The following is a 518,980-nucleotide window of genomic DNA, read 5'->3' on the forward strand; positions in this document are numbered from 1 at the left end:
TTCTGTGCATGGAGTACGTATGAAATAAGTGAGGTAGTTTCTGGAAAGGGTAGTTTTGTGGCCTCAGTTACTTAAAGAGTTCTGCAAGTGTTCAAGATTCCTGACGCAGCACCTTCTGAGATGGGGGTGGGGAGTGCTGAGTCTGGGAGGCACTTTTTATTCTCCACTCTTAGTAATGGATAATTAAGACGCCTCAGAGCCAGAACAAAAAGGAGATATATATCCTACCACCACCTAAGAATCTACTGGATCTCCCAGATGAAGAAAATCAGAAAATGATGTCTTAAGGTATCATCCTTATTTTACATTCTATTTTAATTCATAAGAACTTTATTTGCTCAACATGTCATCAGCACATCTATTTCAATAATCCTGGAATTCAAAATGCAGCTCAAAAGTTACTTCTTTAGATAAACTTTACCCAGATTCTTGACCAGGTCAAATTCTAATGTTCTCCCCAGAACAACTAGATTTTTACATTTTGGGGTACAATTTGATTAATCTGTCAAACTCCTCTAAAACTCTGTAACTCACACCTTCTAGGAAAAGGCACTATATCTGTCTTTACTCCCCCTCTAATTCCAGGGCCTGGTGTCCAGCTGTACAAATAATAGGTTCTCTATAAGGCAGAGACTTTCCAGGTAAATGGTCACAGAAGCCACTTTTCCCTAAGGGCACTTGTGGCTTCTAACAAATTCAAACTCCCATTTGTATGGTCATGAAAGGTGAAAGAGACAGAAGTCACCCTGCTCATGACAGGAAGTCTATAAAGTCACAGGCACAGAAACAAGTCATTTCTGATGAGGAATTTCAGTGTGGGATTAACCTGAGCATTCTGGAGAACTTCAAGCCTTGATTTTGATTTACTTAGCCAGTGTGGTAGTGTATGGCATGTGGCAGAAGCAAAAAACAAGTTCATGTGCTTTCTTAAAAAGCATTTTTTAGTGTCATGATCACCATGCAGTTCATCCTCTTAGAAGGAAACTTGACATCATGAGTATAAAGTAGCAGAGCCAATGGAGAGCAGAAATATACCCACAAAACTTTATCAGACAGTAAAGTATGCTTGGAAATCAGGAAATGTACTTCTATACACCTTCATGACAGGAATTAGAATGTATTTTGAACCAAACTGGTATGGCCACTTTGAAAAATCATTTAGCAGCTCCTCAAAAAGTAAAACATGAGAGTTACTTCCTGACCCAGAAGGTCCACTCCTCAGTACATACCTAAGGAAAACGTATGTTCACCCAAATGTTCACAGCATTATTCACAGTGGAAAAAAGTGTAAATAACTCAAATGTCCATCAGCCGATGAATGGCTAGCAACATGTGGCATGCATGCATGATGGGTATTACTCACCCGTAAAAAGAGATGAGGTACTGATACTTGATGAAGTGCTACCATATGGATGAGTGTCAGAAATGTTCTAAATGAAAGATGTCAGGCACAAAACCCCCCAAATTACATGGTTACATTTACATGATTACATTTATATCATAGAGACATGAAAATATCATAGAGAGAGACAGGAAAGCTGTGGTTGCCAGGGACCTGCAGTGGGGGGGAGTGGAGAATAGCTGCTAACAGGAATGGGGCATCTTTTTGTAGTGAGGAAAATGTTCTACTAGAATTAGGTAGTGGTGATGGCTACTCAACCTTCTGAATGTACTAAATTGTCCTTAAAAGGGCAAATTTCATGCCATGTGAATTATATTTCAATTTCTTAAACTTTGTAGGATTCACCCAGTAAAATAAATAAAGCTTTAAATAATATAGAAAATTATTCTTGCTAAGAATACTCTCTAGTTAACTTGCTATTCTTACTCGTGAGAATTCGATACTGATTTTCCTACTGTTCTTACTAGTACAGATATGCTTGAAAATATCTGCAAGAAACATTAATCTATGAGAAACAACACAGCAGATTTTAAAAGAACCATGCAGAATTCTAAAAATGAAAAATGTAATGGCTGTATTAAAAACCTGATATGATGATTTAACAATAAACTAGACATAGCTGAAGAGAGAGTAAGTGAGCTGGAATGCAGGTTGGAAAAGAATTGCCATTATTCACGTGACTGAAGTATTTGGTGATAAAGTGTCATGATGTCTGCAACTTACTTTCCCATGGTTCAGCAAAATCTTTATGTATGCAATATTAGGTATGTGTGTGTCTATATAATGTGGAGACAGTCATAAACATATTTTGTGAGAGAGGGAGATAAAGTGAACATGGAACAGTGTTAACAACTGATGAACTGGGTAAGGACCTAGGGGTATTCAATGCTCACTGTATGTGCTTGGCTTCCAGATGCCCTGCACTATCATTTTGCTCCTGCCTCAGTGGTGGCTTTCTTCAGCCTCTTCTGTTGGTTCTTCAACTGCTTCCTAATCTCTTGAGCTAACGGCCCAGGGCTCAGGCCTTCAGCTTCTCTCCACTATTACACTCAGTCTTTAGTGAGTTCATCCAGTCACACACCTTTAAATAACAATCTAACGTTGTCTGCCAGCCTCCGCTCTAATCTAGACCTCTCAAACCCAACTCCCACATCCAGGTCTTAATTAATACCTCTACTTGGCTATTTAAGAGACATCTGAAATTTAACAAACCCAAAAGTGAACTCAAAATCTTCTCTACTTGCAGCCTTCCTCAACTCAGTTAGTTGCAGGAACTTCATCTTGAATCTCAGTTGTGCAGTCTAGGATCTGTAGTTCATCCTTGACTTCTCTTTTTATCTGATATATTTTGCTCTACCCATCATTAAATCCCAAATTAGTTCTCATGTACCTTTGCAGTGCCCACCCCACTCTGAGCTGCCATCAGCTCTTAAAACTTGCAATAGCCATCCAAATGGCTTACTGCCTCACCCTGTCCCTACACCACTTCTGCCAAAGCCAGACTGACTATTTAGAATCTAAGCACAGCAAGTCATAGGATGAAAAAATTAAATTTATTTCTTGAAAAAAAAAAAGTATGTACTTGAATTCACTTTGCGATGTATACTAACAATAAAAACACCTGTCCCATGTCCCTACTTGCTTCAACTTAACTCTTGACAACTGTGTCTTGAAAAGAAGTCTTCTGGCCCTTGGTTTGTAGAACCTGCAACTTCCAAGAAAACTTGTGAAAACACCCCAAGCTCAGTCCTTCTACATCAAGATAGTGGCCTGATTGCAATGAAGCCACAGACAGCTGGAAAGTAAAAGGTCCTTCATGCTCTCTTATTCAAAAGCCTTCAAACAGTGAGTTGCAGTTTAAAGTCTTGATAGAACTTTCACTAATGCTTAACCCATTTTGAGGTAAAGAGCACAGAAGAATGACATTCTTGTTTCAACTGAAATAATATCTAAATCTTGAAATTATCAAAGGTGACATCTTTTTCTTGGAAAAAAACCATACCACTCAAATGAATCTGTTGATGTGAAAGTTACTTAACAAACCTGATGAGGAAAAACTAAACCAGCACCTTTCCCCCATAGTAATGAGAATCTGCAAAATGTTAACTTGTGTATCCAAAATGGCAACCGAGGTGATTAGGTATGATCTGAGCTCTCCTCAGAAGACGGAGGGTCCTGCAAGTATCTGTTGGCTTTTGGACTGTTGCCCCCCATTCTTACCAGACGGCTGCTGATGACACCGAGCTCTTGTATCACCATGCTCAGATCCTCGTGAAGCCTGACTACTGCACTTTTCACCTCCCCTAGAAGAACTCCGATGGAATTGTTTGACTCAGGCTCCCTGGGTGAGCCCTGGGTAGCTTGAAAACTAGAACAAGACACGGAGGGGAGGTGACCTACAGTGTGAGTGGAAAATGCTACCCAATTCCTGCTGGGAATAGGACTTGTCTTTTTTTCAGTTGAGTCGGAGTTATCTGGAAGAATTTCCCTCAGACTGAGGCTGTCACATTCCTCCTCATCAGAAGATGTGGGGCCCCTGGTAGGGCAGGGGTAGTGAGCCCTGGCTGCTTTATTTCTATGTTTAAAGGAGGCAGAAGCTGACTTCTGGTGGGACAGAGTCCAGAAGGAAGGTCCAGCCAAAATCGGGGGCAAGCAATGAGCTGACTTCTCTGGAAGGGCTGAATCAGGAGATGATATGGATAAAGTGGAAAAGGAAGATGTTCCCTCAGAGGTAGTTGAAACTAAAATGTACAAATGAGAGAGAAAGATTTATGTAACATACAAATGAATGTAATAGCTAGAATCATTTTACAATGTAAATGCCTATCTAGAAGGTCTCAATATAAACTACGTAGATTAGATTTTTAAGTGTTAAATATTCATAATAAGTCTGAAAAAACCCAAAGTAGGGAACTGAGAAAATCTACAGTTGTATTATATATCAATAATGCTATGGAAGTGAACCTAAAGTACAATTATCAATACTCATCTTGACTTCCAAACCCAGCCCAACATATTTTTACACTACAGTAAACTTTATCAGGCAGAGGTGAGTATTAAACCCCATTCTACTGACTGCCAACATTTTAAGTTGGTACAAAAAGTACAAGGTCTGAGAAGCTGTAACTTAGTCTTTCATCCCCCACCCAACCCTGAAACCACTATGACAAAGTGAATTACCAACTACCATTAAGTATAAGTGAGTGAAATTAATCTTTTTCTCTTGATGGTCAAATACAATCAAGACTTAAGTCCAACCTACCTAAGATCCAGAACACTTTAGCCCACAATATAATCATTTTTCTTACCAAGAAACTGTAAGTTATATAAAAGGTACTCTAAACCTTTTCTGCAAAAATTAAACATTTAAGAAAATTTTGTTTCCTTTCAGGTAAATCATATTAAAGTTCTTCTCTCATACTTTACTCCAAATCACCAGTTCCCACACTGTTCTGAGGAACAGTATACTCTTTAAGACATCAGATGTTTTGCAAAAACAGGGCTTCGTGGTCAAATAGTCAATTGCAATATTCATGCCTCTCATTAACAATGTCCATTAGCACATTTAAAACTGTGAGAAATCTAGGGCCTTACTTAAGTGTTTCTGAAATTTTCTTAAACACAGACCTCTTTTTACTTCTTGAAATATCTATTTGCATTCATTTATGGACACATGTACAAACTGGTGAAATACAGTTCTCAAGTCTTTGCACCTCACCTCACTCTGAACTTGCCACTTTAAAAAGACTTACTCCCTATAAGGCATAGAACAGGAAAACTGATGCTGGCCACTTAGCATGCATGACTTTTCTTTGTTATTTTATTTTGCTCTACATATTCATGTCCCTTCTAAACTAAATTGGAACTCTTATAAAAATATGGCCAGGGCAGGTGGCTACTCTCTATTTTTTGCCTCCAAGCCCTTCATGGCCCACCTCCAGTTCTCAGGAAAAGTTCCAATCAAAACCTCTTTTGGATGAAGAGTATTCTCAGCTGTGCGGCAGCAGGACATGAAAAGGAGGGCAGGGACTCAGCAGCACGTGGCCACGCCAGGCCAAGCACACTTGAGAATCTAGGGCAGGCGATCTGGACAGTCTCTCCTTGAATTAAAAATATTGTATGATGCCAGTGGGCACATCCATGATGGAAGCTTCACATGTTGTGTCCCGAGACTCGGCTACAATGAACATGAACTGCATGGGCTGTGTCTGGATCATAGATGTCACCTGCCAGATTCCTTCACCATCCTACTAAGTTGACTGTCTATGACCCATGTCTTTCTCTTTCTAGGTTTACCATCCCTTTAGTGTAACCCATTGTCCAGTAGGCCAATAGAAAGCATGCATGAGGTGAAGGTCTGGGGAACTTGCATGTCTGAAAACGTCTGTTCTGGACTTTTAGGCTTTAATGATTACTTGGTTAAAAAATTCCAGGCCAGAAAACCTTTTCTTTCAGAACTTTGAAGGCCATACTTTTACTTGGTCATCTTGTTTCCAGCATTGCTGCTCAGGGATTGGAACCATTCTAATTCTTATTCATTGTATAACCACTGAAGCATTAGAGAAATTCAGTGCTGTGTCCTGAAATGGGACTATCTTCATTCCCCGAGGTCAGGGGAAAGTGGACTTTGAATCAGGCAATTCCTTCCCTTCAGCTTCAAAAGTTTTTCTGGATGACCTAATCAATTATTTCCTCCTCTGCACCTTCTCTATTCTCTCTCTCTTTCTGAACCTCTTGTTCAATGTTAAACCTCCTGGAATGGTCTTCTCATTTTTCTTTCCTGTTTTCCCTACCTTGTCTCTTTTTTTTTTTAATCGAAGCTTTTTATTACACCTCCCTACCTTGTCTCTTTGCTCCACACTTCCTTGGAGATTTTGTTAGCTTTAGTTTCCAATCCTACTAGTGAAATTTTCACTTCTGACATTATATTTTTAATTTCCAAGAGCTGTATTTTTTTAGTTCTCAGAAATTCTTGCAAGATCCTATTCATTTTACGGATACATCCTATTTTCTTATCTCTTTGAGGATATTAAAGTTTTAAAATTTTTTTCATAGTATCACTTGTTTCCTCCAAGTTATTTTTTTTTTTGTTTCTGGCTCACTATTCCATGTGAGCTTTCTCCATGTCTCCTTATGATCTTGGAGGACTGAGAGCTGAAAGGAAGCCTTGAAAGTGAGTTGAGGGGATTATCAGCTTTGAGGTTTGGTGAACAGTTGTTTGGGCGAGTTATTAATTGGGCTACTGATGTATCAGTATCTTTAGCTCTTGCTTCTGAGGCAGGTTAGGTGCTATGAGAATAGTTCTCCTGCCTCCTGCCTCAAGGATAAAGGTCTGGCTACCAGTGTGAAAGGCGGTTGCATTGAGCATTTGGTTTGTAGGTGGTCACTTATTCTTGTAGTTTTGGTCACAGTACCCACAACCTCAACTATCCTTTGCATCTCTCATTTCAGAGCTCTCCCAACTACTCTCTCCACAAAATGAATTGCCAGACTCTGCCAAGGGTTATGGGAGTGAGTGGCTATTGGGGTAATTTTTCACCTCTTTGGCAAGTTGAAGTCTAAGGATTTAACTGCTTTTCAAATAGCTGTTTTCTGTTTGGCACCTGCCAGGACTGGATGTGGTTTTATCCCCCACAGGTTAATGTGCTGGAAACTTGTTCCCCAGTATGGCAATGTTAACAGGTGGGGGCTTTCAGCAGTTGCGGTTGTTGGAGGCACTGCCATTGGAAGAGATCAGTATAGTTCCCATACTACCCAGGTTAGTTCACACGAGAGTGAGTTTTTATAAAACAGCAAGCCTGACCCCTAATCCTTCTCTGGCTTCTTGTCCTGTAATAATACATTGGGTCAGTGGGGCCTTGCGAGAGCCAAGCAGATGCTGCTATCATACTCCTGAAACACTCAAAACTGAGCTAAATAAACCTCTTTTATTAACAAAGTATTCAGCCTCAAGTATTCTGTTACAGTAACAGCAGACTATGAAGTAGAGTTTTTAACCTCATTTTAAATATAAAGCAAAGGAATCTCAAAAAGGCTGGAAATCACAAGGCTAAAAAGGCAGAGAGGGGATTCAAATTCCAGCATCTCTGATGTCAACTCACAGGATGTGAGTCACTAAGTTACACTTCCACACCACCCTGCTATCTGAATATTACTTTCACTCTACTAGAGAACTGTATTACATTCTGGGTATAAAAGTTAGGAAGCAAGCAACCAGGATGGTATTGGTACTTGGCTTCTTATCTGTGAGGAATGATTAACAAATATGCTAATCTTTACCCAAAAAGAGGTAAAGGAAGAAAGGATGAGAGGATTTCTCTTATTATTTGAAGACAGTCACAAAACCTTAGAAATAATACCTTCTATTTCTCTTGTTGTGCAAGAGTTGGAATTGTGACCAATAAGTGATGCTTATAGGGAAACAGATCTTGGCCCATTACTAAGAGGGCTTTCCAACAGTGATGGTTCCCACACATGAGGTGTGCTGACTGGGAAGTTGTGAGTTCTTGACACCAGGAGCTCATATACAGCCAGACTGACTCTTTGGCAGGGATATTTCATGCACCAGGTGGCAGAACTGCATGTTCTTGCGAGAAGAGTAAGATTCTAGGACCCAAAACATGTTTGCCAGAGTATAAGAAACTATTCTAGAGATAGAAGAATCTGAGTTCACTACAGTCAGAAGGAAGGATTTAATGAGACTCCTAAGTAGGCCAAGAGAAAAGTAATATTGGAGTCAAATATTAATACAGTGCTATCATCCACATACAGATAAGGCAGTTACATTACTCACGCACATCTAAGGTGACTAAAGCCCGTGGCACTTAACTTTATGCTAGTGGTTTGCAAACTGTGGTGGTGGCAGCAGCATTTGGGAACTTGTTAGAATTCAGTTCTTGGGCCGACCTGCTGAATCAGAGAAAGGGGCCAGGGCCCAGAAAACAGCTTTAATAAGCCTCCATGTGTCTGATACGTGCAGAAGTTGGAGAACCACCACTTTCACCCTGTGTCCACCTTTCTTTGGCTGTGTGGCTACAATGCTGACTAAGTAGTTCCTCACTGTGTGCAGATCTGCAGCCTGGCTTCCCAGGCTACATGATGCTGTATGTGAAAAGCCACTCATCTCTAATGGCTGCACACCAATTTACTTTTGTTTCCAAACACACCACAGCTGCACCATACATTTCAAGCTGCTCTTCAGGGAGCTCACTGCTGCCCATTTGGTTCCCCTTCTCTGGCTCCTCACAGAAGTGATTTGGGTATCTTGTTAGCATTTGGATCTTCATATAGACTTCTCAATAGAGCTCACATGCAGCAAATAAAATGCAATAAGTTTGCATTTTCAAATTCACTGTGTGAGATGTGCACAGGCCAACTGTTGAACCTGCTTGAAGACAGCACTGGTAAAAGGACTGCAGATTCTTGTAAATAATAGAGGCTAGTTAATTAAGATGTTACAGTTTTTCAACTTAAGAAGAATTGTGCTACAAAATAAAACAACAGATACAGTTCTAGGAGTATTTTTTTAAGACCTTATTATCTATAAATGTAAGTTTTTCTGGAAGCAGTTGGTCCCTGGATGGCAAAATATAGAGGGATTTTTTTATTCATCCCTAAATTCATCTCTTTCAGTGTTTCAATGACTATCAAGTGAACTCTACCTAAAAATTAAAGGATTCTAATTTTGTTCTGTCATTAAAGATGTAACATTCTATATAAATGTTTATAGCAAAATTATAATTTTAAAATTAGAAACAACTCAAGTGTTGATTGATTGACATGTATAGCTCTCCAATGTAATATTAATTCAGTTATGAAAGGGATTAAATACTGACACATGCTCTAATATGGATGAATTTGAAAATACTACAGTAAGAAAAAGGGTTACATAGTGCATGTTGACATTTATATTAAATGTCCAGAATAGGCAAACCATAGAGATGGAAAGTAGATTCCAACCAGGGGAGGAGAATGGGGAGCACCTACTAATAATGGGTACAGGTCTTTCTAGGATGATGAAATGTTATGGAATTAGTGGTGATGGGTGCATAATTCTGAGCATATACTAACAACTACTAAATTACATATTTTAAAAGGATACATTTTATGGTTTATGAATTAAATCTCAAGTATAACATTAGACAATTTATTTTGATGTCATCAAAAACAAGCCACACAAACACAAGACAAAATAGATTAAGGAAGTCTCTAAATCACTTAGGTTAAATTTTTGCTGGGAAAATTGGAATATGGGATTAAAGATGAATTTTCTCACTTACCTACAAAGTATAAATTTGGTTCGTTCCATTTAAAACTCAAATCGGTCTTTCTTGCCTGCGCACTAGCAGCAGAAGTGGGCCAGCTCCAAGGTCCGGGTGCCTCCCTGTCTTCCCTGGCTGGGCGTGGTCCTTTTGCATTTGCCCCATCAATAGCTCAGAGTTTGAAGGCACACTTTTCCTACCAATTTTATCTTTTTTTTTACAAAGGGAAAGGGCACAGCTTACAGGTCTTTTGTGTGTGTGTCATTTTTGGTTTCTTTCACTGGTAAAGGTGAACTGAAAAATTGGGTTATATAGGACACTCCTACCGGGACAATGAGGCAGAGACAAAGGGTGAGGCCCACATGACAGACTGGAGAACGGGTCTGTTCCCCTCCAAAAACATTAGGAAGTGTCCAGTGTAGTTGACACCCTTGCTAGAGCCTGCTGCTATGCAAGCTCCTAGGCATTTCCTATCTCCTTCATGTTCTTTCTGGTGTGCATGAGGAAATATCTAATGACTTAATAGTTTAAGTTACAGATAAATAACTTCAAATTAAACTGAGAAGTGATGGGCCATTCCAGGAACAGTTATTTAGTATCAAAGATCAGGAGGATAGTGGTTCAAAGCCAGCCCAGGAAAATAGTTCCTCAGGACTCTATATCGAAAAAACCCACCACAAAAAGGGGGCTGGTGGAGTGGCTCAAGGTGCAGGCCCTGAGTTCAAGCCCCAGTACTGCAAATAAAAAAGTCAAGTGTACAGGTGGCAATCTCCTTATTTGGTGTCCACTAAAATATACACATGCAAGTATTTTTTAATTTGCCCTGCTCATTACCTCTAAATCGATAATGTCAGACCTGGACTTTGCATATAAACAAATACTTCTTAAAAAACCAAAAACAGACACTGCCTTTTCTATTCTACATCACCCTGAGTGACAGTCCATGGAGACTAGCCATCCATCCTAGCTTCGTCATTTCTTGCATTCCTTCACTGTGGCCTTCAGCCACCTGGAACCGGTCAGTTCTCAGAACCACCCTGCTCTGAAGTCTTGGTTTCCAAGATTGCTTTCCAGGCTGGTGGAGTGGCTCAAGTGGTAGAGTGCCTGCTTAGCAAGTGTGAAGCCCTGAGTTCAAATCCCAGGCCCACCAAAAGAAAGATTGCTTGCCTTCCCACTTACCTCCAGCTCTCCACTCCTCTTGATGACTGTCCACTTAGGCCTCGCAGAGGCAACAGAGTCAGTGAACCTTTTGCGTTCTCTCCACTATCAATGCTGCCTGGCTCTGCCCCTTTCTTACCCAGTCTAGATCCCCATTAGCATCAATTCAACCACATTCTTGCTACTCTTGCATGGTGCTGCCATGCATTCTGTGTCATTTGCTAACATGTACTCTAGCCAACCATTTTGGTAAGGACCTCGCAGTAAATACTGCAAGCTTTGGGAGTAGGACAGTCAGCTATTGTCCTCAACTCTGTTGCTGCAGCATAAAGGCAGCCAAAGACAATCTGTGAACAAATCAGCTTGGCTGCATTGCAGGACCACTTCCTTCACCAACACAGCAGTGTCCAGATGTGGCTTGGAGGCTGGAGCTTGACCTGTCCTTATCCTGAGCAGCTGAAATCTCCACCATTGTCATGCCTATGTCCAGGCCGCTCAACACTACTGGAGGAAAGCCCAGAACTCTACAAGGCAGGACAGCACAGATGACTGTCTCAGCAGCAACTTCTCCCATTTCCTATGGCAACTACTCTGCATCTTTTCCACTCTCCTCACACCCCGTCTACCATCCCAAACCCCTCAGGCTTGGCAGCTGACCTCTGACAAGAAACTGAGGCAATGACTTACAATGTGGGGCACACAAATGCTCAATGCATCTTAATTATTAAAAACAACAGTAACAACAGGCCTTCCCTCAGCTGATACAGCCTCTTGTGTCCCCTTCTTTTTAGGTTCTGGGCTCCAGTTCACCTCTCCATCATGCTCTGCCATGCTGTGCTGCCTCCTCCTACCTCCTCCCCCATGATCTCTACCTAGTTTCCTACAACAGCCTCCAGTATCACTCCAAATCAATCCCCCACATGCCAAAGCACATTTGTAAGGTCAATCACCTGGCTTAACACACTGCCTTCAAAACTTAACCTGGCACATCAGGGCTTCTCACCATTTGTCTGTTTAATTTACCAGTGGTTTTCTCGGTCACTTCCTGCATTTCCCATTTCTGCCTTCCTAAGCTGCTTTTAACTCCTTTACCACATACTGATCACTAGCCATGTGCAACGCACTGAGCTTGGTGCTGGGGAAACAATGATAAACCGGGTAGGCATGGGCCCCATTCCTGAGAAACTGACATTCGGGGATAGTGGGGGAGGCACACATGAAACAACCAAGCACAGAGGTAAGGATTATTAAAAGAGAATGAAGAAAGTACTAAAAAGGACAACCAGTACAGCTGGGAGGATGTGGAATACGCTGAGGGACAGGGGACCTTGAAGAAGCACATTTGAGCCGCCCTCTGAAGGGTGAACAGTGACCTGGGGCAGGAGTGGTGGGGGTTTTCTGGTCAGAGTGAAGAGTAGTACAGGTGGTAAAGCAACATGGTTTCTCTGACGCACGGGAACATAGGCTGTTGAGAGGCAGGAGCCAGGCTGCCTAGGCTGGGAAAGCTGTTTGATTCTCACTCTAAGAAAAAGGGGAGCGGATCATGGGCTAAGTGGTGGGTACTAGTGGTTAGGTCACCCTGGATGTTCTGTGGAAGACAAACTGGAGTTTTTCAGAATCTCTTTGCTCAGTTACAGCTCTGTACTCTTCCTCAGCCCTTTCTGGAAAGACAAGAGTCTACCTGTTCTGAGAATGATGAGAAACTCCTGGGTGTTTTTTAAAACAACCTGAGGGGTCTTAGGTCTACAGTTCTAAAAGTAGAACTATATATATGCATGTCTGATTAATAGTAGCACAATTAGATTGCATTTACAGTCTCACTCAAGCACTTCACACTGTTAACTTAATGTGGCAGCACTGTCATCATTATCTCTGTTCCATAAATGAGGATACTCACCCACACACAGGTCAGGGCCTTGCCAAATGTCTCACAATTAGGGGTTGAGCTGGAGTTACAAACCTAGGCAGTCTGACTCCCCAGTCTGTGCCATTAGCAACTAGGCTATTCAGCCAATTATGAGCCCTAATTAGGCTTCATGGTGAGGCTTAAGGACACTTGATTTTTTTTTTCTCCAATCTTCCTCTAATACTGGGAGCTCTGCCATAATCCCCTATCAGGTTCAGTCTTTCTTCTGGAGATTGAGACAACTTTCAAATTGGGGTCCTCAATCATAGAGACAAGTCATGTTCTAAATAAGCCATACAGAAATGATTTGATCCTAACTTATCAACAGAGAAAGTTTAACAATTTATGATAAATGTTAATTGTATCCATGTCACACAACTACATTACGTTCATCTATTTCTCCCTTCTATTAACAAAGTTCAAGGGAAAAATTAAGGGCCAAATTAATTGTTTTTTGGTGGTACCAGGATTTGAACTCAGGGCGTCATGCTTGCTTATGCAGGCACTGTACTACTCAAGCCATGCCTTCAGCCCTCCAGATTATTTTTTAAAGAAATAAAATACAGAATATAGAATTAAGAATATAACAAGTAATAAGACAGGAGGGAATATCAACTCCGTTACTCAACCAGCCATTCTGTCTGACAATTAAGGGATTTCAAAAAAGGGCCAGTATTTATAAAAGCATCACAGAATTTATAAAAATAACATGATATTTTTAAAACAATGTGATAATATGTATTGTGCTGCACTGTCTTGGTGATTATAGTTTTATGATAAGTCTTGAAACTAGGTAGCAATTCCATCTTTGTTCTTTTACTTTCAAGATTGTTTCAGTTATTCTAGATACTCCACATTTCCATACAAATGTTAAGATTCAGCTTGTCAATTTCTATCACCACCATCAACAACAAAAAGCCTTCAATGACTGCACTGAATACAGAGTAACTCAGACAGAAACGACATCTTAACAATAACAAGCCTCCCAATCTATGAACATAGTATATCTCTCAATTTATTTAGATCTTTAATTGCTCCTAGAAATGTTTCATAGTTTTCAGTGAAGAGATTCTGCATTGTCTTCTGTTAATATTTTTTAATGCTAACTGCAAGTAGTACTGTTATTTTATTTTCATTTTCTAATTGTTGATGGGGTGAATTTGATCAAAGTATATTATATGCATATATGGAAATATCACAATGAAATACCCTTGGAAAATTAATATATGCTAATAAAAGAGAGAATTTTCTAACTATTCATTATTGGTGAATAATAATGCAATATTTTTTGCAGTTCTGGAGTTTGAATTCAGAGCCTTGTACTTGCTAGGCAGGTAACTCTACCACTTGAGCCATGCCCCCTGCCCTTGTTGCTTTAGTTATTTTTCATATAGGGTGCTGCCTTTTGCTCAGGCTAGATTAGACCACAATCTTCCTATTTATGCCACCAGCTGGGATGATGTTCACCCACTCTACCCAGCCTTTATTGGTTGAGATGGGGTCTTCTGAACTTTTTCCCTAGGCTGGCTTCAAATCTCAATCCTTTCGATCTCTACCATCTGAGTAGCTAGGATTACAGGTGTAGGCCACCACATCCAGCTTCCTTTCCTTTCCTTCCTACCCTTCTCGTCTTCTCTTCCTTCTCTCCCTCTCTTCCTCCCTCCTGCCTTCCTTCCCGCCTGTCTGCCTTCCTTCCTTCCTCCATGTCTCTTGTTTTTGAGACAGGATCTTGCTATGTTGTCTAGGCTGCCCTTGAACTTCTGGGCAGAAGCAACCCTTCTACCTCACCCTCCCGAGTATCTGAGACTACAGATGTTTGCTACTGCAACTGGCTGAAAACTTGCTAATCTTACTAGGTCTAGCAGCTATTTTGGTAGATTCTTTGGGATGTCCTACATAGATAATCATGTCATCACTGAATAAAGACAGTTTTATTTCTTCCTTTCCAAAGTATATGCCTTTTATTTCTTTTTATGGTTTAACTGCACTGGCTAGTCCCTCTAATACACTGTTGAATAAAAATGGTGAGGAAAGACATTCTTTCCTTGCTGCTGATCTGACTGGAAAAGCATTCAGTCTTTCATCATTAAGTATGCCAGCAGTAGGGTTTTTTTACATGCTTACTATTAGCTAAAGGTAAGTTTCCTTTTGTTTCTAATTTGCTTAGACTATTAAAAAAATCATAGTTGAGTGTAGAGTTTTATCAAATGCTTCCTCTGCAGGAATCAAGATAATTTAAATCTTATTCTGTTGACAGGATGGATTACAGAGATCTATTTTCAAGTATCAAAGCAATCTTACAGTTCTGGGAAGAACCTCACTTGGTCATGATATCCAAGTTTTATAAATTGCTGGATTGGATAATATTCTATTAGGGATTTTTGCATCTATGTTAATGAGGAATATTGGTCTACAATTTATTTTTCTTGTACTGTCTTTGTCAGGTTTGGACTAGCCATCTTCATAAAAGGAACTGGGAATGCTCCACCCTTCCATATTCTGAAAGAACTGGTAGAGATGGACAAATGGGGGTACATAAAATTAAAAAGCTTCTGCAAAACAAAAGAAATGGTCTCTAAGCTGAAGAGAACACCCCCAGAGTGGGAGAAAATATTTGTCAGCTATACATCAAAGGACTGATAACCAGAATATACAGTGAACTCAAAAAACTAAACTCTCCCAAAATCAATGAACCAATAAAGAAATGGGCAACTGAACTAAACAGAACTTTCTTAAAAGAAGAAATTCAAATGGCTAAAAAACACATGAAAAAATGCTCACCATCTCTGGCCATAAAGGAAATGCAAATCAAAACCACACTAAGATTCCACCTCACCCATTAGAATAGCTATCATCAAAAACACTACCACCAACAGGTGTTGTCGAGGATGTGGGGAAAAAGGAACCCTCATACATTGCTGGTGGGAATGCAAGCTAGTGCAACCACTCTGGAAAAAAATATGGAGGCTTCTTAAAAATCTAAACATAGATCTGCCATATGATTCAGCAATCCCACTCTTAGGGCTATACCCAAAGGAATGTAACTCAGGTTACTCCAGAGGCACTTGCACACCCATGCTTTTTGCAGCGCTATTCACAATAGCCAAGTTATGGAAACAGCCAAGATGCCCTACTACTGATGAATGGATAAGAAAATGTGGTATTTATACACAACGGAATTTTACTCAGCCATGAAGAGGAATGAAATCTTATCATCTGCAAGTAAATGGATGGAACTGGAGAATATCATCTTGAGCGAGGCTAGCCAAGCTCAGAAGACCAAAAATCGTATGTTCTCCCTCATATACGGACTTTAGATCTAGGGCAAATGCAGCAATGTGGTTGGACCTGGGTCACACGCTAAGGGGAGAGCACATAGGGGAGGAATGGGGATAGGTAGGAAACCCAAAACTTGAAAGTGTCTGATGTCCCCACTGCAGAGGAGCTAATACAGTAACCTTAAAATGACAGACGTCAATATTGGGAGGATGACTGGGAAGTAGTGAAGAGGTCAGGTAGAGATGAATCAATTCGGGTTGTAATACACTTGTGCATGGAAGCAATGCTAGGAATCTCTCTGTATAGCTATCTCAACAAAAACGCTTTGTCTTTCTTATTATTGCTTATGTCTACTCTTCAACAAAAGTGGAGAAAAGGGCAGAACAGGTTCTGCCTGGAAGTGAGGGAGGTGGGGGGGAGAGGGAGGGGGTAGGGGGAGAAATGGCCCAAATAATGTATGCCCATATGAATAAATGAATTTTAAAAAAAGGAAAAAAAAATAAAGAACTGCTATAAGATGAGACTTCTTTAGAAAATACTAGCAAAACTACATGGGATAGGTTTTCTTTGTGAGGTGTTTTTTGTTATATTCATATATATGCGTATGGGTATGTGTATATATTTCCCCCACTTATATACATATGTATGTTTATGACCTTTGGCAACACGAAGCTCATCTCAGGTCAGTTCCAGCCAGTTGTCTTAACATTTCAATTACAACTGCTGTAACATTTTATACAATATTCTCTCATCATCCTCTGATGTTTACAGAGTTGGTATTTATATCCTGTTTTTCATTCTTATAGTTGATAATTTGTGATTGGTCTCCTTTAGTTAGGTTTGACATGGTTTATAAAATTTAACCTTTCAAATATTTATATTTTGGATTTTGAAATTCTTAAATTTTGTCTTTATTTATTTTTATTCTTTATTGTTTACTTCCTTCTATTTACTTTGGGTTTAATTTGTTCATTTTTTTAAAAAAGTATCTTAGATTAGAACCAAGTATCATTCATTTTAAGGTGTTCTTCCTTTCTCTTACAAACATTTAAAGCTATGATTTTTCTTTCTAGCAATTTCACACTAGTTTTGCAGAATTTTTTCATTATCATTGTTTAAAAATATTCTCTGATTTATCTTTTGATTTTTTCTTTGTCTGATAGGTTATTTTGAAGTGTACTGCCAAAAGGCTAAAGATTTTGGGGTTTTCTAAGTATTTTATTAACAGTTTCTAATTTAATTCTTTTGTGGTCAGAGAACATATACTTTAAGATTTTAAACTTTTGAAACTTACTGCTTTTTGTTTATAACAGTGCAGTATATATGTTTTCTTTTAGTGAATATTCATTTTGAACTTGAAAAAGACTGCATTCTGCATAGTTGAATGAAGTGTTTTTAGATGTTAATTAAGATTTTGATAGTGTTAATTTATCTTCTATATACACTTACACAATTTTTTACCTATTTGTTCCATAAATTTCTGAAAGGGCTAACACTTTATGACTATGGATTTGTCTATTTCTCCCTGTAATTCTGTCAGTTATGTCTCATGCATTTTGAAGCTGTTATTGGGCATACATGCACTTACTATACATTCCTGGTGTGCTGACCCACATTTTACCTGTAGTAATAACCCTTGTCTTCAAGTCTATTTTGTCTGGATATTAAAATAGTCACTCTTGCTTTCTTATGCTGCTGCATAGCATGAACTTTCAAACTTCTTACTATCAATTAAATTATATGTTTATATTTAAGGTGATTCCCTTATATAGCTGAGTCTTGTTTTCTATCTACTGTAAAAGTATCTTCCTTTTAATTACAATGTTTAAATGTTTATTCCATTTATATTTAATACAATTATTAAAATGGTTGAATTTAAATCTATTTTGCTATATGGCTTTTCCTCCTTTTCTTCTCTCTTTTGTGTTAAGCAAGTATATTTGAAGTATTTCATATAAATGCCCCAATAGGATTTTAGCTATTCCATTTTCCTTTTTTCTTCTTTTTACTTTTCTGGGAATTGAACCCAGGACCTTGCAAATGCTCATCAATTGCTCTACTACTGAGCTACATCCCAGCCTGTATTTTTTTCTTTTGAGACAGGGCCTCACTATGTAGCTTAGGTTGACCTTGAACTTGGTATATAGCCAAAGCTGGCCTCAAACTCACAACCCTCCTGCTCTGCCTCCTGAGTGCTACGATTATAGGTATGGGCCACCACACCTGTCCCACACTTTCCTTTTTAAAGTGTGATTAAAAGGTTAGGTGCATTGGCTCATGCCTGCAATCCCAGCTCCCAAGATAGGAGGATTGAGGTTCAAAAAAAGGTAGTGAGACCCTATCTCAAAGAACAAATGGGGTATGGTGGTGCACACCTACAGCTGTGCAGGAGGATTGTGGTCTGAGGCCAGTCAGACTAAAGCAAAATGGGCAGGAGGCTCAAGTTGTAGAGCGTTTGCCCTGAGTTCAAACCCCAGTAGTGCCAAAAAGTAATAAAGTATGAATAAATGTGCATGTTTAACTTACTATGAATTATAGTTAATACTGTACTGTTTTGTATAAAATATAGAAATCTTTCAATGCTTTAATTCCATGAACTCCTCCATTTTTTGTGCTATGTTGTTATATTACATCTACATATGTATTAAATCCCAAAATATAGTAGCATAATTTTTGAGCTGGGCAAGGTGGATCAAACCTGTAATCCTAGCTACAGGCTCCTAATCCTAGGAGACAGTGATTGGGAGGATTATGGTTTAAGGCAAGCCCAGGCAAAAAGTTCTGAGACCTCATTTCGTCAATAACTGGGCTCAGTGGTGCATGCCTGTCGTGCCAGCTATGCTGCACAAATAGGATTGTGGTCTAGGCTGGTTCAGGCATAAAGTAATACCTTATCTCAAAAAAAATAGATAACCAATGCAAAAAGGCTGGCAGAGTGGCTCAAGTGGTACAGTGCCTGCCTAGCAAACCCTAAGTTCAACCTCCCAGTGCTGCCAAAAAAATACAGCTCTATGTACTTTTTAATTAGGAAAAAATATATTTACCCACATATTTATTATTTCCAGTACTCATCATTCTTTTTTGTAGATTCAAGTTACTATCTGGTATAATTTCTTATTAGTCTGAAAATATTTCTTCACTGTTTTTGTAGTATAGATTTCTTGATCATTAAGTTTTTATTAATTTGGATATGTCTTTCTTACCTTCATTTTTAATTTTTCTAGGTTCATAGGTTTTTGTCTTTTAATACTTGTAAGATGACTTTTTACACACTTATGTTGAAAAGCCAGGCATCATTCATATTGTTGTTCTTTGTATGCAATATGACCATTTTTTTCCTTGCTGCTTTCAAAATTTTATGCCTAGAATTCAATGTTCAACTATAATGTGCCTAAGTATGTTTTACTTTGTATTTATTCTGCTTGAGCATTTTGAATCCAAAAGCTTATTTCTACCACAAACTTGGAGAGATTTTGACCACTATCCCCTCAAATAATTTTTCTGCCTATATCTATTTTCTTAGAGTGCCTTCTGGAACTCCCATTACCCCAATGCCAGACTGCTGGATATTCTCCCATAAGACTGCATCTCTTTAGTTTTTCGATCTTCTTTCCATTTTTCAGATTAGATAATTCCTATGAATTCATTTTCAAGTTCGCTTACCTGCTTCTTTATTTTCAATTTGCTAAGCACCTCCAGTGAAATTTTCATTTCAATTATTTATTTCTCATCTCTTTCACTCAGTTCTTTTAAAATAACTTTTATTTGCTATTGTCCTTTGTCCACTCACTGAGAGTACTTTAAGTAGTTGAATATATACTATACTGAGTTAGGGTCTCACTATGTAGACCCTAAATTCACCATCCTCCTGCCCCAACCTTCCTACTGCTGGAATTATAGGTGTGTGCTACCATTTCTGGCTAAGTCCTTAAATAAATTTCTAATAGCTTTATGAATTGTCTGCTAATTAATTACAACATTTGGATCACTTAAGTAAAGGTCAGCTTCTACTGACTTCTTATGTCTTTGTTACAGCTCATGCTTCCCTATTTCTTAAAATAGCTAGTAATTTTTAAAATTTATACTGTACATTTGGAGTATATATTATACTTCAAATATATTATATTATACTCTTGATTGTGTGACAGTCTTTTAAAGAGTGACTATTGTTTTAGTAGGAAAATAACTTTCTTGGACTCTTCAAACTGTCACTCTTGCAGTAAGCAGAAGCTGAAGTACCTTCTCAGTCCTTTTGGGTTGGCTTTCAGGATTCTTTTGTGTGCAGGGAAGTCAGATTCACTCGGATTCCCCTTCATCTGTAGTTTTAGTTGTCAGTAAAGACTTGGACAGAGTTTACGTACAACTTATTGGGTTCACCCCCTCCTTTTTTATTATTTATTTATTTATTTATTGGGGCAGTACTGGGGTTTGAACTCAGGGCTTCACGCTTACTAGGCAGGAGTTCTTCTGCTTGAGCCATGCATCCAGCCCTTTTTTTTTTTTTCTATTTATTTTTGAGATAGGGTCTAGCTTTTTGCCTGGGCCGGCCTGGATCTTGATCCTCACATTTATGATTCCCAACATAGCTGGGATGACAAGTGCACACTACCACACCCAGATTTTTCCATTGAAATTTGATCTTATGACTTTTTTGCCTGATCTGCAATCCTGATCTCAGCCTCTTGAGTATTTAGGATTATAGGCTTGCACTACCATGCCTGGTGGGGTTCACCTCTTCTGAGTGTCCTTCCCTTTTAGGATTTTCTTCATAATCTCCAGCTTCTCTGTTAGCACTGAATCTCTCACTTTTGATACCCTAGGCCACAAAGCCTGAAGAGTACCCTCAAGGTCTTAATTTCAAACACAGCAATTATCAGATATAAACTTTTGACTTTTTAAAAAACAGATACTAGTATTATGATGAAATGCTCCCTCATGCCTATGTTTTCTTGATATTAATCATAGTTATTTTAAAGTACCTATCTTGTAACTTCAGAGTCTAGATTACCTGTAGAGCTGCTTCATTGTCTGTTTTCCTCTGATATTTCTGTCCATATGTTCATTTCCTGTATGTCTGGTAATTTTTTGTTGAATGCCAAAAATTTTTCACAAAAAATGATAGACGCTCTTATGAAAAGGTTCAATTGTCTTCTGAACCGCAAATGAAATACAAGTAGTCACTCACTTTGCTGGAGGTGAAGCTAGTTTTCAGTATTTGTGAGGACCTCCTATTTCTGGTTTGTCATTATTCCTATAGTGTACTTTTGCTTTAGGATATAGCCTGATAGAGGGACCAAATGAAAGCCTGGAGTATTTACCAGGGCCCCTACAATCTGACATTTCTTAAACTACACCTCTGTTGCCAAGCACCACAAAATTATCAGAATCTCTGCTTAGCTTGCTGGTCTCTTAGAAGCTGTTTTCACATTTAGTACCTTGGTATCACATACAGAACACATGTAGTTTCAGAGGAGTCAGCTACATAGAGACTTATAATTTCTTCTCTGTGACTCCCTATGCTCTAGAATTCAGGCCCCTTGAGTCCCTGACACTTTGGAAAATCCAAACTCTAACTCTGTCTCCCAACCCAATGAAACTGGAAGCACCTAGGAAACCTCGGTCTCTGATTCAAGAGTGGAAAACTGAGGTGGATGAGGAACTCATCTCGATGTCCTTCCTCTGGGATCTTGATCCATTATGAGCTTTCTACCTTGGTTGTGTTATAATGATCTTGACAATTTAATAATAACTGATGTGTTGGTGGTAGGGTCAGACTAATACTATATTTCATTACAACCAGAAGCAAAAGTCCTTCTTGCATTAGATAACTGGTTTTAGAGGAACTTCTTCCTAAATTTTATTAACTGTACTTGGTACACAGACAGTGGACAAACAGCATTTTTAATTATTTTTTGTGGTACTTGTGAAAGAAATGACCCAAAACTAACAACTTCCCATAGGACAGCCATGCATATAAGCCATCACAATTATCAGAACCCGTACAATTGGTTTCCACATTAGCAGTTTCAGCAGAAAAGTTAATTTGGTGATAAAACTGTCAGTTTTCACTACCTTTAGGCTATTCAGTACCAAAAAATTCTTGAAAGTGAGAGAATTTTTTCTTATTCATTGACTTTACTAGAACAAAGGTAAATTTCTTTAACCTCAACATGGTAGCTTCTATTGTTTGTATTTATATGTACTGTGATTTGTGTTTGAAGCAGCTCAAAAGATTTATATCAAAAGCTTTGAGTTTATATGAGTTGTTAAGCATTATCATATATAAGAACCAATAAAGCTACTACTTAGTCTTTGGAAAATGCATGAGCAAACAAATTATTCTTTTACTAATTATCTATAAAGAGGAAAGCATAATTATACAATGCAGGATTTAATAACTGACAGTCAGCAACTTGGAATCCCTACTGGTTTTTGTCCTGTATTACCCATTCTAAACCCTCTGAATGTTTTTTGTTTTATGAGACAGTCTTACTATGTAACTCAGACCAGTCTCAAACTCCTCTGCTTCAGCTTCCCAAGTGCTAAGATTACAGGTGTGCCTACTATGCCCAACCCTCTTCATGTTTTATATAGAGAGGAAAATGACATGATCTCTTGCCCCTTTTGTGCAGTCAGTACAGAACCTTTTTAAAAGAGCCCACATACCTGTGTGTGTATACACACAAATACATATAATAACCTATCCTTTTTCCTATAGTTTCTCTATTTTTTTTTTGGTGGTACCAAGGTTTGAACTCAGGGTTTCACACTTGCTCAGCAGGTGCTCTGCCACTTGAGTCACTCCACCAGCCCAGTGTATAGTTTCTTAATAAGTAACCTAAATATCTGACAGGAAGCACTGAAGTTAATGCTAGTTTCTTCTAATTTGGTTTGCACAAAATTACTCAGAACTTACGGTAATATATTCAGTCAAGTACTTGGTAACTCACCATGATAAATTATTGATTAGTTCTTTTATAAAAGGTGTACTTTTATAAAACTTCTTGTGCTGAAAAGCACTGACTCCTTCTTGAGCCCATGAATTAACTATTAGCAGGAGAAAAAGCATGGCACCTCTCCTCCATTTTGTATCTGTCTCTGCTCTAACCCATTCTCTCTGCAGTCACTTTGTAATCACTTTGGACTCCAGAAAGGATAGAACTGATAACATCTTTATGACAAGGGACTGAAACTTCCCATAAAGAGCATGCAGGACAGACTACCCCTCCAAATGAGGACAATTACCTATAATGATGAGGGTGCATCCTGGAGTGAAGTAATCATCTCATGGGAACCAGATTGCTCCCCTTAAGTGATGACAGTGATAACATCTTCTCGGGAACCCCTGGACCTAGATAATGGTCAACCAGAACACACCTGTAACTGGGACTATTTAACTATGTATACTTTTGTGTGCCCTGTCCCCAGTTCTTTTGTCCACTTAACTCTATAGCTCATGTCTGTACCCTGAAGATGGCTGAAGATGGGCTGAGTGCTTATTCTGCCTCTTCCCACGGCATGTCCCAAGCTGTGTAATAAACCTCCTTTCTCTATCTTCACCATGCCTCTTTATTTGGCATTTAGGGGCAGGTGGATGAACCTGGCATACAGAATCTTAGGAGTTTGGGCCTTGGGTCCAAAACTCTGGTTTCACTTTCCCAACTGAGAAATACCTCTATGGTATGAACATTTAAATATCGCTGATGAAGAGTGAACAGAGGGAACAAAAAAAGGAAGTAGAAAACAGAAAAAGGTAAAAGAAGAATGCTCCAAAGAGTGCATTTTCATTTGGTTGGTTGGTTAGGTTTGGGGTAGACTCACCACATGTGGTCAAGGTCCTGAGGTTTTCGTCCTCCATGTGAGCGGTGCTGGCTTGCTCTGGCTTTTGAAGGCCCTTACTGGTTTTGATCTCCTTTACTGGGCTAAATGTTTCGAATGAGGGAGAGACATAAAGTGTCTCTATAGAGGACTGGTTATAGAAAGTAGATTCTGACTTTGATGGTCTTAAATTGGGACTGACAATCTCTTCTTTACTGGATGACCAAGATGCTGGTAAAGTAGTCAATGTTTCAAAACTTTTTGCTGCTGCCTGTTTTTCCCAAGGTGTTTGCAAGAGGTTTCCTGTTGCAGTATCTGTAATGGTATTATCTGATCTCTTGTCTAAACTCACATTTGTCTGCAGAGATGGGCTTTTTTCGGAGAGAGTAGGCACAACATCTGTAAATTAACAGGAGAAAAAACTGAAACTTGTCTATTTGAAATCCATTGCAGTTCTTAATAAGTAAGATTTTTAGTGCCGTAACAGAGTTCTTTCCCGTTGAGTCCTCTGCCTTCTTACTGTGCTTCTCTACTCTATTTAAAGTGGACCAGAGCTATAATTGATGCCTTAGTCATTTGGTGACTGCCTTCTCCCTCTCTCCTCACTAAAGCACAAGGCAAAGAAAGCTTCAAATAACTTGTCTTTAAATATTTCTCCCTTCACCCACTTATCTGTCTCTGAAACCACCATATTTTTAGTATCTTCAAAGTTTCATTTTTTACAAGATAAACTTGAGAAAATATGCCACATCATACTGGTCTATCCTTACAGAACCTTTAGCTACAAAATAATCTTTTTCTTCTGAAATGAAAAATGCTGTCTCCCCTAGTGTCTAGAGGAGGCACGGTAAAGAAACTCAGTACTTTAGATAGCAGCATAATTTAAATAAATCCACTCTTTTAGAGTGGTTCTGACGATTACTAAAATAAAAGTTTCTCTGGGTCAGGGACTGCTGTCCATAGTAGTCACTGATTCTACTAAAGTGCCTAGAACAGAGCTTGGAACACAGCAGACACACCGTATGTATTATACATAGGGAAGGGACTGACGGACATGTAAAAACTTCAGCTGAACCTGAATATCTACTGGATCCATGAATTATGGGCATGTTGTAAATTTCTAGATGCAAATTGTTATCAATACTCAATGCCTGCTCTCAAATAGTTTCCTCTTAACTTGGATAGGGAGAGAAGGAATTATTTTTAGGACACTGAGTTTATGAAATTAGAAGTGTAACTCAGTAAGAAAGAGCAGAAGGAGGATTCTTATACTTGAAGCTCTCACAAGGGAAGAGGATGAAGGAATTATGGAATTCGCTGGAAGTGATTCTTCATCACAATGCATACACAGTGCTCTTTATAACACATAAACACATGCTCTCATCATCACTTCAGGCTTGGTTATTAAAGAAAAGCAAATCTTCTCTGACACGAAAAACTTTCCTTTCTACTTTGATTCATAGTTGTAGGCTAGATAAAAGCTGCTGGTGGGTACCAAGAATTAGACAGCTCAAGACACCTGTATTGCAATCTCCACCAAGGATTTCACTGCTCACCCCCAACCCCTAATCTTTGCATTTTTTTTATTTTTTGGTACAGGATCTATTTAGTCCAGCCTGCTCTGGAACTCATGATCCTCCTGTCTCAGCTTCTCAAGTGCTGGATTATAGGTAAATGTATGAGCATCTATGCCTCGCTTATGTTTTTTCATTTTGTTTTGTTTTGCAGTACTGAGGTTTGAACTCAGGGCCTCAACTTGCTAGGCAGGTGCTCTACCACTGAGCCACTCTCCCAGTCCCATTCCTATCCCTGGCTCTTTTCTTTTCTTGTCCCATCCTATTATTGTCTATCTTACATTTCCTGTTTGGAGCCTGATGAGAAATTATAACCTTCATTCATTACAGTCTTGCCCCCTATGTGAACAGTCACCTCAAGGAGACCTGAGTAGCAGCTCCTATCCCAGCACTTACCAGTGCCAATCTTAGGGATGCACTCAACCAATGATTTTTCAGTGAAAGGAAAAACTGAATCATAAGGATTAAAGAAAAACTAATGCTTTTGTTTTTCTAAAATGAATATGGCTTAAGGAATTAATGAATAAAGGAGACAGAAAGTTGGTAGATGAAAATAGCCTCTTTTAAAATATTCCTAATTTGCATATGACCCACTTATAGTTAGTTGATGAAAGGTTCTATTAAAATACTAATATATTCCTAATAGGAAACTAGATTTATGAAATTTGAAAGTGCACATGTATATCACTTTATATTTACATAAAAGCATTCCTTAAAGTGAATTTTAGTTAAACATTTTCCACTGACTTTCCCATTTTACATGTGAGGAAAAACAGAAAAAGTATTTTCTTCTGTATGTGACAAAATCATTTTAAAATTTAGCAATATGTAAACTAGGATAATTCAGGATGACAATGACTTTCTAATGAAAATTTCTTAAGAACACTCAATTTAAATCTCAAAATTGGATGAGATATATAAAATCATCTGTAAAACTATTATTTTAATGTTTAGTACAAAAATTTCAAATTGAAAAAAACCATCTTTGAAATCCCAGCTACCGGGAAGGCAGAGGTAGGAGGATCACAATCTGAGGTTGGCCCTACCAAAACACAAGACACTACTTGAAAAACAAACTAAAAGCAAAAGGACTGGGATGTGGCTCAAGTGATGGAGTGCCTACGAAGGGTGAGGCCCTGAGTTCAAACACTTGTTGGGAGCTAGAGGTGTAGCACAGTAGAAGCATGCTTGCTAGGATGGGGAATGTCCTGGATTTGATCCCCAGCACTGCAAATATACAAACATACAAACAAACAAAAAAGAAACTCCTTTTGGTATACACTGTTCACACTGGACTTTATTAAGACTCTGGAAAAGATACATAAGTGGAAGTCATAGTTCCTATTGTCAGTGAACTGAAGATCAAGTATGGATTATGTACATTATATATATACATACACACAAGTATATATGATAAACATTAAAAATAACTAATAATTAATACAAGCTACCAGTTAAATTTTACAGTGTCTAGAAAATCATAGTTTCTCAAATAAATATAGAAAATGTATTTGTAAAACACAGCAATTTGAACATGGGTTAGTTTAAGCTCCCTGAAAAGTAGACTATGAGAAAGACTGATGCAGGTAGCTGAGTTGGCCAGTGATCATAAGAAGCACCACTGAGAGGAGGAGAATGTTCATACAAGGAAGGGACAAAAGTCACTATAGAGTGTATTAATGAGCAAATTATCACTGGGGGTAAAAGAGATTTGATCCTACTAAGTAACTCAGAATTGTCCTTCCAGGGAGGGAAGGTGGACTATCTCTTTGATTCTTGACCCCCACTGTTGAGGGTTGACCCTGGCACTCCAGGTTGCACTGCATTTACAATGAACAAGCCTAAGGCTCCAGAGAGGACTCTGAGAAAAGCAGAGAGACACAGTGCATATGGGAGCTGCAGACATACTGTCAAGGGAATATATGGCAGGTGTAGATATAATCTGCTATAAGAGGTATTCACTCATCCCTTCGTCTAAACCCACGGAAATGACAGGAGTGGAATAAAAAGGTACAAAGCTACATGGGGAAATGGAACAGAGGAGTGAATGACAAAAAATGAGCAATATCAACAAAATTTTAGAAAAGGGAAAACCTGGGCCTGGTGGCTCATGCCTGAAATCCTAGCTAGTCAGGAGCTGGAGATCAGGAGGAACATGGTTTGAAGCTGGCCTGGGCAAAAAGTTTGTGAGGTCCCATCTCAACCACTGTTTGGTGTTGTAGCTTGTGTGTCATCCCAGCTTGGCCTGGCAAAAAGTGAACTGAAAAATAACTAAAAGCAAAATGGGCTGAAGGAGTGGTTCAGGTGGTAGAGCACCTGCCTAGTAAGCATAGGCCCTGACTTCAAACTTCAGTACTGCCAAAAAAAAAAAAAGAATAACAGAAATGGAAAAAATATGCAGGTAAATATAAAAGATTGCTTTTTCTCTTAATTTCTTTAACACACATATATATAAAACACTAAAAATTATGCTATGTATAACATACTTTTAAACAAATGTAAATATAACTTATATGACAACTATAGCATAAGTGATGGAGTGGTTAATAGGCCTGTATGTTTCAACATTCTTATATTTTATATCAAGTGATAACACAATATTACCTTAAAATAGTCTGTGAATACTTAAAGATATATAATTTAATCCTTAGGGAAAACACTAAAAATAATTCATAGATATATAACTAAGAAAGCCAACAGATAAAATGGGATTCTAAAACATACTGAATTTGCCTAAAGAAGGCAGGCAGGTAAGGAGAGAGGAGGGAAACATAGATGGGCCACACACAAAGCAACAGTAAACTAGCAGAGCTGAAGCCAAGCATTTTGATCATTACAGTAAATGCAATGAAAAGGCATATGGATTGAATAAAAAAAATCCAATTACATGGTGTCTATAAGAGACATACTTTAAAAACAAAGTAACAAATAGATTGAATGTAAAAGGTTTCAAAAAGACAAACTACTCAACAAGCCTAAGAAAGGTAAGTGGCTATATGTCTATCAGACAAAATAGACTTTAAGACAAGGGAGATTAGTAAACATAAAAAGGAGAATTTTATAATGACTAAAGGGCCAATCATCTAGAGATATAAATGTGTACATGTTAACAACAGAGTTTCAAATACATAAAAACCTGACAAAATTAAAGAAAGAACTGGACAAATCTAACTCAGTCTGAGCTTTTAACATCCCCCTCATCAATTGATAAAACAAGTGGATAAATATCAGTAGGGATGTGGGAGACTTAAAGTAGGGATTGAACCCAGAGCTTTGCACATGCTAGGCATGCAGTCAACCACTCAGCTACATTCCTAACCCTCGAAAGTTTTAAAAGCTTGAAACCTTTAATTTGTTTCCCTGACCAAATGGAGTTGGAAATAAGTAACAATACACCTAGAAGAAACTCCTAAATATTTGAAAACTTAGAAAATACATATGGGTTAAAGAAGAGATTTAGGCACTTTAAATATGCATAGTGTATTGAATTATAACCTCAGCAGATCTGCTAAAACTGTAACTTGCATTTCTTGGTCTCCTGACCCAACTCTGGCTGATATGATGCTTTAGGAAAATTGCTGCTGTATCTGCTACAGAAATGCTCTGGCGTTGGGAAGAACAGAAATAAGGAAACCAACAAAGCAACCAAGGAAATAATTCAGATTCTAGGATCAATTTAATAACTAAACCAGTACTGAACAACTACAAATTCAGGCACCGTGTTAGGTTTAGAAGAGCAAAAATGTCTAAGAATCTCAAGGAAGTCTGAAAGTGGTGATGTCTGAAATAACCTAGAAGGATGAGAAAAGGTTAGGCCAGAGAAGAAAGATGGGAAGGTGCCCAAGTAAATGGAACAACTTCAGCAAAAAATGAAGGCTGTGAACAACATCTGTGTGGTAGGGACAGGGCAGATACAAACCATTCAGTGTTTTTAGTGCAAAGTGTGTGGCAGATAGTGACGCTAAATCCAGAGAGACAGGCAGGAGCCACGGCTATGGACTTCCAGACCAACAGGCAGGAGTGATGAGAAAGAATGAAACAGAAGTCTTACGATAAGTTTACCTCTTAGACACCCTGATGGAACTTCGCCAGCTCTCCTCCTATTGTCTCTAAGCAATCTTCTTATATTCTTCCCTGGGCCTCTTTCCTCTGACATGAAGGCAGTCTATCCTTGATCCTTTTCTCCTCTGCCTCCGAAATAGTCTCCCAGGTTGGTGTCATCTATTACTGGACTTAAACTAGGACTGTCACTTGTGTACAATAATTCACATATTTTAATCCTGACCTCTGCTAAGATGTAGCCCCAAATATCTACCTAGTGCTCTGAAGAGGGAGGCCTTACCATCTTCCAGCCTCCCTGTTCTTGGGTGTTTGCTTTTCCTTTATTGATATGACAATGAGCTTCCCAGTCACTAGTGTTACTTTGGAGTGCTGATTCCTACAACAGCCTCCTACTTGCCTCCTTAGATTATTCCACACATCCCAGCCAGAGCAACCTCTCTAAAGAGAAACCACATTACTTCTAATATTTCTTCAAACTATTTAACATGGTTTACAAGGCTGTGCATACATCAGTCCCCATTTACCTCTCTTGCCATATCTTGTGCCACTTACTCTTTCAGTTCCTCAATTCCACACCCCCTCTTAGCCCTAAGCCTTCCCCCAAGAGTTTGCCTGAAATTCTCTTCCTTCTCCTTACATCAGGTTGGCGTCCCTTAGACAAGCATCCATTTTCATGCCTCTGTGTTTCTGCTCATGTTCCCTCATCATCTTCTCCATTAAAAATTATTTCATTCTTCAAGGCCCAATTCAAGCACTAACTCTTTTGTGAAATTTTTTAAATTGTCCAAGTTAAAATGAACTCCTGTTTTCTTCATTATAATTCATTACTACTGCATAATAAATAAAATATGAATATTCACTTTTTTCACTGATTTCATTATTTCAAATATTAGCCACTCATTTGACAAGCATTTATTATGTAGGAAGATATATCAGGAAATATTCTAAGCTCTGGGAACACAGTGGTAAACTAATTTGTTTGTGACTTGTTACAATTTCTTGTTTATAGATCTGTTACCTCCAGTCCTCTGAAACCCCTCAGAACACAAATCCTGTTCAATTTGCTTAATCCACAGGTGACTAGAGCATATCTGATAGTCATTTGACAGAGGTTTGTTTGTCTGGATCCTATCAGTCATTAACAAGAATTCAGCTGCAGAGTAGTCAGAAAGGGCATCATAATTCTATCGATTCATGATACACGAGAACTAGGACATCAGAGATTGAGCAACTTGTGCAGAATCACATCCAGATTAAAGGGTACAATGAGGACTAGATTCCCAGATTCCTGAAATGTTCCTTCTCACTATGGGAATAAAAGAAGGAACAAAAAAAGTATAGTGGATCAAGCTGTGCCAAGTTCTTTTCCACTGACAATCCTAACACCTTGATGTGTGAATGTGTCCATAACCATCAGTGATTCAGCCTTACCTCGGGGCCACTGCATTTGTCCCTGGTGCTGCTTTCAGAGACTGAGACTGTGAGTGGGGATTGATCTGAGTAAGTACAAAGCTGGCTTACAGATCTGAGCCTGTTTATCACCTCCCTGTAATATGGAAGACGGCATTGTGGTAGATGTTTTTCTGGACATACATAAAGAAAGGAGGGCATTCATGAAAAATTTCTTAAAGCCCATAAGAACTCAAGAGGCTCTGATAGAGAATGGCAATGAATACTGCCTTTCTCTGTTTGAAAACAAACCCATGAATGTACACTCAGTAACACTGAAGTGACTGTTCCATAAGGGCTTCCCAACCTTTCCAAGGAGAGAATTTCTCTGAATTCCACTGAAAAAGCAGGGAAGAGTACAGAGTGAATTAATTTGGTTGGCTTGCTTTATCTGGTTTCTCATTTTCTTTCAATTTAAACCTGAATGTCAGAGCTTTGTTCTCAAGTATCTATCCAGCTGACTCGTAGATGGGAAGCTCAGTATTAAATCTTGAGACCGTACTCGCTTGCTTTATTGCACAGTGCTTTTATACCTGCCAATATGCTTGATTAATGCAAAATAGGACCTTGAAACATGGGTCCTGTTAAAACGGGTTTGATTATTCTTGATAGTTATCCTTCAGGAAGAAGCTATTCTCTGTGTAAGATATCAGGCTGCAAACTTAAATGTAGACTATCATGAAAATGCCTGAAGGAACTAAAACCCAAAAAACACAGCAAAACACCCCTACACTTTGAGCCTAAGGACAAAAAGGAAAGGATGCTGTTAAGGGTACTAAGAATGTTTTTGCCTTCTTGTGGATGATTATGAATCTGTTGAAAGAGAACTTCAGGTTTAGTTCTGAGTGAAGAGACTTTGCCTACAATAGGAACACTTCACACTAGTACCTCTTTTTCATTTTTCAATAACCATACTGCCTTGTTCTAGATACTATAGTCATTGTATATTATTTTGTGTTTGTTACTGTAGCTCTAATAATGGGTGCTCTACTCCAACAGAGCTATTGCTGTGCTCCATTTTCTTGTTGATCTGACACATAAGACCCAATTACAGCTACAAAGGAGAGAGCTGGCAGGCATGACAAAAGATGGATGCCAAAATACATCTTTTCTTTAGTTTAAAAATGTATAACAGAAGGAGCTTTTACTCTAGCAATTAAGCTAATCAAAGGAAATGAGATCTTAAGATAATAATGAGGTCATTTTGCTCAGAGGACACGGTTTATAAATTATTAATATAGAGGAATGATTTAAATTTCTTATTAATATATTGGTTTAAAATAGACAAGTCACTGTGCTAAAATGGATATTGAATGGGAAACTTAAATACACATGACATGAAAATCTTATATATTTTTTCTTGTAGTATACACATGAAACCCTAAATAATCTTAAGTTAGAATAGCTATACTCTTCCTGTAATCTATGTTAAGGAAGGGGAGGGGAGAGTATTTTTACACACACAGTTTTAGGTCCTGAAAATTTCATTTCATCAAACACCATTACATTTACCTGTAGTATATATTATACAGATATTAAGAGAAGAAAACACACTTGAAAAATGTAGTTGTGAAATATGGCAAGTATATTTACTACTTCTTTCAATGTAGCCTTAATAGAATGGCTTCATTTCTGGTTAGGAAAGTACAGATATGGACCTATGTAAAAATGCTTTAAAAAAAATCTCTTCAAGTGGGACAGCTAATGGGTTTTATGCCAAGAAAACAGATCATAATGAACGGATTACAAAATAGGTGCAGTGTTCATTATTAAATTTTATATCATAGTTACAGCTCTACCATTAATAAAAGTCATAATTTCCCTCAACAGACTGTAGTTACAAAAAACAGGCTGAAGTGGCTTTGTGAAGCTGGGGATCACTGCCCATTCAATGTATCTTGTCTCTTAGGCTCCTGTGGAATGGAAGCTGGTCTCTGGCATGTGAATGAAGGTCTTCCTGTTTTATGAGCATAGTGTACCCCAGGTTCAGCCATATGAGCAGGTGCCTGAAGGCACCTCAGCATCCTCATCCTTATAATGACAATAAAGTGGTGACTCTAGAAGAGTAAAAATTTAAGCTAAATTGTGTCAGAGGCTTAATTCTGACATGACTTACATATATGAAATGCCTGAAACAGTGGCTGGTCCACAGTAAACACGATCGGATTCCTGGGAATTATTAGTAGGAAACAGCATGAGGAAGTGAATTTTAAGGAGTTGCTACCATGACCCCAAGCGGATGGGAATTCCCTCCCCGCAGAAGTCTTGTATATGTAAACCAAAGGCACATTCTTAGCAGGTGGTATTTGAGACCAAGAGAACCACTGTGCTGTGGAAAGATGATAGTAAAATGAAGAGCTATAGTTCTCCAACATTCTCCCCATTAGGTATACAGACCAATAATAAACTTTTCTACTTCACAGTAAAAATCACATCTAAGTTTGTAACATTACAGCCAATCTTTAAATTTCACTTAAGTCCTATGAAGTATTACTTCTCATGAATCATGACTATTGTACTATTCAAAGTTAGCCAAGACGACACCTATTAAAACTTTAAATATTATTCCAGAGAATATGTTCCTTTGGAAACACCTTACTGAATAACAGGATGGCACATACCATTTCTTTCCCCAGACAGAGACAGTTGTATGGTTCTATTCTTACAGCTTATATTTTTATCATATAACCTACAGCACTTTACTGTAATTTAGCTATGTTTTATTTATTCTTTTTATTCCAGAACCTTCCACCTACTTCATTCATTCATAACATTTTGAAAATGGAATATATACTATGCACTTTTCCTAAGAATACAAAAGCCAGCAGAATTAGAGCTAAAAATGCCTTTAGACACTGGAATTACTATACACAGAATATAACAAAACCACAGATATCTTTCATGTGGCAAAAGAAATAAAATCTTTCTGGCAGATGAGTGAGGAAAAAGATTACAAAACCAAAACCCAAGATTTGATAAAAATCCATGTAGAAAATGAAAACTAAAACAACTGAGATTTTAAACTGAATTGGAAGACGGGTGCAGAAAAATTACTCAAAGATTCAGCACAGAGATGAGAGATAGGGGTGTGTGTGTGTGTGTGAGAGAGAGAGAGAGAGAGAGAGAGAGAGAGAGAGAGAGAGAGAGAGGAGGAGGAGAGAGAGAGAAAAAAAGAGAGAGAGAAGGAGAGGGGAGGGAAGGAGAGAGAAATGGCAGATGGAGTCAAAGACTAGCGTCACATCTGAGTTCCAGCTCTCCTCCAATGTCATTACCTTCTCTGTGACATGCCATGTGCTCTCACCTGTGTTTTCACACTGGCTGCTCTCTTCTTGGCCTGTTCCCTTCCTTCCCTCACCCTGAGGTTCACTTTGATCTGCTTATGCAGCAAGTCTTCTCCTACACACCCATGCAGAGCTCAGCTCTCTAGGGTGTTAGACCAAGGAGGGAGAGTAAAAGAGGCCTGTGACTGTCTTTTCCTCTCTGGCCTCCGTGGTGTTCATGTATCTGTGGGTTGTTGCTGTTGCTTTGGCAACTATGACCTTCCAAGAAAGCCTCCCAAATTGTATGAGACATCCAGACTTGGTTGCACTTAACTTCAACTCTCCCTACCTCCTGACTTTTCATCTCTGTATCTAACACTTTGGGACTGGTGACTAAGTACTCATGGAGGAGATTCACCACTGTACCCTCATGGTCTGTAAGTAGTCTGGGGCTGCAGGAGTACCCACAGTCCTTTAGCATTCTTGTTATCTCCAAGACAATCCCAAACCTTTACTGCTCTCCTTGAGCACCTTTGTCAACTTAACCTTGCCTCTCACTTTTAGTAGATGATCTTCTTTCCTAGGCACAAAGGAAAGAGAGGTTTTTAAACTGATCTGCTGCAGTTTCTCCCTCTCCTGCTAACCACCTAAACTGTTCCTTACCCTTCTCTTCAGTCACAAGGTTTAGGATCCCTTTGTCTCATCTGTTCAGGTCTATCCTGCCATCTGATAGACTGATAGAGCCTCTATCAGTCACTGAGGCTTCCATTCAAGTCAGTTCTCTTCTTTCCTGCCTTCAACTTCCTTTTTATTAGTTTTCTCCCCTGAATTCACAGAGGTACCCAGTCTCTTCCAAGTCATTCTTCTCTATATTAATGTATGATGGACACATAAGAGTTGTGGTGTACAATATGATGTTTTGATATATGTATACATTTCAAGATGATTAAATGAAGCTAATTAGCATATCCATCACATTATAGACTAATTACTTTTTGATAAACACTTAAGATCTACTCCCTTAGAAATTTACAAGTATAATACATTATTATTTACTACAGTCACCATGCTGCACAGTGAATCTCCAGCACTTATTCTTCCTAACCAAAACAGTGTCACTCTTTGACCAACATCTCTGCATGCCAAATCCATCTCTTGGAACCACCATTTTACTCTGCTTCTGTGTTCAACATTTCCAGATTCCATGTATAAGTGGAGTCTGTGTATTCTTTTTGTGCCTGACTTATACCACCTAACGTAATGTCCTCCAGGTTCATCCATATTGTTGCGAGTGACAAGATTTCCTTCTTTTTTTGAGGCTAAATAGTATTTCATTAGGTATACATACCATGTCTTCTTTATCCATTCATGCATCAATGGACACTTAGGTTGACTCTGTGTATTGCTATGAATAATGCTGCAAAAACATGGAAATGCAAACTGGTCTCATTTCCTTTGAAATGAGAAGTGTTATTGCTGGATCATATAGGAGTTCAATTTTATTTTTTAGAATAGTCTTCCATTTTAAATACTTGTTCCCTTGGTCCTTCTGCAGTGTTTCATCATTCTCTTGCTCCACTCACTTAAACATACTGAAACAGTAATTTTTCCATTTAATTCTTTTTCCATTTTTATTAGCATTTATTTGTTGTACAAAGGGGTTTCATTACTATGTTTCCATATATGCAGATGATGTACCCTTATCAAATCCATCCCCTCCATTACTCCCCCTCCTGCTCCCTCTCTCCCTTCTTGGAATAAATTTAACAAGTTTCATTGTTCTATTTTCATACATGTGTATAGAACACTGAATTAATTTCTTTGCTATTTAACTCCTCAAAACACTGTAACTTGGCTTCCATCCTACCTCTCACTAAAGCTGCCCTCTGAATCCACCACTGCCTTTTTCATTGCTAAACCCAATGGAAAAGTTTCACTCCTATGTCTCAGGACATCTCTGTGGCATTTAAGATTGACTAGTCCCTCTTGTTCTTCTGCACCCTTCATTTCAATCACTTATTCAAAAAGATATTTATTGGGCACATACTATTCTAGGTATTAAAAAAGTAACAGTGAACAAAAAGACAAAGTCTTTGCCCTCTTAGAGCTTACATTATATAGTGGGAAGAGAAGAAATGAAAAATTAACTAAGGATTTATATTTAGCAAGTCAGACAGAGACAAATCCTATGGAGGAAAATAAAGCAATGAAGGGGTAAAGGGTTAGCCAGGGAATGAGTGGGCTTGTAGGGGCAGCATTACTATTTTATATAAGGTGATCAGAGAGGCCTCACTGTTAAGGTGACATTTGAGTCAAAAAAGGTGAGAGAGAAAATCACGTGGACTAGTGGAGGGCAGTGTTCCTGAGAGGAAAGAGTCATTGCAACATCCACAGGCAGGAGGGTGCTTAACATGGTCCAGAAATACCAAGGGTCCAAGACAGATGTGGCAGAGTGAGCAAGGAGGAAGGGTGGGTGGGGGGAGAGTGAAAGGCTACAAAGGACAAGGAGAGAATCAAGGGTACATGATAAGAGGTCACTGTAATAACCCATGGAGACATTAATATTGGACAGTACCAGGGTGACAGTGATGGAGGTGACCTGACTGTAGATGCATTATCTATTTTGAAGGTAGAATTAACAGGAGAGGAAGAAATGAGTGAGGGATGACTCTAAGGTTTGGGTTAGATGCCTCTCTAGTCCAAGTATCTCAGTGGCATCTTCTCCTCTGACTTCTAGTGTCTTTCTACTGAGGTCTTTCTGTCCCCAAGCAGCCCTACTGGACAAGACCCAAGACGTTCATGATGGCTATTTCTCCTGCCTAACCCACCTCTGTGGATCCCATGCTCTGATCAACTCTGAGAGCACAGGCCAGTCTCAATTCACCGAGCCTCTGTGGCTTCACTACTAAAGCTACTGGCCAGCTTTTCCCAATTCCAGGCCACAGTCAGATCCTGACTAGAATCCCCAGAACAAGTCAGCTTCTAATCTTTAAAGTCTCCAACTCTTGGAAACATACTTTAAAGCCTCTCACACAAGCTGGGTTAGGGAGCGACAGTCTTCCCACCATTGATATGAGATGGACAAATGAGTCAGGGATGACTCAGGTGTGGGTTGGATGCCTCTCTATTCCACGCAGCTATTGATGGCACTCTCCTCTCAGACCTCTGGTGTCTTTCCACTGAGATCTCTCTGCCCTCCAAAGCAAGTCCTACTTGATAAGACCCCAGATGACTATGATGGCCAAAAAGGGAAAGGTGAGACTCACAGCATGACAACAGCTCCTTCCCAAGAAATCTCATCACTACCTCCTTATTAGACCCTTGCTCCTCCATCACACTGTCCCTTTATAATATTTGGAAAATGTGGGAGGGGACTCAAGAGTCCTGAGGCATGTTTTCATCCATTTCCTTTTAAGTAGCCATATATGGATTTGATATCCTAGATCTATTTTATTATTAAAACCTAAAGCAAAAGACAGGCAGAAAGAGCCTCATTTTAACATCCTAATGCACATACATAGTCTGGCAGTCTAAGGGTAGTATATGAATCAACTTTCTGAGACTTAGAATTCTGTAACTGTAATATACCCTTCCCCCGTCAGTTATACGGTATTGCTACTTAGCAGTTTCATTCTTTTTTTAACACCATAAAGTAATTTTTTTGGTGGTATTGAGGTTTGAACTCAGGGCTTTGTTCTTTCTAAGTAGGCTCTCTACCACTTGAGATACACTACAAGCCCTTATTATTATTTTTGTGATTTATGCCTGAGCCAGCCTGGATCAGGAGCTTCCTATTTACGCTTCCCTTGTAGCTGGTATGACAGGAGCACACCACCACGCCCAACTTGTATTGGCTGAGATAGGGATCTCCCAAATTTTTTCCCCAGGTGGCCTGGAATCACCATCCTCCCAACCTCCATCCACCTCCTGAGTAACTAAAATTACAGGTTTGAGCCACTGTGCCCTGCTATAATTATTTTTTAACCCGTGACTTTTGTTTTTAATGACTTTAAGTCTCATGATCACATAAGTCACAAATCTGTGCTGAGAATATATCTCCTCTCCCTTAACCCTCCTACTGAATTGGCAAGATATTTTAGCAATCTCACATCAGCCGTCCTTCAGCCCTGTAACCTGCCTGTTCTGCTTTCTTCACACCAGTCAAGACTATATTTGTTCCAGGGAGGTATTTCCTGAGATTCTCCAAGTATTTCAACAGTGTTTCCTCTCCCCACATGATGCCTTTCCTCTTGCTGATGTCCTCATCACAGAATCCAGGACCTGACCTATCTTCAGTCTAAACAGACCTAGAAATTTGGCCCTTTTTGTGCTTGCCTTCCTCTCAATAGCTTGGCATCAGGCACACTTAACAAAAATCTTGCCCTTTTCAACACTAACCATTTTCAATTCATTCTTCCTCCTTGTACACTTTGATGGCCACCATTAAGAAGCATATCTGCTCTCTCAGATGTTATAATTACTTTATAAAGATTACATTTGCTTTGATTTACCTAGTGTTTACCAATTTCTTGACTCACCATTCCTTCCTGCATCTCAGATCTTCCTTCTGGAATCAGTTCCTTCTTTCTAAAAATCGTGTTTACAAGTTATTTAGTGAGAGTCTGTGGTGGTAACTTAGGTTTTGTTCATTTGAAAAGTCTTGTTTTGAAAATGTCTTCATTCCACTCTGTTCTTAACAGATTGCATGTTGAGGTTTGCAGATATTTTCTCTGAGCACTTATATCACTCACTGTATTTAGGCTTCCAATGCTGCTATTGAGGCTGCTATTAGTCTAGCTGTTATTCTTTGATAGAAGCTCGGCCTTTCTCTGTCTTTTGGTCTTCTACAGACTTACCATAGTATATGAGCTTGTAATTTTTAAACTCATTTATCCTAGTTGGTATATATTATGCTTTCTGTATCTTTGGATTCATATCTGTCATCAATTCTAGAAAAATTATCTTCTACCATCTTAGCAAATTTTGCCTGTCTTTCTACATATATTCTCTCCTCTGGGATTTCTGTTGGTTATATTAAATTTCATTTATCATTTGTGCCTTTTAACTTTTCTTTAATATTTTCCATCTCCTTGGCTTCTTTGCTGCATCCTGGGGAATTCCTTTTTTTTTTAATTTTTATTTTTTTATTATTCATATGTGCATACAATGCTTGGGTCATTTCTCCTCCCTATACCACCCATCCCGACCCCTCCCTCTCCCCTGGGGAATTCCTTTTGATACACAGCCCAATTCACTGATTCTCACTTTAGTTTTATTCTAATTATTGTTTAACCCATCCACATTTGCTGAACTTTTACTTTCAGATTTTTTCTGAAAGTTTTCATTTAGTTACTTCCTAACTCTGTCTAGTCATCTGTCCCTTATTGATTCCATATTTTTTCTACTTCAAACATTTCATACTAAGCTGCTTAATATTCTACAGTGAATAGTTCATAATCTGAAGTCTTTGGAGGTTAAATCCATTGCTTATCTTTGGAGACTCCCACTTATGCAGACTTATGCCCTTATCTTTTTAGTGGTCATTATCTGCAACATATGTTGGGCTGAAGGTTAATCTTTAAGAGTCCTGGGGGTCCACACTGGGCATGCTCCTTCAGAGGGACTCTGGGTTTATCCCAGGAACTGGGGCTACTGAAGCCAGGTTATTACCCGCTGAGAGCTCCAACTTGAGGAAGAAGTCTGAGGTTTGTACTCTGCCCTTACTACTGGTCCAAGTCTTTGTTCTTTGGCTATGAGGCTGGTATCATCAGTGGCCTTCCAGAACACATGACTTTTGATTCATTTGCATTCATAGTTCCCTGCTTCAACAGGATTTCAGATCTCAGGTTTATTTTTCTCCTGTTAGAAATTTCTTTTGGCTCCCATGAATCCAGCAATACATTAAAAGGTATCTTTTATCCACAATCCAGGACTTCTTATTTGCTTGCTTGAATAGCAGGAGAATCTGCAGTCTCTAGGCCACTACACTGCTGGAAAAGCTAACTTGAAATGAAGGTTGTTTTGAAGAGGAAGGGATATGATGATTGACAGGAGTAAAGCCCAGCAGGGAGATCACTAACAAAGGTATCAAAACAGCCCACACAGCAAGGGAAGGTAAGGGGCCAAAGTAAGGAGAGAGATAGCATTTAAGAATTAAGATATTATTACCAGAGAATTGTGACAATTTAGTGATTGAGAATTGCTGAACAATCACTAGCAACTATCATTATCAAATGTTAAGTACTCATATCTGAGTTTTCTAAGTTGAATGAATCAAATTTAAAATAAGGAGCAATCAAAATATCTTTCTAACTACATTTATTCAAAGCACATGATCCTGGTCAGAGCCACAACTGAACTCTAACTGCTGTAGCCTTTGCTCATCAAGATTTGTAATTGCTGCAACCCTTTGCTTTTCATTTTGCCACATTGTGTGCTGTTCCAACAACACAAAAGAAAAACCTGCCTCAGAACTCACTTGAGAGGGAGAGGGAGAGGGAGAGGAAGAGAGAGACAGAGAGAGAGGGAGGGAGGGAAGGAGGGAGAGAGAAAGAGGGAGGGAGGGAGGGAGAGAGAGAGAATCAGTCAGTCTTTAGAAAGGAACAAAGAACATTTGTATGAGCCTAACCAATCTATCAGACATTAGCTCATTCACTACTTTGCCTGGTCCTCTCGTTTAGATATTGAACATCCCCCAAAGGCCCATGTGTTGAAAGCATGGTCCCTAGTATGGAACTATTGGGAAATGGCAGAACCTTTAGAAGGTGGGCCTAGTAGGAGATCGTTAAATCACTGGGAGTAAGTTCTTGAAGAGGAATATGGGGCTCTAGCCTCACCTAGTCCTCTCTTTTGCTCCCTGGACATGAGGTGAGAGATTTTGCTCTACCATTCACTCCCACCATGATGTGTTGCCTTACCATAGGTCAGAAGCAGCACAGCCAAGTGACCATGGATTGAAAGCAAAAAACTGTGAATCCAATAAACCTTTTCTCTTTATAAAAAAGGATTTTTTGTAGCCATGGAAAGCTGACTGACATCCTCTAAAGTATCTATAGTATGTTGTAAAGGAGACAGTAATATAAAGAGAGCAAAAAATCAAGTATCACTACTTACATTTTGCTAAAACTGCTAACTTGAAAATGAAGCAGTAACTTGGACAGGCTAACTGTAATCAAAAGGTCAACTGTTAGATTTCTCCCAGAATTTTATTAAGAGACTGGGCATGTTTAGTGATGACCTACATTCAAGGTTGTTGTAATATATACATAGATAGAGATCTATCTATCTATCTGTCTGTCTGTCCATATGGAATGCTCAGATTTCTGAAGTGTGCAGCAGACATACAACCACCATTTGGAAAGCACAGTTAGAATTTTTAAACACTGGGTTTTTAAAGAACAGAGAGCCTGATTATAGAAACAGGAGAGACAACTACTTAAATTCTGATTTAGTTATTTTAGTGCCCTGATAGACAATATTCCCAGAAGAATAAATAGGTAGTGTTAACTGGGTGTCTCATAGGCACTCAAATGTAACATCCAAGATACAGCAACTAGTATGTTCCCAAACCTGTTCTCTCCCCCACTGTCCCCTTGTCAGTAAATGGCACCATCACACACTCGCTTCTGAAAGGCAGAAAAGGGGTCATCTCTGTTTCCATCACTCTGACAACCACTCATAAGGAACTGCTGGGCTGAGCTATCTCACATCTGCCTACTCTTCGCCACAACCACTGCCTCCATCCTTAGCCAGGGTCACCTAAGTGATTAATATGGTACAGCTGCTTCTTTGATCTCTCTGCTCTTGCTCCCAACCAAAACTCTTTATATTTTAAGTAAAGATAAATCAGATTCTCCTCTGCTTCTAATGGTACCGCTGTCCTCCGCATCCCCATCAAAGTCCTCCCATGACTCGCACTGCACACGATGCTATCTTTCCCTCATCTCTTCTCATCCCACCCTCCCTCATGGGCTACATCCTGGCCTTGCTAACCTCCTCACATCTGTAGCAGCAAGCTAGCCTTGTCCTACCTTGGGCCTCTGGACTTGCTCTGCCCTCTGCATGGAATGCTCCTCACCAGGCTTCTCCATCCTCATCTCACACCATCTCTGCAGAGAGGCCTCTCTGACTGCTCTCACCAAAGCTGACACCCTCACCAATGCTCCCTGTTTACTTCCTTCATGGCTTGTGTTACTACTTATAACTATTTTATCTGTTTATTACCTGCTACTTCACCAGAAAAGAAGCTCCTAGAAAGCAGACAAGGTCTGCAGTACTTACTGCCATAAATCCATACCTACCCCTGTGCCTGATACATGGTAGGAACTCAATAAGTATTTGTTGAATTAAAACCTAATTTCTCAATCTTTCATTCTGGAACTTTAGTTCTACTTTACAATTAAAATCTAGTTGTAGATAACTATTTGTGTTTCTGATTATAGTGAGTTGAACAATCTCTGGATTCCAACTCTAATTTACAGAGTTAGTTTACTAAGTTGAGGTTTAGAGAGTTCATACCATCCTGCAAATCAATAAAAGTAATAGCAACATTACCCATTAGTTCAAAATTAAGTTGTATGGCTTCGCTGAATAGGATTCATTTCAACAGAATCTCTGTCTCCCAGCCCATCTTTACCCTTGGACCATCTCCAAACTTCTGCTCTCTCCAATCTCTTTCCAGTTTCTGAGTCATCCAACTCCCAATCAAACAAGTATGAATTGAGAGTCAAATGCATACAGGACATTGTGCTAGAAACTGGGGATACAAAGGTGAATGGAGGATGACTGAAGTATTAATAGACACAGTCTTCTCTGTCCCCACAGCTCTACACATCACTAAACCCCCAGGTCCCTCCCCAAGCATAGTCACCTAATATGAAGACACCACTGGCCAAAAAAGTGCATGATGAGTCCAGAAAGGAAAGATCTCAGTTAAAAAGAAACACATAAAAGTCAAATTAACTTGTAACAGAGGAAGATTTGAGAAGACTAGTTTAGCTTATAGCCACTGCTTCCAACTGTAAGCTTCCAGACCAGAAAGTCTGCAGAGGAAGCAGATAAACAGAAGCAGCAGCAAGAGTTAGATGTGGGGGAGGGAGGTGTTTTATCCCCGGTCTATCCAGGGTCAAGTCTTGGGAGCAGGGGAGACCAAGGAAGGACTGGTCATCCATCTAATGTTAAGACAGCTACTGTTCTAGGCAGTGAGCATTAAGCAGTAAACACAAATAAAAATTCCTTCTCTCTTGAGAGGCTTTCATCCAGGGGGAGAAGATTTACCCTTGTTTCCCAGGTGGAGCTTGGGACAGTGAGCAATGTTTCAGTCTTCTCCTATAGTCTTCACTTTTCAGCAGAGCAGAATGGAAGCAGTAGAGAAGAAATGGCAAGAGGGAGGCTGGGAAGAAAATAGTCCCTACCATGTGAAATGTGACAGATATTCCAGCAGTTGGGGCACGGTGGAGGTGAGACTGTGGGAGTTAGCTGAGGGTGGCAGAAGTGACAACACTGAGTCAGTATTGCTAAGACATAAGTGGAGAAAGGCAGGCAGATGGGGCAATCCAAGGACAACGCCATCAGTTTCCTCTTAGCAGAAGTCAGTATGAAGACATGCCAATAGCTAGGGACCCAGTAATTTCCCTTGTCTCCAAAGCCACGATACCAAGAAAGTCCCAAAACTGTGATGCCAGCATCAAGATGAGGGAAAAAGGGAAATTCTGCTTTGTCTGAGTTGAAGATGGAAATGACAAAAAAGCCAGAATAACCAATGTTTTATTTTCTGCCATGAGGAAATTTAAGATTATCTTGAATTATAAAAAATATAGTTAGTCCTTTTGGCACAGTAGAGGTCATGGCTTGAAAATACCATGCCCACAGTTCAAGCATGAGCAAAATGCCATTTTTACCTCTGAGGGGCTCTCCAGCTTCCTGACAGCCCTATGCACCTCCTCTTCTAACTCACCCTCAGCAGACCTTCTGCAGGCTTACCAGCAATTTGGCTTTTGCAAATTACTCCAAAGCCTATTGACTTGAGTGACTACCCAACATCTAGAAACTGGGGGGAAATTGAGGCTGCCTCTCTGGGCTCCTGTAACACTACAGATATGTCTTGGTTTCAGATCAGACTTGAAGAGATCTGAAAAAAAAAGTTAAAGGAGACAAAGCTTCTGTATACTCCCTCACTATGTCTGTGGATACTGTTTCCAATTCTATGGGTTTTGAGCACTTCCTCCTTTCAAACAGACTCTTGTTAGCTAATTTAATAATCAAGTGTCAGCCAGGGATAGGGAAGTTCCACAAAGTTTCAAAAGAGGACTCTGTGGGTGGCAGTGAACTCCAGCATTCCCATTGTGCTGCTCCTCTGCTCTTCCTTTAAAAGCTGTGACAAATCTTCTTTGAAGACACTTTCAAAGGATATGCAAAAGGCACAGGAAGAGCACCTGAAGATGGCTGGATTCTATTAAGAGGCATATCAAATGCTACTTACTTAGCCAAGAAATATTTAACAGAGCACTTACTATGCACTAAGTACTGGACAAGAAGCAGAGACTATCATGATGAACACAGCAGTCTAGCATCCCAACAGTTATAGTCTAGTTGATCTGATGGTGGGGGAAGCAGCAGATAAGGACAACACAACAGGATCAGCACTTATGGTGGCAGGGACAAGGTGACCTGAATATCCTGTCTTAGGCACTCAGGGAAGGCTTCCTGGGAGAAGTGATCTCTTGGTTAAGCACTGAGGATGAGCAGGACTCAGACAAATGAAAACGAATGAAAGGCGGGGATAAGGTAGTATGGCATGTGCTCTTATTAGAGAGAACGGCCTAAGGTCCAGAGCTGGACTTTATATGGGAGGAGGAGGAGGCGATGAAAGGTGAAGCTGCCAGGGAGCAGAGGCCAACAAAGGGCAGAGTTTACCTGACTTGCTCACCTTCAATCCTTTTCTTTTTTTTTTTTTTTTTTTTGGTGTGACAGTATTGAGGGTTGAACTTAAGATCTTGTGTAAGAGGGGCTCAAGTTGTTTTTGCTGAAAAGCACTGACTCCTTACTTGAGCCCACAAATTAATTAAAAACAGGAAAAGCTTGACATCTTTGTCTCCATTTTGTATGTCTCTGCTCTAGCCATTTTCTTTACAGTCAGTTTACAATCACCTTGGATTACAAAAAAGACAAAACTGGTAATATATTTATGACAATGAACTGGAGCCACCTGGAGCTGCCTTCCTCCAGCAAGGACAATTATCCCAAGAATCCTCACAAACAGGAACCAGATTACTCCCTCCAGGTGATAACTTTCCAAAACTGGGCCAGACCACCTGCCTGACCAACACTGATGGCCCCATCAGTCATGAGACAAACCAGACCACACCTGTGACTGGACTGCTTAACTATGCATACCTTTGTCCCTTGTGCTTCTTCTGCCTCTTCCCACATGCCCTGAGCCGTGTAATAAACCTCCTTTCTCTGTCTCCACAATGCCTCTTTATTTGGTGTTTAGGGGCGGATGGCCAGACCTGGCAGATGGAAATCTCAGGAGTTTGGGCCTTGGGTCCAAAACTCTGTTTTCACCTTTGGCCAGCTGCACCAGGAGAAAATGCAATCTTCAGGCGGTAGCCACCTGTAGCTAAATGACCTTGGATGGAGAAGAAGGATGGGATCAGTTCCCTGCAGCTACTGGAATTACTTTCATTCCAGGGACCTTATCTCATCCTTCCACTCCAGCCAGCATCAACTGCTTTTTACCACCATTCGGTGAAGTGTAGAAATGAGTAAACTTTGAGTTTAAGTCCATTTTAGTGGGACCCCTGATGGCCTCTCCAATAGTGCACAATTGGACCTTGCTTTTCTTGTTGCTTGTACAAGACGTTTGTTTCGAAAAGAAATCTGAAATTTTGTGATCTTTGTCTTATTCCTCTGTTGCATGAGCTCTTTTGGGCTATTTGAGGCTTAAGCCATCTGTGTTGTTTGCAGATGGAAAAACTTGAAAAGCCAAATAGTAAAGGAGTGACCCAAGGTATGGTGACCAGGACGTGTGGGAGATCTCTTTTGCAATTTGTGTAACCATGAGACATAAGTCTATAACAGCTTAAGAACAAAAAGCACTAAGTCCATCTTGCCCCCTAGGGAAAATTCTAGCTGACTAGTCTACTAAGAAAGAAAAAGACAGTTTCTAAGAGTGCACTCAAAATTAATGTAATTGTTTTTGCATGTCTTTGTGTGTCTATTATTGTATGTCTATGACAATTGGTTTATTAGAGGCTAAAATCTGATAGCTATGGTAATAGTCTTATCGAAAACTGAGACTGACTCAAAATGCTTCCCTAGTAGTGACTCTTGTCTCAGCTATCAAGCCTCTTAAAAATGACTACTAAAAGGACAACACGGGGCACATTTCGATTTACTCCTATAATTTTGAGAAATAACTGATCAGTGTACCTGTAGTCACTGAATTAATTTTTGCATGTTCGTGAGCTCATGAAACTATGTATGCTTAAATTGACATTTATGACATGCCTAACTTGGAACTTTTTGCATATGCATGTATTTGCATGTGAACATCATTAAGATGATTCTTACTGCAGAATGTAAAAATTGTTGCTTCTGTTCTCTCTTTCCCATGACTTCTACTGCAGGTGATGGTAGTTTTTTTCCAACCTATTCCTTCATTTCAATGAAAGCCTTTAAAAATTTCATTTATGTCCAAGTTTCATGCATGAATCATGCTTTCCCATGTTTTTAAAGTAAAAAAGAAAACTGGGCTGAGGGTGTAGCTCAGTGGTAAACTGCATCCCTAACACACACAAAGCACTGAATTCTATCCCCAATACTAGGGGAAAAAAGAGAATTAAGTTCAAAATGGACTTGAACTTAATGGATTTTTAATACCAACCAGTTTACACAGTCACTATGCTGATAATCTCTTAAGTGCCTACAGTTCATTCTATAATCCCAGGCATGCTTTGCAATGCTCTGACAACTGACATGAAATTGCTTGCTGGGAAACATGAAGGCATATGACAATGTCCTCAAAATAGAAGACATTAGTAAATGCACTCAATTCATGAGCAACACATAAATTCTATATAGTTGCTTAGAAAACACCATATCCACATAGAAGTGGCCAGAGTTGCTACTGCACTAGTGTAGACTCACCATGGTGGTCCCGTCACCTGTCTTCAGATCTACACACATGATAAACAGTCTGTCAGATGTAGGGAAGTGATACAGAAAAATCAAACAAGGAAGATGGACAGACAATGCCACTGGTAGTAGGAGGTAGGTGCTAATTTTTAATAAAATGTTCAAGAAAATTTCCTTGCACCTGTAACATCTCAGTAGGATGAAGGCACAAGAGTGTAATAGAGAATGTGCAAGTGAGTAGGACCCAAGGAAAAAGGCACTTCTCTGGGACACTGGAAAGGAAGCTCAAAGGATGAGTCTATTATATACAATGTGCTCAGTCACCTTCTAACTTCCCTGGAGGATACTCTCTTCACTGAGGCACTAAGAAAGTATCTGATGGCCAGGTATGGTCGCTCAAGCCTGTAATCCTAGCTACTTGGGAGGCGGTGATGAGGAGGATCACAGCTAGTATAGGCAAAACGTTTGTGAGACACTCAAATCAACCAACGTCTGGGTACACAGATGCATGCCTGTCATCCCAACTAGGCAGGAAAGCATAAACAGGAAGATCGTAGTTCAGGGCTGGCCTGGGCAAAAAGTGAAACCCTATCTCAAAAATAACTAAAGCAAAAAGGTCTGGCAATGTGCCTCAAGTGGTAGAGCGCTTAGCTAGCAAGCACGAGGTCCTGAGTTCAAACCCTCAGTACAGCCTTGTACTGAGCAGGGCACAGCATCACTGTTGAGCGGCCATCTACAGGCTGGAGATAACCACAGGCATGATGCAATGAACTGGGTTCCCTAATCTCAGTGGGAATACTGGGATCCCAGAGCAGCAACAGTCAGATAGCAGCATTTAACTCTGGGAGACAAGCTGGTTATGATAACCACGGTAAGCCACAGGGAGGCGATAACATCAGTTTTTACTTTCAGGAATGTATGGTGCCGGTTAATGACTCAGGATCTATAGGAAGGAGAAGAGCAGCCTCCTAAGTGCTGCCTGACAGATACAGGTAGGAAACTACACTAGTGTCATTATGGGACATTCACAGCCTCTTAGTTAATTCCTAAACTGAAGCCAGTTCAGAGGCAGAATTTCACTGTTCCCTTTGAGGAAGACTCCTACAATGCAGTCACAGATGTACATAGTACATCTTCCCTGAGCTTTCCCTAGAGATACATGAAGCCATTTACAATAACTGTACTTAAGAGAAATGCACAGGCATGCCAGTTCCTATTACATACTCATCTGGACCTCTAACAATGCTGCTACAGTCTTCTGGCCAGAGTAGGAATTTACGGAAGTGAGATAACACAGGAAGTCTTAGTTTAAAATCCAACTCACAGCAGGTCTTGCAAAACCACAGACTTACTTTATTCCATGGTCTCAGAACATGCAGGGGGACAGATGCACTTTGCAATGGGTAGAATCGCCACAGTGGTTCTACCATCCATGAAGGTCAGGCTCTTATGGTTACAGGGACCCAACAGAAACTTGTAATTATAGCCCCCCCCCCAATCTTTCTGGGGGATGTACAGAGATAAGTGCTGCCACAAAAGACTCAAAAGCTGTATGGTGGTAATTCTTACGTATTTTAGTATAACTCGTCTGTTCTCTTAAAAAGCAGGTAGACTGTGGAGGATGGCTGTTGATGACTGCTGATGTAATTAAGTGGTGATGCCCATAACTTCTGTAGTTCCACTTAAGGCACCTTTACTACAGCAAACCAATGCAGGTCCTGGCATCTAGTACACAGCAATCAGCCTAGATTTTTAGATTTTTTTAAATCCCTATTACCAAACATAGAGTCAGTTGTCATGTGACAAGGACAACAACATACCTTTACTGTCTTGCCTTACAGTTGTGCCAACTCTGGTATGTCTTTCAATACAGGCCAGAGAGACCTAAATTTTCTTTCTATCTAACCCACAGAAGACCATATCATGTTCAATGATGATATAATACTGGGTGGACATATGTAGCCAGGAGCAAGCACTCTTGGTGCTACACGGCATGCAGAAGGTGGGAGAAAAATCTTGAGAAAGTTTAAGGCTTGCCACATCTGGTTTTTAGAGTATACAGTAGTCTGGAGCACGTCAGAATACCTTCTCCAAAGTGAGAGCTAAGCTGTGTGCAGCCTGAATTACTCAACATAAAGAAGGAAACACAATAACCATGGGCCTCTCTGAGTTTTGGGGGACATGGGTGTGCTTCTCTCACCAGTTACAGCCCACTTTGAGTGAAGACAAAAGCGAGAAAAGGCTCTGCAGTAGATCCAAGCTACTGGACACCTGGACCACATGAACTAGCAGAGCCCATGGTACTTCAAACACCTGAAGCCAATAGAGATGCTCACTGAAACCTCTCATCAGCCCTGTTGGAAAATCACAGAGCTGACCCTGGGGCTTTGGAGTAAGGCCATGCCTTCTTCTATGATTATCATCTATTTGAAAAGCAACTCTTGGCTTACTACTAGGCCCTGAATGTTTGGCCACAAGACACCAAGTGACTATGTCTCCTCATGTAATGAGCGCTATCTGATCTGCAGAACACAAAATTGGACATACATGGCAGCATTCTATTGTTAAATTGGATTGACATATATGAATTAATCCAATTGGTGGAGCCAGTTCAGAAGGCCATGTAAACAAAACATGCAAGTGGTTCAGACCCAACGATATCTGTTCCCGCTCCTTCACTGCTCCTCCCTCAACCTGAACCTACAGATTCATGAAGAATTCCACACTGTAATGAAAAGGGGCACGGGCAGGGATAGTTTACAGGTAAGTCTGCCATACTACCCAGAAGTGCTAAACTATAGCCCCACTGAGAAGTGCCTCTGGACATCAGAATGAAAGTCCTCCTAGTACAAGGTACATCATGAAAAGCTAGACATCTAAGGTATGCATCAATGGCAATTCACGAACAGTGACTAATGGGTACTAATCAGGGACTTGGAAAGAGCAAGACTAGAAGACTGGTGACAAGGAGGCATGTGGCTGAACTCTGAAGATGTGCATATGAGATGAAGACATTCATGTCCCTATGCCAAAAGACATCCATTGTGGAGGAGAGTCTCAAAAGCCAGGTGGGAAAATGATATATTAAGTAGCTGTCAATATTTCTTCTTCCCTACTTACTCAGTAAGTTCCAGCCATGCAGCAAGGATGGCCTTGACATATGTAGACTGGACAACATGAACATTCCCTCACCAAGGTGATCTGCCTACCTTGAATGCTGAATGCCCAAAATGCTAAGAGTGAAGGCAATATTCCACCACAGCAGGGAAAATAGCCAGTTACCTGGTGGCAGGCTGATTAGATTGGAGCCCTTCCATTACTGAAGGAGCAGGACTTTGTCCTTATAGAGAGGGACCCACATTGGAGGATGGATGGTTCTCAGCCTGCAGTCCCACCTGCAGAACTGTAAGTACATTAACAGAACACCTTATCTATTTCATAGCATCTCACCAGCAAGCCTGCATAACCTAGCCTAGGGTACAAAAAAGGTGCAAATGCTTCCCAACTCCTCCTTAGAATGGTCTCAAAACACGGCAAAGAGAATTTAAGAAAAGGAAATCCTGATTTCACTCAGTCACAGATACAAGACTCCTAAATAAATCATTGGTGAATCAAATTCAACAATATATGAAAAGATAATATATCACAGCCAAATTGAGTTTATTCCAGGAATTCAAGGTTGTTTTAATATTTGGAAATCAACTAAGTTATAAAATGAACAGTAGAAAGAAGAAACCCTGTAACTGTCCATATAGATGCTAAATGAAGAAAATTCCAAATATAGTCATGATAAAACTGCTAACAAATTAGGTTTGGAGATCTGCAAAAACATACAATAAATCTTTTACTGGCAAAATGTTGCACTCATTCTCCTGAAGATATAGACCAAGTCTAGGAGTCAGGGACTGTGCTTTCAATTCAGCACCACAAGTAGCTCCTCTCAGCATGGCGAGGCAAGAAAGCAGAATACAAAGTATATGGTTTGCAAAGGAAGATGTAAACCTGTTATTATTCACAGGCAGTATGATTTTCAATGTAAGAAACCCAGAAGACTCTGGGTAAATCAGGGAAATTGGTAAGAGTCAAGCAAGGCGCTTGCACCAAAAATTAATTTCACTCAGTTGCATCATCAACAGAAAGAAAGCGCAATTTATAAAATGATACATTTTATAGTAGCAATGAAAACAGATACTCAATTTACAATGTGATTAGATCCTTACAGACCCATTGTAAGTTGAAAGTATCTTAAGTGAAAAACGCATTGAATATATCTAACCTACAGCAACACAGCACATATCACACAACAGAGCACCAGTGGTTTTCCCCCGTGATCACAGGATGGATTGGAACCTGCAGCTCACTGCTGTTGTCCAGCACCACCACAGAATATCATATGGCATACTGCTAGCCTGGGAGAAGACCAAAATTCAAAACTGAAAGTATAGCCTACTGACTGTATATTGTTTTCACAATACTGTAAAGTTGGAAAATTGTAAATTGAACAACCATAAGTTGAGATTGTATGTATATCAAGCACTAAACCTAGCAAAAAATATATAGTAAACATATGTAAAAACTATGAAATTCATTAAGTAAGAATTGAGTGAATGGAATGATTTGATATTGTAAAAATGTCAATTGTCCAAATTGATTTAAAGATCTAATGCAGAGCCCACCAAAATTCCAACACGTTTTTTAAGGAACTTGACAGTCTTTTCATGTGGCAAAGGGCAAGAAATAGCCAAAACACTCCTGATGCAGGAAAAGTCATCAAGAATTATTACCCAGGTAAAATGACTAAAACCATTTACTGTTACAGGGATACTAGTATAAATGATGGAACCAAACAGAGAGCTGAGAAAAAGATCCCTACATGTATATAAAACTGCTAGAGGAAACATATGACATTGCAGATCACCAGGAAAAGGACAGTGTTTTCAAGAAATGGTGACAGGAGAGCTAGCCATCCATGGAGAAATCAAATTGACTCCTACCTCAATCATAAAACAAAATCAATTCTACATTAATGAGTTAATTGTGGAAAGCAAACTATAAAAAAATTTTAACCTACAAAGATTTATGTTCAGGTCTCAGGACAAAGAAGAAAAATTTTAATTATATAAGATACAAAAATATAAAACATAAAGAATAAAACTCTGCCTTATTAAAATTCAGAACTTCTTATATTCAAAACTCCATCTGAAGTGAAAAGACCAGTCATAAACTGGAAAAACATGCATGAGATGGAATGCTTAGCTTTCAGAATCAAGAACTCCAATAGATCAATTAAAAAATACAAACAACCAAACAGAAAAATGGTCAAAAGACATGCACAACATTTCACAGATGAGGAAACATGAGTGAGTCATATCAATGAAATATTTTAACATATGAAAATATGCTCAATTTCATTTTCCAAGAAAATATTTTAGAACAAATGAGATATCAATTCTTAACCACTAGATTGGCAACTTTTGAAAAATGGCAAGACCAGGGGTTAGTGAGGACTTGGAGCATCTAGAAATATGGAAAAAAATTGGCATCACCTAGCAAATGTAAAGATGCTCATATCTAACCATGCAGCAATTTTTTCACAAATATATGTCCTAGAAAACTTCTTGTCATGAGAACCTGGAGTCCTGTACACATTATACAAGTTAATAAAACAGCTCTGTTTGGAATACAAAAATGTGACACACAGTTCTGATGACAGTATTCTGCAGTATAGATAACAAATACTTTATAATAGATACATACAATGAAATACTACACAGCAGTGAGAGCAAATGACAACCACACACATACAGATGATCTTTAGAATATAATACTGAGTGATATGTCAGAAAAACAAATTTAGAATGACTATTTATACAAAATTCAAGAGCCTGTAAAACTAGAAAACATACTGTTTAGAGTACAAACCTATGTAATAAAACTATAAACAAAAGCAAGGAAGGAAGAGCACACAATTCAGGACAGTGACCTCTGTGGGCGAAGGAAGGGTAGGGTCATTGAGGCAATCACGAGTGCTGGTGCAGGGCAAGGGAGTAAGGTTTCCCATCTACACAGGCCAGCCCAGAGTGGGACCCACAGATCGCTGTGCCAACTGAGGAGAACAAAGGCAAGGAGACAAGGAGCAGAGCTGAAGATACTGTGCCAGAATAACTTCTTTACTTTATTTTCGCCTTAGGCTGAAACTGCCAAAGTCAAAACGTAGAAATCAGAACCAAATGTTGGCAGGATAAGTCAGTGAATTTGACAGAATTTGCCAATAGAAATTCAGAATAATGTAGCTTAGAATCTACATCAAATTGTGGAACAGCACAAATAAAAGTCTATTTTATTTGTGATGGGAGAAATGGTGTTACTTCATCAGCTATATTAAAAACAAAGAAATGGGACTGGAGGTGTGGCTAAAGTGCTAGACTGCCTGCTTTGCAAGTATGAAGTCCTAAGTTCAAACCCCAGGGCCACAAAAAAAAAATTATCAAAAAGACATAGAAGTGACCATTAATATACTAGTTAAGTAGAATAGGATACATTAATATGGTAGTATACTATTACAATAGTTGTGAGAATTAAAAACAGACCAGGAACAGAAAAAGGATAGATGGAAAAAAATAGCTGTTAAACAGGTACTAATTTGTACAGGTTAAAGAGTCACTTCAAAATAATAGAGAAAAGCTGAGTAGTCCATAAGTATTGTGAGACTACTGGCTGCTCCTACCTCTATCTACAACTATTCATAACACTTGAAATCCAGATGGATTAAATAACTCAAGCGATTAAAATAAAGCAATGATGAATATGCATTATGAACTTCATATATGGAAAGCTGCCTTTTAAAAACACACACCCAGAAGTGATGAAGGAAAAGAGTGCTGATACAAAATATTCAACTTCTATGAAGAGATGACTAAGAAAGCTGAAAGACAATTCACAGCCTGAAAGATGGTATTTGTAACACAAATTACAGAGGAAGAAAGGATTAGTAACATATATAGACATTTACATATAAAATACTACAAAATCAATTTAAATGAGCAATAAACAACACAAAAGAAAAATAGTTAATTATATAAACAGGCCATCTATGGAAGAGAAAATACAAGTGATCAATCTGTGGGAATATTCAAATTATACCTGCTATGTCATGCATTTTCAAGTGATAAGAACACAAGGCTTGAAACAAGAAGTGCCAGTGCGTGAAGGGTGACATCATACACTGCAACCTGGAACGTGAACTGGCACGGATATTTTGAGGAACTATTCAGCAGCATAATTAAAATGGAAACAGAAAAAGAAAAAAACAAACAAAATAAAATGAAAACAGGCATACATTATGGTCCAGGAAATTCCATTTTCACCCTAAAGGAACATATACCTATGTGTACAAGGCTATTTCCATTGAAGTATTATTTATAACAGTGAAAAATATACAATACCAAAATCGTCTATCAGCAGAGGAATAAACTATAATACCTAGTCACTACAGGAGTTTTTAAGAGAAACCTGGTAAATCTCCAAATATTGACACACTGGAGGATAGTGAAATGGTATTCTCAAGTTTAATACTAAGTCTCAGGAACACACAAAATAATGTTTTAAAACAAAATAAACTCAATTCTATATACTTAGAAAAATTTTTGGCAGTATTGGGTCTTGAACACAGGGTCTTGCACTTTCTAGGCAGGCACTCTACCATTTGAGCCATGCCCCCAGTCCTTTTTTCTTGCCTTTAGTTATTTTTCAGGTAGTGTTTTGTGGTTGTGCCCAGGGCTGGCCCCAAACCTCAATTTTCCTCCCAGGTAGCTATGACCACAGATGTGCACCACTATACCTGGCTTACTGATTGAGATGGGGTCTCTGGGCTGGCTTCCAATTGCAATCCTTCTGATCTCTGCCTCTCAAGTAACTAAGATTATAGGCATGAGACACTATGCCTGGAAATTCTATACACTTCTAAATGTATATGTAGGTATGTAAATGCAGGAGAAGATCTAGAAAATAACCACAAAATTGCTAATTAATTAACCCTGTGGAGGGAATCATTTTGGGGTCAGAGACAAAGGAAGTGGTTGCCTTTATGTAGATTGCTTGAATTTTGGAATATAAGAGTATATTCACTTATTAAATTAAATAATTGTAAATATAATCTGTAAAATTATTATGGTAAAAATTTAGAAGTTACATAATAGAGCTATGGGGAAATTCCTGTAGAAACATAGTGAAAGAAGAAATTAGCTTAGGGTATAGAAAGATTTTACAGCATCACTGATAGGAGTTTGTCAAGCATTTAAAATTTAGTGGAAGACTGTGGCAGATTACATTTTCCATTTAACATGAGGTGGAGATTCTCTGCGCCGGCTGGAGATGTGGAGGGGTCAAAGTTATGCCTTTTCTCAGTGATTATGCCTGCAAAGTGTGTCTCCAGCGTCTCTCCAAGATTTCACTATAGGAGGCTCGCTTTCTGCTTCCTACCTCTAGCCGCCATCTTGGAATCTCCCTACATTTTCCAGAGGTAACTGTAATAATATACATCCCATCCAATATGCCTTTCTTTCAATATAACACTGGCCCTCCTCTATGGAGAGATGGGTCTATATTCCCTGTCTGTTGAACTTGGGGAGAACTTTGTGATTGTCTTGATGAACAAAATGTGATGGAAACATCACAGCATGACTTCTGAGATTATTCAGCTCCTACTGGATCTTTACTTCACAGAATGCTCACCCTGGGAACCCAGCCACTATTCTGCATGGAAGCCCAAACTAGCCTGAGTGGAAAGACCACCGGGAGCAGGCTCACGTGGAGAGGAACTGAGAGGCCCCTGAGAACAGCCAACAGCAACTGCTGCACACCTGAGGGAGTAAGCCTTAGAGGGCTCCTGCCCCAGCCTTTACATTTCCTAGCTCAGGCCCAGACATACATCATGGAGCACAGATAAGCCACCCCCACTGTGCCTTGTCCTAATTCCTGATCCAGAGAACCCACAAGCAAAATAAATGATTACTTCACACCACAAAGTTTCAGGGTATTGTGTTACCCTGAAGTAACCCAGGGTTACCCAAAGTAACTGAAACAAATACATTTTAAAGAGAAGAATACAAGTAACAGAATGTCACAGAGCACTGAGAGTACTGGCAGTTTTGGGTAATAAGGCCAGAAATATTGGCATAGGACCAAACTATGAAAATTTTATATGACAATATGAAAAAAAATCACACTTGTCAGTGAAGAACTGCTGAAGGTTTTGAAGATAGGAAGTGAAGTGGTAAGATGTACATTTTGGCACATATTTAAAGTCCCAAGAAAGACTTACAAACAGGAAAAGATCCCTGATTAAGATGGATCCCCTAAATAGTGGGATCATCCTTCAATCAACATTTTCAACTTTTTCCTGTTTAGGGTTGCCTCTGCTGCTCATTTTTGTTCAATTTCACACGTATTAAAATGTTAGCGGGGAAAATTCACATTCTCATGAACACCTGCTTCAGATGTTTATAAGCAGCTTTATTCATAATTGCCAGAACTTGAAGCAGACATCCTGCAACAGGCGAATGGATGAACTGGGGTCCATCCTATTCAGCACTCAAAAGCAATGCGCCATCAAGCCATGAAAAGATGTGGCAGAATCTTCAATGCATATCACCAAGTGAAAGAAGCCAATCTAAAAGGTTTATAATGTATGATTCTAATTCTGACATTCTGGAAAATCAGTGGTTGCCAGGGGTTGAGGGGAAGGAGGGATGAATAGGCACTACACAGAGGATTTTAGGGCAGTGAAACCACTCTGTACAAAACCTTAATAGTGTATATGTGTCATTTGTTCAAACCCACAGAACATACAACACCAAAGTAACCCTAGCATGAGCTACAGACTTAGAATGACAATCATGTGTCAACACAGGCTCATCAGTTGTAACAAGTGTTATCACTCTGGTGTGGAATAATGGTAGTGGAGGAGGCCATTCATGTGTGTGGATACAGGGCATATAGAACTCTGCACTTTCCACTCAATTTTGCTGTGAATCTAAAACTGCTCTCGAAAAGAAAGTCTATTTTTAAAAAACTGTTAGGAGGGAAAAATGTTAGAATACAAAAAAGTTTTCCTTACCATTCTTTCAAGCTTCTGGATTTGGGATTTGTTTACCTCATTATATATATGATAAGAATATCAAACAAGCTATCTAAAAACTGTAACCATTCATAATTAACCATGTAAATGCCATCATATACAAACCCCCAAGGCTTTGGTTTTGGTTTATTAAAATATCTTCATCATTCTCATAACTGGCTTTATAGTAAATATTTATAAATATAAACTTGTAAAATAAGATCTATACTAATGCAGCACAGCATTTATATTTTGGATGCTGAGGGAAAATTTGAAGTGCATGGTCCAAGTAGAGGGAGAAGACAGAACTCAAACCAAGAGGAGTCACAGGATGCTTGGATACACACAGACGCAAAGACACGTAAGAGGATGAAAGGTAATAATGAGAGTCACTCATTCCTACTTGGCAAGAAGACCGTCCACCCGACTTGCTGAGAATATTGAGAGGAAAAGTATACTGCAAACTGGAGTTCAGGGAGAACACAAATAGATTGGATTGGCTTACTTGGGAAACAGATCCTAGAGAATTTTGATGAACCACAGAGCCCAGCTAGAAATTAAAGGTGCAAGTTACTGGCGACCAGCTTTGTGTCATTTTATACTGTGCCTTTCTCTAATGTTAATTACTCAAGAGCTGATTAGCAATTCATGGGATGTATGCTGTCCGTCTGGCCTTTGCACATTTTTGCTTAATGACTACTTTAAAAGATGTCATGCATCAAAAATAAGTTAAAGTTAATAAAAATCTAAAGTTAATTTTCTTCTTTTTAAAACCTGGCATAAGAGATTTAAGGCTTTTAGTTAATTTTGAAAAACTGAGCGGGAGAAACATTGAAAACAAATGGTAAAATGAGATTATAAGACTGCGTGTAGGCTGAATTATCATGACAGTCCTTTCCCTCTTTACCCACTACTGCCAAATGAACAAAGCCAAATCCTTCACTTATGTGTGCTTCCTTTGGAGTACTTCACACTCATGTTTGTGAATAAACTTCCTTCCCTCCATCAAATTACCTGCATCCCAGAGGTTGCAAACTTCTGCTTCCCCTTCTGACAACCACGTAGAGGAAGGGATGACACAAGGAGGCATTGTTGGCAAAAGTGGCTTTGGATCCTCATCATAAAATAGCATCAGGTCCTAACAGAAAATAGGAAAAAATATGAGAGTTAAAAAAAAAAAAAAGCAATCATCGTATGTTCTCCCTCATATGCGGACATTAGATCAAGGGCAAACACAACAAGGGGCTTGAACTTTGATCACAAGATAAAAGCGAGAGCACACAAGGGAGATATGAGGATAGGCAAGACACCTAAAAAATTAACTAGCATTTGTTGCCCTCAACGCAGAGAAACTAAAGCAGATACCTTAAAAGCAACTGAGGCCAATAGGAGAAGGGGACCAGGAACTAGAAAAAAGGTTAGATCAAAAAGAATTAACCTAGAAGGTAACACACATGCACAGAAAATTAATGTGAGTCAACTCCCTGTATAGCTATCCTTATCTCAACTAGCAAAAACCCTTGTTCCTTCCTATTATTACTTATACTCTCTCTTCAACAAAATTAGAGATAAGGGCAAAATAGTTTCTGCCGGGTATCAAGGGAGTGGGGGGGAGAGGAAGGGGGCAGGGGCAGGGGGGAGAAATGACCCAAGCACTGTATGCACATATGAATAATAATAAAAAAAAAGCAATCACATCTGGGATACTGACTTCCACTCAGTCAAGATAGAGATCATTTCCGTCACAACCATGAGGCTCCTTCCTGAGGTTCTTTTATAACCATGCCCACCTCCCACTGCCCCTAGATATCTGTTCCTACTAATCTGTTCTTACTTTCTATAATTTTGACACTTAAAAATGTATGTAAGCTTTGAGGATTGACTTTTTTCACTTAGCATAATTACTAGAGATTCATCCAGATTGTTGTGTATATCAATAGCTCCTTCTTTCTCACAGCTGAGAAATATCTATGGCATGGATGTTTAAAGCATTAAAGGATATCTGGGTTGATTTAGAGTTGGGCCATTACAAATAAAACTGCTGTGAATATCTGTGTACGAGGTTTGGTATAATGTAACTAAGTTTTCATATCTCTAGGATAACGAGTAGTGGTGCAATTACTAATCACATGCTCAGGTTTTATTTTGGTGGGACTGGGTTTGAACTCAGGGTTTTGCACTTGCAAAGCAGGCACTCTACCACTTGAACCATGTTTTGCTCCAGTTACTTTGGAGATAGGGTCTCACGAACTACTTGCCCAGTCTGGCCTTGAACAGTGATCCTCCTGATCTCAGCCTCCCAAATAGCTAAGATTACAGACATGAGCCACAGATGCCCAGCACATGCTCAGTTTTATAACAAATGGCCAAGCTGTTTTCCAGCACAGCTATACCATTGTGCATGCTTACTAGTAATATAGGACTGATCTGATTTTTTCCACATCCTCACCAGCATTTGGTATTTTCATCATATTATTTTAGCCATTCTGCTATTTCACTGCATGCTTAGACTATATTTTCCTTAAGGCTCACAATGCTGAACATCTTTTCACATGTTCATTTACCATCTGTACTTGCTAAAATTACTGCTCATACCATTTTTGATTTCCAGTTTGCATTTTGTCAAATGCATCATGAGATCTATGATTTTTTCTTTAGTTTATCAATAGCTTATCAAAATATGAATATACTTTCAATTCAACTCAAGTCTGTTGGGTTATGACCACGTCTTCTATTTTACATTCCTATCTGCTTTCTCTCATGCTAAGAATCCCAGTTCTCAAGGATGTCAAAGATGACACAAAGAAAGCATCTCAAGGTTACCTATTTCATTCAGCCCACACTGTACTCCCAGTAATCTCAGAGCAAAAATATCAACATTACAAAACAAAAACACCAAATAACTGCAAGGTACATTTATTTATTTTTACTTTATACTTTTGTGGGTAACACTTTGTAATTATGTAAAATCTTTCCAGGTTTTCAATGACAAACCTAAAAACAAGGTACATGCAATGAAATTTAACTCCTATTCCTCCTTTCCACCTTATTCCCTCTGTCCTATTATGGATAATTTTGTATTTTAATTTTATGGTTTACTTTTACATGTTAGTTCTTCAATATAAGCAAATGAGAAAATCCAGGAATGGAGCTAAACATAAATGGATACTATGTAATAAAAGCCATAAATTAAAGGGGAAAAGATGGATTATTCAAAAAGTGACATTGAGAAAACAGATTATTATTTGTAAAAATAAAAATTTTAAATGAGTATCTAATGTTCTTCAGTCATCAAAGCAAATCCTTAGTAGGTAAGATTTAACATTTTAAGAATTGAAGCATTAACAATAAAAACAGCATGGTACTGGCACAAAAACAGACATGAAGACCAGTGGAACATAATAGAGGACCCGGATATGAAGCCACACAACTATAACCAACTTGTCTTTGACAAAGGCGCTAAAAATATACGATGGAGAAAAGACAGCCTCTTTAATAAAAACTGCTGGGAAAACTGGTTAGCAGTCTGCAAAAAACTGAAACTAGATCCATGTTTATCACCTTATACCAATATTAACTCAAAATGGATCAAGGATCTTAATATCAGACCACAAACTCTAAAGTTGGTACAGGAAAGAGTAGGAAATACTTTGGAACTAATAGGTATAGGCAAGAACTTTCTCAATGGAATCCCAGCAGCACAGCAACTAAGAGATAGCATAGATAAATGGGACTTCATAAAACTAAAAAGCTTCTGCTCAACAGAAGAAATGGTCTCTAAACTGAAGAGACCACCCACAGAGTGGGAGAAAATATTTGCCAGCTACACATCAGACAAAGGACTGATAACCAGAATATATAGGGAACTTAAAAAACTAGATTCTCCCAAAATTAATGAACCAATAAAGAAATGGGCAAGTGAACTAAACAGAACTTTCTCAAAAGTAGAAATTCAAATGGCCAAAAACACATGAAAAAATGCTCACCATCCCTAGCAATAAAGGAAATGCAAATTAAAACCACACTAAGATTCCACTTCACCCTTGTTAGAATAGCCATCATTAGCAACACCACTAACAATAAGTGTTGGCGAGGATGTGAGGGAAAAAGGAACCCTCTTATACTGCTGGTGGGAATGTAAACTAGTACAACCACTCTGGAAAAAAATTTGGAGGCTTCTTAAAAATCTGAACATAGATCTACCATATGATCCAGCAATACCACTCTTGGGGATATACCCAAAAGAATGAGACTCAGGTTACTGCAGAGGCACCTGCACACCCATGTTTATTGCAGCACTATTCACAATAGCCAAGTTATGGAAACAGCCAATATGTCCCACTACTGACGAACGGATTAAGAAAATGTGGTATTTATACACAATGGAACTTTATGCAGCCATGAAGAAGAATGAAATGTTATCATTCACAAGTAAATGGATGGCACTGGAGAACATCATTCTGAGTGAGGTTAGCCTGGCCCAAAAGACCAAAAATTGTATGTTCTCCCTCATATGCAGATATTAGATCAAGGGCAAACAAATATAAATCCTAACTTTGCCATATCCTGTCTAATGCACTTAGACTCTAAATGGACTGATGGAGTCAATTCATCTTTAGCAAATTAGAATGTCAGACACCTATCTGGTCCCAGTGGAATTGGAATAACAGGAGGAATACTTAAGGTGCATTTTACCCCCTCCTGTTTTCCACCCCACATTCTAGTCTAAGGTCTTGTAATATAAGTCATAGCTTCATTTGTCAAGGGCTTTCTGTACACAGATACTTTGGCTATATGATTCTTTTGTTTTGGTTTGGTTTTGGTGGTACTGGAGCTTGAACTCAAGACCTCATACTTGTTTGGCAGGTGCTCTGTTGCTTGAGCCAGCCCAGCTACATGATTTGCAATCTGTCATTTCTACTCCTTACAGCATATCGTCTCCCTTTCTCTCAGAGATGAGAACCCAGACACTGCCGACTTTAAGGTGTTTTACACTATCAGTCTGTCAAAGCCTTGGCCATCCTTAGGCAGTGTTCCTGAAAAATACTGTGGTTAGCAAAGCTGTAGATGTCAGGCCAGAGCTTCATGAGTGTTCAGAGGAGAAAACACTCATGAAATGAAGTGGGGAAAACAAAGGAAATTGCATTAATTCTGTTTTTGAGACAGAGCTAGAGAGTATCCATTTCCCAAACAAACCAGTCTTTATCTCTAAAAACTTGCTCTACACAAGGGAGGTATGAGGATAGTTAAGACACCCAAAAAACTAGATAGCATTTGTTGCCCTCAATGCAGAAAAACTAAAACAGATACTTTAAAGCAACTGAGGCCAATAGGAGAAGGGGACCAGGAACTAGACAACAGGTTAGTTTGAGAAGAATTAACTTAGAAGATAACACACATGTACAGGAAAGCAATGCGAGTCAACTCCCTGTATAGCTATCCTTATCTCAACTAGCAAAAACCCTTGGTCCTTCCTATTACTGCTTATACTCTCTCTTCAACAAAATTAGAGATAAGGGAAGAATAGTTTCTGACTGGTAGAGAGGGGTTAGGTGGGCTAAGGGAGGGGACGGGGGAAGGGGGGAGAAATGACCCAAACATTGTATGCACATATGAATAAAAAAAACCGCAATGAACTAAAAATATGATGCTTTTTTTTTCCTTTTTTGGCAGTTGAAAAAAAATTAAAAAGCCAGGATTATTCATTATAAAACTAAACATACTTTTATAATCTTCCAGCAGTGGCATGTGAATGTTTATAGCAGCTTTATTTGTGATTGACAAAACTTGGGAGCAACCTTCAGCAGGTAAATGGATGAAGTGTGGCACATCCAGACAATGGAGTATTATTCTGCACTAAAAAATGAGCTATTAATTCATAAAAAGACATGGAGGAAACTTAACTGCATGTTACTAAATGAAAGAACCCAAAGTGAAGGGTTATGTACCAAAGGAGTCCAATAATACAACCTTTTGGAAAAAGGCAAAAGTATGGAGATACTGAAAGAATCAGTGATTGCCAGGGTTTGGAGGAAAGGAGGGGTTTACAGTCAGTGCATGGAGGATTTTTAGCGAAATAAAACTACTCTGTATAATGCTACAATGGTGTCATTACTCATTTGTCTAAACCTGTATGCTGTAGAACACCAATGGTGAACCCTAATGGAAACTACAGACTTTGGGTGATTATGGTGTGTCGGTTCACCAAATGTACCATTCTGGTAGAGGATGTTGATAGTGAGGGAGGCTGTGTTACAGGAGGGATAAGAGGATATAAAGAGAAATCTCTGTAGCTTCTGTGTAATTTTGCTGCAAAATTAAAATGGCTCTAACATGTAGTCTTTTTATCAAAAAGCCAAGGTGACCTTTTATAAAATCTTACAGTAAGGAAAGCCTTTCTTACAATACTTAAAACCCAGAAGTAATAAAGGAAAGATAAGTGAATTTTACCACATAAAAATTGAAGACTTCTATAAGGTAAAAAAGTCATAAATCAAGTAAAAAATCAAATGAAAAACTGAAAATGAATAGACCAATAAAAACAATGGGCTAATTCTTCAATAAATAGTTAAAATGTTAAGAGTCTGGGGATGTACCTCCATGGCAGAGTGAGTGCTTTGCATGGGTGAGACCCTAGGTTGGATCTTGCCCAAAAAATTTTTTGTAAGAAAAAGATGAGAAACCACATAGGAAGATGAGTAAACAACATGAAAAATTAATAAAAAGAAACACTCATGAAAAGTTGTTCAATCTTACATATAATTATATTAAAAGAAAAAAGTTCTACCTCCTCATACTACCAAAAATGAAAGAAAAATGTCAGTACTCCCTATTTGCAAAGATAAGAAGAATTGCTTTGATACACTATGAGTAGATATAAGTTGGTACAATTTTTGGGATGGCATCTTGGCAGTAGCTTTCAAAACTAAAAATAAGTACTGCATAAACTTTCAGCAAGTCTATGTTCAGGACAGCATCATAAAAAAAATATGTATGAGGGTTTTTAGTGAAACATTGATTTTAATAAATAGAAACATGAAAAATTCTGACATGACTATCAGAAGGGAATGATTAAATAAATTAAGATTAATTTATTCATCAAAGAATACAGTTATATGTACTGATATAGAAATAAGCTCATAATATATACTTCAGTGAAAGAAGCTTATTTTGGAAAAGCATACAATGAATGATTACATTTATTATGTGAAAGATCACTAAGATATACTGCTTAGTTCTAAACAGTCTGCAGAGCAATATATATTGAATGATTCCATTTAGGCAAAAAAAAAATTGTGTTCACAGAAAATTTCTGGAAAAAAATTCATAAAAACTGCTAGTAACAGTTGCCTCTGAAGAGAGGAACTGCAGGAGCAGAGGAGTAAGGACAAACTTTGTTCTTGAATCTTTACCCTTTTATGTTGCTTGTACTTTTTGCAATAAGTTTTCTGTAACTGAAAAAGAAATAATAAAAGTACAAATGAAAAATAAGGACTTTTAAGCATGAAGCAGTGATGTAATAAAGAGACAGAGGAAATGATGAATAAACATAATTAGAGAAAGCACAATTTCCATTTCTCTAACAACTTTGATGTGTTCAAATTTTTGCAAATAAAATAAACAGCATAGCAATAAACCAAAGGGTAAAAGTTCTGTGTTCTTCATTAGCAAAATAATAAGTAGAAGCAGTAGGAGGCAAACATTAATCATCTACCACTATCAATTTAGTAACTCACAACTACACTGAAGGTTTTGGTCAACCTTAATTTTGTGTGAACCACTTCACAGCATTCCTTATCAGTTGCTATGGAAACAACCATGACCAAAAAAAATCACAATCTTATTGTTCAATCTCTTCAATCAAAAAAGAAGAAAGTCTTTTGAGGTGGTAAAAAGCTGCAAATAGCCTTATTAGCAAGTTTAATAATAAAAATTCTGAACAGTATGAACAAAGAAAACAGACCTGTGTCTGTCATAAGTGGAGACTTACTTAGTTTTGAAAGTATCGCTTAGGCAAACACAGTTGTACTTTTGAAAGCTGTTAAGAATTTTATTTACTGCTTTTAAGATAATTTTTCTTTCATTTGTAGAGAGAGAATAGTTAAAGAGGTTTCTATTTAAAATTTTTAGAAGATATTTTTAAGCACTCCTTGTTCTGCCTAAGCAATCAACGTTTCTTTCTTGTTCTGTGCCAGGAACATGAGGATGTTAATGTACATGCAGTTCATTTGCAATGACATTAGCTTTACTGTTGACTTGCTAGATTATTTCTTTTGCATTTTAAAGGCGCAGAGTACTGAAGAGGACATACTGGGATTGCACCAGATGCTTCTGACAGTATAGGAGGAGATGCTTGTTAACAGGATGCTGGGCTACTGCTATGAAACAGGCATGTGTTGAAAAGGAAAATTTAGCTTCTAAACTTCTTTTGAGAGAAGAGTGCCATTTTTTTCTCACTGATGCAAGATATGAACTGATATAAGTCAATAACTGTGGATATTGACTTAACCCTAAATAAGAATAATAACAATAATAAACAGTATTTAAAGACTGATACAATAAATAAGAATAATAACAATAATAAACAGTATTTAAAGACTGATACAAAAAGCTAGGTGGTATTTTATTTCTTTGGCACCAAAGCACACAAGGTTATTTAAATCTATTTTCTATCTAAAAGTCATCATCAGCAAATAGGCTGATCTCAAATTTAAAAATCATTTTGTCTTAATGCCTTACCTTCTAAAATAATCTATGAGTTATTTATTATGCAACTAAGGAATAGTGAAATTTTAGTTTTAAGCATCTTCTGAGCTGTTAGAAAAGCAGTTGAATCCAATATCTAATTGGGTTGGAGAAAAGGGTTGGGAACAGGTGGTCAAGAAAGAATTCTCACCTCTTTCATAGGCATCATGGCAGGAAACATTACACAAAGCACTCCACTAGAGGACCAAAAAGGAGCAGTATCACAGGAAAGGAAAAGATGTTAATATATATATATGCAGTTGTCTGCTAGCCATTCACTTCTTCATTAACAAAAATTTGTCAATTGAAGAGTCAATAATGAATAAGACTAAAAGTCTCCTCTCTCAAGGGGCTTTCCTTCTAGTGGGAGAAACATACACAGTAAACAAAAATTAAGTGACTGACAATTTCATATTAGTCATAAGTGGAGTGATTTCCCTCACAATGGTTCTGTAAATACATACTTTGGGGATACCTCCCTTCTCCAAATACACAGCAATGAAAGAAAAAATACAAATGTGAAGAGTAAGAAGATATGGCCATGCTCAAAAACAAGATTAACATTTTCATGATTAAAACATGAACAGAAACACATAATGGTTAAAGCTGTGGACCTTTGGGGCTCTCAGTCCAGAAAAAGAAAGCCAGGAGCTCAACCGTGGAGGAGTAAATATAGGTTAAAAGCATCCAGTGGAGACAGGAGTACTGACTATGGACTCACTGCTTAATAGCTCAGGCACTGGGATCCCCTGTTTATAAAGGAAGTGGAAACAATCTGACAATTAATCATGGCCTGGGGCTGGGGTTTCTAAAAGCATTATCCTGAGAGGACACAAGCTTCTCTAGTAACTAAACCACAGCATCCCTTAGCCTAGGGACTAGATCTGCAGCATCTCTGATGCCAGGAAAGAAAGGAACCTCAAGTTACCAGTGTAAGTCTTGAGTGTAGACAGGTAGCCCGGAGGTCTACCTGTTAAGCAGGGAGGGCTAAGAAAGAACACGTGCACACACACACACACACACACACACACACACACACGCACACACACAAACTTGAGCTGCCAAAGATGAGCTTACAATCCAATATTTCAAAACAGACAGAAAACTGAATTCATTTGACAATATGAAAAAAATAAGGAAATCTAAAAAAGTATTAAAACTGAGTAAGTTTAAAGTCCTCAAAAAATAATGAAAGGATAGTATTAATTCAAAAGAATAAAAAAACAAGAAACAAAAATAAGCAGAAATGAAGTAAATATAAATGATGTTAATACGAGGAGATCAGGGCTCAGCCTTTCTGAGACCCCCTCCTGTACAGGAGTTTTTCTTTCCTTTTCCTTTCTGCTTAATAAACCTCTGCTTTTTTTTCCTCATAAATAAATAAATAAAGTGATCAGAGATCCTGGAAACGAAAAATAGAATTATAAATAAAAAAACTCATTGAACAGGAAAAATTCCAGACTAGGTACCAATGAAAGAATAAATGAACTAAAAGATAGTCTAAAATGCAACAGAAGATACAAGACAAAAAATATGTTAAAAAGCAGTTGAAAGGCATGGAAGATGACAGATTAAGTGGCCCAAAATATATCTAATAGATATGGAGCAGAAAAAAATTTCAAGGCAATAGAAAGTAATATTTGAAGAGCTATGTGCCAGAATTAAAGATGTAAGTTGGCATGAGGAAGTACAAACAGTATCAAGTAGGTATACATCTGATAAGGTCAGAGAACACTGAAGAAAGAACAGAGCAGGTACTGGTTCTGGGTATTCTGTCCTTCAGGAGCACTACAATGGGAAGACATCAAAATGAGAAGGAAAGGGAAAGACCCCTGGGGAGATGGGAGTGTGTTTTTCTGAACACATTTGTGTGTGCATGAGGGAGTTGGTGTGAGCCTTATGGGGGCAGAAGGCAGAGCATGAAGTGGTAGGATAAAATAAGGAAGAAGAAAACTTCATGCAGCTGGGTGCTGGTGGCTCACACCTGTAATACTAGCTACTCAAGAGGCAGAGATCAGGCGTATTTGCAGTTCAAAGCCAGCCCAGGCAAATAGTTCATGAGACCCTATCTCAAAAATACGTAACATAAAAAGGGCTGGTGAAGTGGTTCAAGGCATAGCCCCTGAGTTCAAGCCCCAGTACTGGGGAAAAAAAGCACACACACACACAAAACTCTGCAGATTGACCATACCTTTCCTCTTACAAGCCCCAAGAGGGCAGGTGGTTTACAGTTTAAGAAGTGTCTCCTTCAGCCAGGCACTGGTGGCTCATACCCATAATCCTACTCAGGAGGCAGAGACCAGGAGCACTGTAGTTCAAAGCAAACCTGGGCAGATAGTTTGCGAGACCTTATCACAAAGAAGGGCTGATGTAGTGGCTCAAGAAGTAGGCCTTAAATTCAAATCCCAGTACCACAAAAACAAGTAGCATCTCCTTCAAAGGCTGCTTCTTATTAGGGTGCTAAGGATTAAGATAGAACCAGAGGCCTTAATCCTAGAGTGCAGAATAGTTAATTTTGGTTTCTTATGGAGGAATGGGAATGAGTGTTCCCTACCCTACAGCCCATTTCCCCATTGCCCACTTAAGCTGACAGGGCTGCACAGACTAAGGCCTAGTCTTTAGAATCCTAGACAGAGCAGTCATTACCTCTAGGGTAACCAGTCAATTGAGGAACTTAAGTATCTCAAAAGAAAAAGAAAAATCAGAGATTTCATCAGAAGCACAAATATTAGAAAAGATGGACTAAGAATTTGAAATAAGCTTAATAAGCACACTAAAATAAGTAAGGAAGGATATAAGTAATATAAAACAGGAAGAAGAGATGATACGAAAAATGAAATAAACATTAAATATACAACAAAATAGCTGCAATAGAGAACACAGATGGGCTAAATAATGGAATGGGTATAGCTGTAACAAACTGGAAGATCAGATCGAGGAATTCTCATAGAAAAAAATGAAAACAATAAAAAATGGAAACTATAAAGAAAAGTTAAGAAATATGAAGACAGAAAGAGAACTATTAAAATATCCAGATAATGAGTCCAAGGAAGAAAAAAAAGATAAATAATAGAAAATATTTGAAGAAAATCAGAGATAATAACCTCAGAATTAAATAGAGATGACAGGATTTTCCCCAGTGAGAAATTCCATGGGTCACAAAGGAAAGCCCACATTCAAATATACTGCATTTGAGGCTTTTCAACAAGTCATGTTGAATAGCCAAGTTATGGAAACAGCCAAGATGCCCCACCACTGACGAATGGATCAAGAAAATGTGGTATCTATACACAATGAAATATTATGCAGCCATGAAGAAGAACGAAATGTTATCATTCGCTGTTAAATGGATGGAACTGGAGAACATCATTCTGAGTGAGGTTAGCCTGGCCCAAAAGACCAAAAATCGTATGTTCTCCCTCATATGTGGACATTAGATCAAGGGCAAACACAACAATGGGATTGGACTTTGAGCACATGATAAAAGCGAGAGCACACAAGGGAGGGGTGAGGATAGGTAAGACACCTAAAAAATTAACTAGCATTTGTTGCCCTCAACGCAGAGAAACTAAAGCAGATACCTTAAAAGCAACTGAGGCCAATAGGAAAAGGGGACCAGGAACTAGAGAAAAGGTTAGATCAAAAAGAATTAACCTAGAAGGTAACACACACGCACAGGAAATCAATGTGAGTCAATGCCCTGTATAGCTATCCTTATCTCAACCAGCAAAACCCCTTGTTCCTTTCTATTATTGCTTATACTCTCTCTACAACAAAATTAGAAATAAGGGCAAAATAGTTTCTGCTGGGTATTGAGGGGGTTGGGGGGAGAGGGAGGGGGCGGAGTGGGTGGTAAGGGAGGGGGTGGGAGCAGGGGGGAGAAATGACCCAAGCATTGTATGCACATATGAATAATAAAAATAAAAAAAAACAAGTCATGTTGAAACCAGTGGATATCCTCAGGCAAATAAATTATTGACCTGCACTTCTCATCTCCTTGCAAAAATTAATTCAAAATAAAACGTAGACCCTAAATTGAAAACTTAACACCTTTAGGAAAAAACCTACATGACCTTGGATCAGGTACAGTCCTTAGAAAAAGGACACACAAAAGTGTGATGCATAAAGAAAAAAATGATATACTGGACTTCATCAAATTTAAAACTTTTTCGCTGTGAAAGATATTGTTAAAAAGAAAAGATAGGACACAAACAGGAAGAAAATACATGTCAGTCATGTATCTAGCAAAGGACTTCTCCCTAGAATACGTGAAGAACTTGCAACACTCAATGGTAAAAAAACCAACAAATCAATTGGAAAATGGGCAAAATATAAATATGTATTTCACCAAAGAGAAGCTTTAAGGGCTCAGATAAGCAAACAAAAGATATCCACACCATCAGTCATTTGGGAAATGCAAATTAAAACCATAATGATATATCAATATCTCTAAACAGCAAAAATAAAAATAATGATAACACCAAAGGTTGGTGTGGATGCAAACCATCTCTCATACACTGTGGGAGAAATATAAAATGGGACAGCCACTTTGGAAAAGAGTTTGTTTCTTACAAAACTCAGCATGCACTTATTATACAAGCCACCAATCCATGTCTTGGACATCTATCCTACAGAGATGAAAACTTCACACACAAAAATCTATACATGAATATTCACAGCAGCCCCAAACCAGAAACCCAAATGTTCATTGGGTGAATGGTTGAATAAACTCCTGCACATCTTTATAATGTGAGGCTAGGCTACTCAGCAATAAAAAGGAATGAATGACTGATATGTGCAACAACCAAAATGGACCTTAAGAGCACTTTTAATGAGTGAAAAAATTCAATCTCAAAAGGTTACATATTGTTTATTACATTTTTAGAACATTCTACAAAGGACCAAAAACCCCACAAAGATGAAGAAAGCATTAGTTTTTGCCAGAAGATGGGATTAGCATATTTTTATATGCTTATTTGGACTATTATAACTTCTCCTTGGTGAAAAATATACTCATATCTCTGCACACTTTCTTATTGATTTGTCTGGCTTTTTTACCATTGAGTTCTATGAGTTCTTCATATATTCCAGGTACAAGTTCTTTGCTAGATATGTGCTCTGCATGTATTTTCTTCCTGAGTTGGGACAGGGTGGAAGTGGATAGCATGAGGGACTTCTTTTGTTGGAATGGAACAGTTCTATATCCTGAGTCACACAAATTTATATGTGCAACAAAATTGCACAGAACCATGTATATAAACACAAATGAACGTTAAAAAATGGAATAGTAAATTGAAAAACTAAATATTAAATAAGATCTGTAGACTAGTTAGCACTTAACATACCAGTGTCTGCTTCTTGGTTTTGGTATTGTTACTACAACTGTGTAAGATGCCAACACTCGGGGAAAGGATACCCAGGACTCTGTACTATTTTTGCAACTTCCTATGAGTTACAATTATTTCACGATAAAAAGTTTGTTAATGAGTAGAGAGAAATGTAGCTACTCAGTAAATACTGCCTACCCACAGGGCACAAATAAAATAAGACCTCTATCTTACACTATACAGTACAGTTCTAGAGGACATAAGGACTGCAACGCTTAGAAGAAAAATAAGATAAGAAATACTTTAAGACTTTTTAAAAAGCACAAGCCATAAAGGAAAACTTCAACAGTCTGACCTTATTTGTATTTAAAATCCTGAACACCACCAACACACATACACACACACACACACACACACACACACACACACACACACACACGGAAAAGATAAGCAGTTTCTCTTAGAACAAACAAAGCTGGGGGAAAAGCCAGGAAACAGACCACCTTCCAGAAAGGAAAGTGGCCCTGCAGACACATCAATTTTAACGCAGTGAGGCAGAGGTCAGACTTCTAACCTGCAGAACTGTGAGGTAACACACTTGAGCTGCCTTAAGGCATATTCTTGGTAACTTGCAGCCAAAGGAAACTATAGCAGCACCTCACCTCTGTTGACTTCCATGCCTTCATCTTGAGTGGCAGAGCCTCCTTGGACAAGGCAGTTCCAGCAGGTGACTGGATGTCTTGGCACTGCTCTTGTTTTAGTCCCATCTTGGAAGCATTTTCTGTCAACAACATAAAGCTAAGATTTTACTCTGGCAAAAAAGCAATGTTTTTATAGTAGCTCATAATTTTTAAGCTAATCACTTCTGAAGATTCATTTTTTTCTGCTAAATATATATCAACTACCAATGGTAACCTATGAGTATTATTAATCACACTGCCAAGCACTATAAATAGTGGGCAAGTTCAGAATTACTTAAAAAACACAACTTAAATTCTATAGCCCATTCTCATATCAACAATTCTGTTATAGCTTTATTTTCTGCAATATTTTTTAAATAAGGTGTAACATAGTAGTGCATATAAAATAGTACATAGTAATGAGTAAAACAGAAAATAGAATTGAAAATGTGAAAATTATTCAAAGGAAATTGTACCAATGTAGAAATGACAAATTATAATTATTCAAATTAACATTAAAGAATTTTATTATTGCATTATGAATTTCATGTGTTCTAAGAGAAATTAATCAGATTTATATAGATTATTTGATAAGACAACACAATTTAAATTTTTTAATTTAAAAATAAAAAGATACATCAATGAAAATAAACTGATGTTCTATATTTTTAGTAAATTTAATATTTTCAGTCTAATAGCCTTTGCCTTCCTATGTTAATCACTGTGTATTAGTACCTCTGATGTCTAACTCTTGGCCTGGGGATGTAGCTCAGTCAGTGGTAGAGAACTTGCCTAGCACACATGAGGGTTCCATCCCTAGCACCCCCAAAACAAAGGAAGTATAGGAAAGCTTTTTTTACACACTGATGTATGCTCACTATTGGGGGTATAGAAAGACTTCCCAGGGCTAGGCGGGCATACACCCTTTTAAGGAATCAATTTCCAGATTTGCAATGTCTACAGATATTCTTTCCAAAAAGTCATCAGCCTGAGAATGCAAGTGCAGAGAGGCATTAGGCCAGTTCTTTCCCTTCATATTCATAACCAGCATTTACCCACTGCACAAAAAAAAGACATATCTTTCATCCATTTTTATTATGGTGTATCCTCCCAAAGCATAATAACCTCGAAAGCACCACACAATAGTTCAAAAGAATAGAAAAAAAACTGGTTTGGGGAGTTTAATTAAGACATGAAAAGCTCAGTGTCCTGTCTCACACATTTCCTTTTAATGACAAAGCAATAGCAATAAGGAATATTTATTTTGGTCCACACCCGTATATTTGGTATATTTTAGTATTTGGATCTATGATCTACTGTAGTACAGTGTGGAACAGGACAGGTGACAAATTTCACTTAATGTCCTTGTACATTTCATCCCCCAACTACTGCCAAAGAATGCATCATTTCTAAGGAAGAGTACTCTGAGAGTCAAGCAATGAAAGCCTGGGGCAGGGAGTGCCCTATGTCATCAACTCTTGACAGAGTCCAAGCTGAGCCAGAAAAAGAACTCAGGAGTATGAAGGTAATCAAGCAATGTCTATTTTTACATTTATTTAAGTAAGTAAGTAAGACATTTCTGGGAAAAAAAAAAACTTTAAATCTGACTTGGCTAGTTGTTTTGACAATGAAGGTTGGCTTTGCCAACTAGGTTACAGATCATGTAACCCAGATGGTTTCCAAAAATTGAATGAACCAAATCTGCAGTTTTAAGACTTGATGAAAACATATTTAAAGCAATAAAACAATTTTCCCCAAAATTAATGAATTGATAGATATAAGGTAATTAATATTTTTATTTTTCCCACAGTTGCTGACTATATTAGGTTAAACTATAACAGGCTTAATTAGTAGTTATTTGATACATTTCAGTAAAGGTTTTTTTTTTTTTGGTATTATTCCCAGAAATTAAGAAAGTAAATTACTCCTAATGACTGTTTTAGCAAATCTTTTTCTAAGTAAGGTGTTTCTAATTCTTCGCTTCAATAATAATGAAGACTTAAGTTAGCAGTTGGCAAAAACTGAAAAATATTTTTATAATACATCACTATATAATTGTTGGCATGTTACTTGGAAGGAACTCATAGAATTGATTGACAGTGTTATAATAAAGAACTTTCTAGTCCCAACTATAATTGTATGAACAAGTTTTCATGGAATTTATCTCTACAGAAATGTAAAACAGAAACAGAATTGATGCTGAATCTTGCTTTCATCTAACAGTAAGTAGTACTGATATGAAGGTAAATGAATAGTCTATGTATCTTATAAAGGCATATATTTCCAATAAAACAGTACTCTGTGTTAGACAAGTATTTATAAAATTTATATGTATTCATGTGATTTTGATAGATTATATACAAACAATAACTGCATAAGAAGTCAAGCTAGCCAGGCATCGTGATGCACACCTACAACCCCAGCATTCAGGAGGCACAGGAAGATCACAAGTTGGAGGTCATCTTGGACTACATAGCAAGTTCAAGGCCAGCCTGAGCTACATAGTGAGTTCAAAATACAACAAAAAAGACCTATGTCAATCTATAAGGAATATTTTACCACTTGAAACCTTTGCTCACAGAAAATTTAGATGAAGATTTTTAATTAATATACATATTTGATTTAAAAAAACTTTCAAGCAAAAACATACCTGAGATGTGATGTGGAGTCTGAGAGAGATGTGGAATAAAATATGATTTCAAGGAGAAAAAGGAATGATGTGGTATTTCCAGCAGCTTAAAGATGACCATGTATTTTTTTCAAATGAATGCCTACAGGTATCAATCCCAGTAATATTTACATTCCTCTAGATAAATTCCTTTAGACACTAGTGTTGGTTTGGGAGGGGTGCTTTTTCCCCAATGCTGGGGTTCAAACCCAGAACCTTCCCCCATGCTAGGCCAGTGTTCTACCAGTGAAGTTACATCCCAGCCCTTTTTATTTTGTTTTGAGATCAGGTCTTGCTAAGTTGCCCAGACTTACCTGAAACTTGTGATTCTCCTGCCTCAGTCTCCAAAGTAGCTGAGATTACAGGCATGCACCACAATATCCAGCTTGTTTTTCTTTTCTATCAATAATTACAATATGCCAGAATTATGTACTTTGCAGTTATTTATTCTTATAAAACGTGTAAGGAAATACATGATTTTTCAAAATCATTTTGTGGTTATATAAGAAAAATATCTTTGAAAAGCTTTGGTATGAGACATCTCTGCTTTCAAAAAGTTTATACCCTCACCAAGGAGGTAAGTCTGAGATTATAGGAAATAATTAGACAAAAATTATAAGCTGAATTTTCTTAAACTAACCAACTGCAGGAAAAGCCTCAAAAAGGAAGTAAAATTTGAATAAGGCTTTGAAGGATGACTAGGATTCCAATATATGTAAAGGAAGACAGAAATTATTCCAAGCAGATGGAACTATGTTGGCAAAAGGAGCAAGTATGATAGATGCCAGAGACAATGGAGAAATAATGAGGACTTTTCATTTATGTTTGCAGCTTTTTTTTATAGATATGAAATTATTTTAGTCCTTTAGTACAGTCTGCTTCCCTCTTCATCCCCCCAAAACAAAAATCAAACTTCTGGTTGGACAGCATCAGATGTCAGTGAGATGACCCCAGCCTGTTTACAGTTTCAAGTCTTCTGTGTAGGCGTCATTGCTAGATCAGGAGCCTGTATGATGATATCCTGAACATTTTCTATTCTTTCCTCACATAGAGGTAGCTACAGAATGAAGGAGCTGGAAAACGTTGACTTGGTTCCTTTTAGAGCAGATTCCCCATTGGACATTGCCTGGAGGCCTTGGTGATGAAGGAGATGTTCTGCAGTTTGGATCAGTAGCAGAAGCAGGTGCACCAGGGAACAGATTAGCCTACATCACCCAACCTCACATGAAAATGAGTAATTAAAATAAGCTTATTTTGGATTTGTAGATTTATAATCAATACTGGCAAACAGTGGTGACTTGGGGCTTAGATCATCTGTCTACTTTCCTAGGATTTAATCAGAAACTATATTATCACTCCTTCAGCATTCAGCAACAAAATTATCTTTGAAATAACATTGACTTGGGCTTTCTACATCACAGAAGTAAATTAATAAAAATTTCAGAAAGTCAATTTTGAAGAAAATTGTGAGAAAAACTGAAGAACAGCAAGAATTGTGACAGAAAAACTAGAATGTTATAAACCTACCCTATGGGACAAGAAGAATAGTCAGAATATAGAAAGTCTATGGAAATTCACTATTTTTTTTTTAGTATCAGATAGCACAACACTAGAAGTGAGGTGTGTCTAATTAGATCAGGTGATCATACAACATCCTAGATTTTCACAAACAAAGGGGAAGGAGAGAACACACATTTAGTTGTTTAACAGAAATGAAGTCCCATTGGTATCATCACCATTTATCAATTGAGACTGTGAAATCACAAGCCAATGAGGCAGAGTGTCAATGAGAAGCCTTCAGAAGAAAGGGTGAAGAGACCATAGGAAATGACACTAAGGAGTCACTTGCAGATTAGGGTCTAGATATCATGGCTGTAAGCATTTTGTTGAAACTATCTAAAGAAGTTAAGCCTGCACCACTCAGATAATACCTCAAAGTAGAACTGGGAAGCCCTGTGATCATTTGTACATGAGATAGCAAACCCACAGACTGTGAGATATTAACAATGCAACAGCATACTTGGAACTGAAATGTCCCATAAATTGAACACATTTCCATTTATTTCTTGGCATCTAATAAACATTGTAGTTGTGAATCAACAGTGTCCTTTCAGGTATAATTTAAATAAACTAAACCATTTACTTAAAATTAACTCTTCAAAGCCAGGCATGATGGCACAGGTTGTAGTCTCAACTAGTTAGGAGGCTGAGGATCACTTGAGTCTAAGAATTGAAGGCCAGCCTGGGCAATATAGTGACAATCTGTCTCAAAAAAATGTTTTTCATAAAAGACATCATAGAAAATATCCAGTGAACTAATGAAGAAATGATAAGATATAAAAGTAAAGTCTTAGGTGATTAAGTTTCTTTCTGACTTTTGCAGGATCACGAGTTTGGAACCTTGACTCCAAGCTCATTATCTTGGAGCATAATTGCACTCTATCATTGTCAAGCAACTGATTTTTTTTTTTTGTGGTACTAGGGTTCGAACTCAGAGCTTCACACTTAACTAGGCAAGGGCTCTACTGCTTGAGCCAGGCCTCCAGCCCTTTTTTGCTGTGGTTATTCTGGAGATAGAGTCTTGCTTTTTGCCCAGGCCAGCCCGGACCACAATCCTTCTATTTTATGCTTCCTGCTGTAGCTGGAATGACAAGTGTGGGCCACCACACCCAGCTATTGGTTGAGATGGGGTCTTGCAAACTCTTTTGTCCAGCTTGGATTCAAACCACAATCCTTCCTATCTCAGACTCCTAAGTAGCTAAGATTATAGGGATGAGCCACTATGTCTGGCTTGTTTGTTGAGGTGGGTTCTTGCTAACTTTGCCTGGACTGGCCTCCAACCACAATCTTCCTATCTCTGCCTCCTGAGTAAGAGATATTTTCTTAAAGTCAAAATTAATTAAAAAATTTATGACAACAACCTTACATGGAAAAAGATATGGCTAAAAGTAATTTTTAAGAGAAAAAAATCGAATACTCAAGAAAAGAAAAAAGATCTAGGACATCCCTTCTCCCCCAAACTGGTACTGGTGAGTTAAGATTCTGAGATCTCTCATCAACGTCCACATGAATGGGAAAAAAAAAAGGAATTGAACAGACAATGCTTTTCCTCTTATGATTGACAAGTGGAAATCACTAGAGGAAAAAGATATGACACAGTATGTACATAAAGATGCTGCCACTGTAATGCAAAGGAAAGCTATGGTTTCACTTTGAATCACGCAGATGATCTGAAGCAAGAGGCTAACTTCACACCTCATGGGAACGGGTTACGTATCCTGATTGGACAGAATAAGCAGGATCATGTACAAGAGACACAAGAAACAGAGCAGAGTCCAGGTGCTGGCCTCATCTGAGATCTCCAATCCCTCCTTTCTGCAGAAAAGTGAATAAAATAAGAAACAGCCCACCAACTGTAACTTAGTGGAGAAAAAACTGGTCTCAGATACTATACGAGTGAAAAGAAGCCACTCAGTGTATCTGAGCAAATTACAGCCAAAGTTTATTATACTGTGGTTGTATTGGCCTGTTTACTTCTTATAACAGCTTTCTAGCAGGGTTGACGTTATCCCCACTAACAGAGGTGAAAAAGCACAGGAGTTTAAGTAACCTGTCCAAATCACACAAAGAGTCAGGATCCAAACCCAAGCCATATAGCTCTAGAACCTGAACTCTTTATCCATTATTCTCCACTGCCTTCAAAATGGGTGCCTAGTCATAGCTGCAGGATGTAGAGAAATCGCCTGGCAAATAAATATATTCCAGTAGAAAAGAAAAGAGAAGGCATCTTACTAAAACTTATTTTTTAACATGTCTATAGACCTTTTTCAAATTTTCTATATGAAAATCCTATCACCTGCAAAGATGTTTGGTTTTTTCCATTCAATACTTAGGCTTTTAATTTCTATTACATGTTTTAATTACCATGGCTAGAACCTCTAAAGCTGATTTGGCAAGAACAGGAATAATTTCTTCTAGTTGATTCTAAAAGGAATAAAATCACATCCAAATGTATGAAAATTTTTAACATCTATTTTTTTCTTATCTTTAAACCTAATAGCATTATGACAAGAAAAGTGGTCTGCATGATATGGATTTCTTTATAACATATACAACCAATTATCAAAACCCTATTTTTGAAATTTTTTTATGTATTTTACCTGTCAATAATTGACAGGTATGTTTTGAAATTGTCTGCTATGATAGATGTTTCAATTTATTCCTGTAGTCCTACCAATTTTTGCTTTATAGCCTTTGAATTTATTTTATTGCATATATTCACACTTAGGAATGTATCTTCCTAGGGAATTGAATGTTTAATCATTATCCTTTAAACTCTACTTTGTCTGATCTTAATATAACCATATCAGCTTTCCTTTAGTTAGTATATGCCTTGTTTAACTTTCTCCATTCATTTGCTTTCAACTTTGATGTGAACTCACACTTACCTAAGCAGATATTTGGATTTTTCTTCAATCTGATCATTTCTGACTTTTAACAGATGAATTTAATCTACTGATATTTATTTTGATTATTAATATATCTGGACTTATTCCTATCATTTTACTTTGGGAAAGTCTTGCCTTATATCCCAGGCTTGTCCCGAATTTGAAATGCTCCTGCCTCAGTCTCGCAAGTGCTGGGATCTCAGATGTGAGACACCATATCTACTTTTTATCTCCATTTGCTCTATGCTATGCTGCTTACCATCTATAAATGTTTTCATTTTTCCCATTCCGTTTTTCCACCTATTTGGAATTTATGCACTCTCTTTCTCTTCGTTTAGAATTTATCCTTGGAAATTTATCATGAACATTTACCTGTAAAAGTTTAGAGTCAAATAATAGTCTTAATCTTCTCTCAAAAATAAAACAAAAAACAAGGACCATTAGGTTACAAATCTATGGACCCACCCAGACTTATACAGCACAGCTACCTACTAGTTCAGATGTTGTTTTTTACCTCAAAAAATTAAGCATTTTTGGGCTGGTGGCATGGCTCAAGGGGTAGAGTGCCTGCCTAGCAAGCATAATGCCCCAGTACCACCACAAAAAAGCATTATTATCTTATACAGAAAATGCTTATTTCATTTTAGACTTTTTGCCATTTATTCATCATTCCCTCTTTCCCAATCAATTCTGCCTCTTTTTAGAGATCTTCTAGTTCACTAAATTAAGTCTTTAATTTCAATAGTATTTCTTATTTTTGTAAGTTTTTTTCAAATTTTCCCATTCCTATAGTCTCTTGATAACTGATGATATATGTGTTTATATCTTTTATTTAAATATGCAAATACATAGCCGTGCTACCCATTCCTATAGTCTCTTGATAACTGATGATATATGTGTTTATATCTTTTATTTAAATATGCAAATACATAGCCGTGCTACATTCTATAACTAACCTTTGCAGTATCTACCATCTTTGGGGGATTAAGTATGCCGCCTGCTTACTTTCTCCTTGTGTGATGATGTTGGATAGTGAGCTCATTGCTTGATTTTAACTGGTAAAAATACCATGGACCTAACTTGTGAACTGAGTAGGCTTTCTCCGACAGAGAGAACTACCTGGGATCACTTCAGTCCCCCTTGAGGACCTGGACTCAGCACAGGAAACCAGGGTTTTCCTTCTCAACATTCAATCAAGCCCCAAATGTACTTTTATAACTACTGAAGCTCTTAACTCAACCCCTAAAACTTCCCACAGACACCAGCTCCAAGTCACTCTGACACCAACTCACATGTTTTGACCAAATTTATTTACTTTTAAAATTTTTTGGAAGGAGAGATCCTTGAAGAGTTTTACTAACTCTTGTGAGGTCAGTAATGTCACAGATAGTGGTGACTGTACAATAGAGGGAACTCCTAGTTAATCTTACTGCTAGAAGTAGATCTTTAGCATTGTTTTGCTAATAAAGCAGCAAACAGTACATAATTTCTCAGTCAGGCATGGTGGCTCAAGCCTGTAATCCTACTGCTAGAAACTACTCAGGAAACGAAGATCAGGAGGATCACAGTTTCAAGGCCAGCCAGTGCAAAAAGTCCATGAGACCCTATCTTAATCAATAAAAGCTGGGCGTGGAAGCACACACCTTCCAGCTACAAGGAGAGTGTAAATAGGAGGATTGTGGTACAAACCAGCCTGGGCATAAACAGGAGACCTTACTGGAAAAAACAGGTAAAGCAAAAAGGGCTGGGGACTTGGCTCAAGTGGTAGGCTGCCTGCCTAGCAAGTGCAAAGCCCTGAGTTCAAACCCCAGTGCCACCAAAAAAAAAAAAAATTCTTGCTGGTTGTAGTGGTACACTCCTGTTAACTCCATTACTCAGGAGGCTGAGGCAGGAGGACTAAATAGCAATTCCAGGTAGGTAGGTAGGTGGTAAGTAGGTGAGGAGGGAGGAAAATTTCTCTTCAGCTATTCATCTATGCTATCCATCTCTATATATGTAAGTATGTCTAAAATTACATGCATCTAGTATTCATAACGGCTACTCAATAATGAGATTGGAAGTGGCTGACTCTTTATAATTGGCCTGTATTGTTTTTACAAGAACGGAATAACTTCTCTGAAGCGAACTCAAAAGAAGAAAAACAAGCAGACTGTAAATAAACATTCTAAGATACTAACTGTGGTTGTTTTGAGGTGGTAGGTAAACAAATTATTGTTTTCTTTTTTGTACATTTACTTTTTAAGTTAAAAAAATCAACTACTTGACATTCATCAATGAAAATGTTTTAGTAGCAACCACAATTTACATCAAGCCCTGTCATCTTGTGTGTATGTGATAAGGCAACCAAGTATGACTACATCAACTCTCTGTTAGTACAAAGTTCATTTTAGGAAGTAGCAACACCAACATCAGTGTTTAGATTACAAAAGAAGGACAACTACCTCACAATATAACTTCCAGTTCAACAACAACAATCAGATACTATTTGCAAGGAAATACTTCCATGATACATAATGCTGTTACATTTAATGCAGCCCAGACTACTACTACCAAGAAGTTCTTTATGGGAGAGCAGACAATTAAAAAAGGTAGTATTTTGCTGGTCTAGTTATAAACAATGTCTCCAGAGATAGTTTTTGTAATACATACAGCTTCTAAGGAAGGGCCTATCTCTAATGCCTATAGCTCAGAGACACTGAGTTGTAACTATGTTTTTGCAGCTGTCTTGCCATCAAGCAACAATTATCCTTCAGCTTATTTCTTCCTTCGAAATCAAAATCATCCAAACAAAAACCACCCAAACTATCTAGCAGAATTAAAACTTGGGGAAACATCCAGAAATGTTAAGGGGTGGAAGGAGTGATGATGTGTATATATAAAACCTTCTTCAAAGCACCTTTTTCCTTTGCTAATTTGCCACAAAGAAGCCAGGCGCAGCTGTTTCAGCACTAGATCCTAAAGCCTGGGAATCAGACATGTAGCAGTGCATTCAATTTCACTATAACTAAATAATGTAGAGACATCCTTAAATTCCCTCTTGATGGAAATTTACCTGCATGACACCATCACTTGCTTCCATTTTCTCTAGCTCAAATGTTGGAGTCATTTTCAATTTCTCCCTTTCTTTTCCATTTACCCACTGCCTCTCTATAGCTGTGCTATCTTTAAACATGACTGACTATTCCCTCACTTCTACAGCCTGAGATCAGGTCTTGTGCCTGGAATGAAACAACTGTCTCTCACAATGGCCCCCTCCAACTCACAGCTCCTTCATTTCCATACAAAGCACTAAGAATTATCTTCTACCAACAGCTGTTTTCAGTAATAGGAAAGCTAAGTTCTGTGATTCTAAACACCCTTCTGTTCTTCAAGGCCTACAATGGTTCCTAATTGTTAGTCCTATTGATTGAAAGTTCCAAATACTGAAATACTGTTTATTATGCCCCGTGTTAATTGTTCTGAGAACTCACAGTTATCAGCCCACATTTTTCTTTTTTTTTGGTGGTGCTGGGAGTTGAACTCAGGGCCCTGTGTGTGCCAGGCAAGCACTCTACCACTGAGCCATATCTCCAGCCCTCACATTTTTCTACATATTCAAATTTATAGTTTTTTTATCAATCTTAGTCAATCAAGCAGATAGTACCATGCTTAAAAGATTTTTTGTTTGTATTCTTTTCCACTACTGTAGAGATTATTTGCTATCTCCTATATTTATTCTCCCCTTCTTTCTTAATAATACAACCATTTACTTTCATCTGGTCACACAACTGCCCAGCCTCCCTTGCAACTAGGAGTGTTCATGTAACTAAGTACTAAACAATATGTAAGCTAAACTGCTATATGCCAGTTTTAGTAAGTATCCTTAACAGAAAGAGGCATTCATGTTTTTGATCTCTCCTCCTTCCTACTGGCTAGAATGTAGATGTAATGGCTTGCACTCAAGCAGTGGTGAGTCATGAAGTATACATGAACATGGGGGTCAGGAAGCTGAACTTAATGGTGAATTTGGTATAGTAACAAGACAGGAAGAGCCCTAGAGCCTCTGACATTGGAGAGAGCCACATCAGTCCAAGAACACCTACTCTGGATTGTCTTAGAAGACAGAAATAAAATCCTATTATATTTAAGCTACTAGGATTTTTATGACCTCTATTACTATCACTTATGGATACACTTAATTCTAACTGATCCAAGTTTTCATTTGTTACTTCTCCTGACCCACTAAGAATATCCCTGGGTCAATTTCCCATACCCCTCCCAGTCTGTCAATTTTACTTCTCCCTTTAAAATACAGCTGCAAATTCAAATACCTACATGCAAATGGTTAGTCCTGCTATATTTACTTAATCCAATTACTCTTTTCTGAATACAAACACATAATCTATTATATATATGTGTATAGAAAGTGGGTAAATAAAAGAAAATAACCTAACAGATTTCTTTAAACAAATTTATAACAGCTTTTCTAGCCAAACATTCACTACTCACTCTAAGTAGTACTTTCTATAGATTCACTAAAATGACACAATATTGAGCAAAACTCTCTTGGAACGTTTCACTATGAAACAGATGTAATGCACATAATGCATCTCAAGGTGCCACTTCCAAGGCGGGTGCCGGTGGCTAGGGCCTGTAATCCTAGCTACTTGGGAGGCAGAGATCAGGAGATCAGGAGGATTGTGGTTCAAAGCCAGCCCTGAGCAAACAGCTCTCAAGACCTCATCCTGAAAAACCTATCACAGAAAAAGTCTGGCTCAAGTGGTAGAGGACCTGCCTATAAGCATGAGGCACCGATTTCAAACCCCAGTGCCATCAGAAAAAAAAAAAAGTCATCACTTCCATTAGAGCAGAAGTACACCCAATTTGCTTCCAACGCCTAGAACAGGGTCTGGCAGACAGAAAGTAGTACTTGGTACACATTTCTGGTATTAAATAAGTATAATAAAATCTTTTTTTTTTTTTTTTTGAGACAGGGCCTCACTGTGTAGCCCAGGCTGGCGTGGCACTCATGGTCTTCCTGCCTCTGCCTCTCAAGTGTTATGATCTCAAGCATGTACCATCATGCCCAGCTTCATGATTTTTTTAAGTAGTGAAAACTCATTCAGAGCTCAGCCTAGTGAGTAAGATATGTCATGCTGGGGGATATCATCTTAAATTTAAAAAAACAAAACCATAATCTATGACTATAAAGCAATAAATGAGTTTCTTGTATAACTCATAAAAATGGCTCAGAAACAGATGAGTTACAACTATAGAGACTTAGGAACTCATTTCTGAAGCCTACAATTACACGTCTGCTCCAGAGTGAAAGCGTATGCCCCTGCTGTTCCCTCTGCTTGCTGTGCACCTATTGCTCTTCATTGCAACCAGGTCTGAGTTCAAATATTTACCTTCTCCAAATAACCTCTTCTATTTGCCCTAAAATAAAGCAATCCCTGTCACTCTATCCTCTTGACTCTTCTTTCACTTTCTTTATAGGACTTGTTCCTATCAGATGTGTTTTACATCTATTGTGTTTATATGTGTTTGGTATCTGTCTCCATTACAAGAATGTTATGGTTTGGGTATTTTGGAAGGGAATGAGGAGGGTTAGTGCTGGGGACTGAACCCAGGGCCTTGCCTTGAACATGCTAGGCTGTTAGTTCCATGTTGAAAGAAACTTTACTTTTCTCACTGATATAGCTCCAAATTTCTGCTAGAAATTCAAATTTCAAATAATGAAATTCAATATATGTTTATAATGAAAGAGGAAGATGTGAGACAAGAAATGGGAGAAGGAAGAGCAAGAAAGGTAACAGAGAAGTAGCAAAACAGTGAAGAAACTCTGATCATAATTGGTTATTTTATTATGCTTTTAGTGTCGTCTTTTTTTTTTTTTGGTGGTACTGGAGTTTGAACTCAAGGCCTCATGTTTGCTAGGCAGGCACTCTATACTTAAACCTAGTGTCTGTATTAATTCAAGGCTTCCATGAGAAAATTTCAGAAAAGGTCCACTTTCTGAAAAAAAGAGGTTCTACTGCTTTTAGAAGCATTTGGGTGGCATTTACAAGGGCCATTCTTTTAGCACATTTCCATCTCTCCAACCCCCTGGCATAAATTGAGTGAACATTTAAGAACTGTTGACTTAAGTCAATGAAGTATGATTTTTATTAGTATTGGTTTGTGCTGGCATTACTATTAATATTTTAAAATTTCTACACTTCACAGATTATTTGGAATTAGCTATTTGTATTGAATACCTGAAACTTTTTTAGGATATTGCTTAATAGATGTCTTAGTCTGCTTGGGCTGCTAATAACAAAGTACCATAGAATGGGTGACTTATAAACAACAGACATTTATTTCTCAGAGTTCTGAAAGTCTGAGATCAGGATGGCAGCACAGTTCGGTTCTGGGGAGGATCCTCTTCCTGGTTGCAGACTTCTTGCATCACACAGCAGCAAGAGGGTGAGCCAGAGCTCTAACTCATGAGGGCTTTATCTTCGTGACCTAATTGACCATCACTTTGGAGATTAGATTTCAACATGAGTTTTGGAGGGACAAAACCTTCAGTCCATAACCACAGACTTACACAGTAAGGCTAGCAAGCAAGCCCCTGAAACACTTGGGATGTCAGTACTCCTAAGGGACAGTAATCTAAGTCATTTCATTAATGTTTTTGCTTCCTCAAACTGTCCGTTCCTCATGCACAGCTTATCAACAGGTACTGGAAAAGTAAGGGCAATATGATGACATTCTTTTATGCTTTAGCAAATTTGGTAGAAAAGGTCACTCCATTTTCTTGATTTTTTTTTTTTAACCACTGGTACTGGGTATTGAACTCAGTGTCTCCTGTTTGCTAAGCAAGCAGTGTATCACCATGCCTAACTCCTCCTGCTAATTTCTCTTATAACATTATAAATAAATCCTTTTTTAAAAAAACTTCAGTAGTCCATATTTAAAGTTTTAGGCAAAGGAAAGGATTATAAAAATATCATACTAGAATAATATTTAAGCACTTTTACAATTTTGAGGCAAATTTTAGGAAATTTCAATTTCTTGATTTGTAGGCTCATATAGTACTCATATACCCAGACCCCTGGTCTCAGAAAACAGTACTGCTTTACCTTACACTTATTAATATTAATTTTGAATCATAATTACAAGTAGGATAATCACTAGATTAATATTTTTAAGCTGAAATATTTTATTTGAATTCAAGATAAATATATTCTCAAAATATAGATAAAATTTTCTACTGAATATTCTTTTCATCTTTGTTCTCTATAGAACAAAGTTTAACATCATACTGGTAGTACTAAAGTGGTATTGATGAACTGGTAATAAAATTTAGTATCCTGTATTTTTAATTGTTCTTAAATGATACCTATTGCATTTTAGGCCAATGTTCATTATACACACTTTTATTATGTAGCCTTGCAGTCTTAAGCAATTCATGCTTTTTCTCTGGAGCAGGACTTTCTGGTGTGGGGACAGAAGCACATGCTGTTGGTGAGTTACTTATACCAGGTAATCTTTTAGGAAATGTCATGGAGTAGGAGGTACGCCGTCTAGTCCAACATGCCACTTCCCTCTCGTTATACAGCAACTGATCATCCATCAGCAATGTTATGACTTGCTTAGACTTCTCCCGGATATAGTGTCCTGAAAAGACATTAAATGTGCATAGTAAAAGAATCATAAGTTAAGGCTATAATTTTTACTCTAAAGAAAATTAAGGAAAAGTGAAAATGTGAGGAAAGTAAAAAAGTTATAATAAATAAGATATTGTTGACAAATACACTCCTTTTCATATACCTAAGTAAATAAATCTTTAATACATAACAATCCTATCATATACTGATATTACACTTTTCACATTAAATATGCTGGATTTTCCTTTTAAAAGCCAACTGTGCTCTATAATAAATCCAACAATATATAGCATACAAAGAGGAAATGAATTAGATCTAGATGTACTGACCTAGATATATGGCTAAGGATTTAAAGTAATACGCAAAATACAATTCAAATCAGTAAAGTGTAGGAGAAAATAAACCACTATAGAGGTATATGGAATACTACAGTAGGTAGAGAAATACACAGATTGCTATGGTTTGAATGTGTCCCCTCCAAAACTCCAGTATTGCCAATAAGATCGGAGTAAGAGGGGGTCTTTTAAGAAATTATTAGACCATAAGGGCTCCTCGCTCGTAAATGGCATCCAGTCCTTTAGAAAACTGGCTCCAGGGGCTGGCACAGAGGCTCAGGTGGCAGAGTGCCTATCTGCAAGCATGAGGTCCTGAGTCCAATCTAACCTCTCATTACTGCCAAGGAAAGGGAGTGGGGACTTCAGGCAGTTTCTTGTTTGCCTCCTCCCCTCCAAAGGATACAACATCAAAGCATTATCTTGGAAACAGAAAGCAGCCCTCACCAGACAATGAAAGCTGCTGGTGACTTAAGCTTGGACTTTCTAGCCTCCAGAACTGTGAGAAAATAAATTTCTGTGTTTTATCAATTCTTTGGTACAACTGGACTAGGATAGATGGATGGATAGATGGATTGAATAGCAGGCAGGCAGACTATATACTCACAACACTGTTGATACATGTTGCCTTAGATAGGTACAATTAGGGTGGGACAAGAAAAAGAAGGGAAATTGGTTTTTATTTAATAACATCCTATCAAAACAATTTGCTGCAATTCTACTTGACTTTAAACCAGGCAGGTGGTCTGTCTATGCCTGAGTCTATATGAAAAGCAGTACAAACATATCTGTTCAGACCACTTCACAGATATCAAAGTACACTGTAACCTATCAATCATTCAAATATAAGGTACCAGTATTATTGTCAGTGGTCTCCCATGAGAAATGATAAAGGAAATCACTTACCTCTTTCATCTTGGGACCAACTCATACAAATACCTCATGTTTCCCCAAGCCTTCTTCCAGAAGTAAACTGAAAAGTCCCCCAAGATCCACTACTGTATTGACTCTGGGATGTATGTGCAATGAATTAAAGTACCTATGTCTCTAATCACAATTTATTAGCAATGGAAGTACTGAGAAATGGTCAAATTCAGGGCATATTTAGGAGACAGGGGTCGACGACATTCTCTAACTACCAGTCACCTTATTAAGGAATGATAAGAACAATGTCAAAAATCTTTGTTCAAGTTGCCGTCTTTTCCAAGATTATTTTATCTAATCTTACTTCTTAGTCATTTCTTCCTTCTAAACTTCTTATAACCGCTTCAAACCCTATTAATGCTAAACAACATTAATTTCTTTTCTTTAATTTGGTAGAGAGGGTGCCAGGGGTTTGAATTCAGGGCTGTGTGCTTGCTATGCAGGCTCTGTACCACTTGAGCCATGCCTCCCTGCAGCCCTTTTTGCTCTGGTTATTTTGGAGATAGGGTTGCACTCCCCACCCAGGCTTGGATCACAACCTTGTTTATGATTCCCACCATTGCTAGGGTAACAGACATACGCCACAACACCCAGCTTTTTCCTATTGAGACAGAGTCTCACAAACTTTTCTAGGCTGGCCTAGAACAAGATCTTCTCAATCTTATCTTCCTGCCTAGCTTGGGATGACAGGAGAGCAACACCCTTAATTCCTTATGATTACTTTATAGTCCTTAGCCAAAAACAAAACAAAAAACACCAACCATCCCACCATGTTTAAGTTATCACTCGCTGTCGTAAGAAAGAAGTCTGCAATGAATTTTACCCTTTGGGGACAATATATTGGGTACTGTCTTTCCCTTGGAAAAGGGCCATAACTTGGTTTTGGAGGCATGGAAAACATGTCCTGTTCTTGACTTCAGGGGCTCATTTCCTTCTTCTATCCCCTCACTCCCCTACTCCAGCCCCCTGGGGCCTCATTCTGAGCCCTGCCACTCTCTTCAGCAACTTAGAGCTGTGGACAGTTGTTGCTTTTGCCAGGAGATCTTTGCATGGCCTGGTCGCTGACTCATTTGGGTCTCTACTCAAACACCACCTCCTCAGAGAAGACTTCCTTCTGCCCACCAGAGGGTGGCCCCACCCCCCATCACTCTCTATTCTTTTATCTTACTTTGATTTTCACTCTGGCACTTGTCACTCCCTAATTATTTCACATTTATTTGTTTACCTGTTTGTTACTTGTCTCTTCACCTACAATATAAGTTCCATGGAGGCAGAGAAGTCCATTCCAGACACTGATACCAGTATCTACAAGAGTGGATGGCATATTCATATATACTCAATAATTATTTACTAAGTGAGTGAATCAAAAAAGAAAACATATTACCAAATTGTTTCAAATTTTCTCCTTGATACAGTATAAATGGAACTAAACTGAGGACAGAGATTAAAAGCCAATTTACAATTCAGCTGCCTGCGAAAGTTGTTTGGCCTAAAATAATTTCTTGCAATACCCCTAATTAGAAACTAGAAATGCTAGGCTACATTTGAAATATTCTACTTGAAGTCTGTGGGGCTGTTGGGATTGGGGGTAGCTCACTAGTTTTAGGGACAAGCAGTAGAGCAGGTAGAAAGCCAGAAGCTATGTGGAAGACTCCTCCTGGGAACATCAGGCTCCTTTGAGGGAGCAGTCATTAGCACCAGGAAGGTCAGGCCTCAGCATTTTACCAAAAATAGTGAATTTTATCTCCATTCTAAGTTGGAAATAAATACCTCTCCCAGTTCAATTATACAAATCTGTCAATTCTACCTACTATCTTTTATTTTTGGTGGCACTGGGGTTTGAACTCAGGACCTTGTACTTGCTAAGCAGGTGCTCCCAGCCTTTTATGCTTCATTTATTATTCTTTTGGAGGAGTGTGGTACTGGTAATTGAACTCAGCGTTTTGTGCTTATGAGGCAGGTGCTCTATCACTTGAGCCATGCCCCCAGCCCTATGTTTATTATTCTTTCCTGGTAGAGTCTTGTGCTTTTGCCCAGGGTCAGCCTCGGACCAAGATCTTTCTACGTACAGCCTCCCACTTAGCTGGAACCATAGATGTGCACCACCATGCCTGACTTATTAATTGAGATGAGGTTTTGCTAACATTTTGCCTGGCTGGCCTCAAACTGTGATCCTCCCAATCTCTGCTTCCTAAGTAGATGGAATTACAGGCATGAGTCACCATGCTAAGTAATAACTTCTAAATCCATTCTCTCCTCTCCATCTAGATCCTTTAATTCAGATCCTAACCATTTATTGCCTATGGTATTCTAAGTTTTGTAGTTATCTTAGTCTTCCAATCTACCCTCCACAATGCCTCCACCAGGCATGAGTAGGAGGAGTAGGAAGAAGGGGAGAAGTATCTAAAATATCAAGTTATTTCCAAGGTTAAAAAAAAAAAATCTTCAGTCAGGGGATAGGAGCAAAGTTCAGTGGTAGAGTGCTTGCCTAGCATGAGCAAGGTCCTGAGTTCCATCCCCAGAACCAATAAAACAAACAAACAAAATATTTAGTCAAGTTCATGTTTCAAAGTACTACTCTGTTCTAAATACACACCAATAGTAGGCACTGCAAGTCTCAAAAACAAGATAAAAAAGTTTCATGAAGAAGAAATACAAGAAAAATGAAAATGCAGCATGCAGGGCCAAGGCCACACAGCTTCTAGGCTCTCCATCTGGCAGCCAGAGTTCAGCCCCTCAGGTGTTAAGGATCCAGAACTGCTCTCACCCTTTGATGTGAGAGTTCTGTGTTTATGTATGAGAGAAGGCTGAGAAGAAAAGAAAAAAAGGGGGAGGGGAAGGGGTCAGCTAACTGCTTTCTGGGCTATAACTTATTTGTAGTTGTGGATCTAGAAACAGAAAAACACTCATGCAGCCTTAAGATGTGGGGCTAAACTAAGCCACCTTCTTGCTTAGTCCCAGGCTCTGGGATACCCTAATTTTACTGTTGGGCTTGAGCCCCAAGCCATCTTTATAAGACCTATATTGAACATTTGAAGAGAGCAGGGTAGAGGGAACTGAAAAACCAACATGAAGGAAAAAGTGAACATGGGTGGCTGCAGGAAGAACCTCTCACCCAAAATAACTCTGAAACCATCATTCTAAAATACATCTTTTAAAAAATGAAAGACTTACAAATGCCCTATATAGCTATCCTTATCTCAACCAGCAAAAACCCTTGTTCCTTCCTATTATTGCTTATACTCTCTCTACAACAAAATTAGAAATAAGGGCAAAATAGTTTCTGCTGGGTATTGAGGTGGGGGGGAGAGGGAGGGGGCGGAGTGGGTGGTAAGGGAGGGAGTGGGGGCAGGGGGGAGAAATGAACCAAGCCTTGTATGCACATATGAATAATAAAAGAAAAATGGAAAAAAAAATGAAAGACTTAGAAAGACAGCCACTAAAATCAGCAGTCAAGCTGTAAATCCACTCACACCTGTAATCCTAGCTACTCAGGAGGCAGAGATCAGGAGGATTGCGGTTCGAAGCCAGCCCCGGGCAATTTATTCTGCAAGGCCCTATCTCGAAAATACCTAACACAAAAAAGGGCTGGTGGAGTGGCTCAAAGTGCAGGCCCTGAGTTCAAACCCCAGTACCACACACACACACAAAAAAAAAGCAAATCCAACCTCACACCTGTAATCTTAGCTACTTGGGAGGCTAAGAACAGAAGGATCACAGTTCAAGGCCAGTCTGGGCAAAAAGTTACTGAGACCCCATCTCAACCAATAGCTAGGCATGGTGGCATGTGCCTGTCATTCCAAGCTATGCAGCAGACTGAGATTGGGAGGACTGCAGTTCTAGGCCAGTCCAGGGGAAAAAAGTTGGACAGACCCCATCTCAACAGAAAAAAAGTTGAGCGTGGGTGTCACATACCTGTCATCCCAGCAATAGCTGGAAGTATAAAATAGGAGGACCACAGTCCAGGCCAGCCTGGGTGAAAAGCAAGATCCTATCTCCAAGACTCCACCAGAAAGAAATAACTGAAGCACAGGGCTGGAGGCATGGCTCAAGTGGTAGAGAGAACCTGCCTCTCAAGTGTAAAGCTGAGTTCAAACTCCAGTACCACCAAAAAGTAAAAAGGAAATTCACTCCAAATGAAGTAAATGTTTCCATGGGATCTTCTACAGAGTCAGTATTTATAGGATTTAAAATCCTCTAACAAAGATTTTTAAATAAATGATTGAGAAATGAATTCAGGACTCATATCCATAATAAAGAATATGAAATTATGAAACAAAATAGAGATGGGCAGAAATGAAATAAGAACAGATGGATATGAGGAAACAGTTTAAAATCCTAGATGTAAAAACTACAGTTATTAAGACTTAAAAAAAGAAAACAAAAAACATCCTCAACACCCAAGATAAACTCCAGACTCACATAGCTGAAAAGAGAATTAGAGGTTATAGAACAGTACTAAAGAATTCTTCCAAAATGCAGCACAGGATAAGCAACAAGATTAAAAAAATTAATTAAAAATTGTAAGAGATTACAAGGCCCCAATATTCATCTAGAAGTTTCAAAGGAAGATAAAATAATAGAAAAAACAATATTCAAAGAGACAAATACTGAGAATTTTACAGAAAATACATGAATCCTCACATTAAAAGTGATCTTCAGCAAGGTCTGGTGGCAGATACCTGTAAATCCAGGACTCCAAAGGCTGATCCAGAAGGATCAAGAGTTGAGGCCAGGAGTCTTTGCTCCCATTTCCTGTGTAGGGAACAGGAAATGTTTCTCTCCCTCCCCCCACCCTCACAATCTATACTTTATCTTGTTATAAACTAAATCTTTACTAAAATTTTAAAAAGTAAGAGTTCAGGTTAATCTGGACTACTCAGCAAAACCTGTCTCAATAAAACAAAGGCTGAAATATAGCTTAGTGGTAGAGTGCTTGTCTAGCATACATAAGGGCTTGGGTTCACTTCCCAGGACCACAAAAAAGAAGAAAGAAAAGATTTCTAAAGACCAAGCTAGGTAAATAAAAAACAAATATAGGGCTGGAAGTATGGCTCAAGTGGTAGAGTGCCTGCCTAGCAAGCTCAAAGCCCTAAGATCAAACTCCAGTACCACCAATATAAACAAACAAACGAACAAATAAATAAATACATTCCTAGAACACTGTAGAAAAATGGAAGAACTTTAGGATAAAAAGAAAACCTTAAAAGTTATTCCCAATCACTTCTTTGGACCTATGGGAGCACACTTGCCACTCAATCAGCACCATTCAATAAGCACATCAGTCATTTAGTCTGCAAACACTTGATACCTCCCCCATACCAAATAAAAAACTAGAGACCCAAATAAAGTAATCTCAGCCCCCACTCAGCCCAGTGAGGGAGCCAGCAGGCAGATTAATGGCCACAAATAGCAGTATGATAAGGACCAGAGAGGATGTGTGGACAGGTGCTAGCGATAGCAGAGAACAGTGCAGAAGCCTTTCCTGTGAGTACTTGCACAGAGCTCTATTTCAACATGAATACATGTTCTAGGAAACAAAAATAATAAAAGAATCAAGGACTAATACTATTAGCTAATCTTTACCGGTGACTTGCCATGTACGTGACTCACAGACTACCTCTAGTCCTCACTATCACTCAGAGTTAAATATTAAGTTCATTTTACAGAATAGAACAGCAAGGTTTAAGGTGATAAAGTAACTACCAAAAACATAAAGTTAGTAAGTTAGAAAGCAAAGGCTAGCTCTCCAAAACCGACAAAATGTAGACCTCAATTTCTTTGAATGACCTTAGTCTATAATTATAAGCTGTTTTATTTGATAAGAACCTTAAGAGATTAATTCTGTTGACACAGCACTGGAAATGCTAAACTGGTTGCTCTCTCTTTTTGTTTACTGTACTGTCATCCACATGAGTACAACAAACAAAGAGCACCAGGAAGACTAACCAGCTAGGCAAAGGTCATATTTAAGTTAAACTGAACTCACACTTTGCTTCTCACTATCATGATTACTGAACAACTGTATTTGTTGAAAAGGAACAAAAGGCTATCTAAAATACTCAACTATTTTAAATAATAAATATGTTGTTTAAATGCACAATAATATAACTTATAACTTACAACACACTTATGGTGACCCAAAACCTGTAACATATGCTAAAAGAAACTATTTGCTCATCAAAAATATTTGTTATAGGAAATTACATTGCTCACCTAAGCTGTAAGTGAACTTAGAAGCCTCTATTAATCAACCTACCACCAATGAGCACTCCTACATTGCATTTAGTAATCTACAACCACATATCAGGCAGATTCTCTGACTGGAGAATTTTGATGAGTGCTGTCTGGCAGCAGTAGGAAAAAAATTAAGTCTGATCTACTCTGAAAGTGGATTATTCTTCTACAGTTATTAGCCACTGCATCACACAGACTAGGAACTATGTGCCTCATACTAACCCAAGTCCAGTTCCCTTCTGTAAAAGCATCAATACCCTAAAATTTTAGTTTTTGACTTTATAGTCTTGACATGACAAATCAAAATCTAAGGAAATTTTTTAACATTTTAAAATATTTTCTTGGGCTGGAGGTGTGGCTCAAGTGGCAGTGCACTTACCTAGCAAGTTCAAGGCCCTGAGTTCAAGCCTCAGTACCATCAATTTTTTTTAATTTATTATTATTCATATGTTCATACAATGCTTGGGTCATTTCTCCCCCCTGCCCCCACCCCCTCCCTTACCACCCACTCCGCCCCCTCCTTCTCCCCCCCATCCCCTTGATACCTGGCAGAAACTATTTTGCCCTTATCTCTAATTTTGTTGAAGAGAGAGTATAAGCAATAATAGGAAGGAACAAGGGTTTTTGCTAGTTGAGATAAGGATAGCTATACAGGGAATTGACTCGCATTGATTTCCTGTGCAGGTTAATTCTTTTTTATCTAACCTTTTCTCTAGTTCCTGGTCCCCTTCTCCTATTGGCCTCAGTCGAACTTCTTCTTTCTAGATATCTTGGCTCTATATAATTCATTACAGTTACCTGGAAAAGGAAAATCTATCATTCCTTTTCCTCCTACCAATCCAGAGCTCCCTCTTTGTCTAAACCTTTTCAGGAAACAGTATCTGGTGTTTTCTTTTCTTCTATGAGAATCTGAATTCAACTTCCCCCATAGATTTTAATAATTTATAACCAAATGTGAATATAAATAAATGTATTATGTCATCCAGGTTATTTGCTTATATATTTTAATTTATAACTGTTTACAAAAGTTTAAAATATTTAGTTCTTAGTTCAAGATATTAAAAATTTGGTGAGTAAATTAGTGATTGGTATGAGCCCATTCCTGAATTTTAGAGGACACCACAGAGAAGAAGCCTATACATAAATCAGTCATGAATATAAATGTGAGGCTCCTCATTTCAAAAATCACATGACTGATAATAATAGTAGAGAGCTAAAAAGGCAGTTAACAATGCATATTACTTCTGGTAAAATAGCTTAACTTTTATTTTTTTTGCAGTACTAGGGCTTGAACTCAGGGCCTTCACCTTGAGTCACTCCACCAGCCCTTTTTGTGATGGGTATTTTCGAGATAGGGTCTCACCAACTATTTTTCTGAGCTGGCTTTGAACCGCGATCCTCCTGATCTCTGCCTCCTGAGTAGCTAGGATTACAAGTGTGAACTACCGGCACCCAGCAACTTAAGATAACTTTTTAACAACATTGAAATTTTGTCTTTTAAAAATGTCCCCCTTAAAAAAAAAACTTTAATTTAAATATAGATATATATTAAATGGTCTATTTAAAGGAAATTAACTGAAATTTCACAACATCTAATTGAGACTAAGATAACACATGGACCTATAATGTACACTTTTCCTAAAATGTGAATTAGTTTTAAAAGAATGCCATATTTTTATAAATAAATAATTCAATGGTACTAAAAAGCTTTCACATTTCACAGGGTATTTTCCAGACAAATTCAACTAAATTCCTTCTGTAACTTCAGTGAAACCTTGTAAGGGTATTTTTAAGACTCAATTATAGCTGGGCACCAGTGGCTCACGCCTGCAATCAAAGCCACTTAGGAGGCTGAGATTGAGAGGATCATGGTTTGAGGCCAGCCTGGGCAAATAGTTCGAGAGACTTCATCTCCAAAATAATAAGAATAAAATGAACTGGAAGTATCACTCAGATGGTAGAGTACCTGATTTGCAAGAGAAGAGTGAACCCCTAATTTCAAACCCCAGTCTCACAAAAAAAAAAAAAAAGATAATTATAAGAGGCTGTTTAGTACAATAATAAAGTGTGACCAAATGGTATCAGGACATAGAAGTTCTAATTGGGTTCAGCCATTAATTTGCTGTGCTACTTACTTAAATAACTTAATCTCACTGAGTTTTGGCTCTGGAAGAAAGATAATATACACACTGGACCCCCCTTACCCAAGAGGGATATGTTCCAAGACCTCCAGTGGATGCCTGAAATCATAGATAGTACCAAACCCCACATATACTTTTTTTCTATATGCACATCCCTATGACAAAGTTTAATTTATAAAACAGGCACAGTAAGAAAGTAACAGCACTGGCTAACAATAAAATAGAGTAAGTATAACAATATTCTGTAAAAAAAAGTTATTTAAAATGTAAGAATTATTTCTGCAAATTTCCATTTAATATTTTCACAGATGGCCACAAGGAACTGAAAATGGAAAGTGAAACCACATATAAGGGAGAATATGGTAGCCTTCCTTTCTCATAAGATTGCCTTAAGAACCAAATGCTATAATGTATATTGAAAAACTCTTATTAAAATCTAACAATGCTTAAACTGGATACCATATGAAAAAGAATGACTACTACCTCTATCTTCAAAATATATGCCAAAGCTAGTTCTAAATAAATCATGGATACAGCAAAAACTATAAGATGTCTGGAAGAAAACATAGTAGAAAATCTTCCATGGGATAGGTAAGTTTCTTAGACAAGGCCTAAAAGGCACTAGTAATAAAAGAAGAAATAATTTTGCCTTCATCAAAACTGCGGACTTTTTAATTTTTTATTTTTAAGCCCACAAATGGGCCTTATTTGGAGGTTCTAACAAAGGAGTGCAGCTATCCGTATTCCTTCGTCTGAAGAATGGCCTCCTCTGTTGGGGGAAGCTCGTCTCTTCAACCAACATGAAGAGGTGAGGGACGAAGGGGACACCAGCCTACCTAGCCATATCAGCTAAATTAACCAATGGGGTAACAGCAGATGGCAGCCAGATCACCCTCACATCCAAAATTATGAATTTCTGCTTGTCAAAAGACATTAAAAACTGCAAAGACAGTCTACGGATGTGGAGAAAATACCCGTAGTCTATCTACCTGACCAAGGACTCATCCAGAATGTGTACAAAATTCCTACAAATCAATAACAAAAAGACAAAAATAAAGAATATGCAAAACATTTGATAGGCAAATTGCCAAAACTCATAGGAAAAGGTGCTTCTCTGGGGAGAAGGAAGGACTGACTGGAAAGGGGGAACTGTATAGGGTGATTAAATGATCTTCATCTTGATACGGGTTAAGGATTACACTCATCAAAATTCATCAAACTGTACACTTAATATCTGTGTATTTTATAATATGTAAGCTGCATTTTAATAAGTACTATTAGCATTAAAAATATCTTAAAGCAATTTAAGTGAAGACATGGAAAATTTATTAGTCAACTCTGACATTTATCTTTTTATCTTTCTAATAGAAGTTGATTGCTATAAATTTGCTAAAGGTATAAAAATATCAATGAATTAATCACCCATTCATCAAATATGTATGCGTGGTCTTACCCAAAGCACTGTATCAAGTGCTAAGGACATGGTTCTTGCCCTTGAGAAGTTTTGTTTTGTGGGCTCTGCATAGTGGCATATTCTGTAATCACAGCTATTCAGGAAGTGGAAGTAGAAGGATTACAGTCTAGGTGGGCCAGGGCAAAAACACAAGACCTTATTTGAAAAATAAACTAAAGCAAAAAGATCTGGCGACATGGCTTAGGTGGTAGAGTGCTTACCTAGCAAGCAAGAGGCACTGCACTGAGTTCAAACTCCAGAATAGCCATGAAGAGAAGAGGGGAGGGAAAAGGAGGGGAGAGAAGAGGGACAGAGGGAGGGAGAGAGGGGTAAAGGGAGGGAGGGTGGGAGGGAAGGCAGGAGGGAAGGAAGGAAGGAAGGAAGGAAATAACTTTGAAACAGATACACAAAAGAGTAAACAAACTGAAAAATTAACAACTTTTTAGATCCCCAGAGAGGTACAGTAGTCACATGCAAACCACTGACGCCAAAGTGGAAAACTGACAGGTGAATAGGAAGACTCGTGGCTTGCTGGAGCAGAAAGTCACAAGCACAAACCTCTAAGAGAGCAAGAATGGAGGGAAATTAATCATCCAGGAAGGAAACCTGAACTGTAACCTAATGAACTACTGGAGGCTTAGTGTGGACAGATCTGCGGGATAAAAACTCCCAGTCACCAGGGCCCTCTCCAGGAGCTGAACCTGGTTGTCACAGTGAATACTGGAGAAAAATACCTTGGTGCTCCTCGTGGAGGGGGCAGGAGACAGGGATCATCTTCAAACATTCCAGGGCACTCTGTGCTTCTTAACAAGTTCTGCCTCAAATTAACTAAATTACTCAGAGACTAACCTGATGGGATATCATCAGAGTTGAACTTATCTGGGAGAAGGAAAATACCCAACCCCAGTCTACTCTAGCCATCCTGCCCCACTAAGAGGGGAGCCAGTGGGACAGGGTGATAACTGAGAAGCACATGTGAAGTTCACACTCCATAATAGCTCACTAAAAGACTTGGACCTCGTCTTGTAGGCCTACAGAATGCTTGAGAATCTCAGTAGAGACCAGCAAAACTGAAAAGCAAAGACCAGAAAAAGTAAAAAACAAACAGAACAGAGTATTTACAAGTGTGGGACAACTGCATGAGGTATAGCAGGTTGGTAGGAATCGAAGAAGGACAAAGAAAGGAACAGAAGAAATACTTGAAACAGGGCTGGAGGTGTGGCTCAAGCGGTAGAATGCCTGCTTTGTAAGTGAAAAGCCTTGAGTTCAAACTCCCCGTCCCACCAAAAAACTGAAATATTTGAAACAATAACCACTGAGAATTTCCAAAAATTAATGACAGACACTAACCATAGATCAAGGAAGCTCAGAAAGCAGTGAGGAGGATATATGCCAAAGAAGTACCCCAGGCATATCACTTTCAAACTACAGAAAATCAAAGATAAAGAAAAAAATCCTGAAAGAAGCCAGAGGAAAAAAGATTTTACCTATAATGGAACAAAGTTAAGGATTACATTCAACTTCTCCTTAGAAACCATGTAAGCAAGAGGAGAATAGAGTGAAACATTTAAAGTAGAAGGAGAAAAAAACCCATCAACCTAAAAATTCTGTGCCCTGTGAAATTATCCTCCAAGAGTGAAGGAGAAATAGACTATCTCAGACAAAAAAAAAAAAAAAAAATTCAGGGAATTTGTTGCCAGTATACCTGCCTTGCAAGGAATGTTTAAAGAAATTCTTTAGAGAAAAGAAAAAAAAGGTCAGAAACTCAGATCTGCATAAAGGAAGACTATCAGAAACAGAATAAATGAGAACAAAATGAAAACTTTTTTTTCTTATTCCTTGTTAATCTAATAGCAGTTAGTTCAAAATAATGGCAGTGATGTATTTGATTATGTATGCTTATGTGTCTATATGTCTATGTATCAGAAAAATGAGTAAGAGCATAATACAGGGACAGAATGATGAATTAGAGTTATTTTGTAATTATAAGGTAATAGCACTACCTATAAGGTTGTATGTGTGTTAGATGGCTTTCCTTCACTGTAATGAATACTTGAGACAATCTGCTTATAAAGAGAAAAGGTTTATTTTGGCTCACAGTTTTGGAAGTTTCAGCCATAACTGGTTTGTCCCATTGCTCTTGGGATCATGGTGAGAAACTACATCATGGTGGCAGAGCCTGACAAAAATGTTCATTTCATGACTGAGATGTGAAAGAGAGGAAGAGGAAGGTTCCAAGGTTGCTCTATTCCCTTCACGAACAGACCCCCCAGGGACCTAAAGTCCTCCCACTAGGTCCTACCTCCTAAAGATTCTACCACCTCTCAATGTCACCATGGCCTGGGGACTAAGCCGTTAAAACATGGGCCTCTGTGGGGACATTTATCCAAACCACAGCAAGTGTTATTTAATAGTGGATCTGGATTAGATGTAAATGCATATTGCAAACTCTAGGGTAAGCAAAGAAGAAGGGAAAAAAGAAGTATAACTGATATGTGAATAAAGGAGAGAAAATTTGGATCATATAAAATATTCAATTAGAACTACATGTGAAAACATGAGCTTAGCATGCACAAAGCATGAATCCCCTATAGCAACAAACAAACAACCAAAATGACAGAAACAAAAAAAATAGGAACAAATTGATAACAGTAACAAATGTGGTAGCTATTAACTCAACTGTATCAGGAATCAGTTTGAACATCAGTGGTCTAAATGCACCAATTAAAAGACAGAGATGGTTGATGTTGATCAAGAAATAATACTTGACTAGAGTATTAGTCAAATATTCTTGTCTACACAAAATTTACTTTAAATATAAAAATACACAGAGAATTAAAAGCAAATGGAGGACTAGGCATGGTGGTGCATGCCTATCTATAATCCCAGCTACTCAGGAGGTAGAGGTGGGAAAATTGCAATCTGAGGCCCACCTGGGCAAAAGTGTGAGACACTATCTGAAAAGTAAACTAAAGCAACAAAAAGGGCTGAGGGCATGGTTCAAGTGGCAGAGTACTTGCCTAGCAAGCTCAAAGCCCTGGATTCAAAACCCCAATACTACAAAAAAGGTAAATGGAGAAGCCAGGTATAATAATAGTACATACTTGTAATCCCAGCTACTCAGAAGGCTGAGGCAGGAGGACCATGTGTTTGAGGATAGCCTGGCAACAAAGTGATACCCTGTTTCAGCTTAAAAAAAAAAAAAAAAAGGATGGGGAACTGGGCCTGACATGGCTGTTGCTGAAGAAAAACTCATGGGTGTTCTCTTCAGTTTAGAGACCATTTCTTTTGTTGAGCAGAAGCTTTTTAGTTTTATAAAGTCCCATTTACAAGCCTTGTATGCACATATGAATAATAAAAGAAAAATGAAAAAAAAAAAAAAACTATAGGAATCACAGAAATATGGCTCTGAAAGGATCCTGTAAGATATTTTCCAAGAGTCCTCCTGTGTAGGCATCATTTCTATAGGATCATTTACAGTGACTCAGTCTCTCATAAAATCCTGGCTTGTCACATACAAATGTGACCTTTGTGAGCCGCAGCTTTCTCAGCTATGAAAGAAAACACTACTATTTACCTCACAGAGCTATCGTGAAGACTGAATGATAAAGCATGTAAAGGTCCTTTGTAAACAAGAAAGCACTTTACAGATGATCCCTGAACATTCTTTACAAGCAAGTTACTCTTAGAAAACAAAATTTATCTTTGCATTTCAGTAATTCTAAGTGGTTATTCTTTTATATATCAGAGATTTCATAACCACAAATTGTAGAGCAATATATCTATACCCTTATCTAGTAAGCAAAATGATTTTACATTACTACTACACATACCACTAAGCTTACAATGTAAGTTTTTCTCAGACTCTTTTGGAGGAAGAAAATTACCAACTTTGAGACATCCATGAAAAAGTAAATCTCATCTCAAATAAGCAAATATGTAAAATAGTTCCATGACTTTAAATTAAGTGAATTTCCTCATATAACCATATTAGATATGTATGTACCATATTATTTATATATGTATTAAAATATCAGATGTAATCAATAAAAAAAAAAAAATAAAGTCCCATTTATCTATGCTAAAAAAAAAAAAAAAAAAAAAAAAAAAAAAAGAACTCATACCTCAGGGTAAGAAAATGGATATAGAAAGACATACCATGTTAATACTAATAGAAAGAAAGCAGGAGTAGCTACATTAATTTCAGAAACAGCAGGCTCCAGACCAAGGAAAGTTATTAGGAATAAATGATAACTTAATGATACATAATGATAAAGGCGGCAAGTCTCCAAGAAGACGTAACAATCCTTAATGTGTATGCACCTAGTGCATCAAAATCCACATGGCAAAAACTGACAGAACTGAGACTTCAACACCCCTCCATAAAAGATGGACAGACCCAACAAGCAGAAAATGACTAAGGATGTAGTTGAACTCAACAACATCATTAGTCTCCTAGACAATAAACATTTACAGACATCCAACAGCACATTACACATTCTTCTCAGTTCACATGGAACATTCATCATGATAGACCACATTCTGAGTCATAAACACACTTGAATAAATTTAGTATACAAAATCATATAATGTCTACTTCCAGACCACGATGGCATTAAATTAGAACTCAGTAGCAGAAAGATAGCTAGAAAATCCTAAAACATCTGGATTAAACAACACACTTCTAAATAATGTATGAGTTAAAGAAATCTTAGAAAAATTTAAAAATACTTTGAACTAAGTGAAAATGCAAACATGACTCATCAAACTTTGCAGGAGATAGCAAAAGCAGTACTTAGAAGAAAATTTCAATACCAAATACATAAAATAAAAAAGACAGAAATTCTAAAGTCAATCACCTAAGTTTCAACCTTAGGTGAAACTAGAAAAAGAACAAATTAAAACCAAAGTAAGCAGAAGAGAAGAAATAACAGAAATGGAGCAGAAATCAATGAAACTGAAAACAGGAAATCAATAGAGAAAACCAACGAAACTGAAAGTTAGTTCTTTAAAAAAAAAAAAAAATCAAGAAAACCAGTAAGCCAGGCTAAGAAATAAAGAGAGGACATACATTGCTAATGACAGAAATGAAAGGGAGGATGAATAATTAAGGAATAATGTAAACAATACTATGTCCACAAATCTGACAATCTAGACGACATGGATCAATTACTTGAAAAATACAATCTGCCAAAACTCACACAAGAAGAAATGAAATAAATAATCTGAATAGGTCTATTCCTATTAAAGAAATTAACTCAATAATTAATAACCTTATAAAACAGAAAGCACCAGGCCAAGATGGATTTATTGGTGAATGCTACCAAACATTTAAGGAAGAAATTATGACAATTAGCTGTAATCTCTTTCAGAAAATACAAGCAGAGAGAATACTTTCTAACTCATGAGGGCAACATCACTCTAACAACAAAAACATTACAATAAAACTACAGACCAGTCTCTCATGAACATAGATAGAAAAAATAATAAAGTATTAGCAAATCAAATCCAACAATGTATAAGAAGAATTATACACTACAACCAAGTAGGATTTATCCCAGATATGCACAACTGGTTAAAAATTTTTTAATTAATGAGCTCTCAAGTGGTAGAACAACTGCCTAACAAGCACAAGGCCTTGAGTTTATACCCAGGAATATCACACACACACACAAAAATAAATGTAATCCATCACATCAAGAGATGAAAGAAATCACATGACAATACCAGTAGATACAGATGGTGTAATTGTCTATACAAAAAAAAAAAAAAACCACCAAAAACCATCGAAGAATCAACAATGACAAGAACAATAAGAACTCCTAGAGCTAATAGGTGACTAAAGCAGGATTGCAGGATATAAAGTTTTAATAACAAAAAAGTCAATCTTTATGACAGCAATGAATAAGTGGGTTGAAATTAAATAGCACTGATGTTAATATCCCCCAAAACGAAACATATACATAAATACTACAAAATATGTACAAGATCTATCTGAGAAAAACTACAAAACTCTGATGAGAAAGTAGAGGACAGATATCAGCAAGATGGCAGAACAGAATTTTCCAATGCTATTATCTTGTAGAAACATCAATTCAAACAATCATACACACATAAGAGCTAAGGACATCAGGCAACAGATTATAGCAACTGGGTGCAGCACAGAAGTGATGACAAATTGAATTGAATAGGAAGGACAGTTTTACCCTCATCACCTCTCCCCTAACCCCAGGCAACACACTGTGGAAAGGTATAGCACCCCCTCCACACACACACTATACATACACACAGAAATGTGGAAGAATGGAAACTGAGCCTTGAACTCCAAAACCTGGCCCATCCCAGTAAAACTCAGCACCGGGAAGGTTTTCATTGCCCTAGAATCCAGGCCAATGTCTGAGGACTGAGCCTCCAAGCTCACCCTGATGCCAGATAAGATGCCACAGCCCCAAGATCCAGGCTTCCCTATTGCTGGGTCAATCACAGTGCTCCCAGACTCTGAATCAGATCCAATGACAGGAAAGCTCCAGTGCCCCAGATTTTGGACCTGCTCCAGCACCAGGCCCACCACAAAATCAGGCTCTAGGCCTATCCCAGAGACAAACCAGAGTCCACAAACCCTATTCAGGCTGGTGCTCTATGGATCCAACCTCCAAAACCAGCCCCTACAGATATAAGATCCAGGCCCACAGAGCACCAAGGCAGCCCCTAATGCCCCAGACTTCAGACCTGCCCCATTGCCAGGTCAGCACGCACCCTACCCTCAAATACCAGGGGGGCAATCACCAAGACAGGCTCTAGGCTTGTCCATTGCCAGGCCAATCCTCAAAGCCCCACCCTCCAGGCTGGCTCCTGCTTTAGCAGACCCAGATCCAGGTCTGTTACAAAAGACTCTAGTGCTGGTCTAGACTAGCACTAGACCACCCCTAAACCCAGGTTATAGGACCTAGGTATGCCTAGGTCCCAGTCTGGTCCCCAAAGCCCCAGACCGAAGCTAGTCTTTGAGGACCTAGCCTGGAGGCCAGCACCTGCATACCTAGCCTGCAGGCCAGCAACAGGTTCCAGCCTTGGTCTCTATAGCCCCAGACTCCACTCTACTCCTAGTGGCTCAAAGGACCAGGCCAATGCCTGCAATCCTACGTTCTAGACCAGAACCATAAACCTAGGTTCTAAGCTGACTCCAGTACTAGGATGGCCCAAAGCTCCAGGTCACTCCCTATGGCCCCAGGCTCCAAAGACCCAGAGTCTAGGCCCAACCCAGTAGATCCCAGTGCTAGGCTGGATACTGTGGACTAAGGCTCTAGGCCAGCCCCCATGGACCCAGACCCACTCCCCATGGAATAAGACTAAGCCTGTTGGCTCACCTTCCCTAAGCCCAAGACTCAGGCTGTAGGCCCATCCCAATGAACTCAGGTGCCACGTCCATCCCAGTGCCTAGCCCAGCCTTACAAACCCTATCAACAGATCCACTCCAGTGGATCCAGGTTTCAGGCCCAATCCTGAGGACGTGGGTGCCAGGTATCACCAGCTGAGGACTCCAGCAGCAAACCTATCCTCAAGAACACCAAATGGCCTGCCCAGAATTCAGGATGGTTGACAGGTGAAAAGCTTCCCCAAACAAAACCAGTCTAAAAAGATTGAACTAAGTCCCTACTTTTTCAAATATGAAGATCAACATAAGGTAACAACATAAAAAACCCAAGAAGAGCCAGCCTCAGTGGCTCAAACCTATATTCCTAGCTAATTAGAAGGCAGAGATCTGGAGAATTGAAGCTTGAGGCCAGCCTAGGCAAAAAGTTTGTGAGACTCCATCTCAACCAATGGCACATAGCATGGCATGTGTCTATGCTATGTGGGGAAGCACAAATAAGAGGAACGCAGTACCAGGCCATCCTGGGCACAAGCAAAACCTGTTCCAAAAATAACCAATACAAAAAGGGCTGGCAGAATGGCTCAACTGATAAGAGTGCCTGTTTAGTAAGTTCAAGACCCTGAGTTCAACCCCCAGTAACACACACACACACACACACACACACACACACAAAAGAAAAGAAAAAGGAGATATAACACCATCAAATAAATCAAAGAAGAACTAAATAAATGGAGAGATTAATATTCATGCAGAGAAAGACATAATAAAGTCAAGATGTCTTCCCAACCTGATCCATAGATTCAATGTATTCTCAGTCAAAATTCCATCAAATTATTTTGTGGACATCAACAAATTGATTCTAAAGCTTACATGGAGAGGCAAAAGACCAAAATAACTAAAACACTATTGAAAATGGAAAAGAATAAAGTTGGATACTGACATTACCCAACTTCAAGACATACTATAAAGCTACAGTAGTCAAGGCAGTGTGGTTTTGGTGAAATAATAGACAACTCCATGGATCAGAAGAGAGAGCCCAGAAATAAATTCACATTAATAGAGCCAACTGATCGTTGTCAGGAACAAAGGCAATTACACTGGAAAAAAGACACACTTTTCAACAAGTGGTGCTAGAAAACTGCAAACATGCAAAAAACAGATCTTACAACACTCACAAAAATTAACTAAAAATTGACCATCGACCTAAATAGAAAATGAAAAGCCTAGAAAATTCCTAGCAGATAAGTGGAGAAAATAAATATAACCTTGGGTTTGGCAATGGTTTTTCACCTGTAACACCAAAAACAGGATCCATTTAAAAGGACTGACAAGCAGGACTTCATTAAAATTAGAATTCCTGCTCCATGAAGACATTGTCAAGAGAATAAAAAGATAAGCCACACAGTGAGAGGAAATATTTGCAAAAGGTATATGAAATAAAGGATTGTTATCCAAAATATACACAGAACTGTTAAATAGAAGATAAAAAAAAAAAAAATAGAAGATGCAACCTGATTTTAAAAGGGCCTTAGCTGGGCATGGTGGGTCCCACCTATACTCCTAACTATTCAGGAGATAAAGATCGGGAGGATAGCAGCTTAAGAACAGCTGAGGCAAAAAGTTCATGAGAACCAACCTCAAACAGTAAGCTGTGTGTGGTGGGGTGTACCTGTGATCCCAGCTACTCTGATAAGTACATACAGAAGTATTGTGATCCAGACTGGCCCTGGCAAAAAAAAATGCAATTTAATTATCTGAATTAAAGCAAAAAGAACTGGGTACATGGTTTAAGTAGTACAGCACTGGCTTAGCAAGCACAGGGCACTGAGTTCAAACCTCAGTACCAAACACACACACACACACACACACACACACACACACACAAAAATGAGCCTAAGACCTTAACAGATACTCTACCAAAGAAGATATATAGATGACAGATAAGTATACAAAAGGATGCCCATATCATCTTCAATCAGGCAAATGCAAATTAAAACAATTTGCTACCATATATCTTTCAGTGTGACCAAAATCCAGCTGGGGTGTGGCTCATTTGGTAGAGCACTTGCCTCGCAAAAACACAAGGCCCCAAGTTCAAACCCCAGTACTGCCAAAAAAAAAAAGACTGCAATAAATACTTGAAGAAATGTTCAACATCCCTGGCCATAAAGGAAATTAAAAAATGACATTGAGATTTCATCTCACCCCAGTCAGAATGGCGATCATGAACACAAACAATAGCTGGCAGAGTGGCTCAAGGGGTAAGAGCACCTGTCTAGCAAGCATGAGTCCAAACTCCAGTGCCGCAAGAAAAAAAAAGAACACAAACAACAATAAGTACTGGTGAGAATGTGAGGGGGAAGGAACCATTATACACCTCTAACTTGAGCCAGTGACACCATTCCTGGGCATGTATCTGAAGGAAGGGAAATCAGGATACCATAGACACCTGCACACCCATGTTTACTGAAGCACTATTCACAATAGCCAAGCTATGGAATCAGACTAGGTGAATCAGATAAATGGGTAACTGATATAGAAAATATGGAATATATAAACAATGCAGTATTAATCAGCCAAAAAGAATGAAAATATGTCATTTGCAGGAAAATGGATGGAACTGGAGAGCATGTTAAGCAAAATAAGCCAGACTTAAAGACAAGTACACAGCATGTTTTCTCTCACATGTGGAAACTAGACATACACACACACACATACGTACATATACACCATAAATATAAATGTGGGACTCTTTGGGGGGGTGAGTGGGAGGGGAAAGGGAAAGAGAATCCTGGGGGTGGATAATTCAGAACATTGTGTGTATGTATGAAAATGGCATAATAAAACCCAGTAAAATCTGTTTAAAATACAGGGAAGCGGGAGGGGTAAAGAAAGAGCAATAGAGGGGTTAATCTGATCAAAGTATAATATATGCATGTATGGAAATTCCATGGTGAAACCCTTTGTACACTAATAAAAAAATTAATTAGAAAAATAAAATAGGAAGACCCAGCTAGTGAAGATGAGTTAGCCTAAGGGGGAAATAAAGGCCAATATCCAGAACATTAACATTGCCTAATGCTGGTGAGGATGTGGAACAACAGGGACTCTCCATTGCAAAATGATTCAGCCACTCTGGAAAAAAAAAAGTTTAGCAGTTTCCTATAATATTAAACACACTCTTTACCATGTAATATAGCAACCACACTCCTTAGCATTTACCCAAAGGAGTTGAAAACTTAGACAATAATAGCAGCTTTATTAATAACTAACAAAAAACTTAGAAGCAACCAAGATGTCCTGCAGTAGGTGAATGAATAAACTCTGGTCCATCCAGACAACAGAGAATTATGTAGCAGTAGAAAGAAATGCAATATAAAGCTACAGAGAGACCCAGAGGAACTTTAAATGTGTATCACCATATGAAAGAAGCCAATCTGAAAAGGATACATATCTATGAATTCAATTCTGTGACTTTCTGGAAAAGTCAAAATATGGAAACAAGTGGTTGCCAGGTGTTGAGAGGAGGGAAGAATGAATAGGCTGGGTGCAGAAGATTTCTTAGGACAGTGAAATTACTCTGTATGCAGCTATAATGGTGGATACATATCATTACATATCTGTCAGACTGCAGCATGTACAACACCAAGAGTGAACCTTAATGTAAACTATAGACTTTGGGTAAAAATGAGACATTGCTATATGTTCATCAGCTGTCACAAATGTACCACTCTGATGGGGAATGTTAACAGGAGAAAAGGCTATCATGTGTGAGGGCAGGGGACTTATGAAAACTCTGTATACTCCTCTCCATTTTGCTGTGAATCTAAAATACTTCATTTAAAAAATAAACAGTTGGACTAGTGGAGTGTCTCAGGTGGTAGAGCAGCTGCCTAGCAAGCATGAGGCCCCAAGTTCAAACTCCAGGACCGCCAAAAAATAAAATAAAATAAAATAAACAAACAGTATAAACTTCTCAGTTTCTGTCCCAGATTAGTGAACAGCACTAGTGTAGTTTTCAGGCTCTTCCATCTTCCTGTATGTAACTGGTTAAATGTTTGGTCAAGTCTGGAAACATGACACATGTTCTGAAAAAGCAAACAGAATGATTAGGATAACATCATTCTTTCAACAATATAGTCATCCCATGGTTTCCAAGGGGGATTGGCTTCAGGACCCCTGCAGATAAGCAAAATCTGAGGATACTCAAATCTCCTTATATAAAATGTGTCATATTTGCAAAAAACTGTGTACAATCTCTGTTCACTTTTTAAATTAATTTTATTTTGAAGACAGGTTTTTACTGTGCAGCCCAGGCTAACCTCAAACTCAAAATCCTCCTGTTTTAACCTCCTGAGTAGTTGGGATCACAGATGCATGCCACTGTGCCTTGCTTCTCCCATTTGCTTTCAATCATCTCTAGATTGCTTATAATACCTAGTATAATGAAGTGCCAGGTAAATAGTTATCATGCTGTATGGGTTGGGGAACAATAAGAAAAAAAAAGTCTATGTATTCAGTACAGGCAAGAATATTTTCTTTCCACAGTTGAATCAGCAGATGCAGACCTGTAACTATGACAACCAGTGGTATATTATTGTTAAGAACATGGATTCTGCCAAGTGCCAGTGGCTCACATCTGTAATCCTCTGTAATTGGGACGCTGAGATCAGGAAGATTGCTGTTCCAGTCCAACCAGAGCTAAAAAGTTCTCGAGACCCCATCTCAACAGAAAAAGACTGGGTGTGGTAGCACATGCCTGTCATCCAATTACAGCAGGAAGCATAAAAGAGGAGGATCACAGTCCAGGTCAATCTGAGCGAAAAAGGGAGACCCTATTTCCAAAATAACCAGAGAAGAAAGGAGTGAAGTAGTAGAGTGCCTGCCAAGCAAGAATGAAGCCATGAGTTTAAACCCCAATACAGCCAAAAGAAAACAAAACATGGACTCTAGGCGTGGTGGCTCATGCCTACAATCCCAGTAATCAAGAGGCTAAGGTGGGAGTTAAGGACAGCCTGAGGAACACAGTGAGATCCTGTCTCAAAAAAAAAAAAAAATCTGAAGCCCAAATCCTTAGATTGCAATCTTAGTTCTGCCACTAACTAGCTGTGTGAACAAGTTACTCAACTTGTTTGCACCTTGGTTTCCTCACCAGTAAAATGGGGCCAACATTACCTACCTCAAAGAGCTATTGTGAAGAGTAAACAAATCCCTGTCATATAATTAAATTCTGTAACATGTTCACTAATAAAGGAGTCCAAAAAATGGAAAATACAGAATAAATTTATTTTTAAATAGTATGTTAATTACATTTTTAATAATATGCTCAATATATTTTTCTATAGTTGAGACACTATTTCAGGTCAATAGCAACAACAAAAACATAATACCATCAAGCATTTTTAAAGGTTATGTACATTCTTTTGGAGCACTGGGGTTTGCACTCAGGGCCTCAGACTTGCTAGGCAGGCACTCTACCACTTGAGTCACACCTCCAGCACTACCATTATGCATTTTTCAAAACCCATAGAATTGTATGCCACAAGAAAAATTACAATACCAAATATAAACTTTAGTTAACAATAATGACATTGGCTCTCCAATTTTAATTAATGTACCACACTAATGCAAGATGTTAATAACAGGAACCACATACCTTCTGTACCTTCTGCATAATTTTTCTGGAAACCTAAAACTGCCCTTAAAAAAGACCTACTTTAAAAATGTACTTACCACAGAGATTGCACTAAATGCTATCGTCTTCTCATGATTTATAAGACTATTGACTTTAAACACCAGCTGTAATTTTGTATTAGATGAAAAGTGCTGATTCTTCTGCCATTGTAGAGTATCTGGCACTACTGAATCATGTTAGTATTCTAGAATTAGTCAGTATTTTAGAATTATTTTACCACCTAAATTTCCATATTCAAGTGACTATTTCTATCTATTCTTTGAAGATAGCATAGTCTTTAGACCTTTATTTATGACTAAATTCCAATCTAACCATAATTATGAATTACAGTGACATTATTATGCCAAGTTGACATGCCCATTTTATTCACTTTACTCACTTTCTGAGGTATCATTTTATCAATAACCTTAGCATGTTAAACATCCTTTTGAGAGCAAATGTATTACCCTGGCATAGTGGTATCTGTCTGTAATACTAGCTACTCAGGAGGCAGAAGCAGGCAAATGAGTTCCAGGAAAGCCTGGGAAAAGTTAGCAAGACCCTATCTCAAAACCAAAATAAAGGGCTGGGTGTGGTGCAGCAACACCACCAACTACTTGAGAAGTGGAGATAGGAGGATCATAGTTTGAGGCCGGCCCAGGCAAAAAGTTAGCAAGACTCTATCTCAAAAACAAGCTGGTGTGGTGGTGCACGGCTGTGGTTCCAGATACTTTGGAGGCAGAGGTAGGAGGATCAAGGTCCAAAGTCAGGCTAGACAAAAGCAAGACCCAGGACAGGGCACAAAGTACATTATATGCATAGGGTATGGAGATATTACAATGAAACGTCTTTGTACAATTAATATATGCTAAAAGATAAAATGGCAAAATTATTTTTTTTAAAAAGTACAATACCCTATCTGAAAAACAAAATAAAAGCAAAAAAAAAAAAAGGATTGGGGGCAAGGTTCAAGTGGTAGAGCATTTGCTAAGCGTGAGGCCCTGGTTTCCATCCCCAGTAATATCAAAGAATATTTTTTAAGGTGGAGGTCATAGTTCATGAGCAAGCGCAAGGCTCTGGGTTTAATCCTCAGAACCACAAAACAACAACAACAAAAAACCAAGTATGTTCTTCAAGGCACTGAAAAGTTAACAAAGAGGATTCAATTAGAACCTCTAACCCCCATTCCTGGTTTCAAATGACCCACCCTCAACTCCTAATCTTTTTTTTTGGGGGGGCAGGGTTCTTGCACTTGCTAGGCAGGCACACTCTACCACTGGAGCCACGCCACCAGACTAAATAAATGTCTATCTTCACTGGCAACTGTATAAACTTAATTGTTACCTTGGTCTTTTCCAGCTTCATCTATATGTTGAAAATCTTTTAGCATTTGAAGGTTACAGAAGCCCTCTCTGCAATGCTGAATAACTTTCTTTGATCCATTCTTGATGAGATAATCCATTAGGGTAAGGGATTTATACACATGGCGCCAGTTCTTCCCATGGTCACTGAGTCTCTGCCATAGCATATTCATAATCTCTGAGAGTGATACCATGTTGAAAGTCAAGTCACTGATAACTAGCATCAGAGAACTAGAGGGACCCCAAGGGTCATTAGAAGTTGCTTCCCTGACTTTTATTTCAGCATCTGAGTAATTTTTCACAAAGTTTTTTACTTGCCTCCTGAATGCCATACGTAGAGCAAGTTTAAAGTGAAATGCAGGCTGAGAGAAATGGAAAGGAATGACTGGTTTATAAAACTCTTGACAGGCAATTGGTCCCCAGTTCTGTAGCTCCCAAATAAAATGATTAATCTGTGTTGATAAAGTATCGATTTCCTGCAAGTAAAGTACAAAACAATGTGTAAATTGCAGAAGACCAAGGCAGACTGAAAAATCCAGGTTTAGTTTCTTTTTTCTTTTTTGGCAGTACTGGGACTTGAACTCAGGGCCTCCACCTTGAGCCACTCCACCAGCCCTTTTTTGTGAAGGGTCTGAGATAGGGTCTCACAGACTATTTGCCAGGGCTGGCTTCAAACCGTGATCCTCCTGATCTCTCCCTCCTGAGTAGCTAGGATTACAGGTGTGAGCCACTGGCACCCGGCTTAGTTTCTAAATCCGCCTCTCACATCAGCCAGATGTGAGGATGGAGGATACCACATAAATGTTCCTAGGATAAGTACAGTAAAAGCTCTCATAAGAGATTGGCCCATATTATTTGAAGAAATATAGGTGGTCTTTCTAGTCCTAAAAGTTCTTGCAGAAAATACCATCAACCTCTTTGGCCAGAAAAACAATGATTATAAAGTATTATGTGGATAGTAGACAAATTTGCATTTTCAAGGGCATTTGCACTCTGATATCTGTTGTTTAACATATGCTGACATGTATAAAAATATTGTGTCCTGAAAGCAATTAAAATGGTGATGAAAACTGAGTTTTATAATCTCCTAGTGACCTTATGACTACATTCTTTTTAGAATTACAAGTCATTACAATACAATCTAAATAAGATCTGCTTTCTTGTTATTCTAGAGGGTCAACACGTAAGACAAATACTTTGATCCTAGAGGACTCCACAGCTAACTCCTGGTACCCTAAAATCAGTATTTTAGTGTAGATAAGTCTAGTAAACTAGAAGAAAAGGTTAAATTACTTTCTTTCCTTGCCTTTAGAAAAAGAAGTATGCATTAGGATTAAACAGTGTCAATGTGAGAGTCAAATAGTCTCAGGATTTCCCTAAAATCGGGAGTGATCAGCACTGACAGCACTGACAGACCTCAAAACAAGTACATACAAAGAGAAGCCCATTAAGATTGATAGAAAAATACATTAAAACTTGAAAGAGGTAGGCAACCCTAAGACTTTACATGCTTGTGAATTACCAACTCACAATTTACATGAAACATTTTCCTCTCCTCGTTTTCACTATTCTGCATTAGGTGAATCAGTTAGTTTACAATTTCTCTAGTGATTCACCGCTGACAACTACCAAGGCAGTGTGCCAAACTGATTTCAAGCCCTGACGAGCATCCAGACCCAACCAAGCCTAGATGAACTATAATCAGATTTTACTAGAGAAACTGCACACATACAAAAGAAAAAATGATAAAATCCATAACGAATGTTTGCTATTTTTCATTTTAATTCCCTTCCTTGACCTTCTCAGCTACTAGCTCAGGCCTGATTAATTTGTGTACTGAAGGAATACATAAATTTTCAGATGCATCCTAAATGAGGTATAGTTTCTTTTTTAAGTAAGAGATAATTAACCTTTTTTTGTAAAAACACAATACACCCTCAAATAAGCAAAACAGAAAATGTATCCATTTAATTAAGATTTCTCAGAAGAGACTACCTGAGAATTCTCAGGAAGAAAAGGTGTGTTTTCACAATTTTCTGATTTTCTCGTTTGTGCTTCATGTACAAGCATTTTTACCTGACTCCTGCAGCAAAACCTGATTTATAATGTTTCAATAGCTATTAAAATTTTCAATTTCTACTCTACTTTTTTTCCTCTCTACTAAACTCACTCAATGCAGAGATGCACTATGACATTGGCTTAGAGCAACAAATATTGATCTCTTTCTTCACAAGTATATTTTTAAAAACCTTGTTAGAATAACTTGCTGCAATTGAACAACAGTAGTTAAAACCATTTTTGTAGTTACCTAGCTATATTTTGAAGAGACAATCCTAATTTTTAGATGTTTCCTCTATTTTCTAACCTGCATTCTTACATTTTTGAAGTGTTTTCTTAAATTATATGCACAGATAAATATCAAAATAATAGCCTTCTACTTCAAAATAGTTTAAAATGGATGTGCTTGGCACTATACCAAAATTAAATACACTCCCAACCATTAAAAAAGCCACAACAGCTGGTGGAATGGCTCAAGTGGTACAGCACCTGCCAAGCAAGCATGAGGCCTTGAGTTCAACTCCAATAACACCAAAAAAAAAAAAAAAGCCACAAGGAAAATTCTGGATAAGTAAATTAGTATCACTTATTAATGTACAGTAACGTGAATTTTACTTTGTGATATAAACAGAATATATAAGCTATTATTCTACCATTGATATCTTTTCAAACTAACAAGGAATTCAACTGGTGTTAGCTGTAAATTATATCAGTTTATTATGTTTTAGAAACCCAACTGTAGACAAATGCTCAGTTTACTCATACCATCAAATAACCTTGAGATTGTAATTAAAGTCACATGCAGCATAACGAATGTTTCAGTCAATAATGGACTGCATATCCCACAAGATTGTATTACCTAGTGACATCATATATTAGTTTGTATAAGTACACTCTCTAATATTTGTGCAATGTCAAAATTACCAAATGGTGCAATTCTCAGAATGCATCCCTGTCATTAAGTATGACATGAAATATAGTGATACATCTGAGACAAAATTAGTGGCAAGAAGGTAAATTTCTACAGTTGAATCTTAGTTGTCTGGCTACCCATATCACTATAATATTGAGAAATAGAGGGAAGAAGTATTTCATGTCACAAATCTGTCATCTCCTCTGAGAAACATTCACTGACCTCACTACCTACTTAGGTCACATCATCTCACTCAGAACCAGGTTAATTTCCTTAGTGGACTGCTACTTATCTATTTGTTATTTGCTCATTGCTTTTCCTCACCACTAGACTAGAAGCCACTTGAGGACAGGGACTATCTTACACTGTAATCCAGTGCCTAATGGTACCTAGCAATGGCAGGTACACAAGAAACATGTAATGAGTGAATGACCAAATGACTGAATTATTCCACTTTGAGATAAACCTGCAGTGATTCTACAGCTTTAAACTGTAAGCATGACATTTTAAAAGTAAAATCTAGCTCTTGAATTGTCAAAATTCTAGAATTTGAGCAAATATTTTCAAATCAATCAACAAACACTTCTTAAGAACCTACCATTTATACAGCTTTGTGGAGAAATGTAAAATATGATCTCTACATTCAAAAAACTTCCTGTTTGATTAAGGATCTCTCTCTCTCTCTTGCATAATTCTAAAGCAAACAAATGAGGTGGAAGAGGTCTCTTAGTTTTCTTTTCAGATCTGCCCACTTCCACAACACTGTTTCCTTCTTCCCTACTTCACCTGAATCATAAGAGGAAAGCATTTACCAGGTGATATTAGATTACTGGCTTGTAATCTTTTATACAAACCCTCTGAGATCAGGTAAGTTGTGGACTTCGTGTGTGTGTGTGTGTGTGAATATAGGTAGTACCAATACCATACCTTGGTACCATACTCACTACCCACAGTAAACAGTGGGGTTGTTTTGAACAATGAGACTCAACATATCTGCAACAAAAACATGTACTATTTGGAGGAATAAATGGCCTCACTTCAGATTTTACTACCAAGTAAGTTAGAGGGGAAAATTGGTTTTCAAAACTTTTCAGATTTCACAATTGAGAACAAGGGATTTAGGAAGTGAATGAACTATCCAAAGACTTAAGACAATAATGAAATAACACCTAAGAGGCTTGAGTCCCCACAGGGCATCTCTGGAGAGATGCACTGAAAGTAGTGCTATAAGAGAGCAGCTCTTGTTTGTATAGGTTCTGCCTACAGACTTGAGTTTGACTCTGAAGGAAATGAGCTCTGGCCAAGATTGTTAAGGGAGAACAATTACACACAATACCTTGGCATTAGGAGATGTAACTGGAATCTCTATTTTGTGGTGCTGGGAATTAAACCCAGGGCCTCAAGCATGCTAGGCAAGCACTCTACCACTGAGCTATGCCCTTCAGCCAATTTTCTTTAATATGAGCATTTACAATAGTTCACGTTTTGCTTATGTTTGTAAATCAAACAAGACTGAGGTCACTTAAGCTTAACTTTTTTTCTGCTCAGAGATTCAAGTATCGTATCCATTTTGATTTAGTTTTTTTTTTTTTTATTTGTGATTTAGCTTTTGGTTTTTTGGTGGTTCTGGGAATTGAACTTGGGGCCTCTCATATGCTAGGACAGCACTCTACAACTGAGACACAGCCCTAGCCCCATTTTAATTTACTTTGACAGAGCTAGTTTTATTCCTTAGAGATGTTACTGGTTTGGAAGAAAGACTACTACAGGAGGCGAAGAAACCTTTTTGAGCCCATCCCTGTGCTCCTTACTTCATTCAACCAGTAAGTTTCCAAAGCTAACCCTGAGGCAGTCTCACCACCAAAGGGAGGAACGGCCCCCACCCCTTGGAGAAAATGGCTACACCTGGTTTTCGCATTTCTCAGCTCTCTAATTAGGCTTCAAAGGCACGTGGTTGAGGTCCTGCTCTGCATTTCCTAATTAAGGTTTAATACCTTCTCTGAGCCCCGTCCCCTCATCTGCTGCGTAAAGAATCATCACGAGATAGGGCTGTGGAAAGGAGGAAAGGACGTGTCTCGGGGAGAATTCTGAAAAATGGCAGGTAAAGGCTAAGAGGGACCCAACGTGACCACTGTGTACCAGGAGATCCAGGTGATGGGCACTGGGTCACACGGAGAAGCAGACGGGCCACCGCCCTAAAATGGAACAATCTCCTACAAGGGGACACCTGGGCCAGGGGAAGCTTCTAGAAGGAGGGAGGGGCACGGTGGCGTCATGCAGAGCGGCCTCGCAGCCCTCCCGCTTGCCTGCCCCTTCTGGTGCGGGCACAGAGGGGAAGGCAGCATGGCAGCCAGCCTCCCTCCACCCCGCTTCCAAACCAGAGGCCATTACCTGAGGAAAACCTCCAGCAGCCTCTTCCCGCCCAAATTCAAACCCAATGGTTGGGAATTCAGCCTCCTCAAACCAGGCCCAAGAGCCCACGCCCGGCCCCCACTTCCGCTTCCCTATTTCCGCTTCCTCACTTCCGGCCCCCTGCCGCCCTCGAGTCCTCTAGCACCATGAAGGTAGGGAGGTTGAGTGAACTCGAGCCCTTGGGCTTGCTATGCAGGCGCTCCATCACTTGAGCCACGCCCCAGCCCTCTTTTACTTTTGTTATTTTGGGGATAGGGTCTCGAGGTTTGGCCTCATTGGCCTGGAGCAGGATCCCCTATGCTTCCCGCTAGCTGGGATGACAGACAGGTGCCACCACACCCAGTTATTGGTTGAGATGGGGTGTTAATAACTTCTTACCTGGGCTGTCCTCAAATCCTGATCCTCCCCATCTCTGCCTCCTGCATAGCTGGAATTACAGTCATGAGCTATTGTGCCGGGCAGGATAACACATAGTTTAGACACGAAGAGCAGTATGTCTGTAAGGGACGATGATGGGATACCTCCAAAGACAGACAGTTTCAGGTACCACTGAGGGGTAGTCTTTGATGCATTTAACTGATCTTCATTGAGCACCCACTTTATGCCAGGCAATAAGGGCTCAGAGATAACATGCAGCCCTGTGTTGGATGGGTTTACAGGCTAATGGAGGCGACAGGCACCATCACAGAAGATTGTGACAAGATATGTATAGCATAATAAGAGAGAACATCTAATTCTGCCAAGAAGTACTTAAGGGCATATTTCACAGAACAGTTTACATCTAAATTGAATCTTAAAGGATGACAGGGAGTTCACTGGGTAGACAAAGTAGAGGAGGACACAAGAGGTAAAGGACACATGTGTAAAGGTACAAAAGCTGAGACAGCCTATTATCTCAGTGAAACTACAGTACTGTGCTTGCTATGACTGTTGCGAAAGCTATTAGTGGAACAGTGGAGGGAGATGAAGTGACAGGGTAAAGTCAGAAGAAAGAACCTTGTCCCTATTGCTAGCTGATTCTATCCAGCAGGCATTGAAAATATAATCAACCCCATGTTTCAAACTATGTTAGTGACTGAGTGGAATATTGACTAAGATAGGGGGAAGGACTTAGTGGATAGGAAAATGCTTTGTAGTGAAAAGCAACTTAGGTTTTTACCCCTTCAGTTATAATTATGATAATAGCCAGCATTATTGATGCTGACATGTACAGTATAAAAGGATAGGAAGTATGAAAGAAGTTGGTGTGTTTGAAATTTTATCTAGCTGGCTATCATATAGAGTAATGGGGGTAGTAGCTACAGGCAAATTGAAAAGGTGGGCTGGAAAACAGATTTTTCAGGGTCATGAATACCATGCTAAGATGTTTGGATTTTATTCAGTAAAGTAGTAGAGGTCAACAAGCATTTTATACATTGAATTATGGTTTATGAAGATTTTTAACATACATCTTCTATAAATTTCAAAGAAATGCTAACAAGTACACATTATTTTATTTCCATACAAGGAAGCTGAGTTTGGGGAATATGCATTCATTTTATATTATGGAGTACCTGCTATGTTTCAGGCACTATGCTGATCCATGGAACCCAGAAGAAATCAGCAAATACAATAAATAACTTGCTACTACAAAGGCAGGGATAGAGATAATTGGGAGTAAAAAAGACACTTGTCTAAATCCTCATAGTCAGGAAAGTTTTTCCGGACGAGGTGAACCTGAACTGAGTTTGTAAGAATAAGTAGGTTATAAGAATTTTTCAGAATGACCCAAACATTGTATGCACATATGAATAAAAAATAAATTAAAAAAAAAGAATTTTTCAGAATAGTCAAGAAGTAAGTGATTTAGTTGGACCAGAACCCAAGTCTCTGGTGTCCAGTTCTACACTCTAATTAACCCTGCCCAAAGAAACAATCTTTGGTCCTTGATTTTGAGTTCCAACAATTTAGTTGTAATACTGTACCATCCACCAAATACAAATATTGTTCCATGATAACTTTTCTTTGATTTTTCTGAACTCAGAGTTTTATAATAGTGAACAAAGTGGGTTTCACTTGATATCCAACACACTGATTCTGACCTCTCATTTCTTCTCTATTCTCCAATCTCTCAACTTTGGAGAAGTTTCTCCAAATGCTTGTTTCCTGTATCTATATTCATTCCCCCAGTGGTGGTGTGCAGTCTCATGGCTTTAAATACCCTTAGCTACCAACAGCTCTCAAGATTTTATCTTCAGTCCTAGTCTCTCTTGACCTACAAACTCATATATCTATTTTGACCTCACAAAACATCTCCTAACCATCCCAAATTCAACATGACCAAAGCCAAACTCCCAAACTTGTCTTTCAAACCTACTCCCTCACAGTCTCTCCAGTCTCAGAAAATGGCACATCCTTGCCATAAATCTTGAATTTTTATTTTATTTTATTTTTTTTTTTTCTGTACTGGGGCTCAAACTCAGAGGGCATATGGAGAGCACTCTATTACATGAGCCACACCTCCAGCCCTTTTTAGCTTTAGTTATTTTTCAGAAAAGGTATTTTATATATATATATATTTTTTTTTTTGGCTTGGATTAGCCTTAGACTACAATCCTATGTCTGCCTCCCAGGTAGCTGAGATTAGAGGTATATACTACCACACACAGATTATTCTTCAAAACAGGGACTTGCTAACTTTTTTGCCTGGGCTGGCCTCAAACTGTGATCTTTACTTTCCAGTTAGTTGTGATTACAGGCATGAGTCACAGTGCTTGGCTTAGAGTCACTTTTTAATTTTTTTTTTTTTTTTGTCTATTACACCTCACATCATATCTATCAATTTACCTTTGAAATACAAAGTGGCTACCAAGTCTGAATAACAAATGATTTGTTGATACTATATTCCAATATATGATACAATAATATTATCTATGTTTCTAAACTTTACAGTTAAGAGTCCAACCACTTTCTACCACCATCATCCTTGTCTGGACTATCGCAGTAGTCTTCTAACTACTCTTCTGCTTCCGTTCCTGCTCCCTTGCAATCTAGTTTTAGCAGTCAGAGAGATCCTGGTAAAACTTAAAACCCAAGTCAGATGCTGTCACTCTCAAGTTAAAAATCTTCTATCAGTTCACATCTCACTCAAAGTAAAACCCAAAGGTTTAACCCATGGCAAGAGAATCCCTAGTGTTCTGCCTTCTCTGACCTCCATCGAGCATGCTCTCACCTTAAGACTTTGCAGCTGCTAGTCTCTACACCTGTAAAAGCCATTCCTCAGATATCCATTCGGCTGGCTCCCTCACTTTGTTCTGGTTTTCTCAAATGTCCTTTAATCTTCCAATATAAAATTGTAACCCTCATCTCAGGCATACTCTATGTGGCTCTTGCCCTATTTTTTCCAGAGCCCTACAACCATCTCCATAGGTATTGTTTCTTCCTTTACAAAAGTGTAGGATCCAAGAGAGCAGAGACTATATTGTGTTCACTGGGACATGTTCAGCCTGCCCCTAGAACAGACCTAACCCAGAAGAGGCACTCAAACTTTATCGAATGAATGAAAAGAGGGCATGTGAATCCACAATATTGAATCAGCAGTACCCGTTTTATCATAAAGTTAAATTAAGCATAATTATATAGAAGAAGTTCTGATGTTAACAATGGCCCTTCAAGAGAAATTGCTGAAAAACTTTTTAAAACAAGTTATGGTTTTAAAGGGAATTTTCTCCATTGTGGATAAATGAGATTTCACATATTCCTGAGTCCTCCCCATGCTATTTTTCTGAGTGTGCCATGATGGTAAAGATTGAAGTGTTGATGTTCTCATACTGGGGTCTTTATTCTTAGGCTCTGAATCATATTTGTTCAGTTACAGAGCTGTTATGAAATAAGCCAACAATGTGGCCTCACTTCCCTCCCGGTGTACTGTATCTGGTCTGCCTGTGAGTACTCACTACAAAAATTAATTCTCATTTAGAGTCTTCTGTCTGGGGCTCTCTTACTTGGTAAGGGAAGAAATTGTACTCTGCTTCCTGGGAAATAGTACCCTTTGGGAAAGTAGCTTCTCATTAGGGTTCAAGGTGAAGACACCATGACTGTTTCAGTATAGCACAATCCACATTTTTCCCTTCTTTCCACTCCCAGGCTATGGAAGCTGATTAAACACATCAAACCACTGACTTGGGAACCATTGCAGAATGAATTCTGTTTCAGAATTTGGAAACCTGGCAATGGAGCTATTCAATGTAATGATGGGATCCAAGATGGTCCTTAGACCATGAAGGCTGAAGAACTTTGAGGCCAATATTAAAATGTTATTTTTTTGAGATTGTCAATGTATTGTTATCTTTAAATTCTATATTTATAGCATGTGGAAATATAGCTTCATTTAAGAAACTTAGAAAACTTGTATTACTAAAAACAAAGCCTATTATTGTGAAATCAGGAGCAGCAAATGACTTCCTTTAACTAATTCAATGCATATTTTATGAGCACATACTATGACCAGGTATTTTGCTAATTCTAGGTCAGATTTTTCTTTCCTATTTCAATAAAAATGTTGAGCAAGCTAGGCACGTTGGTACACACCTATAATCCCAGAATTTGGGAGGTGGAGACAGGAGGAACATGAGTTCAAGACCAGCTTGGGCTACACAAAATCTTGTCTCAAAAAAAAAAATGTTGAGCAATTCTAACCAAGAAAACAGTTTTGAAAAGTAATTTTTGAACAAGGTTTGTACTATAAAGGGGCAAAGAAATGTAAAAGGATTCCATTTCATAGTGCAGAGGTGCAGGATAAGTTTAAGTTCTAGAATCCCAAATTGAGTCTTAATGAAATCATCTTTCTTGGCATTCCGTAGATTAATGCCAGGAACATCCCAACATTTCCTTCATCATTCTGGGTCTAGTCTCCAAACTCTGAAGGTGTCATTTAGCAATTAGCAATATGCCTGATTTTGTGCAAAACATGCATGTTGAGTATCCATTTGCTAGCAAACGAAAAGAGAAAGGAAGAGGCCTCTGTAGGTTGCAGGTGGTTTGGGGGGAAGGGCGAGTTCAAAATTTGAAGGTAAGAACTAAGGAAGTTGAAGGTGACAAAACTCAGTTAGTGAATAGGTCTTAAAATGCCCAAGAGTCTTTAGTGAAACTTGCTGAAAAGAAAGTGAAGTCTCAGAAATCTAAGGAACAGTTCTTTGACCCTGTGGCAAACCTGGAGTTAAAACGCAACCTGACGCAGTTTTTCTTCTTTCTTCCTTCTTCCTTCCTTCCTCTCTCTTTTTCTCCTTCCTTTCTTCCCTCTCTCCTTCCTTCTTTTCTTCCTTTCTTTTTTCATTTACTGTTTTCTGTCAAGAGTCATATTATGAACTATAGGTAACATTTGGACTGAAAACATTAAGAAAGCATTTTCTCTGAGATTTTTAACTTGGTAATTGATCCAGGTGGATTTAAATATATTTCCCGATATATTTTTCTCTGAATGCAAGGATGTACTAAGAGAAAAAGAATTTTCCTTCAGGCTTGCTGATGGACCATATCCAGTATTAGAAATTTTCTTATGTGAACATAAGTGTTCAGGGGGGATATTGTTAAAACTGAAACCAAACATAAAGAAGCAAAAGTGTTTCAGTGAACCTCCTGCGTTTTTGTTCAACTCTGGCAGCAAGAAAACAAAACCACATAATCTAAGGCTCACACCCAACTCTGTGCAGCCCCATATCTGCTAGTTCCTGTGTGGTTTGCCTACAGACTGCAGACTGGCTGGTTAGTTAGGAGGGGAGAACAAGAGGTAGGGAGGTAGAAGCACAATTAATGGATCTGTAGGCTTGTACCCTCTTTTGGTGTGGCACTTGGAAGATGGCACAAGGAAGGTCCATACTCTGAAATACAGTAATTTTGATGTTTGAGTTCATCTTTCTTCTTGCAAGAGAGGATTTGAATAACTGAGTGTCAAAGCCAAGACATAAACTCAACCTCTTCTCTTCCAAAAGGTATGTCATTATGCAACATCGGTACACATCCTCTGGAAATCTTGAGCAATTTTATGATTTACAGAATGTTCTCTATGAGTCAAATCTCATTAAAATGAATCTCGTTGGTTCTCTAAATATTGCTTTTAATATTTTAGATCTTTTGTCATGTATGTGTGGTGATAGTATTTGACTTCTATTAAATGAGTTTGAGAAGACTTGGTCCTTACTCAGCTACTAACAAAACCTCCGCTAATTGGCTTCAGATCCATCTTGGAAAAAGACTTTAGATGTTGGGTTCACATAAATTTTGTTGTCAAAATTTAAGCCAGATTGGAGAGCAGGAGGTGATAGAGGGCTGAGCAGCAATGAATGAACCCTAGACTCCAAGGTCAGGATTTCCCTCTTTGCTCAAATTGCTACTTCGTTTAGTAGTTACATTCCCTTTACAAAGAACTCCAGTTTGGGCTCCTTTAGGGAAAGAAAATTTCTCCTTGAACTATATTTTGAGAGGTATCATCTATCTTTGTCTCTTGGTTAATAGTTAGACTATATCCCTATGACTGTCTCTAGGCTAGGGGTCTACTTTAAAGATAGCTCTTTTATGCTGTTTTAACTATTCCTGACTATGAGAGGGTACAAAGATACACCAGAGATCTCACTAACTGAAAAGTAATTGTGTTTACTTGTAACAAAATATATGTAACTTACTTTGCATATTATTGAAAATATATATCTCTAAATAAACTAAGGGACATTGTGGGGATTCTTAGGATCTAAAAATCCAGCAGGAAAAAATTCATGTGCTCATGTTATCCTGAGAATGGGAAACTTCAGCCGAAACATCTTTTTTTCTGGGCAACCTTATTTATCATAAACTGTTTGTTTTTTAGTAGGTTCCTTTTTTCTTTCTTATTTTTGGTTTCAGAAAGAACCTTTAGTTTAAGTAAATCTCCTTCAGTAACCTGATATGAAATATAAAGCATCATGTTTATGGAATGATTTTAAAGTGATCCTCTTTCAAAAAGTATCCACTGTTAAAGAATGCAATGCAAATAGAAAACCACTTAAGTGGATTTAAATTTCAAGTTTCAAAAAATTCTGATTTGTACCCTCTTTTGAGAACTTTTTAAAAGAGAGATGACCCTGTATTATTGAGTAAAAGTTCTATTTTACATTTAGCCCATGTAGTAAATTATAATCTTATTCTCCCTAAATTGTAATAGCTTTTATTATTTTAAACATGACTTTACTAAAGCAGAGGGGAAGGAGGTGATTAATCTGTTCAGTATGAAGAAATATCTCTGTTGCCCATATAATATCCTTTTGAATATCTTCCACATCTTTGACCCTCTTGAAAATCCCTTTTCTTTTTTGTTTCAGTTGATCTCTGCCTACCTCATAGGGACACTGTAAGAATAAAATGAGCAGCAGAGATATGCAGTAGCTCAGGAAAAAGGCACTAGGAAAATGTAAGATGATATCAGCATTAATTATTTCTTTTAATCTTGATCATTTTCTCCCCATCTCTTATACTAAATACATCTCACTTGCTGCCTGGAGCCATTTCTTTTAGGACCAGTGCCTTCTGGAAAAGCTGACAATGATCCTAATTCTCACATATTCATTGATTCCCAGAGGTAATACCTGCTGATGTAGGTGGCCCAAAGGGCTCATGTCGGAACTTGAGCAGAACTTGCCTCTTTTCCTGGATCAAGAAGTCTGCAGTTCTCAAATATGTCTTTAAATGTGATACCATAAGGATTTCTTAAATAAGTAACAGTTGCTGCTAGATTAATCCTAGGGAGATTCTCCATGTTTGTGACCTTGTAAAACAAGCTCAAAACTCGTTCAAGAATCTTCATGAGTTTATTTATGTGAGTCTAAGGATAGAGTAGATTGGCCTCCATTTTATCCAGCTGAGCTATTTGCCCAGTGTATCTTGATCCTTAAAGAAGCACTGTGGCCTCCTGTGTCTGAGTCTGTTTTTTGCTGTTTATCCTTATTATTGTTTGTCCCTTGACAATTCTCATGAAAGCACACCTCATCTAACAAACATTTTACAAACATTTGTTGAGCAATTACTATGAGCCACACCCTGTGCTAGGTGCTGAGTTCTCTTCAGCAATGTTAATATTAGGTTTTGATAAATTTGAGCCAATGGGAATTCAAATAATTTTAACAAGGAGTTTTCTTTTTAATTATGCATTCACAGATAAAAATTTTCAAGAATTAAGTGAAACTATTACAAAGTACGTGGTGTTAAAAGTCTTACATGCTCTCCAAAGAAGATGTAAGACATAAGTCTTCTGAAGAAAGTGAATAAAATGTTTAAATTTAAAGAAAAGTTGAAATATTAGTACAATGAGTACCACTATACTTGCCACCTAGGTTTAATAACTGATAACTTTTTGCCGTATTTGTTCCCTCTGTAAGTATTTCTTTCTGAACTACTTGTAAGTTGCAGATAAAGTGGCATTTTACTCCTAAATAATTCAGTATACATCTAAGAATAAGGTCATTCTCCTATATAAGCAATACCATCATTATACCTAAGAAAAGTAATTCCTTAATATCATCCAATACCCAGTTCATATCTAACCTTTCCCAGTTGCCCCTCAAATGCTTTATATACCATCAAAAAAAACCCAAAACACCAGAATCTAATTTCAAAAAACAAATACATTTTACACTTGGGTTTTGTATCTCTTTATTCAACACTTTTTTTTAAGTTAGATCAGTTATCTTGTAGAACACCCAAAGTTTTAATTGGTTGCTGTGTCATGGTTAATTCCTTACTCTACACCCAGGATTTCATGTAGACTACAAGTTAGGACTAAAAGCATGCTTTGGTTTTGATGGGACATTTTTTTACACGGTGCACAGGTATTCGGTATTGCTTCTTATCCTGGGCGTACAATGCTGCTTTTTTCCATCCTCCTCACCCAATGGCTCAGTTAGCCATCTTGCTCTGGGGCTCTCTTTTCCCCCTTTGCAATTAGCAAGTAATCCGAGGGGTGTCATTTCAGCACCATGGTAATATCCTAAGTCCAACAAATTTCTATCCAGTAATTTTAAGTGATAATTCTTGTCTAAATGGGTTATTCTATTTATGGTCATATATATGATCATATATTTTTAATACACTTTTTTTTGGCAGTAGTGGGGTTTGAACTCAGGGCCTCGCACTTGTTAGGCAGGGGCTGTACCACTTGAGCCATGCCCCCAGCCCTTTTTTGCTTTTAGTTATTTTTTGGATAGGGTTTCAAGTTTTTGCCTACCTGGCCCTGGAATGTGATCTTCCTATCTATGCCTGCTACAAAAGCTGGGGGTTACAGGTACTTGTCATCACACCCAGCTTGTTGGTTGAGATGCGATCTTACTAACTTTTTGCCCACACTGGCATTGAACAGTTATCCTCTTAATCTCCAGCTCCCACATAGTTGGGATTACAGTCATGAACCGCCATGCCTGGTCTAATACACTTTGAGGAAGGATAAGATATACAAAGTCACCATTAGCAGCAGCAGCAGCTACTGTAGGAGATATCTATTGTGTAAGTTCAGATAGTAATAATAAGTGACACTGACTGAGTACTTGCTGTGCCGCCAGATATCCTGAGTTTGAGCCCAGTTAACTGAGTGAACTGGACAAGAAGTCGGTCTTTCTGCATTTCAGTTTCTTAAGCTACAAAACAAGAGTGATAATAGTACCTATTTCATGGTACTGTGAAAAGTTAATAATTTTACAGGTTTCCCAAACAGTGTGCTATTGTTGTTATTGGTACCACTAGCAATGCACTGATCTAACATGTTGCAGGTGTTAACTCATTTACCTCTCCTGGAACGATGAAGAAAGTGTTGATGTTACCCTTCTCTTACAAATAAGGAAACTGAGGCACAAAGAGTTCAAGCACCTTGCACAAGGTCATTCAACTAGTACAGAATAGAGCCAGGATCTGAACACAGGCGGTCTGACTCCAGAATATTCTCTCTGAAGACAGGCACATGGAATGAGAAGTGATGCAAAAGGAACTGAATGAAAATCAGCAAGAAGCCCCCCAATACACACCCAGACTTGGAGTTACTGAACATCTCGGTGTGTTCCACCAAAGCATACTTCACGTTTTGTTCTTGTGAATAAGAATAGCATTCTATCAGCACAGATAAGTGAACTTACTGCATTTACATAGCTTAAGACCCTGTATAAGAAACTTAAAATATGAAGTAATTGGAGATGAAGAGTAAGTCTAGGAAGGCAGAGAAAGAAGAAAAAAACTGAAGGGAGTAATACAAGAAGGGAGTTATGAGACCTCAGAGCCTCGGGGCAGAAAATGATATTTTGATAGAGTCAAGATGGAAAAAAAATATTCCTCTCATTTTTCACAGTCCTGTACTGTAGAAGGTTTTACCACTAAAATGGAAGAGTATAAGGCTTGTCAGATTTATAAGAGACTACAACAGGTTTCCTTATGGGACGATGGATAACTGTTGTTAGTAGGCGGATTCCCTAGTTGGTTATCTCATATACTCAGACATTCTGTAAGTCAGCCTTTGGCTTCAGAAACATAGAACTGTGTCCAGAAGAAGACTTACAAGCTAAGGATTGGTCCATGCCCCTTCATTAGCATTACAAAAGGGTTCCAGGGCTGTGCCAAGTACTACCCACTCTCCTTAAATTGCCATTACAGAAAGCTCTCAAGTGTAATTTTCTAAAGAGAACTAAAAATAAGGGAGAAAAAAATCCAGCATTAGTAATTTTTTTATGCATTTCTAACCCCGTCATTGCTAAATCGTTTATGCCTTTTCATGTTTTTAATGAAAAGCAGCCTAATTGATCAATTGGTCATGAATAATACTTTTTCATTTGTTCTTCTCTATACCCCTCAGCCTTCGAGAATCACGGGCATGATGTGTTGGCCTACACATGGTTTATGATTTGTGTCTTTTGTCTTGCGCTTTATGGGAAAATATTAGAAACAAACCGTTGAGAACTCCTTAAGAACTCAGCAAATAATAAGTAGATAGTTCTCTTGTTAAATATTATTTTAAAGAAAAATCTTTCTAAATAAATAGGAAATTATTAGGAAAGTATCCAAATAGGAGGGAAAACCTAGTTGATTTGTAATTTGAAAGTTCTTATTATCTTATAGATCATAGAATTTAAGCCCTTTAGGGAACTAAATATGAAGTCAGTTGAAAGGCTTGCCTCCCCTAGATAGAATTTTTCCAAAAATATGGATTATTGAATCAGGAATGGTAGCAGGAGGATCTCCATCATACATTACATCTAAGAAAAGTGTCAAACTGCCAGGGGCCGTTGGCTCATGCCTGTAATCCTAGCTACTCAAAGCCAGCCCAGGCAAATAGTTTGAGAGACCCTAGCTCAAAAAAACCCTTCACAAAAAGGGCTGGTGGAGTTACTCAAGGTGTAGGCCTTGAGTTCAAGCCCCAGTACCGCAAAAAGAAAAAAAAAATGCTGATATCCACAGTACATGGGTTTCAGAGGGGGAGGGTGGGAGGATCGCAGACACATTTGGGAAGCTAGTAAGTTTCCCAAAACCTCACCCCAGAGAAGAAAAAAAAACCCTGACTAATACTCAACCTCTTAAAACATTACACAAAATTTCTGTGGTGTCCATACTTGCACAATAAGAAACTTTTCCTTAGGTGCAGTTATTTTACTCTGAACCTGATAGAGCTTTAGAAAGGGGTTTCACACATTATCTCATTCAATCTAGCTATGGTCTTTGAGGTATATAGACCACATATTTTACTTCTCATTTTGCAGAGGGAAAAGGCAAAGTTCAATGAGTTTAAGTGACTTGCTTGCGGTAATTTTGCTAGTGTCTGCTGGGACTTAGCACCAAGTCTAAGTTGTAGCAAAAGACACACACACACACCACACATACACATCACACACACATATATCACACCACACCACCCCACCCTACCCCACCCGCACTGCTCTGAGCACAACATTCTTGTCACAGGAATCCTTGCTAGGCTTCTGCAAATCTGAATTGTGGCTCTATGGAAAACTGACATGACCTTGAACAACTACCTAACTTCTCTGGGCCTCAGTTTCCTTCTCAATTACGTGAGAGCTCAGACCACGTGTTCTCTGGAGCCCTTTGGTCTCCCACTGAGAACAGAGGGAAATGACTTTTTCTGCTCTAGATGACAAGACCCTTCACCCTTCCCTGTAGGTCATGAGAGCTGGCATCCAGTTCCTGATGGATGCCTTTGCAGGGTCCAAATCTTATTAGGGACTATAAATATCAATCGTGCCTTCATGGGCTGCTCTTGCCATCCTGCTGGTTGCTCATTTGCTGCAGGCCTGACTATTTCACAGCAATTATCCTCTGACCCCATGCTCGGCAGTGGGCAGCCAAACCACAGTATTTTATTATTCCTCACAGGCAGTTCAGAGAGCCACATGGAATAAGTAATGCTGATGGACTTACGTAGGCCTGCTAGGCCCTATGCTTCTAAGAGGTTGTTTCTTTGGAAGGACACAGAGCCTCCCACCTGATTTTTCATTATTAAGAGTGATATCCTTTAATATCCCTGAAATGGTGGTTAAAGACTCATGAGAGGGCCTGTAGCTCTGAACACAGAAGCCCTGAGACTAAAAAAGGACATAACCTTCCCTCCCCTAGGTGCTATTAGCATGGACATGCTAGCTACCTCCATGGCCAGGAAGGTGGCCGTCTCTACTTGTGAGTGGTAACTGATGGAGGAAATCAATCAGCCTTCTTGCCCTTTAAATTTTCTTTAAAAAGAAAGGGCTTTAGGCTGACAAGTAGGATCATGTCTACTTCTTACACCTAAGTGTGTAATTTATAATGTACTCCTTACATGTTAGGTCTGTGGGCTGTGGGAGGTAATGAGTTCAGTGATGAGAGTGACGGAACATGATGAACTCCTGCCTTCTGAGTTCTATTCTCAGCCTTGAGGATGACTTAGTGTGCCCAGCCACTGCTCTGTCCTTGAGCAAAGTGATAGGAGACTTGGGAAGATTCAGTATAGCCACCCCCAAAGCATTTGTGTTATCTTTGATAGAATAGAAATTTGTGATGTTTACTTGTGAGATGTATAACATGGTATTTCTTACTTAAACAAACTCATTCTGTGGAATTTTGATTTTCTAGATTTTTTTTTTTTTTTTGGTGGTGGTGATACTGGGGATTGAATTCAGAACATTGTGCTTGCTAGAAAAACGCTCCATCACTTGAACCATGCTCTAATTCTTTTGCTTTTAGTTTAGCTTGTTTTTTAAATAGGGTCTTATGCTTTTGCCCAGCTAGTTTTGGAGCCCAATACTCCTACCTCCGCCTCTCAAGTAACTAGGATTATAGGCATGCGCCACCAAACCCAGCACGAGATCAATATTTTATAATAGACTACAATTCATTTTATGAACTGTATGACTTGACAGTACCTGTAAATACCAAATAAACAAAGGAGAAAGTGTGAAGTAAAGAAATCCACTAGGTGGAGAGAAATTTCCCATACCTAGAACAAGAGTGATGGAGCTTTTAGACAGTAGACTTCGTTTTTTTTCCAGCAAGGACGTGCAACTTCTATTTTAAAATTAAGATGTAAGGAAGTAAGATTTATCATAGAGCCGACTTTGTCAGCTCATATTATTTCATAAAGTGAAGGGTCAATTCAGTGTTATTACCATCAAGAGAATTGCTGTAATACTTTGTCATGTAGATGCTATAAAAAATTACCTGTCTGGTTACTTTAATTCATCTTTTGGCTACCGTCTGCAAAAATCCCTTCAATCCCTAGCTGACAGGCACCCAGATGTACTAAGAACATGTAGGGCAATAAAAACAAAAACATGATAGAGTCCTTTTCCCTAAGGAACTAACAATCTCTTAGAGAAACTAGGACAAACAAAAGAAAATGCTACTGCAATACAGAACTCATGATGAGGAGATCACAGAGTAAATGGCTCCAGGTGGGGAGTTTTAGAGAGGGCTTCTTGGAGGAGGTATACCTGTAGGTAAAGGAGTTACACCTGTCTCAGCAAAACAAGGAAATTATGGGAGCACAGGGTTTTATTCACTGAAGATGCTTACTTTCCAAATAAGTACAGAAAACCTTGTGAACTTTTTTCCCTTGGGGATCCAGCAATTAAAGTTTTGCCATTGGAAACTGTATGTCAAGTTCTTTTCCCAAATAGGCTGCTCTTCTACTTTCAATCCCCCCAATCTCCTTTTTCAAGCATAAAAATCCTGGGTTCTTTTAACCTCCTTTCCTGTGATGCAGTTTTGCATGCACCATCATTTTAAGGGCTCACCTGTAAAGAGAATCTAGCTCAAGGCCCTTCTTGAATGATGGTGCCCAGAATAGAACAGAGCTCTCCAGGAGTGTTCCAATAACGCAGAGCACCATGGGGCAGCTCCTCCCGTGATCTATAATATGGCCCACAATTGCATTAGCCTTTTTGGCATTCATGTCACACTATTGACTCATAGTGAAATTGTGGTTATCTAAAACCCATGAGTTCCCATGAATACTATTAAACCAGACCTTCCTTATTCAATACTTACACTATTGACTTTTTTAAAAAATCCTCTAGGCACGAGGTTTAAATGTAGTGACATATATCCTAATTCACTTGATCATGTTGATAATAACATGGCAAAATATTCCAGAACTATCATATTAGTTCTTCCTGCCTAGCATATGAGTGCTTATCTGCTGGTGTGGCAGCTCAGCTAATCTCCTTCTGGATCCCTGGCCTAAAAAGGGTCAGAACTTTATTCTCTCTTTCTTTTGCCTAAATCACCTGCAACCCTGGTCAAATCTGCATCTTTGGACAAACTAGTGTGTCTCAGTCTTCCTTGTTATAAAATAGGAACAAAAGTGAAGAGCCATTGCCTTCCCGAAGATATGCAACTCTGAGCGAAATAAGTGCAAAACCCCAAGTAAGTGTTCCTCGGAGACAGTAAAAGGTAAGAGGAGGAAAAATTTGTTTCAGGCTCTAGGCAACTTGCAAAAAGATACAATTTTCCTTATTACTACCATTTCATCTAATACACAGTCATTTGTGCAACTATTTGAAAGATGTAACTGGGTTATCTGATTTTAGGTTCTAGTAGCATCGTGATGTTAATATAATTTTTGCGTACAGTTATTTTCAATTTGCATAAATGCCATAAGGCATTTCTTCTTTGCTTTGACAGACCCACTGAAAGTGACTCTCAAGTTGTGTAAGTGTGTTTGAGTTAGGGCAGCTTTAGTATAACAAGGGCCACTGGTAGCTCACACCTGTAATCCTAGCTACTCTGGAGGCAGAGATCAAGAGAATTGAGGTTTGAAGTCGGGCCAAAGTCAGAGAAATAGTTCATGAGACCCTATCTTGAAGATACCCAACACAGAAACAGGGCTGGCAGAGGACTCAAGTGGTAGAGTGCCTGCCTAGTAAGCATGAGGCCCTGAGTTCACACCCCAGTACCACCAACAACCAAATAAGTAAAAGTATAACAAGGGCCAATGCATAACACTTCTCCCCTATTCTTTTGTCTGTGATGAATTTGTCAAGTTCCTGGAGAGTCCCTAAGGATTGTACCCATCCAGGTTCATAAGGAAATGGGGTTGAAGTTTTATTTAAGCAATAAAACACTCAAGCAGTGTTTTCCTAAAACAAGGAAAATTAATTGATTAATTAATTAAAATTAAGTGTCTCTCTTCTCTCTATCCCCTGCCCCACCATCCTAACCCTACCCTCTTCCATTATAATGCAAAGATGACAATGACCTTGGAGTTTAGGTTTCTGTCCAACTTTTGGAAACCTCAGAAAGTCTTACCAAAGTAGTGGTTCCTACATCTTTATCCCTGGCCAAAGCAAAGAGCTCACTGGTAACTCATATAGTATTTCTCATTTCAAACTAATAGAAATGTCCTATTTCAAAATATCCCTGAGAACAGTTTTGTTCATTACAGAAAGGTACAGAGAACATCCCAAATTTGCTAGCCTGTCATTCCAATGCAAATTTTAGTGTTGCTCTTGTGCTTTTGTAATTATCAAGTCTTATAGCTCCCAACCCCACACCCTTTGCTGAGAATGGGACTTCTGGTCTCTGTACTTGAGTGTATGTGATCCAGGACTAGACTCTCAGGCCCTTTCTTGAAACTCCTGAATCAGAATCTGAACTTCAAAAAGATTTACCTGGTGATTTTCGTGCACAATAAAGTCTGGGAGGAATTGATCTAGGTGAAGGGTTTCACCCATTTTACCCACCACCTATCTGTGTTCTAATACAAAATGTGCAATATCCTCGTCATGTTTTTAAGTGTAGTGTTGTTAAATAAAATGTTACCAGAGTCAAATGTTTGCTATAAATCTATTTTTTTCTTAGTGTATATCAAACCAGCTTGAATACTCTTTACTTCTGGTTCTTGTAGAGCACCTACCCTACCATGAGGAACATTTGGCAATGCCACGAGACATTGTCACTTGTCTTAATTTGGGCATGGGTACTGCTGATGGGTAGAGGCCAGGGTGCTGCTAAGACTGTATAATGCACAAGATGGGTCTACAATAAAAACTTAACTTCCCAAAATGTCAATGGTGACAAGGTTGAGAAACCCTGTTGTAGAGGTATATGGTTTTATAGAGAAAGACTCTGTCAGTGTGCAAGCTTGAATAGTAGAATTGCTGCAGGAAAATGGAGCCATGTGGTGTGATAATATGGCCAGGCAAAGAACAAACTGGGCAATGGCCAGAGTGGCAATGGTAGAGGCTGGGGAGAGGGCAGGGAGTAGAGAATCCTGCCTCAGGCCAGAGAAGACATCTGGGATAGGTTGTCACCAGTGTTCTGTGCAATCAGCTTCTATAACAGGTCCGGGTTCAGGGACTAAATGCCAGGTGAGAGCTGCAGGAGGTCTTGAAGGAGCTATGCCCAGGAGAGATAGAAGAAAAAAGAGAGAGAGAGAGAGAGAAAGAGAGAGAGAGAGAGAGAGAGAGAGATTGATTCTGTTCTACAGTGGTAAGGCCTGAAGAGCCAGAAAACATTTTGAGTCTTAGCAGAGAAATAGCAGAATGGATTTCAGGTAAATCCAGTAAAAAGTGACTTAGGAGCATGGCAGAATGCTGCTTGCTGGAACTGGGACACCTCAGAGCCAGGGCAGCAGCAGTGACCTGGTGCAGGACAAGCTGAGTGTTCAGTTCCAGTGAGCCGCTTAAATCCCTCCCAACCCAGAAAAGGCTTAGTGCTAAGTATACAGTTTGCTTGACTTATAAGAAGCAGTCAAGTGCTTCCAGCTATGGAGAAAGTTACCTGAGAAGCAAGCCAGGGCCTGACCCTGGCCACCACAAAACCATAGGATTAGAGTTTGAGAGGTCCTCCTGGTCATTTCTAAATCATTTCAGAAAGATTATCTACTCTTGGACTTTAAATTTTCCAGAGAAAGATTTCTGAAGGACTGTTGTGCCTTATAATCCATCTAAGTCACATCTACTGCCCCATTCTTGACCCTGCCTCCCTCTTGCTGGGACATAGGCAGCTTTCTTTCATCCTTCCCTGAACATAATGTACTTTCTAACATTCCTGGAAGTAAATAACACCAACCACCCTCCCTCTGCCACTGCCAGGCACAAGCTTCCCTTTTCTAGGCTAGAGATCACAGTTCCATTAGCGTGTCACCCTGAGTGTCTCTCAGTAACCTTTTCATTCCTTTATAATCCTCTGGACCTGCTCCAAGTCTTGCCTGCTGGTGACAGTTACCACCAAAATGTTTTTATTAAATGTATCCAGGTGCAGACTGCCCTTTTGACCATAGAGAGCAAAGAAGAGAGAATATTCACAGCTTTGTTGGTTTTTATTATCTCTCTTCTTTCTCCAAGGAGTTGTCAATTTTGGCTAAGTTTATAGTCTAGTCAGAGTGAATAGTCCTTGGGCTAAGTTACATCAAAACATTTTGGTATCCTGCAAACATATCCACTGTGACCCTCACCTAAGGACAACAGACTATGCTGTCATATAAAATAGTCTGATGTGAATTTAACTGTAACTGTAACTGGGATAAATTTATTTTCTCAGCTCTAGAGACGACACTCTTGCCATGTGGGTTTTGTTTCAAATGAACTGCAAAGGGATTTGTTCAGCTGGATTCAGTCTCTTTGCTGCAACTGGATTAATTTCATTTCACATCATGGCTCTAAGTAGGAAAGTAAACTGATTTGCGGCACACTAAATGGATATGTTGATGCCTCCAACATCAGTAAGATTTATTCCAAGTAGATTGCAACAATGATGGTATCCTGGTTGTTTTCCCTTCCATCAAGTAGTTGCTGAAGTGCATCGCTTTAGGACGGGCTTTGGAAAACAGTTTATTGATGTTACAATAGATTGGATGTTATGGAATGAGAGAGAAGGCAGAAGTGTCAAGTGAGGTGAGCATTCCTCTCCTCCCAGATACTGGGAAACGATCAAGTTCTTTACTTTCCAAAAAAAATACACACACACACACTATCTTTTTTTCTATTTTTTTTTTTTTGGTTGTTATGGTTTTGTTTTTTTTTTTTTCCTGTACTGGGGCTTGAACTCAGGGCCTTCACCTTGAGCCACTGCACCAGCCCTATTTTTGTGAAGGATTTTTTGAGATAGGGTCTTGTGAACTATTTGCCTAGGCTGGTTTCAAACCTGGATCCTCCTGCTCTATGCCTCCTGAGTAGCTAGGATTACAGGTATGAGCCACCAGTGCCCGGCTCTATACCATGTTCTGAATCTTTGTGTGATGCTTCACAAGGCACTGCTCAAGATAGACACACCCAGGCTATGTGCCTGCTGTGTGCCTGCACCGGGCCAAGCACTGCCACCTTCTGCCTCACTCCATGTCTGCTTTCCACATTCAGCTCCTTCTCCTGCATCAGTTTGTAAGGCCACCATCTCATCCTTCTTCTAGGACTCTCAATTTCTGTCTATGTGGGGGCCAGCCCTCTCCTTTCATTTCTCCTGAATGGCCAACTTCATCCTGGCTTGTGCTTCTGACACATTAAGGCTGCAATTGGGAATTTTCCTGATTTCTATAGCTGGTAGGTTCTACAGCAGTAGCTATTTTCTGAACTTGTGGAGATGAGCCTGGGGTGTCACAGGACTGTTATATGGAGCAAATGTAATCATAGGTATAAAAAAGCAATTTGTAATCTGCAACATGCTCTCCAAAAGTAAATTATGACTGTATTATGTGACTTTGGGGTTTAAAAGGCAGGTGGATTATATAAAAATTCAGTAAGACTCCATAGCACAGTTGAAATAAAAAATTAGGGAATTTGGTGCATTGACCCTTCTATCAATAAGCTACAGGCTTCTCAATAATTTTTATAGTCAAAACATGCCCACTGATTTGAGAACACACACTCTGTTCCAAAGAAAATGTCTGCTCACCATTCTGGAACAAAGTCCTTTTCTCTTGCTTGAGTTCCCCTGTCCCTCACATCACCTCTCCAAATCCTAACCAACCTTCAAGGGCTAGCCCCAGTTCTTCCCCAGACAAAAGGAATTTCTTTCTCCCTACACTCATGTCAGTGTTATGATAGAATTATTTATATGGGTAATAATCACCCTGAATCTGCTGTGGACTGCTGATGGGGAGGGGCAGTCTCCTTCTTCCTTCCCCACAGTGCTGTCTGCACCACTGGGAATAAAAGTGAATAGAATCAACAGCTCAAATTAGAGACAGGAGGGAACTCCATGGAACAATTGTCCTACAAAACACTTGTCCCCAGAGGCTGGTCACAGATTTAGAAGTCTTTACCTAAGCAACTGGAACACCTCATCTGAAATGGAACAGAGTCTATTAAATAGACTCATAAAAAAACCTATGAGGGGATGGCGGAGTGGCTCAAGTGGTACAGCACCTGTCTAGTAAGCAAGAGGCCCTGAGTTTGAACCCTAATGCCGCCAAAAAAAATCCTATGAGTAGCAGGGTGTGATGACTCACACCTATAATCCTAGAACTTGGGAGGTGGAGACAGAAACATTGTGAGTTTGAGGTCAGCATGGACTATACAATGAAACCCTGTCTAAAACAAACAAAACTCTATGATAGGTTTGTTATTATTCTCTGAACTTTTCTGTACACTTGAAATTATATATATATATATATTTGAGGAGGTCAGTATTGGGGTTTGAACTCAGGGCCCTCCACTTGAACCATGCCCCCAGTCCTATTTTATATTTTTAAAAATTCATAAAAAGACTACATCTGACCTAAAAGTGCAAGCTGAGTGTTTCCTCATAACTTGATTTTCAGCCTATGCGTTTTGCTGTAGTTTGAATTATAAAAGTCAATCTTCACAACTCATTTATCTACTGAACAGGTAGATAAATGAAATCCCAAGTTCTTAGACTGATGCATACAATGCAAGTTGTACTGCACCCTTATTGAAAAGAACTTGTAGAGTGTGAGGCTCTTGGAGAATAAAAAGTACCACATTTTAGCACATTAAGAAAAAAAATCTAGTCAGGTGTGATGGTACATGCCTATAATCCCAGCACATGGGAAACTGGCAAGAAGATTGCAATTTGAGGTTAGCCTGGGGCTATAGTGTGAGACACTGTCTCAAAAAAAAAAAAAAGCAAAAAAACCGTTGAACTCTTTTATTATTTTAATACTTTGGCAAGGCAGAAATGATTTTTTTGGCAGATGACTTTTTAAGGAAATATTAATATTAACAAATAATAAATATTATGATTAAGATATTAACCATGAAACTACTGGCAAGTACATAACAGGTGTTCAACAAAGACCACATACTTGAAAACACAAGATACCTTCAGCATTTAAAATGGCAGGCAGTGAGGACAGTTTCCAGTTGCTTCCCTTTGATTCCCATTAGAAATTATTGTTTCAAAATAGGAAGGTGGAGACAGGTCAGACAGTGCTATGGAAACTGCATTATTGAGACCAGCTTGTGATTGTGTTGGGAGTGAAGCAATCCACACAATTTATTGCTATCGTGGATTAGAGCCCTTGCCCTTGCCCTTGCCCCTGCCCCTTCCCCATACCAAGCTCTCAAGCTTCTGCTCTTTCATCAGCAGCCCAAGCCCCACTTTGATAATTCCATGCAACACAGTCCTGGCACAGACCCCTAACTTCAAATTCCAGCCCGTTTCCCTAACAACATGCCTTCTCCACTCACCCGCCAGCTGCTTCTTGTCCTCAGACACTGCCCCCCTGAAATAGGGAGCTTTCGACAAGTTAAAGGGGGAAATGTAAAATTACCTACTCTCTCAGTGTTTTCAGTATTTTGTAGACTTAAATAAGAGCTCTTGTACAAAACCATTGAACTCTTTCTTAAGATATGCTAATTCTTTTTCTGTCTTTGAACTGTTGGCCTTCTGGCTGTCTGACTAGTTATTACCTCAGGTACGTTTGGAACTCTTCTTGCCCTAACCATTCTGAAATGTAATTAGCATTGCCACACGGCATGGGGCTAGGCTCTCGTGCGATGATACAAATCCTGCAGAATTGTGAAAACTCCCGTGCTCAAAAAAAATCACCCAGAAAAACCCATGGATTGAGGGAAAATTAAAACTGGTGATTTCAAGGCCCTCCTCTTGCCCACATGTTTGATATGTCTAAGAATTCAAACGTAGAAGGGTTTGTGGTTCTTCTGTTTAAAAAAATGAAAGCAATTCTGTTTTCTTAGAACTCTGCTTATGCAACTTGGCTGCTGTCACAGCTCTGGGTCAACCAAATCCCAAATGCTACCTTTTCTAGCTCTTTTTTTTTTCTCTCCTGTCAAGAAATACATAGCATCTTAATGCATAATCACATTTATCCTTGCAACAACAAATGGTATACAGAGAATGAATAGTCACTAGGAGCAGTTAAGAAGTATGGGGAAACTGAGGCTCAGAGAGGTGCTGTCACTCATGTATTGTTCACACTCTTTCTGGAAATTCCCCTTCTCTTCCACTGCAGAAGGAGCTGTTTTCTGAATTGAAAACCATTTCTTGCTGACTGCTCAGTTATTTCAAAACTTGTTTCTAAGTTTGGGATCAATCCCAGCTGTTATGAAATCTTTTGTGAATAATAATGAAGTTCTTCATTCCTAGGAAACCAAAAGGTTATCTCTTCTAGTTCATTGCAGGGCATTTTGGATGCCCCAGCTAGGCTGTAAGCAATTGGAACTCTCTAGAAAGAGCTTGCCTGGCTCTGCCATTCAGCTTGTTTGTAAGTCTATAATGTGTTTTAATGTGTAGAGTTGTATTATATAAACAATCATTTTTCACTATTATAATAACATTTTCCCTTAATTGCAAAAATATTTCTGACCTGAATTTATTCTTGTCATAGCTGTGCAAGCAAGCAGAGTCTTGTTTGCCTCTACAATATATTAAAAATGTATTAATTAGCTTCTCCATGCTGCCCAAACAAGGATCAGGAAGGATTTATCTAAATCATGAAAAGCAAAATGAAGCTAACACTTTATTAATTATATTTTAAGAATAGTCTCAGAATTAAGTGTAGCAAAACTTAAGCCTCACATTTGAAAAGAGGTAGCAGAAAACACCACTCAATTAATAAAACCTTTATTTAGCATCTACTGTGTAGAGATTCTGAAAGGCCAAGGAGGGCAAGACATAAAATTGGCCAATTTAGTTTTATGGTCATAGTTAAAAGGCAATAAAAGGCAAGGCAATGTAAGTGTTTTGATTTAGGGTCAATTAACTTCAATATGTTAGATTGAGCCATATGAAATTGACAAATCGAACCATTTTCTAAACCCAGAAAGTGGCAATTTCATATGATTCAACCTAACATGAAGGTAATGTAGCAGCCCCTAAACCATTATGCTTTTCATTTTCTTTCGATTTTTTCAACTAAGTGGTTCGTTTCAGGTTAAAGTTGTCATTATTAGAACAGCCAATACTAGAAGGTAAATAGAGGTCAGAGATTCGACTCTGCTTTTTTTTTGTGAACTCATAAGTAACATTTTTTGTAGGGTTCTTTTTTTTTTTTAATCTGTTTATAATACTGGGGATTGAACTCAGGGACTCAAGCTTGCTAGGCAAGTGCTCTGCCACTTGAGCCATGCCCCTAGTCCTATTTTGGAGTTTTAAAGTTTCTGATTATATTAGACCCTTCTCTTGATTCCATTTAGAGTCATTGTCCCTGGCCTCTCATGCATGACATTCCCTGGCTCAATTCTCCCACCACTTCCTTTGTCACCTTCGTACAAAACCATCATCTCCATCCCCACCAACTGGGCAGAGATGTTGGATTGTAGGACTTCTGTGAAATACTTATCCATGGAGATTAAAAATATCTAGTTTTGCCAGTTGATCCTGAATTTCAGGGCCACTCATGTATTCCACTAAATCCACTCTTCTAGTTCCTTCAACATTTAACATATATTTACCAAGCACCTATTTTGAGCAAGCATTGGAGTATGTCCTCTGGAAAATATTAAGTTGTATCAATTATTATGTATATCAATGCATACATTAATATAAATATGAGTTTAATGCTGACCATCTACCAGAAACATCCAAGCCCTTGACATGTATTAATCTACCCCAGGGGTAGGTATCATTGCTACCTCCATTTTAAAGATGAGAAAACTGAGGCCAGAGAGGTTAAGTGAACTCCTAGCATGCAAGCCCTTAACCAAGGCATCAATTATTCATCTGGGAAAAGCAAGTGCTTTTCCTAGACCATGAATTCAAAGTGTGACAAATTTTCAGTGCCTGCTGATATCCTGAGATAATGACTATCAACCCAGGCCTACTTGGGTCTAATGTCAGGGTATACTTGCTCCTGGAACACTCCTAAGAAGGCCTACCTGCCCCCATGTCCCTAGCACACACAAGAACACATGCATTGCATGGCCTATTCTTGCAGAGTTCTATCTTACCCTAAATCTTATCACCAAGGTCTAGGCACTATCAAGAAAATGATCACTGTTCTTCCCGTTATGCCCAATGTGCGAGCCCTGATAACACATCTAAATTCAAAGAAAATTGACACAAGTCATCTCAGTCAACCTGAAAAGTCAGATGACTCATTCATACCCTTCACACAGGGCTCCTGCCTGGCGCCCTGGTTCTCCTGAACTGGCCCCAGGCATCCTGCAACCCAAGTGCAGCTGGGTGCTCCATTGATCTCACCTCTGCCTGGGAGGCAAGTGTTGACTTTCTTTGCTGAGGCATTGGAGTTGCCTTTGGGTTACATGGCAAACAGCCCCTCTTCTGTGCTGACTGTGCCCCCACTGTGTATGCCCCTAAGGGCAGGCTAAACAAGTTCGCCTTGCAAAAAATAGCAGGGAAGATGCTGGCTCTTCAACCCCCACAGTAAGTGCCATCACTCTGGAGGTAAAATCATGATATATAAATATGACTCGATTTATGTCAGGTCTTATAAATACACATGCACATGTGGATGTTGAAACTGTGAATGCTCTGATAGCCCAAAGCAAAACTAAACAAAACAACTTACTGTCTCATTAGAAAGACATGACCTGGTAGGCCGACTTACCACGTGTGTGCTGGTAGGCCCAGCTTACTAAGGAGGCTAAGACAGGAGGATCACTTGAGCCCAGGAGTTCAGAGATCAAGATCAAACTGTGCAACATAGCAAAACCCTGTCCCCCCACCAAAAAAGAAAAAGAAAAATGGGTAGTGTAACTTTTCTACACACACACCCATAATGCAAACAACCAAAGAGCTGGATGCTCTAGCAATGATGGACTATTAGCATATCTAAGGATTTTCTTGTTTAAATTTAAACTAGGTATGTAAATTTATTGAGCTTTCTTAAGATTAATATTCTATTTCAGTCTGTAACCAGATAGTAAGTACAGGAGCCAGCCTGTGGGGTTACAATTCCAGCTCTACAATTTGCCACGTGTGTGACTGGGCAAGTTACTTACCCACCCTAGGCCTTCATTTCCTCACCTGTAAAATGGGAATAATAAAATTAAAATGAACTCTCCTGACTTCATGGTAAAGAGCAGCTGAGATGCTAGAGAACATGTTTACTGCAGTGCCTGACTGTAATGAGCCATCAACATGTGAATTATTTGTATTAGTAATTTGAAATGGGTCCACACATTCCCAGTAGGAAACCAGTGAGCTGTGGTTTTGTTTTTAATTTTTAACTGTAATCTTGGAGGTGCTTTAATCTCAGCTGTTTGTCTTTAGTGTTCATAGACAAGAAGATGTTTAGCCGTCCTTGGAGTGCAATCTTTCCTTTCATTAAATGCCATTATTAAGTATCTTTGAGTTTCACTTCCACAGTAAATGATCCAGGTTACTTAATGGCTCTGTTTTACATGCTTTAATCATTTATTTGAACTTCTCAACCATCTCTAGACGCAGTGCACACAAAAGCAGTGTCAAGAAAAATAAGGTTCTGAAATTCTTTATCATTTGCAGCCTATTAGCTCAAATGTTTGAAACCCACTGTTGATGAGAACAAAGTTGAGTTCTTTACCATAGTGGTCAGTTGGCTTCACTATGTCACATTGCCAAAGCCACCTCATTCTCAAATCCATAGTTCAGCACAAGCCAAACCAGAGGAGACCAGAGACGATTCATTCATTCGACATGTATTGAGTGCTTGCTGTATACCAGGCAGCATGCTGTGCTCTAAGATCACAAATAAGATCCTCACTACTAAGAGCAGAATACAACTTGAGAGAGAAGGCACCAGAGTAAACAAATCATTGCAAATGATTTCCATTAGGGGTTGTACTAGACATGTACAGTGGAGGTCAGGATACCCTTGGGAAGAAGGGAAGAGGAAGGATTAAGCTCAGGGAAGGTTTACAGAGAAGATGACTGCCAAGCCAGAGTTAAAGAGGAGCATATTCAAGAAAGAAGAAGTACCAGGAGTCTGTTTGGGTATCTTATGGCCAGGTGGCCTTACATGGTAGGTGGGGCTGGTATGGCTGGAAGGAAGCAAAGACAAACAGCTACACAGGCTGAGCAGCACCTGGCCAAAAAGCCTGAGCTTTGTCTTGCAGGTGTGGTGAGCCAGGAGTGGATGGGGAAGCAGAGGCCTGACACAATGTAATCTATGTTTTTCACAAATCACTCAGGAAGCGATGAAGTGGGAAGATGGGAGCTGTTGGAGCCTAGGGTCACAGAGGAAAATAGGATGTGGAGTGATGGAGAGATACCAACAAGCCCACTCCAGGAGGGGGTGATGGGAAGAAGGGCATCCACTTAAGGTATATTTAAAAAAACAGAGCCCTACGCCTGTGGCTTATGCTGTAATCCTAGCTACTCAGGAGGCAGAGATCAGGAGGATCACAGTTGGAAGACAGCCCAGGCAAAATAGACCCTATCTCAAAAAAAACCCATCACAAAAAAGGGCTGGTGGAGTGGCTCAAGGCGTAGGCCCTGAGTTCAAACCCCAGCACCGCAAACAAACAAACAAAAAACAGTATTTAGAGACCCGTTAGAGTGGGGTGCCAATTGTGGAAAGAAGAAAAGACTGGGAGGGGTCCACAAGGAATTCCAGACTTCTGGTGTTTGTGATCCTGTCATATAGTGCCATAATGTTAAACAAATACAAGTTGGCATAAATCCATTCCCAAAAAAGCCATCTCAAAGACACATCTCCTGCTGAAGATTAGCAGGAAGGATCAACTTCATGTGCAAAGAGCAGCATATGTATTTCTTACTAGCTATTCCTTTAAAAATGCCTCTTAATATATATGACATCTGTGAACTTATCTTCTACATAAGATAATATGTAGAAGTCTTAACTTTTAATTTTATGGTATTAAATATTTAAGTACAATAAGATGTTAGAAGTATTTCAATTATTTGAGCACTGGCAGAGTGATTCAAGTGGTGGAGCACCCGCCTAGCAAGTGTGAGATCCTGAGTTCAACCCAGTACTACCAAAAAAAGAAAAAGAGTTATCTGTTATCATCCACCACACGCCTCCCCCCCCCCCCCCCGCAATACACACCAACATAAGCTCTGTGAGGTCAGGGACTCTGTCTCTTTTGTCCCCATCTGCATCCCCAGTACCTAAAGCTATGTTTGACTTCTGATGGAGGCTCAATAATATTTGCTGAGTAAATGAGTGAATGAGTGAATTTCCATGTGGATGAAATGAAACAGTCATTTGTTTCACTAATGAGGGAAGAAAAGGGAAAAATACTACCACCAACAAACAAACCTGGGTTTAAAACAGTTTTTCACAAAAAGATCCAATTTGCAAAAATGGAACTGAAGTTTATAAGCTATTTTTCTCCCTGAAGTTCTACTTCTGGGAAAATCACAGCTGCCAGCTTAGATGGTGGTTTTAACTGCGCAGTTACAAATTCCGCATAGTTGTACGTGTTGGCAGAGCTCTGCTTCCTTGAATGCCACTGGATCAGTAAGGAAATGGTGATTTTCCTTATTGATTTCATGCCACTTCCTCTTCTGTGAAAAATCCCATGTGCTGCTCACTGGCACATGCACCACAAAAACTGAACATTGGGGGCCGGAAATTAAGTGAGTCGCTCAGGTTTCTCTCCAGCCATGTGATGTGAAACCATTTCTGCCTTCGGATTGGAATGTTTGATCATTCTCTCTTCAAATTTAGCAGCGTGATTATTCCTCTTGTGGATTGCACATATGCTCCTTTTGATCTGTGAAATAGCTCATTCCTGGGTGAACTTTAAGCTCCCAAGAAATGCATGTGAAATACTGTTTATGACTCGCGGGAGAAATGTTTCATATTCTCATTCCTCCAAAATGGTGGCAACAAGCCACTCTCTCCAAGGTTCCTTTTTCTCCAAGAAGGGAGAAGAAGAACTGCAGGCCATAGCACTCTGATGATGATGAAAGAATGATAATAATCGTAATCATACCTTCCTGGGATTGTGCTCAATTGTTTCACATGGGTAACAGCGTAGAAAACCCATTGCCTGCAAATATTTACTGTGTGCAAGGTCCATAGACTGTGAAGAAAGATCAACTCTGTTGCTATTCTCTGAGGCTTCAAAATTAGATGGAGAAGCAAAATATAAGCCACAAAGTGAAATTAACAGCCAGTAATGAACAGTAAGTGCTACACAGGGCTCAGAAGAGGACAGGTAATCAGACAGCAACTCTAAAGGAAATGGACTTGATTTTGACTTGGACCTTTAGTGAGAAAAGACAGACTGGTGGGAACCACCATGGACACTGTTACTAGGTGTCCCACCTGTCTGAGGTAGGGGTGCAGCAGGCAGGGTTGGGGAGAGATTAGAGATGACTTTGAATACCCCTCTAAGGACATTGAACTTAGTTCTATAAATAAAGTGAGTTTGGGGGCAGAACAGATATGAACTGAGCAATGCTCTAGAGAAACTAAATCTAGCAGGGATTTAGCTATAAATTAATGGGGAATTTTTCAGATTTAAGATAATGAGACCCTGACCCAGGCAGGGGACAGTGGTATGTCTCCATTATACATTCCTGAAAATATTTCTTAAAGATTCATATAAAATTGTGCCTCATGGTGCCGCCTCCTCCCTGTGAGACAGTGATGCTGTGATACTGTGTGCTACTTGGAACTAGTCTTGTTCCTTGGACATGGCATGGGCCTGGGGTTGGCTATACACGAACCTTAGAGAATCTAGGTAACGTGGATTAAAAGCTATGAGGAACCTTGGAGTCTCAAAGTCCACCTTGTCCGTTTACAATAAGGAAACCAGCCCTTGTTTGAATACACACCACTCAAGGTGTGGCATCAGATCTCCTTACCATACTCCAGCAGGGCTTTGGGACGGTCCGAATATTGCTTCAAGGTGTGTGTGCAAACTGTGGAATCCAGAAGCATTTTGGACGAGTGAAGGAGGCGCGTATTTCCTTGCCCTCACTGACATAGCTGAACCTCTCCTATATGTCACTGACAGTCCCCTGCCACACCCACCCTAACCCAGGGCCAGTCCTGCTTCAGTCCTCCACCTCAACTCTTCCAACTTCCTGCTTCAGTTTCTCAAAATATACTTCTGTTTCTTGAATCCTGTTGTTGATTGTGTTATCTTCTTTGTCTGGAGACCTTTATGTCCCCTGCTTAAGAATCATCACCTCCAAGACCCTCCCTTAGGTGGACTGAGGTCTCCCTCCTTGGAGCTCCCTCCTACCCTGCACAGAGCCTCTCACTGTGTCGCCATAATACTTTTTGTTGTTATTGTTGTTTTGTTTTGATGGTGCTAGGGTTTGAACTCCGGGCCCTCACACTTACTAGGCAAGCACTCTACTGTCTGAGACTGAGTCACTCCACCAGCTGTTTTGTCTTGTTTTATTAAGACAGTATCTTGCTACATAGCCCAGGTTGACCTCAAATTCACAGTCCTCCTGCCTAGTGCTGGGATTACAGGCAGGTGCCAGCAACTACACCCAGCTGCAACCATGATGTCTTATAATTGACAAACTGTGTGTGCCTTCCATACCTCAACTGTGAGTTCCCTGAGAGCAGGACTATGGGAGTTCATGATTAAATTCCCAGCATCTTGTATAGTGCCTGATACCTACAGGGCCTTCAGATGTCTTGTGGATAAATGAATGAATGAACGATACTTGTCTGTTTGTACCTTTGTGGTAGTTACTCATTTCATAAATATTTATTGAGCAGTTACCTATGGTTGGCACTGTGGAGTTACACTTAAATGTTAAAATAAACCTATGCAGTCAAATTCCGAATACACATGCATAAATTGTGCGTGTGGAGTGTTAACATGCATACACAGCAAAGACCAGGCTAGCAAACGCAGTAACTGTGTGCCAGATGTCCCCGAAATCTATCAAGAGCCGAAAATGACAGTTAGCTCCATATGCCCTGTAAAAAGGAGGAAAAAAGAAAAGAAAAAGAAGGAAAATAAGAAAAACACAAAAGAACAAAAGAACTTCTAGCAGAAGGAAGTGGCTATGTTTTTGGTTTTGTTTTTTTTTCCCTAAGAGCTCGTGTCGGGGGTGGGGAAGATTTATAAACACTGTGCTGGGCAGGTTCATGTAAGAAGTCAGAGTTCCTGGAGGGCTGGCTCTTAGGAGCTGTTTGGAAAATTCATTGCCATGCATGAGCTGGGGGATTGCTTTTTATTCCACTGGAAATTGTTAATGGAGACAGCATTAGCGGCCCCTTATCGCTTTGTCTGATAGAGAGACAGCAGGTTCGCCCAAGCAATTGTGGAACCCTGATCACTGCCAATTAGGGGAGCATTGTCTGGCTGACATAATCAAGTGAGTATAAATATATTTATCGTGATTGGAATGGGGAAGGGAGACAACAGAAAGATTGAGGCAAAAGCTGCCACCCGTTGCCTGGCTCCAGCCTGGATCAAACCCAGTGTGTCACCCAGTGCTCAGCAAATGCAGTCACCGGCTTTGGGAGGTAGAATGCACTGTTGAGAATTCAGGAGTAAAATCATTTTTTCCAGAAGGGGCCCTGTCTCTCCTTATTTTCCTCCTTGCTTCTCCATTTTTTTCATGTTCACTTCTGCAAATGCTGAAAAGAGAAGAGAAAGCAGATGCCACCCTTAGCACATTTTCATTCTGTTCTGTGGGCCACGCTGCTCCCACCTAGCTTCTCTGCAGTTGAAAGTGCTGGCAAGAAACAGAGCTGCACAGGCCTACCCTCCCTGTTGCCCACATGTGTGGGTCCCTCTGGCCTTAGGTTTATTTAATTGCTGACTTGGGAAACTTTTGTAGGAATACCTGTGATGTGTCTGAGAGCTGGCGTTGAAAGACTGATAAAAATAGTCCTCAGCCATGGACTAGATTTTGGAGGAATTTAAACGGCTGAAAGAAGGAGGCATGTTTCAGTCATATCTGATGGCATTCCTGATGTCCGATTGGAAAGCAGGGTCTTGTTAGGCATCTGCACAGATTTCAAAATACAGGCTGCATTTTTCCCTCCCAAAAAAATGGGCCAGAGTGGGACATAAATGCCAAAATTTTATTGCTGTAAGGGACATCAATGACAAAATCGAAGTCATGGCAGGGCCAATTGATCAGAAGCATGGCTTTTTTCCCTCACCTTTGACTATTTGATAATGGCCATTTATGGAGCTAAGTTAATGGCAGCTACTTTCTCTGCCTCTGTCACATGTGCACTATTCTGTCTCCCACCCTTGAGGGCTGAGGACCCTTCCCAATGTCTACCACAGAGTGAGGCGTCCCCTTCCCTTTCAGCCATAGCTTATCTTGACAACTGCAAATTGCTCTCAGGCTTGCCTTCCTGACATTGGCAAACACTACTGTATTGCTGGTAGCCCCGATTCAGCACATAAGATGTAAGTAAGAAGGTGTAGGGACACAAAATAAACAAGGAGCTCAAGTAGGAGAAATGGCATTCATAGGGCTCACCGCCTACCGCCTCTGCCATCTGTTTCCAGCCTGTTTCTACTACCCTTCTCCTCTTGTGGCCTTGTTGCCAAGGCCTACCCCTTTCACCTAGCTACCAGAAATATGCCTTTCCTGGCTTTTCAAATCTTAATGGACCAAACACTTGCTTTTCGTTTTTTTCTGTTTTCTACCTCTTGCCAGATATATTGGCTTTTGAGAACCAGAGCTCATTTTTCTCCAAGGAAGAAAGAAAGTCATTCTATATTTACCCATTAGCTAATTACCACTTAAGAGTGAAAATACAGGGAACTCTCCCACTCCCTCACTCACAAATGGGTTATTCACCTTGGCCGAACCTTGGCTGACAGACAGCTACTGTTCCCATCAAGTTGGCTTAAGTTCTGTCATTGGCATTTGTTTCCTTGAAGCAGAGAGGTTTCTGGGTTCTGCCTTTGTCTGATTCTGCTTTTGAGGAATGGGCCTGACTCCTTTGCAGCTGCTTATTTGGTAAATAGGTTTGATTAAATCTCTGGCATTTATCAAGAACCTGCTGTGTTGGCTGCTCTGAGTTCCTCAGAAATTCTCTCCACTGAGAAGTTGGATAGAGGCACCCATTGGAATGCTGGCTCTCTCCTAATCTGTTGGTTTTCTGCTGAGTAGACAGGGGTGTGAAATAACCATGTACTGTGATGTCCTGTTAGGGTGCTTGAGTTCTGAAGTCATTGAGACCTGGGTTGTACAGCAGTGTGATGGCGGGGAGAGAAGGGGGCATAACATTGCTTTCCTCTTCCAAGTCTTGTCCTTCTCACTGTAGGCGCTGATGGGGTAAAGAAACAGTCTGTTTCTTTTTGCTCCCCTCTATAATGAGATAAAGTCAAGCAGACAGTGAAAAGCAGAATGGTGGTGTGTGGTCCTGACAAGATCCTTTTAACCTGAGCATTGTCATTTAGTTGAGTAATGCATGTTGTTTAGTTACAGGAGAAGAACTCCGGAAAACACACAAAGCTCTTGGCCTGGCTGAAGCTCCGGCTCACATCATTTTGATCTTTTCCCTCGGGATACTCCCAGCCAGGAAGTAGTAAATGAGGAGGTAGAGTCCTGTTAAGGTTCCATGTCGCCCTCGGTTCCCTGGGCTGACTCTGCACGGTGGTGAAGTAAGATGTCACCACTGGAGGAAGTTGAGTGGAAAGTACAGGGGACCTCTCTCTACTACACTTGCAACATCCTATGGATCTGTAAATGTCTCAAAATAAAAAGCTTAAGGGTAGAGAATGAGAACAAAGGGAGAGAGCAGAGTCATGTAAGTGACCTTGGTTTTAGTCCCTGACTGGACAGGTAATTGCATTTTGTTTGTAATGTAGATTTTGTGAGCAGTCAGTGATTAAAGCTGGGGGTCCCTTTTCCACAGAAGGAAGAAAACAAAATCAGCTGAGGGAACTACCCAGCAACATGGTAGAAGACCACCACTTCCTGCATCTTTCATCCACCTTCACCTACACACCTCCCTTGTCCTCCTTCCTTCGCATCCAAGGGCAGAGGCCTCACCTGCTGCAGCACATGAACTCCACCCCCAGCAGATGGCCCCACCCTTCCTGCTGCTCCCACAAGCATCATCCTGCTACATGAGCTCTCTGGGTTAGCTCTTCCTTACTCTAGTTTTAACAACCACCTATGTATATTGAGATAGTTCCCAAATTTCTATCTCTATGCAGAAATACACACACATGCCCAACCCTGACTGGGAGTCTCTCTGCCTAGGTGTTTCACAAGAATTGCAAGCTCCTCTTAGGTCCCCTCCTCTTCTCTGTTGCCTTACCTTGGGAAATGCTACCTCCATCTATCAAAGTGCCCCCAGAAGAAGCCTACGCATCATTCTGGACTTGTGCTGCCCCCAATACTTCTGCTTGCTAGTCCAAACGGAGATGTGCTGTAAGTGCAAAATACACACAGACTTAGGGGGGAAATGCAAAATATCTCAATAATATTTTATATTGATTTCAAATTGCAATGATAATGTCTTAGCTATTTGGGGATAAATAAAACATTAAAAATAATTTCCTTTTACTTTTCAGTGTGCCACCAGAATATTTAAAATTACATACATGGCTTGGATTTGGGACTTGAATCCTGTTTCTATAAGACAGTGCCATTGCAGGCTCTTCTTTGTTTTGCTACTTCCAACTGGTCGATAATTCACAGCAATACTGGAGGCATGGCTCAAGTGGTAGAGGATCTGCCTAGCAAGTGCAAGGCCCTGAGTTCAAAACCCAGCACGGAAAAAAAAAACCCACAGCAGTTCTCTTGAATAAAGAGATAAAGGAAAAGGGCTAGGCATGGTGATACACACCTGCAATCCCAGCTACTCGGGAAGTGGAAGTAGGAAGATTGAGATCTGGGGCTGGTCCTGAGCAAAAGTGTGAGACCCATGACTAGTGGAGTGGCTCAAGTGGTAAGAGCACCTGCTTAGTAAATGTGAAACCCCTGAGTTCAACCCCCCTGTGCCACCAAAAAAAAAAAAAAAAGTGTGAGACCCCATCTAAAAAAATCTAAAGTAAAAAGGGCTGGGGGTGTGGCTCAGTAGTAGAGCACTGTCTAACAAATACAAGGCCTGAGTTCAATCCCCAGCACTGCAAAAAAAAATTTAAAAATAAAAATAAATAAAGGGGATTAGTGATTAAGAGCACAGACAGAGTTTGAATGCTGGGATCCACCTTTTTTTTTTCTTTTGATACATCTGAACTTGGGCAATTATTTAGCCTTTTTGAACCTCGGTTTCCTCATTGTTGGCTAGATATAACACTAGTTCCTATTTCTCAGAATCTTTGTGTGCGTGTATATGTGTGGCAGTTCTGGGAATTGTATTTCTCAGATTCTTGTGAGCAGTAAATGAGATAACATGTCTTTCCTGAGTATATCTCCATCCCAAGGGTCTCTCCTTTGAGCTCCTTGACCACGTGAGGTTCGCCCCTTTAGCACTGTGATCCCACATCTTTGGTTGACATATCTGTCCTAACAAATACTATGAGCCACCTAAGGTCTGGGATGGGCTCTCTGGTTCAGCTGGGTCTCCAGGCTCAGGAAGGTGCCTACCACAAAGTGAGGCCCAGGAAGGGCTGCTGAATGAATGCAGAAAGCATACAGACAGATGCCCCTGAGAGACAGAAGGCAAGTGAGAGATCAGTGAAGTTGAGCAGCAGAAAATCTAAAATGAACCTGGGGAGAAATTGTCACTTCCTGGTGGTGCAGACAGTCAGAAGTGAAAGAGAAGGGCTGGGGATGCGGCTCAGTGGTAGAACACTTGTCTTGCATGCACACGGCCCTGGGTTCAATCCCCAGCACCACAAAAAAAAGAAAAAAAAAGAAAGGAGAGAGAGAGAGAGAGAGAGAGAGAGAGAGAGAGAGAGAGAAGGATCAGGGCAAGGAGTCAGTGATAGAGGATTTGAAACAAAAGAATATAAAAAAGAGATCATGAAAAGAACGGGACAGAACCACATGGTACAGCTGGTAGTGTAGCAACTTCCTGTAAAATGGTTTAGGAAGACACAAGGCATATAAATAAGAATGAGGTATCATCAACCATTTCAAGGATTATTTGTCATTGGGACTAGATACACATGTGATACAAGCAAATGTCAAACTGGTGAGTACGTGATGGGATTACTAATAATTTTTGGGGGCTGGTGCCCAGGAATTTTGTACTGTGGTGCAAATGCCAAGTGTGGGAAAATTGACCAAGCTATAGGTATGAGAAAGTAGACAGTGAAAGGGAGAGTAGCAACGTACAAGGCAGAATCCGCATAAGGGAAATGTCGGAATGCAGAAGAGGGCTTTGAGCATCCTGTTATACCACAAATACGAACTATAAGACAAGTCAGTTACGAGAACGAAATTCTAATATGTAAAACCTACTTATCAAAATACATAGTACTACAGAATGCACAATGGCAAAACACAACTTCGACCCACACAATACTAAAAGTAGCAAATTGCACAAGAACGTAGAGAAAATAAGAGGTATGACATTTTGTGGCCCACAGGATGCATGAATGAGAATACATACTTCTGCACACAAACCACAACCCACCTGAGGAACTCCAAAAAATGCACCCAGATGGCTACTGGTAGAGCCAGGGTTTGAAGTTTGGCTGCATGACTCTGAAGCCATGTGTTTGCCTCCTTATTCTTGGGGCACCACCAGGCAAGGGGGAGGTAGATCAAGTTCCCCAGGAGAATAAGAGAGAGTGAGACCTCAGGATGTGTTGGGAGCAGGCACCAGCAGTTGCTTTTAGACCAGGTCCCTTGGTTTAAGTAAGAAAACTGCGGCCTTAACTCTAGACAGGTGCAGTCCTGTGCCAAGGACTCATGACCTGATTAGAAAAGCAACCAACAGACCTCAGTTCCCACTACAGCCTCAGCCAGGGCCCTTGTGCATGAGCAGCCTGTGCTATTGTATACCTAGTGCTGTGCGTTGGATGGCAGAAGGAGGACCAGGGCAGAGGCAAGGATACAGATGGGTTCCTTGAGAACAACAAGAAGCCATTTACGCAGGCATGTTTGCTTTGGATGGAAGGAATTCTGAAGTCAATTTTGAGAGACAGGATGGGAGAGATTGCTGAAGACCTGCCATGATGAGAGAGGCTCGAGTGGATGTGGGATGTCACGTGTCAATGTGACATTGACAAATTCTGAATGGGAAAATGATCCTTAGAAAGCTTCAGCACACAGAGGTCTTTGCACCATTCAAAGGGGAGAGGAGTGGAGGATGAAGAGGGGCACAGGAAGGTGACAGCAGCCTGCTCATACGCAACAAAAGGTAACGCCATGGCTCAGAAGAGGACGAGAAGAGAACAGAAAACATTAAAGAGGGCAATGAGTGAGCAGATGAATTTCTGCCACTCAGTATCTCATCAAATGCAGCTCCGAGGGGGAGCTGACCCTGTGATGGTGCATTCCTTTTCCAGAGTTATTACACTGTCATATACAGAAAGGGCCACAGGCGTGCTCAGCTGGGCCTCAGCAAGGCATTGCTGAGATTCTAGAGGATGGAATGAAGACAGCCAGGCCAAAGAACCGCTTTGTCTGTAGTTTGTAGTCAATACTCAAAGGATGTTGATTGGTGGGTTCATGTACACTGGAGGCAGACTTTAGGTAAAGAAACTGGATGTAGACCAGGTGTGGTGGTGCCTATCTGTAATCCCAGATACTCTGGGAGGCAGAGGCAGGGGATAAGTCTTGTCAAAGGTAATATCGAGACCCTGTCTCAAAAACAAAATTTGTTTAAAAAGGACTAGGGGCATAACTTAAATGGTAGAGTACTTACCTAGCATGCTTGAGGCCCTGGGCTCAATCCCCAATACTGCAAACAAACAAACAAAAAGAAACTGATTTCAGAGATGGCCAATTTGCTGATGGTCACCCAGTTGGTGAATGAAGGAGCCAGGACTTGAACCCAGCCGTGCCTGACTCCAAAGACCCTGTGCATTTGCTGCGGAATAAGGACTAAAAAGGCAGGAAGTTCACTTATGAGAAAAGAATTCTGGTTCCAAAATTCCACGACTAAGGTGGTGAGGTCTGGCTTGGCCATCTTCCTGTTGGAAGACACCTGAGTTCTTGGCATATTTTTTACCTCTGGGACAGCCAACGGTGTAACACAATTATAAAATGCTAGTGGACAAAATAAATCATTCAATCATCCTATTCTGCTCAGCCCAGCTCAGACCACATCCTGAATACTGAGTTCACTGTAGGTAACACATCTTGAGGACAGCAGTGACTGAGATGACACGTTTGGGAAATGACCAGGAGGTCAAGGAGTAGGTGGTGGAAGACCCCAGGGATATTTAAGTGTAGAAACAAAAATTCAGGACTGGTGGTATTTTTGTTTGGTTTGTGTTTTACTTCTTAGGACAGAATTTGGACTAAAAGGAGAGCCCTTTTGGTTCATTATAACGAACTCATCAAGCCATTAGCTTACTCTTCCCAGCTTCTTTCCCACCACCATGTCCCCATTTTCTCTGTCATCTTGTGAATCAGAGAGAGACCCTGCAGCTTTCTAAACCGCTTCCAATTCTGAGAACCTAGGATTTGGGATCCTGCTTTGTCAAAGCTGGCAAGTAAAAAGAAAAGGAACCATTTTGAACAAGACTAACTCAAATTAGGAAGAGCAAAAATAAGAAAATAAGAAAATTCACTTAATGAGCAGAAAGCTCGCTATCATCCCTTTGCGTGTTTCATTGGTTGTTTTAGGGAGAGGGTTGTTTGGTTTTTTGAGGCAAGGTCTCACTATGTGGCTTAAGCTGACCTGGATCCTCCTGCCTCAGCCTTCTGAGTGCAGAGATTGCAGGTATGTGCCACCATACCTGGCTAATATTCCTTTTATTGGCAAATGATGACTTGCTATATGAAAATGTCACTACCTCTAACTTTTCAGGGATAGGTTTATCAAATAAAGCCAGGTAAGCTACTATCTGAGTTAGTGTTCTCTTTTGCAAGGTTTGACACCAGTGAGCTACTAAATGACCAGCATTTTGATAATAAGTGAAACACAAGTAACAATGGCAAAAAAGATTCAGATAGTCATGCAGTCATTCAATCTATACTTTTGTGCTTTGCCCAAATAAGAATGAAGGTAGCCCAGGCACAGACAGCAAGAGAAGGGTGAGAGGATGCTGGTGCATTTGCAGCATTTGTGAACAATGTCACAGCGCTGGTGACAATAAAGCAAGAAGATGGAGGCTTTCAAATATATGATAAAGAAGGCAAGCTTTCTGAGCCCAAATCAATAAAAACACACATGAAGTGAACAGAAGAGAAGAGAAGGAAAAGAAAACAGAGGGGCAGCATAAAACTCTGGTGATATATTTGAAGAAAAATCATGATGTGAGTAGAAAATGAGAAGTGAAGAAAATTAATAAGTAAAGCCTGGATTTTATAAAGTATCTGTCTGTCCATCCATTTGTCTCTTCCTTGCCCTTCACACTGATGGACCCGGCCACTTGCCCCGTATCTCTGATGGGGCTCATTTAATGATTTCTGAGCCAGGTGCTATTTTTAAATAATAAATAGCTGTTTGGTTTTGTCAGCAGGGCTCATGGAGTGTCTGTAGACCATTGTAAAACTTCGGGAAACAATAAGGATAAAATGGGGAGCCAGCATCCCTCAGCCCTGCAGCATCTCCAGCAGGGTTGGTGGGCTCTTTGTGTTTAGTTGTCGTTGTTCTTTTGGACTGATGTTTTCATGTGCCATTTTAATAAGAAAAGTATGGGAGAATTAAAAACAGAAGTATGGCTGATATACTCTAACTAGATTCATCTTAAGTCATCAGTGTTGCAAGGAGAAAGAAAGAACTTGAAAACCCTGGAATATATATATTGTGGGGGGTGGAGAAGGAGAAGAAGGGAGGGTGAAGGAGGAATGGGTGGGAAGGAAAGCGAGGGGAAGGGAGGGTGGAGTCAGTAGTTTGTGAGTCTATGAACTGCCATTGCTCCCATTTCTGCAATAGCCTTAAAGTACATGATTGCTTGGTCTGAGGTCAGCCAGGCTTATTGCAGTCTTTGCCTCTTTGACCACAAAGTAATGGGCTTGAATTTCCATGGTATGTGAGAATTGCTGCTGTCAATTTCTTGAGTGAAGGACAGCCACCTGGGAAGGTTCAGGGGGCCTAAGCTAGTTAGCAATTACCCTGAACTAGTAGCAGGACTTTTAAGATTTTCTAGTACCAGTGGAGGCAGAGTGACAAAGAGAGCCCACAGCCCCAGATGCCAATGAACATGTTCTCTAATCTCCCTCTTTCTTCCCCATCTAGAAAATGTGACCGCTACAACTAGTAAAAAATGTTGCAAGGGTGTCAGTTGGTGAAGCTCTTGGCACATGGTGGCCCATAGACCAAATGGTAGCTTCGTCTTGGCCGGCTCATGTCTCCCTGTGTTAGAGAAGCTTTGGTGGTGTGCGCCCTCCATGGGTGTCTTGGCATTTCCTATTTAAAGACAGCAATGCAATGACCTTGCTCAGGGTCGATGGCAGTGTGTAAAGCCACCTCAGTGTTCTGCCTTTCCCCTGTGCATCCCCCACCTCCCTTTGACTGGTCTATCTTCTTTCCCTACTCGCTGGACCGCCTACATTATGATGCGTTACACCTTTGGATAACACTACAGCCAGGGGCTCTTTATCAATGGAGAGAAGTGAGCACTTGCCCAGCAGAAGGGAGGGGAGAGGGAGGCTTGAAATGAGAAAAAGGAGTACATGCAGCCAGACTGGACACATGGCTCAAGTGGTAGAGTGCCTGCTTTGCAAGCATGAAGTCCTGAGTTCAAACACAAGTCCTGCCAAAAAAGAGCACAGAGCACATGCTTGGTGGGTTTGTATTTCTTAAAAGCAGTTTTGACGTTTGTCTTTACAAGAAACATTGGTAGATTAAGGAGATGCAAGTATGCTTTGGGGAAAGACACTAGGCAGTTGACGCCCAGGTTAAGCCCAGCATTTGGCAGACTGCAAGTGATGGGATGAGGATTGCCATCTGGATTCCTGGGAGAAACCGAGGTACAGAAAATTAAGTTTCCCCAGTCACCAAGTAAGCAACAGGGACTGAGATTTAAAGGCAGATCTGTCTGATCCCATGCCCTGCCATCTTGCTGTGGCAGCCTTACCTCGCAGAGTGACAAGTTAGGGAAAGAAGGATGGGATTGCTTGAGTTTAATAGAACATGTGCGTTAGCTTAAAGAAAAAGATATTTTTTCTTACAAGAAATTTGAAGATGAGTGAGATTGTATGTGATTAGCCTTGAACAAAAAGAGTTAGGTTGTCTAAGCAACCTAACTGGACTGGACTAGAGTGGATTAAAGAGGAGGAAGGCGATAAACAGGCCAAAGAAGGAAGAACAAACGACCAAGCCTTTGTCTTGGGCATCACCCTGCATGGGGACAGTCTCCTTTCTTGTCTTTCTCCTCTCCAAGCCTCCCCTCCCCCCAAAAAAAAAACCTTATGGAAAAAAAGGAGCTAATTAAAAACAAGAAAAGCATTCTTGAAACCAATGAAATCTCCATAATCCACAGTGACAGACAGGGACCACAGAACAGCAATTTGATTAAACAAGGATATAGGGGACTTAGGAAGACTCTCCAGTTGTGTAAAGTTTGTCTGTAAGTCTGAAAAATATTATACTTATTTGGCTTCCAAGCCTGAAAAACAAATGTCTTCTAACTGGGGCAATGATTCCCATTTGGAAATTAGGAAGAAATTACAAGGCCAAAGAGCCAAAGGGCGATTGGGGATCCCAGGTGGGACTGAAACCCTGGAGGCTGGTAAGGATCTGTCTGCATGAGGGGCCCTGGTGAAGACAGGTGGTAAGAGATACTGGTAAAGCTGCTCCTGCCGTGGTGGTGATGAGCTGAGCCTGGGCCCTCCGGTTTTGGCGGGGGGAGAGCAATACCTTCCCTGCCCACGCTCAGTGTCTTCACTCAGGAACCAGCTGCCTGTTAGTTGCCTGTCAGTGGAGACAGCTCTGTTGGTGCCTTTCTGCAGAAGACAAGCAGCAAGAGGCTGAATTGTTATTCGAGGAACACACCTGCGCACAGGACAGGAATGGATGGGAGATGGGGAGCGCCCTGGAGGCTTCTATTCATAAGCCACTTCCTTGTGGTCTCTAAGACTGGCACCAGCAGATGGGCACTGATGAATTATTGTTCTTGGGCAAGCTGTGGAGGGCCTCCTCTAGTTCCATGTGTTCACCCCTGCTGGTCATGATGGGGGATTTGTGCTTTCCTGGGGCTTAGGAGGGGGGAAAGTAATGAGTCACCTGAGGACAAGAGAAAAATAAGAATGTCCTGTGTGCACAAAAATCACCGTAAATGGAAGTTTTTGGAGGGGACTAAAATCTCAGCCAACTAGCCAGAAATGGCTTGGTGGGGTACACTTTGCTTGTCTTTGCTTTCTTTTTGCAATAAAATCAGAAATGTTTATATTCCTCTGGAGAAAACTCCTGTCCTATTGAGATGACCGTTTATTCTCCTGGGATTCTGAACCAAAAAGAAATGACCCTGAATCTATGACTTGGGAGGTCCAGCTAAGCAGAACTGTTGGCTGCAAATTTCCTAAGGCTGAGTGCTCTGATGGCCACCCCCAAGCAAAGGCTAACTGCACCCTTGACATGGTGAAGGCTGAGTGTGGGGACACCCAGGTGGCCCTACACAAATTGGTTGTAGCAACCACAACTCCAACTCCCACCCCACCCTCTGCACCTGGCCTCAAATTGGAGCCTGCAGAGAACCAGAAGTCAGATCTTACTAGAAAGGGCGTTAAGGGTCTCTGTTTTATAGATCGCAGAGCTAAGTTAGCGGTAACTCAAAAGTAAACACTAAAGAAACATGGAAGCCTTGACAGATGTTTGAAAGTTAAAATTTCCAACATGGCCAGCTGATTAGAAGGGCCCTAGAACAGGAATTCTTCTGATATGGAATGCAACAAAAAGGTTGTCATTTGAGAACCCAAAATGTAGAAAGGCCAGTCCTTGGTCCCTTGGCCAGATACAGCCCACTCCCCCCACGCCCACTCTTCTCCCTTCTGGAATAGATTGATTGGTTCTGTGGAAGAGTATTTAAGCAGCAGCTGATGGGTGAGTTGACCATTCTATGCTCACAAATGTTCAGGAAGGACCATCTGTAACCCTGTTCTGGTTTTTGTTTTTGTTTTTTTTTTCCTATTTTTCTTGGTTTGATTTTCTTTGTATTTACATTTTTTAAAATTATTCATTTATTCACATGTGCATACATTGTTTGGGTCATTTCTCCCCCAACCCTTTCCTGTTTCCTGTGCCTATGCCCAATATCCACTAAGGCAAAAAGTCTCTAACACTGCTGTAAGGTTCAGAGAAAAGAAATCCACACAATAGGGGTATGACCATGAAATCATTCACCCATAACCAAAACCAGAGTAAGGGAACTTGAGATGAGTGGGCCCTTGCCAGGGTGCTCAGAAAGAACATAAGCTTCAGAAATGCGTGGGGGAGATGACTTATAATTCTCTTCCATAGAAGCAATTCTGCGTTTTATAGATGCTGGACTCTGAAATGTTAATATTTATGTGTCTTAAAACTTGACAAGGGACAATGAGGACAATCACCAAATCTGTCTGGATAAAGATTATAGGGCCTCAAGAGGCAAAGAAAAGTTACAAGATACAAGCAACGGTTTGGGGTGCACCATTGCCCTCTATTGGATTAAATAAATCAGACTTCTTAGTGCGGCTTGTGTTTCATTATCTCTAGCTGATTTGCTGAAACTGTCAAGGTAATTGTGATGGGGAAATTAATTGATCTTTATAAATAAATACTTCTGTTGGCCATCCTTTCTCTGAGGAAATCAAATGTAATTCTGATGGCAGGTCATTTATCATACTTTTAGTCACTCAGCAAACATTTACTAAGTGCCTTCTAGACACTGGCTAAGATTGTGGGAAATCTAAGAACTGACAATCATTGGACACCTACAATGTGTAAGGGTCTTACATGAAGCAAGGTGGTTACTCCCACTTTATTGATGAGGCAATAGGACACCCAGGAATTAAGTGCCACATTTCACTTTCAAATCCAAGTCTATGGACTCCTAATCCACACTCGGTCCATTGATCCACACCCTTCCCACCCTCCCCCTGCCCCGCCCCGGCCTCCCAGAAGTTTGCAAAACCCTGGGGCAGCTAGACTACAGATAAAAATGTGTATATCAAGGTTCAGCAAACTAGAGCCAGTGGGTTCAATCCAACCCATAGTGTGTTTTTGACCTTGAGCTAAGACAGTTTTTACATTTTTAAATGGTTAGAGGGAGAGAAAACCAAAATAATAATAATACTTGGTGACATGTAAAAATTATATATGTTCAAATTTTAGTGTCCACAAATAAAGTTTGATTGGAACACAGCTGTGTCAATTCATTTATCATCTAACGGCTGCTTGTCTGGCTGTAGCAGCACAGTTGGATATTGCTGACAGACTGTACTGCCCTCAAAGCCAAAAATATTTACCTTCTGGCTCTTTATAGAAAAGATTTGCCAACCCCTGGTCTATATTCCAAGGTAGAATGTTCTCTGTGTATCAATAGTTCTTAAAGTGCTTTGGAAGTTGAGAAAAGGGGAAGCTAATATTTATTTGGTCTCCAGTATGGGGAGCTAAAAGTGACATACAGGTGTGCTCTGTTTTAAGATTCAGTGCCTGAAAACACACTTAAAACAGATCAATTAAAAGATAGTTATTTGCATAACAAAGTTTCCATTTTGGTTTATAAAGGGCTTCACCACAGGGTTCCTTCGTAGAGTGAGTCTCCATAATACTTGCTAATATAATTCCGTTTACAAATACTCTGTTCATAATAAAAGTCAAGGACATTCCTATTGTGTACAGTAGGGCTTAGCTATAATCATTTTTTTCCTGGTAGTGTAAGGTTTCCTACTTCTGAAAAGTAATTGAGCTGACCTTATCAGTTCCCATGGGCAAGGAAGGGCTCTTCCTGATAGTCTCCACAGGGCTTTATCTGACCAACAGGAAGGCTGTGGGTTCTGCCAGGCACAGTAGCATATACCAGTAGTCCCAGCACTCGGGAGGCTGAAGCAGAAGGATCCCTTAAACCCAGGAGGAGTTCGAGGCCAGCATAGGGAGCATAGCAAGACCCTGTCTCATAAGAATAAAGACTGTGGGGCATCAGTTATATGATATTAGGTAGCTGGTCTAATGTTACATTTTTTGCTAAGCTGTTTTTGGTAACTGCAGCCAAAGTCCTAAAATGTACACTCGTCCCTGTTTGTTTTCACTGCATACACAAGAAAAATTACATTTGTGGCTAATGTCCTGATAAATATGTGACCAGCAATACTTATGAAAAGCAAAGTCTCTCTTTTTAAAATTGCAAGAAATGTTATCAGAACTGCAACTGGAACAAGTATTCAAATGAGAGCTCTCCCAGCAACATAGGAAGTGGTATCTCTGATTCAGTTTAGGACTTGCCTCCCTCTTTCATTGGGTCCTGAGCCTGACTTCGCCTAATTTTGTGGTGTTATGCAATTGCTCTTTTTAAGAGATTCATAAAATGGAAACCTTGGGTATTCATAGCCAACTTAGGAGGAGCTGAAATTATTCAAGAAGTTTCTTGCCTGGTACCATTTTGACGGTAACTAGGTTTCTGAACAAATCACTTAATCTGGCTTTCAAATGGAGGTTATTTTAAAAAACTATCTCCTGCCTTTTGTTTTCATCCTCTATGGTGACTGTCTATATTTTAGGAGTAGACAATCATTCCTGGTAGATAGAGTGAATTTCCTTCAGGCTTTTTTGTTTGGGATTTGTTTTTTTTTTTTTGCTGGTAAAAGAAGTTATGTGAAAATGCAAGGACCCGAGAGAGTCATGTCGGGCGGTCCTGCTACCTGTGGTGAAGCAAATCTGTGCCACAGGGCTGCTAATGGGTAATGCGTGAGGTTTGCAAAGGGCTGGTGAGAGGCAAAGCTGGCATTAGAGCCCCACAAATGGCCTCATCAACCAGGCTCAGGGGTGGAGGGGGGGCGGGCGGGGCTTGATACTCGGCTTTCCCTGGAGGCTGAGGCTTCTCACACTGTAAGGCAGGTGACATTTCAGCCATTTCTAAAGCTGATCACTGGCAAGGAAATCACTTGAATCCATCTGTGAGATTCCGGGAAAAGGGGTCTTTCTCTTCATCTCCCCCTGAAGTCAGAAGCACGGAAATTGCAAACAGCAACATGAAGACTCCATTGCATTCTTAAATTCAGTCTGTGTGGGCTCTCCCCCCTTTCCTTCCCATCCTCCCCCCAACCCCCACTGCTTTCCCCACTCCCCAGATTTTTGCCACTCCATCATATATATTATCTCTCCCCAGATACGGATTATAAAAGCAAATCAATACAAACTGAATAAACTATATTAGTTTAGCTTTCTTTTTCCCTGGTGGTCATTTTAAAACTTTTCAAAATTAACACTAATGGACATACAGGCCCCTGCCTTTCAGTGAGCAACAGAAGACTCTGGGGGTGGTGGATTTACCATCCTCTGCCCTCGTTGGGGGGTGGGGGTGGGGCTCATGAGAGGAATTTTCAAAAACCTGTCATACCCATCCCACCTTGGACATCTCCCTCCCATCAAACAGCAGCTGAGCAGATTTTATTTCACAAAAGGAAATTGGAGCAAATACATTTTTTTGCAAAGTGATTTCATGAAGAGGGAGTTTGTTTAATTGGGTTTGGGGAGCCAGGATTAATATTACAAGCTGGGGAGCTCTGTGATGTGCCTATGTCGCTGGCTCCACCACACTGCCTGCCTCCTGGGGGAAGGCAGAGAAAAGTGACACTATTCAGAGGCAATTTCACTTCTGCCTCAGACTTCTCACCCAAGTGATTTACAGCCAGTCTGGATCAAGCGCCCAGGCCTGAGCCGTGTTACTTGTAATATCAAAGAGAATTTCCCAAACTCAAGGTCACACCTCCGGCATGCTTTGGATTTTTCTTTTTTTCATATCTAATTTATGTGGCTTTCTAACATGCATAGTGTTTGCCCTTCCCTTGTCTCCATTCTGCTTATTAAGGTAAATCTGCATGGAAATGGGATCATGGTTTTCAGGACCATTCACCCGACACTTGATCTTTTGAGGTGACCAAACGTCTGCTGTGGATACCATGAGGGTGACCCACAAAAGCCACATCCCCCCTGCAAACCAGAGGCAAGGCTTTAATTAGGAGAAGCTTTGCACGTTAGCGTAATGGGGTGAATCACATCAGCAAAGGCATTAACTCCTTCCTGCTGAGCCGGTTGACTTAGGCTGCAAAAAATGTTGATTTGCCTTAGCTGGATAGATCTTGAAGAAAGTGTACAGAAGTGTATTTGTGTTGTTGCTGTTTAGAAATAAGTTTTGAAAAGTGAAAAAGCTCAGAGCCAACTCTGACATTTTATTGGTCTCCTGAGCAATCTTTCACTTAATATCTACCTTTGCATTGGGGATTTTCATCACTACAAATCACCTTCAGAAAACCAAACAAATGTAAGAAATCAGAGACTTGGGCCCCCTCGCTATCACCCAGTCACAGTCAGCTTTAATCCTCTAAAGTCTGCATGCTGCACCCTGCTACCTGCTGCCCCCTTCCTTATTCACCCAAATCTTGTATACTGGGTCAGAAATTCCCACTGAGAGGACAACTGTGGCTCCCATTTACTGATGACTGAAAGTGTGCTAGGTCTGAGGGTTACTTATTAACTTACCCAAAGGGTTTGGGGACTTAGGGAAATTTTGAGAAATAGAAATGCCAAACCACAGCTTTCCAGACTCTGCCCTGACAATAGGCTGTCTTAGCAGAGAATCAAAGGATTTTTGTAGTCCTGGAGACTGTCACATTGCAACGAGAAAAGTTTATAGAAGAGTGAGACATGAGACAAAACTTGTCCTGCTTGTGACTGGGCTGCCTCACTGGGGGAAGATTGTTCTATGAAATCATTTTGAAACATAAATACTCCTTTATCTTTTTCTTTTCTTTTTTCTTTTTTTGTGGGACTGGGGTTTGAACTCACGGCTTTGTGCTTGCAAAGCAGGCACTCTACTGTTTGAGCTATCCCTCTAGTCCATTTTGCTTTGGTTATTTTGAGATGGGATCTTGTGAACATATTTGCCCAGGCTGGCCTCGAATTGCGATCTCAGCCTCCCAAGTAGTTACTATTAAGGGTGTGAGCTATCAGCACCAGGCTTCCTTAGCTTTATCGTAATACTTTGCATCTGTTATTGATCTTCATCTCACAAGTGTGTGTTGAATATTAAGATCTCCATTTTAGGACCAAAATAAAGCATACCCATAGCAGGGATACATAGAGAAACCCCTTTGAACATCAACTTAAATGTTAATAATGAAAGACAGCACTGTAAAATAGGTATCATGTGCATGAGGGGGGTTACTAATGGGAGGGTAGAGGGTGAATGAAGGAGATTAAGGTGACAGTATATGGACTTCATATACTTTATATGAAATGGATAAGGTGACAGTTGATGGACTTCATATACCTTATATGTAACGGAACAAAGAAACCTCTTGCAATTGCTTTAAGTGGTGCGGGGAAGGGGTTGAGGGGGAGAGACGATGGGGGTGATCTAAGAATGTACAATATAAGTCTAATCAGAATTGTCACTATGAATCCTGCCCTGTATAATGAATATATCCTAATAAAATTTTTTATATAAAAAAGTCTCCATTTTACAGATGGAGAAACTAAGACTCACAGAGGTTTAATAACTTCCCAAGATCATATACCTATTTACCAAGAAAACTGGGGTCCCACCTCACTTTATTTCTGTGGTACCCCATAGCCTCCTAAAAAAAATAAATTAAAAAAACTATATTTCATACTCAATGTACTATCTCATCTGACTCATGGATGTTTACACAGGCATTAGGAAGAAAGGCCAGAATTTTAATTCAGAAATATTGAAATAGAAATTTCTGAAATGTACTGGGTTTGCACTATGATAATAAAGTAAGTTATTTGACCAAGCCAGTTTCCCAGTTCCAAGACCAAAATGCTTCCTACAGTGGAGCCGTGCAGACGGCCGCTGAGTTCCCGACTGGCCAATGCTGTCTAATTCCCTTAAATGATTCAGATGTAAAAGGGAAAATTGCATCTGTCTAATTAACACCGCCTGGTTAAATATAGCTGCCAAGGGACAGCCTCGGGACAGTGTTTACAGAACAGTCTTCCTAGCCCCTTGGGCCTCAAGTTCCAATTGATAGAAAGCCTTCTGTCCTTATCAGCTGGAAACAGAGATGCCCCCAGAAGTGGTGACTGGCCAGGACAGGCAGAAAGGAGCTGGAAGGAGAAGGGAAAGGCTGTCACTGGCTGTATTTCCTGTTCCTGGTGTCTTGGGGTTCGAAAACGATCAGTGAACCAGATCTCAAAGGCTCCAGCGGCTGTTGCTGCAAACAGGAGCTCACCCTTGTCATACGCAGCCCTCGCCAGTTGACTGAGCCTTGCTCTCCGACCTGTGGACAATCACTCAGCCACTCTCCTGCCTACTGCTGAGACTGCCAGGCAGTGCCATCTGCTCTGCCGCCTTTCCCTGGCTGAAAGACACAATGACCACGTTATTTGTCTTCCAGCTTCACCTCAAGACATGGAAGCTGTAGCCAAGTTTGATTTCGTGGCCTCAGGTGAGGATGAACTGAGCTTTCATGCTGGCGATGTCCTGAAGGTAGGTGACGTGGGGCCCCAGCAGAGCAGTAGGGAGGGAGCTGAGGTTCCCGAGTCTAGCCATTGAGGTCCTCTAACAACTCACGCCTTTGTCTCTGGAGAACTGCATGCAGTTCCTTTTGAAAAGAGAAGCTCACTTCCCTCTAAAGGCTTCCTTCTGGGCACCCTTGTGCCAGATACCAGGAGGCCAGGCGATGGAAACACAGAGTTGGCATAAATCACCATCCTGTCCTGAGATGCTTGTGGTCTGGAGGGGAAACACACCCATCTGATGGGCTGTCGCAGATGCTCTGGCTTGTGCTCAGGGAGCTCAGGTGAGGGAGCACATGATTCCACCTTGAAAGACAGGGGTTGGAGGAAAGTGTGGCAATGAATTTCAGGAAGCACCAAGCCTGCATTGAGCCTTTTGCTAATGCTCAAAAAAGTGCAAGGTTGTGTTGACTTCAGGAAGCCCGCCAGGTTTAGGGTGAGGAGGTGAGGGTGGGGACAGCGGGGTGAGGCAGCTGGACCCATTGTGGCTCAACAGAGGTCATGCAAACATGGCCACTCAGAGCCTCCTTAAAACTTGTTTTTGCCTGCACTTGAGTTGTAGTGGCCACTTGCAGACTGAAGTGGCCTTGGATTTCTCCCACATTTCAGGAACCCACTTATGGACTCAGCGAGTTGACCTTTTTTTTTTTTTTTTTTGACCAAAGAACACAGTCCCTCCAGAGGCCATTTGAGGAGCTCATGGTTGCAATGCACTCCTCAAATGGTGTCAGAGCACCCTCTGAAAGCCTGGTACCTGTCTTCAGTAGCCCAGATGGGCCTTCTTAGATGTCCAGTGGCACAGAGGCCACCCTTGTCTTACCATGGAGAATTTCGAGTTCTGTAAAGAGCCTCAATTTGTGAGAGGGTGACTTGGAAAGTATTCAGGGAGTGCAAGCCATTTTAAATGGCTTTGTTTGGAATTTGAACACCCCCATAAGTACCCTTCTGACTGCTCTCACCTCAAAAGAGCTACTGATGTGGTTGCAAAGAGTACCATTCAATGTCAAGGCTTTACAAACTCAAAATATTGATTGGACTGCTGACCCAGGATAAGCTGGCTTTTACTTCTTTGTGACCTTACCAAGGTCATAGACCAATTTGCCAAGTGGTGAGAAATCCCTCCCTTGTCTATAAGACATTGTAACCACATGACTGTCGACCCTGGCAGTCTGAAGCAGCCCCTGCTCAAAAGAGGCTCCTACCCTCATCTTCCATTGCAAACAGAACCTAATAGCTTGCAGTACTGGGGTTTTAACTCACGACCTCATGCTCACTAGGCAGGCACTCTACTGGAGCCACTCCAATAGCCCTTTTTTGTATTGGGTATTTTCGAAATAGAGTCTGTTTGCCCCGGGCTAGCCTCAAACTTTGATTCTCCTGATCTCTGCCTCCTGAGTAGCTAGGATTACAGGCATGAGTCACCAGCGCCTAAACTCAGAACCTAATATCTTGCTTAAGTTTTCCCTATTACCCAGAAAAGTGAAGGGAAACCAAACCAACAACAACAACAAAAATCTTTCCTCAACTCTGCTTCCCAATCCAGCTCTAATTCCTTTTCTCTACTTAGCTTCCAAAACTGGGAAGAATTCTCTACACTGGATGCCCTCCACTTCCTCTCTTCCCCCTCATTCCACAAACCTTTTTGCACACAACCTCTGCTTAAAGTCCACCAATGACCTCCTCTATGTGACTACAATGGCCCTGCCCTACCGAGACACCTGTGGAATGTGACTCTGCTAACTCCCCCTCTTTCCTGTTGCACAGTGGACCCCCTCCATCTTGTCCTCCTATGGTCTCCTTTGTGAGTGCTCTCTCTAACCTGAGCCACCAGCTCCCCTGAGCTTCTGCCCTGCTCTAAGCAGCCTCACCCACATCCCTGGCTCAGTGCCCAGAACCCTCCAGTGAGCAGCCTCAGCTGTCATCTACACCTCCCTTGCCAAATCCTGGTGGTCCTAAACACATCTGCTGAGCTCCTGTTCAAGCCAAGACCTAGCTGGGTGGTTCATAAGCATTATTTCATCATCTCAGCAATTCTAGGGGTAGGGGCTGGTTTTTCCTCCATCCACAAATGTAAAACTGAAACTGAGGGATTATACTACGTGCCCAAGGTCACACAGCTAGACCAAGAGCAAACCAAGGTCTGGGTGGAGCTCTGTCTGAATCCTATGCTCTATCTCTGCTCTGAATACGTATCTTTCATGGTATCACTCAAGTAAGTCCCTTCCTCCCTAGAAGGAAGTGTGATGTAGTAAAAAGGAACAGACTTTGGAGCCAGACAGCTGTGGATTGGACTCCCTGTGTGGCCTTGGGCCAAGTTGCCTGCCCTCTCTGAGCTTCAGTGTTTTTCTCTGTCAGTCGGGGGAGTGTCTGTCCCACCGGGTCCAGGAAAGGATTAGAGACCCAAAGCAGAAGCTCAATAAACCGTTACTGTGTTATCAGCACATCCGTTCCTGCTGCCTCTGTCTGCACAGACTGTTGCCACAGCCCCTTGACTAACCTCCCTGCCTCCTGTCTCTTCCTCCTTCAATCATTCTACATACTGGTCCCAGAAGGATTTTCCTAAAAGACAAATCAGGTCTTATCATTTCCTTGCTCAAAAGCATTCAGGGGTTCTCATTACCCATCAATTGAAATGTTCACCATCTGGCTCGCCCACACCACCCAATCGCATCACGCTCCCACGCAAACGCACGCGCGCGCGCGCACACACACACCAGGTTCCACTACAGCATACACATTGTCCTGTCTTAGACTGTGATGTGTCTTTCTCTCTGCACACACATATTTGTCACCTCTGCCGGGCACTCCTCCCTCTTCAGCTCTTCCCAACATTTCACACACACTTCATTCTGAGACACTTACAATGTTACCTCATGTGACATTTTGGACAGGCTGCACCCCCAGCATCCATTCTCACTGCAGTCCTTACCTGCATGGCTTTTGTTTTTCTTTTGTTTTGTGGTACTGGGGATTGAACCTAGGGCCTCCTGCTTGCTAGACAAGTTCTCCACCACTTGAACTGCACCTCAGCCCACTCCGTGGGATCTTACTTACCCATTACTGTATTGGCTACTTGACTCACTAAAGCTCTCTGAGGGCTGGAGCCATATTCACCTCAGTGTTTCCACAGCACAAATTTGGCCCTCTCCAATCTTCAATGAGTGATGAATTCTCCCACTGGTGAGCGCTGTGAGAGCAGAGCCATGCCAGGTTCATCTTTCTGTCTTCCCAGCCCAGTACATATTTCTTGAGTTGATAAATTGTATTTCTACATGTTTATTTAGAATTCTATCAGAAAATCAATCCTCTTTCACTTTTCAAATTCTGCCATTGCAGCTGTAGTGGTAAAGAGAAAAATGCAGACAGCGTGCACCCAGATCAGCTCACAGCATTTCTACTTGATGACCATTTGTTCTCATGGCTCTCCACATCCCACTGCAATGTTGGCCCCTCCCACCCTGAGATAGAACATACACCCAGGGGTGTGCAATTAACTGCAATTAACTTGCAATTAACTGTAGAGCCAGCTGTTGACCATCCCAGCAATTCACTTTGGGTGCTCTTGTCTCCTGCTCTGCCTTCAGTCCTAAAGACTAACCAGTTTTTCATTAAAAAGGTACAAAAAAGTGTCTTAGCTACCAACCACCCTCCTTACTGTGAGCTCCCCAGAGCGAAGGCCCCAAGTCATTCATCTCTGTATTCCTGGTACCTAATTGCAAACAGTAGGTGCTTACTAGATGCTGATCTGTATGGAATGGTAAACAGATGAACCTCTGCTGGATGACTTGACCTCTGTTCTCCTGGGAAAGAAACGTTTGGAAAGGAAATCAGGAATCAGTCACAATGTTAGTGTCACAAGCCCCTATACCTGTAGCTGCACACAGCACTGGACTTGACTTTGGAAATTACCATTGGAATTTGCCAGCAGCTTTGAAAAATGTCTCTTGACCCCATCCATTTCTGCTTCTGTAATGCGTCCACCTCAACCCTGATTCTTCCTACTAAAAGACTGCCCTAAAAGCACTGAGTTAATCCTACATAATTAACTTTCTCAATCCTTCAGCTCTCTGCTATGCCTCTAAGAGCTGTAATTTCATCCAATTTTGAATTTTTTCCAGCTGTACTTTTGGTCTTTCTCTTCCCACATCTAACTTATTCTCAGGCCATGTAACCCAGAAAATTATTCTCTTAGGGAACATTTTAAGAAGTGAGATACAGCCATTTAAGTGTAAAGCTTCTTGTGTTGAGGCTGAACTCCTGGCTCAGGTTTACACGATGGGTACAAGAGATAGGGGGAACCGTATTGATGGAGAGATGAGAAGAACAGGAAGTTACGGGCTCTGGGCCCACAACGGCAGGAAGAAACCACCTCCTCCCCGCCACACTACCCCTCCCCAAGTACTTTTCTTTGCAGAAAATGAGATTTTTTAAGACTTTGCCTTCTATACACTATAAAAAGCCTGTAAATTTACCTCTCTGGAAACAATCTCAGGCAGACCAAGCACCAGGTGGCGGGGAGAAATGACCAGCAAGGAGGAATAACGTTTCAATTTCTAGAAGAGGTAGTTAGGTAGGGATGAGCCGTGATTACTAAGATTACAGCTTGCTTCAGGTCAGAGAACAAGGTACAAAGTGTGCTTTGTACCATGACAAGCCAATTTCCAAATAGCCTCCTTCACCTCCTCTCTGCTCAGCTTTGGATTTGATATTGCCACCCCAACCCAGCACTGTGTTCGCCTGCGATGGGATAAAGGAATTCCAAAGCTGTAAGTTTGGGAGCGGTGACACAGAGGGAAATTTCTGGTGCTCTGTAAGTGGATGCAGGCACCACTACGAAGTTCCCTAGCTCCTCCTTTGACCTAGATTTTGCGCTCCCCTCCTCCCTCCCCCAGCACAAAGCATACCCATGTGTCCTTATGATACCAACAGTCACATCTGATGTCTGAAACTATAGTTTTCTTAGCAATTCTTGAACTCAAATATGGAACACACTTGTATTTCTTCAGAACAAATGATTATATCCCAAACACATAAACCCTTCCATGTCCTTCAGAGTCAGAGCCTTCCCTTGTAAGGTGATCACATTCGACAGAACTATATTTTTCAAAAGAGTCTACACTTTCGGAAGGACTTCCAGCTACCGCAGAGTTCATTTGATCCTCACCTCAGCTCTGGGAGATGCTGGGGTTATTATTATCCCCAGTTTCTAGATGGCTAATTGACTTGCCTGGTGTCACTTGCCTGACTTTCCCTCACTCTCCTGGATTCACAATCCAAACTCCAGCCAAACTGAGGCACCTAGCTCCCAGAATGCACCACACTTCCAGCTAGGAACCAGGTCTTCTGGTTCCACACTCATGATGTCGTCTCCTACCTTCCGTCTCAGGAGTAATACTGGAACTAGGTCACCATTGGTTCTCCAGCATGTACTGTAACTGTGCAACTCTCTTTCCAGCTTTTTTTCTGGGAGAGAGAAAGCTATAGGACCTGTGACTTCAACTCCATCCCCTTTTGAATGAACTTCAAATCCCAGTCTCCAGTCCCTACCTCTCTCTTGAGTCTAACACACATATCAACGACTCACTGAATTTTTCTTCTCAGTTGAAGAATTCAACTGGAACTCACTCTGTACAATCAGAAGCCCATGAGTTCTTCTGTTCCTCCTTCTACTTTCTATTTCAGTAAAGATATCACCACCCACTCAGTCTCCCAAGCTAGAAATCAGGAGTCTTCCCAGAATCCCCTTTTCCCTTAGTCCCCCCAAATAGTCATGAAATCCTGCCTCATTTGTTTCCTCGATTCCTCTAAATTACATCCTCATCTCTTCTTAGTCCAGACCCATCATCTTTTGCCTAGGGTGGGAGGGTTACACTCAGCTTCTGTTCCTCCTCTGGTTTTACCCCACCCCCAGTTCATCTTCACACTCTGATACAGAGCTCTTTAACTCTCGTTCTTACTATTATCTCCTTAAAATCCTCTTGTGGCTCTCCATAAAGTTTGAGATTAAAAATACAAACCCTTCAACAAGGGCTGTAAGGCCCTTTGTGTTTCTGACTTTCCCTTACTCTCCTGGATTCACAATCGAAACCCCAGCCATACTGAGGCACTTAGCTCCCGGAATGCACCACATTTCCTCATATCCCAGAAGTGGTTCTTTTGCCATCTGACCTCGCCTGAGTAACAACTTTTATTGCCTGGGCAGGTGGCCTCTTCTCCAAGCAGTCTTTCCTATCCATTTTCTGTTTTCCTCTCCATCCAAGCACTTCAATCTATGAAGACATTTCAGCTATAAGAAACAGAGACTAAAAATGGCTTCAACAATAATGAGGAGTTATTTATATCTCAAAGTCCACAAGTTGGAGGGCTGCAGGGCAGTTAATTCGGTGGCTTGATAGCATCATCAAGGTTCTTCCGGTCTTTTGCTCTGCCATTCTCATTTAGAATATTGTTCAAGTCTATGTCACATACTTCAGAAGCACTCTCAGTGGGCGTGACAAATGCTTTTAACAGTGAATTTCATTTTCTGAAATAACCAGAAGCCACGTAGAGCCAGGTCTGATGAGTAATATGAGCAGCCAAGGTAGGTGATAATGTGAGTGACAGTCACAATAGGACAGTGTAGTGACGAGACAAAACTTTTGGTTTCGCTTGCAATCTGGCTCTAACAACAAGTTTACAAAAGCCATCCCAACTACTTGTGAAGCACGCAGAGCATGAACACAGAGTTTCTATTTCTAAAACTGGTCCCACTTGGGTATCTAAATTTTAATCTCCTTTTTTAAAATAATAGACTTTTTTTTAAGTTTCCCATTTACCTGGAAGAGGAGAAAAAGTCATGGAATAGCCATTGCTACCTTCCCACCATCTGTCCAAATGAGAAATTGAAGGTGCAAAGATCTGGGACATAGAAATTTCCAAAGTGGAAAGAGAAAGAGATTCAGGGAGGCTCCTGAGTGCTGGGTCTGAGAGGCCAAACTACAGTGGTGTGACATGAGTGGGTGGCAGAAGTGGACAGAAAGAACTAATGGCCAAGAGAAGATAAACTGAAAGATATACCAACCCTGTCCCCTCCTCCTGCACTGGGGAAAATCCAACAGCCACTGTCCAGTTCTTTGGGCTTATTCTTCTCTTTGCCCCATAGCACCTCCCTCTTGCAGTTTTTGGTGTTGTGTGTCGTCGTCGTCCCCCCCCCCCTCCTGCTGCAGTACCCTGGTCATTGTCCTTTGTTCTCTTCCATGCAGATCTTAAGTAACCAGGAGGAGTGGCTCAAGGCAGAGCTTGGGAGCCAAGAAGGATATGTGCCCAAGAATTTTATAGACATCCAGTTTCCTGAGTAAGTATTTGCAGCCTGCTGAGATGGGCCTACCCACACATGCTCCCCTTACTTTTTCAGTCATCACTAAAATTATCCATGCATACCCATGAAACTGTCAGAAACAACTGCCTCTGGAGATCTCCCTCCAGAGCCTCCAGAACCACACAGCGGAAGGCCAAGGTGGGAGGAATATTTGCATTTCATCTCATTCCCTTTTGAAGTTTACACCATGTGCCTATTTTAAGTTTGTTTTTTTTTTAATAAAAGGAGTTTATAAATTAAAAATCACCTATAATAATTGGGATCACAGAGTTTCCAAAATTTCCAAAGGGGGCACTGTTGGCCTCTCCACTGTGAAAGCTGCTGGTTCAAGGCACCTCTCCATTTACCTCCTAACCTCACCTTTCACCCTAATTGGGGAGCCCAAACAGCTCTCCCCTTACTGGTGTGAGTGAGGACACTCCCTGCCTTCCTTAAGGCATGCTCACCACAATCAGAGTTGCAGGTGGGGAAACAGGGAAATTCCCTTCAGAAAGAAGAAAACGAAACACTGAGATTGCATCATTTGTCTCAAGAGTTGACCGCAAGGGTTAGATAGAAATCTAATCTTGTCTCAGACCCAGGGTCTAGCCCCAAGAGCACAGGTTTGTAAGAAAACAAAAGTAGTACTGATGATTCTGCAAGGTGTGGCAACGCCACTTGCAGTGACCCAGTACTAACCATTACTAAGCAGAATAGCCACTGACCTCACCTGGGCCCTGGGGGCTGCCCAGACACCTGCTAAGTGACCACTTCATACTTTCCCTGTGCCTCTAAGCTCCAGCATCTCTCCCCTGCCTCCCTCTCAGTCCTTGGACTTGCTCCTAGGTGCACAGGGACAATGGAGGCCACCAGAAGAGAAGCTCCCCGTTCCCCTCCCTCTGTCTCCCCTACCACCCCACTTCTCCCCACACACCAACACCTCCTGCAACCACATTGCTCAGACACTTTGCCTTCCTGCAACTGCCAGGAAGGAACTGTGGGGCTTCTAGCAGAAATTCTCCCCTCTCTCTCCCACATCAACTTTCTGTCCCTCTGCTGGATCATTCCTGTCAGCAAACACACACGCTGTAATTCCTCCTGTCTCACCAAAAAATAAACACATAAAACTCCACCTCCAATCCCTTCCAGTATTTCCAACTCCTCCACTCCTTTCTTTCTGGAGCCCCCAGGACTCCTTTGAACCTTCCTGAATTATAGGTCCGTGCTGTTCATTCCTAGCCATCATCTCAGCACCACTGGACCTGGGCATCTCTCCTTCCTGTTGAAACATTCTTCCTCTGGAGTCTGGGACACCTTCCTCCCACCCCATCATTCTACCCTTCTTCCTGGCTGCTCCTCCTCTATCTCTTTCGATGAATTTTTCTCACTCCTCACAGCTCTTTGGGTTGAGACTGTTCCCTTCTCAGTAAAGTCTTTCTCATAGATAGATAGATAGATAGATAGATAGATAGATAGATAGATAGATAAAGGTGCTGGGGATGGAACCCAGGGCCTTGCTACACAATTGCTCTACCACCAAGTGACTCTGTCACCATATTTAATTGACTCTCCCACCTTCACACCTACTTCCACCCCCACCTCTCCTCTTTATTTTCATTTTCTCCACTGTTTTGCTTGTCCTCTGGCATCCTATCCATTTTGATTATTCTGTTGTTTATTGTGTGTCTCCTAGCCCCCTGGAATGTCTGTTCCCTGAAGTCAGGGTCACTTGTCTGCTCTGCCCACCACCATATTCTCAGCACCCAAAAGAGGCCCCTCACCACAACAGATGTTCAGTAAAGCTGTTGAGTGAGTGAGTAGCTCTGGAGTGAGGTGGAATATTGAAACCCTAGTTACCACTCATGTCTAATATGTAGTGTGTGGATATATTTGGAAGTCTTGAAAGAAATCACTTATCCAGTTCCAGTTAGAGCAAATGTACTTTCTAGCTCCCCCTGAAACTTTCATTTTTGCTACGGCTACTGTAGAGAGCATAGTTCCTTCTTCCATCCCTACTGTGCTTCCCACACGTGGCAGTGACATGACAAGTGCTCATTCAGCACTGCAAGGGTATGTGGCAAATTCACTGGCAGGATCTCCAGTACTGGCCTCTGACCCCTCCAGGCACCAGCAGCCTTCCCCCTTCTGGCTAGGTCTGGAATAAGCACTTTGCTCCTGCCATCCCTGTCTCCAATCCAGGATCCCACATTCTAGAAGGCACAGGAGTAGCTCACAAAGGAATCCAAAGCTGAGGTCTGTCTGGCATTTGTCTTAAAGGGACATGTGTATTAGCATTCTGGTGGAGCAATTAAAGCAGCAACCTTGAAGCAATGTTACACTGCCCCACCTTTGGCTGCTGAGTGACCACAAACCCTCATTTTGCTTTTCTAGTGTTGAGAGAGGTTTCTGGCCTTTTGCCCAGAGGCTGTAGACACTTTGCCTTGCCCTTTATAAGTGTTCGACTTTGTCATGCACACCATGCCATGTCCTGCCACATTCCAGGGCCTGCTGCTCTGATCACACTATTGAAAATGTGGTTTTTCCTCTCTTTCTTCTTTTCCACAGTAAAGATGAGTTTCCAGTCTGAATTTTTGGGGGGAGGGCCCAAAGACACAAGGAATTGCTCACAAAGATATCCAAAGAAGCCGGCTGTGTGGATGCAGCTCTCTGACTGCTGTCAGCCTTACTCATTTCCAAGCGTGTTCAGGACTCCCTCAGCAAAGTCTCTCATGCTCCATGCCAGCCCAGGTGTCCCAAGTCCCTGGCCTGTAACTCTCCTCAAATGCCAGGGGAGGCTCTCCAGCCGCTGAGGTCAAGACCTGTCCCCCAGCTTGGCCTGGTGACCCCAGTGTCCTCAGCAGCCCCTTCCCATGCATCCTCTGTAGTTCTTTTCTGTCTGTCACACAACTGCGGCAGGCGGCTGCTTCCCGCAGTGAGTCACTCCCACTCTGCCCCGATTTGGTGCAGTGGCACATTTCTGTGATGCAAGTTTTCCAAGCTGGAGAGAGACTTCTCCCGGAGGGAAGGAACAAAGAGGGTGAGTCCAGAGGAACACTTACTTGCTTTTCTTAAAAATGCTGAGAGCCTTTGTTGGGTTTTAGAAAGTGCCTCCCCTCCAGCCCCCACACCATACACACACACCTTTAATCCCTTTCTGCTCTCTGCCGGATGGGGTCCCTTGAGTAACCTCGTCAGTTTCCCCCACCATCAAGCGTCTCATGGGGATCTTCCTGTCCTGTCTCATCGCACAGGTGGTTTCATGAAGGCCTCTCGAGACACCAGGCAGAAAGCTTACTAATGGGCAAGGAGGTTGGTTTCTTCATCATCCGGGCCAGCCAGAGCTCGCCAGGTGACTTCTCCATCTCTGTCAGGTACTGGTCACTCCCAACACTACCTGACCCTTCTCTTCTAGACTGCTTAAGCCATGAGGTGGCCTCCCAAACAGGACCCAGTGATCAGAAGCATGGTGGCTAAGGGGACAAAGCATTGTGGCATATTACCAACTGTGTGCTATCCATTTCCTCCCCAGAACATGTATCCTTATCTCCTCAGCACATTGGTTTGTGCTTAAAATTATGTGTATGTTCATCTACCTCCCCACTAGCCCAGGTGCTTCCGGGCTATTATCTACTTCATCATTGTGCTCTTGACAGAGCTTTGTACCTTGTAGATGATCAAAAAGTATTCATGGAAGAAAGGAGGGGAGAGGAAGGAAAGGAGAACTCTTGGCCACATCTATGAGGAGTGGGGGGTAGGGTTGAATTGTAACCTTTTCTGCTGATACATGTCTGAAGAAGGGCAGGAGAAAAACAGGAATCCCAGGACACTGCTGTAGGATGCTATGCGGTCATAGGCAGCTGAACACAAAGCAAAGCTGCTTCAGCACAGAGCCATGCAGCAAAGCTGAGAACAGAGAACAGAGCTGAGCAGGGCCCAATGCATGGGGAGGAGTGGGGGGGGGGGCCGTAACTGTGAAATGTGGCTCCTTTGTGGCACCTAGGAGGAAGTGACTCAATCTAGGCCCAGACAAGACACAGCCCCAAACTGAGAAGCCCCAGGTCTGAAGGCATGTCAAGGATTGCAAATCTGACTTGGTGACCACATACAAAAGTGCAAGAAATGCAGCTGATGCAGCTGATAGCAGAGTAGAGGGCAAGACTGCCTGTACTGTGAAAGTCTCCTGTCCAGTGAATTGACAGGAGCTACAGGTCTGGGTTATTCAATTGATTTTGAAAGGCGTACAGCTTTATTGCTTCCAGTACAGAAAGCTAATCTCAGGTAATAAACTGTGGCTACTTCACTCCTTAAAAGAACAGATATTCTTAAACAAAGGTAGGAAGGACTTACAGATGATAGGTCAACCATTTGTGCACATATGCTTGCCCCTTTAGCATTGCCTTTGCAATCTTGCTTAAACTCTTCCTTCTCCTTAATGATAACTCTTTCTTTCATAGCTTGGGCAATGGTAAACTTTTGCACAGGCCAGTGTTAATGTATTGCCAGTTCTGAACTCGTGAGCTCTTAGTTAATGAAATTTTGCTCCATTAATAAACCTTATAAGTCAAACCTCTTTTTAAGGGCCTTTGAAGGGCATCTCTTGGTGCTTTTGGTTTTCATGAACTTGACTTTTTCAGCTAGGATTTTATGGTTTCTATTTCCCTGATTGAAACAAATTCTACAAAAAGACCAGCCTTAGTTTCTGCCAAAGTCCTCCCTGGTGTTGAGGCAATGCAGCTTCTTATTATGGTGACTATTACCAGAGTCTCTGTTATATCTTCTGTGGAAATTTAGCATAAACATATTCCAAAGCAAAATCATTTTTATTTTACATCTGCTTTCTGCCAGAGGTGCAAATAATTAAGAGCTCATTGAGGCTTGAGGTGTGTAGTAGAGCACCTGCCTAACAAGTGTGAGGCCCTGAGCTCAAGCCCCAGTGCTGCCAAAAAAAAAAAAAAAAAAAAGAATTCCTGTCCCCTTCAAACAGAGACCCCAAAACCCATCCCTAAGAAGCCTCTACTAACTTTCAGAGGTATCTCTAGACTCCAAAACTCTTGAACTCTGCTAGATCAGACCATGGAACATTAGCACCAGTGTATCTTTAGATATAAATGTATGTCTGTTTAAAAAATAAGCTTTATTCTAAGACAGAATGGCTTGACAATGGAGGAAGACTGGAACTGATAGTAAAGCCCAGTCTCTTCTTTTCAGATGTATAAAATCTGCTTCATAACTGGAGTCCAAACTTGTATCAAAAGATGCTAATCTAAAATTAGCACGTTTACATAACATGACAGGCCAAGCTCACTAGACTGGAACCAGAATGGAGGTTATTGCCTCAACTCTGCCACTAGTACAGTGACGTTGACCAAGCCCCTGTACCTCCCTGAGCCTTAGTGTCCTCAGAAAATGGAGAAGGCTGAACAATCTTAAAGGTCTTTTTCCAATTAAACTCAACAATTCCCTATAGTGCTCCACTACCCCCAAATAAAGCTCAAAATGCTTTGTAACCTTATTTATGCAATATATAAACCAAGACAAGAAATCCTCATTATGTAGAGGAAAACATGTGACAAATTCCTTTAAGCTCATAAATTACAGCCTTAAATGGATGGTTCAAAGTATTTCTGATAACAGAAAGATAACAGAGGCTTGAAAAACCTTCCTGCTACAGAGTCCTTAGCATAGTATAGGACACTGCTGTGGCCATGTTTCAGATAAATGTTATAAAAGATTCTTTTAGTCTTTAAGGCATTTTGAACCTTTTTTTTCTAGTGAATGTTGGTTTCAGTGTCTGAGGCAGATTCCAGCTCTTGTAATTACCGTCTGCTGATGTAAAGCTGCCCTGAATGATGGGCAAGCCACCCATCTTTCCATTTCCTACCCAAATAGAACTCCACCATTCCTGGGCACAAACAGCTCTGCAGGCAGGGACTCTGTCACCATGTAACATGTAACTTGGGTTTGCCTTGATCTCCAGGCATGAGGATGATGTTCAACACTTTAAGGTCATGCGAGACAATAAGGGTAACTACTTCCTGTGGACTGAGAAGTTTCCATCCTTAAATAAGCTGGTGGACTACTATCGAACAACATCCATCTCTAAACAGAAGCAGATCTTCCTGCGGGATAGAACCCAAGAGGACCAGGTATGATTCAGGTCCCCATCAACCTTGACATAGCGATCTTAGGCATCTGGAGTCCCCACATAAACCATCCAGAAAATGCATTTGCTGGACAGAGCTTCAGAGTATTCTGAAAGACAGAGTAACTCTGCAGTCAGATCTCAATTTCAGCTCTAGCTTAACACTTCCTAGCTTGTAGCTTTGGAAAGTTCTCGAGCCTAAGTTTCCTCATCCATACAAGGTAGATAAGAATAATATCCACCTCAGGAAGATGTGAAGACAAGAGAACACAATCACTCCTAATCACACTGCAAATGCTCCATAAATATTAGCATATTGGGGATGCTATTATTTTGGTATTCATAGACTTTTCAATATCACAATTTTCAATCCAGCTCCAGTGCTGTCCAAAGGTGGAGTTGGGGGCTACAGACAGGGTTATTAGAGAGTAGTCTAGAATCCATTACAAAGCACCAGGGGGACATTGTGATAGCCTTGGGGTAGAGAGGAACTGGAGGAAAAAACTTAGAATTTTTCCTCTTTGAAATATTTGGAATACAGAGTATTGTTAATAGAAACACCTCAGATGAAATCCTGATTTAATTGCTAACTGTCCATATTTCCTTGACAAGAACACTTTCTGAGTATCAGTTTTCTCATCTGTTGAATGGAGAGAATGATACAAGTATAATGTAGTCACAGCCCTGGTTCATAGGAACTAAGGAAATGGTAATATGCTTCCCATAAGTAAACTCACACAGGTGTGCACATACACACACACACACATGCAATGTGTAAACAAACTTTCAAGGAAAAAAATGTGATTGTAAAACCCAGGTATTATAGGAAGAAGCACTGACTAGGTGATTTGAAAAGGTATTGAGAATTTTAAAGTCTTGTGTGCCTTGGGGAGGTAAAGAAAGCCTTCCCTTCCAAGCTGCCAGCTGTTTTTAAGGCTGAGAAGTTCTAATCAAAAGAGAAAAGGGTGTTCTCACCAAGTGCACACAGAAATTCAGAAGGAAAACCAAGGTTTACCAAGACCTTGTGAATTATTTTCATCAGGAAATGGACAGGGCATTAACTTACTAAGATGTGCGTTCAGGAAGAAGAGAGGCACTATGAAACTGCATTAAACTGGATTAAATGAATTAATATTTGTAAAACACCAGCATATACTAAGCCCAGGGCTCTGTAATTGTTTACTAAATGAAAATAGCAATAAAGCATTTCTGATTCATGAGTTGTCACAGCATGAAGTAGAAAGGCCATGCTCCCCTGAGGTGCCTCTTTGCAGGCCTGGTTTCCATGATGCTGCCATAATTATTGCTGTCTGAGTCCCCATCACCAAGCTGTAAATGACTGCTCAAATCATGTGATGTCAACAGCAGAGCTTATCTGGAGGGTAGGATGTCCAGCAGCGTGGCAACATGTGATAAGAAGGGGTGGCATTGTGTCCGTAAAATGGAATATTTAAGCTTGATTACACGGAGCAAAACAAACCTACTAGAAAAGGACTGAATGGGCACCACATGGAAAGTGTTACTGTGTCAACCAAGGGCTGGAACTTCTAAAACAAGGAAAATCTGAGAAAATACAGTGGCTGCTTTTTGAAAAATGTAGAGGTCCAAACGATTGGTTCTTATTAAGTGGCCCCCCACCCACCTGCTACTCCTTGGAGCTGTGAAAAGCAAATTCTAGAAGCTGCCAGAGGCTTCTCCTGCAGGGGCCAGGAGATCTGGGAGGAGGATGGATGGGTGTCATCATTGTTCTCTCTCCCAGGGTCGCCGGGGCAACAGTGTGGACCGGAGGTCCCAGGGAGGCCCATCCCTCAGTGGGGCTGGGGGAGAGGAGGTCCGGCCTGCCATGAACCGAAAGCTGTCAGATCATCCGCCTCCCCTTCCCTCACAGTACCACCACCATCAGCAGCCCCCTCAGTTTCCTCCAGGATCGCAGCCCCCTCTGCAGCAGCGGTATACACAGCACCATCATTTTCATCAGGTACCTGGAGAGAACATAGGGCACATGGTGAGGTAGGAGGACCTCCCTCCTTCCAGGCTGGCCCAGGAGCCACATCTCAGGCCTGGCCAAGCCTGGCTGGGTCACACAAAGTTCATGAAGGAGCTCCTGGGGTCCCCAAATGGCTGAAATATGGAAATGGGTCCAGGCAAAGAAGTCTCTGTGCACTAAACAGCTCTCTGCCTGCAAACACACACACACACACACTGAGGACTCCGTGAACAATTGTTTCATTTTAACCCATCTGGCTGTGGAGATCCACAGGAAAAAAAAAAAAAAAAAGGATTAGCACCGCCATGGAACCTTGCTTATTTATTTATTTATCCCCTGCTTGTTCCAGATGGGATTTCAGGCAGCTTACCAAGATGGACAATAGGACTGGATAACATCAGTCCTAAATTCCTTAGTGGGGTGTCTTAAACAGGACTTCATCCTCCTTCCCACAAGGGAGAAGTTACCTATGTCCTGAACCTGGGCAAGTATCCCTTCGGTGGAATTGGGTTATTGGTTATTGCCCAAGGCAGACTTCGGATAGAGGCATTGAAACTACAGCCATGTCTCTTAAAGACCACTCAGACACTTGGGTCAATGCAACAACATTTATTCACACTTCAAACACACACTTACGAGGTCCAAGAGGGAGTCGTGACTTGGGGTCAGTCACCCCACAGGGCACTGTGGCAGGTAAGACTTGTGTTCCACAAGGGAACCCCTTGTGCGGAGAATCCTGGGAGCTCAATATGCCTGGGGTGGGGAGAGAGCTACTATACAGCAAGACCTCTCTTACTCAGGAGAGAGAGAGATCCTCTGGCAGGGAGAGACTCATGCTGGAGAGAGCATCACAGGACTTTGAAGAGCACACTCTGCTGGGTCCTCAGCAGGTGTCCTTTTGATATGTCTTTTTCCTCCAGTGTACTCCCCTCCTAGGTCATTTAGTCCTCTGCTGATTGGTTACACCAGTGGGGTAAGTGGCAGGCTGCTGTAGCCATCATCACATCTTAGCATAAGTGTCACCATATCAGACGCCATATTGGGCATTTCTTGGCTGCATGCCTTATCAGTCCTGTCCATACAGATGGTGTCCTGGTGTTGGCAGCAGCTATTTATCTGTAGTCTAGAGGTCTGGCAGCTCACCGATTCTAAACTGCACTACACCCAGAGTACAGATGAACTTTGCAGCTTGTTAAGTAAGACTTTGTGTTCTCTACATGGGGCACACAGAGTCTTTGTGAGCTGCCCGTATCTACCACTCCCAACCCCACACAAATCCACATTCCAGCAACACTGCACCACCACTAGTTACCTGAATGCCCACTGCATTTTCTTCTCTTTGTGGCTTTTTTAAATCTCCTCCCTCTGCTTGAAGGGCCCTTCCTTAGCTAGTCTGATTCCCCTTTTAAAGTGGTGTTCAAGCATTGCCTCCTCCATGAAGCCTCCCTGATTTTCCCAGACTGACTAGACACTCTTCTGTCTGTTTGCTTAGTACCTTAATGTGTATGGTTTTCCCTCTAAATGAAAGCTCCCTGGAGGCAGGGACCTTCTCTTTCCAGGAATGTACAGTATCTGTCTTGTACAGTATCAGACACATGGTAGGTGCCTAGTAAATACTTTTTTAAAAAAATTAACTAGGAACAAAGAACATACAAACTGAATGTGGTAGAACATGCCTGTAATCCCAGCACTTGGGAGGTTGAGACAGGAGGATCGTGAGTTTGAGTACAGCCTGGGCTACATAGCCAGATCCCATCTCAAAACGATACAGATTTATTTAATGCCTGAGGCATCGCAGCACAAGACCTTCTGAGTAGACATTTCTCAATTGAACAAATGAAACCCACCACCATCATCGTCTTCAGACTTGAGGGTCACTTCATCCTTCCTTCCCCTCTCTCCATCATGCTCAACAAGAATTCCTGGAAACTGGCTGTGCCAGTGACACTCCAGCAAGGCCCAGGGTGAGGGTGGGAGGGGTCCTGTGAGTGATGCCCCTGGCAGTAGCATGATGGGCCCCCTGTTGTATCTGTCTCTAGGACCGCCGTGGAGGCAGCCTGGACATAAACGATGGGCACTGTGGCGTGGGCACAGGCAGCGAAATGAACACTGCCCTCATGCATCGGCGACACACAGACCCTGTACAACTCCAGGTGGCAGGGGTGAGTGAGCTGGGAGTGTGTGGAGTGGCTGCAGCCTGGCGCCATCCAGCTCGCTCCTCAGTCTGGCTGTCTGACCTGTCCTGTCTTCATACTTCTTGGCTCTAGTTCTGGCAGTGGTAGCTCAGTGGTCTTTGTCCTTATGACCCATCTTTTTTTTTATTATTATAAATTTTTATTAGGATATATTCATTATATGGGAGAGATTCATAGTGGCAATTCTGAATAGGCTTGTATTGTACATTATTTAAATTGCCCCCATCATCTCTCCCCTCAACCCCCTCTCCACCCCACTTAAAGCAATTGCAAGAGGTGTTTTAGTTCTGTTTAATATAGGTATATGGAGTCCATCGACCATATTCCGTCACCTTAATCTCCTTCCTTCACCCCCGCCCCCATTATGACCCATCTTAATCAGGATTCAACCTCACTTAGCCTTGGGGCTGGGGGTGTAGCTCAGAGGTAGAGCATTTACCTAACATATGTAGGTGAGGCCCTGGAATCCATCCCTATCCCCACCACTCCAAAAACCAAACAGAAGAGCAAGGCCTGCATCTTAAGAATGAAGCCAGTGGGTTCCGGCAACTTTGTGCTCAGGGCTATGGGTGTTCAGTCTGATTCAGGTTGCAGTGGGGTCTGCCTTCAGGGAGGGTTGTGCTGTAGGGCTCAGTTTGGCTCCATGTGACCATGGCTCCAAAGACCAGCCTGCCAGCCCACGGTCAGCAGTCTCTCTTGCTTCCCCCACAGCGTGTGCGCTGGGCCCGGGCACTGTATGACTTCGAAGCCCTGGAGGAGGACGAGCTGGGATTCCGCAGTGGAGAGGTGGTTGAAGTCTTGGACAGCTCCAACCCATCCTGGTGGACTGGCCGACTGCACAACAAACTGGGCCTCTTCCCTGCCAACTACGTGGCACCCATGATGCGATGAACCCTTCTGGGTGGGGGCTTCAGGAGCTTTTGTCTGAAGCTGCCCATAAGAGAGAGGACCAGGGGAGAGGCTGGGCTGCGTGACTACATATACATGCACATAGGATGATGTATATTATGCTCATGTATACACACAATGTATATATGTATGCCTATGCGTGTACACATTTTATGATAGTAATTTATTGGCAAGTGAATTGGTGAATTAGTTGATGTGAGAGGGAACTCAGGTGCAGAATGATATACTTCTTTTTCTGCTCTCCTCAGAGGTGTGAGAAGGCAATGAGAGAGTGGAGAAGGAGGGCAGGGAAATGAAGCAGGACTTCTTCCTGTCCTTGAATTTGCGTCACTGCCTTCCAGGCTTGGGAATTTCCCAGGGTGTACACACAGAACACAGGGTGGAACTGGACTTGGTGGGGCATGTCCTAGCTCACCTGCAAGTCTTACTCACCTGGAGGGTGTGCAGGGTAGCTTCCCTTCAGTTCTCCACGGAGTAGGCACTGCCCTATTGAGAACTCAGGTGCCGCGGATCCATGGCCACTGACACCAAGCAAGTCTGAGCAGGGAACAGGCACTTTACAGAATCTGGGATTCTGCTTTCTTTGCAAGGCTGGCCTCTAGCCATGCCCACTGAGACTTTCATCCTCCTCTAATCCATGTCCCTGGGGCAGTCCTGTTCCCCATGGCTGATGGGAGAGTGTCTCCAACATGGAGTCACAGAGACATTGTGAGGAACCAAGCTCTGGGGAACAGAGGGATTCTTCACAGATCTGCCGTGGCTTACCTGGATATAACCTCCATGCTTCATGTCCCCAGTTGCAAAGAAAGCAGAATCCCAGACTCTATAAAGTGCTTGGAAAAGCCCTGGCTAAGAATTCAGAACTTACAGTCATCATTTTTGTGGCTACTGGAGTGTCTCTGCAGCGTTCTGCTCCTTTTCCCTCTTGATTTTCTGTTTGAAGGTGCCTTGCCCAGTGGCTAGAAGGAAGCCAAGAACATTGACTAGGGATGGACAGATCGATAGATAGATTGAATCTGACCCCAAGAAAGAGCTGGCTTTGAAATGAGCTTCCTGTTCAATCGTACTGTTGCACCACTGCTGGCCTCCCCTCTCCCAAGAGTTGTACCTGGGGAGAAGAACCTCATTGCCACTGTCCCTTCTTGTCATCTCAAACTAGAAATTTGTGTGTCCTGGTGACACCCTGGGTGTATGAAGCACAGATCAGCCCGTCTGGGAGGAAAGGGGCACTCAGTGCCTTTGTGGAGCCTGGGAGCAAACACATCTGCACACAGGACACTTATAAGGATATGTGTATGTGTGTGTGTATGCATACCTGTGCATGTCTGTGGTGTGTACATGTAAAGATGTGGGCACTTATGTACATGTATGTACGTGTGTGTACGCACACATGCTGAGAAGGGCTGTGGTGAAAGTGTTGGTAAGGGTGCATGGTAGGGGCGCCTGTCCTTTATTTCCTCTCTCCAGCCCTTCCAGCTTTAGGAAGGGACTTCAGCCATCACTGAAGATAATAGAAGAGAGATTTTGGCTCAGAAGTGACTGCCAGTAGTGTACACTCCGTTCCTGTGACTGATTCTATGATTCTCTGATCCCTAGGCTCCCTTTAGAGAGAAGAGGGGAGAAAGGGACTCTGTGGTGGAGACTGGGGGAAGAGAAAAGGGCCTGAAAGTGGCAGGGGAAGCAGAGTGTGAGAGAGAAGTGGCTGCAGCCGCGGGAAGCAAAGTCAGGGAAGGAAGAGCAGCGAAGACATTCCAGAGCCTCACATGAGAAGCAGAGGGAGGAGAGGGAGCAAGAGGTCAGGCAGGATAGTGTTATGAGGCCTTGGGCACCCAGTGCAGGAGGGAGGGGCCAAGCTGGGTGGAAAGGGTGAAACAAAGCAAGGCAAAGAACCAAGAAGCCCCAAGAAGAAAAAGAACAGGAGAAAGGGAGCCAAGACAGACGACCTCTTCAGTTACCTTGGTGCTAGGTAATGTGAGACATTACAGTAAATAAAAGCCAAAAGTAATGTTTGATTTCACAGTATTTGCAAACCATATGCTTTAAACAGCCCACAAACTTCATCCATTTGTCTGAGTCTGTGGGAGGAACAGCCCTGGTGAAGACAGAGACAAATGACTCAGTTCTGGTCTAGATCTTGTGCCTTAAAAACACTTTGTGAGAAGGCAGTAGTAATAAAGCAACTGTCCCTGTTTTGCCAGAAGGTATCTGTTGTCTGTGTGGTGTAGCCTTCAGGTGGGGGACAGGAGAACACCAAGCTGTGGCAGGGGTCCTTGGCCTAGAGAAGCTGATCACATGAATGGGTGATATGGACAGAGCTTTCAGAACCCATGCAAACAAGTTCAAGCAAGGCTCATTGTGGGAGTAAGTGGGGATATTTTTTTACTAAGGTGCTAAAACTGCCTTGTCCTGCTTGTCAGTGTGCCTCAGTCCAGAAGGAAGCAGGAGAGTCACCCATACCGCTGAGATAAAACCAAGGCTCTCAGGGACCACGCCAAGAAATTGGGAACCGAACTGTCCACACCGGGTGGGACAGGGTGAGGCTCCACTTCCTGACCTCTGATTGGTATATGGAGTTGCTTCCTGCCCCCCGTTTTCCACCTGTCAGCGTCTCAATGCTAGGGGAGTCCACCCAGCACCTCTCACCAGCAGCCAGTACACTGTCTCTGATTTGGGGTGCAGCGTTTCCTATAACTCCACAACTTTGGAACAGGGAACTTCCAGAGAAAAGTCAGTTCCCTAATGCTTACTGAGGCTCACTGCATTTCAAGCGTCCGGCACCTGCCGCTGCCCAACCACATTTAGATGGCCGCAGGGTGACATATGCCTGTGTGCCTCAGAATTTCAAGTATCGATGAATTGCCCAGGGATCGTGCTAAAATGTAGGTTCCCATCCAGTCCCGCATTTCTAACAAGTTCCCAAGTGCTGTCCCTGGATCCACATGCTAAGCAGCAAGGGCAAAGAACTTGGCAGTGAGCTCACCAGTTACAAAAACCTAACTGGATGATGTTTTCTGAGGATGTTCCACCGTTTCTTGTTGTTACTAATGAATAAGTCACTTTGGCTTAGGGACAGACATGATTCAGAACTGTCATTATGACATCACTCATATTTGATGGCCTATGACTTGTTATTTTCCAATCTTCATCTCCATCAGGAATAAAAAACCCTCTCGAGTGACAGGCGTTCAGATGAAACACAAACAGAAATTTCCTAATAGAAATTATTTTAAACATGAGCAGAGGTTACAGAATAAGTTGTGAAAGCTTTCTCAAGAAATCTTTAAACACAAAACTGACACGCATCACACTGGGCCGTGGGCGAGGCAGGAGCACGGCCCTCACTGCATGACTAGGTCTTAGCTAAGTGGCCCACATAGGGCATAGATTGGCACAGTCAAAATATTTGCTGGTTGCCTTGTCTAAAATCAACACGACTGCCTGTCTACACCAAGGTAAGAGTAGGAGAAAACCTTTATTGTCTCAATTGTTTCAAAAACAGTATTTCTCAAGGCCATGCTACCCCAGCTCCCTCGCTCTGGCAACCATGATATCCTCCCCACTTTTCTCCCGGCATTCCCTCTTGCCTCATGCATTCTTCACGCTGACACCAGAGCAGTCTTTGTAAAAACAAATCTGATTACACCACTCTCCTTCCCATTGCACTTAGCCTTGACCCCAAGTCCTAACACAGCCTTGTGAAGTCTGGCACCTGCCAGGACCCTTCTCCAGCTTCCTCTTGTGCTTGTTTCCTGCCTCCAGATGGCAAGGGTTTGTCCCAAATCTTTCATACCTGTAGATCTCTCTGCCTGGAATCCACATTGCCTGTTCTTCACCTGCTAATTCTTGTTCAGGTCTGGGTTTAAATGTCACTTTCTCAAACAGTCTGACCCCTAATCTAAACTAAAACTTCCCATTAGACTGTCTCATGAATCCCATGCTTTTCCTAATAGCACACACACAGATGGGGGTGCCAGGATGTGCAGTATAACTGCTAGACTGTGAGCTCCGTGGGTCAGGGATGAGCTGTGTTTTATAAACCACTGTATGCCCAGCATCTCGAACTGTGCATGGCCCAAATATTTATTCGGCAATAAATATGTGCATATCGAATGAACAGGTGAAAGCTGCCTTGTCTCATCTGCTCATTTATTCTGTAACCCAAATGTCTCAGGCTTTAGAGACCTGTAGGTTCAAATGAGGTCATAGTAACAGTAGCCACATTACTGTAGCTTTAGCCACTGCTCTCAGCTTTCCTCTGAGTACTCTGGGAGTCCAGGGAAGGGAGCTGGTATCTCTCACACGTTTAGGTTCCAATCTGCTCATGTCTTCTTCTCGAGCTGTGTTCCATTGCCCCACACATCCCCTGCTGGCTGACAGTGTTTTCCCCAATGCTGTGGATCTGCTATGCATTGCATTTATCTGCTGCTGAAATAGCCTGATTGTCTAGGACACTGGTTGCCCTGCTATCCATGTGGCAAGGAGCCTGGGGAAGTGTAGGGGGAGGGGAGTGCTGGAGAATGGCCGGCTCCCAGTTCTGAAAGACACAACACTGCCTGGGCCCAGGGTCCCTCAGGGTTCCATGAACAGAGTTTGTTTCCTTCTCACCTGAGCCCTCTCTCCATCAAACACAGGGATGCCAGCCTTGCCCTCCATCTCTCTTGTCTTTTTTGTCTCTCTCCTTGGTGCCCCTTTTTCCTTCAGCCTCACACCCATTCATTTGTACGGAAGATAGCATGTCATGTGGGGATCAGCGCACCCAGTAGTACAGTGTGGTTCAGCTACGGTTCACTCGTTAAATCAGCAAGTATTTACAAAGTATCTCCTACAGGGTCCCACAGGGTCAGTCCTGGGGTCCTTCACATCTCCCTGCTCTGCCCTCTCCACGTCCACACCCTAGACCATGACCTCACTTCTCTTACTTCTGTAACAGCCTCCACACTGGTCTCCTTGCCTCCTGGGTTGCCCTCTCTGATCCAGCCTCCTCCCACAGCCAGAGAGATCTTATTAACACACAAACGGGTGACATTGGGCTCTTGTCCTAATCCTGGGGTTTAACCTCCTAGGCTTCCCACTAAAGGTATTTTGTGATCAGCCATGTCCCCCAGCTCTCTGCTCCCCAGCATTCTTAACTTCAGTCCCACTAGAGAGTGAGCCATGTTGTCTTAGACCTCTGAGTCGCCCACCTTCCGTTCCTTTTATCTGGAATGCCTTTCTCCACTTTTTTTTGTCTGGACCAGCCCCATCAATAGGACTTTCTGAGATGATGGAAAAGTTCCGTGTTTGCTCTGTCCAATGTGGTGGCCACTAGCCATATGTGGCTATTGAATACTTGACATTTGACTAGAGCAAGTGAGTAAAATAGACGCACGTGATCAATGACTACCTTACTAGGTAGCATGGGTCCAGACAACTCTTAGTCACTTTGAAATACTTAGCTGGGGACTCAAAGTCTCCATAGGAAACCATCCCAATGTCAGGAGTGACGTAGATGTCCCTCCTTTCTGTTACTGTAGCATCTCATCCTGCAGCTATCCCAATACTCATAGCACTGTACTGTATCGGTGATTTGTTGATTTTCCATTAGCCTGAATAGTTCAAAGGCACATAGTTCACTCAACAAATGGCTGACACACAAATACAGGGGTGTTCTGGTAAAGGTTTAATGACTGGTTCTCTAAGAGGAAACCCTGATTTGTATCATTTGCCAGTTCTATAGTGTAAATACCCCTGTGTGCCCAAAGAATGAGAAGGCAAGCCACAGACTAGGAGAAATCATTTTCAAAAGACAAATCTGATATGTGACTATTACCCAAACTATACAAAGAATTCTTAAAATTCAACCATAAGAAAATGAATAACCTGATTTTTAAAAATGGGCAAAAGACCTGGCCAGACATCTCACTGAAGAACATCTACAAATGGAAAATAAGCATATGAAAGACACTTCACATCATAGGTCTTCAGGGATTACAATTAAAACACCAGTGAGTTAACACTAACTTCATAGCTATTAGAATGTCCCAAATCCAAAACACTGACATCAAGCATGCATAAAAATGTGAAACAACAGGAACACTCACTCATGGTTGGTGAGGATACAACATGGTACAGCCATTTGGGAAACAGTTTGGTGGGCTCTTATGAAACAACATGTAGTCTTATTATATGATCCAGCCAGCAATCGCACTACTTGTCATTTACCCAAAGGAGTTGAAAATTTATGTCCACACAAAAACCTGCACACTGATGTTTTAGCAGCTTTATTCAGAATTGACAGAACTTGGAAGTAACCCAAAGGTCCCTCCTCTAGGTAAATGGGTAAGTAAACAGTGGTACATCCTGGCAATGGAATATTAATTACTCTGGGTTTTAAAAAATGAGCTATCCAGTCATGAAAAGATGTGGGGGAATCTTAAATACATATTACTAAGTGAAAGAAGCCACTCTGAAAAGGCTACATACCATCTGATTCTAATTATATGACATTCTGGAAAGATAAAAATATAAAGACAGTACAAAGATCAGAGGTTGCCAACAGTTGGGGGAAGGGAGCGTTGAATAGGCCAAGCACAGAGGATATTTAGAGCAGTGAAATTACTCTGTCTAGGGTGTATGATAATGGCTACATGTCCTTACGCAGTTTTAAAAACCCATGAAATGTACAATAGCATAAGTGAACCCTAGTGAAAGCTCTGGACTTTGGTGATTACCATGTGTAAATGTAAGTTCATCAGGTGTAGCAAATATTCCACTCTTTATGATAGTGACAATGGGGGAGGCTATGCATGTGCCGAAATAAGGTAGGTGGAACCTCCATAACTGCTGCTCCATTTTGCTGTGAACTTAAAACTTTTCTCAAGAAATAAAGCATATTCAAAACAAAGACATCTGTCACCATGGCTGATTTCAAGCTACCAACATGACATCACTGAACTTGAAGTTGGAAGGAGACACACACTGTTGACTCTCGGGCAGATGGGAGCCTGCTCCAGCACAGTACCTCGTGCGTGCCTGAATGAAGTGTCCCAGGTACGGGAAGGCACAGAGGCCTTTGGGCTCTCTGGGGACAAGTGTTTTCAGAGCTACAAGAATCTGGGCATGCAGCTGCAGGTGGTTTTCAGTTCCAACACTGGAGATAAAGGATCAGGGAGTCACATTTTGATTTATTCAGAAGAGGAATGTTTGTTTCCTTTAAGGCCTTTACCTTGAATGCCAAGACCTGTCTAGACATCTACTGAGCGCCCACTCAGACTAATGGAAAATGAGTGAGCTCAAGGTGTGAAGATGGTGGCTTGACCAAAAGGATCATAAACAACCAGGGGTTTATGATTCCCCAGAACCAGAAGTTCAGAGTTAGGGCAGTTCCTGGCTTGCTGACTTCAGTGGCTCAGCAAGGCTATCCTCTGGGATCAGCAATGTCTCTTCTCAGCAGCTGTGGCAGTTCCTGATGCCACATACAGACATGACAATGTGAAGAAGAGGCACTTTCTTCCAAGTTTAATTAGTGAGAAAAACCTTTTCAGAAGTCCTCAGAAGTCAGGTCCTTCAAATCCCAATGGTAAGACTGGATCACACGCCACTCCTTAACCATCTTCAAGATGAGTCCAAAATGAAAAAAAGAAAACAAAGAATGAGTCCAGCACTGGGTCATTGGCTTAGACCAATGAGTGGGACCTTACATGAGGCAGAACCTGGGAACCCAGGCAGAAGCAGATGGGGGTGAGGTGGAGTGGGGAATGGCTGTCAAGACCCAACATAAAGGAAATATTAGAGGAAGACCCACTTAGTTTATGACCAAGTCATGAACATTTCTTGAGATAATTAAGGAGCAAGAAAGCAGCATGAGGGAACACAAGTCCCATGGACACACTTACACACCCTTCCATCAGCCTTCTTCTACACACTCCCTCATCCACACTAAGCCAGTAAATCCATGGGGACAGAACCCATACTATTCAAAGGAACAGGCACTGCACAAAGGGAGGCCCAGTGTCTGCTGTGGGGACAGAGGTTCCAGTCAACTCAGGGCTGTACCATAATCCCAGAGACTCACTGATCCTAGAGTGAGACTCCCCTAACCCAGGTGTTTCCAGGCAGGGCTCTCTGCAGGTCATTTGTGGCCATCCCATTTCTACATGTCTGAATTCCCTAAGGCAAGCAATGGTGGTGTCTCACTCCCGGGCTCTGACCTGGTTATGGGGAGTTGCTAGGTAACTGCTTCCCACTGTGGCGGCGGAGGCTTAGTTACCATGGCAAGTCCAGCTGGGTGGGAGGGTGCAAAGGGAAGGACTGCACTGGGGGAGGGGGGAGGGGAAGGAGCAGCCTGCACTCTGTCCCCGCTCTCTCTCCAGCTACTGGACCTCAGGGAAGTGTCTTAACCCCTCTGGGCCTCAGTTTCCTCTTCAATACAATGAAGTAGGAGATGGGTCTTTTCTTGTTCTACACCCCCATGCATGCAGATGGGGTGCACTAAACAAACACTGATCCTCAAACCCCTCTTAGGCAAGCAAGGACTCAGGATGGGTATTGAAAGGGAATGGATTGAGCTAGTCTTTAAAAAAAATAATAGAGAAATTAGCAAGCTTGTATCTCCATTAGGAGAAACAAGTTGTGGAGAATCTCCTTTCTGTTGGCAGAAATACTCACAAGTCCTTGGGGCTCCTTTGATGTCTTTCTGAATGTAGACTTTCAGGGAGTAAGTCACAGCATGGGCCCTTAAAACACTCAAGCCATGACAGAGCTCTCCCCAGGGCTCTGGGACAACTTTAACTCCTCCACACAAGCCTCTTGGGTCACTACTTGACCCTGGCTTCAGAGACCCAGCCCCACCTTCTTCCCTCATTTATATAATGAGACTCTTGCCCAGGCGCTGGAACCTCTGCAGGACCCAGCTCTCCCCTTCCCTGCCTTGCTCACACTAACCCCCTTCCCAGGATGCAGATGGAGTTTCTCAACACTGACTACTGCCCTGCCTACCCACCTGAGCCTCCAGATATTGAGGGGCTGCTGCTCCCTTCCCCACTGTATGCTTCACCCCCTCAGTACTCAGATGATCTCTGGCTACCAGCTGCACAGCTCCTGTGATGCCAGGACAAAGGCCAGACCAGCTGGTCTGTCTCCCTTTCCTCCAGGAACCCTGCCTCCTGGGTACAGTTCTAAGCCTTGGCTGCTCCTCCCCCTCCTCCACACACACACACACACACACACACACACACACACACACACACACACACAGAGCAAACAGGCGATGTCTGAGTGTAACTAAGGATGATACAGTCATCTTATCAGGGAACATTCTCCACCCCATTGGACAGTGGGTTTCCCTGTGGTTGGAGGCAGAAGTCATACCTTGTACTTAGGCATGAGAATCATTGGAGTGTCAGGTACCAGTGTCTTGCCTGCCCGCTGTGCTCTGGAGCCTTTTAGAACCTTCCAGTCCCACAGAAAAAGTCCCATCCTTGAGCTGTGCACCCCAGCCCCTCCTTTCCTTTCTAACCATCCAGTATCCTCACATCCAGGTGAGGGTAGGAAAGGAACAAGCTTTGGGTCAAATTGACCTGGGTCGCCACACAGACTCTGCCACTTATTCTGTGAGCCTGTTTGTTACTTGACCTCTCCAAGTCCATCTAGAGAACTGGGGATAAGAGCACTGAGTTGTCATGGAGAGCAAACAATGACATAGGTACAATTGTCAGAATGACTTGATAAGGTCCTAGCCAGTGGTGGGTGGGAGGTGGTTGTTTTTCTCTCCTGTCTTTTTATTTCTATGGCCCAGGCCAAGCAACAGTGAATGGAAGGGAAGGAAGCCAATTCTCTGAGGGTCCTGCTGGTTTTAGACCTCCCTGGTCTTCTCATGCGTCCATCTCCCCTGGCCAACACACATGCGCACACACACCCTTACCTTTCATTTTGGTAGAAACAACCTTCCTCCCCGCCTCCCACCCCAACCCCACCCTCAGTGAGGACATGTCGCTACAAAGACCTTCTCCCTGGAACTTGCCTGGCCTGTATTCTGCCTCCTTAGGGTAATCTCTCTGCACATATCACATTACTGACTGACTGATGTAGTAAAGCAACTTTAAGACAGATCCCCTGCCTCACCTTACCCACCTGCTCCCAGGGGTGCTGCTCTATAAGGGCAGCCTGCAAGGGACAAACTGCTGAGGGGGCGAAAAGATTTTTTCTTTGCTAAACTTGATCCAGGCTTCTGAATCTTCTGCTAGGCCCGTCTGTGTGCTTCCTTGTAACATCTCTTTTTGGCAGAGAATCCTGATAAGTTCATGTAGCCAGAACCCTCCATCCACACCGGGTATCTGATCACCATTCATATCTGATTAGGTTCCTCACCCTCTATCATCCCCTAGATGATGTCCACCACACCAGCCTGTCTTTGGCAAGAATCCTGTTACATGTTTTAGCCAGAATCCCCTTTGCTCCTGATGTTTCTTCTTAGTCATTTGTATCCCCTGCCCCCCTCCCTCATCTTCTTGACTATAAATCCCCACTTTGAGCTCAGTCATTTGAGTCAGGATGCCATTGCTGTGATCCCTGTACCTACCTTGAAGGTTGAAGTTTCTGTAATAAAATCTTCCATACAATACTTTAACAACTATCATTGAACACTTTTTTCCTTAACATATGTTGTTCAAGTAAAGGAATTCTTTGAATTATTATTTTTTTCCCCTAGCACTAAGGTTTGAACTCAGGGCCTCAACACTTGCTAGGCAGATGTTCTTACTGCTTGAGCTACTCTGTCAGCTCTTTTTTTGTGATGGGTTTTTCAAGATAGAATCTTGTGAACTATTTGCCCCAGGCTGGCTTTGAACAGCGATCCTCCTAATCTCTGCCTCCTGAATAACTAGGATTCCATGTGTGAGCCACCAGCACCCAGAGTAAAGGAATTATTCTTGAAGGTAGAGTGCCAGGCTAGGCGGGGGTGCCAGCAGCATCCCAGGGATACCAGCCATCTTGGTTTACTTTACAGAGTACCACACCTAGATCAGTCACTTTCTTTACTAGAAAACCTTTCTCCTGCACCCCTAGCTTAGGTTCAAGCTGCCTTATCAGGAGGGAGGACTAGGTACAGGCAGGTCATCTGAGTGACCCTCAACCTCTGAACCTTGCCCTGCACTTTCCACCTTTGGTGACTGTTTTCATGCAAGTCCTTCCACTTTCCTTTCTGTTTATCTCCATCTTCATCCTCCCCATCCATCAAGTCCAGAGAACACACCACCTCCTTCACAAAGTCGCCTTTGATTCCACATTCAGCCTTCAGCCACTCTCCTTGCAGAGACTTCTCCTGGCAGGTGCTCTGCTGCTCTGCTCCAGAGGGATGTGTCACACGGGACCTCTGATATCCAGGTTCTGGGCTCCAAATCAGGGATGAGCAAATACTGAGAAAATTTCAGCATAAACCACTTGGTTGGGGTCAGAGTTTTAAACTTTGTCTACAAATGCTTCTGCCACTGCCAGCACTCTTCAATGCCACTACAGCAGCTGTCTGCCAGGCAGTCCAGTGCTGCCTGCATCACCCACCAGGGAGTACTGCTCTGGGGCTCCCTGTCTCTGTGCTTCTGGTGGAAGAGAAAAAAGACCCTGTTCTTTCCCAAGATTCCCTCCTAAACTCGGCTAAAATCTCAGACTGGGAGCGGTCTTCTTTCTGTAACTCTCAGCATTGTTGGAGTCCATCCTAGACTCTCCATATCTCTGGACCATCCTGTGGTCTCAGCCAGTTATGTCCACCTCAATCATCATTTTTATCTTACTAGTTCCCTGCTCTCACACCATTCATGGCTCCCAACTGCCAACAGTCTTCAAATAAGCCTGCAATTCAAAGATGCAAGAACTTCCATGAAGCGATCTATGATTCTGACTTGTTGCCTTCTCCTGTCACTCCCCCTCCCTGAAACATTCATGGGTACATAGTCACAAACACACACGCATAAATGAACTTTTACACACCCAGCACACACATACATACCCTACATGACCCAAGCTGATTAGTCAGTTGGGTCTGCATTTGCCTTGAATGTTACACTTATCCACATATTCACTTGCCCTAGCAGCATCCCCTCAGTGCCAGGCCTGTTTTATAGCTGGGGCACAATTTTCCTTTTTCCTCACCATTGGCTCTCTCCTGGACACCCTCCACCTCCCAAGTCTCTAAACCATTTTTAGGAACTGGCTTAAGGTCTACTTGCTCAGAAAAGCTGTCATGCATTCTCAGGCCTCCCATTGCTCTTCCTGTTTTTAGTTCCTGTAACAGTGCTCTCTAAAAGAACGTTCTTCGAAGATTCACATGGTCTAAATTGGCACTGCCCAGTAAGTGCCCACAAATCATGTGGGACCATTGAGGACTTTGAATGAGACTGGGCGATTGAACTTTTTACTTTTTTTTTTTTTTTGTGGTACTGGGGCTTGAATTCAGGGCCTTTACCTTGAGCCACTCCACCAGCCCTATTTTTGTGAAGGGTTTTTTGAGATAGGGTCACTTGAACTATTTGCCCAGGCTGGCTTCCAACCATGATCCTCCTGATCTCTGCCTCCTGGGTAGCTAGGATCACAGGCGTGAGCCACTGGCGCCCAGCTACTTTTGTTTAATTTTAATTTAAATTAAACTACCACACTGAGCAAGATAGTTCTATTGTGTAAGTCATATGACCCCTGGATCCCAGGGCTTGGTGGCAAATGGACCTTAGTTGGAATCCTTAGCTGTGTGACCCTGGTCAGGTTGCTAACACTCTCTGAGTCCTACCTTGATTGGTTATAGCACTTGCAGGTTGCAATACATAAAAGAACAAAATGATTGAGTATATCAGAAGCCCCCATCACATCTGATGCATGTAGTTGGCATCCACTAAATAAACACTGGTCCTTAGACACTCTTAGGAAAGGAATGATGTGAAATGGGTGCATGAGACCTGAGAGGGGCTAAACCCTGGTTTGGGACCTGAGTGTCCCAGACCTTCTACTCCATCTTCAGGAATCCTCTCCTACTGATACTCCACCAGCAGCAGTATCCTAAGCAAGAGGTGCAAAACACCAGAGGGTGGAGCTCAAGCTAACAGCCAGGCACTTCTCTAGGGACCAACTCTTGAAGTCCAGGAGCACATGATGGGGTGACTGACAAGTGGCCCCAGGGATGAAGACCAGGGGAGGAGGCAGGAGGAGTACAGAACTCCTCACCTCTTCTTAGGGCTGAAATCTGTCCCTTCCTGCCCCAGTCCCCTTCACTTGTCAGCTTAAGGAAGGTCCTCCTTTGGTTTGTGCCTCCCAGGAGCATGGGGCATTGTCATCTTTATTTTTTTTTCGGTACTGGGGTTTGACCTCAGGGGCGACACCAGCCCTTTTTTGTGATGGGGTTTTTCTAGATAGGGTCTCACAAACTATTTGCCCTGGCTTCAAACTGTGATCCTCCTGATCTCTACCTCCTGAGTAGCTAGGATTATAGGTGTGAGCCATCAGCGCTCAGTTTTTCATCTTTAAAGATGATCTGAAATGTGCACCATCATGCTATACAGCCTTTCTGACCACCTCTCTCTCCTCTCTCTCTCTCTCTCTCTCTCTCTCTCTCTCTCTCTCTCTGTCTCTGTCTCTTTCTGTCTCTCTCTCATGCACAGAGTTCCACTGTGCACTAGAATGGCTAAAAAAGACTCATGTTCACTTGAATTCTTTTGTATCCCAGATTCATATTCTTTTTATTTTTGTGGGACTTGGGTTTGAACTCAGGACTCTACACTTGTAAAGCAGGTGCTCTACCGCTTGAGCCATGCCTCTAGTTCATTTTGCTCTGGTTATTTTGGAGATGGAGTCTCATGAACTGTTTGCCTGGGCTGGCCTCAAACTGCAATACTCTTGATCTCAGCCTTCCAAGTAGCTAGGATTACAGGCATGAACCACCAGTGTTCAGCCCAGGTTCTTATTCTTATGTCCCTACTTTATCTATAAGAGGAAAAGAGAAAGTCTTAACTTGTTTTAAGAACTTCATGGTCAGGGGCTAAAAGTGTGGCTGAAGTGTTAGAACAACTGCATGGCAAGGGCAAGACCCTGAGTTCAAACCCCAGTACACAAAAAAGGAGAAGGAGGAGGAGGAAAACTTCCTGGTCAGTTTGAAGTAGAATGGTGGCAAGGGAGTGGGGATCTGGGGTGAAAGTCTGGTGGCTAGGATGTAGTGCCTGGAAACACCAGGACAATCCAACTGTCTGCCCTGGAGGAACTTCTACCTACCTGTTCGGGGAGACTGGACTGACCATATCTGCTAGCACACAGTAAGCCTAACGGAAGGGGCCAGACTTGAAAGCCCGGGAAATAAAGGAGGGCAATGGTCAGTGGCCATTTTGTTCCTCTCTGACTCTACTTTTGCCTCTTTAACCTTTTCCTCCTGAGTCTCTCCCGCAGTCACCCTGGATAAACATCTTTGTGACAACAGTTGCATCTACCCCTAGGCAACAATCACTTTCTTATTGTGACAAGGCCCTGCCTGACAAATCCCGAGATAATGATCAACCAGATCACATTTTGAGAAAGACTGCTTAATGATGCATACCTTCCGACCCCCTACCCCAATTCTCCCTCATTTAAACCTAAAGCTCTTATCAGTATCCCAAAGATGGACTTGGCATCACTGAACCCCTTTATCTGTTTTTCCCACCTGACTGTATTGAATAAATCTCCTTTCTCTGCCCTTCACTAATAAGTCTCTTTAATTGCCACTTTAGGATGGGTGGCCGAGCATCAGTTTGTTGGGACTCAGAGTTGGGGCATTTGCCCTAAACTCTGATAATGGAAGAACACCGGAGAAAGTGAGCACAGAGCAGAGGACTGGAGGCTCAAAGGAGCAGCTGGTGGGTGGCATTGAAAAGCATTTGCCATGCCATCCATGCCTAGCAAGGAAGATCCAAAAAAGAAGATGCAGAGCAGTTTCCCATCACAAATGGCCTGGAGGTGCTTGGGCTTTTGCCTTAGATAATGGGGGCTCTTGGAGGAGTCTTACCAGGGGAATGACACGATTGGATTTACCCTTTAGAAGGGACTATAATACACTGGAATTCTCGGGTGGCAAGGGTTCATTGTTCTGTGCTTAGATGGAAATCAAAGGCATACTCAAGCAGCAAAGGCCAGAAAAGTTTTATTAACAGAGAAGAGAATGGAAAGGCCTCATGGGGTGGGGGTGGGGGGGGAGGACATGCAGCAGGACCCGGAAACTGGTAGTCCCCTGGGTCAGGTTGGAGATCGGGTTTTATAGCTTTTTTATTGCCAGAGGGAGGAGATTTTTGGCATAAATAGGTGTCTCTTGGGAAGGAGGAGGTGTTTCCCCCCTCCCTGGCTAAATCGCCATCTTTTGGGAACATGTGGACCTTCCCACAGTCTGCCCTTCACCCTGAGTTGGGTTGGACAGCAGGTTTTATAGGTTTTTTATTGCCAGTGGGAGGAGTATGTTTCAGTGCAAAGATATGGCAGGAACAGGTGATTCTTGGGAAGGACAGGGGGCATTTCTCCCTGGTTAATCCCCATCTTTGGGGAACACATGGACCTCCCACAGTCCATCCTTCAACTGGAAGAGGAGACTCCACTTAGCCTCCAGTGAGAAGGCTCTTGCAACAAAGCAGGGTGGACATGCTGGGAAGTGAAGGGAGGGTGGTGGCAGCAGGGATGGACAGATGGGGACAATACAAAGGAAGCCTCTTCTGGTAGGTGGCTGTGAGGAGGAGGGAGATGTCCAATGAGTTCTTGTCTCCCACTCAAGCAAGGTGCCAGAGGGTAGATGGCTGTGTCATTCCAAAGGTGGGAAAGGGAAGGACCAGGGGAAGGGGTCAATGGGACCCTTTTGGGACACACTGAAGTGGAGGTGCCAAAGGAGAGACAACCAGCAGGAACCTGATGCACTGGTATGGAGTTGAGGGGGCGTTCTGGAGTGAGATGGGAGTGTGAGAGTCACCCAAGCATAGGGTGGCAAGGCAGTCAATGAAACTGCAAGGTCTAAAAGATAGGAAGGCAAGGAGGAACCCTGAGCAACCAGATGCACATGGGATGGACAAGGAGTCTGACAGAGTGGAAGGGAAGGGAGGTGAAGAAATACCAGGGAATTACCACATTGAGACAGAGGTTAGGGGAGAGAGGGAGCTGGATGCTTCCAAGGTTGTAGATATAACTGAGTCCCTAGCCTGGAAGGTCTTTGGGGGCAGGAAGTGGCTCAAGCGGTAAGAGTGCCTGCTTAGGAAGCATGAGGCCCTGAGTTCAAACCCCAGTATCACCAGGAAAAAAAAAAAAAAAGAAAGAACCACTGGATAAATAGTTAAAAACCTTAGCTAAGTCATCGTGGGGCAGGTGGCTCCATGTGTTGGTTTCTTGGGCAGTACAGTAGGTGAGAAGATAGGCGGCTCCTAAGATATGCCTCTCTCCTGACACTATGGGATCTTGTCCCCTTATTCTCACCCACTCTGGGAACAGGTGACAAGGGAATTTTTTAACAAGGTACAAGAGTGCTCCCCGAGTTTTATAATAGGGGCTCGTGACACAAATTGCCGTGGAAGAAAAGAGTCCCCCCGTGGGAAACTTATCTAAGAATGTATCATGAGGTGGGCTATTTTGGGACTCAAATTACACAGAAAGGCCTGGGAAAATAGACGTGCGCAGGGATGAATGCAGCGACAATTAATGTTAACTATAAGGTGTCATATCTTTACAGAACACGCAGCCTGCAGTGTGCGCAGTAGGGGGCAGGAGGAAGGTGAATGAATTAGAGCCAAGTACCCAGGCAAGAGGGGGATGTCCTCTGGTGCAAGGAGGAGGGAACAGGAGGGGATTGGATTGCCAGAGAGGGCACAGCAGTCACCTTGGGCAAGGTGGCCTCTGAAGTTGAAAATGCAACCAAGATAGCCCCACCTAGCTCAGGGAAACTCCAGAACCAGAATCAAAGGAACCAGTAGAGGATCAGGGGCTTTCCTAGGGAGTCACCACTTCAAGGAGTGGTGATTAAGGATAATCTATAGAGCCTTAATTTACATATTAAGAAATCAGTTTCCCCATAGGTAAGGGTTTAAAAAAAGCTCAATAATAATGTACAGAATGTTCAGCTGTGTGGCAGGGTGGAAGGCTTGGGGGACTGGCTGTGTGACTATGTGTTCCAGCATTCCTGATTGGCAGCCAGTAACCTTGGACAGGATATTTCACCTCCCACAGCCTCAGTTTATTCATCTGTAACTTTTCACAATAATCATTTTCGGATTTAAAGGATTTAAGAGATTTGAGGGGAGGAGAGAGATCGAATTAGATAATTGTACTTCAAATACCTCTGTAGCCAGCAACTCTTCTGCCACTGAGTGGCTTATCACTTGTAAAGATGATTGTGAGTGGTTTTGTTTTTTTTCTTTGTTCTGTTTGTTTTGCAGGGCTGGGGATCAGATCCATGGCCTCACACATGCCAGGCCAGACTCTACCACTGAGTTATAGCCCCAACCCTTCTCTGTAAGTTTTTCACTTCCAGCTACACTAAGAGAGGCACCAGGGCAGCCAGCTATCATGTCTGATTCCTCTTTTTTATTCTCTGTGGCAAGCGTGTTGTCTAGTACACATTAACCTCTCAAAAAATGGTAGCTGAATAGGTAAGTAATTGCTATGTAGAGGCAAATATTACAAAAAGATCACAGTGTGTTTCACAAGTTAGATCTAGGAAAAATCTCCAATGAGAACTATTTCTAAAACATCCTACTCTGTTTCTAACCCTCTGTCCAATCCCAAGTCATGTCACACAACATTTGTGCCCCTTGAGAACAGAACCCACATTTTAATCATTCCAGTTCAGTGTCAGTTCCAGGTGGATTTAGTTCCACTCGCAGCTGCTTTGCCAGCACCTAGAACCTCAAGAAGGATTTGGTAAATGGATGAATGACTTCTCGCCCTTAGTATGATGTCAGGCACTAGTAAATGTCTGTTGAATGAATACGTGATTAAACAAGGCAACAGTCTCTCTCTCTCTACTGTCCCTTTCTAACACTTTCAACTGAGACAAGAGAGCAATGAGAGCAGGCTCTGGAGTTCGATAGTCTGAGTTCAAATTCTGGCTCTTATACCGACTAGCTAAGTGATCTAGAGTGAGCTACTAAACCTTTCTGGGTATCAATTTTCTCACCTTTAAAATGGGGATAATACTTTTTCAAGTGGGATTACATGGTTTACTTAAAGCAGCATATATAAACTACTTAAGCACAATGACTGGCACAGGAATTGCTGCTATTTTTTAAAAAATCCTATCAGTCTCTTAAACTTCAGTGGCTTTCCTGTTGCTACAGAGTAAGATTTAAAATCAAGGTCTTAGTTGGGTATGATTGTGCATACCTGTAATCCCAGCATTTGGAAGGGTGAGGTAGGAAGATCACCAGTTCATGGCTAAGCCTGGGCTACATAGCAAAACTCTGTTTCTAAATAAATAAAGTCAAGGTCTTCACAATTGGGCTCAATGTCCCTGTCTTCCCACATTGGTCTTCCCATACTTTAAGACTAGCTACCTTTGAATGGCTACTACCTGTGACCGGCCTTCTGCTAAGTGGTGATTTCTATTAATTTGGTTGCCTTACAAAGAATCCCGTGACTTGGACTTATTATTGCCCATATTTTACAAATGATGAGACCAAGGCTCAGAAAGTAGAATTAACTTTGCCAAGGACACATAGCTAATATCAGGAAAGCAGAAGTCCATTCCAGGACCTACTGATGGGGAAGTTCATGTTCTTATTTACCTGGCTTTGAAATCCTAGCCAGGAAAAGCTCAATCTGTGGGTTCAGCACTCCCAGCCTAGCCTGGGGCTTATTAAAAACACGGAATCTCAGGCCTCATCCCACACGTACTAAATCACAACCTGCATTTTAACCAGCTTCCCTCATTACCACCCCCCACCCCCGCTGCTGTTGATTGCCATATACTGTAAAGTCTTGGAAGCACCACTTTCTACCAGACACGAGTGCTAATTAAATCAGATATGTGATCTCATTTAACCCCTGAAACAACCTGGAAGGTAAGAAGTCAGAGTTATCCCATTTTACAGATAGGGACACTAAGGCTCTGAAAGAGAAGTGTGAACTGGACCCAAGTGTGTCTGATGCTGGTGTGCAGCTCTGACCACACCCAATCTCTATTCCAACACCCCTCCATGGGTTCTTCTTATCTTTCTGCTCCACTCAAAATCCCTCCCTCCCACTGCTCTGAGCCACTTTATATCCCCAGGGCACAAAGCCTAGCATCTTGTAGGGCCTCAAGTCATTAGAAAACAAGCTAAATGCTCTGCTACCTAAGGATGGAATTTGCCTGCAGTGCTTAAAGTGGAGTGTTAGCACCAGTTAAGTCTTTCAATTCCCAGGAGTGGCAAAGGACAAGTGAGGTGACAGGCTCCTTACTGCTCACCATCCCTAATCTTTGAGATGACCCAGGATGCCAGCTATTGTCACAAAGTTTGCAAATGATTGAAAATATAATCCTCAAAGTAATGATTTGGGGCTGGGTATATATTCAGTGGTACAGGGCTTGCCTAGCATGCACAAGGCCCTGGGTTCTATCCCCAGCAATGGAAGAAGAAGAAGAAAAAAAAAAAAAAAGGAACACCTAGAATTGGCAATTGATCTCATCATATCCCCACCCTTAAAACTAAGTCCCCAATAACCTTCCCTCAGTTCTGAAGAAAAGGCAAAAGGGCAAAGGTGACCATAATGTAGGGAAAAGACCTCCCAGACACAGAGAGTCTAGTAGTCCCTGTGCTTAGTCTCTCCTTTTACCTGAGACCTACAAAAGCACTTGTTTCTAGGCCTCTATTTCCTCATTTGTAAAATGAGGAGGTTGGACTAGTTTCTAAAGCTCCTTCCAGCTCTAAAATGCTGTGTTATAAAATGAAAGAAATGTGAACCTTTGGTTGCTATGATCTGAAAATATTTTGAATGTGGAGAGTCAAATTGTACAGCAGTGCATGAACAAAGTAATATGTTAATGACTAAGAAGATTGTACTTAATCCAATGGGAAACAGCAGAGCTGCTGGTGGTATGTGTGCGCGCTTGTGTCTGTGCTCGGCTTCCTTCCTTGAGCTCAAACACATATTTTGAATCACTAATACAGTAATCAGGCCTCTGGCAGCATATCTTGCCAGAACACACGCACACACCACTTCAAAATAAGTTGGGGGGGGGGCGAATTTCACTGCTGCTGCTTACATGTTTTCTGTTTGGGTGGCTTTTTAAAAGAAATTTTTGTAGTGAAGGTGTTGGACTGACAGCGCCTGGAGGACTCGGATCTCAGAAGTGGGGCGCGTGGGCGGGAAGCTAGGGATTTCATTAGCATCTTGCATTCCCACACCAACAGCCCCGCTCCACAGTCGTCACAATCCTGACCAGCCGCAGGGACCCCAGCTCTGCAACGCGGGAGGTCAAGTTGCCAGTCCCGAAGGCGCTCGGGCCACTCGGGCCAGAACACGTGCTTTGAGTCCTACCTGCGTGGAAAATGAGTGCGCACGTGCCACGTGTCAGGGCTGCGCTGACCTTTCCCCCACAGAAGGGCTGGGGCTGGGAGGCGGACGTGGGCCAAAGGCCACGCTCCAAGTTCCTTTTCACTCTAGGGCTTAGAACCGGGTTAGCCTCGCGGGCTTGGGCCGACAGAATCTTTGGCAAAGCCGCGAGGTCTCGCCGAGCCGGGCAGAGGCGGAGGGCGCGGCGGCCCCTCCCCGCCCGACGGCCCGCGCGGATTGGCCGGCTCGCGGCCGCGGGGCGGGACAAGGCCGACCTCGCGGCCAGGTGAGGCGCCCCGCCCCTCGGCGGCTCCAGGTGCGGCGGTGGGACCTCGGGGCCGAGGCAGGGGCCAGGGCCAGGGCCCAGGCGGCGGCCGTGGCGCCATGGCCGAGTCCCAGGTGAGCTGCCTGGACGAGGCGCACGTGAACGAGAAGGTGACCGAGGTGCAGGCCGCCTTCTACTACTGCGAGCGGCGGCGGGCCGCACTGGAGGCGCTGCTGGGCGGCGGGGAGCAGGCCTACTGCGAGCGGGTCAAGAAGGAGAGGCTGCGGGACTTTCTCTCCAGCCAGGAGCGCCAGGCCCTCCGCGCCGCCTGGAGCCCCTACGAGGACGTCGCTGCGGCTCCCCGAGGCAAGAACAAGACCAAGGCCAAGGCCCCAGCCCACGGCCCCGCAGAGCCCGGCGAGTCCCTGGCCTACTGGCCAGACCGCTCGGACACCGAGGTGCCCCCGCTGGACCTAGGCTGGACGGACACCGGCTTCTACCGCGGTGTGAGCCGCGTCACCCTCTTCACCCACCCCCCCAAAGACGAGAAGGCCCCGCACTTGAAGCAGGTGGTCAGGCAGATGATCCAACAGGCCCAGAAGGTAGGCCTAGCCCTGCGCCAAGACTTCCCCCCTCTCCCCAGCGTCTTGGACCTCACCTTCAGACCCCCACCTCCGACCGTCCTGTGGAAAATGGTCCCCAGCTCCCTCTCACCTTGTGGGGCTGTGGTGGGCCTCTAGAGAGGTTGAATGGGAACGTATTTGGCAAATCACAAAGTGCTAGACCGAGGTTAGTCGTTATTACTGTGTCCAAAGGCGCTGGCTTTCTGCACTATCCTGTCCCTCTCCGTTGGGCAGAATAGGGGCTGTGGGCCCCTGTGGTAACTGGGCCATTAAAAGGTCTTAATCATAACCTGTGTGCTGACCAGGGATTCACAAGACTGTCCCTGGCCATTTTCAGGTTAGATTTTCAAAACCACCCCATGAAGTGGGCACTAAGTAACCTCCCCAGTCTCACCTCAGCTGTGCTGCTCTTGGAAGCCCTTCCCTCCCAAACAAAACTGACCAGGGCCTCACATTCTCATGGCGCCTGCGCCTGGAATGAGTGAGGGAAGCTATTTTGAGCACCAGCTGTGGCCTGGCAGGTGCTGGGCACTTTTGAACAAGTATGGACTACAGCAGCTCAGAAAAAAGCTCCTACTTAGGCCACCTGTTATGCTTTGTTGAAAGGAGGTGTTTCCAGGATGACTGATTAGGTAGAACACTGGTGGAGTCAGTAAGATGTGAAGCAAGTGGAAGATTAATCTTTCCTCTGTGGTACCTGGATAGAGTTTCCACATAAAGTGTAGACTTTTCAGTTAAATTTGAACTTCAAATAAAAATGTTTTCCAAATACATTTTGAAGTTTCATGGGAATATTGATACTAAAGAGTTATTCATTGTTTATCTGAAATTTGAATTTAATGGTGCTAAACCCAGCTCCCCTTCACTGAGATTTCGGGGCACCCTTTGGTGCCCTTATCAGAATATGCAAGAGGAGGCTTGGGTTTATCATGCTAATTCTACTCCATGTCTGTGGTTAAATCAACTTGAACATGCCAGATCTCATCTAACTCAACTCTGTGAGCATGATTGATGTTCCCTTACCCTTGGAGGCTAAACAGGCCTAAGGAGGGCAAAAGAATCTAGACAAGTGGTGGGGCTCCTCTTCCTAGGGACTGGCTAAGATGGACTGCCAGAGGAAGGGTTAACATTTCAACTGTGCTCATTTCCACCCTCCTCTGGAAGTAATTGTTCCTTGTCTGATTGAGCTCTCTTTGTATATTGCACTCCACAGAAGAACAAGGCAAGCTGCACACAGAGGAGGGGAAAGGGAAGTGGGTGGCAGTGCTGAGCAGCAGGCTACAGCTGGGGTCAGGGGCCAAGCCTCATGAAGTGATACTAACAAAGACTCAATTTATTTAGCATTTATTATGTGTCAGCCACTGTGCTAATGATTTACCTGCATTTTCTCACTTGCTTTGCACCACCACTGGGTGAGATAAGTACTGTTCTTATTTTTAGAGAGAAAGAAATCAGGATTCAAGACAGTTAAGTTACTCGCCTAAGGTTTCATAGCTAGTAAGTGCCTGAGCCAGAATCCAAACACCAAAGCCCTTGTTACCCTGTGCCACCCTGCCCCACTCTCCCAAGTAATGGTACAATGGGATTAAGAAAGGAGTTTGAGTGGAGTTAGCCTGGTCACGGATCTGGGGTACAGGTTGTTACAAGAAAGGAGAGATAAGGCCCTTGGCACTGGGGCTTTTAGACCCGTGTGGAATGACAAGATGATCCTGTCTAATAGGGTTTTCTTAACTCCTCAAATATTTAACAATGAAAATTTTAACAGTTGTGAACCAGTCCAACATGTACAGATTCAACTAGAGTTATTTCCTGAGTTGTCTATGTGTGCCAGGTACTAGCCACAAAGAGAATAAAAAAGATCCAAGCTGTGGCTTTTCCCCTCCAAGAGTTTGCTCAAATGCTGGAGTTCTGCTAGAAGGAAAAGGTTTTTTGTTTTTGTTTTTGCCTAATCTAGGAAGGCTTCCTGAGGGAGGTGGGTCGCAGACTTGGAGAGAAAAACTGCAGTTTCTTAGTAAGACAATCTGAAGCTTGAGCAACAGGTTTTTTGCTCCCCAAAAATGCAAGGTTTGGTTAGCAGGAGAAAAGAGCTGTGAAGGTGGGAGCTGAGTACTGTGTGGGGTCCTTCAACCCAGACAAGTGACTGTCCCCAGGAAGCAACAGCTTCCGCCTGTGTGCTCACACAACTCTCAGGCCCTCTTTGCCCCTATCCTTAATCACTGCCCCTTATGTCTATACAGCGGCACCTCATGACCACTGCCCTGCCCCACCCTCTACCCCAGCTGATCCAGCTGGCAAGCAACCATCCGTGGCCTTTGAATTAGCCTCCCTCCTACCTATTCAGCCTGAGGGAGGGAGTTTTCCTTTGTTCCAGGGAGAGTATGACTGCCAGGAGGCTGGGTGGGGCAAACCAAGAAATGGTTTATGTGCAGAGATGGAGGTAGCTGTGGAGGGGAGGCAGGACATGCACATGTCTATGTGCCAGAGAGATTTGGTTTTATTTCATTTAATCCTCAGAAAAACCTTATGAGGTGCTATCATTTTTGTTCCCAAATGACAAACAGGAAATTAAGATTCAGAGGAAGTTGTCTTGACTTGTTCAGGTCACAGACCAGAGAGGGATTCTGCCATTCCATACCCGATTCTTCAAGATATGGAGGAAGGAGACTAATTAGGGACACTTTGAAAACATGATTGGGGCTTGGGGAGGATGGGCAGGGGGCTGTGGTCAGTGAGGAATCAGCCCAGCAGGTGTGGAGATAAGCAAGAGGAAGGCCTCTGATGGGGTGACTCTAGACTAGCTGCTCTCTGGGCCTCTGCTCTTCCCAAACTGTGCTGGGTAACCAGCATTCAAAAATTCATCTGTGTTTACTTGTGGACTGGAGAGAGATCTGCTTATTTTAGTGTCACTTAAAGGTGTCCTTTGCTTAAGGACAGGCAGAAAGGATGCCTTTAGGGACCCAGAAATGAATGATGCCCTGGCCTATGCCATGCTAGCAACAAAGACCAGGGCAAGTTGTTGCTGCTTGGGTGGCTTGAATCATTGTAACTACCAGGGAGTGTCCCACTGCAAAACCATGTGTGGATGGGATGCTCTTGGATCTTGTTTTGCAAAGCTCAGTGTAAGAGGAACAAATAACCATAATCCCCCGGCAGCTTGGAAAGGATTGGGCAGGTGTCTCTTTGGTCACTTGGCAAAGATTTGGAGGTCTGCTGTGTGCTAAGTGTACTTTACTTTTAAAAAAAAAAGACATATAAAACACATCTCTGGTCTTAAGTAGCCTAATAGTCTGCTAACCCATCATTATAATTCAGTATGACCAATGTTTGAGAGAGGGCGTGGGGAGGAGGGGAGGCACTCATCCAGTCACAGCTCTTTGAAGTTACTTGTCTGAACTATCAGGAGAGGTGAGATGGCTCTAATCCCTCTGGCTTTCCTCATGCCCAGGCTCCCTTATCCATTTTTGAGGCTGCCGGGTAGGTTTGGAGAGTATTGCCTAGTGCTTCCGGATCAGTGGAAAACTTGGAAAAACCTCACCTCAAAGATTGACCCTTAACTCCTGCATTGCTGGTTCCCACACTCAAATGCACCAGCTCTTCTTGGTTTACCACTAACTGTCTGATTTCCTTGGTGCTTCAATAATAGTAAGACAGGGTATTGCCTTCATCTCACAGGGGAGCCCTCTGAGGTCCGAAAAGACGAACTGACTTTTTTTTTTTTTTGATGCTGAGGATTGAACTCAAGGACTCATGCATTCTAGGCAAGCATTCTACTGCTGAGCTACATCCCCAGCTGAAGTGACATCTTTAGACCAAGAATCAGGAGATTACACAGCCTCCCCTGGTCCGTGGTCAGTATTACCTGTAACCCCCATGAAGATTATAAGCACAGCCCAGGAGAGGATGGCTGCTGGGATAGGGAGTTATTATCAGCCAGGGGCTGATCCTTTTTGAATAGGCCTGCCTGGCTAGTGGGGAAAAAAGGTTGGTGGGTATTCAGGCTGCTCCTGGTCTGTTGACAGACTTTTTTCTTCTTCAAAGCTGGGCTGAGGGGCCACCTTTTCCTTGTCATTTCATCAAGTTTTAAATCCAGAGTTTCACAAAGCTTGTTTTGGGAGAGCCCATCTTATCCTCCTGGGTTGGGAACTTTCACAATCCTCCCAGTCACCTTTGAAGGACTGTGCTTATGGTTCGACTGTCACTGGTGGTCAGTGGCCTGGTTTTAAAGAATTGAGACTGTCTCCTCAGCCACCAGTCCCTCTAGGGAAGCAAATGTCTAGAGGTGTCCCTGCTGAATTGTCCACTCCTCAGGGGACAATTTAGTTTCTAGTGTAATAGGCCATCAGGTAACAGAGAAGGATGCTCTAAATTGGGGGCATAGGACAGGGAGGGAAGGGAGAGGGATTTAGAGAAAGGCTGTAGAGGAGGGGTATGGTGGGCTGAAGTTAGCAGCCTTGGTTTGAGGTCTGGGCAGCTGATAGGCAGAAGTGCCCAAATGGTGTGGCAAAGTCTTGGAGACCCAGAGACCCAGCTTTGCAAATGGCAGCCTTTGCCCTGAGTAGGACCCACTATCTTTCCCTGTTAGCCCCATTCAACACTTTCCTCTTTCAGCTACATCCAGCAAAGAGTACCAGGCTCTTTCTCTATACCAGGTATTGTGCTGGGCATCGATGAACAGAGATGAAGCAGATTCCCCCTAAAAAGAGTTTACATAAATAATTTTGAAAAATCTTACTGGTCTATGAAATCTGAGATTGGAAAATATGTTCACTTGCACTTCACTACCTTGTTGAGCGCTTGTCCCAGTTCTTATTCCTAATGTAACCCTCTTTCTCCTTTCTCTCCTTCCACCTCAGAGGGACAGTGACTGTAGGAGCTTCTGAATTGCCTCTTAGAAGTGACTTAAGTGCACAGAGCAGAAGTGGCCTCTCAGGCAGCCCAGGGACCTGCATGCCCCCCTGCACTGATCCCTCTTCTAATCTAACTCTTCTGCCATTCCACAGTGACTGTTCCACATGGGCTTTGTTTCTGAGGCACCAGGAAGTTCCAGAGTCCTTGTCCCATTAAAGTTGATGGCTAATGGCCCAGCTGCAGCCCCAGCTCCAGGGAATAAACCCTTCACAGCACTTCTGGGTTCTTGCCCCAGCCTGTCCCGGCATCCATGGCAGTCCCTAGGTATTTTGGCCATGGGAGTTCTCTCTTTCCTGCTCAATCACTGATCCCAGGAGCAGGAATTCCTAAGCCATGGAGACCCAGCTTCATGTCAGAGACAGAAGATAGGCTGTGAAGTTGAAAGATCTTAGCTTTTGTCCTGATCTGGCCACTTCCTAGCTGTTTTCCTGTGGTCAAATCTCCTCCGTTTCTGAGTCTCATGACCACCAGTAAAATGTAGATAATAATGTCTAGGTTTCTGGGTGGTTTTTTAGAAAGGAAGAGACTGTGTGTGAAAGCTGGTGTACCAGAAAGCATCATATAAATGCTGATAGTCCTGGAAAATAACTTGTACTTTCTCTGAGAGTGGCTGAATTTCCTACCAGGAAGTCGGGGTGCCCTACCCAGGCAGTTAGAGTTGGGAGGGTTAGGGCCTAGGCAGGTGCATTTCCTCTTTCCTCCTTAGAGGATTACTTGCCTCCCTTCTCCTTGTGTTAATCTGTTGGCCTTGATTTGGTAAGAATTGGTGAGAACAGCTGTCTACCTGCCTCTGAGTTACCTGTGGAAGCCTGTGACACTAGAATCCTCATGCTAGAATCTTCTCTGGAATCTGCTATGGGAGAGAGAGATAAGATAGGAGAGTAAGGAGGCTGCCCTGTTCCTAAATCAGAAGTCCTCCAAAGATATTCCCCTAGAAGGGCCTGACCGCCTGTACAGGCTCAACTGGAGTCCCAGGGCAGTCTGGAGAGACTCCCCAAGTCCTCTTACTCTGGAGACCCTGGGCTTTCATTGTCTCTCCCCCCTCTGCCTGACTCTTGATTGAGTTCACTTGTTCCAGCATATTCAGGGATGGTGGTCACTGGCTCTAGTGTGTTCCTAGATGGGGGTCAGTGGTTTTCATATGTTCCTAAATGGTGGTCACTAGTCCCAGCCTGACCTTGGATGGCAGTCACTGGCTCTAGCATGTTCCTGGATTGTGGTCACTGGCTTCAGCATATTTCTGGATGGTATTCACTGGCTCCACTCTGGCCCTGGATGGTGGTCACTGACTCCATTGTGTTCCTAGATGGTGGTCACTGGCTCCAGTGTGGCCCTGGAGAGTGGTGACACTGACCTGAGTTGGGGGATGGGGTGCTGAGCATGGCCAGTGTACATGGCTATTTACTTTCTGAGGGAGAAGAGAGCTGGCCCCTAGGAAATCTTATACTTTGGGTCCCTGAACTTGCCAATGAGTGTTTCCCTAAGAGAGAAAACATAGGAGGTGAGGGCTCAGTAAACTTTCAGACCTCTTGGTTTTGAGGTTTCATGGGCTTTAGTTCTGTTGTGCAGAGATCTCGGAAGTTCTAAGGCCACTGCCAGGGCTGGAAACCACTAACCTGGGAATCCTCATTCTTTCTCTGACTATCTCTTTTCCTTGTTTGCTGGGTGATCTTGAGCAAATTATTTGACTTTCTTGGCCCTCTATTTCTGTATCTGTAAAATGGGGATAATTTTTGCTTCCTTGTTTACATTTACAAGATTGTGCTGAGAATCTAATGCAAAGCTAGGAGAAAGCACTCTGAAAAAATGTAAGTAATATGCAGACAAAAGGGATTTCTCTTCAGAAGTACTAACACTGTTGAGAAATGAGATAGCTGCTATGCACGTTGTTTTCTTTAATTAATCCAGTCCTCAGCATCTTGCAAGGGAAGTGGTATTTTCCCTGAGGCTCGGGAAAGGTATAGAACTCAAGAGCAGTTGGCTGGGATCCTGCCAAGGTCTCAGTTCAAGGCTGTCTCCTGCAAATGCAGGTTACTCCTGGGAATTGTTCTTTGGAGCCATCTCTTCCCTTGAAAACGTCCAGAAACATTTAAAGTACATTTACCACCAAGTATACTTTGCCAGCCAGGTCCTGGGAGGCTTACAGACTAGTTCTGGAAACAGACAAGTACATGACTGTTAGCTGCTCTGATCTGGACTGAGTAGGGGAGAGAAGGATTCTTCTTGCCTGGCAACGTTGGGACAGGAAACAAAGGAATACTGGGTATAGGTAGCTTCTAAGGACCTATATTGTCTACTTCATGGTGACTTTCTGGCCTCCTGGGACTTACACACTTCTGACAGGTAGAGACCTTTAGGGGATTCCCAGCCCAGCACCTTCCCCTCTTCCATGTTCTCAGCCCCTGGGATGCTACCTCACCTTGGCTGATGGCCAGTTCTCCCTCTCTCTCATGGAGTATACAAAGCAGATTCTGTTCTGGGGCCAGCTTCCAAGCTGAGCTGGGAGAGAGGAACTAGCAGAGGAAAGAACACATTTGTGTAGGTCTGGGCCCTGGATGACCACCTCCCTCAAGTCCTGTCACTCCCCCCACCCCACCCGACCCACTGCATTGTCTGAGCCTCCCTCCAAGACTGAGTCACGCTAGCCATCCCTGGCCCGCCCAACACCCCTTCTTCCCCAGGTGCCAGGAACAGCCAGCCTAAGCCGGAGCTGTGGCTTTCTGCAGCTTTTCTTTTTGTTCTCTGAAGTCAGTGCCATCTGTGGACTTGCATTAGCAAGATCCAGGATCTTAGTCCTGGAAGAGAACCCATGGCTTTTCTAGTGATGAGTCTCTCTGGCCCAGGTTTCTGATGATCTGTACATTCATCCTGGGCATAAGCTTGTATGCCAGTCATCATTCTTTTTGGGCTTCTCATGGCAGTGGCTGGGCATGTGAGAAGCTCCAGGCAAGTGTTCTTTTTGGCTTTTTTGGCAGTGAGTCAGGAGAAGATGGGGACCAGGACACTTTTCCTTTCGGTGGCTTTGGAGAACAGATTGTGAGTATCCTTAACTCCTCTTCCCAAGAGAATTCACAAACTTCCTGAAGATGCCTCCATTTACACTCATTCAACATGTTCTACTTAGAACCTGCTAATGTGCCAGATACCAGAAATTTATAGATGAGTAAAATGTGAACCCTGCCTTAAGTCTAATGGATGAGACAAAAAGAAAGAAAGTTTCAGTATAGTAGTGGAGGTGCTGGGGGTGTTGGTAGTTTATTTACTGGGCATTTAAGCACCAGACATAATGTGGACCATTTTATTTGTTTGTTTGTTTGTTGTGATGCTGGGGATCCATTGAGGCCTTCTAGTATGTTAAGCAATCAGTGCTCCTATCACTAAGTTACACCTCCAGCCTCACTAGCACATTTAGAACATACTATTTTATTAAATGTAATGATAATCTAGCAACTTCCCATTTTACAGATGAGAAAACTGAGAGACAGGATAAAGTCGTGCTGCTGAATAGTGGCGTTGAATGGGAACTGAGATGAGTCTGATTCCCAGGCTTAGGCACGTGCACTGAGGTCCAGGCTAGCAGAGACTTCCTGGGAATTGACAGCTGAATCAGTCAGTTGCACAAGAATAAGGCAGTCAGAGGGCAGACTGTATGCGAGGCTGAAAGCTCAGGGGCACATAGGCTCACACCATTCCCTTCACCCAAATGTCTCTTGATGGCCTTCACCAACCAGGCCCCTCTCTACACTTTCCTTACCTGTCTAGGGAAGTGCTCCAAGGTCACATAATATGGTGATGGCCACAGGTTACCTTGCTGCTGCTCAGAACCTCCTTGGCAAGCTGTCAAGTCCAGTTGCCCTGCCCTGATGAAGCAGACAGGAATATTTTGGCAGTTCTTGCGACCTACGTTGCTCTGCCATGTGCTGCTTAGTGTTGAGCGCTCAAGGCCATAACCCAAACCAGTGGATGTTCCTAAAATTCGTTTGTGTATCTTCATTGGATTTTTTTTTTAGCAGCTGATTTATCTTTCTAATTATGTTTGGCTTTAAGCTAATGTTAAAATGAGCTTGCATTAGATAATTTTCACTAATTAACACCAACTTAGTGTGGGGGAAGTCATCCCAGAAGCATGCCGTGGGGCAGGGAAAAGCTGGCCTAGGATCTTTAAAAGAATTTCTGTGCTTCCTCCCTGGTGGGTCACATATTCATAGCTGAGTGAGTTGACCTTCCACATATGGGTATATCTGTCCTCTTTCTGTGGAGAAACAGTCTGGGTATCCTTCATATGTCCCCCTTCATTCAACCTTGTCTCAGAGTATGGGTGTCAAGAGTGATAGCTTTATGGGGTCAAATCAGGAGGAAGTAAGCCCCATGGGTACAGCAGGAGGACATGCTTTTCAAGGGTGGGAACAGGGCCCCAAACTGAGGCCTAGGGGTCTGGAAAAGAAGTGGCCTGGCTGGGTGCAATTGGGCTCCAGACACTGCCAGTGCAGCCAGGGAGCCTGGATGTTTAATGATGTCTAATTAGTGAGCCCGAAACAATGGAACATGGCTACAGACAATTGGGAAGCCGTGGCTGACAAAACACACATGCCCTGCTGGTGGGGTGGGGGCCACCGGGCAGCAGCGGGGAACAGGACCCCTTTGGAGCCTAGCTCTGACTCTGCCTTCCTGTTGGTCTAGAGTTTCAGGTTCAAACTGCATCCTGGCTCAGGAGGGAAGCTTCCAGCTGTAGAAGTATCCTGTTTAGCACTTTTGCTGTATCAGGTTCTGTAGGAAGGAAGTACTGGCTCTACAGGGACAGATAGAGGCACCCCCATGAGTTTGACAAATACAGGCCTGAGCAGATAGGCATCCCAGGGTGTGTGTGCAGGCTGCATGGTGGTGGCAGTGGGAGGTGGCGGTGGGGGGAACGGAACTGGGGACAGAATGACAGCCTCAGGAATGGTGAAACAGGGTCAGGGTAGTGGCACAAGGGCCCAAGTCTACTGGTGTATTTGGAGAGGGTAATCTAAGTGGTGTGAGCTTATTGTTGGGGTGGAGGGGAGTGGCAGAATGTCTTCTGGGGTTGGAAGCACTTGGAAGATCTTCAGGGAAGCCGGGAACAGTTCTATAGGCAATTGGGAGCCACAGGGCATTTGGGCAGGGAAATGACATGCTGAGGATGGCATTATGGGATCTGTCTGGTTTTCCATCAAGCCAATGCTGAGACCCATTGTGTGCCAGGCATGGTCGGGAGGAAGGATGGGCTCTGCCAACTGGGGTAGACACAGCACAAGATTTTATCTATGCATCATTGTGTTCCTTTTCATCCTCTAAGAACCAGGAGATAGCCTCATTTTATAGATAGACTTCAGAGAGGTTAAGTAACTTGCCTCAGGTCTCAGAGCCAGTTTGGAACCTCTGATTTCAAAGCCTGTTCCTTCCTCACTGCAATATGTTTTTGGACTATGGAGATTTAGTGAATCTAGAGACCAGGGTGGAAGGAAGCGAAGGGGCGTGGGGTTGGGGGAAGGCAGCATTCTGTAGGGTCTCTTCCTCCTCTTCCTCCTGGGCTTTCCCATCCTCTTCTACCCCAGGCTACATGTATGGGAAGCTCTGTTAGTTAGTGGTGTTAACACCACCTGGTGTTACAATTGCTGCTCATTCAGATGGGGGATGGGGCCTGTTGCAGCCTCCATGGCCAAGGTTTTTGCCAGTATCGGGAGTACTCCCACCTCCCATGTGTGAATAGCTTCCATGCTCTAGCAGCTGTTTTCTGGCAGCATGGTGTGTGGTGTGCTCCATGGGCAGATGTAGATGCCCAGGATTGCTCATCAAACAGTGCCTCACACAGACTCCTCCTTAATTGAGCTGGCCTTACCCTCAATTAGTTCACATTTTGACCTTTCTGCAAGTGCAGTTTGCCTAGCTTTAATCACCACTCTGGGCTGGGCTTGCTGGGCACACATTGAGCAAAGGAACAACATCTCCACCTCGATGTCTGTGCTGTGGGTCTTTGGGTGGCTGGATCCCAGGATCTGGTGGCCCCACACTGCCTGCCTCTTTCCTTCTTACTCCCTATTTCAAAATCAGGAGACCAAGGCTTAGTAAGAGACCCTCAGCCACACAACCAATAAGACTTTCTGCTTCTAGACTGCATGTTGTCTTCCAAACACCAACCTTCATTCAAAGTGTGATCTGTCCACTATCTGCATTTAAATTACCTGGCGTGGCTGGAGGGTGAGCTGGCAGATGAGTGGTGTTGATAAAGTGCATTTTCCCCAGTCTCCTTTGAGGGTGGGGCCCTGGAATCTGCGTTTTGAGCGGGCCCACTTTCCACTCTCAGTGTTAAATGATTCCTAACACACAATCCGCTGCCTTGTAGACTGACTCCTCTTGGGGATATCAAAGAAAGAGGCCACAGTCAGATGTCTAAGCAGAGGCAGTTGGGCAGACCCAGTATGACCCTCCACAGTAGGAAGCAAGGGAAAAGGAGGGCTGTCCTTTGGTCCCAGGCAAATTAACTCCACAGAGTGGGCAACTGGACAGGTGGCTATGTCCCGGCTGTCCCGGAGGTAGCCACCAGACCTGTTTGCCCAGCTGCTACCTCCCTACCCTGAGGGACTTAGGACTTAAGGTGTGGGGAATTAGTGCGGTAGCTAGCAAGCTTAATGACCCCTCATAACTACACAGCCTTTCCTGTATTTGATGGACATGATCACATCTGAACCTCCCAGCAGCCCTGGGAGGTAGGCAGGACAGGTGTGGAAAGTGAAAAATCAGGCCGCAGTCTCACATGAGTGATCAATGGCAAACTGTCCCCTACTCCTTTCCCTTCTTCCCGTAGGAGAGTGACTGTCACCAGCACTCCGCTGAGGTCAGTGCTTTTTTACCCCATGGGCACTGGATGAGGAAGGGGTGGAGTTTGGAATCTTGCAGGCACCTGCAGCGACCCCTGCCCCAGAGCCTCAAGCTCTGTGTCAGCAGAGCTGGGGAAGCTCAAGAGGGGAGGATGCTATTGTCTGTCTCTACCCATGTGTCTCTGTTTGCATACAGGCTTTGTGTGCCAGAGGTGTCCTGGGGTCCAAGCCAGAGTCGGTCTGTCCCTGTGCTTTCTAAAGGAAAGATGATATGGACATATCTTCTGAAAGTGACAATTTGGTGGTCTAGAAAAACTTAGGACTAAGATCAAAAGGCCTGGCTTTCGTCCCAGCTCTCCCAAGACCCAGCTGGGTAACTTTAGTCATGGAACTGGGCTAATTGCTGTCCTGTCTGAGTTTAAGTCTGGAATGTCTATGAATGTAGGGGCCAGGTACAGTGGTGCCCTGCCTATGGTCACAGCCTGGCAGGTTTGTGGAAGCTGATGTGCAGCCATGTTCTATTTCCTAGAGGGATGTGCTCTGCTTCTATCACAGGGAAGATTTGCACAAAGACACTTCCTGTGTGTGCTGGTGGTGGTCCTACCACCTGGCCTGGTTTCCTTGGTGTGGGATCTTTCTCCCTTGGTTAAGTACTGTCCTCAGTCAGTGATGGCTGCTCCTTCAAGATCTTCAGTGGGTAGAGTGAAAGCCAAGTCACAAGACATTTGAGCTCTCATTGAGGCAACAGTCCCATTCTCTTCACCCATGAAAAAGAACTTCAACCCTGTCTTCCAGAGTTGAAAACAATCTAACTGGGGATCTTGCTCAGCATCCTCTTTTGTTCTTCTTCACCTCAATACCTTGCCATTAATGAAACAAAGGAGAAAAGTGTAAAGCTGTACCCCCACGAGACCCCCTTCCATGGAGAACAGGGTCTCATGGAAACCAGACTGTGCACAAACATGGAGAACAGACAGGATAAGTTCTACACTTAGGGTGAAGATTCTGAAAGCAATCAGCTGGTGCCTGCCATCCAGGAGCATGCAGCCTGGGAAGGGACAGAGAAGTTGGGCAGACATTATAGTGAAGTGCCCAGGGGTTCTATTTTTTGCCTAGAATACATACGGGCAGGAAACAGTGGTTACTCGGGGGAGAGGTTTAGGAAATTCTTGGCCACATAGATGTTTCATTGGGGTATGGAAGGCAGAAAACAAAGGGACTTGAGCTTTCTGATATTACATGGTTCTCAGGGAAGGGGTGCAATTTAGGTCCCCCAGGAGACATTGATGGTTTTCACATCTAGAGACAGTTCTGGTTTTCTTCCCTGGGGGTAATACTGCTGGCATCTAATGAATAGGAGTCAGAGATGCTGCTAAACAATTCATAGCACAGCCTCCCACAACAAAAGGTCATGAGTGCCGCAGTAGAGAAGCCTGTGTTAAGATAATTGTAGGTCATTCTGAGTGACCAAATACAAGGGGCAGAGGTGAGGCATGGTTCAAGACAAGATGGCAAGGAGGAAAGGGGCCAGTCATAAGGCCCCTCAAATGCCAAGTTCAGATCTCCTTTGGGGCTGCAAGAACCTCCTGATTCATCAGACTTGTAGGGGATTACTGCTATAGAGAATGAGTCAGAGGGCTGTGATGGAATAGGAGAGACCAGCCAGGAGGCTATTCCAGAAGTTCAGCAAGAAACAAGGACAGCATGAGCTAAGGCGGCAGCATATGTGGGAACAAGTGAGGAGTTGACCCAGAGAAGGTGCATGGAGGGGTAGGACCTACAAGACTTTTGGTAACTGGTGGGATTTGGTCAATGGACATAAGGAGGAAGCCAGGAGACTCTGGCTCTGGTCATGACTAAGTTTTGATTTTGAAAGTGCCTGTGAGGCAGGCTGGGGGACATGTCCCAGCAGCAACAGTAAGCTCTGTGGGTGTGAACATCTGGCCAAGCCTTGCATAGTCTGGGTCATCCAAACACAACAGGCTGCAGGGCAAGGTGGAGCCTTTTCGTCATCTGTGTTCTCTAATGGCAATTAAGAAACCCAGAAAGAGAATCTGCAAAGCTGGCAGTGTAATTAAAGTTGAATGACAGATAGAGGGGTATCTGGGGCTCCCTAACACCCCCCTTCCTTCTCCTACCACCCGGGCAGGATATCAAACAAGAAGATGATGAGCTAACAAAACACCCCATGAGAAGTCCTACAGCATCAGAGCCTCTTTGCCAGCCTGCCTATGACAGCTTCTAAAAACCACTGCCAGCTCGAATTAACCTCTCTCTCAGCATTGCACATCAGTAGATAGCCAGGTGAAGGATGCTAGAGTGAGGAGCCAGCTGGGAGTGGGATGATTTTTTTCTCCCAACAAAATCTACTTCCCTGGGTTCTGAGCCTGTAAAGTCCTTTTCTTAAAATCCAATTTTTCCATTTACACTGGGAGCCTTGAAGTTAGTCTTTGCATGAAGAATCACATGGGCTGTTTCACCACGACAGCAGAGGGAGCAGGGAGCTGGTTTTCCTGGGCCTGATGTTGAGGAGCTGAATGTCAAGCAGGGCCCTCAGAGACCAAAGCCGAGAGTAATTATCACTTCTCCACAAGTGGATCGCAGGAGTCAGTGAGCAATTGATTTTTTTTTTCTACTACCAATATTTCATTGTTTAATTGGTAGTGACACAGATGGCTGGCTCTCACCAGGGTATCACAGACCAAGCCTCCTGCAAGCTGGCCACCACGGGGACTGCTGCTTCTCCCATCCCTAGGCAGATGAGTGCTAGTGAAGGCAGGTCGGTTTCCTTGCTTTTTCAGTCACAAAATAAAATTCAGAGTGGGAATCCAAGAAGTGTGTCTGGAAGCCATTTGGGCAGTCCTTGAGTCAGTTCTGAACAGGATGTTGCAGAGAGGACTCTTGCACGTGAAAGATGAGAAGATGAGATGGTGATCAGTCAGTGCTCCAGGAACATCATTTCTGGTAGAATGAAGCTGGAACTCTGCAGTGCCATTCTGAGCAGCCCCTCCCCCACTCCTGGACTCAGCTCTGGACTGTACCAACCCAACTGGAGGACTTGAATGTGGGTTTCATTTGTTTGGTTGGCATTTGGGACGTCAAGTACAAAGAGCTGATGTGTATTGCAGTTTAGGTTGCACTGTTATCATCAATCCACCAATGCCCCTGATTTTCCTGTCCTTTCCTCTCATTCCTTTCTTCTGTGGCCAGCCACTGTTGGGTGTTTAGTATACATCCTTGGGCATGTTTGTATCCTTGAAATAGCTACAATATTATTTTAGAAATGAAAGATTATTTTACATAAATAGCATTAGGCTATAGATCTCACTCTCTAACATTTTCAGTTGAACTATCCATTTAAAAAAGTACTATCCAAGTTACTATGCATGGAACTTCTTCATTGCTTCTGTCCACTATAAAACATCCTATCTCATGCCTCATTTTCCTTACCCAGTCTTCTAGAGAAAGACATCTAAATTTTCACTAATTCCTTGCTATCCCAAAGAAAGCTACAGTGAGTGTCCTTGTTCCTGCTCCCTTTGTAGACCTATGCCAAGATCCAAGAGGTTTCCTGGGGTGCATGGCCAAGGGTGGTTTTGCTAGCTTATAGAAATCGAGTAAATTCTGCCTGTTGCTCCAGACAACAGTGTCCACTCACACCAGAAGAGAAGGAGGGTTTCCCTTTCCCTACCTACCAACATTTAGGATTATCCAACCTTCTAATTTTTAGTTAATTTATAAAGTGGTATCTGGTATCCCTTATCAATGTGGGGTTTTTTTGGTAGGATTGGGATTTGAACTCAGGGATTTGTGCTTGCAAAGCAGGTGCTTTACTGCTTGAGCTACACCTCCTGTCCATTTTTGCTCTGGTTATTTTGTTGATAGGGTCTCATGAACTGTTTCTCCGGATTGGCCGCAAGCCTCCATCCTCCTCCAATCTCAGCTTCCCAAGTAGCTGGGATTACAGGCATGAGCCATCAATATGTTTTATTTACATTTTTCTGATTACTACTGAGGTCTGCTCTTTATACACTTAGAAATCATCCAGGTATCTCCTTGGAATTGCCTCTTCATATCTTCTGCCCATTTTTCTAATTATTTTCCTGTCTTTTTCTTCTTAACTTATGGAAATCCCTGTATGTTATTAATTCTTTTTGGTTGTATATATTGCACCCCTGTCACTTATTGGTTGCCTTTATCTATTGCCTCTTTACTTGAACAGAAAAATCTCCAAATTTTCAAATGCATCTTTTAAATTTTATTTGCCTTGTGGGTGGTGCTTTTGGAAAGTTTTTTTATCCCCATGCCATGAAGATGTTTCCCTAAATTTCATCAACTCCCTTCTTAGTTTTGTCTTTCACATTTGTGTATTTAGCCTACCTGAAATTCACTTTTATGTATGGAGTGAGTGGAGTATCCACCTTTATTTTTCCATTGAGTTGTGATCCTACCCTTATCATAAAGTTTTATGTATATGTGGGGAGTGTGTGTCTGTCTGTCTGGTTTCACTAGTCTGTTCCATTGGTCCATTTGTCAGTTCCTACCTCAGTACTACAATTTTTTTCTTTTTAATTTATTTTCATGTGTAGTACAGTTTTTATGCCTCTGTAGTATGTCTTACTTTCTATAGGATATGATCCCCTTTGCCTTTTCTTTTCAAAATCGATGTAGCTGGTTTTGGATCTTTATTCGTCCTCACATCTTAGAAGTATTGAGTTGTTCAAAAACATTTACTGGAATTTTATTGGAATTGCATTGGATTTTACTAATATGGGAACAATTAGATTTTGACATGTTAAATCATATCTCTTCATGACTTATCTCCATTTATTCACATATTTTAAGTTTCCTTATTGAGATTTTCAGAAATACCTAAAGGTATTAATTCCTATATAGTATGTACTTATGTTGTAATTGTGAAAGTATCTTATTTTATTTTAGTTGGTTATTATTTGAGTAGAAGAAGGCTATTGATTTTTGGAAGTTTTTCTTATGTCTGCCAGTTTTACTGAATTTTCTTAGTAATTCTAATTCTCTTGATGATGAAAATAGCATCTCTAAATACTGGTAGTTTTGCATCTTTTTATCCTTATGTCTCCTATTTCTTTTTCTTGTCATTGTATCGATTAGGACCTCTGATACTGTGTTGACCAATAAGGTCATAGTGTGTAGTAGCTTTGATTTGCCTGAAACTTACAGGGAATATAGCTTAAGTTTCTCTGTTAAGTAAAATATTCCATGTGGGTTTGGGTAGATAGACTTTACCAAATTAAAGTCCTTTCTAAGTCTTAACTTTCTGAGAATTTTAATTATTACTAGGGATCTAATTTTATCAGATGCTTTTAAAAATTATTAAGAAAATATGATTTTTTATTCCACGTTATAAATGAAAATGATGTATTTTCTGATGTTGAATTATCCCTACAGTCCTATGATAAACCTTACTTGATTATGGTGTATTATGTTCAGCTTTTAAATTTTAATAATCATTTGCATTTTCAAATTCTCGAACGTATAATTGATCTTAATATTCTTTCACCATTTTTACTGTTGCTTAAATCTCTATTATGTCTACAGTTATTTCTCCTTTTTCATTCAGTATTTTATTTGTATCTCCTCTCCTTTTTATCAGTCTCACCACATGTTTGCCTGTCTTTTTCGGTTTTTTCCAAGAATGAGGCTTTTTTGTTGATTTTGGCTTTGGTTTGGTTATTTTGGGGTTTGAACTCAGGTGCCTTGCAGGTGCTCTACCAGAAAGTAAGACATACTGCAGCGCCACGGGAACAAAACTGCAGTGCTGAGCTAGAAACTGACGAACGGGCCTGTGAAGCAGATGGGGTCTCAAGTTCATGCCCTGGCCGGCCTGGAGCTCGACCACTGTTCTGTGCCTCCTGGGTGGCTGGCGTCACAGGCCCGTGCGCACCCCCCCACCCCCGCTTTCATCGACTGGGGTAGGGTCTTGTGAACTTTCTTCCCAGGTGACTTGGACTGAGATCCTTCCGATAATAGCTTGGACTATAGGTGTGAGCCTCTGTGCCCAACCCAAGAATGAGTTTTTGATATAATGTTTCTAGAATACCTTATAGCAGTCCCATTTTTGAAGTAGTGGCATGAAGACTCAAGTCAAATGGACCTGAGACAGTGCCTGGTAGAACAGTTGTGAGAATCAGATTAGTGCATAATTTAGCGCATGTTCATTGCATCCTCAGTGTCTGTATTAGTCAGGGGTCTCCAGAAAAAACAAAACAGAGCCAACAGGGTGTGTGTATGAGAGAGAGAGAGAGAGAGAGAGAGGGTTATTTTTAATAATTGGCTCCTGGGATTGTGGAGATGCATGTTCAAAATCTCAGGGTAGGCTGGCAGGCTGAAGGCCTAGGGAAGAGCTGCAATCCAAGTTCAAAGGCAGTCTGCTGGCAGAATTCATTCTTGCTTGGTAGAAAACAGTTTTTGTTCTATGAAGGTCTTCAACTGATTTGCCAAGGCCCACCCACATTATGGAGAGAGAAACTGCTGATTTAAACACTGATCTCATCCAAAATATACTTTCACAGAAACATCCAAAATAATGTTCAACTAAATGTTTGGACACTGTGGCCCAGTCAATTTAACACAAAATTAACCATCACAGTTCCTTTGCCAATGCCAAACCCTTTGTGCCTTGTAGGACCCTGCTAGGCTATGTGGCACCTGTGTATAAATTAGAAGAGTATTCCTTCCTCTAGCAGGCACAGTCCCACTCACCTTTTTGCAGGGCACACTCATGTGTGGCAGCCCAGCCAAGCTCCCTGCCAGTTCTCCCTTTTCATTTCTCATGGCACCCTAAGACGTCCCATTCTTCGTGGTGACGTCTTTCTTATTCTCCCCTGGCTAGAAGGAATGTCTGTCTGTCTCCCTCCCTCTCATCACATGTCACCTGTGTAGCTCTTAAAGCATTTATCTCTTTCACCTTATGCCTTGGTTGTTTTGTGCAACTGGCTTATCATCCACCTGGAGTTATCCCCTTGCAGTTAGCAACTGTAGCTTATTTGTCTTTAGATCTCACTCTGCTTGCTGGGGCTCAGTAATCATCACACTTGTATTAATGACTGGTGAATATAAGAGCCATGGAGAGCCTCGAGTGATAATTGTATAAAGGTGGGGGCAGGGAGACCTGAGAGGCAAGGGTAATGGTAGAGCATGGAGTGAAGATGGTATGGTGGTGATGGTGGCACTGGTGATGAATGCTTATTGAGGTGACCATATGTCAGGGCCTGCTTTAAATGCTGGTGTATGTCCCCAAGTCCTCAGTTCAGGTGAGGTGCTATTGAAATAGGCACTGTTAGTCAGTTTTCCTGCCAAAGAAGCAGGTGTAGTGTTGGTATACCAGGCTTGTTTGCCCAACTGTTGAGACTGTGTCTTTTTTTTTTTTTTTTTTTTGAGAACTTATTACAAACCAGGTATTGTGTTTGGTACTCTTCAGGTTTATCTCTACTCCTCACAGCAAATATAGAAAGTACAGGGTGTCCCCACTTTGCAGATGAGGAAACAAGAGGCTCATTAAGGCCGAGTATCTTGCATAAGATCACAAAAACAGAAAGTGGTGAGTCCAAAGTTAAAACCAGATGTGTCTGACCTAAAGTCCAGCCCTTACTCTACATTTCTTGCCCAGTGTTTGGGGCCCATGAGGAAACCCTTGCAGATGGAGTAGAGGGTGGTTTGTGTGGGAAAATGAAAATGACTGAGGTTAGAAAAGTGGGTCTGCTCTGGGCTGCAAAAGACCTTTGCCTCAAGGGTACATAACTTATGGTACAGGACTGACTTTTGCCAGTGAAGGGTTCTGAGCAGTGTTCTTGGTCTGAGGAGGGGTGGAAAGGGCTGGACACCCAAGGCTGGGGGCACCTGAGTCAACTTGAACTCTTCCAAGATCCATACTGGGGAAGCCCAGAGCTTTGCACAGCTGCAGGGAGAATGGAGCACCTGGACCTGCTGAGAAAGGGATGTTCAAGCTCATCTGTGGCTGATGAAAAGGAGACCATCCCTTGCACTTCCCAGACAACATCTCCTTAGTCATTTCCCTGGGTCAACAGGAGCAGCAATCCCCTGGTGCAGCTTCTGAAGAGTTGCTAGAAATCTCCAGAGGGGGCTGGAATTAGTCCAGAACAAAGTATGAGCAGCAGGGCCTGTACCCTTGGACTCCTCTCCTGGGCTCAGATGTACTCAGAGATGGGTGGGGATTTAGAGAACCCAGAGTGGTACAGGTGGGGTTCTTGGCCCCCAGGTGGGTGTGTCTCTAGAGGTGTGTTGTCACAACATGCCTCACCAGTGCCTTTCTGTGTCCAGGTCATTGCTGTGGTCATGGACCTTTTCACTGATGGTGATATTTTCCAAGACATTGTGGATGCTGCCTGTAAGCGCCGGGTCCCAGTGTACATCATCCTGGATGAGGCAGGAGTAAAGTACTTCCTGGAGATGTGTCAGGGCCTGGAGCTTGCTGACTTCCGTATCCGGGTAAGTTGCACCACTGGGGAAGATGAGATGAACACTCCCTCTACCCCTTTCTTTGGCTCCTCCTCTGTCTCCTGCCCAGCTCAGGGGCTCAGGTAAAGTTCAAGATCTCAACTCTTTTCTTTCTGTGTAAAGTCTTGACTCAGGAACTGATGACTGCTAAATTACGTGTCCAGATTAAATTTTATCCCTCAGCTGCTGAGGTTGAAGGAGGCAGCTCTGGCCCAATCCTGTTGTGCTCAGCCTGCAGAATCACTAACTTCACTCTCAGGTTCAAGTTGGAGCTGTGGTTCTTTTCTGAGGAACTTTGGGAACAGACAGGAACCCCCCTGGGCTTATCCATGCCCAGAGTGAGATTTGGTGACTTCTTCCTGCTCTCCCAAAGGAGTTCTTTATGTAAGACTGGATGAAGCAGGAGTTTAGTGAAGGCAGGAGCCAGCAGGCAGAGTCTGTGGACAAGAAGATTGTTCCTGTGCTAAAGCAAAGCCTTGTCCCCGAACAAAATGACAGTGCCTTTCTCTTCTCAACAGAACATTCGTGTCCGCTCTGTAACAGGCATCGGCTTCTACATGCCTATGGGGAAGATCAAGGGGACCCTGTCATCAAGGTTCCTGATGGTAGATGGTGACAAAGTAGCCACCGGATCTTATAGGTGAGCTGGGCCAGGTCAGAGGAAGGCCTAGGAGGTAACTGTTCAGGAAGGTGTAGACTGGAGTCTCCATAGAAACAAGTTTTAAGAGGCATTGTCTGCCCCAGTGGCAAACAGCCTTCTGCCCAGTGCCTTCCCTCAAACTTTCTAGTTGATGGATTATTACAGAAAGAGGGACATTAAGCAAAGCCCACTTTTTGTGATCCACAGAAACCAGTTGCATTTTGAAGGTAGTTCTTACATTGGACAAGCAGGAAGTAGAATGTCCAGACCTGGGGGTGGGGGGAGAGAAAAACTCTTTGGGTATGGCATATGTAGAATTTTAATTTAGAAGTAAATTACCAGGAACACGAGAGAGTATATATGTGCAGTCTTTTTCATTCAAGTAAGTTAAAATCTAGGTGAAAAGAGACCTGAGCACATGTAACAATTAATAAATGGCCTGAGTCCTCTTTTGAGGTGAAAGTAGTGGGATTTTACAGACAGTAAGTGCTCTAAAAATTCAGAGAAGAGCCAGTAAGGAATGGAGCAGTATTAATAGTGGCAGCAGCTCAGTTTCTGTGAGTCAAGTGTGAATTTGTACCAGTTGCTGAACTAATGTTTTATGTTAGTTGTTTCATCTGAGCCTCACTACTTTGTGAGCTAAGCGGTCACTCTATGGCATTTTGATAAGGCACACAAGCGGACACACCATATGTGAATTTAGGGCTGGCTTCTCATGCTCTTGCCCTGGGCCCACTGCCCACTTTCTCCATCTGAGGCTGGGACCTGGGGAAGGGAGAACTTGGGCTGGTGGAAGGAGGACAGTCCAGCGCTAAGGTGGGAGGTGCCTTCCCCCTGCAGCGCAGTCTGGCTGCAGTGATAAGACAAGTTGGGCAGGAAGTGAGGTGTCAAGGTGGGTGCTGGAAGGGCAGGAGAGAGGCCTGGGCTCATGTGTATGCTTTTCTGTCCCCAGGTTCACCTGGAGTTCCTCATATGTGGACAGGAACCTTCTCCTCCTCCTGACAGGGCAGAACGTGGAGCCCTTCGATGTGGAGTTCCGGGAGCTGTATGCCATCTCAGAGGAAGTGAACTTGTACCAGCAGCTGGGCCTGGCAGGAGGCGCAGGCAGACTTGGCCTCAACTCCACTGTGGCTCGCAAACTTATCAACCCCAAGTATGCCTTGGTAGCAGGCAGCCGCCCCCCACCAGGAGAGATGATGCGCTGGGCTGCCCGGCAACAGCAGGAGGCTGCTGGCAACCCTGAGGGGGAAGAAGAGGGCAGTGGGGGTGGCGCGTTGGCCCGACGCCTGGAGAACTTCCTGAATGACCTGGTCACAGTGGAGCAGGTGTTGCCCATGGTGGAGCCCATTCCCTTGAGAGAGCTGAGCCAGAAAGACGGCAGGATGGTCTCTCACATGCACATAGACCTGAGGCCCAAATCCCGAGATGCACTCTCCCAAAATGGCAAGGGAGAAGCTGCCAACGGGGAGGCCACCCCAGCTAGGGATAGCAGGCGCTTTGGCAGCAGGTTGTTCAGCCGACGGGTCAAGCGGCCTGTAGCACCCAACAACATGGCCAGCTCCCTGTCCACCGAGACCTTTGCTGATGTCGAGCATCTCATGGGGAAGAGGCCCAACGAGGATTCCAGTGCCAACATCTCAGGTGAGCCTGCTTCCCTGGGGCCTTACGCATGGTCCTTATGGAGAAGCATTGCCTTGCATCTTCGGGGGTGGCTTGCTGGCATGGGGAGAGGAGGAGCTCCAGGACAGAAGGTCTTCAGTTCCCAGACTGACTTCCATCTTCATGTACTTGGTGGCCCTGGGCAAGTCACTGCAGTTCCAAGTTTCAGTCTCCTGTCCTCTGAAAGGGGAGAATGGTGCATGCCTTGCTCAGTGCTCAGCACATGGATGTGGAGTCACTGAGTGAGGGCTGCTGTCACTCTTGGTAGATGGCATTCAGGTCCTCACAATAACTCAAGTAAATGAAGGAATCATGGTAAGTTTCTCCTTTGTAAATGAAGGAACAGGGGCACAGCCTGGCAGGGGGCAGGGCTAGGGCTCAGGCCCTGGCTCTGAGTCCAGGGCTCTTTCTGGCCAGCCTTATTTCTTACTGGATTTCTGCCATCAGGATCTTACCTGGTCAAACACACCCAACCCTCACCTGTATCCTACTCATGCCCTGACCCAGCTTCCTGTTTCTGTGGTAAATAGTTTAACTTGGTTTTCTCATGTCTGTTTGACAAGTGGGTTTGCCTTCTTGTGGTGACATCTTTCTGGACATCTCTCTGGGATCCCCCAAAACCCTGTCTTTTTTAAAATCTATTTTTGAATTAGTGTACATTAATAATACAGGATGATTTCATTGTGATGATTCTGTACATGTGTATGTGTTTTATTGATTTTCTTTTTGGAGGGGGTGGTACTGGGTATTGAACTTGGAGCCTCACGCTTGCTAGGCAGGTGTTCTACCACTTGAGCCACTCCATCAGCCCCTCCCTGAATTTTATCTCTCTCTGGAGGAATCTCTGGTATGGCCTTTCAGGAGGCTGATAGTGACAACCAGGCTGCTATGGAGCCTTTCTCATCTCAGCATTCCTGAGTCAGGGTTTCCATGTTGGAATTTCTCCCTCCATGGTTGCGGGGCTTTGCAGTGATCAAAACTGGGGTCCATGGCTGGCCAGTTACATGAAGGCAGGGTCTGAAGGGCTCCAGGACTCAGGTGGCCCCACTACCCCATCTTTGACCCGATTGTGAGTGACAGAAGAGCAGACACACAACTACTTTCCCTTTGCTGATTCCCAGTACCTGCTGCCACACCTGATTCACCTAGGCTGTGCTCAGGGGATGTATATGCTTCTTAGAGCAGTCCTGGGCACCTCTGATGTTGGCACAGTAGCAGCACCAGCACCCCACACACACAATGGCCATGAGGCCTGGAGGCATTTCCTGAGCAGCTCCACAGGCTCTGTATCTGTACTCTCTCCCTTTACCCTCACAATGACCCTTTGAGCCCAGAGGTGGCAGGTGGAAGCTGTGAAAGGTGCATTAAATAGTCCCAAGGCACACAAAGTGGTTGTAAACTAGGATTCAAATTCAAGCCTGAGCCCAGGCCCACATCCAGTCAGGGGAGAGATGGTTGGTCCCATTCCCATTCCCTACCGCCCCCCCCATGCCAGCTGCTGCTGCTGTGTGCCTTTTGTTGCAAGGAAGGTTGCCATGGTGAACACCTGGCAGGGAAGGGGAGGGGATGAGCCCAACCACAAAAAAAAAAAAAAGGGCTGTTTCCCAAGTCCTGACTGGAAGTGAGGTGGAAGCCTTCTCTTCCCTCGGTCCCTTACCCTGAGGTGGTGTTTCCATAGAAACGCATGGCTGATTGTCTTGTCCCTTTCGCTGACACACTCTCAGTCTCTGGTTCCCCTGTTTGGATGACTTGGGCGTTCACTCCCACTGCTGACTATCTGAGCATTTGCACACGGCACCCTGGAGCTAGCCAAGCTGACCCAGTTGTGCCCTTGGGAGCCCCTCTTCAGAGCGTCTGACCCCGGGGCAGAGGGAGAAGACCAAGAGTGAGAGTGGCCAGCAGACATAGTCAGGAAGGTTCAAGAGATGCACAGTGCCATCCTCCTCCTCCTCCATCCATGGAAGAAAGGCAGAGGCAGCATTCCACACAGCTGTCACCCCCTGATGGGCATCTGATTCTGGAGACCCTGAATTCAAGCCGTGTCGTGAGCCCTCTGCTCCCCCTGCTTCTTTCTTCCTCACAGACAGGGAGGGATGAGAAGCCAATTTCTTTCCCAATGCCCTTCTTAGGGGCTCCCAAGTGCCCGGGGCAGGGGCAGTCTCAGTGTCTCCCCTTAGGTGGCAGCCAATGAGCAGCACAATGAGAAGGTTGAGCCCCTAACAACACAGCCCAGCATGAGCTCAAGGTGGGAACCAAGAATCCTACAGCTGGAACTGTGGTCAAGAGGAAAGCACTCTAGCTTCTTCCTTAGAGGCCCCCATCCAGGGAAGGAGTCTTTTTGCCACAGAGAGCATTTGGAACGTCATCAGGACAGCCTTTATGGTCTCAGCTCATAACACATTGCTCCCTGGATATGTTCTTCCCCTCCCTGGGGCTGTCTCTTCTTCTAGAAGAGGAGGGTGTGAGATGGAAAGGGGTTCTGAGGTCTCTTTGAGTTGATTCTGACTCTGTCCTGTCTCTGCACCCCCTTGTTAAGGGAGAACATGTGTTGATGACAGAGTGGGTGAAAGAGAGAAAGATAGGAAAAACAAAGAGCTGACAGCCTGTAAAATTGCTTGATAAGAAGTATATAGTTGTCAAACAGCATGCGAATTTTTGGAAATTCAGGTGCAGCCCTTGGGAGAACCTCACAGAATCGCTCCCTTTGGGGCTGTGGTGTGGAGCGATCTGGTGGTTTAAAGGCTTGGAGCTCCCTCTAGTGGCAGAATCTGGGAGTCATTTTCCTTTTACCTTTTCTCTCAGCTGGACCTTGCCCCTTGCTGGGTGAGCTCATGCCTTCCCTCCACTTGTCACCTGTGCCCATCCAGGAGCTTAGCGAAAGATTTCTGGGACAGAGACTAAAAGCCTCGAGGAGGAGCAGCAGGGAACAACCTTGTTAAAAAATATTTGAATAGAGTCTGTACTTAAGAAAGTGGTGTGTGGTGTGAAGTTCTGTCACCCAGAACTCACATAGTCTTTGCAAGCATCCTGCCTGATGACAAGATCTCTTGAACAAGACCTCTAAGCTCTCAAGGGGCAAGCCCCTATGTCCACAGCCAGGCAGTGAGGAAAGGGCCACATGGTCTCTGCCTCCCAAGACCTTCTGAAAAGCCACTGTGTCTGTCTCCAGGAGGCTAGTGTCGGCACCATTTCCCTGCATCTTTAAAGAGTGTTGGAAGAGCAAAGGCCTGAATGTAGGTTGGACCCTTCCCACTGGTATCCTACCAGATGAGAGGAAGGTAAACATGGAAACTTTTCTTCCCAGCATTCTCTGAGGTGACCTGCAGTGGCTATGCCTTTCTAGAACTCTCTTGGGTCCCCCAATTTATGTGTGGGTGGGCCACCTGGTCTGGTTCTCTACCACTCTATAGCGCTATAGCCAGCAGGCTTCTAGATTTTGGGGACTTTAGGTTCTGTGTTATCCTGGGGGACTGGAGGTCTTGGAGCTCTCTTGGAAATCTGGGCCCCTATCAGGGATGGACTAACAGAGATGTGCTTCCTGGGCCCAGAGCTTCTGAAGGACATGTGGCCTCCACTCTAGGGTACTTCTGCTCAAGTGCTGTTTGTCAAAGTGAGATTTCAAAATTCAGTGTTGCTCTGAGCTGTGTGGGTCAGGCCCCAGCTGGTGTGTCAAGGGGAGCAGTATTGTAGTCTAATCTGATGATTCTGAGCACCGTGACCAGTGGGGATTCCAATCACACAGCAGATGAGGGCAGCACAGTGATCAGTCCCACTCAGTTCCAGAGACCTGGCAGTTGTGCCTATTTTATTGGTGGGAATCATAGTTCCTCCATCATTTCAGTTTCTCTTGGCCCTGGCTGGGCTTCATGTCACTCTCTCAGGAAAGCACGAGATAAGTGAGGGCATGCCTGTCACCAGGTGATTGCTGCTATTCTTGTTATTATTGGTCTGTCCCCCAAGCAGTTGACCGCTACCTGTGTGTCCGTTGTGTGTGATACGTGTATATCTATGAATTGGCTGCTCTGTGCCAAGCACTTTGCTAAGTTCAGCAGGGAACAAAATGAACAAATTATGTCTTTTATGCAGCATGTTATGCTGGAGGAAAGGGGAATGACTTTTGTCAAGGGTGCCCAGGGACGGCCTCTCTAACCAAAGAGAGAGCACCCTTGAATGGAAGAGGAGACCCATGTGGATGTCAGGGAGTGAATCTTCCAGGTGAAAGGAATATGAAGCCTCGGAAGCAATAGGAAATGGGACTCAGTGTTCTTGTTGCAGCCTTGTGACCTTCCACGTCAATGTCCCCTTTTCCCCCACCCCCCACCTTACAGCACCTTGCTTGCCAACTCTGGTTCCAAATGCTCTGTCACATGCTCTCCTGCCTGTAGTGACCTCTCCCTTTGCCCCTGTTTTCAGGTAGTCTGACTCTCTCCTAAGTCTTCTTTGGCTACCCATACCTATGCATGCATACTTTGTTAAAAGAAATTCTGGGTGGTTTGTGTATTCTTCCCCATCATCCTGAGCTGTCTAATTCGCCTGCCTGTGGAAGGTTCCTAATAAATGAGCACTGAAGGAATGATGGAACACCAAGAATTTCCCCTTAAACCTGGCTCTCTGTCAGAAGTATGGAAATGAATTCTGAGGATAAGGGACCTCTCCAGGCTCACATCCAGCCTTACGAATGGAGAGGGAGGTCCTGCAAAGACAGCCTTCTCCAGGAAGGAGCCACTGGAGCACACTTGCTTTCCAGCCCCCAGAGCCACACTCCTGCCCTGAGTCTGGATCCAGAGATTGATTTTGCCTACCTGCCTCCAAAACGCTGCTGCCTCTGGGGAGGAACTCGGCATCTGCTTTAGCAGGCCAAGCAAATAAAACAAGCTACTGAGGACAGGAAGTGGAGATGATGCATCCATCGCAGCAACCAGGGGCTCTATTTAACAATTTGAGCAGAGCCACACCAGATATAGCCCTCAGCATTACCGTGGAAGGCAACCCGTCTCCTCACCCACCTCCTCCTGCAGTCACCTGCCTAAGTCTGAGGGACACAGAGAAGGGGGGCTTGGCTGGCTTTTCAGCAAGTTCTGAAGAGTGAGTTTAGTTTGGCTCAGACAAGGCAGTGGCTAGCAAAGTATAAATCTTGGTCTAGAGCAGTAGTCTTTTGACAAGAACGGGGACAAGGGTCTGGGCTGCAGGGACAGGAGTCTGGGATATAGAACCAGGACTCTGGGTCTGGCTCTGTTCAGTGTCCCTCTTGCTAATAGTCCAGAACAGGAGGCAATGCAACCTATATTAAACTCACAGCTGAAATACTGTGAAAGGTGGTGTGAGCACTGGAGAGATGGCCCTTACTGTGCAGGGAGTAACCAGGAGGAAATAACACAGCGCCACCACCTGGGAGAGGCTGGCCTGCAATCTGAGGACATGAACTGCCTCCAACAGCCCAATGCTTCAAGGGCCAACTGGAGGTGTCAGCTCCCCGTCCTCCCCCACAGGTCAGAGCAAGAACTGGCTGGCAGCAGAACTGGCCAACCTCACCTGGGGATTGTGAAGGCTGTGGAAATGGATGCAGAGGCCTGGGAAGGGGAGAAATGAGCCATTGCGGCCTGGAGGAGTGCGACCTGCACTGCCTCAGTGCCCATGCTGCTCCCCAGCCTCTGCCTGGGATAATCTCTCTGTCCTTCCAGTTTCCTTCAGTGAAAGGCTACTGGCCCTTCCTGAGGTGCCTGCGCAGCCGAGGGGCTGATACTGGCCTGAAAGGCCAGGTGATACACTGTGGCCGATGGGCTCTGGAGCCACTGCTTAGGCTCTAGAACAGGGTGAATGATTTTAGCTCACAGTGTGGCCACCAGTAAGGATTGCCTGAGAGTGCCTATGGTCGCACTGAGAGCTTGAAGCTGTCCAAGATATTAGCTACTAGTGATAGGAGTCTTGGCAAGACTTCTAAGTCATTGGTCCTTGTAGTTGACTCTAGAGTCCCCACACACACACACCTTGCCCCTCTTTGGTTGTGAGGTTGCAGGCCCCTTGATGTCCCAACCCATGGTAATCCTGCTGAGGTTGCTGGGGCAGGAAAACTCCTCTCCTTTTGCTTTCCTGGGTGCCCTGTGGACCTGGTACCCAGATCAGTGGCTTTGAAGGGAGAGAGTAACTCTGGTCTTCAAACTGGAGGAGTGGACAGTGCACAAGATAGGAGCTGGTGGCAAATCCACTGAGCTTCTCACTTCCATCCTTCCCTAACTATGTCCTTTGTCTCCACAGGTAAAACAACTCCCAGTTCTACCAAGCCCAGCAATTGTGTAATTTCCTGAACCGCAGGAGAGTGGTGGGCAGGCCCCACCTGGTGCTGTGCAGAGCACAGGCCACACCCTGAACCACCCCGCTGGGCCTCCTGCCCTGCAGTCTCCATCTGACCTCAGGTCCTGAATTCCAGATGAGAGGATTCAAAGCATCTCAAGACCATTATGGGCCTTCACCAGACTGTGGTGGCCTGGCAAGGGTCACTGCCACCTTGTTTACATGAAGTGGAAACTTGACTAGTGTCCACTCTCCTTTACGCCACCACCCCCCCCCCCTTTGCTGGGCAGGCCCTCCCTGAAGGTTTTCAGGTGGGGCTAAGGCCATGTCTTTATGCCTTAGTGGGACAGGTCTCCAGGGCAGCTCCTGCTACCTGACTTCTCCCTGGGCTTCTGGTGCTTTCTGGTGGATAACAGCAGGATGAGGCTCTGAGGCAAGAATCCTGAGTTCTAGTCTTGCTCCAGCCTCGGAACTCCAGGTAGAAGATGCAGCTGGGACCTTCCTAGCCCAGGCCCTTCAGGTTACCACACGGGACACTTGAGTGCATTGGAGGGAAGATGCTTCAGCTTCCCCCCAGCCAGTGACAGGAGTTTGACAGTGGCATTGTGAGAGCCAGTCCCCTCATCATCCTGTGCCTGAGGCCTCCTTGGTTGACAACTGCTGCAAGACCCTGGGGGTTCTTTGAGCTCATTTCCCTCACTCTACCTTGGTTTGTGGCTCAATTGGGGTGAGGGGATGGGCCCTGTGGACAGCAGCATTTGTTCCTTTCCTCCCCAATTGTTCTCAGTCCCTTTCACTTACCAGGACTTCCCCAGTTACAGTTCAGACAAAATCTAGCCTCAGCTTCCTGAGAAAAGTCAGGCTGTTCTCAAGAGCCTCAGCCTCCTCAAGGCAGGTTGACCTAATTGTCAAGGTGCTGGGCCAGAGCAACCAATAAACACTCTCAGGTGGGGACTGAGAGAGGGTGTGAATGGACACAGGAGGCATGGCCCAACTGCAGACCCAGGGTCAGCCTGCCTGGGCCAGCAGCACGACACATGACCTTCTTTGGCCTCTGATCTCTGAACCAAATCCTTGTCCCTTTTCTTTCCTTCTGAAAAGCCCTTGGACACCAACACACTAGGAGAGGGGCACTCTGCAATGCAGAAAGCAGGGTAACGTGGTGGCCTGCTAGGACAGTCTGGTCTCTCTGGCAGCAAGGAGGGGAGGGAAAAGAAGGGTGAGCCTGAGCCCAGGGTCTCCTCTGTCAATTCTAAATTAGCTTCCAGATGTGTGAGCCTTGTGAGGATTAAACACTTCTGGGAAGTGCCTTCCTTATGCACCAAGGCCTAGCAGTGTGGCACATGCTTGTTCTGGATGAGAGAGTGAAGGAGAGGAGGGGAGGGGAGGAAGAGCAGCTGGGTTGGGAGGTGGGCTGTTACACTTCAGTTCAAGTGGTCACCTTTCCTTCCTTCCTTCCTTCCTTCTTTCCTTCCTTCCCTCCTTCCCTCCTTCCTTCCCTTTCTTTCTCCTAGCTGCCTAAATTGCAATGATGGAAAGAAGTCACCATTCATGTGGATGTAGACACCTCAGCCTAGGGAAGAGACCAGCCTAAGGCAATTCTGCCAAGGTCTTCTGTGCCTCTCCAGTGAGAGAAGCTGGCCTACTTTATCCCTTCCTCCTCCTGCTACAAGTGCACCAGGCCCTTCCCCTGATATCTAGGAGGGTCCCTGCTCAGAGTCCCTGCAGCCTTGAGCCAGGCCCTGCTTTCTGCTTTGGTTTCCTCATATGCCAAGAGGAAACTATAATGCCAGAGGGAGCAACTTAGTGCAGTGGACAGAGGGCTGATCTGCAAGACAGTGCTTCCTAAGCAGGCACCTCTTCCCCTCAGCTTCCTCATGCTTTCAGAGGGATGGGTCAGAGGGTCTCTGCCCTCTTCCAGCTCTGAAATGCTTGGGAGAGACTCTAGTACAGATTGCCGGGGATCTTGAAGTCATGAAATGCGGCTCTTCAGGTTTGCTGGTCTGCCTGAGCTCTGACCCACTCTGCGACTGCACTCTGCTCCAGCACTTAGATGTACTTGTGCAATGTTCTCTGGCTCATTACATCCCAAGGGTACATCTGGCCTTCCGAGTTGGGTGGCAACTTCAGGGCTGGATGGTGCTCTTGGTCCCCACACAGCAGCGTCTGCAGATTGGCAGGATTGGAAGGGCTATAGGGGGACAGGGTGAAAGGGCATTCTCAGTTCTGGGCTCTAGCTTCTCTGCCCCAACCCCACCCCACCAGCAGGCTATGCTGTCTCCTTTGCAGCTCCGGGAAAGGCCGACCTGATGAACTGAGGCCTGTGATGTTGCTGCCACCCTGATTTCAGTCCCAGAAGGGCAGGAAGCACAGAACTCCAGGATAGGGCTGAAATGCTATCCCTCGGGGTTTGGCAAAACTTCCTAGTCTCCTGTATCAGCTGTCTGTCCTCAGGATGTGTTAGTCCTACTTCTGATCCCTCGAGGATGGTTTTAAGACAAGCCTCTGCCAACATTGATACCCTATGCCTATAAAGAACTTTATTTAAAAAAAAAAAAGGAGGCCTAGAAATATGGAGGAAATTGGCCAGAGGGGGAACATGCTCTTCTACCCCCCAACACTGCTTTTCTGTCATTGAGCACCTACTGTATGCCTGTCACTGTGCTAGATGCTTTAGTCCCATGCATCTTTCAAACAGAATAACTCAGGAAAGAGCCCTTTACAAAGTCAACAGTTTTCCTAGGCATTTGGATCATGAACCTCAAAGAGCTGTCTGGTGGACTGTACGAGCTTTGTTGTCCCCATTTTTCAGATGAGGTACATGGCTCTCCCAGACCCCACATCATATAGAATGCAGATCTGAGCCTACAGGTCAGGCCTTAAGGACTGGTGACAAGATCTGCAAAATCCTCTGTTGGGGGACAGGCCATTATAGAATGTTTTACAGAAATCCTGGCCCCTACCTACTAAATGCCAGTAGTAACCCCGAGATGAGGCAGAAAGAATGCCACTGGGAGGGAGGGAACACCCTCAGTTTAGAGCCCCTGCTCTGCTTTGCAGCCCTGGCAGCCACACAGGTGGCATTTCAGAATGGCTTCTATACCTAAGTAAGGGCATCTTCCACCTTTGTCCTGGTTACCTGAGATTTTGCTTTCTGGGACAGACCTAAGTAACAGCATCTTCCACCTTTGTCCTAGTTACCGTGCTTAGCTCTTCACTGCCTTGTTCTCCCCAGAACAGGTGTGTTTATGTGCACACATCTGCCTCTTTCCACCCAGATCCCTATCAGGCTTCCTCCCAGTCTGTTCCCGTTCCTTCAGTTCCACCACATCCCACATGGAAAGCACCACAGGACGCACTTGTGTGTGCCTAGCAGTGGCCACCTCCAAAAGGAGCCAGGGCTGACAGCTTAAGAGCCTCCAAACTCTAGTCTGGACAAGTGGGAATTGCTACCTGTCACAACCACATTCTGAGTATATGTCAACAGAGGCCCCTAAATCGCTAATTAGCACTGCCATGTGCTGTGGATGTAGTTTGTCACCTGGCACTATGCCACACTCAGGTCTTCCTGCCCAAAAGGCCCAGGAGCTGTCACTGATCATCTGCACTACTCTTCCAGTGACACAAGGTTTGCTACAGAACAGCACCCCAGGCTCAGCTGAGAAAGGCAGGAGGTGGCATTTCTTTTCTTAGGCTTCATATGTAATTGTAAGATCAGCTCAAAGGCCTTGCTAGTTAGGCCCAAACTTCCCACCCCTCCCTCAGTGCCTACTGTGGGGCAGGGGAAGACCTGCTTCCAGATACCATGTGCTGCCTCCTGGCACAATGGATGCCCATTCTTCCCCAGGCTCTGCCAGGACCACTTTGTTTGCTTGATAGCTATTAGTTAAATGATTGAAGACTTGACAGCCACTCGATAAAGAGGAAAGCCAGCCTGACAACTGGGGAGATGTCTGAGGTTCCAGAATTGAACACGACCCTTTCGGCCTTGCTCTGATTTCTAATGTTGTACATGGAAGTCAAAAAGGATCCCACTGTCTGCTATTTAATTTCTTAAGGACTCAACTTACCAAAAGTTCCTCCTTAGCTAGTCCTTTCCTCCAGGAATGTTTCTCCTTTCAGCCCATATCCTAAGTGAACAGTCTTCATCTCTCAGGCTGTTCAGGGATGGCCCTCTCTGCAGGCATCCTCTCAAAGGGCCAAGTCAGAAACAAGAATGAAAGGGGCCTTGAGGTGAGATTTGTTCAGAGCCACCCAGCAAGTCTCTGGAAGGCCTGGAATCTGGTTACGTGGACACCCTAGCACACTTTCACTTTCAAGAGACAGCCATGAGAAATGAGGCGAGTTTTCATCCTGGAAAGTGGTTAGAAGTTAGGGCACTGTCTGCAGCCACTTAAAGCAGCCTCAGGAACGGATGTCATGGAAGGAGACTGGCTAGGAACCTGCCTGAGGAGACAGCAAGTGTATGGAAGCCTGCAGGAGGAAAAGCAAGAGCAATCACCACGGTGCCACATCCCTAAAGGGAAAGAGCCCATTGTTTGCGAGATTCAGGCACCTCCCTTTCATTTCCTGCTTGCAACTTTCTCTCTGGCCTAGTTCTTCGAAGTGTCCTGGAGGTTAGGCTACTAGACAGGAAGGGCAGCTCACAGAGGCACTGGAAAGGCTGCTTCATTTGTACATTCAATGAATATTTACTGAGTGAGGAAACACTGGTCTTAAGGCCACTCAGCTTGCTGTGTGACTCCACTTGACTGTTCCCCCAGCTGGAGCCCCTGGCTCTGCATGGATAGCGCTGAAGAACACTTGAGTGCAGAGGCTCCATGGGGAAAGACTGCCACCTTGTGGCCAGCTGGCAGCATGCAAGTCCTGTTCACTGGGTCAGATTGGGGGAGGGCCAGGGATGGGCAAGCTCTTGGTGTGTAGAGGCACAGAGTAAATTACCCTAGGTTTTGCAGACATGGAAAGGTCTGTTGCAACTACTGCAGTAGCACAAAATGCAGCCACAGATCATAAATGAGTGTGTGCAGCATGTTCCTGTGAAACTTATGGACACTGAACTTTGAATCTCACAATTTTCATATATCACAAGGTATTTTTTTTTCAATCATTTAAAAGTGTGAAAACCCAGGCTGGAAATGTAGCTCAGTGGTAGAGTATGTGCTTAGCATGCACAAGGCCCTAGGTTTGGTTTTCAGCACCAAAAAATTAAAATGTAAAAAACCATTCTTTAGCACATGGGCTGTGCCAAAACAGGTGGTGGGCTGGATTTGTCTTCCATATCTCTACTCCCAACATTGACTCAGTCATCACACTTAGCACCTTTGTCACTGTTCTGTAAGGAGGAATCCCTTAGTGCCCTCTCCTCAGTGGAAGTTCAGGAGCTGTCATTAACTTTCACACACTTGATAAGTTTATGGATGTAGCCATTAGGTGCCCAGTCCTATTGATCAGGGGCATATCAGAGCTTGGAGTTTTAACCAACATTTACTTAATATTTACTGTCATTCACTCATTCATTCAAACTCATTGAGAACTTCCTGTGTCCCAGGCACTGTGATAAGACAGACTTGGTCTCTTCCCCCAAAATGTTCATCACTTCATTGGAACAAAGGGAGGCAAGTGTTATGATGGGGAAGCAGGGGTGTGGGAGTGGGAACCCAGAGGAGGCACTTAACCTGGGGATGGAGGTCAAGGAAGGCACCCTGGAAGAGGAGTGGATCTCTAAGCCATCACTGAGTAGTGTGTGGAGGAGGGGAGAATGAAGTAGGCTATCCAGGGAAAGGTGCAGAGCCTAGAAAGAACTTTTTAAGGAGAATTGTGAGTCAAGGATCACACAATCAAGGACACAGTGAAAACTTGGATACACTATCTGTCCCCAAGGCCTCCCTATTGCTCCAGGTTTGTTGGGGGAGCTGTGAAGGAGTTTCCCCTCTAGCCTTGTGGGATTGATTATCACTGAGCCTCGGAAGGTGGACAATGGCAATCTGTAAATGACCCCTTGGCCAGGCTGGGGTGGCTTCACTTCTACCCACAGCTGCAGAGAATCTAGAGGGAAGGGGGTGTGGTTGGTTTGTCTGCTCCTGAAGTCCCTTAGAAGCGGAGGAAGGGCTTGCACAGAGTTTTGAAAAAAGCAAGAAAAGGAGGGCAGGACAGACAAGGCAGCAGATACAGCACAAACTCACCAAGGAAGGGATGCTGTGACCCAGCTGAGGGCTCAGAGGGAACCATCCTTCTCTGGGCACTTCTCCTTGGGAGTCTCACAACAACCCCAACAGGCAAATAACATTTTTCTTTTTTAGCTCCGCCAATTAAAAAAAACCCATGTGTCCCTGAGTGGTTACTTAATTTCTCTTCTTCTAACCTATTTCTGCTCTACAAGGCTGTTATGAGGATGAATAAATTAACATGTATAAAATGCTTACAACAGTACCTGGCATGAGGGCCAGCTTCATTGTCATGTAGCCTGTGCTGTCCCATGGGGGCCTACACTCCAAAGGTGATAGTCCATGTTTGGTTTAATGCTCCACTGTTGTCATCTTGAATCTTAATTGTTTTTGAACAAGGAGCCCCATGCTTTCATTTTGTATTGGATCCCACAAATAACGTAGCTGGCCCTACCTGGAAGTTTGGGCACTAAAATGTTAGGTTTTATCATTATTTTAGAGTCAAGGGTGACATGCTCTCAGAAGACGACATAAGCAGGAAAGAACACATGGGTCTTTGGACGGAGCTAGAGAAGACTACAGGACAAAAGAGCATGAACAGGTGTAGAGGTAGGAGGAAAGCCAGCTATTTAGGGAAGCAAAGAGAAAATTCTCAGAGTAAAAGATAGTGGTGAAGCCATGGAAACAGAACTGGGAAAGTCTCTTGGATCTTGGCCACAAAAAAAGGTTATAGATCAGTTTAGAGAAATGAGTTTTAGTAGAATTAGGACTTGAAGCCAGGATTAAAGGGGGGAGCACTGGTGGTGGTGGTGGAGAGGGCCAAAGGTCATAAATATTTAAGAAGCTGGAATAAGGAAATAGAGAAAAGAAAGGAAGGGAGGCAGGAAGAAAGGAGGAAAGGAAGGAGGCTGTTTGTAGGGAGTGGGAGGAGAATTAGTTCCCAACTGGAATGCAGAGACCAACAGAGGCAGCAATTTAACCAGGAAGAGGTGCACCTCTTTCCCTTAGTCTATAGGGAAAAGGGGGGAAAGGAGTTGAAATAATAAAGGCTGGGTGGCAAATATTTTCATGGAGGCTTATTGTCTCTCCAGTACCCTGGAGGAGTTTAGTGATTGTTGCTTAACCAAGTAGCTTTGCAGGAAGTGTGGTCATAAAAAACGAAGTGGCCAGGTGCCAGTGGCTCATGCCTGTAATCTCAGGAGGCAGAGATCAGGAGGATCTCGGTTCAAGGCTAGCCTGGGCAAATAGTTCCAGAGGCCTCATCTTGAAAATACCTAACACAAAAAAGGGCTGACAGAGTGGCTCGGAACACCTGAATTCAAACCCCAGTGCCTCCAAAAATCAAAAAAGCTAGAGGTAATTTGGAAGTGCCACAGCATCTATCTCGAGGGCTTTGGTGCACAATAAATGCTACTGGACATGTAATAAATGCTTTTGAGCATGTCCCCTGTAATCAGCACCCTCTAGCATGTTCTCTCCTCTTGCTCCTAGTCTTTGGCTATAGCCACACCCATGCCCATGTGAGCAGTATCAACTGTCAGCTGTCCCCTTGTCTTTTACAGTAGGTTCCTTTATAGGGGTGTCCCATTGTTACATGCTTCAAGAATTGAAAAATGCTTTATAAACCTTGCTGAATGCCTCATAGCAGTGAGAGGCCAGTGCAAAGTGTGTGGGGTGTTCTCCTGAGCCACAGAAATCCAGCTGGCTTTGCTCCCCCAAGCTTGTGGGTCATCGCAGAATTGTTCGCAAAAATTCCTATCTTGGATCTTGCCCAGGCCAAGGGCAAGGACCACAGCCCAGGCTCTCAAGAGACAGAAAGGAAGGCTGTTGCTTGGGATAGCTTAAAGCAGTTTTGGTAGCCATCCAATGCAGCTATCACTCATTAAATCTGCCTTCCCCTCCAGCAAAAAGCCAATTGTACAGAACACTACATAGAGAGCTCTAAGAATAGTACAGCATTCCAAGAACACAGTACACGTGGCCTGTATACAAGTGTGCAGGGCTTCCCGAGGCTCTTTACTCTCAAATCTGGATGGATTGAAACAAACAAAAATATTTTCCCCAAGTGGTATGCAAAAAGGAAACGAGAAAGAGAGCAAAGGGGAGTATTCTAGCGTAGTGGTCTCTGACCTAGTTGCCTATCAGAGCATGGGCTGACTCCATAGGCATGTCTGAAAGACCTCGGGCAGTGAGGGTGAGTTCAGGAGACATCCCAGCCTCTTCACCTTCACATCAGGCGTGGCAAGCCCCGAAGTCCTGACATTTACTGTGATGGGAATTTAAAACCCTCATCTTCCACCATAAGTATTTGATTAATTTATTGGCTTCTTCCTTATCTGTACAGAATGCGAAGACAGGTTCTGTTCAAAACTGCAGGTCTTAGAGCCCAGACAAGATTCTGCACCACATCCCACTGTTTGTTAGAAGAAGAAATCTATGTGTATATCTATTCATGAAAAAGAATGGGGAGATATTCTTCTTACTGGGTGGTGGCTGTAGGAGTAGGATGATGGGAAGCCTTTATTTCCACTTTATAACTTTCTCTATTGTCTGAAATATTGATTGTTATATATTTACTCCATGTTACATCTATGATCATAAAAACAGCAATCCTATTTGGAAATTATATTCTATTCTCAAGTGGGCAAACAGTACAGGACTTCCAGCTTCCTGCTTTTCTCCCAAGGAGGGCAAACACAATGAGGTGGAATGGACAAACAGCTCAAGGCCTTCAAAGACAAAGATTATTGTAACAACAAGCTTTGAATGCTGCTAGATCTTCCTATCATGGTTCCTTCCCCCAGAAAGCAGTCATTGCAGGTCACTACCCATCATTAGTCTCTTCCTGGCTAACCACATTCATCCTTTAGTTCTCCCAGATGTCACTTCTTCTGAAAAGCCATCCCTGTCCCTTTCAAGATTGAGTCCTTTCAGGACATCTTATCACAGCACTGCACTGTGATGATTATCTGTTTACCAGTTGACTACCCCTCACTAGATTGAGGTCCTTGACAGCACAGAAGGTGTTTTATTCACCTGTGTAACCCTGGTAATCTTGGAATGTGCTTGACAAGATCACTGAATAATTATTTATTCGGGGGCCTTTTATGATCAGAGCAACATAAGGAACACACAGACAAAGAAACAGTATTTCTAGGAACTCATAACTATAAAACCAACGATTATTTTGAGAGTTAAAATAGGAACACAACCAACCAACTTTGAAGGTTAGGAAGGTTTTGGACCCTCAACGTTTCTCATTCTTTGTGTTTTTTCAGCTCAATCCCATGTTGGAATGCTAGTGTGCACTACGTGCACTGAGTTGTAAGGATTCAGGCCCATAGGATCTTTATTATGATTCAACTCCTGATCTTTCTTCTGTCTTTCCTGCAATTGCCCTAGGAACCTCTGCCATTTGCTCTTGTTTGTGAAATACCTTGTCTTCCTCTACTGAAAGGCTGTAAGTGTTGAGCTTTATTGTTGTTACAGTGGTTGCTTTATTATTAAGCTAGAGCCAATGAGATTACACAACAGCTTGGCTCAGGAAGTGAAGCAAGGGCCATGATCCCAGGAAGCTACAGAGGATAGGGGCTCGAGATAGTAAAATGTTAATTACCCGAAAGGGAATGTGGGCTAGAGTCCAAGGCTGTGCTCCTGGAGGTTATTTCGGTCCTAGAGGCTTGGGGCTGGCACTCTGGCAGTGGGTCCTAAGCATCCTGCCCTCCCCTGGCTGAAATGTGGATTCACTTCGACGAAAGCTGCCACAGAAAAAGAACCCAGTGGCCATGAGCCAAGAGCACACGGCTTGCTGGGCATCAGCTACCCTGGAAGTTTTCCAGGAGCTGAAGGGCTGTTCCATTTGCACACAATTAATTATTTATTTCTGAGGCGATTTTTTTTCTTTCTCTCCCTCTCTAGATTTTATTTCTCTTTGTTTCCAACTCTTGAGTATTCTTTCTAAGGAACAAGCTGTGGATGAATACTCAGGGGAGGGGTCACAAAGGATGGTTCACTTATAAAGCTAAGAAAATGAACATAGATGTAGACGCCCTTCTTGTTAGGAATGATCAAGGTTGTTTAATTTAGGGTGAGAAGGAACTGGGCACTGGAAAGCATGCGATGGAAGCAATGACAACCTCTCCGTAGGTAATCTCTAACAATGTCACTGCCGGAAACTGAATGACGAACTTGGGCTCTGAAGGAAACGTTTTTAAGATGTTGGGTTGGCTGACAAGTACCATTCTGAGCTATTAGAGATTCTAAAGTCTGGTAAAGAGTGAAGACTCCGGAGCTAGATACAATACAGGGCTCACCAACTACTTTCTGTCTGGGTGACCTTGGGCAATTTTCCTAACCTCTGTCGAATCTGTTTTCTATCTGTAAAAATTAGAATTTAGCCAGATAATCTCCGTAAAGAACTCAATACAGTACTCAGCACAAAACAGACGCACAATAAATGGTAGTCATTATTATCGTCAACTACTGGCCAAATAACCGGAGACGCTCCCAACTGCCCCAGCTAAACAATTCGGGGAAGCACAGCGAATCCGGATCTGACGGAAGCACCTATGTGTCCAATAAAGTAGCAGTAAAAGATTCCGTGGAGTCAAACCAATGGCATTAGCTCTTGTTATTGGCCGGGCTTTCTGTCTGCTCCACCAATAGTTTGAGGATGTGACTTGGGAGCGACACCTTGACAGTCCAATGACGTACAACTAGCCCACACTGCACTTCGGAGGGGATAAACCAAGAAGCCGGCACGTATAGATTCCGTTATTGCGCAGTACTGGATGGAGAGAGGAGCTTAGGGGAAACTGTGCCAGGGGAAGGCACTAATGAGATTTTAAAAGAAACAGAAAAAAAGAGGATGGTTGCGCCAAGCAAGCTCGGCCGCCATCATGCTCTAGTTTCCCCTCTGTCTCTCTGGGTCCGCGACCGAGGAAGCGGCCTCTAGGATGCTGAGGGGGTGTGTCTCCGCATGATTGGCGCAGGCCGCTTGGCCAATCCTAGCTCAGCAAACGGGAAGCACTTAGCCAATGAGGGGCGACGACATCGGCGAGGAATTGGAGGGGCGGAATAGCAGCTTGATGGGCACAAAAGCTGGCCAGTGAGAGCTGGAGGCATCCTCCCTACGGCCAATGAAGTGGGGCTCTGGGCGGGCCCCCGAGTGTTTGTGTTGTGGTTTTGGGGGAGGGAGGCGGAGGGGAAAGTTTGTTTATTTTGTTTCTAGTTTCGGGGGTCCCCGCGATTCAGGAAGGTGGAACAGGAGAGGACGACCCCCGCACCCCTCAGTCTCTTTGCGACGTCGCTTCCATAGCCTGCGGAGAAGCGGGGACCGCAGTCATCGCCTCGTCTCACAGCGGAACACCGCGCACTCGGAACCGGCGCGGCTTGGCTGTGAGTGAGGACCGTGGGCCGCGCCGACCTTCCCCTCCCCCGCGCACCGCCTGTCCAAGCCGGTGACCAAAGGTGGGCCAGGACGCCCACCGGGGCGCGTGGCGCGGTCCGGACTGCACCCCCTCCCCCTCAACCCCGAGGCGCGGCGTGTGCGTGTCCTGACGAGCGAGCGCGCGCAGCGGGAGCGGGCCGGGCGGGGGGGCGGGAGCGCACGGGGCTGATGAGAGCCGCGACGCCGGCGTCGGATAGATGTGAAGCCAGGATCGCGAGGGACGCGGGGCGACGTCTGGCGCGCCCGTCGGGGCACCGCGAATGGCCAGGCGGGCGCGCGCAGTCCCGCGTCACGCGCGGGCAGGTGTGAGCCAGGGGAGGGCTTCCGGGTGGGCTGGCCGCGGCGAGTGCGCTTCCCGTCGCTGGGGGGCCTCTGGGCACCGCCCTTCTCCCGCAACCGCGTCGCAGCGGTGAGCCAGGCCAGCGGAGAGGGAGAAGCAGGCCTCGGAGCCTCCTGTCCCCGCGCGGCGTCGGGCAGGCGTACGCAGGACCTACGTGATGGAGTAAATGAATCCTCCAGTTTCATTGCTTCTCTGCAGAGCTCTGCGTGTGCGGCCGCCTGGGGAGGCGATTCTGTCTTTCGACAAGAAAACTGGGGGCAGGAGGAATGACAGTGTTCCAAACAGCTCCTGCGAATGTTTGACACCTTCCGTGGTCTGCTATACTTGTAGATCCAAACTAGAGGGTATATTAGCCTATGATGGCAAGATCCAGCAAAATACACTAGTGGCTAATGACACCCTATAACAGCCTCTTGTCAAGTGCTTCAAGGATGAGCCTATTCTTAGTTCTTTGCGCACAGTTCGTCAACCTGGGACTTTTAGCCCCTTGCTTTCTCATGTATCTCTTGGCTTTTTTATTACTTTTGACTCAGCGAATAAAGCAAACCCAAGAGTCAGTGCCTGTCCAACAGTTCCAAGCACATCTTAGCACTTGGTGAGAGTTTAATAATGGTAATTTCTCTCTTCATTGTGGGAGATTTCAGTACTGTAAGTTTGTTTGGAAAAACATTAGTGATCTTAACTTTGAAACTACTTGTGTATTTCGGGTAGTGTGTAAATGTCTTGCATTGCTATGGTTTGTGGTGTTTCTGTAGGTAGGTAGTGGAAGAGAGAAATGTGGTCTGTACACTGGACACACCAGCATTCAGAGTACAAATCAGACTGACTTGTCCTACTTGGGGTACAGTGATGATAACAATGCTCCCTGTATATTTTCTTAGTCCTTAACCATTTTTAAATGCTTGTCCCAAACATCACTATTTGAGCAGTGTAGTTTCTGATAGGACTTAAAGAGAAATAAGTTCCAGGCTGTTGGTCTGTGTTAACATGAATGTCATACCCTTGAAAAAAAATTTTCCTGGAATAAATGCACTGAAAAATGTTTTAAAATTAGAAAAAAACCATTTGTTCAAATGGCAGTAATAATGTTAGCTAACATTTATTGCATCTTACCTTGTGTTGCCTCTATATTATTTTTCTAATCCTTACCTCAAGTGTATGGGGTACAGACCATTACTGTTCTGAGGATGAAAAAAAAAGAAAAGGGCGGCTTCTAAGGGCCACATAGCTAGAAAGTTCCAGCACAAGTTCAGTCTCAAGTCTGTCTGGTTTCAAGGCCTGCACTTGTTTCACTTTGCCACCTAAATTACCCAGAGGAAGAAAGGCAGATAAGATGCTGAAAAGTAGAGAGTGGTGTGGCTCAAATTTAGAGTGCTTGCCTAGCAAACCAAGGCTCTGAGTTCAAACCTTAGTAACACACACACACACACACACACACACACACACACACAGTAGGAGTAGAAAAGGAGAATGCCATTAGTAATTAGGTTACCTGTACCTCGCTGAAGTACATTCAAAATTAACATTTTTACAGAAGTACATGTAAGCTGTTTTTCTTCCATTTGTTTTTTTCATTTGAGACAAGGTTTTGTCTCAAACTCACGATTCTCCTCCCTCCCAAGTGCTGGGATTTCAACAATCATGCCCTTTAAGAAACTTTATGTCCTCATTCTACTACCCCCATTTACCCTCAGTTAGGGCTCTCAGAGCTCCTGCTCACTTTTCACAGTTCTCACCACAGTTTGTGGTTCCAGACTGTGTCTGTTTTGTTTGTCCTATCTCCATTTTTTTCCTCCCCTCAGTGCTGGGGATTAAACCTGGAGCCTGTGCATGCAAGTGCTTGTTTACCATATCTCGGGAGTCTGTCCAAGTGTTAGGCACACAGTAAACTCCCAGAAAATAGTTGTTGACTGTGTTATGAGTTGGACTTTTGCTTTTATTATTTATTGTTACCCTATAGTTTCTGGTAGCCCTGCCTACCTCTGGTTTTCTCTAGGACTCCATCCCACTGTTGGAGGGCTTGCCACATAGAGATAGATCTGAAATTGCTGAAGAGGACACCAGTCTTGTTCTCCTCTGACTTATACCTCTGTCCGTGAGCCCTTACCACTAAGCCTGACTGGATTTAACCTGAACCATGCTGAGCTTTCTGGGGTGGGAGAGCATTGCACCCTGGTTATCCAGGCTTAGGTCAGCACTTGCACCTGTTGGTTTTCCCTTGTCTCAGCCTGCTCTTCATTTCTTCCTCCTTTCTCCACCCAGCATGGTGCTTCAAGAGACCTTGTCTGTCTTCCAGCAGCCTGCTTGCCCTTTGACATTTGCAGCCTTTGGACATTGACAACTGCTTTCAGTATTTCACCCCCACGCTGATCTTCCTGAAAGAATGCTTTATGTTTTTTGCATCCTCCCAAATCTCCCACAAACACTGACGTTTAAAAGCATTCAATGGCATTTCATTGCCTAGAGGGTTTAAACTCTTTAGCTTGTTATTTAAAGTTCTCTGGACTACCACTTTCCGATAGGCAATAGCCACAAATATGAGCTACATATGTAATTGAAAATTCCCTACTAGCTACATTAAAAAAGTAAAAAGAGGTAAAATTGATTTTTGTAGCATTTTGTTCACTTCAGTGTATTCAAAATATTATTTAAATATGTAATCAGTAAAAAAATATTACTGAGATACTTTCCATTTTTTTTCATATTAAGTCTTTGAAACCTGGAATATATTTTTCATTCATGTACATTAACACCACATTTCAAGTGTTCTGTAGCCACATGTGGTTAGTAACTACCATGTTGGACAGAACAGTGCTAAGCTATGTCCTCAACAGTTGAGGGACCAGACCTGGACAATTCCAGGTACTGGCCACTTTTGATAACTTCATTCCTCTCATCTTGAACCAGTTTCATATCCATATGCTGAGTGTGGAGATCATGTTGCATCCTGCTCCAGAGTTACTGTTCTGTACAATGTGGAATAACTTTGAAGCAGGTCATGGCCTGATCTACACACTAGCCTTCCTTGCTGAGAAACCCAGAGGGAGCCCAGGACCATCCCTAAACTTCATTTTTCACCATTTCCTCTGAAGCTTTTTAACATTAATTATTTTTTTCTTTTTTGAGATGTAGTCTTTCTGTGTTGCCTGGTTTGGCTTCAAACTCCTGTGCTCAAATGATCCATCTTCTGAGTAGCTAGGACCACAGGTGCACACCAGTGTGCCCAGTTTAACATTAATTTTTATCTCATTTTTCATGTGTTAGTTACTTATAACAAATCGATTATAATCAGAGATGATAAGATGTGGACACTGGCCAATAAGAATAGGTGTCTGATGAATTAGAACAATGCCAGCTGCTCTTGTCAGTGTGTAACCTGCTGAGCAACAGCTTGGGTTGTTCTGGTTGTGTGTTGTCAGTTTCTCTCTAAAGACTGAGTTTCTTGGTAACAGGCTTTTACCTTCTTAGTCTTTTCGTCCTTAAAACCTCCTCTGACCTGGCATGGAGTAGGCAGTCTATATGTATTTTAAATGGACAAATGCTACTTTGTTATTTGGGTTTTTTTTAATTGTTGTTTTTAATGTTTCCCAGTTAGAAACTAAAATTCTTTTGAGGACAGAGATGATGACTCATGAGAGTTTATGGCTTTTTGTTTTGGATTTTTTTGTGTGTGTTGGGGATTGAATTCAGAGTCTTGTACATGCTGAGCACCTCAGTCTGCCATTGAGTTACATGCCGTGTACCCAGTCCTCTGGCATATTTTCTTTATTGTCTTGATAGAATTTCCTTATCTACTGAATGTACCTTTGTGTTCCCCCCACAACCCACTTTTTTGAGGCAGATTGACATACAAAAGTTGTAGGTATTTGCCTGGTGCTGGTGGCTCACACCTGTAATCTTACCTACTTAGGAGGCAAAGATCGTGAAGATCACAGTTTGATGCCAGCCTAAGGAAATAGTTTGAGTGACCCTATCTCAAAAATACCCAACACAAAACAGAGCTGGTGGAGTGGCTGAAGTGGTAGAGGGCCTGCCTAGCAAACATGAGGCCCTAAGTTCAAATGCCAGTACTGAAAAAAGAAAGTTGTAGATATTTACTGTATGCAACTTGATAATGTTTGAAATACATTTTTTATAAGTAATTGATTAGATATCATTATGGGTTTTCAGATCGAGTCAGAAATAAAGTTTGCAGTTGGCCATGGTGGTGCACACCTATAATCCTAGCACTCAGGAGGCTGAGGCAGAAAGATGAACATTTTGGGCCAATCTGGGCTACCTAGTGAGAGCCTGTCTCCAAAAAACAACAAAAAAAATTTGAATTTAATGTGACTTCTTTTCTTTCATGGTTTGGAAACTGGCTCTGAAGGCAGCTTCAAAAGCAGAGCTCCAAGGTAGTTGCATAATCATTGGCATTAGGGTATTTCCTTCCAGAGTCAGGGGCTAGACGTAAGCCTCTGAACTAGGAGTCAATAGTCCTGGGTTTGTTTGTATTGTAGACACTTGCTTGGGTGCCAGCTATGTTCCACCCAAAGGAATGATTGAGAATTCAAAAAGTAGTGAAAAATGTTTTTAAAAACTGCTTTTAACACAAAGGTGAAATGATGAATTCGTCCTAGGAAGATACACTTTCTCTCTGCTCCCTTATACTTTACTCATCCCTAGCAGAGGCTGTGTTATGTCATGTTTCTAGATCTGTCTGTCCCACTAGATTGTAAGTTTTTTATGAACAAGATTACTCGTCTCTGCATCTCCAGGCACACATTGTACTGTGCCTGCCATGTTGTAGGCATTCAAATGTTTGCTGAATAAATACCGACAATAAATTGTTTTTTTTTTTCTTTTGCAGGTAGGGAATTCTGTGCCTCAGAGAATTATTGACACTGTATTGAGAATAATCTTTAAAACTTTAAAAACTACAGATATGTTCCATATGTATTTTACCATTTATATAAAACATTTATTTAATTAACAACTATAGCTGGATGTAGTGCCATCTCCCTGTAATACAGAGGCAGGAGGACCAGTATGCAAAGCCAACCTGGGTTACATAGTGAGACCCTGTCTCAAAGAATAAAAACAACAACAAAAAAATGACAAATATGACCCTATCTGTCTACTACTTAAAAGTGTTAATGAGCTGAAAGGAAAAAAAAGTGTTAATGAGACCTAGAGATTCTGCCATCACGCCCCCTCCATGAGAATAAGAACCTGAATTCTTATTCTTGTCTTGGTCACTGAATGCCCAGTGAAGACCCTGCCTCATTTCCTGTTACTTTTCCCTCGACTTCCTGTACTGTTGACACATAATTCTCTGTAAGTTTACAGAATGTACTTCCTATCCAAAGAACTGTTCCCTACATGCCGTTCCTACTGTTTGGAAGGCCCGTACCCCAAGTGTAATTGATGCCTCTTCAGTCCTCAGAGCTCAGTTAGTGTATCACTTCTTCAGTGATTTCCTGATCACCCCTACCCCAGATTAGGAGATTGGCTCTTTTTAAATTTAGAGCAGTTAATACAATTGTAATAAAACAAGTACTTAATTTGTATATTATGTAACTCTGCTAGAAAACAGCTACATGACTAAAAATACTTTGTCTCTTATTCACATTTGTATCACTAGCACCTAGCACAGTGAGTTACACATAGTAGGTCCTCAAAATTGTTTCAAATGAAATTAGGAAAGATAGAATTAAAAAACACATAAAAAAACCTGGGTCGGGATGTAGGTCAGTGATAGAGCACTTGCTTAGCAGGTGTGAGACCCTGGGTTCAATCCTCACCCAGAACCAAAAATTACAAAAAAAAATAAAAATCCTTTAGTTCTGATCATTAAATATGGGAGAGATTTTTGAGGTTTTTGTTTGTTTGCTTTGGCAGTGCTGGGGATCGAACCCAGGACCTTGATCATACTAGGCAAGCATTCTTATCACTGAACTACACCCACAACTCTTTTTTCTTTTTTTAGTTGACAGAAAATAATTGTATATGTTTATGGGGTTCAGTGTGATGTTTCAGTGCATTTATACATCATATATATATATATATTCTTGTACTCATAATAAGCAAACACTTATTATAGATTATAGAAAGTATTGTAATTAAAATTTTTTTTGTGTGAATGTTTTTTTAAGCCATTGTAGGGTTTAATGGGTGTCCTCAATCCTTATTAGTAAAAACAATCGGAGCGGTTTTTCCTTTAAAAATCTTGTTACCTGCTAAGGATGCATATGACTACACTTTCACTGGACATTTGAGTACATGCCATGTACTGAAGGCCATATAGGAAGGCCAGGACTACTGGGATGGGATGAGAAGAGAGATTTTTTTGTCAGGAATGCATGGCCAAGTGTGTGAGAGAGACTTAGACCCAGGTGAGTGCTATTTGGTATGGTAAGTACTACAGTAATACAAGGGGTGGAGCAGGGAGTGAAAAGGAAAGTCATAAACACAACTAGGCAAGGTGGAGAAAGTCTTCCCAGGGAAGATAAAGATCACATGAAGGTGAGAAAAAGGGCATTTCAGGCAGAGGGCATGGCCTGTGCAGAGCCTGAAGGAACATATTTAGTATATGGAGAAGATGACTAGCAGGTGGTATGCTTTATAAAGCTGCTGTTAGGGTACAGGTCCACCAGCAGATCCTACGTTGGCTGTGATGTTCACTCACAACAGCGTAGAACTGGAAATGACCTTATAAACAATGACCTTATTTAATGAATTTGAATTCATAGACAGTTCCATTCAAGGAAGATAATCATAAACTAGAATGGCGCTTGTCACTCCTAGTTAATAATACTTGGTTGAGTATCTGCAACCATGTAAATGATGTCAGGTGGAATTAGAAAGTGGTGACTCATGTCAGTTTATCTGTAGAGCAGAGAGTGGAGGAAGTGACCTCTAGATTACCTACGGCCAGTTCTGATTCAATCTCCTGTGAGCCAGACACTGAACAGTGAAAGGGATTAAATCAGGAAGGAGGACTACCTAGAAGGACTTCTGGCTACTTGTCCTGGGAAGGACGATTCTTACAACTTGAAGGTCTTTACGAATACTCTTAAGTGTCCAGTCATTCACTAGCTGTAATCTGATTTGATTCTCAATCAGAGTTGAAGAAAGGAAGATAAAGTGAATGGAAATCTGGCCCATTTTCCTCCTTTTTTGTTACTGTAACTAATAACTTCAGATAAATCAACTTATAAAGAGGAAAGGCTTGGGATGGTGATGTAGCTCAGTGGTAGAGCACTTACCTAGTACATGTGAAGCCCAAGGTTCAATCCTCAGTATGATGAAAGAAAAGGTTTATTTTGGCTCACACTTTTGCAGCTTCCAGCCCATGGTTAGTTGTCTCATTGCTTTTGGGCTTGTGACAAGGCTGTACATTATGGTGGGAGCACATGGTAAAGCAAGCCCTCATCTCATGGCAACAGGGAAGGAAAAGAGAAAGGAAGAAGAGGGGCCAAGGCCCCAGTATCCTCTTGACCTCACTTCCTTTTGCTTCCTAAAGGTTCTACACCTGTAATAGTGCCAGGCAATAGGGACCAAGCCTTCAACACATGGGCCTTTGAGGATCATTCAAGATCCAAACTCCAGCACCTTGTAGTCACCTTTCTCTGCCTGTTATTCTTAAGTAATCCCTCTTTTCCCAGTCCATCCCGTCTCTTGCCATCTTTAATTCTACAATCACTAAATTGTTTTCAAGAACAATTGTGATGCGAGGCATGGTGGTTCATGAATGTAATCCCAGACCATGGGAGACTGAGGCAGTAGTATTGTGAGTTTGAGGTCAGCCTGGGCTAATCATAGTGAGACCCTATCTCAAAAAGAAAAAAAAAATGTATCTTGTTGGCTCAGCAATGTTTCTCAGCTTTTCATTATCAGAGCTTGATATTTTTGAGAATGGGAGGAGATGATTAAGCTCTGGCAGTGCTTATCACACTTGCAAGATGCTAATTGACCTGTATTAATGTTGATAGCTACAAGTTCTGGGTATTCATTTATTGACCTAGATTATAAGGGCTAAAAAGATAATGGATGGCAGGGAGCTTGGTAACAATGAGTGCAGTTTACTTCTATAAGGCTGTTGTGCATGTCTTTATTTTAAAAATATATAACCTAGGAGCCTCAAAAGATTAAAGTGGTCCACACTTCCTAACTTAAAGAGACCCCGCTCCCACCCCATCAGTAGATGAAGAGAAATGCCTTGAACAGCTACTAGATACATGGTTCTGGTATGGAGGAAGGAGATCCAAGGAAAAGGTGAGATTGCTGCTCTCCAAGGAGCTGCTGCCTTCCTCCTATGCAAATCTTGCTGATGGTGCAGGGTGCTCAGTAAGATCCTTTTCATGAGGAGATAGTTTATCCACACGTATGCCTGTGGAACTTCTAAATATAGAACCTTTTTCTTGTTAGGTGAATCATGCATGGACAATAGATTTTAAAATAATCTTTTACTATCTACTCTCCTGTCACCCTTCTTTCACTATAAAAGTTTTATATTTTTACACTAATGTGCTTAACAGTTATGATGTTTTTATTTTACAATTTGGCTCAATCCCCTTAAACAAACAACACAATCATTACTGCCTCTTAAACCATGCAGGGACAGGGACTGTAGGGTACTGCAGAGAGAAGGTTTGTATATGCCCCATAGTGCATGACTGACAGATGGGCCCTGAGGAAAATGTTACCTTTAAAACACCAAAAGAACAAACAAACAAACAAAAAAACCAAATGAAACAAAAACCAAATAGAAAACAGAATTTGTGAAAGGCTCTTTGTGGAAAGAACAAAAACAAAACAAGAGAATGAAAATGCAAAAGACATCACATTTCAAGCCAGTAAGGGCTGGGTTGAAAACTTAAAAAGGGGACCTGCCCCTCCCAGCTTATGACTCTGCCTCAGCACTTTGTGACACCACCCTGTGCTTCCAGAACTTGCCAGGGCTCAGTACTGATGCACTGTGTTTGCTTTGGAAGCTGATGCTCTCAGGACTTACTATACTGAAAAAAAAAGTATATTTCCTGTCATTTTCTCATTTCCTTTAACTCTTTTTTTCCATCTTTGGTCTAAAGACACATTTAGGATGCTTTTCAGAACAGTAACTCCAGAGGGGCCAGTTTGTTGGCTCTCTTGGGTTCCATCATTGCAAACCCATTCTTCTTGTATCTGAATGCTGAAATCTAATAACATTGATCTTGAAACATTGCCCTGTTGGTTAGCTCTTTTCTCTGTGGCTTTGAATGTGTTTTTAAAGACAGGCTCTTGCGGTAGCTCATACTGGTCTGGAACTCTCAATCCTCCTGCCTTAGCTTCCTGAGTGCTGGAATTACAGGTGTGAGCCACCATGCTTGCACTTTGAACTTGTTTGCGGTTTCCATGTTATCATCTTGACTCTGTCATCCTCAGTCTGTGTCTGTATTACTCAAATAACTTTCTGCCCATTTTCCTAATCCTGGTTGCTCCCCCAAAAACATTTCTTTTTTTTTTTCTTTTTTTTTTATTATTCATATGTGCATACAAGGCTTGGGTCATTTCTCCCCCCTGCCCCCACCCCCTCCCTTACCACCCACTCTGCCCCTTCCCTTTCCCCCCACCCCCTCAATACCCAGCCAAAAACATTTCTTGCCCACTATTTTCTTTTCCCTTCTTAAAAAAACCTGTGTGGACTTTTTGCTTGGGCTGGCCTGGAACCATGATCCCCCTGATCTCCACCTCCTGACTAGCTGGGATAACAGGCATGAGCCATCCCCTCAGCCAGAACCTATGCTTTCTTACTGTGTGAAGTCCAAATGTCCGTGTCTGAGCAGAGCGCTTTTACTGCTTCTGTCTGTCAGCTGTCATTCCCTCCTTTTGATCCTTGACTTTTCCTGTGCAACCTTCATTGTCCTTAGGATTTTCTCCCTCTGTCCTCGTGCTTTACAAAGTACTTGCCTCATGTAAAAATACTCTCCCTGCTTCTGACTGCCACTGTTTTCCTTCTTAACGCTCTCTCCAAAAGATTTTCTCTGAACTTTTGTCTTCCTGGAAGCCTTTCATAAGTAAAGGCCCTCTTCATTTGGATACAAAGTTTGCTTCTGTTGATATGTTTGTGACTGTAATGAACTAAAAAAAACAACTTTGCTAATTTCATTCATTGGATATAGTGGCTTTTTTATAGATTTTCCTTCTTTTTTTTGGTTGTGCTGGGGTTTGAACTCAGGGCCTCACTCTGCCAACCCTTTTTTTGTGTTGAGTGTTTTTGAGGTAGGGTCTCTTGAAGTATTTCTCCTGATCCCTGCCTCCTGCGATTATAGATGTGAGCCACCGACACTACTTTAAGTGTGGAATTGTTTTCTCTATTTCATTTTTGGTAGGTTCGTTGCTAATGTATAGAAATACAATCAATTTTTGTATTTCAATCTTATGTCCTGCCACCTTGCCAAACTCATTTATTAATTCAAGTAGTTTCTTATTGTATTCCCTGGGGTTTTCTATATATAAAATCATGTCTTATATAAACAGATACTGTTTTATTTCTTCCTTTTAATTCCAGATTCTTTGTCTTTCATTTTCTGCCTAATTGTCCTGTGAGAACCTCCAGTACAATGTTGAACAGAAGTGGCAAACCTGGATTTCCTTCTCTTGTTCTGCTCTTAGGGGTATCACTAAGATCTTTAGTGTTTCATTATGATACCTGTGGCTGTGGGGGGTTTGTTATTTTATTTTAAGATGATCTTCATTAGGCTGAGAAGTTCTTTCCATTCCTAGTTTTCTGAGTGTTTTTATATTGATAGAACGTTGAATTTTGTCAAATGCCTTTTCTGTGTTTATTGAAATGATCATGTAATTGTCATTTAGTCTATTAATGTATTATATTAATTTATTTTTGGATATTAAGCCACCTTTGTGTCCCTGGGATAAATCTCAAACTGTTGCGATGAATGATCATTTTTACAGATTGTTGTATTTGTTTTGTTGGTGTTTTGTTGAAGATTTTTGCATCTATATTCATAGGAGATACTGGCCTGTAGTTTTAATTTCTTGTAATTTTTTTTTCTTGTTTGGTATCAGGGTAATACTGGCCTCATAGAATAAGTTGAGAAGTGTTCTCCATTCATTTGTTTGTTTGTTTATTTATTTATTTATTGGAAGAGTTTGTGAGGAATTTGTTTTAATTTATCTTTAAATACTTGATAGAATTCACCAGTGTGATTATCTGGTCCTGGGATTTATTTATAGAAATTTTTAAATTTCTAATTCAACTTGTAATAGGTCTATTCAAATTATCTATTTCTTCTTAAGTCAGTTTTGGTAGTTTGTGTCTTTCTAGGAATTTGTCCATTTCATCTAGGTTCTTTGATTTATTGGCATACAGTTGTTCATGTCTGGTAATTTTTTATTGGCTGTTAAACATTGTAAAGTTTACGTCATTTGGTGCTTGCTCTTTTTGTATCTCCATAAGTTCCATAAGAGCCTTGTTCTGGATAGACATTTGGGTGTTGCTTTTATTAAGCTTTGTTAGGTGAGACTAAGACAGTAATTCAGATTAATTTCCTCACTACTGAAGTGACACTTTTCAGAGTCCTCTACTTAAGTGTCCCACAATTTATGAGGTTTTCTTCTGTGCTGGTGAGATTAGGTCATATGCCTGACCTTGCATGAGTTTTAAGGATTGTTTCCTCTGATCCTTTGGGTACTTTCTGCATACCCACGTGCTGTTTGGTACTCAGCTGAACACTCAAGGCCTTCTGCAGACCTCTGGGGTTCTTTTTTCTGTGTAGCTCTTCCCTCTCTGGTCGTGCACACTGCAAATTGTGGGTGACCTGGCCTTCCCAGAATTCAGCTCCATCGACGCAACTAAGGGAGGTCTCTGAGTTCTAACTGAGTTTCTCCTTCCTCTTCTGTGACCTGGAAACTTTCCTTAAGTGGCAGCACTTGTTTACCAACTCCCAGGGATCACTGTCTTCTGCTTCCTGGTGTCCAGTATCTTGAAAGCTGTTGTTTCAGGTATTTTGTCCAAGTTTTTAGTTGTTTCAGGTACAAAGACAGAAGTGGTCCCTGTTACTCCATTTTTTCCGGAAGCTGAAATTCAGCCTTTTCTTAAAGGATTCCTTAATGAGGAATTGTTTAGAAGTTTGTTACAGAGTATAAGATATTCTTTGGAATTTCTGTAGGGAAAAATCTTCATTCTTTCACAGTGGATTTGATTTTTTTGGAGGAGCCATAAGCTTTTTAAAATTGTTCTTTTTTTTTTTTTTCATTTTTAAAATTCTATCATTTTTACATTTACTCACATGTGTACACATTGTTTGGGCCACCCCCCCCCCCGTTAAATTGTTCTTATGTAATATTCTCCAACTTGATTTCTGAATACATTTATATATTTGCTTATGACACTGTATCTTAACTATGGATTTTTCTTAAATCATGATGGTCAACTAATTTCTGTATAAGGAAAGTGACCTCACCCTGACAAAATATATCGCATGATGTAAAGTATATAAAATTGGTTGTGCTGCCTGTATGACTTAATTAATGCCTTCTTAAGTTTAATTAAAAACTATTCAATAAGATGTTGAATTCCAGTAGCATGAGCACATACCTGCATTTTGCTTACACTGTAGGAATTATATGAATGACTTAGTCTTTCATCTCTTAGAGAGATGCCTTGTATCTGGGTATATTATAGCATTAACCAAGGAACCTCCTTAGGATCTAGTTAATTGGTGTATACACTACATTGTATGCTACTTTAATCACTGCGTGAGATGCTTTTATTTTTTTTTGAGGGGGTGGATTAGAATTATCTTTTCACATTCTTAACATCTTATTAATCCTGTTGCCCCCAATAGAAAACATATGGGCCTTTAAAAAATGTGGTTCTGGGCTAGGGTGGCACTTAGTGATAGAGCATTTACCTAGCATGCGTGAGGCCCTGGGTTCTGTCCTCAGCCCCCCAAAAAGAAAGAGGTCTGGCATGGTTGCATTGCTTGTACTCCAGGTACTTGGGAGGTAGAGTTCAAGGAGGATTGTGGTTTGAGGCCAGCCTGAACAAAAAGTTAGCAAGACCTCATCTCAACTAATAAGCTGGGTATGGTTGTCATGTCTGTCATCCAGTTATACAGGAGGCATAAATAGAAGGATCACAGTCCAGGCTGCTCGGGCAAAAATGCAGCCCCCTATCTGAAAAATAATTAAAGCATAAAGGGCTGGAGACATGGCTCAAGTGGTAGAGGGCTTGCCTAGCAAGTGGGAGGTCAGAAGTTTAAAACCCCAGTAACTGCCAACAAAAAAAAAAAAAAAAAAAGAAGAAGAAGAGAGAGTAAAACATAAAAAAAAAGATGATTTAGTCCTTAATACCCCCAAAGTTATTATGAATTACATTCTTAGATTTTTAGCTTTCAACTTTGTTGTTTGTTTGTTTTTAGGTTGTGCTGGGGATTGAACCCAGGGCCTTGAGTATGCCATGCAAGTGTTCTACACCTGGGCTATACTCTTGATTTTTCTTTGTTTTATATTTTTATTTAACTGAATTTATCACTTCACAGTTTTTCATAGTAAACTTCACAGTAGAATGGGCAGCAATTCTTATTCTTTATCTCGATATTCTTAGTATCTTTTTGTCTTTTGTTTTATTTTTCTTCTTTTTTTTTTTTTTTTTTTTTTTTGTGGTACTGGGGCTTGAACTCAGGGCCTTCACCTTGAGCCACTCCACCAGCCCTTTTTTTTGAAGGTTTTTTTTTTTTGTTTTTGTTTTTGAGATAGAGTCTCATGGAACTGTTTGCCTGCTGGCTTTGAACCGTGATCCTTCTGATCTCCGCCTTTTGAATAGATAGGATCATAGGCGTGAGCCACTGGCGTTTGGTTCTTCTAATTTTGTGTTTAAGTAACAGGAAGGTTACAGCAGGAAAAAAAAAACTTAATCCATATTTATGTGGTGGACTTTTAATCCTGAAATTTATTCTGAAGCTTTTAATTTCAATCTTTAATCAATTTAGGACGACAGTGGTGTGCTGCACCACTTGAACTGCACTCATAGTCCTTTTGCTCTTAGTTTGTCTTCAGATAGGGTCTTCCGCTTTTACCTGGGCTGGGCTTTGGAGCAGCTAGGATTACTGCATGTAACTGCCATGCCTAGTTTGTTTTGGGATTTTTTTGAGACAGGGTCTTACTATGTACCCCAGGCTCCCCTTAAACTTGCAGTCCTCCTCTGTCAACTTCCCCATTAGGTGGGATTATAGGTCTATACTACCATGCCTGGCTCTGATGTTTTAAGGAGTATTTTGAGTTGCTTTTCAGTCTGCTGTTGCTTTGTCTAAAAATTTATACCATCTTTTAGTCAGAGGTAATTTGGGGCTCTTACCCATTCATATAGTTATTAAGAGGGGTTTTCATATCTACCAGTTGTGGAATGACGTTCCTACTTGGGTGCATTGTTTTCTGGCATGTTAGTGTGGGGGAGGGGAAAAGTAGAGTATAGTTTAAAAAATAAACCAATTTTATTTTTCATAGGTACAAGAGTCTAAAAACTACAATGTTATTTATTAAAATGTTCATTCTCTCCCTATTTTTCATTTGAAATCTTCTAAGTTATTCTTCATTGTAATTAATTATAGGTCTCAGTTCTGTGTCTTAATTCTTGCTTTAATTTGGCTTTGTAGTTTTCTTTCTAAAATAGAGATCTTCGAATTTTGGTATCATTTGTCATTTAATCTTATAATGGCATCCATACATAAAAGGACTTAACCTGTTCCTTGACATTTATTTTATGATCCAGTAACTGCTCAGATTCTATGACATATTACTAGCTTTTATCCCTTTAATGATTTTAAATGATGCCTGTTAACTTTTGAAAATAGTGTTCCTTTTTGGTACATTAACAAAATCACAGCTGGGCACTGTGGTACATGTCTGTAGGTCCAGCAACTTGGAAGGCTGAGGCAGGAGGATCACTTTAGCCAGCCTAGGCAACACAGTGAGACTTCATCTTTTTACAAACAAAAAGTCAGGTACATTGACAGAGATCTGCTGACAACTCCCTCCTCCTAAAGGCTGTTTTTACTGTTGCCTTCACAGGTGTTGATTTAAAATAATGTTAATCTTAAATACTGTTGGCCGGGTGCCAGTGGCTCATGTCTGTAATATTAGCTATTCAGGAGGCAGAGATCAGGAGGATCGTGGTTTGAAGACAGTCTGGGCAAATCGTTCACGGGATCCTATCTTGAAAAACCCTTCACAAAAAAGGGCTGGTGGAGTGGCTCAAGGTCTAGTAGGCCCTGAGTTCAAACCCAGTACTGCAAAAATAAATAAATAAATAAATAAGTTAAAATAAATGAATGCTTACTCTATCTCGGATTCAGTACTAGGCCCTGAGATACAATAGTGAACAAAAGAAAATTCTAGGCTGGAGGTATGGCCCAAGGAGTAAAGCACTTGCCTAGCAAGTATGAGGCCCCTGAGTTCAGACCCTAGTACCACAAGAAGAACAAAAGTTGAGGTGGAATAAAATATTGTAACTGATAATATAGTTTTATCTTTATAGATTTCCAAGATAAACTATCTTAATACTGATAATTCATGGGAATATATCTTTCGAAAAAAATGACACGTATTAGTGGACATTGACAAATATTTTAATGTAAAACCATTTTTATCTGAAATCCTTTATAGGAAACTCTGAAAGCCTTATGTATTTTAGAATTCAGGTATTGTTTTTATTTTTGGGAAGCCAATAAGATGCATTTGTGGTATATTATGGAATTCCCCTGCAGGGTTGGGGCAGTATTCATAGTCAGATACATTAGTTCTTCAGTAGCCAAGGCATGGCTTTTCTTGCTGAAATAGGTAGACCATAAATACTCAGATGTCAATTCAGGTCAGACTTTTGCTGCCAGTTAAATTCACATTGAGTTTTGCCACCAAGTGAGTTACAGAAAACTTTGGGTTTCCAGTAGTTTTGGGATCTGAGAATTATGAATGGGATTATAGGGATTGTATGAACTGTGTTTACTTTTTAGCCCTCATGTTTGGTTGCTTTTGTCACTCTCAGAAAATGAAACCTGCTTTCTTTTTTTTTTTTTCCAAACAGGATATGAGATTAAATCTGTTCCCTACAGGCCAGTTAATAGAAATTAGGACACCTCTTCACAAAGCTTGATACCTTAGGCAGCTGTCACTGTCAGGTGACACCTCCACCAACTCCTTCCTCCTCAGCTGACTTAGGTGAAGACTCACAGTTCTCTTTTCCACGCTCCTTTCAGAGGTGCTCTGTGGTGATACAGAGCAAGGAAGAGAGATCCAAGATGTGCATGACGTCACGTGGCACATGCTGGTCTCAAGCAGGCGCTTTCTGCGCAGGAACCTTTCCTGTTACAGCTATTGTGGTAGCTTACAAATACACCTTTGTGGGCTGGGGATGCTCCTCAGTGGCAGAGCGCTTCCTTTCCATTTCCAGCACTGCAAGATAAATAGACAAATCTTTGCAAAAGAAATACATGCTTATGGTAAAACAAAAGTCTAAATGGTACAGAAGTACAAATAAAAAGTAATATCTCTTGCCTGGCCATACTGTCATCCCACAGTTTTTATTGATCTCAGCCTTCCTATTAGCTAGGATTACAGCACCTGACCTTTTTTTTTTTGACACAGGGTCTTGCTGTGCACCCTAGGCCAGGCTTGAACTTGCAGTTCCCTTGCCTCAGCTAGGATTATAGGCATGGCCTCCATGGCTACTTGACAATTTTTTTTTTTTTTTTTTTTTTGGTGATACTGGGGTTTGAACTCAGGGCCTTTGTGCTTGCTAGACAAGTGCTTGAGCCACAGGTAGGGTCTTGCTTTTGCACAGAGCTAGCCTCAGATGGCAATCCTCCTAATTCCACCTCCTGTCTAGCTGGGAATACAGGTGTGCACCACCACATCTATCTTGTTTTTGAAATGGGATCACAATAACTTTTGCCCAGACTGGCCTCAAACCAAGATCCTCCTATCTCTGCCACCTGTGTATCTAGGATTACAGGCATGAGCCACCACTACCCCACAGCTTTTGACTTTGTTTTGTAGCTTTTTTAAGGGTTTGGATTCTTTTAAACTGATTTTTCTTTCTTTCATTCAGACATTACAGGGAACAGTTGACAAATTCTGATTAGGCTTTGTAACCCTCCCATATTAATTTTGTGTTCATTTGAATGCTAGACTATGGAAATGAACTTTTCCATTCTAGCTGGCAGTTACACATTTTAATTCTAGAACTGGCTGTTCAAACTTCCAGGTTCTAGCCAGGCATGTTGGTGTACATCTGTAGTTCTAGCTATTTGGGAGGTTGAGGCAGTATTATTGCTTGAACTTACGAGTTAGAGCCTAGTCTGGGCAAAGTAGTGAGAGCCCATCTTAAAAAACAAAAAAGCTAGGTACAGTGGCTTGTACTTGTAATCTCAGCTGTTCAGAAGGCAGAAGATTATAGGCTCAAGGTTCAAGGCAGCCCGGGCAAAAAGTCAGTGAGACTCCCATCTCAATCAATAAAAAGTTGGGTGTTGGTGGCACGTGCCTGTCATATTTATGCAGGAAGTATAAGTAGAGGATTGCCATTCAAGTCTGGCAGGGACAAAAATGCGACATCCTATCTCAAAAATAACCAAACTACAAGGAGCTGGGGGCATGGCTTAAGTGGTAGGGCACCTGCCTAGCAAGTGCGAGGCCCTGAGTCCAAACCCCAGAACTGTCCTCCCCCCTAAAAAAAACCTGGAAATAGCACAAGCAAGGAAAGAATTTGAATATTATTTACATACAGAAGTAGAAATACAATAAATTATTGATTTATTTAGTGATAAATAATTTTAATATTTTTATTAGCATGTATCAATTGTGTAATAATGCGTTTCACTTTGACATTTTCACATGTGTATACCAGTGTACTTTGATCACATTCACCCTCCTTACTACCCTCCCTTGTCCCTAATAGTTCCACTTCTACTGAAAAACAATTTTTTGAAAGTCAAAAACAGCTTTTATTTTGTCAAATACTGGTTTCACCAATGGAACACTTACTTTAAGAAGAGGGTGGTGGCTCATTCCCTAAGTCATTGGCTCCAGGTAATCATACGAGTGATGGAGTGCAAATGTCTCTGAGTCATTACTACCAGGGACATTACTGAAATCATTTGTGTTCTATTGTAGCCCATTCCATGCTGCTATAAACAGAGTACCGGGCAATTTATAAACAGCAGATACTTATTTCTTTCAGTTCTGGTTTGGGGCCTACATCTGGCAATGGCCTTCTTGCTGTCTCATTCCATGGCAAAAGGTAGAAGGGTGAGAGAGTACACTCTCACAGGACAGAAAGAAGCGGGGGGGCACTCCTGCAGTAACTCACCCAGACCCAGGGTAACAGCGTTAGTCCATTCCTGAGGCCAGAGCCCTCTTGGCCTCATCATCTCTAACAGTTCCACCTCTCCACACTGTTGCAGTAGAGGTTAAATTTATGACACATGAACTCTGGGAGACACATTCAAACAGTAGCATGTGTTTAAAAGATACAAGGTATCTAAATGTGAATGCCTTGGAGCCTTGAGAACTTTCAATATGGCATCCACATTCTTTCATTGTTTATCTCAGCAAGCATTTATTAAGCACTAACTGTCAAGAACTGGTTCACAGTAGACATATAAACAGCTGAAACATAAGCTGGAAAAAAATAAAAGAACCATTCTAGGTCAGAATGAGGGTGTTAGACATACCCTTAAATTAGGGTGTGCTTAATTACTATTGGTTGAAATATATTCAACGTAAGGGTATTTGGTTTTAAGTTATCTGATCCCAAGTCCCTGACAGGCCCTAACTTCTACCACATTACTCTGTGCGCACACACAGAGTACCTGGGCTTGTTTCCTACCCCCCAATTCTTGTACCTTTGCCATATATGTAGAACAGCAGAAATAGTTGTTGGGATTCCAGGAAACCTGGTTCCTAATTTAAAGCCTCAGAGTAATGCTTTTGCAAAGTACAGTATAGGCCTTTTTTTTCCAGTTAAGTAAAGGTCAAGGATTCTTTGTTTTCCTTTCAGGAGGAGTCCTGTCTTCTTTAGGCTTAGCACCCTGCATTAAATAGGAACTTGTCTGACATGGCTGGGAACTGTGGGAGCTGGACTGGAGATTTTCCTTATGGGAAAACTGGTGGAGTACAAGAATCTAGTGGCTTCTTTTATTGGGATTTTGGAGTGGCTGGGAACTTGGTTCCATGACATTACAAAGAATTATTAGTCATTAACTAAAGGAAAATGCTTGTTGAAACTTGACTGTAATTTATACTTTTTCTTTTTTTTCTGGTGCTTGGGATTGAACCCAGGGCCATATGCCAAGCATATGCTCTACCACTGAGCTACACCTTCAGCTAAAATTCATGTAGCATAAACAAAACTATTAAGTGAAGACTAGTGCAAGAGCAGAGTATTCATCTGTTTTTCACTACTATAACAAAATACCCAAAGCTGGGTACTTCACAAAGAAAAAGGTTAGATGCTGAAAGTTCAAGATCAATCAGCTCTGTTGATTTGGCCTCCAATGAGGACTTACTTGGCTGTGTCACTTTATGGTGGGTGGTATCATGGTGACAGTATGTGGAAGAGGGAGAGATCACATGGTGAGGTAGGAAGCCAGACAAAAGGGGAGGGGGCAGTAAGGATCTCCCACTAAACTCCACCCCTTAAAGGTCCCACCTCTCTTAACACCGAAGACCAAGGTGCTAATATATGAATCCTCGGTGGACACACTCAAACCATACCCAAACCATAGCAAGAATTGAACAAAAAATTACAGTGAAGTCAGGCAAAGAAAATATAGTAGTCTTGTATATGAAAGAGTAACCCAAGGCATGGATTTGATCCGAGTACATTGTATGCATGCATGGTGATGCCACAGTGAAACCTCAAATTAATACGAACTAATAAAACATGAATCACAAAATAAAATGCAGAGTCTCCAATAAAAAGCCAGTTTAAGAATAAAAAGTTTCAAATTTTGAAATAAAGCTTTTATATTTGGGCAGTTAGAGCTTAGAAGAGTATTAGCATTGTTCACTGTGATAGGAAATAGGAGTTAATTCAAGCTGATAATTTTTTTTTCATTTTTCTTTTATTATTCATATGTGCATACAAGGATTGGTTCATTTCTCCCCACTGCCCCCACCCCCTCCCTTACCACCCACTCCGCCCCCTCCCTCTCCCCCCCCAATACCCAGCAGAAACTATTTTGCCCTTATTTCTAATCTTGTTGTAGAGAGATTATGTAGCAATAATAGGAAGGAACAAGAGTTTTTGCTGGTTGAGATAAGGATAGCTATACAGGGCATTGACTCACATTGATTTCCTGTGCGTGGGTGTTGCCTTCTAGGTTAATTCTTTTTGATCTAACCTTTTCTCTAGTACCTGTTCCCCTTTTCCTATTGGCCTCAGTTGCTTTGAGGTATCTGCTTTAGTTTCTCTGCGTTAAGGGCAACAAATGCTAGCTAGTTTTTTAGGTGTCTTACCTATCCTCATCCCTCCCTTGTGTGCTCTCGCTTTTATCATGTGCTCAGAGTCCAATCCCCTTGTTGTGTTTGCCCTTGACAAGCTGATAATTTAAGAGCAAATGAAGGATATAGATGTGGTCTTTAAAGTCTATGAAATCAGTACCTTTAAAGATGGTGAAATTTTAAATTAAGAATTTCTGAAGAGGTACTAATATTGAGAGTGTACTTTATAGTTAATTTAGAAGCTAAGTTCGATTGTTAGTTACTGTGCAGACTTTTTTCTTTGTCTTGTGTTTATTTTGGTAAAATTTATGTGTTTCAGGGAATCTTCCTATTTCATCAGTCTGCTGGGTGTTGGCATAAAGCTGTTCATAACATTCTTTTGTTACTCTTAATTATTACTAATGTCTATAGGATTTTAATCATATTCCTTTCTTCATTTCTGATGTTAATGACTTGGATTTTCTTTTCTTTATTCAATACTCTAACTAGAATTTTGTCAGTTTTTATTGATCTTTTTAAAGAACCAGCTTTGAATTCAGGGACTTTTCTCCATTGTTTTTTGTGGTTGATTTCCAGTTTTATTTTAATTATTGCATATTACTTGCTTTGAGTTTAATTTGCTCTTTCTTTTCTAGCTTCTTTTGTGTTGCATTTTTTTTTATATTTTCTAAATACTCTAATATGCCTTGTGAGTTCTTCTTTGCTGGTACATATGAGTTTGTTTACTACTTTCCAAATATTTATGGATTTTTCCAGATACCTATTGTTGCAGATTATTGATTAAAAATTCTATCATGGTCATGAAACCCATATTATACAATTTCAACCCTTTAAGATATAGTGCGAGTTGTTATGATTTCATGAATAGATCTGTGTGTACCTGAAAAAGAATGTTCTGCTGTCCTTTGGCTAGTGTGCTGCTGTCAGTTAACCTGATTGGTATCATGTCTGACATCTGTTTCTGATTTTCTTTCTGTGTATCAGTTTCTGAGAGGAGTATTGAAATTTCCAGCTATGATTATGGATTTGTTTGTTTCTCCTTCAGTTCTGATCATTTTGCTTCAAGTATTTTGAACCTGTGTAATTAGATATATACACATTTAGGATGGTGATGTTTCCTTGATGAATCAAGTCCTTTATAGTAATTATAGAATCCTTCCTTTTATTGGGTAATATTCCTGTGTGATATTAATATGATCACTCCAGCTTATAAATGCATGGTGTCTCTTCCCATTCTTTTACTTTTAACTTGTTTATGTCTTTATTTTTTTAATGAATTTCTGTTAGATATAGTTGAATCTTTTTTAATCCAATCTTACCATCTTTGCTTTTTAATTGAGATGTTTAGACCATTTACATTTATGTCATTTTCAATATGGTTGTGTTTAAGTCTATGATTTTGCTATTTTTTTCTGTTTATCTCATCTGTTTTCTGTTTATTCTTTCCTCTCTTCCTGGCTTCTTTTCAATTACTTTTTTTTTTTTAACTATTCCGTCTTCTCTGTTAACTATAAGCCTTTGTTTTACTTTTATAGCAGTTGTTGTATGGCTTAAAATATGCATCTTTAACTTACACAGCCTGCCTTAAAACAACATGATAGTTTATATAGTGTAAAACCTCTACAAAGTATATTTCCATTTTCTTCTGTTATACGTTTTATTTCTTTGGATGTTATATTTTCCCACAATTTATTGTGACTATTTTTCACTATAATAGCATTTAAAAATCTGAAAAAGAGGTATTTTATATTGGGGGTAAGTTGTATGCTTAGCATGTATAAGGAAGGCCCTGGATTCAATCCCCAGCCCCCTCCAAAACAGAGTTTTTTGTATTTGCCATTTCTAGTGCCCTTCATTCCTTTTGTTTTAGATGTGAGTTTCCATCTCTATTATTATTACTGTTACTGTTACTATCACTATTATCATACTGGGGTTTGGACTCAGGACCTTATGCTTGCTATAGACAGGTGCTCTCCCACTTGAGCCATTCCACCAGCCCTTTTTGTGTTTGGTATTTTCGAGATAGGGTCTCCAAATTTATTTGTCTGGCCCAGCCTTGAACTGTGATCTTCCTGATCTCATCCTCTGAGTAGTTAGGATTGCAGGTGTGAGCCACTGGCACCCAGCTTCTGTTATTTCCATTAGCCTGAAAATCTTCCAACATTTCTTGTAAAGATCTGGTGGCAATGAGTTCTCTCAGCTTTTGTTTGTTGATTTCCTTCTTTTTTTTTTTTTAATGGGGTCTTGCTATGTTGTCCAGACTGATCTTGAACTCCTGGACTCAAGCAGTCCTCCCATTGCAGCTTCCCAAAGTACTCGACTTATACAAGCCCTTGTTAACATGCCTAGCTTCTCTTTCATTTTTGAAGTCTATTTTTGTTGGATATCAAATTTTAGATGGACACTTTCTTTCACCCTTTAAAACAGGCCTTTCTGTTGTATTTTAGAAGGTGTCTATTTCTGTTTATAAATGTGCCTGTCTTAGTCTGAACCTCCTCTTTGTATAACAAAATACCTTAGACTGTGGCCTGGGAAGTTCAAGTTCAAGGTACCAACAAATTTGCCCTCCCATTATAAAAAACAACTGGAAAATTAGACAAAATTGGCAAAAACTATTTCAGACATTGAATAACAGTTAGTACTGTGGTCTCTGAGAGAAGGGAGCCAAAAGGTGAGTCCTTGAAGACTCTGGTTTTCTCTTTGGGGGCACTTTCCAGACTGTGGCACTGGGAAGGAGAGAGAATCTAAGCTAAATAATTTGAGTAGTCACAGTTCAGGATTTGGGGAGGTTGAGGTGCCTAGAATTTGCACGGGCAGAGTACCACCGAGGAAGGAGCTTCAAATGTCAAGAGCTTTAAAAAAATCTTACATCTGAGGTCTCCCCGTGTTTTCAAGTGAATACCAGTCTGTAGGGTGAAACTTACTAGGCTAGCAAAGACAAAGCACTGGAACAATAAGCAGGGAACTTAAAATTGAATATTTGGGTCCAGGTTTGGTGCTTCATGCCTGTAGAATCTCAGCTACTTAGGAGGTATAGATAGGAGGATCACTGCCTGAGGCCCACCCGAGACCCCCCCCCCAAAAAAAAAAACCCACAAGACCCTGTTCAAAAAATAAAGCAAAAAAGGGCTGGGGGCATGGCTCAAGTAGGTCCTGAGTTCAAACTCCAGTAACCGCCAAACAACTGAATAATTCCCAGAGTCAGATCCAACCTAGAGACATTTGAGTTTCATCCAGCTAGAATGGAGACCTCACAGAGTACCTGAGGCATTCAGTAGAGCCCCTGGAAGGGTTAGGCCTTGGCTTTATCATGGCCTGAAGCAGAAGTTGAGATCTCAGTCAGTTCCCATTCAGGCTGCTGTGAGGGAGAGGAGTTCAGGATTATCACAGGTGATCACATTGCAGCTCAGGGAAGTTGATTGAGTAAATAGTTTAACACTGTATACTTAACGTGTGGCATTTTTAGAAGCCATGTCCTCCTCTGCCAAATTAAGTGTTCTTTCCAGTCTGCCTGGTAGTTATGCAAACATTTTGCTTAACATGCACATTTTGAGATCCAAGGGAAATACTATAGTTTCATATTCTAACCTGACTTAACCCAATCAAGAGGTTAGACCTGGCTGGGTGCTGGTAGCTCACATTTGTAATCCTAGCTACTTGGGAGGCTGAGATTGGAAGGATTGCGGTTTGAGAACACCTGGGGGCAAATAGTTCAAGAGACCCTCATCTCCAAAATAACCAGAGCAAAATGGACTGGAGGTGTGGCTCAGTTGGTAGAGCTCCTGCTTTGCAGTGGTGAAACCCTGAGTTCAAACCCCAGTTCTACCCCCCCCCCAAAAAATGGTTAAACTAAGGAAATAATTCCATAAGGAATGTAGGCCACTCCTTAGATGTTACATTTCCAGTCTGTTAATAAAGTAACATTGTAGGGCTGGGGTTCTAGTGCATTGGCTTGCCTAGCATGTGGCATGTTGGAGATTAGAGGTTTGATCCTCAGCATTGCCCCCCCACCCCGCCAAAAAAAAAAAAAAAGAAAAGAAAAGAAACGTAGAAGAGAAAGAAGGTCTGAGGGCCTGGCTCAAATGTAGACTGGTAGAGCACCAGTCTAGCAAGTGCAAATCCCTGAGTATAAACCCTGTTGCTGAAAAGGAAAGAAAGAAAGGCTCTGCTCACCTTGACTCTGCATATCTTTTCCTATCATAGCCCTTAAATTTTTAGTTTTTGCTAAGTTAAGTTGGTGTGAGCAAGAAGTTATGGTATGATACTGTACAGTAGGGTGACTGCAGATAACAACAATGCACTATAAAGTTCAAAAGGCTATAAAAATGGATTTTTAAAAGTTTACTTTAAAGAAATGATAACTGAAGAGATAGATATGTTTGTTCTGCTTTAAACATTACACCATGTGCAAGACCCTGGATTTGACCCCCAGTATCTCCCCCCAAAAATAGGCAATGTATACTTATACTAAAAAGTCAGTATGTTTTATAGATCAGCTAAAAGAAATTTTACTAAAGAAAAATTTTATTTTGTAACTCACGGACACTGTGATTCAGTAATTTGCATTTTCTGGGTTCCTAGAGGTTTTCATCACTTCACTTTGTGTGGTGGGAATTGAATACATATATCTAAAAAAACTAGATATACCCAAAAGAATGTGACACAGGTTACTCCAGAGGCACCTGCACACCCATGTTTATTGCGGCACTATTCACAATAGCCAAGTTATGGAAACAGCCAAGATGCCCCACCACTGACGAATAGATTAAGAAAATGTGGTATCTATACACAATGGAATTTTATGCAGCCATGAAGCACGAAATGTTATCATTTGCTGATAAATGGATGGAATTGGAGAACATCATTCTGGGTGAGGTTAGCCTGGCCCAAAAGACCAAAAATCGTATGTGCTCCCTCATATGCGGACATTAGATCAAGGGCAAACACAACAAGGGGAATGGACTTTGATCACATGATAAAGCGAGAGCACACAAGGGAGGTATGAGGATAGGTGAGACACCTAAAAAACTAGATAGCATTTGTTGCCCTCAATGCAGAGAAACTAAAGCAGATACCTTAAAAGCAACTGAGGCCAATGGGAGAAGGGGACCAGGAACTAGAGAAAAGGTTAGTTCAAGAAGAATTAATTTAGAAGGTAGCACACATGTACTGGAAAGCAATGCGAGTCAACTCCCTGTATAGCTATCCTTATCTCAACTAGCAAAAACTCTTGGTCCTTCCTATTATTACTTATACTCTCTTCTCAACAAAATTAGAGATAAGGGCTGAATAGTTTCTGCCTGGTAGCGAGAGGTAAGGGGGGGTAAGGGAGGGAGCAGTGCTGGGGGGAGGTAAGGGAGGTGGTGGGGGAAGAGGGGAGAAATGACCCAAACATTGTATGCACATATGAATAAAATAAAAATTTTAAAAAATTAAAAAAAAAAACTTTAATTGCACAAGTAGTGTTTATCATAGACAAATTTAAAAAGTACACACTGCCCATGATTAATCCCACTATTCTGAGATAACTGCTGTTAACACTTTGGTGATTGTTCATATGTGTGTATGTGTTGTGTGTATACATACATTTACTTAGAAAATCTTTTTCACAGTGGGTCATACAGTACAGCTTTATCCACTAAGTATGTGTTGTCAGTCAGTAAATTTCATTTTTAATGTTTGCATTGTATTTCATTTTATAGACACAAAATAAACTTCAGCTTTTGTCCAGCTACTCAGGAGGTGGAGATTGAGAGGATTGCAGTTAGAGGCCAGCCTGGATAAAAAGTTAGTGAGACCCCATCTCCACAAACAAGCAGGTGTCATGATGTGTCTGTGATTTCAGCTATGCAAAGGCTGTAGGTAGAGAATTGAAGTCTGAGACTGACCCAGGCAAAAACATGAGACCCTACCTGAAAAATAGTTAAAGCAAAACAGGGCTGAGGGAGTGACTTGTGTGTCAAGTGGTAAAATGATGACACTGAGTTCAAAGCCCGGTACTGCCAAAAAAATAACATTTTTTTGGTTTGTATCAACAACATTGTCATGAATATATTTGTAGATCTGACTTTACACATACCTATAGTTACTCTTGTTTTCCTGTTTGCGGTGCTGGAGATTGAACCCAGGGCCTTGTGCATGCTAGGCACATGCTCTTACCACTGAGCTACATCCCAACCCCTCCCATAGTTATTTTATTGGCTACATTTCTGTAACAAAACTGCCGGGTCACTGTGTGTGTGTGTGTGTGTGTGTGTGTGTGTGTGTGTATGTGTGTGTGTGTCCATGTGTATATGTGCATGTGTCAACCTAAAGATAAAGTTTAGGTACAGTAGTAGAAACTTCTTTCAGCTTGAAGTATTTGCATTAAAGCATTTTTTTTCAGACTCAATAAAAATTATTCATGACTCGTCACTGATTATTTACTATTAAAAGCAATGTCTGGCAGGTCACCTGTGACTCATGTCCATAATCCTAGCTACCTGGGAGGCTGAGATCAGGCGGATATCAGTTTGAGGCCAGCCCAGATGAAAAGTTCACAAGACAAAAAGTTTGCAGGGCTGGGGTGTGGCTCAAGTGGTAGGGTGCCTGCCTATGTAAGCACAAAGCGCTGGTGAATCCTAGCTACTCAGGAGGCTGAGATCCAGTGGCTCACAATTCTAGGCCAGCCTGGGAAAATAGGTTAAGAGACCCAAGCTCCAAAATAACCAGAGCAAAATGGGGTGGAGGTGTGACTCAAGTGGTAGAGCACCTGCTCTGGAAGTGTAAAGCCCTGAGTTCAAATCCCAGTCCCACCAAAAAATAAAACAGGGAAAGGAGAGGGTTTGAGGGGAAGAGAAAGAACTAAAAAATAATTATGATTTCATTATTTATATTTAATTCTAAATCTAAATGGGTTTTATTACCTTGTATTATATATAAGAAGACAGGAATTTAACTTTTTTTTTCAAATGGATAACTTACTGTTCCCATGGCATTATTGAATAACTTAACTCTTTCTCCACTGATTTGAAATTGTCACCTTTATTATATACCAAATTTCAACATATAGTATGCTTAAATATATTTTGGCGTTTTGTTTAGCTAAATATACCTGTCTCCAGTAGACTTCATATGAGACTTTCTTTTATGTGTCTCTGAAATTTAATCCTTCGCCCAGAGTCTGGCAGGGAGTAGACTGATGAATAAATTACTAGCTGTCCTCAAAACTCCCCCTTCCTGTTTCACGTTTCTCAATGGTGCCATCCTTCTCTTTGGATTCATTCTTAACTTTCCTTTTCATGCAAAACAAACAAAATTACTGAGTGTTTATCATGAACTAGGCACTGTGTAAGGCCTTGGGTGTATAAAGAGAAACAGATACAGTCTCTACCCATTGGCACTTACAGTGTAACAGGGGAAGTAGTTCAGAAAGAAAAAAGTACTGGAATGTCTGGGCTCATTTTCCTCTTTGTTCTACTTTTGTGTATATTTTTAAATTTTCAAAATAAGTTTTTAAGTTATTAAATGAATAAATTACTTATAAAATGTTATGTGCAATGAAGGAAATGAATAAAGCCTGTGTTAGAAGCTACCAGGGCAGGGAGTGGGGGGGATCATTGTGATGGGGGAGAGAGGCATGCACCAGGAAAGAGCTGGGGTTTACATTTATTTAAGCTAAAACTGGAGATTAAAAAGAAGCTAGCCAGAGGAGAGGGTGTTTCTGACAGAGAGAGTAGCATATACCAAGCCATAGGAGAGAGTCAGCTCAGTCAAGGAACTGAGAGGTCATCATGGCATACTGCAATGAGGAAGGGTAAAGGGGTGATGCTGAAGGACAGGTAAGCAGAGTCTGTGTCACTCAAGACCTGGAAGACCTAGAGAAGAGGCTCACAGTGTAGTGTGGTTATAGTGTGACACCGTTGAAGACTTTGGGTAGGGATGGGATTGGGCATGCTAGGCACTTGATTTACCAGTGAGCTACACTCCCAGCACAGCTTGCTGAAGACTTAAGTAGGGAGTAAGCTGATCTAATTTATATTTTTCAAAAGGTATGTATCAAAATAATTGGAGGGATACAAAGGTGGGAACAGAGAAGCCAGATGGGAAGCTATTAGAGTACTTTAGGGAAAAGATGATCATAGCAAGAGAAGCGGAGAGAAATGAACATGTGGGAGATATATTTTGAGGATAGACTCATTAGGATGTATTGATGAATTAGAAATGGAGAGGAAGAAGGGATAGGAATAGAGATTTCTGGCTTGAAAACTATATATTTCATGAGATTTACTAAAGCAAACATAGAATGTTTTGGGTAAAAGTCAAGAGTTAAAATTTGATAATATTAAGTCTGAGAGGCTTTGAGGCATCCAGATAGAAATGTGAAGTAAGTAATTGAACATAGAAGACATGGAATTACAAAGAAAATTCCCAGGGCTGGTGGAGTGGCTCAAGCAGTAAGAGTGCCTGCTTAGCAAGTGTGAGGTCTGGAGTTCAAGCCCCAGTGCCACTAAAAAAAGAAAAATGTATCTAAGATTATAGGTGTGAGCCACCAGTGTCTGGCTAAACATTTCCTTTAGAGCTGGCAGAGTGGCTTAAGTGGTAGAGCACCTGCCTAGCAAGCATGAGGCCCTGAGTGCAAACCCCAGTGCCACCAAAACCAAGAAAATTCAAAGAAAGTTCCCAATTTAGATACAAATGTGAAAGTTGTCACTATAATATGCGGGCAATAATTAAAACCATAGGAATGCTATTTAAGGAAAAAGTAAAGAAAGGGGGCTTGGTGCTAAGTTCCAAATTATTATTTACATTTAAGGATGAGATCAGAGGAGGCTGAAGGAGAAAAGTAAGAGAAATTAAAACTGTAAAAGGAAAATCAGGAGAGTGAAGGGCCATAGAGGCCACCAGCTCCTCAGCCAGCATCTAGAGCAGAGCCTGGCAAGGGCTGTTACTCACTAATTTTTACTTGAATGAAGTAGGCATGGCTCAAGCAGTAGAGTGCCTGCTTTGCAAGTGTGAAGCTCTAAGTTCAAATCCCTGTCCCATCCAAAAAAAAGTGATCATTTAAAGAAATAGGGGAACATTTCACAGAATTTATTGCTGCTGAGAGGCCCAGAACTAGATGAAGGCATAAAGTATTTGTTCGGTTGATATCAGGAATATTGCAAGTGCTGGAGGCAAAAGTCTTATTGACATGCATGGAACAGAGCATGCATGGGAAGTGAGAAAGGGCAGGTGGCAGATTTGTAACACTTTGACAGTTTGTCTATAAAGGGAGCAGAGAAATGCAGTAGTAGCAGAAAGGGGGATAGGGAACCAAAGAGTTTTTGCTTCTTCAGAGGGGACATTTTTGAGCTTCAGTGTATGCAGCTGGGAGTGATCTGGGAAAAGGAGTGAGTGATGATTGATGGAGGAAAATGGGGGGCTAATTACAAGGTTGGAGTTCATGAGTAGAGGAGACAGGATGGGATCTGAAAAGTGTTCTTCAGAAGAAGGAAGTTTCCTTCTGATGAATTAGGCAAAAAAAAGGAAGATATATTCAGGTTCAGGTAGGTTTATACAAGTTCTTTTGAATAGAAGACAGGTTAGTAGTTGTTTTGTGGCTTTTTAGTTCTCAGTGAAGGGTGAATGACATTAACTGAAAAGCAAGGGTCGGTGATGGAGGAGAGGGGAATGAGTAAGAAATAACTTTCTAGAAGAATAGGGAATTAGAAAGCCAGCTTGCTAGAGACATCTAGTAAGACTGCCAGTTAAGATTAAGTGCTCATTTAATGACTTTGAATTTATGGTGAATGTGCTGAGTGGAACACTTTGTTGGTGGTGTGGAGAAAGCAATTTCTCAAGTCTAGGACTTTGGGGCAGGGATGTAGCTCTGTGGTAGTGCTTACCTAGGATGTGCAAGGCCCTGGGGTTGATCCCCAGTGAGGACAAAAACAAATTGCTGAGTCAAGGATTGTGGAGTTTGAGAGAAGGAGACCTTGGAAGAGAGTTGAGGATTCTTTTAAGGGAGCAATTATAATTACTAACTATGAAATCCAAGCTGAAGAAAAAAATAAAGTCAGGAAAGAGGAAATGGGGTTAGGGAATAACAATTACAAACTCACTTTCAAAGGGTACTTGGGGAAGTGAGTCAGATAGTGGAGTGGTTTGGAGGTGAGGCAAGATGGGTTGAGCATGGTATGGTACCAAGAGTGTGGCTGAGGCAGAGTAAAGGAAAGGACCTCGGAGCTGGGCAGTTTCCAGAATTGTAAGACCCAGGGTGTCTGACTGGGCCACCCATTTGGATATTAGGGTTAAACTGGGTGTGATGACTTAATTGTGCTGGAGAGTTTAACATTGAGGCAGATGAAGATAAATGTTCTGTGAAGAATTAAAATTGAGCTGGGGGGCGGAGAGGGTGGGTGCTGGGGGCACGGGGGAGAAATGACCCAAACAATGTATGCACATGTAAATAAATGAATTTAAAAAATTAAGTTCTGGGACAGAAAAAGGGTAGGTGCTTCTTCAGACTGGTGGCCAAGAAAGACCTCTCTTAGGAGGTGACACGTGCTCAGATCTCAGTGATAAGATGATGAATAGGAAGAATAATCCAGGAAGAGGGAATGGCTAGTACAGAGGCTCTGACCCCACTTTCTTGAGTGCAAGAATGGAGGCCAATGAGACTGGAGCTTATTGAGCCAAGAACGGTTGGAATGAGATGAGATTAGCTTGCATTCAGGGCCAGATGATGGAGGGTTTGGAAAGTCATGGTCGGGAGTTTGAAGCACATATGTGATTCTAAGTGCCACAGTATGGTAGCCAGCCTCCAAGATGACCTAGATCCTTGCCTCCTGGTTTTCACACCTTTCTGTAGTCCTCTGTCATGCTGAACAGGGGTGACTTGTGTACCCAGTGAAATATTGTGACAATGATGGTGTGACTTTTTTAGTGCCAAATATCATAAAAGACAATGTAGCTTCCCTCACAGTGAGTGGTCTAAGGGAGGCAGAAGCTGCAGTATCTTTTTGTTTCTGCTGTACTGGTGTTTTAGCTCAGGGCTTTGCACTTGCTTGGCAGACACTCTACCACCTGAGCCATGCCTCTAGCTCTTTTTACTCTGGTTATTTTTGGAGATAGGGTCTCAGATAAGACATTTAAAAAAAAAAGAGAGAGAGATAGGGTCTTGCTTTTTGCCTGGTCTTCGATCCTTCTATTTTTAGGCTTCCTGCCATTGCTGAGATGGTAGGTACATACTGTCCTGCCCAGCTTTTTTCCATTGATCTGGGGTCTTGTGGACCCCCCCCTCCCCACACACACGCTAGTGGGCTGGTCATGGACCACCATCCTCCTGATCTCAGTCTCCAAAGTATCTAGGATTACAGGCATGAGCCACCAGCGCCTGACTGTTTTTGTTTTGTTATGTAGCCCAGACTGGCCTCCAACTCATGGTCCTCCTACCTCAGCCTCCCAAATGCTGGGATTACAGGTATGTAATCACTGTACCCAGATGCCGTGATTTTGTGAGGACATTTAAGTAGCCTGTGGAAAGACTCACTTGGAGAGGAACTGAGGCCCCCCCACCCCCGCACACACACACCCTAACAACCACCATGTGAGCATCATCTTGGAAGTAGATTAGTCACTCCTAGACAGACAGATCCTCTCTTGAATATTTCAGGATATGTCTAAAAGGCAAGGACTCTCTTTAAAAAGCAGAAGTGTAACGTATTTATCGTATCTAAAAATTTTATAATTTCTTAATATTATAAAACATGGTTCTGGTTTTTTTTAATTTTTTTTTTTGGTTAAATTTGTACTGATACAGCATTTGGTTAGTTTCTTAAATCTCTCTCTTTTTTTTTTTGCGATACTGGAGTTTGAACTCAGGGCCTCACACTTGCTTGACAGGCACTCTTACCACTTGGGCCACTCCACCAGCCCTTTTGTGTGAGGAGTTTTTTCAAGACAGGGTCTCTCGAACTATTTGCCCGGGCTGGCTTTGAACTGTAAACCTCCTGATCTCTGCCTCTTGAGTAGCTAGGATTACAGGTGTGAGCCACCTGCATGGCCCTAAATCTTTTTTTTATCTGTAGAGTCATCTCATTCTCCTTCCCCTCAATTTACCTTAGAAATAACCTTGGTCATTTGTCCTGCAGTTTCTCACATACTGGATTTTCCTAATTATACCCCCATGGAGAGTTTTACATATTCCTCTACCTATAGAATTTCCTGTAAACTGGTAGTTACATCTTGAGGCTTAATCTAATTCAGGTTCTTTTTGCTTGGTAAGAATACTTTCTAGAGGTGATGTTTGCCTTCATCAGAGTCTCATCTTACTATTACGGTACCATATGTTGAAGAACAGTGTCTAGATATGTTAACTTACTGGGCTTTGCAAAATGGTGATATTCTAGTTCTGTCATTTTTCTTCATTTATTTAACTAGAGAAATTTTCTCTTATCAACTCTGAGGTATACTATGTTTTGGAAAGGCAGGTTAAATGCTTGATTCTTTCCCTTTGTTTACCAGTTTCCAAATAATAAATTGACTTCCTAGCATTCTCCAAAGAACACCAATGAGGCATTTAATATATTTCTATTACCTATATAATTATGAACTCATGGACTATAACATATTTGATAGATGTGAATCCATTAAAGTGATTATTGTTATGATGCTCAAATTGTCCCATGCTCATTAAATTAAGACTGGATCTCAGTCTTACTGTGTATCCCATCCTTGATTGGTTAGAGAGGCCTTTTCAGGTCGGTTTCTGAAGAGTGTTTATAGCATCCTTGCTTTTGGAGGGGGTGGGGTAGTGGGGATTCAACTCACCAGCCCTTTTTGCTGTGGTTATTTTTTTTTATTCATATATGCATACATTGTTTGGGTCATTTCTCCCTCCTCCCCCCACCCCTTCCCCCACCCCTTTGCTGTGGTTATTTTTGAGATAGGGTCTTGTTTTATGACTAAGCTGGCCTAGATTGCCATCCTCTTATTTATGCTTCCCTACATAACTTTTAGGACAGGCATGCACCTCTGCACCCAGTCATCGGTTAAGATGGGTTCTCATGAACTTTTTGCCTCAGCTGGCCTCAAACCTCAGTCCTGCTGATCTCCATCCCCTGAGTAGCTAGGATTATAGGTGTGAGCTGCTATATCCATCTGCATCCATGCTTTTTGATATGATCATCTTGTGTATTTTATGTTCCAGCCCCAAATCAGCTTCTTTTTTTCAAGGAGTTCTGGTTCCTTTCAGAAGGAAAGGATTATATGGAGGCAGATTTTGGATGCTTTAGATTTTTAATAAGTGCTGTGTTAGTCAGCCTTTTGTCATTGTAACAAATATGTGAGATGATCAAGAGGTAAAGAAAAAAGGGTTATTTTGGCTCACAATTTTGGAAGTTTCAGCTCATGATCAGTTGGCCCCATCACTTTTGGGCCTGTGGGAAGACAACATAACATGGCAAGATCACATGACAGAGCAGAATTGCTCATCTCATGGCTAGGGAACAAAACAGAGGAAGAGGCAGGGGCCAGGGTTCTACCCTCCCCCTCAAGGGCATGTCCCCGGAATGACCTGAAGACCTTCCATTAGGCCTTACCTGTTAAAGGTTCTGTCACCTCTCACTAGTACTAAAAGCTGGGATCAATCCTTTGACACATAGACATTTGAGGGACATTTATCCAAACTAGCAGATGCTTTATTTAAGATTCTCTTTAAAGTTCAAAAAAAGGTTTTCTCTTTATGGAGATGGGATTCTTGATATGTACCCCTGACTGGCCTCAAACTTGAGATCCTCCTGCCTCAGTCTCCTGAGACCAAGGGATCTCTAAAATAAGAGAGTTTATTGAGCTATTACAGATGCTAGCTAGGAAAAGGCCTAGGTCCTAGGACAAGTTCCCACAATTACCAGCAGCAGGGCTGGGTAGCATTGTGGTCTGTTAGGCCAGAGCTAAGAGCATGTTAACTCTTAAAGTTGAACCAAGGGCCTTGTGCGTTCTAGGCAAGTTCTTAACCTCTGAGGTACATTCCCGAGCATTTTTTTTTTGAGGTACTGAGGTTTGAACTCAGGGCCTTCACCTTGAGTCACTCCACCAGCCCTTTTTTGTGTTGGGTATTATCTAGATAGGGTCTTGCAAACTATTTGCCTGGGCTGGCTTCGAACCATGGTGACCTCTGCCTCCTGAGTAGCTAGGATTACAGATGTGAGATCCTGGTGCCCGGCTAAGAGCTTTTTTTATAGCAAAAACTTAGGGAAGACAGATATAACTTGTTTACATTGAGCCTACATTGACTATAGCAAGAAGCCTGATTGCATGAAATGGAGAGAGCTTTGGGATAGAAGGAGTCCATAAGGAGACACAATTATTGCTTGTGGCATTCCTGAAGCAACTGTTAGGGTCAACAGCCCAGGAAGTTTTTACATCAGGGCTCAGGCCATGGTGGTTGGTTGGTAGGGGATTTAAGTCAAGGTTTCAGCATGCATTCAGAAATGTGAAACAGTCTGTTGGTTCCCCCAAGCTGATAACTGATTAATTCCCCTTATCTCTTTCCCCTCTCATCCACCAGCCTTTTAATTAAATTTAGGACATCTCAGGGCTAGGGTTGTAGCTCAGTGGTAGAACGTGTGCAGGACATGCACAAGGCCCCAAGTTTGATACCCCATACCAAAACCAAATAAAATTAAACAAAAAATTCTCAGAATTTTTCTTTTATCGTGACCCTTTTATTTATTTGTTTGTTTGTTTATTTATTTATGGAGTACTGGGTTTTGAACTAGGGCTTCATGCTTGCTAGGCAGGCATTCTACCACTTGAGCCACTCCACCAGCCCAGCTCTTTTAAATTTTATGTCCTCTGCCTGCCATGTTATTCATCATGTCTGGGGAAGAGAGGTGGTAACATGTTTTTCATATTTCCAGCTACATAAGAACCAGAGTTGTAAGGTTGTTATCATGGAGCCCAGCATGGTGGCACATGTGTGCAAATCCTAGCACTCAGGAAGCTGAGGCTAAAAAGTGAGACCCTGTCTCAAAAAAAAAAAATCTAATTAATAGATCATTATAGTGTTTGGTTGGCAAATTTCTTGTCTCTTTTATTTCTAGACTCCCCTCCCTACTGACTTCTCTCCCATAGGCACATGTCTTCTTGGTATTTTTAGGAGGGTACTGTTTGAATTTTTTTTTTTTTTTGCTTTGTCATGCTACCCTCAGCTTCTGCTGCATCACTAGTAAAAAAAAAATGAAAAAGAAAAAATACATGTATATATTTGGCAATAATGGGGTTTGAACTTGGGCTTGCTAAGTAGGCACTCCTCTACCACCCGAGCCACACCCTTAATGCTTTAGTTATTTTTCAGATAAGGTTTTATGGTCCTCTTACCCCATCCCCAGGCTGGCCTCAGACCACAATCCTCCTACTTTTGCCTCCTACATAGCTGGGATTACAGATGTGTACCACCATGCCTGACTTACTTGTTTTCCTTTTTTTTTGGAGGGGGGTGGTCCTGGGGTTTGAACTTTGGGCTTCACACTTGCTAGGTAGATGCTCTAATGTTTGAGCTATGCCTCCAGCCCCTGACTTGTTTGTTGAAATGAGGTGACACTAACTTTTTGTCCAGATTAGCCTCAAACTATAATCCTCCTAATCTCTGAGTAGCTTGGATTACAGTGTGTACCACCAAACACAGCCCTACTAGTAAAAAAAATCTTACTTTCATGACAGATGTAAGGAATATTTTCCTGAATATTGCAGTCATAAAATATCACTCTTCAGATGGGAAAATACATTTAGAATGACTATATATTTAAGTTACAAATTAAATTAAAGCCAGACAAGGTAGCTCATGTAATCCCATCTACTCAGGAGGAGGAGGTTGGGAGGTTCACGATTCAAGGCCAGCCCAAGCAGAGTTAGCAAGACCCCCCATCTCAGTCAATAAGCTGGGTTTGGTGACATTTGTCTCTAGGAGGCAGTATGTAGGAGGCTGTAGGTAGAAGGATCATGATCTGAGGCTGATCCTGGGCAAAAATACCAGATCCCACCTGAAAAATAACTAAAGCAAAAAGGACTGGGGGCATGCAGCCTAGGAGTGCCTGCCTAGCAAGCACAAGGCCCTAAGTTCAACCCCCAGTACCACCAAAAAAAACCCAACAAAACAAAAACAAAAAACCCCTATAAATCAAGTTAGAGAGGACTACTTTTCCCATATGGGAAGACCGAACTGTAGAATTTACTTCCATTGTGTAACATCTTGATCTCTCTCTCCCAGTATTGAGGACCTAGTTGGTAATTTATTCATGATGTCCTAAGCTTTTCAGTCACTCAGTTATTCATTCAGCAAGCATTAGCACCTAGTCTACACTCTAGGCATCTTACTAGAAACAAAGTAAAGAGTAAGCAAAGCTTATGCCTGACTACTTTATCTAGTGGAAGAAAGACAATCAGGGCGCCTCTCTGAGAAAGTAATTTCTTTTCAGTTCTGGGGATGGAACCTAGGGCTCACATCTGCTAGGCAAGTACTCTACAACTGAGCTACAGCCCCAGCCCTTGTTTGTTTTTTTTTTTTTGTTTTTTTTTTTCTTTTTTGAGACAGGATGTTATGTATAGCTCAAGCTGGCCTTGAATGCAAGATCGTACTGCCTCCACCTCCTAAGAGCTGGGTTTATGGGTGTGTACCACCACACATGGCTGAGAAAGGACATTTAAGCAAACATTTGATTGTCAGCCACTTGGAAATTTAGAGCAAGTGTCTTCAGGCACAGCGTCCAGCATGTATGAAGTCACTGAGGGACGAAATTTATTGAAGCCTCTGAGGAAGTGAGAAGAGCTGATGTACTGGAGACAGTTGGGGGCAGGGTGGTGGGAGTGGGCTGGAGATGTAGACAGGATCCTGTAGGGTTCTCTCAGCCTACCTTAGAGCTCCAGAAGTGCAGCCACCTACACCTTGGTGATCCAGACTCAGCATCAGACCTCCATGTAATACTTCCTGGGACCCCTTGGTCTTCCTCCTAGGAGAATTCTGCTGGGAGCTCCGTCTCAGTTCAGCTTCTGTTCTCTACGTCTAGAGCTCCTTTTTATAGATTCTGTTTGCTTGTTTGTGTTTTTTTTTTTTTCTCTTGGTGGTACTGGGGTTTGAACTCATGGCCTCACATTTGCTAGGCAAGAGCTCTACCACTTGAACCACTCTGCCAGCCCATAATATACGAGTTTGCCCCTAAAGGTACCTTCCTCACTTAGCAGCTAACATATTCCCCCAGGACACTCCTTTTTTTGCAGTACTAGGGTTTAAAATCAGGACTTTGAATTTGCCAGGCAGGTACTCTGACCATTTGAGCCACACCTCAGGCTAGCATTGAATCCCCATATTCTTCTGCTTTAGCCTCTCAAAATCTGGGATTATAGGTATGTGCCACCACACCTGGTTGGAGGGGCCTTCTAAATAAAGAAATAATTTAAAAATTATTTTTGCTTATATTGTGCCTTAGAGTGAAAGTATTTTTATTTAAACAGAATTATTTAAAGCTAATCTTCAAAAACCTTTACTCATATACAGTTGTACCTTTAAAAGACTTTCTGATTGTCACAGCAACCTTTTAAGGTGGGTATTTTTTATTTTCTTCATAAGATTAGAAGAGGGAGCTTGAACTCTGTAATTCTCAAAATCAATTAATAAGTGGATACCAGGTCTTCTAACTACAAAACCAAGTATCCGTGCTGTTTTCTACTTGCTGCAAATGAAGAGATTTCTTGCGTATTTGATCTCAGTATCTGCAGTGTAAGTTTTTTAAATGGAAGAATAAATCATAAGACCTTAAAAAATGAACTATGAGAGATTAGAGAAGACAATATTTTAGGGGTAACAGAATTAGAAGCTAGACTGCTTTAAATATAGCTTATGTGAAGATTTGGTTCCATATAATTATTTAAACAGCTATAAGGTAAAGTGGAGTTTTTTTCAAAAGCAATCCTTAAGAGTTGAAGGACTGGGATGGAGCTCACCAGTAGAGCACTTGCCTAACATGTGTGAGGCCCTGAGTTCAATCTCCAGTACCATAAAAAGCAGAAAAGTGAATAAAAATTGAAAATAACAAGTGCATCTAAATTTTAAACCTCAGAAATTTGAACTTTATATCGTTAGTGATATGTGCCCTAAGGACAAAAAAGGAACTGGGAACAAAGGAACAGCAGCAGAAACAACAAAAGCCTTCACATCGTTGGTGATAGTGTTAGTGTTTTTCTGGGATTGTTGTTGTGTGTATATTGTAAGGAAAAAATGAGTACTAATGTGATACATTTATAATTTCCAGGGTTCTTGAGAACTGGTTTCTCAGTGTCGGTGAAATGCAAATATGAATTGAAAGAGGTTAAATAAGTCCTGTTAACTTGATTTATTTAAAGTTTTAGAGTAGTTTTAGCTTCATAGTAAAATTGAGCAGAAAGTGCAGAGTTCTTGTATCCCCCCTACCCCCTCCAGACTCCCCCACTACCAAGATCCTATTTAAGGCTAAGAGATGAACCTACGCTAGCATAGCATTATTACGCAATGTCCACAGCTTACATTCGAGTTCACTCTTGCAGTGTTCCTTTGATGGGTTTGGACAAATGTATAATGACATGGACTCACCGTGTCATAATCCCATGACATAATACCATGGAGAGTAGTTTCACTGTCCTAAAAATCCTCTGTGCTCTACTGATTCATCCCCCTGTTCCATCCTTTGATGACCACTGATCTTACTGTCTGCATAATTTTTCCGTTTTCAGATGTCATACCATTGGAACCATACAGTAGTAGTTAGCACCATGCCTTTTCAGGGCTTGGGAGCTCATTTCTTCTTTGTAATGAATAATATCCATTGCTTAACTGGACCACAGTTTATTCCACTTAAATACTTACAGATGTCTTAGTCATTTCCAAGTTTTGGTGATTATGAATAAAGCTGCTATATACATTTGTGTACAAGTTTTTTTCTGTACACAAATTTTCAACTTCTTTAGGTGTACAATTGATGGATCATATGGTTTGAGTATGTTTAGTTTTGTAAGAAACAGCCAAACTGTCTCCTAAAAGTGACTATACCATTTGGCATCCTCAGCAGCAATGAATGAACAAGTGTTCCTATATTATGTCTCATCCTTGCAAGCACTGGTGTTGTCAGTGTTTTTGATTTGGCTATTATAGTAGGTCTGCAGTGCTACCTCATTATTGCTTTAATTTGCATTCGCTAATGACATGTTCTTGAGAATCTTCATATGCGTCTTTGCCATTTGTGTATCTTCTTCAGTGAAGAAGTTCAGGCCTTTTGACCTTTTTTTTGTGTGTGGTACTTGGGTTTGAACTTGGCCTTGCACTTGATAGGCAGGTGCTCTACCACTTCCACCATGCCCCCAGCTCCTTGACCATTTTTAAACCAGGCTGTTCACTTTCTTATTGTTGAGTTTTAAAGAGTTCTTTGTGTATCCTAGATAATAGTCCTTTAACAGATAAGTCTTTTGAAAACATTTTGTTCTACTCTGATTTGTTTTCTCATTGTCTTAACTTGATTTTGAATTGGAAGTTTCATTATAAACTCTGGGTGAATTTCACCATAAAAACAAACAGACAAACAAACAAAACTCTTGTGACTTGTTCAACTAGAAAATCCTAGAAATGGTGACAAACCCAATAGTAGTGTGTGAAGTCTGGTGCCCAATTATGATCTTGAAATCCCATTGCTCACTAAAAGGAAGGCAGGGGTCTTTGGAGACATAGCTGACCTAGGTCTGGAATAAGGCTGGTACCTGCTAAACCTCAGACTTCTGGTTAAACCTATGGCAAAGAAGTCACCAAAGACCATGAAAGGGTCACATCAAAAGAATTCAAGAGCATACATGTAGAGACTGCCTTTGACCAGTGATGGGACATTTTGAGCATCAATAAAAACATTAAATGAAAAATTTATGAGCTTACAGTAATACATTGAAAAAATAAAAGTTGGCCTGGGATGTAACTCAGTGATAGAACACTTGCCTAGCAGGTCTGAGGCCCTGGGTTTCTTTACTAGTACTGCAAAAATAAGTAAACAAACAAACAAATAAAAAGCTGGGTAGGGGTGTAGCTTAGTAGTAGAGTGCTTTCTTAGCATGCATGAGGCTCAAGATTCCATCCACAGCAACACACACACACACACACACACACACACACACAGCATTAGTTACGATTTGCTAGTGCTAGTGCAAGCAAATATCTTCCTTTTTCTATACAAACTGATCAAGTTTCCAGATCAAAGTTCTAATTCCTAAGAATTATAGGGCTTGGGATATACCTTCATGGTAGAGGGATACTTAATATGAAGAAGGCTATGGGTTCAAGCCCAAGCACACACACAAAAAAAAACACAGAGGACAGACTGCTGTGTTAATACCAGCACAAGGATCAGTCAGAAAAACCCATACTATGTAAAACTGTATAGAACAAACAGCCTAATTTCTTCAGCAAAGAAATCGCAAACAAAAAAAGCCACAGCACATCAAAGCAAATACATACAAGCAAAGTCCTGTGTGCCACTTACGAGACAACTGGAATTTGAATACAGTAGGTCCTTGGCATCAGTGGGTTTGTTTCCAGAAGAACCACTCTGTGCATCCTGAACCTTCAATGTGCTGTACTGCTGTGCTGCGGATGCTTGATTTCTTTTTCCTATTAAGCTGCCCAACTTCTGATAAAGACATGGGCCTTTCAACAAATCTCAAATTTTCACTTAACCACTTAAATTAAGCACATTGCATGCCTTTTTTGGCTTGAAAGGATTGCCATTACTTTTTACTTTGCTTTTTGGGCACTGTTTGCTTTTGGGGAGACATATTTTCACAAAATTGAGGTCAGGGGAACACTCAGCAGATGACAGAACAATTAAACACAGCTGATCCTGCAGGACTGTCAGAGCTTCTCCATGTCAGCTGAGCTGCATAATGCACTTGGGAATTAAAATTTTTCTTTCTGAAATTTGTTTGACGTATTTCTTTTTTGATCATTTATTGCATGTTGCACAGAACCACAGGTAATAAAGCCGTTAACAAGGTGGGCTTGGTGTACTGGCTGATTACTTTCTGTATCGAACTACAATATTATTAGTGCTAAGTTTAATGATGGTTTTGTGAATTTTTAGCTGTGGCAGTATAATATTAGTGTGTCAAAACTAATGCAGAGGCTGGGATACAGATAATGGATAGAGATTAAACTGTCAGAAATTAATTAGAAATTAAACTGTCCAGAAATTAATTATGTAGGTGGATGATAAACACATGAAGTTTTAGTATATTTTTGTCTACTTTTGTATTTAAAATTTGCCATGTAAACTTTTTTTTGTGGTACTGGGGCTTGAACTCAGGACCTTCACCTTGAATCACTACACCAGTCCTATTTTTGTGAAGGGTTTTTCAAGATAGGGTCTTGAGGAACTGTTTTCCTGGGCTGGCTTTGAACCACAATCCTCCTGATCTCTGCTTTCTGAGTAGCCAGTATTACAGATGTGAGTCACTGGTACCTGACAACTTTTTTTTTTTTTTTTTTTTTTTTTTACAAAATCTCCGTTGGAGCTCGTGGAGGGACTCAAGTGGTACAGCCCCTGCCTAGCAAGTGCAAGGCCCTGAGTTCAAGCCCCAGTACTACCAAAAAAAAAAAATCTTCCTTTAGGCCAGGTATGGTGGTGTACTTCTGTAATCCCAGCACTTGGGAAGCTTAGGAGGATGGCAAGTTCAAGCCAGTCTGGGCTAAATCAGTTCTAGGCTAGCCTGGGCTACAGGGCAAGACTGTCTCAAAAAAAAAAAAAAGTCTCCCTCATAACCATAAACCAGTCCATGTATGGGTGTGGGAGGTGAATTCATACTATGTAGATAGTGTGAAAAACTCAGGCTAATAATTAAGTTTAAGTTGTTCTTGAATTAGTTAATAAAGCCTCCAGGAATCTGCTGTAGCAACATAAATCTTCTCAGGAGAAAAAAAGCACTTTACTTCAAACTCAGAGAAGTCCCATAAATAAAATTCTTCAGTATAAAAGCCCGTAATGAAAAATCACAAAACATGGAAGGAAACAAGCCAGAGTAGTGAGTCATCAGAAATAAAAATAATTAACTTTGAAAAGGCGAGAATATCATAATTATTGGAAATTGAGCATAAAATAAGAATATATAGTATTATCAAGAAATAAAAACATTGAAAGCAGTTTTATAACTAGGCAACTGAGATCAGATATAACATGGTCAGAAGTCTTGTAAAACAGAGCTGGATTTTCCAACTGGTATGATATCTAACTGTTAGCAAAATAAATGTTAAAGTAATAGGCAAGTTTATTTGAAAAAGAACTATTTCATTGATTTAGCCATTTTCAAAACATGATGAATATATTTTAGTTTTGTCAATCTAAAAAAGCAAATTAAGATATAGGAGAAAGAAAACCACTTCAGAAATGAAGAGAATGATTGTTGAACGTAATAGTTGACAAGTTAAACACCAGATTAGACACAGATGAAGAGAGACCTCATCTATTAGAAGATAGATGTTAAAAGCCCAGGGACATGGGAGGTAGAAGAAGAAGGTCTAAAATAACATAATAATCAGAGTTCTAAAAGGAAGTGATAAAGAATTGGGGAAGAGGTAGTATTTAAAGAGTTTTTCCAAAATTGTGAAAGACCTGAATTCTCTGAATCGGGAAGTCAAAATAGGACAAAGAAGGAGAAACATCACCCGATACATTGGCACAGTGTAAGACCTAATACACACTGGAGAGAAAAAGCAGATCGATGGCTGACTTAGCAGCAGTGGAAGCCACCAGACACACTACTGTTGTCAAAGTGCTAGAGGAAAAATAACCATCTTTCAAGAATGAGAGCAAGATAATTTTGAAATAAAGATCATGTTAATTATCAATGGAAGAAAGAAGAGTGTTTTTGAATTTCAGTTATAGCACAGAGTCAAAAGCTTAAGCTTTGGAGTCAGACATTTGAACTGTACTGTCAAGGACTGTGTTTAACCTCCCTGCTCAGTGTTCTTCCCTCCAAAATGGGGTAAAGTTGTACCTACCTCCTGGAATGTTTTCATAAGTAGATGAGTTATTATACATTAAAACATAGCAATTGCATATAGCATGCATTTGTTAACTGCTAGGATTACTATTATCATATTTTATTGATTTTAAGATATTAATCACAAAATGTATTATTATCTTATGCTCCAGTAGGAAAGAATGCTGCCAATTAATTGTAAGATACATTGTTGTATTAAATGTAAAACCTGACTGGATTTTAGGTGTGTTAAAGTGTAAAGAAAAAATATGCATCTCAAAATTGATGAAAGATAGTATTTTGATAGCAAATACTCAAGTCTAGGAGAAAATATATGAAGTACGTGAAAAAAATAATAAAGCAAGCAATTTGAAGAATACCTTGAAAGTTTTCTGAAGTGGAGTACTAAATGTGCAGTTCCCATGACTGGAGAGTGTGGGTGTGAAATCTCAAAGTTTAAATAGCTCCTCCACTTTCATTTCTTCAGTAGCACCTGTGGACCACACTGAACTGCTCTTGAATTGCATTAGCATTTCCCAGTGGCTGTTACTTAAACAAAACCCCTTTGTCAGCATCGCATTAGTAAAAACTAGTTTGCTGAAAGGCCGGATGCCGAATGTGGAAACGTATTTGATGAGACAGAAGTGTAATGTGCAGCCCGAAGAGCCTTCTGCAGGTGCCTTTGAAAATGTTTCAATTTTCCTTTCCATTCAGTTTGATTACCACTTCTGTGTCATGGATAGGAGTTCTGCTAATTTCATATGAGCTTGAATGTTGATCTGTTTTGGTTGGGCTTATTGCTGACGACTCTGCAATATGTGTTGGAGTATGTAAGCATAAACACTCTTTCCAAGCATTTTGATTTGGTTAGATCATCTCAAATCATTACCGAGTTGCTAGCCAGAGTGTTGTCATTTCACGATATCATACGCTTTAGAAATTGTTATAATTACTTTACCACAAAAGATGACCACTCTGTTACTAGGGAAAAAGTTAACTCTCCTTTCTATCTCTGTGTGCTTTTATCAATGAGGGATAAAGTAGGCAATTTATAATGGAATATCTAACTTTGCCTGAACCAAATTGAGATTTATTTTCTCTTGCACAATAGAAATTGAGAAATAAGTAGTCTAGGGCAGATGCAGCCCCTCCACAGTGTGTTAATGTCACAAATGCCTTTCATCCATCTTTAGGGTGCATCTCTTTTTCTTCTTTCCTTCCAGTGTCACCTCATCTCCCAGGTGAGATACCAAAGGTATGCCTCAAAAACAAAAACAAAAACAAAAAAAGACAAAAGGTATGCCTCATCTGACATACATCTCACTGGCTAGAACTGTGACACACGGCCACCTCATTCATAAGACAAGGTGGGAAAGGTAGCTTTCTAGCTGAGCACAAGGTTACCCCAAGCCAAGCTAGGATTCCAGGAGAAAGTATAGGCAGCTATCAGTCTTCCACATGCCCATTTATCATGTGATAACTGTTTTCTGCCACACATGCTTTATTTGTCTAGTAAACATGTATTGAGTATCTGCTGTGTGAGTAGCAAACATAAACATGAGTAAGATGACCCATTTGATAGGAGATACTAAAACAAAGATTATGGGGGAGGGGGACAAAGGAGAATGATGGCGGGGGTGAATTCAACTATGATATGTTGTAAGAACTTTTGTAAATGCCAGAATGTACCCCCAATACAACAGTAATTTAAAAAAATTTTTAAATAATACTAAACACACACAGAAGCTGGGTGTGATGGTACATGCCTGTAATCCCAGCACTTGGGAAGCTGAGGCAAGAGGATTGTGAATTCAAGGCCAGCATGGTCTACATAGCAAGACTCTGTCTCAAACACAAAGTATTTTAAAACATTGAATCAAAAACTGATTCTTGGGCTGGGCACTGTAGCTCACACCTGTAACCCTAGCTACTCCAAAAGCAGAGATTGGGAGGTAACTTGGTAAAAAGTTCTTGAGATCCCATCTTGCTCAAGAAAAGCTGGTCATGGAGATGTGTGTGTCTGTCATACCCACTGTGTGGGAAGAATAAACAGGATCGTGGTCCAGGCTGGCCCAGGCATAAACACAAGATCCTATTCTGGAAAAATATAACTAAAGCCAAAAGGGCTTGTTGCATGGTTCAGATGGTAAATACCTGCTTAGCAAGTGCAAGGACCTGCGTTCAAACCCCAGTACAAACACACACATACACAGTAACAAAGACTACAGTTACTGTATCCCAGAATCCCAGTTCTTCAAGGCACATGTGATTGACAGTTACAGGTATCAGTCTCCAGATACCTGGACTGATGACTAGCCTAGGCATTCCATGCAGTGCAGATCCTCTGCAGCCCTTCCGTCCTCACCCCAGGTGTTTGCATCTTACTGAGTTGATTGTCTTAGGAACAGAAACATGACCACAGTGCCAACTTCAGAAGGCACTGTATTGTATTGGACACATTGATGTCTGTGATAAAACCATTGAATCCTAGGGTCATGGCCAAAATTGTATGAGACTTCTGATTCCAGGTCTTTAGCTACAGGGAACTTCTGGAATGACCAGGCAGTAGGAGGACAATTGTCAGCCTTATATATGGAGTGGCTTAGCATAAAGCTCACATATTATCCAGTGGACACTGAGAAACCCTGCATATTATGGAATGATCAGAGGAGAGGCTTTGGTACTCCCACAAAGCATTGTCCTTTTTGGGAGTTTTGTTTGTTTGTTTTTGAACAGGGTCTCTCTATGTAGTCCAGGCTGGCCTCCAACTTATCCTCCTGCCTCAGCTTCCCAAGTGCTGGGATTACAGGCATGTACCACCAGATAGGATGTTTTTATTACTTGAATCAGATTTGAGCTATCATACATGTTGTGTGATGATGATACACCCTGATAACTCTAGTTATCAGATGTTGTCCAGATACTCAGTGAACCCACCCCTTGCCATTACATCCCAGCTTCAAAGAGATCACACAGCTGGCTCCCCCTTTCATCTCTTGGAGAAATCTTCCTCTGGTTCTGAACACTTGTTACTTTTTTGTTTCATTACATGGATGCTAGATATATGTGAACAAATGGCTTGGATGTGTGAGGAGGAACCTGTTTATTTTTATTACAGAAAGCATAACCTTAGTTTTGGTTTTCAGTTAGTGGGGTTGTATCAGCCAGCCTGTATATAGGCATGTTAATTTAGGTTCCCCTAAAAACAGTTAGCAGAGAAGGAATCTGTTAGCCTACTTGAGCACCACTGCCAACATTGTTCTGAAAAGAACAAGTTAGAATGCAGTGTCAGTGTGCTCCTTTATAATAAAAGCTTTCATGATGGCAGGAAGTGTTATCAGTGGTGACCATTAGAAACCCTGTGGCACCAGACTTCTGGAACTTTTTGAACAAAGGAATGATAAGAGCAGATTTTTTTTTTCTTGCAGCGCTGGAGATGGAACCCAGGGCCTCACGTAAACTAGGCAAGCTCTCTACCACTGAACTGCATCCCCTGCCCCAGATTTACATTCTCTTGTAAGAACAATTTATGTTCTTTGTAAAGGACTTAAAGTTTATGAAGTAAAAATAGAACATTGCCCATCCAATTCCTCAGAAGTACCTGATTTTAAAGTCAGTTGTGTATGCCATTTTGATGATCCACATATACTCTATTATATTTTATATACATTATATATATCCATGTCGTATATGCCATATATAACATGTAAGAAATATGCTTTTATAATAAGATTAAACTTCACATAATGTTTTGTGATGATCCTTTGATTTTAATATAACAAGGTTTTATAAACATCTTCCATGTTATTTTTGCCTCCTTTGTAATGGCTGTGTAATATTCCATTATTTCTATCACCAGACCCCAACTGACTAACTGATTAACATTAAGAGTGTTTTCAATTCAGGGACTGGAGGTGTGGCTCATGTGGTAGAGTGCCTGCTTTCCAAGCATGAAGCCCTGAGTTCAAACCCCAGTCCAACAAAAAAAAAGAATATTTTCAATTTAGGATTATAAATAGTATTCCAGCAGTATCAGTTACTGTCTTCACCTAGACATACTTGTATACTTGTGAATTCTTTTTTGTAGAATTCATTCGTAGAAGTAGAATTGCTGTATCAAAGAATTGCATACTTTAAGTTTTGGTAAATGCTGTCATATTGTCCTGTAGGAAAACAGCAGAAGAGGAAGGTATTGGCCAGTTGATCAGAAATACTGAATATTTTTCTAGGGATATAGCTCAGTGGTTGAGCACCTGCCTAGCATGTGCAAGGTTCAGGGTTCAATCCCAAGCACTGCAAAAATTTTTTTCTAAATTATAAAAAGGACTTATTTTTGTTTTGTTTTGTTGAGACTGATTCTCACTTTGTCCATGCTGCTCTCTAATGTCTGGGCTCAGGTGATCCTCCTGCCTCAGCCTTCTAATTGACTGAGACTACAGGCACACACCACAGTGTCCAGCTCTAGATTTTTATGTAGTAAAACTTATTAGTAAAACAAAAGTTATTCACAGTTTAGTTTATGCCTTTGGAGTAAAATTACATGTTTTTAGGAAGACCTTTCCCAATTCAAGATTATAAAAATATTTGTACCCATAATTTCATCTGCTCCTTTCCTTTGTTTTCTTTTGTGGTACTAGAATTTTAATTTAGGGCTTTGCACTTGCTGCAGATGCTCTACCACTTGAGCCCTGCCCCCAGCCTTTTTTGCTATGGGTATTTTTTGGGGTAGGGTCTTGCTTAATGCCTGGGGTAACCTGGACTGCCTCCCACTTAGCTGAGATGATGGTCATGCACTACCATCTGCCCCTTTTATTTATTTATTTTGATGGGACTGGGGTTTGAATTCAGGACTTTGTACCTGCAAAGCAGGCATTCTACTGCTTGAGCCAAACCTCCAGTGCATGTTACTCTGGGCTTTTTTTTTTTTTTTTTTTGGAGATGGAGTCTCACAAACTATTTCCTCAGGCTGGCCTTGAACTGTGATCCTTCTAATCTCAGACTCCCAAGTAGATAGAATTACAGGCATGAGCCACTGGCACCTGGTTCCTTTTGTTTTTTTTTAATTGATAAGCTTAATTTACCTGGAATTTTACTTTGGTATATAGAGTAAGATAGATGAAATAAGAAATATGACTTTGCATATGGTATAGAGAATGGGAGGGAAGGAAGAGTGAACCTAAGCAATATAGGGGGTTTGATACCAGAAGTGAATTACACTTGGAGATCCTGTTTGGAGAAGAGTTCTTTTTTGATTGGATAACTTAGAGATTGGGAGACATTGTAGTGAAATTCTCGGCAGGTCCCCAAGTTGTCACCTCATCTTGCCCATTCCTTCCTCTTCCACTTCTAGGTTAACAACTAATTATCAAACTTTAGGCTACATCAAAATCCCCTGGAGGACTTGTTAACCAGCACAGAGTTTCAGGTTCAGTAGGTTGGGGAAGCTCTGAGCATTTACCTCTCAGGATCCCCCAATGCTATTGATGGTGGTCTGGGACCACACGTAGAGAACTACCACACCAGCCAAACCCTTCTTCATCCCTTTCTATGTCATTCTTGTGGTCTCTACTTTGCTTTTTTTCTAGTTCTCCTGACCTTTAATGCCTCCTGACACAAGTTAGGACGGCATTGGTGAGCGTAGAAATAGAGAGGACTAAAGCTGAAAGATGCTTTAAGAAAATATGAATGGGCTTTGGAGACTGAGCAGACGTGAGGGAGAAAGGGCAGGAAGCAAAAGAGGCATCTTCTAAACCTTGGCATCACCTTTACTCTTTCAGAAACACTTCTTCATGCTATTTCCCTGTTCTAGAATCTGAAATAAACCTGAAACGAAATTTATTTGATTAAACATCAACTGACAGTTGACACCCAACCGGTGAAGTTTCTCTTGTTTTGACTAAGTCAAATCTCATTACGACAGATGACTTTGCAAGTAGATCTCTGCATTACCAAATACTTTCATGGTCAAGCCAGTGACCTACTTTAAGCAGTACCCAATTTAACAATTCCAATTCAGCAGATTAATTTAGACAGCACTGTAGGACTTGTAGAATTTAATCTAAAGTACTGTAGTACATTTGTATAAAAGGACAGTCAATTTCTAAAGTTTAGCTTAAACCCTATTAAGAAATCTTGTTAATTGTGTATATGTCATTATTTTATGTCATTGTACATTATGCTTTCTCTATTTACCTTTTTCTTATGACAACTGTTTGGGCGAAAAACAAGGGGGAGAAGGAGTATACAAAAGAGTGAAAGAGTGATGGGCCAGGTATCGGTGGCCACACCTGTAATCCTAGCTATTTAGGAGGCAGAGATCAAGATAATCATGGTTCAGCGCCAGTCCCAGGCACATAGTTCGAGAGACCCCATCTTGGAAAAAACCCAATACAAGCTAGGCACCAGTGGCTCACGCCTGCAGTCCTAGCTACTCAGGAGGCAGAGATCAAGAGGATTGTGGCTCAAAGTCAGCCCAGGCAAATAGTTCACGAGACCCTATCTCGAAAAATTCTTCACAAAAATAGGGCTAGTGGAGTGGCTCAAGGTGAAGACCCTGAGTTCAAGTCACAGTACCACAAAAAAGCAAAGCAAAACAAAAAACCAATGTAAACCTGGACTGGCAGAGTGGTTCAAGCAATAAGAACGCCTGCCTAGCAAGCATGAATCCAAAAAAAGAAAGAGTAAGAGAGTGAGTGAATTTGATCAAAGTACAATGTATGTATGTATGGGTATATCACAATGAAACCCCTTTGTACAATTCACATATGCTAATAAAAAATAAACAAAAACAAGGAAGGGACTGTTACACCAAATATTCATGTTTGCAGTTATACCTTTTTATAGAATTTTATTTATTTATTTATTTGATGTTACTGAGGTTGAACTCAGATCCTCACGCTTGCTAGGCAGGCGCTCTACCATTTGAGCCACACCACCAGCCCTTATTTTTATTTTTAAAATTAAAGTTTGTTTTATTTTTCATTCTTACATTTGCAGTTATAAATGCAGATGAGGCCAGAGTGTGTGTTTGTACAGGTGGAATGAAATAAAGGACAATGAACTTGGGAGGTGGAGGCAGGAGTTTGGGAGATGGTGGCCAGCCTGGGCTGTATAGCAAGACTCTGTCTCAAAAAAAAAGAACAGTGAAAGCCTGTTCATGGTCTGTTGATCCTAGATTAGAAGATTAGTATAGAGAAGGCTGTTTGGGTTGTAGGGGGGTTGCTTTTTTGTTGTCTTCTTTCTTTTGGTGCTGGACTGAACCCAGGACATGTACCACTGAGCTACATCTCCTGCTGCAGTTTGTGTTTTCATATGTGACATTTTTATAAGATGTCTTGTTATACTTTATTTTTTTATATATAAAAAATGGTATTTATTAGACAGAAAGGAAAGGCTACAGCTAGAGAAGTGCAGTGGAATCCGGAAGCCAGTAGCTCCTACTTTATTCTTACATGACTTGGTTCCACATGTATGGGTGAGATTTTAAAGAGTTCAAACTTACAGCTATCTTTAAAAGAATGCCAATATATTCACATACACCAGAGGTATAATTAATACATCATAAAATTTACCACTTTAGGTATACATTAAAACATTTTTACTAAACTTACACAGCTGTGTGACCATCATCACCTAACTCAATTTTAGAACATTTCCATCAGCCCAAGAGATTCCTCTTGTGCATTTGGTGTGATCCCTGTTCCCTCTCCCTTCCCCAGGTAACCTCTAACTTACTTTCTGTCTCTATAGACTTGCCTTTTCTGGACAGGTCACTTAAATGGAATCATGCATATGCAATCTTTCAAGTCTGGCTTCTTTCACTGAGCACACTTTCCAAGATTCATCCACATTGTATTGTGACTAGTAGCTCCTTCCTTTGTATTGCTGAATGGTGTCCTACAGGGTATGTGTATCACAGTTCATCTACTCCCCAATTTATGCTCACCAGTAGGTTGGTTCCACTGTTCAGCTATGATGAGCCATGTTACTGTGAGCATGCATATGCACAAGTATTTGTTTTGATATTACATAAATCACTAACCAACCATAAACTAAATAAGAAATGTCTAAAAGTGAAAATTGGAAAATTCCATTGCAAAATATTTTAACCAGAAAACTAAAAATCTTACCTTAGATTACATCAGATAGTAATTTTACATTATATTAATTCTTTATTACCTCTTGAAGCCCATTTTAGACTTAAAGTCAACAACAATCCTGTTATTTTAGTAAGACAGTAAAACCTCATATAATGGAGTTTCACACTTGAAGAAAAGAGATTTCCATAGTAATTGTCATTTGGGCCCGACAGGTGTTGTAACAGGTAGATAGCACAAGTAGTAGTGGCCCTATTTGTTAGTACCTTAAAGGGAGGCTGCACCATATTCTCAGGTAATTGCTGCAGGAAACCCACCAAGACTCTACTTCCATTTTGTGGTGTGCACAGAATAGGCAGCACCAGAGGATCCCTCCATGTGATAGGATCCACATTTGGAGTCAGCTTATTCATTCCACAAATGCTCACCCAGCATCTACGATATGCAAAGCACTGGAAGCTAGAGATGGGAAAGATTTAGTCCCCACTGCAGAAATTAACTGTCTGTAAAAGCTTTGTATAAGGAAGGAAACAGTGTAATACTGGACAGTCAGAAGAGAAAGGGTATCTAATTGGTTCGGGGGTGGGCAACAGGAAGAAGGCTATCAAAGTTTACTACCACCATCACCACCACCACCACCTCCACTATTACTGGCTAACACTTACCAACTCCTTCCTCTGTCCCAGGCATCTCAGGCATTTTACTTATACATTTACCAATTTAATTTGTACTACAACCCCTTGAGACAGACAATATTCTTAGCTTGCTGTAGAGATGAGATCACATAGTCAATGGCAGATCTGGAATTTGGACAATGTAATCTGTGTCTTGAAAAGGTTTCCTATGAGAGAGACACCAGGCTGTGTCTTGATGAGCGTTTGCAGTTGGTCTGGCTGAATGGTGATTGGTAGGTTTACATAGTTTTCTAGACAGAGAAGTGTCATGAGTAAACGTGGTTGAGAGTGTGTGTGACGGACGACGTGTGAAAAAAAAGCTAGTGGCAAGGGATGAGATTAGAGCGACAGGCCTGGTCACTGAGGGAAGGGCTCAGCCTGCGCTGTGGGAATTTGGGTTCTGTGAGTTATACCAAAGATACCACTTTCCCTTTGCATTTTATTTTAAACCTTTGTATTGTGAAGTATGTCACACAGTCAGAAAAGTGTGTAAGGGTTGAGGATGGGCTCAGTGGTAGAATGCCTTCCTAGCATCCGCAAGGCCCTGGAGACCATTTTTAAAAAAAGATAAAAGATAAACTGCAAATGTACAACTTAGTGAATTATTTTAAAACAACCATCTTTAAGATGAGTGAATAGGACGTTGCGGAGACCCAGCAGACCCAGCTGGCCAAGGTCCCTCCTCTCCTGCCTGTAGGTAACTGCTCTTCTGATTTATTCTGCTTTCTACTTCAGTCACCCATGTATCTCAACACATCATGTTGAACCCTTGAGTCACAGGCTGCGCGTTCTTTGTATGTTTGCAGCATTCCTCCATGTTGCTCTTTGTAGCCTGTTCCTTCTTTTCACACCATAGGGTATGAACATTCAACAGTGTATTTACCATTCTACTGCTGAGAATATTTGGTATGGTCTCAGGTGGAGATGTCAAAGGATCAAATGACAGAAATTTATTTAAAGATCTTAATTGTGTTTTCTTTACTTCCCCATCCTCTCATGCTAGGGCTGAAACCCAGGGCCTCACACCTGCTGGGCAAGCACTTTACCACTGAGCTACCTTCTAGTCTGTATCCATTTTTTTCATAATTGGTGTTTTCTTGTGTTCTGCTTAAGAAATCCTTTCTTACCCCTAGCTTATAAAAACACTATTCCAGCCAAGCGCCAGTGGCTCACAACTGTAATCCTAGCTCCCCAGGAGACGGAGATCAGGAGGATCACAGTTCAAAGCAAGCCCTGGGGAAATAGTTCTTAAGACCCTATCTCAAAAAATACCCAACACAAAAACAGGACTGGCAGAGTGGTTGAAGTGGTAGAGTACCTGCCCAGCAAGCACAAAGCCCTGAGTTCAAATCCCAGTACCACCAAACACATACTTCATAAGATCTCAAAATTTTTCATATTTAGGTATATAATTCATCTGGAATTTTGTTACTGCTTCTCTGTCTTCAAGATTTTTTTTAAATGTTTTGTCCAGAATTTCCTGCAGAAACCTCTCTCCCTCCCTTCCTCTCCCCCTTTCCTCCCTCTTTCTTCCTTCTCAGTCATAAAAACAAAAGAACTTTTACTAATATACACAGTGTCATTAAATCCCTCTCAGAATTGTTTGTTATTGCGTCCTCAGTGTTAAGTTGTCTACGTGCTCATTGCAGGTCAGATATTTGATCAACATTATTACCTCATAATCTTTTAAAGTTTCGATTTCACTTTGATGTGAAAATAATCTGTGTTCAGGGCTCTGGGTTCAGTCTCCAGCGTGCGCACGTGCACGCACACACACACACCAAGTCTGTCTTGTTAAGGAGTCTTAATATATTTACTTAAAAAATAACAAAGGACTGTATACTATATACTATAGACTCATGGCTGTTTGTGGTTTTTTGTATTGTATTTGTCATTGAAGAGACCAAAGCTTCTCTCGGGCATGAGATTCTGTTAGCCGACAACTGGCTGTGTTCAATGAACACAGTTACACTCATATTCATTGTAGGGTAACTTCAGAAACACACAAGAAAAATTTCAGTGAGAGAATACATGCTATCAAACAAGACTTAATAATAAAACAGGCTAGCCATGGTAATGGTGACCCCCCCCTTTCTGTTTACCTATAAATTTAAACCTCTCTTTTGGCCAGAGATGGGCTGTATGCAAACCACATCCAGAATGCTTTTAGTTTGTGCCACAAAATCTGAAGAATATGTCTCCCATTTATGGCAACTAGATCCGTGACATACGATGCTCCAGGAACTGTTTTTACAGCAAGCAGGATGCACGGGGACAGAAGAGCAAACTCACATGATCGTTGGCAGGGAGAAACTGGCTGCCTGCTGATGTTAAATTTGCTTTTGAAGACAGCCAGATCAAGAAGTGCCTGAGACTTCGGCTGCAGCAGGGAGAGGGTTTTGCAGTTAGTAAACACAGCCTTGGGAAGCATGGCAAGGCAGTTGCTGGTGAGCCATTTCCAGCTTCCAGCAGCAGAGTGTGGGAGGGGTGGGGCCGGTGTGTGCCTCCAGCGAATGTTGCTCAGGGCAGTAGAGGCTCCCTGGAGGCAGAGAGGCTTCTGTGGGGAGAGGCTCGTGCCTTGCAGCACCACGCTGTCTTGCCTGGCCCTCCTCTGTCTGTGAATTTACTAGGGAGTAAGTTAGCTTCCCCAGCATTAAGAGTGTTTGTCTTCTTGGAAGTTAGGGACCTAAGCCACACACTTCCTCCTTCTTCAGCTCTTGCTTTAACCACTTTCTCTACCTTTTCATGAATGATTCCCAAAATGTTATCTGGGGATCTCCCCTTCCCACTATCTGAGACCCTGTCAGGGGGTCGTTGAGATACCAGCTAATTTATATTGGGGTGCAGTGTATCTTTTTAACTTATTCTCTCCTGAGGGCACATTGGAGTTTTCCAGAGGTTACAGGACATGTACTACAGCAGACTGAAAGCAAAAGCACAGGCTAGGATCCAATTGTAGTCTCTCTCTATTTTTTATTTTTTGGTGTCACTGGGATTTGAACCAGAGCTTGTTAGTCAGGAGCTCTGTCACTTGAGCCATGCCTCCAGACATTTTTGCTTTAGTTATTTTTTAGATAAGGTCTTACATTTTTGTCCATTTGGGCTCCTACTGTGACCCTCTTGCCTTGTTTCTCCAGCTGTCATTTCTCTTAAGCCAGACATTAAAGAATCCTTTGAAATAGCAAAATTCAAAATTTGAAAATGTGATAGTTTATTATTGGTAGCTTTTAATGATCTAATAAATATTTTAGATGTTTTATAGTTTCACTTTTTTAGTATGATAAATATTGATAATTCTATGCAACATGAATGAAAGCACTTTGGGGGTCCTCAGTAGTTTTTGAGTGAAATGGGTTGTGAACCACCACTTTATTTTTTATTTATTTATTTATTTTATTCATAATGTACATACAATGTTTGGGTCATTTCTCTCCCCTTCCCCCCGCCCCCTCCCTTAACCACCCCCCTTCCCCTCCCCCCTCGCTTCCAGGCAGAAACTATTTTGCCCTTATCTCTAATTTTGTTGAAGAGAGAGTATAAGCAATAATAGGAAGGACAAAGGGTTTTTGCTAGTTGAGATAAGGATAGCTATACAGGGAGTTGACTCGCATTGCTTTCCTGTACATGTGGTTACCTTCTAAATTAATTCTTCTCAAACTAACCTTTTCTCTAGTTCCTGGTCCCCTTTTCCTATTGGCCTCTGTCGCTTTAAGGTATCTTCATTAGTTTCTCTGTGTTGAGGGCAACAAATGCTATCTAGTTTTTTAGGTGTCTCGCCTATCCTCATACCTCCCTTGTGTGCTCTCGCTTTATCATGTGATCAAAGTCCAGTCACCTTGTTGTGTTTGCCCTTGATCTAATGTCCACATATGAGGGAGAACATATGATTTTTGGTCTTTTGGGCCAGGCTAACCTCACTCAGAATAATGTTCTCCAGTTCCATCCATTTACCTGCGAATGATAACATTTTGTTCTTCTTCATGGCTGCATAAAATTCCATTGTGTATAAATACCACATTTTCTTGATCCATTCGTCAGTAGTGGGGCATCTTGGCTGTTTCCATAACTTGGCTATTGTGAATAGTACTGCAATAAACATGGGTGTGCAGGTGCCTCTGGAGTAACCTGTGTCACAGTCTTTTGGGTATATCCCCAAGAGTAGTATTGCTGGATCATATAGTAGATCTATGTTTAGATTTTTAAGTAGCCCCCAAATTTTTTTCCAGAGTGGTTGTACTAGTTTACATTCCCACCAGCAGTGTAAGAGGGTTCCTTTTGCCCCCGCATCCTTGCCAACACGTGTTGTTAGTGGTATTGCTTATGATGGCTATTCTAACAGGGGTGAGGTGGAATCTTAGTGTCGTTTTAATTTGCATTTCCTTTATTGCTAGGGATGGTGAGCATTTTTTCAGGCCATTTGAATTTCTTCTTTTGAGAAAGTTCTGTTTATGAACCACTACTTTAAATACTGTCGATTTTAGTTGGCATCCCAGTTTCTCTCTGTGAAAGTGGCATAGATTGTCCAGATCACCATTTTTTGTGCCTTTTGTAAACTTCTGTGTCAACAGCTTAGAGCTTAGCTTTCTTCTTATTTACTGAGTAAGTCATTAGGGATCATGTATTAGGTGAGATTTCTTCACTGTGCACAGCATAAACAGTTGTTAGTGATTATTTGTGTTAATCTTCCATATCAGTGTCAAATTCACTGGTTTGTGTAAGGAGCAATGTACATGTAAAATTTTGTGAACAAACAATAGAAATAGCTATTTGATTAAAGAGCATAAATTAATACACAATATGGAATGAAGATAAAAGTTTTTTTAGTTTTTTTTTTTTCTTTTTTTTTTGGTGTTATTGGGGCTTGAACTCAGGGTCTACACCTTGAGTCACTCTACCAGCCCTTTTTTTGTGACGGGTTTTTTTCAAGATAGAGTCTTGCAAACTATTTGCCTGGGCTGGCTTTGAACTGCAATCCTTCTGATCTCTGACTCCTGAATAGCTAGGATTACAGGTGTGAGCCACCAGTGCCTGGCACAGAAGCATTCTTATCAAACCAAGTGTGGAGGTACATGTCTGTAATCCCAGCACTTGGAAGACTGAGGCAGGATTGAGAGTTCAAGGTCATTCTGAGTTAAATAGCAAGTTCAAGTCTAGGAAGAACAACAAACAAACAAGTGAACAGCATTCTCATGTGACCAAGAGTAGCTTTGGAACCTGGCCCTAGACTCTTGCTCTGGAAATTTGCAGGCATTCAGTGAAGCTGACCAAGTCACGTTGAGTGTTCTTTACTGCTGTTCGTTCTGCCCATCTCCACCTGACCTGCAGGACTTGCAGTTTTTTGTGTTCAGGTTTTCAGAAGCAGGCTTGCCTTCTCAAGCCCTTTCTATCAAAGACATGACAAACTGTCCTGGGGCTAGTCTGGAGGACAGAAGTGAGTTAAGGTCACTAGGCTAGTAGCCCAAGGTGGGGCAAATTCATTCCTGCTTCAGTCTGGGTTTGTTTTTCCTAGGCAACCTTCCCTAACTTGGAAGGTAGAAGAATAAATGTAACAGTTTTTAGGCCAGGATCCTGCCTTCTAGAAGTACCAAAGCTTTTTGAGAGCTTCCTGAGAGCACTGCTGCTCTCAGGAAGTCTGTGGGTTCCATGCAAGTAGCACACTAGCCTGATACATTGGTTTTTGTTTTGGAGACCCAGGTATTACAACTGGCAAGCAGAAGCCTTATGAGTAAGCTGGGAATATTGTATTGAGTTGACCGTATTTTTTTTTCCTGAAAGTGTATGTGTTTATTCCACAGAGTTTATTGAGAATGTCCTTGGGCTAGCACTGTATTAAATGATTGTGATGCAGTGATAAATAAGACTTAGACTCTGCCTTCAGGAAGGTTCTAACCTAGTAATAGTACACAGGCACGTCAGCAAGTGGAGGATTGGTAAGTGCCATTGCTAACTCAGAAGAAGGACCCATCCAGCCCACCTGTGAGAAGAGAGGCATTAGAAAGACTTCCAGAGAAGGTTTTCTAGGCAGCTGCAAGTCCAGAAGTTTGTCTGTCTTGTGAGTGCTTCCAAGAGGAAATGCTTGCACACCAAACTGTGTGGCACTCTAGGGAAACAGAGAATAGTGTGGCTTTGTAAGATGAAGCCAGAGAGGTGTTCAGGGACCAAGCTTTGGATGATGCACAGTGGAAATTGGATTTGGTTAGTCATTAATTGTGCTTTCTGAAGGTCATTCCAATGGTGGTGGTGAGTGGGTATTGAGGGTAAGAAAACCAGTAGAAAAAACTAGAATAAAACTAACGAGAACCGAGGCAGTCAGTGGTAGCAGGAATAGGCAAGAAAGAATACACTGGAATCGTGATTAGAGTTGACAAAGTTTGTGAGAGGAAGGAGCTAATGATGTTACCAGATTTCTGGTTTGAGTGGGAGGACAGTATTTGGAGTGAGGTGAGGGGGAGAGAGAGCACACTTTGGGGCCAGCTGTTTGAGTTGTGGGTGCATTGAGTTTTAGGACCTGTGGTACAGGGAGTGGAGAAGTCTACTGGCATTAGGCAGTCATGAGAGGGTTCTGGAGATTGTAAGAAAGGTCAGCACCAGAGAGACTTGGGGGCATCAGGTAGAGAGGGCATTTACATCTGTTAGAAAGGATGAGGACATTGGGACCACAGATGGAAAGTGCTTTTTCAAGAAGCATGACTTGGGGAGGAAAGAGGGGAGCTAGTGTTCAGGAATGGGCAGGCTCCGACACTGATCTGGAGTGGTCTGGAACTGCCAAGCAGCATTTCCAGGCCTTAGAACGGTAGTGAATCTCTCATGCCTGGGTGGTTAAATAAATACATCAGCCTGTGGCCCCTGTGCTCATTAGGCATTTGATATTATTTATAGTACTTAATATAGTAGGTACCTTTGTCCTACCTGGGCCAGCTGCCCCCTTCCCAGTACAGCACCCCCATCCTTCAGTCTCCTAGAAGACAGTCCTGGCCTCCTTGCTGGCGTTTTGTGCCTCTCACATCTGCTGCTTCTCTTTACACATCACTTCTGCATGTCTTGCTTAAAGTTAGGCCAATTCCAAGGATGCAGTTTTCCAGTGTTATTTGTGACTCAGTTAAAATTTTATACTGGCTGAATGTGGTGGTTCACACCTGTAATCCCAGCACACAGGAAGCCGAGGTAGGAGATCATGAGCTCTAGGCCAGCCAGGGTCTATAACAAGACCCTGATCCAAAAAAAAAAAAAGGTTTGTATTGTTTTCTTCCTTTCTTTTGTGTGTGTGTTTTGGGATTTTTTTTTTTATTTTTATTTTTTGGTTTTTGTTTTTGCAGGGCTGGAGTATGCCATAATCTCTAACAGTCTGCATCCCAAGAATTATCAAACTGGTGGTAGTGGTGAGTCCTAGGAGGCATGGATAGGGAATTAAAATTAAAACGACTCATGCTGCTTAATCAGGTTTGAAAATAAAAACCCTGTCATATCAGAGCTGATACTAGGAAAGAACATGTAGCTTATAGAATGTGCATGTCTTTCACCTTGCCATATTCCTTAGAGAAGACTTAGTTCTAATTATACTCTGAGAGTTCAGTTAGGTACTTGGCTTGGAGGAGCTCTTAAGTCTACCTGCAGTGTAGCAGGGCTTGGGGGTTGATTAGTCCAAAATCCATTTAACCAAGACCAAGTTTGACTGATCTGCAAGAGAGTAGAGAAGCCTGGAGCAGTTTATGGCTGACCACCGTGACTGTCCACCGTGACTGTACGGATCCGCGGGAGGGTTGCAGAGCACTGCTGGTCACTTCAGAATGGCGTTTTGAAGGAATTTGCCACTATTCCTTCATTAGAAGGAAAATGGTGCTGTAGTTAACTTCATCTCAGTAACTTTAAGTGTTGATTTTAGAATTAATTTCTATTCCTAGTGTTAGGTCGACACTGATGGGAAGGCCAAATTGGAGCCAAATAAATAAGCAAGCAGGCTTTAAAACACCTAGTGCTGCACAACAAGTAATGAAGCTGTTCTAAAAAAAACTGGATTCAAGAATACTTGGAAGCTGGGCATGGTTGTGTATACTGTAGTCTCAGCTACATGGGAGGCTGAGATGTGACAGTCACTTGAACCTGGGAGTGTAAGGCCATCCTATCTTTTTAAAAAAAATTTTTGGTGGTACTAGGGTTTGAACTAGGGCTTCATATTTTCTAAGCAAGCACTCTACCACTTGAGCCATACCTCCAACCCTTTTTGCTTTAGTTATTTTTCAAGTAGGGTCTTGCTATTTTGCTCAGGCCAGCCTCAGATTGCAGTCTTCCTGTGTTTGCCTCCCAAATTGCTGGAGTTAAAAGCATGAATTACCATACCCAGCCTACTTGTTGAGATGGAGTCTCACTTTTTTTTGCCTGTGCTGGCCTCAAACTGCAAGCCTCCTGATGTCTGCCTCTAAAGTAGATGGGATTATAGGTATAAAATCACCACTCCTAGCCATACCCCATCTCTTAAAAAAAAAAAAAACCCACATACTTGGAGAATTGCCTACTTTGCTTTACCATAACTCCTGATTTCCCCAGTGAATGTCAGCAAGTGTCTTGAGACCCCGAAATAAGCAGGTAGAGGACTGGGTTAGTCCTAAATGTGACTGTTTAGGACATATTTGCTAACAAGAGCTACTTTATGAAGCTGATACAGAGTTTGGACTGATGGTAAGTCTAGAAAAGGCATTGTGGTTCATCCTGCATAGAAACTTATTCGGAGCTAAAATTTGTCAGTGTTCTTCTTCTGATTGTCTGTGTTCTTCTGATTGTCTGTGGTTGACCAAAAAAAATTAATCCAGTCATTCTCTGAGATGCCAAGGGTTACACGTAACTACAAAGCTCCGAGTCCTCCATCTTGGAAAGTGCAGCTAACTTTCACCAGTGCCATTCGATGGGGAAATACCACACTGAGGTGGTGAATTCCTGGGATCCCATTGGGGTTCGGTTCGGCTTACAATTATTTAACCTCTCACCAAACTCAAAGATGTGTAAGACACAGTCCTGGCTATGAGGGAGCTCCTGTTGAGTACAGAAGACAGACCCATGTCTGTACCGATCTAACATGACTTACCTTGGAGGAAGAGTCCGGTCCAGCCATGGAGGGATGGAGAGTTCCTAGGGAGAAATGTGGAGGCAAATAAAAGAGGGGCACAAGAGACTTAGCAAGGGCTCTCAGCAGATGTTGGTGCCTGTGTGATGGGCCCGGAGACCACAGTGTGGCTCACATGAGCAGAGTGGGAAGAGAAGTGGATTGGAAAGTTCTTGGTAAAAGTTTCCCTTAGAGTAATAGTTAGTTATTGACTGAATTTAAGCCATGGTGTATACAAAGGTCGCATTTGCTTTTGAGAAAGAAAGACTGCATGACAAACAGCATGTGTAGTAAGAGGTAGGGAGAATGATTAAAACATTTCTCATTTTCCTCACACCACCATTGCATGTGAGATTTATTGATTCAAGCAGCATTAAATGCAGCAAGCAGAGCTTGTTATCACCAAGCAGAGGTGATAACAGATAAGAAGGTGACTTAGTGTTCTCAATACTCTCTTCAACACCACCACAGACATGGTGATATAGTATAGACCTAAAGCCTGGGGAATGGCATGAGCTCTCCTGGACAGAGCTTTAGGTTGGTTGTGAAACAGGGGCAACACTGCAGGTGGTGATAGTGTTCTGATGGCAGTGCCAGTGTTGATCACGGAGAGCTTCACCAGCTTTGCCGGGCTTGCTGTTGCTTGCCACCTTCACACACAGCAGGTGCAGCCTGAACAGTAGTGCCTCTGGCTCTTGTTGCTGCCACTGTCAAATGAAGGCACTAGATGTATCTTTACGTCTGTTTACTAATGTAGACGTGAATATATATTTCACAGAGGGACGGTCTGCCAGGAAAGAAATGAAATTGTCACTGAATTTGTTAGTAACTTCTATGAATTGATCTTGAAGAAGCCATTCCAGCATTGGATTGGGGCAGATAGAGTAGGACTAGGGGACCAATTAAAAGGTCACGAGGGGTAAATGACGACAATGGAAGATTTGTGAGTGGGTCTGAGATGCAAATTTTGGTAGCAGAAATGTCAGAACTTGCTGATGCGTAAAGTTAAGGGCAAACCTCTTGAGCTAAGCCCTTGATGAAGACAGTGGAGAAGGGAAGAAACAGTCTGGACAGGTTGAAAGTGGACTTTGGGTCAAGTTGAGTCTGAAGTGATTATGAGATATCCAGATGGAGATGTTCAAAAGGCAGTTTGGTATTTGGGGGGTAGAACAAATAATGTAAAATAAGAAATAGTAAAGGTTTAACCAGGCATAGTGTTACTGCCTATAATCCCAGTACTTGGGAGGCTGAGACAGGAAGATCATGATTTTGAGGCCCAGCCAGGCTACTTAGGAAGACCTTGTCTCAAAAAAAAAAAAAATTAAATAAAGTAAAGGTTTGATGTAGATTTTAATGTCTCCTCCAAAAGTGGTCAGTTCATGTTTGCTTTTTCCTTCGGTGCTGGAAATGGAACCCAGGGCTGCAGTCATGCCAGGCAAGTGTTCACCACTGAGCTTAACTTCCAGCCTTTAGTCCACATTTTTAATAACCACTTCCTTTGATTGAGTGGGTGTTTGGTGCCCTGCCCTATACTCAGTGTTTTACACATATTTCATCTAAACTTCAAAAGAACCCTCTGAAGCCAGGCATGGTGGTACACATCTGTAATCCCAACTTCTCAGGAGGCAGAGGTAGGAAGAACATGTGTTTGAGGCCAGCCTGGATTACAAAGTGAGACTCTCTCAAAAACAATATAAAAACCAAAACATCTAGGGGCATAGCTCCAGAAGTAGAGCACCTGCCTAGCTTGTGCAAGGACTGGGTTCAATTTCTAGTACTGTTGAGTGGTGGGGGAAGGCTGAAGAAGATGCTGTTTCTGTCCAGCATTGGACAGGAAGCTGAGAGTTTCAAAAGTTAGGTCAGCTGGGATTCAGATGAGGCTGCCTGCCTGCTCTGCTGCTTTCCCAGCTGTCTTGCCTTGAGCATGTGGCTCATTGTGATTTTTCTTTCTTTTCAGGGGTTTTGACTTTTTGCACTGAATGTAACCTAGACTAATCGTCTTGGGCTTGTGTTGCCCAGGATACTGTCAAAGGTAAGTTTTTATAATTTATATCCTCCATGTATTGGCAATAAAACAGTATTTGTCTTAAAAAGAAGGAAAATATATTATGATGTTGCTTCTTTCCAGCCTTATAGAAAGATATTTGAAGTGGCCATCACATCAGCCCTTTGCATTCCTGCTTTGTTAGTTCCCTTTATTTTTAATTAGTTAATTATTTGTTTTTGCAATACTAGGGATTGTACCCAGGGCCTTGTGCATGCTAGGTAAGTCTCTACCACAGGAGCTATGCTCTCAGCCCTTTCGTTTTTGAAACAGAGTTCCTGGGCTACCCTCAAATTTATGATCCTCTTGCTTCTGCCTTCCGAGTAGCTAGGATTGCAGGTGTATGCCACTAAGCTTGGCTATGGTAGTTCTCTTTAAAATGAACTGGTTTTGGGGCTCGGTGGTGCAATTCAGTGGTTGCATGCTTGCTTATAATTCAAGAGGCCTGGGTTTCATCCCTGGGACCATGTGTGCATGCACACCTCCACTAGGCCCCATCTCTTAGAGGTTTTGCTACCTCCTAGTAGCACCTCTTGGGGCCAAGCCTTTACTGTATGGACCTTTGGGGGACATTTAAGATCCAGACTGTACCAGGTATGGTGTGGGATGTGCACAGATAGACATTAGCATGTCTTGTGGAGAGAATGGAAAGATTTGTCTGAGTGCAGTGCTGCAGACTGGGCATTGGCAGTGACAAGGTTGGCTAGGGCTTCAAAAGGAAAGATATGTTACTAATAGGAGAGTTGGGAAGGTAGGGCTGATATGGAACAAGGAACTTGATTCAGAGGAGAAAAATCTTAGATGTAAGTTGGGATAGAACAGAACCCTGCCCAAGTTCTGAATCAACAGAGATATAGGTCAGAGGAAAAAGGCAGGCAGAGATCAAAATATCACTTTTGTTACAAACATTATTGACATAGGAGAACTGGCTTGTATCTGAGGGCAAGTAGGTGTCTTAATTCTGAACTCCAGGACCTAGCAGGTTTATTCAGCCAGCAGCACTAGCCTGAGATAGGCCTGCCTCCTGGAAGAAGGGAAGAACAGAGCAGAATAGGTGGCTCCTGGGGCAAGATGCAACGGAGAGGCTGGAATGTCCGAGTTCAGTTTCTGTTTCTAAATATGCTAATCAGAAAAGTTACTTCACACTGACAGTGTGAGTCAGGGATATGATGAGGTCAATAATAACAAAAACTTGATATTGAGGACTGGGTACATGACTCAAGTGGTTGGGTGTTTGCTTAGCAAGTGTGAGGCCCTGCGTTCAAACCTCAGTACCACCAAAAAAAAAAAAAAAAAAGATACTGTCTCTTGTGGAAGGAACCATCAAAAGTGGGGGAAAGGTTTTCCTTCTGAGGTTCCCCAGCTTTTTTGTCTCTTAGTTCACCAGTCTTAACTAGTGAGTCTAGGTCAGCCAGGGCATACCTAGCCCCTTCCTTCCTTTCTTCCTTCCTCGTATGAGGTTCAGTCAGAAACCTCTTAATTTCTGTTTCCTCTTTGAAACACCTCTGTATGTCTAGCACAAACAGTTTAAAGGAAGCGCTTCACTGGCATGTAATACGTGTGCCATTTCAAGTTCAGCTTCCTGGTAGCTTACATGCAGTTTTCTGATGTTTAAAAACCCTATATGACGAAAGTTTTTATTCCCTATGGTCTAATCTTTGTCTCAACCGTGCTGCTTAGGAAAAGCTGTGCTGGCATAATTCAAGGTCAAGCAGCAGCCTCTGTACACTGAAGCCACCCCAGCATGCTTATGCCCTTTGCTGAGGCCAGAACAGCTGGCATTTGCTGCTAGGCCAGAGTGACCAGTGTATGCTGAGGTGACCTGCGCAGATGATGTTTAGTTTAGATGAGTTTTAGGTACTGACACCACCACTGCAGCTGTCTTGTAGCTTATTTCTTGGTGAGACCTGCAAAGCCCCCAAGCCTCTGCTAAGGCTTCCAGCATAGTGCATGCAGCCTTGTCTCTATAGAAACAGCCACTTACCTGACGACAAAGTTGCCATAACTACAGTTACTGCTAAAGTCAAAATACGCTGGTCTATGGTTTATAAGGCTCAGTAATTAAAAGTGAGTACACAGCTGTAAATACTCATGTGGCCTAATGTATAAGAAAACACTTTTCCCTTCACAAAAGTCCAGGCCCCAACAGAAACCTCAAAAATTCCACAAGTATTTTATGCTCCCAAATTTTAGTTCATGTCTGTTCATCAAGATATCAGTCCCACACACCGGAGATTAGTAAATAGCACTGCCCCTCTCTTGGCTGATCTATACGCCAGTTGAGAAATGAGGTAGAAAAGAGTGACATTTGAAAGACCAGAGTGTTGCTCCTGTCGCTAACAAAGCTGTGTTGGAGAACGTGGCTTCCATGCACAAGCAAGTGAACTTCTCAGGCTTGAACCTTGAAACCCAGCAGACGGACCACGTGGGGGGGTGGGAGGGTTCTGCGAAAGTTGATGGGTGCAGAGCCCAGGAGAATGCCTCTTCTCCAGAGCTGCTTCCAAAAGGATGAGAGAGGTGGGACTGGGATCTGTGTGCCTTGTTCCTCCCTCCAAACTCACCATTCAGGCCAGCTTCTGTATCTCCTCTGGGACAGGAGAGGAAGGAAGCATTCCTCGTGGAGCCGTAGTCACGGGGAAATGACGGAGAGGTAACTGGGGATATGAGCCCATCGGAGAGTACAAATTTAGAGTAGAGGAGGCTTCAAGAGTGGACTCCATGTGTGTGTACTAAGGACCTATTGTACACTAAGTACAGATATATTACCATTTAATCCTCAGGAAGATGATTGTTCCCAAGTTTCCTTCAGGAGTCTGAGCCTGATACAAATAGTCATTTTCTCAAAGTCACACATTAATAAGCATTGATGTCAGTCTAACTGTTTGGTTATAGCTACAGCTGTCTCTCTAGGCTTGTCCACTGCATTTTGCCCCTTTGGGCCTAGCAGTGGTAAGGTTGCCCACTCTTGCCAGGCACTGGGCAGTTCATTTGGTCTCTCTTAATTACTTCTGTTTCAGTGTTGGAAAGTTGAGGGCTGGAGTAGTCGAGAAGGTAAGATTTAATTGGACCTTGACAAATGGTAGGATCTTGTGAGGAGATGATGGATTTTAAGAAGTGAGTATAGTGGCAAAAGTCTTGGTTAAAGCCTAGGAAGCAGAGGGTAAGAGGAATGAGGGGAGGTGCCAGTGCCTATTATTGGAGGTGGGAAGAGGAGTTAATGAGTGAGAAGAACACTGAGTGTCAGAGAAGGGAAAATTGTCATAGTCGGGCAAGTCAGGCTAGAAAGAGTTGTAAGAAAAATAGAAGGGCAAAATATGAGAATCCAAAAAGGGTGAAGGTGGAAAAGCTATAGCTAAAGAAGTCTGACAGATGAGAGTGGTGGCCTTTCATATAGGAACACACCACTTGTAGCCTCCTTCCTCTCCTGCTCCCCTGTTTACTGTCCTACCTATCACCACTGGTGCAGCATAACCAGTAGCCAGAGGAGGCCAGGGATGGAACCCAATTCCAGGGGAAATTTGGATCTAGACGGTGGGTGGAGAGGAAATCACACTGTTTGTGAGCAAGCACATGCCTGAGAGCAAGACCAGAGCTCCAAGGTGCCCATGTATGCATGAACACATGCTTCATGCACACCTCAGTTGCTTAAGGTCATTGCCTCACAGTATCCAGGGTCTCCGTGACAGAATTTCAATCTAAGGGTCTAACAAAACAAACTTTTGCCATGTGTTCCTTATGGATGTTTTCTCTTCATACCTTTCAGGCAGTATTTGTGTGTTTCTGCAGAGTTTTGCACAGAATCTGTTCCCATGCAAACCAATGAGGGAGAAGTATCGGAAGAGAGCAGTTCAAAGGTCAGTAAATTACTTAATGGTATAAATAATTTAAGTAAAAATTAAACAGTAGAGGTAGTGGATGAGTAGAGTGGGCATTTTGTTTTAGGTGAATTTAGAAATCAGATTGATTTAAATTAGAACTTAACCTAAGTCTGAGATGATATTTTTCTTCTAGTATTCTTTTTTGTTATGCTATATGGCAAATTTAAAACAAATTTTACAAAACTTTATTATTTATTTTTAAATTACTAGTACTTTATCTTTTAAATTCTATCATGAAAATTGTCTGTACTTGTAAAAAATGAAAACAAAGCATATGAGGCAAAAAGTCAAAGCCAGTCCCTTACTTCTACTATACAAAAGCCATCACTGATCATCTTTAGACTTTTGTTTGTTACAAACTTTTTTTTAAAATTTTATTCAACTTTAATTAATTTAAAAATATGGAACACTTCACGAATTTGCATGTCATCCTTGCGCAGGGGCCATGCTAATCTTCTCTGTATCGTTCTAATTTTAGTATATGTGCTGCCGAAGCGAGCACTGTTACAAACTTTTTAAGTGGTAATTGTTTGGTTTTTCAATCTAAAGATGAAGGAATAGTCTCTTCAAACCCTGTATATAAATCGGGATCTATGTGTTTATCTGTAGTTCTATTTTTATCTGGCTCTGTGTCCTGAATTTCTTTGGTTCTTTCTGGACCTGGTCAGATGGGACCCTGGTATCCCCTTTGCCTTCCTCTTTCTCTTTCAGAATTGGTTCTAGTTCTTTCTGAGGGAACCTCATATTTTTTCCTAAACAGTACCTAGAACCCACAGCATTATCTACTACCCATGAGCCACCTGAGGGGGTCCTTTACTGCTGCCAGAACTCCCTATGGGAAGCTTATTCCTTCACTAGAGTAAAAGAGGTGTCACAGTATCACCAAGAACTTCCAAAACATGCTAAGTGGAAGAAGCCAGGCACAAAAGATCACACATTGCATCACTCTACTAACATGACATTTCAGAATTAATTTTAAAGTCCATAGATGGAGTGCAGATTAATGGTTTCTGGAGATTATTGGAAGGAAAGGATGGGTTAAAACTGCTTAGTGGGTAAAGGGGTTCTGTTTTGTGGTAATAACAATGTTTCAGAACTAGATAAAGGTGTTTGTGCAACATTGTAAATATACTAACTGCCTCTGAATTATTCATCTTAAAATGGTTAATTTTATCTTACATAAATTTCACATCAATAAATTATTTAAAAAATTTTTTGACGCTGTGTTCCCATGCTACAAATCCTCACTCAAGCTCAGGTCTGTAATCCCAGCTACTCAGGAGGCAGAGATTGGGAAGATAATGGTTCAAGGCCAGTCCAGACAAAAACTTTGCAAGACCCCACCCCCCAACTCAGTCAATAAACTGGATGTGGTGTCATGTGCCTGTGATCCTAGGTACAAGGATTGTGGTCAGGCTGACCCTGGGCAAAAATGCAAGACCCTACCTGAAAAACAACTAAAGCACAGAAGGGCTGGATATGTGGTTTAAATGGTAGAACACCTGTCTAGCAAGTGTGAGGCCCTGAGTTTAAACCTCAGTACTATAAAAAGAAAGAAGAAAAAAGTAGGTTTGGTTTTTCTTTGTATTACTTTGGAAATGGAAGTCCTTGTGATCTGGAGAATGTAGAGTGCACAATTAGTGACTCGAAATGACAAATTTAGATTTCCTATTAAGGGGAAAGTTTTGGATTTGCACTTATGGACAAGATATTAAGAATTGTTAATAAATGAACAGGGTCAACATGGTTTATAAGATACCCAGAGAAGTGCTGTGCAAGTAGAAACCAGGGATGCATCAGGATGGATAGGACTGGCGAAGGAAGTCTTCTTGGAATGCTTGACTTTCTTTTTCTGTTTTTGTTAGGACCTATTTGTTGTAAAGAGGGGCTTCATTGTGACAATTCCAAATAGCCTTACATTATACATTGGTTAGATAGCCCTTACCATCTCCTCCCCATACTGTTTGTTTTGATGGTACTGGGGTTTAAACTCAGGTTAGGGCTTCACACTTGCAAAGCAGGTGCTCTTCCACTTTGAGCCACACCTCTAGTCTTGTTACTTTGGAGATGGGGTCTTGCAAAATATCTTCCTGGGCTGGACTGAAACTGCAATCTTCTCCATTTCAGGCTTCCAAGTAGCTAGGATCTCAGGAGTGAGCTACCAGCGCCCGGTAGAGAAAGTTTATCCTCATTTTTTTCTGTTTATATGGTACTGGGGTTTAAACTCACGGCTTCAGGCTTGCTAGGCAGGCTTACCACTTGAGCCAGCCCTGCCCCATCCCCAGCTAGAGCACCTGAGTTTTGATTCCAGAGTTGGAAAATGTGGATTCTGATTGCTTGAGTTTAATAAGATTCTTCTCCCTTCAAAAAAGAGATAAAGCAGGCATTGAGCTTCTAAAAGACTGCTGTAGGTAGATCATAGATAATTCTTGAATTAAGTAAATGTGTTGTTTGTATTATTCTTTATTTTTTACCTCCTTTCCTCCTTCACTCTTCTTCATTAATTCAGCAAATATTTATTGAGCACAGTGCCTGGCACACTGTCCTGGGTGCTGATACAGAGTTACCCCATTGAACTGATTTGTTTTTTTAGTTCTTGGAGCTCCAGGCATTTTAAATGGAAGAAGAAAGAATGTTAATTTTATATTAGTTTAGAACTACTACCTTTTTCCCCCTGAGTGGTCTCTAGAATGTAATTTTATAAGACCCAGACTGTGGAGGCACAGTCACTATTCCTTACATTCTTCCAAGGACCACTACAGGGTTTGTTTAATTTCCCTGCTGTGTATAAGGGAGAATATTGAATAGAACTAACACAGTTCATGAATCTGTCTTACTCATACTTTTAGAGGCTAACTATAAAAACTATGTTCTGATGACATAACAGCAAATTCAAAGGCAGAGGTACCCATTTCATTGGCCTTATTGCCTTAGAGAGAGGCTGTGTAGCCTACTTTATTTGACATTTGTGTGCCTGTTGATCTGAAATATTTTTACCTGTCATATATGCCTTCATTCATTGAATGTAATGATTATTTTTCTTAGTGCCTGGTCTATATATTACAGACAAGAACCATGTGTCACAAAGGTGGTTTAGCTCTGCTGTGAGTTTACAACAGTTTGTTATCCTTTCTTCTTTTTATGGAGATATTATCAAAATCAATATACTTTTGTAGGTATACATTTAATTATTTAGGTCAACAAACACTGGGCATCTATTCTTTGCTGATGTCCGAGCTATAGGCATGCCAGATAATGTGAGGTGTGGTGTTTGTGTGTTGAGAACTTTTAGTCTCGTTGGGACGGAGCTACATGGATCATGATACTGATGCTAAATGGTGCACCTAGCTTAAAGCTTTAAATTCTTCCAGGGTGGGAGCTTCACATTCATCTGGATTTTGTAGGAAGAATAAAAGTGATTTCGTTTGTTTTATTGGTTTGTTGGTGGGTGGGTGAAGATGAGAGGAGTGTTAGGAGCAAAGGGAAGTGTTTACAGCACAGTGGTGAAGTATAACAAAAGACGTTGAGAAGGTCTGAGTGTGTTTTGAATGTCTTGCTGCGTATTAAACCGCACCACAATTTAATGGTTTAAAAGCCATTAAATCATGTGGCTCAAGTGGTAGCGCACCTGATCAGTAAGCGTGAGGCCCAGTTCAAACCCGCAGCACAAAACAAACAGAATAAAACCCACAAAATACCAGTTTCTTGGGCAGAAGAATGCCAGTAAGTTTACGTAGCTACTCTCTACCCTCAAGGATATGGAAGACAATTTCCCACTGTGTGGCTTTACACAGTGGAGAAACCTAACAAACACCACCTTAGCCAGGGTGTGAAGGTCACCATCAACAGTGATGTATTCACAGCGTGTACCCTTGAAAAAAGACTACCTCTATGGTCTTCTTTCCCCAAACCCATTACCCCAGGCTAATCAGAAAACATTAGATTGATCCCAGTACAGGGGTGCTCTACTGTCAACGAAAATGAGATGAGAAAAATCTGAAAAAAAAACTGGGTCACCCAAGAGGAGCATAAGGAGATGTAATGACTAAATACAATGTGGTATTCTAATGGGACCCTAGAATGTAGGTAAATACTGAGGAAATCGCAGAAAAGTATGGAATGTAGCAGCCAATATGTCAGTGTTGGTTTATTAATTGTGACAAATGTACCAAGATAAGGTGTAATAATACCAGAAATGGGTCAGCATATGTGTGGAAACCCACTGTTTTTGTGGTTTGTTTGTAAGTATGAACTTGTTCTAAAAAAATGTTTACTTTTTTTTTTTCTTTTTGAGACAGGGTATTCCTATGTAGCCCAGGCTTTCCTTGAATATTTTGCATTTTAAAATCCCACCAAAACAGCCTTTCACTATATCTTATAATTTAGTGTTTGGCTGAGCTTATCCCATGGCTGGTGGTTGGTGTTGGCTGCCACTGGGGAGCTCAGCTTGAAGCTTTTGTCCAGGTATTTTCCATATGGGCTCTCTATTTGCTGTGGGTTTCTCACATGTGGCAACTGTTACTCAAGAGGGTGTGTTACAAGCATGCAGAAATTGCAGAGGTCTTAATGCCCAGCTTCAGAGATCACCCACTTCACTTCCTCCACACTCTGTTCAACTCACAGGACCACCACAGATTTAAGGGCAGGGAGCCAAATACCACCTCTCAATGGGAAGAGCCTGTCTTTACTTCACCAACAGCTATGAGTATTGGGAGCCAGGTTTAAGAAGAGCTTGTAATAGAAACTGTTACTTTAGATTAAGGCAATCTGGAGAGTAGGCAGCAGATTCTTCTTTTGTGTGATACTGGTATTTGAACTCAGGACCTCATGCTTGCTAGGCAGGCCTCTACTACTTGATTCATTTCACCAGCCCAGGTTCTTAGAGCAGGAAACGCTCATTTTACTTTACAATTTGCTGTTATAACTCATTTGATGGGAAATATGACAGACTAGAATATTTGATCTTGACCCTGAGAGTCTCTAAAGAAAAGAGAATCTGAGTCAGGTATGATGGTGTACACCCATCACCCTAGCAATCAGGAGGCTGGAGCAGGAGAATTGCATGTTTGAGGCCAGGTTGGCCCTATCTCAAAAAAATGAAAATCAGGCTGGTAGAATGGCTCAAGTAGTAGACATGTTTGCTGCCTTAATTAAGTGAGGACATTTGTGAATTGAAGAAATAAAAGGAGGTCTGGAGGCATGGCTCAAGAGGTAGAGTGCCTGCCTTATAATTGTGAAGCCCTAAATTCAAACTCCAGTATAGGAGGGAGGGAAAGAGAGAGGGAGAAATGGAGGGAGGGAGGAAGGAAAAATCCAAAGTAAATTTAGTGAAAATTGTCATAGAACTGAGCAGTTAGGTATATGTGATCATATTCTCTGTACTTTTTTTGTTTATTTAAATATTTGTAGTAAAACTAAAAACTAGGGTTTAAAATTACAACTGTACATTTTTAAGTGCCCATGTGTCTCTACTAATTACTACAAATAAAAATATTTACTGGATCAGAAAGCCTATATGTTGGCTGTAACATTCTTTATTATCAAAGGTAACAAGTAAATTTAATCTTTCTGTACAGAAATAAAAGTGATTTGTTGATTTGCTTAACATTAAAGTTAAACAAGATGATTTAGACATATAGAAATACATTATTGGGCTGGGTAAGGTGGTACGTGCCTGTAATCTCAGCTACCCATAAGTAGAAGTAGGAGGATCCCAAGTTTCAGGCAAGCCTATGCTTTCTTAAAAGTACACGAACAAACAAATTTAAATTAAATAAAGGGCTGAGGGTATGATTCAGGTGGTATTGTATGGAGGCCTGGGTTCAATCCCCAGTTTGAGGGAGGGAGGAGGGAGAGAGAGAGAGAGAGAGAAAGAAACAGAAAGAGAGAGAGGTGAGGGAGGGAGGAGGATGGGAAAGAAAGAAATTTAAAAAAAAAAAGGAAGAATTTGTATTATCACTGACAGAATAGTCTATTCTTAATGCTAAATGTTCACGCAGTCAAGAAGACGGCTACCCAGGAGTAGTCCAGGAATGTGGTGATTTGTTTCATTTGTGGAGATTGCAGACAAGAATGGTCCAGACACCATTTAATAAAATCTTTCATTTTTTTTTAAGGTTTAGGATATCTCTTCTTTAGGCTGAATCTGCTTTAGCAAATTGTAACACGATTCCATGGGTTTTGAAGAGGGTGCTCAACAGGAGAATGTTCAGGAAGAATAGGATTGGAGCACCTGAGACGAAGCAAGAAAGGATGGATTGGGTGACAGCACCGGACAAACAGAGCAAGCATCTGGTTGTAGCTGTTGTTCTTGTTTTTATTATTGTGGTTTTGCTTTTTTACCCTATGGTTCTGAGGATTGAACTCAGGGCCTTGCACATACTATAGGCAAGCGCTCTACCCCTGAGCACCAGTATTGTTTTTAACTTGGTATGGCTTGGATTTTGATATTGGGGTACCTCCAAGTACCCTAGATAAAAATAGTTAGGTGTTTCAGAACTCAGTAGAGAGAGAGAATGAACCAGCTATATATTGGGAGAGCTCAGCATATACGAATAGGTGGGGCCTAGGAAGTAAGAAAAGGCCCAAAGATAGAACTGTAGAAACGATTTCAGATTGTGTGTGAAACTTTAGTATAAGTAAGAATTATCTGGGGTGTTTTTCTTTTTCACACAGCTTTAGTAAGTATATTTCACATGCCAGAAAATTTATCCACTTTCTGGCACAGCTCCGTGGTAAACTATGTGCTTAGTGTGCTCAGGGCCCTGAGTATGTGCATGTGCACACACACCTCATCCATTTAAAGTATATAGTTAATATTAATTAAACAACTCAAGACCTGTGAAAAGAAAATGCAAGAACTCACTGACTCCATCAAAAGACCAAACTTGAGAATCATGGGCATCGAAGAAGGAGAAGAGGTGCAAGCGAAGGGAATGCGTAATATATTCAACAAAATAATAACGGAAAATTTCCCAAATCTAGAGAAAGATATTCCCATACAGATGCAAGAGGCCTCCAGGACACCAAACAGACCAGATCAAAATAGAAATACTCCACGACATATCATCATTAAAACAACAAGTTCAGAAACTAAGGAAAGAATATTGAAGGCTGTAAGAGAGAAAAAACAAGTAACATACAAAGGTAAACCTATCAAAATCACAGCAGACTTCTCAACAGAAACATTAAAAGCAAGAAGAGCGTGGGGTGAGATCTTCCGGGTACTGAATGAAAATAACTTCAACCCCAGGATACTCTACCCAGCAAAGCTATCATTCAAAATAGATGGAGCAATAAAAGTCTTCCATGATAAGCAGAAACTAAAACAATATGTGACCACAAAGCCACCATTACAAAAGATTCTGCAAGGGATCCTGCACACAGAAAGTGACACCCAACTTAACCATGAAAAGGCAGGCAGCACCAAACCACAGGAAAAGAAAAAGCAAGACAGTAGAGAGTAACATCAAGTTAGATACACACAATCAAACCTTCAAACAACTAAGACAACTAAATGGCAGGAATCACCACATACCTATCAATACTAACGCTTAGTGTTAATGGACTTAATTCACCCATCAAAAGACACCGTTTGACAAAATGGATTAAAAAAGAAGATCCAACAATTTGTTGCTTACAGGAGACTCATCTCACCGACAGAAATAAGCATATGCTTAGGATGAAAGGCTGGAAGAAGATTTACCAAGCCAATGGCCCCCGAAAACAGGCAGGAGTAGCAATACTTATCTCTGACAAAGTAGACTTCAAACCTACATTGATCAAACGAGATAAAGAAGGACATTCCATACTAATAAAAGGGGAAATAGACCAAAAGGAAATAATAATCATCAATCTGTATGCACCCAATGTCAACGCACCCAATTTCATCAAACGTACCCTGAAAGACCTAAAAGCATATATAAAGTGTATAGTTCAGACTGGAGGTGTGACTCAAGCTGTGGATCACCTGATTTGCAAGTGTGAAGCCCTGAGTTCAAAGCCCAGTCCCCTGCAAAGAAAAAGTATGTAGTTACATCACTACAATTTAATCCTTTAGTAGTCACTCCCCCTTCCCTTTCCTCCTGGCCCTAGGCAGCCACCACTAATCAACTTTGTCTACAGAATTACCTGTGCTGTACATTTCATAATCATAGACTCATACAATGTATTTTCTTTCTGTGTGAGCCTTCTTTCACTTGGTATAATATTTTCAGTATTGATCCATGTTGTAGGACATATCAGTGCTTGGCTCCTTTTTATGGCTGAATAATGTTCCATTGTATGAATATACCACATTTTGTTGGTCTGTTAATCAGATGAGGAGCACTTAGATAGTTAACACTTTTTGAGTATTAAGAATAATGCTGCTATGAACATTTGTGTACAAGCTTTTGTGTGCACGACTGTTTTCATTTCTCTTAGTTAAAACCTAAGAGTGGAATTGCTGACCATACGATTAATGTTTAGCCTTTTGAGGAACTGCCAAACTGTTTTCCAAGTGGCTACATCATTTTATATTCTCACCAGAATGTCTTCAGGTTCCAACTGGTCCACATTCTTGCCTGATTGTATTTTGTATTTTGCCATTCTCATGGCTGTGAAATGCTGTCTCACCTTGGTTTAGATTTGCTCTTTGCATGCTTTTTAAAATGAAGATGTCCAGGCCCTGGACCTACTGAAGCAAAATCTGAAGAATTGGGACCATGGAATCTGTATTTTCTTTGTAAGCACCCCATACGCTTATGGGTAGTAGACAGGTGAACTACACTGCAGTCAGAGGAGGAGGACCCAGCAAAGTTTTCAGGTTGCCCTTAAGAGGCAGACACTTGCCGGGTACTGGTGGCTCATGCCTATAATAGTAGCTACTCAGGAGGCAGAGATCATCAGGAAGATTACCATTTGAAGCCAGCCCTGGGCAAATAGTTCTCTAAACACTATCTAGAAAATATTCAATACACACACACACAAAGGACTGGTAGAATGGTTCAAGTGGTACAGCACCTGCCTAGCAAGTATGAGACACAGAGTTCAAATCCAAGTACTGCCAAATAAAAGAAAGGCAGACACAGACTTCCTAGTAGGATTTCATCTGGTGAAGGAGGAAGGGAATTGGATTTGAGCAGGGCTACACAGAGGGCCTCAACTCTTCATGCTACAGGTATTTTATTTCTTTAAAAATTAGAGAAAAATTGGAAACATCTGATAAAGCAGGTATGTTGAATCTAGATGATGCTTATGTGGGTGTGCTATTTTATTCTCTGTACTATTCTATATGTTAAAGAAGTTTCTTAACTGATAAAAATGGAAAGTTCTGTTCTCGTTGCAGGGAAAAACCTTACAGTTTAACACACTTTAGTTTCGTTTCTACCTTATAGAATAAGGCAGGATAAAAATTGCCATCTATTCTGTAAACCACTGTCTTAGATACATGAAGACAGTTCTTACATCTTTCTTAGAAATCTGGATAAGTGGTCCAGAGCTAGTGTGGTCATATTCCAGCTAGTAGCAGGGGCTCACACTTCTGTTTTGTTCTTTCATTTTCCATATGTTGCTTCCACTTGTGTTTTAAGACAGTTGTTCCAACTCCACCCGTTACATCTTTATACCGTGTAGGAAAAAGCAAAAAACTCATCAGTCTTTAAAAGACTGTGACAGTTGCACTCTACACTCTGTTTACTTCTCCTACCAGAATTTAATCACATAGTCAGTATAATCTTAAAAGGATGTGTTAGTTAAAATGTGTGCGTGGTTTTTTTTTTTAAACCAAGGTATAGTAGAGCATGTATTCAATCATGCACAAGGCCCTAGGTTCAATTCCCAGGACCAAAATTAAATAAATTTAAAAAAAAATAAAAATAATGCTGCTTCTTTATCTTGGATATCAGTCACATTGGCCATTATACTTCTGTTGTACTGGTCTTGTCCATCCTGTAGTTGTACAATTCTTTTGAATCAATTTAAGGGCTAGGGGCATGATTCAAGTGGTAGAATGCCTGTTGTAAGCATAAGACTCTCTGTCCAAACCCCAGTACCTCCCCCTCCAAAAAACAAATACAATTTGATGAGAGAAAGGAAAGCTAAGTGTTGTGGGGAATGCCTGTAATCTCAGTACTGGAGATGCTGCGATCAGGAGGATTGCAGTTTGAAGCCAGCCCTGGGGAAATAGTTCAAAAGACCCTATCTTGAAAGAACTCTTCACACAAAAAAGGGCTGGTATAGCTCAAGTGGTGGAGCATCTGCCTAGCAAGCTTGAGGCCCTGAGTTCAAACCCCTGTGCTGCCAAAAAAAAGAGAAAAAATTTTGGAAAGAGAGGTCCAGGGACACACAGTGGGGGAAATACAGGTTTAGGCCAGGCGCCAGTGGCATATGCCCATAATCCTAGCTACTTGGGAGGCTGAGATAGGATCATAGATCAAGACCAGTCTGGGCAAATAGTTCATGAGAATCCATTTCCAAAAATAATGAGAGCAAGATGGACTGGAGGTGTGGCTTGAGCGGGAAGCCCTGAGTTCAAACCCCAACCCCACTAAATACATACATGCATGCATACATACATACGTACAGGTTTAGGGAACAGGAGAAAGAAGCAAGCAAAAACGTCAGTCCGTCAGCAGAGCTTTGTCAAACATCTTGTTTGTACCAGGTTTATAGAGAATAAGACATTCAGAGTGTCTGCTTCAAGGAATCTGCATTCTTGGTGGGGGGAGACAGAAAAACACACGAACAATTAAAATATCCTTCACAAGTAGTGATCTGTGCTATGCTAGAGAGTGACTGAGTGTGGAATCTGCTACAACTGGGTGGTCAGAGTAGCTCTACTCAAAAGACATAGCGCTTGATCTGATGCCTAAAGGACATGTTCATGGAACAATATTAAGAAGGGAATTCTTTTAAAATGTGGAATGTACATATGGAATTATGTATCATTCCGCTTATGTAAAGAACTGGGAGTAGACAAATTCATAGAGACAGGAAGTAGAATGGCTGTTGCCAGGGACCAGGAGGAGAAGGAAATGGAAAGCTATTGTTTAGGGAATTGTTTGGAGTTTCAGATGGGAAAGATGAACAGGTTCTGGAGACAGATGGAGTAATGGCTGCACAACACTGTGAATATACTTAGAGGGCTGGGGTGTAGCTCAGTAGCACAGTACTTGCATTGATGTGCAAGACTCTGGGTTCCATCTCCATTATAAAGACATATGTTGTGTAATAAGTATTTGGTAAAGTTGAAAAAATACCCCAAAAAGTAAGATTAAAAAATGCTGGAGAGAAAAAAATGAAAAGATAAAGAAGAAAATTAGTGAATTAATCACTAGATTAACAGGAATTCCAGAAGGAGAGAACAGAAATTGGAGGGGAAGAAATTGTCAAATACGAAATTAGAAGAAAATGTCCCAACCCTGAAGAAACTAAGTTTCTAGACTGCAGATATCAACCGAGTACCAGTTCGGTAGGTGAAAAAAGAACCATACTTGCTGGTTTGCATTTTTAGAAAACTAAGAACAAATAGAAACCCTGGAAGTTTCTAGAGAAGAAGCAAGTTACCCCCAAAACTTGGAACTTCCAGGTAGCAACTCTGGGAGCTAGAAGACATCAGAGCATCACCTTCAGAATGTTCCAGGAGAAACATTCAGTAACTTTAACTTCTGCTCTCATCTGTGTGGGTTAACAAAGTTCTGTATGTCCATTAGTTGTGTGATCATTCAGGGTCTTAACACATTCACTGTCCATATTCCTTTGACCAGCTAATCACTGGAATATATGCTACACCTGAACCAGGGAGTAAACCATTAAAAAAAAAAACAACTTGGATCTGGAAAACATGCTCCAACATAGGAGAGAGCTGAGGGAATTCCAGAGACACCCAGATTGGGACAGGCAAGAACCCTGAGGAGAGTCTCCAAGATCAAGGCCAGAATAGCACTGACAGATTACCTGACATGCTTGAGCTGATTACGAGACTTCCAGCTCTGCTGGGGAGGTTGAGGATGAATCAGTGAAAAATACATAACTAAAAGAGAGACCGACAGACAGATGGGGGTGGGGGGAGGAATAACAAGTGAAAGTAGTAATTACTAGTTCCAGAAAAAAAAAATTATACAAGAAAGGAAATTTAATTATACCATTCCATATGATTTAAAGAAAAATGATGATTCATATTGGGAGGATGAGGGAAGAAGGGGAGGCATGTATTGGGAAGGAGGTATCATTTAACTTTAAAAATCTTATTTATAGGGGGATGTGGCTCAGTGTTACAGCGCTTGCCTAGCATTCCAGAGCTTCTGGCTTCGATCCCCCCAGCACTGCAGAAACAAACAAATACAGTCTGTCTGTCTGTCTATCTATCTATCTATCTATCTATCCAGTACAAATTTAAATATCCTTTAAAATCAGATCAGTATGAGAATATGCAGAGAACATGGAAGTAATGGAGTGTTGTGTGCTCTTAAGAATTTGGGTAGTAAAAGTCAGGTGTGGTAATGCACACCTGTAAATCCCAACATTTGGGGAGGGGGGCGGGGCTGAAGCAATAGGATCATAAGGCTGGCTACAGAGCAAGAAAGTAGGGTATTTGGAGTATCACAAGACCAGAAATAATTTTTCTTAGAATAGAGGTTGCAAAATGTGTGTGACTTACTTACTGAAAAGGAGAAAGAGTGAGTGCATAAGAAAGAAGAAGGCCTTTAGGTACCTCAGCTAGGAAGGTCCTGAAGGAAGCAGGCGGTATAGGTCATGAGTTTAGGATATAAGAGATGAGGTCAGCCTTGCAGAGCAGAAGAAAGGGGGAAAATGAGTAAAGATGGAGATTTGAAATAAAGTCATGAGAGGAATAAAAGAAGGGGCTTGTGTGAGATAAACTCTCAAGACAATCTTAGACCTGTCATTCTGGGGGAATAGACAGCAGTTTGGGGTGTTTGAGAAGACTGGAAAAGGTACTGAATGTGTGAGTGTGGAATGAGGTTGGGTCGATGGGACAAGCATTCACCCCTCCAAATCCAGTGCTTAGTTTGGTAAGATGGCTTTTGGAAAGTATGTTGAATGAAATAAGGCCCATCAGGAGGGTTGTGTTCCCATTGACCACAGGCAGACAAAGATTACATTGCTTCTGTCACAGGCTCACCCTCCTGCCCTGGGGAAAAAAGGTGAACTGAGTGTCTCAGCTGGGGGTGGGGGGACATTGCAGAGAGAGTTCAGGAGCTTGAGGAGGGTCAGAGGAGGAAGTGCTAGATGCTGCAGACTCTTCATAGAAAAAGTAACTTGGAACAGCCTTTGAAGGTTGAGTAGGATGTCACCCCAAAGAGTAGGGGAAGAAGGGCCTTCCAGGTGGTACCAGGTACTAAAATGGGAGCATGGAGTGGAAGTAACTGGCATGCATTTGTGAAGAAACCAGCTTTGTCACTTTCTCCAGCTATGCCCTGCAGCCTAGGGGCAGAAGAGGAAAAGGTAAGGGACTGACAAGGTAGGAATGTCCTAAGAGCAAGTCAGGTAGGGAGCAAATCTCAGATGTTGAGGGGGAAACTCTGTGTGCCTATCAGGTGAGGATCTGAATGGAATCTAAAGAGAACCTTGAAACTAGAAGGTTCCTGTTACTGGTTCCAGTGGAAGGAGGGAGAGGAAAGAGGAAGGAGGGGGTTGAAGAATCAGTCTGATCAGAGTCAGATTGCAGGATCTTCCTATTTTCAGAGTGGACCTTCATGTGGAACAGTGCTGATTGCTAGTGAGGCCTAGAACCCTGGCCTGCCTAGCTGAAGTGGAACGAAATGGGCTGCCTGTCTGGGTTAGGTCTAGAGAATATCAGGAGTCCTTCAGGCCCAGGGAGTCCTCTTCTTGGATTGTGCCATTGTATTCTCAACACTGCATTGTAATTGACTAGTTTTTGTTTATCTTTCCCACTAATCAGTAAGGTTTTTGAAGGCACAGGCTGCCTTTACCATTACATCAGCACAATTCCTTGCATGTAATATGTGCCCAACAAACACTTGTCAAATCAATGAATGGCAGTGAAGATACACTACTAAGTTTTATTAATATGAATAGTGAAACTCCTAAAAATGGATCAAGGAAAAGGAGTGGTCAGATTGTCAAATTAAGTTCAAATATATAAAAAATGTGTAAGCATGGCTCAAGTGATAGAGTGCCTGACTTGCAGATGCAAAGACTTGAGTTCAAACCCCAATGGTGGAAAGAAGGGAGGGAAGGAGGAAGGAAGGGAGGAGGGAAGGAGGTAAGAAAGGAAAGGAAGAAAGGAGGAGGGGAGGAAGGGAGAGAGAAAGTAAGAAAGAGAGGGAGGGAGGGAAGGCAGTGAGGGAGGGAAGGAGAGAGAAGGAGGGAAGAAAAGGAAGGGAGGGAGGGAGGGAAAGAAAGAAGGAAGGAAAGTAAGTAAGTCCTGGTTATGTGGGAGGCTGAGGCATGAGGATTGTGAATTAGAAGCCATCCTTTCTAGAACCTGAGTTCAAATCCCAGTACCGCCAAATAAATTAAAAAAAAAAAAAAAAAAGAAGCCATCCTTGGCAACATAGTGTGTCTCCAGATCCTATTACAAGAAGGAAAAAATCAAGAAAAAGAAAGGAAAGAAAAGAAAAAAGCAGGAAATAGCAATAAGAGCAGTGATCTTTCTGGACTGATTTTATTGCCTTCTGAGTTGGTAAAGAGTAAGAAAAGGTATGAAACCTGGCAAAGGAGGTAGTATCCTCTTGGGGAAGCATTTGTTGGCACTTTAAAACAGTGTGGGAATTTGAGTATATGTGGGATGCAGGGGAAGAGGTGCACAAGATTAGGGTGTCTTAGCAAAAGGGAACATTATACTCAGCCCTCTGTAACCTCAAGATTAAATTATTTATGAATTAAAAATATTTGGGCCCTCCATAGTAGTATATGCCTATAATCCAAGCACTGAGGAGGATTAGGCAGAAGCCTAAGTTCAAGGCCAGCCTGGGCTATATATAGCAAGACCCTGTCTCATAAAAACCAAACAAAAACATCAATCATCTCTCTCTCTCTCTCTCTCTCTCTCTCTCTCTCTCTCTCTCTCTCTCTCTCTCTCTCGCACTCTCTTTCTTTCTGTCTCAAAGAAAATACTTGGGAAAAACCTACATACATACTGACCATTTACAGGCTTTTTTCTTGTTCTTATTCTCCAGATAATCCAATATAACAAGTATTTTCATAGTGTTTACATTGAATTAGGTATTATAATAATCTAGAGATGATTTAAAGCATACCAGAGTATGTGCATGATTATTTGCAAATACAAGGCCATTTTATATGAAGGACTCGAGCCTGGGAGAATTTTCGTGTACACAGTTGGTGGTTGGGTCCTGGAACTGCACCCTGTGGACACAAAGGGATGACTGTTTATGTAAAAAGGCACTGAGGGCTGAAGAGTAGGTATCTGTGCCAGCAGGGGTCCAGAATGGGTCTGTGAGGCAGAGGCAGAACAAGAGGTGGCTTACATCGTTTCTTCTGTCTCTGGGGTGAACTTCTAGTCAAACTCTAGAGATGGGTTCCAAATTACTTTTTCTAGGAAGCTCTCCTTAGCTCTCTCTAGTGCTCATCTGGCACTTCCTTCTCTGAACTGTCCCTCCACATCTACCCTGCAAAACCTCCTGCAGCTGTGACCCTTAATTCACTTATTTCTCCTGGGGAGAGGGGTGGGGGCTTGGGGGGCAGAGTGGGAGAGGAGAGTGGAGCCTGGAGGCCACAGATGTGCTTGAAGAATTTTGAGCAAGGAAGCTATGCAATCATGCAGTCAGATTTGTGTTTTACAAAGCTTACTAGATGGAAGTGGTTTGGAGGATGGATTGAAATGGAATGGGACCCAGAAGCACAAACACCAGTTAGAAATTAGAGAAGCTGGCAATTTAGAAAGGGTCCTGGATGTGCAGCTGCTCAAGATGTGGAAGCTACAGTACTTAGACTCACTGAATGGCGGGGGCGAGGAGGAAAGATGGATGGAGTTTCTTGTTAGGTATCTTAGTAAATGGTGGTGCCATGCATGGGAGTGTGGGATAGAAGTAGGAGAAGTCTCGGGACTGAGATGATACTTCATTTTCATTTTGTACCTTGTGGGCCATCTCAGTAGAATGCAAAGGCTGAAGTTAAAGATGTGGGAGTTGATGGAGACGAGGCTCCTGGTGCTGCAGGCTTTTCAGTTATCACTTCTTGTCATTATCACAGTTCATTAAAAATTGGTTTTAGGTAAGCCCTCACCCCTTCACTAATAAACAGAGATCAGTTCAAGAATTGAGAGCTCTTTAATTGGAGAGCACTTTCAAAAATGAAGGACCAAGGAAGTTTGATGATTTATACAAGTGGAGAAATAAACATTCTTACCTTTGGGAAAACAGTTCAGGCCTAAAGTTCTAAAGAACTTAATATATTTAAACAACTTTCACCTTATTTTTTACTAACTGAAGAATGACATTTGTATGTAGATCCATAAAATACACAGCTGAATTGTTTGTTTTCTTTTTCTTTTCTTTTTTTTAACTTATATGTGCCCTGTTGTAACCACAACTCTGATTCAGATAGATCATCTCTGACTCTTCCTTAGGCTCCTCTGCAACTTTGTCAGCTCCACCCCTCCCCTTTATTCTCTTTCTTGCTTGCTTTTTTACTTTATTTTTGTCTACAGGTTTTCCCTTGTTTGTTTGTTTGTTTGTTTGTTTATTGCAGTGCAAGGGATGGATTCTACAACCTTGCACCTGCTAGGCAAGTGCTGTACCACTGGGCTACACTGTCAAACCTCCAAAGTTTAACACTGTAAATTTAGGATGGGAGAACCTACCCTCTTCTTGGGAAAGCCCTGTAGGAAGTCCATAAGAGAGACACCCGGGTTGAAGTTTACAGTATGCACAACGGACATCCTTTATTATTCTTAATTACCATTTCCCTAATTTCTCTTTTTAACTGAAGTAAAGAAAAGTGTGCTTTTGGAGAGTTTACCTCTAACACTGTTCCACTTCTTTTCCTGAAAAAGGAAGGCTGTGGAAAGGATGGTTTGTTTTCACCATGGTGTGTGTCTTTGGTACTATTGTCTGCCTTACAGGTAATTAAGTCCTATAAGAAATGAACTAATTTTTTAAATTAGGAATCGACTCATCCATCTCCTTGAATATGTCTGTCTGGTTTTTAAAATTATACCTTTTGGGAGAATTTTATTGGTCCAATAAGCCCATTAGGTAGCTCTGTTTCTGTCACTTTCATTATTGACCATTAAACATCTGGAGCAGAAAAATACTTCCTTTTCATTCAAAAATGTGTATAAACCATACATATTAAAAGTGCATGTATATGTAGTTACAAGTATATGTAGTTATAAGAATAGTTATAAAGAAAACACCCATGTACTTACTGTATAAGCCAAGAAATAGAAGATAATCATACCTCAGAACCCCCTGTGAGCCCATCTCTGGACAAATTCTTTTCCTGATAATATCTCCTCCCTTCCTAAAATAATCACTACTCTAAATTTTACATTAATATTTTCCTTTTTATAGTTAAAAAAGTCTTATTTATGTGATACATCTACACACACACAAATGCTTGGGATCAGAAGTGTTTTAGATTTTGAGTTTTTTTAGATTCTGGAATATTTGCATAGACTTTATAGACCAAGCTCCCTAACTCAAAACTGAAATCTCAAATGCTCTGAATCCAAAACTTTGAGCACCAACATTCTAAGATTTTTGGATTAGGGATGCTCAAGCCACATATTGTTAAAGGTGTGTATAGGCTAAGGCAGGAGGATTGCTAGTTCAAGGCCAGCCTGGGCTACAAACCCTGTCTCGAAATAAATAAAGAATACCCTGTCTATAAATAAACGAGTGAAAGAATAAACAGATAAACAAATAGTCAAGTGAATTTCCTCCTCCAGGGCAGGGTGAGTCTGTCTGTCCTGAGGCACCAGGCCTGGTCCCTTGTGGTCCCATAGCCCTCTGGGCCAGCTGGAGAACCTGTAGACCCTGCCTGTCAGGTGCTTTGGCTTACACACCTGACCCCTGCCATCTTGAAGCTTGTACCTGAGGATGTTGTCAGCCTAGTTGGGAAAGACAGAGTTATTGGAAACAATAACTTCAAGATGTATTGCCCAGGAAGAAACAAATATAACTAAAAGGATCAGATGTAGATGGTATGGCCACCCGTTTTTCTAAAGAAGAAAAAGAACAAAACACTCCTGGTATAGAACATGAACAGATGGCAAATAAATACCACTTTTATGACTTCTTATGTTTTATTTTTTCCCTTTACAAGAGTCACAGCCAGTGCTCAGCAAATTAAGTCGGTGAATTTTTCATACACTTAATAAATAAACAAAATCATTCTATATTTGAACAGTCAGCCCTCCGTGTCTGTGAATTCTTCATCTGTGGACTCAACCAATTGTCGATTGAAAATATTTTAGGGAAAAAATGGGCTACAACTGTGGCTTAATAGTAGACCACTTGCCTAGCATGCATGAGACCCTTGGTTCCATCTCCAGCTCTGCAAAAAAAAAAAAAAAGGAAATAGAAAAAAATTGTGTCTATACTGAACATATATAGATTTTTTTCTTGTCATTCCATAGGTAATGATTGTTTATATAACATTTACATTGTGTTTTGTGTAGGTATGATAAAAAATAAGAAGATGACTTAAACAAGAGGGTGTGTGTAGGTTATATGCAAAACCACACCATTTTGTACAAGGACCTTGAGCATCCTCAGATTTTGGCATCCAAAGAGGATTAATCTTGGAACCAGTCCTCTGAATACTGAAGGATGACTGTATTCTTTTGTGACTTGCTTCTCTCACCCAGTGTTACATTTTTTTTGGCAGAGGAGAGGCTTTGAACTCAGGGCCTAACACTTGATAGGTAGGTGCTCTACCACTTGAACTACTCCACCAGCCCTTTTTTGTGTTGGGGGTATATATATATAAATTTTTTTGGTGGGCTGGGATTTGAACTCAGGGCTTCATGTGTGCAAAGTAGGTACTTTACTACTTGAGCCACACCTCCAGTCCAATTTTAATGGTCTTTTTTTTGTTGTTGGGACTGGGGTTTGAACTCAGAGCTTCACACTTGCAAAGCAGGCATTCTACTACTTGAGTGTGTCGGGTATTTTTGAGAAAGGGTCTCACAAATTGTTGGCCTTGAACCTCTATCCTCCTGACCTCTGCCTCCCGAGTAGCTAAGATTATAGATGTAAGCCACTGGCGCCCTGCCCCAGTGTTATATTTTTGTAACTCAACTAGCTTGAGATGTATAGCTGAAAACATCATGGCCTGTGTTTATGGATATTTGTTTCTGTATATTTTTTCTGTTAAAAATAATACTATAAATATTTTTGTATATGTGCAAAAGTTTCTTTGGAGTGTTTACCTAGAAATGCATTTATCGGTTTGTATAGTACGTCTGTCTTCAAATATACTAGGTAATGGCGAACTGCTTTTCAAAGTAGTTGTACCAGTTTACCCTCCCAGTAGGAGTGAGCAGGAGTTGCTATTGTGCCCCATCTTTGCAAACTTGATAATGCTTTGTAATTTTAGCCAACCTGGCGGTTATGAAATGATATCTCTCTGTGGTTTTAATTTGTATTTTCCTGACTGACATGAGATCAAGCAGCTTTTCGTGTTTAGGGCCATTTATGTGTTCTCTTCAGTGAAATACCCACTCAATTATTTTGCAGCTTTCTCTTAGGTTGATTTTTTTCACTGATTCATAGTCATCCTTTTATATTCTGGATGCTAATCCTTTGTTGAAGTTACATGAGTTGCTAATAAACATACTTCCTTTTGATTCTGCAAACCTAGTCACCCGAGAAGTACCTTAAGCATACATGGAGAATGAAGGCCATAGGCCCAGGCTTCTGTTCTAGGCACTGTAGTGAATTGGCCCTGTGGTGGACCACAGGGCAGGGCCTGGCACTCTGGAGTGAGTCCCATCTTAGTTACTGACTGCTGCTGACCTGTGGTACTTGCCTTTGCAGGTGGAACAGGAGGATTTTGTAATGGAAGGGCATGGCAAGACTCCACCTCCTGGTGAAGAAAGCAAACAGTGAGTCACAGTTTATTTAAAAAGTCCTGTTACAGATCCTCACAAGCATTTTGGTTCAACCTGCAGAGAGCATGTGTGCTGGGACGAATACCTCGTGGGACTCACCAGTTGCTTTGGTGGTTGTTAATGCATTGCTTCTATTTATAGGCCAACTAACTGGAGGGGCAAGAAAATTGACTTTGTAGTTTTTCACACTTGACTAATCAGAATTTATGTTATGCTTAAGCAAGGGCTTTAAGGCTCAGGATGTTCCAAATAGAACTATTTCAGTTTGGTTGTTTTCCACAGAAAGTATAAAATGGTGCATCCTTTTCTGAGCAATATCCATGAAGGGAACTAAATTAATAGAATGTTGCCCACATTCCAGGTGTGAATTTGCTTGAATAGTCCTGAAATTCTGTTCCAGTGCTTATTTATACTTCTGATCATTGTTTAAATAACAAATTGTTTCCCTAGTGGAACAGGAATTATAAATAATATAACTTAGCCAACATTCTAAATAATTTAGGGTATCTCTTCTGACTTCTTAAATGGTGATTGGTTTTAAACTTGAATTTGGAATCTTCTGGGAAGCTTTTTGGTGCAATGAGTAGATTTTTTTTTCCTCCTTTTGCCATAGAATTTGAAAAATCGTGTTGCAGAGCAGACTGGTTTTTCATATGCCCTTTTAGAGGAAAAACACTTAAGACTGGCTTAACTGACATAACTGCTATTTTTTATTTAGATAGTCGTCTCCTAAATTAAAAGGGACCATGATTCATGGAATTCACTGAAAATCTGTGAGAGAAACTCCTCTCCTCGTCATTTTTTTTTTTTCCTCCTAGAAAATAGTTTAATTCTGGTCTGTCTTAAGAAAACGATGTCTCTGAAACACGAATGAATTATGCAGAAGAGACTATGCTGCCAGGAGGCCAGATTCATTAAAGGAAAGTGGCTTGTCTTGTGTTTGTTGTGAATGGAATCCAGGATATTTTCACAGCCGGCTTAATTTGCTAACCTAGCAGTTTCAAAAATAGCTCACAATATAAATCCTAACTTTGCCGTATCCTGTCTAATGCACTTAGACTCTAAATGGACTGATGGAGTCAATTCATCTTTAGCAAATTAGAATGCCAGACACCTATCTGGTCCCAGTGGAATTGGAATAACAGGAGAAATACTTAAGGTGCATTTTACCCCCCTCCTGTTTTCCACCCCACACTCTAGTCTAAGGTCTTATAATATAAAAGTCATAGCTTCATTTGTCAAGGGCTTTCTGTACACAGATACTTTGGCTATATGATTCTTTTGTTTTGGTTTGGTTTTGGTGGTACTGGAGCTTGAACTCAAGACCTCATACTTGTTTGGCAGGTGCTCTGTTGCTTGAGCCAGCCCAGCTACATGATTTGTAATCTGTCATTTCTACTCCTTACAGCATATCGTCTCCCTTTCTCTCAGAGATGAGAACCCAGACACTGCCGACTTTAAGGTGTTTTACACTATCAGTCTGTCAAAGCCTTGGCCATCCTTAGGCAGTGTTCCTGAAAAATACTGTGGTTAGCAAAGCTGTAGATGTCAGGCCAGAGCTTCATGAGTGTTCAGAGGGGAAAACACTCATGAAATGAAGTGGGGAAAACAAAGGAAATGGCATTAATTCTGTTTTTGAGACAGAGCTAGAGAGTGTCCATTTCCCAAACAAACCAGTCTTTATCTTTAAAAACCTGCTCTACACAAGGGAGGTATGAGGATAGTTAAGACACCCAAAAAACTAGATAGCATTTGTTGCCCTCAACGCAGAGAAACTAAAGCAGATACTTTAAAGCAACTGAGGCCAATAGGAGAAGGGGACCAGGAACTAGACAACAGGTTAGTTTGAGAAGAATTAACTTAGAAGATAGCAGACATGTACAGGAAAGCAATGCGAGTCAACTCCCTGTATAGCTATCCTTATCTCAACTAGCAAAAACCCTTGGTCCTTCCTATTACTGCTTATACTCTCTCTTCAACAAAATTAGAGATAAGGGCAGAATAGTTTCTGCTGGGTAGTGAGGAGTAAAGGGGGAGTAAGGGGAGGGGTGTAGAAGTGACCCAAACATCACATATGAATTAAAAAAAAAAAAAAAAACCTGCTCTAGTGACCCCTGTCCAGAATCAGCTTCTCCAGGTGTTCAAGAAACATTGCTGGGCCAATTCTGCACAAGTTCTTTGTTCTACTCCCTGTGCTGCTCTCAAAGTTCCAGATAGCCCTATTGGACTTAAACATCTACTCTAGTTCTTTACATTTTTCTAGAAGCTTTCCACTGCCGGCTCTTTTCATAGATGAATTCTATTTTGGCTTTGGGTGCTGTGTTTTGTTTTGTTTGGGCCAGGGGATGGAACCCAGGGCCTCATGCTTGCCAGACAACTACTCTACCATCAAGCTATATCCCCAGTCCCTGGTTTTGTTTTGTTTGTTTGTTTTTCTTTCTTTTTTTTCTCTCTGGGCCTGGTCTGCTATCCTATGAGAATTTAGTGAGGATATTATAAAAGCTGGCAGTAAGGTGCCTCAGTTACTTTTATCTTTGTGTCTTCAGCCTTGAAGGGGATGAGATAGGTTGGGTATCCCTGGTTTTAGACAGACACTCCTTGAGTGATTAACATGCCTATATGAAGAGTTAAGCAGGAGTCTGACCCAAGGATTCAAGACGAAGGAGACAGATGTAAAATGAAGGCAGAGATGCCAGCATTTTCTCCTGTTTTTAGTTACCTTGTAGGTCCAGGGAAGGAGTCGGTGCTCTTTAGCAGAAGTAGTTTTAAGTACCCATTACAGAATCAGTCAGTGTTAATAGCCCATTTTACTTATGGAGGGCAGGTGGGGCACGGGGATAATATAATTTGCCCAAGCAAATTCATGTAAGATTAGGATTAGAGTTGTTTTGTTAGCTGATCTGTGACTTTCTTTGTTTTCCCATTTAACACTTTGACCATAGATTCACAGAAACCTTCCCCCCCCCCCCCCCCCGCAATGCTGGAATTTGAGCTCTGGGCTTTCACTTACTAGACAGCCTCTATCACTTCAGCTGTGCCTCTTGCCCTAAGATTCTAGAAATCTTAAAAAATTATTTTACTTCTGTGATACTTATTTCAGTAGAACTAAATTCTGTTAAGAGTACTGTGCATGTAGAAACCTCTCTTAAAAAATAATAGACTTTTGATATTGAGAAATTGCTTTGCTAACCTGTTACTATTTAGGTCAATTGTGCTGAATTCTGGTGTATGTTAACGAGATTTAGTGGTGTGTCTAGCTTTAAACACTATATATATATTGTTTGGATGTCTCTGCTTTTCGGTGGGGGTTACTTACTATGAGTATATCTAATGCAGTCATTTTCTGAGAATATTCACTTTAAGAGAGCTACTGTAGCAAATCAGACAAGCTCAGTTTATTGCCATACAATCACCACATTAAAATCACACAGCTTTAATTGCATGACATGTTTAATACAGAATTTATGTTTACAGAAGTAAATATAAAAACTATGACTTTTCAAAAAGCAGTATGAGCAGATACTTGCTCAGAGACGTGTTTTACCATGCTTCTGGAAATCTCATTTCAGATAAAATGTTTCCGTCTAGGAAGGCTTTTGGTTTGGTTTTCTTTAGGATACTCATGATGACCTAGATATTTATGGAAAGCGCACTTGTTGCAAATTATTTTGAAGCTAAATACCAGTTTTGATGTAGCAATGAATTTGACTTTATTCTTTCCTTCCATCCTCTCCCCTCCTCTTTTCTTCCCTCCCTCCCTCCCCTTCTTTCCAAACTGACTCATATTCCCAAAAGGTGTACATCTTTAACCTACTAAAATGATTTTTTCCAGCAAACTTTTGCTGATTAAATTTTATTCTTTTGGTTCATTTCATGAGAGAACATTTTTTAAAACAAAATTACAGGCACCAGTAACTCACACCTGTAATCCTAGCTACTCAAGAGGCAGAAATCAGGAGGATAGCGGTTTGAAGCCAGCCCAGGCAAATAGTTCCACGAGACCCTATTTTGAAAAAACCCTTCACAAACATACGGCTGTGGAGTGGTTCAAGGTGTAGGCCCTAAGTTCAAGCCCCAGGACCACAAAAAACCAAAACAAATAAACAAAAAATGTCTGAAAGCAGAGTCTACTGAAGAGATGTTTATATACCCATGTTCATTGCAGCATTATTTACAATGATCAAAAAGCAGGAGCAGTCTAGATCTCTATTAACAAGTAAATTTCTAAACAAAATGTCACCTATACACACAATGAAATATTATGCAGCCTTAAAAAAGAAGGAAGTCCTGTCAGATGCTACAGTATAGCTAAACATGCTAACCAAAACAAGCCAGTCACAAAAGGACAGATACTGTATAATTCTACTCATATGAAATATCCAAAGTAGTCAATATCATACAAACAGAAAGCAGACTCCGGGTGCCAGTGACTCATGTCTATAATCCTTGCTACTCAGGAGGATGGTGATTCGAAATCAGCTCCAGGCAAATAGTTTGAGAGACCCTATCTCGAAAAAAACCCTTTGCTAAAACGGGCTGGTGTAGTGGCTCAAAGTGTAGGCCCTGAGTTCAAACCCAAGCACCACAAAAAAATAACAACAAAAAACCCCAGAACGCAGAAAATGGTTTCCCAGCACTCAGGGGAATAAGGTTTAATGGGAGTAGTTTTAATTTTGCAAGATGAAAAAGTTCTGGAGGGTTGGACATGGTAGTATAATCCAGTAATCCTGGCACTCAGGAGGCAGGGGCAGGAGGAGCAAGAGTTTAAGGCCAGTCTGGAATCCACTCTTAACCCCCTCCCAAAAAAATAGTTTTAGAGATCTGTTATACCACAATGCAAATATACTGCACTCTTCTGAACGGTTCACTTTAAAATGGTTACGATAATAAATTTTATGTTTTCTTTTAACCACAACTTTTTTTTGTTAATTTAATTTTAGTGCTGGGATAGAACCTAAGCCTTGTACATGCTCTACCACTGAGCTGTACCCCTGGCCCTGGTCCTTTATGACAACTTTAAAAAATCTAGTGATCAAATTGAAACGTACTTCAAATGGAAATTACAGTCTGGATTCAAAAGATTTAGTACAAAAAAAGAATAGAAAATTATTAACTTATATTGATTTTATGTTGCAATGATAACCTTTTTATGTATTGTATCAAATAAAATGTATTATTAATAGTGTTTTAAGTCTTATTTTCTGGTGTGTTTTATAGCCAGCATCCCTTTTTTAGGATGTTGATAGAACTTTTGACTAGAAACTGGGCTGCTCTTACTTTTAAGCTAAGTGTGGTAACTTTGATCAGCAATGAACAAGGTTAGAAAATTGCCATTAATTTAATAAAAGTCTTATTTATTTTGCTTATATTTTACTTATGAACAGATAATATGCCTTTATGGAAAGGCTTACCTAAAAAGCAAGATGTGTTTATCCTGCTCTCTGCAAGTGGTATTTTAAGGTTTCTTTTCTGGAGATACTGTAATCACATAGTTGTAAAATGTTTTGAATTTGTAGCATTATGTAAATATAAGTGAAGAAATGCATTTCACACCAGGAATCTGCAGGGGTGCCCTGAAGAGCAGCTGGTTTTATTTCCCAGCTGTGTGCTCACTGGAGGGGGAGCCACTGGTTCTGCCCTCAGCACCCTGCTTGGGTTCCCCTTTCCACCAGGAATCTGAGGGTAAGGCAGCGGGAGGCAGGAAAGCACAGCAGCACAACATGATGATGTGGGTGGATGAGGGCTGGAAAGTCAGGTTCAGTGAGGCTTTATGCTACATCCTCAGCTCTACAAGGATAGATATTGGTTACCTTGGTCCCTGCCTAGAAAAGTGCCTGGCACACAAAAGGTGTCGATAAACACACACCAAGTGAATGAAGATGTGCTGAATTCCATGCCTCTTCTGCACACTCACTTTGAAAATCTGAGGTGGGTGTTATTAAAACTGCCAAGGTTCTAGGATTTTATTTATCAATAGCAAAAGAAAACTGAATCAATAGCATGTCATGTTGGGCTTTGTATTCCAGGCTTTCTTGAATATGTTCCAACAGACCTGACTTTATCAGGGTTCTTCTCTTTAAGCTTCCCCACCTGTAAGCTAGAGTTGCTGGCTATTGTGTGCTTTGTAGAAAATGCCTTCTAGTCATGTCTGAAGTCTTTCTTGGCTTTTGGGGCCTCTACAAGATGCCTTTAGCTCCTCTCCACTCTTCACTGATGTTTAAGGAAATTCCTGGGGTCTTTGTGCACATCTGGTATCCTCCCTCACATGCCTCTGGACAGTAGCTTACCCAGATTTTGTGAAGATGCTCTTTAGGAAAAAAGGAAATTGGTTTCAAATTAAAAAATTAGTTCAAAAGTGAATATTTATTTAAAATTTTTATATTGATATACATATTTATGGGGTACAGTGTGTTACTTCACTGATGTATATGTTATGTAATGGTCAAATCAAGGTAATAGCTCTCGTCACCTAAGAATTTATCATTTTTCTGTCATGAGAAAAATACTTTCTTCTAGATGTTTGAAATACACAATGCGATGTTGTTACCTGTGGTTACACTAATATACAGTAGAACACCAGAACTTACTCTTCCTGACTATCTGTAATCCTTGTACCTCTCATTGGCAAACTTCTCATCTTCTCCCCTCCCCACTCTTGCCAGGCCCTGATAACCACTGTTCTACTCTCAACTTCTGTGACATCAGCTTTTTTAGGTTCCACAGGTGAGTGGAATCAGCATTTGCCCTTCTGTGTCTGGCTGTTTCCCATGACATTACGTCCTCAAGGTTTAGCCATGGGTCAAATGAAAGGATTTCACTCTTTTTATAGCTGAATAGTATTTTATTTTGTATATATACCAGTGGTTATTTATAATGAAGAAATAAATCTGAAAATGGTAAATTACTTTAAAAGTTGGCAAACCAGAAGTGGTGGTACACACTTATAATCCCAGCCCTCTGGAGGTTAAGGCTGAAGACTAAGAGTTTGAGGTCAGCCTGGACTACATAGCAAGACCCTGTCTCAAAACAAAACACAAAATAAAAAAGTTGAGAAAAACCACACAGTTCAGAAAAGTAGCACAGTATTTGGATTGCCTAACACATTGTTATGAAACTTTTTCTCTTCCTTTTTTTGTCTGCACACTGATCATCCCTTCGTATTACAGTGATACTTTCTAAACAGAAAATAGTTTAGTGTTTCCTACAGTATGGTTGACTAAAATATGGGTTTTTTTTGTGGGGTTCGGGATTGAACCCAGGGCCTTGCACATGTTAGGCAAGCACGCTATTTTTGGGCTACACCCCCAGGCCTTGGTTTTTTGAGACCAGAGTCTCACTGTGTAGGTCAGACTGGCCTTGAACTTGAGATCCTCCTGAATCTGCAATGCTGGGATTACAGGCGTGTGCCACCATGCCCTTGTTTTTTGTTATTGATAGGTTACAAAAGTTCCTTTCATCCTCACAACTAGTTATTGGTTACATCTATGAATTTGTTGCCAAGTTCGGGAAAACCTCTATCAAGTGTCTTTCATACGTGCACTACAAGATTTCAAGGCTTAGCTCTCTTGTTCACTGATCTGAAATACTCAGGATATAATCTGGCCCACACATTTTCTGTCATGATGCAGTGAGTTGACCAAGTAATTCATCTTCATGCACAGGTGGTTAACAGTATCTCAATCACAGTTTTATGAGCCCCACATAAATGTATTACACTAAACCCAAATAAATGTATCCCTGACTTGAGTTCTGTTGGAGGGTATACAAAATGCCTTCAGCCATTCTAATGCTACTGATACCAGGAGAACCATGGTGAATAGAAAGTTGGGGTGGAAAGAGACTGTGGGTTAAAGAGATTGGGCTAGATTGTGATGAAAATATATTGGTTTTGTACCTTTTATAAAATTAAAGAGTCGTTTAGAACAAAGTTGAAGAATTACCACTTCCTAATTTTAAAACATACTCCAAAGCTATTGTAAGCAAGACAGTATGGAACTGGCATAAAGACAGACAGATAGGCCAGTGGAGGAGACCAGAAAGCCCAAAAATTAGCCCTTGCATATGTGGTCAAATGGTTTTAGACACAATTGTCAAGCCCATTCAATGGGGAGAAAACAATCTCTTCCAAAAGCAGCATTGGGAAAACTGTTTTCTACACGCAAAGCAGGAGGTTAGACCTTCATTGTATGCCATACAGCAGTAACTCAAAATTGATTGAAGACCTAACATGAGACCTAAAACCAGAAAGTCATAGAAGACAGCATAGCTTCCTGGCATTGGGTATGACACCAAAAGCACAGACAAAAGGCAAAAATAGACAGATGAGATTGCATCAGACATCAAGACCTTGTGCATCAAGGGCTGCAGCCAATAGAACCAAAAGGTGGTTTGTGGAATGGGAGAGAATGTTTACAAATTGGTTATCCAGCAAGAGGTAAATACCTAGAATGTACGTCATCAAGAACTCCCACAATGCAACACCACCAAAACCAAGGTGAGAAAAAACGGACAGAGGACGACTGGACCTCTCTCTATAGATAACACACAAACGAGCATGAGAAAAGGCGCTCAGATGGATGATCACAGACCCAGACAAATCACAGCTGAAGTGAGATAGCACCTCACACCAGTTAGGATAGCTACTATCTGGAAAACGGAAAATAACAGGCGTAGATGAGGATGTGGAGAAACTGGTATCCTTGAGCACTGTTGGTGGGGTTGTAAAATTAGGCAATTACTATGATAAACAATATGGAGTTTCCTCAAAAAATTAAAAATAGAACAAGCATATGATCCAGCAATTCCACTTTTGAGTATATATCCAAAAGAATTGCAAGCAGGGTCTCAGATGTTTTCATACTCATGTTCAAATCGCACTGTTCACAATTGCCAAGGAGGCAAAAGCAACCTAAATATCCGTCAGCAGATGAACGGATAAGCAAAATGTGATATATAACACAATGGAATATTACAAAGCCTTAAAGAAGGAAATTCTGTACATGTTACAAAATAAATGAACCCTGAGAGACATGATTCTAAGTGAAATAAGCCAGTCACAAAAAGAAAATACTGTATGATTCTACTTGAAGTAGAGTAGTCCAAATTAGAGACATAAAATAGAGTGACACTTGCTAGGACCTTGAGGGAGGGAAAAAAGGAAACTTGATGTTTAATGAGTAGAGAATTTCAGATTTGCAAGATGAAAAAGTTCTAGGGATCTATTTCAAAACAATGTAAATTTACTTAGCACTACTGAACTGTGCACTTAAACATGGTTAAGATGGGGCTGGGCATGCTGAGGCAAGAGGATCATGAGTTCAAGGCCAGTCTAATAGGGTATGAAGTTGCTGTGAACTTCATGCGCTGTGAACACAGAAGGGCACCAGATTCAGGCTAGAGTGTCAAGGAAGGCTTTCTCCAAATGCAGATTTTCCTTTTGAGGTTAAGGTCTGAAGAATTTGAAGTTTATTCTGTTTTGTTTTTGTGGTGCTGGGGATGAATGCAGAACTCATGCTTGGCAAGTACTCTAGTGCTGAGCTGCATCTCCAGCCTCAAATTGGCGAATTTAAAAAAAAAAAAAAGCTTTTTGGGGCTGAAGGCGTGGCTCAAGTGGCAGAGCACCTGTTTGGTAAAAAAGTGAAGCCCTGAGTTCAAACTCCAGCACCGCCAAACCAAAAAATAAAGAAAAGAAAGGAAGAAAAGAAACAAAAATCTTTCCCTGCCGAATGAAGTGGTATTGGTCTGTAGTCCCAGCTGCTCAGGAAGCTAAGGCAGGAGGGTCATGAGTTCAGGCCAACCTGGAGCAACACAGCAAGACCCCCAACCACAAAGAAAAAAAGTTTTTTTAGGGCCTACTAATATTCTAATTTATCATTCTACAAGAGTAGAAATGCTGGCTTCTCCTTTCCATCTGTGCTCCAGAGATGATTAGATTCAGGTGTATTGGAGAGTCTCCTGTAGTGTGGACTCCTGTTTCTGCCTTCTCACTTAGCTCTCACATTTCCGTTTTTTCTTGTCAGCTTTCCCAATTGCTGAAGTTGGTAGTGCTAAAGTTGGCAAAACTTTGAAAAGCTTTTGCCTTTTTAAGTTTTTCTACATGGCAGACTTCTCCTGTAAGACTTAGTTCAAGGGGTTAGGAAAGTAGCTCTCTGGGGGAGTGCTTACCTAGCATTTGGGTCCTGGGTTCCATCCCCAGCATGGCAGAAACATCTGAAGTGAACTCCACTGTGAAATTGTTTCTAACTCTCTCAGCAGTTAGTCCTTCATATTCTCAAAGCATAGCCATGTTACATCTCCATGATACTTTAATTGTGATGCTAACCAAGCTGTCTATTTTGTAGTGCTTGAGATTGAAACTAGGGCCTCACACACACTAGGCAAGTGCTCTACTGCTGAGCTTCATCCCCAACCCCTATGCTGTATTTTATTCCTGGACTTCCATGCTTCTCTGTCCTTCCAGGTGTTAATAAACATTTTTTATCCTCCCGGCCCTGGTTCTAGCACATTATCCACTGCATAGAGGTGCTCAAACAATGGCTGTTGATTTAAGTGAATGAGTCCAGAATTTGGAGTCTTACTATTTGCTTGTTTGTTTGTTGCTTTTTGTGGTGCTGGAGATTGAACCCAGGACCTCAGTCATGCTAGGCAAGCCCCCTCCATTGAGCTACATCCCAGCCCAGGGGTCTTACTGTTGAACCAATTCACTGACCCTATTATATTTCATGGTCACAAATTGCATTCTTAACAAGAACCAGCTGTCTTGCAGTAGAATCACTTGTGCCTTCAAAATATACTGTGTCCTTGTTTCCTTTTCTCCATCTCTGCCACATCCACCTGGCCCAGGCTACCTTCTCTTATCAGATTAGCACAGTTGCTTTCTGACTTGTCACCCTGTTCTCTTGATCATCTGGAGTGAATTCTCCACAGAAGCCAAGGTGAGCTTCTGGAAACATAAATCTGACCATGTCTTCTCCAGAGTGATTGTAAGATTGCAGGGGTCTTAGCATACTTGCTTTTGGGGATTTCAGCAACTCTATCCCACATTATAAAAAATGTTAAAAGCTACCCACATCCCATAGTAAATGTGTGATTTTATTTGTTCCTGTTACCACATTTTTATAAAGGAATATAAAACTATTTATTGACTACTGTTCACTGTTATTTTCAATAAAGTATAAGTTGGATAACATTCTGATTACTGCAAAGTTGTTTTCCTGGCTTCTGAAGTGTCAGGGGTTGATGTCAGTACTGAAAAAAAAAAAAAAAAGACCCCTGGGTTTACTGCTGTGTTAGCCCATAAGTTGACACAGAAAGCACTGACTACACATATGTTGAATAAATGAGAGCTATGTTAAGAGGTGATTTAGTTGTCCTGGTGCTGTTGTAATTTAACCATCCTTACATTGCTGGTACAAGCCCTCCATGGTCAAATGGGTTATTTTTTTTAATACTGCAGAATTTTGCAGGGGTTTTACATCTGTCTTTACAAGTGAAGCTTGACCTTTTTTTTTTACATCACTGGAGTCCAGATGGGTATCAGAAATATTAAGCTACTTTCCCTTTTCTCCTTATAAATTATGTAAAAGTAGGGAAAATAATGAAATTATCTGTCCAGTAATATTTGGTAGAATTCACCCAGAAAAATCACTGGAGTTGATGTAGCTTTAGTGGCTAGCTCTTTGATGATTTTATACACTTCTCCTGTGTGCTGTGGTTTGCTTCATTTTTCTTGAGTTGATTTTGATACTGTTTCCCTTGACTCTCATTTATTACATTTAATTTTCTTCTTGTTTATCCCCCACAGCTGGGAATAGAACTCAGGGCCTCACACTTGGTAGGCAAGTGCTCTTCCACTGAGCTCTATCCTCCTCCATTTAATTTTCATGTTTATTGATATAAAGTTATGAGTAATTCTTACAATGTAAAAAAACTCAACTCTAAATCTGTAGTTGTGTCCCCTTTCTTAGCCCTAAATTTCATTTTATGACTTGTCTCTTTTTTTTTTGATCAGATTGTCAAGAGGACTATCAACATTTATATATGAATTTATGTATGTATGTATGTATGTATGTATTTGTGTATTTATTGCAGTGCTGGGGATTGAGCCCAGGGCCTTTCACATGCTAGGCAAGCACTCTATCGCTGAGTTACCTCCCCAACCGTTAGTACTATTGTTGTTGCTGATATTATTATTTTGGTGACAGGGTCTCACTATTTAGCCTAGGCTGGCCTTGAACTTGAGGTCCTACCTCATCTTCCCAAATGCTGTGATTACAGTCCTGTACCACTGTGTCTTACTTTTAGTTATTTTTTAAACAAACAAACAAAAATAGATGTTAGTTTTTTTGGATCAGGCTACTCTTTGACTTTTTTTTCTTTTGCTGTGTATATTTATGCATTTACCATTATTAACTTTTTGGGGGCTTGTGACTCTTTTTCTAGATTTTTGAGTTAAACGTAATGTTGTGTAAGTTCCAAAGGTGCCAGCTTTGAACGATAACACCCGTTAGAATGTATAAGTTGTTTTTTGGTTTGCTTTTTAAAGTAAATTGCCTGGGGGTGACAGTGCATCTCTGTAATCCCAGCACTTAGTTGAAGCTGAACGATCCAGTTTGATGCCAGTCTTGGCTATATAGTGAGATCATATCTCAAAAAGTCAAAAACCAAAACAAAAGAAAAATAAAGGCCAAATTACTTTACTATTTTTATTACTTTGTTTCTTTACCTACACTAATATAATTTAAAAACACTGTCTAATTGTTAATGTGAAAAAGTATGTAAATATGTGACAAGAGTCCAGTATGTTAGGAAGCACGGGGAAAATAGCATATTTAGTATTGTACTTGTTCCTTTTAGATGAACAATTGGACCAATTGCTTTAAATTTAGAGGTACTGCACACACGCACACACACAAAGATGTCTGAAGGTTAAAGAAAAAATACTGAGCATTTCTTTGAAAACAGAACCAGTATTTTCTTTCTTTTTCTTCTTTCCTTTAAGATAGGGTCTTTAGGGCTGGGAGTATGGCTCAAATGGTAGAGTGCCTGCCCAGCAAATGTAAGACCTTGAGTTCAAACCCCAGTACTGGGTTGGGGGGTGGGGGGAAGGCAGAGTCTTTCTTTATAGTCCAGGTTGGCCTCAAAGTCACTGTCCTCCTATCCAGCCTTCTGAACACTGGGATTACAGGTATATATATTACCATACATAACTTCATTATTTATTTCCTTTTTAAATGTATTCTATTTCTCTACACTTTTTACAGCTTACTCTAACCCCTACAATGCAACACACTTAAACATTTGTACAATAATATTCTACCTTGGAGAATGGAGACCTGGCAAAGTTCAGTTTCATAGAGATTATATGTCCAGCACAAATTAAAACAAAGTGACTATATAGTCAGCCTCTGTGCATTTTAACATGAGCATGCTCCATGCCAGTAAGCGTTCTGTAACTCATCTGGAAGGTATTGGAAGGATAAAAATAGCATAAATGTTCAGAATTTCCATCCTAGGAGTTTCCTGCTTTTGCCTACATCTTAATTGTCAGTTCAGGGCCTGGCTGTTCCTCTCAGTGCTGTGCAAAGACAGTGGGACATTTTACATACAAGTATCCAGGCTGCCAGAGCATCTGGTACTGGCCTCCGCCTGCCCCCAAACAGCTCCTTTCCTGTTCTTGTCAGAGTGGAAAAAGCAAAGGAGAGAGACTGTGTGATGGCCCAGAAGCCAGGAAGACAAATGTGTAGAGTTGAGATGTTTTTCACAGGTTTCTTGGCAAGAAAGCCAGGGTTCCAGAGTCCATTGGTTCTCTGCTGGCTGGCCTGTCACCCTAGTTCATTTGGGAGAAGCATCCTGGGAACTCACTTTTTATGGTTTCTAGAGATAAGTGGAGTCTGATAGTCACAGACCACTCTTTCTACCAGTTCAATGACTTTATGTCCTTAAGCAATCCTAAAAACAGATAGAATGGATGGGAGTTTCTGGACACCCTGTGACTTTCATTCCCCTGAATTCCTCCTATTTGTGTGGCAGTTTCTTCCTGTTCAGTTTAGCTCTTCTGAGTGGAGGTTCAAGTAACTAATTTATTCACCTGCTGTTTGGGGTTAGGTGGAGACCATACAGAGCAGTGAAAGAAGATGTAGTGTTTGCCCTTAGATAGTTGACAGTCCACAGGGAAAGACCAGCATTAATTATGCAGATCTTTTCACAAATACTAGATTGCAATAATGACCATTTCTGTGAATTAGTAAAGGATGTCATGGGAGTGTTTAACAGGAAGGTCTGGTCTAGGAAGGTCAAGATACTCTCCTGGGCTAGTGAATTGACTTTTGACGTGGCCAGGATAAGGTGAAAAGAGCTGCTGAAAGAAGGAAATCAGGTGCAGAGTTTCAGCAGAAAGAGACCAAAGACATCATCTAGTAATGTCCACTCTCCACAATCCACCAGTGACATGGAGGCCGAGGGAGGCAAGGACTTCCTTTTAGGACTAAAGTTCCACTTCCTATCTCCCAGAGGGTCAGAGAGGCAAGCCCTGGGAGTTTTCTAGGTAGGCAGAAGTCAAGATGCCTAAAGGAGGAGAATCGACTAGGGCCGATGGAAGCCATGTAGGTTTTAATTTAGTGTCTAGTCTCCTGCCGCAGAGCTACTTCCTCAGGTGGGGGAGGGGATTAAGGATGACTCAGAGCTGCCCAAAGGAATTCAGTTTGCAGTTCTGTGGCATAGTATTTATTTGGGTTTGAGGGAGGAGCTACCGAATTGGCACAAGACAATAAATGTCAAGTTCAGAATTGGGAAAGCAATCCCTGTTTTGCTGCTGTCTAGCAGTGTGATTTGGGATGCCACTTAGTTTATGCTTGGGCACATTAACTTTCACTTGCTTTCTATGCATTTCTAGAGCTAGCTAGAGATCCGTTGTGCCCTATATTTCCACTTAATCTTAAAACCGAAGTCTCTTGTTTGGGTAAAGCTTTGTTTAAGCTTTACCTTTAAAGAGCAGTTTGGCAGCCTGTGCTTGCCCAAACGTCTAGAGAATAACTAGCAAGGGAGCCAAGATAAGATCCAGGATCTGCAAGAATCGTTAGCAACTGAGCATATTTCTATAAACCAATAAAGGTTTTTCTATTTTGTTCATCTGTTACCCTTATGCTGTTGCCACTTTCACATGCAGTGTCTGTAGGCGGGAGTATGAGATAACAGCATTGCACAAATGAAAGTGAGGGGAAAAAGGGCCGCTTCCCCTTTAAAGGCAGCTTCAGCCCCAGCTCCCTCCCCTTTCCTGATTGACAAACCTACCCAAAGTCACATGATCCGCCTCTATTTGAAGGTCACAAAAAGCTGCTTCCTTTAGAGACAGAGGGGGAGAGAGAGAGCAAGAGGGAGAGTGAGTGAGAGAGAGTTAGTTCAAGCCAAAATGGCCGACAGAGTCTCTGCTGGTTTCTGAATATTTAAAATACAAAAAACCAGATAGACAAAAAGAATTCATTTTTTGGACCTTTTTTTCATTTCCATTTCTACCTTGTATGCCTCAATTTGCTGGACTTAAGCACTGCTGCACTTTATGAGGTTGGTAAATATTTTCAATATTTTTAAACCAATTGATTTATATGGATCTTGTCTAACCGTTTTCACTAGTGGTGTTGCAAATCGACATTTGTCTAGCATGGAGACTGGCTTCAGACATTTCGTGAATCTGTGTAAATCAGACCCAGGATATACTTTTGGTTCGGCATTTTAGAAATGGAAAAGACTTGGTAAAATATTTAAATTTCGAAGTGATTTAATTGCACTTTTAGTTTATATGTAGATTTCCATCATCGTTTCTATTTTGCAAATAAATGAAGCTGCGAGTAATTGGGAATTTGATATTTAGAAAGAGGTTTTTAAAAAACACAGACCTTCCCTTCCCCCTCTTAAATCTGCTGCAAAAATTTGCATAAATATAAATGGGTTTGCATTCTTTCAACTGCTAAGGCCGACAAAGGATCTGGAAGGACAAGCCCTAAAATGGGAAAGCCTTTTTTTTTTTTTTTTAAATAAAAATTAAAACGGGGCCATCCTTCCTTGAGAGATATAAAATCTAAGTAAGATGTGCTACATTTTAAGCCTCAGGTTGGGGGTGAGCAAACACCAGGAGGTTTGGGGTTTGTAGATTCCCTTGCTTGAAGCCCTCCCAAGCAATATGTGGTTCACCGTCCCCTTTCTGCGCGCGCTCATTTGCACTGGGGCTCTGTGTGTGTGCTCAAATGTGCAGCCAGATGCGCCTTTATTTTGATCATGGTTTCATCCAAATGGTAGGACTGTCTTGTAAACATGATTATTTTTCAGATGTAAACAGCTATTCACTCCGATTAGGAATTGTTTCTTTATCAGGTCTCCCTGTACATCGGCCTCCATTTCTCACAAAATAAAATTTATCTTAATGTTACACAGATGAATAATCAAGCTTTTCAGCATAAATTCAGTGTGTTTGCCATTTCGGCCATGTATTCATTGTGAACTGGTTATTCAGGGTCGCCTATATGAATGGCTGCATGAATGTTAGTAACCCCTGAAAGTGTGCGGTGCCTGAAGTTAAATTCCATTACTCCTAATGTTGGATTCTAGAAGCCGGAGCTGGGAGGAAAGAAAGCTGAAAACTTGCCTTCTCAGAGCCACCTCCCCTATCATTGTGAGAGTGTGATGTAATGCTTCTCATCTGCCGGGCTGAAAGGACTGTAGTTTGTGATGTGGCTGGTAAATTGCCCCCAGCCTCGGGTAGATTCCCTCCCCACCCCCCCTTCCACCTCCCTGGCTCATAGAGGCCTTATTTTCTCTGTTTTTTTTCTAATTTGTACACTGCTGATTTATGCTGTGGCATATTGGCATGAGAAAGAGACTGTTCTTCTAAATCTGTTACAAAGTATAGTTTAGAAAAGGCATTTAAAAATATGCAAATGGTTGAATTGTCATATCCCCATCATTAAATATGTAGACTTGGATTAAAGCTAATTAAACACAAATGGAATAATTCTAATCAGAAGGGAGCAGTGTTTTTGTTGTTTCCTTTTTAATTAACCTAATTATAAGATGCTCGCTGGGCCTGAAAGTGTTAAAAAAATAAAATGAGAAAAATGCTGGACCATTTTGAAAATTTGACAGTCTGGAAGAGGGTGTGTAGTGCTTTCAAAAGCTTTATTCACAATTAAAATGGATTGGCTGTTGTGCTGAAAATGGCCTGTTTCTTTGGGACAATTGTGTGTAGATGAAGGGACTTTCACGCTAATTTAACAAACACTTTCCATTGGAATACATAAAGATAATTAAAGTCCTCTGTCACTAAAGAGCAAGTATTTTATTTTTTTAAAAATAATGTTATATTAGTAATGGTTGTAAGAAGAGAAGTGATGGTTTCGATTCAAAGTAAATTTTTTTTGGTGATATAATTTCAGTTTTTATGGAAGTGGGATTGAAAACACTGAACTAAAGAGGTGGACTCATTTGTCTCTTTAAATTAATAGAGTTTGAATTTAAAGAAGGAAGACAAATTAGTGATAAAGGGAGTGTTGCATTGTGGTGGGCCTAAGGAAAATGATCGCTGTGATTTTGTTGTTGTTTTCTCTGAAAATGAAAGTGATTACTTGCTGCATGATCCTGTTTACGCCCATTTCCCAAGTTGGTCTCGCTGAAGAAGAGAGAAAAGCTGGGCTTTCGTTGTTTCACTCTTAGCTTGTTTCTGTAGGTTGTGTACACATGTGAATAGCAGGTTAATTTGTTTTCGAACTGAGGAATCAAAGTAGGGTGCAGAATGCCATCTGGTTCAGCAACGTGTTTTATAAATACTCTTTTCTGGAGACAGTTGAAAGGTGAGTAAATAAGACCTGGTCTCACATGTGGTAAGCATGATGGCTCTGTGGAGTTTTAGAAGCTCGGCTGCCATTTTGGATGTAAGTGCCCACAGAGCAAATAAAAACGAGTAACACTCCCAGTGTGCAGACAGATAGAATTTAATTTGTGCCTTTTTGTTCAAGGCTTTCTGTTGGTAGTGTGACTTGAAACTTTAGAAACTTTAAAGATGGGCTGGGATGTAGCTCGGTGGTACAGCGCTTGCCTAGCATGCGTGAGGCCCTGGGTTCGATCCCAGCACCAAAAAAGAAAAGACAAAAAAAAAACCTCTCCTCAGAAACTTTAAAGATGTGGTTGATGTTACAAAGAGCAAAACCCAGAGGTATTAGAACTTGCACCGTTGTGGTTTTACCTTTTAAAAATGAGATAGCATATGCAGAGGAAGTTTCTTAATGGGGAAAGTGAACATAATCCTTACCAACCACCCTCCCCCTTATTTCCTTGTGCTGGGTCTACTTGTGATTTTATAGCAGTAAGTTATCACTCACAATAGTGCTCTGCTCTGAAGTGCCCCAGATTCACCACTAAAACATCACAAAATCTGGTAGCATTTATTAGAAGTGGAATCTTAATTTTAAAAGTGTTTTTCATCTTCAAGAAAGTATTGACTTCTTTGGTAGATGGTGCAAACTCAACTCACTTGTTCAGCTCTCAGTGGTCATTTGCCACTAGGACAGGCCTTTAAAATAAGCTTCTGAGACTGGCAGAGTGGCTCAAGTGCTAGAGCACCTGCCTAGCAAGCAGGAGGCCCTGAGTTCAAACTCTAGCACCAAAAAAATATATATAAGCAAACAAACAAAGCTTCTGAAAATTGAAAGAGAGACTGCTAAGGCTTTTACAGCTCTTCACCTGTACCAGACACTGAAAGAATAACTGACGTGAGGTGAGAGTTTCAGGGGTCTGCCTAGCAGGCTGAGCAATAACAGTGATTCAAGATGGTCCTTACCTGCCCAGCTGCCCCAAGACTGAAAAGGGGGGGGGGGGAATTTAATTTTAGTTTTTATAACTCAGCTCATACAATTATTGACTCAACAACTTACACTGGACATGGCCTTGAGGTGACACAGGTGAAAGCATTTTGTTCCTCTCTTCAACAAGTACCAATCCATCAAGGTTGGCAAACAGGTCATCTCAACCTGGCTGTACAGGTACAATATTTAGAACAAGTACCTGGTAACAAAAATATCCTTAGTATCTTCATTGGGAAACCCCTTATTTAAAGAAGTCTGGTAATTGTCCCTTCATTAATTTTTACTCGTCACTTAGATATTAGACTTCCTTTAAGTAGAATTTATAATTTCAAGGTGGGGTTTCTGATCATTGGCTGGAGAGGGGACAACATACGCTAATTGTTCCCTAGTACGTTATTGTTCGTGGATTTTTACCTAATGCCCCTTCCCTCACCTCCCACTAGTGTGATTAAGACGGTGACAGAATGGGGTTGGATGAACTGAAGCCACATCTTAATGTTCTTCTTTACTGCATATATTCATTCAGTAGTCTTTTTTTTTATTGCACAAATAATGGGTTTTATTATGACATTTTCACACATGTATATAATGTACTTTGATCATATTTATTCCCCCACATTACTCTCTTTTATCCCTCTCCTACTGGTTTCCTTCCTCTCTCCAAATAGCCCTCTTCCTGCTTTCGTATCTTTTTTTTTTTTTTAAGCTGAATTCCACATATGAGAGAAAATGTGATATTTATTTTTCTGAGTCTGGTTTATTTTGCTTACCATGATGATCTTCGCTTCTATCCATTTTCTTGCAAATGGCTCAATAAAACTCTCACTGGGTATACAAACCACATTTTCTTTATCCATTCATCTGGTGATGGACGCCTTAGCTGACTCCATGACTTGGCTGTGGTGAATAACATTCAGCAATAATTTATCATACCCTGATGTAGGTGCAGGGGGATCTTAGAGTTCATGTGGCCTGCCAATCATCCTGAACAGCCACCTGGTTCTTGGGGAAATAATAGTATCTGGCGACTGAGTGAGTAACTACCTTGGGTTATGACTAGGATAAAACTCTACAGTTCTCTACTGCTAATCAGGGAACGAGTGGCAATTTATCGCTGAGAACTTTGTGACCGAAAGTTGCCTTCCTAGTTACTGTCGCATCCCTCAGTTTTAGTTTTTTAATACCCTTAATTGTATCACCATCTGAAATTACACCACCCAGAAGTAAGCTTTCCTGAGGGCAAAGACTTTTCCTACCTTGCTCACTGTTCTCTTCCCAGAATGTAGATTCACCCCTTACCAGGATTCACCCCTCCCCTTTATCTGTAAAGTGGGGTGAATAGATTGTTGTGAAGTGTAACAGAAATACTACTCATGAAGCCCAGGCACCTAGTTTTATTTCTTATTGTTTCCTTTCCCTTTGCAGTATCTGCCTTGGTTGCATAAACCAGAAAGGCTTTTCTGGCCTCGCAGAATGCCTCCATTCTTTCTTGTGCCTACCAGGACTGTGAATGTGTGTGGGGATGAGACAAGGACAGGGCCACCGCCACCACCTGACCTTTTCTTTTTTATGAAAGTCCCTACATTCCTATGGAATGATGTCATCTTATACTTTCCAGTTTCCTTCAGGCTCTGTCTCTGTAATGTATTCCCATTTGCTAGGTTGCTTTTCATATGTTCTGTGTTTTGTATCAAAAGGTTCTCAGCAATTCCACATGAATTGGTCTTAAGTTGACAAGGCAAAGGAGAACAGAGAATACAGCATTCCACTTCATTTTGATGATTCTGAGCCTATATGGATAAATTCTGTTTAGCCAAATTACTACTAGCTTTGCCTCAAAAGATAAAATTTGGGGTCAATTGCCCACTTTATAAAATACCATTTAATTAATATGTATGACACAGAAATGACTTCATTCATTGATACTAGAATTTGTTTTTTAAAAACCTAGAAAATTATGATCTATTTGGTCATTCACTCAGTGAATAATTATTGAGAACCTGTTAGGCCAGGTATTGAAGTAAACACTAGCATCTTCAAAGTAATGTGAAAATTTTCTTCAGGCACATTGCTGAATTAGAAATAATGTAAACATGAGGAGATTGGCAGGTGCTCCTCACATTGGATTGGAAAGTCACCCAACCCAAACAGAAGTGACAGCTTGTGCAAAGTCCCTGCAGCAAGTGTGGACGTATTTGGAGAACTGCATATAGCATATGTGGGCATTGTTGGAGTGTAATTGTGCTTAAAGGAAGAAATTATCTGATAGGATGAAACTGAAAAGCTAGATTTTGGCCAGATTCAGGAGAGTCTGTCAGCCAAGTTGGAAGTCTTCAAGGATAATTGGAAGATTTTAAGCAGGAATGTCACATGTTCACATTGGATCTTGGGAGATGACGGGGGTTGAGTATACAACCAGATATTACAGGACTCTCAGGTAATAGTGGCCTGAACTAACAGCGTAGTTGGGAAGAAGTGGCTATTTCCAGGGATGTTTATTTAGGAAGACTTTACAGGACTGGTCACTGGGTAGAAGTTGAGAGTAAAAAGGATACCTGTGTGTCTAGCCTGGGCTACCAAGGGGAGATGGCAATATCATTCACTGAGTTAGAGTCCATCTAAATAAGGGATAGATGTGGGATTGAGATCATGAGTTCAGTTTTGGAGTAATTGTATCTTGGGACATTCAAATGTAGCTTTTGGTCTAGGATAAGGATTTGAGAACCATCAGTAGTTCCAGGTTTACCAAGATTTTCCTTCTTAAGTTGATTTCCTTGGTTAGCTGTCCAAAGCTGGCTTCCAGAATATGCCATTTAAGAAGATTAGGCCATATAGTCCCAGTGCTACCACGGTGGTTATTAAAAATACCAGGGTATTTGAGGGAGGAGAAACTCTAGCCGTAACTGGGTTGATCAGGGAAGGATTTATGAGCCTTAAAGATTGGGCAGAATTGTGATGAGTAGACTTGAGGGCAAGTCATTCCAGTTTGGGGAAGGTGGAGGAGATCTGGGAATGTTCAGGGGGAGTGGCTGGGGGCTGGGTGGGTGTAGAGAAGCTGGGATGGCCACTGAGTAGTTTGTGTTGCCCTGGTAGACAGAGGGGACCGATTGAAAGGTTGTGGAAATGTGAGCAAAGTGGTATTTTGGGAATACTAATATGGAAGTGGGGCAGAGGAGGATGGGGTGAACTAGGAGGGGAATATGGGAGAATTTAGAGTCCAACAGGCCAGTTAAAAGTCTGTGGCAAAAGGACTGTTGTGAAGGGGCTGGCTGTCAGACTCTAACTACTAGACTAGAAAAGGGGCCAGACACTCTTTAAGTTTTCAAGGTGAATGATGTGACTCTTCAACACAAGTGAATTCCATCTCAGATATACTGAGTTGAAAAAGTTGCTGGGACTTCCAGATAGAAGTGCTCTGCTGGCAGCATGGAGGTACAGCTTGAGAAAGAGGTCAGAAGTGAAGATAAGACTTGGAAAGCATCCATAGAGAAGTGATAGCTGAAGCCGAGGAGTGGATGAGATCACCATGGGGGTATAAAAAATAGAAGAGAAATGAGATGGGACCTTCGGGACAGGAAGTGAAAGAGGATCTGGGAAAGGATGAAAAGAAAGGTGGACAGTCTGTCACATACAGCAAGAATGAGAGAAGGACTTCTCAGTCACAGCTGTGGCCAGCCGTTTCGGATGCTGTACAGGAAGAAGAGTATTTGGTAATGGCTCTGTTCCCAAGCTGGTGTGGAGAGGTATTGCAGATGAAAAGCCGGGAATCATTAGATTGCACCAGCACAGTCATTAGAAATAGGAAGCAAGCCAGGAGTTTTAAGTTTTCCAGGAGTATTAAAAAGATAAAAAGAAGCAAATTAATTTTAATAACATTTTATTTAACCCAATATATACAAGATTTGTAACTGATTTAAGATATATAATTGATAGACAATTGATTTAAAATGAGTGATATATTTTGCATTTTTTATACAAAGTCTTTGAAATCTGGTGTGTATTTTATAGTTGGTTGACACATTTTGGCTTAAACATAAAATTTTTCACTAGAAATACTTGCTCTGATTTTAGATTTCATAAAATTGACTACTTTTTCATGAAAAAGTAAGTTCACATGCCCAAGTTTTTCCAAACATACAAGTTTTCCAGTAATGCAAATAACTGCCAGTTTTTGCATTAAATCAATTAAAATAAAATGCAATTAAAAGTTCACTTTGAGCAGCAGTAGACGTGTTGCTGCCTTAGCTGAAGCCATAGTAAATGCTCAGGGTTGTGCAAAGTAAAATCGGCTGCCAGAGGGTACTTTGAAAACATTCAAAATGGTTTCATCCTTCACAAAGTATTTCACAGGATTAGTGTTACTTTGCACACATGTTGGTTTATCCTAGTGGAATTTTTAGAATTGGAAGGGTCAAATCCCTTAATTTTGCTTGTGAAGAGACAAATTTTTTATAAAAGTGTACAAGAGTCCAAAATTTACAACAATTTAAGATATTGTTTCAGCTTAGGTTAGCAGAATGGTACATTGGTAGAAATTCCTAGATACCAATTTGTGTCATATTTCTGAAATGCCTACATTTTAAAATGTATTGAGTGGAAGGGGTGGGAGCCCTCCTACCAATTTTGTGTCAGTTTGTTTTGAACTCAGTGAGATGGTGGCTTTCCTCAGGGAATGTAGGCATGAAATGAGGATCAGGAATTCTCAGAAGCTTTAAGTCAGCAATCCCAGCCTCCCTCTTCCCCCATGTGTGAGGGAGAAAGCGCACCACAGGACTTAATAAGTTTGTGTGCTTATATTTCATTTCTCTTTGGCAATATGCAAGCTGTTTTGGTATTCCTTGCCCACTCTGCCAGTAGAACTAATGTTTACTGAGTGACTCTTAACTAGTTTGTAAAAAGCAAGTTCAAAGACTTTAATTGTCTCATTGATTTAGACTGCTTTGTAGCTGTTAACTAAGTAGCCCTGCTAAGTAATAACCAGTAAAGACAGAAATGAACTTGAATTCTAATTGAAACCAAACTTTGTTCACACTGGAAAGTAAGCATTGATTTTTGGTTACTGCTGTTTTCATTTGGGCTGACAAAGAGGAGCTTATTTTTTTATGAAGTATCCTATAAGAGTCTGGGGTGTCAGCTATGAAGTTCTGGTTTGTTTGTTTTAAGAGACAGGGTCTCTCTCCTTTGGTAGCCCAGGCTGGCTTTGAACTCTGGTTCTCAAGTGATCCTCCCATCTTCACTTCTTGAGGCAGTAATGCTGGGACTATAGGCAAGGGCCACTGTGCCCTGCTGTTTATTTTTTTAATCTGTGGAAAGTAATCTCTTACTTTTGTTTTCCTTCAGAAGTGCATTTTGGTTATCCATTTATGCATTTGTAAGAACCAGATCTTATAGTGGTGGGTTTTACTAATACATTTTAATGCCTTAATAAGGCTGGAGACCTAGCAGATGATTGCTGGCCTCCTCCCTGAAGGTTGGAGCAGCAAGGCTTGGGATCTGTAGTTGACTCTCTGCACCATTGTTTGTTTCTTTCACTCCTTTGCTTACAGAAATAATTGCTGTTTTTTCTTGTTGTTGTTTTTATGCCAAGAAGCTCCTGTTTATAAGCTAAAGTTAGATAATTGGGTATCATAGGGCAGTCAGTGGCTTTCAAACTTTTTGATTAGATCCACTGTAAGAAACACAATTTGCATTGAGACCCTGTACACAAAATGTATATACCGGAGGGGAAAATGTGCTTTTTGATACTGTGTGTAATGTATTCAGATATACTCTATTTAAGCCCATTTTGTAAAATACAACATGGTATCTCCAAAAGCCGGTCCCTACCCACTAAGTTGATTTAATAATCCCTTTAGGGTTTTCTCATTGTGGTTCAAAAAAGTTTCAGAGGGAACCGCTCACATCACCGTAGTCCAGGGTGTGATCTGATCTCCATTTTGCTGTCCTAGAGAATCAAATTCATTTATCACACCAACCAGATTCCTAAGTGACTTAAATGATGTTGATTTGTTACTTTAACATGTGGGAGATGGATATTTTTGATGACTACAGTGTTGTCTTCCCTGTCCAGAGCAGGGACATTCTGATCAAAAGGAGTTGGTTTTCATCTATATTGAGAAATATGTCATTATATTTCACACATACTTAGCTGTCTATGTTTGTATGTATGTATATTTATGCTAAGAAATAAAAATACATACAGTCAGTCCTGTGGATTCATGGTTCTGCATCTGTGGATTCAACTACCTGCACATCGGAAATACTCAGAAAAATATTGTACCTGAACAAGCTTGTAATCTAGAGATGATTTACAGTACATGGGAGGATGTGCTAGGTTATGTGGAAGTACTGCAGTGTTTTATACGAGCGATTTCTGAGTGTCTACAAATTTTGGTATACGAGGGGAATTCTGGAATCAGTTTTCTATGTATACTAAGGGATAACTGTAGGTATATTTTCTCTGCATATTTTAGAGAAACTTAAGTAGAAAACATTTTTTAAACTACCAGATTATGTATTTCCTGTTAAAAACCTCACAGAAAACACTGCCATGCTTTTTGGGGAGAGGGCACCCTTCCCTTTCCACCTTGCCCAGGTTTCATGAGGAGCCATCTCTTAAGTAGTAGTGATGCATTCTATCTCAGACTACTTAACATGTTTGATTAATTCAGTATTTCCCACTGTTTTGGGGGTACTAAAAGATTTGCCTAAAAAACATGGTTCTTTGCTCAGTAAACTGAACTAAACTCACTTTTATGTGCTACAGGCCTTCTTAGGGAGTTTAAGACAGTAATATGTATTGGGAACTCTAAGCGGTGTATATGTAACATACTTTCAAGTACCCAGGATTTTGGTTTTGTTTTTTTAATCCCAGTTTGGAGAAATTCGTAATTAGCTTTCCATTTCAATTACTCTTTTCTAAAACTACATCTAGTGAAGCAAGCTGAATTTGGGTGTTTCCTACAACTCCCCAATACTTTAATTGGTTGCTCCAAATTTAGTGTCAGGGAACTGGAGCATTGAAAATGTAATATTGGAATTTAACATTAGTTACTAGTTTAAAACTTGCCATTTAAAGGCTTTTTCATGTTAAAGAAAAAAACTTTTGTGTTTTTTTGTTTGTTTGTTTTTGGTGATTCTGGGGCTTAAACTGAGAGCCTTATATTTGCTAGGCAGGTGCTCTACCACGTGAGCTAGTCTGCCAGCCCCCCAAAAACATTTTAACAAAAATGTAAAGGGGGGTAATCTCAGAATAAGAGCATATCATTAAATTGAATATTGCTTTATGAAAATCGCTGGGTTTTTTTTTTTTTCCTTTTCCCCTCATGGATCAGCACAGGTACTAAAGTTCACATTTGGGAAGCATGTCCTGATTATAGACCATCTCAGCATGTATATATGCTGGTTTTATTAGCCTCAACCTCATTTCAAGTTCAGGACTACCTTCCTTCATTCTTGTTTACTCACTACAATAGCGATGGTTTTAATGAGTCACACTTTAAAATTACTATTTTGTCTGAATACACTGTGAACCATTCTGTGTTAACATGAGAAAAAAAAAAAGAAAAAAAGCCAACTTCCATTAGGTACTGAGCAGTTGTAGAACTTAGAATAATAATGAAAACTCAGTAAAGCTTACCTTATTCATTGTGGTCCATGAATAATCATGTAAAAGTGGCAAGTAGGTCACAAAACTATTAATAAATAATAATTTATTTTATTTAGCCCAGGCTGGCCTTGAAATCATGATCCTTCTGTCTCAGCCTCCAAAGTATTGTGATTACAGGCTATACCACCACACCCAGCTCTACTTACATACATACATAACTCTTTATGAGTTATGAATAATGGTCTTGACAGATTTTCTGTTAAATTACATTTTAATTTTAATTTCTCACCCTTCACTGTTGCATTTTAAATGACAAAGACCATAACTCTGTCAGCCCCACGTTTAATGTCCCTCTGTCGCTTTGTCCTAGGGAGAGAAGGTACTTCTTGGATACACTTCATTCCTATAATCGAGGCCACAACCAACAGCTCACTAGCCTGCTCTGTCATGATAATGCTATCAGCTGTTTGGGGGGTTCCCACCCCAGCAAGGGCTTGGACTCCTTGTCACCCCAGTCCTGGGACAGAGAGAGGAAAAGAGGAGAGGTTAGGATTAGCTGTATAGGGTGCTGGGTAGACTTGAACTTGGAATAATATGGGTCCTCTGTAATTGGAAGAATTTGCTTATTACATAAGTATTTCTTGACCATAGGTAATGTATCAGGTCCTGTACTGTGCTGGGAACACAAAGACCAGTGAGACTCAACTTGTGGGACCTCAGCTAGTAGCAGTGATAATTCCTATAATTGTGACAGTACTGGGAGACCCTATAGGATGGAAAAGAGACCTAGGGGAATGGGGAAGTCTCCCCCAGAGAAAGACCATTTGAGCCAGGTCTTAAAGGAAGGAAGAAGAGTTGTTTGGTGAGTAAGCTGGGGGGTGGGGTGGGATATGGCTAAGAACTTAGATTTGGAAGTGAGGACAGCTGTGTGCTAGGTCAGCCCAGGGGTTGGGTAAGTCACATTGCCTGTGTGCCCAGCTTTCTTACTTGTAAAATAGTGCTTTCCTCAAAAAGTTTTTGATGAGGGTTAAACAGGTTTGTTTAATTAAGCACATTGCTTATTATTGTTACCATTTCAACCAGAGGAAGTAATGTCACCAAGGTAAGGAGTTAGAAGGTAAGTGGAGGAGTCTGAGAATTGGTGAATTGGTGCCACAGTGTTGCCTGTCTGGAGGAGAGGGGAAGGGAAACATGGAGTTGATTTTGATGGGTTTGTATTCTAAGACATTTGGATTTTGTAGAAAGCAGTTTAAAAAAACAGCTTGCCTAAACTGATGTCATACTGAGGACTTGATGAAGGGGAGAGATTATGTGCAGGCAGACAGCAAAGAGGAATGAATGGCTGGAGAATGAGAACGAGGGCACAGACAGGAAAGATGGGAAGACCAGATTTGATTTTTTTTTGTCTTTTTTTATTAGCTTATATTAATTATACAAAGGGTTTTCATTGTGACATTTCCATATATGCATGTAGTGTATTTCACCCACTCTATCATTCTTTTTTTTATCTCTTCTCTTTAAACAAATTTTAGTGGTTTTATTATTCTGTTTTCATACATGTGTGTGAAATACTTCAATCATATTCACCCCACTTCACCCTCCTTTCGCCTTCTCCTCCAAACAGTCCCGTTTTATACTTAAGTCATTTTTTTGAGGTCTAGATTCTGCATATAAGAATGTGTAGTATTTGTCTATCTTAGTGTGGCTTTTTTCACTTAACATGATTTCAAGTACCATCCATTTGCCTATAAATGACATAATTTAATTCCTGTTCATGACTAAATAATCATCCATTTTATATATAAACACCCCCCCCTTTTCTTTATCCATTCATCATCAGTTGGTGGATTCCTAGCTGATTGCATAGCTTGGCTATTGTGAATAGCTTTGCAGTAAACATGGGTGTGCAGGTGTCTATATTGTATGCTGACTTATGTTCCTTCAGATATATGCCCAGGAGTGAAATAGCAGAATTGTAATTCTATTTTTTAGGTTTTTTAGGAACCTCCATACTGCTCTCCATAGTGGCTGCTCTAATTTACATTCCCGCCAACAGTGTATAAAGGGCTTAAAAGACCAGATTTTAGAGATACTTCTGAAATGGAATATGATGAGAACGAGGGAGAGAGGTGGATACCTCAGGCTGGGTGAAGGAGCAGTGCCGCAAATTGGGGAGAGTACTCAGTGGGTGGAGGTGAGGGGAGTCATTGGGATGTCTGTTAGGGTGAACAAGGGTGGGGCACATTTTGCTTTGCATATGTTTTAGATTTGCCAGACAGTTAATGTAATGTGGGAAGCAGAAGGAAGGGGCTAAACTCAAGAGTGATTTTAGGAGCTGTCCATTTACATAGAGAGATGGATGGGTACAGGAAAACGAGTGGTGCAAGAGAAACCCAGACAGGAAGGGGTTTAGGAGAGTAATGGATAGCATCAAGGCCGTGCCCTGGGGATCAGCTAAGATAAGCCCTGAATGTGGACGGTTGATGTAGCCATGGGGAGCACTGGGCTCCATGAGGCCCAGCAGCCATGTTCATCCTGCTAGCTGCTGTCTGTCACGTGTTGGAGTTTCTCCTGTGAGTTTTCTGCTCTCTTCCTGCCAATACATGGAGCAAGCCCCTGTTCTGTTTGAAGGTTTTGGTTTTTTGGTTTTTTGCAGTGCTGGAGATCGAACCCAGGGCCTCCAACATGCTAGACAGGGCTCAGTCTGTCACTGAGCTATATCCTCTGGAACTTGTGCTGTAACCCCAGCACTTACACAGCTTCTGACCCTCTGACACACACAGTGGGTATTAAGCGAACAATTGCTGAGTAAGTGAATCAAGGGTGACTTGAAATAATTCATCAAGTATTTATTGAGTGCCATGTGTTCTAGGAACTTTGCTAGTCTCTGGAGATAAAGCAGTGAGCAAAAATAGATAAAAATCCCTGCCCTTGGTGGGCTTCCATTCCCCGCCAACTTTGGTGGTACTGGGTTTAAATTCAGGGCCTCATACTTGCTAAAGCAGGTACTCTACCACTTGAGCCATGCTTCCAGCTTTCTCTTTTCTTTTCTTTTCTCTCTAATTCATTTTCAGATAGGGTCTTAACATTGTTGCCTAGACCAATGTCAGACTGTGATCCTCCTACCTGTGCCCCCCAGTAGCTGGAACCACAGGCACATGCCATCATGCCTGACTTTTTGATTGAAATTGGGTCTTGTCAGCATTTTTCCCAGGCTGGCCTGGAACCATGATCCTTCCTATCTCTGCCTCCTGATAGCTGGAATTATAGACATGAACCATTGTGCCTGGCCTGGGCTTTCATTCTTAAGTGTGATGGAAGGCTGGGGAGGGAGCAGGTAGAGAGGTGTGAAAGTGCAAAGATGGGCTGTCTGTCTTAGGCATCCATGAACTGATCCAGGCACTGAGCAGACATTTTATTGACCCGAGCCTGGGAAAGAAAGGAAACCTGAGTTGAGGGAAGAGGCTTGCTACATAGATGACTGATGATGCCTTACATGCCTTAGAGAGAAAAGTAAGTTTGAAGTTGGAACAAAGAATATTGGAGGGAGATCCCTTGGGAAGATGCCTCTGTAAAAATAGGAAATAAAGAGCCTGGGTTTTCCACCCCTAGACAAAGAAAACCTGCTGCCAGCTGTAGTGCGCCACTGAGAGAAGGGGAGGTTTTACTGGTGATTGCTGTGATCTGTGAGTGCAGGGGCCTTCTCTTACAAGTTGAAGTGAAAGATGCAGTTAGTTGTGGTTGTTTGAGTAAGAGAAGGCCTGGATAACTGGGGTGTGTGTATGAATGTTCATGAGAGTCCATAAACCTGAAGAATAGGGAAAGAGAGGTCTGGGTTGGAGGTGGGACCTTATAAATTAGAAAAGAAAGCTAATGACTTCCCATGACTTCCCGTTTGCTTCCAAAGAATCCAGGCACACTGTTGTTCTAGGTGTTTTACATAAGCTAGCTAACTTACGTATTGTCCTTAAGACCCTGTGGACTAGGTGCTGAAAGGTTGGGTAGAGAGCCTTGGCTGTTGAGTTTGTGTGCTTGAGCACTCCACTGTTCTGCCTTAGGAAAACAGACAGGAAAAAAAAAAAAGCTCTCCTAGACCAGTAGCTTTGCAGTGGCTTCCAGAAGCCACTGGATCAGCTTTCCTTCTGGAAAAAATATCTGGGGTAATGCGGAAGGAGCCAAAGACTTCCCCCCTCCTTGTTTTTCAATAAATATATGCACGTTAGACAGCAATGTACATGTGTCACTCCATATCCAAGCATTTTGCATTTAGATTCAATCAACTACAGATCGAAAATATTCCAAAAATAAACTGCAGCTGTACTGAACACTTACAGACCTTTTTTTTTGCCATTATTCACTAAACAGTACAACTATTTACATAGTAGTTACATTGTGTCAGTAATTTAGAGATGACTTAATGTACATAGGAGGGTGTATATCAGCTACACAATTTTATAACTTGACTATTCTTGGGTTTTGGTATCTGCAGGGGTCCTGGAATCCACAGTCAAGGACTGACTGACTACTGTATGTATGTAGCACTCTTAGTTTTTCCTGCCTGCTTTGCTCGTTGTCTTTCAGTAAGAATGAAAGAATGTCCAACATTAACATTCTGTTAATGAAGACTTTTTAATGCAGAGAAGTCATAGAGTAACTGAGCTGCAGCACCTTCTCTATTCGCTTGTCCTCCCCCCATTATAGAGAGAGGAAAAGCCAGAGACCCTGGGCCTTCTGCCACTTTTGAAGATTGGACAGATTGAACACAAGCTTGACAAGATGCATGTGCCTATAGGGAGGGACTTCATGTTGCCTGTCACAAAACTATTGGTAGTGTCTGCATTGGATGGGAAGGATACATACAGTTCCTAGAATGAGAAACACAGGAGTGTGTACTCTGTTGGGGAGAGTTCACCTGGGTTTAGTTAAATAAACTCTTCTAGATAACTAGTTGGACTTCTGCTGTTGGGTAAGTTATCCCTGGTCCTATTCCCTCATCTGCCTCAGAGGTCTGTGATATGCCTTGGGGTCTAGGTCCTTTGGAAGCCCAGGAAGACCCCCCCGCCTTTTAAACTTAGCCTGGTAGCCCTTGGAAAGCACAGGGGCTTTGTAAATGTAGACAGCTTTGTCCTTCTAAATGAAGGGAGAATAATTGGCAGAGACCATAGTGTATATTCATGGTGCCTCAGCATTTTGTTTGCATTCACTTAATACCTGGTTTGCTCTTGCAGCAGTTTAGAAAGGAAGTGCCACTGTATCTTCCATCTCTTCCACATTAAGAAATTTTCATGGTTTTAAAAGAAACAATACACGGAAACCACATAATCTGACTTGAAAGAAACCTTAGTCAAATATTAAAAATATAGAGTAGACCAGGGATGGGTGGCTCATGCCTGTAATCCTAGCTACTCAGGAGGCAGAAGTCAGGAGGACTGCTGTCTGAGGTCAGCTCAACCCCACACACAGCAAGACTTCTCCTCAACCACTAAAAAAGCTAGGTGTGGTGATGTGCCTGTCATCCCAGCTAGGCAAGATGACATAAATAGGAAAGTGGTCCAGGCTGGCCCAGGCATAAAGTGAGACCCTGTTTCAAAAATAAGCAATGCAGAAAGGACTGGAGGTATGGTTTAAGTGGTAGAGCACCTGCTTAGCAAGCATGAGGCCTGATTTTCAACCCCCAGTATCACAAAAGAAAGAAAGAAAAGAAAATAGCAAATTGATTATCTGACATTACTTGCTGACAGTTTTTAGAGTCATTTTTAATCTTAGTGTTTTCTGTTGAGGCCATGTGTTTGAAGTATCCTGTCCTCTGGGATGTTCTCCATTCTGTTTGGTTCTCTTCTTTTCAGATACTACTAGGATGGCCTGTGATGCATGACGTTCTTAATGTCTTTGGTTTTTAAAATTGTTTACCTCTCATGGGTTTTTAATGTGATTTTCTGTCATATGAAAACAATCCTAATATTTATCTGGTAAAAAATCAAATAATCCACCACCAGGATGACTGCGTTTAATGGTCCCAATGCCCGTGGGCCAGGATCTATTGGAGTCTCTGAGACTGGTTGCCATCTTTATGTGGAAGTCTAGGTGGAAAATGTAGCCTGTATAGTTCTCGTTTCTTCCTCCCCTGAATACTGATACTCTCTCCTGGGTTATTTTAGGTCATGGAACCCTTGCTGGCACTTTCCACATTTCCCCTCCCCTGGGTCAGGGTCAGTGATGGGTCAGACACAGCTCATGCTAGCAGTTATGACCCATGTTCTTCAGTGGGCTTGCTCTCAGGTTCTGTGGGATCAGTGCTGAAACATTACTCTGAATAATACTGACTTTCCATGAGGTTCTCTGGGGAAAGGATATGAATAATATTCACTCAGTGCCTATTATATAGCAGGTATTTCCCTTACCTCATTTAGATCTCCTGACAACCTGTTGGGGAGAATGGTTTTATCTTCATAAGAAAAATGCAGTGCCTGACTGACAGAGTGGATCAAGTGGTAGAACACCTGTCCAGCGAGCATGAGACCTGGAGTTCAAACCCAGTACTGCCAAAAAAAAAAAAAAGAAAGAAAAAGAAAAATGCAGTACCGGCCTTTAGCAGCCAGGCCTAGGCCCTGCACACAAGGAAGTGGAGGAACTGCGGTGCTGTAACTCCAAGGTGTGCTGTCTTCCCAAGCCTTCCTAAATGCAGTATAGAATAATACATTAATACATTAATTGATTGGGTGAATCTGTGTGTTGTAAAATGGGATGTCTCAAATAAGGATGGCTAAAGTAGTCCCCTCTTCACTGCATTCGTAATAAATATGAGACCCGTGCTGACAGCATGCAGAACAGGAGAACTTTGGGAGCAGTTTTTCTTTTTGAGCTGCATTTCAGAGCAATTAAAAAAAAAAAAAAAACACTGGTGGCATAAACTCTTTATTTTAGATGATTATTGTAAGGCCAAATTGATTCAGAAAGAAACATTTTGAAAAGAATCTTAACTGTATGGGTTTAAGTTGTAATTCTTAAAGTGTGATCAAGTAGGGGTTATCAAAGCTGTAATGAAGAAGCTATAAATCATTTGTAATTAGGCAATAATTAAAGGCATGCCCAGTGATTTTAAAGTGCTTAAAAACAATTAGTTTCCTTAAGTAGGTTAAACATCTGGGTTACAAGCTTGTTTATATTATTAATTTACTCAGCAAACCTGTTCTTCATAGATGATGCACAGATGAACTTTAGTGCGGCTTTCTGAATGATCACAAGTTCATATTTAATGGATATCCTTTAGAAATACATTTTGCATTATTATTATTATTATTTTAATTCTAAAAGTGTTCTTCTCTTCCCTCCTGAACAAGTCAGTCCCAAAAGCTAGTAAGTAGGCAGAACAAGGTACAGGAGGTGCTATGACAGACCCTGAGTAGGCTAAGGAGACATTCACACAGGAGGAGAAACTGGTATGGTGTCTGAGAACCCAGGCGAGGTGGAGACGTCCTCGAGGGGCTGTGGTGGCAGCAGCAATGGGAGATTGGTTAAATAAAAGTAATATATTTAGCTCCCACTATTGGAGAAGGGGATTATGAATATTGTTGGAGGAGTAAACTAGAATGAACCCTACAATGTTAGATAGCACTCAGAAGTACTGGTGTGGAAGCTGGGAATGTGGCTCAGTAGTACAGGTCTTGGCTAGTATGTGGGAAACCCTGAGTTTGATACTTGGCATCAAAAAAAAAAAAAGACACAAAAAGAAGAGAAAATACTGTGTGGGATATACATGGATTTTAGTAACTACCAATATATAGAGAAATAATATGCATGCATGTCATGTGTATTTATGTGTGTGGGTGTGCACAAACATACCTATGTCTGTGTCCTATGTCCTAGCTCTGTCTACATTGGAGGGTGAGCGTGCCTAACAGCAGCAGTCTTGGACTGGGGATATCACTCAAGTGCAAGCCTTGATCAACCCAGTACCACTAAAATAAATAAATAAATAGAAGTTCTTCAGTAGCACTGAGCAGCTCACATGCCCAGATCCTGGGTAATATATAGCATTTTCCACTAAAAGGAACCCCAGCTTTCTTAGAAAAATGGCTGATGATTGAATTGCGGCAGATACATTTAAGTTGAATCTGGGACATCTAATACTAGAAAGCAAGGAAATCTTTGAAGAGTGATGAAAACATGCCAAAAGAACATGGCTTCCACTGGAATCTGTGATACTTTGTCAAGAATTAAGAAATGATAGTCATGAATTAGGACCGGTTGGATAAGAGTAAACTAAAAGCTCTCATACAACTTCACCTTGTACAAATTCATGATTCAGAGTTTGAAGAATAGGTTATTTAAATTTCAGAGCACCTCTCCACAGAGTGCCTATTGATTATAAAGGGAGGGAACAGATGCCACATTAACCAGCTGAACCAAGCGAACATCATGATTAAGGGGACAGATTGAAATTATGCCACCTTCAAGGATGCAGCATGATTTCTGATAATCATGTGAAAGTACATGGGAATACAGTGCTTATTGATCAAATGGAGCACCCCTCTCCCCAAAGCCACTCAGCCTTGTGTTACTTGGAGGTACCATCACATCTTTATGATTCTTCTTGAGGGAGGCAGTGGGTATGGGTATGAGTGTAGAATTGAGCTTTAAATTCATATCCCAGCCCTGCCAGCAACGGTGAAAACTCAGCTTCACTGGCTGTAGGCTGGAGATGTCACTAATCCCACTAACAGCACTGTTGTGTGGTCTGCAAAGGTGGTAGGGACAGACACATGCACAGTGCTCAAGAATGAATGTGGCATGTAAGGAGCAAGAACTTATAAACGGTAGCTCATGTCGATGCACATAGGGGACAGTTTTGTACTTCTACAAATCTAAAATTGCCTTGTACACATTTTTGCATATTTGTGCTTTAGAAACTTTTAAGAACATTTGTCACCTCTGTATCATGTTAGTGGCTTTGTTAGTCTGTGATGTGAAAAACTGGAAGGAGAATGGGGAGCATTTGTCTGAAATTCTGTGCCAATAAAACTGGAACATGAGCAATATAGGATATGAAATACTTAATTCCAGCATTATTCCACCATTGTTGTTCTTATATGGAAATTCGCCCATTTTCAAACCATTTAATTGTAGGATAAAGTTTGAAAGAATTGCATAATGCTGCCCCCGAGAAAGTGTGAAGTCACCATGTTTCATGTACTTATAAGCCAAGAAAATACTGATACAAGGTTTTTAGAACTTTAGACGGATTTTGGATGTCAGAGAAAGGAGTAGACACTAATTCCTGCTTGTTCAAGTTTAGTGATTTACTTTGATGTTTATATTCCTGCATACCCTGCTTCTAACTCTACTATCTTTAAAAAACAGGGTAGGTTTTTAAAACCTCCAAATGTCTTCTTTGCTTGTTTTTTGGTGAGTCTGGAGTTTGAACTCTGGGTTTCACACTTGCAAAGCAGGCACTCTATCGCTTAAGCCGCACCTCCAGCCCCTTGTCTCTTTTTTTTAAGAACTATTTTGCAGATGATCAACTTTCTATTTTGAGTTTTTAACAAGAGTGTTGCCTCTTGTTACCTTTCATATTTGAAAGAGCCAAATAACTTATTTTTAGTGTATTATAATTGCAAATCGATTGTGATTGGAGGTAAATAAATCACTGCTATTGTGACCGTATAATAGGCTCATGATCGACAGGAAATGTGCTTGAAAACTGTGAAGCAAAAAGAGAGAACCCATTTCTTTAAGATGAGTCTGTCTGAAGAGAATGAATGATTTCTGTCTCAGCCCAGTGTTGGATGATAACTCTGGTAGCCTAGTGAAAACCAACATGTTTTCTCCATGCCACTGACCTATGTGGGAATCCCTAGTCCTTGAAGATGTATTGAAGGGGCCCATCTGTCCAGTGTCTGCTGGAGGAGGAACAGGAGTGGACTGGGAGCAGAGGATATTGCATGTGGAAGGGAACTGTGCTTTTCAGATCATCCATCCAAGAGTTCATACTGCTGTGAATCTCAAAATTTATAGCCCATTACCATTGCTTCCGTCTACTCCCTCCACCCCTGAAAACATTTGTCTTTTTTTTTTTTCTTCAGTACTGAGGTTTGAACTCAGGGTCTCCACCTTGAGCCACTCCACCAGCCCTTTTTTTTGTGATGGATTTTTTTGAGATAGAGTTTTGAGAATATTTCCTGGGCTAGCTTAGAACCCTAATCTTCCTGATCTCTGCCTCCTGAGTAGCTAGGATTACAGGCATGAGCCACTGATGCTTGGCTACATTTATCTTTTAGAGAGGAGGAATTTAGTCTTAGACTGTGTTAGCCACATTCTGTGTTGAGTGAGCTTCAGCTTTACAGGTTTACTGGTAGTTTTCAAAAAATGCTGGCCACAGATGATGATGATGCCTGAGCTATTGATTGTGCTAGAAAGAACGAATTACTGGGGTTTTTTTGGTGGTACTGGGTGTTGAACCTGGGATCTCTTGCTTCCTAGGCCAGTGCTCTACCAGTTGAGCTGGGCCTCCAGCTCGTCTGTTTTTTTATTTGGTTTTTGAAGCAGAGTCTCCATAACTATGTCTGGACTGGACTCAGACTCCACCTCCCAAGTAACTGGAATTACAAGTTTGCATCACCACACCTGGCTGATCACATGTGGTTTAACAAACTTGACCAATAGCTCAAAACAAAACACATTTGGTCCTAAACTACTGCTGCTCCTTAGCCAGGTGCTAGGACATTCTAGTGCATCACAAAGACCTCACATGTCACAGCATGTCAGGTTTCTCCCTGCTTAGGGTCTGGCTTGCCCTCTTAGTGAATTCCCATCAGGGTAGCTTCTGGCTGTATGACCTACCTTCCTCTTTCCATCAGCCTATGTCCTACCATTTACCCTTCCATAACAGAAGTCAACTTCATGAGAATACTCTTTGCTGCTTCTTTAATCTCTTCCAGGTATGTCATGAAAATGCAAAAATGTCTAGTTCTATGGTAAAAGAATTGGGAAGACATTCTTTGATTACTTTGATAAATACCACTTATGGTAATTCTTCACAATTACAAGAAATTGTGTTTTTATTGGTGCTGGGGATTCAGGCCCTGCCTTGCTCATACTGGGTAACTGTGCCACCACTGAGCCACACCTCCAGCCCTCAGTTACAGAAGTTCTATATTTAACATGAAATTTTGAGAGCCAGTATCTTCTTTGTGTATTCAGTGTTCTGTTCAGTCAGCAGAACAGCCTCATGTGGTGAGGCTGATTATGTTTTGTTTTGTTTTCATTTCCTGCCTCATGTCAGGTGCAGCTGAGAAGTACCTTCAGAAATTGCTGAAAATTCTAGCCTCATCTTTGTAAGGGTTCAGTAATGTAGAATACAGGTGGAAAGATAATAGGTAGCATCCACTTGGGCCTCTTGCTTGTCTTTTCTTCCTCTTTATAATGATTTTCTCACTTTTTCCTCCCTCCTTCCCTCCCTCCCTCCCTTCCTTTATCTTCTTCCTTTCTGTTTTCTGTCTAAATCATCTTCTACCCTCTACTTCTCATGGCTGTTTGCCTCTTAATAAATAAAAAAGGAAATAAAAGAACAAAAAAGAAAGAGAAGGAAGAAGAAACATTATACTACAATGTTTTGAGCAAAGTGCTGACGGGATCTTGCTCTGTGTCTTTGTTGGCCTTTCTCTCCACCTTCCTACCTCAGCAACATCTTGCCACATCTCTTCACGTTTTTAAAAGAGTTAAATATTTTGTTTCTTGTATTTCATAAACCACTTGTCTTATGTGTATTTAGACAGTGTGTTTTTTGTTGTTTAATTGTAAGAGAAGAAAGTATGAGGGCATGAACTGGGCTTGTGAATTTGAATCAGTCTTGTGAATTGTAAGAGTCTAGTATTTATTCACAGGCCATTAGGATAAACTAGGCATGCAGATTTGATTATTTTCCCCTGTGGGGATGCTGTGGCCAGTGGCCAAGCCAGGCATTCCAGATTGGCCCACTGCGTCACCCACTGGCAGAAACCAGACAGTGCATTTTCCTGTCTGTCTAACCCACAAGGAAGCCCTTTATGCTTCCTCTGTACCACTGAAAATGCTAACAAATGACTAGCCACAGTAAGTTTTTTATGTTGCAGAGCAGTTTGTGGAGTTTAGATAGTAATGTTTGCAACAGTATTTGTAAGCATGATGTATCTCTAAATGATCACATGTGTAACCCACCCCAGGGGGCTACCTGGCGTACTACAGATCTACCTGCAGTGGTCAGCACCACTTGCTGTTGTTCTCTCTCGGTGGTGGTGGTGGTGGTGGTGGTGGTGGTGGTGGTGGTGGTAGCTGCAGCAGCAGCTGTGGTGTCTGCTGCTGCCTTTTCTATTTTTAATACATTGCCAATTACCTGGTTTTTGTAGGGATACCAGCAGTTCACTGAAATGGCACAGGGAAAACATGGTTGGTTTCTAACCCTCATTTTCATTTTCTAGTGAAATTAATGATATTAAAAAGGACTCTTAGCAGTTGTTATTTTGAAAGTATGATGCATTTTGATCTTACTGAATAGCACTGTTTTGTTTGTTCTATTCACTGTTCTCTCTTTTTTGCCATACTAGGGCTTGAACTCAGGGCCTTGTGCTTGCTAGGCAGGCACTCTTCCACCTGAGCATTTTGTTTTGTTTTGTTTTGTTTTAATTTTTATTTTATTCATATGTGCATACAATGTTTGGGTCATTTCTCTCTCCTTCCCCCACCCCCTCCCTTACCCCCCCACCCCCTCCCTCTACCCCCCATCCCCTCGCTACCCAACAGAAACTATTTTGCCCTTATCTCTCCCCCCCACCCCCTCGCTACCTGGCAGAAACTATTTTGCCCTTATCTCTAATTTTGTTGAAGAGAGAGTATAAGCAATAATAGGAAGGAACAAGGGTTTTGCTAGTTGAGATAAGGATAGCTATACAGAGAGTTGACTCACATTGATTTCCTGTGCATGTGTGTTACCTTCTAAGTTAATTCTTCTTGAACTAACTTTTCTCTACTTCCTGGTCCCCTTCTCCTATTGGTCTCAGTTGCTTTAAAGTATCTGCTTTAGTTTCTCTGCATTGAGGACAACAAATGCTATCTAGTTTTTTAGGTGTCTCACCTATCCTCATACCTCCCTTGTGTGCTCTCGCTTTATCATGTGATCAAAGTCCATTCCCCTTGTTGTGTTTGCCCTTGATCTAATGTCCGAATATGAGGGAGAACATACAATTTTTGGTCTTTTGGGCCAGGCTAACCTCACTCAGAATGATGTTCTTCAATTCCATCCATTTACCAGCGAAAGATAAAATTTCGTTCTTCTTCATGGTTGCATAAAATTCCATTGTGTATAAATACCACATTTTCTTAATCCATTCGTCAGTAGTGGGGCATCTTGGCTGTTTCCATAACTTGGCTATTGTGAATAGTGCTGCAATAAACATGGGTGTACAGGTGCCTCTGGAGTAACCTGTGTCAGAGTCTTTTGAGTATATCCCCAAGAGTGGTATTGCTGGATCATATAGTAGATCATTAGCTTTTTAAGTAGCCTCCAAATTTTTTTCCAGAGTGGTTGTACTAGTTTACATTCCCACTAGCAGTGAAAGAGGGTTCCTTTTTCCCCACATCCTTGCCAACACCTGTTGTTAGTGGTGTTGCTAATGATGGCTATTCTAACAGGGGTGAGGTGGAATCTTAGTGTGGTTTTCCACCTGAGCGTTTTGAAAGCAGTGTATACAACCCTGTAGCTAAGAGCACTTTGTTCAGCATATATTACTTTTGACAGTGATGTTTATTTCAGGCTTATTCCACAGATAAGGTCTAAGCTGATCAACTGTTCTGACCACTCCTGAACCACACCAGAGTGTGCTGAGTCATTTTTCCCATTGGTTGGCCTTTTTGTTGTTGGAGAAATTGTTAGTTTAGTATTTGTAGTGCTATAGTAGGCAAGTAAATGTAAACTAATGATGGTGCCCACAGACGTATGTTAATATAAGGTGAGAATATAATATATATAAGCTGAGACCAAGGTTTTGTGTACCAACATGGAAAAGGTTTCCTTGGTGTTGACTAAAACTCAGAAAATTACTTGTATTCTGGAAGTGCTGATTCTGAGGCTTATATAGTTAAGAAAATTTGGGGGTAATGTATTAATGTAATTGCTGAAAAACTCACAAGAATAGTCAAAAGAAGTTGGTTTTCCCAGAAGCATTAACAGTCATCAACCTAGAAGCTTTGGGAGTCCCAGCAGGGTCCATTGTGGAATCTTAACAGTGAGTAATTAATTTGAAAACGGACAGTTATTGCGCATTTAAAAAAATTACTGAAAAATCATCTGGAAACTAAAATTGTTAGAAACAGGAATATTAGTTTTTTTGTTTTTTTGTTTTTTTGTGGTGAGGGGGGTTGGGGAGGAGCCAGTCCCAGGGCCTTGCATGTGCTAGACAAGTACTCCACCACCAGAGTCACTGGTTTTGTGACATTCTCTATTTACTATATTTAATTATTTTTAAAATGTGGTTATTGAAAATATTGGATGTTTTATTATCTGTAGAGCATTTTATTCTGAATCAGGAAAGTTCTTTTGAATCCATGGATGCATATCAGCTTTTTTCTTTTCTTTTTGCAGTACTGGTGTTGAACTCAGGGCCTACACCTTAAGCCAGTCCACCAACCCTTTTTGTGAAGGGTTCTTTCAGGATAGGGTCTTGTGAGCTATTTGCCTGGGCTTGCTTCAAACTGCAATCTTCCTGATCTCTGCCTAGGCCTGAGTAGCTAGGATTACAGGCCTGAGCCACTGGTGCCCAGCCATTTCAGTATTATTTTGATTGGGAGAATCCACCAAATGAATTTGGGCATCCAGTAGGGATTTTGATTATAGGAAGGTCTGAGCCTTTGTTTTGTTTTTGGAGACAAAATCTTGGGTATATTGTCCAGAACAGTCTTAAACTCATGGGCTCAAGTGGTCCCCCTTCAGCCTCTAGAAAGTGTCTGGGGCTACAGACATACGCCATAGGACCAGGCCATCTTTGTGAGTTTTGAGGTTAAGGTGGGTGTTATTCTTCTCATCTGTCACAACAAAGAGGCAATCCACAGAATAGGATGTAAGAAGTTATTCATTGGAACCAAACATTGGCTTGTACTCCTGGAGCTACTTCCTTGAATCTTTAGCCCTATAATCTTTAGTTTTCTCAGCTGTAGAATATGATTAACAGAATTTACCTTAGGTTTATGAGGTTGCTACATTTAGGTCAGTGCCAAGCACATAATGAGCATTGAAATACAAGATGCTTTTATGGTTATTAAAATGCTTGACTTATGGGTCAGGGATGGGAGAGCACTTCTGTAATCCCAATTTGAGGCCAACTTGGGCTACTTGCTGAGATTCTGACTCAGAAAAGAAAAAAAAAATAGACTTCTGTATGAGTTATACACTCATGATTAGAAAGTGTTTCTAATAATCAAAGAGTTTCATCTTTTAGTTAAATGATTTGCTGTTTTTTGTGGGTTTTTTTTTTTCTGTGTGTGTGTGGTTTTTTCCCCCCCACCTCGGTACTAGGGTTTGACCTCAGAGCTTTGCACTTGCTAGGCAGATGGTCTACCACTGAGGCATGTGACCAGCCCTTTTTGCTTTGCTATCCTCAAATCACTATGCTCCCAATCTTTGTCTCCTACAAGCATGAGCCACCATGCCTGGTCAATTCCTTGTTTTAAGGATGTAATTTTTAATGGATGGAACTGGAGAACATCATTCTGAGTGAGGTTAGCCTGGCCCAAAAGACCAAAAATCGTATGTTCTCCTTCATAATCGGACATTAATTAGATCAAGGGCAAACACAACAAGGGGATTGGACTTTAATCACATGATAAAGTGATAGCACACAAGGGAGGTATGAGGATAGGTAAGACACCCAAAAAACTAGATAACATTTGTTGCCCTTAATGCAGAGAAACTAATGCAGATACTTTAAAGCGACAGAGGCCAATAGGAGAAGGGAACCAGAAACTAGAGAAAAGGTTAATTCGAGAAGAATTAATTTAGAAGGTAACACACAAGTACAGGAAAGCAATGCAAGTCAACTCCCTGTATAGCTATCCTTATCTCAACTAGCAAAAACCTTTGGTCCTTCCTATTATTGCTTACACTCTCTCTTCAACAAAATTAGAGATAAGGGCAAAATAGTTTCTGCCTGGTGGTGAGGGGGTGGGGGGGGAGAGGGAGGGGGCGTGGGGGGAGGGTAAAGGGGGGAGAAATGACCCAAACATTGTATGCACATATGAATTTAAAAAAAAAAAGAATGTAATTTTTAGGGCTAGGGTGTGGATCAAGTGGTATAGTGCCTGCCTAGCAAGCATGAGGCCCTGAGTTCAAAACTCTAGCACCACACACCCACAAAAAGAATAACTTTTAGAGATACAATTATAAGAAATTTGGGATTAAACTTAACAAGACTTGCATGGAAGAATATGCAAACTATTAGAAAATATTAACTTTAGACCTAAATTGACATAGAGCTGTCATGTTCATGGATAAAGAAGGCTTCAGTAATTTAAAGATGTCACTTCTTCTCATATTGTATGCAAATTCAAAACAATACCAATATAAATCCCAACAGCTTTCTGAATCTTGGTAAGGTGATTTTAAAATTGACAAGGGAGAGGGAACAGGAATAACAAGTAGGAGCACTTAACCTGCTGGGTGTCTAGCTTATCGTAAAGCTGTGGTAATGCCGGCAATGTGGTGGCACACTGGACCAGCAAATCAGAGTGCGAGCTTGACTCTGACCACCATGTGTGAAGCAGTTTTGTTCCATGACAGAAATGGCCTACTGGTCCCTGGGGAGAAGTGGCAGTTGACACCAAGGGGGAAAATAATGGACTTTCCAACAAATGGTGGATAACTCCACATGGAATATGCATTAGTCTCTTAAAGCTGTCAACAGACTGGGTGTCTTAACTGATCCGAAGTTGATTCTTACAGTTTTGGGTTTTAGCAGTGCAAAATCATGCTCCCTTTGAAGATTCTAAGGAAGAATTGATCTTCGTCTCTTCCTGGCTTCTGGTGTTTGCTGACAGGCCTTTGTGTCCCTTGGCTTACCACTGTAATTGCCTCCATCTTCACATCAGTGTCTTCTTCCATGTGTAAGGGATCACGTCAGACACCATGTACAAAAAAAAAAGTGGATTCAGATAAATGATTTTTAAATTATTTCTAGAAATGAGTGTAGGAGAATATTTATGACCTTAGAATGGGAATTGTTTAGTTATAATAACCAAAAGCAAAAAATGTGAATGAAAAAAGTTGATACATTCATATTCATTATAATTAAGACTTAGGCCTGTGCCAGTGACTCATGCCTATAATCCTAGCTACTCAGGAGGCAGAGATCAGGAGGATCACAGTTTGGAGTCAGCCCGGGCAAATAATTTGAGAGACTCTATTTCAAAAATACCCAACACAAAAGGGCTGGCAGAGTGGCTTAAGCAGTAGAGAGCCTGTCTAGCAAGTGTTGAGGCCCTGAGTTCAAACCCCAGTACAAAAAAAAAAAAAAAAAAAAAACCAAACTTACATTCACCAAATGACACCATAATGAAGCTGGTAAGCCTGGGGATATGACTCAAGAGGCTGAGTTCAAACTCCAGTTAACCCCTCCCAAAAAGTGATAAACTAGGAGAAAATATTTTCAGCACTACTATACAGTAAAGAACTCAGAATTAATCAGAAAAAGATCTAGTAGAAAAAATAGATGAAAGAAATTCACCATAAAGGAAATATCCAAAGGGCCAATAAAGTAGGAGGGAAAAAAATCCAATGAACTTGGTAAGCAAGGAAGTGGGAGTGAAACCGTGAGATGGCCTTTTATACCCATCAAATTGTCAAAGGTTAAAAGATTTAAAAATTCCAAGTTTTGTTGGAGGATATGGAACAGTGGAAGCTTATACTCTTCTGGTGATAGTAAATCTTCCTTGACCACTTTGGGAAACAGTGTAGCAATGTGCAGTAAAGTTAGAGAACAGCGCGCCGCCCCCCCATGACCCAACAGTTGCAGCTTAGTCACAACTGCTACCAAAGAACTCCCCTGCACACCTGCACAGGGGACATGCACAAGGATGTTCATAGCAGCATGGCTGCTGTAGTTGTAAGATCTGGAAACCCAAGTGCCCAGCAGGTTCTCTTACCACATTTACATGAGTGAACTATATCAACATATGTGAACTCCAGCAACGTAGCATTGAACAAGAAATGCTAATTGCAGAAGAAAAGAGTGTACAATTCCTTTTATAAAATTCAAAAACATAAAACTAAGATATGTTTAGGATGCAAAGCATCAAATGGTAACTCAAGAGGATTAAGTATTTAGTTAAAGGGAAGATGAGAAGGGGGATTGTACAGGACTTGTGGATATTGGAAATGTTCTGTTCCTTAAACGGAGTGGTGGGTACGCAAATTTCCTTTGTATCTGTTAAATATTTAATAATAAAAGTGTTTAGAAATTACCCCAGTAGTTTTATTGTTTTCAAGACTGGAAAAGTAACAGAAATGTTGTCTCCATCCAAAAAAGCAATTCAAATGTCGAATATTTATTTTTAAATGTGTTTTGAATTCTTTGCCGCTTAGAGATGCTTGAAATGCGGAAAGGAGAGGTCTGATCGTTGTTTGTTCCAGAACTTTGGCATTAAGTGGTTCTGCCAGTGTAGATGTGGCAGTATGTATCAAGAACTGGCTGTAGGAGGTTTAAGTGGCATGTGAAAGCTTATTCACAACAATATGCCTGTCTCCTTGTTCACTTTATTTTTTTTGGTATCAAGTAATTGAGCCAGATGGAAAATTTTTCCCACATTAGATTCTCTTTCACCGTGTCAGCCATTTAATTTTACTGTCCCTAATCTCCTGTTGATAAGACGTCAAAATGTGGAAGTTGACTAAGGGAGTCCAATTTATTCTAGTCTGTTTGTGGGACAGCACTAAATGCTCTGGTGCTGCAGCAGGAAAGAATGGCTTACACCCAGTCCTTTCTATTGAAATCATGTGGTTAATAGATAGTATGATCAAAATAAAACCAGCTTTCATTTCTTTCAAGCCTGTCTGGACATAGCAGTCATCTGATTAGCAATTGAAAAACTCCCAACCTTTATCTCACAAAACAGCATGGAAAATTCACTGTGAAGGTTAGTTAAGACTAAATAATTAAGGATGAAAATGAGGGTGGTTTAAACCAGTTCACTTTAGCCCTGTCACTATCAAAGCTATTCCCAAAGATGGCTGAGAGAGGGAGGGAGAGAGACCTTAGTGCCTTTTGAGAGCTGATAAGAGTTGAAATGCTAGCCACAAATGGGGTGCAATGTGCATTTCTGTCTCATCATATTCTTGGGGTTCCCATCCTTTCGGTTGGCCATCTGCATATGAAACCCTGATAACCTGTTTGTCCCCAGCAGATGGACCATCAAGCCATGTTCTCAGGACAAAAAGAACTGAGAGCAAGAGGAAAGCAGTAGCTGTCTATGGGAGGGAAAGACTCAATTTTTGAAGGCCAGTGTTGTTCACCTGGAATGTTCTACGTAATGGTCATGGTGATTTAAAATGATCTTTAGAGCCGGCACTGGAGGCTCACGCCTCAGGAGGCAGAGAGAAGGAGGATCGGGGTTCGAAGTCAGTCCAGGTAAATAGTTTGTGAGACCCTGTCTTGAAAATACCTATCACGAAAAGCGCTGGTGGAGTGGCTCAAGGTGAAGCCCTGAGTTCAAGCCGTAGTACTGCAAAAAATGATCTTTAGTAAGATTTTGCCACTTCTGTCAATATTTGCAGCTTTTGAGGCCTAGTATATATAAAAGGCAGATGTAATCAGAAAATGGGGTACTCAGTTCTTTAGAAATTAAGGATCCCCCCATTACTGAACCTTGGGTCTCTCAGAGATTAAAGCCAAAGGAGCAACTGCCTCATGGTTGGACAATATAATGCTTTCACTTTTTTTTTTTTTGGTGGTACTAATGTATGAACTCAGGGCCTGGCATTTGCTAAGTAGGTTCTTTATCACTTGAGCCATGCCTCTTCCTTTTTTGCTTTAGCTGTTTTTCAACAGGGTCTCTGGTTTTTGTGATCTTTCTATTTAGGTAGCTGGAATTATAGGCATGTACCTCCACATCTGGACTGCATGAACATTTTCTTGAGGCTGATAGGTGATCTGATGTCAGCTAGCCCACTTAGTGGCCAAGATATCACAACATCCAGTCTTCTTTTTTTGGGTGGTAAACTCTAACAGCTCTTAAGTGCTCAAACTGCCCATTAGCAGGTGTGGCTTTGGCTCTGAGATTCCCATGACTACTGATTTCCCAGTCTATCTGAGACCTCTTACCTAAAAGTACAAGGAAAAGAAATGAAGAAAACAACCCAAATACCTGGGAATTCTAAAAGCTAGAATTTTCCCTCTTTAGAAATAACCTCTTGCTGCAACCTTTAAAAGGTTGCCCTTAGCTGGGTGTTGGAGGCTCACGCCTGTAATCCTAGCTACTCAGGAGGCAGAGATCAGGATGATCACAGTTCAAAGCCAGCTCAGACAGATAGTTCAAGAGACCTTATATGGGGGGGGGGGGGCGGGGAACCCATCACAAAAAGGCTGGTGGAATGGCTTAAGGTATAGGCTCTGAGTTCAAACCCCAGTCTGGCCAAAAAGAAAGGTAGCCCTTGACTCCTTGGCCACTGCAAATCCAAAGGTCAAATGCTCTCTCACAGTGCAAACTAATTCTGGATTCCAAAGCCAAAAAGATCATGGGACTCAATGCTACAAGAGCAGAGTCAGGCCTGAGAGGAACTATGGCCCTCACTCAAAAGGGTCAGTGACATCTTCCTTGCCTTCCTGAAGGAGCTTCAGGGATCATCAGCACTGTCCTGTCCAGTCCCCTTGACAATTACCAGACTGTCAAAAGAAATAATTAAGCTGGTGTGGTGGTGCACATCTGTAATCCCATCACTGGGGAGGCTAAGGCAGGAGGATCTCAAGTTTCGGGCAAGCCTGGACTACATAATGAAACATTGTCCAAAAAAAAAAAAAAAGAAAGAAAGAAATTACATCAAATTTAGTTCAAAGATCTTAATAGACTTACAATTACAACTCTAGAATCAGTAACATCCCATTCCATAAAATAGAACATGTTTCAGAGGAGGTTGGTTTATAGACTGGGGGGAAAAAACAGATCATTTATTTCAAAGTTACTTTCTTTGTAATCCAAGCAAGGGAATTTCTTTGTCATGCCAGCTAAAAATCTCAAACTGGCTTATTCTTCTGATTTCTCAGTTAGATAAAGAACTTAGTTTTATCTTGGATCATAAGTAATTCCCATGTTACTTTTGCCATAGAGGCCTAGTGCAGGAGCTCAGTCCAAACCAATGGCCTCCTGTAAATTTTCCTTAACACTAGGGTGCCATGGACTCCACCCTTCTCCATATCTGTAGACTGTGCTTGCTATGGTTTGCTGCAAGCTTACTTTGTCCTTCCTTCCAGAGAGGGATAGCAAGAGGGTGTCACAGGAAAACCCAGCAATAGTTCCTGAAGGAGCCAGTCCTCCTCTAACAAAAATGTATAGGGGGATATCTCCATTTTACACATAAGGAAATTGAAACTCTAGGAGGGGAACCCGGTGCCCAAGGTTATTTTGGGTAGAGCTAAGTGGAGTCTGACTCCAAAGTCTAAAGTCTTTCTGTTACTACATGCTGCATCTTAACTCCTCTTTGCTTTTTTTATCTCTCTCCTCCCAACAGAAGCTCTCCTTCACTTCAAATGTTAGCTTTTAAATTTTTTCTTTTCTTTTGACCTTTCCTTTGACCTTTCCTTCCCGTCACTTCCCCCTTCCCCTTTCCCCTTTCCCCTTCTCCTTCCCCCTTCCCTTTCCCCTTCCCCTTCCCCTTTCCTGTTCCCCCTTCCCTTTCCCTTTCCCCTTTCCTTTCCTTTCCCCTTTCTTTCTTTTTTTTCCCCCCATAAGGTCTCCCTGTGTAGCTCAGGCTGCCCTCAAACTCAAAATCCTCCTTCCTCAGCCTCCCAAGTGCTGAGATTATAGGTGTGCACCACCATGCCTGCTTCCCAAATGTTAGCCTTCTAAAGTATAAATTTGATTGTTTCATTGCCTTGCTTAGTAGATTCCTTCGGTGGTTCCTAAGATAAGGTCTAGACTCAGCCTTAAAGACAAAAGTATTTACCTGCTTCAGGTTAGAGCCCCAAGCACTCCTGCTTCAGCACTTCATGCTTCTGCAGCTTTCTCAGCCTTAAGGGAGTAGTCAAGATCATGGACCTGAGAAACCGGGCAGGTAAGTCTTGATTCTACCACCTATGCCCTTGTACCCTTACCTGAAAAGCTCTGTGGTCTGTACCTGTTAGCTGATACCTGTTCTTTAAGATACAGCATGGCCTTCCCTGGAGAAGTCTTGTTGACCTCCTCCTGCTCTTAACCATTCCATTCTTAGCCTCTGTACATTCTGCTGTTAGCACTTTCATTAGGAACCATATCACCACCATTTATTATTTTTTTAATTTGTATCTTCAGGAAAAGATGGGTTTGGAATTTTTGTAGCCTTTGGATGTGAGCATGCATACTTTTCCTCTGCAGCTGTGTAGCTTTGCCCCTGCCTATATGCCTTGCCCTTCACCAACTGGGTACTTCCAGGTTTTTTTTGAAGTAAGCTTAAGCAGTGCTATTTAATAGACTTTCTGTGGTGATAGAAATATTCTGTTTGTGTTGGTCAAAACCTTAGCCACCAGCTGCTTATGACTGTTGAGCATTTGATACATAACTGGGTATGACTGAGGAGCAGATTTTAAAATTTAATTCAAGTCTAATTACCACATGTGGCTAGTGGCCACCATATTGGACATTCAGGTCTTAAGGTTAATAACAGTTATCCCCTCATTGAATGAAGTTTTATGTCTACTCTTATTCGTAGCTTCTTATATTCTTCTTCCTCTCGTTTACAGAAAGCTTAGGTTCTGCATTGCCTGCTGCATCTAGATATGCGTAGTAAGCTTGAATAAAGTACAGTTGGCCTTCCATATCCATGAGCTCCATATCCATGGCTTCAACTAATAACTGACAGAAAATATTTGGGAAAAAGTTGCATTTGTTCTGAACATGTACAGTCTCTTTTGTCATTCTCCAAACAGTGCAATAGTTATTAGTATAGCATTTACATGGTATTAGGTATTACCAGTACTCTAGAGATTATTTGCAGTATGCAGGAGGATGGGCATAGGTCACATGCAAATATACCATTTTATGAAAGGGATTTAAACATCCTCAGTTTTTGATAGCTGAGAAGGGTACCAGAGTGCATGGTGAAGGGACACACAACCTGGGGTGAAAGACCATCCAGGAGGTTTTTGCTGAGACAGTGCTCTGAGTCTGATAGGTATAAGCAAAGACCCAGGGGAAACAGATGGTTCATGGCTTCCCACTTACCTGAAGGGGCTGGAGAACAGGTGGGCCAAAAGAGCTGGTGTTGTGTCACAGGCCAGGGAGAGGAGACTTTGTTGGGAACACCATGGGAAGCCATTGGGGGATTTAAAGCAAACAAATTACCTGTGTAGATTTTATTTCTATACAGGTCACTCTGGATGTTCTGTGGGAAATACATCAGAGGGTGGCAGAGCTGGACCAGGAGAGGCAGCCAGGCTAAGAATAGTCACAGTGGTGATAGGAACAGCCAACGTGCAGTGCTGCAGTAGTGCAAGAGGAGACGATGGTGCCCAAGAGGCTCTGAGTGATGTATAGCTAAGAAACGTGGAGTTCAGAATGATGCCTTCTCCTGTTTGAAAAATAAGATATCCTCATTCGTACAAGTCTTCACCCATTTTGCAGTATATTGCTGTAGAGGAGTAGCTAGCCTGAAGCCAAGTAAAGATATGTTGTTCATTAATAACTCTATATGGAAAAAGAATGACAAATGACAGAATAAGATGAACTCTTTCTTAAAAAATAATGTGGGGCATGAGGAGTCCTTGTGATGAAACTTCTATATGTTGATTATTGTAGTTAAATGAGTCTGCGTAAGAAAAATCGCAGTGAAAGAAATGCTCACCACTGAGTGCTTGTAAAACTGCTGAAATTTGAGTAGTCAGTGGATTTTATCAGCGTCAGTATTCTGATTGTGATATTGTTCTATAATTAACAGAAGATGTTACCATTGGGACAAACTAGGTAGAGATATTCAGGATCTCTGTGTGCTATTTCTTAAAACCGCATGTGTACATATAATTTTCTCAAAAAGTTAAAAACAAACAATAAAGGGATTTTATTTGGAGCTCCTAGTTTTCAGTATTCTCTTTTTTGAAAGGGGCTGCTGGGCATGGAACCCAGCAATGCTAAGCACACGCTCTACTACTGAGGAACACTCCCTGCCCAGTGTTTCCCTCTTATCTGTGTATTTCCTCAGTAATAATTTTCTATAGAAATTATGTGTTTTAATTGCATCTAACATGTTACTAAGGAATGCCTGGTTATTTTTTTCTTGCCTTGTAACACCTTTGAAATAAGGGTATATCTTACAATTCATGGAGACTTAACATCAAGACATTTTAATTGGCGACAGTTTTTCTTAGTGGCATATAAAATATTGGTATGTCTTAACAATTGTTGATTTTCTCCTAGATTTGATGTATGTGATTAGTGAGTCGTTTGGTTATGTTGGAAAAGAACAGTTGATGGTTAAAAAAAAATCTTATTAGGCACATGTTCTGTGATTTATCAGTTATTAAATATTTGTTCCTCAGCTCTGAGCCCACCCATCTCTGCTCTGGTGATGTTAAAACTGGGCTTCTGCCAGCCACATTTCTGACTGCTACCTGGTTTTTTGTTCAGCAGTCCCAACAGGGTGGGAGAAGGTGATTGCATGACCAGAGAAGAAAGAAGAAACTCGCTGCTTCTGTCTGCTTCCTGTGCCCATCAGGAGCGCTTGAGCGACATTTATTTGCCCAGCAGCAGCAGTTCCTTCCTATTGCAGCAGCTAAATCCATTTTCTACTCACAGGATCAGCTTGATGGCACCCTCTAAAGTGGTGACACTAGACCAAAGTCCCCAGTTCAGGGGAACCCGACCCTTCCTCAAAGCCCCTTCCCTTTGATTCCTCAACCCTGGTTCCTACCTCTGCACCACGTTAATGCACATGCTCGCTTTTTTTTTTTGCCCTTTCAGTGACTAGTTAATAATTTATACCTAGTTATCAATTCTTTATATTATTACCCTTTATACTAGAACTTGTCTGTTAAAATAATGACTACAGTTTGTCTCCTGGGTGGACCATGACTGATACCTACCCAGCAGGCCCACCAGTTGAGCATGTTCTGCGTCTGAGCATCTCTCTCAAACATACTCTGTTCCCTGCTGCCCATGACCTTTTGAAATATAAGCCTGATATTACCCCACGTAACAACTACCAGTAGGTTCCCGTGCTCCCAGGAAAAAGAACATTCTTAATGAGACCTATAGAGCCATGAGTTGTCTGGCCCCATAAAGGTCTGTCTCATCTCATAGTTTGGCTGGGAATCAAACCATGAGAAAAAATTCACTTATTAACTAGAAGTAGTGGTCTGTCAAATAGCTGCCTTCTGTAATAATTAAGTAAAAAGATAATATTAAAAAAAACCCTATCCACCCACTGAGGCCCATTTCTTATAGTGGTTTCTGTGTTACCACTCTAGTAAAAGACAGACACAAAGTTATCTTCTTTTAAGTTGCCATTAGTCCCAAATTGAAGGTTTTACTACCACATGAGCACAAAGTACAAATATTTGCTCTTCTAAAACTTCTTGTAGCCCTGTACAGTGCCTTGCGTTGACTGAAGTGGCTGTGCCTTTGCCTTCCTTTCTTCCAAGTCTTCCCGCCGCTGCCTCTTGTAGGCAAGAGCTTTGTGCTTTTTGCCCTGGGCAGGTGTGCCATATATATGTTCTGGAGCCAATTAGCATGCCCTGAAAATTCCTTTTGACCTTGGAAGCATTTCCTTCATTGTTTTGTGTCTTCCATCACCTCATTGTTGGTAGAGACTCTTTCATAATACTTGTCCCACAGAGTAGTTCCAAAATTATTCTTTGTTGAAGGTGTATTTCACTAATTCTCTAAAATCACCATAAAATGTTAGGACTGAAACTAAACTGGCATCATCCAGCCCCATTCCTGCTCTCACACATGTACGTTCCAGAGCAGGTGAGTAGTCTGCCCAGGTTCTGTAGGGTGTTTGAGGCAGTCAGGGCTTCTGATGCTTGCCTCATGTTTTTGGTGACAGTGAAGAACTGGTAACCTTACTGTGTATAAGGTAGTGTTGGGAAAGGATGCTTATGATTATGTAAATTAATTTCTTTCTAGAACTTACACAACGAAATCAGTGTTGCTTTAAATAAAGTAGACTATGCAGATAATGAAAAGGAGGCGTTCTAGCACTGATTCATTCTGAAAGGAAAGTTCTAAGCCTGAGCCAAGAAAATGTTACAGGAATGAGCACGTCCAGGGTAATTACTTTGAAAGGGACAAAATTCATTTATCTCAGTAAATTCTAGTGTAATTATTGTAGTAAGAACACTTGATGGGACACCTACTCTCAACAAAAATTTGTGTGCAGTGCAGTTACCTGTAGACATAGTGTGAAAAAACAGACCTGTAGAACTTACTTACTCTGTACCACTGAAACCCTTCCCCGCCCCCCAATAGCCCTGGCAACCACCATCCTACTTTTTGATTCTATTGATTTGACTATTTTAAAATACTCATACCACTGGAATCATGCAACATTTGTTCTTCCTTGTGAGGTTTATTTCACTTAGCATAATGTCTGCAAGTCTCATCCAAGTCATTGCAGTTTGTAGAATTTCCTCTTTTAACAGACTGTTTCTTCATGATTCAGTTATAGAATGTGCCTGCTGTTTAGAGGCTGTTTTTAATATTCTTAGAGACAGTGACCTCATTTAATACTAGAATTATTTTTTGGGGCCTGGCATGGTGGTACTTATCTATAATCCCAGCCACTCAGGAGGCGGAGATCAAGAGAATCATGGTTCAAGGCCAACCCAGGCCAAAAGTTAGTGAGACCCTCATCTCAAGCCATGCATGGTGATGTGCAACTGTAATCCCAGCTACGCAAGAGACTTGCAGTCTGAGGCTGGCCAGGCCAAAACCGCAAGACCCTATCAGCAAAATAACTAAAGCAAAAAAAGGACTGGTTGGGTGAGAAACCTGGCTCAAGTTGCAGATTGCCTGCCTAGCAAGCACTAGACCCTGATTTCAAACCCAGTACCACCAAAATGAAGAAAAAGATTTTTTTTTTCTTCTCTTACACCCTTTCCCCCCAGTTCTGGTGATTAAAATCAGGGCCTCGCATGCTGAGCGCTCTACCATTGTATTACATCCAAGCCCTAGAAATAATTTTTTAAATCATATAACATACTCCCTTACTGGTTACTAAGTGATTTTGAGGACTAAGAAGAGCAAGCATTGCTGGCAAAGTGTGTGGGGAGATTTAGCTGGTTGAACATTGTTTTAGCAAGCATTTATTAAATAACCTTTGTTGAACCAAGCATGGTGGCACAGAGTGGCAGGAGATGAAAAACTACAGGCGAGTTCTGGTAACAGCAGTTGAAGGTCTGTTTAGGGAGGCATGGTGGAGGAATCAGGAGGATAAGTTGAGGCCACATTCTGAATAATAGACTTGGAAGTGCTGGGCTCAGGTGTGGAGTCTTGATCCTGATGGGGAAGGTAAAGTTGTTGTCCACCCCTCAACACTTTTGAGAAGCCACAGGCATAAATCAGAACTTTGGAGGCATTCTGAGAGGCAGATTGACCTGCTTCTTGAATTTTCAGGCTAGAGTTAAATTGCTGTAAAAGGCAGTTATCTGATAAAAAGTCACAATTACCCATTGAATAGAATGTGTTTGCTTACCTGATCTCCCTGGGAAAACAAGGCTGAGTCTAGTTTTTCTTCTGCATCCCCAGGGCCAGAATAATACCTGGCAGTTAGTAAGCGGGCAGCAAATATCTGCTTAAAAAAGGAGGAAGGAGTAGTGGCGTAGCTCAAGTGGTAGAGCACCTGCCTAGCAAGCAGGAGGTCTGGGTTCAAACCCTAGGACTACCAATAAATGGGTGGATGCTTGGATGGACACTGTGGCAAAAGGGTGGGAAGAGCCTTAGAAGGTCCAGGCTTGGAAATGAGGACCAGGAGCTTCCAATAGGAGGCTGGAGTTTATTTGATTGCTGCTCAAGGAAAGGAAGCATTCTGGAATTGATGGCTTTCCCCTTTTGTGCTGTTTAGGCATTCTCCTGTCCCCTACTGCTGACTTTTCTAACTCATTTCTCCCCTGCAGACTTTGGGGAAAGTACTGTTCACAGTAACCAGCCAGACTGCCTCTCCAGGCCTTTAGGCTGCAGCTTCCCTCTTCCTAGATTGCTCTCCCCACAGCCTTTCTTCAACATGCCGCTCTTAATATGCCATACACCCCCATCAGAAGCCTTCCCAGCACCTTATCCACAACAAAGCCCATCTCTGCCCTCTCCATACTCTGTCCCATCAGCCCATCTGGTTTATTTCTTCATAGTATTGATCATTACTACAATCATGTTCATTAGTGTACTAGTTTAATGCCCGTTTCCTCCTACTGGAAAAACAAACATGATTTCTGTCTTTTTCTCCTGTGTTCTAAGTACCCAGAACAAGATGTTGCCCACAGGGGACACTAAATGAATGTGAGGGGAACAAACAATTTTCTTATAGATGGAGGTCCATTGCTTTAAACAAATTGTAAACTTTATAAGCAATTATTTTATTTTTTCTTTTTATTAGTGGATATTGTTATTTCCATACATGAATATGAGGTACTTTGATCCAGTTCACTCCCTCTGATGATCTTTTTTATCCCCCTTCCTCCAAAATGAACTTTAACCCTCATTAATATGTTTGTTTGGCTTTTCTTAGGAGGAGGGTGTTACGGGGTTTAAACTCAGGCCTCATGCTTGCTAAGTAGGCACTCTGCCACTTTAGCCACTCCTCCATTCAGATGAGCAATAAATTATGACAACGCCCCAATTGATCTGGAAGATTGCTGTTGTAGCAGAGGAGGGCACGCACAGCATGCCCTAGTTGACCATCCTGCTCCCACACTCTTGATAGCTACACACAGGCTGCAGAGGTCCCAGACCTGGTTCCAGAATAGAGTGTGGAGCAAAACTGGAAGGCATGGTTAGTGGTGTGTCAGATGCAGTTTCCTGTTCCTGGGGGAGAGGAAGTTTGTGCCCTTCCACCTCCTACCCTTACTGAGGAACTTTTGTCTCTGTCAGCTTTAGAGTGGCTTAGACGGCAGGTGGGGATTAGGAGCTGTTTGAAACTACTCTGCTGGAGGCAGTAAATAGTTTCTAAGTATGTGTGCACTCTGTTGTGCAAGTGTTGTGCCTAAATCATTCTAACTTAGAAATTGTTGTACCTTTTTGGCTAGTGCCTTTTGTGTTTAGTTTTCATACTTGCTGTTAAAATTTTCACCTTTTATCTTTATAGTTTTTATTTATTTTATTTGATGGAACAAGGATTTGAATTCAGAGCTTCATGCTTGCAAAGTAGGCACTCTGTTGCTCTAGCCACACCTACAGTCCCCTTTTTTTGTTGTTGTTTTTAAAGCCAAAGATGCATGTACTTACAGTAGAGAGTGTTACTGTAGACATCCTGAGCTGGCCAGAATTGGCAGGCGTGAACACGCCTTCTTTCTTCACTTTCCCTTCCCTTAAAGCCTTTGTTTTGGGAAAAAGGAAATTGGTGTGTCTGGAGAGTAGTTGTTAGCTTTTCAAGATTGGACCTGTTAGTCTAATTTGGTAAGGCCAGAACTACAAATCTGAGTAAAAAAGTTAGAGCGAAGGCAGGCATCAGGGGAAGCGAGCCCTTGGACAGTTTAACTCCAAGGCCCCACCATGTGGGCTTTCAGCAAAAGGACTGGCTGTTTCTGGAAACATTTAGGTTTCCTGATGAGAAGGGGGCATCCGTCCAAATGTCCTAGGACTCTGCCCTTCCCCCCAGTTCTCTCTGTGATGCAGCATGGTGGGGTGTTTCCTTCTTTGCCATGTGTGGATTGTTTGTATCCACTCAGACTTCTAAGTTAGATCTCAAGTGATCAGCTTGAGAGTCCAGGTGATGTTTTAGGAGCAGTATTGCTCCCCTGGCTGAGTGCTCAGGAGCTAGCTACACATGGACATATTGAGTTAGAATTTTCTCTTGAAGCTAGTTCAGCTGGGTAAAGGTGTTGGCTGTCCTCTTGGACCCTTTATTGGCTCTTTCTACCTTCCTGCTGCCCCTTCTCCAAGGCTGCCACAGGGCATTCTGCCTGTGCCTGTCTAGCCTAGGTGTCCTGTGTATGAGAATTAGTGGCTTGGTGAGCAAGGAATCCTTATATGGGGTGGTTTAATTGAAGGATCTTAATAGTTAGTGACCTGACCTATATAGGTTAAGGTGCCCTGGCCTATGCATCTCTTTTTTTCCATTTTGAGGTGTAGCCAGGAGGCAGTATGATTCATACCTAGTAATGGAGGTACTTGCAGCCCTGGGAAAAGTGGAGACACCAACAAAAGCTTTGCCCGTGGACGACTCCTGGAGGTAAAAACAGGGAGTCCCTGAAACCTCTTAGAGATTCATGTGCAGTTTATTGAGGGGGGAGGGTTTAACTCTCCTGGCTAATTTGGACAGTCTGTATCTTCATATTTGAGGATACCTTTAGTTAAATCTGTGAACCCCTGTACAAAATGCTGAGGTGTCAGGAATAAAAGAGGTTTAAAGGAGGTGGGCAGATGAGTGGGAAGCTTCTTGGCTATTTGAAGTCTTGAGTAGGACAAGAAGAAAGGAATGCAGTGTTGAGCAGGAGCAGGCAGGAGCTGCAGATCAGATGAGGCATGGGGCTCATTGGAGGGATAGAGGGTTCTTTTTTTTTTTTTTTCATTTTTCTTTTATTATTCATATGTGCATACAAGGCTTGGTTCATTTCTCCCCCCTACCCCCACCCCCTTCCTCACCACCCACTCCGCCCCCTCCCTCTCCCCCCCCCAACGCCTCAATACCCAGCAGAAACTATTTTGCCCTTATTTCTAATTTTGTTGTAGAGAGAGTATAAGCAATAATAGGAAGGAACAAGGGTTTTTGCTGGTTGAGATAAGGATAGCTATACAGGGCATTGACTCACATTGATTTCCTGTGCGTGGGTTACCTTCTAGGTTAATTCTTTTTGATCTAACCTTTTCTCTAGTACCTGTTCCCCTTTTCCTATTGGCCTCAGTTGCTTTAAGGTATCTGCTTTAGTTTCTCTGCGTTAAGGGCAACAAATGCTAGCTAGTTTTTTAGGTGTTTTACCTATCCTCACCCCTCCCTCGCTTTTATCATGTGCTCATAGTCCAATCCCCTTGTTGTGCTTGCCCTTGATCTAATGCCCACATATGACGGAGAACATAGGATTTTTGGTTTTTTGAGCCAGGCTAACCTCACTCAGAATGATGTTCTTCAATTCCATCCATTTACCAGCGAATGATAACATTTTGTTCTTCTTCATGGCTGCATAAAATTCCATTGTGTATAGATACCACATTTTCTTAATCCATTTGTCAGTAGTGGGGCATCTTGGCTGTTTCCATAACTTGGCTATTGTGAATAGTGCCGCAATAAACATGGATGTGCAGGTGCCTCTGGAGTAAGTCTTTTGGGTATATCCCCAAGAGTGGTATTGCTGGATCAAATGGTAGATCGATGTCCAGCTTTTTAAGTAGCCTCCAAATTTTTTTCCAGAGTGGTTGTACTAGTCTACATTCCCACCAACAGTGTAAGAGGGTTCCTTTTTCCCCGCATCCTCGCCAACACCTGTTGTTGGTGGTGTTGCTGATGATGGCTATTCTAACAGGGGTGAGGTGGAATCTTAGCGTGGTTTTAATTTGCATTTCCTTTATTGCTAGAGATGGTGAGCATTTTTTCATGTGTTTTCTGGCCATTTGAATTTCTTCTTTTGAGAAAGTTCTGTTTAGTTCACGTGCCCATTTCTTTATTGGTTCATTAGTTTTGGGAGAATTTAGTTTTTTAAGTTCCCTGTATATTCTGGTTATCAGTCCTTTGTCTGATGTATAGTTGGCAAATATTTTCTCCCACTCTGTGGGTATTCTCTTCAGTTTAGAGACCATTTCTTTTGATGAACAGAAGCTTTTTAGTTTTATGAGGTCCCATTTATCTATGCTATCTCTTAGTGCTGTGCTGCTGGGGTTTCACTGAGAAAGTTCTTACCTATACCTACTAACTCCAGAGTATTTCCTACTTTTTCTTGTATCAACTTAAGAGTTTGGGGACTAGAGGGTTCTCATTCAGGAGTCTGGGGTCTTCTGGACTCACGATGGCATTACTGCTTAGTTCAAGCAGTCACTCATGTGACCTCCATACTGTTATATTACTTGTTCAAATAAAATGGTTATTTTTTATTATTTAAATTTTTATTTTGAGATAATTGTATAGTCAGTCACAAAGCCTGTTTAAGAGATACTCTCATGTATCCTTTTACCCAGTTTCCCCTAGTGGTAGCATCTTGCTGTATTATCATTTTTGAAATTAAATTTGTGTTGTTAAAAAAGCTATACAATTGTCTACAGCTACCAGCTTTTCTTTCTCTGATACAGTAGTATAAATAAAGCCTTAAATACAACCCCCTTTTACTTACATACATGGTAACATAAAGTACAGTTTTTTGCATCTTGCTTTTTAAATGTAACTATATATCTGGAACACCTACCTTCATTGGTACTGAAAGAGCCTCCTTATGTAATTACATTGTATTCCTTTGTGTGGGTAACGTAGAATTTATTTAACAAGTTTCCTAATCTTTTGCCATTACATTGATTCAATGAATATTCTTTACATGCATAACTTCCCACATGTATAATTATTTCTTGTGATAAATTCCTTGAAATAAGGTAACCAGGTCAAAGATGATATATACTTTTAATTTTGGTGAATAGTTGCCAAGTTGTCCTCCACAGAGATTGTACCAGGTTCCATTCTCATCACCATCTATGTGATGTCTTTTCCGTCACATTGACAGCACCATGTTGTTGCCACATTTTATCTTTATTTCCTTCACCCATTTTCCGAATAGATTGTTGGTTTTTTCATTGTTCATTTATAAGAGCTTTTTATGTAGTATGGAACCTAACTCTTGACAACATAAATTAATGATTTTTTTTTCCCCTCAACAATACTGACTTTGTTCTTCGGTAGTTTTATCATAAAAATGTTTTAAAGTTTTCATATAGTCAGATATAGCTACCATTTGTTTATCACTTCATATCGTATCATATATGTATGTATCATATTTAGAAAGTGTTTATAATTATAAAAAGAAAAATTACCTGCAGCTTCTCAGAATGTTTTAATGGCCTTTTCCTGCCCTTCTCTTCCTTCCTTCCCTTCTGCCACCCATCTGGAGTGCATTTTCATGTAAGGAGTGAGGTGTTCAGGTCTCGCTTTATAGGGAGTCCAGGGTAGTTCTTGAGCACCTTGTCAGGAGTGTGGTGTCTTGTACCCAGGGCTCCTTCTCTGTCACTTTTATACATGTAAGTGCTTGACGTGGTGGAGGAGGGCAACCATGCAGCAGTGGCAGCAGTGTGTCGTGTTGTCAGGTGCATCAAGATAGTGCCTGTCCCCCCTTTTTAGAGACCAGAGAATTTGCCTGAGCTCTCACCATTCGTGTGAGAAGTATGCTTTGATCTCCAACTGAGCTTCTTCTCTTTCCCCTGGCTGTAATTTGAAGGGACAGGACCAGCCATGCTTGGGCAAAGGATTGTGAGGGGGTGATTCCAAAGAACTTTGAAGTAGAGTCCTGAAGCACTAGGAAATAAAGAAATATTGTGTGAATTCATTAACAGAATCTCAAGACTCAAGTGATACATGGAAAGCTTACTTTTCAGCTAAAAAGTAGGAAAATCCTCTTGCTTGTTTAAGAGACACTTCAGTAACATGGCATTGACATGAAGCTGTTACTGAGATTGCTCATTTCACTAAACATTATGTGCTAAATGGCTGAGATGTCCTTTTGAATGAGCTTGGTATCCTGTCTGACCCAACCGGGTTGGCTTGGTTGTTACCAGAAGGCTGTATATAAATGGTGTTTTAGATTGAGTCATTCCCTACTGGTGTATGATGTTAGCTGAAGAACTGGGTCATAAGAGTTCAGAACTTATTACTCTGTAGTTCAGAACTTATTACTATTAAACATGCTTACCTTTCAAAAGCATACATTTCCCCCAAGGTAATTCAGTTTTTATCATTCATCTTGCTAAATTAACGTGACAACTACTGGCACAGAGAACACAGCTTTCCATTTTTACCATTCTGAAAATAGAGCACAAATTAGAAGCATTGAGAAGTAGGGTACAAAACCTGTGGAATCTGGTGTTCTTTCTTGGTTAATTTTTTTTTTTTCAATAACAAGATAAGTGTCACAAATAACACCCTTTCCTGGAGGGTTTCCAGAATTAGAAAACAGACCCAAACTTAACGAAATGGAAGCTTGCGCCTGTACTCTCACTGTCTGCAGCAGATACTAGATGATCCCCGAGGAAAGTCCAAATCTCTTCTGCTTAATTTCTGATATAAAACCCTTTGTGTTTTTTAAAGGTACATATCTAGAGACATGTGGGGAAAAAAAAAAAATCACTCCCCTTGAAGGCCCACACATGACAAGACTCCTCTGATCTTCCCCTGTCTCTTTTCCATGCAATACACACCAACCCCAGAGCTGTGGACACATGGTCAGAGGAGATCCACATGTACTGTTAAGTTCACTTTTTTTTTTTTTTGATCATAAATTTGAACCATGCTTTTAAAGATTTTCATGGCATTATTTGGCCCTGAGAGGAAGCAGCTGGTCAGTAGGAGAGGAGGGCCCAGTGCCTGAGGGAAAGACTCCCAGAACCGTTCTCCTGCATTGGAGCAGGCTGCTGCTCCCTCCCACATGCTCAGGTCATTTCCAAGTCCCAGGCAGAACCACCACGTGATGCTTCTGGATGCCATGAACTTAGGGGTCACATGTCATGCTTTAATTGCTTTACAGTTATCTTTCAGTGGAGTTTCAACTTACTGTAATTTTGGTGTAGAATTGCTAACAATCTTACCAATTTCAAAGGTCAGTTATTATTCTTTTAATGTAGAATAATTACTGTTGGAGCATGTGTGGAGACAGGTAAAGAAGGCAAATAGCAACACAAAAATGAATACCTCACTGCTTGTGAGAGCAGCCCCTGTTCTTCTAAGTAACCTTGCCTCAGAACTTCTCCTTGGAGAAGCCATGTTCTGTCACTCTTCAGTGATGAGTTGTTCTCTCCAAAGTCATGGCTCAGACTCTTCTTCCTCACTTTTCCATTATTTGCTATCAAGTACTGAGGATAGAGTGTGTCCCTGGCGTCTGTGGGTTTGTCTGGCCCTTAGAGTCTAAACAGTTCTTAGTGGCTCCAGATTATAAATATTAGTGGGTGTGGCAAAATCCTCATTGTGATGCTGTTCTTAGGCGTGCTTGGAGATTAGCAGAACAACTACTAATGCTAGGCTGTCTTAGGGGGCTGGTATATTAATCGTAGTGTTTGAGAGTAAAATGTGAGGTGATGTTAAATTAACAAAGATTTATTTACCAAATGCTACCTTAAAACCCAAGGTAAGGGCATTTTGAATTTGAAGAATCTTACTTTAAGGCAAGCAAATATACAAGAATGATTGAAAATTAACGCCTTTGATTTACTATACAGACACTCCGTATAAGCATCACTGATGGAATCTAATTTTAGAAATCCAGTGAAGATACTGGCAGTTTATACTGGTCCAAAGAGTAAAGCAATGAAATATGAAGGTAAAGCTGTAAAATTCAGACATTTGCCTTACCAAGCCTCTTTTTACAAGAGAGCTCATTGCACTTAAGAATCAGACTTTAGCCAGACATGGTATGCATGCCTATAATCCCAGCTACTTGGGAGGCAGCAATTATGAGAATTGCAGTTCAAGGCCAGCTTGGGCAAAACATTAGTAAGACCCCATCTTAACATAAACCAGGCATGGTAGTTCTTGTCTTTACTCCCAGCTGCATGGGAAGCATAGGTAGGAGGATTGCAGTCCAAAGCCAGCCCCTGGCAAAAAACATAATACTCTGTTGAAAGAAGGGCTGGGCACATGACTCAAGTGGTAGAGCACCTGCCTAGCAAATACAGGTCCTGAGTTCAAGCCCTAGAGCCACCAAAAAAAAAAAAAAAGAAAGAAAGAAACTTTATACCCACTGGAGGGATGTTATCTTAGTGCCGGTACCAAACTGTCTTGCTTAGCATAACTTTGTAATGACTTTGCTGGCTATTCTGGGTCTTTCACGATTCCATGTGAACTTTAGGAGTTTATCAAGTTCTACAAAAAAGTCCTACTGGGATTTTGGTAGAGATTGTGTTCAGTCTGCAAGCTAATTTGGGGGAGAATTGACATCTGAATAATAATTAGTTTTCTGATCCATGAACATGGTACACATCTCCACTTGTTCAGCTTTTTAAAATTTTCTGTGAGCAGTGTTCTATAGTTTCCATGTACAGGGCTTTTACATTTTTGTCACGTTTATCACTGAGCATTTTTTTTGTAATTCTTCCATATGTTTTCTGATTTATCAGTACCTTTTATTTTATTGGTTTGTGGCAGTAGTGGGGTTTGAACTGGGGGCCTTGCACTTGCTAGGCAGGCGCTGTATCTCCTGACCCACACTCTGAACCCTGCAACTTAATTTCTATGTTCAGTTCTTTGATATTTGAAAAGTTTTTAATCTGTTCCCCCTGTGGAGGTTAAGGACAATAAGTAATTGAAGAGTTTTTAACGGACACATGAAAAACACAAAATTGCACATCATTAATGGGGCACTGCCACGTAATGCTTACTTCATGAGCACATTGATAATGAGGCTAACGTCAGCCTCCTTGAATGTCGATTGTTTTCTGTATGGCGAAGACGTTTAAATGGGTTGTGCACGATCTCCATCTGTTGTCACCTCACTGAGTAACAGCACACAGAGCTTCTTACTCCTAGCTAACAATTACCGATTGGTCAGCCTTTCTCCTCTTATTTTTTGACATTGCTATAATGAATTTCTTTTTTAAATTTCAATTTCTGATGGTTACCAGTATGTAAAAATACAATTTATTTTATATACACCATAAAACTACATAGAAAACACATATATTGTATATTATATGTGCATATAAAATAATGTGTCCTACAGGCTTGCTACACTCATTCATTAAATCTGGTAGCTTTTTGGTAGAATCCATTACATGTCCCAAGTAGGGAAGGTTTTAATATAGGGAGGTAAAGACGCACACAACCTTTAGCAAGCCCGGCATAAGAAACTCAAGAAGGCCACTGCTATTATTGATGAAGCTAGCTAGAATGCAGGCTCCAGGGAAGCTGTGATCTTGGCTCTCCGTGATCTTGGCTGTCCGCCACTCTGGTATGGGTTTGGATTGTCTGGAAGCTGCAGAAGTGGGAAGCCCTGTTTGCTTCATGTTTGCATGCAGCTTTTCTCCAGAGTATTGACTACTTTTCCTCCTTCCACATCTTAAGCAGGTGCTCATAGTGGCATTTAACTTGGAACCATATGGGGAATAGGATTCTGGGAAATGTACTTTCATCCTTTTCCCTGCATTGCAAGGTGGAGGGGGGGAGGCAGTAATGATGTTAGTTTGATAATTTGCCATTAAGGTCATTAAGAGATTTGTGGGAGAGCCTCACATTTGTCGAAATGTGACTTAGAAGTACTGTGAAAAATTAGGGGTGTTATGTGCTGTGACTCATTAAGATGTGCTTTCCAAGAAAGCAACAGGCTCTTCAACAGCACATATTCTGAGACAAAGAAGCAGCAGGCCCACTCTGCTTGGGGCTGCCTTTCCCAGTAATTGGATGAGTGTAGAGAAAGTGAAACGTGTTTAGGAAATAATGACCTCAGTGGCAAGGGGATAGAAAGCCAGGTCACATGTAGAATGTTTGAAAGAACTAAGAATGCATCAGGGATGCATGATGGATGACTACAAATATTTCAAGATTTGTTCTTGTGATCTCAAAAGGAAGAGTCCATTTCCCAAGGCAATATAAAGAACGTCTTACCCAGCTGTGTTACCTTTGCTAGAAGGCCATGTCTCACCAGAGAGATACCTGCATACCCACGTTTATTGCAGTTTTTTCACAACAGCACTGGGGGAACATCCAGGGTACCCCACAACTGATGAATGGATAAAGAAGATGTGGTGTATGTGTGTATATGAATATATATTTATATAAATAATACATATTTGTAAAAATTTGTGTATATGTATGCATATATATTATTTATATGTTTATGTACACACATGTGTACACATGCACATATATATATATATATACCATGAGTTATTACTCAGCCATAAAGAAAAGTGAGATGTCATTTAGGAGAAGATGGATGGAACTGGAGATCATCATCTGAGTGAAATAGGCCAAGCTCAAAAGCCAAATATCAAATGTCTTCACTCATTTGTTGAACCTAGACCTAAAATGATGGTGATGAGGAGGAGACATGAATATATGTGAGGGATGTTGAGGGCAGAATCAGCGGGAAGAGGAAAGGAAAGAACATGGAGTGGTGAGGAGAATGGAAGTACACTACATTTATACATATGAAGACATCATAATGAAATCTACCAAACACTTTGCAAAAGGGGGAGGAAAGAGAGAGGGATGAGAATATAACAGAGTGGGTAAACTTGTCCTCGGTACACTGTATGAATGTTTGATCACACTAAAATCCCCTCATTATTGTTTTATAATTCAAAATAAAATTTAAAAATTAAAAAAAAAAGTCATGTCTCTGTTAGAGATTGCTAGGAGCCCTAGCCAGAATATATAAAGTGTAAAATGAGTAGTTTCAAGTGAGATGTTCTTCACATACCATTCTAACCTGAAAGTCTTTGCAGGGAAAAATCCCCCAAATCGTTGGTTACCACTTTTGCCACATGGAATTTCTGACAGTAAAAACAAATACTTTTAAAAACATTATCTTATTTTATTTGGCTTGAGTAATTCCAAACCAGCCATTTCCTTGTGTGTGCCTTAAAATGTGGAATCTAGGCAGAGGTTGTCAGCAAGACTCTTCCTGCCATATCTTATTGATTCTGAGACTCACATTCTTTTGGCATGTTGTTTCAGTGGAGTCTCATGCATAGTCAGTACTACATGAGTTGTTTGCCCTTTAAAATACTTTTGTAAATAATGGCACAGTAATTTCGCATTGAAACACAGGTAGGTATAACAAGGCATAAGCTTGACATTAATAAAGTTAAGGCTCAAGGAAAAATGGCTGATTCTGTATTTTCTTAGACAGAAACAACTATGAGTGCATTATATCTGTTTTACTCAAAGACCAACACCTTTTTAGAAATGGAGAATTGCAGGCTCCATTCCACACACATTAAATAAGAATCTGCATTTAAAATTTGAGGAGCATTGTCTTACACAACTCACCAAAGGAATCTAACCCATATCTAGAAGGAGCTGGGTGACATTTTGTTACTAATAGGTCACAGATGCAGCTGAGGGCAAGAGAAACTTCTCTATCCTTCTGGATTGAGGAAAAATGCATTTACTTAATTTTTCTAGTGATACTGTTTTCTTCCTATGAGCTTCTCAGTCTCAGGATGATTTTTATGCTCCAGCAGTGTTTGGCCTTGTCTACTAATTTAATGTCATATACAAATTACATTAGCATCCCATTAAATTCTCCCAGTCAGAATCAACAATTGAAAAGTGTTACAAGCAGATCCAACACAAATATTTGGAGTACTATGCCATGTAATTTCCTCTGCCTGAATGAATACATTTCAACATTGCCCTCTCTTTTTGTGCATTTTTTAATTAAAAACACTCTGAATAGTTACTTGGAGCACTTTGCTTACTCTTTTCACTACACTCCTTTTGTTAATTTTTCTTTCCCCATGACACCATGACACTCATGTGGTGTCATTAGCCCTTAATTGGTTATGATTGATGATGGTTTGTGCTTAATTATTTTCTTACTATTTTATAAATTGCCAAGATTATCTTTTATCTTTCAGGGAAATACATGATTATACAAGTCACATATATTAGATGTGTTCTGGGAAATTCTATCTAGACCTGTATTGAGCAGAGTGCTTAGTAGTATCATACACTCCCATTGGTGCACGGAGGTGATTAAATGGTGATGCCATCTCACAGGTACTTGAGAAACTGAAGGTCACTCAACTGCTTTCAGGGCCACACCTCAGGACTGGGGGCTCCCAGAGAACTTCGTCCTCTTCTTGCCTATTTGAGAAACAGCTATAATAGATTGAGACTCCAAGACTGTGTTATTACTGTCCTGCTTCCTGACAAGATGGGTGCCTATATGTTCCCTAGTGAAGTTATGCACAAGTATACCTTATGTCAGCATAGATGACAGCTCCATCTCTAGTAGTAAGGAAGGCTGGGAAATAGACAGGAGGGGCGTGGAATTGGTGTTGACAGGTGAGAAATATGCCATCACAAGGTGACTTACATCCCTAGAATTCTCGGTAAAAGAAATTATACTGTGAATTATGTGGTAAGCATTTTGAATAACTTTATGGCATCTGTCACATATCTAATGTACTTAGGATAGCAATGTTTGGTCAATCAAACTACAACAATTTGAACATGATAAGGGAAGTGTAGATTCTGAAATATTTTTGGAAATGCATTTCTGTGACTGTCAGGATTAAACAAGTTCTAAAGTTCCTTTTGATTCCTATATGACTTTAATAAAGAGCTAGTAATAAAATGGTTTAAGGGTCCTTGAAAAAATTTTAAATAGGAGACCAAAAGATGAGTCAGTGTTTGAAACTCATTTTTTAATCAAAATTTTTATTGTGATAATTGTAGATTCACAAATGCATTTGTAAAAAGTAACACAGAACTGCATGTGTTTTTACCTAGTTATACCAATGTTAACTTTTTTCAGAACTAAAGTATAATGTTAAAGCCAAAATTTGGACATTAATACAATCCATGGATCTTATTTAGATATCTCCAGTTTTATATGTATTCTCTCTCTCTTTCTCTCTGTGTGTGTGTATGTGTGTGTGTGTGTAGTTCTACACAATGTATTGTCAAGTACAGGTTCTACCACTGCTATCCACCGCTGTCCACTATCAAGATACAGAACAACTCCATCACCATAAGGTCACTAGCATCACCATTTTTTTTAACCACATTTCCCTCACCCTCACCTGCAATCTCTGGCAACCAGTCCCTTATGCTTTCAGAAATGTTACAAAAATGCTATCATGTAGGACAAAATGTTTGGTATTGGAGGTATTGGCAAGATACAACCTTTTAAAAACGTTGAGCTGGGAGCTCCAGGGGGGCCAGAATACTGTGTGTGCCTTGTTTGCTTCCAGGGTCTTGGCCTCTCCACAGTACTGGGCATTAAGTGGCAGCAAGGAGATGAGTGATTGATTGCGGTGGAAAAGAAGCTGGAGAACCGAGGCCCACATCTTTGGGGCTTCTATGTAGGAAGCACAGAAAACTGAAGGGTGTATTTCTATCTCCCCCCTTCTCCTCCCTTATCCTCCCCACTTTTTGAGACAGTCTTGCAGTTTTGCCCAAGCTGTCATTGAACTCCTGGATTCAAGCAACCTTTGGGCCTCAGCTTCCCAAGTAGCTGGACTACAGGTTACACTACCTCGCTCCCAGATGGCTTTCTTCATTTAGGTCTCTGCTCAAGTGTCACCTCCTCACAGAAGTAGAGAACATCTCATGTTCCCTGTCCCTTCCCCCTTGGACACTCTCTATCCTCCTACCCAGCTTCATTTTCTTCATGGCATTTGCCATGACTTCCTAGCATTATGTTTGTTTCATCTGCTCCTGCCTAGAGTGTCAGCTCCCTAAGACAGGGACTGCCTGTCTTGCCTACTGTTTTATACCTGGTGCTTTTCTGGCACATGATAGTCATCCGCTGTACATTTACTGGATGATTTCAGTCATTGTGTAGTGGCTTTTCTTTAAACACATCTTCCATGGAAGGGGCAAAAAGTGTTGCAGCTTGCTTTTGCTTTCTGCTGTTTTGGAGGTTAAATCCAGGGCTTGCACATGCTGGGCAAGCACCCTACCACTGTGCTAGCAGGTAATAACAGTGCTCACTCAACCTACAGTGCTCACTCTTTAAACATGCATTTCAGTGACCTGTACATGGAGCCTCTCCTTGTGTTTCTAGTACTTGTGTGAGGTTCATATGGCAAGAAGAGCCAAGTTTTCCCTCATTTATCCAGGGTGTGGGTGTTTTGGATGAGGCATGGTAGCCACCTGGGAAGTCAGTGTTGACACTTGCTGGGAGAGGTGGCCTTCTGGTTGGAGGTCAGAATAAAAAGTTTTGTTGCTCTTTTTTAACCTCCCTCCCCCTCCCTTTTAAAACAATTTTTAACCAGTTTCATTATTCTGTTTTCATACATGTATATGAAGTACTTTGATCGTATTTACTCCCATCTTACTCTCTTCCTCTGGTTTCCACCCCCAAACAACCCCCCCACCCTCTTGTGCACTCATGTCATCGAAAATGCCTTCATTCTATGGAGAAACCTACCGCCTCTCTGACCTTATCTCTGCCATCTTGTCCCTTGTTTCCTGTGCTGCACACCTTCCTTACTGTTTCTCAGGCATGCCAACCATCTCAGACCCATGGACCAAAGCCTCACCTCAGTGGTCTGCATTGTTAGATCACCTAAAGAGGGCTTTCCCAACTATCCTACTTAAGTCAGTGCTCTCCCTCCTGCCATTCTTCCTCAGCTCACCAGCACCCCCACCCCCAGCCCTGTCCTCTTCGGGGCCCTATTGCCAACTGAAATGTTTATTTTATACATGCATTTTGTTGTGTATCCTGTTACCTGTCTCCTTTGCTGGAATGTGAGCTCCTGCAAGCTGGAGCTTGGTTTTATTTCTGCCACGTCCGGTGCTTGGAAAAGTGCCTAGCTCCTGTTACACATCTAGTAAATGTCTGCTAAAGAAATGGGTTAGTTTCTATGCATCTTGGTAGTATGGAGGGAAAACACAGAGGGGGCCCCCAAACCAGTCTCTGCCTACAATATCCCTGGTGACAGCAATTACGCTACAAAACACTTCACAAGCTCCAATGGTGTGACTAATGGTGTCTGCCTCAATACCTCTGGGGCCATGCAAAAGGCAGGGCAGTAGTTGTGGGGTTTACAGAAGAGAACAAGTTTCTGTGGAATTGGAGATGGTAGGGAAGGTCTCGCTGAAGCAAGATATTGAGCCAGGACTTGCCAATGGGTTAAAGTGTTATGGGCAGTAAAAAGGATGGTTTCTATGTCAGATGTACAGATGGATGGGGGGGCGGGGAACATGTGGCAGCTGGGTATTTACCATGAATGGCCTTGAGTGCCAGCAGTAGGGAGTTGTGAGATCCACAGCTCTTAGCTTTTCCCAGCTCTGTCACAGACATTGGAGGGCTTGGCGCAGGGCTACAGCAGGTTTTTAGGAGTGTCTACATTTTTGCCCTCAGCGTTCTCAACTGGCCTGCAGAGTAGGAGTTTTGCTGGGTCTCAGCTCAGGTGAATATTGGGTAGTTTTCTTTTTACTTAAGTACTACCTTTCTTAAAGTCTATCTAAACTAATAATTATTATAAAAATAAGTAAAGAAATAAAATGCTGCTGTTTGCCTTTTTCACCTTAGAGACTCTTAATATAAGCTTGGCATTAGGGGTTACTGCAGTGGTAGAGTGTATGCTTAGTGTGCATAAGATCCTGGGTTCCCTCAGCACCACCACAAAAAGAAAACAAAACAAAAGAATAGTTTGGCTTTTTACTGTTCTAGATTTATTCTAGATTATAATGTTTGTACTGATGTATCTTTTGTTTACCCACCCTGTCCCTCAGTTCTTACAGTACTGACGAAAAAGTGAAAAGGTGGTGCCTACTGCAGAGGCAAGTGTTGGCCACTGGTATTAAACCCAGCTCCTAGACAGTTCTCCCTCACCTTTTCATGTCAGGACCTACATTGGAGAGATTTATACAGCACACTGGGGTAAATGGATGAGGTGATTTGGTCTGGCAGCCCCATCTTCCATCTGGGAGTCTTTGAGGACTGTAAGGGATTTGAGGGGCCTGTAAATCAATACATACCTGGACACTGAGCCCACCTGGAGACCATGTATTTCCTGCCAAGTAGTAGGGACTCAGTTAATACTTTCTGAGTTTGTTGTATGAAGCTTGGAAGAGCTAAGCTTTACATCTGGCTTTGTATGTAGGGATGAGGTAGAAGATAAACAACTTTCTTCCTGCCCCTCAACCTTCAAAACAACTGATCATCAAAGGGGGCCCAACTCATCACCTGGCATTGTATTTGGTTAGCATATGGGAAATTTCATTTTTTGAAGTCTAAATCAAATAATGTTTTAAAGTGTAGATTTGAATGAATATTGGTATCATCAGTTCTCAATCCTAGTTACATGTTAGAACACTTTTAAAAGTCTTTAGTGGTCAGGCATGGTGGCCTACACCTGTAAACCCAGGTGCTCAGGAGGCGGAGATCAGGAAGATCTCAGTTCAAGGCCAGCCCTGGCAGAAAGTTAACAAGAACCATATCACGATCTATAACCACATTGTGGTGCCAAGTAAGTGTGGTCTTAGCTACTTGGAGACCATAGGTACGAAAAGTATGGTGTGGGGCTGTCCCCAGCCAAAAAAAAAGGACTGTACCCAAAAAATAAAGGTGTGGCTCAAGTGGTAGAGCACCTGCCTAGCAAGTGCAAAGCTCTAAAGTTAAACCCTTGTATTGCCAAAATAAGTAAATACATAAATAAAGTCTCCAGTGATTTCTTTATAATTGATCTGGAGTGCATCCTGGGCGATAGTTTTGTGTTTACTGTTTGGATTTTGTTTTGTTTTGGAAAACAGTTTTGAACATACAGAGTTTCTATCTCTATGGTTTTGAAAAGCCTTTGTTCCTGAGCCTGTTGAGAATAAGCTGCTGACCCAGTTCCCTGTTGCTTGCAGCTGTCTCGCCAGTCTTTCTCCTGTAGTCTTGCAATATAACCACCAAAGGCAAAGATCATCATCGATGCCTAACTACCACTGACTCTTCAGCCCCAATTCAAGGTGTGACACTGGCCTTCATTGCAAAAGCACCCTATGGTGTATTTGATCAAGTGTCTTTGGTCTCCTCGTATTCAGAGAAGTTCTTCAGTAATTTCTCTGACTTTTGTGGCCTGAAACTTCAGAAGAGTGCAAGCCATTTATTTTGTAGGATGTCTCTAAATGTGGAGTTGTCTCATGGTTATTTGGGTTGTGCATATTTAAAGGGAATATCACAGTGGTGCTGTTCTTCTCACAGCATCCTGTCAAGTAGCTCGCATTTCACTTTGTACCACTACTGATGACCTTCACATGGATTACTTGATAAAGGTGGTATCTTCCAGGCTTCTCTTTTCCCTTTTAAAAGTAGTAAGTATTTCAGGAGAGGTACTTTGAAAGTATATGACATTCCATTCCTGTCTCTTACAATTTATTCATTTATTTATTTCTCCCTATATGGACTTGGGTTTTTCTAATTTACACCATGGTTTATAATCTCTTCTACTATCATTGCTTATTTATTTATTTGCAGTACTGGGGCTTGAACTCAAGGCCTACACCTCAAGCCACTCCACTAGCCCTTTTTTTGTGATGGGTATTTTCAAGATAGGGTCTTGCGAACTCTTTGCCCAGGCTGGCTTCAAACTGCAATCCTCCTGCTCTCTGCCTCCTGAATAGCTAGAATTACAGGTGTGAACCACCAGTCCCAGCTCATTTATTTTGATAGTTGTGCTGTCCCAGATACAGCTTGTAGAAGCCCCTTCAAACTATCTTCTTTGACCATTTGAACTTTCTATCACTTTTTGAGTACTTCTTTGCTTTGTGGCAAGCATATATTCCAGGTTCATCTTCAACTTGCCTTAGCCCCTGAATTAGCATTTTTCCCAAAGAACTCTGGTTCTTTTATTGAAGAATGGTATTTAGAAGCCATAATTCTGAGTGCTAAATAGGTTCATTGCAGTTTGGATGTTGCTAGTTTTGTAACTCTAACATTTTCAGAGCTAGGGAATGACTATACAAGTCCGTGTCTGTGTGTCATATGCATGTGTGTACATGAAGGAGTATATACATAGGTGAACAAAGCTGCACTGATACTGTTATATCTGTCTATATATATTGAAGACAATGAGTTCATGCTAATAACTAGTTTAGCTCTAACTCTTCAGGAATCATGTGAACCTTCTTTCTTTCCAGTTTTGGGACTCCTTTTTTCAGTGGTAAGAAACCTGGCTGTTGTTGTCCTTAATATACTTGCTTATTGATCATAGAGCCCCATCTATAACCATCCTTCCATTACCATCAGTGTGGATATCCTCCTTGCTGTTAAAGCTGACTCGTGGGTTTTTTTTTTTTAAAGCTCCCCAAGCAATGTGCTATGTGCAGCCTAGATAGAGCATAGCTGAGTTGGAGAAAGGTGACTCCCACAATGTTTGATTCATGTAAACCAATGGCAGATTTTAAAGTCAGGTTTGGCAAAGTGAATTCTCCCTAAGGAATTGAAATTTAAGGAACGACTAAATCCTACCAAGATATAGTTAAAAAAAAAGAAAAATCAGGGTGAAAGCAAAGCTTGTCTCCTGGAAAGCATTGAAAAATATTTCCTTTGGAAATAAATCCACTTTCAGTGAGCATGAATTTCAATCTTTTTCCTGAATTTCCTGTTTATAGGAAAATGTTTGAAAAGGTTAGTTATTTTTTCCAAGAATGTGTTTCATTAAAGGCTTACTGCTATTTTTTAACATGGCACTTTAAAAATAAACTTTTAATTTTAGAATAATCTTAGACTTAGAGAAAAATGGCACCTTGGTTTTTTAAAGCACCGAATATTTAAACAGGAGGCATTCAGGCTGTGGCTGCTCCTTTTCTGTAGTCAGTTTCACTATCAAATGTGGACGCAAAGTTACTGTGAGGCAGAGCCTCATTCTTGCCTTCCACTCACAACCAGAGGAAACACAGGCCATTAGAGCCAAGTATCACGACGAGATCTGTGGCCAGTTTTCCTAAACCTGTTTTCCTAGAGTAGCCGCTGTTGCAGGTGGTTTTCTCCAAGAGTCTCGCACATAGACTGATGTATACAAATCTGCATCCAAAGAAATCCAACATTAGACCTACGAGGTGTCAGTAAAGCCTCTTCCTTGAAGTATTTTTAAAGTTTTCATGGATATTACTTTTAGCTGTGAATTTTGCATATCAGGCTTATATACATTTATGCCCAGCAGTGCATAAGGAGAAAAGCTAATAGTTTTGAATGTGGAATCAGTGAAAACGTAGATAAAACAGTTTTTTTTAAATCTTTCTATGATTTAAACATTAATTGCCTATTCATGAGCGCCCTTCTGTTCCTTTTGTGCAAGTGGAGTATATTTTAAACAACATCTCCACTTCCTAGGCTTAAGTCTTGCAGGAACCTCTCTGCCCTTTTACTGTTTGCAAACCTAACATTTTTCTTTCATTGATTCACTTTGAACTTGTCCATACTCTAGTGAAACCATGAATTCGATACATTGGATCACCTGTAATCCTAACTTGCACAGGCCTATTTGTTCCACACTGTGGGGAACTGGGAATGAGATCTCTGACTCTGCTTCCACCTCTAAAATTCAGTGAGCATCGAGTCTGGGGTTTCTTCTTGCTTTGAGCTAAGGTGAAGTTAGTGGTTGATGATCTTAACTTCTTTAGATATAATATGTTTCTTCAACTGGGATATTTATTACTAAATACTGTTTTTATTCTAATTGAGTGGAAGAAACCCTGATTGATCTAATTTATATTTGTAGGAGGATAGTGGAGAATACATTGATTTAGAGGATACTTAGTACCTGCCTTAAAATCAAGAAAATATGTAAAACAGGCTGGGTGTGTTGGTAATCCCATCTACCTGGAAGACAAAAACAGCAGGATCTCATTTCAAAGCCAGTCTGGGCAAAAATCAGGAGACCCTATCTCAAAGAACAAGCTGGGCAGGATGGTGTACATCATAATTCTAGCTATGCAGGAAGCATAGGTAGGAGAATCATACTCCAAGGCCAGCCTGGGCAAAAGCACAAGATCCTATGTGAAAAATTAAGGCAAGAGGTCTGGAAGTGTGGCTTAAGAGGTAGAATGTAAGGCCCTTAGTACAAACCCCAGTACCACCAGAATGTGTGTGTGTATGTGTAAAACATACAGAATAATAAATGTAGAAGAAAAATTTGGAATATAGAACAAAGACTTAGATGTTCACTACTCTAAAGAGCCATGAACAAACACCTAAGTTACGATGTATACAATGTATACCATAGCTGAGTTTGTATATTTTGTGTTATTTGTTACAAATATTGCCAGAAGCCAACTGGATGTTGTCATATTTAAATCAGATTCTTTGCTGAGTGAAAACACATTAATCCTCTGTGTGTACACAGAGGATTATATATGTGTCCTTTTAGTTAGATACTATAAAAATTACTTTAGTGGACTTCTTTGAGACAGGACTTAATGTAATGTTTTGTAAAAAGCCTGGCAAACCAAGATTTGGTAATCCAAAATGTGGTGAGTTTTGTGTATCCTGTTTTGGTCTAAGTAAAATACTGTGCTGTAGTCACATAGATGAACTTTGTACCGAAATGGATTGTGAACATAAATGTGTAAACTTGTATGATATTACTTTAACAGAGAGAAGGAGCAAGAAAGGGAAGAACAGTTAATGGAAGACAAGAAAAGGAAGAAAGAGGATAAAAAGAAAAAAGAAGCCACTCAGAAGGTGGGTTTAATCAATGAATTTGTCTTTGTATTCACCAAGCATCTAGAATAAGTGACTGACTTGACTTGGATACCTGACATGTTAATAATGTTACTTCAGACATTATTTTATTTAAAAGCTAATAATTTAGAAAATAAGAAAAAGTTCAAAGTCTGTATTTGTTACCATGAAGTGGATGTTAAATAATGCTGCAGCTGATCTCATGAAAACAATAGTAAACAATATTGACAAAGTTGAGAGTTATCAGAATCTTACGCTTTGCTTTAAATCCCTATTTGTATCATAATTTAATGTCTGTTTTCTTAAGCAAGTGCATAGACCAACTTTTCAAAACTAGCTGGAATGTGCCCTGGTGTGGTTTAGATGAGTTTGTGTTTTGGTTATTCTATCTAGAAATCACCATCAGAAAGGGTCCAGTGGGCCTTCATGGTGCTTGAGGGGGTAGACAGAACAATGTATGGCTCTAAGGAATTTGCTTAGAGAAAAAAGAAGCTAAATGAAAACAAAAACAAAACGAAGGGCTGACAGAGGCTACCTGTCAGAATGGTTAGACTCCTCTTGCCACCAGCCCCCTCTCTTGTTTCAGAGCATGCTCCCCGCACCTGACCCTGACCTGGTCTGACTTCACACTCCCATCCTGGGCTCTGGCTTAGCAGAACTGCTATAGTGCTTTTTTTTTTTTTTTTCTTCTCTCTGATTTTTGGAGGCAGAGGATTTGCTGCCAGTTCTTGCAGTTCTTGTTACTCTGCCTGAAACACTCAGGAAACAGGGCCTCACTGTGGGGCAGGCTTGAAGGTCCCTGTGGTGCTAATTTTAGGGATGTGTAAATTTTTCTGAGGCTTTGAGGGAACTCGTTATTTTATTTATTTATTTATTTTGATGATGCTGGGGTTTGAACTTAAGGCCTTACACTTGCTATGTAGGCACTTTACCACTTGTGCCACTCCAGCAGCCCTTTTTTGTGTTATTTTGAAGATGGGATCTTGAGAACTACCTGCCATCCTCCTGATCTCTGCCTCCTAAGTAGGTGTGAGCTACCAGAGAACTCGATGTAGAACAGAGTCAAAGTAATAGACACAAGCCAGTATGACACACAGGGGCAGTGTTAATTTTCCCAGCATCATTTTCTATAATTTCAGTTTTTGAAGTATTGAAGTAGATGAACATAAGAAAAATCTTGGAAATATTTTCTGAATTGGGTTGCATGTGACCCTGCCATGTTAAGCATATGAAATATAATTTATCTTTATGACTTAATTAAGGGGAACATTCATTATTATTTGGTGCTGTAATAGCTGTGCTCTTAAAGATTTTACCTGCTTTTAATTGTGTTTCTCTCTATTAATAATGGTGTTTCCCCTTCATATCTTCATGCTATCAAAGTACCTGCTTCCAGCATGGGGCTTTTCATCTGAGCTTGTTAGAATTGTCTAAAATTCTGCAGCAAGCAGTATGAATAAAAAAGCCAGATGACCAGGGACCTGTGTATCACACCTATAATCCTTTCTACTTGGGAGGCTGAGATATGGAGGATTGCCATTTGAGGCCAGCCCAGGCAAATAGTATAAGACTCCATCTCAACCAATAGTTGGGTGCATTGGTATCGCCTGTCATCCCAGCTATGCAGGAAGCTGAGATAGGGAGAATCCATAGTCCCAGGCCAGCTCGGACAAAAAAAAAGTTCCTAAGAGCTCATCTCAATGGAAAGAAGCTGGATGTGGTGGTGAGCACCTGTCGTCCCAGCTATGCCTCAAAGCGTGAAACAGGAAGATCATGGTCCAGGTCCGGCTGGGCATAAAACAAGACCCTGTCTCCAAAATAACCAGAGCAAAAAGGGCTGGAAGTGCACCTGCTTAGCACACAATTAATTCCTGAGTTCAAACCTCAGTACCACCAGAAACAAACAAAAAAGCCAGATAACAAGCCGGAGGTTTTTGTACTTCACTTTGGGTGCACAGCCACATCCCCTGTCGGTGAGGTTGCAGTGTGCAGGTGCACCAGCCGTGGGATGTTAGCACTGTTGCCCTTGTGACCTCTGGGCTCTTGCCCTGCGCCCTGCTGATGCCCCACCCTCAATGAAGTGATGTGATTGAATGTAGGAGACAGCTTTCCTCAGCTGTCTGCTGAATCAGTAGATAATGACTTTGCTGTCCGTGGGGATGGACAGTAAATAGCTGGGTGTCAAGGCCTTGAGCAGAGGCTGTTGGCGAGATGACAAGAAGACATGCCATCTCTGTTCTTAACATGTCAGTATCGAGAGTAATTTATAAAATGTGCATCTGTCTGCTTTGTGGGTTTCACTAATAGGAAAATCACTTAAAGTACAGGAAAGTGGAAATATTGGAGAGTAATTGAGATTATTTACGCAAAAGACGTAGTTTATGCAGCTGGATAGTCCCCCTGTGTGCTTACATCTGCATGAAAACTGACTAAAGAGTGATGACAAAGAGGACAGCCACAATAAAATCTGTAGTGGTTAATTGTGGCCAATAAAAAATTCATTCATTTTTGCTCAGAAATGTTCTAGGTCAGCTGACACAATCCAGGCTGACACAAGTTGATGGCGTGTCTTTTGACATCATTTTATTGTACTGAGCTATTGCATAATTTCAAAATTAAATTCCAATTTAGCAGTTTTAAGGAGAGAGCACAGAGAGCTAACCACGTGATTGTCTTAGCGGGTTTTCAGCATGATTGCAAAGACATCCTAGTTAGGAGGCATAAAATGTGCTGTGGTAGAAAGAATTGTAGAGAATGTGCCAGACATTCAATTTTGTGGTCATTTGTTCAGTCAGCAAACATTTGTGGTGCCTCTTCTTAGTGCTTCCACATCTTTCATGCTGCCTTTCTCATTGCTTTATAACATCTCTTTGCTTTGTGTTTATCTTTCCGTTTATACTGGCTGTAGGTGTCTTACTCATATTTTTATTGCCAATAACTAGGGCAGGTCTGGTGCCCAGTAAGTTACTCAAAAAAATTTGTTTAATAAATAAGTGAATGATTATGACTGATGGCGAGCTGGGAGTGTGACTTTGTGGTGGAGCCATTGCCTGGCATGCTTGAGGATCTGAGTTTGACACCCACCATTGAATGAAAGAAAAAATGTGAATGAATGATGGCAACATGATTCTCTTGAAGTACTGACTTCTATTTAGAGCTAAAATCAAATTACTTCCACCCAGAAATTAAACATGAGCTTTTTCCTGTGCAGTACTTGTGGCAGTTTGCTCTTTGCAGAGCCATTCCTGAGTAAACCCGGTTAGGTTTCCATTCATGAGCAGTGTCTAAGAAGGACCCATTCATTCATTAGGCTAACACCACGAAAGGAGCATTGTGTAGCGTTGGCAGAACACATGCTCTGACCACCCAGCTTTTCACTGTCTAGGGCTTGGCTCTTTTAACAGAACCAGCGTTATGACACATATCTGATGGTATTTGAGTTTGTTGCTTACAACCGGGGAGGGCACTGACTTCCATACAACTGGTTTTCAGAGTAGCATTCTAAGATACATACAATAGTATAAAATTGCCTTAGGTATTGATACATAGGTGCAGATCCATACATTCTTGGATAAGTGGGGGTTATAGAAAAAGTTATACAAGGAATTTTCAGTAAAATTGAGCTTTGTAGCAATTAGTTCTGAGAAATAGGTTCATTTTAAGACACTGTGTTCCACAAATCCGGTACATTAGATTTAGCTTGTCCTTTAATGCAAGAATGTAAGAAGTGTTCCAGGAGGTCCTCAGAGCAGATTGTTTGGCTTAGATTCAGAGTCTGATAGACATTTGTGGGGTCCTTTTGAGGTGAGCTGCTTAGCTAAAGGTCATAGCCTCCAGAGATGACCGTGTTTCCATGAGCTGACACAGCGTAACTGGTCACAAATAATCAAACCTCTTCCTTTGTACGAAGGTTAACATCACTTTATAATAACTTTTATTATAAAAGTCAGATAACCAGTGTAAAAGTTCTTCAGAGGGTGAACAGTTGGGGAAAAGTGAGTTGAAATCACCTGTGATCTTAATAATGTATTCCAGCCACTGCTGGAATTCTGGCATTTTGCTGTCTGCAGTTTTCCTTCTGCATGCCCTTTTGTGGTCTTGTTTCTGTAGCAGAGGACAGTTATAATAAGGTGCCCTTTTTTATTTTTCCCTCTTAACAATATCATCATTTGCAAATTCTACAAAAACCTATTTTTTTTATTCAGCCGCCCAACCTTCTAGATTAATCACCTCTTAGATGTCTTAGTTACTACGCAAAGAAATACTTCAGCAAAGCACTCTTTATTTGTTCAAAATTTGCATACTTTACTGTTCCTGCTATACTTCCTGCTGTCTATATAATCCTGATAATAACAGCAGACATTGACCATCTGCACAGGACATCACATTTCATCCTTAAACAGTCCTGTGCATAAGACAGGTGGACCACTGAGTCAGGAAGTTGCACGTTTTGAATTTGAACCCTTTGCTGCTATCATCTCCGATGCCTCTCATGGTGAGGTTTTGCCTTTTAGATTTTAGATCAAAAATATCTGACTTCATGCCCACTGGGGAATCTTTTTGTCTCTCTGGCTAGTTTAGTTTCTGGGGCACATGTGTGTGATTCTTTCTAGTCACAGTAACCAAAATGGCAAACAACATTCCCAGTACAGGGACTGCATTATTTAATGAATGGAGTGCTTTTAAAAAGAAAAAAAAAATTTTTTTTAGAATTCTTCTCAATGGTGGTCATGTAAGCTATAGTTGGACATAATTTCTAGATTTGACTTCCATTTTCTTTTTCTGATTTTTAACTAATCCTGTGTGCTGTATCTGACAGCTTGAATTACTTGAGTTATCAGATTAAAGTAGTCTTATAATAAAGTACTGAACTAAAAAGTAAATCTCATTTAATTACATCTGTTTATTTTGCAGGTCACGGAACAAAAAACCAAAGGTAAGATTCTCCCCTAACCCCCAAACTCATTAGAACCTTTTGTGTTTAGATTTCCAGTGTTGCTGACTCAGCCTCCAATCCACATAAAAGAGAGTGGGTGTGGCGTAATTAAGGTGGGTTGTTTGAGCTCACTGAAGAGCAGTAATGACAAATTAAAAATACTGGTAGTAGTGATTCTAGTTGGGCTTAAATTTTTTAGGAAGCAGAAGAGTACTTTGTTTTAAAAGTATATGAGTCATGATTTTGAACTGAATCTTTTGAAAATTTTTCATAGAGCAGTAACACAAAACACCAGCTCTGAATTTCAGGGAGGAACTGCAGAAGGTGGTTAACCACCTTTGATCCACGACATGCATTGAGTCTGAAAATGGAATGTTCACAGTGTCTTCTGAGCTAGAACTTAGAAGATGCTTTTTTAAAAGGATAACATTTTGAGTAGGTTAACTCTTTGAAAATAGTGTGATGTATTGCAGACAGAAGCAGGTGATCCACAGGTCATTCTCAGCCTAAAGGGCAATGTCTTTTTTGGTCCTTTTCTCTTACTAGTTTTGGTTATGTAGTTTTGTCTGCTTAGTTTAGTGCTCCTTAAGAATAGAAGGCTTTATTCCTTGACATAGCTCCTGTTGTTGCCCACCTAAGTAAGTGGTTCCCAGTTAGGTATGATTAGGAATTACTTGCATAGAGTTGTCAAAATGCACAAGCCCAGGCTATTGCCAAACCTTCACTGTCCCAGACTGCAGCCCTAACAGGTGGATTTTGAAAAGCTCTGTAGGTGACCCCAGTAAACACTGCCTTGGGTGAAGGAATCAGATGTGACTGAACCTAAAGGAGGATAAAGGTGATGGAGAGGTCAGGACTTGATGAGAAGCCTTCTAATGTTGGTTTCTCTGTTGTTCTGTTTTGTTGGACAAAATGTGTCACACAGTGATGAAAGACTAATAAAGATTGTTTCTAAGGAGATTTAGTTATGGAAAACAAATTCTCAGGTAAGCAGATACTATGTAATATATTTCCAATCAAAAGGCAATTCAAAGAACAACGTAGCCTGAGACTTTGTAGTGATTTAGAAAATCAACTGAGAGAAACCATTATTAGCTATAATTATCTTAATTGACTAAAGAGGTTATGGTTCTCCTCTTGTATATTAGCCAGTTCCCAACTCTGAAGCAGGCTTTCTTTCAGAAATATCTTTTTGTTTTTTGTTTTGTTTTGTTTTGAGATAGGGTCTCTCTGTGTAGCCTAGGCTGGCTTCAAACTTTCCATCCTCCTGCCTCACCCTCTTGCATCTTGAGATTACAGGCCTGTGCCACCACACCTGGCTCTGGAACTATTTGTAAATTACTGGTTTAAAATATAAATTACACTTTGCTATACAAAAAGTGTTATTTGTAATGGTAAAGCGTCCATATTTTTAAATAATTTTTTTTGACAGTACTGAAATTTGAACTCAGAACCTTACATTTGCTAGACATGTGCTATCCCACTTGAGCCATACTCCCAGCTCCAATGTCCATGTTTTCTAAACCAACATACTGTCTAGGAAAGGACTTGGGCACTTAAATTATTATAGGACTTCTTGATGGTTTGTGAGTACAAAGGATGAGAAAATTGGTGTTTTCCTGGACAAGCCGTGCTCTGTGACTGCTGGACCATTGTGGCTGGGTTCCTAGGTCTTGGCCCCAAGTTTAATGCTTATGAAGCCAAGTTCTGGTTGTACTATAGAATCAGTGGCATTTCTATTAGAAAGAAGAAAATCCATTAGACATTTTTCTTTTAAAAAAGAATTTTGGTTTTATTTATTAACTGGTCCCAGGTCTGTTCTCAAACACATTCATTTTTCCTCTGCCAAAGTCTTAAAAATCAAACTTGCCGTTCTACTTACTACCTAATTTTCTTTCCAGTCAGGGTCTTTTTCATGCCTACCATACCATAGATGAAAAATACTTCAGTTTCCATATTCTCCTCCCTCAATCAAAAAATAAAGTCAGATAATCCTAAAGAGAGCTGAGAACCTGTTTCAGATCTCCTTAGGCATTTAATTGCTGGAACCAGGGAGTAGCAGGAAGCAAAAATAAAAATTATCGCTGAGGTGTGTCAGACTGTAAGTGAAGGGAGACACTCCCCTCTCTAGTTTTTTTTTTTTTTTTTTGCCATTTTTACAGTCATCTCTTCATCTTTGTTGAGTACTTTGCATCTCATTCTTCCTCTCTTCCCTCAGCTGACATTTCTGGGTCCCATTCCTCTCCTCTGGCAATGTTCCCTTAACTCTAAGTCTACCCCTCTTTCCCCAACAGAACCTATAAGAAAAAAGAAAAGATTGTGTTGGTGTCGAGTCTTGAGTTGTACAGAGGACTGAAGTAAGATTTTTCTGTATTTCAGAGAAAAAATAGATTCGTTATGTGCTTTTCCTTTATCTGCCATCATTATTTAAAAAACAAACAAGCAAAAACATTGTAAAATTCTGAAGCGCAGAGTAGGACAGAGATTTTAACTGAAGTTCTGTGAGGACATGGACCAGAGCTAGACTGTCACTCAAGTAACAAAGAAGAAAAAACCTTTAAGGCAGAAGTTCAGATCCTCCTTCGTGGCTATTAGGCTTAGAATCAAGATTTTAAGGAATTGATGTAATAGATGAGATTTAACAAGTTAAAATTTAACAGGGATGAAGGATAAGATTATGATTAAGAAATCCAATTGCATAGACTGCGTAATGGAAGACTTCGGATGTACCAGTTTAGCCTTATTAAAAGTGTTAGGGTAATGATTGCCTTAATGAAAGTTATCAGTATGAAATAACTGGTTTATAAACCCTACATGACCGTAATCTGCATTAAGAGACATACAGTGTCCAGTTAGGCAGTGAACACCACACTATGGAAAGGAACAGGAAACAAACACTGTGGACTGTGGGCAGTTTGGGCCAGGTTGGTCAAAGAATTTGTTACCTGGGGTTGTTTAGCTCTCGGGAAGGCTTCCCACCTGGGAAACCTCAGTTAACTCTGTCTTCAAAGCTTTGAAGGGCTCTGATGTCTGATGCTGAACATTTCCTTAGAAAATATCTGTCCTGTGTTTTTTTCATTGAGACTTATTCTGACCCCAAAAGTACCAATGGTGAGTCAGAGAAATGGAGAAAAGCCTCTAGTTCAGTGAGTCAGTTAAATTTTTTAGATATTGTATCAGACCCCAAACTCTTAAGTTGATACAAGAAAGAGTAGGAAATACTCTGGAGTTAGTAGGTATAGGTAAGAACTTTCTCAATGAAACCCCAGCAGCACAGCAACTAAGAGATAGCATAGATAAATGGGACCTCATAAAACTAAAAAGCTTCTGTTCATCAAAAGAAATGGTCTCTAAACTGAAGAGAATACCCACAGAGTGGGAGAAAATATTTGCCAACTATACATCAGACAAAGGACTGATAACCAGAATATACAGGGAACTTAAAAAACTAAATTCTCCCAAAACTAATGAACCAATAAAGAAATGGGCACGTGAACTAAACAGAACTTTCTCAAAAGAAGAAATTCAAATGGCCAGAAAACACATGAAAAAATGCTCACCATCTCTAGCAATAAAGGAAATGCAAATTAAAACCACGCTAAGATTCCACCTCACCCCTGTTAGAATAGCCATCATCAGCAACACCACCAACAACAGGTGTTGGCGAGGATGCGGGGAAAAAGGAACCCTCTTACACTGTTGGTGGGAATGTAGACTAGTACAACCACTCTGGAAAAAAATTTGGAGGCTGCTTAAAAAACTGAACATCGATCTACCATTTGATCCAGCAATACCACTCTTGGGGATATACCCAAAAGACTGTGACACAGGTTACTCCAGAGGCACCTGCACACCCATGTTTATTGCGGCACTATTCACAATAGCCAAGTTATGGAAACAGCCAAGATGCCCCACTACTGACAAATGGATTAAGAAAATGTGGTATCTATACACAATGGAATTTTATGCAGCCATGAAGAAGAACAAAATGTTATCATTCGCTGGTAAATGGATGGAATTGAAGAACATCATTCTGAGTGAGGTTAGCCTGGCTCAAAAAACCAAAAATCCTATGTTCTCCGTCATATGTGGGCATTAGATCAAGGGCAAGCACAACAAGGGGATTGGACTATGAGCACATGATAAAAGCGAGGGAGGGGTGAGGATAGGTAAAACACCTAAAAAACTAGCTAGCATTTGTTGCCCTTAACGCAGAGAAACTAAAGCAGATACCTTAAAGCAACTGAGGCCAATAGGAAAAGGGGAACAGGTACTAGAGAAAAGGTTAGATCAAAAAGAATTAACCTAGAAGGTAACCCACGCACAGGAAATCAATGTGAGTCAATGCCCTGTATAGCTATCCTTATCTCAACCAGCAAAAACCCTTGTTCCTTCCTATTATTGCTTATACTCTCTCTACAACAAAATTAGAAATAAGGGCAAAATAGTTTCTGCTGGGTATTGAGGCGGGGGGGGGGGGGAGAGGGAGGGGGCGGAGTGGGTGGTAAGGAAGGGGTGGGGGCAGGGGGCAGAAATGAACCAAGCCTTGTATGCACATATAAATAATAAAAGAAAAATGAAAAAAAAAATTTTTTTAGATATTGTGTTTCACAGCAGTAGTTCATAACCCATGGGCACATATCTGAAGGACAGCATCTCCTCTCTCCTTACCTGGGGTTATGGAGCTTTGCGGTACATTGGCTACAACTCTGTCTTCTGAACTTATTCTAGAAGGCATATTACAGTGAGTGCACAGTGGTAGTTGGGATAATCTTGAGTCTACTCTAACTTGTTATTTGGAAAGGTTTTTTCCCCCACTGAGATAATTTAGAAACTACCTGCAGCACCCTTCACACCTTGTAGAGATACCGATGTTCTGCTAGAATTCTTGTTCAGAAGCAGAACTGGCTGCTTCTGAGAAAGTGAGTGGATGTGAGGTATTAAAGACCTATGGCTTAGGTAAGTGAGCACAAAAAGTCCAGATGGGAAGTGATGAGGACTTTACCTGGTTAGGAGCAGTGGTGGTAGAGAGGAAGGAAGGAATTGGGGAGATGCTTAAGTTCAACTTCACGTTGATGGAGAATGGTAAGGGTGTTGGCAGCAGTAGATTGAGAAGTCTTAGATGTGGGTGATGGCATCATTTTGCTAGGAGATAGTGGAATTCAGGGCCGGGGAATGCGAGAGCTTGAGGGGAAGGGAACAGCTGAAAGAGAACTAAGTTTGAGGTACTGATTTGGAAAACATTTATATAAGCAATAGCTAAAGCCTTAGCATGAGAGAATTTTTTTTGTGCTCAATTATCTTAAAATGTGAGAAGGGTGCAAGTCCCACCTTCACGATGGTTTTTTGTTTTGTTTTGTTTTTTTTCTTTTTTTGGTGGTATTGAGTTTTGAACTTGGGGCCTTGTGCTTGGTAGACAAGCACTCTATCACGTGAGCCATTCCCCCAAACCCTTTTTGCTTTGGGGATAGGGTCTCATGTTCATACCTAAACTGGACTGGCTTAAGCTTCCCATGTAGCACAGGTGCTCACCACCACACCCAGCTTCTATTGGTTGAGATTAGGTCATGAACTTTTTGCCCATGCTGGCCCAAACCAGCACCCTCCAGATTTTCGCTTCCTGAGTGGCTAGGTTTACAAATATGAGCTGCCATGTCCAGCTGATTTTTTTAAGGCATAATTCCTCATCAAATTCAACTGCCACTTTGCAGTTATGATTAAGAAGATAGTCAAAAGCAAGGATTGCTGGTTATGTATGACCCATGGGCCCAATGTGACTTGACTGTTTTTGTACTGCCTGTGAGCTAAGTAAGTTCTTTATGTTTTTCAATTATTGGGGGGAAAAGTGCATTATCTCATGTTATATAAGAATAATATAAAATTCATATTTCAGTCCATAAAGTTTTATTGGAAGACTGCAACACTTTGTGTACCTATTATCTGTGAGTGCTTTTGCTGTGTAAGTACAGAGTTGAATTGTTGCAACCAAGACCTTATAGCTAATGAACCCTAAATATTTACTACCTAGCCCTTTACAGAAAATTTGTTGACCCCTGACCCTCTGACCCACAGAGGAAGAGAGAAGTGCTGAAAAGATAGCTAGAGAGAGTAGAGGGTGAGAATGACCAGTAGTATCCGGAACTGCAGATGAGTTAGAAGACAAAAAGGTCCAGCAAGTTCCCAATGCCTGTTAGACTGACATTAACTCACCAGTGGTGACTTAATGAAGAGGGAGATGTTGAAGGCAAAAGCCAGTGTGTGTTGGGTTGAAGTGTGAGTGGAAGGAAAAGGAGTACAGACAGTGCTTTGAGGTCACTGAAAATTGTTTAAGATGTTTTGGCCGCTCACTGTGGGTCAGTCTTTTGAGGTCTTAAATTGTCAACCTGAAATAGTGTCCTTTCTAGGCCTCATTTGTATTTTAACTTTGACTTTAAAAACATTTCTAGATGATGATTTTTCCCTACTTGATAACCATTAAAATAGTTTAAAAAAATAGTTTGTATTGGTCCTGTGTAATTGTTAGATTTATCATGTATATAAACCTAAAATGTTTAGAAGCTTGCCTGTTTCAGAAATTTGTTAAAGAATGCATTTATCTGAAAAAGTAGCAACTTACTGATGTTTCTCTGAAATAGAAATTAGAAGTTCAAACTGTAAGATAGGAGAAATGGGTTAAGATAAAGGGGATTGGGAGAAGGAAAGACTTAGTCATGAGATTATGTAAATGGTTTTTAGAAGTAACTGAGTGGAAATTAGAAAATTGGATATGCAGGATTTTTCCCAATGTTTTTGTCTCCTGTGATACAGAGACCGTATTTAAAGCCACAAATTTTTTTCTCTGGGAAATAAGAAACTGTGACCTTATGTTAAGCAGCTCATCTTTGGAAATATTTGTGCTACAACTTACAAATAATTAAGATTCAGAAAAGAGAGGGCCTGAAAAGTAACACTTTCAGACTTGATAATTTTTCTCTCTTCTGTTGTCATCTGACATTCTGGAGCAGTTCAAGGTACACAAACTGATTCTGAAGTCTTAACTTGGGGAATTGGCATTGGACCTGACCTTCTCCTAACAGCTGCTTATCTCTGATAAGTGTCAAGAATTTTGATGGACTTAAAGTTCTTGAATGTACAGAGAAGTATTATCAGAGAGATTGAGTAAGAATCCACTTGGTCCCTGAAGCACAGTTAACCTATGACTCAGATGTCCTGTAGGGTTTTTCTGACTGTGTCCTAGAATTTTGAATGACTGATCTCCTGAGGCAACACTGTGTTAGAGGGAAAATAACCTTATCATATAGAATCCATTCTCTGATAAGATGGTGAGAAAATGCCCTACGGAGCTTGTGTAAGGTTTCTTGCACAGTATACAGTGCTCACCAGATTTCTTTGGTTGAAACAGTGTTGAGGATCTTACAAAGTTAATCAAGCTGGAGTTTGGCCCTTGTTTATTTTAGGCTGTTCTTTGTTTTATTCTGTTTTGGGAAAATGAGTTAAGGCATGCTGACTTGGTTAACTTAAAGTGAGATTCCAGCCCTTTTACAGAGGCAGCCTCACAGAAGCATAGCTCTTCCTCCTAAAAACCAATTTTGAAGAATCCACCCAGCCTTTGTCAGCTTCTTGCTTATTCTCATAAAGGAAAAGGAGATTGGTATTGCCCTGTGGAATCTTCCAGAAACAGAAAAGGAATCATTAAAATAATCTTTATTCATTCATTTACCACTTATTTGTCCATTGGCTAGTATAGGCCCTGTGGAGGGAACTATATTAACACTAGATAATGATGGGCTTTTGAGTCACAGGTTTATTCTGCTCATCACATTATGGATCCTCTCACACACATCCCTGAGGTCAGGACTGCCTTGTGATTGGCTAACGGTAGACATACGGTTGCCTATAACTTACTTCAGGTACCTGCTCTTTCCTGCTGACACTCAACAGCATTCACTAATGTCCAGTGTGGAATAGATTGGGCCCCCGATTTCTGATGATGTATTTCTCTCCTCATAAAGGAACAGGTTAAATGGTAACATGCTGGCCCAGCATTATTCTGGGGGCAGGGATTTGGGGCTTAAATTACTTCTGTCATACTGCCTGCCTCTTTGTCAGGCAGATTTTCTTGGGAAGGGTAATATCTTTTGCTTAGATGAAGGAGGGAGATGCAGATCTAAGAGAACCCTCTGTGTATGGTTAAGGAGAAGAAGCCAAAGGCATCTGGCAGAGTGGAGCTTCATGGTTGCTAATGTATGTTTTGTGCTGTTTGCCATTTTAAAACTCAAGGTAAAAAATTATTTTAAGTAAATAGGAAAAATACCCCATTTTGAAATTTTTATATTAATGAAAGAGCTAGCTGGGTGTGGTGGAGTACACCTGCAATCCCAGCTACTAGGGAGACATGAGTAGGAGAACCTCAAGTTCAAGGCCAGCCTGAGCAAAGTTAGAGAGACCCTGTCTCAAAAACAAACACAAACAAAAAAGGCTGGGGGTGTGGCTTACGTAGTAAAGTGCTTGGGGTTTAAGCTCCAGCACCACCAAAAAAACAAAAAAGGATAAAAATTAATTTTTGATAAAAGCTAGAAGATTTCTAGGGTTTTTTCTAATACACTGAAAGCCAAGCAAACCTTTATATTTTGGTGGCTGTAGAAACCAAAGCCAAGTCAAATTTTGCAGTTCTCTAGGCCTGAGGCTCTCTGTACAGGTTTACTCTGTGCCTTCCAGAAAAAAAGATAAATGATGAGCCCTGACCTTGAGGAATTTATGACTAGTGAGAGAGAGGGACCTGAAAATGAAGCATTTCATTCTACCCAGATCAACTCAGTGGTAGAAAGGATTAGCAGCATTTTGTAGGAACACAGAAGCTGATTAGCTGTCCCTGTCCAGGGACTTCAGGAAAGGTTCCCGAAGGTCAACTTTTACATGAAGGGGAGGGGCTCCAGACTAAGTGATCTCGCCCTTTCCCAAGAACCCTGCCATGGCTTTTTATACCTACTAGTCAGCCATTCCAGGAATTAATTCCACTGTTGGTTTGGTAGCATGAATGATGGTTGCTTCTCTTTTCCTTAATTAAAGAAATGTAATTCTTTGATCTTTTTGTCTTTGAATTCTTGTCATCATCATCCACCACCTCCATGTTACCTTCAGTAAACTAAACATACTGACAGGAATTTGGAAAAGACTGTGTGTCCTTTGAGAGCAGAGTGAAAGGAGATTTGTAGTATTAGAAATAAGCCTTCTTAAAAACAATCTTTAGAAAACCGTATTTTATTTCATGGGCTTTCCCAACCCCTCTGTTTCAGTGCCCGAAGTGACGAAACCAAGTTTAAGCCAACCAACGGCCGCCAGCCCGATTGGCAGCTCTCCATCGCCACCAGTCAATGGTGGCAACAATGCCAAAAGGGTGGCAGTGCCGAACGGACAACCGCCAAGCGCCGCCCGCTACATGCCTCGGGAGGTGCCTCCGCGATTCCGTTGCCAGCAGGACCACAAAGTGTTACTAAAACGTGGACAGCCCCCTCCACCATCCTGCATGCTCCTTGGGGGTGGGGCAGGGCCTCCTCCCTGCACAGCACCTGGAGCAAACCCAAACAACGCACAAGTGACAGGAACGCTGCTGCAGAGCGAGAGTGGGACTGCACCAGGTAAGGCACCAGCGCCAGTTAACTGAGAGCATTGGGCTTCAAAGGGAGGGAGAGAGCATTTCCTTTGCATTAACTGGTGTGAGGTCCACAAAAAATTGGGATTATTCAAAAGACAGAGGGGATCCCAATGTGAAGTGTATGTGGATAGTTCTTTGAAACTAGGTTGTAGTGCCCGGGAACAAGAGGCCTATGATGGCTGCTGTTGGTCATCACAGCTTGGGCCTTTTCCCCCAAGTTCCTGCGTTCCACAGGTACGTGTTCAGAGAATAACTGGAAGTGGGACTTGTGTGGAGGCCTGTTGTGAATCTGCAGAAAACATGCTTATGCTTCTAGAATGCTACAAGTAGAGAGAGAATGGCCTCTTAATTATAATACAGAATCTTGGCAGGTACACCAAATAATACATGAAGGTTTCTACTAGGAGTCAGGAGAGTTTTTAATGGTTGAATACTAACTCAAGCAGTAGCAAAGAGCTTCCAGTTCCTTTTTTTTTTTTTTTTTTTTTTAAAGCTAACAGATTTCAGCTATCTCTTAATATCTTTTAAGGTTATATTAAGATTAGGAGCTTGAACATGATTATGCATTGGCAAGGCCAATGTATTAGTGATTGTCACCAATTGGATGCTTTGACTTTGGAATTTGCCTAAAAAAATCTGTCACCACCTGTTTGTATGTGAAGTAAGGATGGGAAAAAAAAAAAAACTAGTCACAGGTTTCATGCGGAGCTACATCCTCCTCACAAGGCTTTGACCAGGCCCAAAGTAGACTAGGAAAGACCGTATGGCCCTTCTTCCTGTTCCACTGTAATCAATTGCAAAAGGCAGCATGTTAGGGGACTGGACATGAGTCCAGTGTGAATCAATCTCTTATTCACATAATTAAAACCAAACAGGCCCCTAATACTCAAGGGTTTGGGATTCTGTGCTTATTTTTATATGGCCTACATAATACTCTTTTCAGTTCATATTGATTTAAAATTGCTTGGTTAAAGTAGCTAAAATGCAGCTTGGGGTTTTATTATTTTTACCAAAAGATGTCTCTTTTTGGTAAGGACAAACATGGTTTTTAAAAAGCCTGGTTTTTCTCAATAGACCTTTAAAGGCTTTTAAATTGCTTCATCTCTGGTCAAGCTGAGATTTTTATGAACTTCATTTTTTATTTGTAATAAATGTTTGCAACTTTATTCAAAAAAAGTCAACAAACTACAACAAACCCCTGTCAATAAAAGTCTTAAGTAATTGTCAAAAAATAAAGATGCTAAATTTAAAAATTATCTCATTAAAAATGCCTTTTTTTCCACCTAATATGGTAAATTCCACCAAAATATTTGCTGAGCTGGATTTATTTATCAGCTTAGTTCCTTGGGATTTATTTATCAGCTTAGTTTCTTGGGGGTAGGAGCCTATTGGTCCATGATCATTCTAAGCAGCTAGCTCAGGGCACTTGCCAGTCAGAAGAAGCTTATTGAGCAGCACTGCAATGATTAGTGTGTGGAATTCACACATTAGCAAGATAGGGTCTCTGATGAAGAGGTACTGATGTGAGGAAGGAAAGGTGTGAACACAGGGCTGTAACACTGGGTAAAATGACTATTGACAGGGAAAGATTATTTTCAAGTGGTGAGCTCAAAAACAGCCTCTTAGAAGAAATGGCACTTGAATTAAACCCAGAAAGATGACTGATTTTCACTTTGTGAATTCAGGAGGAAAAACAATAGTTGCCTCATGGACTGATGCCAGGGTGAGAAGGCACAGTTGTGGAATGTAGTCATCTACGTAGAAAGTTGTAGAAGATAAAACTGGAAAGTTTGGTTGGCCCCAGGTCATGGAGCATCTTAATCAAAGCTAAGAAACTAGCGGGGTGCCAGTGACTCACACCTGTAATCCTAGCTACTCAAGAGGCAGAGATCAGGAAGATCACAGTTCGAAGCCAGCCTGGGCAAATAGTTCGTGAGACCCTATCTCAAAGAAAACCCATCACAAAAAAAAGGGCTGGTGGAGGGACTGAAGGTATAGGCCCTGAGTTCAAGCCCCACTACTGCAAAATAAAAAAAAGAAGAAGAAGCTAAGAAACTGGTGAAGGCTTTCATATAGCAGTGATTGACTCAGAGAGGGGTATGTTTAGAAAAATTACTTCATCCAGAAGTGTTGGGGTGGATTGGAAATGCAGAGCAAGTTTGGGCTGCTATAGCATTCGTTTTAAAAAACAAGAAGGGGGAGGGGGGCCGTGGGCAGGGGGGAGAAATGGCCCAAACAATGTATACACATATGAATAAATGAATGAACAATTAAAAAAAAAAGAGAGAGAGAGAAACAAGAAGGACCTTCTCTAGCAGTAGGAATGGCAAAGAGGTGAGTATTGCTAGATGATATGGAATTTGACTTGGCAAATATAACAGTGAGCCAATGAAGGAGCAGAGGTGACTACCAATAGTTGTGACATAGTCAACCAAAGCGAGTAACTGGGTGAAGAAACCAGTGATGGTGGTAGGGAAGGTCTGACAAGCTGTCCTGGGGCAGCTCCAAGTATTTAAGGTAATTCTTGGGCAGCTATAACTGATCACATGATCTCTTTCTTAGAGTCAACCCTTGGAGGTGCTGCTGCTTCAAATTATGCAAATTCCACTTGGGGCCCGGGAGCCTCCTCCAACAACAGCACCTCCCCCAACCCAATTCACATCTGGGACAAGGTGATTGTAGACGGGTCTGACATGGAAGAGTGGCCTTGTATTGCCAGCAAAGACACTGAATCTTCTTCCGAAAACACCACCGATAACAACAGTGCCTCAAATCCTGGTTCTGAGAAGAGCACTCTGCCAGGAAGCACCACTAGTAACAAAGGCAAAGGGAGCCAGTGCCAGTCTACAAGTTCTGGGAGTGAATGTAATCTTGGGGTTTGGAAATCCGACTCTAAGGCTAAATCTGTTCAATCTTCCAACTCTACTACAGAGAGCAACAATGGACTAGGAAACTGGAGGAACGTGAGTGGTCAGGATAGAATTGGACCTGGCTCTGGCTTCAGCAACTTTAACCCAAATACCAACCCATCAGCCTGGCCAGCACTGGTCCAAGAAGGAAATTCTAGGAAAGGGGCATTGGAAACGGATAATAGTAATTCCAGTGCACAGGTGAGCACAGTAGGTCAGGCATCCAGGGAACAGCAGTCAAAGATGGAAAATGCGGGTGTTAATTTTGTTGTCTCTGGCAGAGAACAGGCTCAAATCCATAACACTGATGGACCAAAAAATGGAAACACTAACTCCTTGAACTTAAGTTCACCAAACCCCATGGAGAATAAGGGAATGCCCTTTGGAATGGGCTTGGGGAACACCTCCAGGAGCACTGAGGCCCCTTCACAAAGCACTGGAGATCGAAAGACTGGGAGTGTTGGATCTTGGGGTGCAGCTAGGGGGCCTTCTGGAACTGACACAGTCTCTGGACAAAGCAATTCTGGAAACAATGGGAACAATGGAAAAGATAGAGAGGACTCCTGGAAAGGAGCTTCGGTTCAGAAATCAAGTGGGTCAAAAAATGATTCTTGGGACAACAATAACAGGTCTACGGGTGGGTCCTGGAACTTTGGCCCTCAGGACTCTAATGACAACAAATGGGGTGAAGGGAACAAAATGACATCTGGGGTCTCTCAGGGAGAATGGAAACAACCGACTGGGTCTGATGAGTTGAAAATTGGAGAATGGAGTGGTCCAAACCAACCAAATTCTAGCACTGGAGCATGGGACAATCAAAAGGGCCACCCTCTTCCTGAAAACCAAGGCAATGCCCAGGCTCCCTGTTGGGGAAGATCTTCCAGCTCCACAGGAAGTGAAGTTGGAGGTCAAAGCACTGGAAGCAACCACAAAGCAGGAAGTAGCGACAGTCATAATTCTGGCCGTCGGTCATACAGGCCCACACATCCTGATTGCCAGGCTGTCTTGCAGACTCTTTTGAGCCGAACTGATTTGGACCCCAGAGTGCTCTCAAACACTGGCTGGGGCCAAACTCAAATTAAGCAGGACACAGTGTGGGATATTGAAGAGGTGCCAAGGCCTGAGGGGAAATCTGACAAAGGAACTGAGGGGTGGGAGAGCGCTGCCACACAGACCAAGAACTCAGGGGGCTGGGGAGACGCACCCAGCCAAAGCAATCAAATGAAGTCTGGATGGGGAGAGCTCTCAGCCTCTACCGAGTGGAAAGACCCCAAGAACACAGGAGGCTGGAATGACTATAAAAATAATAACTCTTCTAACTGGGGAGGAGGACGACCAGATGACAAGACTCCTTCCTCTTGGAATGAGAATTCCAGCAAGGATCAGGGGTGGGGGGGTGGACGCCAGCCCAATCAAGGATGGACTTCTGGGAAGAATGGTTGGGGAGAGGAAGTTGATCAAGCAAAAAACAGCAATTGGGAAAGTTCTGCAAGTAAGCCTGTGTCTGGATGGGGTGAAGGAGGGCAGAATGAAATTGGAACCTGGGGTAATGGTGGGAATACAAGCCTAACTTCAAAAGGTGGGTGGGAAGATTGCAAAAGATCCCCAGCATGGAATGAGACCGGCAGACAGCCCAATTCCTGGAATAAACAACACCAACAGCAACAGCCACCGCAGCAGCCACCGCCACCACAACCAGAAGCTTCTAGTTCATGGGGAGGCCCACCGCCACCACCTACAGGCAACGTTCGACCTTCTAATTCCAACTGGAGCAGTGGGCCCCAGCCTGCAACCCCTAAGGATGAGGAGCCCAGTGGTTGGGAAGAGCCATCCCCGCAGTCAATTAGTCGGAAAATGGACATTGATGATGGCACTTCAGCATGGGGAGACCCTAACAGTTATAACTACAAGAATGTGAACCTGTGGGATAAGAACTCCCAAGGGGGCCCACCACCTCGAGAACCAAACCTGCCTACTCCAATGGCCGGGAAATCAGCATCAGGTAAGCAATAAATTTTTCTCAAGGTTTTGATGAAAAAAAAATTCTAGACCAAGATATTTTTTATTGAGGAGCATTTATTCAACCTAGCTTTATTCTGAGGCTATTTCCTACAGTTCCTTCTGTTGCTAAGAAAACCTCTCTGTGTGTAAGATGCTAGTGATGGCAGCTGCCGTGGGACGTTATTGTGTTCTTTCTTGCCAAAAGGAAAATCTAGCAACATTGTGTTAGTCCTAGAATTATTTTTTTGTAATTGTATTGGTCTTCAGGATCCAAAAGTTTGTCCAAACTTTGCTCTAGATTTAAACATAAAGAACTGAAGTGGTTTCAGAAGTAGACCTGCGTTCTACTCTAGTTCTACCCACAGACCAAGTACCCTTGGTACTTCTCACTTCCCAACCCAGGGGAATACTGCGTGCTTGCCAAGTGCTCCACTTGTGAGCCATAGCCCAAGTCCTTCATGTACTTTTGAGCTTTCCATATTGGCACATCAAGTTCTTTTAATTGCTCATATAGTATTCTATAAGGGACTCACAATTGGTCTAACCTGTCCCCTTCTGATAGGTATTTAAGTTGGTTCCACATTGTCTCTAACAGTGTCGCAGTGTTGTTCTTCCAAAAGCCTCATAATGCTGTAGCAGAGCTGGTATCTGGACCATTGGAGTCTCTGTCCAGTGATTTTTAGTGATTACCTCTAGAAGGGACTGTACTTTGTAGAAGAAATTGCTAGAACACTTAGTACTGAGAGTTAACCTCTGTTCCCTTACTGTTTGAATAGGAAACCTCATATTTTTAACTTACCATATCTAATAAGTTACTGATAACTGATAATTTCATACTCAGTTTCTCATGAATGTCCCCAAAAAGCATGTAGTTCCCCAAGCTAAGAGGATATACTTTTAAAGTTTTGTTTTTGTTTTTGTTTTAGTTGAAAGCAATCACAATATTTATAATCAATTTTTCACTCCTCAAAGTAAACCTAGTATTTAGTGAATGATGTTCAGACCACTTGGGGCTGGGGATGTAGCTCAGTGATAGAGGGCTTGCCTGACATGCTCCAGGCCCTGGTTCAATCTCCAGCACTGAAGAAAAAAAAAAAAAAAAAAGTTGGGGGTGGTGGTGAGGGAAGGTGGGAGGGAAAAAAGAAATTATGACCACCTATAAATTGATTACTTTTAACTAGTTTCTTTTTTTTTTCAAAAGTTGATAAGAATCAGGAAAGAAATGAAGATTCTTTAACTCCCTATCTAGAATAAAACCTAAAATTTTTTAAAATTATATTCACATAAGAAAAGAAATAAAAAATTATATTCACATAGTAAGACCTTGAAACTATACAGAAAAGCAAAAGATAATAAATAAGAAAATACCAACCCTTTGGGTTTCTCCCCATAGGTAATCTCTTAGAAGTTTGTGAGCGGTTTTTTTATTTTTCTTCGGTTTGGGGGCAGGGAGGAGGTTGGTGGTACTGGGGTTTGAACTCAAGGCTTCACGCTTGCTAGGCAGGCACTTTGCCACCCAGAGGTTTTTATTTTATCTACAGAAAAAAGTACCTATCCTTTAAAAATTGTACCAAAAAGATACTGTATTATCTGTAGTGTTCTTCATCCTGCTTTTTAGGGGAGGGCCATTTTTAGGGTTTGAACTCAGGACCTCGCACTTGCTAGGCAGTTGCTCTACCACTTGAGCCACACCCCCAGCCCTTTTTGCTTTGGCTATTTTTGAGATAAGGCCTTGGGTTTGTGTCCAGGTAGGCCTGGACCTCAATGCTCCTCTTTAAGCTTCCTGCATTAGCTGCGATGACAGGCCCATGCTACCATGCCCAACTTTTTAAAATAGTTTTATTGTATTTTTGAAATAGCTATGTCCAGTTTTTTACTGGTAGAGATCGGGGTCTCACGAACTTTTTGCCCAGGCTGGCCTTGAACTATGATTCCCCCCAGTATCTACCTCCTCTCTAAATAGCTAGGACTATAGGTGGGAGCCACCATTCTGGGCTGTATCTTGCTCTTTTTGTGTGTGGTACGGGGCTTGAACTCAAGGCCTGCACCTTGAGCCACTCCACCAGCCCTTTTTTGTGATGGGTTTTTCAAGATAGGGTCTTGCAAACTATTTCCTGGTGCTGGCTTCAAACCACAATTCTGACATCCTTCACCTGAGTAGCTAGGGTTACGTGCCCAGCTTCATCTTGCTTTTTACATCTACTCTTTTTTTTGGTGGAGGGGAGGAGTGTTATGGATGGAGCTAACCCAGGGCCTGTGCGTGCTAGGCAAGTACTCTACCTCTGAGGTAGATCCCTAGCTCTTTGTGTACTTTTAAACTTTTCATATTACCATTGACAGTTCTGTCTTTTAATTGCTTCATTTTATGGGGGACCACAATTGGTCTACCTGGCCCCTGCCCCCTTTTCGTGATGGTAATAGGTTTAAACTCAGGGCCTCATGCTTGCTGGGCAAGTACTCTACACCCAAGCCCTTTTTTTTTTATTATTGTTCTATTATTCATATGTGCATACAATGCTTGGGTCATTTCTCCTCCCTGCCCCCACCCCCTCCCTTACCACCCACTCCACCCCCCAAGCCCTTTTTTGACTGGCGTCCACCTCAGACTGTAATCCTCCCAATCTCCGCCTCCCGAGTAACTGGGATTATAGGTATTAGCCTCTGTACCCCAGCCTACTCTATCCTTTCTGATGATACTTAAATTGCTTCCAAATTTTTTCTAACAGAGATGCAGTGAACGTTGGTGAACATGTGGTTTCATCTACTTTGACATGTATATCTATGGTGTTTCCTGGCTGTAGAGTTACTGGGACTCTTAAAAAGTGTCATTGTCAAATGCCCTCCATAAAGGCTGCCAAGAGAATATAGGTGTGTCTGCTAGTGCCGCCTTCACCCCCATTAGATGTTAGGTGTTTAGCAGGTCATTCTTAAGAGACAAATTTGTTTTTTACAGTCTGGAGCAAAAGCACACCACCTGCTCCAGATAATGGGACGTCAGCCTGGGGTGAGCCAAATGAAAGCAGTCCTGGGTGGGGTGAGATGGATGATGCAGGAGCATCGGCCACAGGTTGGGGGAGCACACCCACCAACGCTCCCAATGCCATAAAGCCCAGTAAGTAGACCACATTTTTAGTTGTGAGGGATTCTTTGTTAATTAGGGAGTCAGGCATTTTGGTGAGGGCTGTTTAGTGTTTAAACTGTTGATTCAATGAAATTCATGATCTCAAACATTAAATAGTAGCAAATGATGGTAATTTTTCTTAGCATGTGTTAAAATGTTTACAATGAAAGAAAAGTCATAAATTAATATTGTTTATTTTATTTATTTATTAATTATTTATTTATTTGGCAGTATTGGGGTTTGAATTCAGGGTCTTGTACTTGCTAGGCAGACACTCTATCACTTGAGCCATACCTCCAGCCAAGTATTGTTGATTTTTAAGAAAACAGATTTGATATCTGGCCAGAAATGTAGTTTCAATGTACTATGTTTTATCTAGTAATTTAGATATGCTCACTCTGTCTAATAAGAACATTTTAGGTTTATTGAACCTGACAAAGATTTCTTCATTTCTTTTTTTTTTTTTTTTTTTTTTTTTGGTGGTACTAGGGTTTGAACCTAGGGTACTTTTTAAGTGAAGAACATCATACTTACTCATTCTAATCATTGAAAAGCTAAGCTATATTTTCTAGCTGGCTATGTGCAGTCATTGTAATTTGCAAAACTCCATAGACTCATGCTATGGAATGTCTCATTGGAAGTTCCTGAATTGAAAAATTCAATTTCAGGTGTCATTTCCACTTGTTTGTAAGTTTCAATATGGCTTTTCTACCATACAGCAGATTAAAGGTTTCTTTGTGCAGCTAAGATGAACCCCATGGAAGGGCCCTCATTCACCTGGGCCTACTGTGGGGTAGGATGCCATAATTAGAGGAAATCAACCGTCCTGCAGCTGTGTAGTTGGTGGAAATCTACGTGGCTGTTGTAGACCTGGTCCAGGGGATAGCAGTAATCACTGAAGGAAGGACCTTGAAAATACATTTTCCATTTTTACACTTTGCATGAAGCTAAGTCCTATTACATGGAGAAAGGAAAGGTGTAGGCAAAAGTTTCTAAGCAAGCTGGGCACTAGTGGTTCACACCTGTAATCCTAGCTACTCAGGAGGCAATGATCAGGAGGATCGCAGTTTGAAGCCAGCCTTGGCAAATAGTTTATGAAACCCTATCACCCCCCCAAAAAAAAAAAAAAAAAAAAAAACACAGAAAAGGCCTGGCAGAGTGGTTCAAGTAGCAGAGCGCCTCTCTAGCAAGAAGGAGGCCCTGAGTTCAAACCCCAGTACTGCCAAAAAAAAAAAAAAAAAAAAAGTTTCTAAGCAAGAGACCCTTATTCCAGACAATATTTTTGGAGGAAAATGAAGAATTTGTCCCAATCTTCTAATTGAAGGTATTTGTTTAAAGGGGATGTTGGTAGAATGGACTGAATAGTCTTCTGATTATCCCCTCCTCCTTTCCCCTCCACATTTCCCCCGTCTTACCAAAACCACTGCTTACACATTGTCTTTGCCTATGATCTCTAGTGTCATATGCATTTCAAGTATGCAGATCTAATAAACTTCAAGTTTCCATGGCTATGTGAATTTCTGTTCCCTTTTTCACATTATTTTCCTCTCTTCTTCACCCTAAACAAGGTAGACAGTTACTTTTTATCATACCTTTTGTAATGTCCATTATATACAAAGCACATACTGTACATTTAGGAGGATAAAATTAGGACCAAAGCAAGCCATGTTCATTAAGAGGAACCAGTTTCTCTTAATTGAGATGTGAATTTTTTTTTTCTTTTTTACACCTTGAGCCACTCCACCAGCCCTTTTTTTGTGTTGGGTGTTTTCGAGATAGACTCTCGAGAACTATTTGCCCGGCTGGCTTTGAACTGCACTCCTCCTGATCTCTGCCTCCTGAGTAGCTAGAATTACAGGCATGAGCCAGCGGCAGCCAACTGAGATGTGAAATTTCTTATAATATGTTCTTTTCAGTTTTGGAATTCCTGTCTACTTGGTACAGTGAGGAGAGTTGTCATTGAAGCAGAATTCAGAAGATCTTGAATATATGATCCATTGCTGCTTTCAAAAATATGAGTAATAGCATTTGCCCTGCCATGTAGATGAAGCAGACAAAATTTCAAAGATACTAAGATGCTGTATCTTTAGGGAATTACTTTTCTGGTTTTTGTTACATGTAGTTGTTGCAAAGAGTTGATTCACTCTTTCCTTAAAGATTCCAAATCTATGCAAGATGGCTGGGGGGAGACCGACGGGCCAGTCCCAGGAACTCGCCATCCCAGCTGGGAAGAGGAGGATGATGGAGGGGTCTGGAATACTGCCAGCTCTCAGGGAAGTGCTTCCTCCCACAACTCAGCAAGCTGGGGACAAGGAGGAAAGAAACAGATGAAGGTACCCTGCTTCAGAATGTTTGAGCTTGCAAACTCATTCCTAGAAGGCAGAGCTGAGAATTTCTCAGTGGAAAGGTTGAGGCAGCTGAGATCCCAAGTAAAGGGAAAAATGTTTCCTTACAAGCCAAGAACTAGTTCTCTTTTACCCCCATCTTCCTTCCTTATGACTTTGAAACATTGAACTATAGAAGGGGTACTGTGGGTAAAAAATGAAGTTTTCAAAGATAGGAGGTATCTTTCATTTTTGGTTTTCATACTATAAATTTGTTGAATGTTCTCAAGGTATGCTTTAAAAATGCTTTGTGCATTTGCATTCTGAAGCCAAAGAAGTCTTTAAATATCCATGAATATACAAAAAAGAAACCAAAGGAAGATAATAGTGGTAATATTGGCTTCTCCAGTGGTGATCAGCATGAGCATGTCTTGGGTTTATCTGCCTCAGGAAATCCCAAGGCTCAGAGCCCTTCTCCCATAAAATGAAGTCCCAGCGTTAGTCCTGCAACAGCAGCTAGGTGATTTCTCTAGGTGCATCAGGTTTCTTGTAAATTTTTCATTCCAATTCAGTTTCTCCTTAGATTTGCATATTTGTTTGTTTGCTTATTTTACAGTGCCAGGGCTCTGTGCATGCTAGGTATGTATGTGGGGTCTGGTAGAAATAAGAAATGAGAACCCATATGCTTTAATTTCAACCTGAGAACCCTGCTGCCCTATGAAGTGCTTCATAGCTAGTATTCTCTTGGGTTTCAGTTGCCTTATGCTATCTAAGCCTTCATCCCTTTGCCTGTAGGTTTTGGTCGTCCCCCCTTCCCCCCCCCACCCCACCCCCCGTGCTAGGGCTTGAGTTCAGGGCCTACATCTTGAGCCACTCCACCAGCCCTTTTTTGTGATGGGTTTTATTGAGATAGTATCTTATGGAACTATTTTCCTGGGCTGGCTTCGAACCACAATTCTCCTGATCTCTGCCTCCTGAATAACTAGGATCACAAGTCTTAGCCACTCATGCCCAGCCCATCTTTGTACTCTTATGTTGTCTGTTCAGCTTTTGTCAGTCTTTTAGACATTCACAAATAAATAGTCCAGATTAACATAGGAAAAGGTACTAATGAATCCCCACACTCAGGTGAAAACCAAGATTTACTTATGTTAATTGGCAGTTGAATGTTTTAGTTCTGGTTCCAGTAATTCAGACCACTCATAACTGAGAACCTTTAAAAAAAATTATGATAAAATTTGTCATCTTAACCATTTTTAAGTGTATAGTTCAGTGGTATTAAGTATGTTCACACACAGAATTCTTTTCATTTTGTAAGACTAAAACTCTGTACTTCCTAATCCCCCCTGCCTCCAATGAGGACTTTCTTAAAATCTACAACTAAATATAAGTACCCTGTCACTTTCAAGAGTAATAAAATAGGTACTATACAGAACTTTTACCTGTAGAGCACACAGCTTCCCAAAGCCATCATCCCCATCCTACCAAGTCCCCATCACAGACGCGGAAATGGAGCTGATGGTTGGTGCCTTGTTTAGAGGAGAAACTAGCTCATCTCATTAAAAAACAGACCCACCTTTCTGCCTTACTTAGCCTGTGAGCTCAGTGATGGTAGTGTTTTCCACAAGGCCTCTTTTGCACTAGGGAGCAATGTCCTTTATGCTGTGACATAAATAGGTAAAATTCTCCCTGAATAAGTTCATCGTGGCATCCACACAGAGAATGTCCAGTTTTAGTAGGCTCCTTTCCAAATAATGGGCAATGGCAACTGTTCTTTCTTTTCTAATACAAACAAGTGTGGAACACAAGGCGAGTAGCTACTGTAAATGGAAATGGTAGCACACAGAAATTACGTTTTATAAAATCTGACTTCTTTCCATGTGAAAAGTAAAAGCATCGTATATTTCTCTATTTACATCTAATTCAGTGAGTAGATAATGAAAACATCACTATGAGTAGGACTTATTAATCATTTAAACTAACTGACAAACTCTCCTAACAACAAAAGAGAAATAAGGTTCAAAAAGGTAAACTCTTGGTTCTACATTTTCAGTGTATAATTTGCTAATTTGCAGCACAGGAGGTTGAGCTAAATATGTGGTTCTGAGGTTACACGTTTCATTTCTGTAGTGCTCACTAAAAGGAGGAAACAATGATTCATGGATGAATCCTCTTGCCAAACAGTTTTCAAATATGGGATTGCTGGTAAGTTTTATTTTTCTCTTATGTATAATGTATCCCACATTTTAGGTTTAGTACAAATTGAAAGACCACTGCTACATGTAGTACAAAATTACAGATTTTGAAACTGGTTAAGCAATGTTCTTGATTCTTTTTTATAAGCAGTATTTGTTTTGTCTTTTATTCTTAATGACATACTCCAGTATTTAAAGGTGAGTTTTGAATTTGTTGTCTTTGTGTGCTTTTCCTTGAGAGGGTATAAAAGAAAAAGAAACTTATACCATATTCCCTGACATAATTGTACCCGTTTTCACATTATAATTTTTAAAAAGACAATAAAATGACTAGAAAAGCTATGCTAGGATTAATTATCTAGGGAATTCTTATACAGTTTTGAATTTCTTTAGCTCTTGGCAACATTATGGGGACACCCTGTCCTATTTGCCAAAAGACAAATGACTTAAGTTGGCTGTGCATTTCAAGATTTGATGACTTGACAAGTCACGAGAAGTTGTCATCATTTGGCTGCCACTCACGGAATTTGATCCTGGGCCGACTAGAACTTGAGGACAGGGTTTATTTCTCAGACAGCTGTTGAGCTATTGCTCTGTCTGTAGATGCACTAAGGCTAATTTTATGTGAAAATTGAACTTTAGCATATAGCCACAAGCAACAAATAAACCATGGTATTAAAAATGTTAAGATTGTCATCCCAGTTTAAAGTTCATTTCAGAAGAGCTAAGATAGTGCCAGTGGTAAGATGTCCTTTCACATAAATTATTGTACTTTTTCCCTGATTTAAATATGTCCATCTTTTTTTTTTTTTTTGGAGGCTCTGGGGTTTGAACTCAGGGCTTCACGCTTGCTAGATAAGCGCTCTGCCTCTTGAGCCACTCCGCCAGCCCCCCAAACATGTCCATCTTGATTCTCTCCCACCTGTTTTTTTATTTTTCAGAGTCAAACTGAAGATAATCCAAGCAGCAAAATGGATTTGTCTGTAGGTATGTATCACTCCATCTTTGGAATAGAATATAGTGGTGTTGATGATAAATTCTTGGGATCTTCTGTTCCGTTTGAGTCAAAATGATGCAGTTCAAATAATAGACATTTGTTGGGGAGAGGTTTTTTTTTTTTGTCTTTTTTTTTTTTTTTAGTGCTGGGATCGAACCCAGGGCCTCACACATGCTAGGCAAGCGCTGTACCACCGAGCTACATCCCAGCCCTAGACATTTGTTGAATGTTTATTGTGTATGAAGTTGTATGTAGAGGTTGAAAATTCATATGACTGTAAGATCCAGGAGACTGTAAAGGAAGGATGCATGCTAGATGTAAGATAGTAGAAGATGGAGGTCATTAGTTAACTGAGGAGAGGGATGTCCACCTAAAGAAGTAGCCTTGCTCAACCCCTGACAGTTGTTGCTGTGAAAGAGTGTAGGATCTGCTGGGTTGTGTTCCAGTTTTTTTCAATTGTGGCCAGATATTCAGATATATATGTTGATATCCTGATTTTTAAATACTGGGAACTAATTCAGGTTATTTTAATATGTCTGTGGTGCTGCTGGACTCCACCCTCAGGTTGCTAATTCTGATTGTTTTGTTGTTGAAAAACTCTCTTATTGCAACTAGAATAGATGTACCATCAGCCCCTAATCTCTGGGATTTTCTCAGTAATACTGTTGCTCTCTCTGAAGATCTTAAGGAGAAAAGAAAACAAGTGCTTGCTTAGCAAGTGTGAGGCCCTGAGTTTAATCCTTCCCACTCCCTCCACCCCCTCACTCCCCCAAAAAAAATAAAAAGAAAAGAAAGGCAACAATCTGAGTAATATGTAGTCTTTGATAGGCTTTCTGGGACTTTGATCATGTCAGCATATAAAAGAAAATGGATAGAGCAGTGAAAAAAAGTGGACTAATCCTTACATCTACAATGTTACATCATTCAGGTACTGTGGACATATTCAATTGTTGTTTGGCTCTTAAGCTTTAAACTTTAGGATGACAGCTGTGCCTTTTATCTAACAGATGCTGAAAGAGCAAAAACAGACAATTTCTCACACTGAGAACATTGGAATTTATGAGCAAGATGTGTTTGACAAACTACATCAATAATCAGTCTAAATATTTTTGTAGCCAGATTTGTACTGGGTTAGCCCCAAGGCTCTCTTTCAGTCTTCCATAGAAGATTGACTACCACAGATACATATTTTGTGCTGTTTTTTTAAAAATGTATCCACATGTATTCCAGGGACAAAAAACAGCAACGTGAACCAATGAGAGCTCCCCTGGTAGATCCCCAAAGAGTAGATAAAACTTATACCCAGCACTCCGGTGAACAGAGTAGACCAGGTCATTCTTGGTTCTTAAAGGAGACAGTGATTCTTAAAATTTTCACTCTATTTATGATCTTTCAGATAAGAAATTTGATGTCGACAAGCGAGCAATGAATCTCGGGGATTTTAATGATATCGTGAGGAAGGATCGATCTGGGTTCCGTCCACCTAATTCCAAAGACTTGGGAACCACAGACAGTGGGCCTTATTTTGAGAAGGTGAGTTGAGTCCTTTGTTTACAGTAATTTATTGTTTGATACATGATTCTTTGAAGAAAGCATAGAATTACTGAACTCACTGAGCAAAACAGACATCACCTGCACTAATGTGGCAACCTGAAAACAACATATATCAACAGGTGGTTGGGCAGGAGATAAAACCATCTGTCTTAGAGTGTAAGTATTATATTAAGATCTGAGGTTTGAAATGTTCATTAAGATATGAGGGATAATGGACAATCAACATGTAGAAGAAATTGTAGAGATGAATTTATTTTGAATTCTTTTTTTGTGCTGCGATGCAGCTACATATTAAATTTTGAGTCTCATAAGGCTCTTGCCTTCTAGTTTTGAAAAACCTTTATCTTTCCCACTTCCTAGTAGTTTGTATTTAGTTACAATGCTACACTTTTTCAGATTTTCAACTGCCTGATTAGAACAGGTAATTCTTATGTATTGGTTTTGACTTTTAACATGTCTAATAGAGGAGCGTAATCCTTGATTCAGAATACCAATTTGTAGCGCTTCTGGTCTTCACAAAGCAGTTAAAACCAAAACATTTAGATCTGGCTCCTTTTGACGTCATCAGTGCTGGTCCAGGCGGCCGTATATTCACAAGAAGATTGCCTTGGCTTCTGTTTCAGGAGCCACATAGCCAGAGAAATCAATATTAGATGCATAAAAATAAAGCGTCTGGCAACTGTTACCCTAGTGCAATGGACCAAATGTGTTACTAACTTAGAGGAAAAGAAAAATCAAAGAGGATGACAGATGGTGTCTTTTGAGCAAAGTGTGACTTATTATCAGATCCAGATTCCATCCTCAGTTATTGCTAATACGCTCTCACTTTGTTTATTCCTAAGTGTCTCTCTCTTTCCTTTCTTGCATTCTGTTGCTTCACTAACCAACACTCATTGTGATTGGCTAACTCCTACTACCTTTCAGCTGACTTTGCCTTTCTCCAATCAAGATGGGTGCCTTGGGGATGAGGCTCCCTGCTCTCCCTTCTCCCCTTCTCCCAGCTACAAGCTGTCTCCCTCTGGTTCCACACTACCCAACGTCAGCCTTGGAGCAATCGGCACAGGGCTCAACCCCCAAAACTTCGCTGCTAGACAAGTAAGGAGGCCTCTCAAATTTGTAACTGCTTGGCTATGGCCTCGTGTTGGCCCTGGTCTTCAGTTTATTGCATCATTTGTCTGTCTTGGGAAATTTGTTGATTACTGAATGCACAGAATGATATTAAGTGTAGGTTTTAGATATTTCAGCCCATAGAACCCATCTCTCTTCATGTTTCTGAACATGGATTTTATTTTAAACCTGTTTCTTTTGTCTTCACTTTCGGTCATGAGTTCATATTTAATAACTAAGAGGTGACAGGAAAATATAACAAGACTACCTAATTTAGCAGTACATTTGCCATTTTTAACATTAGATTGGATAGTAATAGTTCGAGGGTCTTTTCAATTTAATATGCCTACTAACTAAAAAACAGGAACAAAATTAAAGATTAATTAAAAGTTGCAGCATCTTGAATTCTAGTGTCCTTAGATTCACAGTACAGTAATTTTCAGAGAAGTAAACTTTAACAGATAGTGAAGCTGTGAGAAGAATGGATATTGCTCAAGCATGTGATTTCGTTGGACCTGGAGCAGCCCTTGCTAGGGTTGTACCTGGCAGTCCTCCAAGGAAGGAAGGGGCATGCACAGAAACAGAACTGGCAGGGCAGGTTGGATTGTGCCTCCTCACTCTTACAGGCCTGAAGGGACATAGCAGTCTGTTCTCTTTGGTGAAGAAAACCAGGAATTTGAGCCACAGTGCCATCACAACAATAATTCTAGCAGGGATAGTTCTGTGCCATAGTTCTGTGACCCCTCACTTGCCACTGTGCCCTTCACCTCAGGGTATCATGGGAGTATATTAATTATACAATATGTAATTATTAGTTGTGTCCATACTGTTTCATATGCTGACTTTCACATGTGCACTAAAGGATGAGGTAAAGCAATACTTGTTACACCATAGTCAGGTTGCATATAGGCCCCACATGTGTGTTCCAGTTGTTGCCTTAGCACATTTTAAAAAGTAGATTATACTGTATCCATGTGTTCAGATTAGTTATCTCTTGATCAGGATCGTAGGTAATTTTTTAAATTTTCTTCCTTTATATTTTGATGTTTATTGTAATATTTTACAGATAACATGAATATGTGTTGCTTATATAAACAGGGAGGAAACAATTATATCAGTATTTTGGGCATTCTTTATTTTGGGTTGAGGTATAGGAAAAATAATCTTAATACTCTTGGTCAGTAGTGATTATAAATATGGTTTGAGGCTCACATAATTATCCAGTGCTGTGGTACATAAACTCAAATATAATAGACCAGCCAAACCAGCTTGACATTGGACTTCAAGGCAGTGTCCTTATTCTTTATTCTTGTGATTTGTGGATGGCTGCAAAGTTCATTATTGCCAGGTTGGTGCACATATTCTATCCAAATACGGTTTTGGTGTTTTCAGACTATTTCATACAGAGCTAGTTGAATGTACCTCATATTAAAAAATAAAAGTTACAGATTTTATTTTCTAAATCACAGAATATCTCAGTCAGCTTGCTGATTTTGTTGTAAATTTTTATACTTTCCTGAATTAAGGCCCAGAGTTGAGGTAAATAATCTCTATCACTCTGAGGACTTGGGTTATCTTAGAAGCCCTACATGTAACAGTAAAGCCTAAGTGATCAGCCAGTGTTAACATATATCCAAGCTTTCAACCACTATTTTCCTAACTTCTAAATTTAATTTTTTAAAAGGCCACATATTTATGACATACCTAATGTATCACTGTGAAAAACAGCAAATCTGGGCCAAGAAAATAAGCAGCTCACAATGCCAAGCTTCCATAGCAAGAAGTAGGGAAGGCCTCCCTTGATAGACTTCAATTAGCTTACCTCTACTGTTACCCATTTCAGAAATATCAAAGTGGTATGTGTGGCTTTAAGAGATCCTTGATATGTGGTGAGAAAGGAGACGTGTATTATTAGGAAAAAGAAAGTAGGGCTTGTTTTTATTAAAACACACACGCACACTTTAAAAGCAAGTTCTTCTTACCAAAGCAAAGGTTGAAATTAAAAATGACTCTAGAACTGGAGGCATGGTTCAAGCAGTAGAGCACCTACCTAGCAGGTGTGAAACCCTGAGTTCAAGCCTTGGTACTGAAAAAAAAAAAAGTCTCTAACCCAGGTGCAGTGGCGTGTGCCTGTAGTCCTAGCTACTCGAGAGGCAAGACAGGAGCATTACTTGAGCCCAGAAGTTCAAACCCAGCCTGGGCAACATAGCAAGATTCTGTCACTCTGTCTGTAATAACAGCAATCACAACAATAATAAAGTGACTCCCACTAGGGTGTAGCTCAGTGTTAGAATTCTTGCTTAACAGCTTAACATGTGTAAGACCCTGAGTTTAATCCTCAGTACCAAAAGAAAAAAAACCTCACAAAGTAGTCTATGACCAGTCATGAATAAATGACATTTTGGAGCAATGACATCACTTTAATAAAGTGTGATCTTAGCAGACAACATGTTCTTGGTAAAATCAATATTTCTTATTTTCTTGGGGAGGATCAGTAGCCAAGCTATCAATTATCACTACCTGAGAAAAGTTACAACCAAGCCATTTCACCTTAGAGTGACAGTTTACTAAGAAGACAGGAAGAGTAGAGGTATTAGTTTCTAGGAACCAAAGGTCTCATCATATTTAAACAGCCCTTTGGGAGACATAAAATTCATGATGGGTTTTTGATTTTTTTATGAGAACACAGATTTTTAATTGCCATTTCTACTTTATGTTTATAATCATCTTTATTTTCAGTGCTCCTAAGTTTGTTAATTTGCCTATAATAGTCCCCTATCTATTTTTGAATCATTAAAATCATTGTAGTATTTTTAGTGTTCTAGAATGGAATGACTTACAAAGTTCTTTAAAATTGTCTTGCCCCTATAATAAGCTGAAGATGGTGACTTTAGAGTTTACATACTCGGTTTCATGGTGCAGTTTTCTTTGCTGAAGCTGTTCAGTGGGATGTTTTCAAGTGCACAGTGGGTCAGGGATATTGGCAAATGATTTACACCGAGACTTTATTGAGTTCTGGGGATGCAAGGAAGGAAGGTTTAATCTGGTATTGTAAAGAGAGTAGACCATAACTGTAACATAATTTGTTGATGGTCATTATCAAAGAGTTTCGGCATTCTTATAACAAAGTTGAGTTCAGTTACTTTACATGTGGAATGAGGAAGGAGGTTTTGGGGAAGACATCCTTGACTTGATGAGGATGACCTTGGAGCTGGGCCTTGAAAAGGCCCAGTGAATAAGGCATAGAGAAGAACCTCAGGGAACTGGAGGTGTTGTGGTTCAAGTCTGTAATTCTAGCTCTCAGGAGACTGAGATCACAAGTTCAAGGCTAAGCCTGGGCTAGAAAGACTCTACCTCAAAAACAAATACAAAAAAGGAAGAAAATGAAGAAACTTTACTTCAGGCAGAGGAAACAGTGTAAGGTTATGAAATATGATTTCTTTGCTGAAGGAATTTCTTAGCTAAAAACAAATCAGAAAGGCAGGGCCACCATTGAGTCCAACTACCTGTAGCTATTACTGAGAGAGTGGACATGTGCTCAGTGAGGTGGTCCATCAAGAATCAGGGGGTTAATCTTTTTTAGCTAGACTGATAGTCATATGTTTGAGTGAGAAGTTACAGGTGAGTAATGTTTGTTTTGATATCGCTGGAATGATTTTTACTGTTGCCTTTCCATTTTTAATCTCACTATGTGATTGATTGACATTTCCTCATCTAGCAAAGAAGGGAGTCAAGCAGATCAAGGACAGGGAAAAGTGTTCAGAGCTGAAGTAAAGTCCTCACAACACTAGGCTCACTATTGGATGGCAGTGTTACACAGTTAAGTTAACCCATTCAGGGAAGTGATATTGAGTCACTGAGATAATTCTTATGTTGCCTATACCTTTTAACCACAAAGAAGAATGTAGTGCTGCGGTAACATTTGGCTAAATTTAACCCTTTCAGTTTGTAGAGTTCATCAGTGTGCATGGATGGTGACTGATATGTCCATGACTCAGTTTTCCTAACTGTCCCCAGCATTCCAAGATGAGGAGCGTCTCAGTTATAGAAAGAATCCTGTGATTCCATGGAACACAGATCATAATTCTTCTGAATGATAGAAAACAGAATTGCTTATGGCTTGCATTTTCTGACACTGACAAAAAGCCTTACTGGTGCTGTTATGTTTGCAGGGCAGCAATCACGGTTTGTTTGGAAACAGCACAGCACAATCGAGAGGTCTGCACACACCAGTGCAGCCGCTGAGTTCTTCTCCTGGTCTCCGGGCGCAAGTGCCTCCCCAGTTTATCTCCCCCCAGGTAAGCAATTTTATGTTTCCACAGTTCAGAATTAAAGACCAGTCAAGTTACCTGTTATTAACGGACTGGTTTTATAAACATAAAAAGAGTTCCTGTTAGTAGTCCAAAATGAGCGCCGGTGGCTCATGCCTGTAGCTCTAGCTACTTGGGAGGTAGAGATCAGGAGAATCGCGCTTCGAAGCCAGCCCAGGCAAATAGATCACGAGACCCTATCTTAAAAAACCCTTCACAAGGATAGGTAAGACACCTAAAAAACTAGCTAGCATTTGTTGCCCTTAACGCAGAGAAACTAAAGCAGATACCTTAAAGCAACTGAGGCCAATAGGAAAAGGGGACCAGGAACTAGAGAAAAGGTTAGATCAAAAAGAATTAACCTAGAAGGTAACACCCACACACAGGAAATCAATGTGAGTCAATGCCCTGTATAGCTATCCTTATCTCAACCAGCAAAACCCCTTGTTCCTTCCTATTATTGCTTATACTCTCTCTACAACAAAATTAGAGATAAGGGCAAAATAGTTTCTGCTGGGTATTGAGGGGGGGAGCGGGAGGGGGCGGAGTGGGTGGTAAGGGAGGGGGTGGGGGCAGGGGGGAGAAATGAACCAAGCCTTGTATGCACACATGAATAATAAAAGAAAAAAAAAAAAAAAAAAAAAAAAACCCTTCACAAAATAGGGCTGGTGGAGTGGCTCAAGGTGTAGGCCCTAAGTTAAAACCCCAATAATGGAACGAAAGAGAGAGCGAGGGAGGAAAGTTCAAGATTTTTACAACAAAATATATCTTTTTTTTTTTTATTGTATCATGCATACAAAGTAGTTGTTTTTGCATGAAAACAATTATTTTAATACTATATTAATTATTTATGCACATAAATAAAGCTATAAATTCTAATGTTACAACTTTCAAAGGATGGTTACCCCCAAGGATTCATCCACAGATAAAAGAAGAGTTGCCATAGTCTGAAGAATTTTGAGGAACTATAAGCTGAAATACTGACCTGATACTCTGGGGTTGTTGTAGAACTAAGGAAAAGGGCTAGTCTTCATGGAGCAGCTGTATGTAGGATACAGTCCTCTGGATACCATGATAACCCTCTAGGTTTGCTTGTTAGTAAGAGATGCACAGTTTAGTTTTGGGGAGGTAGAGGTGAGAGCTTTGTGCCAGTCTACCCCATGGCAGAATAGGTAGCAGACAATCAGTGTCATATAGCCATGTTCAGCAGAGTTTGGGGAATCAAGTGAGGCTTTGCACTACCAGTGACATTTAAACTGGATATGAAGGAATGAGTCAGAGTTTCTAGGCATAGCCAGATTAAAGAGGCCTTCTAAGCAACAGGAGCCTCATGTGCAAGGGACAGTAATACCCACAATGTGGCATATAGGGGAAATGAGTTAGTTTGAATGATTAGTTTGAGCTGGTTGAAGCATATGGATAGATAATGCATGCCTTTAGAATGGAATAGAAAGAAACTAGACAGGGAATTTGGGATAGAATTTGGCGAAGCTTTGTTTGCCTTGCTCCAGAGTTTAGGCCTGTCCTGTAGGCCAACTCTTGTCAGCCTGGTTTATCACCATTATCTGAGACAAAGTCTCGTCTAGTTTGCTGAGACAGAATCTTGGGGTTTGGCCTGGTCACTCCTAGGTAGTTTTTATGTGCACTTAAATTTTTACTACTGCTTTAAATAATAGAGTATTAAGCAATGTTTTTCAGCTGAGTAGTAATGTCAGAAATTGTGTGATTTAGAAAGGTAACACTGGCAGTAAGATAGAGGATGTGTTTGGATGGTGGAGTTACCAGCGCAAGGGAGAGCAGGCAAGGCTGACATAAGAGTACAGGTGTGGCAGTGGAACTCATACACTCCTGGTAAGCTCACCTCCCATCTTTGTCATGTGGGAAACCAAGGTCCTGTCTTCTAATCTCTTCTTAGTGTGTCAGAGCAACATTTTACCCTCTCTCCTTTCTGATTTATTTGACTTTCTAGCACCTTCTTTGTTGTTTTCCTGTCTGCCTCTCCTCCTCTACCACCTTCACAAGTTCCTCTTTACCTTCCCAACATTGAATCATCAGCATTCCCTAATCCTCAGTTGAACCTCTCCTTGCCAGGTACAGCTATGGCTAGGTGAGCTCACCCGTTGGAATGGCTTCAAGTACTGAGTTCCAAAATTTAGTCTGCAGCTCACCTCTGCTGGGTATCTCACTATGATGCCTTATTGGCACCTCATGTTATGTCCAAAGCAGAACTTCTGAACCCATCCCTCTTTGCCCCTCAAAACATCTTCATCCTCCAAGTAGATGGACTCCCATTCTTCAGCTGCTTTGGCTAAAGACCTGGAACTAGGTGGGACTGTCTCCTAGTCAAAGTCAGTCCAACAAGTCCTCCATTTAGAACTTTATCCTGGCTCTGACCAGTTACCACCTCCACTAATACAGTGTGTGGCCAGACCACTACTACACCCCTAGATTATTGCAGGGCCTCCTACCTGCCCCGCCCTGCTTCATTTTATTCTTGCTGTTCTCCATTCTGGGTCAGATTGGTCCTCTGAAGCCATGCTGGCTATCATGGTAGCTGTTAACAACATGAGCACTTGAAATGCGACTGGTGGGCAGAAGGAAATTAACTTTTTATTTTATTTCATTTTAATTAAATTTAAATAGTGCTGTTTCAACATTGTAGAAAGCTCTACCCATCACTACTCTAAAACATAAGGTAGATCATGTTATTCTTTATTGGGAATCCCCTTACGGCTTCTCTCTATCCAAGAATGCAATCTTTATTGTGGTCTTTAGGTTCTTGGAACCTCAGCCACCTACCTACCCACCCACTGCTCTCCCATCCATTCCTGCCTCTGCAGCCAGCTGGCTCCAGCAAGCACTCATACTCTTAGAATGCTCTTTTCCAGATTTCCACTTGGCTCTATCTTTCCTTCCTTTGGATCCCCACTTCAGCACTTCCCTTATCCGAAAACCTTTCCCAGGCCAACCTATGTATCATTCCCTACCACCACCATGTTACTCTCTCTTTCCTTATCCTCCAGAATTTTCCTCTTTCTCCCCTTTATCTCGTGTGTATCAAACTTCCCAGAGGCAGAGACTGGTCTGCTTTCCTCACTGCTAGAACCTGAGCATCACCAGCTGGGCGTGGCACATGTTACGAACTCAATAAATGTACGTGGAGCCATAGCTGATGCACAGCAAGGAGCTGTTAGGAAAGTAGTCAGTTTTGTTTGAAGCACCTGTCTGTTCTAGAGCACCATGACCAGATTATGTGTTCCCCTGGAGAAAAGGAAAGTACTCACGTTCACACAAATTTTGAATTTACTTGATAAAACATGATAAACATTTATTTACTGCATAGTGGGGGCAGAATATTAACAAATGAAATGGTCAGTTTTTTTCATGATGTCTCTGTATTTTAAAAAACAAGGTAGTGTCTGATTCCAGGCACTGAGTTCAAACCCCAGTCCCCCACCACCCCAAACAAAGAAAATTGGGTGGCTCTTAAAAAAAAAAATGAGGTAACTTAGACAGTAAAATCACTCTGGAAACCCCCAACCCACACACAGTGACAGGCTGTGTTACATGCCTGGTCAGACTATGCACACACAGGCCTGCAGTTCATTGTACTCATCACTGTGACCACTGTTCTCATTATCATTGAGTTTTCCTGTTTTTTTGGTTGGTGGTGGTAGGGTGCATTTTGGGTTTTTTTGGGGTTTTTTTGTTGTCTTTTTGCGGTGCTAAGGACTGAATCAAGGGGCCCCATCCATGCTAGACAAGCGCTCTACCACTGAGCTTCACCACCAGTCTAAGTTGATTATTCGTAATGATGATTTACCAGGTACATTTATTTTCCTTGATTTACTTAGCACTCTGTTCCCCCATTCCTGGATTTTAAATTGTTTCACTATTATAAATAATATTATTTCACTATTACAAGTAATGCTGTAAAGAAATCCTTATACAAAACTTTTTTGTCTTGTGGTTATTGGGGTTTAAACTCAGGACCTCCTGCTATTTAGGCAGGTACTCTACCACTTGAGCTACTCCGCCCGCCCCTCAAAATCTTTATTCACATTAATTTTTGTTTGTTTTGATTTGTTTGAGACAAGGTCTTACAAAGTAGCCCAGGCTGGCTTTGAACTTATGATTCTCCTACCTTGGCCTCCCGAGAGGTAGGATTATCAGCAAGCACCACCACACCCAGCTTATTGCCACATTATTTCTAAACTTAGTTGTTCACAATGAAAATTTTGGGTCAGAGTACCTGGACATTGTTGGTTTTGTTTTTTTAAGTTTTGGTAAACATTATTAAATTTTACATCCATTTTGACCACTTCATAGGGACAGTTAATATTTAATGTAAGCATATACAGCAGACACTGAAACTCATCTTTAAGATTTGTTTCGTACTGAGAATGTAGCTTGGTGGCAGAGTGGCTCATGTAGCATGGCCCTGGCACATGTGAGAACCCTAGCTTTTGACCCCAGTACCACCAGGTCTTAAAAAAAAAAAAGGACTATTTAAGGCTTTCTTATTTCTGTAGTTTGTTTTCCCTCCAGTCACTCAGGTATTGGGAGTAGCATATTCTAGCAGGCTTCTGTCTTGCCTTTAAATTGCTGTCGTTTTGCACCTGCAATGCTTCATTAAATGACATGTTGATTGCAACAAGATTGTCACTTTCTCCAGCTCAGCTGGAGCTTGAAGGACTTTTGAGCTAGCATAATTAACTCCCTGCAGTGGGAATGTGCAAACCTGCACTTTAATTACTCTGCAACCCAGGTATGAACAGCTGTTTGCCAAGAGTTTAGTGATGCTTCTCTTAGGTCCTTTTGTAACTTTGAAGGAGGCACCGTATCTGCAACCTACAGAAGGAAGAGGTTGAGTAAGGCTAGATAAGAACTCCTTGTAAATGCAACTTTTATAGTCCCTGAAACTGTCAATTTATGGGACAGGAGATGAAGCTATTTAAATATAAGAATGCCTTGTGTTGGCATTCCTGTGCTTTTAAGTCTATATCTTTTAAAAATGTGTTCTAGTTTTATCTTTTTTAAACTTTATGTAATGAAGTCATACAGTATATACCTCCCTCCCTTTGTTTGTCTTATTTTTACTTAAAATTATGTCTAAGATTTTCCCATGTTCCTTTGGGCAGTTGGGCTTCATATAGTATTCCATTATATGAGTATACCATAACGTATTTACCTTTTCTACTCCTGACTGTTGATACACATTTGAGTTGTTCCTAGATGTTTGCTAGTAAGAAAATTCTTATTTGTCTCATAGGGTGTGTTTCTCTGGGGCATGTTCTTTAAATTGGGGTTTTGTTAGCTAATTTTGAGTAGTGGGAATGGTGTTGGAGGGGTGCAGAATAATAGACTCTTGGCAAAGGGTGGCATCCATTCTTAACACTGAAGAGAAGTGGGTTGATCCAGAGACCAGCTGATTTGTTCAGTGGAGCTGCTAAAACTAAACAAAGAAGGAACTGAAAGCTTTGGCCATGTCCATTTATTTTGGAGGCCTGAAGATTGGAAGACAAAAGAAGCAGAGAGCACTCTTTGAATCATAGAAGAAAACTTAGGAAAGGACTCAGTGCAGGGCTGTCCAATAGAAATACAGCATGAGTCAATAATGTAACTAAGAATTTTAATAGTCACGTTTAAGAAGGTAAAGAGAAAGTCATAAACCGGTCTTAATAATAAATATTATTATACATAATACTATTCTTTAACTATTATATTTAATTATATATGTTCTTTAACTCTGGATCCAGAATATCGTTTTCCCATGTAATCAGTGCTTAACATTATTACTGAAATTTTTACTTCCTTTAACACAAAGTCTTTGAAATCTGACTTACATTTTACAATTAAAGCACAACATCTGCATGAGGCTAGTAGTTAATTTGTTGGACTGCATAGGCCTAGAGAATTATATTAGTTCTCTAGAGCCACCACAAAAAATTACCACAAATCATGTGGCTTAAAACAACAGAAATTGATTCTCTCCTTCTTCTGGATATTGCAAGTGTAAAATCAAAGTGGTATCAGTGTTGGTTCCCTGAGGCCAGGCATAGTGGTTCATACCTATAATCCCAGCCCTCAGGAGGTGGATGCAGGAGGATTGTGAGTTCCAGGCCAGTTTGAGCTACATAATGAGCCCTGTATCAAAAAACTTAAAAGAATAGAAAAAGAAGAAGAGCCTTTAGGGTTTGGTTTGGTGCATGCAATTTGATGACTAGGACAGAAACCCTTACTTGTACTAATCCTTACTTGTGTAGTGCCCACTGGTGACAAAGCAAAAGTAATGTTTGTGTTTTTAAGGAGGATGTTCAAGGCTGGGGTGCGCTCAGTGGCAGACAGATTGCCTAGTGTGTGCAAGGCCCTGCTTGATCCCTAGCACTGACAACAAAACAAACTGAAGGACTAAGGACTAAAACAGATTAAATCTTACAGCAGAGAGAAGAAATGCCATCATTCTGAGTGAGGTTAGCCTGGCCCAAAAGACCAAAAATCGTATGTTCTCCCTCATATGTGGACATTAGATCAAGGGCAAACACAGCAAGGGGACTGGACTTTGATCACAAGATAAAAGCGAGAGCACACAAGGGAGGGGTGAGGATAGGTAAGACACCTAAAAAATTAGCTAACATTTGCTGCCCTTAACGCAGAGAAACTAAAGCAGATACCTTAAAAGCAACTGAGGCCAATAGGAAAAGGGGACCAGGAACTAGAGAAAAGGTGAGATCAAAAAGAATTAACCTAGAAGGTAACACACATGCACAGGAAATTAATGCGAGTCAACTCCCTGTATAGCTATCCTTATCTCAACCAGGAACACTTGGTCCTTCCTATTATTGCTTATACTCTCTCTTCAATAAAATTAGAGATAAGGGCAAAATAGTTTCTGCCGGGTATCAAGGGGGTGGGGGGGAGAGGGAGGGGGCAGAGTGGGTGGGAAGGGAGGGGGTGGGGGCGGGGAGAGAAATGACCCAAACATTGTATGTACATATGAATAAAAAAAGAGAGAGAGAAGAAATGCATGAACAGAATTGAAAACCCTTACTTGCAGTCTTTGAAGGACATTGGGGGTGTTCAGGGGGAGTTTAGTTATGACAATGCCTCCTTCCTGCCCACATCCTGAATTTGCAAGGTGGAAGAAGTCATACTGGGACCAAAATACCCCTTCCCAGACCAGCGAAGTGGGCATTGGTGCATGGGAGTTCCTCATGCCGAGTTCCAGATCCACCCATGTTATCAGGAAGGGACAGTCCTCCCTACAGGCTTGCCGCCAAGACGGGCAGAGAATGAGTGCTTTGCCATGGGGGGCTGGTGCCTCACGCCTGCAATCCTAGCCACTCAGGAGGCAGAGATCAGAGGATCATGGTTCAAAGCCAGCCTGGGCAAATAGTTCAGGAGACCCTATCTGGAAAAGACCCATCACAAAAATAGGGTTGATGGAGTGGCACAAGGTGAAAGCCCTGAGTTCAAGCCGAGTACTGCCAAAAAAAAGAAAAAAGCTTATGGCCAATTCCAGGCAACAATGTAAATTAGATTTTCAGAAAGATGGCTTGTGAGCACTTTTGACAGTAGTCTGTAATTATTGTTTGCTACCAAGTTTTACTTGACTTACTCCCTTCTCTGCTTGATAAAAAATTAGATATAGTTGTTGGACCTCTGCTTAACAGGCCATTTGACATCTGTCTTCGTTTTGGATGAGATGGGAAAACATAGGCTAAATGCTAAAATAGTTGTGTAGATTAGTAAGTGATTGACTGTTGGCAAGTTGATCAGTCTTAAGTTAGAAGAAGCTTTGAGAGGCACTACTAGACTACACTCAGTTCTGTTGAAAGCCACATTCCCTTTGGCAATCGGATGATGCAGTACAGAGTGTGGATAGGTAGAAGAACAAAGAACCTCATGAGTGACTCTTAAGCTGTAATATGGGTTCACTCATTTAATAGTTATTCATCCAGTATCCACTATGTGCCAGGCACATAAAGATAAGTGTTAGGTCTGAATTTGAATTTTTAAGAAAATAAGATCTTTTTTTAAATCTGCATGGGTTAAATATTAAGTATTTAATATACTTACTATTATAGAGATGTAACTCAGAGATAAAGCCCTTGCCTGTTATATGGTTTGCTCCCCAGCAACAAACAAACAAACGGGTAGAGCAAAATATTTTAAATTACTGTAGATTTTAATTGATGTTGAGCTTAGTGTTTGAATTGGGAGTAAGGATGTGGTCACCAGAGAACCTGAGATCTTAGGCATTATTAATGAAAGCTTGGATTTGAACAGAATGCTTAGATGTTTTCCAGATTTTAAAATTCATCATCTTTATTGTAGAAAATTAGAAAATCTAAGAAAATAATTTAAAAACTCGTATAATCTCACTGCCCAATGACAGTTCCATCAAAAGTCTTTTCACAGAAAAAAATTTGATTTTGATAAATTCTAAGAACCCCACCCTCACCCTGCTTTTGTTTTTTGGCTAGGTTTCTGCCTCAATGCTCAAGCAGTTTCCCAACAGTGGCCTGAATCCAGGTCTTTTCAACGTGGGGCCCCAGTTATCTCCTCAACAAATTGCCATGCTGAGCCAACTTCCACAAATTCCCCAGTTCCAGTTGGTAAGTAGTAGACTTGCTGCCTATAACTAAAAAGGATATTTGCTTTTCATTTTGCCTTTAGCTTTGATTTCCTTTGTGTATCTTTGTCATGTTTTATGCTTGAAGGCATTTAGTTTAAACTTTTGTATGCAAATGCTTGAGTATGCTTAAAGATTGATATGTCAACTCAACTGAGATAAACTTAAGCAGTATGAATTTGGTGGCACTTCTCTCATGAATACTTTTGACTCAGTGACCTGCTCACCACTGCGTGAACTCTGCCAGTGCTCTCAGTCAGTCAGTCTTAGGACTTTGGTCTCCTCTTCCCTTCTTGTTTTGTAGGCATGTCAGCTTCTCCTGCAGCAGCAGCAGCAGCAGCAGTTGCTACAGAACCAGAGAAAGATTTCTCAAGCAGTGCGCCAGCAGCAAGAGCAGCAGGTACCTGAGTGGGGAAGGTTCTCCTAGTGCTGAGTGAAGAGTGCTTCTAGGCTTAACCTCTAGAGAAATTGGGGATACTAGCTTATCATTTGTTCCTTTCTCTTGGACCCCTCCTTGATCTGGATGTTGCACACCCAGCTGGCTCGAATGGTGAGTGCACTCCAGCAACAGCAGCAGCAGCAGCAGCAACAGCGACAACCCAGCATGAAGCACTCGCCATCTCACCCTGTTGGACCCAAGCCACATCTGGACAACATGGTACCCAACGCACTGAATGTGGGGCTCCCAGACCTTCAGACCAAAGGGCCAATCTCTGGATATGGTTCTGGTATGTTGTTTGTGGTGAAAAGTACCAATTTAAAAATCTGCTTGTCTACCTTGGCTCCAGGGGCTCACACCTGTAATCCTAGCTGTCAAGAGGCAGAGATAAGGAGGATCATGATTGTGGTTCGAAGCCACACAAAAAAAAACAAAAATAGTCTCAAACTGGGCAAATAGTCCATGAGACCCTATCTCAAAAAAAACCCATTACAGAAAAGGACTGGTAGAGTGGCTTAAGTGGTAAGAGCACTTGCCTAGCAATGGTGAGGCTCTGAGTTCAAACCCCAGTACTGCCAAAAAAATAGATAAATGAAAATCTGCTTGTCTAATCCTGCAGCAGGGTCAGACCCACATTACCTTCCTTTTTTTTTCAGTAGCTTACAGGTAAACAAGATAGATAACTATTCTTGTTTTATAAATAAGATCATGGGATCTGAGGCTTTCAAGTTTTTGGTGGCTTTCCCAGGCTTATCACACAGTAAATAGCAGGAAGGCATGCCAGCCTCTCTAATACTACAACATGTTTGTAAAGAGCACATAGCTAGCTCTCCTTCCAGCAGCAATTTTTAAAAACCAACTGAAATGTTTGTACATGCTATGAATGCCGCCCATGGCTAAAGTTGTGATCTATTAAAATACGTACAAATTGAAGTGTCACTTGACTGATAAAATTGCCTTGTTAAAAAAAGTGAGGAAGTAAGATTTTAAGGCACAGTGATAAAAATTCATCTGATACTACAATTTCATGGGATTTAAATAGAATTAGCACAAGTAAGGCTATACCTTTGACATTCATTAAGAATTTTTTTGGCAGGCAAATCATAGCTCATTTAGAAATGGGAAACATGCCATAAGTAGAATCTAGTCAATGAGGCAGCAGTGATTTAAAAATAAAAGCTAAAAATTAAAAAGACACCATACATCACAGCAGTTTCTTCTCAAACTGACAATACTTAGAATTGAGTTTAGCAAAGAAGATGTTATTTTATGTATGCACAAAACTAAGAGTTGAGGAAAACTGAAATCCCCACTCTTGGGTGACAGAGTAACTAGACAAGTGGGTGCTCTCTTCTCATCCTGGGGTCCTCCTACTGGGAAGAGCAAAAATTTTAGAGCGTCCTTGATCCTAGGTAGTTAAAGGGAATTAATTTCTGGATCCTTAGCTTTTACCAACTATGCTCTTAAAAATGATCTACCTAAAAACTGACTTAATAGAATAGCTTCTTGGGCTTGGGTGTGACTCAGTGGTAGAGTGCTTGCCTAGCATGCACAAAGCCTTAGGTTCAGTCTCTTGTACTTAAAAAAAAAAAAAAAAAGGACAAAAACAGCTCTTCCTACAGTTGACATAGAAAGGCAGGCTCTGCCCATGCCATCTCTTACTATCTATCATATGCTCTCCTGGACCTTAGAATATCAGGGTGCCAAGTATGGAGGAACTTCTCATAATAACTCACGAAGGTAGAGTGACCACTGGGTTTCATCCTTTACCTTGTTAATCATATTTTCTTTTAGGCATGATGAAGTCCACTGGAGGAACCTGGATATTTTAGCATGTGTAAGCTGTTCTGAATTTAGATATAGCATGTGATGACAAAGCAAGGCAATCTGTGTCCTTCTCACCCTTGTCAAAAAGGGAATGTAACTCAGTAGAGTGCTTACCTACCAAGTGCCAAGGCCCTTGGTTGGATCCCCAGCACTGTGCAAAATAAAATAAGTGCAGTAGTTCCATGCAAGGAGCCAAAGGCAGATTTTTCACGCTTAAATGCACACTGTTCTTCTCATTGTCTCTCTATCCTCATCCCAAGCTCATGTCACTAGGTGGAGGAAAACCCCCTTCCACAGCTAGAACAGTATAGCCTAGTGACTCTGACACTTTTAAATATACATGTTCTGCTCCTACTAAAAAGTAAAAAAGGATATGTTGGCTATGATTCTGTTAATTTTTAGTAGCATATCTTTATTTATTTATTTATTTAGGTGGTTCTCAGTGCCTCACAATTACTAGGCAGGCACTCTCACTTGAGTCACACTCCCAGTTCTTTTTTTCATTTTAGTTATTTTTCAGATAATGGTCTCGTGTTTTTGCCTCGGGGTGGTCTAGGACCACAGTCCTCCTACCTGTGCCTCCCTCAGTGTGTCACTACATTGAGATGGGGGCTTGCTAACTTTTTGCCAAGGCTGGCCTTGAACTGTGATCCTCCTAATCTCTGCAGTAGCTAGGATCCTTTCTCACTTATTTAAACTCAGAAAATTATCTGTGTAAATGATCGAATTTTATTAAGTAAATGGTTTGTGATTATTTTCCTTGAATCTTAATCCTTTATAATAATTCTAGGATCAGAGTACACTGAAGAAATTTTGTGGGTTTTGTCATGTTCTTATTTCTTAAATAATTACTAAATTCAGGTACGCATTATATTACTCCAAATTAATTCAGGAGAAGGATCATTAAAAAGTTAGTAGTTTATTTTTATATTTACATTGTTTAACTTATTAAACAATAAGTAAATTGATTTTCTGTTTTTTTGGGGGGCTGGGACTGGAGTTTGAACTCCACTTTGCAAGTGTGAAGCCCTGACTCCAAAACTGAATCCTGAAAAAAAAAAAAAAAAAGGCAGGAGCTCCACCACTTGAGCCATACCTCTAGACCTCCAGTCCATTTTGTTCTGGTTACTTTGGAGATGTGGTGGTCTTGTGGACTTTTTGTCCAAGATCAGCCTTGAACTAATGTCCTGCTTTCTTAGCCTCCCAAGCAGCTAGGGTTATAGTGTGAACCACTGATACCAGACTGGTAAATTAATTTTACTAGGTCAGTCTTTTTTTTTTGGTGTTTGGGATCAAGGTCAGGGTCCTGTACATGCCAGGTAAGCACTATATACCCTGTACCACTGAGCTTCACCCCCAACCCAGGTCTTTATCATTTTAATTATGTTAACAGTCTCCATTATAAGATGCATTTTATGAGCTAGTTCAGTTACAGCTTTCCTTAATTCATTTATTTAAATTGAAAAATGTATTTTGGGACTGAAAATACGTTTAATTTGGCTGCATGTTTTGAATAAACTAAACTTGCAGCAATAAGATTTTGATGAAAATATATTTAAAACATATACAGAGATTAAATTTTTCCAAAAACATGAAATATCAATACAAAATACTTCAATTTTCCTAATGCTGAGTATATCAAACTATAAACAATACCTCTAGGTGAAAGGGTAGCAAGAAAAATTTAAAGTTTCTTAATGTGTTGTTTCTTGGTTTTTTGTTTTTCATTTTGCCAGTACAAGAGTTTGAACTCAGGTTAATTAGGCAGGTGTTCTACCTCCTGAGGCAGGCATCTAGTCCATCTTCGTATGTCTTGATACTGTGTTTCTTAATAAGCCTTTTTTGCTATGTTTCCTCAAAATTAAAAGGTTGAATGACTAATAACTGCTCAAGTAATTCTCACTGATTCTTTTGTAAATACGGATGGTTTCTAATTCTTTGCTTTTTGCAAAATTGGAAATATATTTATCTACAAATTGTGTTCAGTATCTGTGTTACTGTTGGAGCAGAGGAAAGGACCTGTACCTGGAAAGGAACCCAGACAATTAAGTGATGTTCTAACTCTTGTTCCCATCTACTTACTTACATGATTATAAATTTTAAATATAGTACAGTAGTGTGAACTTTATCTCCCTCCACTAGTGAGTCATCATTGTCTAGAAATATCTGAACTAATTGAGAAAGTCACTCATAACAAAATACATTTCCAATAACATTTTCCTTTTTTGTGTTTAAAATTTGTCAAATTTTATAATATTTATGTAGTGCTTCAAGTGAAGAGTAGAGCTATGAATATTTGAGATTATGAAAATGACAGAAATTTGTTTCTGTATCTCTATATGCTAAGGTTTTCATGTGGACATGGAATAGTTTTATTATGATGGGCAATTCTCTTATAATTGTTAGAATAACAGTAGGTTGGGTTTTTTGTTTCTGCTTTTGCTTTTTTTTTTGGTGTTGAGGGATTAGACCCAAGGCTTTGCACTTGTCAGGCAAGTTCTCTACCACTGAGCTATATCATAACCCCAGTAGTTCTTTTTAATCTAAATGTAGTAGAACTACAGAGAAAGGTGGTAAAGGTGTGATTAGTTAAAGGAGAAGTTAATTTGAGGTGTAAGAACCAAGCCAGATGGTAGTGGTGAACAGAAGATGAACTAGAGTGTGTGGAGCAGAAGAAAGTGAATCTGGCATGGTCAGAAAGGTAGGTAAAGGATTATACTCACAGGAATGATAAGAAGTAAAAGACATGTTCTGGACTTGAGGCTTTGCTCAAATAATAGAACACCTGCCTAGCAGGCATGAGGCCCTGAGTTCAAACTCCAGTACTGTCTCCCCGATACCCCCAATAAAAAAGGCAAGTTCTGATGAAATAAGTCCAAGGGAAGGCATGAAGCATGTTTTATCTCTACTTGTACCCTGGCTCCTTCTGTAGAGCCTGGCATGAAGTAGGCTGTCTATAAATATTCATTGAACTGAACTAAATGGCTTGTTTGATTTGGGTTAAAGTTCTGTTTTTGTGCACTAGAGAGTTACAGGGAAGCCACTTGGTGGACTGAAGAAGTTTGGTTTTGATGAAGTGGCAAATACAATAAAGTCAGTATTTTTCTGGGTTAGAGTTAGAGCTCGTAAATAGCCAGGGGTCACCAATGAGGTGCCCCTCTGCTCTTTGTTAGGTCAGTCCCCAGTGCACAATGCAACAGAATTTCTTCCATTAAGACTCATTGGGAGTCAGGTGTAAATGGCTCATGCCTGTCATCCTAGCTACCTGGGAGGCTGAGATTGGGAGAATTGCTGATCATGGCCAGCTCTGGCAAATAGTTGGAGAGACCCCATCACCAAAATAACCAGAGCCAGATGGACTGGAGGTGTGGCTCAAGTGTTAAGAGTGCCTGTTGTGGTTTTTTTTTTTTTTTCAGACCCCAGTCACACACACGCACACACACACACAAGACTCCTTGGGAACATTCCATATCCTAGTTACTAGATAGTTTCAAAGAGTCTTGTCTATCTTTCTTCTTTTCTTCTTTCTATTTATTTATTTGTTTGTTTCTTTGTTTATTTATTTAGGCAGTACTAGTAGACCCCAGAACTTCATATATGCTGGGCAAGTGCTCTACCACTGAGCTACATCCCCAATAAACATCATTTTACTGATTTTTTTTTGAGATTTTAATAAAATTAAAATTTTATTATTTCATACTACATTGAGCACATTTTTAAAAATCCATCAGAATCTGAAACTTAAACATAATTGTCAAATGTAATATCAACTCATGAAACTTAACAGTTTTTATATAAAATAGCATTTATTGAAAGTGAACACATGAATACTGTTACTGAAAGGAAAAATGTAAATTAAGGATTAATGTATAAAATGAGCAAAAAATAGTAAGGAAAAATTGTGTCAATAAATGATGTAAAAATCTTAATAAAATAGAGGGACAGATCAATTTATACATTAGGTATCTTAATATTCTAAATTTATTAATTCCTCCTCCTAATGATTTAAAGATATGCTTAAATTCTTCATTTTTATTAGCATATATTCATTGTATGGAGGGAATTGTGACAATTCCGAATAGCCTTACATTGTCATTGGTTAGATCGACCCCACCAACTCCCCCCACAACCCGCTCTGTACCCCACTTAAAGCAATTATAAGAGGTTTCATTGCTCTATTTCATATATGTATATGAAGCCCATCAACAGTATTCTGTCACATTCATCTCTTTCATTCACCCTCCCCATTTTACTGATTTTTGCTCAGGTTTGTAGGTTGAACCTTGAAGGCAGTTTTGTCCCCTGTTCTCTCTCACTTGCTATGGTTTTCTTTCTTACCAAATCCTATGATGTTGTGCTGCCCCATTGTGGTGACACTTGGTCCCCAGAGTTCCAATGAGACAGATGCCCACTTTATTTTTCCTTTTGGCAGGTTTGGGGTTTGAACTCAGGGCTTCTGCACTTGGAAAACAGTGCTCTACCACTTGACCCACACCTCCAGTCCCAGATGCCCACTTTAGTTATGCTTCAATTGGTTGTGCTCAACTCTCCTTCTAAGATTTATAACTTCTAATTTTTTTATCTTTTCATTTTTGACACTATTCAGATTTGAAGTCAGGTCCTTGCGCTTGCTAAGCAGGTGCTCTACCACTTGAGCCCTACCCCAGCCCTGTATCTTGTAATTTTTTACTTCATGAAAAACTCTTAAGGAGCTGAAATAACATTAATGGGTTTTAAAGACATTTTAGAGTAACTTTAAAAAAATTGATGTGTAAGGAATGCTTTCTTATCTTGTTAACCAATTCTTGCTTTTTTTTTTTTTTTATCTTTATAGAATCCTAGGTTATTTTCAGAAACTTCTTTCTCAGTTATTTTTATTGTACATTTTTTTATTTTGGGTGGTACTGGGGATTGAACTCGGGGCTTTGCACTTGCTAGGCAAATGCTCTATCACTTGTCCTACGCCTCTAGTACAGAAACTCTTCAATCTGAGCACCTGAACTTTGATTCTCAGTGAAAGGCAGACGTGTAATATGCCCAAGGAGTAACCTGCTTAGGCCATGAAGGCTTATGTCAGAGAAAGCCCTCACTCCGTTCAACATCCCTGGATTCCAGCCTTACTTCATTTTACATAGGACAGATGAGAAAATATCTTCAGTTTTCCTTTGCTTTGAAAATCATTTAATTTGAAATATTTCCATCTCCTTCCAAAGATTTCTTCTCCCCAGTCACTTGGTCTAGCAAATTCAATTATAAATGTGTGAAACGGGGTTCCCTCTAGAAATATCAACCCTTCTCAGTGAAGAAGGTGTCCAGTTTCCCCTTGGCCTATTATGCATTTATAAAACTATCACAGACCAGTAGAATAAGCACAAGGGAGAAAGGGGAAAAAAAAAATATATATATATATATATGTATATGACCTAGGCCCCAGGGGGATTTGAATCAGTGGAATTTGAAGAATTTCCATCCATAAGACATCACCAGGTGGTTGTAGGGCAAAATGAGTACAGCTCTGTTCTAGACTGGTCAGAACTGCACAGTTTCTTGGCTAAGAGGGGACTAGCATTTGACTCCCACAGGCTGTCATAACTTTGGCTGTGATGGGACTCCTGCCCCCTCCCTAGGATATTGTGCTGCTGTTGCTGCCGCCACTGGCTCTCCACTGCTCATTCTCATTTTTCGACTATTCATTGTTCTTCCCCTTGCCTGTTTCATTTATTTGTTTTAGCCCTTAATTTCACTTTCTGAGAGTCACTGTGAAATGGAAAACAGGTGATGGCCCTGTGTGACTCCATCAACAAGCCTCTCACATGGATGTGCTCTCAGCTCTCTGGTTGTGTGTGGTGAAAGATGGGGGAACTTTATCCACCACAGCTCTTGCTAAGAGCCTGACACTTGGGGCTGTGGCCATGTGAACTTAGAACTTCTTACTGCCTTGTCTAAGTTGCAGGTCTTCCTTGTTGGGTAAAGACTTTCAAATTGGTCTCTTAGGGTCTACCCCAACCTCCATCTACTCCATCCTCAACTGGCAGTTGTCTTTCTAAAACACAAACCTAGAATGGTCAGTGTGTTCTGATATGTAAAGGCCCTTCATTTGCGTTTTTCCCCATTCCCCGCTGCTCTCAGTCTCATTTCATCCCATTAGCAGGGAAACATCAGTGTCCCATTAACTTTTCCCCATTCTCGACACACATGATTGTCTTGAGTCAGAGCTTTGTACTCAGTTTTCTAGGCCCTAGATCATGAGGCCTTCTGCAAAGTCTGACCCAGGTACCCTTGTCACAACCCTGTCATAACCCTGCTCTCTCATATTGGTTCAATGTGTGGTCTCTACCTCAGCTGGAGAGTGGTTGCCCCCAGTGGACTGACACAAATGTTTGTCCAGTGAAAAACTGGAAGTGTGAAGGCATGAGATGAACTTAATTATATGGCAGTGACATATCTTTTCATACATTAACAAAGATGCAACAACTTTTTTAGCAAGCAGGAAACAAGATCACAGTTTATAATCAAGCTATCTATTTCTATGCAAAGAGACATTGTGAATTAGCCTGTGAGTGACAAAGGCATTCATGAGTTCTGCTTGAGAACTTGTGTTACAAATGCAAGAAATATATAGAAAAATATAACCATGATTCTCCATTTCAGGCTTCAGTTCTGGCGGCATGGACTATGGCATGGTTGGTGGGAAGGAGGCTGGGACAGAGTCTCGCTTCAAACAGTGGACCTCCATGATGGAAGGGCTGCCCTCTGTGGCCACGCAGGAAGCCACCATGCACAAAAATGGTAAGAGAACAACAGTGTGCTGTGAGCAGAGCCTTGTCAACAGGCCTTGACCAAGCATCCTAAGCAATGTTTTGTTTGCAACATGGTCTTGGTATGTAGTTCAGGCTAGCCTTGAACTTGTAATCCTCCTGTCTCAGCCTTCCAAGTACTGGCATGACAGATGTGTGCCACCTTACCCAACCTTCCTGTACAGTTAATTTTGAAGTTTGAATCTTCAGCTTGTTCCTAATGTCTTCATATTTTTCCCTCAAATTATGATCACCTATCAGTGGAAAGTTGGGCTTGTAAGTATCTCAAATTACAAGGAATTTAAAGTGCTAGTTCTAATTAAAGGGAGCAAAATTCCCCAACTGCCATGGGATTGAGAATAATAGCTATAAACATGGGTATCCATTAGGGTAAAACCCCAATAATGTGGTAAGAGATCAAAATCAGCTTGTGGAAGGGTTTTTTTTCCTGCCAATTTTATTTTTTATTTTTGAGAGAGAAGAGATCATAACATATCTTGTTGACTATTGGAACAATATTGAACTAATCAGCTTTTGAAAAATAATCTTGCCCTATAAAGTTGGGCAGATGACTAATACATCAAAATATGTGATGCTTGAACTTCTTGTTCCTTGTGAATTTCAGTGTCTTGCAGGACAAGCATTGGAGGGCATTGCAGGCTGTGGTTGAGAATTGGGTTGGCCCTCCTCGCCATAGTTCTCTCTCTCAATTTCCCTAATAAACAGGGAAGAGGTCTGAAACTTCCTGAAGCCTTTGTCTCAACATTTGTTTTATTTGACATAATTCACTTGAACTCAACTGTCTCTATGAGAACCAGATATAAGTAGATGTCTGGCTGTCCTAACTGTAGGACCCTAGCAGGCTCACTTAGTCTATGGCCTTTCAGGTTTCCATTATAAACCCTCTTTAAACAGCCCATCCAGAAGGCTGAGAAGGTTGTCCTCTGGGGCTCTCTGCCTGCCTACCCCAAAGCATGATCAAAATCAAGAGTGATACAAGGAAATTATAAAACCTGTTTATGGCCAGGTGCTGGTGGCTCACACCTATAATCCTAGCTGCTTGGGAGGCTGAGATTAGGAGGATTGCAATTTGAGGCCAGCCTGGACAAATAGTTTGATAGACCCTCTTCTCCAAAATACCCTGAGCAAAATGGGCTGAAGATGTGGCTTGAGTGATAGAGCGCCTGCTTTGCCAGTGGAAAGCCCTAAGTTCAAACCCCATCCCCACCCAAAAAAAAAAATTCCACTTTTGGACTTGGCATTTTCACTGCTTCCTTAGGCTGATAACTTTATCAGTTCCAGGTAGTGAATAAAAAATGGCAGAGAAGCTGGGTACTTGCTACATGTCTGTAATCCTAGCTACTTGGGAGGCTGAGATCAGGAGGATCATGGTTCCAGGTCAGCCTGGGCAAATAGTTCACAAGACCCCATCTCCAAAATAACTGGAGCAAAATGGACTGGAGGTGTGGCTCGAGTAGTAAAGTACCTGCTTTGCAAGTGTGAAGCACTGAGTTCAAACCCTTACACCGCCCCCCAAAAAAAATGGCAAAGAAAGGATATCTTGCAAATAAAATATCCTCTTACCTCTTTAGAGGTTAAAATATTTTCCCTGTTTTCTTAGCAATTCCCAAGGTAATTGAGCTTTTCATTTTCCCCTACTTCACTGTAATGTGCCTCTGAGCCAAACTCCTGTCATTGGCCCCAGAAAAGCAAATATCCTCTTAGTTGAGCCTGGAGATAGTTTTGATGGTACTCTTTTTAGGCCAAACCAAGCAGATTATTTTATTCAATATTTGCACAGTTGCACATATATTTGAATATATTTTCCTGGAAATAATTTTATCTGTTTAAGAGCAACATCCTAAGAATATACTGAGTAATACAATATTTGAGATTCATTTGAGAAACAAGTACAACAGTATCTGATAGGCACCTAAAGTTTTATTTAAAGTGAAACACTTTTTCTTTGACTGAGGAATTTTAAGCTTTTAACTTTTTCCTGCCCCATAACTTACAAAATTCATGAAGGGGGCACCAGCAAAGCCACAGGAATGCCCTCAGAAACATAGCAACAAAGGATTTACTGTTCTTCACGTGTGAGGCCCTGGGTCCGATAGCTGCATAGTTCATTGCTGACCTTGTTCTGGCAAAGACCCTGGCCAGGAATTCTATCTCACTGCCTTGGAATTTAAAGTAATTGCAGATGCCTTTCTCTCCAGTGTGCTCTGCACACTGCTGCCTCTAGCGAAACCTAGATCCAACCAGCGCTGAAGAGCGTTAAGTGCCCCAGTACCACAAAAAAAAAAAAAAAAAAAAAAGCATTAAGTGGATAACATCTGTAGAAATGTCATTTAAAACCCTTCAATGTACTACAGTTTTAATATTTGTCCTATTTCTCAGTCTTCAGTGATTAGTACCAAAATTCATGAATTGCAGTGTGTAAACTTTTCATTGATTTCAAAAGACTATGTGAATTTCAGACTGGAAGGACTATTCAAGAATGATAGATAGGTACTGGTGACTCATGCCTACCTACTTGATTGGCTAAGATTGGGAGGTCAAGGTTCAAGGCCAGCCCAGGTAAATAATTTCCAAGACCCCATCTTTAAAATAACCAGAGCAAAATGGACTGAAGGTGTGATTCAAACAGTAGAGTGCCTGCTTTGCAAGAGTGAAGCATTAAGTTCAAACCCTCGTCCTGCCACAAAAAAGAATGAGAACAGTCCTGTGGGTACATGAGAAACTGAGAGGTCCTGAGAGGTGAGATAAATTGTTATGGTCATGCTCCTTCCATGCAGCCTCATATTCCAATGCTGCTTTTTACTCCATGAGCTTCAAAAAACTATTTAAATTTCTCTGGGGGGGTTGGGATGTAAAAAAAAAAAGCCAGGCACCAGTGGTTCATGTCTGTAATCCTAACTACTCAGGAGGATCTCCATTCAAAGCCAGCCTGGCCAAATAGTTTGTGAGACCCTATCTCAAAAACACCCATCACAAAAAAGGGCTGGTGGAGTAGCTCAAGGTGTAGGCCCTGAGTTCAAACCCTAGTACCCCCACCCCCCAAAAAAACAGAAAATAGGGCTAGGGGCATAGCTCAAGTGGTAGAGCACTTGGTTGGTAAGTAGGAGGCCTTAGATTCAATCTCCATTACCGCCAAAAAAATATCTTTACAAGTAATCTTTCTGAATTAATTACCTCTCTTTCTTTTTAGGCGCTATAGTGGCCCCTGGTAAAACCCGAGGAGGGTCACCATACAACCAGTTTGATATCATCCCAACTGACACACTGGGTGGCCATACGGGTCCTGCTGGTGATAGCTGGTTACCTGCCAAATCTCCACCAACAAATAAAATCGGAAGTAAATCCAGCAATGCCAGTTGGCCTCCAGGTATTGTCCATGAAATGCTTTTTCTAGAATAGCACTTGTTCATTCATCAGTAATTATTGTCTGATAAAGGCAGGGCATGTGCTGTGAGATGTGTACTGTGGGAAATGAAAATTTTCTCTAGGTGGAACATCTGGGGATGAAGGAAGGTTGACCTTGTAGTATCTGGGACTTGTCATTTGTCCTGTGCATAGAATGCCTGTAACATGGGCTCTTTTGACAGACTCAAGTATCTGTTGAATTGATTGGTTTATTCTTTAGATAAATATTATGTTAGGTTCCAGGTCTACAGTAGTGAATACATTGAGATTATTTGTTAATTTATCTCTGCCCCACTTAGTAATCTATTTCCATTGTAGGAAATTTAGTAAAGTGAAAATGAAAATCAGTGAGGCTCAAGTGGTAGAGCACTAGGCCCTGAGTTCAAACTCCAGTACCACCCCCCAAAAAATCAGTAATTCTATAAATAAATATATGTGTCCTTCTAGACTTCTTTCTGTGCATATATATTTGTGACATGAATATAGTTTTATTAGAGTGAGATGAAATGATACATCTTATTTATCTATAGTGCATATTGCTCTTCCCCAACATGATTAGGAAAATAAGCTTATTAATTCTATCACATAGCCTTAAATGAAACAAACTTCAAACAATATAAACATTATATGCTTTCATATATAGTATAGACTTTTTAATGATTAGCTAAATTATTCCTGCTTATTATTCCTAGATGCTCTATGTACCTATGGTCATTTTGGTTTTGTTTTTGTTTTTTGGTGCACTTTGGCCAATATATAGCAAGGAAAATAGGAAAGGTCACTGGTCCCTGGCTTAGATTTTTTCCCAGTTCTTGGCCTAGATGCCCCAGAGTGCCTGCTTCTGCTTTCCCTGCCTGAATTCTTCTGAGAATAGGAGGATCAGGTATCCTGGCCAGACCTGATGAAGCTTGGCCTTCAGATGGACAGACATTATGATAATATAAAGGCACTATTGGAAAATTAGTTCAGGCTAGTTTTTTTAAGTTCATGATGAAAATCTGAGAGACAATAGATTCCTTATTTAGACTTTTCACAGACTCATTTCTTTTATTTAAAAAGTATTTCATCATTATTGGAACAATTTCCTTCCTCCCCTAACTTTTGTTCTCCTTTTCTCAGAATTCCAACCAGGAGTGCCATGGAAAGGTATCCAAAATATTGACCCTGAATCTGATCCCTATGTCACCCCAGGAAGTGTGCTGGGGGGCACAGCCACATCTCCCATTGTAGATACTGACCACCAACTGCTGCGGGATAATACCACAGGTAAATGAGGATCCCTTGTGTGTATCCAGCACCCAGCATTTTCATAGTTACTCGCCTGTGACTCATTTATACCTGTAGATATCTAGTAATTTAACCAGACATTAGAAGAATATTTACTTTTCACATTTGTATGTTTTTAGGTACATTTTATTTTCCCTTCTGTTGAAATATAAATAAAATACACTCAGTGTCTCACTGATTATACTGATATTTATCTTGAACATTTTCTTCTTCTTTGTCACCTCAAGGGTCTAATTCTTCCCTCAACACCTCGCTGCCTTCACCTGGTGCCTGGCCCTACAGTGCCTCTGACAACTCCTTTACCAACGTTCATAGCACTTCAGGTACAAGGGAACCCTGCTTCCCCTTCATTAGCACTTTTCATTCAGTTCCCTTTTATAAAGGAAACTGGTATTTACATCCTAAGGAATATGTTTACAAGAGTTGAGTACCATAGGTCAGCACAGATGGAAGCATGTCTTTTGTACTTTCATCTCCTCCAGGAGCTCTGGTTCATAGGGATAGTATGAGCCAAATGCAATATTGAGGTAAGGCCAATGGTAATAGAATCTCATGGAGCTGGAGGTGTTCTGAGGGCAGAGGTCATGCTTCTCGACCAGCCTGCAAAGGAATCAAGAGCTATGGTATGAGCCATGGTGAGCTATGGTTACTCCTGTGGCAGACAGTGGTAGCTTGTTCTTCCCTAAAATCCTTCTGTTTATAGACAAAGAATATGGGCAGATGGCCAAAGTCAAAAAAAGGAAGGATCTTGATTGATTTTACCAGCAGTACTTGCTGAATTCTGCATGATTGGTTTTTTAAATTAATTAGGTTTTGGCAGTAATGGGATTTGAACTCAGTGCCTCAAGCTTGCTAGGCAGGTGCTCTACCACTTGAGCTGTGCCTCCAGCCCTTAGGATTGTTTCCAGAGAGATAATAAAGGATGGAAAGCTAATGGATACAGTAAGGCTTTGAAGTTGCTTAGCACAGAATTTTATAGATGAGTAGGGAAATCAGTAGTACTTGGCACCTTGGTTCTGAAAAAGTTGGATTTTAAGCCACTAAGTCATGTGGGTTTGTTTTGGACGTGTGGCACAAGTGGTATAGCACCTGCTTTGTAAGCATGAATCCCTTGAGTTCAAACCCCAGTAACACACACACACACAGACACAAAAGAAAGAACAATTATTAAGATTTCTGTGTTTTGTTCAGGAAAAGAAAATAGAGTAGATCCTAAGCTACCCAGTAAGTCCCTGTAAGGTTAATGATCTACAAACTGTCTCCTTTTTCTTTCTACCTCTGTCATAGTAACAGTGCAACAATGACCTACCATTTATTGAATGCGCCTACAAGCCAGGCATCATACTAAACCTTCATCATGAATTCCTTTTTGTCCTTCACTTACAGCTATGAATAGACCCTGTGGTCGTTGGCATTTTGTAGATGGAATACTCAGATTCAAAGATGTTACAAACTGGATATAACATGTGCCTGTAATCCCAGCACGCAGGAGGATCTTGAGTTCAAGGCCAATTGGTGTTACATAGCAAGAACCTGTCTCAAAAAAAAAAAAAAAATGTGTTACAGTTTGTCTCAGATTTGAGCCTAAATTGTAAATGAGGCACAATTCTCATTCTCACCACCATCCTGTATTATATTTTACAGGACTTCATTTACATTAAACTTTTTTTTTTTTTTTTTTTTTTTGTGGTACTGGGGTTTGAACTGAGGGCCTACACCTTGAGCCACTCCACCAGTTCTATTTTATGAAGGGTTTTTCGAGATAGTATCTCATGAACTATTTGCCCAGGCTGGCTTTGAACCAAGATCCTCCTGATCTCTGCCTCCTGAGTAGCTAGGCTTACAGGCATGAGCAACCAGCACTGAGCTACTTAAACCTTTTTTTTAAAAATTATTTTATTAATTTATTTGAGATAGGGTCTCGCTGTGTGGCACAGGCTAGCCCCAATCTCCTGGACTCAGCAGCTGGTATTACATGTGTGTGTAGTTGCTCCTGGCTCTCCTTCAGTTGTTTTACTTCTATAAATGTCGTATAGCTTAACATTTATATCTTTTTCCTGCAGTTGTACATTCACCTGAGACTTGTCTAAAACCAAACCTATACTTCCCCATCCACAAAATTGTCTTCCCTTTTAAACTAATCATTTAATTTTTCTTTAAAAAATAAGCATTGCTTAGTCACAAACTCTCAGTACTTCTCCTTCCTTCCTCTCTCCCCTCACTCTCTGGATCCAGCCAGTGCTCTAGAGTGCCCTCTCTTTTTGATATTTTCACGCATGCATATAATTTCCTTTGGTCAAATTCACCCCCTCTATTACTCTTTCTTACCCTCTCTTTCCCCTTTATTGAACAATTTTTAATGGTTTCATTATTCATCCATGCTAATGAAATACTTCAATCACACAGTGCAATGCTGGCTTTTAAGGGGTGTGTTCTACAGTTGTATTTTTCATATCCATTCCTCCTGCTCCATTTTGTTTGCTGTCACCCTAATTTAAACACTCCAGGCTAAATCTATTACAGAAATCTACTACTAGTACTATAGTCCCATCCTATCATGTGGCCTCCTTACCTCTATGCCCCTGCATAACCAAGATGGAGGAGGACATACTTGGTACAAGGAAAGGCTGTGTTGAACCTTGGTTTCTATTTTTCCAATTTCCTGAGCCTATCCCTTGATACCAATCCTTCAGACCTGTCTCTGCAAAGTCTCAGCTGGCAGCCCAGCACTCTCCTCTGTGTATTGAACACTATGCTGTTGCTGGGGTTACCAGTTCTGTTGTTCCATTGTCTGTCTCCCATCTGAACTAGAAGCTCTTGAGGCTAACTGTATTGTCCATAGCACTGGTTTAGTACCTTATGCATAATAAACCTTAGTGAATGGTTTTAGTGAATTTTTTTTTCCAGTAAAAGTCTGTTTGATCCGTGCGCCAGTGGCTCACACCTATAATCCTAGCTACTCAGGAGGCACGAAATAGGAAGATTGCAGTTCAAGGCCAGCTAGACTAAAAAACAAGATGCTGTCTCAAAAATAGCCAACATAAAAAAGGGCTGGCAGAATGGCTGAAATGGTAGAATACCTGCCTAGCAAGCATGAAACCCTGAGTTCAAAACCTGGTACCACAAAAAAAAAAATCTGTCTGAATGTTGGTATCTAATATGCCAACAAAGTACAAGAAAAACTAGTTTTCAACCAGGCGCTGGTGCTCACACTTGTAATCCTAGCTGCTTGGGAGGCAGAAATCAGGAATATTGCAGTTCAAGGCCAGCCCAGGCAAATAGTTCAAGAGACCTATCTCGAAAATACTTAATGCAAAAAAAGGGCCTGGTGGAGTGGCTCAAGTGGTAGAGGGCCTGTCCAGCAAGGATGAGGCCCTGAGTTCAAACCTCAGTACCACCACAAAAAAAAGGAAAAGAAAAGCTAATTTTCTAATGTGGGCTTTTTCCATGCAGTCAGTGGAAATTTACAGAATAGTGTAATTCTAGGCTAGTTTAATTCTGCTTTTCTTGATGTTCAAGTCTGACAGCTTTAGGAATACATAATCCTTGAGTTTGTTTTTCCTTCAAGCTGTATTTAGCTAAGAAAGTAGCAGAGAATTACTTATCTTATTAAATCTTCAGTTCATATGATAACTTTGTCAATTCAGAGTAACAGTTACTGAAAATTTTATATGAATAAGCACAAAAAAAAATGTTACTTTGTATTGCTACCCTTAAAATGTGTGCTATTAGTTTTTAGAACATGAATGTACATGTGTCTCCATAGAGACAAAATTTGTATATTTGTGGACAGAGGTGGACCATCTAACCTATTGTCTTCTGAATTTTCTCTTCTCACAGCAAAGTTCTCTGATTACAAATCCACATGGTCCCCAGATCCCATAGGACACAACCCCACTCATCTCTCCAACAAAATGTGGAAAAACCACATCTCCTCCAGGAACACTACACCGCTGCCCCGCCCACCTCCTGGCTTGACCAACCCCAAACCGGCATCTCCCTGGAGCAGCACAGCACCCCGATCAGTCAGGGGGTGGGGGACACAGGACTCTCGGCTTGCCTCGGGTGAGAAAGATGTGCCTGAAGGAACTCTGTGTTAGCACAATAGGGAGGACATGAAGAGGGCTACACACAAGAGGACAATGTGGCTGTTTAGTAGAGGAAAATTAAAGTGCAGGCAAAGGGACCCAGGAGCTTTCAAGTGACAGATTGCAAAGTGAGGACACTGGGAGGGATATACTCAAGCACTTGGAGAAGAAAACATGAGGGTCAGGGTCAGATAGAGGAGAGACTTTATAAAAGTAGAGAAAAGACATGTGGTCTACATGAAAATGTTCCTCCCTTGTGGTTTCTTGAGTTCTTTTTTTTTTTTTACTCTTCCTCATCCTTCTTCTGATTGCTTACAGCTTCTACCTGGAGTGATGGTGGCTCAGTTCGTCCTAGTTACTGGCTCGTTCTTCACAATCTCACTCCGCAGGTAACAGTGTTTTCTAGATGGGACTTAATTATATTAAGAGAGAGGGAAGTCAAGCATGGTGTTTACACCTGTAATTCCAACTACTTGGAATGTGGAAGTAGGATGATCAGATGGCCCAGGCAAAAGCACAAGACCCTAGCTGAAGAAAAAACAAAAACTAAAGCAGAAAGAGGGGAGGTCTGGAGGCAGACCTGTTCAAGTGGTAGAGGGCTCTTTCTAGGCCAGGAGTTTAAACCTCAGTACCAGGGGTGGCGGGGTGGGGGGGAAATAAACTAAAAGTGGGGACTATTGACAGATAAGAAATCTCATTTATTTCCTGGTCACTGCAGAGGTTTTGCCTGCAGGAAGTAGGTCTCCCCTCCCCACCAAGGTTCACAGCCTCCTTCAGAAAGAAGGGTACTGGCCACTCGGTCTCCTGTCTGCCTGCAAGATAGTAGAAAAACATGGAATTTTTAAAGCAGTCAGTGGGGTAGTATGATCTGGTGATTCCTATGCACTTATGCCATTGGAATCTGAGACCAAGTAGGAAGGGATATTTTAACCACACACCAAAAAGTTACCTCAGTGGTAGAGCCCTTGTCTAGAATGCACAAGGCCCTGAATTCCATCCCTAGCACCATAAGTTACCTGCTTTAGTTATCCAGCAAGACCTGAGGCTCAATATTAACCATTTCTGTGCTTCTCAAACATCTTTGCAGTAGAATGAATTGGTAGATTTCATAGCTTATATGCCACATGGGCACTTTTAGTTTTGTCTGTCGTCCTCCTTGAATGTAGATGGCATCACTGATTGGCTGTCATCAGAACAAGCCCTCTCAGAGGTGTTTCCAGGGGCTGGAGTTCCTCTACACCTGGCCCCCCTCCCTCTCCCCACAGTTCCTCCATGACTGAAGCATTAACAGCAGCTTTATGTTCAGCACTGCAGTCAAGGTAGATGAACTCATCAAACCTGAGCCCCTGACTTGACAGCACAATCTTTCCAACACTCTTTTCAAAGGACTCAGTTATACCTCCCTCTTCTTGACGTGTAGAATGTCTCGTCTAGCATTTATTCATACATGGATTCATTTTCCAGTGTTCCCATGAAGTTTTTATTATTAAGTCTTTGGCCTCATGTTTGAAATACATACTTAAGCAAAAGTAAGCACATTTCTTCACTATAAGCTTTCTTAGACCCTTTAATAGCTAATGTCTATTATGATTCTCTGGGGAAATAGATCTTTCTATTTCCCCACAGAGAACCCCTTTGTGGGGAGTAAATCCCAGGATTCCTATCTCAAGGTACATTTGAAAAGTTAGGCGGTCCTAACCTGTGTATAATCAACTCAGCTAAAAAGTCCCAGGTTATTTCCTTAACTAATGCTTGACTGAAGTATGAAGACTCCCTCCTACACCCTACTCCTCCACGCTGGAAATCAAACTCCGACCTTATAGGTACTAGGTAGGTTCTCTACCTCTAGCTGCATCCCCAGTCCCTGCATGAAGAATCCTTTTTTTGGGAGGAGAAGGGGGACGATACTGGGCTTTGAAGTTAATATGAAGAATCTCATATGATGATCCTCAAAAGTATGTATGCCAAGGGCTGGTGGTGTGGTTCAAGTGGTAGAGCATTTGATTAGCAAGTGAGAAGCCCTGAGTTCAATCCCCAGTACCAAAAATAAATAAACATATGCTTGCCTCATTTTTTTCCTAAGAGTTTAAGAATTGTCATACCATGTAGCAGTTATAATGCAGGTAAAATGAGAGAAGCAGTAAGGCATAATCTGTCTTGGAAAGAGCCTAAACATGCTAACCAGCCATGCTCACTTGTTCTATCTTATGAAAAATTGTGTGTGTGTGTGTGTGTGTGAAATTGATGAATATGGGGGTGGCTATGTTTGCATTAAGAAGAATTGATTAAGCCAGAAGCCAGTGGCTCATGCCTGTAATTCTAGCTACTCAGGAGGCAGAGATCAGGAGAATTGCAGTTCAAAGCCAGTTGGGGCAGATAGTTCACGAGACCCTCATGAAAAAGGGCTGGTGGAGTAGCTCAAGATGTAGGCCCCAAGTTCAAGCCCCAGTACTGCAAAAACAAAAAAACAAGAGAAAGAATTGCTTAATTTAAAAATCAAAGCTACTGCCGAGTGCTGGTAGCTCACGCCTGTAATACTAGCTATTCAGGAGGCAGAGATCAGGGGGATCGCTATTCAAAACCAGCCCAGGGAAATAGTTTGAGAGACCCTATCTGAAAAAAACCCATCACAAAAAAAGGGCTGATGGAGTGGCTTAAGGTGTAGGCCCTGAGTTCAAACCCCGGTACCTCAAAAAAGAAAGAAAAGATTATAAGAGCAAGTTTAAAACCTGAGTAAGTAGACTTTTCATCACCTAAAATTTGTTTAAAGGACATCTGTCTCCTAAAAAGTCACTAGTGACATGCTTATGCTGGCATGCTTATATAGTCGCCATCACTGATAATACTCTGCTAAGATTGATTTTTCTGATCATCTTCTGTTAAGAGGTACAGTGAAACTGCCTATTTTCACCCTGAAGGTTTTCCACTACTGCCACCAGTAACAACTTTATTTTTTAAAACTCGGGGCCTTGAGCTTACCCGGCAGTTGCTCTACCACTTGAGCCACAGTCCTAGCCATTTTTGTTTTTAGATACTTTTCAAATAGGGTCTCACATTTATGCCCAGCCAGCCTGGACTGTTTTCCATCGTAGCTAGAATAGCAGGCATGTGCCATCACATTCAGCTTTTATTTATCGAGATGCAGTCTTGAGAACTTTTTGCCTGTGCTGGCCTCAAATCTTGATCCTCCCAATCTCAACCTACTGAGTAGCTAGGATTACAGGCATGAGCCACAATGCCTGGCTTTTTGGAAAGGGTTTAAAGCAGGATCTCTGTATGTAACCCAGACTGGCCTGGAACTCCAGATTCCTGCTTCAGCCTCCCAAGTGCTGAGATTACACGCATGTGATACTGGGCATCACTGAACTCATAAGTGGTGAAGTGTCTGAACTTCAACGATAGCCTTTGGTCAATTTCTTTGGCGGCAGCAGAGGACAAAGACAAGGACTGGAAATAGTCTCACCTTTAGGTGATCAAAGTAGAGGTAAAACAGTGTTGGAATGAATAGTCTGTGAACTAGGCAAATCATCAGCCTCCAAATAATCAAACTGGGGTTTGAAATGAGAGCTTTACACTCGCTAGGCAGGTGCTCTACCTCTTGAGTCACACCTCCAGCCCCTTTGCTCTGGTTATTTTGGATAGGGTCTTGCTTTTTGCCCAGCCTGGATTTTGATCCTCCTATTTTATACTTCCTGTTGTCACTGAGATGACAGATATATGACACCATACCCAGATTTTTTCTGTTGTGATGGGGTCTCAAACTTTTTCTCCCAGGTTGGACTTGAACTGCAGTCCTCCCTATCAGCCTCCCACATAGCTGGGATGATAGGTGCAAAATGACAAGCGTGTGCCCCTGTGCCCAGCTGAGATGGGGGTCTCCTGAACTTTTGCCTGAGCTGGCCTCAAACTGTGATCCTCTCAGTCTCAGCCACCCAAATAGCTAGGATTGCAGGTGTGAGCCACTGGTACCTGGCTCATACCTTTTTTACTGTGTTTCTCTACCTTGTGAGATTGTTTCCTAGGGAAGCAAAACAATAAAGCATTGCTAATGATACTGAAAACTTCACATATTTACTTAAGTTCTCAATTGGGTATTATCTCATTTCTGCCTTTTTAAACTCTACAAATTAACATGCACTCTCTTTTTTATAACCTCTTAAAGTAAACAGACCACAGGTTAAATTATATGTTTTTGTTTTGAGTTGTATTTATGCAAACATTTTATTTGCAAAATGAGACTAGTAGGTCTCAACCTGTGCTTTAAGTATCTTATGGTTTTCCTTCCCCAGCCCACCACCAACTTTTATTTCATGAATGTTTTTGCTTCTTAGATTGATGGGTCAACCTTGAGAACGATCTGCATGCAGCATGGTCCGCTGCTGACATTCCATCTGAATCTAACCCAGGGCACTGCCCTGATTCGATACAGCACCAAACAGGAGGCGGCCAAGGCCCAAACTGCACTGCACATGTAAGTGTTCTGTCCTGTGCCCACACAGACAAACACGCATGGAGATGCGAGTGTGAGTATTCTGGTTCGTGCTTAACAAAAGACATGCAAACACACAAACAGTGCCAACTTTTATGCATAGTCTTGGGTACTGAAGTGGCAGGTCTTTTCTACCTGAGTATGCTTACATTGTCCTGTGTTTATTACAGACTGATAATCAAAATTCCAAATGTAAATAATTTGTGAAGCAGTGGGTAAATTTTAAGTATATAAAACAAAGCCAACATTTGTGAAGATGTAAAACATTCTAAGTTTTGCCATTTTTTATGATAGAATCTAGCTGCTTCCTGTGGCCTCTTTGTAGACAATGATGAAATTTTGTGGTCTTAGAGGGGAACAGGGTTTTTTGACTGAAATAGATGAGACTAGATCAGACTTTGACCATCCCTGTCCCAGCTACTGTCAAACTGGGGGACAAAAAAGAGCTGCCTCCTGGTTGCAGATGCCATGATGAAAAACCACACACAAAGCAAGTGAGTGATGCTGAGACCCAGGTGCAATTCCTTCCCTGAGGTGGAGCAGCACTTCCAGGTGTCTGACTCTGACTTGCCCAATGCTCTGGGTGTGATTTTTTTATCCCACCCATGTGAGATAAAAAGATAAAAAGAAGTAACTTTTCTTCTCTTTTCTTTTTTAAGAACTTGAATTTTTAAGCGAACTTTTAGGCTTACAGCAAAATTGAAGGTGCAGAGATTTCCCATGTACTCCTACCCCTCCCTGAGCATATCTTCCCCCATTATTGGCATCACCTACCAGGAATGACACATTTGTCACAGTGATAAACATACATTGACACATAATTCCCCCAAGTCCATCATTTACCTTGGGGTTCACTCTTGGTATTGTATATTCTGTGAACTACGACAAATGCGTAATAACATGCATGCACCATCATTGTATCATTCAAAGAAGTTGCACTACCCTAAAAATCCTTTGTGCTCCACATTTCACCCTTCACACACACAATCCTTGATATCTAAGCTGTCTGGAATATGTGAACTCCTACCCCAGGAGGCATGGATACACAATACCCTCTGGTAGCTTTAACTGTCCTAAACTATGGCAATAGCCCATTGCTCTGCTCAGGTGACATGCGGGCTCTGAGCTGTAGGCCTATGATGATGAGTCTGTGATTCTACATTCTGAAATGCATCCAGGCAGCAACACCACCCCACATCCCCACCCCGGCTGCTTCCCTCAGACCCACAGCACTCTCTTTCTCCTCCCTCCAGGTGTGTGTTGGGAAACACTACCATCCTGGCTGAGTTCGCCACTGATGATGAAGTTAGCCGCTTTCTGGCTCAAGCTCAGCCCCCTACACCTGCAGCAACCCCCAGCGCACCAGCCGCAGGGTGGCAGTCACTAGAAACCAGCCAGAACCAGTCAGACCCCGTGGGACCTGCGCTGAACCTTTTTGGTGGGTCCACTGGGCTCGGGCAGTGGAGCAGCAGTGCTGGTGGCAGCAGTGGGGCCGATCTTGCTGGCGCTTCATTGTGGGGGCCCCCAAACTACTCTTCTAGCTTGTGGGGAGTCCCGACGGTGGAAGATCCCCATAGGATGGGCAGCCCGGCTCCTTTACTACCTGGTGACCTTCTGGGAGGAGGGTCGGATTCAATCTGAACTTAGAACTTTCAACTCTGACCTCGTGACCTTTTTTGGAACAGCAGCAGCACTAACTTGACCTTTTCGTTTTTTTTTTCAACTTGCAATAAATACATTTTTAAAAGGAAAAAAGAAAACGGAGAGAGAAAAAAAGGTGGGTCATTGACAGACTGTCTGAGCACATAGTTGCCTCCCTTATAACTTCAGTTTTTTCGTTTGGAATATGAATCCAAAAAGAGAACATATCACTCTTGAAATACTTGAATCATGAACGCCAACCTAGAAAGACAATGTGAAGCAAGTACACATACCATTTAAATTTAAACACAAAAAATTAAAAAAATTAGTTTCTAGTTTTTCACTTTTTTCATGTTATATGGAAGTTGTTGCTAAGAAACATATATACTGAAAAAAAAATAGCTTTTTAACTTTGTTTGCACTGGGTGTGTTTCCGTCCTTAGGTCTACCATGTTTGGGTGGGAGGGAAATTCAAAAGAATTGTTGGGGGAGGGGGGAGGGAAGACTTGACGGAGCCTCACTTTAAAAACAAAAACACAAAAACCTAAAAAAAAAAAAAAAAAAAGAAAAGAAAAAAAAAGGAAAACTATTGTGATTGGCTGGTTGATAAATACCAGTGTGTTCTGGCACATGTAACTGCCCAGGCATGCTCGTTCTGGTATGTGTGTGCACGTGTGTTCATGTGCGTTCACGTGCATCCTCCTCTGTCTCTGTGTGTGCCTGCGTCCTGCCCTCCCCCACCCACCCCAATTTCTCAGAAAGCTGCATTGCTGACAGTCCACAGGCTGGCTGGCCAGCCATCTGCTTTGATATTTTGTTTTCAACTATGAGAACACCCAAGCCTGGGGGAGTGGCTGCAACTCAAGCTGCTCAGTCAGGTGCATTGAGACAAAAAGTTCTTTTCAGCAATTAGAGCAGGAATCTCCTTTCCACCTGTGCGTTAACCTGAGCGTGAGGTTCTCTAGCTTTGCTCTTGACCTAGCCGTAGAGAGGAGCACTGCCAAGTCCAATAGTTGGAGAGCAGGAGGTACCTCTTGGGACAGCTGTGTGTTCATTTCTGTTTTTTAAAGTGACTGGCTGCTAGGCACATCTGCTGAGTCTCTGTTAAGTTTCACGCAGGCCTTTTTGTTAATTTGTATGGGAACAGAAGATAAGATAGTTTTTAGATTACGTGATGTTACAAAATCAGAGAAACTGTGTTCCCTTTTTCCTGTGTGATCAGGTATGAGAAACTCATAAAAAAAAAATCAGGTAATGCGAATTAAATATTCCTTTGGGTTCTCATTTTCATTTGATGGTAACAGAAAGCAGTAAGTTGTGAGCAGCCTCCTGGAAGCATCGCAGCTCCTCCCTCTCTGCTCCTCTCTCGCTGAGCGTTACCTGTGCCAGGCCGTGGCGTGTTACAGCACCAGGCCATCACTGACAGAAACGTTTACTTAACGAATGTTCTTAAACCAGTGTGTACTTCAAGCGTTTCCCTTTGTTTCTCTGTGTTGTGTATTTCCTGTGTATGTGGTTTTGCTTAGGCAGGAATAACTTAGCAAAGACTTTTAAGTATTGCACCTTTTTTGGTTTTGACCTCTTTTTTTTTTCTTGTAATGTTGCTTTTTTAATTTTGCTATTTAAAGACTTTTTTAAAGCATCAATGTAGTAGTTCTCTGGGCTAAACAGAGGGCAACATTTAATCCACAGTTATCACCAACATATATGTACTGTGTTGGAATCAAAATGTATCAAACTGCTTATTGTGAAGAGAGTGATAGCAGACCTGACCGGAACCCCTTTATACAAAGCAGATTTGGGGGGAGGGGGACATGTGCCGGTAATGCTAGCGCTTGTGTGGACGTCCCAGTCTGCATCATACTGTTCAACATGAAGTGCCCACATTCTGTACCAGCAAATACCTGCCCATTCCAGCCCCTGGTGGGAGCAGACCTCTACTGTCCTCTGTAACTTGCTGCTATTGAGGACAAGGGAGTTTTTCTTTCTTTAGCATCTTCAGTGAAGGACACAACAATGCCTAGCGTATTGTATTTGACTTTAGCTTGTGTCTGTGTGTAGGTAGGTGGATGGGTATGTATGGCAAAAGGCAAAAACAAATTATTCACATGCAAGTGGTTTTGTGAGGCAATGAATGGGAAGTTCTGTAGTCCTCTTGGCTCACCCTGTTGATTACAAACATAGCCTCAAAAGAGATCAACAGTCAGAATTCGAGTGAGGGCTGATGCCAGCCTGTGGGACCTTTTGAGGGTGAGTGGGCAACCTTGAGCTTGTAGCACTGGTTTGTTCTGCAGACACCTTATCCAAACTGACTGTACCCTCCTCCTGCTCTCTGGTTTTCATTGCCACCATGCCCCTCCCACCCCTGTTCCCTATAAAAAGTCTCCTTCTAACCCCACTGACTGCTCTCTGGAGCAGAGCCCTCCAGGTGAAGCACAGCTGTGTCCAGACATTACAGACAGAAGGCTAAATCTCAGTGTCCCTGGGCCACGAGCTCATCCCAAGGCTTCTGTAAGCCAGTAGGGACTGTCCACTGCCGCTCTTGGTTCACGGCCATGTCCTGCCCTGCCTCACCCTCTCCCCCTGCCTGTTGGGTCCTTGACCTGCACTATGGCTTAGTTGAGTTCCTTACGATACTACGGTGAAAGCCGGGTGCTAGAGCCCCTCTTGTTTACAAGACACAAATGAGGGATTTGAAATATGTAAAAATAAACATGAGAAGCTAAAACGTTCTTCCATCATAAGCTTAAAGGGAAAAAAAACTAAAAACTTTAAAAAAAAAAGACCAAAAAGTGCGTATATATATATACATATATACATATAAATATATATTTTAGATGAAGACTAACTCTGGGAGCATTTAACAGTGTTTTTTGTTTTTGTTTTTAACATTTATTTTCCTGCTTTAAAATTTGCAAGCATTCTCAGGAATTCTAGGGTAGGAAGCCAGTTTTTTGAAGATGGTTTATTTAACCGTATCTTATCCTAGATAGACGGCTGTTTCTTTCCTGTTAATAAACTTTTACAAGTTCCTGAAACTTCAAAAAGTTTAAATTTTTACTTAAAAAAAATAAAAAGTCTCCAAACATTATGGTCATACTGGGGATCACACATTTTAAAACACATATGAGATATTTTTTAAAAATCAATTTAGCAGCAACAGGTAAATTCATTATCTCAAAAACTGTGGGAGAAGGATTAAGCTTTATGACAGCTCTATCATGGACTCATTTGAAATCGTGTCACTGAATGGGAGAGGGTTTGCTGTACATGAATGGGAATACTGTCATGTGTTCCTTCCATGTAAGGCTAAACTAAAATCTCCCCAGCCATTTTTATTTTTTCAATGAACCCCTTCTCCCTGTCACTTCAGCCCCAGCAACAAAAGAAAGGAATAAAGAAAGAAACAACAGCTTAAAAAAAAAAAAGTGTAACTCTAATCTGTAAAATAGTACGGTTGGATTGCTGAGAATCTATGTAAAGAGTTAGGAAATAGAGGTTAATAATTTTGGAACAAATTTTAAATATAGGCATTACTAAAGGAAAATAATCTATGGACTATTCTATTTGTGAAGAATGTGTGTTTTACCTCCGTTTGTTACAGGAGGAGGAGAAACTATAGAAGAATCTAATAAGGAACAAGTGATTTTACTTTCTTAGCTCCCAGCTACTGTTGTGCTTATTTTAATTGCTGTTTTGAAGATCTGCTGCTTAATTATCCCCATCTCTGGATGGCAAAGGTGTGGAGTGTTTCCTTTTGGTTTTGGTGATGTCGAGTTCTCCTTTTGTGTTCCTTCCTGGGGCCAAGGGTCAGAATTCCCAAGCATGGCCACAGCTTCTTTCAAACATTATGCTTCCCAGTGGGAAAGAAACTCCAGCTCCACAGGTAAAGGGAGTGGGTGAGGTTGCTGCCTGCAATTTCTCTAAAACCGCTTTAGTGCCTTTGTACACACACCAGACATCCTAAGCAGGGGGCGTGTGTGTATGTGCATGTGGTCCAGTCACTCCATAGTTGCTAAGATACTTGCTCAGAAAGGAAATTAGAGTGGTTCTGGACAGGCTCCAGAGGCAGTGGGCTAAATGAAAATAAATAAACAAAAATCAAGGAAGCAGAAATACACTTTTATGTCTTGATAATGTGGAATGCCAAGTTCCTTCCTTGTGTTGTGTGCCCTTGTTAAGTGCGTTCACTTCTCCAGATGTATAATGGTGACAGCTGCAGTGATGGGAAAAGTCACTTTGAGCTGGGCAGTGGAAGGGTCCTTTTTTCCTGCTCCTGTGCTTCTTTATTGCCTCCTCCTACCCCCCCCCCAACTTTGTCATCTTGCTAGAAGCTTTGTGTTATTGGTTGGCAGTGACTTAAGGACAGGATTTAGTGAGGGTATCATGGAAGAGTAAAGGTCTTCTCTTTCCATGGTATTCTTTGGCAAATGCCATGTCTACCAAGAAGTTAGGGGATTTCAGTACACTTAGAAAATTCAGCAGGAGTATCCTCTCCTTCAGCACACCTGGCATATGTACAGAGGCTTGGTGGTCACCCTCATTGCATAGATTTATTTTGTACACGTTTTGGACATGTAAGTGTAAGCGTTCCATTTTGTACTAGCTTCTTTTTTTTTTTTTCCAAACACTTGGTTACTAGTGGCAAGAAGTGTGTACTTCTCATAAACATCACAGACTTGGTTTCTGTCTACCATATGAGTAGCCAAAAGAAAAGAAGCAAGCATGGGGAAAGGGATGTCTTCCATCAGACAGGGGACCTCTGCTGCCAGTGAGAGTGCCACGACTTCATTTAAGTGTTGAAAAAGCTGAAACATCTCCAACCCCCTAGTCCCTAACCCTTGAAGTTTTCCATTTACAACATTCACAGGAATGAATTTAGCACCCCAGCAATGCTGGTTCAATCCCCAGCACCAGAAAATAATAAAATTCCAAGCCAAATTCTTTTATCAGTGCCCCCCACCCCACATTCCTGCCACCCAGTGAGGCAGCATCATCTGTTTCTTGCCATTCAGTTGGTTCTACTGTAGCAACTGGATTTTGTGTTACTATGGCTTCTGAGGATTTTCTCACCTCTTCTGACATGAATGTAGCATAAATTAGCAATTGGTTCTTCCAAACTCCTGTGGGTTGAATGTGATAAATAAAGATATGCAAGGTAGTGGGGGGAGGGAGGAAGGGAGAGAAATTCTGCCTAAGAATTTGGAAGCGCCTTTATTAATGTATCTACTAGAAATTAAAAGTTCACAGGCTAGGGCTACTAACTTGCAGCAAATATTCACTCTCACTCTCACTCTCCTGTGTGTTTTGGCCAGTGCTGGGGATGAAACTCAGGGCCTAGCACGGGCTAGGCAAGTGCTGTATCTCTGAGCTCCACCCCAGCCTTCATGCTCAGTTTCACCCTCTTCTTGGAGATGTGTGTGTTTTGCAGGGCTAACAGCAGATTCCCTGTGGACCTCATGCTGTGCATTTTCTAATTTTACTTGTATTCTGCCGTCTTGGCCCTTCTCAGTATCTGCTGAGCAGAATGCAGCTTTTCTCTACAGTGTGAGCAGGATGTTTGCAGCAGGCTTGGCTCTAAAAGCCATCTCTAAGACTAGGGCACAGTTAAGTATTTGTGTAGAAAAGGTCCCATTCTTCCTAGTCCTCAGAGTTAAAAACAACATACAAAGCTTTGTCATTTATTGCTTTGGGTTGGAGTTTTTTGGGGGGTTTTTTTTGTTGGTTTTGTTTTTTTTATACCTATAATGTCTTCAACTAGGAATAAAGATACATTTTTACCTAGATAAAAGAAAAAAAATCAAACCTCTCCAGTATTTTTGTGAAGTTTTGTCACACTTCATGCCTGTGTGCATTAACTATACTTAATGTCACTATAAAAAAGTAATCCTGCTATCTGATTGTGTTTTTCCTCCTATGAGTGTCTCACTAAGGCAGCATGCAGTGGTGCAGCTGAGTATATTCTAGTGTGAACAGTGAATTGTCCATCTTTAGACTTCAATAGTCATTCAGAAAATAGGGTCCCCTCAAACCTTGTTACACATCATGTCCACCTGCTGTCCTCTTTGTCTAGAGGACAGAGTGTCATACATTTTAGAAATAGGCAACTATACAGAATGCTGACAAGAGCATCATCTCAGTCTTTAAAACACATAGAATATTACCTATTTTCCCTGCTTTCATGCGCACCCTATAAAATATGGTGTATAGGTTTATGGCCAGTGCCAAAGGTGTGTATATTTTCAGAGATGGTCTCATTGTCAATGATAGTATTTTTTTTTCTTGACCTTAAATTTGATAAAGAAGGTGGTCATATCATATTCTTTACATTTGAAATAATTATCAACCCCAAGAATCTATGAACATAGTAATAATAAAAATTGAATCTCAGTCCACACTGCCTCCCCACCCTATGTTGCCAAAGGAGGCCACGAACATCTGCAGGATGGTGAAGGGGAGGACGCAGGTCTGGGAGTGGAATGCTGCCCATGTCCCCATGCAAGGTCACTGCTAGATCCCTAGAAGTTAGCAAGCATTTCCATCATTTAAATAGTTTTTAAACTATCGGTGTCTTGTAATCTCCTACCACCACCACCACTACCCTCAAAAAAAGTAGCAAAGTGTTTGCCTGACAAAATTTAAATAGTTCCCTTTTCAGTCAACTGTACACCAGAAACAGTGCACCAGGAAATGGGTACTACTCTGACCAGAGAGAGGGTCTCTGCAAAGCTCAATCGTTGGTTCTTCATTGTGACAAACGTTTGTCTATTTGTGGGAGGGGAGAGGCCAGGTGCACTTCACAGGCAAGAAGTGTTCTATTTTAAATAAAGAAGAAACTGTTTCCCTAAAGCACTGTGTGCCTCAACTTAGTTTTCAAACTAGGAGTCATTCTTTGGAAATAAATTTCCTTACAGTTAACCCATTGCCAGCCAGTATCAGATAGTTGGGATGAGTTCTTCAAAAAGAGAATTTTATCTTTCCTGCTTTTCTTTCCCTCTCCTCCCTGGCTTCCTGGACCTCTTGGTAGATTGCGCGTTTCTTACTGTGGGGACTGGCCTCAGAGCTTTATAGCTGGGGGAAAGGTAGATGCTGAGTTGTCTGCCAAAAATGACAAGGGGGGGTATTAATGCAAAACAAAGCAGAAACCATGGGAGAGCCCATAAAAAGTCACTGGCCTTGTAAAGGTAGTACAGTTTCTTATCAAGTGATACATTCTAACATGGAGCTTCTTGCCAAGATTTTCCAGTTAGGATATAATAAATGTGTAAAACACCACCCAGTCATCCACATTAATTTTTTCAAGGAATCACTTAAATATAGTACTTCTGAATGTGCCTTTGTGAGTCCAGAGACCTTCTGTTTTAGGAAGAGGCTACCCATTGGGGTAAAAATAAAAAGATGGTCCACTTAGTCTTTAGGAAAGTCCAAGTTTGTCCTGGCAGCCCAAAGGCAGCTGTTGGATTTTCATTAGCCTCAATATTGCACAGTGTAGTCGTGCAGAAGAGATTCTGAGATGTGGGAGGGAGGTGACGAACTGCAAGTGCACAAATGCCAGGGCCAGGTTGGTCCAACGCAGGTTGGCTCTCTGCACTTGCATTCTCTAGTTTGCTTCATGTATGTGTGTGTCTGGCTGTTTGATTTTATGTTTTCTAAAAGCACTGGAGAATTGGAACATGGTGATATTTGTGTCCCATTCATGCATGTAAAGAAGGCGCTTCTGGCTTCTGCGTGTGTGGCACGGGCCCATTCAGTTTTACCCCTGAGCCTGTCCTGAGAAGGCCCTTGTTTTCCCAAATGCAAGTCACATCGTATTGCTGTTTATGCAAATTGGGTATTACACACAAGGAAAAAGGTTTTGAAAGAGTTGAGATTTAAGCATTTGTGAAAGAAAAGAGGAAAATTGGAAAACATTTTATTTCTTGAGAACTATTGTAGTTAAACATAGAAATCTGCCGTGTGTCTTCATTTGTTTTGATGTTTGTTTTCAACAATTCCACCTCTTCTCCCACTCCTTATCTTCTAAAGAAAAATCCAGTGAGTGCTAAGGGCCATTCCCATAACTCCTCAGAGCTCCCCAGGAGGAACAGGAAGCAGTCTCTGCCTAGATTCCTTCACTTCATTCAGGAAGACAAAGGGAGGAGGGGTGGCCGCCTCCAGTGCTTCCCTCTCATTCCTCTTTAATGGCCTTGAAATGTATTATTATGCAAATGTGAATTTTGATACTGAACTTAAGAAGAGGTTGTTGGATTTTTTCTTTTTTCAAAAAAAAAAAGGTCCATATGTGGTCATCATTGCTTCTTTATTTTGTAAAGTGAATTGTAACTATGCATTATACAAAAGGGGGGAGGAGGGCAGAGGGGAAGGAAGTCGCTTTGCATCCTTGTTCTCCAGTTTCTGTGTCCATGGTATCTCCACATCTGGAGAGGAAGGTGAGAGAGATGCACTAAGGTTGGCACAGTGTGGTCGGAAGAGACCTTCCAGGCTCTCACCCTAGCCAGCAGGTCTGATGGCCAGGCAAATTTTGGGGGGGGGGTCTGCAGTTCCTGTCCACCAATGTGGTTCAGGATTCTTGATCCTAGCCTTGCAGTGTTAATCCAGGGCAACAGTGGAGCCCCACAAGCTCCGGTGTTCTCTGGACAAAAGTACTCATCCTTCCTGAATCCAGAACTCTTTAAACTCAGGAAAACACGCCTCACTCGTGCTGACCTTAACGTTCATCTTCATGTCAATTTTGAAAGCTCCTCCTCTGCTTTTTAATTTATCTTTCTTCTTTTTTAATCATTGTTAAGTGGATGCACTCTTAATCATGAGGAAACTCCTCTCTAGGGAAAAGGAGCGTTGCCTGCTGTTGCTTGGCCAACAAAAAAGGCTTCCCTTCCTCCTTTGCTCTCCCTCAGCCGTGAGTGCTCTCTCTGCTTCCCTTGATTATTGCGTTTATTACACTAGACATAGCTGGCAAGCAGAGAGGTATCTGACACAGGAAGGCCTACATACATCCTCTGCTCTAACAGAGCTCCTTTGTTGATCTTGACTGTGACAAACCCTCATTGCTCTGTTACAGCATCATTTGCGACACACAGTTTCCTAAGTGAGAGATTGTCTGGCTGTATTCAGTGTTTTCCACGCAGCAGTTTTTGTTGTTGATGTTCACAGTACTGTAATGAGTAACAGACTTGATCACAGTCTTCTCGTGCTTGTGCAAGGCTGCATAGGCACTATCTTATCAGGGTTCCAATCTGTTAGATTGCCTTTAAACAAAAATAAACAAAAAAGTTAAATCCTGACGTTTCAACTTAAACAGAACAATACCTCGAGGTACCTTTCCCTGCAGTGTAAGCCCTTTTCTTCTGTCTCTCTGACATCCGTGGATTTTCCTTTACAAAATATGGATGTGTAAATAGCAGGGTAACTTTGAAAACATTTTCTTTGCTGTGAAAGTAACCCTAAAATATGATATCTTGCATTTTAAGCCATCTGAAGTTTCACATCTGAATTCTTTCATATTTAAGAAGAAAGGACAGAGGAGGTTGGCAGAGTGAATTTCCTTTTGTGGTAGGGCTGTTCTCACACAGTAACAACAGACCAGTGGCTAAATCCTACCCTAACTAGGTGCCATCTATTCCAGCATCCTAGTTCCGGGGTGGAGAATATCTGAATTTCTCTCTTCCAGAACATCTGTCCCCTCCAGGGACTCCAGAAGGTTTTGTACTCAAGACCTTGAGCTCTCAGTCTTCTACACACAACACACACACACACACATGTCTCCAGTACCATTCTGTAATTCACAGGGGGATTTAATCCCCGGCATTTCAATTTGCACTATGGCCTTGTTATCTTGTGATGCTCTGGAAATACATTGATTTCTGACTTAAAAGGAAACTCAAGTAAAGAGACATGCAAACAACCCTGAAATCTGAAAGCCCTGTGCATCCTCAGCTCTTCCTCCCTCTGTGAGGCTTAAAGCTGACATTTGTCAAGGGAGACACATTAAACACATGCTGCTTAGAGGGTGCCTAGATCTGGGCCCCTGTGAGGCAGGGTTGGAATGGATCGTATTGAATTGCTTCTTCACTAAAGCCCCTTAGGACAAACCCTCTGTCTGTCAAGAAGCCCTTTTAGTGTGATCTCACCAATCTTGTACAGTGACGACTTCCTTTGAAGGAAGAAGCTTGACTAGAAGTGCATGCACATTGTCCCCCCGCCCCACCTTTCGACTCGGGCACTGTTGACTTGGATTTTACTTCTGTTTGTCTGGAGGCCCATAGCCTGTCAGTCTCCTTCCCCTGATCCCTTGTGGGTTCTGCCTGCCTGTGTATCCCTCTCTGATGCTCCCAAAGGGCTTTGCTGGTCTCTGCACCTCTTTCCGGGACACTCCCCTCCCTCTACCCTTTGCACACACCAGTGACCAAAGTGTATGCAGCAGTCTCATACAAGACATCAAAATGGTGCACGCACAATGAGTGTGCTCACAGACATGTGCACAAGGTTCTGCACCATTGGCCTTAATCTCAGCATGACTTAAGGTGCAGGAACATTTTTAACAGGTTTTAAAAGTAAATACCTTCTAGGAGAGAAAAGAAGCAGAAACAACTCAACCATGCCCACTCCTGACTCTTCCACAGTTCACTTACAACTTCACATTGTGTGCCCGCCCCACCCTGTCCCTGTTTTGAGTAACCAAAAACAGACAACAAAAGCAACCTGAGAAGAGGTTACTAGATACTTTACCTTTCTCCCTTTTGGTGGAGATATAAATGCTGCTTTGGGTTCTGTAATCCTAGGGGGGGCTATGTTTACATAGTGAAATGCTTCCTACCAAATCAGGAAACAGTGAAGAGTGAAAGTCCCTTCAGTGAGAGGGCCTGGGGGTGTGGCAGAGGAGGAGAGGCAAGAAGTTCCATTTAATCCATTGTGACATATGGCTCCCTTCCTCCTCTCCTCCCTCCAAAGCGCTCTCCATATCCCCTTTAAACAGAAGGTGCAGAGAAGGGCATAAGAAGGAGACCTGAGTTTTTAAGAGGCAGCTTTCCAACTTCACATACAAACAGGTAACAGAAGGTACAGCAAAAACCCTTTCATCTGAAACACTGTCAGCAGAAACAACCCGTCAAAGGACTAAACAGTTGCACATACCAATGCTCTCTGCAAGTTACCTATAAGTGTTTTGTTTTTCTTATACTTGAAATAGCTTTTACAATATTATTTTGGTGGCTTTCTTTTCTCTCTTCTGATGGGCAATAGAGAAAATGGGATGTAAGGACACTTGGGAGAAAAGGAAGGATGTGGCATTGATTTTTTTTTTTTTTTTAAACATAGAGGTTTAATTAAACTCCCATATGTTAAATTGCTCCTCATATTACTGGTTTTACATGGACACAGAAACTAGGCACTTTAGAGGTGCACTTGCACGGCAGGCTGGGCCCCCCATTTCTATATTTTATTTTACTTTTTTAGTATAGTGGTACTTAAAATCACTGGTTCACTTAAAAAAACAATAAAATGTTAAACTCTACTAATGTACAAATAAGCTGAAAAGTTGCATTTTATGTGTATTTTTTGCCATAGCAGGTACTGTATTTCTCATGCTGGATTTCAAAAAAAAAAAAAATATATATATATATATATACACATATATATATACATATATATGTGTATATATATATATATATCAAAAACAAACAAAAAAAACTGAAGGGTGGTGTTTTATTGGATCGTGACAGGTTGAGTAATAAGGAATTAAGTCGTTGTCATTTCATTAAAACTGAGAGATGATGTAATGCATATATAAATGTTTTCTGAAGGGTTTTTTTGGGCTTTTAAACAGCTTATTTTTGTTTTTGTTTAGTTTTTTATTTTATTTTATTTTGGAAAGATATGATTGTATTATGTGCAACTCAGTTGCTTACATTATAACTACAAAATATTTTTGGGTTCCTGGAAAAAAAAAAGAAAAAAGACTAATAAATGTGTTTGGCTGCTAAGCATTTCCTGTTGTGGTCTCCTAGTTCACTCTGCCAGTTTATTTAATTTGCTCATTTGCTGAGTGCTTATCTTTTTATCCTCCTCACTCTCCATGCTCCACCCATAAAAGGCAGAAATTCTACATTTAAATTGAGGCCCCAGCCCTGTCTGCCTGTCTTATTTATTGTGTTTTGTTGTTAGGGTGATGAGTCAGTTTATGCTGCTTGTTGCCTGCACCAGTGCTAACTGTGACCTTCCACAGTGCAGGGCTCAAATTTTCTAAAGACATTGATCTTTTGCCTTTGGCTGTTGTCTTGTTGAATCCTATTTTGCATTTGGTGGAGAACACTAGGGTGGAAGAAAGAAGATGCCACCGCCTGCTGCTGCTGGACCCAGGGACAGTAGTGTGCAAGATAGCTTTTGTCCAGAATGCCATGCAAGTGTCTTTCCACTCAGCTTTGGGTGCTGCAGCACTGCTAAGGCATGTCTGGGCTAAGTTTTCCCATCTCCACCTTGCCTTACTTACCATTAGTGACTTGGAGACTTCTTAGATGTGTGGCCATGAAACCCCTTAGTGAAGAGGAGGATGGATGGCAACTATTTTTTCCTAATTCCCAGGTGCTTTTGTATCTGATTTAATTCCCAGAATGCTCAAGACAGACAGTGGTGCACTCATCTGATCAGAATAATTTGAACTGGGAGCCAGTGGCTCACACCTACAATCCTAGCTACTCAGGAGGCTCACGGTTTGAAGCCAGCCTGGGCAAATGGTTCCTGAGACCCTATCTTGAAAAAACCCTTCACAGAAGAAGGGCTGGTGGAGTGGCTCAAGGTGTAGGCCCTGAGTTCAAACCCCAGTACCACCAAAAAAAAGAAAGAATAATTTGGCCAGTGATAGACAGTGCTCTAAGCATGCCACATGCAGGCACTCGATTCCCCACAGTGGCATCACCACTGGTGAAGCCATTCAGAAGTCACCCTGGCGCTGGGGTCAGAGCTCAGTGGTAGAATGCATGCGTAGCATGTGCAAGGCTCTAAATTCAATCCCAAGCACCACAAAAAAATAAAAGTTACTCCAAAATATTTTTGCTAAAAAACACATGGATTTCTGAGAAGAATTTAAGAAAGCCTGCACAAACTGGTAGACCATGTACCATCCAATTCTTCCCCATCAAGAAGTAAACACTGAGGCTAGGGGTATAGTCCAAGTGGTAGAGCCTTGAGTTCAAGGACCTGGGTTCAATCCTCAGTACTGTTGTTTGGAAAAAAAAAAAAAATGAACAGTGGCCAGGCATGGTGACATACAGCTGCAATCCCAGTAATTAGAAGGCTGAGAAGAGGAGTAAGAATTTGAGGCAGCAGGCACTGGTGGCTCATGCCTGTAATCCTAGCTACTCAGGAAGCAGAGACTGAGAGGATCATGATTCGAAGCCAGCCCAAGCAAATACTTCAAGAGACCCTATCTCAAAAAAAAAAACCTTCACAAAATAGGGCTGGTGGAGTGGCTCAAGGTGAAGGTCCTGAGTTCAAATCCCAGTACTGGGGAAAAAAAGCATTTGAGGCAGCTGGCTGCTGGTGGCTCATGCCTCTAATCCTAGTCACTTGGGAGACTGAGGTCAGGAAGATTTCAATTCAAGGTCAGCCCAGGCACATAGTTTGGAAGACCCCCATCTCCAAAATAACCAGAGCAAAATGGACTAGAGGAGTGGCTCAAATGGTAGGGCTCCTACTTTGCAAGTGCGAAGCCCTAAGTTGAAACCCCAGTCCCACCAAAAAAAAAAAAAAAAAAAAATTGAAGCCAACTCTGGTAACTTAGCAAGACACTGTTCGATTTTTTGTGGTAGTGGTGTTTGAACTCAGGGCTTGCTAAAGCAGACATTTGACCACTTGAGCCACTCCACCAGGCCTTTTTTGTGTTGGGTATTTTTAAGAAAGGGTCTCACAAAGTATTTGTCTGGACTGGCTTTGAACCATAATCCTTCTGACGTCTGCCTCTCAGTAGCTAGGATTACAGGCATTGAGCCCCTGGCATGCCACACATTGTCTAAAAAACTTAAAAAGGGCTGGGGATGCAGTTCAATGGTAGAGTGCTTGAGATCCTGGCTTTAATCCCTACTACCTTGAACAAATAAGTAGAAAACACTGGAAATGTGGACACAGAGATGAACTAGATGTTAAAAGAAGCTTGAAGACCTACCTTTCTCAACAATATGTTTTTCTCTCTTTTTCAGTTCATTCATTTGTTTTGTTTTTGGGGAATAGAGATCAGTACAGAAACCATGAAGGCTTTCAAATATGGGATATTTTGAAAATGCCTAAGTGGCTAAGGAAGGAGCCATTGTAGGAAGTGGTGGTTGTAAAGACTGTGGCACCATCTTCCTCCATGGCCACGTGGAGAATTTGGAGCCCTTTAACCCCTTCCCAAGGCCTCCCAGCCACACACACCATGCTCACCTAGAATGGCTCCCTCCAGCATCATTAATTCCAGCATCCTTGACCATGGCCTCTTGTCCTCCCAGCTGGCTCTGACTCCTACTTTGATGGCTGTATTTTGACTTCATTGTTGCATTTCTAACCCAGTTTAGATTAATGGTCCATAATGTGAATAACATGCTTGTCAATAGCCATACAGTCCCTTGCCCCTCTGTTTTCTTCATACCTACATGACAACATCTCCACTTTGGAAAAACCCTATTTTTTTCTTTTCTTTTTTTTTTTTTTTTTTTTTGTGGGGTTGGGTTTGAACTCAGGGCCTCATGCTTGCTAGGCAGGCGCTCTGCTGCTCAAACCACTCTTGACAACACTTTTCTCTGTTGTGGTATTTTCAAGATAGGGTCTTGCAAACTATTTGCCAGGGCTGACTTCCAATGACGATCCTCCTGACCTCTCTCCTGAGTAGCTAGAATTGCAGGCATGAATCACTGGTACCTGGCCTATTTTCTACTTATACCAGCACTCAAAAGCAGCCCAGCTTTGGTGGAGTGGCTCAAGCAGTAAAGCACCTGCCTAGCAAGCATGGGGCACTAAGTTCAAAAAAAATTAAAAAGGCTTCCTAAATCCACCATAGCCCATCACCATCAGGACCTGGACACTGCCCAGCACACTTCTGTGATCCCCTGAACAGCTTTCAGCAGGTCCCTTCCCACTTAGCTAAGATCTTTTCTGCCTGGAGTCCCACCTACTCAGGAGTCTGAGGCAGGAGTTAGAAACCAACCTGGGCAACATAGTAAGGACCCTGCACCCTACTGTCTTTTGAAAAGAAAAAAAAGTCTTCCTCTTTTTGGGGTTACTAGGGTTTGAACTCGGGGCCTTTCCCTAGCCAGGCAGGCACTCTACCACTTGAGATATTCAGCCTGCCCAGAAAAATTCCTCTTGATACCAAATTATAAGACCCTCCCTTACTTAAATAAGGACTTTCCCCAATAATGCATAGAGAAGTTTAGAAATCTCAGAAATTTTTCTCAAATTCCTGCATCCAAACTTAAGCAGAGAGGCCTCCCTTCCATCCTAATGTGGGCCCCTCTGGTGCTTGGACCCTTTCCTTCCCTCTCTTCTGTGTACCTCTCACCACGTTATCCATTCCCTTCATGATTTCATCCTCAAAGACATCCTCCAGTCCAGCATGCTCAAGCCCATCCGTGGCACAGCCCTCTGTGAACCACATGCCAGCCATTGCCTCTCTTAACTCCACAAGCCTTCTGCCCTCTGCCTCTTTTCACCTAGTTCCTGCCCTGTTACTCCACTGAAAGCTCTAAAGTCACCTTCGACACCACAAATCCTTCTTTCCTTCTGCTGGGAGTTCCTCAGCCAGCCAGCCTCTTGTACTTTCACCCCCGAGCCACCCTTGAGCCCTTGGGTTTCTTCCATGCCCAGACTGCCTTTCTTTACCTTCACCAAACTGAAAGCTTAGACAGTGCTGCCCACCTAGCTGGCCTTTTCTCTTACTCTCATTTTTCCTGGAATTGAACCCTAAATTTGCAACACCCTTGGGCTCTAACCAAGATTTTCTGTTTTCTAGACATGTCACTCCCCTTTGATGATTTCATCCAGCCCCAAGTTTTGTTTTGTTTGTTTTTTTGTTTGCTTTCTGTTTTTGTTTGGTTTGGTTTGGTTTGGTTTGGTTTGGTGGTACTAGAGCTCAAACTCAGGGCCTCACAGGCTTCCTAGGCAAGTGCTCTTATCACTTGAGCCACTCCACCCCAAGTTTTTAAATACAACGTCCTGCCCAAATTGTGTCCCCAACCCTGACCTTTCTGGTCTCCTGCCTATCAATAGCCTGTATATTTCTAAGTATAATGGATAAAAATCCACCCTCCTGGTCAAATCGCCTACTCCACCCTTCTTTCCCATCTCAGCTCACCAGTTGTTCAAATCCACACCTCCTGTGCCTGGCCTCCACCAGAAAGTCTTCCTGCAGTTCCACACTCCGTGTGTATCCTCAAAACTCACATATCTTACCACCACCCACTCTTAGGTCCACCACCTTCTGTGCCCACCTGATCACTTCAGCCACATCCTAGTCATCTGCCCTCCTCCCCTCCTCAACCTCTCTCTAGACTGTTCTCTGCAGAGCAGCCATAACTTGTGTGAGTCCCTGTCCCCCAGTGGTTTCTCTTAATGCCTAAGATGCAAACTCCATTGTTCACAAGTCCCATGTAAATTGCTCCCACTCTTGTGTACCCCGAAGTCAACTCCCACCAGCCCCCTTACTCCTCCTTTTTCCTAATGCCCTCTGGCTCATGCCCACCTCAAACTTACACTTGTGTCCCCTGCCTGCAATGCTCTGTTCTCTGCATGTTGGCCTAGTCTCTGTCCAAATTTCAGGCCTCCCCTATTACCCTGTCCTACCCACCCCAGTCCACACTAAGGTATTCTATGCTTTTGTCTTGCTCTGTTTTCTTCATAGAACTTACCAGTCTTTGAAGTTGTACTCTTTCTTCCTCAGTGGAATGTAAGCATCAAAAAAAAAAACAAAATTCTTGGGCTGGGGGCATGGCTTAGGTGGTAGAGCACCTGCATCACAAGCGTGAGGCCCTGGATTCAAACCCCAATGGCACCCCCCTACCAAAAAAAAAAAACAAAACAATTCTTTGTTCACCAACTCTAATGGTTAAAATCCCTATCGTTCTTTTTTTTTTTTTTTCCCTAGTGCTGGAGATCAAACTCAGGACCTTGCATATGCTAGGCAAGCATTGTACTACTAAGCTACACCACAGTGTTTGGGCTTTTTTAGGAGGTTGGGGGAAGACGACAGTGTCTTACTACATAACTCAGACTGGCGTCCAACTTGAAATCTGCCGATGCCTTCAGAGCACTAGAATCACAGGCTTGCACCACCACCATCAGTTGATTAGTCATCTATATGTTAATGGCTTCTAAATTTATATTTCTAACCCTTAACCATTGTGCTTCAGATATTATGTAGATAGATAGTTAGATACATAGATATATAAATTATCTAATATATATAGATATAGATATAATCATCTACTGAATGGCTGGGCACCAGTGGTTCATGCCTGTAATACTAGTTACAGGAGGCAGAAATCAAGAGCATCATGGATGCTGGGGGCTGATGGTTCACGCCTGTAATCCTAACTACTTACTCAGGAGGCAGAGATCAGGAGGATTGTGGTTCAAAGCCAGCCCAGGCAAATAGTTCTCGAGACCCTTTCTCGAAAAACCCTTCACAAAAATAGGGCTGGTGGAGTGGCTCAAGTTGAAGGCCCTGAGTTCAAGCGCCAGTTATCCAATAATAGCATCTAAAGACCTGGGAGCATCCTTCTCTGCCTCCTCTGCTCCCTGGAAGTAATCATCACCAGCCTGACTCTATTGTACCTCTTAATCTTTTTTTCTTCCTTTTTTTGGCCCTTGTCCATGCTAAACCACCTACTACACCATTAGTTCTTATCATTGCATTTGCCCGACTGTTTTCTCACCTCCAGTTCCCCTGCCCCCATCCCTTCTAGCTTTTTCCTTCCACTCCAGTCTCTTCATAATAACCAGGATGATACTTCACAAAACGCAAATCTGATGAGATCATCTTTCAATGCAAAGCTCTGTGGTGGCTTCCCATTGGTTAGAATAAAGCTCAGCTGTCCTTACTTCCAACAAGGGTTTCAATATCTGGTCTCCACCTACTTTCTCCCACTCACTTCCCTCTGGTCTCACCTTTGTCCTCGCCACTCCAGCCTCATTGCAACACAGAGCCTAGTACAAGACCTGACACTGTCGTGGGGACATTGTGGAATAAACGATCCCAATAGGTAACATGAGTTTACATCAAGACTTTATTTTACCCCTTGTATAGCTATCGTATATTAATGACGTTTTTAAAAAGACTTATTTCAGAAACAAGGTTTTTAAAAGCCTGAAATAAAAACAGATACAAAAGAGAAAACAAATCTGTTCATTGAATTCAGTAATGAGAGAAAGAGAAGTATAGCTCTAATTTACGATGTTGAGTCAAGTAACAGTGACAGCCAGGTGGAAGTGTCTGGGCAATGTTTCAAGAGCAAACAACCAGCCCTTTGGAGGCCCCTCCAGCTCAGAAGGTAAGCCTTACAGCTGTGCCAGTGGTTTCCCAGGAGTGGAGAGGTAGGTTAAATCTCTGGGAACCTCCCACCACTTTTCCAGGAGTAACAAAAGGAAGGTAGGGAGAGAGACTGATAAAGCGGTTAGGAAGGGAGAGGGATCTGCACAGGTTAGCTGTCAAAGCAGGAAGAAGGAAGGTTGTCTGAAAAGCCACATTGCCATATACTCCCACCAGCCAGGAGAGATGAATGCATGAATTAAAAAAAAAAAAAAAAACTATTTGGTGCAAAAAATCAGCATAAAGATATACAACAGGAAGTTTTGCTCCCAGCTATATTCCTGTCTATTTCACACACACTTTATTAATGCTGCGTTATGCAGATACAGGCAAGCGCATACATTGAAAAACAGGGCCTTTTAAATAATTTTTTGTTTTTTTGCGGTACAGACGTTTGAACTTGGCCTTGTGTTTACTAGGCAAGTGCTCTACCACTTGACTTACTCCACCAGCCCAAGAAACAAGTCCTTTTGATTAGTCTGTTAGAGGAAGATATTTCTGATCAATGCGAGCGTGATTTAGAGAAAGGGGGAGGACGGAAGTTGTGTGCAGTGCTAAGGACTAAGGCAGGGATGGGGACAACTTGGTTGAGCCTAGGAGTTCCAGGTCGTGAGTAAGCTAGGGAGTTAGCCCCTCTTCTTGCCAACACACTGCACTATACTCTTGGGATCATCTGCAACATTGAGCGGGAGAGAAGACCGAAGTGCCAAAAGTAACAGAGTGAATACACAGTGGTGCCAGAAATGGCTGGTTAAACATGTTACAGAGATACGGGCAAGTGAAGATGGAATAATTGAAGGAGCAGGATCCTTTTCCTGAATGAACACAGAAGACTGGAGGTAGAAAACTCCTATTTTGAGGGGATGGAGAGTAACAGCAGAGGCAGGAGAAAGGGCTGGAAGGCTGAGGAACTAGGTGACCCTTCAAAGTTCCAAGTGGAGAGAACAGTTAATATACCACAGTATGTCAGAGCAATGACAGCTCCAAGCACTCCACAGAGTGGGCAAGCACAGGATCAAATCCTTCATCTTTTCAGAATAATCTCTGCCCTCTATCCCCATCTTCAGAAATGAGAGCAGGTAACTGGTAGGCTTCCCTGCTAGCACCAGTTCCTTGAGACTGGTGCTACAGTCAATCTTGACTACTAATTCTGGATCCCAGGTGGAGACATGAAGGAGCCAGGGAATGAGGACCCTGAAGGACTTGTGAGAGAGGTTGAGGGAAGAAGTAGTTCAGAGTAGGTCAGAGTAGGTCAGTAGGTCAGTAGTAGGTCAGAGCCAGGTGCCAGTGGCTCTGGCCACTCAGGAGGCAGAGATCAGGAGGATTGTGGTTCAAAGCTAGCCTGGGCAAATAGTTCCGTGAGACCCTATCCAAAAAAAACTTTTCACAAAAAAGGGTTGGTGGAGTGGCTGAGTTGGTGTAGGCCCCAAGTTCAAGCCCCAGTACTGCAAAAAAAAAAATAGTTCAGGGTCCAGATCATGGCTGTTGTGGTCCTATTTCTCCCGCTGGGCTAGACTCTTTGAGACAGCATTTATTCAGCCAGTATTTATTGAGTACATCTACTATGCCAGATTCAGTGCTGGGCTACACAGAGGTAACTAAGACACACACAATCTCTACCTCTATTGAGTTTGCTGTCAATGGGGAAGTCAGCCAACACTGAATTCAGGTGAGATTTTCAATAGTCTATAAGAGGCCAGGAGGTCACCTGGCACCTAAGAAAGTAAGGAGTTGGGAATGAGACACTGGCAGGGTGGTTTGTAGGTTTTTGAGTGAACTTGTGAATAAGTGAAAGCAGAAATAGAAAGGTGACAGTATGAAGTGACTGTCAAAGAAGAGAGCCATTGTCAAACCTCAAGATGTAATCAGTAACTTTTAATGTTCCTGAAACATGGTTATTGGGAAAGGGGAGTTCACCTCAGCAAACAAGCTGGGAATTCAAAATGGAATTCTCCTGAGAAGGTCAAGGTTTATGGGGGAACTCGAAAACAGTTCAAAGCCTAGGTATCTTGGCTGGGTACCAGGAGCCCCCACCTGTAATCGTGACTATTCAGGAGGCAGAGATCAGGAGAATCACAGCCTGAAGTAAGCCTGGGTAAATAGTTTGAGAGACCTATCTCAAAAATACTGAACACAAAAATAGGCTGGCAGAGTGGCTCAAGTGGGAGAGTGCCTGCCTCATAAGTGTGAGGTCCCAAGTTCAAACCCCAGTGCTATCAAAAAAAAAAAAAATCATCTGGATTCTTTCCACCTGCATTTAGTGCTTAGTGCTTCCTTACTGCAAGAGTCAAGCAGACATACGATCTTCTTCTGCTTTTGTTTGTCACCTGCACAAGGACCATAAGAATGGGTAGCGTTTACTGAGCACTTACTCTGTGCCAAGCACTTTACTTGTATTATCTCATTTAATAACTGGAGCAACCCAAGATTGTCACAAAGATTAAATGATTTCACCTGTGTAAAGCGCTTAGGCAGCGTCTGATGCTTGAGAAGACCTCCACAAACAGTAATGGTTTTGTAATTATTGGCCACCAGAGGAGAGAGTGAGACCACTGGAACATTTTCTTGACTGGGTCTTATGGAGGTAGTAAGAAAACAGGTGTTCCAGGAAGGGGTGGAAGGACGGTATGTGACCTGGGCATTGAGTGTGAGTGTAGCTTCTAAGTGGGGAGGATCTGGGTCTTAAGGCCAGCTCAACCTCCTGGCTAGGTGACTCAGAAATTCACCCGGCTTCTCTCAGTTCCCTCATATGGAAGGTCCAAAGCCTAAACTCCTGGGATTCCAACATGTCAGATCTGACCATTGGTCCTTATACACCAAAGAGACATGGTGGTGGGCAGAGGAAGGAGGTTTGGAAGACAGCACTTCAGTTCATCTTCAGCATATACAGACATGAACTTTTTTTTTTTGTTGTTGGTAGTGGGGCTTGAACTCAGGACCTCACACTTGCTAGGCAGACCCTCTACCACTTGAGCCACTCCACCAGCCCTTTTATGTGTTGAGTATTTTCAAGATAGGGTCTTGCAAAGTATTTGCCTGAGGCTGGCTTTGAATTCCAATCCTCCTGATCTCTGCTGCCCAAGTAGCTAGGATTACAGGTGTAAGCCACCGGTGCCTGGTCAGGCATGAACTTTTGCTTTAAATAGACAAAGAGGGCAGGAGTGAAAGGTATGTACAATTTTTTTTTCTTTTCATTTATCTGCCTTCCCCCATGAGTGCACGCAGACACCTGCGTAATTATTAAACAATCACAGACACAGGTGTACTCTGCAGGTCAGAGGTGGCAATAGGTGGTCTGGCAGCTCATTGTCTCAGGATTGGTCAGGTGGGGACTGATTGACTCAGTCCTTGTTCTCTAAGGATTCCTGTCATCACTTGAGGGAAGAAATCTGAGATTACTTCTGCTCCAAATGCTGGTAATTACTGAAGCTCCAGGTGATTGTCCTCTTTTGGGGGGGCCTTCTGTTTGGGGAATGGTCTGTCCTTCCAGGTTCACTGTTGTTTGGTGGTAGTTTCTGTCTCTCATCATAAAGATGTTACCAACCAGTCCTGTCCTTCCTGGATTCCAAGATGATTGCAAAGTGAATGGCAGGGAGGCAAGCTTTTCTTCTGCCCTTAATTCACAGGCTCCGGTAAGGAGTCAGTGCTTTTCAGCAAAAGCAGTTTAAGTACCTGTTATAAAAGCACAGGATCAAATCTATTTCTATTTATTTATTTACTTTTGGTGGCATGGGGGTTGAACTCAAGGCCTCATGATTGCTAGGCAGGTGGTCTTATTGCTTGAGCCACTCTGCCAGCCCTTTTTTTGGTAGGACTTTTTTTTTTTGGCAGTACTTGAGTTTGAACTCAGGGCTCCATGCTTGTTAGGCAGGTGCTGTACCACCTGAGCCACTCTGCCAGCCTTTGAAATCCATTTCTATTGCAGCTTGGCTCAGTGGACTCATTTGGTATGCAATAGAACCATTCTCCCTTTGGGATCTTCATTTGGGCAGCAATATAATTAACAACAACAAATGTGTAGGGCCTGTTACCTGGGTTTAGGGCAAAAGCTGGCATTCCAAGAGTCCCAACACACCAATTAAAGAGACCAGTGTTAGTGAAGGGTAGAGTAAACACTTCAGCCACCACTGGGGGGACTGACTTGAAGTCTAGGTTTAAATAAATGAAGAATTGGGGCAGAAGGGAAGAGGTATATATAATTAAGAAGGACTGTTCAAAGGTGGGTCCAGCCAGGCTCAGTCCTGTAATCCTAAATCCTAGCTACTCAGGAGGCAGAGATCAAGAGGATCGAGGTTTGAAGCCAGCCTCAGGCAAATAGTTCACAAGACCCTATCTTGAAAATACTCAACACATAAAAGGGCTGGTGGAGTGGCTCAAGTGGTAAAGTGTCTGCCTAGCAAGCGTGAGGCCCCAGTACCAAAAAAAAAAAAAAAAGGGTGGAGTGTGGTCCAGCAGATCACTCTCTCAGGATTGGTCAGGCAAGCAATATCCATAAAGAGAGTCATAACTATGTAGGAAGTAGCCTGGGAGGTAGATTCAACTAATCACAAAATGTTTGTTTATCTGTCAGTCCACCAGAATCCCAGGTGACTGCACAAAAGAATGCCTCTGAGCAAAGGAATTCTGAGCAAAGAAGACAGATGCAAAATACCTGCTTTTACTTAACTTGTGGGCCCAAGAAAGTAGTTTCTTTTTTTTAAAAGCAAAAAGAGTTCTAAGTTCCTATTATTTGTCTACTAAGTATATCAGACACCAATTTTTTTTTTTTTTTTTTGTAGCTCAGGTTGGCTGAGAGCTCTGTGATGATCCTGTCTTGCCCTCCTGACTGCTGGGATTATAGACATCCACTAAAGTGCACAGCTGCGGCCCCACAGTCTTAAAGGCGGGTTTCTTCTTCTTTTATTATATTCATATGTGCAAAGGCAGGTCTTAATATGCCTTTTTCAGATGGAAAAATTGAGGAGGCTCAGAGCGGCTCTGTAATTTATGAAGTACTAATTATGCTTTTTTTGGCGCTAATAAGGGTTAAATTCAGGCCCTCATGCTTGCTAGGCAAGCGCCGTACCACTTAAGTCACTCTGCCAGCCCTTTTTTGTGGTTGGTATTTTCACAATAGGTTCTTAGGCACTATTTCTCTGGGCTGTCTTTGGACCGCGATTCTCTCTGAGTGGCTACGGTTACAGGCGTAAGCCAACAGCGTCTGGCTAATCATTCTTGTAAACGAAGAAAAAGACTGCAGCGCCCATCATGAAACAGCCAAGCCCTGGGGCCACCTGCAACCCCGGAGGCGGGAGCAGCGGAGGAAGTCCCGCCCCACTGGGAGATGCCCCGCCCTCCCGTCACCTAGACTTCCGCTTCCGCTCTTGCCCAGCTTGTCCGCTGCTGTGAGTTGGGGATGGCGGCGGGAGGCGATAGTGGAGGTCCCGACTGCTACCGCTCACCGCTTGCCTCCCGCTATGCCAGCCCGGAAATGTGCTTCGTGTTTAGCGACAGGTACAAATTCCGGACGTGGCGGCAGCTCTGGCTGTGGTTGGCGGAGGCCGAGCAGGTAACGGGCTGAGAGCCGGGTAGGGGGGGCGGCCCCGCCTCAGCACGTGCCGGGCATGGCGCCGAGCGTGGGCTTGCAGTCCGGGAGCAGCGACTGAGCTATTTTCGGCAGGTGTTCCCTGTCGCTAGTGTCTGCGGCCCCATTAACACGAGGGCAGGAGGCCCGGGAACAGCACTTGTTGCTGCCCGTGCTTTCTGTCCCGGAGGATTGGTGACGTGGATTCAGCCTGGCCATTGAGCGGGAGCGCTGTCGCGTGCCATGGGCTTGATGTTGCTTTGCCTGCATAGCAGGGGGAAAAAGCGAGCCTGGAGAGCGCGTTTTGCCCCAGGCCACCCAGCTTTTAAGAGCGGAGCTGGGACTTGAACCAGGGCTCACTCCAGAGCTTGAGCTGAGCGCTTAGCCGCTTGGTTTCCACAGTGCCTGGTGAAGTTAGCGACAGCGCTGGAACCCGATTTCTATTTTTTTTTTTCCTGTTTTTCAACCCAGAATTTTCTTTCCTCTTAATCCCAGATTGTGGAGTTGCTGGAGAAATTCAAGATTTTAGTGTTCCACAATCTTTAGGAGATTGCAAAGTAATGTTTACAGGCAGTTTGCCTGTAAGTAAGGAAGGAAATTTTACTTCTATTGGAAGCCAGACTTGTGGGGGAAATTAAGGTAAAATCCAGTCACAAAAAAAGCAAATTACACTGACACAAAGTTTAAATCCATACCCTGGGGGTCATTTTAACAAAGGCAAAAATAGGAGAGACTTGTATATATTCGAGAGAACTCTGTGCTAAAAATCAGCTTGGCCATGACCAGGAGCGCTCCTGAAGTCATGGCGTGGTTGAAAGGCGTGCCCTTCAAATCAAGGCTTGAAATGGAGGAAAGTCGTACGGCACTAGCTGCCATCTCACATGCCAGAAGGCTGAAGCAGACAAGCACAAGCCAGTTCTGCATTTCTTTCCAGGTAAAATTTATCACGTACGGCGGAAAGGAGAGCTTAGAGGACAGTAAGCGAACTCCTCGCTACCTTTCGCTGCGCCAAGCCCAGTTCAGCACCTAAGACATCTCGCGATATTTTCATACCCCCTGGAACCTGATTTCTAGACCACTGTTTGAATTGCACTGTGCTGCGCTTTGCGTCTGAGAAGGGAGGATCTGGGTAGGGTTATGACACCGGATTTATGATTTCTCTTATCGGCGCGTTTTGTACAGCGACTCAACCCAACAGTTTTAGAAACACTTCGGGGGCGGGGAGGAGGAGAGGCTGCCCAGAGAAGGTCAAGGAAATTGAAGGTGATTCAAGAGACCTGTCATGTTTCTTCTCAAGTTTCAGAGAAAAGTGCCACAACAAGCAAGGTGGCAGTGTCCTAGAAAACGATAAGTAGTGCCTAAGACTCTGGTACTAAACTCCCCAAATTTATCCTAGACTCTCTTCCCAGCCGCATTGCTATGCTTCAAAACATGAAGTGATATGATGTAGTTGGCATTTTTATAGTACCTTCTATATTGCAAGCACTGTTTTAAGACTTTACATAAGAGTCTAATACTCCTATGTTTTTAGGCTTTTAATAAGTTCTGTGTGTTTTTCCCCTGAAGAAACGAAAAAGACTTCATATAATAGTTTATCAATCCTCAAAACAGTCATGTAGGGTAAATATTATTACTGTGCCTGTTTCAGTGGAGGCATAGAGAAACTTAATATTGGCTCAGAATAGTAGTATGTAGTATTGCTAGGCAAGTGCTTTACAACTGAGCTACACCCTGAGACGTTTTACTTTTAATAAATTAGTTAACTTAAATTGAAATGTAGCTAGTGGCTGCCATCTTGGACAGTACAAGTCTAAGACGCAAGACTCCTATGTTTCAAGTGAGATTTGAGTAATTTCACCAGTGTATATGTTTAGCCCTTGGACCTGGGGTTCTGAGTTGCCTGTGGACTGCCATGCTTGTTTTGCTAGCCCCTAAATTTTCCAGTCATGGGTAAATTTAAGATGTTGATGTTTTTATTTTCTCATCAGAATCCCCTGAAATTGCTTTCAGTTGAGACTGAATTTGCTGACAAAACTCTATAGATTTTTTTTGGGGGGGGGTCTTTTATTGAGATAGGGTCTCACTATATAGCCTAGGCTGGCCTTGAATTTATCCTTCTGCCTCACCCTCCCTAGTGCTGGGATTGTGGGGCCATCTTTACAGAATTCCTAATTTTGGTTTCTCTATGACTAAATCCATCTAGGTCAAATGTAAAGCTGTCACACTCTGGGTACTTCTGTTCCAAGCACTAAACATTAATAAATAAAGTTCTCCTCGTGGAGTATACAATGTGGAGGGGCAGGTAAACTAATAATTATGTTAAAATATCAGTGATTAGTGTTCTAAATAAAACCAGGCTGAAGGGATAGAGTGGAACAGATGGATGTTTTACGTTGAAGTCAGGGGAGACGTATCCAAAAAAATGACATCTGAGCTCAGAGACAGAATATGGGAGGCAGTGAGTTAAGTGGAGGTAGAGAGAGAGAACAGTCAAGACTAGGGTTATATTGTTTGATATATCAAAGTTTCCATGATTCATTGAGAAACGGAATATTTTCCGTTTTTAATTAGAATTGGCTTGAGGTGTGAGTATCTGCTCAAGTGGTAGATCGCCTGCTTTGGAAGTGTGAAGACCTGAGTACAAACCGCAGCCCCACCGGGAGAAAAAAACAAAACCCAAATTGCCTTACGGCATAAATGTTAGTATGTTTTTCAGTGTCACTTCAAATGGTTGTAACACTAAGGTCATTTGATTTTATTTTGCCTTTTCTGCAGACATTGGGTTTGCCTATCACAGATGAACAAATCCAGGAGATGAAATCAAACCTGGACAACATTGACTTCAAGATGGCATCTGAAGAAGAGAGGCAGTTACGACATGACGTGATGGCTCACGTGCACACGTTTGGCCACTGCTGTCCAAAAGCTGCAGGCATTATTCATCTTGGAGCCACCTCCTGTTATGTTGGAGACAATACAGTAGGAACCCGTGTTGTTTATATCGACTCATTCTTTATAATGCCATTTATAAATTTTACATAAATATTTCAAAGGATTCTTACTTCCAAAGGCTTTTATAATTTTGTTGTGGCTTCTGAGTAGAAAGAAAGACTGCCTTATAATTGTTAAATGAAACTCTTAATTAGTGTCTCTGAGTAGAACTTGGAAGAGTAATAGCAGTCATTTTCCTGAGATGTATTAGGTGGCCAGCACTGTTCTGAGCACTGTATGCATATTCATTTATTCTTCACAGCCACCAGAAGACATAGGTGCTGTTATTTCCATTTTTAAACAGCTTTTACTGAGTTTTATCTTCATCACACTCCACTTTTAGAGTATATCCCTCTGCGTTAAGGGTGTGGCTCAAGTGGTAAATCACCTGCCTAGCAAGTGCAAAGCCCTGAGTTTGAATCCCAGTACTGCCAGTAATAAATAGAGTATATCCTGCACCCTCAGGAAGTTCTCTTCTGTCTACTTGTAATCAGTCCCTACTTTTGCCTCCTGTCCCAGACCCCTTACCTGATTTTTCTATAGTTTCGTACCTTATAGAGATTTCACATAAATGGAATCATAGAATATATAGTCCATTGGATCTGGCTTTATATCCCTGTTTCTAAGTATGAGAAAACAAAAAGTGATTGAAGAAGTAGCCATGATTATACAACTAGAAAGGGTATGAGCTGTGCAAGCTGGGCACAATGCACACATGTATTGTCAGTTACTGATGCTGGAGTAAGAGGATGACTTAACTCCAAAAGTTTGAGACCAGTCTTGGCAAATTAGGGAAACACTGTCTCAAAAACAGGATACAAGCCCAGGTACAGCAACTCTAGCACTTAATCCTACTGCACCTGTGGGACTAGATAAACTTCAAATTCAAGAAGCCAGTAACTTAAGTTGTTGTTTACAATTTTTTTTTTTAGTCTCTCACTTTTTTTTCTTTTGTGACAGAGTCTTACGGTTTGCTATATTGACCAAGCTGGTGTATTTTTTTTGTTTTTGTGACATTGGGGCTTGAACTCAGGGCCTATACCTTGAGCCCCTATGCACCAGCCCTTTTTCATAAAGGGTTTTATCGAGATAGGGTCCCGCAGAACTATTTGCCCGGGCTGGCTTTGAACCACAGTCATCCTGCTTTCTGTCTCCTGAGTAGCTAGGATTATAGGTATGAGCCACTGGCACCTAGCCACCAAGCTGGTTTTGAAGTCATGAGCTCAAGTGATTTTCCCACATCCCCCTCTTGAGTAGTTGGGACTGCAGGCATGTGCCACCACAGGAGGCTCTTTTTTTTTTTTTTTTAAGTAGTACACAGGTAAAAGTGTTGTGTGTTAGATAATGGAAGAATAATCCTTTTACTTGGAAATTCTTCTCAAAATACCCAGTTGATCTCAATAATTCTCATATACAAGCATGTGTTGGCATTGCCCAAAATAGTTAACATCTCTTACCTCACTCAAGGACATCCTGATGGGCTGGGGATGTAGCTCAGTGGTAGCGCACTGCCTAGTGTGTACAAGGCTAGAGCCTTGTGTGTATAAGGCTAGGGTTTGATTCCCTAGCACTGAAAAGGAAAAAAAGAGCAACTTTAAGTTTCTTAAGCCTTGATGTTCTAGTTCATGCCTTCACTTGTTAGCAAATGTAGATTAAGAAAAAGGGAGGAAACTAATGGAATATACCACATGAGAGAGATTCAGCCACTCTGGGAATATAAAAGCCTTGTGGACTTGCACATTCACAGTTGTTTTAGATACCATATACTTCGGATTTAATGAGCATAGTTTGTTGCTTGTGGATCCCACTACTGTTGCTGTAAGTTGTGCTTTTGAAACAGTAATCAGAACAGAACACATAGTGGTTTGCTAGAGACAAAATAGGCTGCTTACTGAGAAACCCAGCTATGATGGCCAGAAAGCATTGTGTAATAATACCATTTGACCAAACTGTTTTAAGACTTGAATTTTCCTTTGCAGGACCTGATTATTCTCAGAAATGCATTTGATCTGCTTTTGCCAAAGGTAAGAGGTTGGAAAAATTTTTCTACCAGGTCTAGAGTCCCGGTAATAGGAGATGGGCTCCAATTATGAATAAATTAACACAGTGTTTACATAGATTATCATTTTCTCAGATGAATGACCCAATACCTGATTTGTGGAACTAATTGTCTTTTCTTGGGTTAAAACTCTACAAGTGAAGTCTTTTTAAAAAGATGGAAGTGTGTCTTGCTAGAATGTATGGGTCAGTATTACGTATGATTTTCTCCTGTTCTGCAATGGTCTTAAAATGGTTTAACTTTGTAAATAATTGATGCAATTTTTGAATATGGGTTGTTATTAACTCTGATTAGGGCATTCTGGGTGATGAGGATGCTGCCTTTTATGAGCCCTAATTTTATGTAAATTTGTCTAAAAGTTTAGTTTCTGATTATGTAATTGACTGTCTGTGAATTCACACTCTTTCCACCATGTGACTTGTCTTTTAGCTTGCCAGAGTGATCTCTCGGCTCGCCGACTTTGCTAGGGAACGAGCTGATCTACCTACCTTAGGTTTCACACATTTCCAGTAAGTGATTAGATAACTTCTTGGGAACTGGACTTATTTATGTGCATGTGGCTTTTAGTTCTTCCTTTTCCACAGTAAACTTGAGGTGAAGAATCTCAAAACATAAGCAGCTAAAATTTGGTATACTCAGGAGAAACAAGCCAGACACCCACCTTAGAAGTTATACTGAGGGCTAGGTAGTGGTTGCCTAGCATGCTTGAAGCCCATAGTTCAGTGCCCAGTACTGGGGAGTGGAGAGGGGAACCGTGACGGGACGGGATATACTGACTGTGTGTGCCTCGTTCTAGCTAGCTGCTCAGGCTGAGATTAGAGGATAGCTTGAGCTATCCCTGAGTTGTAGACAAGGCTGAACAACACAGTAAAGACCCCATCTCCACATCAGAAAATCTATACTGATTCTTTTTTTTGGTTCATAAGCATGATGACTGAGTGCTCACCTGTCTGATATGAAGAAAAAACAAAAAAGCTATATTGATGAGACTAAATCAACAGTTCATTTGGGAAATATGTATGAGTATATACCAAGAACCTTAAAGTAGTCATATTTTTGTGGGGAGGGTGGCTGTACCAGGGTTTGAACTCAGGGCTTGATGCTTATGAGACGTGCTCTACAGCTTAAGCCATGCCTCCAGCCCTTCACACTCCTTTTTTGTCAATTCCTTTCTTGAGAATCTAGTCTAAGGAAATAATGCAAATTATGGGAATATTATTATGCACCAAGATCTTTGTTACAATTTTATAGTAAGTACTGGAAACTCTTAAGACTGAGAAGAGAATAAATAAGTTACAGTACATCCACAGGTTGGAATAATTGCAACTATTACAGTATTGCGCCTAAGACTGAAGGTAGAAATATGCTTAGATTAATGATTCGGGAAAAAAGACAGTTTATGAACTGCGCAAAGATTGAAGGATCATCATGATGTAAATACAGGATTACCTGGTTTATGACATAATAGGGTAGTTAAACTTTTTCCTGTTTTTTTTTTGGGGGGGGAGGGATACTAGAGTTTGAACTCAGGACCTCATGCTTGGTAGGCAGGCGTTCTCACACTTGAGCCACTCTACCCACTCTGTAGTTTTGATTTTTAAGATGTGCAAACATTTTTATGATAAATGAATAAAGCCCTTTGAAAAAGCTGATTATGTCATCTTTGGAATGCTAGTGACAGGAGTACTGATGAATTAGCATCTGCCTTATTTTGATGAGATATGTTACGTAGCAAGAACACCACTTCATAATTTGTCTGTTGAACTTCAGTTTCCTTAAAATTGGGGCCTATGTCACTGGTAGTAGAAACCTGAAGAAATTGTTCATGTGAAGGAGTCACTGTACAATATGTGTGTCTTGACTGTGACAGATGTTGTTTTCTATACTGGCTTCCCTGCACTGCTGGCTTCATCTCTTCAGCTTATCGTTCTCTCCTGTGTCTGAAAGAGGATGCTCAGAAAGGCAGAGGCATTTCAATGTTCTTCTGGAGGTGGTGTAATGAGAGGCATTGGCTGCCATAGTTAGCAGATATTAGGAACAGGAAATGGTATGGATACGTAGACATTGCCTCAGTATGTTAGTCTGTGCAGTTAAAAAGCTTTACCATGGTATAATTCATATGTCATAAAATTCATCCTTTTAAAAATGTACAATTTAGGACTGGAGGTGTGGCTCAGCAGTAGAGCACCTACTCTGCAAGTGTGAAGTCCTAAGGCTTCAAATTGTAGGCCCACCGAAAAAAATTTAATGGTTTTTAGTATTTTTACATACCACACTTTGTTTATCCATTCATTAGTTGATGAGCATTTGGCTTATTTCCAATTTGTGGCTATTGAATTATGTTGCCTTGAACAAGTCCATGCAAATTAATCTTTCTTTGCTTTTGCCAATAATCTGTTAGCAAGAAAAACTACCGTGAGATTTTTATTTTTAATGGTATTGTAGTTCGAATCTCAGGGCCTCATGCTTGCTAGGCAGGTGCTCTGCCATGAGATTGATTTGGGGATATGTTGCAGCTTGTTATTGAAGTGCCTCCTACAGACAGTAATGATAGGCCTTGATGTTGCCAGCTATCAGTATCATTAGCCTAAGAGGAAGAAAATTCCATTTGCAATCTAGGTTATCTATTATAACTTGAATATCACAGCTTATAATATGTTTATAATTGTGTTTTATGTTGAGAAGTAGACTGTCAGTGAATTGATTTAGGCTTCAGACTAGAAACAAAGCCATTAGTGATTATGTCAGCATCCTTTGCGTATTGAATATTTTGGGGGTTTCTCCGTAGCATGACTGGCTGCTCATCAGATCTTGGCTCCTCACAAAGGCCAGTCCTTTACTGTCAACCTAGAAAAACTTGCTCCAATTTCTTCTTTTTTTTTTAGCATTCAAAATATCAATAGTTATCCTTTTTTTTTTGTCTTTATGAACTTGTTTATACTACTGTAAGCTCCACTGAACAGGGAATTAGTGTGTTTTAGTCACCGTTGTATTTTCAGTATAAAGAACATATTACGTATGTGGGAAATGGTGTTACATGAGTGATGTATTTCCATCAACATGTGGGGATATAACCATGAACAAAACTTTGTCCCTGGCTTTACATTAAAATACCTGTTGAGGCTAGGGATATAATCAGTGGTAGAATATTTGCTTAGAATGTGTGTAAGGCCCTGGGTTTGATCCCCAGCACTGCATAAAGATTGGGAGGGGGTGCTCTCTCCTCACCCCCCCGACAGGTTCTCGCTATGTAGCCCAGACTGGCCTTGAACTTGGAATCCTCTGCCTCAGGTGTCTCGAGTGCTGGAATTATAGGTGTGTATGTGACACCTGACTGAAAAAAAGCTTTTTTGGGGTGTGGGTGGGGCAGTACTGGGGTTTGAACTGTGGGCCTTATGCTTGCTACACAGGCACTTCACCAGCCTCAGTATTAGTGTTTGAACTGAGGGCCTTGCACTTGCTAGGCAGGTGCTCTACTACTTGAGCCTTAAATGTTCTTTTTGGTTTATTTTCAGGCCTGCTCAGCTGACCACAGTTGGAAAACGCTGCTGTCTTTGGATTCAAGATCTTTGTATGGACCTCCAGAACTTGAAGCGTGTTCGTGATGACCTGCGCTTCCGGGGAGTGAAGGGCACCACTGGCACTCAGGCCAGCTTTCTGCAGCTCTTCGAGGGAGATCACCAAAAGGTATTTAGAGAGTGACAGGGAGACACATCAACTTAACAGTGTTAGCCCAAGACAAGACTTTGGCTAGATGGTAAGAGAAACTGATCCCAGAATGGGCTGGAAGGAGGGTAGAGGGCCAGGGTCTGGACAGGATGACCACTTGAAATAATCTGTTACTAGACAATTGGATTTTTATAGAGATGTGTTTTTCTGTCTCCAAGGTGGAACAGTTGGACAAAATGGTGACAGAAAAGGCAGGATTTAAGAGGTAAGGACATGGGAAAATACCTCTGTATTAAATTGATGACAGGCCTGCGTTCGTGTACCTCTAGATTTGACAGTAACTTATTTTGTCTTGTCTTTCTTTGTTTTTCTACCCATTTCCTTCCATCTCTCGATTAGGTTTTATTTTCCTAATGGTCTGAATTCTACTTTCTTACAATCTATAAGAAAAGGAAACTATTTACTTCAGTTTCTTCAGAATAGCCAGTACAGTTTTGCTATTCTGTTTCATTCCTGAAGTCCTCAAGTGAGTGAGTTTAAATCTAACCATTTCCTTTGAGGTTTACCAGGCTCTACCACTGCGGCTTTTCCAAGGCACTTCATTGAACTATGGAAAGACGTGGGCACTCTAGACTAGATTTCCTCCTCAGGTGAGGGTGGGATGGGGTGGGGCAGCTTCCTGATAATTAATAGAAGGGGTGAAAAAAGTTTATTCCAGGAGTGAGTTACCAGTTGGTTGAAAGACCAAGCTCTTGTTTAGGATCGATTTTCTTTGCTTGACGGTCACATTTTGATATATTTTAACATAAATATTTTTATTTCTAGGGCTTTCATCATCTCAGGACAGACTTATACACGAAAAGTGGACATCGGGGTGCTATCTGTGCTGGCTAGCTTGGGGGCGTCTGTGCATAAGGTGAGAGTGGCAACTTATGGCATGGAGAATGGGAACTTTTGAGGACCACAGACAGACCAAATCAGCCTAAATCGTACCTCAGTCATACGTTAATTATAGCAATTTGGGACCTGTGAGGAGAGCCCTTAAGGTGTATGAAATAAAAAGACTAGTTTCTGCATTCTCTTTGGGCAGGATTCTTACCACTTGAGCCACACCTCTAGCTCTGCATTATTCCCAGAGCTGTAAACTTTCTTTCTTGTTGAAAAGTATATTAAAAATTGATCTTCCTTTTGTCTTTCCATGATGCCTTTTATTTTTAAGTTGGTTCCCTGTATAGCCCAGGCTGGCCCCATACTTGAGGTCCTCCTGCCTAAGCCTCCCAAGTGCTAGGATTACAGATGTGTGCCAAATCTTTGGCTGTTTTACACAGTGTTTCTGAAAAGTGTTTTTGTGATCCTTGACTTTGTCATCCTAGCCGTTCAGGAGCAGAGGAGCCTGTGTATAGTGTATACTCTATAGGTCTAGGAACTCTTGGGCAGGATATGCTGGCATCAAGCTCAGTGATTCCACATCCTAGGAGCTCATTTCCTAGGATGATCCATAGGGGGGTCTAGTCTGACCCCTCTTTTTGCACACCAAGTGTGTGGGATGATTCCTGTTCTCATGCTTCTCCAGATTTGTACAGACATACGCCTCCTGGCGAACCTCAAGGAGATGGAGGAACCCTTTGAAAAACAGCAGATTGGTGAGTGTTAGGTGGAGACCTGGAAGTACTACAGAGCTACTGGAGAGGTGTGTGGACATGTGCTGAGAGCTCATCAGCGGCATGCTTGAGCCTTGCTGTCCCTAGAAGTCTTTCTGCCTTTGCATCTTGTCCTCTTACGTGAGCAGGCTCAAGTGCGATGCCATACAAGCGGAACCCCATGCGCTCGGAGCGTTGCTGTAGCCTTGCCCGGCACCTGATGACCCTAATCATGGACCCACTGCAGACCGCTTCTGTGCAGTGGTTTGAACGCACACTGGATGATAGTGCCAACCGGTCAGTGGAATGGGGATATCACATACAGCACAATGAAAAGAGGACTGAGAGGTGGACTGGAAACTGGAGAACATATTTGAGCATCTCTGCATTCTCTCTTTATCTCCACGGGGTCTCAAGTCTAGCAAAAAGGCAAAACCATAAAAGATGGCTCTAAATCAAGGCCACCAGTTTGCTGAAACTGTTGGTTTCAAGCAGGAGCCTAAAGAAATGTCTTTCTGTGGTCTGTTGGCCATTTCAGAACTTCGGAAATGTAATGGTCAATTCATTAGAAAGAAACATTTGGTTAGGAGGAAAAAAAAAAAGAGGTGGCAGGAGCTGGTAGTTCATGCCTATAATTCTAGCTGCTCAGGAGGCAGAGATCAGGAAGATTGCAGTTCGAAGCCAGCCCGGGAAAATAGTTCATAAGCACCTATCTTGAAAAGACCCATCACAAAAAAAAAAATAATAAAAATGGGCTGGTGGAGTGGGTCAAGGCCCTGAGTGCAAAAAAAAAGAGTGTGTACAAAGGCAGGAGAAAAAAAACGGCAAGTTACTAACAGTGCTAGGGAATGGAGTCATTATGGCAGGACATGATTACAGGTAGTACCCAGTTTATGGAGGGCCATACAGGCAGGCCCCCCAAAAGGAGTTTAGATTCTGCTCTAAAGGCAGGTAGATGTCTGTCACTTGAACCATTCTGCCAGCCTTATTTTGTGTTGGGTATTTTCAAGATAGTCTCATGAACTATTTAAAATGCTTGGGCTGGCTTCAAGCCACATCCTTGTGATCTCTGCCTCCTGAGTAGCTGGGATTTTGACTTCTTCACTAGTCATAAGGAGATGGCTAGGTTTTTCTTTTCTTTTTGACAGGGTCTTGCTATTAGCTTAGGCTGACCTGGATGTCATGATCCTCCTACCTCAGCCTCCCCAGTGCTGGGATTATAAGTATGCACCACATGTCCGGCTTGGTATTTCTTGAGTGGAAAATGATATATAGCTGGCTAGCTCACTGGGATCTGTGTACAGTCCAGGGCTTATCCATGGAAATAAATCATGTGTACTCATAAGTCAGTCATTAAGTACCATTTCCCTTAATATTTGTGGGGGAGAGGGACCCCCACCATTATCAAAATCTAGGTGTTCAAATCTCTCATGTAAAATGGTGTAGTAATTGCATATAGTGTACATATATCCTCTCACAGACTTCAGAGTGTATCTAGATGACTTGTAATACCTAATACAATGTAAATAGTTGTGATACTGTATTGCTACAATACCAAATAGAAAAAAAAAATCTGTATGTTCAATGCCAGTGCAATTGTTGGTCCACAGTTGGTTGAATCCATGAATGCCAAACCCTTAAATACAGGGTACTTTTTTTTTTTTTTTTTTAAAGCAGAGTATGACCTAATTCAATTTGCTCACAAAAGCCCCTAGCAGTAATTTAGAGTGAGTTATATGGGGTTCATGGACCCAGTCTGAACAGTTAGGAGACTATTTCAGAACTCTGAGTCTACATTGGCTCAGTAAATGGAGAGGAAAAAGTATAGAAAGAGTCAGAGGCATTGGGAGGCTGAGAGCGGGAGGATCACAGTCCATGGCCAGCCCAGGCAAATAGTTCAAGAGACCCCCATATTCAAAATAATGAACAAAATGGGCTGGAGGCATGACTCAAGTGATAAGAATGTCTGCTTTGCAAGCATGAAGCTCTGAGTTCAAAACCCAGTCCCACCAAAAATAGGAGGCAGAGGCAGACTGGTCAGTCTTGGTGGTTGATTAGAGTGAGTTTAAAGAACCAGGTGACTGGAATGCTACTGCCATTTACTGAAGCAGGGGCCACCAGGGAGAGAGAGCGGGTTTGTGATCGTGAGCAGAAGTTGGTGAGAAAAAATGGATGAATTCAGTTGAAGTTTGAAGTACCTGTGTCAACCAGGCGGAGCTCTTGTCTAGGTATAAGTTCTTGCACTTGGATAAGTAACAAGGAGGCAAGGTTTAAGGATCATGAGGATGTTGGAGTGGGTAAAGAAGAAACTGTCCAGAGAGTGCATGTGGCATGAGAAGTCAGTAGGGCAGCTTCTTGGGGCAGATCCTGCATATATCTGAAATGACTTGTTTAAAGGATAACCAAATAGCTGTTTGTTTTGCAGACGGATCTGTTTGGCTGAAGCATTTCTCACCGCAGATACTATATTGAATACATTGCAGAACATTTCTGAAGGATTGGTGGTATACCCCAAAGTAAGAGACATTGATAATACTCAAGTATTAGGGAGGGACTAGGATGTGGGAAGTGGCATGCTCTGGAGTGACTATATGCTGGCTCAGTGGGAGTTCTACCTGGAACTCATCCTTGACTCTAACATGGAACATGAGTTCTAGGGAACTGGTTCTGTGGCATTCACAGAACAAGGAAAAAGAGTACTTTGAATCGCCTTGAGCCATTCAGCAGCATGAACCTAGCTCACAGTGACTAGACCGAGTAGGTGGCACCATTTGCCTGGTTTTAAGTGCCAGAGACAGATAGGTTCATCTCTGTCTTTTGGGTTTTGTTTGTCTTTGCAGTGCTGGGGATGGAACCCAGTGCCTTTTGTATGCCAGGCAAGTGCTATGTGCTGTAGGTTCATTTCCCTAGTACATTCAGTTCTTGAGGCTGGGTGACTAAATTTAGCAAGCTTGAGGCTTAAGAGTTCTTACGAAGTAGCTTTGGAACGTTTACTTATACAATACTCCCTTTTTTTTTCCAGTACTGAGGTTTGAACTCAGGGCCTTATACCTTATACCTGTTAGGCATATACTCTACCACTTGAGCCAAGCCTCCGGCCCCCAATATATATATTTTTTTTTTAAATTAAATCTCTGGATTTGTAAGAAAAATAAAAAATACAGTAACAAATAAAATAACTCATTACGCTAAATAATAGTAGTTCATATGTATTTTGCTTGACATAGTTGGTATCCTGTGGTGCGAGGCTTTATGACTCGAGCCCTCTGTCTTGGCCTTTTATGTTTTCTTTTGTAGGTGATTGAGCGGCACATTCGGCAAGAGCTGCCTTTCATGGCCACAGAGAACATTATCGTGGCAATGGTCAAAGCTGGAGGTAACCGGCAGGTGTGTAGCCCTTGTACTCCTGGATCATTTGTACACTTTAGTTGTGCCCTCTCCTCTCTGAAGACGGATGGATAAAGGAAAGAGTTTTTTGTTTTTTTGGTTTTTTTTAGCAGTAGTAGGGTTTGAACTCAGGGCCTCAGGCTTGCTAAGCAGGCACTCTGTCACTTGAGCCACTCCATCAGCCCTGTGTTTGGGGTATTTTAGAGATAGGGTCTTCAGAATTATTTGCCTTGTCTGACCTTGAACTGTGTTCCTCCTGATCTCTGCATCCCAGGTAGCTAGGATTACAGGTGTGTGAGCCACATATGTCCAGTGAAGGAAAGCATTTCTTTCATTATCTCCAGTTATGGTATTGTTACAGAGTAATGACCATAATCTGCCACCTTTGCAAGGTGATTGTGTTGACCTCGATTTTTTAAAAGTCACTTACAGAAAAAGTGAAGGAGTTAGGTGATCAGGAAGAAAGAATAAATGGTTCATGTGAAGCCCTGAGTTCAAATTTCAGTGCTGCCAAAGAAAAGGAACAAATGGTTCATTAGGTTTTCTAGAAGAGGAGCAGTCATCTGAGTAAGATGTTATCCCAGAGTTAAGATTTAAGATCCTGATGGGGTCAGATAGGAACCACCTCAGCCTAGAGAGGTTTGGTTGTAAAGTATCTGATCACTGTTTAAGGAAACACCCTGTCTGTCAGTCATGAGCTAACACTGTACTGTGTCCCCAGGATTGCCATGAGAAAATCAGAGTGCTTTCCCAGCAAGCAGCTGCTGTGGTTAAACAGGAAGGAGGTGATAATGACCTTATAGAGCGCATCCAGGCAGATGCCTACTTCAGTCCCATTCACTCCCAGTTGGAGCATTTACTGGATCCTTCTTCTTTTACTGGTCGTGCACCCCAGCAGGTAGGCACCCATCAGAACACTTCTAAGTAGTCTTCCCCAGGGGCCCTCTTTCTACACTGCTTGCTTACAGACAGCAGATGCTGTCTGTGATGCTTCTCCTTTATGGGAAGTATGGAACGGAGCGAGGTAGAAATCAGATTTGGCTGTTTGAGTGCCCTTAAGTATTTCCCCATGTATTTCTCTTCATTCTCTTACCTCACAGTGGTATAAAGGTTGAAATACTTGGCATAGTGCTAAGTGCACAAGTGTTCATCAGTAAGGTGTTTTGTCACTTTCTCTTTGCCTTAATGGCTAGAAGGGTTAATTTGAAAACCTTAACTGGGCTGGGGATTTAGTTCAGTTGTAGAGTACTTGCCTAGCATTGGTGAGGCCCTGGGTTTGATCCCATATCTTGCTCTACCTCTCTCCCACCACCACCCCCCCCCAAAAAAAAAACAAACCTTAGGAGTTCAAACTGTGTATTCAGTTTTAATTCTGAGAATTTAAGTTACAAAATGTTTTTCTTCAGGGAGCTAAAATTTGTAATAGATCATTATAATACCAAGGAGTACATGTGGAAATTGAGGGAAGCATGTCTTTTGGTGGGATCACAAAGGACAAAACATCTCTTTCAAGGGAGAGTGTAGTAGAAATGAGCAAAAACTCCTTAGGAAGACATCACATCAGAGCTCACAATTAGGAGTTAGCCTAGTGATACCAGGCTTAGAGGAGAGATGGCAAGTTGAGACCTCTAACGTGAGAGCAACTATAGTAAGTTGTCAAGTGCCTAAGAATTAGTTATAAGAGTTGAAATTAAAGACAGGAGTTTGTTATTTATATTTGAATCACTGATGTGTTAGATAAGACTTGGATTTGAAAAGACTTCAAACTGGAGATAGGAAGACCAATAAAGAAGCCACTGCACATAGCCAAGCAATAAACCAAAGCATTGGTGGTCCATATAGACAAGGGGAGGAAGAGACTAATCGATTAGTCACTTGGGTGACTGGTTGAATGGGGCTAGGGAGGAGAAAGGAAGACTGTGACAATTTCAGCATGGGTGCCTGGTTGGAAATGGTACGACCAACTCAAGAGAACACAGGCTGAACTTGTTAATGGGGAGGACAATCTATGTTGATGTAGTGAGTTAAAGTGCCTGTGTCTAGGGAGATATTTCCAGTTGGCAGTTGAAGAAAGTAGATGCTCAAAAGCTTTATCAAATTGGGTCTCAGTGATACCAACTGATACTGAAAAAAGTATTCCCTTAACATTTTCTTATGTTTTCTTTCCTCTTTGGTAGGTACAAAGATTCTTAGAAGAGGAGGTATATCCCCTGTTAAAACCATATGAAAGTGTGATGAAGGTGAAAGCAGAATTATGTTTGTAGAATTGGAAGAAAATTAAATGAAAAATCACTGATGATTTGTTAACTTTATTTTGGGGGCATGCAAATAGTATTACTGTGGTGCCTAAATTTTACCTCAAGAATTGCTGCCTTTTCTTTTCACAGTGCTTTTCTTTTTCCATGGTGTTTTCATGTTGCTCAGGGCTACAATGCAGAAACAAAGACCATTGTTGTTGACTCCATTCTTCATAGTGACTCAAACCCACACATAAACAGCTCATACTTGCTTTCTACCTTTCAAGGCATGCTTTCCAGCTGCCTCAAGTCTACAGATGTTTCTCAACTTTTCAGCGAGGTTATGAGAATCGCAACATAAATTTAATACACCCCACCTATCAAATATTCTAGGTTAGCTTAGCCTACCCTAAAAGTTCTCAAAACACATGTTCACCTACACTTGGGGGAAAAAAATCATGGACAGCAAAGTGTTGATTGTCATGTAATTTATTAAATGCTGTACTGAAAATGAAAAACAGTGGTTATATGGGTACATGGTCCCACTATCACAAAGTTGATAAATTGTAAGTTGAATCACCCTAAGTCAGGGACTTCTTATGATTTGTTCTATTGATTGTGAGGTAGCTAGAAATTCCTGGTCTTCTGAGGTGGATTCAACTTAAAACTATCAAAATAAGTGGATTCAGTGATGTGGTGTGGTAAGATACCTTTATTTTTGGTTATTTTTGGCTAGATTAATAAAATTCATAGCTATAGTAAATAATGATTTCCTCACAGCATCTGACACTTTTTTTTTTTTTTTTTTTTTTGTGCTGGGGTTTGAACTCAGGTCCTCATGCTTGTGAGACAGGCATTTTACCACTGGAGCCATGCCCCCAGCCCTGACACTCTAATTCTTATATGGATTGGTAGCTCATCGAACCCACTATAGCCAAGGAACATTGAGTTACGTATTACCCAACTGGAAAGACTGCACATTAGTCCTATCTCCAGTACATACTTTTTCAGTGTATAAAATGGAGAATGCTTTTGTCAGATTTGCAGTTTGTCAGATTTACATTAAACTAGGAGAATAACCAGCACATTTCCTTGGTAACAACTAATATTTCATCTGACAGGGATAAATGTAAATAAGTCAAACTTAAAGTTAGTATGAGCTACAGCTGAAAAGACAGTTTTGGATAGATTATTGATAATAGTGTCCAGAAAAGCCATCAGAAACTGACAGTTCCACACAGCATTCTGTTCAGTTTTGCACATCTGTTAAGAGGATCTTCTAAAGAAGATCTCTGTCATGAGAATGAGGCAGGCTAGAGTTAGGGAAAGTTCAGGACCTGTAGAGAGAAATGTTACTCTGTTTCTCTGAGCCTTCAATTGCAGATGTGTATGTAGGTTACCCATGCACCTCTTCCCACTCATTATTGGATGGGAATCACCTGGTTCTTCCCTTTCC

General features: G+C 41.4%; 5 protein-coding genes, 1 long non-coding RNA gene and 4 other non-coding genes across 27 annotated transcripts; 5 read left to right on the forward strand and 5 right to left on the reverse strand.

The window, feature by feature from the left end:
- Positions 1–3,538: 3,538 nt before the first annotated feature.
- Positions 3,539–112,891, reverse strand: Enthd1 (ENTH domain containing 1). Its single transcript, XM_020173463.2, has 6 exons — positions 112,403–112,891; positions 86,693–86,935; positions 72,158–72,276; positions 58,438–58,561; positions 23,828–24,223; positions 3,539–4,143 (listed from the first exon to the last, which is right to left on the reverse strand). Exons 1-6 carry the CDS (start codon positions 112,749–112,751, stop codon positions 3,539–3,541), a joined length of 1,836 nt encoding a protein of 611 aa, XP_020029052.2. The 5' UTR covers positions 112,752–112,891.
- A 10,548-nt stretch (positions 112,892–123,439) lies between these two features.
- Positions 123,440–185,045, forward strand: Grap2 (GRB2 related adaptor protein 2). 6 transcript variants are annotated; one of them, XM_074084533.1, is made up of 8 exons: positions 123,440–123,771; positions 166,178–166,269; positions 173,540–173,631; positions 176,886–177,005; positions 179,612–179,780; positions 181,665–181,754; positions 183,803–183,925; positions 184,670–185,045. In XM_074084533.1, exons 2-8 carry the CDS (start codon positions 166,192–166,194, stop codon positions 184,847–184,849), a joined length of 852 nt encoding a protein of 283 aa, XP_073940634.1. In that variant the 5' UTR covers positions 123,440–123,771; positions 166,178–166,191; the 3' UTR covers positions 184,850–185,045. The 6 variants fall into 6 exon arrangements, with proteins under 6 accessions (XP_073940634.1, XP_020029672.1, XP_073940636.1 ...); XM_020174083.2 differs by having other exon boundaries at positions 123,499–123,771; positions 181,536–181,754; XM_074084535.1 differs by having other exon boundaries at positions 123,500–123,771; positions 166,178–166,228; positions 181,536–181,754.
- LOC141425850 (uncharacterized) lies at positions 166,263–172,048 on the reverse strand. 2 transcript variants are annotated; one of them, XR_012451009.1, is made up of 4 exons: positions 171,673–172,048; positions 170,033–170,098; positions 169,353–169,634; positions 166,263–166,604 (listed from the first exon to the last, which is right to left on the reverse strand). It is a non-coding gene; the product is annotated as an uncharacterized lncRNA (long non-coding RNA). The 2 variants fall into 2 exon arrangements; XR_012451008.1 differs by lacking the exon at positions 171,673–172,048 and adding an exon at positions 170,771–171,198.
- Positions 185,046–205,655: 20,610 nt separating the features above from the next.
- Fam83f (family with sequence similarity 83 member F) lies at positions 205,656–241,641 on the forward strand. Its single transcript, XM_020173432.2, has 5 exons — positions 205,656–206,221; positions 226,309–226,476; positions 227,004–227,125; positions 228,078–228,766; positions 235,040–241,641. Exons 1-5 carry the CDS (start codon positions 205,739–205,741, stop codon positions 235,087–235,089), a joined length of 1,512 nt encoding a protein of 503 aa, XP_020029021.1. The 5' UTR covers positions 205,656–205,738; the 3' UTR covers positions 235,090–241,641.
- Positions 241,642–245,983: 4,342 nt separating this feature from the next.
- Positions 245,984–478,175, forward strand: Tnrc6b (trinucleotide repeat containing adaptor 6B). 11 transcript variants are annotated; one of them, XM_074084538.1, is made up of 27 exons: positions 245,984–246,205; positions 246,470–246,636; positions 310,338–310,412; positions 314,188–314,278; positions 334,273–334,340; positions 409,600–409,687; positions 414,602–414,623; positions 423,920–424,261; positions 426,841–429,189; positions 432,142–432,300; positions 434,467–434,642; positions 436,764–436,838; positions 437,770–437,815; positions 439,222–439,358; positions 440,304–440,474; positions 444,659–444,784; positions 453,283–453,414; positions 453,736–453,831; positions 453,970–454,159; positions 462,349–462,486; positions 465,706–465,882; positions 467,040–467,186; positions 467,435–467,530; positions 471,048–471,272; positions 471,614–471,684; positions 475,627–475,766; positions 477,038–478,175. In XM_074084538.1, exons 4-27 carry the CDS (start codon positions 314,234–314,236, stop codon positions 477,423–477,425), a joined length of 5,604 nt encoding a protein of 1,867 aa, XP_073940639.1. In that variant the 5' UTR covers positions 245,984–246,205; positions 246,470–246,636; positions 310,338–310,412; positions 314,188–314,233; the 3' UTR covers positions 477,426–478,175. The 11 variants fall into 11 exon arrangements, with proteins under 11 accessions (XP_073940639.1, XP_073940641.1, XP_073940642.1 ...); XM_074084540.1 differs by lacking the exon at positions 245,984–246,205 and having other exon boundaries at positions 246,269–246,708; positions 314,211–314,278; XM_074084541.1 differs by lacking the exon at positions 245,984–246,205 and having other exon boundaries at positions 246,269–246,636; positions 314,211–314,278.
- Positions 273,613–273,685, reverse strand: Trnaa-agc (transfer RNA alanine (anticodon AGC)). The gene has a single exon. It is a non-coding gene; the product is annotated as a tRNA-Ala (tRNA).
- Positions 300,897–300,960, reverse strand: LOC141410654 (small nucleolar RNA SNORD78). The gene has a single exon (XR_012435479.1). It is a non-coding gene; the product is annotated as a small nucleolar RNA SNORD78 (small nucleolar RNA).
- LOC141425999 (U6 spliceosomal RNA) lies at positions 314,698–314,804 on the reverse strand. The gene has a single exon (XR_012451113.1). It is a non-coding gene; the product is annotated as a U6 spliceosomal RNA (small nuclear RNA).
- A 23,142-nt stretch (positions 478,176–501,317) lies between the features above and the next one.
- Adsl (adenylosuccinate lyase) lies at positions 501,318–517,583 on the forward strand. 2 transcript variants are annotated; one of them, XM_074084548.1, is made up of 13 exons: positions 501,318–501,526; positions 504,317–504,520; positions 506,512–506,556; positions 507,021–507,100; positions 510,107–510,278; positions 510,479–510,525; positions 511,086–511,176; positions 511,834–511,903; positions 512,050–512,197; positions 514,326–514,416; positions 515,198–515,287; positions 516,009–516,185; positions 517,465–517,583. In XM_074084548.1, exons 1-13 carry the CDS (start codon positions 501,374–501,376, stop codon positions 517,549–517,551), a joined length of 1,455 nt encoding a protein of 484 aa, XP_073940649.1. In that variant the 5' UTR covers positions 501,318–501,373; the 3' UTR covers positions 517,552–517,583. The 2 variants fall into 2 exon arrangements, with proteins under 2 accessions (XP_073940649.1, XP_073940650.1); XM_074084549.1 differs by lacking the exon at positions 501,318–501,526 and adding an exon at positions 501,597–502,670.
- On the forward strand, positions 512,345–512,481 carry LOC141410596 (small nucleolar RNA SNORA2/SNORA34 family). Its single transcript, XR_012435433.1, has one exon. It is a non-coding gene; the product is annotated as a small nucleolar RNA SNORA2/SNORA34 family (small nucleolar RNA).
- Positions 517,584–518,980: the final 1,397 nt, after the last annotated feature.

The sequence above is a fragment of the Castor canadensis genome, chromosome 8, assembly GCF_047511655.1.
Source record: "Castor canadensis chromosome 8, mCasCan1.hap1v2, whole genome shotgun sequence".
Lineage (NCBI taxonomy): Eukaryota > Metazoa > Chordata > Mammalia > Rodentia > Castoridae > Castor > Castor canadensis.

What these genes read in the sequence shown, in the direction of transcription:
- Enthd1 (XM_020173463.2), bottom strand. Translation starts at nt 112,751, where the DNA reads ATGGCATTCAGGAGGCAAGTAAAAAACTTTGTGAAAAATTACTCAGAT. An exon ending in TTGCAACCTCTGGGATGCAG is followed by an intron (nt 24,224 to 58,437) that starts GTAATTTGATGG and finishes GTTAATTTACAG; the next exon opens with ATGTTGTGCCTACTCTCTCC. An exon ending in CAGGACCTTGACCACATGTG is followed by an intron (nt 4,144 to 23,827) that starts GTGAGTCTACCC and finishes TGTACATTTTAG; the next exon opens with TTTCAACTACCTCTGAGGGA.
- Tnrc6b (XM_074084538.1), top strand. Translation starts at nt 314,234, where the DNA reads ATGCAAACCAATGAGGGAGAAGTATCGGAAGAGAGCAGTTCAAAG. An exon ending in AAATTCCCCAGTTCCAGTTG is followed by an intron (nt 453,415 to 453,735) that starts GTAAGTAGTAGA and finishes CTTGTTTTGTAG; the next exon opens with GCATGTCAGCTTCTCCTGCA. An exon ending in CAACGTTCATAGCACTTCAG is followed by an intron (nt 467,531 to 471,047) that starts GTACAAGGGAAC and finishes CTCTTCTCACAG; the next exon opens with CAAAGTTCTCTGATTACAAA.
- Grap2 (XM_020174083.2), top strand. Translation starts at nt 166,192, where the DNA reads ATGGAAGCTGTAGCCAAGTTTGATTTCGTGGCCTCAGGTGAGGATGAA. An exon ending in ATAGAACCCAAGAGGACCAG is followed by an intron (nt 179,781 to 181,535) that starts GTATGATTCAGG and finishes TCTCTCTCCCAG; the next exon opens with GGTCGCCGGGGCAACAGTGT. An exon ending in AGCACCATCATTTTCATCAG is followed by an intron (nt 181,755 to 183,802) that starts GTACCTGGAGAG and finishes ATCTGTCTCTAG; the next exon opens with GACCGCCGTGGAGGCAGCCT.
- Adsl (XM_074084548.1), top strand. Translation starts at nt 501,374, where the DNA reads ATGGCGGCGGGAGGCGATAGTGGAGGTCCCGACTGCTACCGCTCACCG. An exon ending in GGTTGGCGGAGGCCGAGCAG is followed by an intron (nt 501,527 to 504,316) that starts GTAACGGGCTGA and finishes CCTTTTCTGCAG; the next exon opens with ACATTGGGTTTGCCTATCAC. An exon ending in CTGGTCGTGCACCCCAGCAG is followed by an intron (nt 516,186 to 517,464) that starts GTAGGCACCCAT and finishes CCTCTTTGGTAG; the next exon opens with GTACAAAGATTCTTAGAAGA.
- Fam83f (XM_020173432.2), top strand. Translation starts at nt 205,739, where the DNA reads ATGGCCGAGTCCCAGGTGAGCTGCCTGGACGAGGCGCACGTGAACGAG. An exon ending in GTAGCCACCGGATCTTATAG is followed by an intron (nt 227,126 to 228,077) that starts GTGAGCTGGGCC and finishes TTCTGTCCCCAG; the next exon opens with GTTCACCTGGAGTTCCTCAT. An exon ending in TTCCAGTGCCAACATCTCAG is followed by an intron (nt 228,767 to 235,039) that starts GTGAGCCTGCTT and finishes TTGTCTCCACAG; the next exon opens with GTAAAACAACTCCCAGTTCT.